The following is a 576,716-nucleotide window of genomic DNA, read 5'->3' as shown; positions in this document are numbered from 1 at the left end:
AGGTTGAGCTTTCTGCAAGCAAGACCCTGGCATTTTCCAGAAACGCCGAACAGACTTTTAGCGCACCCCTTCCTGGAGCCTTTCATTGAACAAAGGGTTTGTCTCTGTCTCCTTTGAGCTCCGGAAACCCGTGTTCACAGTCAGCTGCTTTCTTGCACACCGTGTGGGCTCATGCAATAAAACCTGGCCTTTTGGTTTCTTTTCTTCAAGTATTGATCACCGTTCTGAATTTTCCATTTCAGCTTTGTCCTGCCATGATTTATTTCTAAAACAGGAGGCAGATCACTCCTTGTCCAGCTTCTCCTGCTTCCTTTTGTTGTTTTTCATTTTTACCTACCTACAAAGAAGAGAAAAATCATCATAGGATCTTAGAATATTCGAGAACTAATCCAGTAGTGTATTTCTTAAATAGAAGATACATCCCTCTAGAGGATCTGGGGACCCCTACACACCAAAGGGTATTTGAAAAATATAAATTAAGTGTGTGATCTTTCTGAAGATCACACCCAAACATTCAGCAGAAAATATGTTTATATTAAACAGACTACGATTTATCATGAAGTCCCTTATAAAATTCATATGAAAATAGAGATTAAACCAAACAACTGCAGGTGGAAAGAAAACACAGGAGGACCAAATGTCTTTAATTCAAGAGAAGTTTAGCAGAACAAAGTCAGCATAGCTTCCAGATAAATCACAAAACATCAAGGAAAGAAAAACACAAGTAAAATAATCTGAAATTCGGATCAAAATCCCACTAATAGAAATTATTGTGAGTATGAAGTAAAAAATGAAAGATATTAAATAATTAAAGAAAAAAACTGTTAATAAATGTAAGATACCACTAGAAGGCTTGAGTTTCCATATTAAAAGGGCAAATTAAGAGAAAGTTAGCTGTTTTCTTGCACAGCATGTGGGCTCATGCAATGAAAGCAAACCAAAAAATGAACAAATCAGTTTCAGTACCTGGGAATTAAGGGAAGCCCCTGGAAGGTCTGTGGAGAAGCCAGCTTGTTTACAAAGCGCTGGAATCAGCACAGATACACTGCTCCACAGCAATGCCAAAGGCAGGACCACCCATCCAAAGTCTGAGGGGAACAGACTGGAGAAATAGAACAAGGTGTAAGGCACTTGATTGGCTCCTGGCTGATCCCAGTTCAATCCCTGACATTGCATATGGTCTCCTGAGGAGTGCTCTCTGAGCACAGAGGCAGGAGTAAGCCCTGAGTATACTACTGGGTGTGGCAAGAGACAAAGGAAAGAAAGGAAGTAAGAAAGAAAGAAAAAAGAGAGAGAAGGAAAAAGAGAGAAAGAAAGAGAGAGAGAGAAGGAAAGAAAAAACGAGTTAACTGTCCAAGATATGCACCAAAGTAATGTAAGTAATTTCTGCCATGTCTTAGCTTGGCAGAAATCAATAGCTACTAACCCAAAAAGTGACCTAGCAAAAAAGTGTGACGTAACAATATTGGGAAGTTGGGAAAGTAGAAAAGAGGTAGGATGGGGGGTGAAAAAGAGCAAAATGATCCCATTTTAAAAAATCAATAAATAAATCCCAAAAGAGATTAAACAATCAATAAACTATAAAAAATCAATAAAGGCAAAAATTCAACTAAGTGTATTTGAAGGTACAGAGCTGAACACAGCTAGAAGATTTTAAAGAAAAGAATCCCCAGAGGACAAGACCTGAGTGGCCAGGAACTAAGCTCAGAGGCCTGATCTTGGTGCTAGAGGTTACTTAGGGTTCTCATCTGAACATATTTTATTTGTGGGGGGGAAACAACTTAACAAAAATCCAACTCATCCCTCTTCTTTATCTTTACCCAGAGGGTAGATGGAGGGTCTGTGCCTGACATATCAGCCCCAGATCCCAGACAACAATCGTCACACCTACAGCCATCATTTCAGTTCAATAGTTTGAGCCATTTCTCTTGCATTTCCGGTTTCCCCACTAATTTCATCATTTCCACTAATTTTTCTGCTCTAATTCTAGTTTTTCCTCAATATTTCAACCAAGGGAGCAATGAATCACAGGGCTCCATAGAGCTCTGAAACAAGCTGGTATTGGAAACATATGACTTCTCTTGCTCTGTGTGTGTGTGTTTGTGTGTTTGTGTGTGTGTGTGTGTGTGCTTATGGAGGGTGGGAGGGATGGTGGAATGTCTGTTGAAAACCGATTTCAGTCACATTGAGTGCTAGCCCAGCCTACAATTTTGACCCACAATTTTTTTTTTTTTTTTGGTTTTTGGGTCACACCCGGCGATGCTCAGGGGTTACTCCTGGCTCATGCACTCAGGAATTGCTCCTGGCGGTGCTCGGGGGACCATATGGGGTGCTGGGAATCGAACCTGTGTCGGTCATGTTGGCTGCGTGCAAGGCAAACGCCCTACCCGCTATGCTATCGGTCCAGCCCCGACCCACAATTTTTTTTACCATTAAAAAACATTTTATTTAGACACTATGATTTACAAAGTTGTTGGAAATATAGTTTAGGATATGAAAAGTTCCTATATCTAATAACACCATAATGATTGCATCCCTCCACTAACAAGTCCAGGTTCCCTCCTATTTTCCAACCTGTCTCCTTGACAGACCAATCTTGTGTCTAAATTCAGTGCACAAGTTCAGTTTCATTCCAGAGCTTTGTTTCACATTGTCCCACTGCACTATCCTGCTTTCTGGGCTTTGTTCAATTTAGTGTAACTTGTTATGATTTTGTATTATCAAGATTTTTGTGTTGCTGCAGGTAGAGATGTGTAATCCGAAGACCATCTATTATTACCTTGAGCTGTGTTTCTCTCCCACTCCCTTTTCTCCTCCTCCCTTCCATTTGGTCTGTCTCTTGATGCTGAGAAAATGGGAAGCATTTGGAGGCAGATCCTGCTTTCAATTTTGCACAGACCATATCAACCTCGTATAAATATAACTCTGGATTCTGTCATTTGAATGGATAGAGAAGAAAATTGCTGAGTACTTACTGGTTGTCTATTTGCAGCACAGGAGGTGAATTGGGCTTAAGCTCCTTTGTGCCAAGATCTAAGACTGCAGTTCATATACCTTACATATTTATATATTCAACTAACATTTACTAAGTGCCATGATTAAAAAACTTAAGAGGCAAAAAATAAATATTTGAGAAATAAAACTGTGTGGCAACAACTAGCAAATCATCCAGACAATAGGGCAAAGAAAAGGAGTGTGTGGTAGGCACCAGACCCACTGCCATCTTGTGTAAGAGCTCCAGGGTTGTTGACCCCTGGCCTGAACCATGGCAAGCCAACTTGTCACTGAGCCCATCACGTGGGACAGAAGCAAATGCCTGCTGAGGTCTCAGGTCGATTACATCTATTGCTTCCACCTTATCTACATGGCCTGTCACTCTATCATAGAAGGAAATTAAATTGGTCCGACTTGATTTACTCTTTACACATCTGGGCCCCAAAGCTTCCCAGCCCTTGCCCCCTTCTGGCTGACTGCACATTGATTGCTTGATGATTTGTTCTAGCATCTTCTCTGGAAGCCAGGGTAAGCTTATTGGGCTATGGGGAACAGAGTCCTCTTTTTTGAGCGTCCTGAAAGCTGGACATCATATTTGTTCTTTGGGTTGTTCCTCAGGTCACAGGCTGGGAAGTGTCTAGATTAATCGCTGGTTACTTCCCAATGGTCCCTGCATCTATTCCACTGAGAGCCAAGTGTCTCTGTGGGTAAAGTTTCAGGGAACTCTTTGCAAAGTATGTGCCCCAGTGTTTCCGGAACATTGGCCCCAGTCGTGTCAGACGACTGGATTCTGTCATTTGAATGGATGGAGCAGCAAATTGCTGAGTACTTACTGGTTGTGTATTTGCCATCTCTCCGTCAGGGACTCTATGCCTGGAAAAGGAAAAAGAAGGATCAAAGAAGAAACTTCCCACAGCACTCACTCACCAACTGCTGGTGCAGGGAGGGGGGAAAAGGAGTTCAGAAATCTGGAGAATTATTGGGAACTGACTGCGCATGAGACACAACGTCTGCTTGTGGTTGCTTTCTGAGTGTAACCTCCAGACCTCACATCAAAACATAACATCTTTTGGTAAAGAGAGTAGTAAGAACACACATTAAACTCTCTGCTACTTTGAATGCTCCTGTTACCTGCTTGCCCTCTGGGTCCATGGGGAGAGTGTCTTCCTGGGTTTTCCTTTGGTGGAAGCTAAATGGAGAAGGTTTCTGGTAAAATTTCCAAAGATCCTGTCTGCCCTTTCTGCTCTCATACCCACACGGTCAGGCCACTTCTCTGTCCTCTGTGATTTGCTTCCCCCCTGCTCTCTCTCCTCTCTCCCTCACAGCCCTGCCTTGGGTTCCTGCACACAGCATAACCTTGCTACTTTCCTTTCTGTTCCATCTTCCAAGGACTTTTCTGAGTCTTGTGAGTCAGTGACTTAAAGGGTACACATTTTTTTTTTTTTTTTTTTTTTTTTTCCTCTTTTTTTGTAGGAGTATTGCTATTTATTCAGCCACTGATTAGCTGATTGAATTGTGCATGAACTCCACCTTACTTTTTTTTTTCTTTTTCCATTTTTTATTATTTTATTTATTGAATCACCGTGAGAGCAGTTACAAAGCTTTTGGGTCTAAGTCTCAGTCATACAATGAAACACCCGTACCTTCACCAGTGCCCATTCTCCACCACCAAAAATCCCAGTATACCCCATCCCACACCCTCCCCCTGCCTGTGGGGCAGATGATTTCCACATTACTCTCTCTCTACTTTGATCACATTCACTATTTCGACACCAGACTCACCATTATTTGAGATTTTACCCCAACACTCAGATCTGCTGAAAAGGCAACAATAGACAATTTGTGTTCTATTGCTGGTTATGAATAACATATGATGTCGTGTGGCTGCAGTAGGGCCATGTGGTTTTGAAATTCTGAAATTTTAACACTTAAATCTGGAGGGATTTCTGCCAAAAGCCACTGGGTTTAGAGATCTGCTCCTGAGTCTCTGGGATCATGGCCGTTGAGCAGCTTGATGAGGAGCCAAAGAGGCCGTTTGTGGGCGATGACTTGGGGTCTCATTGGGGTGGGAAAGACAGGCCCGGCTCCACCTCCCCCCCCCCCCCATCCCGTGATACCCAACAAGTTTCGTCACTGCGGGTCCAAGCCTGACTGTCCAATGGCCTCTGGAGGATGACAGCCACCAAGTCGCCAAGAGGGAGCAGGCGGGGTGGACAGCACCCATTCCCCCCTGGGGTGGCCCGGCGACAGTAACCTACTGCGGGGTCCGGACACATTTCTGACAAAAGCCACTGGGTTTTGAGATTTGTTTCTGAGTCTCTGGGATCAAGGCCGTTGAGCAGCTTGATGAGGAGCCAGAAAGGCCGTTTGTGGGCGATGACTTGGGGTCTCGTTAGGGTGGGGAGGACAGGCCCGGCTCCACCTCCCCCCCCCCATCCCATGAGACCCAACAAGTTTCGTCACTGCGGGCCCGAGCCTGACTGTCCAATGGCCTCTGGAGGATGACAGCCACCAAGTTGCCAAGAGGGAGCAGGCGGAGGGACAGCACCCATTCCCCCCTGGGGTGGTCCGGCGACAGTAACCTACTGCGGGGTCCAGACACATTTCTGACAAAAGCCACTGGGTTTCGAGATTTGTTTCTGAGTCTCTGGGATCAAGGCCGTTGAGCAGCTTGATGAGGAGCCAGAGAGGCCGTATGTGGGCGATGACTTGGGGTCTCGTTAGGGTGGGGAGGACAGGCCCGGCTCCACCTCCCCCCTCCATCCCGTGAGACCCAACAAGTTTCATCACTGCAGGCCCAAATCTGACTGTCCAATGGCCTCTGGAGGATGACAGCCACCAAGTCGCAAAGAGGAAGCAGGTGGAGGGACAACACCCTTTCCTCCCTGGGGTGGCCCGGCGACAGTAATGTACTGTGGAGTCCGGATGCATTTCTTGCCAAACGCCACTGGGTTTTGAGATTTGTTTCTGAGTCTCTGGGATCATGGCCATTAAGCAGCTTGATCAGGAGCCAGAGAGGCCATTTGTGGGCGATGACTTGGGGTCTCATTGGGGTGGGGAGGACAAGTCCGGCTCTACCCTCATCCCGTGAGGCCCTGTGTGTCTCGTCACTGGGGTCCCAAATGTGACTATCCAGTGGCCTATCCAGATGGATGGCGGCCACTGGGCCGCCAGGGGGAACAGGCCAAGGCACGAAACCTATTCCCACCTGGGTTGGCCCAGCACCGGTAGCCTACTGCAGAGACCAGACGCATTTCTACCTAAAGCCACTGGGTTCTGAGATTCGTTTCTGAGTCTCTGGGATCATGTCCATTAAGCAGTTCAATCAGGAACCAAAGAGGCCTTGCCTCCAATTATATAGCTGAGCCGGAGGTGGTTTGTGGGTGTGTTCCCCACATACCTAACTTTTGGCCATTTACTTTCTTGGTAAACTTTGCCCCAAGTTTTTGGGGTCTGACCAAAGGCACAGCAGCAATTTTGGGGTATCTGGAAGTCTGAAGGCGCTATGAGGCTGCTGATGCACTCGCCTCACAGGTACAATTGGACCTGCTGGCGGCACCATACCCCCAGGGTACACATTTTATCTTGTCGTTCCCTATTAATTTTATCACCCCTCCCTTGCCTTAGGTAGTAAGAGATTCTTGAACCAGTGGGAATAGACACTTGAAAAAATTGTATTTATTGGGGTTTTCTGGAGGTAACAGCTGGCAGTGCTCTGGGCTATACCTGACTTGGTGCTCAGTGGTTGCTCCTGATGGTGCTCAGGGAACCATGCAGTGCCAGGGATTGGACCCAGTCTTCATGCATGAAGTACATGTGTTCAATACATTGTCTTATTCCAGAAATGTTTAAAGTTTAAACATTAAAAATGTTTAAATGTTTCAATACCTTTCTTCATTACCAACTTTTTCTACTTGGAGTCATGGAGCTTCGCAACCAGCAATAAAGCAAGAATTCTGGTCCTCATGGAAATTAATCCAATGAAGTAGATTGCTCCTGATGAGCCTAGAAGGCCTGAAAACACACACACACACACAAACACACACATCACTACCACCACCACCACCACCACCACCACCATCATCATCAACAGCAACAACAACTCTCATTTTTTTCATGAAGGAGCAAAGAATCTCCAGCCTTGCCTTTAGCCTCCTCCCAAAGTTGTTTCTTTCCAGAATTCCTCCTGCCTCACTCCTCTCTATGCAGCTTCCTTACTTCTCCTTCCTCTCTTTTCCCAATTCCTTTCTATTGGCACCAGGCAGCTCTGTAAGATTTGAGGTTTGTTGCAAGTTTTGCTTAGTCCCCACCTCATTCTGCTGTGTCTCATTTCACTGCTGGCTTCTCTCACAAGTAGGATCATTTGGGGATTTGGGGAAGAGCCTTGTCTTCCAAGACAGTGTACCATATTTAACCTGGTAAACTATGATTATATCCAGACCATCCAGAAATTGTGGTTCAGGACTCTGAAGAATTGGAGGTGCAAGCAAACTTGTATGACTTAAGAAGAAAATTGCCACCGTTAATCCACCTGCAGGAGGTGGAGGTGGGGGATTAGGGTGAGGTGTGACATCAGGGGACCAATCAGTGATTCTTGAAGTTCTGAAAAAGGAAGTAGATGGGTGAGAATTCAAGAGAGCCAGGCTCGGCCATGCATCATCTGTATAGGCTGGAGGGTGGTGTTGAGTTTCACCATAAACAAACACATCCGAGAGTTGGAGAAGGTCTATGTGGCGATTTGACCCAAGTCACATCAACAGTGGTAAATGGTATACATCTTCCTGGAATGGCTTTAAGTTCAATTTTTAAATTATTGAAGTGATGGGATGCTTGCCCTTTGCCAGGAAGATGGACAGCTCTTCCAGAAGGCAACGGCATGAGAGAAATTTGTTCTTCCACTTGGCTTATTTCCAGTGAACTGAGACTGTCAATATCAGCTCCTCCCTAAAGCAGTGGGTTTGCTGTGCTGCTCCTCAATTTGAAGAGATGGCAAAGGCAAATTGAGGGAAAACTAAATTCTGTTCACATTGCCTCTGCCTGCCATGGCTTAATGGCTCTCAACTTTGCCCATTACAATCAAGGAGGATCTTTGAAAACAACCAGTCTGGACCAACTCAATCAGGACCCCCGGTGGATGGGACCAACAGAGTTTTGTACTGTGCAGCCAGAGGTAGCTAAGTGGCTGGTCAATCTTTCCAGGCCCCCCAGTATGTGCTGGGTTCACACGCATGCTGGATTATGACCTGCCTTACCTCCCTCCACCCCAGACAGAAGCTCTGTCCCCTCAGTCTAGACATTGCCATTCTTTCTGTGTTCATTCATGCTTTTGAATTCTGAACTCTTCAGTGGGACACTTGAAGTGCTTTAGATTCTAAATCTGGCCATTTGGCAGTTAACACAGCATGGTTGGCAGTAGGTTGTTAACTCTGCAGCTCTAAGCAGCCATAAGCACTTGTGAGTCAGTTGCTGTTTCTCCAGACAGGAGGTTGCCACACTTTGTCCTGTCTGAGTTTCCTTTACACCTCTCAGGACAAAGATCTTATTCATTCCAGTAGTCACCCTTCTCTCTCTGACATCAACCTTAAATTAGGTTAGTCTTTTTACTCATTTCTCTCAACATGAGATTCAATTCTTGCCACAGATATTAGAGTCAAGGGTTTCCACTAGACTACATCTGAAAAATACCAACGTAGTGTCATTGAGTGGCACAAAAATATGTTATACATTGGTGGAAACCTGGTATGCACCTGTGGAAGGTTTTGAAAAGAGCTTCTTTTTAGAAATAAATATTTCCCAACTCTAATGCCCACAGCTAAAGTCTCCACCCATCTCTGATCCAATTCCTCTATGTGGGCCAGCTGGGCACGTACCTCCCTGCCCTACCTCCTTCAGGCTCCAGGATTCGGATTCGCCTATCCAGGAGCTGTTCCTTTCCAGGAGGAAACATGTGGTGCATTTTCCATGGAATTGGAATTTCCCTTCTCCAGGGCTGATGTCTCCTGCCGAGCCTCTGGCCTGATTTCAGATTCCCAGTCTCACTTCCCCTTGTCCAGGCAGAATGGAATTTGAAAGGATCTTCTGGGTGATCTGTTGTTAACAGGCCATCAACTGTCCCAAGGTGACATTCTGGAGGACCAACTCCATCCAACCAACTGGTAGTATTTGTATAGAAGGTCAGGTTAAGAGACTGTTTACAAAGGATGCAATAATCCTTTACCAATATCCAAACACAGGTGCAAGAATTGAATTATGTGCTGTATATTGTAAATTTGCTCACACTAATTTGGTCCCACAATTCCATTTCCAGAGAGATGAGGTGACTTGCCATAAGTCAAAAAACTACTTAGCATAAGCAAGAATTGAACTGAAATTGCTGAGTTTGAGACCCTTGCCTTTATGCAGGCATTTTCCTCACTGCGCCAGAAGTTAAATACTCATATTTGCAATGGACACTTTACATATGAACTGGTCACTCTTGGCAGGTCCCATTATCTCTATGACTCTGAGTTCGTCACAAGGATAATCTCAGCAAAACCAGCCACCTTGATGTCTCTCTTCTTTGCTTCCTTTCTTTCCCAGCACTTAACTGACAATTTTAAAGTATATTCCAGTTATTATAACATTACATAGTATTTGTCTTTCTGTGTTTGGCTGATTTTACTTTGTTTTATACCTTTAATGCCTACCACCATCCATTTATAAGAAGCTGGCTGTAAATGGCAAGATTCTCTTCTTTAGCCTCATAAAACAGTGTATGAAACACAGCACATATTCATTTTACTATTGCCTATCAAAAGCACAAATTACTGGCAGGAGGTCTCTAAGATGCCCCCCTGGAACCCCCATCTTGTGTTCTTCCTGCTCTTGCACCATCCCATCCCTGAAAGGGGGATGGACATTGTGATTTGCTTCTAGGGAAGACCATGCAGTAGAGTTGATGTGATGATATATCTGAAATGTGGACACTTCTATTTGAGGAATAAAGAACAGAAGCTTGAGGTATCTGTTAATATTTCTCCTCAGATGTATAATTCCATTCACGACTACAGAAACACATCTCCATATGCCTACTGGTTGTGGTTTAAGTCTTGGCCAAGACTAAGGTCACTGTTTTGGGCACCATTTCTTGCTTTGAGCTGCCATGGGATGAGCTACCCTAGGAAGCAGTCTCTATGGCAAGGAACTATGGGGACCTCTGGCCTACAGCCATCCAGGAACTGATCTGGACAAGAGCTGCCTGAGTCAGTGTAGAAATGCATCCTTCCTGCAGAGTGTCTTCAACGGGAGACCACAGTCTCAGTGGCAATCTGTGGGCCAGAGTCATTTCACTGAGCTATGCCAGGACCCCTAACCCACAAACACTGGGAGATAATTGTTTTTTATTTTAATCTTCTTGGTGTTATGCTGCTTTATTCCACAGGAAAAAAATTAAGAGGCTACAGACTTGCATTGTGGTGTTTTAGAAATTACTTGCAAAATTATTCTATGGACAGTGTTGCCAGAATGTTCCCACTAGCCCTCTGTGGCCAGAAGTGGAGGGAGACCAGAGTGACACTAGGTGAGCCTGATGAGCCCAGAAAGCAGGCTTTACAGCCTTTAACAGAGCTGTGCTTGAGAGAAAAGAGGAAATGAATGTCTCCAGCTTCCATTCTGCAATCCTAGGAAAGCGATATGATGGGAGGGAGTCCAGCGAAATAGCAGGAAAGCCTCAGTGCTCAGAAGCCCAGAGCCTACTGCAGTGACTCGGGCAGCGGCCCAAGACAACCCCTCTGGAGTCACAAAGTGGCATAGGCAAAGGATGACTCCGCTCTCCCCTCAGTCCAGGACAGAGATGCACCTAAGAGACACAGGCATTCCTTGAGCACCAACACTGCGCCAGCCCCCTACTTGGGCACCTTCTTTTTATGTATATGTGTTTAGTTAAATTAAAAATGTAAGTGTATGGGGTAGGCATGATTGAATCTATGCAAGAGATGGAGAGATAGAAAATGTCACACTACTAAAGTCCTGGCTGCTCTTGAGGGTCAGACCCCAGGCGTGTGACTATAAGCTAGTGTTGTTTGCAGGGATTACTGAACTATATTGCATAAACTCAGAGCCTCCGAATGGGGCTGGAGGTGTCAAAGGTTCCCCCCCACCAAATCATCTCTGTTGGAAATCCCTGTTAGTGATGACACCAGTGAGCAGCCAAGATCAGTGACTGGCTGAACACCGAATCTTCAGGAATTCCAATGCCATCTCTCTCCTCAGACATGCTAGCTCAGGGTTCCAAGATTGGGCCACAGATTCCGATTTTCTTAGCAAGGAGCTGAGGCAGTCACATCACAGACTACTGCTTTGAATCAGTAAATTGAGTAAAGATAAAAATTCCCTTGTAGAACTAAGATTCTGGGGCAAGAGACCTGGGGTCACTACCGAGGGTCACCTGCTCCCTCTCCTCACTTTTCCAGGAGTCCCCTTCCTGGGTTTACTCACACCCCCACTTTACTCCCACCTGACTCAAGCTAGAAGCTCTGACAACCAACTTATTTGTCAATGTTTGTTCTCTTCTACTCTCCTCTCTCATCATTGGCTACTCTTTTCTCTGGTTTGGGTTTCTGCATTTCTGTTCCCATCATTTACTCTGGAATTTCTCAATTCTATTCAATCCACTGTTCCATTTTAAGAAAAAAGAAGCTACTCAGGTCATACTGAAAATCTACCTTCTTTAAGTGAATAAATAGAAAATACTCTGCAGCCAGTTATAGCCAAGGCTGCTTGCCACATTCCCCCCATCATTACAGCATCTGCCCTGGGTGGGGGAGATTGTGTTGGTGGTGGGGTTGATATAACTCGCTCTGGAAAACACTGATGCAAAATTTTCTCCCTTTGTGGGAGCTTGTTCCAGACCCTGGGATGGTGCTTCCATTCTGCATTTGAAGTTCTAGAAACACTTTTATCACTAACTGTCCTTAGTTAGTACTGTACCTCTGTATGTACCTCTGTATTGTACCTCTGTACCTCTGTACTGTACAGTTAGTACAGTTAGTACTGTACCTCTGTACAGCAAGATTCTTTTTTTATTAGTGAAACACCATGAGGTACAGTTGTAGTCTTACTAATTTTTGTGCTTGTGTTTCAGTTATACAGTGTGTACATCAAGATTCTTTTGTCTCTTTCAAGCAAACCCAACTCTGCCTTCCATCAACTGGCCTACCATATGGAAATGGAAGACCTAATCAGTCCCTGGATATGAGTTGTCTCCAGAGAAAATCCCAAGGTAAGCAATATTTGTCTCAAGACTTTTGACTCAGTCATCTGGACCACCTGAGGCTGTCCATGTGCTCTCTGGCTTCCCAGAGGCTTCCCAGTGAGGTGGCTAATTTGTACGTGTTCTTTGGGCCGCTTGCCTAGATTTCTGTCAGGATCAGACCTTGCTGTGTTTGCAATTGCTCACACTCCATCAGTCCTTAGTTCACAAACATCCCTACCTTGTCTTCTATCTTGCAGAGTCCCTGGCAGGTAAGTCATTCTTAGTGGCACATAGTGTCAGTGTGGAAACTTTCTGAGAGGCATTTTCTTCTTGCTGTGGGTCTCCTTGAATCTATTTTCTGAAAGAATAGCACTTCCGGTTTGAAAGTCAGGCATGCAAGGTGTGTCAAGGGGAGATTTGAGGAAGGAAGGTTGGTCCTAGGGGACACATGATGTAATAGAAAACACAACTGAAAGAACATCCCACTCCCTCAAACCAATATCCTGGCTCCCTACTTCTGTGTGATGTGAATGCCTTTGTCTTGATAGAATTCAAGTTGCTTCCGAATATATCGCTCTTAGGAATGCTAGGTCAACTAGGAGAAACAACATGGAAGTGCAGATAGGAGCCACCCGGCTGCTTCCTCCTGCACCCTCCAGAACCCAGAGCTCAGAGCTGCCAGGATGAGCTCTCCTTGCAATGCAGTCACTCAGAAAGAAACCAGGGACCAAGCTATTACATGCTTCATTCTTTAGACAATTCTGGTAGCCACAGAGTAAAAGCAATGAAACCCTTGGTATTGAAAAGTCCTTTTTGCCTCCTATCAACGCTCCGTCATTTGGGGGAAGACATTTCCTCTATCTGCTCTTCACACAGTGACTTTCTGCTTATTCGATTTGCAGCGGAGTCCCAGACTGTCACAGGCTCTCTGGAAACAGCCTGGATGAGAGTTGACAGCTTCTCAGTCCAGCCTCTGGCTCGGGATTCCCAGGGCGCTCCTGCCCCAGCACAGACCTGAACTGTATGAACCCAGGTGTCTGGGAGGCAGCTGCGTTCTTTGTTTCTCTGGTCGGTTTTCTGTTTGTGCTCTCATTTGCACATGTCCATTAAGATTGGGCCAGGTCGCTGCCTCCTTGATCACTGCTTCAAAGGAAGCAGGGATTAGAGGAGTAAGTATTTTGTCCCCTGCCTGGAGTAATATTAAATAAAAGGAAGAAGAAATGTTTCTTTCTGCAACGGCTTTAGGAACATCTCTGGTATCTCTTTTCCCCGAGCTAACGCAAAAGAAAATAAAATTCTAAATTCCCAGCGCTCATTCCTATTCCTATTTGTTCTCTAAGAAAGCCTCTAACATAGGCATTTGGGGAAAGCTGGAGTCCCAGAAAGAAAGAAAAAGCATTTCTCCCCCTGAATGTGATTAGTAAGTAGCCCAGGAGTAAAAATGGAATAGAAGAGTCCCGTTAGCATTGACATGGTAAGATACTCATTTTGAAAAATGTGTATCTTGAATATTATTCCATACCAAAGCACAGAAGATCTCCAGTTTAATCCTCTATCTCAGGGACATGTCAGAATTTGTTTTCACCAATTAGGAGTTGGTATTAGTACTACAACTGCCATAGTGTCATACCCTAATTTGTGTAGGGTATGCCCATAAAGAGAATGAGCAACAATTAAACAGATATCTATGTTTATATATAAGCTATATTTGTATGTAGGGATACTAATTTACATTATATATAGTAACATAAGGAATTATTTTTATTTGTTTAGCTATGGGGATATTTTAAGTGTTTTTTTAAATGTCTCTCCTGGCTCTTTTGTATCCCAGATTAAGAATTTGTTAAAGTTTTAGATAATCTTGTCAACAAATTATTTTAATATCAAAATTCAGTTACCTTTAAAATCACTTTTATGTATGCATGCATAAATATCAACAGGCTAGATAAAGATTATATATCTTTATATATAAAGGTAAAGGTAAAGGCCCTCCCGTTGTTCGTCGATTTGCTCGAGCGGGCCCAGTAATGTCTCCATTGGAGACTTTGTTCTTACTGTGTTTGGCATATCGAATACGTCACGGGGAGCTTGCCAGGCTCTGCCGTGTGGGCGAGATACTCTCGGTAGCTTGCCGGGCTCTCCGAGAGGGGCGGAGGAATCGAACTCAGGTCGGCCATGTTGGCTGTGTGCAAGGCAAACGCCCTACTGCTGTGCTATCGCTCCATCTATGTATGTGTGTTTGGGAAGTGTTAAAAGTGGAATAGCCAATTGGACACATTAATTTGAAGATATCTGCTTGACATCAAAAGAAAATGACAGGTATGTCTGCGCCACATTTAAGTGAAAACTGGGAATTCTCAGTTTCCTCTTTAGATGAGCTGCTTTCCAACTCCTTATTATCTCAGGTCCCTCCCCTGAAAAAGACTAGCATTTGGGGCATGGATAGAACAATAGATAAGATACTTGCCTTGTATGCAGCCAACCCAGATTCAATCCTTGGCACCCTATAGGATCCCATGAGGCCTAAGGGGAGTGATTCCTGAGAACAGAGCTAGGAGTAAGCCCTAAGCACTGTTGGATATGGCACCCAAACCAAACAAAGACAAACAACCAAAAACCACCTCAGCACTTCAAGATGCCTCTTTAATATGTCATTAGAATTAATGTATTCAGATAATAGTTGGCCAGAAAGAAGAATCCCTGTTGGGTATAGAAATCTTAGAAACTGTGGCAGATGATACAGATATTTCTTATCCTCTTGAAACGTCCCTTGTTAGTGTGGGCCTGCCTAACTGTTAACTGCTTGCTTCTCTATTTCTTTGTCAGAGGATTTCCCTGGCAGACCATTTGGCCTGTGCCAGTCAGAAGTGGCCGAGAATGAACACTCCCCAGAGAAGCTCTAAGTGAATGGTTGGTGCTGGAAGATCAATGCCACAGCTCACTCACCCCTTGGTGGAGGGAGGGGGCTGCTGAAATCTGTCTGCTCTAACCTCCCGACAGAGCCCCAACAGCATCCAACCCTGTCCCTGAAGACAGGGTATTACTGGCTTAACACCAGGATCTGTTCCCAGAGGGCTACTGGGTTGGCGCCCCTTTTCAAGGACTCCTTGCCTTTTCCATCCCCTGGATCCCTATAGGAGGAGTCACTTTCAGTATAATGCTTGTACTAGACTGTGTATGGTGGGTACTTCCTCTGGGGTCTCCCTAAGACAATGCCAGTACTTATCAGTCACATCCTGTTATACTTTATGCTGATTCTTCAGTCAGGTAAAGCACCAACATATTTTTCTTTCACGTCAATTGCTATCAAGCCAAACTAACCTAATGTGATGTCTTTACAATTAACTTTAAAATTTGTTTATTTATTTTGGGGAGGGGCAAATCACATATGGTGATACTCAGGGGCCACTCTTGGCTCTGTACTCAGGAGTGGCTTATGGTGGTGCTCATGGAAAGAACATGCTCTGGTTCTTTGAGGTATCTCTCTGGTCCAGTGATCGATTTTTTTTAACCTAAATATTCAGACTTTATATTTATTCCTATTGTACTCTAGGCATATTTCCATATTCTAACCTAACAGAATTACTTTGAATATTGATTTGTTCTTGGATGTGTTAACAATTCTGTCTAGACAGGAGACATGTTTGTAAATCTGATATGCATGTCTTTTATGCCTTTATTCACTTATTTTAGGAAAAAATGTTGCACAAGGTAGGGTTAGGAATAGAATACATTCTTTTTTTGATTCTATAATCAAGATCCTCTAAGGATCATTTTTGATAGTGATTCAAACTAACTGCAGATTTATCCATAGGAAAGCCAGGCAAGGTCAACATAGATATCTTTTTGCAACTTTGCTCTTGGGACCATACCTTGGTTGTGCTCAGGACTTATTTCTGTCTCTGTGCTCAGAGATCATGCCCGGTGGTGTTTAAGTGCCAGAGATTGCACTCAGATCAGCCTGGCAAGTACCTTACTCCCTGTGCCATCTCCCTCTCCAGTCATTCTGCAGTTTTGCTAGAATTAGGATGATCCACGATCATGTCATACTTGTGAGACATAAGTCTATAACCTTATCAGAAGAGAAATGTGGTCAGTTTGGTTTGTTATTAGTGAATCTATACTAACTGCTAACAACCTCTGGATTCATTTCTAAGGGTCCTCAATCTTTTCTTATGTTCTGAAATTTTACCAGTGAGTTCGATGTGGTACATACTTATGATGGATCACTGTATGATGGATAGCGGGGATTTGAGCTTAAGGTTTCTAGGATTTATGCTTTCTTTTCATTTAAAACCAAAGGCTTTTTGTCATTACCTATTGCCAACCCCATTTCTAAATTCCTTAACCACAGAAAGCACCACACAAGTCCCATTTTTTAAAAAATTTAATTAACTTGGAGACACTCCTAACCCTTTTCAAGTGGTCCATGTTCCCTTCTTACTTCGCCTTAGGGTCCTTCTAATTCAGTCTTCCATCCCCATTCCTCCGTGGATCCCCACACTCTACTCTCGGGGCTTCAAGCACCTCAAATTTGCATTGAGCTCCCTAAACAGGCTTTTTGCTTTTGTTTTGTTTTATTTTGCTCCTCACTCCCTCCCTTTTAATTTTCACTGGGCTCCCTCAGATTCAGTAACCACCCCAACACCCCCCCACCCTCACCCCCATTCATTTCTAACCTCTCCTGTGCCATCAGCAGAGCACTCTACTCTTTTTTTTCTGTTAAATTTATTTTATTTTCGATTTTTTTTATTAGTGAATCACTGTGAGGTACAGTTACAGACTTACAAACTTTCGTGCTTGTGTTTCAGTCATACAATGATCGAGTATCCATCCCTCCACCAGTGCCCATTCTCTACGACCAATGATCCTGGTATCCTTCCCACCACCCCCCAAGCTCCCCCCACCCCGCCTCTGTGGCAGGACATTTCCTTTTGTTATCTCTCTCCTATTGGATGTTGAGCACTCTACTTTCTCACCCTTTGCCTTGGGAGCAAGCTTCATTTTCCTCTGACACACTTGAGATGAGGAGGGCATTTCCTGTAGCTCTGATGCTACCTCTCCTCTGGAATGACTTTCTTTTCAGGCTTCTTCCGGAAGGAGATTCCAATCTCCCTGAGGGCAGGATGATGGATGGTGCTAGAGGTGAGTCCAGTGCATGTCTAGTTCCTAAAGCCCAAAGCAAGCATGGGTGGTAGGAATTTGAGGTTGAGGTTTCTAGGATTTATGCTTTTCTTTCATTTTGAAACAAAGGCTTTTTGTTCTTACTTATTTCCAATGGCAAGTGCAAGTTTCTGAAGTAATTTGGAAAAATGAACACTGTCTCTCTTGCAGGCAGAGTCAGAGGGAATCTTGACTTGCATGGATTGCAGAAGAAAGGAGCTCAGGATGTTTCTGCACAGTAAGGAAAAGATATCCTTCCTCCTCAGGAAGCTGCAGAGTTAGGCCAGTAAAGCTTTCTACAGAGTAACTCGGGAGGAAGGAAGCCAGCCTTCGACCTTCACGTATCTGCAGCCAGGGAGATGGTGCCTGCACCACTTCACTGAAAGAGGCTCTCTAGACACCTGCCCGACAGGGCAGTGGAGAAAGAGGGGGAAGGGAAGTGGGTAGGAAAGAGGAACTGGGGAGGGAAGCGTGGGAGGGGAGGGAAAGGGAAGATGCAGGAGTCAGGCAAGACTCCTGACTCCATCCCAAAATCCCTCGACAAAGCCATTATCAAAATTGATTTTAATAAATGAAAGATTTACCTGGGTCGAACACGGTTTTTAACTGGCAGCAATTAATTAATTAACCATCACTAGTCTGGACATCATAATGGGATGCTATTTTGATGCTAACACATTATTGAAAAGGACAAGCCATGTTGTTTTTCTTAAGTAATCAATTAATCAGCCCCAAATGAAGATTCAGACCACTGCCTATGTGTATAGGCACTTAAATTGCTTCCTTTGCCAAGACCCCAGATGCCTCTTTAGGAGGCTGTACCTGGGTAAGCAGTTTGAGCAAACCAGTCAATGTTAACACAGGATTTAAAAAAATACAATAGTTAACTTTAAGAAATCTCTGAAACATCTTCTTCATAATTAATAAATGAAAAATGTTCCTGCAACTAATCAATAAAGTTGTTAGAGGGAATTGATCGGATGGGGAACTCTTTTTGTGGGTACAATTTTTCACCTATTCAGAACAAAAGACTCCCTTGAGTGCCATCAACATGATAGACACTTAAGAATCTGACCCAAAAGAAAAAAAAATAGAAAGACTATTAATTAAAATCTCCAGGAGTGACATCTACTTCTATTCTGGGGATAAGGAACCGATTCAGGTATAGGAGTGGTTAGTAAGAAGCTTTGGGGGTGATTAGGGAAGTGGAGAGGCAGGGAACATCCCCACTCTGAGTCTGCATCATGGACATACTGGATACCCAATAATTTTGGAAGAATGTGGCAGTCAAGTTTGCTAAGGAGCATAGTAACTTCTCCCAGGAGAGGAATATAAGATGCTTGCAAGTTTGCTGGCATAGAAATATCTCTTGCAAATTATTTTAATGTGTCAGGAACTCCTCAGTTTTGGATGCAATGAAGTTCATTGAGTATTCCACTTGGGCCTCAATTCTAGTGAAACTATCTGCACAGCCTCTGGGCTCACACACATCTACTGAACCAAAATCTGTAGGACAAAGGCCTAGGGATCTGTTTCTAAAAGAGGTCCCAGGAATCTGATCCTGATTTCTATCAGGTTGAGGCTGCTACCAATTCTGTCCATTTCTCTACGTATAAGTTCTAGTTTTGAATAGTACATAGACTGGTGCTCTTTATCTCTTGCTGAACAAGTCATAATACAAAATATTTGTTGAGCACTTGCTACATGACAGGCATTGTGCTGAGCACCTGAAATTTATTAGTTGTCTAATCTACACAGCAATCCTATGAGAGGCACATGATTCTTGTAATATTACAGATCAGTGAGCTGAGACCTTAGGAGCTTGATCCAAAAGGAAAAATAAAATAGAAAGGGAAAGTAATTGGTTAAAGGTCGCACACATAATAACAGGTTCCTTAGGGTTTTACTTTTCTTTTGCCACTTTAACTTTTTTTAATTATTTATTTTTTTTATTTTATAAGGTAGTTCACAATATTTGAATTCATTTAATATTCAAACACCAATCCCACCACCATTATACCTTTCCACCACCATATTTGGAATGTTTCTATCCCAAGCACCAATTCCTGTCCCAAAGCACAACCGAAATAATATATTTTGTATTGTTTGTTATGAAAAACTTGCTGAAATGCTACAAAAAAGTATCCATAGAGGAAACAAATGACAATGTTAGAAAGGGAAGTAAATCAGAAAGACAACTGTAATTTTCCCAAAGTGTTTTTGGCCAGTGAGAGTAGCTTGCTTTTTCATGAGAGCTACTATAATCTAATTAACTAATGACTACACAGTATTCTTGGCAACTGGGGCAAGTGTTAAAAATGAAAGTGTTCTGATCTACCCCAGATCTGTTAAAATAGGTGAGTTGCATTCTAACAAGGTTTTCAGAGCAGTCTAATATCTGGTTCAGTGTGGGAACCACTGATGTAGCATTTTTCCTATGTCTCCTCGAAGATGCTGTTTGATAGGGGTAATAGGGAAAGTATTAGACAAGGAGGAGTTTAGTCATGCATTGTTCTCTATCCATTACTCACAAACATCATTAAATGATGTTTAGACATTGGTAGGTTTAATAAACATCAGTAAACCCACCAAATGTCTAAGGCAAATATTTATTGAGTGTAGTTGAGCTGAGCTTAGAAGGACAAGGCCATCTCTGCTCTATGGAGCTCCAGTTGGGGTTGAAGTGCGGGAGAGCTGAAGCATTCCCTTTCAGAATACCACTTGATCACTTGACTTCCCGTTAATCGTCGATTTGCTTGGGCGGGCACCAGTAACGTCTCCATTTGTCCCTGTCGCGTGCTAGTGTAGCCCAATGGCGTCTCTTCGCTCTAGGAACACGAAGAGCCTCAAACCGATCCTTCATGATCTTGATGAAGAAGTCTGACCATCTGGTAGGTGGGCGGCCACGCAGTCTTTTGAATCCAGTCGGTAATGACTCTAGTTCAGTGGTCATCTCCAAATCTCATTATGTGTCCAGCCCATCTGATTTTTGACACCTTAGCAAATAAGACAGCGTTCCTGATTCTTGATGGTCGACAGAGGTCGGAACTCCGGATTCTTTCTCTCATTTGAGTGAAACGTGATACTCCAAGCATAGCTCTTTCGATTCCTCTTTGGGAGACCCGAATAGCGTTCTCATCCTGTTTGCGTAGGGCCCAGGTCTCTGAGGCATATGTTAATGCAGGAAGAACAGTGGAATCAAAGAGATGTGCCCAGAGCCGGAGGTTCTTCATCCTCTTAGCTATTTCTTCGATGCTCTTGAAGGCATTCCATTCAGAATACCATGATTACAAAAATCTATACATAAACACTGGCCAATCTATTCTAGGTACCAACTGGCAGCTTGTCTGAGAGTCACAAACATTGGTTCCTTCTCCACAGAACAACTTGGGGTTCCTCACAAGTGGCTCAATTCAAGACCATAAATTCCAAGAGATATATGGAAAAATTGTCAGTTTCTTAAAATATTGACCTGAAACTGCAGCAGCATCACTGCTGTCATATTATACTGGTCAATCACTCACAGGCCTTGGATTCAAGGAAAAGAGACAGATTCCTTCCCAATAGAGAAGCATCAAAAAATTGGGGGCCATGTTTTTTTAAAAATCACAGTTAAGATGCCACACTTTACTGACCTATGTAGTTTTTGCTATCGGATTGGAGAGTCACCACCCCCTTCCTGGTCAATGGCTCTTTGGCGACAAGATGAAGAGGTTGGGTGGCATAACCATCTAAAGACCTCATGGTCCATGCCCACATATCACCCATAGGAGTGGCAGAGTCTGCGAGTACAAGGAAACCTCTGGAAGATTTACCTTTGTTCTTTAATGGTTAATGTTACATCAAGATTCTTTCACACATGCCTGAAATCCTTGTCCTTGTGGGGCTTATTTAGCTTGGCTTCAGTTTTAGGTCAATTTCAGAAATACCTCTGAGTTCTGAAGGGGGCTGTGGAGGTTAACTCAACTCCGGGGATACAGGCCTAGTTATACTACCCCTGTCTTCCTCGGGCATGCCCAGCATAAGGACACAATTACATAGCAGCTTGCTCAGAATCTAAAGGTCATTCTATGTGGAAAAAAAGAGTAGCTGCTTCCGTGTTGCTTTTGTCTCTTCTCTGAGATCTTCTCCAGAGAGCATCAAATATCCCCATGCTAAGGAAGGGCGGGGGAGAAGAGATGGAGAGATTCAATCAATACGTCTTATTTCATTCCAGCAGGCTAGAAAGATGCTTCTCTTTCTGCTACACCATGCTAAAAGAATCATGAAGATTAGAGAGGTTATTCCCTCATGCCAATACCTAAAACAAAAGATGAGGGACTCTTGCAAAAATCTGTGTGGCAATGTGAAATGAGGTATGAAAACGAAATACCTCCCCAAACATCAAGAAAAAGTGGACAAGCTTGGAGATGTGGTCCCCACCACCACATGACTGATTCAATTCATAACTAACATGAAGACTCAAACATTGCCATTGTTGTTTTTGCTAGGGGGTATCTGCAGGTGATCAAGGGAGGAAGGGAACGCAAGCTTCAGGGAAGTTTGTTTATGAAGGAATTTCTGGAAACAGAAGAATCATGAAGCAGAGGAAAGGAAGACAGACATTTTAGAAAGACCAAGCTGACCCAAACAAGTGGGTTTTAGATATTTCTTTTTATTTCTCATCTGAATATATGACTGAGTTGTTTACAAGTTCATCTTTCCTCACATAATGTATGCATGATCAAGAAGTTCCACTGGAAAATTTGTCCTAAATACATCTTAATTATATACATGATTTCAGATGCTTATTTAGAGGACACTTGAAATAAATCATATTTCTAATGCTCTGGATTGTGATTATTAAAAAATCTTATTTTTCCCTCATGCTTTTATTTATAAAATAAATCTGGTTAATATCTGATTGCATTTTGAGTTCTTATATTTCATGATCCAAGAAACTTATTAAGGGACTAGAGCGACAGCACAGTGGGTAGGGCATTTGCCTTTCACACGGCCAACCCGGGTTCGATCCCCAGCATCCCATGTGGTCCCCTGAGCACCACCAGGAGTAATTCCTGAGTGCAGATCCAGGAATAAACCCTGGACATTGCCAGGTGTGACCCAAAAAAAGCAAAAAAAAAAAGCTTATTAAAACCCAAATTCACTAAGCTAAAGAGACATTATCCCGGGGTTTGGGAATGATACTTTAATGCATGTCCCTCAGCTTCTTTCTGCAGTGGCCCCATTCAACTGTGTGTCCTTCCAGTTGTCCTTCTAACCTACTAGTTGGCCCCCAATTTACTCAGTTTCACCTGTGGCCCCCTTGGAATATCATGGGGCCTAACAGGGTGGTTATATGACCTCAAATGGGAAATATTGTTTTAAAACACAGCACTACCAATAATTCTAGCAATAGTACACAAAGGCTAAGAATTTCCAGACATTTTTGGTCGACAGTCTCTCCTTTTTAGTTTCAATAAAATCCAGGGATTCTATTTGTCAGAACTCTTTTAGTTATTTTTAGTTGATAGATACTCAGTTCATCCTGAATTAAACAAAAAATAGAACTGGATTGAGGGAGAAACTCAATGGTGACATGACCAGGAATTTCAAGAGATGATTTTCAAGGACAGACCAATCCAGGGGTTCTAATGAAATCATGAGGTCATGGTCTCTTCGTCTGTACTATGAGGCTTTCTCTGTTGATTGTTTCAGCAAAGCTAGCAACCAGCACAGCTCATCTTGTATATTAGCATGATGCCTTTAGCTGAAGAATTCCATGGAAAATCCCAAGACAGAAGGGCTTGAGTCATACATCCAATCCTGACCAATCACTTAACCCCCTGGTTGAGTCATATGAGTAGGGTGCAGATCAAACCTACTGTAAACCTCTGGGAGTGAGAAAACAGGGGGAAACATGGGTGATATGCTGGAGCAATAGCACAGCGGTAGGGCGTTTGCCTTGCAAGCTGCCAACATGGCCAATCCGAGTTCGATTCCTCCGCCCCTCTCAGAGTGCCCAGCAAGCTACCAAGAGTATCTCACCCACACAGCAAAGCCTGGCAAGCTACCCGTGACGTATTCAATATGCCAAACACAGTAACAATTGTCACAATGGAGACGTTACTGGACCCGCTAAAGCAAATCGATGAACAACGGGAGGACAGTGACAGTGACATTGACAGATTATTAAAATAAAGTAAAAGAAATTTGGGTCAGGCCAAAAAGAAGAAATAAACCTCTTGTCCTCTTTAAAAAACATGTGATCTGTATTAATTTCCTAAGGTCTTATAACAAATGACTACAGACTGGGTTCCTTGGAACCATGGAATTTAGTATCTTAGAGTTCAGAAGACCAGAAGTCCAAATCAAGTTGCCAGCAAAACCACACTCTCTTTGAAAGAATCCTTTCTGGTCTCTTACAGGGTTGGTGGCTCCTTGCATTCCTTGGCTCAAGGAGCATCCTTCTAATCTCTGGCTCTGCCACTGTCACAAAGCCTCCTTTTCTGTGCATCTTAATCCCTTCTCTTCTTTTAATAATGTTTGATTTAGAATTCACTTAAAATCCAGGGTTCTTTTATCTTAACACCCTAACCAATTAGATTTTCAAAGACCCTATTTTCAAAAAAAATGATGATATCCTGAAGCTCTGGGTAGATATGAACTGGGAAGAGAGGGAACTGTAACTACACACTTCATATATAAACATAAGTATGACATCTAAGGGAAATGAGCCAGAAAGAGAGGGACAGACATAGAAAGACTGCACTCATCTAGGGAACATAAAGTAACAAAATGGGAGACGAACACCCAAGAATAGTTGAGATAAGTACAAGGAGGTCTGCTTCACAGCTTGGAAGCTGGCAGCACATGCTGGGGGGAAAGGCAGCTCAGATAGAGAAGGGAACACCAAATAAAGGATGTTTGGAGGATTCGCTTGGGATGTGAGATGCATGCTGAAAGTAGACTATAGACCAAACATGATTGCCACTCAATACCTCTATTGCAAACCACAACACCCTAAAGTAAAGAGAGAGCAAAAGGGAATGCCCTGCCACAAAGGTGGGGCAGGGTGGGGAGGATGGGGTGGGGGGTGGTGGGAGGCTACTGGGATCATTGGTGGTGGAAAATGGGCACTGGTGGAGGGATGGGTACTCAATAATTGTATAACTGAAACCCAAGCACGAAAGTTTGTAAGTTTAAAACTGTACCTCATGATGTTTCACTAATAATAACAATAATAATAAAAAGACATCTAATTTATGGAGCTTCATGAAATTATCCAATTTCACCTATGAATAACTGAAAAAGATCATAGACCCCAGGATATGATGCTTAGACTAGGTTTCTGTTTGTTCTGTTTTGTTTGATTTTTGCATAAGCATACATACTATATGAGACCAGATATTCCTGTTATGGAAGACTGTCTTGTGCATTGCAGAATTTAGCAATATCCCTTGACTTCTATCACTAGATGCTAATAGCATATAATTCTAGTCACAAAAACTTCTAGAATGCTTTCAGGCCTTACCATATGTCTCTCAAGGGCAAAGATGCCCTGTTGAGAAGCTTGGCCACTGCCCAACTACCCATAACCTCTGTTGTCTGAGGTAACTGACAGTTGTGACAGTCTAGTACCCAAGATTGTGAGTAAGAAGGGGTAGAGGCTTAAGGGAATCTTGTATCTCACACCTTCCTTTATCTTCTGTCCAAGGCAACCCCTCCACCACCAACCATGTAACTAGGTCAAGACTTCAAAATTCCTCAAGTCTCCAACTGGGAAAAGTAAAATATGAGTTCCATGGTTAACATTGCTTAGCCCTGACCTCAAGGCCCCCAGGCTTCAATTACTCACAGCTCCTCCACCCCAACTTTAAAAAAAGATTAAAATTCTATGGTTTACAATACTTTTCATGGCTTTTCATGCACATAGTTACAACATGACATCCCTCCCCAGTGTACCTTCCTCCCTCCCCTATGGACCCCCAATGCCCCTCCCTTCTACCTCATCCCAAACTCAATTGTGTGGATCATTTCTCCTGTTATTTTGCCTTTAGCCCTTTGTTGCCACCTTTCTCCAGCTCCCTTTTAGGGAAAAGTTTGCTCAATCCATCTTAGCCTCCAGAAACTTCTTTGGTGTTTTGCACTCAAACATCATTCAATACTTGCTACATTTATTAAATATGTAATACTATTACCTGAAATTTATTTGTTAACTGTACAAAAGATGTATTGAGATTACATGCTATAAGAAATGAATGTTTGCTTCTTAAGAAAATAATCTATTTTTAGAAAGCAAATAGAATTTAACTTGGTTGTCCTGCATAAATAGGAAATCTGATTATTCTTTCATCTTAGTTTTCCTTTTTAAAATTTAATTCACAAAGAGATGACCAATTATGGCTGACCCAACAGCTTAATAACACATCTGTTAATGTTCTAGGGGGGAAAAACCCAGAGAATTAAATTAACTATTAACGGGGTTTGAATTGATTTGAAGAACTAAAACAAATTGCTATGGTGTACTGCTCTGATCTAGTTATGTATTCCTGCTGCATGACTTCAAGTTTGGAGATGACTTCAAGTAAGGACTTTGGCTCTCTGTCTTTGAATCCACTTCCTATGGGCACATAGGTACTAGACATGATGCCAACAACAAATACTGTAGTCCAAGTGTCAAGTAAGACTGGCCCACATTCTCCACTCATTCATCTGTTCATTCGTTCAATAAGCATCCGTGTACTAGACATATGCCTAAGTCCTTAAGAATTTTGAGGCAATTACAAGCTTTAATTTGTGTCCTCAGCAAGCAGAATGGTACGGAGAGGCCAGCATGTAAGCATGCTGGGTAATACAATATAACTGGAGTGGTGGTAAGTTGTCTCCAGAGAGCAATGGGGACTACAGATGGAGATCTACCTAGAAAAGCTGAGGACAGTCCATAGAGGAGGTGACACACTAGCACAAAGGGGCTTGAAGAACACCAATGTGTCCAAAAGATGGGTGACTGTTGAGATCTGGAGAGTGAAATAGAAGTTATTCCAGAAGATACTGGACTGGGAGTCCTTGCCTTGGAGGGCTTGTGTGTAGCTGGGCAAGTAACTCTGAATCCCTCAGATGAGACTACAGGGCACTAAGAAAGTGAGGGTGAATTCTAGTGTGTCTGAACCTTAGCCAGACTGGGAATTGTTCAAAGGCCAAGACACCAGAAGAAGCACCTCTAAGTTGGTGAAGGACATAGACTTATTGGTGAGTCCCAGAAGGACTGGGCTTGGTGAGTTCTGACATCTGCTGTGCAGCCTGAAACTCAACACTGCCTGACTCAGTTTCCTCAAATGAAGAAAGAGAGTTAGAGAGATACACACCTCAGTGAGACACAGCTTATAGAAGTACCAACACCATGGAATGTTACATGATGCAATCATGTTGTTAAAATGGATAAAAGTAGGAAGAGATCTGCACCTTCTAACTACTAGAGGGCAATACAGTCTTTGTACAGTCTATATTGGGGAGACTTATCTGGCTTCTGGGATATTTTGCAAACAGCTGGAAAGGGTAAGTCTTATAATGAGGGAAAGGACCCCTGGACATGCCCCTTACACATGAAGAGGGTCTGCTCTCCCCCCCCCCCAAAATTGCCTTTTCTGGAAACAGCACTTAAAGATCTCTTACCCCTTCTGATTTAATTTTTGTAAAGGATGTCTGGCCTGTGTTTAGAATTATTGGGGTTTTTATATGCCCTTGTTTTCACATTATGGATGCTCTCAAGCATACTGCAAAATGGAAAGCATTGTAAAACAAATCCTCCATAGACTTAATCCAGCTTCAGTTCCACTTCATTTTAGCTATATTGTTCCCCTCCTGCCCCAGGAAAGATGATGAAAGCAAATTCCAGATGGAAGTCCTACAACTCATGAGAAAATCTGATTAAAATATGGGAAAAGGAAGGGACCTAGATGCACAGTTCTCATAAGAAAACACACACACAGATCCTGTCCCCACACCAGGATGTCTTCACTGGGGCAACTTGGAGCGGGGCGGGCTGAGTTCCCCTCCTCACTGCAACGGAGCCCCGGAAGCTGAAAATCCTCCATAACCCAATCACCGCCATGTGCATGGCTGCTCCCTATAGGTTCATACAAGCCTCACTTACTAGGGAATCTGTAGAAAAACCTAGGTATGTGGGACCTGTGACTGAAATCTTCAAGCTCACTCGGAGCGGGACTGAGTCTTCTTCCTCTATCAAGTTTACCAATATCTTGGCAGTCACACCCACAAATCACCCTTGGGACCATATAATCTCCTAAACAGCCAAGATCAAGAGACTCAGAAATAAAGCTCCCAGAAGAGAGCAACATAGGCCTCACCCATGAGTGAATCTGCTGTATAAGCGTATTCTAAATTTTAGAATTCCTGTACCTCTCATACTCTACACCACTGATGTACCACACATTTGATTGGGTTTAACAAACATGTCTATAATCCCTCATGCAAGGGTTTAATGGCTCCAGGATGAATACAACAGTCTTCACACACTTTCTTCTTATTGAGGTGGGAAATTTCAATGGTGGTGGGATTGGTGTTTGAATATTAAAAATGTAATGAATTATTGTGAACAACTTTATTAAAAAATAAATTAAAAAAGAAGACACACACAAAATCAAAAAAATTAATCACCGATGAAATGCAATTCTAAACCCTAATGAGATCTCAAACGTAGTTGTTAGGATGACTATCATCAGAATGATATGAGATAGAGTGTAGGTGGACAAGCTCAGAAAAAGGGAAACCTGTCCATTGTTGGTAGAAATATAAATAGGTGAAGTCACATGGAAAACAATATGAAGATTCCTCCAAAATTTAAAATTAAAATACCATGATCGAGCAATCCTATTCTGGGTGTATAGCCAGAGGAAGTAAAATCAGTCTCATAGAGTTATCTGCATTATAACATCTATGTTCTTTACATTATCCACCAGAACAAGACACGGAAACAAGTGAAGTGTCCTCTGTCAGATGAATGGGAAGGGAAAATGTGGTATTTATCCACAGTGAAAAATAATTCAACCATGTGAAGAAAGAGAATTCTGCCATTTGTGACAATGTGGATAAAAATGTATGGACAATATGCTAAGAGAAAAAAGTCAGACAAAGGCAAATACTGTGATATCGGCTCCAAGTTGCCCCAGTGAAGACAGCCTACTGTGGGGACAGGACCTGTATGTGTGTTCTTATGAGAACTGTGCATCTAGGTCCCTTCCTTTTCCTATATTTTAATCAGGTTTGCTCATGAGTTGTAGGACTTCCATCTGGAATTTGCTTTCATCATGGAATCTTATAAAACTCACAGAACCTGAGAGAAAAAAATGTCAATTACCAGGAGTTGGGGATGTGGGGGAGGGAAAACTGGTAGATGTTGGTCAAAGGGCACAAACTCCCAGCTGTAAGATGAGTAGGCCCGGAGATCTAAGATGCAGCATGGAGGTAAAGAACAATGCTTTATATACCTCAAAGTTGCTAAGAGAGCACATTTTTTTTCCCTTTATTTTATTTTATTTTTTTTAAAGTTGTAGATTTACAATTTTTTGTGCTTTGGTTTCAATTATACAATGATCAGATACCCATCCCTCCACCAGTGCCCATTTTCCACCACCATGGATAATATCCCTCCAACCCCCATCCCCCCATCCCCCCTGTCTCTGTGGCAGGGCAATCCCCTGTGTTCTCTCTCTCCTTTTGGGTGTTGTGGTCTGCAAAAGAGGCATTGAGTGGCAAACATGTTCAGTCCATAGTCTACTTTCAACATGCATCTCCCCTCCTGGGAGGATCCTCAAAACATCCTTTATTTGGTGCTCCCTTCTCTATCTGAACTGCCCTTTCCTCTAGGATACCCGGCTGGCCTCTAAGTTATGGAGTAATCCTCCTGGTGCTGATCTCAGCTATTCTTGGGTATTAATCTCATACTTTGTTACTTTATATCCCCCAGATGAATGCAATCTTTCTATGTCTATCCCTCTCTTTCTGACTCATTTCGAAGAGAGCACATTTTAAACACACATACACACACACAATGTGAAGAGAGAAATGTATTAATTCACTTGGCCTTGAAATCATTTCCCATGCATATTTATATTAAGTCTTCACATTGGACACCTAAAGAAATTCTGTCGTGCAACCCGAATAATTTTGTATGTGTCCATTATATCTTAATTAAATTAGATTTTTTTTAAAAAAAAACGAAATTTCAGACATTTCATCATTTCATCCCTGGGCTCCTAAGTGTGTACTTCTAATCAAGAAAGACTCTTTGAAGTGTAACCTCATCAAGATCTCACCTCACAACCAGTCTGTGATCAAATTGCCCCAGGTGTCTCAAAAGGTGTAGTTTCACTGTTAATTTTTTTTTGAAACAAGATCTAAATCACGTTCACACATTAGATGTCATAGCTACATCTTTGAACACCAGCTGGCTGACACAAATGGCTGCCATCCAACTTGTTTCTGTCTGCGTCATAACACCTAACGCTATGAAGTATCTGACCAGTAATTCCTACCCTGTGATGCTCCAGTAGGACCTTCTCCAGAGGTGCATCCCTTCCTAGGGAGAGCAGAACAGTCTTGAAGAGCAGAAGGACAATGATCTCAGTCAGCAAAAACATGAAGTGTGGTACTGCTGAACTCCTGTCAAAACTACTCTGCGTGAGCAGGCTCCACACTCAGTCTGGTCATGCTCTCACTTTCTCTGCACAAGAACCCCACCAGGCAGATTCCTTGCACTCTGTCTGAGAGGTGAGTGAGGGAAGGAAGAACTGAGTGGAGAAGGGGCTTACCCAAGGTTACACACAGTGAGAAGGAAAAGAGCTAGAAGAGGAGCCCCAGCTGTCTGCTTGGGACATTGGAATGTGAGCTCCGTGGTTTAGACACACAGGAACTGTGTCTGCCAACTCATGGGGCCCTGAGAGAGAAGCCAGGAGCCAGCTTCGTGGATGACTACGTTCAGTCTTTGGATGGACAGCGCCAATCACACCACATGCGCTGACCCAGCCTGGGACCCACATAGCATGGGCCGAGGTTGGGGGCCTGTGTGTGATGGGGAGGTGGGTGCCGCCAGAGGAACAGGAAAGTGGAGGGAGAGCCCAGTCCTTGAACAGGGCACATGCAGGCCCTGCGGCTATGCTGGGCCAACAGCTTTCTGCAGAGATCAGCACAGGCTTCAGGACCAGAATCTCGCTGAGAGCTGAGCCTGGGGAGGTCCAGAAAACAAGATTTTTATTTATTTATTTATTTATTTTGTAATGGATCCCCGTGAGGTGCAGTTACAGGCTTACAAACTTTCATGGTTCCGTTTCAGTACCCATTCCCCCACCAGTGCCCATTCTCCACCACCAATGGTCCCAGTGCGCCTCCCCTGACCCCCCCTCAACCCCCGACCTTGCCCCGCTTCTGAGGCAGGGCATACCCTTTGGCTCTCTCTCACTCTCTCATTTTGGGTGCTGTGGTTTGCAATAGAGGTATTGAGTGGTCTTCGCGTTCAGTTTATAGTCCATTTTCAGAACGCACTCCCATCTCGAGCGGGCCCTCCAAGTACCCTTTGCTTGGTGGTCCCTTATCTATCTGAACTGCCTTTTCCCCCAGTGTGTGAGGCCAGCTTCCAAGTCGTGGAACAATCCTCTTGGTGCTTATCTCTACTATTCTTGGGTCAGAAACCAAGATTTCTGCAGGCTGGTCCCTCCGTTGTGCATCAGCTCTACAGTAGTTGCAGCAGGGGAGCTGGGGTTAGGAGGGTGCCCCCATGACCTCCTGGTGTCAAGGCAGGGCCTCCCAACGAACCGGCCTCCTGTCGGCCCCTGGGCACAATGGACCAGCAGGAACTGCTTCATAAATGTTTTCACACTGGCATTTGGAGGAGGGCAGACCCTAGACCGGCAGAGGTGCCCCAGAGGTGCTAAGGGGCCCGCTGACACTCCCTGCCCTTTCCCCGGTCTCCTCCTGACAGCTGCTACTGGGCTGGGGCTGAGCGAGCGAGTGGGGTGGTGACCTTCTCGCTGCCCCCGCAGTTAATGAACCTGGCGCCTGCGACCCCCAAGGCTGCATCCTTTCCTCCGCAGTGGTTTCTGCCACATTTCCCTTGTATTTGATTTCCTTCCTCCTCCTCCACCGCTGCCTTCCTATTATGCCTGACATTTCCAAGGCCAAGTTTCGTTACAAGCAATTAGCCTGTGTTGGGGACCTGGGGAGATAAGCTACATGCAAGGTAGGAGCACAAAAGGGGTACGGTCTGCTGAGAGGGTCCCAGATAGTGCCCCTGCCCCCACCTCTCAGGCCCTCTACTCTGAACTCCTTTTCTAGAAATTCCTCCTCCCACCTTGGAGCAGTGCTTCTCACACCCTCACTTCCCACACTGGGGAGAGTTCAAAGGTCCAGAATTCATGGTCTATTGTCAGATTGTAAAAGGGGAAAAGGAGTCTTGTATTTCTTCCCAGGAAGCTAACCAAATACACATATGTATATTTAAAAATTTGCCTGGAATTTTGCATTCACTCTGTTGGTTGTCTAGACGCTTAGTTCTCAATTCTGTATGCTGACTGATAAAAACAGGAGATATGAAATATTTCTGAATCAATGCGTTTCCTGGGGTAGACGGCACTCCTGGGTGGGGTCCTTCCTCACCCGGAGTTCTTAGTGGGGAGTGAGAGAAAGCCCATCCATGGGTGCTCAGCACTGACTTCCCCAGCTTGGCTTTCTGGCGCTTCTCGACCCCACCAGAAACCACCTCCACCCCCCAGCCCCACCTCCCTCCTTGAGTCTCCGAGAAAGAAGTTCAGGGTCTCAGTCATTCAATTTCTATCCTGGAGGGGCAACCCCTGGTCTCACTGAGCTCAGTGAACCAAGGTAATAAATTACTGTGTTAACACCCAATAAGAGAGAGAGAGAACAAAAGGGAATGCCCTGCCACAGAGGCAGGGTGGGATGGGGGGTGGGAGGGATACTGGGATCCGTGGTGGTGGGAAATGGGCACTGGTGGAGGGATGGGTATTTGATCATTGTATAATTGAAACCCAAGCACAAAAATCTGTAAGTCTACAACTATACCTCATGATGTCTCACTAATAAAAATTTAAAAAATTTAAAAGGTAAAAGGTAAAGGCCCTCCCGTTGATCGTCGATTTGCTCGAGCGGGCCCAGTAACGTCTCCATTGGAGACTTTGTTGTTACTGTGTCTGGCATATTGAATATGTCACAGGGAGCTTGCCAGGCTCTGCCGTGTGGGCAAGATACTCTCGGTAGCTTGCCGGGCTCTCCGAGAGGGGCGGAGGAATCGAACTCGGGTCGGCCATGTTGGCCGCTTGTAAGGTGAACGCCCTACCGCCGTGCTAAATTAAAAGAAAAGAAATTACTGTGTTGCCTAACATGTGTGAAGTCCCGAGTACCATTCTTAATATTGCGTCCACCCACTTCTATAAGCTAGAGCATGGCTTGGGGGGCTCAGCCCCACCATCAACCACTGTTCGGTGCGCTCCCTATATTTAAAAGGGGGAGGTAGGAAGCCCAGGATTTCTGATAAAAATCACCATAAAATTGCTTCTCAAATCCTGCCGCAATGGGTCATTTAAGACAGCTTAGCTGGGTTCCAATGCTAGTTTTACTACCTCTCACTTCGTGAGCTAGAAAATAATTTTCTGGGCCTCTGTTACTTTAAAAAGGGCCTGACATTCACATTGGGGTTGGAGATACAGTACAGTGGGTAAGGGTCTTGCATTGCATGTGGCTGACCTGGGTTCTATCCCAGGCAGTCAATATGGTCTTCCACGCCCCACCAGGAGAGATCCTTGAGCACAGTCAGGAGTAATCCTTGGGCACTAAACCAGTTCCGGTCCTCCTCCCTACCCCAGCCAAAAAAAAAAAAAAAATTGCTGGGGGAAATGGTAGCTCAGATAGAGAAACTTGCTTTGACCTCAGACTATGTGCAGGATATAGCCTGACAGAGAGAGGCAGATACAGGGGGCTTCCCAAGGTGCCAGAACTCTGGAAAGGCAAGTGTCTGGAGTACAAGAGCTGCAGGACACATTCTTAAGTTACACTGAGCACAGTTTGCATTCTAAATGTATTCATTAGAACACTATTACTTGAGGAAAATTTTCCATTCTGAAGCTCGAAGAGAAAATCTAATGTCAATATTGATTTTACTATCCTTAGCTCTTGGTTTAAACATGTAACTTGCAAACAGAATGACTGAACTTAATTAAAATGTGTAGAAGGAAAAGGAAGGGAGGAAGGAAGGAAATAAAGAGGGAAGAAGGAAGGGAGGGAGGAAAGACAGGAGGAAGAGAGGGAGGGAGGGAGGGAGGGAGGGAGGAAGGAAGGAAGGAAGGAAGGAAGGAAGGAAGGAAGGAAGGAAGGAAGGAAGGAAGGACGCTGCTCAAATCTGGCCACCAGCCCAATTTCTATCCTGGAGGGGCAAGAGAAAAGGCCTTGGGAATAGAACTTTGACATACCTCAAAAGACCTATGAATTGGGAGTAGGGAGTGGAGATAACAGCCAGGAAATGAGAGCTGAAATTTCAAAGACTGAGTGGATAGAAAAATGATTTTCTAAGATGAAAGAAAGCTTCCATGCTCCTCCATCCCTTCTGTCGAGCCAAATGAGACAGAAGGACAAGTTCCCAACATCACCTAATGACCCGATGTACTGGGCATATAAGAAAGAACCAGGAAGCAGAGGAGGATGAATGAGGAAGGGAAGGGCCTGCTCTTCTGTGGCAGTGCAGGCTCTCAAAGTGAGTTCCCTGGACCAGCAACCCCCTGAACTTGCTAGGAAAGGAGATGCCTGGCCTTTCCCATGGCCTCAGAAACTCAGGTGGGTCATTGTGTAAAATAGAGCAAGCCCTCTCCCCAGCCCTCATATGTGGACCCGCACTCAGGCTTGAGGAACTGTCAGTTACAGCTGATTCCTGGACTCCTGCAGAGTGTGTGTGAAGGGGGTTGGGTGAGCGAGCTCCCGACTACCAGGACCTGCCCAGGGCCCATGCCTGTCCACCTCACCAGGACTTCCCTATGCTGCTCTCCGACATTCCTTCCAGGGCTGATTCGGGTCCACTCTGCCAAGGACTCCTGGGAGCTCCGTGCTGAGGATGCAGGTTGAACCGCTCTCTCTTTGGCCTGTATTTGTGTGAGATACCAACCTCCCCCAACAGCTGAGACGGGCCAAAGGGGGCCGCATCTGGCCCTGGAATTCCCTGCTTCCCACCTCATGCCTGGGGCATCCCTGGGTGTAGACTGAGAAGCTTCTCTCCAAATGTTAGTGTTAGTATTGCTCCAGAGTTACAAAAGGAGAACCTGGGAGGAGCGGGCCACCCCCAAGAGTCTGTCACGGGGTTATTCTGTACACACTCATTCACACACACACACACATGCACATGCATAAGCATGTGCACACATGCACACACATATACATAAACACATACATGCACACACATACATGCACGCACGCACACACATATACATGCACATACATGATTGCACACATGCATACACATGTGCACACGTGCACACACATATATCACACACATACCATGGCCATGGAGACATAACACGTGCACACACACACATGCACGCACAAAGCCTGTGAGGCAGTCAGGCCCTTCCTCTCGCCCATCCTGATAGTCTCCCAGTAGATTGAGTCTGCTCAGACACAAAATAGAAGACAAAAGCCTGCTGTCAGGGTCTATAGAAGCCCCGGGAGTGACAGCCTGAAACCCAGAAAGAATTTGTTTCAGATTCTGCACCACCAAGTCTCCCAATAGACTTGGCTGTGACGGGCGCTGGCCCCACTCAGACCCCCAGCACCCAGTCCTCGGGGTCCACAGGGAGGACCAGGGCAGGGAGTAGGCCGTGGCTTGCCAAGGGAGCAGAGCTCAGTTCTCTCTCTGTCTCTGGATCCTAGTGCTCTCTCCCTTCTCCAGAATCCTCATCAGTCCTCACCAGGGTGACAAGCAAAATAAGACACTTCCAGTGTTCAGGACACATGACTGACATCTCAGAATAAGGACTGAGTCCTTTCGCCCTGTGGATCCCTAATCCCCTAAAAATCACATATATTTTCAAGAAATGCATGCTCATGCCTAGGGAAGACTGTTCAGAGTGCCAGAAATTATATTTATCTTTCTGATGGTAAGAAAGGAATTATCTCTCAGGGACCAGAGAGAGAGAGAGAGAGAGAGAGAGAGAGAGAGAGAGAGAGAGAATGCACATGTTTATATGAGAGATCTCATTTTGCATGGAATTCATTTGATTTTTTTACTTATTTATTTTCTGATTTTGTTCAGTCACACACACACTGATCAAGGACATGATGAGCAAAGGTTGTCAAATTCAGCCAATAAAACCCCAGGGTAGCAGTACATTCGAAGTACATACATACAGTACATACATTTCAAAGAAATGACGACTCATATTCACCTAAGAATAACCCACATGTTCCATGAGACATACTTGCATTAAGAAAGTATTTGTTGTTTATCTGAAATTCAAATTTGCTGAGCATTGAACTTACTCTATCTGCCAACACTATCTCAGCCCATTCAAGGGAACAAGGGAGAAAGAGCTCTGGGGAAGGAAAAAAAAAGATGGAAAACCTTTAAAAATGGTATTGCATTTTATTACATCGCTTTAAAAAAAAAAGGAACCAACCCCAAAATTGCTTCTGCAACACATTTCTTAAAAGCAGAAATGAGGCTCCTTTTATATTAGTGCAAAGGTAGGTGCCAAGATGGGGGTCTCAGATGGAGTGATTTTAAATCTCAGAAAGAGCTTAGCTGTTTTTGTAAAAAGGAAAGTTGGCAACTGATTAGTGCCGATGAGGCCCAGCTGCTCTTTTGTACTTTGAAAGAAACAATTAAAATGGCTGGGACATTAAACTTTAAAGAGCTGGGTTGTTCATATTCAGAAGCTAATTTTAAAAAGAGCCGATACCTGCGAGAGGAAGGGACATTTTCTGAGAGGACATAATCTCTGTCCAACCCTTTCTACCTCCAATGCTTCCCAGGGGAAATCATTTTAAATAACTCACAGGTAAAATATTACGCTGAATACCGGGGCTAAGGAAGCCTTTTTTTGCTTTGCATCAGTGATGGTGCTAGACGCAAAATTAGTTTTGTTCGCAGTTTCCATGGGGAAAGTCCCTATCTGAGAAATGGAATCATTGTGGAAGAGAGATCCAGAGGGACTATCTTTCTCTGAAACACCAAGCCCTGAGCTGTGTCGTGCTCTGAAGTTAAGGAAAAGCTTAAACTGTACAAAGGAAACTCCTGCCCCCAGGAAGCTCTGCTGAAATGGGAAGGAAGGGGGCGGAGAGATAGTTTGGCACTTGCCTTCCACATAGCCAACCAGGGGTTCTATCCTGGGCATCCCATATGGCCCCCAGCCCCACAACAGCACCTCCAGGATTGATCCCTGAGTGCAGAGCCATCACTGGGTTTGGCCCAAACATCTCCCCATCCAGTTACCCCTTCCCCACAAAAAAAAAAGTGGACAGGGCAGGTCTGTAAGGGCAGTACCAATGCTGGTGGTGTTGGGAGGTGGTATAGACCTAAGGCTCAGATATGCTCAGAGGCCCCTGCCAACAGGCCATGTCTGAGTCTTGGTTTCCGTATCTGTGAAATGGGAATAAAGTGGATTCCTTTGCTGGTGAGAAGAAAGTTCAGTAAGTAAAGCTGAGCTCTTGCTTACTGTGGAACTCTTGGTGTAGTATGTGCTTTATAAATCACGGCTGTGGTAAGTGTTTGTGCAGTTTGGAAGATGTAGAAAAACACAGGGCCAGGAGACAGCCACTGCCTGGAGGGGCCTCTTGGAGGCTGAGACTTAGAAGGCAGTACCTCTTGGTCAGTGGTTGAGGGCATTGCCTTCGTGGGGCTTGGAGGGAGTGTGTGGTGTACAGGACTATGACCAACACGTGGTATGGCTGTGACATGGGAAGAGACTATATTTGGGGCAGTGGAAGTCACCATGCCTAGCGTTGGATGTTAAAGCTGGCAGGGATATAATCTATTTGTTTCAAAAGGGCTCTAAAGGTTGGGGTAGAAGTGGGATGAAAAGCATGAAAGAAGGAAGCAAAGGAGATGTAAGCAAGCATTTCAATGGCTCCAGCGGGGAGAGTGCCAACTGAATCAAGTTGGTGGCCCGCACATAGGGAAGGTGCCATCACCGCAACTGGAGATAAAATTTACATGCAGGTCTAACTGGGCATGAAGGAGAAGAGGCTCGAGGATGAGCAAGATTCTGAACTTGGAAAGGAAGGAGCGAGAGAGAGAGAGAGACAGAGAGACAGAGACAGAGACAGGAGAGGAAGAAAGTGTGGATATGCCTCCCACTTTTATTTCCTTAATTTCAGGAGCTTAGCGAAATGAGTCAGAAAAACAGGGACAGACATAGAAAGATTGCATTCATCTGGGGAACATAAAGTAACAAAATCGGAGACTAACACCCAAGAATAGCCGAGATAACTCGGCTTACTCCATGGCTTGGAGGCCAGCCGCACACAATAGGGGAAAAGGCAGCTCAGATAGAGAAGGGAGCACCAAATAAAGGGTATTGGGAGGATGGGAGATGCATGCTGAGAGTAGACTATAGACAGAACATGATTGCTACTCAATGCCTCTTTTGCAAACCACAGCACCCAAAAGGAGAGAGAGAACAAAAGGGAATGCCCTGCTACAGAGGCAGGGTGGGATGGGGGGGTTTGGGGGGCGGGGAGAGGGATGCTGGGACCCGTGCTAGTGGAGAATGGGCACTGGTGGAGGGATGGGTACTCGATCATTGTATAACTGAAACCCAAGCACCAAAATTTGTAAGTCTACAACTGTACCTCATGGTGTTTCACTAATAAAAAATTTTTAAAAATTGAGGAGCTTAGGAAATATTTATTTTCCAAGAAATGAAAATATTGCAAGAAATGTAAAAAAAAGAGAGAGAGAAGTTCCCTGGGCCCAGAGAGACCCCGCCCCCCACCCCCAGGAGGCAGCAAGTGGATAGATGTGGCAGCTGCTGAACTGAGCTGAGACTTTGGGAGCCCATTGAAGTGGACAGATAAATACATACGAGGGAGAGAAAAATCCTAAGAGCTCAGAGAGGAGCCTTTAAAGGACCAAGTTTCGGGGAAGCCTCCCTGAGGATCCTTTAGATGCCACACTGCATTCCAAAAAGTGGTCCTGTGGACTGGGGGGCAGTCCATGGCCTGAGGGGGCAGCCAAGGTGATGGTATCCATCACTGGAAGGCTGACGTTTCCACAGGAACTGAGTGCCTCTCAGAGATGTGGAAAACAACTGCCCCAGCTCCACCCCGGATGCAGCTGCAGGTGCAGAGAAAGAAAACAGATCAGCGTTTCAAAAGGGAAGCAGATTCGCCATTGCATCCAAACACCCGCTCCCTCAATTAAAATGGTTCTGCCTCTGATGCGTAGATGCCAGCCTGTTCTATGAGCTGGATGCATAACTCAGGCTTACCTTATTTCCCCCAAGAAAATTCGTGCAGTTACAGACTCCATCAATATTCTTGCCCCCTGGCCTCCCTGACACAAGCGCAGATAACTAGAAAGGAGAAAGCTTTGACGCTCATCTTAGAAAACCATGAACCCACCAAGAGTCTAGCAAAACAACACCCACTTCCTCCCCTCACCACTGCTCAGGATCAATGCAACAATAAGATTCGTTCACATCAATCCATATGTATGATTTAAAATGTATGTATATGCGTGACCCTATTGCTAAGCGTAACAGAACATCCAGTGGGCCCAATGTTAATAATATTCAATAAATATTTGTTATCGTTGCAATTTAAGATCCAACATGGTCCTGGATTTCAAAAAAGTTTACCATCTAGTTGGAGAAGGGAGATGCAGACAGGGGAGCTAACGGGGACTTATTATCTATCGTCTATCTATTTATCCATCCTCTATCTCAACCAGGGGGAGCTGATGTGGCATAAACCCTCACTCAGCACAGTGCACAGAGGAAGGCTCCAGCAATGCTGAACCTTGCAGAGAGGAGAGATGGACCTCCCTACTGTGTACCAGAGAGCAGAGGAAGTTGGAACATGGTAGCTAAGACGCGGCAGCAGGGAGGTGGGGAGGGGGCTTTGCAGTGATCTGGGACCTTCTTGTCTCCATTTGTGCTGTGTTATTTTCTGATTGTGTTAAGGGTTCTTGTCTCAGATGGCCATTACCTCTAAGGCTTGGGGTAAGTGCATGTGGCTTTGCTCTCCAGGCAAAGACACATGCACTTAAGCTTTTGATAGGGACAGCGACTTCCATTCTTTTGCAGTGTCCTGCTCTGTCACCCCACCCCTTGGCCAATCAGAATGCGTCCTGGTCTAGTTATCCAGAATGACTCACTTGTGAATTATTTGTAAAAGTCGATGCTCAGGTTACCATAATTATCCGATCACCTTTTGTCAGGGTTTAGGGCAGAGGACAGTTCCCACAGAGGTCTCAAACCACTGCTCCCGGCTGCCTGGCCAACTCAGAGGCCACTGGAGTAACTTCACTGACCTCCAGCTGACCCACAGAGATCAATGAACAATTAATTACTATCATCCCGCTCTGGGAGAGATAGCGTACTGCCATTTCTCAATTACAACGGGAAGTGCCCCTTGGCTGACAGCTGCCTGTCGTGCAAGCCAAGCCCCCTGCTGCTTGGAAACACCCCCACCCCCACAAATATGCTCAGGCACACACACTTCCCTCCACTTGCACACAATCCCAGGAAAGGCTGACTCCCTTGCACCCATGGTCCAATAGGGATTGGTGTCCAGCCCAACAGTGCCTGCTCCAATCATATCTAAGGGGAGGGGGGCTCCTGCAAAGACTTTACTATCCTCTGCTTCCTGTGCCATCACTAGGGACAGAACCTCTGATATGTCCCACCTCTGGCTCTTCCTACTTCTCCAGCACATCCACCACCCCCACCCCCATACTGTCCTGTATCGTCACACAAACTGCACCACTCATTCTTCTCCTAATCGCTTCACATATAACGGGAAGTACTGGCTAATCCATTCGGTTCGGAGCTCCCTTCTTCCAGCCCCCAATAAGTGACTAAAACTAGATTGGTTAACTCAAACAAAGAACTTCATAGCTTTGGATGTCTCAGCTGCCATGGTCCCTCAGAACTAGGATATTCACTTCTCATTCCAAACAGGAGCAACTTTGGGGGCTCTGGCTCAGCCTGGGGGTGGGCCTGGACTCTGGGAACACCCCCATCTCATTAGGTGTGTTTTCTGCTTTATTTCCACAGCAAACTTTCTAAAAATTGATCACAACATAAGAAAGCCACAGGTATCAGCCAAGGGTGTTTTGATGGTTTACAGTAGAAATTCAACTTTAAAAAGGAATTGAGTGCTGAAAATAGTTAAAGGTATATACATGATAACCTTTCGGTGTCTGTATTGCAAATGATATTTCCCAAAAGAAAAGAGAGGAGGAGGAGGAAGAGGAGGAAGAGGAGGAGAACAAGAAGAAGAAGAAGAAGAAGAAGAAGAAGAAGAAGAAGAAGAAGAAGAAGAAGAAGAAGAAGAAGAAGAAGAAGGAGAAGAAGAAGAAGAAGAAGAAGAGGAGGAGGAGGAGGAGGAGGAGGAGGAAGAGGAAGAGGAAGAAGAACAACAACAAGAAGAACAACAAGAACAAGAACAAGAATGAAGAAGAACAAGAACAAGAATGAAGAAGAACAAGAACAAGAAGAACAAGAACAAGAAGAACAACAAGAAGAATAAGAACAAGAAGAACAAGAACAAAAACAACAAGAACAAGAACAACAAAGCAACAACTTGTGAAGGGATGGGTGTTGTAGCATTGTATGATCAAAATCAGAAACAATGTAACTATGTTATCTAACGGTGATATAATAATAAAAACAAATAAAAATCAAAGCAAGAAAGAGAAGGAAGGGATGGAGAGATGGTACAGTGATTAAAGCACTAGCTTAGTATCCCATTGATATTGATTCAAATCTCTGGCATCACATTTGAACCCCTGAGCACTGTCAGGGGTCACTCCTGAGCACAGAGCCAGAAATAGCCCCTGAGTACCATAGGATGTGGCCTGCCCTACCTCCACCAAAATACAGCCTCCCTGGACTAAGAACCCAGAAGTAGACTGGACTCTAGTAAGGGATCCAAGCATTTGAGCAAAGTCAGCAGAATCTGATTCCTGATTTTCCTTCCAGGCTGCATCTCTGCCCAAGGGCTCCCCCAGCTTGCTAAGTCTTATACTGTCCATGTCCTCAGCAAGCTCCAGTAAAACGGGAACTGACTAGTTCTGCGACAGAGAAATGCCAGGGCTATCCTAAAAGTGCGCCTGTAGGTCTCACCTTCTCAGACCTACATCCTTGAACCAAGCCTGTTGGCCAGAGACTCAGGCTACCAAACTCTAAAACATACTCCTCTCCTGCCCAAACTCCTGACCCTAAATACCCAAAGCAAACTCAGTATATGTTGAGTCCTAGTCCATAATGACTGGCCGGCTGTGAACACCCATCGCTAACCCAAAGTTTGACTTAGGAAAAGAGTAGCTCCAGAGCAACTTCCGGTCCTGTCAAAGCCTGACCCCCTTTGCTTCACCATGCCTGGAGCACCCTGCTGAGAACCCCTGGCACGTAGCAGGGGCTCTCAGCCATTCTAGTTATTTCAGGGTCACGCTGAGACCCGACAATGCTTTTCCAATCTCTTCTAGCGCTGCTTCTTGAACCAGAGAAAGGTTTCTCAGCATGGTGCCATTAGGGGAACGGAGGCCAATCTGCTGAGCCTGGGGCAGAACGTGGTCACATCTGGCTAATTCCCTCTCATCTCGGCCTGCCTGGCTCATCTGGCGCTTGCCGCCTTCATCCGCAAAGGAGGGTCTGTCTCTCTTGGGGGGGTGGGGCAGGCCTGTGACTGAGTGTGCAAGATCACAGCTCTGTGGAAGAGGCCACTGTCCAGTCTTCTCAGGGAGTTTAAGATGTCACATCTGATCAGAGTGATATTATTGAGTCTGACCCCATTTTACTTGGTAATTGCCTGAAATCAAGAGAGGAGCAAGGCTGAGCGTTAAACATCTTGCCGCCTTTCAAGCGCAACTGTTCATATCATCATCATCATCATCATCATCGTCGTCGTCGTCATCATCTCTATCACCATCATCATCATCACAGTCCCTCTCTCCAAATCCAGAAGCAACTTGGGGCTGGAGCGATAGCACAGCGGGTAGGGCTTTTGCCTTGCACGCAGCCGACCGGGTTCAATTCCCAGCATCCCATATGGTCCCCTGAGCACTGCCAGGAGTAATTCTTGAGCGCAGAACCAGGAGTAACCCCTGTGCATCTCCGGGTGTGACCCAAAAAGCAAATCCAGAAGCAACCGGGGAGCTGGGTCAGACAGTTTTCTCTTGCTTTCTCTCCAAAGAGAATCTTCAGCTCCGAATGTCCCTCTACTGGGAGCCGAGTCTTGTCCTCAGCAGCAAACACAAAGTAATTGGCAAGCTCTCTCTGTCCACAGACGCCGGCTTGTCCCCTGGGCCTGGGCACTAAATCATGCACAAGCCCGTATATCTGCCCAGGGAAGAAAGAAAGCAATTGAAACCCGGTATTTAAAGGCGGGCTCAGATTTATCCCCATCTCTGACAGCTTACAGAAAGTTGGAGACTAGCCCTTGCCTGGCTCTGCTGATCGAACAGCACCGGCTGTCCAGGACTGGCCCTGAGATGCCCATCCTCATCCTCAGTGTCTTTCCTCACAAGTTGAACCTGCCGGAGAGCTTTGAACCCCCTTCCGTTTCATTGACCCTTCGTCTGAGTGCCACATGGGCTCTTGTCTTTTGAGCACCCCGGGGGGCTTTGGTTTGTGTGTGTTTCACTAAATCCTGCTTTCTCTCTGGTCCCCCACACCATCATGCTGCTGGAAACTCCAAATATTTGGGATTGGTGACCATGCTGAAAGCTGCCAGTTGTTTGGACAAGAATGACATCAAACCCAACATGCCTGAAAATTTCGCGAGTCCTCTCCCATGACTTTGGAAGCTGTTGTTTCCCCATCAAGCTGGCTACTGACCAGGACAGGCCACCAACCATTTTCAACACGTCTTGGGGTGCAGGATGGGTGTGGGCAATGGAGAAACAGTAGAAAGGATAACAACACCCACAGCTATCTGTCCACAGAACCCTGGCTTGTACGGAATGCTAATGTCCCCTCTCCGAGTGTTGCTGTGTTAGTCACATTCTCCATAGCAAATCCAGAAACCCACACCAGTCACTCCCTTCAGCCCCAAAGTTCTTGCTCTGCAGCGGGAGCATGTTGGTAGATTGGCACCAACACTGATGCCTGAGGTGCGATTTGGGACGAAAATTGCCTGGAGAGCATCAGGGACATTTCTAAGATGATGAGGTGACTCCTCTTGACCCCTCTGGCCCTGGTCCAACTCACTGCTCACCCCTAACCCCTGCTAATGATCTCAAGGTTTCAAGATGGGTTCTGTCTTTGCCTGAAAGTCCCTTTCTCCTCCCCGCCACTGCCCCCCAATTTCCCCTTTAACCTTCAGGTCTCCAAGTACACTTTTATTGGCACACACATGGCCTTTGACCCTCTTTCTGCTCGAAGGGACCCTCTTTGTTCTTCAGTAGGACTTGGGTTATGTCTCTAGGGTCACTAGACTAGAGTCATAACCACAGAATTCATTAGCTCACAGTCTGGAGGCTGGAAGCTGCCCTGAGGCCTAGGCCATGGGACGACTGCTCTCGGCCTCCCTGCCAGCTTGCACAGGGCTGTATTATCTTCTGGCTTCACTTCATCTTCCCTCTGGAAGCATCTTAAGGCCCCTCTGGTCCTCTTCTCAGCATAGTCTTATTGCACGAGGACCCACCCAGTGACCTCACATGGTGAGGCCCAAAAGCAGGCTCTCAGCAGCCATGACAAGCTTCAGCTAACATTAAGTCTCAACTAGGCCTCAGTTTCTGTTTCTCCAGAGCAGGACTTGCAGTGTCTGGTAGACTCCCAGTTGAGTAATGTCCCTAGATAAGGAATTGGGCAGTTGGGTCTGGCCGGTCCTGAGGGGTCACTGTACCCTCCTTAGAAACTGTTGCTAACCATTGCCTAATTACTGACCACCATTGTAATAGGGACAGTGCTAAAAATAGACCAGTATATAAATTGCTTCTAATTCTGAACCCTATATAAACTGCTTGTGATTTGGAGTCAGGGTCCTTGTCAAGACTCCACTGTGTTGGATGCGACTTGGACCATAGTTCGGGCTAGCGCTGATTCCAGCTAGTAATAAAATTCCTTTGCTTTTGCATTATCGTGTGTGGACTGGGTCTCTCTGCAATTGGGGATCTGAAACTCGGGCACAACAACATCACTCTCTGTGGAAACTCTCCAAGGAACGCCACATTCTATGACCCTAGGGGTGTAGGGGACTAGGACACCAGTAGTCAATTGGGGTAGGATACATTTCAAGTGCCTCAGTGACTGAACACTTATTCCAACATATCAACTATGCCATCATAGAGGGTAGAGGTGGGGTCCTACCTGCCCCCTGTCTGTGCACCTGTACGGGGCAGGCTCTCCACTCACCTCTGACCTCCCAGGCCTGTCCCCTCTCTCAGAATCGCTCTTTGCATTGGGCCGCCCGGGCCCAATCCATCCTGCTGCTTCGGTGGCACTGTCTTAATGACCTAGACACATCCTTTCCATCTGCTTTGCCCTCCGGGGAGCCACGGCCACCAGGGACGCCTGTCCCTCCTTGGCAGAGCGTGCATCAAGCTAATTCTCAGGCTCCATTTCTTCATCTAACCGGTGGTTCCAGGAATCCAGCCATATACTCTAATGGGCCCCTGTCATTAGAGGCTTGGCAAACGCTCACGCTCCGGGGCTCCCCAAAGCCCAGGAGAGCTGGCCAAGGGCTGAGAGGCACCAAGGCCATTTTCAAAAGCAAAAGGGCAGTGGGATCATAGTCCGACATTTTTTCAAACCTACATTTATTTGGTAAATAATGTATGTTAATGCAACATAGGCTAGATTATGCAATAATTATGGGAGCCGCCTGACCTGGCACTCTCGGCTCCCTGCTCTTCTGCCGCCGCTCAGGAGAGATCTGTGCACTTCCCCTTCCTTCTCCGCAGCATCATGAAGGGCTGCAAATGTCAGCACTTGGCCCATAGCTACCCTCTCACCTGCCCTGTCTCTGTGGCTGCCCCCAGCCCACTAACATCCACCGATGCTCTTCCTCTTCCTCCTGCATGACCTTCTTGATTGTCTCCGCCAGGAACCAAACCCACCTGCTATTTTCTATAGCCACTCATTGACATCAGGGACTTGCAGCTCAGTGGGGACCTGAGCTGACTGGCTCATGGAAGGTGAAGTTCTGCTCTGTCCCCCTAAGGCATTGCCCTCAGTGCCCAGTTCAAATGCCCAATGCCAGCTGGACCAAATATCCACGGTGAGTCAGAGCTGTGTGTTGGAAGGGAATCTTTGCGGCAGGGGCTGTTACAGATGGGAAAGGTGCCTGTGGAAACTTTAGGCTTGCTGGAGATGTTCTGATTCTTGACAGAAGTGATGGCTCCTGGGATAATCTCCCAACCAAATGGTGTTAGTCAAGCCCACCGTGTTTAAGTTCCTGGTCCTTAAAAAGAACGCTACTAAGGCACAAAGAACAAATGTCCTAACAACCCGTAGATCCTGGTTTCCCTCAGACTGGGAGGTCATTTTGAGGTTCTAATCCACCTTCTGAGGTGACTCTCCTAACAATCCACTTCGCTGATGCAGTTGTCCAAGGAGGCTGGTGAGGGATGAGTCTGGGACTGGAGAAATCACTGAAGCTAAGGCACATCCTTACCTCACACACGGCTAGCCCTGGCTCTATCTGTGTCTGTTCAATAAGGGTGGCTGTGGATAGGCCCTGAGCATGGCCGAGGCAGTCCTGATACTGTTGCCATAGCAACACCCGAGCAGCACCACATCTTTGGGGCCCTGAATCATCAGCAGATGGAGAGCTCCCAGCCACAGTGCTCACTGAGGTTCTCACTTGTTCTGTTGTGGTATTTGCACAGAACCTCACTGGAGGATCAAACTCTTTTTTTTTTTACCTCATGGTGTCTCACTAATAAAAATTAAAAAATAAAATGAAATAAAATATTGGAGGCTCATACTCTTAGTGGAGGAACATGTTGCAATACTCTCCAAGGGTTGCACTCGCCTTTTGGTGGCGCTGACACATCCCAAGACACGTTGTGGCTGGAACTCACTTTTGGAACTGGGGACTGCAGGACGAAGAGCTGCTGAGATCACCCTGGGCATATGTAGAGCATAGGGACTGAATTTGTTTGATTTTTGTTTGTTTGTTTGGGGGACCACACCTGGCAATGCTCAGGGGTTATTCCTGGCTCTATGCTCAAGAATTACTTATAATAATTACTTATGGTCCCTCAGGGGACCATATGGGATGCCTGGGATAGAACCGGAGTCAGTTGCATGCAAGGGAACAAGCTACAGGCTGTACTATCACTCTACCCCCTGGGTCTTGAATTTATGGCCATAGCTTGCAAGGCAGGTGCCCTAAGTCACTGCACTATCCTTCCTGGGCCCACTTGGCAACTTTATACATTCTATTCTCCATCCAGCAAAAATAAAGCAAATAAAACAACAAAACCTTTCGTTTTTTTTTTTCTTTAAGGTTTTTGGGCCACACCCAGCAGCGCCGAGAGCTTATTCCTTGCTCTGCACTCAGGAATTACTCCTGGCGGTGCACAGGAGACTATATGGGATGCTGGGGATTGAATGTGTGTCTGCCATTGAAAGGCAAGTCCTTTATCTGCTCTAACTCCAAAGCCTCTTCCTTTGAATGTTTTCCTCAACCAACTAAAGAGCAGCAGAGGCGACTGATGCTAATAGACAGCCTCCATCATTTTCACTAGTGGATGGTAGTGAGATCTTTCCTTTTGCTAATGAAAAAGTCAGCTTGCATTACACTAATTTAGCTAAGGAGAATAACCTGATCTTACCTGCACAACCATCTGTCTCTGGGTGTGTGCCTGAACAAAGTTCTTGTTTTCCATAAGAATTGTGCTTCTGGTAAAGATACCAGTAATGCCTCCAGCATTATCTAGACCATCTATCATCTCTCACCTCTGATACCTGAGAGTCAATGAAATGACAATTAAAATCTTATAAAGCAGGAATCTCAGCAATCACATGATTTTAACATATTTACATTTCACTGTTGTGAGGCTCAGGGGCCACCAGGTGCTCAGAGAGGACCATGTGGTACTGGAGATTGACCCCAAGACCTCAAAATCCCAAACATGTACTCTGCGTTATGAACCACTTTCTCTCCCCTAGATTATTATTTGAATGCTCGCTTCTCTATAGTGAACTCCTGATATAGCATGAGATAGCTTCAACTACTGTCTGAAAAAGGAGATAGGATATAAAACAAGACACTCATAGATTCCACACTAACTAATACCCTTTACCCTGATGATGGACTGGAGCAATAGCACAGCCGGTAAGGCATTTGCCTTGCATGTAGCCGACATAGCCGACCCTGGTTCAATTCCTCCGCCCCTCTCGAAGAGCCTGGAAAGCTACTGAGAGTATCTCACCCGCACAGCAAAGCCTGGCAAGCTCCCCGTGACGTACTCAATATGCCAAAAACAGTAACAACAAGTCTCACAATTTGTTGTGAGACGTTACTAGGTGCCTGCTCGAGCAAATCGATGAACAATGGGAGGACAGTGCTACAGTGCTACCCTGATGATGTTTGGTCTGAATTTTCTTAAAATTTTTCAGAAGGCAAAGCCATGGATGAATAAAATCAAGCTCCAAGTCGAATGAGAGAGGCTGCATTTCCCTGAACCTTGGAACAAGGATAATAAAACACTGCTTTTTGCAGGGCCCCTTTTCTTGGAAGAAGAGCTCATAAAACTTTATCATACATGTATTTGCTCTACTAATGTAATCATTCCATCTCCCTCCTACCCTGGTGCAAGGCATCTTTACTACCATGTGGCAGGGGCCCCAGACTAATTGTGTTTACAGAGACTGTCAAATCATCCTCTGCACATGCTGCTTTTCAGAGGGAATGCCACAGTGAAAAACACCATATGATTCCCCCCCCCCCTTTATCGGGAAGCATTCTTAGGGTTTAATCCAATTGTAACCAGTGTCCCTTGGAGGCGCCGAGCCTGCTGTGTTGATTAACCTTATCTGTAGTCTCATTCATCCTTTTGGTCACACAGTCTGCCATGGGAGAGTAAATATTCCTCCAGACCTTACCTTTTCACCTCTTCCTAATCTTCCTTCCGGGGCTCCTAGCAACTGTCTGGCCCCGGAAACCCAGGTAAAAAGTGCAGGCGTGTGAACTCAGACAAAGTAATTAGTCATTGAACCAATGTCAACCAAGAAGAGGGAAGCCAGGAGTGGCCATCAGGATCTTCCTCAGAAGCTGAGCTGACTCTTGGGCATGGACACACTACGGGGCTGATACAATGCTGGGGAAAGACTGTCCCTGCCCATGACCTTGGTCCTTTTCCATCACTTTGGAGCTTCCATTTTCTTAGAGAAGTGATAAGTCAAGTCTTCATGATCACAGCCTTGTTCATATGAAGCTCTGATCACTTCTAGGAAACGTCTAGATAGAGGTGGGTATCTGCTTATATTACTTTAGGGCAAACCCATGATGAGCCCTGAGCTGCACCTCTTCCTATGGAAGAGCTCAGGAACCCTGCATATGGGAGAATGATTGGGTAGAGTTTCTGCCACCTTGAGTGTCTGGACACTACATTGTCAGGCTTGGGTTTGTTTGTTTTTTGTTTTAAGACAAATTTTTTATTGGGTGTTTATCTGTCTAGTCTCACAAGAAATCCTTAAAAATTCCTGGAAACTGTTGCATTAAACAAAGTAACTACAATGAAGTCAAATACTATAACCAAAATGAAACATTTAAATTCCTACTGCCTAGGTTTTGGCTGCAAGACCAAACTTATTTAAAAAGAATTAAAAAAGGAAGATACAAATGACTTCTGATATCAAGTGATAATTTGCATTCATTTTTTTAATAGTTTGCATGACCTATTTACTTTTTTCCAAATTTTATTTTATTAAGGCACTGTGAATATCAAAGTTATTCATAATTGGGCTCTTGATGTACAATGTTCTATCACTGATCTGAGAACACTGGTGGAGGGAAGTTGATGCTAGGCTTGGTCTTCACCCTCTCCAGACATGAGTAGCTCTATATCAAAGGGATTTTTTTTAATTTATTGAAATATAGAAACTGTCCTTCAAGTTTCTTTTTTTACCAATGAGAAAGATCCCCATTATTTAACTTGTATTGATAACTCTTCTGACATTTCTTTCATTGCTTGTTGAACATTATCTTGGATAATTCTAGCTGATGGCAATTTTTCAACTCTGAGTGTAGGTCTGGCATGGTTCTCTGGCCAGACAATAGTAACCTTGTCAATGCATGAAGTTTTTCACAGGTTCTGAGGCTTATGGCATCCTTGATGTGGACAGATTTAGAATGAAGTTTTACGACTAAAATGGTCATTATGTGGGTAGAAGATGTGATGTGATAGATAACCAAAGAGGGTGTGAGGATGGCCTCTGAGCACAGCCAGAGTCAGGGTCTAGGCCAGTCGTGAACCATGGCCGCTGCACTGGGCCACTCTGACCCTGTTCTGGAGCTGGCCTGGATGGGAAGTGTCCCTCCAGTGTCACTTTCTGGAGTGCCAGTTTCTAGCTGTCATGCTTTCGACAAACATCCCTAATGTGGCCCTAAGTGTCAAAGACTGGAAGCTAGTGCAGGAACCCACATCTGAATTTCGTCTGATAAGGGTCAGTGTGGCCGGCGGACAAGGGGAAGGTTGAGATCTGTAAGTGTGAATGGCACGGAGGAAGCCCTGGACTCTTTCCTGGGGATGATGACCACATGCAGGTATCAGAAAAGACTTCCCAGGTATAAGCCTCTCTCTCAGGGCTAAGTTTCACGTGTTCCATTGTACTGACCAAAGACACAGAAAGACCTCCAAGGTCTCCCAGGCAGCAGGATGGAGAACACTGGGACCTTCTCTCTGCTGGGCTTACTGCCCTACCTCCAGGTAACAGCACGTTAGCACTAAACATCAGTTTTGAAGTCATCGTATCTCCGAGTCCAGTACAATGTTCCTTCTGCTGCAGATGTTGCCTTACTATTTTGAATGATCAGGTTTCAGTTTTGGGTTTTTCCCTTTCTTTTTTTAAATTATAGGATTTCTTCAATTGAAACAGAGCACCTATGCTGGAGAGATAGTAAAGAGGGGTAAGAGACTTCCCTGGCATGCAGCTGACCCCTGTTCGATCCTTGGCACTGCATAGGGAGCCCAATCCCCACCAGAAATAATCCATGAGCACAGAAGTAGTTTTCCCTGAGCACAGTCAGGTGTGACTCCCAAGCCACAAACTAAAACAACGAGATCAATTCATGATCTGCTGTTGGTGCTCCTTCAATAGTTACTGGTTAGTGGCTGGCAAGAGTGTGGAAGTGATGGAAGAGAGAAAAAGGGATGGGATGCCAAGCATTTATGGCAAAGACAGAGCAGGCATTAACTTTGCCAGCTCAGACTGGCATTTTCCTCAGTTGTAAGGACAATAATAGGAGGCCACATGCCTCGAATCACTCAGCAAGTTGCAGTCACCCAATTATTCATTGATAAAATACACCAGACCACAGCCAGTGAGTGACATCCCTGACACCCTGTAACTGGAATTCATGGTTATAGTCTCCTTCCCATAGCTCTGACTTCACTCAGGCATCCAGCCCTATGAAGATGCATGCCCTGTCCCCAAACTAACTCGAACCTCTTCAAAGATGCACCTTAGAAGTGGGGAAGTTTTGTCCTAAAGTCAGTTTTGAGCAGTAGGGAGAACAGGAAAAGTATGTGTGGGTCACCTTTTTCTCACCCACTGGGTTATGATGATGGTGATCAAGTGGCCTCTACCCTTACCCAAGGAAGTTTACTTCTTTTTTTTTTATTTTTATTAGTGAAACACCATGAGGTACAGTTGTAGACTTACAAATTTTAGTACTTGGGTTTCAGCTATACAATGATCGAGTACCCATCCCTCCACCAGTGCCCATTCTCCACCATCAATGATCCCATTATCCCTCCCAACCCTTATACCCCCATCCCACCCTGCCTCTGTGGCAGGGCATTCCCTTTTATTCTCTCTCTTTGGGGTGCTGTGGTTTGCAAAAGAGGCATTGAGTGGTAATCATGTTTGGTCTATAGTCTACTCTCAGCATGCATCTCCCATCCTGGGAGGATCCTCACAAAACCCTTTATTTGGTGCTCCTTTCTCTATCTGAGTTGCCTTTTCCCCTAGCACGTGCGGCTGGCCTTCAAGTCATGGAATAAACCTCCTGGTACTTATCTGGGCTATTCTTGGGTGTTATTCTTCTATTTTGTTCTTTTATGAATGCAATCTTTCTATGTCTGTCCCTCTCTTTCTGAGTCATTTCATTTAGCATGATACTTTCCATGTAGTACCACTTGTATGTAAATTTCATGACTTCATCTTTTCTAACCGCTACATAGTACTCTATTGTGTAGATGTACCAAAGTTTCGTTAACCAGTCATTGTTCTCGGGTGCTCAGGTTTTTTCCAGATCCTGGCTATTGTAAACAGTGCTGCAATGAACAAACAAGTGCAGATGTCACTTCGACCATACTCTTTTGCCTCTCTGGGATAAATTCCCAGGAGTGGTATTGCTGGGTCAAATGGGAGCTCAATTTCTAATTTTTGGAGAATCACCCATACTGTTTTCCAAAAGGGCTGAACCAGTTGGCATTCCCACCAGCAGTGAAGGAGGGTCCCTTTCTCGCCATATCTGCGCCAACACCGGTTGCTTTTGTTCTTTTGGATGTGGGCCAGTCTCTGTGGTGTGAGATGATATCTCATTGTTGTTTTGATCTGCATCTCCCTGATGATTAATGATGTAGAGCATTTTCTCATGTGCCTTTTTAGGAAGTTTACTTCTTAGCCAAGTTGACCTACAGGAAGAAGCCATTAGCAGCCACCAGAGACACAGTTGTATTCTGGAGCACAGCAGATAGGGAGGGCAGGGCAGTGGGAGGCAAGGTGGTGAGGGGCCCTTGGGTCCTGTGGGAGGACATCATTGATTCCCAGACTGGCAGAGAGGTGCCACTTATTAGGCTCCGGACCATGGTGTGCAGTTCCTCAGCATATAGGGGGCAAGCTGAGCTAGGACACTTTTCTGCCGAGGGTGAGAGACATCTGGTGAATAAGGGTTTTGATGGTTAATTTTGGAGATTCCGTAAGGCTCAGGTGTTAGGGCAGTACGTGAGTTTTTATCTTCCTGTGCAACTGTGGTGGTTTCTGTTATGCAGAGTAAGAAAGGGAGGGAGATTCTCTCACTATAGGGCCTAGTATGGGCCCCTGGTCGTATGATGATTGACAGGTTGACAGCATGCCTCACCCCCTGGCCCACACCAGACAATCAGTGGAAGCTCCAACAGACATTAGGGAAGTTTGCTGTAAAAGGGCATTTAATTAGATGGAAAATTAGCCTCAAATGCAGTGTGGAGTGAGTCAGACAAGCATTGAAAGGGTATACACAATAAAATCCCAATCAAAAATATTTAAATGCCCACTAAGTCCAATAAATTGCTGCCTGTGGCTTTTTATGAGTGACTGGGATTTCTTCTGTGTGGTCTTCTCTAGTCTTTAAACTTCCTATGATGAATTGACATTCCTTCAAATTCATGTAGAAAATAAAAAGTGGGTTTTCAAGTCAGAGTTAAAATAACACTAGCTTTGACAATTGCTCATCTATGTATTGCTACCAGACACTGTGTTTTTCTTGAGAACGCTGGTGGCTACAATCTAAATTTCTGATTTCAATCCAAAATATTCCTTTCAATACTTACCTGGCAGGGGAGACACCATAATCACGTAGGTCGTTTTCCCAGGGTGAGGCCCATCCATTGCACTTGGGATGTGCTGACCCCTGCGATTTCCCCACATGTGCGAAACTCAACTGCATAATTTGTAATAGTGGGGGACTGCATCCGCACTCTCCCCTGGTGAGGTTTTGTTTTAAAAATAGTCTTGAGCAGTTTGTAAAGTTTCTAAGCCCTGGAAATTACAGCTGTTCTTGATAGCTCAACGTTTGCTGATAGTTAGTGACTTTATAAGCAACCACGTTCAGGTGATTTGGTGTTTCAAGTCACAGTACTGGAATGTACTGCTCCGTGTTATTTGAAGATGGCCAGTGAGGAAAGGCCTTTTCAGACTGGTCCACAGTTTTCTTAATCATGTATTTCAGTCATTGCTAATTCTTTCTTTTTGGGGGGTCTAAAATTTTTTTTAAAAAGGATTCATTTCAGCAGACGTTGTCTAGTAGGACAGCTCTAACACCAAGAAACTCCTAGGATTACTTTTATAATGACTTAAAAACAGTTTCTAGAGGAGAAACCCAGAAACCAGGGACTTGACCTCACTGTATGAAGGAAATTCAGCATTAGAGACCACATCATCAGGAAACTTATGAGAAGTTTTGCCTATGAGAATGGAATATATCTAAAAGTCCAGAAAGAACCAGTACACGAGTTTTTAATCTCAGGTACTGAGAAGGGACGGAGTGGGAATGGAGTACTGGAAAAGGATATAGTGGCAAAGGAATCCCCATGCACTGTTGGGGGAATATGTTGTCAGGTCTGTGAAGAGGAGGACGAAGACTTGTTTAAAAAATCAGAATAAAACTAGTATAGGATTCAGGAATGCTACTTCTAGGCATTTATCCCAAGAATGCTATAATCTGAAAAGAGATACACCTGGGTCTATATTCATTGTAACACTATTTATAATAGCCAAAGTATGAAAACAATTCAATGCTAAGGAAAGGGATTATGGTCTCTAAACACAACAGAACACTACTCAGCTAGGGAAAAGAGCTATTGCAATTTGCTGCAGCTAGGATAGAAATGGAGGAAGTCATGCTAAGTCAAGTGAGTCAGGAATTAAAAGATGAATATAGATGCCCTCATTCACATATGGAGTTCAAAGAAGAAAACAGAGTACTAGATGGCCTCCACTGGAAAGAAGTGTTGAGATCTGGTCAATAAAACTGAAGATAATAAGGGATTGTGGAGGAAAAGGAACCATAGGACAGTGGTGGCAGGATCTTAACTTTGGTGAAGAGATTGGGATAGCAGCACTGCAAGTAGAAAACAGTGATTTTGCAAAAAAAAAAAAAGTACAGTCAAAATGACATTTGCACTTCTGTGTTCATTACTGCACTATTCACAATAGCCAAAATCTGGGAACAAAAACCCAAGTGCCCAAGAACAGATGACTGGTTAAAGAAACTTTGGTACATCTACACAATGGAGTACTATACAGTTGTTAGAAAAGATGAAGTCATGAAATTTACATACAAGTGGTACTACATGGAAAGTACCATGCTAAAAAAGTGAAATGAGTCAGAAATAAAGGGACAGACATAGAAAGACTGAATTCATTTGGGGAATATAAAGTAACAAATTAGGAGACTAACACCCAAGAATAGCCGAGATAAGTACCAGGAGGTTCACTCCATGGCCTGGAGGCCAGCCGCACATGCTAGAGGAAAAGGCATCTCAGATAGAGAAGGGAGCGCCAAATAAAGGGTGTTGGGAGGATCCTCCCAGGATGGGAGATGCATGCTGAGTAGACTATAGACCGAACATGATTACCACTCAATGCCTCTTTTGTAAAACCACAGCATCCAAAAGAGAGAGAGAACAAAAGGGAATGTCCTGCCGCAGGGGTGGGGGGTGGGGGGGATGGGAGGTGGGAGGGATACTGGGAGCACTGGAGGTGGAGAATTGGCACTGGTGGAGGGATGGGTACTCAATCATTGTATAACTGAAACCCAAGCACAAAAAAATTGTAAGTCTACAACTGTACCACATGGTGTTTCACTAATAAAAATAATAATAATAGAAAGAAAACAATGATTTTGATAGTAGTGTAACTATGATAAAAAAAAATGGATATCTCCCATGGAAAGGGAAAGGCAAGGAGGGGTGGGGAGAGGAGAGGAGAAGAGAGAGGGAGGGGAAGAGAGGAGAGGGAAAGGGAAGAGGAGGAGAGGAGAGGGGAGGGGAGGGGAGGAGAGGGGTGGGGAGGATAGTAGGTTGCTTGCACAGAGAGTGAGGGCTGCTTGCTCCTCCCCTCATGATATGGCACGTGAAATCGCAAGAATGAGCCCCGTGCCTCCATCTCAGAGGCCATCCCAGGGAAGGCTGGACCTATGGAGGGGCCCATATTCTCAAACCGAAAGAATTGCCTCTTATACACCATGCCCACACCAAGCTCCCTCTTTCAGGGCAATGCACTGCACCACCCCATGCCCCTCTCCCTGAGGCCTCTATGTCTGCTGATGACCTTGGCCAGTGCCTTCAGGCCTGGAAACTGGGAGCTTTTCCTTCCCAACTGGACAGAGAGGACATTCACTGTCACAAAGTCAATCTGTGCAGTTAAGCTTTTAGTGCAGAACTAAAAGCAGCTCTCCAAACAAAACGTGAAAGTAAAACAATGAAGCGTGTAAGAAAGGAACGGGTCACCAGGTAATATTCGCTTTCCCAGATTGGGGCTGCTCAGATGGGAGCCTAGAAAACACTCTTTGCAGAGATTCAAAAGGAGTATTGATCTCAGAGAGAGCCACGGAGTCAGACTCCCATCCCTGGCACAAGCACCAACGCTCTTCCTCCCCTCTGCACCTTTGTCACAAAGACCTGTGTCAGGAAAAGACCCGAGAGGAGCTGAAAAGGAGCACACAGACAAAGCACTGTCAGGGGCTGGCGAACCTCGCCTCTCAGTGGCTCCCGGCTGGATGCAGCCCTCCAGGGAACACAGAAACTGCTTTCATGCTGTGGTGACTGAGGCTGACAACCGCCTCCACTTTGTATCTGCAGGAAGGCAGAAAGGTCAGCGCTGGGTGAACCATGGTTCAATGACACTGGCAGGTTGATTCACCTGCTCCTGCAAGTTGATGAAATACCCCCGAGATCTGTGACTGCATATCCAGACTCATTGCCACATCGGATCTGCAAGGACAGACCCAGTGGTCAGAGAAAGGGGTGAGTCTTGTGCTCAGGAAACAACTGACCTGGTTCCTGAGTTCACTTCTGGGACCTGGGAGAGGTTCCTGGCCCAAGGGGGCAGCATCTGTAGGAAGGAAGCAGGCTTGAGACATCAGAAATGGCCATTTTCCTGATGGCTGCCATGAGGAAGGCATCAGAATGGAGAGTCAAAACTAATAGAAATTGGAGCTGGGGGATAATACAGCAGGCAGGATGCTTGCCTTGCATGCAGTCAACCTGGAGACTCAATCCCCAGTACCCCATATGGGTCCCTCTGGAGTCCCACCAGGGGTGATCTCTATTATAGCGTCAGGAGTAAGTTCAAGTGTGGCTCAAAAATAAACAAAACCCAAAAATTCGTCTGGGGTTCCCAAAAGAACAAGCGAAAGAGCCATAATACCTTCATTCTTGCTTCTCCCTGGGAGACAGTAAGTTCTTAGCTCATGTTTCCCTTACAGGCTGGTCTAGCTGACACCTGGACCCAATTCTCCCAAAGCATTGGTCCATCATAGAAGATTCTAGAAGGCCTTCCTCCTCACAGCACCCCGTATGGCATCTGGTCAGCCTCCCTCAAGGAGAAGAGACACTCTTAGACTTGGGCTGAGTTGCCAGGAGGTGCAAGCAAAAGCATACCATGACTGGGAGACTGAGGCAAGATTGGTGGGGCCGAAAAAGAGGGGTTGCATATTTTAGTGGCATAATCCTGCTCCTGGAACATGTGTCCTGACAGATACATGCCCCAAGTCGTCCCTTTCGAGACCTGAGGCAGTGGGGAAGGAGACCAAAGAGGGCATTCAAATAAGTCTCCCCTACCTGGAAACTTGAGGGGATTGGGGATGAAAGTTCCCCCTCCCCTCCCCCACACACTCATGGATCTTGAGAGGCAGACCTTCATTTGTGCTGTCACATCACGTTGTCACTGGCGTGTGAAGGCAACCAACAGGTCATAATGCCAGGCAAGGAGAACCATGGGCATCTGGTCTCTGGGGATGTTGGACAATATCCAATGAAAGGAGTGCTGCCCAAGACGGGGGCTAACTGGCTAACTGTGAGCTACACAGTCTTCAACGCTTCTCCCCTCAACCCTTCAACCCTCCTTTTAAATTCAACAACTGTACCCCCTAAAAATGACCCTTTCTAAAGACTCAGACTCAGACATTTGAGATGCGCCAGATAGATGTGAGAGATAGATCTGAGGGAGCCAAGAACAGGCATACTGGAAGTGGAACCTGAAGTCTATGAGTATAGTAAGATTCAGGCAACCAGAAATTAGTGGAAAGATGTGTTGGAATTAGAGATTGTATGAAGAAAGGGGCAGGATCTGTGAGAAACTGTGGAAAATTATTCTCCTAACCCCCCCAAAAAAAAACTGTCAAGGTAATATAGTCCCCTGGAAAAAATAGGTTAGGTCTTTTAGAATATGATAAAGCAAGCAAAAATGTTCCCAGGAAAGAATAGAACAGTTTAGAGTCTTTTGTATGTAGAGGGAAACATTAGCAAAAAAATAGAATAGGAAATTGCCATATCTTTACTCTATATTTAAGGGTGCCTGCTGATTGGGTATTTGAAACATTCCCGTCTCTGTTCTCAATGTACCCATTGAATGTTGTTGTACTCACTAACTGTCCTTAATGTCACTGTCAACTTAAGCAATGGCTCATGTGTTGGGACCTTGGGAGGTGGAGCGATATTGTGTTGAACAAATGAACATCCTATGAGCTGCCCATGTGACCCTAAAGCTTGGACAGTCCTTGGGTGTTTGTCTCCTTTTGTGTTATCTCATTCTCTGAAAACTGTTCATCTAGGTTCATCTACAATGCATATTCTAGACCTTAGTACCTAGGACCACTCTTTCAACTCCCTGACATTTCTCCAAAGTATTATACAACTGTTTGTGTGCATGTGCGTGCACACACACACACACACAGAGGCAAAGGGAAGCATGCTATACACACTAGTAACTTGATTTTCTATTTAATATCGTATCTTGTAGGTCACTTCATATAGTAAGCACTTCATATATTATACTGGCTTCATTCTTTTTAATAGCTACATAGTTTTCCATTGTATGGATATGCCATAATTTATATAAATAGATAAAGAGCTTTGACTCAGTCATTTCGAAGTGTGGCAGAGTATGGTCATACCTATAGTCATACGCGAACAACAGGAGAATGTCTTAGAAGTAGAATTACTGGTGACGTGAAAACTTTTGGATGTTTGGTGTGGAAGATGGAATCTGACTTCTTTCCCCACAGTCACCACAGGTTGCTTGACTATTCTTCTATAGCTTTCTTGTCTGCAGCCAATCGGATTGGCACCTTCTACCTCTGTCCAGAACTGTTGGCTATTGAAAGAACAAAGTGGGCCTGGTCAATTTCACTTTCACCAAGCAGGAAGCCGAAGTGGATCTATCCAATGATTCTTAATCCCCGGAGCTGACACCCCAGGGCCCAAGCTAAGGCTCCATCACTGTGTGGCACCAATGTCTGTCTTACCCTGATACATCTCTGCAGCCTGACTCCTGCAGATGCGCTACAGCAAGGGAGGCACAGGAAGCCTGGCCCAGGAGGCTGAGCGCTTACTTCATTATATTGGAGGAAACTCACCAGCCACTTCACCTCCCACGGGTACACTTTGAAATGTTTCACAGGCAGTGTCTACCAGGAAGTAAATATTCCCTTCAGTAAGATATAAATGCAAAAGTGGCCCGAAACAAATCTCCGATGAAAAGACAGACTCCTAGGGCCAGAGGGATAGTCCAACAGACTGGGCTGAGTGTGTGTGTGCAGGTAGGAGCCCTGGGCTCGATCCCAACACCACATAGTTCCATTACAGAGAAAGACCTCTAAACCCTGAGTTGGGCGCAAATCCTGAGCATTGCAGGGGACCTACCTTAAACGGAGGTTGGAGTCATCCAGACAGGCAACTTGAATTTAGGTTCCACTCCCAGGCCATCCACAGACTCTTTCAGAAGTGGCTGGAGCCCAGAGATTGGGGGTGACAATGCACGGCTCCTTCCACAAATTCAAGGAAATTGGACACCCAGCTCTGGTGAGCTCTCTGTTCTTCTTTTTGCTAACTGGACAGATGATTCCCAAGCCAAGTCCCTCTTTGCTAAGTGTTTATTTTGCTCAAACACCTGGCTGAGATGCAGGCATCTGTGCAACAAGCCACAACACATGCAAGTTTAATTTTTTTGGTGGGCACATTAAGAGAAGTATAGTAGATCAAGCAAAATCCATTAGGAAGCATAGACTTTCTTTTTTTTTCTTTTTTTTTGCTTTTCAGGTTACACCTGGCAATGCTCATGGGTTACTCCTGGCTCTGAACTCAGGAATTACTCCTGGAGGTGCTCCGGGACCATATTGGATGCTGGGAATGAAACCCGGGTCGGCTGCATGAAAGACAAATGCCTTACCCGCTGTGCTATTGCTCCAGCCCCCATAATAGACTTTCTCTACTGAATAATTTCTGATTCAAGGAAAAATTGAGAGGTGATAGAAAGTCTACTCACACTCCCTTCACACTTGTTTCTCTCTGCTAGTGCCATCTTGCTTTTATCAAATGATGACCAAGGGAAGTGCACATAATTCTGAACCCAGGCCCGTAGTCTATAGTGGGACTCCTCTTTGTTTGGTATAGAACAGCTGTGTGGGGGTTGACCAGTGTATAAATCTTCACACTAATCTCCACAAGATCATGCACAATAGTTTCATCTCCCCTAAATCACGTTCACCTCTTCATCCCTTCCTCACTCTCTACCCTAAACTTCTGGCAGCCACTGCTCTCTTTAATGTCCTCATAACTTTGCCTTTTTCTAAAACACACTGAGCTTCCTTGGCTTTTGACAGGGCTTCATAAACTTGCTGTAAGTGGAAGATATTTTCTTCTTCAGGGGTAAAAGGTGCATTCCTAGTGGTTCTTGGTTGTGGGGGTGGGGGGGTGGGGGAAGTGGGCTGTAGTTCTGGGATTGAACCTAGGACTTTGCTTGCAAAGCAAGTGCCGCACACCTGGCAGGGCTCAGGGGCAACTTCCGGCTCTGTGCTCAGGAGTGGTCCCTGAACAGGTACAGGAGACTATATAGGGTCATGGCTAAAACAAACACAGACAAGAAAAGTGCCTTACCTCCTTTGCTATCTCTCGGACCCCAGTTGAAAATGTCTTGAAAGAAAAGAGTTCATAAGGATGGGGGTACTCGGGTCTCCCAAAGAGGAATCAGAAGAGCTATGCTTGGAGTATCACGTTTCACTCAAATGAGAGAAAGAATCCGGAGTTTCGACCTCCATTGATGATCAAGAATCAGGGACGCTGTCTCATTTGCCAAGGCATCAAAAATCAGATGGGCTGAACATGTAATGAGATTTGGAGACGACCGCAGGACTAGAGCCGTTACCAACTGGATTCCATGGGATGCCAAAAGACCACGTGACCACCCACCTACCAGATGGTCAGACTTCTTCATCAAGATCATGAATGATCGGTTTGAGGCTCTTCGTGTTCCTAGAAAAAACAGATGCCATTGGGCTACACTAGCATGCGACAGGGACAAATGGAAACGTTACTGGTCCCCACTCGAGCAATCAACGATTAACGGAAGTCAAGTGATCAAGTGATCAAGTGATCAAGTGATCAAGTGATCAAGTGATCAAGGGATGGGGGTGGGAGGGACACTGGGAAAATGGTGGAGGGAAGTGGACACTCAAGGGAAGGACATGGTGCTGGGATGGTTTATATATGAAACCCTCCCTGAGCAGCTGTGGAAACCACATGCACATAAAATAAAAATTTAAATAAATTAGTTAAATAGAAGTAAAAAGGGAGAGAGAGGGGGAAATGCTGGCTGATGACTCCCCCTGGTCAGCAATAGGAGAAAGTCTTATTTCTATTCCATGCTTGAATTCTTAATTCTGTCTCACTAGCAAAATCAAAAATCATCAGTTCAATAATCATCAGCACTCTGAGGTCATTTGTTGGAATCAGAGTGTGTAGCTTTAGGGGCTTTTTGAAACTTACTGATAGGCATTAAAGTCCTTCCACATCTTCTGATGGCTTAATAACCCATTTTTTAGCACTGAAGAAATTATTTGGCCATGTCCAAGTTTGGGGGACTCCCTAGCAGTACTTAGGGCACCCAGGTATCGGTCTTGGCAATTCTCAGCCAACAAGGCCTGATTATTTCATGTAGGGCTATCAGAAGATGTGGTGATTCTCAGGCCTCGAGTGCTAGTTTATATATGAAATAATATATTTCACCGGGGCCACCAGGGCTGTACTCAGTGACACTGGCAGGTGTCTAGGGTGCCAGGGAACCAGATGGCATCCCAACGGGCAAGGTAGTCGCCCTAATCTCACGCTATCTCTCAGGTCCCTACCCTAGCTTTAAAAAATTCATTCACCTATTGAACCAGGTCTTGGTTGTGAAATTAATTTCAATAACATATTTTCTTTAACTCAATAGATCCACTTTTTCTATTTCAACATGTAATCAATACTTTTTAATTATTAAAATATTTTACTTTTTTTTTCTTACCAAGTCTTCCAAATCCAGTGTGTCATTTACATTTATTGCATATTTCAATTTGGCTGACCCCTCTACCAGACAACACAGGTGCAAGGAAAGAGATAAGTGTCAGCCAGGTCATCAACCCCACTTCCACTTTCACCAGAAGAGGAACTATGGACTCTCTGGGCCTCTCTTTCTAGGGAACTGCATGCACCTCTTTCACGCAGAGGCAAATATATGCAAAAACGTGTTCGTTTATTGTTTGAACTTTGCTTTACTTTTTCCATGGAAAAACCTTATGCGAACTCTTTTTTACAATAGGGATCATACTGTCCCCATTTCCAAATAATTGAATGGTAACATTTAAGTTGTTTAAATCACAGGAGAAATAATCCAACATGTGCAAATAATACCTCCCCCTGCACCCTGGAAGCTGCCACTTCTAGGATTGTTCATTTAAATTCCTTTAGGCAACAGACATTAGGTGACGATGCAGTTCGGCAGTTTCTAAAGCATGATCTGGAAGACCCATTGAGAGCCCCTGAAATGCTTTAATGGGCGGGGGGTCGAGGTGGGAGGGGGCTATTTTATAGTCATTTGAGGCTTCATTTGCTTTTTCCTTCTCAGGCTCTCCCTGGGCACACAATGGAGGCTTTCAGAGGCCACAGGGTAGGATTTGATGCAAAATCCAACCCAGAGGCAGAGATGGGCCTTGAAGGGCTACTTTCTGGTAAGCAACATCCAAAGGAGTTCTGCAAAAATGCGCACAAATGCAACTCTTCCTACTAACAAAATCAAATTATCTCTTACCATTAACTTCTTTGGATCAGGAAGAAATATTTTCCACAAAAAAAAAAAAAAACATTATTTGGGGCTGGTGCCCAGGATAGAGCCCGTGTCCTCATATGCTTGAAGCATGCTCTTGAGCACTGAACCACATCACCAACCGACACCCCCCCACACACACATGATTTCTTTTAACATGTCAGATGTGTATTATCATTGTTTTAAATAACACATTGGCTTGAATTTTCTTAGTTTTGGGAGAAATCAGTGAGGACAGGCATTGAGCGCCAGCTTTGGCGGTCCCTGTCCCCTGGAGTTCAGCCTTTGCAAGAGCTGCTCCGGTTCACATGGCACAGAGAAGGTATATTTTTTGCCTCAGAAGGTACATGAACTTCACAATGATGCTGGGTGACCAGCCAGTGTGACCGTCCGGGCATCCCAGAACTTCTGGTCACCAGCAAAAGAGTTTGTGCTGACAATACCTAGAGATGCATTTTAGAAAAGTCTCCATGGGAAGGAGAAGGAAGGTATTCTGAAAACACTTGAATGGAGACAATACACAAGTTGGACCTCCCTTTGCTGACAGTTTCTTAGACGTTCCCCCACACCCCCTCCCCAGCCAAATGCTGTAGAATCAGGTTCTTTCCAGCTGGTCATCCTCTACAAAAATGGAGTGAACCAAACAATGCACTGTATGGTTAGTGGACTCTAGGAGACTTCTTGCTGGTGTCAGGTGAGCAGAAAAGGATCCTGCCTGTGCAAACTGGACTCAGCACGAGAGAGCAAATCTCCGTTGAATTTGGTCATTGTGTGGTCTCCTGCCTTGAAAGTTACTAAGTCAGCTACTCAGGTTCTCTGAGGGCAGAGTCTCAGAAGTTTATTTCTGTCATCATATACATGGTGTCCAAAGAGGATCAAGAAGCACCATTTGTAGATTTGTCCTGGAAGATAGGACAAATTTTTCCCTCCCTCCTCCTCCCTCCCTCCTTCCCTCCCTCCCTCCCTCCCTCCCACCCTCCCTCCTTCCCTCCCTTCCTTTCTGTCTTCCTTCCTTCCTTCCTTCCTTCCTTCCTTCCTTCCTTCCTTCTTTCCTTCCTCTTTACTCCCTTCCTTCCTTCCTTCCCTCCCTCCCTCCCTCCCTCCCACCTTCCCTCCCTCCCTCCCTTCCTTCCTGTCTTCCTTCCTTCTTTCCCTCCCTCCCTCCCTCCTTCCCTCCCACCTTCCCTCCCTCCCTCCCTTTCTTCCTGTCTTCCTTCCTTCCTTCCTTCCTCTTTACTTCCTTCCTTCCTCCCTCCCTCCCTCCCTTCCTTCCTGTCTTCCTTCCTTCCTTCCTTCCTTCCTCTTTACTTCCTTCCTTCCTCCCTCCCTCCCTCCCTCCCACCCTTTCCTTCCTTCTTTCCTTCCTTCCTTCCTTCCTTCCTTCCTTCCTTCCTTCCTTCCTTCCATCCTTTCTTCCTTCCTTCCCTTTCTTTCCACTTCCCTTCCCCTTACCATCTCTTCTTTCATTCCACTTCCTCTTTCTTTCCCCTTTCTATCCCCATCCCTTCTCATCCCTTTTCTTGCCCTCCCCTTCCCTTCCTCTTTTCCCCCCCTCCCCTCTTTCCTTTCTTTCTTTTCCTTACCCATCCCTTCGGTTTCCATGATTTGATCCACACCTAGCATGCTCAAGGGGTTCAGAGTGACACCTGGAGGTGCTCAGACCCATAGGTGGTGCTGGAGATCAAGCTGGGGTCAGCTCCTACCTACTGTGTGCTCTCATGTTTAACTTCCTCTCTCCCTTTCCCTTACTCTCCTTCTCTTCATTGTGGTTCAAATTGTTGTGATGGCTGCAGGGCCCCAGGGTCACAGGTGTGCCTTTTTGGCTTGCTGGTGGTCACACAGCAGCTTGCAATGCCTGCACACCCAGTCACAGTGCTCACCGAAGTTTGTTGTCCTTCAGTTGTGGTGCTTGCACATGTGCTTGCTGTAGGGTCACACTTCCTGTTTCCTGCTCCTTGGCACTAATGCATCTTTTCTACCATGGCTTACTGGGAAGTAGTACTCCTTTTTGTGGTGCTCACACTCACCTGGCTATGGTGTGGCCAGAAATTACTGGTGATACCAAGAATCACAGAGAACAAAACTGTCAGCCTCAAACAGCAATGCTGTCGGGATTGTTCTCATGTGAGACACAGGGGATTTCAACTCATGACTCTATGCTTGCGAGACAGGCACACTCAGCCCTAGTGCTACATCACTGGGCCCCCAAGCTGACAGTTCTTGCTGATTTACACAGGTGCTATCACATCCCATAAGCTGAGCATCACAGGCCCTGGCCTTAGCATCATCTTACCAAGTGTGGAAGGAAGCTCCAGCCCAGCTGTCTGCAGTTGACACAGGGCACCTTGCCTGCCTAAGGACAGACAGCCCAGGAGATCTGCAGGCCCAACTATGGTTAACTGGGAGCCTGACCTGTTCATTTTCCTTTATTAAAAAAAAGTCAGAAGAAAGAGAACCTTCCTCTGATGTGGTGACTACAGGTGAGTTTGCCTACATGCTTGGTAGGCAGGATGGTGTGGTTCCTGCACAACAGAGATGCCAACAGAGGGTTCCAAAGTAACCCTCTTTGGAGAGTTAAAGGGAACCCACAAAAGGCCTCTCCTTAACACAATACTGCTCAGGCCACCACTTGGAAAATCACCAGCCGTCATTTCTTCTCCCAGATCGTGTGTGTGTGTGTGTGTGTGTGTGTGTGTGTGTGTGCGCGCGCGTGTGCATATGTGTGCGTGTGTTTGGAGGTGAGGGGTGCTGGGGGCAGAGGAGGAAAGGGCAGTGAGGAAGGGGAAGCAGGAGGAAGAGCGTGAAGATCAAATGAGACAGACAAGATTGGTTCCCTTAACTCGGAATTCAATCCTGTCATCTCCTTGACAACTGGCCCTGCCGAAGGACAGAGGGCAGAGGTCAGGTCCCAGGAGCCCACCTGCCTCAGCAGAAATTCAGGCCAGGGCTGCCTGCCAGCAGGCCGGAAAAGCTGAAGCGAGAGGCGTCTGTGGCTGTCTGGCAGGGAGGACAGAGCAGGCCAGGCACAGTGTGTTCCCTCATGGCCTTGCGGGGTCCGAGCAAGCAACCCCGGGGGTTCTTCTGTGCCCCGCTGAGTGGGAGGCAGGCCCTGTTAAGGTCAGCAGGGTGAGCTGGGGTCGGGCGCATTGCACTCAGTCCCTCATGCACGGTCCATATCCCAGCAATCCCCCACTCCTCCAGGCCCTCACATTGCGCATCTTCCAGGGTGGTGACGCATCGCTAGAAGGGACCCCAGGACACCAGAACCCTACTTGGGAGCCCCCTCATCCCCACCAAAAAAATTTAAAAGATTATAAGACAACTCTGTCCTAGCGTTGGGGTCTAGAGAAGCTTGCTCCCCATGCTACCGGGCAGTGCCAGGCCATCCTGACCCTCTGCCCCACACAGTCCCGGGCTCAAGTTCAACCCTGGCCTTTGAGGAGAGATTCGGGAAAGAAGAACATGGCTGAAATGAGACACGAAAAGATGGAAATGGCAGGAGGAATGTTTGGGAGCAGCCAGCATTCAGGGTCCCTCCACTCCTCCCAGGTGGACAAACAGCAGGGAAATGGCCTCTCCTGGGGCCAAGCCAGCAGGAGGGTCGAGCCCTCCCTCTGTTTGTGGTAACTAACCCTGTGAGCCCCCAGGCTCCACCTCAAAGTGTGCGTTGCATCCAGGTGGCAAGTGCCCCGGTCTCCCCAAGAGGGGGCTCCCCTATAGGAAGTGAGAGTTGGGGTAGGTCTAAGATGAGGAGCGGAAACAAACTTTTCTCCCAGTTAGGTGAGAAATAGCCCTGCTGAGGTGGGCCTGCAGGACAAGATGGGGCTCGCAGGAAGTAGGTCCCGGACAAGGCGGGGTCTGTGCTAATACCCTAAAGTGACCTCCCTTATCTTTCTCTCTGTCCTCAGAGCCAATGCTGCTGTCTGTTAGGCCCCAGAGAGGCCCTGATTCACTTTCCGGCCAGTCCTAGCATCATACCTGGTGGTGTATGGCTTCACCACCTGACGCGGGGCTAATGACCTTCCTTTGGGACTGAAACCCTCTTTGTGACAAACTGGGTCTGAATTGTTGAGGGTCAGGGGGCCTTTGGTAAGACCTTTCGGTCCCAGACCAGGGGGAGCAGAGAGAGAGAAGTGGAGGGGCGGCAGCTCATCCACCCCAGGATGGACCCGCTGTGCAAATCTTCTGTAGAAAGAAATGACCTGAAAACAAAGAGGATGGGCTCCTGGGGGCAGGCTCCCACAATGGAAGCCCTCAGAGCGAACCTGCCTGGTGTGGCTGGCCCTCATGTGTCCCACCCTCGGCTCCTGTCAGCAGCCAGTTAGGAACCTGCCAAATCCCTCTCAAGTCTCATTACTATGCAGACCAATTTTTCATTCATCCGGAATCCACTGTAGCATTTTAATGTGGAAAACCTGCTACTCCATTTCTCTCCCCTGAAGAAAAATGGCTTAATTTCTCCAGCTGATAGATTTTCTTCTGATCCTTCAGACAGTAGAAAAAGGCCCTGGAAAATCAGCCGTTGGACTATCCACAGACATTTTATGAGGGCCATAAACAGGGCTGTGGAGGGTGACATGCCAGGCAGGGCCCTCAGTGCTATGTTATCAGCCTCCTACAAAACTGGTTAGGTGGCTAGACAGATGGATGAACGGAAAGGTAGAGGATAGATTTTAGATAGATAGATGATATACAAATATGTGGCAGAGATAGAAAGATTGATGTGATAGATGATAGATGATTGAAAAAAAGATAGGTGTTAGATGACAGAGATAGAAAGATAGATGTTGGATAGAGGCTAAAAAGATAACAGATGGATAAGTGATAAATAGGTAGATGATAGACAAAGGATGGACACATAGACAATAGACAAATGGATGGAAGATAGAAGATGGATAATGGATGGATGGGTGGTTGGGTGGATGAGTGAATGGATGGGTGGAGAGAGGGACAGACTGAAAAATGAATAGAAACTGGATTTGCCCCCATATCTAAAAATACAATCTCTCCCTGTATTTTTCCCTACAGACATGTCAGAGCTTCGGATATAAAATCAATTTAGACTCCTCGATCTACCCACGTGAGACAGGTTTCATCAGTGGGGGTGAAGGAGGGAATCTATATGGAAAGGAAATCAGAGAGAAAATTGGGTTAATCATTTCAGTGGTGATGTCTACTGTTCAGCCCAACAGAAACACCCCATCCTATCTGGAGTTCTTCCTCTGAGGCTGAGCCTGACTCGGTCCAGTCTGAGGCGCAGGGCCACAAACAGAGGGAGACTAGCTCATCTTAGTGTGGTAAGACTGGATTTCCTTGTAACAGGAGTTTAGATCCTATAGGCAAACGAGGTGGGTCCTCACCCCACTCACACCCTCTGCTAACTTGGTGACTTTGGCAAGTAGTGTACCTCCCCATTGCCCCATTTTCCCTTTGATAAAATGGGGATAATATAAGTTCATGCCTCATACAACTGAGGATGAAGTGGGTCAATGTGCTTAAAGAACTTAAAGCAGATTCTGACGCATCATGACACCATGGAGAGTAAATCAAACTCCTTTCTTGATCCCTCCCCATTAAGCAAGTTTACTTTCACTTCTCAAAAGATGAGACTTTAACCTCAATAAAAGATGCTAATGAGGGTCTGGGGAGACCGCACAGCGGGTAAACCTGTACTGTCTCTTCAGCCCCACCTCAGTTCTCGGCACTATATAATATTGCCTGAGCACCAGGTATGGCCAAAATGAAACAACAACAAAATAATAATAATATTGACCTAACTCAGTCGTGGGCTCAAGGCTGAAGGTTGCAGTTATCACCCAACTTCTCATACTGTGTACAGCTCTTCCCTAGGACCCAGGGCTACATCACTCAAAGCAATCGCCCTGTCCAGGCCAGGACACTGCCTGACAAGGAAGCGAGTTTCTCAGCCCAGGCCTTAGGCCATGCCTTATTCTAAGAGCTTGTACTTTTAAAGTAAGATTCTCCACTTTCAACTGCTGGATGCTTGGAAAAACCACCTGAATGGCTACCTCAGAAACTAGAGATGTTAGCAGACATATCCTGATGCTACATCACTAAAACGCCTCATTTTTTGCTTGGAAGCACTTGGAAGCTGCCCAACACCTACACTGTTCGTTGCTCCTTTGTCCCTGTATTTATTGGTATGTAGCCTTTCTTGACATCTGGAACCTTACAGGACCCAAAGTTACAAAGGGAGAAGACAGGTATGTGTCAATACCAATCTTTATCTTGCAAAACTTTGGTTCTGCAACTACAAACATCATTTCCTGATGAACCCGAGTCTCTGCTCCATCCCCCTGTGGGACCCAGAGTGCTCCCTGCCAGCCAGTGTTCACCATGATCTGTTTACAAGGACCGGGACATTTTGTCTTTGGAGGACAGGATGTAAAACTAGAGAGTGTCAGTATGATGGAGTACTATGAGGTCATAAAAAATGACATGCATGTGGCTCATGTCAATAAATGGAAATGAGTATGTGAAATGATGTTAAATGGAAATAAGCTGAACACCCCGCCGTTTGCACACAGCTGATTACAATTCCATCAATAATCACGCCTGCACATTCACATCAAGGACCTGAAGCAAATGTAGTGTGGTGGGCATAGACTGTTATTGACTGTGTCCTTTTCTACCCAGAGCCTCAAATTTTGTTTTTAAATGGGAACAGGAAGTTTGGACTTAGACCAACAAGAAAAGCATTTAGGTGCTGACACAATTGCTTGGGCAGGAAGGGATATTTGCAGCAGTTGACAATTCGTCTGAAAGGAAGCTGTCAGCCTGAAAACCCAGTTATATGAGCTTGTCAAGCCCTCCTCCTGCCAAGCTGGCTCGGTCCCAGCTGAGGATGGACTTCAGCACCATGATCCGGATGGACAGAGAACTAAGCAAAGGGAGAGAGAATCCAGAAGATGCTTCCAGCAGGCACAGTACTCGCTCTCTACTACGTTCAGACTCTGCCTTAAGAGAAGGTGACTGCACCATCTTCCTTGCAAGCGCAGCCCTCCTTATGCCTCCCTTTGTCTTATGGGAAATTGTTCTTATTAATAATAGCCCCTTTTCTCTCCAAAGGTCTTTCTTGAGACAACCAAGTGTCATATCATCCTTCTTACTTAGAGATCCTCAGACCACAGCTTGCTACTGAGCAGTGAGTGGCACACCTGTCTAGAATGTTGTACACAGATGCTATCCCCCACCCTACAAAGATCTGGGGGTTTAGGTGTGCATTTAGTACCCTTTATCAGGACAAGTCCTAAGAAAGGTTGGTGGCTTGTAGTGCCATACCAGAGCTGGACTACAACAGCCTCTTCTCCCGGTGCTCAATGGTGTCAAGTCAGTTGCTTGAAATTTCACCGAGAGGAGAATTTACACCTTGGAAATGGGTAAATTGGCTTTTATTTCTTTAATATCTCCGTGCATGCTCGTTGTTGAATATCAAACAGCATGCCCCAGATACTGGAGTCACGGCAGCTAGGATGAACAGTACCTTCTGGGTCTATCTGATTTGACAGGTCCACAGAAGTACCCCTACATCCATCCACATCCGCACCATGTCACACAGGGCACTGGAAAAATAGGCAGAAACTTGTAGTTTTTAGGGGTCCTTTGCAAAAGGCAGAGGCGGACATGTACCCAGTGTTATTTTTTCCACACACATTAGAAACAAAAGTGTAAACGCAAACACAAATCAATGCAATCATCTCGGAATATGACAGCTTGATGCCCAGCCAACTCATCTGCTCCCTGACAAGGCTGTTTGCATCCCATTAAAAAAAAGGTGTGGGGTGCTCCAGACAGCATTGAGTCTTCTCCTGGTGACAGCTTCTAAATCACAACTCTGTCTTCCCCTGAAAACTCCTCCAGATGAGTCTCATAACTGGGGTGACCCCATACAAAAATCTTGTTATTTTTTCCCCTCTCTGCTATTTTTCTTTTCCTCCTGGAACTCCTCAGTAGAGCCCTTTGTGAAAGCCACATTCCATGGTCATAAACTATTCATTACTTGTTGTCATATGCTAATTTTCTCCAGCTCCCTGTGGAGCAATGGAAACACAGGATGAACTTGTGCGGAGTTTTCAGAAAGTTTTCACTGTCTGGCTTCTCACTTCATGACTTGGTTCATGAATCAACTCAATCCAAAAGGCTCAGTGGAAGAACTGAAGGGGAAGAAAATTCTGATCTGATCATGGGATAGGAGATACAGATGTAAAAAGCAGGAGGGATTGTTTCAGCACGGGTTTCATAACAAGCCGTGTCTCAGCTGCGTAGGCAGTGAGAATGAGACAGGTACTAAGCTTGGGTTGACCAAGTCTCTCCTGGGGGCAGTCCTCCCTGCTAAGTGGCAACAAGCAATACATAAAAACTAAGATATGTGTCTTTTACCTTTATAGTCTGGTGGAAGTGACCAGCAGAGGCAGAGGGAAAAGTAAGGAACTGAAAAATGAAAACAACAGAAAGGATCAATCAAAAATGCAGGGCTGAACTCCCCAGAGTGCTGGAGAAAGCTTGGCTGAATCCAGACTGCACTCTGAGAGGGGGCTTTTGATTGGGATTAGGGTCTTCTTTGTCTTTCAGAAGAAGCTATGGGGGTTGTCCTATATGACTGGAAGGTAAAGAAAAAAAGAGTTCGATCTTTGAAGTGGGAGACATCAGCTAACTTCTTTTTCAAGCCAGTTCTCTGATCGTTATACAAAATCCCTGCCAACTTTTTGTTTTTGAGCCACACCTGGCAGGGTTTAACACTATCTCTGTGCTCAAGGATACTCCTGGCTGGACTCGGGGGACCATATGTGGTGTTGGGAATGGAACTCGTGTCTGCCTCATGTAAGGAAAATGTTCTACCCACTGTACTACTCCGCCATGACAACTTTTAAGTAGTTTTCTCAGTGACAACTTTGCTACACCAAAGTTTCCTCTGGACATGTGCATCTTTAGAACCTTTGTGAGGAGATGAGTGCATGAGAGGGGATACCCTCTCAAGGGACATTTGGGGTTAGTGGGTGTTGAGATACTAGTCTATTTATCAGCACTTCTTGTCTGCGAGTGCTCCAGGATGGCACAGGCTAGGCTCTGGATCACTGGATGCATGGGATTAGCATGCTGGCAGTGGGTAGCAGCCTCAGCCTTTGTTGAGGGCTTCAATGAATGGTGTCTTAACACCGCCATCTCTGAGATGAGCAGACTTTTTTTTAACCTAATGAAAATCCTTGCACCTACCTCAGAGAAACTCAATTTCCTCAGGAGATATGGAGTTACTCCCTCCTCACCATCAACCAGAACTTATGATCTTCCTTGATTCTTTCATGCTTTATAAATGTAAAGTCTTAGAGTGATTTAAAACTCAGGGCAAACAAACAAAACAGAACTTTAAAGCAAAATATTTCTTATTAGTGGTTCTAGAGTAGAAGTTGGTCCCAACATAATCCCACGAAGGCAAGTGAATACAGCCTTTCCAACAGGGGTGAATAGATACAATGACTTCAGGGAGAGACAATGATGTTAATTTCCATGTTGTCCCAAGGCAATTAACTTTAAATTATGAAAGCACTTAAGGAAAACACTATATTTCCTAACATTGTTTCTAGAAAACTGTCCAGAACAAGAGATGTGAGATTACATTCTCCAAATATATCTGTGTGTGTATCCCTCTGCTATTTAGCAGGGATTGAAATAATTCTTTTTGTAAATATCCATGGATATTTACTGGATATCCATGGATATTTACTGGATATCCATGGATATTTACTGGGCTGGAGCGATAGCACAGCGGTAGGGCATTTGCCTTGCACGCAGCCAACATGGCCCACCCGAGTTAGATTCCTCCGCCCCTCTCAGGGAGCCCGGCCAGCTACCGAGAGTATCTCGCCCACACGGCAGAGCCTGGCAAGCTCCCCGTGATGTATTCGATATGCCAAACACAGTAACAACAAAGTCTCCAATGGAGACGTTACTGGGCCCGCTCGAGCAAATCGAGGAACAAGGGGAGGGCCTTTACCTTTTACCTTTTAAATATCCATGTAGCAAATGATGTCTTGGTTCCTTCACAGAAGCTCCTTAAATGTCCACTCATGTTTCAGAATAGCACTGGATACATTTTGATTCTGATTGTCACATAATAGCTCACCAGCCCCCATATTCCAAAGCTGACAAAACGTGCTTTTGATTCTAACTTATCACTCATCAGCAGTGTGGCAAATCTTGAAAGAGTTCAACTCAATCTAGTTCCTTTCTTAACCAAAATGTTTTTTATGAACATCAATAATAGAAATGTAGGTGAGGTTTTCTGAAATTCGGTTTCTTTTTAAAAAATTTTTGGTAAACAATTGACCGATTTTCTTGACTCGTGGTCCATTAATCTGTACTGTCAGTTCCAGGACTATTTCTCTGTAGGCATTTTCTGAACTTCTCATTAAATGTGTATTTGAGGGGAAGGGAAATTTTAAGAATTTCCTTTCTTTAGTCTGGATTAATCTTCTGCTTTAAGATCTGACATGTGAGTGATGCTCAACTCTGAATTACTGTGAAAAAAAGAGGTGATTTATGGATGATTATAATGTGTTAAGGAGAAGAGAGACAATCACAATGTATCTCACCTTTAATTCATCTGATTAAACTTCAGTTGGAGATAACCATGGATCAGGTGAGCTAGTCTCTTTGGGATAATTGTAATTTTTGTTTTTAATAACATTATAAAAATTTCTTGTCTTAATGAAAAGTGAAAAGCAGAATTTAAGTGTAATCAATTCTAATTTTTACTCAAGACAAAGGAGTCCACTTTTTGGATGCTACTCTAATTTCTGGCTTGGAAAAAGTGTTTCAAGGAGCCATTGAAAGCTTTAGTAAACATATGTTTCAGCATCCCCATTTCACTTATGAGAAAACAAAGGTTTGGAGAGGTTAAGGAATCTGACCAAGGTCATCCCATAAGTTAATAATAGACCCAGGGCAAGGCTATCCAGCGTTCTATTCACTGCACCATACTATCTGCTTAGAATACTGACTACCCAGCTATAACCTACTACCAGTTAAATTATTTTATACCCACATTCCCACTTCTCATGATTCAGCTCTTTCCTGATCTCCATTTTTATTTGTGATGAAATTTTCAATGAAGTATCCATTTTTTATCTGATTCTTTATTGCCTTTATGAATTGTTGTAAGAGGTTATGCTCTCTCTTTCTCTCTCTCCTTACATGCAATGATTTTTGGAGGGTTTTTTGGGGGGGCACACCCGGTGATGCTCAAGGGGTTACTCTTGGCTCCACCCTCAAAAATTACTCCTGGAAGTGCTCAGGAGACCATATGGGATGCCAGCGATAGAACTCATGTCAGCTATGTGCAAAGTACCTGCTGTACTATTGCTTCAACACCCCATCTATGTTTTTATAATCTCTGCTTTTATACTTAAATACAGGTTGTAGTAATTATTATTTCCTTCACCCCAAGTTCCTCGCTGTCTTTTAATTTTCAACTTACTGTCAAGTTCAGACCTTTAAATTTCAGATATTTTTGTTTTTTCCAGTCCCGGCAACTTTATGGATTTGGCGTCGCTGTCCGTGGTGCTGATTTTTAGCAACACCAGGTAAGTCGTGCCGAGTGAAACATGCAGGATCATTCACAACACACTTGATTATTTTGGTTATTTGGGCAAACATCACAAAACAAACCACAATGCATTATAAATCTTACAAATACATAATTAATCCTCCTTTTTAATGATAGGAGAGCACTGTCAAAACCTGGGGGCTATAGATAGTAATGCACTGGTAAATGTTTGATACGTTTGAAACATTTTCTTCAGGGGAAGAAACGTGAGTTGCAATGCTATACATTTGCATGATGCATATAATTCTCCCACAGTGACTGAATTCAAGCCACCCACAAGATGTCACTGAACACAAAGATGGAAAATGTGTACAATCAGCCGTGTGAGCTGGCACAAGCTAGCTTCATCGCACCATTTGCTATCACCTAATATTGCATCTCAAGTTAACCCACACAGGTCTTACCAAAGATTTTACATACCAAGGTCATTCTGAGGAAAACTATTTGGGAGGAAATATGTCTGAGGCAAAGTCTTATACAACATCTTAGTGTTAAGCCAAGTGTGTATGTGTGTGTATTTGTGTGTGTGTCCATGCACTGGCATGCATGCACACACATGCACATCTTGAGTGCAGTAAGGCTGAAAAATAGAAGTATGATGGATGGTATGAGAGTATTTTTAAAGCAGGGGTGGGCAGATGATGTAGGAACTCATCACACTGATTGAGAAGTATGTGTCTAAAACCAGCACCCACAGTGCTTCTTAGAACAAGATGTTTTTCAGTTCTTTATTTGAAGAACAACATCCAAGTTCCAGGAGATCTGCTGAGGTTGCTGGGTAATATTTTGTTTTTCATTTAGACTGTTTTAAGTTTTTAGGCCACACCCAACTATTCTCAGGTTTTACTCCTGGATCTATGCTTAGGGATCACTCCTGGAGGTATTCAGGAAACCATATATCATAATGGTGCATGAACCAGGTCAACTGTGTGCAAGACAAAAATACCTTAACCTCTGTACTATCTCTCCATTACTTAAGTACGATGCTTAGTAGTTTTGTTTTAATTGGAGGTAGATTGGAGACACACCTAGAGGTGCTCAGGACCTTCTCCAAGATCTGTGCTCAAGGGTCACTCCCAACAGAGATATTGTGATTGAACGAAAATTAGCCACATGAAAGGCAAGTAAGTGCCTTAATCCCCATGCTATTCCTCTGGCCCTCGTTAAGGTTCATTTTGCAACAACAGTTAAAATTTTGATTTTGTAATTTTTTATTTCCAGTTGTTTTTTCATCAGAATCTATTTTAATATTGTGGTGCTAACTAGGACTGACTAGGACTATGTTTTGGCTATGAATGATAGAGATGAGACTAACTTAACATGAAATAGGAGACACAGGCAGGGAAATGGGGACTTCATAGAACAACCAAGACCCTAAAAGGGCCTAAATTCACCTGAGATTCAGGAGTAGTCGATACCAGGAACATGATAACATCAAAACGACTAGATTTCTCTGTTCTCTGCTCCTATTAGATATCACTTAAAGCCTGCCCCATAGACCCAGTTTCTCCCCATAACAAAAACATGAAGTATCTTATAGCTATAGGAGTGAGACCAGCTAAACCCAAGTCATAAATCCAAGAATCTCAAAGATGAGGTTCATTGTGTCAGATAATGTACAAGAATTCTCCTTGAATGAATCCACTGAGATCAAAGTGGTGGAATAACACAAGAATCATGTAGGTGTGGGAAGTCCCTAGGCAGGAGATGTTGGGCAATAAATCTAGTAGGCATCTGCTCTGCTATCTCTATCTGCATGTCAGAGGATTAATCCATAGTATTAAGGCTCTCCTGATAGGGACTCTTAAAAATTGTATTCATAATTGAAGGGTCTCATCAGACTTGATACTTGTAGCTACCCCAGTGACATTTTATGTTCTGCTTTTATGTACCTGACCCATTATTTCCAAACCTTTTTGGGCATCAGATTCATGTAAGAAGCTTTAAAAGCATTCATGTTCTTAAACCTACAAAGCGCATTAAATATTTTAATATAATCCTAGAAATGTATTTCTAAGCTTCCCTGGTCATTCCGGACAGCCAATCTGATTCTTTTGACTGACATTTGGAATTACACATCCTGGGCTCCAAATGTATTCTACATCAGGACCAGAGGGAAATGTGAGCTTAAAAACACTAAGATATTGAGGGCAAACAGATAGGAAAAGAAGTCAAGCTTTTTCTATTTGCAGATGACATGATACCATACAAGAAAATCCTAAAGACTCTACCAAAAAGCTCTTGGAAAAAATAGACTTATATAGCAAAGTGGCAAGCTACAAAATCAACACGAAAAAATCCATGGCTTTTCTATATGGAAATAATGAAATAGAAGAGAGAAACTTTAAAAAGAATCAATCCCATTCACAATTGTACCTCAGAAAATCAAGTACCTAGTAGGCTGGAATGATTGTACAGCATGTAGGGTGATAGCCTTGCATGCAGCTGACCCAGGTTTGATCTGAAGTACCACATATGATCCCGAAGCCCCACTAGGAATAATTCCTGAGCAAAGAGCCAGGAATAAGCCCTGTGCACCACCAGGTGTGGCTCAAAAACACAGCAAAAATTCCGAGCACCTGGGAATCAGCTTAACAAAAGAGGTGAAAGACTATATAAAGAATGCTACAAAAGAAATGTGGAATAAGAGAGCAAGGGGGAAATAAAAATGCATTCCCTGTTCATGGATTTAGTGGATTCACATAATGGAAAAGACTGAATAGTGGTGTGGGCAAGAACTTTTGCATATGACTCCAAAAGAAAAATGAGACCAGTAAAATTGCATCAAACTAGAAAACTTCATGGATCCGAGTGATAGCACAACAAGTAAGGCACTTACCTTGCACATGGCTGACCTGAGTTCAATTCATACAGTCCCCTGAGCCTTCCAGGAGTGATCCCTGAGCACAGAGCCAGGAGTAATCCCTGATCCCCTCTTTCTCCAAACAAAATCAGACAAGCAAAAAGTATGAAGTGTGAGGGATCACACCAAAGGGGACCATCAACAGAATGAGTAGACAACCTACAGAATGGTAAAAATATGTTTGCCATAAATATGAGGAGTTAAAATTCAAAACATATGAGGAAGGAAAGAAAGTATCTGGTTAAAATATGTGCAGGGGGTAGAAATTTTGCTCATTGGTAGTGAATGTGCCCTATATGTGTGATGCCTCACATGGATAATGCCCTCAGCTTAATTTCGGGCACCATAAAAAAATTAAATAAATAAGGACCCATGAGTTTTTCCCTAAGTTCTCTTTTTCAATTTTTTTCTTAACTGAATCACCATGAAATACAGTTACAGACTCTCATGGTTGAGTTTCAGTTATACAATGATCATGCACTCATCCCTCCACCAGAGCACATTCTCCACCACCAATGTTCTCAGTATCTCTCCAGCCACCCCCACTCCCCCCACTCCCTGCCTCTGTGGCAGGCACCTAAGGACACAGAATTTAACTAGACATTTCTCAAAAGAAGACATACATGAATAGGTACTCAATGTGATAGTCCTTAGGGAAATGTCAACCAAATATACAAAGAGATATCACCTCAAATCTATTAGAATGACCAATATAAAAAATACAAAATACAACAAGTGTTGGTGAGAGTGTGAAGAAGAGGGAACTCTGTACTCTTGGTGGAAAAGTAGCTGTTGCAGTTATCATGGGAAAAGGTGCAAGAGTTTCTCAAAAGTCAAACTATAGCTAAAATATGAACCCACAAGTACACTTCTAGTAGTCATCCCAAGGCAATGAAAACACAAACTCCAAAATTATTTGTATCCCGTGTCATTGAAGAACAACATCCAAATTATAAGTTCAATGTAAGAATATATGTATTTTATATATATATATATATATATATATATATATATATATTTGTGTGAGAGAGAGGGAAACAATAAAATATGATTTGGCCCTTAACTAATTATTAAAAATTGAATGAACCTGGAGAAACGTTTCTCAACCAGGGGGGAAACAGCCCCCCGTAGGGCTCCAGAATATTTCCAGTGGGTCACAAGCGAAAATCACATGTACAGGGAACCACAACATGAGCTAGGAGGTCAACTGAACTGGTAGGATAGAGGGTCGCAGGAAGTAAACAAGTTTGAGAAGGGGTCACAGAGGACATAGTGCAATACTGCACGGTATTACATGTGGATATGAGGAAGCCAAACTCAAAGAAGCAGAGAGTGGACAGGTGATTGCTGGGAAGTGAGCAAAGACGAGGAGGTGTTGGTTAGGAGATTAAAATTTCAATGATGCTTAATAAGCTCTCGAGATGTACTATACAACAAAGTTATACTATATGCATATGCTTATAGGTATTGGAATGCGCGTCTATGGGTATTTGTATATGTAGACATCTAATGTACAACATAAACTATAGTAAACAAAACTACAGTAAATGACTTGAAATTTTCTGAGTAAATAAACTTCAAAATCCCCGCTGTAAAAAAATAAATGTAACTCTGGGATGCTCACAATGTGACATAGTTTGTAATGAGCACTCCCCACCCTCCACATGTATCCACATAGCAGCAATGTCCACACTGCTGTGTACATTGTTGTATGAACAGGCAACTTTTATTTGTCAAGGAAAGAAGAAAAAACTTTCAGAGTTTTGTGAATTTCCAATTTGCAGTGAAAAGTTTTGGGGGCTTATTTTTAAGTCAATAAAACTACATTTGAAGAGGATTAGAGAGAGTTAAGTCCAACAAAGCCCAAGGCAGTTGCTAAGAGAAGTGGACCATATCTTCAAATCTCTACTCTGATTTCCCTCCAGCCCATGCTCTCTCCTGCCCCCTGATCTGCTCAGATCCTCTCTGCATAAACACTCCCTCTCTCCCCCTCTCTCCCCAAGAAAATGCTCATCTCTTTGGCACAGTCCCCTTAACAGGGGCTTTTTATCTCTGAAGTCCACTCACTCCCTGGTGCTTGTCTCACTGTCCCTGTCACTTTACCCTCGACACCAACCATCAGCTTTTCCCTGTCTGGAATGCTCTTTTTGTTTCCTGTCTACCCTAGAAACTCTTATCACCTCTCAAAACGCTTCTTGGGTGATGCCTTCTTAGTGAAGCCTTTTCTGAACCTTCCATCCCTGTCCCAAGAAGCAATAAAAGAGCCTTCCCTGCTGAGCCCTTTCTCTCCCTAGTTACCAAGATGTCCCTAAAAACAGTCATCAGAAATGTTACTACAGGTCCTGACTCCATGCCAGGCTGTCTTCACTGAGGCAAGTCGGGGGGGGGGGGGGGCAGGTTGAGTTTCCCTCCCCACCTCAACAGAGCCCTGGCAGCTGAAAACCTCCAGAAAACAGTCACTGTCATGCTCATGACCACTCTCTATAGGCTCTGACAAGCCTCACTCATGAGGGATTCTGCAGAAAAAAAGAAAAACAGGTATGCGGGACCCATGTCTGAAATCTCCAAGCTTGCTCGGAGAGGGAATGGGCCTCCTCCCTACATCAACCAAGTTTACCAATAACTTGGAAGACACACCCACAAACTGCCCCTGGTTGCCATGTAATCTCATCAATAGCCATGATCCAGAGACTCAGAAATAAAGCTCCCGGGAGAGAGCAACATAGGCCTCACCCATGAGCGAATCTGCCGTATAACTGTATTCTAGATTTTAGAGTTCCTGGAGTGACATCTCATACTTTACACCACTGATGTACCAAGAGTAGCACACAACATTGGATTGGGTTTAACGAACATGTTTGTAATCTCTTATACAAGGGCGTAATGGTTCTGGGATGAAATACAACAATCTTCACATACACACACACACACACACACACACACACACAAAGAAAGAAGAAAGAAAAGAAATGTTGCTGCAGAGAGAATAGCAGAGTCAGCGTCTAAGACTCACAGCATGAAAGACTTTACCAAGGTCTCACTATAAAAGGGGATCCCACAAGGACTCTGTGCAAGGGGTGGCAGGGGGGAAGGAAAAGGAAGCAGAAGCCATGGCGGAGAGTTTCTCACTGGAAAACATAAGACATGGAGGTAGGCAGTCCAAAACATTGCTGGAGAGAGACCAACAGCTTCTCTATCTTCCTATTGAACTTTTATACCATGAGATCTTGTCATGAGCTGCTGGAAATGTTCTGGCCATCGAATGAGGCAAGGAAGTTGAAGCCCTTGCTACTAGGAGTTAAATGGCAAGGTGGGGTGTGGGTAAAAGACCAGCTCTGCAGAATTGACTCACGCTGTCTTGATGTTCTGGAGATTGTCCCCTCGCTTCTACCATTTCCTTGGAAGGAGCTAATAATCACTTTGTCCCCGAACAAACCAGGCCCCAAATCTCCCTGGGATCTCCCCATGGGTTTTCATGCTGTGTCCCCCACCCCCCACGCATGCTGGCTCACAAGACCTATTTTCTTGTAGGGGCGTCCTCCCAAGTGGTCGTGGGGCACTCACAGCTCACTTCCAGCCATTCTCAACCAACCAGCCAGGCAGTTTAGTGACAGGATTCAGGACCTCGCGGGTTGCAACCTTGGTGCTCAGGGGACCACGTGGGCGCAGGATCCAAACCAGGTCGGGCACAGGTGGAGCTCACACCCTCAGCCCTGGGTTCTCTCCCCAAGACTGCTTTGCTCAGACTTCACAAGTCTCTAGTCTGCTTCTGCTCCTTCTCTAATCCTGGCCCCGGGCTCTCTCCCTGCCTCCAATCACTCTCTCTCCCACTGTTCAGCAGTTCTGCCCTCTCTGCAGGAAACCCTGTTTCAGGTTTTATGTCTCCTGAAGGCTGACAGGTTTTCAGTGCCAATCCCAGAGTTCTTCAGACTCTCATCTCCTCACAGCCGGACACCGGCTCTGGGGCTTGCACTGGAACTAACAACAGAGGGCTGGAGCCCTGGGGTGGACAGCCCAAGCCCCCTATTGCTCCCCCATAGCATCACACCAAGTGCAGATCTACAACAGTGCAGGTTTCTCTCTGTTCAGTAAGGGGGTGACGGTCAGCACTTGGCTTTGCCCCTTTAATCCTAGGTGGCTTCTGTATAAAGACAATGCCACTTTGCAGCTTTCAAAGGGATGCTCACAATAGACTGTCTGGTGCCAAGATTAAAGGTGGGATCAGGGGCTGGAGAGAGAACCCAGCGGGGAGGGCATTTGCCTTGCACGCGGCTGACCCAGTTCGATTCCCAGCATCCTATATGGTCCCCCGAGCACTGTCAGGAGTAATTCCTGAGTGCAGAGCCAGGAATAACAATAACCCCTGAGAATCGCCGGGTGTGACCCAAAAAGCAAAACAAACAAAAAAGATGGGAGCAGATGGGGCCTGAGTGATAGTACAGTGGGGAGGGTGTTTGCCTTGCATGCAGTGAACCTGGGTTCAATCCCCAGCATCCCATATGGTCCCCTGAGGCCAGTGCAAGTGATTCCTGAGCACAGTGCCAGAAGTAAGCCTTGAGTGCTGCCACGTGTGGGCCCTAAGTGAAACCGAAACAAAACACAGGAGAAGGAAGAGTAGAGCCTATGGGTTTTGTTTCGGGAAGGCCTCCAGCCACCAGTCAGCACACAGCAAATTTGGCCTGGCGAAGGGGGCATCCAAGGATCCTGCCACTCCCTCAAATTCCAGGACAGGGGTTCAATCCATTGGAATCCTTACAAAAGCGATAAATTGAACAAGGGTCCCCTGAGAAGGGCCCCCTGGGGTCCCAGGGTGACTGGTGGAGAGGCGAGGCTCTGTGAGACACCTTGGTGAGAAACCACTGTCCAGATGTGCTGCCAGCAGACTGGGGGGTTGCAAGGAGGCCTGGGCGAGTGTGAACCTTGACCTGAGAACCAGCATCTGGCTGAACCCAGGCGCACCACAGGGACAGGGTCTCTGGCTCCAGGAACGCCCTGGGCTGGGCTGCAGCAGAAATGCACCCATAGAGGCACAGCGCTGTGGGGCACAGCCCAGGAACCCCTGGCGCTGGAGTCTGAGAAGAGCCCACGGCTTTGCAAGGGCTGAGCGGATCAATAGAGCGAATAGAGCGTAATCTGGGAGAGGCCGGGAGGGAAAGCTACCTTGCTGTGTGGCTGGGAGGACAGAGGGTGGGACCCCACCCCCTTCCTTGGGGTGCTTGAAAGCAAGACAGAGTGTCCTCTGCCCAGATGAACTCAATCATCCTAGCCACCTCTCCCCCACCCCATCGCCATGAGCGCCCTCTCTAACGCTGCCTCCCCTCCCCTTCCCACCTCCTCTCTATCACTGTAGCTCTCTCATCTTCCCGTTACCTCACCCCTCTTGACCCTGCTTGGACCTCTCACTTCCTGCCTCTGCCTCTTCCCCTGTCTCCGTGTCTCTTCCCTTCCCCTGTCTCCTCTCTATCTTCTCTCCTCTCTCCCTCTCACTCAGTATCCCTCCTCCCGCTCTGCCTCCTCCTCTCTCCCATCACCCCCCTCCCTCTCCGGCTGATTACACCCTGAAGCAGCTGTGTTTTATTTTGCCCTCTCCAATTTTCTCATTATCACCCTTTAGCTGCATCTCCCCCGCCCTCAGTGAAATGCTCTGTGCCCCAACTCAGAAGAGAAAGGGGACAGCAGCGGCCCCTGTATCCTTGGTGGCATCTTTCTGCAAAAAGTGTTTCAGATGCTTCCTGATACCACTTTGAAGTGTGTTTGTGTGTGTGTGTGTGATTGTGTATATGGGAGTGTGTGAATATGTGTGAGTGAGATCATGTGATTATGTGAGTGTGTGACAGTGAGAATGTGTGAGTGTATGTGAGATATGTGTGAGTTTGATGAGTGAGAGTGTATGTGTGAGTGAGCTTGTGTATGTGTGAGTGTACCTGTATGAGTGAGTGTGTGTGTAATGACTGTGAATTGCATGTATGAGTGAGAGTGTGTGTGAGTATGTATGAGTGAGGATGTGTTTTGTATATTAGTGAGAGGGTGTGGGTATATGAGTGACAATGTGTGTATGTATGAGTGAGAGTGCATGTGAGTGTTATGAGTGAGACTGTGTGAGTCCATGTGAGTGAAGGTGTGTAGATAAGTTTGAATGAGAATTTGTGTGTATGTAAGTAAGTGTATGTGAGTAAGGCTATGTGTGTGTATGAGTGAGGCTGTGTGTGTATGAGTGAGGGCACTGTATGTGTGTATACGGTGAGTGTGAGTGAGTGAGGCTGTATGTGTGTGAGTGAAGCTGTGTGTATATGAGTGAGGATGTGTATAAGTGTGTATGAGTGAGGGTGTGTGGAGGTGTGTTTGAGTGAGAGTTCATGTGTGTGAGTGTGTGAGTGAGGGTGTGTGTGAGTGTGTATGAATGAAGGTTTGTAGAGGTGTGTTTGAATGAGAGCTCATGTATGTGAGGGTGTATGAGTGAGGGTGAGTGAGGGTATGTGTGTGTGTACGACTGTATGAGTGAAGGTGTGTGTATGAGTGAAAATGTGTGTGTATGGTTGAGGATGTGTGTGTATGAATGAGGGTGTGTGTGTATGACTGTATGAGTGAAGGTGTGTGTATGGGTGAGGGTGCGTGTATGGGCGAGGGTGTGTGTGTATGAGTGAGGGTGTGTGTGTGTATGAGACTGTGTATGAGTGAGGGTGTGTGTGTGAGACTGTGTATGATTGAGGGTGTGTGTATGAGCGAGGGTGTGTGTGTATGAGTGAGGTTGTGTGTATGACTTTCTATGAGTGAGTGTGTGTGTGTGATACTGTGTATGAGTGAGGGTGTGTTTGTATGAGTGAGATTGAGTTAGGAGGGGTGTATGTATGACTGTGTATGAGTGAAGGTGTGTATGGGTGTGTGTATGAGTGAGGGTGTGTGTATGAGGGTGAGTTAGGAGGGGTGTGTGTATGACTGTATGAGTGAAGGTGTGTGTATGGGTGTGTGTATGATTGAGGATGAGTGTAGTCTGATTTAGTGTCACTGGCTTTCTCCTGGGAAGCCTCCTTCCCCTTGTCCTTCCCCTCCCAGTCCTACTCTACACACACAGTTCCTTTCCTAGGACATCTCTGCTCTTTGCCACCCCACACGCCGCCAGTGCCCCAGTTTGCCACCAGCACAGAGCGTCAAGCAGGAAAGTTCCGCGGCCCACGAGGCTCCGTTCCTGTTCGGCCCCATAGCTCTGCTCACGCTTGTGCATCGCCCGGCAGCTCTTGAGCCGCCTTTGTTGAATGCAAGAGGTGACCCAGGCTGTCATCCCGTGTGTGAACTTCAGCTCTAGCCCCTGGAAAGGGCTGCAGGACAGGGCCCGGGACGTGGATATGCACAGAACAGAATTTGGAGGTTCCTAAGATCTCTGGGTGGATACCAAAGGCAAAACAGATCATAAAAATAAACACATAAGGCCATCTTTGAAGCGTTCAGCATAAGAGAAGGAACACATGGAGGGTGCGGGATCCCGGAGGAAAAAAAAAAAGAAAAAACAGGTTCCAAAAAGAGCCGAGAGCACCGGCAAGTTCCAGATGGAGTAGGTGCCGCATCCCGCCTCCCCCAGATGGAACCCCGGTGACCAGAAGCCTCTACAAACACAGCTCGAGTAGGCGGGAACGAGGACTTTTTCTCAAAACTGCGCGGCCGCTTACGCGGCCGCGCGACATCTCTCTATATACAAAGTGATCAATGAGAAGTAAACGACCCAATCTTTCTCCCTGAAAATCAGAGTTAAGTTTGGAGCATGGCCACAGCCCCAGAAACACAAGGACTTAATGCAGAACCCAGCAGCTTAGAGCAGAAAAGTGAACGGACGATGAATTAACCCAGGCCATCATTTCTGCCCAGAGGGGAAAGGGTGTTGCCCCATTCGCCCTCTCTTCTCTGGAAAGAAGGATGGCGGCCGCATGGGAGCCTTGTGGACAGCAGGTATGAGCCGGGGGTGTGGGGGGCGACTAAAACCTCATGAGAAGGGGGGCGTTCCGGTCCGTCCTTCACGCCCTACCGAGGTCAACAGTTGCCCCCCACGAGCGGCTCCCCAGCACGGCCACAGTCCCAGAAGCACAAGGACTTAATGCAGAACCCAGCAGCTTGGAGCAGAAAAGTGAAAGGACTATGCGTTAATCCAGGTCATCAAGTCTACCGGAGGGGAAAGGGTGTTGCCCCATTCGCCCTCTTTTCTCTGGAAAGAAGGATGGCGGCCGCATGGGAGCCTTGTGGACAGCAGGTATGAGCCAGGAGTGTGGGGGCGACTAAAACCTCATGGGAAGGGGGGCGTTCCGGTCCGTCCTTCACGCCCTACCGAGGTCACCAGTTGCCCCCCACGAGCGGCTCTCCAGCACAGCCACGGCCCCAGAAGCACAAGGACTTAATGCAGAACCCAGCAGCTTGGAGCAGAAAAGTGAACGGACTATGCGTTGATCCAGGCCATCAAGTCTGCCGGAGGGGAAAGGGTGTTGCCCCATTCGCCCTCTCCTCTCTGGAAAGAAAGATGGCGGCCACATGGGAGCCTTGTGGACAGCAGGTATGAGCCGGGAGTGTGGGGGCGACTAAAACCTCATGGGAAGGGGGGCGTTTCGGTCCGCCCTTCACGCCCTACCGAGGCCACCAGTTGCCCCCACGAGCGGCTCTCCAGCACGGCCACAGCCCCAGAAGCACAATGACCTAATGCAGAACCCAGCAGCTTGGAGCAGAAAAGTGAAAGGACTATGTGTTAATCCAGGCAATCATTTCTGCCCAGAGGGGAAAGGGTGTTGCTCCCTTCCGCCCTCCTCCCTCTGGAAAGAAAGATGGCGGCCGCATGGGAGCCTTGTGGACAGCAGGTATGAGCCGGGGGAGTGGGGGCGACTAAAACCTCATGGGTCGGGGGGCGTTCTGGTCCGTCCTTCACGCCCTACCGAGGCCACCAGTTGCCCCCCGCGAGCAGCTCTCCAGCACGGCCACGACTCCAGAACACAGAAACCAATTTCTTAACTATCTGACTTTCAGTAGAAATACTTCCAGGGTCAATAGGTAAAATAGCAGAAATCCAAAACCAACATTTAATTCTTGAACCCAGTTGTAGAAAGCAAATCACTTCACAATGCTTTTTCAGCATGTCTGATTTGGGGGGGGGGTAAACTCTAAATAATAGTGGTGAATCTTTTATTGAAACAATGAATCTAATCAAAGCAGATAGAGTGTTAACTAGAATTCATCTGCCTCACAGGGACGGGGAGGGGAAGGGGGTGGGGTTTTATTGGGGTTCTTCATGGTAAAAAATAAGTATTGGTAAAGGGAAATGTGTTTGATATTTGCATGACTGAGACATAAACCTGAAAGCTTTGTAACCTTTCCCACAGTGATTCAATAAATAAAAAAAAAATAAAAATAAAAATAAAATAAATAAACACATATATGTCACCTTGCAAGCACCCTGTCCTGCCTCTGGGCTGGTCACCCCACTGAGCATTTCTTCCTCTGTCCCGACTTGTGAGCACGTGTTGGCTGCTCTACTCCCTAAGCTCCAGTGACGGGACCCAAGCCAGAAGCCCTGGGAAGTCCAGGGTTGGATTGAGGCAGGAGTCGGGGCTGGCAGTGAATCTCAGCTGGGCTCACTTGTCTACCATCCTGTCCGTCATCTGTAAGATGAAAGGCCAGTTCCTCCCCAATCTGTCCCCCAAACTATAAAGAGAGGCTCTGAAGAAACAGGGGACCCTTTCAAAATCCAGCTCCCCAGGGGGGCGAAGGGGCCGGAGAGGGGCAGGAAAGTGCTGGATCGACCATTGAGCCTGTGCAAGTGCTTCGACAACAGAAGGAATACTGAGAAGTGATGAATGTGCCCAGCGCCCCTGTTCAGGGCTGATGGATGATGCTGACCAGCACACAGGAGGGAGGCGGGGCGGGGGAGGCGCCTCCCGATCGTTCATCTCCCATTGGCTGTCTGGGTTGCCTCCCCAGCAGCCAGGCAACTTCTGGTTCAAAGAGTAACCTTCCGCAGGCTGGGTACCGATGGCATCACAGCAAACTAAGTCCCCCAGAGCCCGACATTTCCCTGGCCTGGGGGTTTAGTTTATGCTGCTTGGTAGTCCTAAATCTGGATTCTTTCTCAAAAAGAGGTGTTCAGCCAGTTGCCAGTTGTGGATTAAGACACGTGACACACCAGAGATTGCTGACTACTTTGAGGCAAGCCAGCCTAGCCTAGCCCCCTTGGCAGAGATGGGAGAAAGAAATACTCTTTAATAAGTGACCTGAAGTCTCCCACCTCTGCACTTCCAGCTCTGGGAATCTACACGTTCACAAATTGTTTATGCCGGCTGGAATGAGAGTTTCTGTTGTTTGCACCCAAACCATCTGCTGGCAGGGCCAGGAGATAACTCAGTGGGCTGGAGTGAACGCTTTGCAGGCAGGAGAACTGTGTGCGAGCCCTGGCAACTCATGGTCCCTTGAGAACTGCTAGGTGTGGCCCCCAAACAAAAACAATCCCCCACCCCTTGGGAGCTCCAAGGTCTGAGTTTTTTTGTTGTCGTTGTTTCTTGGGTCACACCCGGGGATGCTAAGGGGTTACTCCTGGATTTGTACTCAGGATTTACTCCTGGCTCGGATGACCATGTGAGATGCTGGGAATCGAACCCGGGTTGGCTGCATGCAAGGTAACCGACCTCCCCGCTGTGCTATGGCTCCAGCCCCCGTCCGAGTTTCTTAATTGGGATGGTCAATCGGTCTCCCACCTGTGGCCTTTAATCCTGCGTTTCCGCGCCGGCCTCAGCCTGGTCTAGGGTTGTGATCTAGAGTTTCAGCGCGATCTCATTCCCCACACACCTTCCCGAGTTACTCAGTTAGCCGCTTAAAAAATGATTGTGAAATCTTGATGATGTGGCAGACACTGTGTGTGTAGGGGTCGGGGTGGGGGAGGGATAGAAAAGCAAGCAAGGACAAGACTGTGTTTACTCCTAAGCAGCATCTTGTACGTGCCAGGGCATTTCGCCTGTGAATTTTCACAGAAACGCTTTTGGGTAGTGGTCGCATCTGGGCGTGGCTACGGAAGTTTTGCCTGAAGTTCTTTCCTCTAAAATGGGTATTTCTAGATAAGAAACACCTACCCTGCTGAGAGCCCCAGGCACTTAAACAGAGCAGACTCTGGGGCTGCAGAGGTGGTACGAGGGTAGGGTGCTTGCCTTGATGGGGGGGTGGGGGAAGGGGGGCTGATCAGCCTTTGATCCCCAGAACCCCAGAGGGCACCCTGTGCACCGGCAGAAGTGATTCCTGAATGCAGAACCAGGAGTAACCCCTGAGCATCGCTCAGAGTGATTGCAAAATCAAATAAGACAAAACAACAAAATATACATATACATACATAGGATATGTAATACTGTATGTACATATTGTATATATAACAACAATGTTCACATATATATTTATCTCAGACTCTGACCATATGATCAGTCCCCCTCCTAGACACCTGCAGAATCAGTTGAGGAACACTTGTGTATTCTGTCTTATTTTCTTATGACCCTACAGTGGGAAACAGCCTCTCGCGTCTCGGGGTTGAACGTTTTTGGGGGGAGGAAGGCTTACTCCTGCTTCTGTTCTCAGGGATCATTCATGGCAGAGCTCAGAGTACCATAGGTGGTGCTGAGGATCGAACCCGGGTCTGCTATATGCAAAACAAGTGTTTTACCTCCTCTACTATCTCTACAGCCAAGGGTTGGCCCTTTTCACCTGGGGTATTTCACACCAGCCTGAAGTAGGGAAAAGCAACGCTTGCACACGCCCACACACACAATCTCCCAAGCCAGGAGGTGTGAATGATCCTGGACTAAGTCATTATTTTCTGAGAAGTTCATTCCCTGCAGGCTGCTTCCACCTCGGCCAGGAAACCTCCTGAGGGGAGCGAGTTGAAGAGACAAGGGCGTCCTGGCTTTTAGAAAATCTCAGTGAAGATAATGATGATAGACAAAGAATCCTTTGGGGGATTTGTAGCTAGTTATATCTCATAAAAACACTCTTGTATTCATTTTCTTGGGGGAAATTTCTCTAAGTGTATCATCTAGAGCCAACATGAAATATTTTATATATATATATATATTTTGCTTTTTGGGTCACACCTGGCACTGCACCGGGGTTACTCCTGGCTCTGCACTCAGGAGTTACTCCTGCGGTGCTCAGGGGACCATATGGGATGCTGGGAATTGAACCCGGGTCGGCCGCATGCAAGGCGAACGCCCTACCCGCTGTGCTATCTCTCCAGCCCCCGAAAGAGACCTTTGTAAGCATCGATAAAAATTCAGATTTTCTGAATCAGAATTGTTCCATTGAACAACTTTGCTCTGAAAATAAAGTGAAAATTATTTGCTACACAAAAATAAGACCTCTCTGCCCAGCCTGTCCCCCAAGAAGGACTTTAGGACACTACTTGTTGCTTTTCCTCTCATTTCTCTAATTACTCTTAACTCCATTTGCCCCTGTTTCCTCATAGGTTTTTTGTTTTTTGTTTTGTTTTTTTGGTCACACCTGGTGATACACAGGGGTTACTCCCAGCTCTGCACTCAGGAGTTACTCCTGGCAGTGCTCAGGGGACCATATGGGATGCTGGGAATTGAACCTGCGTCGGGCCGCGAGCAAGACAAAGGCCCTACCTGCTGTGCTATCTCTCCAGCCCCTCTTCATAAGTTTATCAACATAAAGTTAATCTCACACACCAGGGTGCTTAGGTGCCACACGGGCAGCCACGCCCATTCTCCCAAATCTTAGCTCTACTTTGCTAAAAATCTACTAAGTGGTCTCAGTTTCCTGAGTCTGTCCACTGAAATGATGGGAAGCTTTCTACTCCTCAGTCTCCTCCATCTTTGCCTGCATCCACTTACATCAACCCCGCACACCTCCCTAAATGGACTGCAGCAACTCATTGAGATGTTACTGACTTACTTTTTCCAGGATAGCAGGACAGCTTCTCAGCCACACGACCTACGTGCCAACTAACCAGAAAGCTCGACCAAGGGCTGGGGCGCTGCTGCCTTCTGACACACAGGGTAGGTGGCAAATCACAAAAGGACAAAAGCAGAATACAGAATCTGAAAGAATAGCACAGGGAAGGAAAACTCTTAGTGGGTTAATGTAGAAATTGCAATTGAATAGAGGCAAAGAAATCTAGGGAGAAAGCAGAAAGAATTACCAAGCTCTGTGTGTGTGTGTGTGTGTGTGTGTGTGTGTGTGTGTGTGTGTGTCGGGGGTGGGGGGTCTGTTCCAAGTCTTCTTGGACTATTAGTTGTCTTAAAATTTTTTTTAATGAATCACCATGAGATACAGTTACAGACTTACAAACTTTCATGATTGCGTTCCAGTCAAACAATGTTTAAGTACCCATTCCTCTACCTTGTCTTGAATTTTTGTTTTTTTGGTTTTTTGGGTTTTTTTTTTTGCTTTTGGGGTCATACCTGGTGATGCACAGGGGTTATTCCTGGCTTGTGAACTCAGGAATTACTCCTGGTGGTGCTTGGGGAACCATATGGGATGCTGGGAATCAAACCCGGGCTGGCCACATGCAAGGCAAACGTCCTACCTGCTGTGTTGTATATAGCTTCTGCCCCTGTATTGAATTTTTTTTTAAACTATTTTCCTTAGTTTCACTATTTTGCTTAATTTTTAAATTTAGTTCACTATTTTACTTAACTTTTTTCCCCACTGTCATTTGTCTTTTTTAGTTGTGATGGGGGAGGAAGGATGGTTACAAGGATTCAGGGTACTCCTCTTGGAACCTGGGGTGAAGAGGACCTGACCTTTTCTTGATGACATCAAGTCAGACTTCAGGGTCCTGAGCATAATCCCCCTAGCACCCAGCCCTCTCTCGCGCGCCTTGCACTAACCTTCTCTACATTGCTGTCTTGCTCACTCTTTCTCCACCACCACCAACTTCTCTCTGCTTCCTTCCCTGGACCAGGAACACTAGCAACTCTCCTAGCATAGCCTCTATACACAGCACAGAGACTAACGGAGACTTCTGAACCCCAATTATGAAATTCTTTTTTTAAACTATTTTATTTTCTTTTATTTGCTTTTTGGGTCACACCCAGCAATGCTCAGGGGATCCTCCTGGCTCTGCACTCAGGAATTATTCCTGGCTGTGCTCAGGGAGACCATATGGGATGTCAGGGATTGAACCCGGGTTGGCTGCATGCAAGGCAAATGCTCTACCCACTGTACTATTGCTCTGGCCTCCCAATTCTGAAATTCTTAAAAGCCCAATTTGCACCACCAGGACCAAGTGTGAGATTCAGGGAGTCAAAGTGAGGCTCTGCACCCCTCTGCGACCCCACCCAAGGCCCAGAGGGCTCTTCTGGCTTTCCCAGTCTCTTGTCTCTGCCAAGATCATTTCTTTCCCTGTCTTTTACTCTCCGTTTATTGCATTTAGTCTCTTGTGTTATTTTTTCCCTTTTCAGAACACAAAACTAAGAGTCGGCTACCCAGAAACAGTTGATACCATTCAAGGCAGCCATTGTGGCTTGTGACAGTCTGTACTGGAGTGTGAACTCCCGGTCTTTATTGATTCATATGCAAGAGACAAAGAGCCAGTGAGCCCCTAAACCTGGAAGGTGCAGGAAGACAGACCTTCCCCCGTTCCTTTGCTTCTTCTTCCCTCCCGCCACCCCCATCTGGCTCTACGTGTGCGGCTCATATTCACACTCTTTAATAAAGCAATCAGTGAAAAGTTCTTCTGGTGTAGTTAAGACAGGTTAATAATTGTACGTCCTCCGTGTGAGGGCGCTCATTGATGAACGTGGAGTGGATGAAAATGTAAAGTAATCAATGTTTTCCATTTTCTAGTTCATTCATTCATTCTATATCTCAATCTTCCAGTTGAACAGTCATTTCACCAAAGTTCTGCCTTTTCATTTCTTGCTATCTTGTCCACAATGTACAATGGAGAACTGAGTGGTTGAGAGAGAACGTTAGTCTAATGAACCACTGAGGCATAAACCAGTAGAGAAGAGCAGCAAAAGAAAGAGTGGACATGAGCAAGAACTAGAACCTTCTATCAAGTCTGGGAAAATGAAAAACAGGGGGAGATGCATAAGGGAAGCAGCATGTATGACAGCTACCAAATTTTAGGTATATTAAACATCATTAGATTATTTTATTTTTAATTTTTAAAAAAATTTTTTAATTTACAATTCTTTTAATAAAGGTTTGTTATGGAGATAATTCCAACACCATATTCATGACCAGTGCACCTGTCTCCTTCCCCCATAGAGCCCCTCCTCCTCAACCCCCACCCATCTCTATTGTGTGGGTTAATTCCCCCTTATATTGCCTTTGGATCTCTATTGCTATCTCACTGTGCATCTTTAAGTTCCCCCTATGACAGAGACTATTCTACCATAGTATTATATTTTCTTATGTTTGCTACTGAAAATAGGAACAAAACAGTAACTTTTAAAAAATGATGCTGAGTGCCAGAGAGACAGTACAGTGAATAGGCACTTGCCTTTCATGTGGCTGATCAGAGTTCGATCACCAGCATATCACAGATAGTCCCCTGAGGCCTGCAAGAGTGATCCCTGAGCACAGAGCCAGGAGTAAACCCTGAGCAACACCAGGTATGGCCTCCAAACTAAAAAATAAACAAAACTGATGTTGAGAAGGTCCATTAACATCTGTATATTGCCACCATGTGCTGGCTAATAAGCACAAAACCTCAACAGCATGCAACAATAACACTTGCACACATCCAAATGTCTAGGACCAGCCCAGCACCAGTTATGCCTAGCTGTGAAGTGTTCACAGTGTTGACTGGTCATCTGCTGATCTTGCCAGCATGGAAGCTCAGCAGTTTGCTCAGGTGTCTGCCAAGGACTGTCCCATTTGCCTACATGTCCCATAGCTGAGTCCACTGCCCAGGGGTAGCACAGGTCACCCTGCTGGCAATGCCAGGGGGCTACTCTCTTGACACGGCAAAGGATGTGACTATGGGGAATGGTGTAATATCTGATTCACCTGATTTCCAGGTTCCAGGACAACTGCTTTGTCTAGTCTGCTCAGAGTCTGTTAATTGCCTGGCTCTGGGCTGGGCCTGAGAACAGGATTGCTATTTTTCTTTCCTAATGGACACAGATGTGCTGTGTGACTGTAGAACCAGGATGTCAGCTAGCAAGAGGATGCAGTGTGTGAGCAGAAGGAAGAGCCTCATCTATGTCGACACCAAGGATTCGCCCTCACTTTAGACCTTCTGTTTTCTTGCCTCGCCAATACCTTCTCCTTCCGTAATGGGGCACGTTTCCTCTAGGGGCTGGTGGCTTTATATTGTGTTCAACCACATGGCCCTAAAATAAATCAATAGCGAGGTTGAAGCAAATGTATTTTTCCTACTTTCCTTCCTAAATAAATAAACACTGAGCATAATTACAAGAGACAGTATTCAAAAAAAGAATTCTGTGGTTCCTTCCTATATAACCTTACTCCTACTCTAATCAATATGACTGATACAGAAGATTTTAAAGTTTTTACCATAATTTCCTTTCTGAGGCTAAAATCCTTTCAGGTCAACCTACAAATTGAGACTTCAGTCATCATTAATGCATCTGTAGGTTATAGGGGCCGAGAAATAGTACAGAGTGTTAAGGCACTTGCTTTGCAGGTGGTCAACCCCTGTGTGATCCGCAGAACTCCAGGAGTGACCCCCCAGCACAGAGCCAGGAGGAAACCCTGAGCATCATGGGGTATCACACAACCCCCCCTCCCCTTTTGGGCCCCAACCCATAAAAATACATCTGCAAGTTTTCTTTACCTATTATGGTCCTTTTCTAAGTCACATACCTGAATCTGGGGACTAATTTAAAAATAAAATATTTCCTTGTATAATGTTATACTACTCTTCTATAAATAGAACTGAGTACTGACCCAGGCTTTATCCTGAATGGTCCTTGACAGAGGAAACCAGATGAAATAGTTCAGTCTCAAAGGACCTTAAGATTCTGCTTATAGGAAGTGTCTGGGTTAGAGAAATCTATCTATAGCGAAGGAAAGTGGATTCGTGGGATCCTTGGACAGAGGAAAGAGGACAAGTGGGGAATGAGCACCAAGAAGTACAGGGTTCCATTGTGGGATAATGAAAATATTCAAAATAGATTGTGGTGGTGGATGAACATCTGCATAAATAAAAAAATTTTGAAAACGAGTGAATTTGAATTTTACAGCCTGAGAAACAATACAGTAGTTAGGGCATATGCTAGACCTGCGGGTTGTATTCTGGGCACCAGAGGGCTATGGGCGTCCAGTCATCGCTGAGATGGTCCTGGAGGCCCCCTCCCCACCAATCTGAGCATCACTGGAGAGAGCCCTAGAAGGTCTCAAGTATCATAGCTGGGTATAGACCTGGAGGCCCAAGCACTGCTGGGATTACTCTGATCTGCAAGGCAGGACTGGAGCAACTCATCCTCAGGTCTTAGCATGGAGCCACTGGCCTGTTGGCTGAGGAATGCCAGAAATGGACCCCTGCATCTCCTGAGCACCTCTTAGGAACAGCCCCCAATTAATTAGAACCCAGAAATGTTTTAATAAATAAATTTTCAGCATATAAATTATACCTTAATATAGTTTCTTTTTCTAAATTTTCTTTTCTAACACTACAGATTACCCCCACCCCAACATCCATGGCTGTAGAGCCCTTGGTGACCTTTCTTCATCTTATCAATTTTTTGGGGGTTTTGGACCACATCCAGTGGTGCTCAGGGCTTACTCCTGACTCTGCACTCAGGGATAATTCCTGGTGAGTTCTGGGGACCATATGAGGTGCCGGGATCCAACCAGGTCAGCCAAGTGCCAAGTTAATGTTCTATATACAACACTATTGCTCTGCCTCCTCCCCCTTGGTGCCCTTTTACCATACAGCTAAAAAAGAGGAACCACATAGAATATTTATGCAGAAAGAAGCCAGAAGCACCCCCATGAATATTTTCTGGTGTTAGGAAGAAGCAACATTTCTCTGAATAATTTTAAAGCCTCTAACTCCCACCGAAATATTGAGTCCCCCAGAAATGCCCGGAAACCTAACTCCTCCAGAGCTCCTCTGGCTGCAGTTTGAAATGCCAAGCAGGTGAAGGCCATAGGAGGCTTATGAGGAAGCAGATTCCACAGGGGACTGTATCACTCTACAACTTAGAAAGAGGATTTGCTGAAAAGACACATTCGCCTTGATTACATCGTACGTCCATTGGGGTTCATCTGTTCTGCTCTCACTTCATTCTGTAAGAGGTTGACTTGAAAAACTTGACATACTCAATGCCTTCTGTGGCCTGCAGCTACTCTGTCTCTCTCTCTCTCCTTTTCCCCTCCCACCTACTTTCTTCCCTTCCCTCCATTCCTCTCTCTCTTTGCATCTACCTCACTCACCCTCCCTCATCTCTCCTCTCTTTCCTTACTCCTTCTCTCTCCCTCCCTCTCTCTCTCTCTACCTTGCTTATTTTCTCTCTCTGTCTCTCTTCCCTCTCTTTCTTTCTCCCTGCCTCTTTCTTCCTCCTTCTTTCTCTCCATCTTCGTCCCTAAATTATTCTCTCCTTCTCTCTCCTCCCTCCTCTCTCCCTTCCTCCTTCAATCCCTGCCATTGCACTGCATGGTCTCCTAAGCATCACTGGAGTGACCCCAGAATACCACGCTGGAATCAGTCCCTAACTTCTACTGGGTGTGGTCCCCAAACAAAACAGATGGAAAAGGTGAAGCTTCGGCAAATTTATTGGGTCAAAATATCTACAATTTGCCAAATGTGCTAATCTTTCATGAATTATAGATTAAGGTAAAGGTAAAGGTAAAGGCCCTCCCGTTGATCGTCGATTTGCTCGAGCGGGCCCAGTAACGTCTCCATTGGAGACTTTGTTGTTACTGTGTCTGGCATATCGAATACTCTCGGTAGCTTGCCGGGCTCTCCGAGAGGGGCGGAGGAATCGAACTCGGGTCGGCCATGTTGGCCGCTTGTAAGGCGAACGCCCTACCGGCTGTGCTATCGCTCCATCCCGAATTATAGATTAAGCACATTTTTATACAGGAATTTTCTGAGGCCTGAAAATTATTTGAGTTTTCTCCAGAATAACAAGACTGACAAATCCTGTCAAGTGCAGGGAGCAGGTGAGGATGAAATGTCTGAAGGCGTGAAGGCAAAATTCTGAGCTAGCAAAATCGGGAGAGTAGAAGAGTGAGGTTAGCTAGAGAAACAGCAGTTAGTGCACATGGTTTAGAGTGCAAAACTTTCTTAGGACCAATGTCTATACCTTTTTACAGTGAGAAATGCCTACAGGGCCCCTGCTCATTTAACCAAGGTGGGCAGGCATTAAAAGTAGAAGTGAGGCCGGGAGATCATACAGCAGTTAGGACTCATGCTTAGTCTGTATCCAATCTGGGTGTGATTCCTGGCTCCTTGGTTCAGCCTTGAAGGCCCCTGAGCATGGCTGTGTGTGATCCCCAGGCCTCCAGCTCCGGCAGCATTGATCCTCAAGCTCCTGGTACTGAACTGCGGGCCTGGTTGGCTGTTAATCACCAGTGGGGTCCCCAGACCTACTGAGCACCACTCCAAAGTCAAGACAGAAATAATCTGCTTCCATCGGCAGATACGTGGACAAAGAAAATGCAGCCTACGCACATATGAAATATTATAATGCAGTGGAATATTACTCAGCTAGGAGCTATCTTCTTCTGTGACAATCGAGGGTATTATGTGAAATAGAAAAACTCAATAGGTAAAGGCAAATATTTTATAATCTCAATGATATGTGATATTTAAAATAACAAAAGCAAAGCAGCTCCCACAAGAACAATGACCAGATAGGTGACTGGCAGAGGCAGGGGTGAAGGGTGCGAGTGCGGGGCATAAAACACCTCCCCCCCCTCGATGACTGTAGCTGAAAATGACTCCCTGCTTACAGGAAATTGCAGTCAACTCTGTGGACTAAACTTGTCCCCATCATTCTGTGGTTTGCAGATGTAGTTGCATCCCTTAAACTAAGGCAATGCTACATGCCAATTAGGTCTCCATAGTAAGTGGGGGCAGGAGGGAGAGGAGAACCGGAAGTTCGATCTATCGAAAAGTGCTAGAGAAAAGATCCTCCGTGGGAGCTTTTTCTCTTTTGAATACGGAGAAAAACAGGCTAAACCAGCGACACTTGGAAGGGGTGAGGGAGCTTCTGGTTTCTGCACTCAGACTCGGCCATGGAACAGCGTCAGATCAGCACTTGTGCTGAGTGTGGGGGCTCAGCCCAGGGCTCCTGGTCTCCCCCCCTCCACTTGACTGCAGGTGCAGCGACACCCCAGGGCTGGACTCTGGACTGAGGGTGAGGGTGGAGGACCATGGAAGCCAGTGAGGGGTGTTGAGAAGACTCCTCCCTCCCCAGAGGCTGCCTTCAAGCCCAAGCTGCCTCTGGTGCCAGGTGTGGTGGAGATGTCCCAGGTGAGGGTTCTTCGAGCAGGAAAAGCAGGGGCTGGCATCAGGTGCCCTCTTCCCTGCTGATGCGTGTCTGTTACCCTGGCAGCGGGGTCTCTCTCCCGCTCCCCTCTGCAGGGTCCCTCTGCCATCGCACTCTCTGGCTGTAGTTAAGTGTGGTCATAGGTCTGGCGGGGATCGATGGAAAGAGCTTGGGGGTACAGGTGCCACTTGCAGGTGAGAGATGTCAGTCATGATTTATTCTCTTCCTGGATACAACAGGGGGTGGTCAAGAAGGCAGCACCTCTCAGCCCGCTCAAGAGAAGAGGAGCAGCCGCAGCACTGTGCCCTGGACCACGTGGAGGCAGAAGGAGGAGGAAACCATCACAGCGTAACCTACAAAGCGTCAGTACTGGTTGGCTCGGAGAGAGAACATGCCGGATCAGGAGTCCACCTTGTATGCAGCTGACCCAGGTCCGGTCCCTGGCACCACATGTGGTCTCCTGGGCATGCCAGGACTGATCTCTGAACACACAGCCAGGAATCAGCCCTGAGCACTGCCCTGGGTGCCCCTTGGACCCAGATTAAAAATAAAACACCGTAAGAAGCACTGAGCACCGAGTAAGACCCAGAGCCTCCTGGCTGATGCAGCTGCTCATTAACAAGTAGCCCAAGATGACACAGTGACAAATGGAGATGAGGAGGGAAAGAGACAATGCTGGGCTGACTCCCCTGGGCTCCTGCTCCTCAGGACACACTCTCTCTCCCTCTCTCTTCCTTTCTCTCCCTCTCTCTCTTTCTCTCCCTCTCTCTCTCTCTCTCTCCCTCTCTCTCTCTGTGTCTCTTTCTGTCTCTCTCTCTCTGACTCTTTCTGCCTCTCTCTGCCTCTATGTCTCTCTGTCTTTCTGCCTGCGCTCTCTCTGTTTCTCTCAGTTTTTCTGTTTCTCTCTTTCTCTCAGCCTCTCTGTCTCTCTGTCTTTCTGTCAGCTCACTGTCTGTCTCCCTTTCTCTCTTTCTGTCTCTATGTCTCTCTATCTCTCTCTGTCTCTCTGTCTCTGTTTCTCTGTGTGTGTCTGTCTTACTCTCTCTGTCTCTCCTCTTCCTGTCTCTCTCTGTCTCTGTTTCTGGATGTGTGTGTGTCCGTCTTAATCTGTCTCTTTGTGTCTCTGTGTTTCTCTCTTTGTCTTTCTCTCTGTTTCTCTTTCTCTGTCCTGATGGTGGAATTCCTAGTTCAAGCCTCAGAGGGCGCCACCATGCTCCTGTGTACTTAAGTGAGGAGGTTGGGAGGTGGAAGGCAAGTCCACGCTGATAGTTTTGGGGGCTTCAGGTCTTGTCCCTGTTCTGAGTGGGGCAGCCTGCTGGAGAGTGGGGGTGTGCGAGGATCAAGGTTCCCCGGCAGTGGCCTTGGGCCAGAGGGAAAGAGAGCAAGAGTGGGAGCACGCAAGTGAGCCATGTGCCAGAGGAGAGCGGGGGTGGAGAGCCACAGCTTGAGGCCATCTTGGGGGGCAGCAGAAGGGGGCCCCTGAGTGCTTGGACTCAAGGCGGAAGTGCTGAGTTCCTCAGAGAAACATCTCATGCCCCCACTCATTCAATCCACAGTGACTCACTCACCTGCTGTGTTCCAGACCCTTCTCGGAGCTCAGCTCAGATGACCTCCCGCGCCCTTGGAGCATCTGCGGAGATGTCCTAACCCATCAGCAGCAGGATGCATGCATGTCCAGTCTGGACCACAGTGTGGGATGAAAGTAGGCACCCAGGGTTCAGGGAGTGCAGAGTTGGGGACAGGATCCAGGGCATGGGGTAGCAGAGAGCACGCAGGCCTGCAGGTGCTGTGGGGACACGAACTCCCTGAGTGAGTGACCAGGACCATCAGGACCCTGAGGCTGGGCTCCTCTCACCTCTGAGACACCCTAGGGAATCAGGGGCTTGGTCTCCTGAGAAGTTCCTCCCTCTCCCCTCAGCTCTGGGCCTGCAGGCGGAGAATCGGTCTGTTTCTCCCAGGGGTGGACACTGGCCCAAATCCTGGCTCAGCCCATGGCTGAATCCCCACCCCAGGCCTGTCAGCTTCCTCTGAGGCACCTGCCTCGGGCCTGTGCTGGCCACCGGCGTCCATCCCTCCCTCGGCCTCCCGGGCCTGTGGAGGCTCCTGAGAGGACGCGAGCTCTGGGCCCGGAGCTTGCAGAATGGATGGGCTGATCCAACCAATTGTCCATTAGTAACTCCAGATCCATTTTCCAGCTTTACATTCTCAATTCATAAAGGTTTAAAAACTATGGATTTTCATTTTGCTGGTTGCACCTGTAACCTCTGTGAGCATCCTCCAGGGCACCGGGTGTCAGCGGCCGGCAGCCAGGCCGGGGAGGTAATGTAGCACCTCAGCCGCCGAGATGGGCGCTTGGGGAGAAGGGACATTAAACAGATCAACAACCGCAAATCAATCAGGCCTGGCCTGGGGACACTGGCCGGGCGGCTCTGGGCTGCCTTGTCAGGGGTTCCAAGATGTGCTGCAGGGGAGTGGGTAGAAAATTCTAGAAAATGCCAGCACTTTCCACCGTGATCGAAACAGAAGAAGCAGGCCCAAATCTCCCTCTGAAACAGCAGAGCACAGGGAAGGGTGCGCCGCAAAGATCACCCTGCCCTGCCTCCACCTCCCACCTCCTTCTCCCCAAGCTCACCCTACCCAGACATCTGACCCCCCCCACCAGGTCCTGGCTGAGGGCACCCTGTGACCCTTGACCCTCTCCACTCTTCTTCTCTCCTCCCAGGCATCTACTCCAAAGTATTTCAGGGCATGAAAGGCACTGGAACTGGAGGAGAGGAGGTCAGAAAAAAAAAAAAGTGATTTACAGAGAATTTGAGAAAATCTTGTTCTTCCCAGGGGGCCAGAGCACTTCAAAGGCAGAAGAAGGGGTGCCCACCTCACATATGCTTCTCCTCACCCTGCACCCCAGGGCTGTTGCACAGGTGGGTGGGATACAAGGCAAGGTGGCACTCGGGGGAAAATCCCCGGGCAGCCCTTTGCTCTTGTCCCACAGTCACCGCCTATTCTCGGGGAGCCCCTCTGCTCCCAGACCCTCCTGAGGACAGTCTCCCCCCAATCCCACACTGGGGTGGGGAGGATGCAGCCATGGGCAAAGCCTCCCTCGGGAGACACCCCCCCCCACACACACACACACTGACTGTGAGGCTGGGGTGCATGTGGGCTGCCAGGGATACCACAGAGTCTTCCTGTTCGCGCTCCAATTAATTACCCGAACCTCGGGATGCAGAAGGACGATGCTTCATCTCCCCTCTCCCCAGGCTCTCGGCCCTCTGACCCGGCTCCTTGACCTCTGCCCTTGCACCTCTGGCCCCCAGGGGCCTGCCTGAGCCTGCTCTTCTGCTTAGTGAGCAGTGGAGCTCGAGGTGGGGCGGGGAGGCTGAGGCAGGGGGAAGGGTTCCACCCCTTCCCGGGGCACCCCACACCCTCGCCCCCCATCCAGTCGGAGAAGGAAGTCGGAGCCATGCACGCATGGAGAGATCCGGACCGGCCGCACCCCCTGACTCTGCCCCTGAACCCTCTGGCAAGTTGCTGGCTGGGGGATGCGGCACTGCGCTTTGTCCAGCCTCTGTCCAGGGCATTGTTCTGCCACGGGGTTGCCTGCCCCCCCTACCCCCTGCAGAGGGCACAGCTGTGGCCCAGGCAGGGAGATCCTGAGGGAGCCAGCAGTGTGGGAGGGGGGCGGGGACGCTCTGACTCCTGACGTGATTTAGCGAAAAGCCACCCCCCACCCCCCCAAGGTGCTGAGTCTCAGCCCCGTTTCCAAGGCCTGCAAGGCGGAGCCCGCTCTGCCCGGCTCACCCAGTGCTCCATCAGCCCCGCGGTTCCAGCACCCCGACACCCCAGCTGGGCCCAGCAAGCCCTACCTCCCCTGCCTCTGACCCCCAGTTCCTGGGACTGACCGCACTGTCCCCTTCCCAGGATAAGCTCCGATGATTTCATTTGTATTGTATTAGCCCAGAACATTTCCCAGTGGACCCAAATTATTAGGTGTATTTTTCAATCTTTTATTATGTGATTGGCTGAGAATATTTTCTAGATCATTTGCTTCCGCCCTGAAGTTGGGCGTCAGGTTGGGCGCTGCGCCATTTCCAAGGGGAGGGTGGTGGCCTCACTTTTCTTCCTCATTCTTTTTTTTCTCTCCCCTCCCCCCTTGGACTGGAGTGATAGTACAGCGGGTAGGGCGTTTGCCTTGCACGCGGTCAACACCCCTCTCAGAGAGCCTGGCAAGCTACCAAGAGTATCTCGCCTGCACGGCAAAGCCTGGCAAGCTCCTCGTGACGTATTTGATAAGCCAAACACAGTAACAACAAGTCTCACAATGTTACTGGGCCCGCTCGAGCAAATCGATGTACAATGGGAGGACACTGACAGTGACAGTGATTTCCCCCCTCCCCCTTAAGCAGGCGATTCTGCTCCAGCTTCATTCTCTTTCTCTCACTCCTCCCACACCTGGGAGACCCCAAGAGCCCACTGCAGGTGCTACCCCAGGTGCTGTCAGACTCCATACCCCTGCCTCTCCTGCTGCTCAGCCAAGGCCCAGTTGGTCCTCAGGGACACTGGTCACTGTCCAGAGACATTGGGGGGTGGTGTGTGAATAGAGGTTGCTACTGGCATCTGAGGGATTGGGGGTGGGGCACTGGGGATGCTATTAGGACCAGGACCTCCCAGCCAGCAAGTGTTGGGGAGATGCTTCAAAGGGCTGGAGCAGCGCTTTGTCTGTGGGGATCCCCAGGTTCTGTCCCTTGAGCACTCTGTCTGGAGTAGTCCCTGCACACAGCTGAGTGTGACCCTCCAACCGAATCCAAATTGAAAGAACATCACACCCCAACTATCAGTACTGCGGAAGTGAAGAGGCCAGCCCAGGCGTTGGTGGGAGGGCTGAGGGGACACCCCACCTCCGCAGAGCCCCACCCCCTCCTGCGACCCCTTCATTCTCTCACAGGTCCTCAGGAACAAAAGCCCGCCAGCCCTGGGAGGATGTCTCCCAGCAGCCCCCTGCCATCTGCATTCATGTAAATCAATGAACAAAACCAATCGCTGAGGCTCCAATTGCTAAACAAAGCCTGGGAACTAATGCCTGTAATTTGAAGTATTCACCAAAGTGATAAAAATCTATCCGAGGGGCTGATCCTCCTCTGTCTCCCAGTGACAGTTCCAGCTTTTCAGCTGTCAGTCAGCCCCAGCAGGTCCAGGGAGGAACCTGCACCCCCCCACACACACGCTCACCACCGGGGTCCCCCTCGATGGTGCCCAACACAAGAGCCAATGCGGTGTTCTTGCTGGGGGTCAGAGGGAGAGCACAAGGGGGCAGGACAATTGACCCCTAGGGTCCCCCGAGCACCAGCAGGGGTCACTCCTGAGCACAGAGCCAGGAAGAACCCCTGAGCACGGCCAGGTGTGGTCTCTAAACCCCCCAAAATCGAAAATAATGACCAAAAGGGTCCTCTCCGCCAGCCTTGTCACAAACGAAACAAACACTTTAAGGGGGCGGGTGCAAGGGTGAGGAAATTAAGAGGTGGAGTCAGAGTCGCCCTGGAAACATGTAGCCTCTCAAAAAAACCTTTCCTGGAAATGGAAAATGCTCCAGCTTGCCAGGGGACTAGCTAACTCTCTCGTTTCATCTCTTTCTGGATACCACTTTTGTTTCTGTGGCGAATGTTGGGAGGTGACCAGGGCCACTTCCAGGAATGTTAGGGGCAGTGGGGGGTTGCTGGGGACGGGCCTTAGGGCCTCACCTGCTCATTCCCTGGCAGTGAGGGCCACACCGGCCCAGGGACTTCTTCTCATGTCACTGGTGGCCGTTATTCCTAGAGATATTGCCACAGGATGGCCATTATCCCCTGCAGAGTCCAACTGTCCCAAGAGGGAGGTGGCCAGGGTTCCTGGCATGGGCCTGCATGTGTCTCTCGGAACCATGATCCCACTCCACGATGGGGCCCAGCCCCTGACCCATCAGTGAGGTCCTGGGCAGACGAGAGAGGAACTGGATCTTCCACAAGAATGAATATGAAGGACTCTGAGGAGAACAATTATTATTATTATTATTATTATTATTATTAATTATTTAATTTCTAAAATGAAAAAGATCCTTTCAATGACCACTTTAAAAAAGGGTAGAGGGCCAGAGTGGTAGTCCAGAGGGTAGGCCATTTGCCTTGCACATGCCACCCCAGATCTGATCCCCAGCACCCCATCCAGTCTACGGAGACCCCCCAGGAATGATCCCTGAACACTGTCAGGTGTGGCCCCAAACAAAAACTATTCTAACAAAAAGAGCCATTTGCCCTTTCTGGGAAGGACAAATGAAGAAGGGAGACTTCCCCCAGGAAACCCCCACCTGTTCCGGTCCCTCCGCCCGGGGTGTCAGCATCTGAGCACGGGCTTAGTCACAGCCCTGTGTGCCACATGCCCAGGAAATGCAGTGCTGCGACCAGCGTTCCATGAAACGGGGCTGCTCGCAGGCATGTGGTGGGCCCAGCTAGCGCTCTCGGCCTTCTGGAGCCGTGCTGAGACACGCATCCCCTGCAGGAACCCCGTGAGAGCCCAAGTTTCTAGCCACAGGTATGTGCTCTGCCCACCATGCGCGGAGGGTGAGAAAAACAGCGTGGATGCTTAGTTGGGGCCTGGCATGGGGTTGCTTCCGGAGATGGTTGGGGAAGCAGGGGGCAAGGCACGCAGATCCAGCCCAGCTCAGCCTCGTGCGAGGTGTCCACGCTAGCCAGCCCCCTGTTCCAGTTTCCTGCCCGTGGGCTGAAGTGTTCAGGCCCCAGGAGGGGCAGTTCCCCTTTGAGTGCTGCCTCTGTCCCCCGCTGTGTGTCCTTCCCGGGGGTTCCCCAGGCCAGTCGTGACTGCTCGCTGCACTGCCCCTTCACGTGTCTGCTCAGAGCCCGAGCGTGGTCCCTGGGGAGAGGAAGCGAGTTGTCCCATACGGGGAAGTTCCTGTAAGCCTCTGCGTTGGCCTCAAAGAGGTTGCCTGGGCATCTTTGTGGCACACCTCAGGCCTTGTAAATGGCTCATCCTGCCCACGGAATGAATGAAGTCTGGAAGAAGGGTCTCTCCCACCCAGTGGGTTCCGTAGCACCCTAGGAGCACAGCCTGAGGGTCACTAAGGAAAACTAAGCCCATTGGTCAGTCAGCAGTCCTGCACAGACGGGAGATTGGGGTGACAGGAGTCCCTTCAACCGGAGCGGGTGCCCCGTGGCTCACGGGAGAGAGCCTGGCTGAGGTGCCCTCACCCCGCTCAGCTCTGCAGGGCTGTGGCAGGCCCAGGCGGAGGACAGGCAGCCCGCCCCACCCGCTCCTAACTCAGCACAGAGGCCTGCTCTCGCTTCTGTGGACCCCCAGTTGCCCGGTGCGGTGCTGCCCAGGGCTCAATAGATAGATCTGCTGATCAATCCATTGGTCAGGTCCCCGGTCTCCTGGCACCCAGCTCCTTGCTCTTTTAATTTCAAGAAGGTCAATCAATGGATCGATATATTCTCTCCAATGCGGCAAAGCCATTGTGGAGTTGGAAAGGGAGTCGGGTAGATACAGACCTTCACACACAGGCGCACCCATGTGCATGTATACACACACACATACAGACACACACACATACACACGAGGCGATATGCACGGGTATATATGCGTCTCACATGGACACACACGAGCACACACTGTATGTCTTAGTGCCACTCACAGACTCACATGTTGTGTGCACACACACCTACTCACACCGAACACATCCTTGTGTAGGACCTGAGCACATCCCCCTCTTTCATTTTCCTGAGCGGCTTCACCGACACATTGGAAAAGGCCCAGCAGAAAGCCCTGGAGCAGGGGGGTGACCCCAGACCCACACCAGTGCAGAGAGCTTTGTGCCCTGAGTGTGTCAGAAAGTGGGGGAATTGCCCTCGCTGTCGGAAAAACGGGGCCTTCTCAGGAAGAGCAAAGTACCTCTCAGTAAGTACCAAGTGTGTGTGCTTGGGGGTTCCCACGTCCTGAGGATGCATCCATGTGACCCCAACTTTCCCCATTTTCAAAGTGACGACTCTCAGGGACCCGTGGGGCTGGACACTCCCTGATTCCATCCCCAGCCAGGAGCTGGTGTCAATTTAAAGCGGTTCCAATGCATTTCTTTCTGGCCACATCCGATCTTATCAAAGGGGCCGCGAGGAGGGAGGAGCTGCCGGTTTTGTTGGCCGGCTTCCGCCCGCCCTCCTTCTGGGAGCCTCGCTCTGCTGCTCCTCTCGGCCCCCAGCCCGAGAGCCCAGATCCCCTCCTCTCCGAAGCTAATGGCTGTAAGAAGATTTCATCTTATCTCCAGCCGCCCTGATATTTTAAATTTGCCTGGGACAAACTCTGGAGTCCTGGAAGCATCATTTAGGAAACAAAGCCCGAACTGGGAGCTTTGGAGGAGGATTTTTTTTCTCCCACCCCCCTTTCAATTGGAGCCGGCTAGTAAAAAAATCAATAGCACTGTGTTCCCATCTGCACCCCACCTGACAGCGCACGAACGGTCAGTGGAGCGGCAGGCTCGCTCGGTCCAGCCGGCAGGGATCACCCTCCTTTCTGTCAATTTAAAGTCCTTCCTCTCCCCAGTCCCCGGGGTGCTCTCCTTTAGGATAAGGTTGGATCTCTCCGGAGCGAGTGTAGACGACCCGAGTGAGGCTTGTTGAGGGTAAGCAGGGCTGGGGGAGAGGAGATGTGAGGTGTGATCTGAGCCCAGAGATGATCAAACTCTTTGTCCCTCAAAGGATTCATTAAACAGGACAAGCCTCAGACGGGGATTTGGGGGGTATTATTCTGGGGCAATTAGCCAGGAGCTCTAGGAGTCAAGATGCTGTTAAATTGGTCCTGGCTGGTTCCAAAAGGTGGGAGGTGGGGCGGGGGGAACCCAAATCCTTATTCGGAGGCTTGGCAAAGCCTGGCTTGAAGCCGGGTCCAGGGCGAGCCTCGGGGCCCTCCCCCGACGGTGGGCCCCGTAGGTCGGGCCAGGGGCATGGGCTGAGCCCCAGGGGGCGGCCCGGGACCGCCGGGCGGTGGCCGCAGCCGCCCAGGCCACCGTGCAAACGCAGCTCGGAACAAAGGACGCGGATCTCCACCCGCCGCGGCCGCGCGGGGCTCCAGGAAGCGGCCCCAAAGCCGGGCGGGGAACATGAAACAGCCCCCCTCCCCTGCCCACCCCAAGGCCTTTTCAAAGCCACAGACGGAACCATATTGTGGCTCCCAAGCCAAGTTGAACTTCTAAAGAAATCTTTTCAAGATGTTCAAAGCACCCGATCGCCGTTTAGCTCTAAGCACTACCATCTGCCGCGCCCGCCCGCCCGCCCGCCCGCCGTAATCCCCGTCTCCGCTGCAATCCCGCGGCCTGTCCGGCGCGGCGGCCGGGGCGCCGAGGCAGGGTCCCTGCTGTGCCCGCCCGAGGAGGATGCTCATTGGGCAGCAGCTGACAAAGGGCCCGCTGGGTCCCCGGGGCTTCTCGGGGCTCCAGGCAGTGAGCACAGAAGGAAGCGCTTCAGGGTCTCAGGAGTGCCCTGGGCTGACCACGTGTGGCGAGCTGCTGCCTGACGCCCTGTTCAGCTGGACTGGGGGGACTGGGGCGGGGTGGGAGGGTGGGGAGGGGACTGACCGGGGGAATTGGGGCGGGGGACCGACTGGTTCCAGTGTCCCCCAGCCCAGTGAGGTGAGATGAGAGGAGGCCTCTGATTCCTCTGACACTGGCTGCATTCTGGGGTGCAATCATGTGGAGACCGTTTCATTCTCCCCAAACCTCCCATGCTCCCCCCCACCCCATGCTTTATATCGGCTTTTCCTCGCTCCTGTTTTCCTTCTTTCTCTCCTGCAAGTAACTCGGTATGAAATGAAGCCACTGCTGGTGTTGGTCAGTAACAACGAGAGCCAGTACCCACCAGCCGCTTCCTCGGCTCAGGCCTGCTGTGCCCATGTCCTGGGGGACCTGGGTGAGAGCAGGAAGGAGACAGCTGAACCACAGATCCAGGGGCTCGGAAATAACAGAGACTGCTCCTCCCCTGAACCCCCGAGTCCTGTCTGGCTTCATGCCTCCTCGGAGCAGGTAGGGGAGAGGCCAGCATGAAGGCTACATCCGTTAGAAGCAGTACCATGACCCCAGAGGCCCCTACCCCATATGTCCCCAGCTCTGGGAACATGGGGGCTGTCCGCCCGGCAGGAAGGGAGCCCCAGGCCTGCACATCGCTGGGGACTGCCCCGGGGGGGGGGGGGGCAGTGGGTGTAAATGTCAAACCACGTGTCCAGGGACCACTTTCTGGGTAGACTGGCCAGTGCCACAGCGAATCACTCACACTCACTAGGCCTTTAGTTTTTCCATCTGTGGAGTGGGCGGGTAGCTGTTGAAGAACAATCAGTAAGTGTCTAGGACAGTATTGGAGACAATACTGATGCTCAGCCCACCCCCATTCTCACAGTGTCAGAGGTCCTGGAGGGTGGAAAAGTGGACAGACAGCATGGGCCACAGAGCAAAGCAGCTGGACTGCCCAGTGAGCAGCGAAGATCCAGCAAAAGGCAGATAGTAAGGCATTTACCTAAAACGTGCTGGCAGTCCCAGCGTCCTGAGTGCAGAGCCAGGAGTACCCCTGAACATCACTGGGTGTGACACCCCCCGCCACACACACACACACACACACACTAAAAAGACAAATGTAGACGTGGTTGGGTTTGGAGTTTTGCCACTAGCAGAATCTAAGCAACAACAATTAAGCCCCCCAAATTGTCAACCACCACATTGGCTGAAGGGTCTATCTTACTCTCTAGAAGAAATGACAGAATGAATTTTCCAAGGGTTTTCTAAATGCGTCGTCCCTTTTCTCTCTCCTTCCTGGACACATTCGTCCCTTCTCCAGAATCCCTAAAACAACTCACACCTCTGTCCCACTCACAGTCCTCATCTTAAGGACAGTGCCACTCATAAATCCTGTGTCCTGTGTGACTTTCATACTGCCACGAAGCACTGTCTCACGGAGGATGCCTTTCAAAAGAGCAAAACCCCAAACATACACATTCAAATATATTCAGATAAGGTCTCAACAATTCGGTAAGGATTCTTAGCTTTTGGTTTCCTTCTGGAGACGCTCAGAGGCTACTCACGGAACCTCTCACTTGCAAAGCACCTGCCCGCCCTCTGAGCCATTGTCCCCAGCCTGGCTGCAGTTTGAGGGTGTGCGGGATCTCCCAGGAGCACATTCACTCTGCAGAGGGAGCGGGGCTGATTCCTTGCGTGGATTCTCTGGGCTGTTCCTGCTCCCATCCGTCGCCCTGAGAATCTGCCCCATCTCACCCTGCAAAGGTACCAGGTGCCACTGACTTCTGCAGTTGGCCCAGAAACCTCACTCCTCAGACTAGGTGGCATCACCTTGGCCAGTAGGTATCCGAGGATCTCTGCTCCCTTCCTCCTCCAAGGAAGTGGGGTTGTGCTCCCCATCTCGCTGGAGACATGTGTGCAGCAGGATGTGCTCCTTTAGCAGAGCACCTGGCTAGTGGGTCCCTTGGGAGCACATCTCATGCCTTGTGCCCACCCTTCCCTCTCGCCCCCCTGGCATGTCTCTGCTGGAGGAAGCAAGGTTGTGTTGGTATCCCGGGGTACCCCAGACCCAATGCTAGTAAACTGCAGCAAACATTCTCCTCAAGAGGAGACACTGCACTTTGTCTTGGGTACAACTTTACCAATAGTTCTTTACCATTTCAGAAAATCACATAATCAATAGCAACAAGACTTAAGGTATTTAAGTCGCCAATACGACATATTTCTCTCGTCTACATTGGTGGCCGTCGTGTTTGTGGTGATTGTCTCTGAGTGTCGTTGTGCCTGTGTGCCTCCTTATTGAACGACTGCGTGATGAATTCCTTCCCTTTTATTTCTCTCTTATGGTACATGGAGGGAATGATATTGATTTTTTATTATGTATATAGGCAGGTTACATTATCTCTAAGCTTAGTATCAAGATAGTTAAGATGTCATTACAAGTTATTCGTAAAGTGGGCATTGCGACTGATGGCAAAGCTGAGGACCCACAGTGGAGCTGCAAGAGCCTTGGGCCCCCGTTCTGTTGTGTGGTGGCAGATGAGACTCTGGTCTCTGGGGGCCCAGGAGTGTGAGGTCAAATGTGATGACCCCTAGCATTTTTCACAGCTCTGATTCCAGTGTTATTGCATTTGGGAGATGGCATCCATTTCCGTTTTCCTGGTTCCTCAGTTGTCAAAAGCTAATTTCAGTCCATCTCTCATGGTATAGGTGGGTTTCACTGCCCCCAGAGACAGACAGGAAGTGACAGAAAGTGAGCTAAGTGGGCCCTCTTGCCCTCCAAGATGGACAGAAAGTGAGTGGGCACCGTTTCCCTCAGAGACAGAAAGCGACAGGAAGTGAAGTGAGTGGACGCCATTGTCCTCAGAGACAAACAGGAAGTGAGGATATTCCCTTTGGAGGTAGACAGGAAGTGAGCGGGTACAACTGTCACCCAAGACAAGAGGGAAGTGAAAGGTCACCTTCTTTAGTTTGCTTTCTGCCTCACGCATTCCCACACTGGGTGCCCCAGATGGCTCCCTCCCAGTCCACCAGGGCCACCTGTCCCCCTGGGTTGGCCCACTGGCCCTCATGCCTCTGATGTTAGTCCCCTCCCACCCCCGGTCTGGCAGCTGCCTAAGACCGAGCTCCAGCCTTCTCTCTGACCCACCAGGACCTGCTGTTGGATCTGTGAGGCCAAGGCCAACCCCATGGCGTGGAACCAGAATGTCCTCTCCTGGACAGAGGTTTGGAGCATCCACAGGCCTAGGTTGGTGCAGAGAGGGGGGCCGGGTGGTTCAAAAGCAGGAACCCTCCCCTTCCTAGAACCTCCCCCCCATCTGCTCCCCCAAGATCACTTTAACCCCACAGTGCCTGCCTCCTCCCTTGGCTAGGGCAGTCAGAGGGCTGGGGAGGGGGCATGACCCCCTGGAGAGCTCTCTTTTATACTGTGTGGGGTAGGACTTCTGGAATGCCTGGAGTAAATAAAACGACTAAGTAGAAAGTTAGAACCAAAGGAAGTTTTGCCTCTGGAAAAGGCCCAGTTCCATGCAGAAAAGAGGCTGCTGGCCTCAAGAGAAGCCACTTAGGGACAGCGATGGGGGCAGGAACACAGCGAGCAGAAACCCGCACCTCAGCTACACTCACAACATCTGGGCATGATCCTCCCGTACCTGGGCATGGTCCTCCCATATCCGGGCACAGTCCTCCCATACCCGGCAAAGTCCTCCCTTGCCCAGTCAGAGTGCTCCCATGCCCAGGTACATTCTCCTCAGTGCCTTTTCAGACCCCCCCACCTACCTGATTATACCCCATGGAGAGAAGGTCCCACGCACCTGCCGACTCCTACCAGTCAGAGGCAGCATGGATGTGATGTCATATGCCAAAGTGGGGGGCTCGCTCCCAGCTGTTGGGGACACAAAAGCGGTACAGCCAGTTGTTCTTGACTCCCAAGGAAGTCTTGGGTGAAACAGCCCCAGCTGAACGATTCAGAGCTCTGGTTTGCTGAACAAGAATTTGGGTGGGGGGTCCCAAGAGGCAGCCAGTGGGTGGGCTTCCTAGGTCCCAACTACAGGCTGGTCCTCTAGAGCTGGAGGTTCGTCTCAGAGGCAGAGGGAAGGAGAGGCTGGACCCGGGCAGGTGGGGCATCAGCATCTGTCAGAGGTGCTTCTCAGTAGGCTTAAAGCTGCCGTAAGGCTTTCGCAGGCAGCCGGGGCTTTGAGGGAGCTTAGATCCTGCTTACACCGTTTCCCGAATTAGGCTTTCCTTAACACCGGAATTTATTGAGGACTTGCTGGGCCCGAGGATAGCTCACTTGGCAAAGATGAGGGGGCGCCAAGACCGCCAAGCCCCGGCCTGCGTGCAAGGGTTTCGATTGCGTCCTTCAAAGGCAGAGCTCATACGCTGACCCCAAAACCCAGGCAGCAGAACAGAAAAGCAAATCCTGGCCCGCCAGGCCCCTGCCAGGGTGGCTGAGTGCTCAGCCCTGAGTGTAGAGCACTGAGGGGCCCCTCGTAAGGGTACAGGCCCCTTAGAGAAGGAGCGACTGAGTCCCCAGAGCGGGTCCTGCTCCTCCCTCGCGACGCCCTGACATCTGGGAGGGCTTCCTGGGTGCGGGGCCCGGCCAGCGCTGCTGATGCTCTAATGAGGCTGAGGCCCAGGCGTGATGAATGTGATCGTGGGGGACGGGGCTGCAGCTGAGGCAGCCTCTCAGCGGGCGCTGACCCCCCCACCCCCAGGTCCCCGCCTGGCCCCTGCAGCGGTGTGGCCGGAAGCTGGGTTTCCACGGGCCTCCGGGCTTCCAGTCCGCGACCTCCCTCCCGGGGACAGCTCGGCTGCAGGGGGCAAAGGGTCACGGCTGCATCGATCGCATCGACTTTCTCTGCTGGCGGAGCGGGAGGCCCCCAGCCCGCCAGACCCCGCGGCTGTGTGGAATTTTCACTCCCTGGCTCGGCGCCTGTGCGCCCGGCACCTCCTGGCGATGGGGTCTCAGCAGGACCAGGGCAGACCACGGCCCCATCCCAGGGCCACTGTTCAGTGAGCACCTTCAAGCCCCAGCACTGACACGCCCTGGGTACTGTCACCTCCTCAGTCTCGGGGACTTTAGGTGGCAAAACCGTTATGTCTGCTTTCCAGAGATGGGACAGGCTCGGAGACAGGGTCTGGTCAGCTCATGCCCTGACCTCAAAACCAAGGCCGTGGAACAAGCTCACCGGGGGTGTGTGTCTCTGCTCCCCCAATTTGAGGGCCACCTATGGAACTTGCTGGAACCTCACCACTGCTGGTCAGTGGCCCTCTACAGGGTGGCTCCACCCTGCCAAGAGCAGGAGACATTTTGCCGTGTCCCTATTTGGGAGACGTTCTTGGAATCTAGAAGGTAGAGTTTGGGGTCCCTACTCACACCTTCCACCACTCAAGAGAGACAGTCGCGGTCAGAGAAGAATGAGTCACAGCACAGAGGCTAACAAATGCAGTGGCAGGAAGCAGAGGAAGATTCCGTGGGGACCCAGAGCGACAGGGATTGACAGATGCGTTAGCCGGGAGAGTTCTCGGGAGATACATCTTGGCTGTTCCTTGCACAGATGGGAAGAGGGAAAGCAGTGGAGGACACTGCCCAGGAATGCCCAGAGCATGTCAGGAGGGAGCTGAGACCCACGTCTGCTTCCAGATTCAAACCTGCCCAACTCTGGATTTGCTGTGCTGGATTTGCTCTGAAGCCACATGGTCGGTCTCCTCAGTGTCGCAATAGGATCAGGGGAGTGAAGAGCCCCCCTCCCCGCAGCAGGAAGGGCTGGGGTGCAGGGCTGGGGTTCTCTGAGAAGCACCTCCAGGAGTCTCAGAGCCTTTGGCTTTCCGGAGTCCCTTCCCGGAGCTGGGGGAGAGGCCCAGGCTCTCAGACGCCACTTTGCCTTGTTTTCCATAAAAAAAAAAAAAAAATGCCTTGGAAACTCAAATTTCAGCTTGTTTGGTTTTGTTCGCCAAAGTGGACCCCCAGGGTTCCAACTTCAGGCTGACTGCACATCGAAGGTTGAAATCTTAAGGTGCTTCTCCCCAACCCCGGGGAGTCTCTGGGTATCTTGTAAGCACTGCCGCGGTGCACAGACACTCCCAAGCTGCCTTGTGTCCACTGAAAGCCCAGGTGGTCCCACACGGGCCAGCGCCCTCCCCCTTGGTCCCTGGGGAGAGGGCCGCTGTGCACTAGAGGGCCTGCACCCACTTCTTCACCCACAGCTCACCCAGATTTACCCCCAGCACGCAGCCAAAGGGATTCTGGGAAAGAGCCTTCAGCTCAGCCAAGCTAACACGTGTCAGCTTCAGACTTGGTTCTTACTCTTGTTCTGCCTGTTTGTTTTAGTTGCTGTAGCTTCTGGTTGTATATTTTTATAGATGCACGTGTGCATGTACGTGTGTGTGCATGCATGTGGGGCGTGTGTGTATGCACGTGTGTGTGTGTGTGCACCCTCACTCCCCTTCTCTTTGGCTGAACATAGCTTTCACCGCTGAATTCCTCCGAGGATCCTTTTCAGTTCTGACTCACGAGCACCCCTGGGCCAGGAAACCAGCTGGCAAAGAACGTGGTGTGCGTCAGTGTTGTGTATCCGCGCGTGAGTCGGGAGTGTGTGTGTCCACATGGTGTGTGTGTCTGTCTGTCTGTCTGTCTGCCTATCTGTCTGTCTGTGTTGAGCAGGAGAGGCAGGCGGCGGGGCGGGGGTGGGGAGACAGTCACCGAGAGCCGCGCTGCACCGTGGTCTGGGAGAGCCTGTCCTCTCCCCACAAACCAGACGCGGGTTTCAATCAATTCAATCAATGGGCAATGTTTGCTGGCCATAAAAATAGCCCAGAGGTTGCTGGTCAGCGGCTCCAAGATGGATGACCAGTGGCCCTGGAGGTCCCAAAGGTCAAAGATGACTATCACCTTCAAATGTAATCTGTGCTGGCCCCCAGCCTGGGCCTGGCGGGAGGGGCTGTGTGCTGGCCGGGCCATCTGCAGCCTCCACAGAAACAGGCCTGCCCGGCCCTGCAGGTGACTTTTGGTCACCCGCCTCCTGTCTCCTGACTCTCCTGACTCCCCTGTCTGGGCAGAAGGGCAGCAGGGAGCGACTGTGCCTATCGCCCACCCCCTGAAGCCCCACCGTGACCTCCCCAGGGGCCGCTGCCCTCTTGCTGCCCACCCACCCCTCCCCCCTGGTCATTAAGCAGCCCTCGTTTCCTCCAGCGCTGAGGCGTAGGGGCACAGGCGCGAAAGGTCATTTCATTTGAGATGGCGAGAAAGACTGCCGTTCCACGGGGGGCCTCCGGGAGGTCCCTCACCCCCGTTCTCCTTTCCCAGCCCAGCCCGGGGACCCTCCTTCCTGCCTCCTTCAGCCAGACAGCGTTGCTCGTTTCCCGATGCTGGAGCATCCTGCGATGTGTCTGAGAGCCTCCCAGCCCATCTTGCGGTAGCTCTTCCTCTCCTCATTGTCTGATGAAAGCCAGATTCTTCCCGTCTTGGTTGCCGTGAGTGAGCTCCTTAATTTCTATCCTCTGCGGCTTGGCCTTCGGGAAGGGCAGGAGAGGACAGAGAAAACCCCAGGAGCAATTCTGCCCCCCCCTTGCCTCCTGATTCCTTTCCTCCCCATTATTGCTGCAGGGTTGGGGCTGGGGGGAGGGAAGGAATACCAGGATGCAGCCCCCCCCCCCCATCCTTTGTCACAAATCAGGGCCGCATTCCTAGTTAATGGTCCACGTGTCACCCGAAGATGCAGTATTTCCCAAAAGTCAGGAAGCAAATAAATGATTACAGTTTAAAAATGAATCTTTTTATTGATCTCCTTCTTTTATACTATTAATGCTAATTGTTTTTCATGGTGCATGCATTTGGGATTCATCAAAGTGAATTCGTAACGAATTTCCAAGCACAGAAATGATAGCCAGAGAACCGATTAAGTCACACCGTCCTACCATTTCTCAAAGGCCTTCTGCTCTGTGTGTGTGCATGTGTGTGTGTGTGTGTGTGTGTGTGTGTGTGTGTGTGTGTGTGTGGTTTGAGGGTTCACTGCTAGCAGGGAGAGGGCAGCTGCTGTGTGCCCTGGTCCATGTGGGCACTGGGGATCAAACTCGTGGCCTTATAACTGGAGGGCAGGTGCTTTTGATACTGAACCATCTTCCTTAGCCCAATAATAGAATATAGTTTTTAAACAGTGTTCTACTGCTAAAAAAAAGAATAGCACTGTAGCACTGTCCTCCTGTTGTTCATCGATTTGCTCGAGCAGGTCCAGTAACATCTCCATTTTGAGACTTGTTACTGTATTTGGAATATTGAATACGTCACAGGTAGCTTGCCAGGCTTTGCTGTGCAGGCGAGATACTCTCGGTAGCTTGCCGGGCTCTCCGAGAGGGACGGAGGAATCGAACCTGGCTCGGCCGGGCTGGCTGCACGCAAGGCAAATGCCCTACTGCTGCTATTTTTTCCCTCTTTTTGGGGGGGGGGGTGGGAGTGGGGAGGACTCCCTAAGCTATTGTCAGGAGACTCGTGCCCACTGGTGTTGGGGGCCTCCGGAGCTATTTCAGTGGAGCTCAGGGTGGTGCTGGGGATCAAACCCAGGGTCTCAGACCTTCAAGGCGCATGCTCCAGCCCTTGGAGCCATTTTCCTGAGCCCTGAAATCCCTTTTCTTCTGGGGAGGAAGGGTACCTTTCTCTTAACTGGGGTTTCTCTGAATGGAGCATGTCCTATCATCAAATCTACCACAAACCCTGAGCTGGGATCCATGGTTGGAAGCCTGTCTTATGAGCCGGGGGAAAGGGCAGCTGGGATAGAGAAGGGATCACTAAGTCAATGATGACTGGAGCAATAGTTCAGGATGGGAGATGTGTGCTGAAAGTAGATAAAGGACCAAACGTGATAGCCTCTCAGTATCTGTATTGCAAACCTTAATTTCTCCCAAATAGAGGGAGAGTATGGGAGAAAATGTCTGCCATGGAGGCAGGGGGAGTGGTGGGATGGGGCGTGGGGGGGGGGGGGGGGAGGATACTGGGGACATTGGAAAAAGAAAATAAATTAAATTATAAAGTCCTCTTCATATTTTATATCACATGTATCACTGGGTTACATGGAAAAAATCCTAAAATTATTGTTAAATGTTGGTCAGTTTTATTTACTATATATTTAGGGCTGGAGTGATAGCACAGTGGTAGGGCGTTTGCCTTGCGCCCGGCCAACCCGAGTTCAATTCCTCCGCCCCTCTCGGAGAGCCCGGCAAGCTACCGAGAGTATCTCGCCTGCACGGCAAAGTCTGGCAAGCGACCCGTGATGTATTCAATATGCCAAACACAGTAACAAGTCTCATGATGGAGACGTTACTGGGCCCGCTCAAGCAAATCTATGAATAATGGGAGGACCGTGATACACACACACACACACACACACACACACACACACACACACACACATATATATATATACTTAAAATCCTGAACTGTGAAAACCACAGCAGTCCGGCATGCCCCAGACCTGGGAGGTGGTCGCCATGCTGCCTGTGGTGCCTGTCACTAGCAACCTGAGCTCTGTTCGAGCCTTCTGGACAGATTGCCTCCCCCTCTCCCCAGTCCCATCTTGGACCAGGGATGGAGGACCCAGGGCCTGACTGGGTGATCATCTTCTCAGGCCTCAGTTTACACCCCCCCAGAGACTCTGGGAAGACCCCACACCTAGAACATAAAACAGCCTGCCTTTCCCCCACCACATGCATTTCTGCTTTGCAGCCTGCAAGGTGAGGATATGTGGATAGGCACTAGAGCTCTGAGTGTGGGCAAGGCCGCCCCCAGGTTCCTCTCTGCCCAGTCCCTACACACCTAGAGGTCGCTGGCTTGTTTATGCTGATACCCACAAGTCTACAACCCAGAAGCCTCGCTGGACAGGATGGGGGGGGGGGCGGGAGGGAGCAGGGGTGTTGGGCTGTAGACTCAGAGCCCCCAGACACCTTTTCCTGCTCCCATGGTACTTTGCAGGCTGGTCTCCAGCACCATGGGAGCACTGAGGGGTGCCCTGGGTTCCTGCGCTTGGCCCCCTGTCGTGGGGGCAGAGAAGACTGAGGAGAAGCCGGGCCATTATCCTTGGTGACCAGTTCCATCTAGGCAGATGCTACTGGCCAGTCGTTCCTCCCCTGGTCATGGCGGTCATTCCCAGCAGAGTCACTGGGAACCTGGCTGAGTGACAGACCCAGCCGGGGCCACTTTCCCTGGCCAGAGCAATTACGGGTGACAATTTCTCTGCAGATGTTGCCATCGGTGACTCGGCGTGAAGACCTGGGCAGGTTTTCAGGATGAAGAAGCTCGAGCGACAGTGTGCAAAGAATTAAGTCGTCCACTCCCCGCCTTCACTCTGCCTACTATCTAATGCTGTATTTTATTTAAAAAGACAAAACTGAAAACACATATTTTGGCACTGAGAAGTAAAACCACCAACAAGCATTGTGTTGGGGCAGGAGCGTTAGTACATTGGGGAGGGTGTTTGCCCTGCGCCTGGTTTCTCTCCTCAGCACCCCGTATGGTCTGCTGAGAACTGTCAGCAATAATCCCTGTGTGCAGAACCAGGAGTAACACCTGAGCATCACTGGGTGTAACTTAAAAAGCAAAACAAACAAAACAAGCAACTCTCAAAATTAAAACAAGTATTGTGTTGATTTCTGAAACTTTTCCTTGAGAAATAGATTCAGTGGGAAATCACAGACTCATTTTTTTTGTCAAATTTTTTTGGGCTGATTTGGGTTTGGGGGCCACACATGGTGATGCTCAAGGGTTACTCCTGGCTCTGCTCTACTCAGGAATCACTTCTGGCAGTACTCAGGGGACCATATGGGGTGCTGAGGATTGAACCAAGGTTGGCCGAGTGCAAGGCACATGCCCTTTCTGCTGTACCATCGCTCTGGCCCCCTTTACCAAGGTTTTCATGATGACACTGGAAGCACTGAGCCTACCACTGCCCTCTGTGAGACGTGTGGAGATGGCGGGTTGGACCACAGGTCTGAAGGGTATAAAATGAGCCTGATTGTTCCCTGGCCCTCAGGCAATTCACAAGGGGGCTCTTGGGCATGGGAACCCTTGGCTGGAACCCCCTCCCCCCCGGGAGAGGAGAGGAAGTTGGCAGTGAGGTGTGGAAATGGTACCCTGGGAGCGGGAGGCAGCTACAGGAGTCCTACCTTCCCAGAAGCCCACACCCCCTTCCCTCACTGCTGGCCCAGGGGGTCCCTAGTCCCTTCACCTTTGTCTTGCAAATGCCAGAGGCCTGTCCCTGGGGTCTCCTGCCCCCACAAGTTCTTGGGGTCATTCCATCAGGCTTACAGCTGTTCTGTCCGTTGCAATTCTCTCTAATTTCTATGCAATTCCTGTCTTGGTTTTAGACTATCAGGCAGTGCTCAGAGCTTACTCCTGGCGGAGCTCCGGGCACCATATGGAGTGCTGGGGATTGAACCCGGGTTGGCTGTGTGCAAGTCAACTGCCTTCACCCATGTGCTCTCTCCAGCTTCCTCCCTCCCCTTGGTTTTTGGGCTACACTGGTGATGCTCAGGGCTTACTCCTGGATTTTAGTTCAGAGAATGGGGGGCTCGAGGGGAGTGGCCAGACTGAATCTGGGGTCGCCTTTGTGTGTATTAAGCCCTTTACTTTAAGTGTCTTGACCAGCTCTCCAGCCCCTGAGTCTTTTCTTTAAGGACCTGGCAATTCCACTCAGCATACAGGGATGCGAGGTTGGCCTTTCCATATGCCCGGTATGGGTCCTCTCTGCCAAAGAATCAGGACCCGCTAATCTACCTCTGCTCCAGCTGTTAGGACATTTAGAGTCCAAAGGAAAGCTAAATTGCATTTTATCACTCAGTGGGGCTTTCTAGAACCTCATCTACCCCCTTCCTTTAAGAGCTTCGGAAACCACCAGCAGAAAGCTAAGCATGGGGGCGGTGGGGGTGGGGGGGGGAGGAAGTGGGCGGGACAGAAGCAGAGGATTTGGTGACACAGGAAGGGACACGACTCCTCTGGGTCACTAAGATGAGTTCTTGGGGGCTGGTAGACAGGGCACTGTGTGGTCCGAACAGCATTGAACAGCTGACCCCTAATCTGGAGTTAGCTGATTGCCTGACCTGGAGCATGGCCGAAATGCCTTCCCCAAGGACAGCCTCCCTTGACGCATCAGGAAAGAGACCTAATATTTGTTTATGGGCCGGAGAGAGAGGACAGTGGATAAGGCACTTGCTTTGCAAGTTGCCAGCCCTGGTTTGATCCCCGGCACTGCGGAGGATGATCCGAAATCCCCACCACAAATCATCCCTGAGCACAGAGCCCTGCCCTGAGCGCAGCAAGGCAGCGCTCCCAAACCGAAAACCAAAATCACAAAAACAAAAACAAAAATGAGAGAAGAATGGAGGCTGAGCAAGAGTGGACTGAGAGTGTAGCGGGAAGGGCATGTGCCTTGCATGAGGCAGGTGGGGTATGAGCCTAGGCACTCCATATGGTCTCCGGAGCACCACCAGGAGTGATCCCTGAGCACCTCTGAGTGTGGTCCCCAAGACCAAATAAAAATCTGGGAGAAAAGATTGGGCGTGGCCCTTATGAAGCAGAGACAGAGCCAAGTTCAGGGGCGGGCCAGCACCACGGAAGGGGGCTGAGTCACCCCTGAACATGAAGGTCCATGTCTTCAAACTGGATTCTATTATCCCCCAAATACAGATGTTCCCAGAGGAAAGACCCAACCCCTGGGTGGCGTGCAGTCCCTCTTAAAGCTCACTCTAGAGCCATACACTGCAGTGCTCAGGGATTCCTCCTGATCCTGTGTTCAGGTATCACTCCTGGTGGGGCTGGGAGGACCATCAGCCTTTACCGGGGATAGAACCACTGTAGAGAAACGATTGGGAAACCTTTCTAGCCTCCCGTGTGCACGTATTTCGGGGTGTGTGGGGGACAGAGTTTCTGGCACACCGCACTCCTCCACGGCCCCACATTGCAGCACCTGGGGGCTCTTATGTTCCATCTCCCCTTACCTGGCCGTCCAACATCGACGGGCACATCCACGCAGCTCCTGTGGGCTTTCTCCATCTGGGTCCTCCTCGGTGGCCAGCTGGAATCTGGTCCTCCCAGTACTTCCCAGCCCGGCTTGTTGCACCTGCAACCCTGGTAATGGGTCCGAGGCCCCGGAGAGGAGCCTCAGGTGTGCATCTCGGCCTCAAGCAGAGGAGAGCTTGGGCTTTAACTCCGGGCCGGGTGTGGGAAGGTCCTACCTTGGGGTCTAGGATGGTGGGGTCACACTGTCTCTCCAGGCTGCAGGAGACTGTGCAGGACTCTTACCCTTCGACCAGAGGCGGATGCTTCCCTTCTTCCCTCAGTGCTCAGGAGCAGCCATCCAAACCCTGTCTCCTTCCAGCCCACCATGCTGCCCCCGTTCCATTCAGACGCCACGGCAATTCGTCATGGGAATGAGCTTTGCCTGCAGTTCCCCACACACTCCAGGCCACCCACGGTCACCTCTCCTCAGGGTGCCTCCTCATGGCCAGCGGTTCAGGGGTGGCCTAATTCCCAAACTACTCGTGTCTAACCCTGCAGGCTGAGTTTCGCAGGATATCGCAGACTGTGAGCTAGAGGGGCCCTTAGAGCCGCATCCTCAGGGGCGCACAAGAAGCAGGTCTGGGCAGACCCACGGCTGGGCTGAGGCAGCTCCCGCAGGTTTTGGCTGATCTCACAGGGTGGGCTTGGTCCTGCTAAGCTGTTCTGAGGTGGGTCTCAGGGCTGAGCTTTTCTGCCTCCTCCCTGACCCATCACTGGACATGACTAGCCCCGGGCGAGGGAATCTGGTGTTTTGACTGCAAGCTCTCCAGAAGAGGACCCACAGGGAATTATGGATGCCAACATATGTGCCCAGCAGCTGGGGAGATGCTTTTGAGTCCTGGGTGGGAGCCGGGGGTGGGACTCGGCAGTGCACCTGGTGGATAGGACCCGTGTCACACTGTCCCTGAACTAGAAGGGGAAGGACAGCACAGGATTAATTCTTCAAGGGCACACATCTCTTAAAGAAAATGGTAACTTGGCTGGAGAGATAGTTCAGGGCTAAGGTGCTTGCCTTGCACATCACTAATGCATGTGGGTATCTCCACACTGCATATGGTACTCCAAGAACTGCCAGAAGTGAGCCCTGCAGAGTCAGGAGTAAGGCAGGTGTGGGAAGGAAGGGAGGGAGGGAGGAAGGAAAGAAGGAAGGAAGGAGAAAGGAGTAAAAAGGAGTAATCCCTGAACATCACTGGGTGTGGCCCCAAACCCCTCCTCCCCATCCCTCCTCTGACATTTAGAAACAGCAGAATGGAGAATGTACACTTTTCTTTGTGTTGGGAATTCTGGGGGACTCTGGTGGGGTGTTTGCCTTACACGCAGCCAACATGGCCGACCCGAGTTCAATTCTTCCGCCCCTCTCGGAGAGCCCGGCCAGCTACCGAGAGTATCTCGCCTGCACGGCAGAGCCTGGCAAGCCACCTGTGATGTATTCGATATGCCAAACACAGTAACAACAAAATCTCCAATGGAGACGTTACTGGGCCCGCTCGAGCAAATCGATGAACAACGGGAGGGCCTTTACCTTTACCTTTACCGATCTTGTCCCAAGATTTGTTCAGTGTCAAGGGATGTATATTGAGAAAGTACCAGTTTACATAACTCAAAGTCAGCCCTGAAGCATCTGTGAGTCCTAATCCTAGTGAATTTCTTTCTCTTTGAGGACCCAGTAGGGCATCTGTAGCTAATGTCAACCCATCCTCCTCCTCTGGCAAGCATCCTGGCCCTTCGTCATTGCCCACAAATTTGTGGAAAGTGAAGAGCCACGGACACATAGCCACGTGTCTGAGTCCTGGTAAATAGGGAGAGAACAGTGAGAGTCGTTTTCGAATAAGACATCCAGATCTATTCTTGGAACCCAGAGCTTAAAAGCACCACAAAAATGAAAAAATGTGACATTTCCTGAAGAATAAAAGTAATTTTAAGTGTGTGTTCATTCTAAGTAAGAATTTCTCAAAATTTACTGAAGCTGCTTAACTCACATGTATTGAGTCCTGACTATGTGCCACCCTTGAAAGAAAGCATTTTGCTGATATAATCTCATGGGTTTAACAAATTCAATTACTATGTATTTGACACCTACAAAAACCAGGCATGGGTTGGATTCCTGGTCTTTTTCAGGAAATCTCAGAATATTGTGACTGGCAGGGTTCTTTCTGAAACAAAAGCTAAATTAATGCTCTCTGAATTTTTTTCATAAGAGTATATACTTCTCTGTTACTTTCATAATTACATCATTAATATATACTTCTAGCATGCCTCAAGGAGTCACTTCCCTAAGAAAACAGGATTCCTTTGAGTTCTTGGAGTACTTAGGATTCTTTGGTCCTGCTGAGCTGGGCTGGAAGGTCTGGGTACCATTTGACTTGGTTTTCTTATCTGAGGGTAAGAAAGATGGAAGACTGTAACCATTTGACAGAAGTGTCTGTTCACCAGGGAGGGAACTAATCTTACTGGTCAGAACTAAGAGAATAACTTACCTTCTTCCTGGAGGTGCTTAGGAGAACAGTGATTAGAGCTCTTTTCTAAGTCATTTGCTTAAAGGGCCTTGGGAAACTAAAGGCCATTCTCATTCCTCAGGTACAGAGGATCTTTTCTCAAGTGGGACAGAAGGGTTGGGATTTAGGAAGTCATGGGGACAGGATGAACGGGATCCAACATGGAGATCAGGGACACTAGCGTTCAATGACAGCCACTCAGGCCCCCTCTCTGTGAATGGCAGGGCACCCACACACCTGCTGGCATTAAACACTCATCGTGCTGACTCAATGCCAACGGTTTGGCTAAAAAGGGATGGTCACCTCAAAGCACACAACTGGGAGCTTGGTTCATTTCAATGACAATTATAAGCACAGATCTCTCTGGGGTCTTTTTGAGTTAGTAAACAGCAAATAGAACTGAACATTCCATTTTTGAAATTCTTCTGGCTTTTCTTTTTGACCTCTGGTATTTGTATGTATCGACGCTCTCGAAACCATTGTAGAAAAACACCTTGAAGTGTCAAGCTTTAAAAATGAGTCTTCTTTTCTCTTTCTCCCGTGCAGCTTGGATTATCTTGGCCTTGTCAAAATACATTCTCTAGTTAGAGGTTGGAAATATTTCCCTCCTGGCTCCAAAGTATTGATTTTCTTCAACACTCAGCTCTGTCAGTCAGCCGAAGGGGTGAAAGGTGAAAGTTCATTCGGCACTGCCTGGCTTTACCTTCCTATTAATGTCATGGCCTTTCCACATTGGATCCGTTTATGTGATCACCAAGCACACAGGGCTCCTGTGGCTATCCCTCGTTTCCCTATAAGGATTCACCAAAGTCAAGTCCTGGGGTGGACAATGGATATTTAAATAGGGCTAAAGATGTGGCACCCTCCACAACACCTCTGATGCGCATACTCGAGCAGTTGGACGACAGACTCCGTTCAAGCTGTTCCATGTTGGCTCCTGAAGGCAGTCCACAGACTCCGGATGTGCACCAACCTCAGGGAGTTAGAGGACCTCATTTGTTACTCTCGTATTTTTGTTCTAAAAACCAATTACACCTTTTTTTCTTCAGGGATTCAAATTCAACATTAAATGAAATGAACGTAATTATCTCAGCCCAGCCCCTCATGACAGGGCAGCCAACCCAGGTCATCAGATCTGACAAGATTTAATTTGGTAAAATAAAGCATCTACCTACAAGAACGTTGGGGTGGGGATGAAACAGCATGCCTGCAGTGCCCCTGCCCAAACCACAGGGGGCGCTGTTGAGTTTCTGGTCTGCGGCTGTCTCTGATTCTCCGCAGCCTGCTCTGGAGGGCTACTGTGCTTTGTGCTGGAGTTTGCCTTTCCTGAGGCTCACTCTCCAGGGAAATGAGCCATCAGAAACAAAAGCTTAATTTGGTACTGAAGGAGGTGGGATGGAATGGGGGGAGTGGAGAGCATATGAATTTCAACTAAGAAACACGTAAAGGGGGAAAAAAAAGAAGAGTTTTTAAACGAGATAAACAATCTTCAGTACAATTCGGTTTTATTTAACACACATATGTACACAGGGACATTCAACACTTACAGGATCTATTAAATTGGATCATCAAGAAACGTCTCGGGGCAGACGCCCTCATCTACCAGGACACGGTGAGCGTGCTTGCTCCACTTCCACATGGGTGCCCCGCCCTGTCTTCTGCTTTGAAGCGACCAATGAAGCCATGTGTGTCTCCACATTCACAAGGACAGGTTCAGATACAGTGGCAAGGAAATCAGGAAATCGATAGAACACTAAGACTGTAGGTGAGGGTGACTGGACACAGTTTACCTCCGTGTTGGGAAGCCTAAGCTGGAATGAGATTTGCCGCCGTGGTTGCCAAGACAGGAGAAAGGTTACAAGAGTGCGGATCTTAATCTAACGCTTGGAAAGGTTGGCCTCCCCTGCAACCATCACCCACCCCAGCGTTCCAGCACCCCAGCAATTGGCAGGCCAGTGACGAGGCTTCATGAACCGGACATGCATGCCAGGGACTCGTCCTTGTCCTGCTGCTCTGCCCTCCACTGGACATTCCATCCTGCCTCTGAGCTGGCCAGCCCCTTGCCCACATCTTTCTTTCTCCATATGCGCCAAACACGCTTTTAAATATAGCTAAGGTATACATTTACTTTATGATTCCCGAAAGGCCGTGTTGCCCAGAATAAATATGTCCCCACTGAGGTCCGCCCAATAAAGTGTTGGACCGCAAAAGGCTGGGTCTAGACGCCCACCTGATAACAAGAACACCTTTGTTCACCCCAGGGTTGTCTATCAGTAGCACACACAAGAATAGGTTCCCCAAACGAAGTCTACAATGTATAGTTCTTTGTTCTTTCTGGAAAACTACATATATAATCTTTATAAATACAATGTTCATGCAAGTGGCACAAATCCACTTTTGGAAGAACACTCAAATTCGAAAAAACCAAGGAAGAGTACAGGTTTGCCATCAATGGAAATAAAATACTTCCTATCTATAGCTATACGAGACATTCTAAGGGTCTTCATTTCTTCATATGTTCTTGAGAAATCTGTTCCAGTGAAATAACATGTATTTGTTCCTGGATTGTAAGCCCACTTTGGGAGAGGGGGATATAGTACATATATTCTGACAATCTCTGCTTTTAAGTTCCTTTGAAAACTTCACATTTCCTCTGCATTTCACAAGTCATCTATATATTATTATTATTATTTTTTACATGTAACACACCAGTCTGCCCAACTCATCATCCCATCATCAATGAATCAAGCAAATCCCCCCACTATTTACAAATCAAGGATGGTCAGGGGCATTCATACAAAATACTCTCTTACGCACTTCTTACAATGAACAAGAACCAACATGGCGGACAGAAGTGGGTGATGGCTCCCTGGAGCCTGCTCACTCTGAGTGCCACGAACACCCTCACAGCAACTCCCTCAGCGCCCCTGCAGCCTGACGTGCTCCCCAAGGCTCGGGCAATAGTTACTAGCAGGTTTCCTAGCATGGCCGTTGGGAAGACACGCTGTTGTAGTTCTGCTCTGAGGAGCAGCGGCAGGAGCCTGCACTCTAACTACCAGATGGTGATGGGCACCGACGGTATGCCTGGGAACTGCAGCTGGGCAGGCGAGCTCGCTCTGCAGGCGGAGATCTACAGCCACAGACGCAGGAGTCTCCTCTCCAGAGTGTGCTGTCTACCCAACCGGGATCCTCATTTTCCCAAAGCCCGTTCAGGAGATTAGTCTTCGTAACCGGACGATTATCCTAGCTAGATCATAAGTTGTGATTTAAAAAAAAAAATTAAACGACTAACTATACTAGCACTTAAGCAGAACATGAGCATTTTTTGGAAAGCGGGGTGTTTGGGAAGCCATACTCTCCACACGGGAAAAAAAATCTCAGGAAGTGGGGGTGGGGGGTGATTCCTTACTGGGTGGCTACACTACCATCACTTGGAAGAAAAGAACCATGTAAACACAGAATCCTTTTGGTAAACGACACCGCGTGGGAGGACAGCCAGAGGAAAAGAATCTCGGTTATCAGGACTTCCCTGGGTCCCTCCGAACCCCACCACGTCCAACGGGCGGGAGCCCATCAGAGACCCGCAGGGGAGGAAAACGCAGGCCCGGCCACGGGTCACAGTGTTCGCTGACGCTCACGCTCCTGGCACACCGGGTACCAGGAGGGTCCCGGCCCCTCTGGGCTTCCCCTCCCTCTCGGACAGGGAAAATCGCCTCCCGGTGACCCCGCAGGCCACCGTCTGCTGCCAGGCGCATGGTATGGGTGGCGCGAGCGCTACCTGCCCTGGAGAGCAATGCAGGAGTGACGGAGCCCGGCCACTCCCTGGGACAGGCCCCCACGTGGGCGGCCGCTGCGGATGGTCCAGGGCAAGGGGGGAGCGGGGCGGGGTCGCGGCCGGGCGCGTGGAAGGAAAGGACGCAGATGCGGTGGCGCTGGTGGCCGCAGCGCGCGCACGCACGCGGGGGAGCCGGGCCTCAGACCATGAAGCGGTGCTCCTTGCCGTCGTGGGCCATCAGGATGACGTTGCGGTTGGACGTCCAGATGAGCCGGGCCAGCTTCAGGGCGTTGTGGGAGCCGGGGGATGCCGGCTGCACGGGCGGCACCTGGTAGGTCTTGATGCAGCGCAGCTGCGGGGCCGAGTTCAGCATGCCGATGCTGCCCAGCAGGGACGTGTTCATCTGCAGGAGAGCAGTGGTCAGTGGGTCAATGGGTCGGTGAGTCAGTGGGGAGCCGCCACCCAGCCCCGCCCCCAGGCCTGTTTACTGCGTAGACGCATCTGGCACCCGGAGCCCAGCACCACACAGTGCTACTTGGGGTATTTAGGGTCCGGGGGCACTTGGCACCAAAGGTCTCTTGAGATGCTCACTGCATCTCCTGAAGGATGAACCCGGGAAAAGAAGGCCCCTGGGGAGGAAGGTTGCTGACTTCTAGTGCCTCCATCTGACTTGCTTTTCTAAGAATGAGTCTCTGCAAAGTCTTGGTGGCATGTGAAGGGAAACCCCAGACCCAGCTGCAGCCCCCCGTGGCTCGGGGCTGCCCATGTCCCTCCCGCCCTGACTGCGAGTACTTTGGTCAGCGGGTGACTTGGGCTATTCTGGGGGAGTCGCTTTCCTGGATCGAACTTTTTTTTTTTTTTAACGTGTCCTGAATCCATTCAGAGGGAACGACGACACAGAAACCACAGCCGGAGAGCCTGGCCGCCTCCAGGACAAAGGACAAAGCCTGGATGCAGTGAAGGTCACTTCTCTGGGGGCCTGTGCTCTGAGGGCTGGATTGGGAGGAGCTTTTCTTCGCAGGATTCATCTGGCAGGTTCCTCGCCACATGCAGACCCTCTGTCCCACACCATCACACGGGAGCAGGTCCCAAACCAGAGGGATCGAGAAGCAGTTCTTCCTGCTGGTTTCCTGCTTCTCTCTGGTCCCTCCCTCGGGGCATCTCAGCACCCAGGGGTCTGCGGGAACCAAGCAGATGATGGCCCAGTAAGCACCCACAGCGGACACCTGAACCCTTGGCCAACCCTGGATGTTGGAGATGTGTGGCCGCCACGGCTGCAGTACGAGCTGCATTGGGATGAGAGCCGGGCAGGACCGTCGCTTCCCCGGGCCCGCGTCCTGGCCGGGTGTCAGAGGGTGTAAATCATGGCTCCTCCAGCAGGATGCACGCGGGCTCCACTGACATTTTCACAATTTAAATCATCTTGAGTAATAACCCTTTTAAGATGACTAATGTTACTGATTTTCCTGCATTAATAATAGTGCCGAACACAACACAGAGGTGAAAAAAAAATCACTAGTGTGCGAGGTCACATTTTAAAACCAAATGTATGGTTATCATTAACTCTTTCCGCTGAGATTCTGTTGAGCCGGAAGGCAAGCCATCCTCTTTTCTTGCTGCCTCCCTTCCCTTTCCCCAAAATCAGAGAGAGAGAGAGAGAGAGAGAGAGAGAGAAGGAAAAAAATCAGAGTTTTTGTGTGTTCTGGAGGTTACCAAATAGTGTCGATTGAAACAATGATGGTGAGTTTGATTTCCTAGTACTCAATTGTACATAAAGTAACTACTCATAATAACTTAGTCCTCTCGTAGAGCAGACCCAAATGGTCCAGAAAATTGCTGGTTAAATTGAACTGGCCTCAACAAGCATACTGCTCTTAAAAAAAAATCTAATTTCTCAGTTGATAAATAACTACAAAGTATTTTTCATTCTTTATGGATTTTTTTTTATGAAAATAGGTATGAAGCTTGATTTCTGCAGGTGGCTGAAAATGCTAACGGTTTCTAGTCGCCTCAGACATGTTGTTATTTTTAATGCCTTCCTCTCAGGTCAGCCCCTGGCAAGGAACAGGCTGAAGGAGGACACAGAGAAAATAGGAGGGACAGAGAGAAAATATCCCATTGAAATGGTAAAAATGGAAAGATTTCAGAAATTATTATATTTGGGTACTCCTCACTAGCTGAGCTCTCCCTCACTGGGCTGGGAAATCAGTGAATACAGTAATAAATGCCTCTGATAGAGCTAAACTGTCTTCTTGAACAAGGTTATGTGAAATGCTCCGAGTACACCCTCACTACACATGCTTCAGTGAGGAACTGCAGGCTGACTAGACTTTTTGTTCCTCCACAGCAACCTCCAACTGAAGACGAAGCGGAAGTAGAAAGGGAGAGCACTAATTCTCAAAGTTAGCTCAGCCAAAGCATTCTCACCAAAACAATGAACCACTCCATTATTTGATATTATGTTTTCCTGACAAACGATGCTACAGTAAAGGCAATTGGAGTATCCTTGAGTGAGAGGCAACTGGAATTGTAAAATGTGCGAACATTAATTTTTTGCTTGATTACCAGGATAACACCTACTGATTGGAGAAAATGCAGAAAAGAATGGATAAGAAAGCAAACATCTTGTTTCCAGAGACAATCACTTCAAATAAACTTGCTTTCCCCCTTTAAGATTGAAGGATTCACGAAAACCAGCTGCATGAAGATTATTATTTTCTGAACACACGCACACATACATACACAAACATACACACACACACACACACGTAATTCATCACAACAGGAAGTGTTTTAGTGCTCTTCTAAGTGTGAGTAATGCCACACTCAACCTTTTATTAAGTCTCACTTGAGTAATTATTCAACCAATATAGCTCATTAACACTCATTTCTCAACAAAGATTTTAATAGCTGAGAGCTTTTGTAGGGTTTCGTATTCATAAGGCTTCATTACATTTTCAAAATATATTGCAGCACATTTACTGGAACGATGCTGAAGTATCATTATATTTTGTAAGAACCAAACAGTGTGTGTATCAGCCCCTTGCGAGGACAGCAGGGTGAGAATCCAGCACTGCCCGTCAGACTCTCCATCCCGCTGCTCTACTCTGGAAGAGGTTTTCATGACAACATGGAAATGGTGTGTCTGTGCCTTTCACTTAAATGATAAGACTAAACTGAGGAAGGAAGGGGGGGAGGAGAGAGAGAGAGAGAGAGAGAGAGAGAGAGAGAGAGAGAGAGAGAGAGAGAGAGAAAACAAACAAGAAAACTGCAGGGGGGTGTGTGTGGAGGGAGAGAGGTACTCTGGTGGTGGGAAATGTACACTGGTGGAGGGACGGGTGTTGGAACATTGTATGACTAAAACCTGATCGTGAAAGCTTTGTAACTGTGTTTCACGGTGATGCAATTAAAAAAAAAAAAACCTAACAACTAAGCCAAGGATAACAAAAGCATCTAAGTGAATGGCGGCATTTTTGATTCTGGCAGTGGGTTTTGAGCAGGAGTGACCTGGTGGGGCTGGTTTGTCCTAGTGTTCTATCTGTTCGATGCCGGGAGTGGCAGCTTCTGGAGTGGCAGTGGCAGAGCAGAGGGAGTTCAGAGACCACTTTTTGGTGCACCAAGGCACATGTGCAGGCATGCAGGCTCCTGTGTACCAGGCAGAGGCCAGACATGACCGCTGTGGCCTGGAGAACTGTAGCCGGAAGGACGGATCTCAGAGAGACAGCAACTAACGACTGAGCTTGATCATGGGGTCCCTTCTAAAAAGAGGGTGACCAAAGCGCCGCCCATGGTCTGGGCAGAAACTTGGCTAGGAAAGGAAAAACATGTTCAGGAAGGGCTGAGATAGAACCATGGGAAGGGACACAGGGTTGGCATGAGAAACTCGGGGGAAGTATTAGGGCAAACCCACACTTCTAAGAAGTATTCCTGATATGCACTGAAGCACTGTCCTCCCATTGTTCATCGATTTGCTCGAGCGGGCACCAGTAACGTCTCCATTGTGAGACTTGCTGTTACTGTGTTTGGCATATCGAATACACCACAGGGAGCTTGCCAGGTTCTGCCGTGCGGGCGGGATACTCTCGGTAGCTTGCCAGGCTCTTTGAGAGGAACAGAGGGAATCAAACCCAGGTCGGCCACGTGCAAGGCAAACACCCTACCCATGTTCCTGATAGAAGGAATTTATTTCCTAGCAGGAAAAAAGAAGTTAAACAAAATGAGACTCATGTTTGTTTATCCCGAAGGAGGCGATGTGGACAAAACACAAGCTTCTTGGAAGTGGGGGTGGGCTCTTTTGGAGCCGTACCTCTACAGGGCAGACGCCAGCACCGGCTGGGACAGGCAGGAGCAGGAAGCAGTAGAGAAGAGTAGGGAAGAGTCTTTAAGGACTCCCCGGGCAGAGGCCATTTATGGACACCGGATCGACACACTGTGCGATTTCAGAGTGTAAAATACGAGCAGTCCTGTGGTTACCCAGTAGGACATACGAAGACGGTGGGAGATGGCCAAAGCCACAGGGCTTAATAGGGTCGAATGAAGGTGTTGGAGATAGTTTCTAGAAGGGAGGATAATGAGACTATAAGCAGGAAAACTAAATTAAAGGAAGGGCAGAAAAGTCTCTGACTGATTTGGAAGTTGCCTTGCTTTAATAGCATGCTGTTAATTACGTGATTTATTGTATCTGTTTTACATTTTATTAGCTATTGATTTTTTTTTTTTTAGAAACCATCATCAAGTTTGTGCTGAAGCCTTGTTTAGACTTTTTTTTTTTGTCTCTTTTTCTTTTAGCTTTCAAAGCAATAAAGTCAGTGTTAGAAAACATACTTGCATCTGGGAAAAATCAAGGTAGCCAAGTAAATTTTTTAATCAACTTTTGGGGATGAGGCTGGAAAGGTTTTTTCGCTTCTTGGTTAATTCTTCAGAGTGAGGACACTCAAAAGAAGGTCAAGAGAGACTAATGACGGAGGATAAAGCAAGTTCTCAGATGGAAACATGTGACCACTGGTTTCCTAAGACTTTGCCCAGAGTAACATGTGACCATTCGTTTTCCTAAGACTTCACCCAGAGGTACCAAGATGCCGGTCAACAAAACTAGTGGCCTGGCTTGAGCTCTGATCATCAGGTAGGAAAGGCACTTTGCTGTGCAGACGTGAGATGCGTGACAGTGCACAGACGGGGGGCGAATGCTTGGTCCTCTGCACTCCAATGCTGGGGAGTTGTCCTGGGCAGCTGAGCCACGTGACTGGCGCTCCCTGCCCATGTGCTTTCTTTCACGCCCGGTCCTGGTGCTCTGAGTCCCAGCTGCCCGCAGAGCAACCCTCTTCCCTGCCCTTCCTTGGAGGCACCAAGGCTCAGCTCCAATGGCACTCCCTCCCACCCCATCCCCCAGTGCTCTCCCTCTCTGGATCATGAGGACTTGCTTATTTACCTGGGTCTCCCTTGGAACCAGAGTGGAAGAACCAGAGCAGAAACTTCACCCTTCCTCTACTAACAGTATTCTCCCCCTTCCTCCCCTATACCCTGCTGCCACCAGATGCGCCCTCAAGCAAACCGCATCCGCTCCTTACCTATAGACCACAGTGGGAATGGGCAGGAGGGAGCCTCACGGGAAGCCCTTCCTAGGGAGAGCACACCCTGCGGTATTCCCCAAGGGCCCAACGCGCCCGCATCGATGCTTACCTGCCAGAAAGAAATGTGGCTGTCGGTGTTGGAGTAAGTGGCGAGGTACCGTCCATCGGGAGCAAAGGCCACTGCAGTGATTGGTCCCTTGTGTCCATGGATTGTCTGAAAGAGAGTCCCAAGTTATTGTGGCAGACACTGCACAGAACCGTTCCCTGGACACAGCCGCAAATGGGTTGTGTGTTGAACAGGTCACAGTCTTGATGCTGACCTGGTTATGGTCTTGGCCGTGACAGAACAAGCAGAGTTCTCTCCCTTGTCTCTCCAGGGGTGTGGATTTGTGCCGGGGCGTACCCACCTCGGGGCGGGAGGGGGAGCACTAGCTCTCCAGGGCCCTGCATTATTTTTGAATGGGGCATTTATGTCCATTAAGGAATATGGCAAATGGTAATTTACAAGGAGTCAGGAAGGTAAGAAACCGTCACCCAGTCTCTCTGGGACACTGCCTCGCCTCAAAAAGAAGGCCGTCAAAGTTGAATGATAACATCTCAGTTCTGGAAGGTGTTAAAAACTGTAATTTCAACTCCCTAATCATTCTACATTTTTCATGTTTTATGCTTCATTTGCTACCAATAACACGGCTTACATGAATAAGGCTGCAATTAGTAAACATGCAAAATGCATGTGGTGGAGGATGGGGCACATATATAAATCACATATATAAAACACTCTTAAAAACAAATTAACAGGAATAATTGTGAACCTTTGCCAAATGGTGATCACTGAGTTCACCATGAATCATAAAGAGGAAGATGTTTTTAGGTCCTTAATAATAAAAGGATTTTATTCATGAAAAGTAAGCTTAATGTATTAATAGTTATTAAAAACACCAGGGGGCTTAGCAAACTTGCGTATGATTAAATTAGTCTCCCTGCCCTGAACCATTCCTCGACTACATGAACTCTTAGTCTGAGGCTAAGCTGTTTGTTGGTGGGTCTCTTCCTTTCGTCGAGAAAGGAACGGGACATGCTTCCTGCAGGTGTGTCAGCATCGACTATTTCTGAGGAAAGACCACGAGACTGTGAGATGCAGCAAGTTCATGATGGGGTTTTGCCTCATGGGGATCACGAATCTCAGGAAAATTCATGATTCAGATCTGGGTCACAGACGTGAGGAAGAGGAGGAGGAGAAGGAGGAGGAGGAGGAGGAGGAAGAGGAGGATGGGAGGAGGAGGAGAGGAGGAGCGAGTGGAAAGGAGGAGAGGGGAAGGGAGGAGAGGGAAGGAGAGGAGAGGGGAGGGGAGGACGCTTCCAGAGGAGGAGGAGGAGGAGGGGAGGAGGAGAGGGGAAGGGAGGGTGCTCCCGGAGGAGGAGGAGGAAGAGGAGGAGGATGAGGAGGAAGAGGAGAGGAGGAGGAAGAGGAGAAGGATGAGGAGGAAGAGGAGAGGAGGAGGAAGAGGAGGAGAGGAGAAGAGCGGAGGAGAGGAGAGGGGAGGAGAGGGGAGGAGAGGGGAGGAGGGTGAGGGGAGGGGAGGGTGCTTCCAAATTTCCTCAATGTTCCTTTTTTTTCATTATGGTATTTTCAAAGCATGTGGGCTGTGAAATAATTCCTTTTTCCACACTTACAGGAGAAAAATAAAGACCATCTGATAACAGAGTTCTGGGCTTCGGGTGGCAGTGAACACCCCCCTGAGTCAGACTTTAGGGGGGCCTTGGGGCTCCAATGCTCTAACTGGGGGATCTTGGGACCAAGTTGCATAGCCCACTTATGTGTGGAAGAGATGATGATGATAGTGCCTGCCTCTAAGAGATTTATGAAAATTAAGTTAAATCTCTCTCCCTCCCTATGTGTGTGTGTGTGTGTGTGTGTGCGCGTGTGCACGTGTGTGTACACCAACACACACATATCTAATGCTTGCTGTAACGTATGGCACAATAGTAATATATACTAATATTTGTATCATCCCTCGTTATATTAAAAAAACATCAGCTACGTGGGTTTACTGTTTAATTAAAGAAACAAAAGAGAGTAAGAGAAAGTAAAAGAAAGAGAAAAAAAAGTCCTAACATTTATTCCAGAGCCAGCAATAGGTCGTCGCATCCTGGGTGGTCCAGAAAGACAGCTCAGAGAGTGCGGCATTTCATTAAACAGATGTGGGTCTATCCTCGAGATTAGCCGACAAATGTGGTGAGTTTGCCGGATAATTGCTGCAAGGAGCCAGCTGAGCATCACCTACGTCTGTCTAAGAATTATTGTAGGCGGGAGGAAAACCCCTAAGCCGGGAATGGGGGAAGCTGTCCTTGCCCCGTTCTGGGTCCATTTAATGAGCAACTTGGAGAAATACTTTAAATTATTTTAAATCAAGATTCAGTTCTGCTAAAAATGTGTGACTCTATTAGCCTGAGAGGAGGCACTTTTACAGTCAGAGACTGACTTAGGAAGCTCACACTCTGCCACAGACCTTGACACCTGAGGACCCTGAAGCTGAAATCAGATTGTGGCATATTTGCTTGGTTCTGCAATATGGTTTTTCTTTAAAAAAAAAAAAAGTGTTTTCTGAACCACTGGATCTCAGGGAAAAGAAGTTTTCTAGTTTCTCTTAAACAGGGGGAACTCCACTGCCCAGGACTCTGTGTGTGTGTGTGTGTGTGTGTGTGTGTGTGTGTGTGACAAATCTGCTGGAACACAGAGACATCTTGGCTATTTCCCAGGCTCCGCCCTGATCCAGGGGAGGGGGTGGGGGAGAGAAGAGAAGAGAGGAGGAGAAGGAGGAGAGAAGGAGGAAATGGAGGGGGGAGGAGAGGAGAGGTGGACAGAGAGAGGAGAGGAAGTAAGGAGAGGAGGATGGAGGGCAGAGAGGAGGGAGGAAAGGAGGACAGAGGGGAGGCAGGAGGGGAGGAGTAGGGAGAGAAGATGGAGGGGAGGAGTGCCCGTGTCCAAGCCCCTGCTGTGGGGATCCCTTATTCCCATGACCCCTGCATCCCTTAGTGCGATTCTTCCACAAACAACGCCCTGCCCAACTCAATCTCGTGTCCTCTGTGTTCTGGTGTGCCGAGACCCAACTGAGAGGATGACGCACAGGAAAAACCGCCCAGGAAACACCACCCACGACTGATCTGAACCTGGGTGTGGGCAGGGTGAAGCCAGAGTGCGGAGCCTGCCTCCGTCAGGTGAGCGACCCTCCTCCCCACTCAGCCAAACTAGAAGCCAGAATGGACGACAGTTTGTGTGAGGGCTAGGGGCTGGCGGTAAGGCACATCTTTTGCACATGGCCTACCCCAGTTTGATCCCTGGCACCCGCTGGATCTCCTGAGCACTGCCAGGAGCAAGCAGTGAGTACCCTCCCATGTGGCCCCCAAACAGAGTCACAGTAACAACATGTGCTGTGACCAAAGGAGAGTGGCAAGCTGTGGGCTCCACCCCAGTGGAGTGCCCCTGAGATCTCTCTTTTGTGAGGTGAGCTACGTCAGATGTATTGTGAAGGCAGAAAACCAGACACCTGGGCACATTTGGCAAGTCCTTCACACAACAGTTCCCACTATGTGTCTTTGTCTAGATGCTGTTTTGAAAACAGCCTCCGCCGGAAGTATGCAGTGTGTCTGCTGAAAACACTCCTGGTCCTGTGGCGGAGGCTCTCATAGGAGCCCCTGTCCATGAGCCTCGCCTCGCCTTCCCTCCAGGGAGCTCTGTCCCCCTTTTCCAGAGACCTTTCTCTGCCCTCTTCTCCTCAGGGAGCAACAAGGATAGGAGAAAGTGAGGGGGTCTCCAGAAGATGCAGAACCCAGTGAAGGCTCCTTCTGTGTATCTGGGAAGAGATGCTCCCTCCTTACTTCCCATCTGTGGGGGTTACTCAGTTCCTGCCAGACACTGGCCTTAATTTTCCAGTTTTCCTTAAAGTCTGTTTTGACAAAGGGGGAAGGGTGATGCTTTAGGTCAGAACAAAGCAATACACATAACACACACACACACACACACACACACACACACACACACTCTCACATTCTCTCTCTCCCTTTACCCTGGGTTGTCCCCTTCCCTTACCCCCACCCTTGCTGAAAGGATGACTTTCAAGCAACCTAGAATAAACCTTGGATTGCTGCCTATGGTGTCCTCTGGGAAACAGCAGGCCGATGCCCCTCAGGGAAGCCCCTGTGGAGACGTGTGGTGGGTCGGGGAGCTCATTCTTATCTCAAACTGAGTGGTGCTTCAGCCTGTCCGGCTTCAGCCCTCAGTGTAATGGGAAAGTGGCCTCTGTCTCCCGTTCGGAATCTCTCTTGGAACTCATGAAGCTCTGGGCAGACACTTCCTGAACTGACTTGAACCTTGAGTAGGGCCCCAGAGATCGCACGGAACGAGGGCAGTGGGCAGCAGAGGCCCAGTGGTGGCCATCACGGACCCTGAGCCAGAAGGGACAGTTTCCTCGGCCACAGCTCCCAAAGGAAAAGGAAGCTTGGTCTCCTTTTCATATGAGAACGGGAGTCACACCTTAAAATATTTTTTTGTTGAAGGCACAGCTATCTTGAAAAGACAGAAATGGAATAGAAAGAAATGAATTTAATTAGAAGAGGGCTATTAACAAAGGAAGACGCCAACCTGGACAGAGTATCGAATAGTCAGACACCCGCTTTCCCTTTTGCTCAGGAAAGAAAAGTCACCTGGAAGCAGCCTTGGTGCAATAAACACCGCTCCCAGCAGTTTTCAACTAGAGGCAGCCTTAGTGTGACACTTACTGCTCAATTTTGACGAGCACCACCAGTGTCCCGACCAAGAAATGCAACCAACCCCACTGGGCCGGGAAGGAGAGATGTGGATTTCCAGACTTCTCTGGTCAGCATCCATTGCAGCTCTACCTCTCTAGAAGATTCTCTTTGAGATTGCCTTTCAAATGTCCTGTCTCTTCCGGGAGCTCCTGAGAGGTTCCACAGGACAGGACTGAGAACAGATGCCAAAGTATCAGACTCTGACTCCACCTCAGAGACCACAAGATGAGTAAGAATTTTCTACATTTATGTTCTGGCCTCACCACCTTTAAAAAGGGGAGGAAGAAATAAAAGCGAAAAACCCGACCCCACATTTCCTTACTTTTAACATAGATTTCAGAGGAAAGAGTTCCAGAAACAGGTAAAATATCACCAGGGAAAGGAGATTTACGAAAGATGGAGGCGTGGATCTGTGTGACGTTTCTTACAGACACGAACAGCTCAGGGGAGGCGAGGGACTGAGTGTGCCAAGGGTCACCATGGTTTCTGGGCTTTTCGGGGAGCAGCATGGCTGATTTGGGGTTAAGAAAGGCAGTGACAAACCAGTGGAGCCTGAAAACAAGTCCCCAGTTGGCTGCATGTGGCTTTGGATAGTTCTCAAAGTGGAGTTAGGCTTTAGGCTGAGAACTTGGCCTGCTCTGGCGGAGGGCAAACCAACCAACTTGCTTCCAGGACGTCCAGGATGGCAGATGCCTTGGGTTCAGGATGAGGTGGCACGGGGACATCTGTGTACGCAAGCAAGAAATGGGCTTGCCAACTCTCCATTCTGGAGAGTGCCTGAAAGTAAGGATGAGCCCCATGAAGAAAGGAAGAGGTAATAATCCCAAAGAACTCCTGCATTCCACTAAAAATCATTGCAGATTTGAGGGCTTTTTTTTTTGTTTGGTTTGGTTTTGCAAAAAAGTGGGTGTGCCCATTATTTGAGTTGCTTTTTGGAGGCTGGGTATTACTTAAAATCTGAATGTCACATGCTGGGGGAAAAGGCAGCTCAGATAGAGAAGGGAACACCAAGTAAAGGATGTTTGGAGGACTCACTCCAGATGCGAGATGCGTGCTGAAAGTAGACTATAGACCCAACACGATTGCTACTCAATACCTCTATTGCAAACTATAACACCCTACAGGAAGAGTGGGCAAAAGGGAATGCCCTGCCACAGAGGCGGGGTGGGGTGGGGAGGTGGGAGGGATACTGGGATCATTGGTGGTAGAGGGATGGGTACTTGATCATTGTATAATAGCAACCCAAGCACGAAAGTTTGTTAAGTCTACAACTGTACCTCATGGTGTTTCACTAATAAAAAAAAAATCTGGATGCCAGAATTGAGGGGTGAAATGCCATACAAATGCCTATGCTCTTTTTCACTGGTTCCACAAAGATTCTTCTGTGCCTCAGACCCTTCTGCTTTTTTGTGAATGCTCTCCTCATGGTCAACGATGATCTGTCAGGGTTGGATGGCTTCCTGGGGGTGACTGGGTAAGTCCTCACGATCAGACCACCTCCGGGCTGTCTGGCCGTAGGCTCCCCTGACCTGCATCCTCGCTGGCAGAACAAGAGACCTGGATCCTGGGGGACCCCTTGAGCCCCAACACCACTCAGCACTGGAGACACAGCCCCCCAGACCACTGCCACAAGGTCAACCGGACCCTTCTCTGGGGCCAGCTCCAGCAGGGCGAACTCCTCGGAAGTGAGGTGCAGGTGACCGTCCTGTCCCTGCTGCACCAGCTGGGGAGGAGAAGTGCGGCTCATAGGCCAGAGGGGGGCAGGCCCCCCATCTCCTTGGCAGCCGCCATCAGGGGATGGGGAGCCATCTTTAAGGTTTGTCCCTGTAGAGGCGCCGGAACCATCGAGAAGCAATTCATGAGAGCACCCTTAAATGACTGGCCCTTCCTTGCCTGGGACATAAGATGCAGGGGCTGAGGTCTTGCCTGATGCAGATTCTGTGATCGGTGTCCCAGGGCTCGTGTTGGAAGCACGTCAGCCCACTGGGTGCAAGGCGGGCGACGAAGGGCCACAGGAGGTGTGTCAGCCATGTGGCGCAACTCCCCTGGTGGGACCTTCTCATCCCAGGGCTATCGGGGTGGAATTGGGTTGTTTTCTGTCACTCTCTAATTGAAAAGAATACACATTCAGGGCAAAAGACAAGTGGATTTGGTATCATTTTAACATCTTAATGGAAAATAGATTTCGGGATAAATGTAATAAAGTGGGCTATCTTAAGTTTTCTTTTAAGACAAAATGCCTCAAGTAAACAGACTTTATTCCTTAAAAATTGCTGAGCATTTATTGCTTGTTTTCAGTTACTGAAAGTTACTTAAATGTCATTTGGGGATAAACTGACTGACACGGATGAATTACAAGAGCTTTTCCATATCTACATTTTGGTCATCCTTAAAGATATAAGAAAGAAATAGACAGGGACTTCTTAAGAGGAGGATTATACACCGATACAAATGTGCACACACACACACACACATACACAGACAACACCCGTATCCGGGAATAGTAAGAACCAACCTAAGTGCCCTGGATGGCTTTATTGTTGTGTAGTAGTAATCACTTCAGATCTTTATGGTCTCCAGGCATTTATGCTTTCCCCAATAGCATTACAATTTAGAAAAATTAATTTTTAAAGGGAAGGCCCGTGAATGGGCAGAGAATAAACATTTAATTCAAAAGTTTTTTTCTACTCTTGAATTTCTATTCTGTTAAATACAGATGCTGATTTTAGGGTTATTGCCCACCTACACCCCACACTAATCAACTGAAGAAATTTTTAAGATTCCAAGACTACATTTTTCTTAAGTCTTACTTATTCATGCCTGAATCCTTTTTTCTCCTTTACTTCCTTGAGATAACCAGAAGCTAATGCATGCATTCACACACAGGGACACGCATGTGCACATATGTGTACATAAACACACATACACCTCCCTTCTGCTTTATTAAACCAAACATTGTGAAGATGAAGCATCTCCATAATATCCAATTAAATAAAACATGACTGACATTTAGTTTTTTTTGGATGCAAAAAAACTCTAGAATCCTACTTTCAAATTTATGTTTTCCAAGAATCCCAAATACCACAAAACTCCCAGAGATTTTAGAATATAATTACTTTCAATAATGTTTGACTTACGCCTGAAACTCAATCGGGAAATCTTTGTGACTTTGTAATTCACGGTGATTCAATTAAAAAATAATTTCTGACTTAAAAAATTCAGTGGTTTATTTGTATGGGAAGGCAGACTCCTAAGCTCAATAATGATAACCTAAGGGGGAAAAATTCTAGTTAAAGATACAATTCAAGCGGCAACTTTTTTTTATGTAATTCAACACTCAAAAATTATGGTCGTATTTAAATATTATTCATGGTACACAAACACTGAATGCTAGTGGTGATTTAGAGATATGTGATTCCGTTTTTAATAATGGCAGTGAATACATTTTTTAAAAGTCCTATTTAAAAAATGATATGATATGAAATAATTATAAAACACTTTAATTCAAGTTTAACTCAATATGCTTTACAAAGTTACAGAAATTGTTTTCTTTAGCTTTGGGCAGATGAAAGCCATAGTTTTTTAAAATTTTTCCTTCTTGGTTATGGCAGCTGCTTCCCAGCAGGGCCTGGGGACATGGGGGTTACTCTGGGTAATACTCAGGCAGGTGGTGTGGGTCCAACGGCTCGGTGCCTGAGGGTCATCACGTGACATGGGGATTGAACCTAGGGCCTCAAGTGTTACAAGGTATGTCCTCTTGCTCTCTGTACTCTCACCTGATCTGAAATGTTTTTTTTTTTCTATCAGTATTTGTCATGCGAATCTAGTCAGACACATGTTAGAATTTCTACCAAGTTGTTTTTGTGCTGTAGGGATGAAATTTCTGATGATAAATATTCAAAGGATTCCTAGAACCTGGACAAGCATTTAAAGGGCTCTATAGTTTTCCAAAGATGGAAAAGTACTAGTGAGGAACAAATGCAACGTGAATTGCTGCCACAAGGATTTCCCTAGGGACCTGCTATCCCTGTCTGCCACTGGAGCTCGGGGCTCTGCTGCCCTTCCAGCAGATACGGGAACAACCTGCACCTCTGGAAACAGTCGCCACGAGGAACTCTGTCTCACCTGGTTGCTGATTCAAGTGTGTATGTATGTGTGTGTGGCGGGGAGGGATGGGGGAGAGGCAGGGCTTTCGCCCATGTCCTCCTCTTTACTGTTGGCATAGTGTCTCGTGACATAGTGACACAAAGTTGTCTTATGTAGATTCCACTATAGTCAGAAAATTTAGTTTTCGAAAACAAGCTTGAGAGGGATTTGGCATTTTCAATATTCAAGACGGGGTGGGGATTGGAAGTGTTAAAGAAAATGAACATAATACAGACAATTTTGAAATTTAAACCTATATTCAACGCCACCCTATCAATTCTTTTAATTCCAATTTATTTTGGAGAATGATACATATACACACTCCAAATTTACACGTCTACATGTGGCGTATTAGGCCTCTGAAACTTATTACAATAGAAAATCAGATTAGCCTGGAACATAAACTGCTTAATATGGCTCTAAATTACAAGGTTCACTTCTTTGTTCAATTAAGAGATGCCAAAATTGGAGCAACATGTGGCAGAGATGCCTCTGGACCCCTTATCAGGCTGTCTCATCCTGGGCAACCAGGAGGGGGTGCAGGTGAGATCCTCCCCTGGTCCTAACAGAGCCCCGACAGCCAAAAACCTCTAGAACTTAAGCACCATTATGCTCATGCCCGCTCTCCACAGGCTCGGGACAAGCCTCCTCCATGAGTGAATCTGCTGAAAAACCCAGATAAGCAGGACTTGTGACTGAAATCTCCAGACTCCATGGAGTCGGGGGTGGGCACCTGCCCCCAAGTCCCTGTGCTTTGGGTAACCTGGCAGTCGCGTCCAGGAGCCGCCTCTGGCACCATTTAAGCTTACTAACGACCATGAGCCAGAGACTCACAAATAAATCTCTTGGAAGAGAGCAACACAGCGCAACAAGCTCCAGACCCCAAAGTCACCCTCCAGTTAAAAAAAAAATTAAATTACCCTCAGCTATCTCGCCCACACGGCAGAGCCTGGCAAGCCACCCGTGACGTATTTAATACGCCAAACACAGTAACAGCAAGTCCCTAAACGGAGACGTTACTGGGCCCGCTCGAGCAAATCGATGAACAACGGGAGGACAGTGACAGTGGACCCTCAGCTGTATAACCCTATCTAAAATTTTCACCACTGACGTACCAAGAGTAGCATACCACATTTGATGGGGTGTAAAGTAGAAGGCAACCAATCTTGGGGAGAAAAGAAAAAATATGTATATATATATATATAAGCTCACAAGGATCAACCTTTAACAACATGTTAGTAATTCTCTTATACAAGGGCTTAATGGCTCCAGGGTGAAATACAGCAATATTCACACACTTTCCTCAAGGAAACTTTCTTGAATCATTTTTAGCAGATTATTCATAACAAGCAATACAAAATAAATTACTTAAGTCCTGCTTGTGGGCAAGGTTTGGGGGTCGGGGCAGAAACATTCTAAATATGGTGGTGGGAACGTGTAATGGTGATAGGATTTGTGTTGAAATGTTAAATAAATGTAATCAATTATTGTGAACAACTTTATAAAAATAAAATAAAATTTTAAAAAACGATGCCAAAGTGTAAAAATATAAAATCACCCTCCTAATATTAATAACATTAAAAAATACATTTAAGATTTAAATAGTAACAACAGGGCTAGGGTTCAGAGTGTGTACGTTTTTTTTCTTTTTGGGTCACCCCCAGCGATGCACAGGCGTTACTCCTGGCTCTTCACTCAGGAATTACTCCTGGTGGTGCTCAGGGGACCCCACATGGGATGCTGGGAATCGAACCCAGATCTGTTGCGTGCAAGGCAAATGCCCTACCCGCTGTGCTATCACTCCAGCCCTAGAGTGTATACTTTTTGTTGCATTGTGGGAGGATAGGATTCAGTCTCTGCACAGATATGTATTTTGATGATTTAGAGCCATACCCAACAGTGCTTGGGAACCAAATCTGGGACTCCTTCATGCAAAGCAAGCCCTCCAGCCCTCTGAGCTATCTCCCTGGCCCTATTTGATAACCTTAAAGTGGGAGATGCACTGGCTTAAACCATTATATCTTTAGTGCAACCATTCTGCCTAATGATTAGCAAAACTAAAAGGCCAATTCATTATAATGTTCGATATTTGGACCATCAAACTCTCTAGCACTTAATAAGCAATTAATATTTGTCAATGAAAAATGTTTTGGTAACACAAGGTGAAAATCAATACTACTAGCCCACTTGTTGCACTCTCTCGCACTGACAAGCTATCCAAATAACTACAATCCTTAAGGGAAACAAACTGCTTTGATGTTTTAATTTATGTTCCTCCCAAGCAAACATGAATCCTTTGAAGCTTTTTGTTTGTAACTCAGCAGGCACTTTGTAGTAATCTGCTTATAATTGCTATCATGTATGTTGACCACAGATGTGTGTCTTTAAGAAAGATTTATGCTTTATTAGATACTAAGAAAAACATACTTAATGCTATGTATGCACATATTATTCACTTGTTAATAGAAGCATGAGAAACTGAGTACCAGAATCTTCCTTTCATGTCATATTTACTTTTCAGGAGGGAGCATATGAAAGGCAGCCAGGACATACTGCCGAGGGCTTACCGGGCTCTATACATCAACACCACATTAGCAAAAATGACTCACTCATCAGTGCTGCTCTTATGTGGGGCAGGGCCACACCTGGCCCACCAAGTCAGCGGTGCCACGTGAGGCCAGGAGGATGTGGGACTGTGTGGACCTTAAGTGCCAGGGACCACGGAGGCCACTGCCGGGGTGCTTGGGGGCTGGCAAAAATGATTTTGAATAGAAACATGATTTTGATTCCCTTTCTTCTTTGAAAATTAAAGAACATGGACACACAAAAAGAAACTGAAAAACGATCTCTAGAGAGTGGTGGCCTCTCTATGAGGCACCAATGTGAAACCCTCCTTAGTCTCACTCACCCCGGAGAGGAAGGAGCCACGCAGGCTGCAAGACTGTCCATGGGTTTGTCTTTGAAGTCAAGGGGTTTATCCATTGTTGTTGTGTTTTGTGTTTTTTTGTTTTTAATAAGCCACATTTTCTAATTTGAAATAAGAATTCCTATTCCTGGCTGGGCTGAATAATGACAAGTGTGGCTTCAGATTACAAAGCCCTGAATACCAAGTGGTGCAGAGAGAGAGTGAAGGAGGAAAGGGGGGGGGGGCGGGGTGGAGAGGGACAAGGCAAGGGATAGAAGACCGTGGTACAGATCCCTGAGGGTGGTGCAGGAGTAGTAAACCTCGAACAAAGCCACAAGCATCAACACTATTGTTTGAATTTTTTCCCCCTCTGCCAAAGAAATCCCTATTCCACTGTACTATTTTTTAAAAAATATACACTTATTAAAATAAATTTATAGAAAAATTTGTTTAGCAAATGAAACTGCTCATAAGTAGATCATTTTAAAGGTTAAAATTAGAACTGTGCAGGACATGGTAAGGGCGTGCCCTCCCCCCCAATTCACTTCTACTTAAAAGCATTCAAAATATTAGTGAATATATTATCTAGTTGATTTAGTGGTATGGAAACGATAAAGGCTTGGAAATGATCAAGGCTCACTAACCGTTTGTTCTGGGGTGACAATAAGCAGCAGGTGCATTCTTTTAGGGGGCAAGTTCTTTTAAACAAGACAGGGAAGGGGACTGGAGTGATAGCACAGCGGGTAGGGCATTTGCCTTGCACATGGCCCGGCCCGCATTCGATTCCCAGCATCTCATATGGTCCCCAGAGCACAACCAGGAGTAATTCCTGAGTGCATGAACCAGGAGTAACCCCTGTGCATTGCTGGGTGTGACCCAAAAAGGAAAAAAAAAAAAGACAGGTGAGTGTTTCCTCTGCATGAGGCCACGTGGGTATCTAGACCACGCAGGGCCACGCTACACAAGAAGATAGGTCATTGGCAGCTGGCCAGAAGCATGTACACCTGTCCCTCCTGGCATGGTCAAGGGCCAGGTTCCATGGTTTTGTGGGTCTTATTGAGATCGCTCCCCACCCCAGTTTTAAAAGTCAATGCTACAACTGAAGAAACACTGTTTATAATACTGTAACAGTTTAATGACGGGCTTCATTTAACAGTTGAGATTAATATCTGGACCTAGCCCTGCACACCGAGATCTCCCGCTATGGCAGAATAACCCATGTGCATTTATCAAGTTTAAGTTTTGACACTTCAGGTGTCAGGGAATTTTGTTTTGTTTTTTTTTGCTGGTTTTGGGCCACATCTCAGGATTTACTCCTGGCTCTTCACTCAGGGATCAATCTGGACAGGTTCAGGGGATGACGTGGGAGTCCAGGGATGGTACCCAGGTCAGTCACGTGCAAGGCAAGCACCTTATTCACTATACTATCACTCCAGCCCCTCAGATGTCAGCGTTTTTAACTGCTTTTAAAGGAACTTAACCTCCAAAACAAGCGACCCACGTGCCTTTAAGAGTCCTTTAGTACGATCCTTAAAACCATTGTAAATCTTTGCAATCAGGGTTTGATTTAACTTAGGATTAAAAATATATATATATATCATTTCTGGATCTCTGGCAAGTTCATAATTTCCTGGGGATCCTGGTTCAAACATCCTGTTTTACCCACAAAAGAGGTCAAAGTCTGAGTTGACAGAAAGGCAAGAGTTGTGTGGCCGATTATGAAAAACCTGGAGTCAGAATTCTCTCTCTTGTCTCTGCCTCTTCCCTGCTATTGCCCAAGCTCTGCCCTTGGCCATCTGACCATTCTTCCTGCTCACACATGCATGTGACTAGGGTCTCTCAGATGGGCAGACATCCAGAAAGAGTCCTAGAGTTTGGGATTCACTTACACACAACTCTGTTTTTGTTTTTAGTGTTTTTTTTTGGGGGGGGGGGGTGGAACGGGGAGCCACACCCAGTGGTGCTCATGGCTTATTCCTGACTCTGCTCTCAGGAATTACTCAGTCATTTTCTTACCAAAAAACTAAAGTACTTATTCAAGTGTAGTAAATGGTTTTTCTTTTTAGTCATCATAATTTCTTTGGAGTGTATAGTCTAAAAGCAAAATGCCCTTTTCAGTATTTTTAAAACAAAAATCAATGGGAAACAAAGGCTAGAAGTCTTCAAATGAAAATAGTTTGGGAATTCTTTGATAAGATCTTTATGACAAGAAAGAGAAGGGCTAGACACTGAGGTTTGGCTACCAGCAAGCCTGGCTTGTGTGAATGCTCTCAGGAACCCACACAAAATATGCCCCACAACTGTCTGCGAAATCTACATTCCTTTTGATTTCTGGCCAACTTTCAATAACAGGAAGACCAAGTAGTGACAAATGGTAAAGATCTTTATCTGCATGCTGTCTCATCAGTGACTGAGCCTGTGTTTTAAGGCAGGCGAGTCTTGGCCTTGGTTCTCGGGACTGTTTAGGATGTGAAATGCATGGTTTCTGATGGCTGCGCACTCAAGGACCACAGTGAGTGACCTTGAACAGCGGTGTATAAAAATACATTTATCACTGAAATGGCATGCTGGCTGCCAGTCAATATTTGCCTCTCATTTGTTAGGAGGCTCTCCCGCTGTGATTCCCTCATTACAATTTGCTTTTACTTCCTGGGCAAATGACAACTAGAAAATGAGGCCGCTTCTTTCTTGACCAAACTTAATCCAGAAAAAATGAGCTGACAGCTGCAGTCACTCGAGTGTTACAGGACATTTTACACATGTTTGGAAAAGACGCGATTACATATTCTAAATATTACATCACGGAAGGTAGATGGCCAAAGAGTGATCTCACTCACGTGGGAAGTGATGTTCCAGAAACACAGGAGGCAGCAACTTCAGAGGCCCATGCCTTTCATTTTTCTAAGGGAATGATACGTGGTGGAGGGTGCAGGTACACAATGAAAAGACAAACTGGACAATTCACTCTTGGGTACTTTTTAAAACGTATTCATGGGGCAGCAGAGAGGGCACAGCAGGTAAAGTACTTGTCTTGCACACAGCTGACCCTGGCTTTGATCCCCAGCACCCCATATGGTCCCCTGAGCACTACCAGGAGTGATCCCCGAGCAGAGTCAGGAGTAAACCCTGAGCATCACCAGCTGTGGTTCCAAAATTACAAAAGAAAAGATTTTTCAAAACACACAACAATTATTCAGCTTCAATGTGATTCTTAGAGTTAACTAATTCCTGCCATGTGTTTTTATGATATAAACACACAGGTCACATTTTTTCTAGGTAGTGACTAAGAGATGTATACATCAAATCACTTTCTTGTCCTAGAGATATATTCATAGCTGTAAAGAAAATTAGAGTATTGTCACATAAAGGTTTAAGTTGCGTTTAATCTATTTTTTCATATGAGGATTTTCTGACCCACTGGTTTCCAGTCATGGTCAGAGACAGCTTGGGGCAGAGCATATTATTACAAGAGAAGTGAAATTATCACAAACTGCTGAAAACAAAAGCAATTTTTCCTTTTAATTTAAAAAAACACAGATACCAGCAAAGCACTGTAGGGGGGAAAGATAAAGGATAAAGGGAATGAGAATCCCAGCGAATAACAATGAGGTCTAGAAAACAAGCTCCAGAAATAGTGGCTGTCCCCGTCAACAATACAGTGATCACGCAGGGGGTTGGGAGTTTCCCTTTATTGAACGGGGCTACAGGATTTCTGGGAAGGGTTCATATTTGATATTTGGTATCAGGAAGTTTGAGCCACACTGAAAATGCTATCAGGTGAACAAAACACAAGTAAGGATGCTAACTCAGTCGGATACAAAAATCACATGCGCCTTTATGAAACTCTCCATGAGGCAGAACTCCAGCGACAAGAAGATCAGGGACAGAGGAAGAGGAGGAAGACCACGGAGGAGTGGAAGCCTGGAGAGAAGCCCGTGTAAGGAACAGGACAGCAATGGGGTGACAAACCCAAACACACTCCGACCTGCGTTGACAAAGGGTGACAATTATGTGAAAACCAAACCCCATAAAATTAGCTATGAAGATCCAACCCTAGAGCCTTGGCAAGGGTGAGTTGTGTAACAGCTTAAGTTCTTGATGCCACGGCCTGGAAGCCCTAGAACCGGACACGCAAAAGGCAGGGAGTGGGGTGGAGTGAGGGTGTTGGATGGATCCTGGGGACATTGGTGGTGGGAAAACTATACTGGCGGGGGGATGGGGTGTTTTTTGATCACCATATGACAGAAACTCAATTATGAAAGCTTTGTAACTGTATCTTACGGTGATTCAATGAAATTAAAAAAAAAATCTGTAGCACTGTCCTCCTGTTGTTCGATTTGCTCAAGCAGGCACCATTAACATCTCCATTGTGAGACTTGTTGTTACTGTTTTTGGCATATTGAATATGCCACGGGGAGCTTGCCAGGCTCTGCTGTGCGGGTGGGATACTCTTGGTAGCTTGCTGGGCTCTCTGAGAAGGAAAGAGAATCAAATCCGGTTGGCCTTGTGCAAGGCAAACACCCTACCTGCTGTGTTATCACTCCAACCCTTTAAAATAATAAAAAATAATAATAAAGAATGGGGCTGGAGTGATAGCACAGCGGTAGGGCGTTCGCCTTACAAGCGGCCAACATGGCCAACCCGAGTTCGATTCCTCCGCCCCTCTCGGAGAGCCCGGCAAGCTACCGAGAGTATTTGATATGCCAAACACAGTAACAACAAAGTCTCCAATGGAGACGTTACTGGACCCGCTCGAGCAAATCGACGATCAACGGGAGGGCCTTTACCTTTACCTAATAAAGAATAGCACACAGGAAAAACAAAAAGGCTGATAACTTGTAGCACGAGACTCAGCTGCTCCCTGGGATGATGCATTTGCTGGTTTCCTTGGGGTCTCAGTAGAGAGTATGGCCATAATTTTCTCTCAGGAACACTTGACAGAAGCTCAGGAAGGAGACTTTTTCCTGTAAATCCACCAAAAGTGTTTTCTTCCTTGAGTTTGTCTTCACTACTCTCGGCTTGATGTGTGCCAGCCACAGTGACACTTCTTTTCCTTTTTAATACAAATTATGCATTTTGCCTCAATTTATAATGCTGGTTATTGATTCAAGATTGCTGGGCCAAAGGATTCTAAACTTACTGGAAAACCCTAAGCTGAAATTGGTGCCTGTATATGTACAGAAATCTTTCTGTTCAATTCAAAAGGATGCAAGAGAGGTATTTCAAAAATTCTGGAATCTACGAATGTCTATTTGAAGATATTCCAGATCCTACACTAGACATACAGATTTCTGTTTGGTAAATGGCTCTGTACCAAAACTGACCAGCTAGCCTTCACATAAGGAAAACTTTGAGCCTTTTCCGGAAGAAGAATCACTTGTAAAATAATAACAAACCTCCTGCGTCCTATCCCTTTCTCTGGGGCACTGTGAGAGCAAAGCCATCAGGGATCAGAAGTCCAGTTTATCAATTTTCCCAAACACTAATATTCTCCCCCAGAGGAAGAAGGTAAAACTACTAAAAACTAAAATGATTTGAGCCTATGAAGAAAAAACACAACCACCAACCTGTCCGTAGAACTGGGTGCATCTAGTTAAAATAATATCTAAAAACAGAGCATCTAGTTAAAATAATATATAAAACAGAGAGGCGTGGGGATGGGGTGGGAAAGGAAGAAGGAAGAAAAATGAAAATTAAATCAAAATATGTGTCATCCTTTGCTCCCAATTTTTCCTAAAGGTAAAGGAAAGGAAGAGGAAAGGAGCGAAGTCAGATAAGAAAGTGAGCTCGACCGCTACTAAGGCTTCTCTCCGAGTCACTGAATAAATTCTGGTTTGACAGGCTTTTAAAAATAGGAATGTGATTCTAGTTAATTAAATACAAATACTAATCGATCTCTTTAAAGCTCCGGTTTGAAAGGATTATACCGGCAGGATTTTTGGCTTACTGGCACTTGCCCTAAATGTCTCCACACTCTAGCTGCGAACACAGGAGCCCACAGATGCCGGGTGCATTCTGTTCTTCCTGTCATGACCAGGGCCTGGCACAGGAAACTGGGGTGGCAGTCCAGGTGCGGCTCTATTCCGGGTCCAAAGTCTAGGCATTTGCCACATAAATTTCCACCCAGGTGCAACCACAGTGGGGGATTTGGCCATGGGCAGATGGAGGGCCTGAGAGCTGTTGTTCAGAGCCCTTGGGCCCTGGGCAGGCCAGGCAGGGGTGCTGGCTTGGGAAGCCTTTGAAATCCTACACGTGGTCTTCCCGCCAGGGGCTTCTCTGGCCACCTTCCTTCCTCTTCCCCTGCATTTCTGGATTTATTGTAAGAGATGAGAATGGAATCATACTAAATTCTCCCTGAGTCTTGGTTACTCTCTTCATTGTTTTCTTTACCATAAAGTATCTTTATTTTTTTTCTTGGCTATCAACAGAGGAAAGCCTTCAGTCTTAAGATTTTATTTTTTCCCCTGTATTTCTGTATACGTCTTTTCTTGTTATGAACCCCCTTTTCTTCCCTAGGTATTTTTCAAGAATGCAAATAAATGTCCCAGACTGAAACAGGGACGAATCTCATGGAGAAGGGGGGTAAAATAGCTGTACTGGCTTTTCCCATCATTTCAGTGATCTCAGAATAAATGCCTTAAGAGTATTCTGAGGGGATTACTCTTTCTGACTGAGGCTTAATAAATAATTCATTATTTCCATTCCATATAGACCATTTCCTAATATTTGCTTATCCCTAAAATATTTATCTCTGCTTTCTTCACCTAGACAATGAACTTAATTTCTTATTTCTGTATTCAAAAATATTTTTCCTAAATTCTTTACCAAGTTTCTCCAGATGTAATCCCAAAATGGGAGCAACTGAACCTGCAGATTTACAATCCTGCTACTGTTTGTCCCAAGTTTACCTCAAACTAGAGTTTCAGATAGTCAGGATTTATTTCATAGTCACCCTTTATCAAAATTTTCATCCTTAATTTCCTTCCTTCCTTCCTTCCTTCCTTCCTTCCTTCCTTCCTTCCTTCCTTCCTTCCTCCCCCACCTCCTTTCTTCCTTCCCCCTTCTTCCTTTCCTCTCTTCCTTTCTCTCAGCAGAGCTCAGGGCTTACTCTTATCTCTGGGCTCAGGGCTCACTCCTAACGGTGTTCAGGACACCATATGCCGTGTGGGGAATTGAACAGGATCAGCCAAATGTACCCCAGGTACTATCTCTCTGGTCCCTCATCCTGAATTTTCTAATATAAGGCTATAAGTATTTTTATAACTTTTCTTCAGGAAGAAGTCACAACCAGGTATTAAAATTGTGGGACACATTATTATACCTTCTGTATGACACATTATTCATACCAGCTAATTAGATGGACTACTGTGCCCAGATTTATTTTCCTTACTGTGCCCAGATTTATTTTCCTATATTAGCAAGAATTCTGAACAATAAAGAATAAGACTTCAAAGAGTCAATATTCCTAATTTTTAAAATCTATTTTTCTATTATTACGTAGAATATACTCATTTGTTTCTTTCATATAAAGAGCCATTTAAATCCACAATAAAAGCACTTTTCTTGAGGGTTTAAAAAAAAGACTACTTTTCTATGTACAGGACACAGTGAAAGTTTATTCTGGGGTAAGGTGCTTTAACTGGTGACACTTTACAAATATTTTCAGCTACTACATCACTGAAATCGGACCTCCTGGGTGATGCCACAGAATCCCACGTGCGAGGCATTCTGGGAACCAAGAGCACAGGAGTGTGGAAATGGGAAGACGGATTGAGCTGGGAGGCCACACTGATGGCAAGAGCGCCGGCGGGACCCGGCCCTTTCCCTGCAGACAGCTCCGTCCCCCGTGAAGTATGCCCCGTCCTCTGGTTTTAAGAGTCTAGCCTGACCTCGCGGAATCGAGCCCATAAAAAACCTGTATTATGCTTACAACTGCCATGTCAAATACATGTGTCGAGAGATGGCGGCACTTGACCTTCGCCTCTCGGAGGCCTGGGAGAGTTCCAGAGCGCACGCGGCTTCCACCCAGCCCTTCAGCAGGCAACAAGCAGAGGCACCTGCAGCCCAGAGTCCTCGGGAAGGGTTTCTCATGCCAAAAGCCGGGGCCTTTCTTGGGAGGAGCCCCTGTGTGACCTCAGTACCCTCCAGCCCAGGGAACAGAAGACCCAGGAAAGCTCAACGAAATGCTTGGTCTTCCCGCTCTCATTTCGCATCCACAGGCGGGGGAGCCAAGCAACGCAGGAAGAGGGATTTTCTCCCCTCTCCTACGTCCTTGAATAAGGAGGAAAACTGGCCTCCCAAAGACTGGGATCAGGAGGGAACGCATCCCACTTGACATGCAAACTGAAAGACTCATGACCTCCCCGGCTCTCTGCTCCTGATCGGTTCAATAATCTGTTTATACTGTAAAGAATTTCTTCTTCTGAAAGAGATGGAACCCAGAGATCTGTCCAAGTGCCAAAATAAAGCCCAACTAGGATGTCTTTTGTCTTTTTTTTTTCTTTTTTGCTTTTTTAGTCACACCTGGTGATGCACAGGGGTAACTCCTGGCTCTGTACTCAGGAATCACTCCTGGCAGTGCTGGGGGACCATATGGGATGCTGGGACTCGAACCTGGGTTGGCCGCGTGCAAGGCAAATGCCCTACTCACCGTGCTATCGCTCAGGCCCCTGACTTTTTTCTTTTACAAGAAGAGAGGAATGATTTGTTAAAGTGCTAATTCTTAAAGGGCTATTCAGATAGAGAAGGGAGCACCAAATAAAGGATGTTTGGAGGATCCTCCCAGGAGGGGAGATGCATGTCGAAAGTAGACTATGGACTGAACATGTTTGCCACTCAATGCCTCTTTTGCAGACCACAACACCCAAAAGGAGAGAGAGAACACAGGGGATTGCCCTGCCACAGAGACGGGGGGATGGGGGGATGGGGGTGGGAGGGATATTATCCATGGTGGTGGAAAATGGGCACTGGTGGAGGGATGGGTATCTGATCATTGTATAATTGAAACCAAAGCACAAAAAATTGTAAATCTACAACTTTAAAAAAAATAAAATAAAATAAAATAAAGGGGAAAAAAAAAAGTGCTAATTCTTGTTTTTATTTATTTGTTTAATTTTGTTGGCTCTTGGGTCATACCCAGAGGTGCTCAGGACTTACTCCTGGCTCTCTGCTCAGGGGTCATTCTCGGCGGGACTAGATGGGATGTCAAGGAGGGAACCCAGGTGAGCTGCCTGCAAGGCAAGCACCCTCCCCACTCCAGCCCCTTACTGTTTAGTTTTGAAAAGAACAAAACCAAAACAACTCTTCTCGAGCTCCTTTTGGCTGCCCACGGTGTGTGTTATCTGTCCACAAAGAACTGAAACACTCATTGGAAACTTGACTTTGTCAGGAACTGCAGATATTTAGAATAAACACGCACTGACAGTTTTATTTCTAGTTTCAGTGTAAGATTATGACCCAATTTTACAAATCTAACGGCAACTCCCTCGCCATTCCGCCACCCTCGTCTCCAGAAGCCCCTGCACCTGATCCACGGGGAAATCCGAGAATGAATGTTGCCTTTTCAGCAAATATTTTCAGCTTTGCCTCAGATGTTTACAAGTGTGATAAACATTTATTCCTTTCTATATCTGCCACTACGGTGAGGTTATTGATCAAATCATACTTGAAAACAGTCTGCCAGGGACCATGGAGAAGGATGTATGTTGTTTCTGAAAAGTAATTGCTTCCTTTCCTCGGAACAACTCATTGTTTAACCCAGGTTTGTTTCAAAGATGATTTTTAAAAAGGTCTCATGCAAGTCAGAATTTCCTATAGAATGCTCAGGCAATTAAAGATTTACATACCAGAACACTCACTAACACGAACCTCTTACAACGTTGCTTCTGGTTTGGAAATGTGATTCCTTCTGTATTAGGTATGGCAAAGAGCCAGTTCTTTTTTCTTGGGCTATTTGCTGGCAATTTTTATAGCACTTCAACGTGCTCACTTCTACCCCTCAAGTGAAATAACAAAGAATTAAAAAAAAATAAATAAATGGGACGGTTTACATGACCATGCAGGCTAAAAAGAATAACAAAGATTATGTCCATACAATGCCTGGAATTTCAGCCCCACTGTGTACTGATGGACAAAACAAGAGGAAGAGAGAAGGCAATTTCCCGTGTCTTCTTCTGAATATTTCTGGGATCTTCTAATTAATTTCCCTGGAGGTTCTCTTTCCTATTATACCAACCCAATTCAAAACTGGAGAAAAAAATGCACAATTTTTACCTGGCCTCGTCTATTTGACACAATTCCCATATCTGTCAACAAGTTTCATTTCATTTTTATCCTAGCAAGTATATTCTTAATTGCATTTATTTGTCAAAACTGCTAAAATATTTTTACATTAAGGAATGAAATTTCTCTGTAAATTTTATCATAATAGCCTATTAACTTCTTCTCTGAAAATTTGTTTTGTTGTTTTCAGTAACCTGTGAACTACACGTCAGTCACTTCCGACACTCTCGAATCCAAGAGGAGAGTCCCTATTACTTCTCTAAGTATATGCACAAAAGAAAGCAAATTGTTCTTTTTCAGGAGTCACAGAAAAGAAAGGAGTGGTGGTCAGACCCCGGGCAGTGTGGATATGCTTACCAGCTCCTTGGACACAGAAACAGGTTTGTAATCAAAGTGCATTTTAGAAGAATATTTAGTACATGCTGGAACTAAATACTTAGTACATGCTGCAACCAACATGGAAGGGGTTGCAGCCAGCTTCTTCTTAGGTTCTTCTGGACTCACTTTACATGGTGGGACGTGCTGAAATTCCAATTCCTCTGTCTTTCGTCTCAATGTCTTGTTCTGTGACCAGAAATCCCTAACCCTTCAAAGCAGCAAGAAGTCCACGTATCAAATATGGGTGTATTATGTCACTGGTGTGGCAAACGTAGAGGCCATTGATGCACTAATTTCAACGACCTGATCTGTGCATCCTCCTCTCTAGATGGTTTATTGGACAAAGTATCCTTTGCAGGGAAAATCAGATTTGAGCTCCTTGAAAATGCCCTGGGCAAGGAATCCTCAACATGTGCTGCATCCAGCCCCTAAGTCCATCCTGGGGCACAGTGATGGAGCCCGGAGATTTGGTATGAGTGAGAGTCAGGATGGGGGTGTCAGAAATTGAATTCAAGAAATCCTCATGTACTCTCAAGTGAAGTAACTGTGACACTCTCTGCAATAAAGGCTACATTTCTGGAGTTGGATATGAATGACTTGGAGGGAGGGAGATGGAATTAGAGCGAATCTGTGAGTTAAGGAGGAACTAGGTATGGTTCAGCATCAGACAGTAATAGACGTGGCTTTGGAAGTAATCTGTAATTTCACGCAACCCCAGTGGTATGTATTGGAGGCAGAGTTGTGCTTGAAATATAAGTTTAGTATTGGTAGCGGTAGTTCCAGTAGGATGCACTTCTTGGCTACCAGATTCTCCCACCAAACAGACAAATGCTACCTACACCTCAGTGATCTTGGAAAACATACCTTAAACGAAAAACCACAAGTTAGCTTGATTTTGATAGGGAATAACCACTAAGAAGAGGCACCCATCCTCTGAGTTTCAACTAAATCATCATATATCTGAGGAAATTGTCAGGTTTTATCTTAGCAGCCTTCTCCAGGTTCTCCTCTTTCCACCTCACCTATCCTCTAACTCATCATTTACCTTCTTATCCCATATCCTACATACAGATACTGGTCATGCCAAGGATAGGCTGTGGAATTTAAGATACTTAGCCTTCTGCCAGCCTCAGAATATCTACAAGTCTGAATCTCAAAAGGAAATTGCTTTTGTCTCGATTTTAGCTTAAATTATTTGAATAGAACAAATGTTTAATGAGACGCTTAAAAAATCTAAATTCTAACAATACCGTGAGAATTTATGGAGTAATGTTCTATTACTTCTTAAAATATCTGTTGAATGAGTAAATTACTAGTTATCTTCTAGAAATTTAATACTGTCTAGCACCTGAACAGTTTGGTTGAATTCCCTCTTATAATCCTGAAGTCTTCAATTCTTAAGATTCTTAATTTCTAAATTTGACATGTGCTGCAACTGCTTGCATGTGTTTTGTTTAAATGGTCACTGCGGAGAAAGGCCTGGGAACAGTGCAACCAGCACAGGATGTTGAAAAAACCTTGCTGCTGTTATTTTGGAAGACATGGAGCCTGCTAAATTATATTCCTGCAAAGGTAAACAGTATCATGAAAGCTGACACTTAAACTCAGGAAAGAAAACACACAGAGGGGGCTGGACTGATAGCACAGCGGGTAGGGCATTTGCCTTGCACTCAGGTTCGATTCCCAGCATCCCATATGGTCCCCTGAGTATTGCCAGGAGTAATTCCTGAGTGCATGAGCCAGGAGTAACCCCTGTACATCGCTGGGTGTGACCCAAAAAAGCAAAAAAGCAAAACAAAAACAACAACAAAAAACAAAACAAACAAACAAAAAACCCAAAACAAACCACATACAGAGGAGTCAAAATGTTCTGGGACAGCCAACAGTCCTATTCATTAAGGAGATATAAAAGGATATTTGGAGGTAAAAAAATGAACAGGCTTGTTAGAGAGGAAGGAAGGAAGGAAGGAAGGAAGGAAGGAAGGAAGGAAGGAAGGAAGGAAAGGGGGGAGAGAGGAGGAGAGGGAGGAATGGAGGGTAGGAGGGAAGGATGGAAAAAAGGAAGGGACAGAAGGGAGGAAGGGAGGGACGGAGGGAGGGAGGGGAGAGAGGAGGAGAGGGAGGAAGGGAGGGTAGGAGGGAAGGATGGAAAAAAGGAAGGGCAGAAGGGAGAAAGGGAGGGAGGGAGGGAGGGAGGGAGGTGAGGGAGGGAGGTGAGGGAGGAGGGGAGAAGGAGGGAGGGAGGGGAAGAACCGGGAGGGAGGGAGGGGAGGCAGGGAGGGAAGGAGGGTAGGAGGGAAGGATGGAAGAAAGGAAGAAAAAAGGGAGGAAGGAAAGTAGGGAGGAAGGGAGGGAGGGAGGGAGGAAGGAAGGAAGGAAGAAAGGGAGGGAGGGAGGGATGGAGGGGAGAGAGGAGGGGAGGGAGGGAGGGGAGAGAGGAGGGGAGGGAGGAAGGGAGGGAGGGGAGAGAGGAGGGGAGGGAGGGAGGGAGGGGAGAGAGGAAGGGAGGGAGGGAGGGGAGAGAGGAGGGGAGGGAGGAGGGGAGGAGGGAGGGAGGGGAGGGGGAGGGAGGGGAGGATGGAAGAAAGGAAGGAAAAAAGGAAGGAAAGTAGGAAGGAAGGATGGGAGGAAGGAAGGAAGGAAGGAAGGAAGGAAGGAAGGAAGGAAGGAAGGAAGGAAAGAAGGAAGGAAGGGGAGAGGGATGGGAAGGAAAGGGAAGGGGAGGGAAGGGGAGAGAAGGGGGAGGGAAGGGAAAGGGGAGGAAAAGAAGGAAGGAAAGAAGGGAGGGAGAGAGGGAGGGTGGGAGAAGAAAACCACGAAGGAATTCCGAAGTGCTTTAAGCATAGCAGAGTCCTGAGTTTCCAAGGATTTCCACGAACTTCCACAGCACACAGAGCAAACTGCTGCCTAACTCGTAACAGAGGAATCCTGAACGGGCTCTTCAAATGCACAAACACGTGAAAGAAGCGACGCTAGTAAGGACGAGTCCCATTTCCCTAAGCAACTGTCATACAACTGACTGACAGCAATTTATCTGCCTGATCCCTGACAAATATGTATCCAGTAATCTGGAGACTATCCTGGGACATGACTGATCACTTTACAGGAAGATGCCAGGCCGGAGAGTGTTTCCTATAAATTAGTGTGAACAGAGACCCGCCCCCGCCCCACCCCCATCCCCACCATCTTCCCCAGACAGAAGCTCCATCTGACAGCCCCGACCAAAGTGCTTCGCCAACATGCTTAAATGGCGCATTTACAGAGTTAAAAGCCGAAACGGCCTATCCAGGGAGATGGGGGTAAACGAGATACATTTCTGCATTTCTTGTGATACAAATTCAATTTTTTAAGAGCCTTTCCCCTAGACACGACGTCACACTTCTTACGATAATAAAAATTTAAAATCACAGTATGTGGCCTCACAGAGCGGTCAGCAAGTTTGCTGTTCTTCCAGGCAGCCGCATCTCATTATAGCCAATGGCGTCGTTCCAGAAGAAAAGAAAAGAAAAAATTAAATTGATTACTATGTCAACCTGGGCATCCATATGCCAAATTGTTCTTTGATAAGAGTTATTATGTATTGGGCAGAAACTGAAGGAAAAAAATAATGCTTTCTTTTCTGAATTCCAAGTTCTTGCTATCTGATATAATCTCCTTAAACTCACAGATGTATGTTGAAACATTCCAAGTATTTCTCCAGTAGCTCAGGAAGGTTTTCTATTTTCTTTTAATGAAGTAAGAATCTTAGTCTACTAAGTGCCTCCCCAATTAATCTATTTCATGACATCTATCTTCCAATCATGTAAAAATACATACAATATTTTTGTACTTATTGTAAAGCTACATACAATATTTTATGACATCTATCTTCCAATGATGGGCTAAAGCAATAGCACAGTGGGTAGGGAGTCTGCTTTGCACTTGGTTAACCCGAGTTCGATTCCTCCGTCCCTCTTATGAGAGTCTGGCAAGCTGCCAAGAGTATCCCACCCACACGGCAGAGCCTTGCAAGCTCCCTGTGGCATATTCAATATGCCAAAAACAGTAACAACAAGTCTCACAATGGAGACATTACTGGTGCCCGCTCAAGCAAATCAATGAGCAATGGGATGACAGTGACAGTGATCTTTCAATGATGTAAAAATAAATACAATATTTATCCAATTCTCAGCAATATGACTACACCATGGATTTGAATTTGGGAGATAATTTCACAAAATATGAGGTCACTACAGAGAGCTGGTTGTGTCTTGGATTCACGTGAAGAACATGGAATTATGGCCATAACAGCATCCCATCTCTCTAGTGAAGGGCAGGCAATGCCCAAACAAAGCAATTCTGACAGAAAAGTCACACAGCTGCACATTCACGGGTTCACTTGCCTGAAACCTGGGGTCAGTGCAATATTTGGAGATGAATCAGATTGATTTTAAGAAGTTAAAGAAAGAAAATTCTGGTGCACTGTGCCTTCATCTGACTGTTTTGCCTTAACTGCATTGCTCCGTCAAACAAATTACTACCCATTATCACTTGGACGAGGTCTCCAGGGAACTTTGCCAAATGGTGCTCACCAAACTCTTTTGATTAATACTTCTCATTAAGATCTTTTCAGAGCTAACTTAATAATATGCTCAAACTTAATTAGTACTCTTGATACTTTGTTTTTCTTTTATTTTTTCCTAAAATAAAAAACCACCAAAAAACAAAAAACCACCTTAAACTTTCATTTAAAACTGAGAAAAATAGAAGCCGGAGAGTTACAGAGGTTATGGCACTTGTCTTATGTGCAGCTGGCCCTGGAATCACCATCTGATCCCCTGAGCGCCACCAGAAATATCCCTGAGAACCCGGGGTGTGACCCAAACAATCCCACAGAGAAGTACACAAATACATAAAATTAATAAAAGAAAATTCACTTGTCTGGGAATGATCTGTGTCCTAGGGCCCTATGCAACCCCACAGCTGCAGCCTTGATATTGGGGCTTATTAGGAACCATCCCATATGGATAATCAGGGCGGGAGGTATTGGGCCACACCCAGTGATGCTCATGGCTTACTCCTGGAAGGGCTTTGGGAAACAAGAGGGGTACAGGGGATCAAACTCAGGTTAGCCACACGCAAGGTAAGCACCTTAGCAGCTGGGCTATCTCTGCCCCCTCCCCGCCCCCCATAGCTAATTTTATTTTTATAAAGATATTCTATCCTTTCCTCTCACAGATAGATTTTGAAATCTGCAAAATGCTGAGTCGCGATGTCCGGTCCCAGTTCTATCAGGGTGGGTGACCCTACCTTCCCATGTCTGAAGTATTCACATCAGTGCATTTTGCGTCTGACACATGTCTAGCTTGGAGTGGATTCTTGGGCTGAAGGAGTGATTGCAGAAGACCAGCTGCCTTAATCAAGATAGGTAAGGAGAAAGGAAGTTGTCATTTGATTAGCTGAATTATTCTTTTTCATTATGAGTGCTGGACAAAATGAAACAGCCTGGCCTTGAGGTTTCTTTACACTGAGCAGGCCTCCTGTCTTCAATTTTAATTGATTAATATGATAATTTAAAAGAAGAAAATGGAGAATGTTAAAAATCTGGCAAACCACGCTTATAACACGGCATACATAATAGTATGTTTTGAAAGTGCAGTCTGAACATTTTATAAAATTATGCACGAACTCATAACGAGAAACTGAACGGAAAGGTCTCTGTCTTCTGAGAGATCTCTCAGATCATATTTTAATACAGGGCATTGGTCTTTACATTTTTCATACCATCAGGGATTGCTGCTAATAAAACATACTTTTATTTGCTTTGGGGCCACCCCTGGTGATTGGGGGGGGGGGGTGCTACTGCTTCTAGAAGTAATCAGGAGGTGTGTATGGTACCAGGGATCTTAACCAGGACTTGTGCATGCAAAGCCTGTGCCCCAGTTGTTGAGCTCTCTCTGGCCCATAAACTGCATCTGAATAGAGGTAGAAGATACTGACAGCTAACAAAGATTCCTTTCATTTTTCATGCTATACCCACTTGTTGGGTAACATTGCCATCTATCTACCCTGATACCTTGCTTGAAGGGTCAGTGTTGTACATAAAATAGATTTGTTTGGCCCACAGATAAAGTATAGGGTTCATTTTTGTTAATTAGGGGGTCACATCTAGCAGGACTCAGGGTTTACTCCTAGCTCTGCATTCAAGGATCACTTCTATGTCGTGCTGGGCATCAAACATGGGTCAACCTCATGTAAGACAAGGCAGGTGCCCTACCCGTCGAACTATTTCTCTGACCCTGATTAGGTCCCGTTCTCCCCCATGCTCCCCCTAGCCCCAGCCTGGAGCAGGCAGACTCCACTTGACCATACGGTCCCTTGTCAGGACCCCTCAAGAATCCAAATCTCACTTGACCAGTTTCTCCCCTACTATTTATGAAACAGGAAAGGAGGGCTAAGGCAGCAAATGAGAGCTGGCAGGATCTTCATGAGACTCCTAGACAGATCTCAGGAGACCAGGAGCCAAGGAACTGGACCTTGGCTTGGTTCTGAACTGACTCAGCATCCACCAGTGCAGGGAGGCATCCTGTGAGTGGGACTGCATTAAACACGCTAATTTTTTATTTATTTATTTATTTTTACCTTTTTTTGCATGCTCATGTTGATATCCACTTGCATTTAAAGTGATTGTGGAAAATCTCAAGACGTGTAGAAACATACTGAATAGTACAATGGACCACTACGTTCCCTTTATAGTGATCAATTTTAAAATCAGTGATTTTAACAGAGATCAATTCACAAGTTAAATCGCTTCATCTAGACCTCTCCTCTCCCCTTTCCAGAAAGTTCTAAAGAAAATCTTAGAAGGCGTCTGGTGGCATCTGGAGGAATATGATTTAAAAATAACTTCCTATTATGATGAAAAGCAAAGAACAACAACTTGTTTAGAATTCAATGTAAGGCATTGGGGTGCAGTGGTTTCCTCTAGAGATCTAGAACAGCAAAAGGCCTCTAAATGGACTTGGGGGGGCAGTGTACAGTAAGGGGCTCTCCAGTCCTCTACTGCCGAGTACGAGGGGGAGATGGTCCACCCTTCCACGGCTCAAAGTTTCTCCTCCCAGACACTATAGGCAGATCTAGGCCTTAACCAGTTTCAATTGCCTTGAATCACTAAGTGGTTTGTTTCATAAAAGAGGATTTTCTCGGTCTTTATCATCTGCGACTTCATTTTCATATATTTATTTCATGGAATTTTCATGGATTTATACCAGATTTTATGCTCTTATGCACTATTTGGCTTGCAGTTTCTGTGTTGAACACTCTGATTTTATTTGCTTTTTGGGTCACACCTGGCGATGCACAGGGGTTACTCCTGGCTCATGCATTCAGGAATTACTCCTGGCGGTGCTCAGAGGATCATATGGAATGCTGGGAATCAAACCCGGGTTGGCCGCGTGCAAGGCAAACACCCTACCTGCTGTACTATCACTCCAGCCCCTGATTTTTTATTTTTAAAAAATTAAAATAGTAACAGAAACAAGTGACTGTCACTCTATTCTATAAAAAGTATTTATCTTCTATTCTAATAAAAAAATTAAGTTGATATGCTTCTGTTTACTCATGCTGAGGTCAGTCACATATAGACAGGGGACTGGTGTATATTTCAACTTAAAATGCAGAGGCTTTTCTCAGAATGAGTAGACCATGCTAAGTACGTGATGAAGGTGGAGCTCATCACAGAGCATTCAAAATTTAAATTACACTTGGAAACTTTTCAAAACAGGAAGCTTCATCTAGAAGAACAAATGCAAGCTTTGGCACAATAATTCTTATTAAGAAAAATAATATATTTTCTTTTTATGAGAAAAATAAAATGGGACCGGAATGATAGTACATCTGGTAGAATATCTGTCTTGCATGCAGCTGACCTGAATTCAATCCCTGGCATTCCAAATGGTCCCCTGAGCAACTCCAGGAGTAATTCCTGAGTATAAAACCAGGACTAACTCCAGAGCATCACTGGATGTGGCTCAAACACAAAAACAAAAACTATATGTTTAAATATTATGTCATTTAATACAAAGACACCAAAAGAGTCAACAGTTTAAGATGACAAATTCTTAAGAAGTATTTCTCACTTTGCTTGGAGAGTAATTACACTGATCACACAGCTAGATAAATCATTTCAATAAGCATCAGATAACTACTGAATAGAAACTTCTAAAGGATCTGAGTATGAATTAGAGAATAATAAAATTTTACTGAGAGTTTTTGATCTTTCTAGACATAACTTTTGATTATTATTTGAACATTAAAAGACCATAACTGAACGAATAACTTGAAAATAGCCTGTTAAGTCACAGAGAATTTCAAACAATTCTGCAAAGTAGTTCAAAAAGACTGACTTTCTTTTTTAGCACTGTTAACAATGTCAACCATTAGCCTCAAGCAATTATTTAAATAGAAATTAATTAGAATAAAATAAAAATTTCCTCAGTCCCATTAACTCTATATGGCTAGAGGTTAATATATTGGCTAGAACAGGGCAGGTTCAGAGTATTTTCTTCATCCTAGTAACTTCAAATGAACAGCTGTGCTTTTAAAAGACACTATTAACTTAAATTCGTAAGAAAACTTTCAAAATACCCATTGTATTTTCATTTCCCCCTCTCTTATTATCATCAATTAACTAATTTATTTTTTAACAGTATATATTTGATATGTCAAAAACAGTAACAAGTCTCACAATGGAAACTTTACCGGTGCCTGCTCCAGCAAATCGATGAACAACGGGAGGACAGTGCTACAGTGCTACATACTGAACACCTCTCTTGAGAAGGTACCTCATCAAAAAAGGTGGGCTATCTGTCTTTAGCAGTCAGTTCAGAACTACTGGACATTCTAGGTTTTGGGTTTTGGGGGGCCACATCCAACAGTTCTCAGGTGGTTCCTGGCTCTGTGCTGGGATTCCAACCCACACAGCTACCACTGTAGCCTCATGCGAGCCAAGTGCCTTACCCTCCCATACTTTTTTCCAAGCCTATAGATCTGGAGACAGCCAGCTATGTGGGATAGCTCCATTTTTTTCTTTTAAATATTCAATCAAGGCCTACATCAGAAAATTATAATATTCTTCTCCTGAAAAAAAAATCGATTCACAAAAAATCTGAGCTAGGGGGCTGGAGCAATAGCATAGCAGGTAGGGGCATTTGCCTTGCATGCAGCGGACCCAAGTTTGATTCCCCGCATCCCATATGGTTCCCCGAGCACCGCTAGGAGTAATTCCTGAGTGTATGAGCCAGGAATAACCCTGTGCATCGCCAGGTGTGACCCAAAAAGAAAAAAAAAATCTGAGCTAGCTAATAGTTACAAAACTAGCAATCACATGTCTCCCTGCGGTCTATTTTTAACAATGACAGTTAAGATGGTTAAACTAAAAAGCGGAGTGCGTGAAGAAATGGCATAACAGGTAGGGCACTTGCCTTGCATGTAGCTTACCCAGGTTTACTCCCTAGCATCCCAGATAATTCCATGAACCCAGCCAGGAAAAAGCCCTAAGCACTCGCAGAAGTGGCACCCACACCTAAACAAAGAAGTAAGCTAAAAGTGATTTTCCAAACCCCAAATTCAATTCACACTTCCTCTAAAACGCTCAACTATATAATAGCTTCATGTGCATGAAAGCATCACACCCTCCTTCCAAGGCCACTCACTACCTAGAATTTCACTGTTCACTGGTCCAGGCAATACTAACTGCTGTAAAGTGATGACAGAAATATACATTTCTCCTGTGTGAGGCCTTTCTCCCAAAAATGCTTGACTTCTGCAGAAATAAAAGCTGTATTTTTTGCTTTTCAAAGATGTACTGGACAGGTCAACTGATACCATTTCAACAAAACAAAAGCTAATGGGTTCAGACTTTAGTTTATAAGCCGGAGACGTGAACCAGTAATTTTATAAAATCAACAAGGTGGCGAGTGAGAAGTTAGGTATGAAAACGTATGCGTTTCCTCCGCTGTAAGTAGCATGTGTGTGTAATGACGCTATCAATGAGCATCCACGTGGCATGTTTATCATGAGATAATCACACCCCGAGAGGTTTCGAAGCACTCAGCTGAACCCTGTGCCTCACAACACACTTGGGGTGTCATTATCTCATGATAACCATACTCCCTGTCAAGCCTTATTGCTTAATTAGGGGTTACGAGGGTGATAAGACTAAAAGAAATCGGATGAACACTCTAAGATGAATGATACCTTAATCAACTTAAACCCAGTGGCTGAAGGAGGCGTGATGAGCCCATACAGTGAGTGAGTTACATATCATTTCTAGAGAAATAGGTTTATAATAAATGAAGAGAAAGAAACCCTCCTTGCGTTCACAGATGATTTTAATTGTTATTTGCTAGGAAACATGATATTTAGGATCAATAACTTAAATTTTGATTTCATGCAGTATGCAAAATGTTCAAGAAATTAATGATCACATGACACTGCATTTTGACCTAGGACACCCGGCTTATACATGGCAGAGATTCCACACACTCCAAACACAGAATTTAGGAGTGATGTCGGGAAGGAGTGGATCGATAACACCCACACCATGTAAGATTTTAACACACTCACCTGAAACCAAAGAGGTAACAGGATATGTCCCTTCCTATCCTCTTCTCTACCTGAATTTAAAATAAACAAATGTGGGGGAAACAACAACCCCACAATCACAGCATCAAATGCTTTGAAAAGCCATGCCTAACGCTTTGATTTTACTTCTTTTGTTCTATTTTTATAAACAACTGCCATATTTGTGGATAGAATGTAGCTCCAAATAACGATGCACTTGAAGCTGCTTTCCAATTCACTGTGAGACATCAATTATCTTTATCAAATAACAGTATCTCATCTCAGTCCATTATCAAGATGGAGTCTTATTTTAGCTGGACTGCAACCCTATCTGTATATCAGGGCTGGCCGCAGTGGCAGAGCGTGAGTGAAAGGCTGTGAAATAATCAATAATAATCATCAAATTGTGGTCGAAAGGTTGGGAGGATGGAAGTTTTTGATGAAACCTCACCTTATTTATTTATTTATTTGGTGCAGATGATAAGGCTTAACCTTTGCAATACCCGGTAACTATGACTTGGTGAGAGGAAGCCTTATGTCCATTGTAAAGTGGTTCTGCATGTTCAAAGACACATTGAAACACTTAGGCTGAAGAGAAATACAAGCCTCATGCTATCAAAACCCATCAGGTGGGGTGGGCACAAACCCACTGTGATCATGATTTATTGTGAACTTGGTCCTGAACTCCGACGCAGGGAACTGAAGCCTGGCACGCTGTGGGTGTTGAACTCATTTAAATAAAGGTGGGCTCTGAGGGAACCAGGCTTGCCCGGCAGTGAGTCCAATGCCCCTCTGTTATTTCCCTCAGGGGGAAGTGAACTGGTGCCCTGGAGCCTGGGAATCAAAGTTTTGCAGAAGACCTGCAGGAGACGGAGAGGTTTGAGTAGACCTGCACTCATCAAAGACACTCTAACATGTCAGAGCGTGAAAGCCCTGATAATGTTCTGGGAGCAGAATCCTGGGAGAATTGATTCTGAAAGGAGAGGAACAATAGGAATTTAGAGGGATGAGATTTTTGGTCATCATGTGACACAAGTCAAAATCACTGAAGGAACAACTAGACTCAAATTAGAGACAACTTAGATGCTTGGGGTTTGTGCAGACCTGTCCCCATGAGGCAGTGTGCTGAGGCAGTGCTGGCTCTGGGCCCCACCAGACAACTTCAGGAAAATATTGACTCGAAAATTCCTATTTATTATCATTTGATGATTCCAAAAGTATGCAATTAGAAAATTATCTTTCTAAAGAAACCCTACCTGCTACAATTTGATTACAGAAAAACCCCACAAAAATCCCACCCCGCCTCCACAAAAAAATATATGCAAACCAACACAAATCAATTATGATTTGAAACCAGTAAAATTAAGTGGCCAACCCCCCAGTTTATAAACTATCAAACTATCAACATTTTCCAGTGATAATATGAATACATTAATTATTGGTTTCTCACAAATATTTTGGACAGAGATTCGTGTTCAGCAAATATATGAGTTGATGCATACTAGAGATTAGAAAATAGCTTTACAATAATTCTCCAAATTAACTAAAAATGTTTCTTATATAAATTGTTCTTTGTTCTAATGAGAGCACTCCAAGTTAAACAACTTCGATAACCAATAGGGGCCAGAGTGGTAGTTCAGATCTCCGGGCATCCAGATGGCTCCGGAACAAACTGGGAGTAATTCCTGAGTGCAGAGCCAAGAGTAACCCCTGAGCTTTGTACCAGGTGTGGCCCAATACCACACCCCCCCAAAAAAATGTAGCCAAAAATAAATAACTAACCTGCAACTCTTGTTCTGACTTATTTTCCCTATTTTAAAAATGTCCAGAAATGGGGGTCCAAGAGATAGCTCAAAGGGCTAAAATGTATGTTCTGCCCAGCTGAGACCAGTTCAATCCCTGGCAAGACATGGTCTGTCAAACATCACTGGGAGTTACCAGCCCTGAGCATAGCAGGTGTGATGCACACCCTAAAGAAAACAAAGTCTGGTAATGGTTCCATGTAATCTATACCATGCTTTTTTGTTTGCCTACTTGTTAAATATTTGATGACAACCTAAGGTATTTTTAAGGAACACATATTCTTTATTTTCTCAGTACCAACAGAATCAGAGCTCACTGATCAGGCTCCTGAAACGCTCTACCTACAATCAACATGCAGAGCACAAAGCAACTAATGACAACTGTACACCTGGAAGCACATGGAAAATTAAAAGAATTCAAATTTAAAATACAAAAAAAATCTCCAATACAGAACTAAATGTCAGTGGTGCTCAAAAGAACACAGTTTCCATACAGGTTCAACAGAAAAATGTATTCCAATATAACTAAAAACAAAGGGTATTTAACTGTTTAAAAAGAATATGTAAAATCAGAAGTAACTATATAATGGAGATCATTTAATAGGTCAAAATTATAATGAATATGAAAGATACTCAGAAATATCAAAAAAATCATTCACTACGATGACGAATCATAGCATAATCCTTGATATATTTCCATATTAGCTTTAAAGATAAATATGATCCACCTGTCAAGTCAAAGATTAAGGCAGAATAATGTCCTCAATTTAATTTTTAGCAAATGACACAAAATTTCAAGGTAAGAATGCATGTAAAGGTAGCACTGACTCCCCCCCTCCCCCCAGCAATGAAAATTTCACAGTGTATAGAATCCTGCTACGGAAGATTCCCCATTAAATCCACCAGAACAAGAGAGAAACCTAAAATTGCTACAACACTTTAGCCCACATACAATAAATGTTCTCCAGAAACAGTGCCGCGTTCTAAGGCTCGATCAGTTGGCTCTCGGGGCTGGGCGGCAATAAGATAGTATGTTTTATTATGAGTGTCATGGAGACGGTGTGAAAAATCAAGAGCCACAGGCAGTCAGCGGCAATGGGTCAATAATGCTCCCGGAGACTCTGTGTAGCTAATCAACAACAAGGCCCGAGGTTCTCTCTGCACTGCACACAGCTGAAGGGCAAATCAATACAGCCAGGGGAAGGACACTGCCCCGCTCCACTTCCCACAATCCACTGTGGCGATCCAGGAAAAACATGCCCCAAATGAAGAAGAAAGCGAAATTGCGCTGCAGCTGACAATCAGCTATCCTTTAATGCAGTCCCAAATTCACCTTTCAGATGGGCTTCTCCCCAAATCCCAACAATTCGATATAAAGCCAGTCTCCTGATAAATCCAAGAGAGGGGTGGGTGGGTGGGTGGGGGAATGCTACCTACATAGGACCCAGGACAGAATGAGTGAAATCTGAAAACAAGCAAAAAGACCCTCCCAACCATTTCAGTTTATAATGCCCAGATGAAAGTTTATCAAGACATTTTGTGAGTCAAAATGCTATTTACGGGGGATGGGTTATTTTCTTAATATGGAAGTCTAATATTGATAAAACTCAAGAAATTCATGTCAATATTTACGATCAGAAGAGGAAAGAAGTAAAAGCATATTCAATTTAGGAAAATAGAATTATATTTTAACTACTATGCTTCCTCTCAAAAGGATGTAACATTTTAATATGTTCTTCTGATTCTGAGCGCAACATTTTGTTGACAACAGTTTATGTATATGACACCTTGTTAAATATATGATGCTAATATTTCATATTCTTCAGTAAAATTTATGGCTAGGAATATGTTGATTTATTATTTCTCAAAAAAAAGGTGATTCATCACATCCATCATTCTGCTAATCATTAGATGTTATTTCAAAGTTACTATGTAAAGCCATCTTTCTTAAACAAGGAGAAAACATGCTGGAAGAAAAAAATTATAGCCGAAAATATTTTAAGGTTTATTCCCCATTTTTCAATTTCTTTTTTAAACAGATAAGACGACATCTTTGAGCATTAAAATATATAGCACTTCAAGCTCGAAACACTCTAAACATTTCTCCAACATAGTGTTTGAAGAACTGTGCTGTGTTCCCATTGTTAAAATATCAAAAGAATATTAAAAAAGAAATACCGACCAGGTACAATTGTACAAAATGGCTTGCGAGTGCATTTAGGAAACAAAGCACTGATCTCTTATAGGACTAGAACTGCATTTTAAAAGAATGTTATCTTTTTGATCAGCTTATCAATAAAAGAGACTTTCTAGTTTCTTTTTCTTTTATTCACTGATAATCATTTAGAGGTGGCTGAGGAAATAGGACACTATTGTTTAGCAAGATGCTGTCATCAGAATATCCCTGATTTATCATTATTCTGGACACGTGTTCTTTAGGAAGAATCTGAGTTCAAAAGCAGTAACTTCATTTCTCTTTCTATATTTTCTACTAGTGGGGAATTTAGTGTGTGTGTGTGTGTGTGTGTGTGTGTGTGTGTGTACTAAAATCTGATATGTGTTGTCTATAAACTTAGAATCAGTTATGTGAGAAAGTATAAAATGTCCATTCTGAGTTCCACATTTATGGCTAGTAGTATGGTGCAATATGGCCAAAAGCACATTGGTACCATTTTGGGTAAGTTGTGTTATCTAGTCACCATGACAATAAAATTGAAGTACTACTACAACAAACCTTTGAAAAATCATGGCCTCTTAGTATAGTTCAAAGCTTTATAAATACCAAACTTGTTAAAACACTAATATTATGGAAATAGCCTAAAGAGTAATTAGTGAAAAAGATGATTCACCAAACATGGTGATTCAGACTTAGATGAGGATGGGAAAGCTGAAATGAAAAGCAGTATCAGCAGTCTTTAAAGGGCCCTTTTCCTATGGGATCCTCTCATTGCCCCACTGCATCTACCTATAACTAGAGGATTTGTGTGGACCTATTTAATTTTAGACCTTCCACCCCTTTGTCAAATCTGGTTGAGATCAGCTTGTCAGGCTGTTGTCCTGCAACTGAGGGGAGTAAGACATGACAGCTGGCTGATTTGCATATCTCCTCTTATTGGCTCAGGAACCTGCCTTGGTGGTGAAACAGGCAGACATGGATTTTAGATGCATCCGGCCTCGATTTGAAAACTAGGAACATCATGTGTTTACAGAGCATCTATAAAACCCTAGGAAGTAGAATGGTGCTCTTTCCCACCTAAACTAAACAGAGGTAAAGGATTATTTAAAACGTACTAAACAGAAGTTAAGAATTATTTAAAGTGTGCCCCTATGGACATAATGCTAGCAGATTAAAAATCCCTCAATTCTAATTGTGTTTTGAGGCTTTGGTGTTGGGAGGATTTTTTTGAGTCCCATAACCACATGATCAATCCAGGTGATTTAAAATCAATGCCAAAGCCAGACAAAGGCTGCTGTAAACAGCTCTCTATTTGCCTTATGGAAAAGGTGAAAAAATCATACTAACATTTTTTTTCCCCGTGAGATAGCTAACCATAAGGAAATCGCTCAAATCAGTGATTCCTCTTGCATTTTCTTGGTGGAAATTCAGATATGCTAACTGACTCTGTTTTTCCTGTGTCTGCAGACAAATAAGGTCTCTAAAACTCTGCTTATCAAACCCGATGCTTCTTTCTTGCTAATATGAAAAGAATAATTTTTCCATGAATTAAATAATGTTCCATCCTCGGCAAAAAGAGATTAGCCCTTTAATCTTGAAAATAATAAGGACTGTTAATTGTTGAGTAATTTTTTTTAAGTATCTAAATGCTTCTGAAATCCACCAAACTTAAAAAATAATCCACATCTTTGACCATCTCCCCCCCTGAAAATGATCTTAAATTCAAGCATAAGCTTCCAGATACGCATTCTTTATCTTGGTGTGTGATTTTGTGATTTCAAGGGTCCGTTTCAATGGTTCTTTTATTACTACCATCAGCATGCCACCTGACTTCTTTGAGTTTGCATTGAATTGCTTTTTCAGGGGCAGAGAGAGTGCGCTGTATAAGGCACTAGCCTTGCATGTGACCGACCTGGGTTTGTTTGATGCCTGATGCTGCATATGTTTCCCTGAGCCCAGAGACAAAGGTAAACCCTAAGCACCACAGGATGTGGCCCCCCAAACCAAACTCAGTAACTAGATAAGTCAATTTCAGAGGTTCAGAAGAAGAGAGTTAACAGAGATCGCTAACCAACAGTAGGGAGCAGTGCTTCCTTCACAGAAACTCAGATCTGCTTTGAAACCCCATTGTTAAAGGCTTCCTTTGGTGGCCTGGAGTATGCTGCAGCACATTCAAAATAGAATCACATCTAAGACAGGAATATACATAAATCTTAAAAAAATAAAACTCAGGGGCTGCCCCACGGACTCCTGTCTCTGGTTCTCCCCAGAGGCTCCGTGAATGACCTGCACACACATGGCTCTTCTCCTCCCAAACTCCCCTACGCTGACACAGCTTCTGCAAAGACATGTCCTGCTGAGGCATCCTTTGAACTTGACCTTCTTGGAGCTTCCAGGGGCATTAACTCTATGAGCCCTTGCCCTTGTCCGATATCATCACAGGCTTCTGATTTTCTACAGCCCTCAAACCAGTCCTTCTCCGAAGTGATCTGCGGTGTTCCTTTCATCTCTCGCCCTTGAAACACTGCAAGGGCTAGGGATGTCACTTCTCACTCCCGACTCCCCCAGTGCCGTGGCTCCAAGTGCTCATGCCAGTGATGGCTACAGGTTTCTGTCCAGCCAAGTTAGGCTTCTGTGCTGGAGCACTAGGGGTAGCTACATATTTGAAAGCTTCCCAGGAATGTGTAGGAGGCGTTCCAGTTATCACAAAGGGCATGATTAATTTTCTACCACTGCGTGTTCCACACGCCCTTTCATGCTTCCCTCTTGTTCAATGGGTTGCCCCAGAAATGAGGGGCTCTTCCAAGCCTCACCTTCTCATAATCTATTCCCAAGGCCAATTTCCTCTTCAGACTCATCTCACATTAGTCCACTGCTCTCTATTTCATTATCTAACCTCCTGGTCTAGACCGGTCATCCCTAGCCTATAACATCTGTGGGACAGCCGGGTCTGGTCCACCCACTTCCGCTTTTGTTTCCCTTCAGCCTACTGCCCACAGTTCAGTAGGGAGACCTTTACAAAAGGGTAAATTCAATCAGATCATGTGCTCGGAAGTCTCAATTCCCTTTTAGTAAAATAATGAGAACATTTCTCATCATGCATGACAAAAGGATCTTTGTGACCTGGCTCTTATCTGTCCCCATCTCTTCAGTACTGGCTACTTGGCACCAAATTTTACTTTGGATTTTAAAGATGTATTGACAAACTAGTGTTTTATTTTAAGTATGGGAACAGCTCTATGAAATTCAGTGAATTCACAACTCGGAAAAAGCCAGGCAAGCAATAAGATTGTTTTGGCTATCTCTGGAGGAAGCCTTTGCTTCCATCATCAGGAAACAGATTTATATTATTTCAATAGAAAGTAGCACTAACATAGCATGAAAATACAGCAGATACCCACCATTCATCAAATAAAAATTATTTGACTATATGCTGTACCAGGATAAACTATTGTGAGACATATTGAGAGGTAGAAAAATCTTGAAGCATATATTATTTCTGTGTGGTCGGAGAAATTTTCTAATTAGTCTTATAATAAAGACTTAAGTTATTGGTGACTTCCACAAATATCTTTTCTGTTAGCAATTTCATCTGTTAAAGGATCCCTCATGCTATAATGTGAAGAAAAGAGAAGTCTTCACAAGGAAGATGAGAGAGAAAAGGAAGCTCATTTGTGTATTCACAGGCAGGTGTTGGGTTCAGAGCTATTGTACAGTGGGTAGGCCATGTGGCCATGCGGCCAACCCCATTTGACCCTCAGCACCCATTTGACCCTCAACCCTCTGGGGATGATTCCTAAGCACAGAGTCAGGAATAAGTCCTGAGCTCCACTGGCTGTGGTACAAAAATAAAAAAACTGAATACAATTTAAAACTAAAAGAGAAGCCTTTCTGGAGGCTTACAAAAACAAACAAACAAACAAAAAACAAACAAACAAACAAAAAGCAAACCCCAAGTCCTAAAAGAGCCTTAGGTCTCTAGGTTTGTGGGCAGGTAGTATGCATCACATAACCGGTAAAACACGCCTTGCAGACCTAAAATGCCTGAGTTTGGTTCCCCAAGCACAGCAGGGAGTGACCCCAAGCACTGAGCTGAAAATATCCCCTGAGCACCACCAGATGTGACCCCCCCAACCCCAAATTATCAAACCGACTTTTCAAAGAAATAGGAAAACCCAGGCATTATGACCTTAGCTCAGAAAAGCCACCAAAATTTCTGCATGGAAAGGAGTACTGATAAAGCCTTATCAACTAAAACTTTGCAAATATATATATATATATATATATATATATGTGTGTGTGTGTGTGTGTGTGTTTGTGTGTATATATATCTGCATATATATATATTACTTCTTTATTGAATCACTGTGAGATAGACCATTACAAAGCATTGGATTTCAGTCATACCGTGTTCCAATACCCATCCCTCCACCAGTGCACATTTCTCAGCACCAGTATCCTCAGTTTCCCTCCCCTACCCTCTTACCCCTTGCCTGCCTCTATGGCAGGTGCTTTTCTTCTCTCTCCATATTCTAATGTATATACAGGAATACAGAGATCATAAAAGCAAATATATATTGATATTCTTATATATTTCAATAATGTGCAATCATAAATTCTTAGCATGAGGGATTCTGCTGGGTTCCTGCTCTAATCCCTCTTAATGCTGCTCTGCCAGAGGCAACCCCAAATTAACTTCCACTCATCCCAAGGATTCATCTCTGTACAGAATTCTATGTCTGATGCAGTCTATTTTTCCTTATTGCTAAATTATTTGATTGCATATACCAAGGCCTTACTTAAAGTTTTTCTGCTCATGCTCCCTTTTCGCCTGTGAAGTTCAACATGGTTGAGAGTTGCCAGATATACTTTGGATTCAGGGTACGGCTGATTTCTAATTCATTCTTGATATGTGCACATTCAAAAATCAAAATTGACTGAAGCCAAAACTGTGTAACATTCAGTAACACAGTCTCATATGAGTTCAATGACCAAGTTTATGGCCCTCAGTTTAAGAAGTTAGGGTATAGACCTTAAGAACTTAAAATCTTAATTTACGATAATTCACATTTTATTTGTTCCTCATATAATCTATTTTTTTATTCGGTAAATACAGAGTTTCTAAACTGCTGTCAGCCTTAGTGTTACTTGGGAAACTCTATAGAATATTATTTGAAAATTCTTATGAAATTATGATAAGTCACCTCATTTGGGATAAACAGCGCTAAATGACACAGTCAGTAGATTATGAAAAAGATACTGTTGTGCAGGTGGAAACATCCATGGAGAAATGAACAAAGTACTTCTTCAAATGCATCACCTTCAGCAGTGGTCTTCACCCACTCTTCTACAGACCAGTGCCAATCTGTAGGTGTAGGAAGGTTGAAACCACTAGTTCGCCATCTTGAGTTATAACTGCGTATCTGGGACTAGTCTGGAGCAGGGGTGTCAGTCTGCTGGTGCAGAAAGCTTGTAAAATGCTGATCTTCAACATCATCCATAATGATTTCAACTACGTCATCTATGCTGCATCTGCATCATCATTCACAACTACTTCATCTACATCATCTATGACTGCGTCTACATCATCATCCATAACTGCTTCTACAACTGTCTCTCCATCATCGTTCACAACTCTATCATCTACAGCTGCAGGCACATCAATAATCTACAAGACATCAACTACAGCATCTACAGTTGCATGTACATCATCATCCACAACCACTTCAAAGACATCATTTACAATCGCAACTACATCATAACACATAACTACTTCAGTTACATCATCTACAACCACATCTCTGACATCATTGTCAACTACTTCAATTATATCATCATGTAAAGGAACTGTTGGCTTTGTATTACAATTGGTGATTATTTCCCTTGGATGCTTTTTGTAATCTTCAAATTTTATAACCTTCTATAAAGCACCTTATCCTTCTAGTCCTACTTTGCTTTTTCAGAAATATAAGGATCTTGGACTACTGGATTACTGTGGTAAAAAAAATAATAAAGGGTGCCTGATATACAGTAGGCACTCAATAAATGTTCGATGAATGAACAAGTGTCTACAAAGCTGCTTTACAAAACCATGCATAGTGTACTGAGGTGTATTGCCAGGTTTTTATTTGATTGTCTATGTTCAAAGAAGGAAAACAGTTTTATTTCATTAAATTTACTTGGAGAAATTTGAGGGGAGAGAGAGAGAGAGATGCATGTTCCAGAGAACATGAGATTCCTCAAAGTGGAAAAAACCTGAAAATGTTTTTAAAGGCAGTCTTCTACTTCAATAAACCACTCATCAAAGTAACAAAGTTAGTCACTGGGTCTAAGAATAAATCCTATTCTTGTCTGGGGATCTTTCTTTCAGCTTAGTAGCTGAAATTTGCCGATTAGATTGTGTTGGATTAAGAATGTTGGTCTACCTATGTGTTTTGTATTCATACCACTAGCAATGAATGACAAACTGCTGTATATGTATAATGGCATGTAAGCTGTTACCTTCTTCTTTAACCTCTGTCTACAGTAAAGGCAGTAATTCCAGAAGCTTGATATACATGTCTACAAATAATAAATCTGGGTGAGTTATAGCTGTGTCCTTGTAGATTTACAACTATATGTTTTAATTCATTCCTGACAAGGCATTTACATAAATTACTGCAACATAGTAGCAATGCCATATGATGGGATGTTTGCCCAGCGAAATTCAAGAGGCTTATGGGACTTGGTATTCTTAACTCCTATAAAGGGCCACTCTCTCTCTCTCTCTCTGTTTGTATAAGAAAGCAGTATTAAATTTGGTGGTGGTGGTGGTAGCGGCGGTGTGTGTGTGTGTGTGTGTGTGTGTGTGTGTGTGTGTGTGTGTGCATTCTACAGATGTTTCCTTGCTCCTGTCATTTCTCTGAAAGTAAACTCTGATTTTTAATACCTTCTATGGCATTAATGAAGTTGAGATTAAGATGAGACTTTGAAGCAGAATGGCTTGAAGAAAGGCAAATTGTGTCAGGCCACATACCCTGGCTTCACAGGGACAGTTAGCAGCTTGCTGGTAGCTGGGGCTGAGCTCAGGCAAGTGGGAGGGGAAAGAGTTGGGAAAAAAAGGGGTCATAGCCAGATTGGGGGGGTTGGAGGAGGGGGTTCTCCTGCACTCTTCAGTTCTAACACTTTTCTGCAGGCCTGAGGGGAAAGGACCCCCTTTACGAGTAAGTTTACAATCAGACCACTTACATTTAAAATGTGTCCTACTGTTAAGGGTTATGCTCTTAGACCGAGACTAAATGGCTCTTTCAAATTTGGAAACTCAAAACTGGATGGTCCTAACTGAAATGGCCAATCCCCCCACCTCCACCACTTATGAAGAATAAAGCAACCATGAAACCACATCCTATCTACATCAGCTCAATGAATGAGCAAGAGGACCTAAGTGTGTCCTGATTTTCACAGGCAAGGAGAGCAGAGTAGAGAGGGCTGGCTGCTGGTTCATGGTCTTAGACAGTAAGTGGAAAGGCAAGTAGCCAAACCTCATCTGCATTCCATGGCTGGCTCCCCAGGGTCCCGCCAGGCTTCCTGGGGAGGGCGACCATGGGGTCACTTTGGGAAGAGGGGAGCCTTTAGTCTGTAACTGTAATTCCCTTTTCCCTGCCAGCAACAGTTTTAGGGGTATTTTTCTTAAACTCATTTTTGGTCAGTTTTGGTTCAACTGAGCCATAAAAAATGGACTTTGTCATCTTCTTCTCTGGAAAAAGTCCATTTGGTCTCTGTGTGGGTGACTGGTTTAGAGTCATGGGGAGCATGCTGCACCCCAAACACCCAAGAACAGAGATTCCTGGGGATCCAGTGGATCTGCCACGTCCCAGGTGACTCCCTGATTTGTTTCAGGGAAATAATGAATTCCTTCATGTAAAGGCTCTGAAGGCTTCCATTACTCCCTGGATGGGATATTCAAACACACAATGGAATACTATGCAGCTGTTAGGAAAAATAAAGTCATGAAATTTTCTTATTAATGATGGACATGGAGAGAATCATGCTGAGTGAAATGAATCAGGAGGAGATGCAGAACGACTACACTCATTTGTAGGATATTATAAAAAAAATAGTATGAGACTAATATCCAAGACCAAGAAAAACACAGGCCAGGTGGACTGGTCAATGGGTTGGAAGCTTGTCATAGTGTGTATGAGGCAAAGGGCAGTTAGGATAGAGAAGGGATCAGAATGGCAATAAAATGATCACTCTGAACAAGAACTGAGTGTTGAAAGTAGGAAAAATGATATACCTGATAACCTTTCATTATGTGCACTGCAAACCATGATGCCCAAAAGGAAAGAGAGCGATAGATAGATAGATAGATAGATAGACAGACAGACAGACAGACAGACAGAGAGAAGTGTTCGCCATAAAGGCAGGCAGTGGGAGGGGGGGAACTGGGGATATTGGTGCTGGGAAATGTACATTGGTAAAGGGATGAGCACTGGAACATTGTACGGTGGAAACCCAATCATGAACAACTTTGTCAACTATATCTCACTGTGATTCAATAATAATAATAATAATAATAAAATTTTAAAAAATAAATATTCACCCATTAAGTCCTTCCAAGTCCATAGTCTTAGTCTTGTATTTTTAAAATTCCTCTCGGTATCTCAACTAATCCTTTTCTTGTACACAAGTATCTTCCCAACCAGTTTATACATAGCTCAACCTTAAAAATTCTTTGTTTGCAGAAAAGGTTGTTATACTTCTATTATGATACTGTTCTATATTTTAAAGAACTGTGTTTTACAGTTTATCCTAATCTACCTGCTTTATGTAGTGTTTTACTCCTTTTCTTCTCCCATCCACCAATGAGATCAACCAAGCCCTGATGGGGCCCCCGCTGTTACCAAGTGGCTACACTCTTACTAACTCCTCTGGTCTGCTCTGCAGCCTTGGTACTCCCCTGTGAAATCTCTAATCCTGCCAAGGACTTGCACAGCCCTCCTAATGGTTTCTCAGAACACATTCAGCAAGTACTGATAAATACAGTTTAAAACATTGTAAATCACTCCCACAGAAGAAATGGCAGGCTAAGGATTTTAAAATATGAGCACTTGAGAAATCAGGCCACAGGAGGTCCGCAATTCACAGGATACCAATGGACAGAGGTCAGCAGAGGGCTGGTCCTTTACCACGGGCACTGCTTTCTAGACTCCAGTCCCCAGACCTAAAATTCTGTCCCCAGCACTCAAGCAGAGCCTTAGCTGCCATCTGAATGAAGGTGGACACAGGATAGAGAATGGCAGTATAAAGGAAGAAAAAAAATACTTGAGTGATGCTATCAGAAATAGGAATATGAAAGATAAATCAAGAGGGCTTACTGCGTTTTATTAATATTTGCAATTTGCTTGGTCTTGGTAGGCATTTCCATTTGTCACTGCAGTCCTATGAGACTCCAAACGCAAAGCACTCTGTCTAGAAACGTCTCACCAAATCTTCCCTCTCCTAGCTGTGAACAGGCGCTCCCCACCCTCCTCCTTTAACACCTTTGCACACGCTGCTGGAAACTTGCTCCCCAGAGAGCAAAACTCTTATACTTCCTGTGATGCACTAGAAGCCACATGATGTCTCTGGGCTTCCGCAGATAATTCTCTGCTCTTGGAGGAAGGTTCCTCCTGGTACACCTATGGAGTCCACTGACTCAGCATTCAGCTCTGTCATCGCCTGCTCTGGTCTCCTTCCTCCAGAGACTTGACCCCTGTTCTCCTGAAACCCTTGGCTGTACCCATCCCATCTGCACTTCACATTGCCATGGAAAGACTTCTAGGCACCCTGCACGGAAGGTAATAGCAGAATCGCTCCATTTTGCTGATGGGCCAAGTAACACTGTCTCTTCCCATCCGTAAATACCCGGAGAGACGTGGGGAATGTGATGGCTAAAAGACAGGGATGTGGCACAGTGGCAAAGCGGCAGAGCCTTACAAGCATGAGAGCCAAGTTCAATTCCTACTGTCACAGCAGCAGCAACACAAACCCAGGCAACTCTCTGGTCTTTCTTCTTGCAACTGCGCCCACCATTGAACTCTCCAACTCTCAGTGATCGAAGCTGTGCTAACAAATGTAAATACAGAGCTGACGTAGGCCTCATACCACATTATAAAGCAGGAGTGGAAGGATAATGTAGAAAGACATACCTCTACAGTCATGCAACTAGGCATGAAAGACTGGAAATATCTAGGATACACCCTCAGATTGCTTTCAAATTATCTTTAGTTTCTAAATTCACTTAAAAAGGTGTGTGTGTGTGTGTGTGTGTGTGTGTGTGTGTGTGTGTGTATGTATGTATGTGTGTGGTTTGGGAAGAAAACGTTCTGTAAGTATAATCAATGGACCAGTTACAGAAAAAGACATTGCTTTCACAACAAAGAGATGGGAAATGAAATGTTAGGATGAAAATGAACAGAAACTGAGAGCTGGTCTTCAGTAGGAAGCTCCCACAGGGAAGAGGAGTTGGGGCAGAAGTGGGGGAAAGGGATGGATGGGAAGAGCCATGGGACAATAGTGGAGGGAGGTGGATACTCTGGGGGAGAGTGTGGTACTGGGCTGTGTGTTGCATGAAACGCTACTATTAACCGCACTGTAAAGCACAAGCCTAAAATTAAATTTAAAAATAACTGCAACTCTTTACTCTTGAGCAACATTTTAAATAGACTGATTAACTTCTGGACTAACTGGGTAGACCTAAGGGCTTCCATGGTACCTGCAGTTGTGTCCCCCCATGCCCCCTTAACTCCCAGCCCCCCCAAATTAGCTCCATCAGAAGCTCTTCTTGAGAGAGGAGTGACTAACATCTGACAAGTCCCTTTAAATTGCCATCAACATCTTTTTTGGAGCTATCAAGAACTAGGGTCCTGTCTTCATTTACATATGTCTTAGAGTACTTTTGAGTCAAATTTGAGTGATTCCTATATGCCAGCTTTTGCTCCCAATAATATGTCAAGGGTGGGTGGATATAAACAATATGGGGCAGTAAATTTCTTTTTTTTTTTTAACATTTCAATCAGCTTTTTTTTTTTATTATTATTAGTGAAACACCATGAGGTACAGTTGTAGATTTACAAATTTTTGTGCTTGGATTTCGGTCATACCATGATCAAATATGGGGCAGTAAATTTCTATGTTGAATGTATATGTGAAATATGAAACATGAAACATTTAATGTGGAACAAATGCATAGAATAGATGCATGCATTTATACTCTCTTGTGTACATATGTTAAGAGGGGGAGAGAATGGTTGGATGGGAAAGAAATGACACTGAGAAAGGAAAAAAGGATGAAAATTTTGAGAATTCAATAACTTTTAGATTAATGCTTTGGTTTGGATATAGAAATGTTTCTAATAACTAATGGGTTTATAACCATAGCTCATTGCCTCTTAAGGTTCAATTTATAGAGATCAATAAAAATATATTTTTCTGGTTTTTCTTTGGGGGGGATTGGGGATAGTACAAAAGGCTTGAATAATGTCATTCAAAGTAAAACACAAATGCAAACAAATACCAAATGAAGGTGTAAAGAAACAACAGAAATATATCCCTACATGTAGTCCGTTTAAAATATTCTTGGAGAGTTTGAAATTTCCAGAATAAATGATGATCTAAATTCAAGGATTGCTCCAGATATTTTTCTCTTCTGAGTTTCTTTTCTAAATCGCATTTCACTTAAAAAATGGGAAGCTCGTTAGGTAATTCTTCAACACTGTCAGGAAGCCATTGTCTTCACCAACCATTCATCTTATTATCACCCTTGATGCCATATTTCTGGCTGTTGCACCAGAATGTCATAGGAAGCATCTACCATAAAATCAGCTGCTGAAAAAAGAGCGGGGAGAAAAATACCTAAAATGTCACTGTCTGACTAAGTACTTTAGTCAATTCACACTGCAATTTTTGCAATCACCAACTAAGTGCCCTTGATGTATAAGCACTAGAGACTGTGCTCAATGAAAGCTGTCCCCAAGCTGCAAAAGTCTGCCTTCAGGAAAATCTACCTCATCCCTGAGGTCTACTGCTCTTCCTACCTCATCAGTTCAATTTTTGGTTTTAGAGAGAACACATTGTTTTTCAAAGTTCAGAGACTATAGATGTGAGTGTTGAGATTTTTGGTAAGTCCTGACCATCACCTATCTCTGGATATGTAGGAGCCTTCGAGCATGTGACACAATTAAACTGCAGTCTAGAAAATTACACGCTTTGGGGGCTGGAGCGATAGCACAGTCGGTAGGGCATTTGCCTTGCACACGGCCAACCCGGGTTCGATTCCCAGCATCCCATATGTTCCCCTGAGCACCGCCAGGAGTAATTCCTGAGTTCAGAGCCAGAAGTAACCCCTGTGCATTGCCCGGTGTGACCCAAAAAGCAAAAAAAAAAAAAAAAGAGCAAAAAAATAAAGAAAATTACACGCTTCTCTTCCTTAAGATGCTTTAAGTCCTGCAATGAATATATTTTCTTACCATCCTCTTTTCCTAAAAAAAAAAAATAATAATTTTCTGTTGATGGAAAATGCCAGCACTTGGTTTAACTTTAACTCTGCTGACATTATGTTTCCTTCATTACAAAATCTAGGCTGCTGATTTAACATTTAATAAGTCACAGATAAGAGGTGTCTCCACTTATTGGAATAACAGTCTTTCACCTAAAATTTGTGCTATCTCCAGAGAAACACTAAGCGGAAGACTGTAATGAGTCATTCGCATAGATGTGTGGCTATCTCTGTGGTTGAGTTGCGCTCAGAAGCCTTCCCCAGGCCTTCCTACTCCTCTGGGCTTTGTAGACGTCGTGCCTGAGGACTAAAATACAGTCCATTGTGTTTCTCTAACTCCCAGTTTTTAACAGCTCAGTTCAGATGTCCTCAGCTCCAGAAGATCTCTCCAGAGACCAACTCTCTCCCCAGACACCTAAACAATTCAGGCCTAATGCGCCTTCTGGCTTCTCCCATAACACACTTGACTGCCTTCCTGGGAAGGATAGTCACAGCATTTCAATTATGGCTTTATATGTGTCTTCCCGACCAGATTAGAAGCTCCTTCAGGGAACAAACAGCTCAAAGTTATTTGCTGATCTCTTGCACATGATATGGTACCTGACACAGAGTAGAACCAGCATCACGAATGATGAGAAATAAAATGAATAAATCCTGATAAACAGTCTTTTAACTAAGATGAGAAAGAGAAGAAGTAAAGTAGACCAATGGTAGAGTTTCCATTTTTATGAGAAAAACTTGGTCAGGAGCCATGTTTAGTCACAAAAAATATTAGGTGAGTGTGGGGAAACTAATACTTAAAGACTTGGGGAAAATAATTTCAGAGCATTCTGCTGATCAAATGCGTAACTCTCTGACTGATACATCAGAAATGTACCCTAGAAAATCAGATAAGCAAAAAAAGCTTGTGCTTTTATAAAGGATTCTTTAATGAAGCAATTTTATAATGGTGAGACATGGGGGCAGCAGGATGAATGTTTATTGTTAAGAGAATTGACTAATGAATTCTTTAACTCTATATACTGGAATAGGGCTGGAGTGATAGCACAGCGGTAGGGCGTTTGCCTTGCACTCAGCCAACATGACCGACTCGAGTTCGATTCCTCCGCCCCTCTCGGAGAGCCCGGCAAGCTACCGAGAGTATCTCGCCCGCACGGCAGAGCCTGGCAAGCTACCTGTGACATACTTGATATGCCAAACACAGTAACAAGTCTCATGATGGAGACGTTACTGGGACCGCTAGAGCAAATCAATAAACAACGGAAGGACCGTGATACCATGATATACTGGAATATTACAAAGTCAAATTTGCTATGTCCAGTATCTTATTCTTGACCTTCAAGCTGCCTCCTCTTCTTCCTTTTTCCCCATCATTAAAGGTGACCTAAACCACATGGCTGATTGTGATTCAAACCTAAGTCATCCAGAATGCTTGTCTTCCTTCTCCACTGTATTGTCCTTCTCACACAACCCTGCACTCCACATCCAAATACTCATCAATACCTGTTAATGTACTTCCAGAAGCTATTTCATATCGGTCTACTTTTCTTTTCTTTTTCTTTTTTTTTTATTGAATCACCATGAGATAGAGCATTACAAAATTGTTCATGATTGTGTTTCAGTCATACAATGTTCCAATACCCATCCCTCCACCAGTGTAATTTCCCAGCACCTGTGTCCCCAGTTTCCCTCCCACTCCTTCAAGCCACCCCCCTCCCAGCCTGCCTCTATGGCAAGTGCCTCTTTCTCTCTCTCTCTCTCTCTCTCTCTCTCTCTCACAAATGTGGCCGCGTGCTTCTGGGAGCTGGGTTTTAGTCTCTGGTCTTGGCCGTTGATGGGATTACCTGGAGCCGGGGACAGTTGGTGGGTGTGACGCCTGCCTACGTGAAGACGGGGGAAGCTCAACAGGTTAAAAAAAAATTTTTTTTGAAGATGGGGGAAGCTCAACAGGTAAAAAAAAAATTGACTTTTGGGCGACACTCAGCAGTGCTTAGGGCTGCTACCAGCCTAGTGCTCAGAAGTGACTCCTGGCAGCACTTAGGGAACCAGGCACTGTCAGGTTCCCCAGTGTCAACTGAACCTGAGCCATTTGTATGCAGAGTATAAACTCCAACCCACTGAGTTTTCTCTCTGACCCAAAAAATAGTAATCTTAAATAAAAAGGGATCAAAACCAATCTCCTTTTGGGAAAAATTCTATAGATCAAAAAGCACTGGTGTTGAAACATATGTATTAAAAAATATTCAGTGTAGTTCTCTTTATATACATACAAAGCTGAACTAACCTGAATACTTCATCAACAGAAAAATAGATATTTGATTAACAATGTAATATGTTAGATCAATATTTTTTAAAGTTAAATCAATGTAAGATACAGTCACAAAGCTTTCATGATCAGATTTCAGTCATACTATGTTCCAACACCCATTCCTCCGCCAGTGTACATTACCACCAATATCCCCCGTATCCCTAAGACTGGTCACTTCAAAAGAGCACTGTAAGATGAGGAACAGTTAGTGCACAGAGTAAGAGGCACTAGTCTTAGTTATAGATAAATTTCTATAACTTATTTCTATAACCCATATCCCTCCTGTCACACCCCTCCCTCTAATCAGGCCTGCCTCTATGGAAGTAACTTTTCTACTTTCCAATTTATTTTTTAAATCTGGAAGTCTAGTAATGATAGTGCCACTGAGACCTTTTTAGAAAATAAAGGTGCTGTGTATTTATTATGATTCCAATATTGTGAAATAAAGAACAAAAAATTTTGACAATCAAAATGACAGGCAAAAAAACAAACAAACAAACAAAAAATACCACCCTATTTTTTAGTTTAGATCATATAATTTCCCTTATGTAATCCAATCCACTCAACTGCAATCTGAGAAGCCCACAGTGGGTTTGGGATCAGATCCTGCCTTTCTATCCAAGTCCATCACCAATCCATCCTCTGCCTGCTCACCAAATGCCCACTGCATTTGCTTTCTGTACTAGTGGCTTTCCCACCTTAGTCTGTGCACTAACTGCTCCTCGTCTTACAGTGCTCTTCTGGGGTGGCCAAACAGTCTTAAGAGACTCAACCTCAATAAGCTCACCCCAAGCAACGAAAGTAGGCATCTGGTCTCCCCATTGTATTACCGTGACTGTAACCTCTCAATGATGCCAGACATTCCAATAGAATCTAAAGATAAATGTCATTGGAAAGAGGCATCTTTTGAAATATTTACTGCATCTGTAACTAAGTATCTGACAGATATGTTTGAAGGTTTCCTACTGAAAGCAGGAGAGGACCACGACAAGGCATGACAGAGGAAGGTTTTACTGGATGAAATGTAGCAAAGAGGAAGAGGGGTTTAGATAAAATCAGCAAAGTCAGGATCTCCAAGACCTCAAGGAACAAGTCAATGAGCTAAGAGAGGCCATTAGCAGAGAAAAAGCATGGATGCAGAGAGAGTGCCAAAGTGCACGGAATGACTGGATCCACAGGTAGGAAAGGATGAGATGTGATGTCATGTCACTGTGCCATCAGCCCCAAAAGGTGGGTTAGAAACCAGGCCAAGGCACTGTAGGGGCTCTGGAGGCCTCCCAGCACAGGGGATGTGCTACAGACACAGATCATCTAAGTGAAAACGTGCAGCAGGTAGGACACTGTGTTGGCCCTGACTGGGCACCTGCATGGAAGAACAGATGGACCAGTAAGAATATATGGATTCTTACCAGAGTCAGGAAGGAGAGCATCTGAGTGACCCACTCCCTTCTCTGGGATGTAGTCATGAGAATTACCTCCAAGCAATGGAGATGTTCAGCCAAGTGTACTGTGGAATGACAACCAAGTGATGGTGCTATGGAAGATAAGGGCAGATGTAGCTGTGGGGAGAGGGAAGCCAACTTCTGTTCAACTCCATGAAGGACTCAAGGGCAAAAGAACGCAGTGGAGCAAGAAAATCCTGTGATGCTTCCTTGAGTGTCTGGTTTCCGTGGCTGTGCAGGGGGAAGCTGGAGTCTGAGGTAGAAGGTTGCACAGATTGCTCATTCAATATGCCATAACAGAAAAAAAATGGCAGCTATAGAGAAGATTTTAAATATGTCACAGGAACTAGAGTTTCTCATGAAGCTAATCAGGTCATATAGATAAAGGAATTTGTCCAGTCACCCAGTTCCTTTTATTTAAACAAAACTCTCCCAAATTACATATACTTCAAGCCCAGACTCACCAAAACTAATAGAAATAATTCTAAAAATGACTTTGTGGCTAAGACAATTTGGAAAGAAGAGAAGAGCAGCCTGAGAGGAAACTGCTGAGACAATCTTCAAATTCTAAATTCACTTTATGGTTGTTGTAGTTCTGGTTTTCTCATTCTTTTACTTACAGCTTCACTGATGCCTGTGTATAAAAAAATAACTGGCTTAGTTAATGCCCTCCCCACAACTCTCTCTCCTTTCCTTCCTTTCAGATCAAACCCAGGGTCTCACACTCATAAGACCTGCACTTTTACCACCAGGGTATGTCCCCAGTTGTGATGTCCTGTTGTGTGGGAGACAAGGCGAACCAGACTGACAATGACAGCTCAATGTTCAAAGACTCACGATGGGCGGGAGAGAGAGTACAGTAGGTAGGGCATTTTCCTTGCACGCAGCCGACCTGGGTTTGATTCCCAGCATCCCATAAGGTCCCCGAGCACTGCCAGGCATGCTCAATCCTAAGCATTGCTGGTGTGGCCTCCCAAACAAAAATAAATAAACAAAATAAAATTTTTAAAAAGACTGATGAAATTCTGGCCGGAATTGATGGTTACTTCATTTCATTGCCACTAAGTGAGCGAAGGAACAGGGGAAAGAATACTCTGGAGCTTAGGGTAAAGTGAGTAGAGGAAGTGGCGTTGGGGTCCCCTTCTTTCCTCACCTGCATCTGATGTGCAAAGGTTAACAGATCCATCTGGTGCAGATGAAAGAATCTGCAAAGCTAGAGCAGCTCAGCCTGCAGGCTCGCTGTTCCAAACACTCCCCTGCTAGGTGATGAGAGGCGCGTTCCAGGCCTGAGCCCTGGCAGCTCTAGGAGGGATTGAAGCCAGGCCACAGTTGCCCGTTTTACACATACCAATTTTTCACTTCTATTTTTTTCTCCTTCATTACTTGGCCCATGACAGGCCTGGTCCACTACAGAAATATATGAATATTGTCATGATGTCAAAGAATGAGGTATTCTTTGCTATTTCTGGAAAGATACTATCCCTTAAAGAGAAATAGTAATTTTATAAGGTGACTTTGATCTGCCAAAAATAGATCTCTACCCAAATTGCAAACATATTTTTGATAGAATGAAGTCATACTGTACTTTATTTTCAATGATTATGCCATTTTATATTTATTTCTGTATTTTTCATTCCCAAGACTGTGGGTGTTTTATTTGATAAATGGTATATTATTGTACATCTATGTTTCGCGGGTATCATAAAATAAGGGACTTCATAAATAGATGCTTTAAGAAAGTAACTTAAAAACACAGTAATAAAGTTCCCTTAATAATTTAAAATTTGGATAAGTCTTAGGCTATGCTTTTTTTCTCTCCACTGCCTTTTGGAGAACTGAGCCAAAAGTGAGAGAATGGTTCTTAGATTTACCTAAGTAAACTCCTTAGATACTAAGTATATTTCAGGTACTTCCAAGGTGAAATAGGACGAACTTCACAAGGTAAATGAAAGTAACATAAGTATGGACGCTTCTCAAAAAATTATAAACTGAGCTCCCCTTTGACCGAGCAATACCACTCCTGAGAATATATCCTGGAGAGGCAAAAATGTACAGTCGAAGTGACATCTGCAATGTTCACTGCAGTACTGTTTACAATAGCCAGAATCTGGAAAAAACCCGAGTGCCCAAGTACAGACGACTGGTTAAAGAAACTTTGGTACCTGTACACAATAGAATTCTATGCAGCTGTTAGAAAAGATGAAGTCATGACCTTTGCATCTAAGTGGATCAACATGGAAAGTATCATGCTAAGTGAAATGAGTCAAAAAAGAGAGAGACAGACATAGAAAGATTGCACTCATCTGTGGAATATAAAAAAACAGAATGGTGTAAATGTACCAAAGTCATGAAATTTACATACAAGTGGTACTACATGGAAAGTATCATGTTAAGCGAAATGACTCAGAAAGAAAGGGATAGACGTAGAAAGATTGCATTCATCTGGGGAACATAAAGTAACAAAATAGGAGACTAACACCCAAGAATGGCCGAAATTAGTACCAGGAATTTTACTCCATGGCTTGGAGGCCAACCACACATGCTAGGGGAAAAGGGAGCTCAAATAGAGAAGGGAACACCAAATAAAGGGTGTTGGGAGGATCCTCCCAGGATGGAAGAAGCATGCTGAAAGTAGACTATAGACCAAACATGATTGTCACCCATTGCCTCTTTTGCAAACCACAACACCCAATAAGAGAGAGAGAACAAAAGGGAATGCCCTGCCATAGAGGCAGGGTGAGATGGGGGGGATGGAGGGTGGGAGGGATACTGGGATCCGTGGTGGTGGGAAATGAGCACTGGTGGAGGGTTGGGTATTTGATCACTGTATAATAGAAACCCAAGCACAAAAATTTGTAAGTCTGCAACTGTATCTCATGATGTCTCACTATTAAAAAATTAAAAAAAAAAAACAGAATGGGAGACTAGCACCTAAGAGTAAGAGAGATAAGTACCAGGAGGTTTGCTCCACGGCTTGGAAGCTGGCCTCACATGGTGGAGGAAAAGGCAGCTCAGATCTCTGGTAAAATGTGGTTGGAGGACCCACTTGGGATGGAAGATGTGCGCTGAAAGTAGACTATAGATCAAACACAATAGCCACTCAATACCTCTATTGCAAACCACAATACCCAAAGGGAGAGAAAGAACAAAAGGGAAAGCCCTGCTAGAGAGGTGGGGGGGGGGCAGGGAGGGATGGAGGTGGAAGGGATACTGGGATCATGGGATCATCAGTGGTGGAGAATGGGCACTGGTGGAGGGATGGGTACTCGAGCACTGTATGACAGAAACACAAGCATGAAAGTTTGTAAGTCTGTAATTGTACCTCACAGTAATACATCAATAAAAAAATTTTTAAAAAATGACAATAAAAAAACCCTAAGAAAATCTTGCAGTGTGGAGAATTAGTAAAGGACTTGCCTTGCATGCCGCTGACCTTAGTCTGATCTCCAGCACTGCATATGGTCCCTGAGCAACGCCAGGAGTAATCTCTGAGCACAGAGTCAGAAATAGCGCGAGTATTACCAACAAAATTCAAACTCTTCATAGGAAGTCTTCCTCCCTGCCTTCCCTCCTTCCTTCCCTCTCTCCAAACCTCACTTCCTCCCTCCAGCTTACATAAATTCCTAAACTGCTACCACTTTCCAAGTCAAAACAGCAGCCAAAAACAGCACAACAGGATTTTCAGATTTCCATATTCAGAAGAGATCTGCTAACACCACAGGCAAAAGGAAGGAGAGGTAGACATGGCCTAGGGCAGGGTTGTTTAATTCTCCCCACCCCACCCCAAGTGCCTGAACCCTGGAGCATGAATACTTGGTTTAGAGTGCCCACCAACACCCTAACATCTCAAATTGCATCATGACAAATTCTCTAAGACGAATGCAGTCTGACTGCAGTGTTGTACATTTCCAAGTTTATTTGAATATCCCAATAATCAACATCTACTGAATACAAAGGACTGGGCAGGATGTGCTGAGAATTTATACATAAATTATCCTATTTATGACCACTATCGAAGTGAGAAATGTTCAACTTAGGGAAGTTTAGAAACTAATCAAAAGAATCGTGGCAAGGGGGTGGGGGGAGGGCCAGCTTGTGCAGTGGCTCCAATGGTGGCGTTCACATCTTGCACCGTGTCTCCCCCCAAACTCCCCCACCACAAATCATGGGACCATCAAAAGATCTTTCTGCACTAAAATGGTATACAGAAAGAAATGGAAGATGAATGACATTAAAAAAAAATCCTGCTAATGAATTATCTCTGCTTCACAAGTGTAGCTCAAATAATTTCAATACAGAGAATATGGTATTCAGATTATTCATGCTTTTGGGCAGCGCATTACCAAGATCTACACTGTGACTGGAAGAAAGCCACAAAGAGACACATGCTTTTGAGCAGTGGCCTCTTTCATTAATCTTAATTTCTGTCCACCCTGGCCCCTTGATCACTCCCCACTGCTCACTTTTCTCTCTTGCGGAAGGTAAAGGTGCCTCATCCCATAACCAAGTGGACCCTCTAAGACCTCTAAGGTTTCTACTCTTCATTCTCCAAGAAGCTTGAAAAGATCCGCTTGTTCTATTATTTTTCTATCTTGTAGATGTTTGTGGTTTATTTCTTTCAGGTCTATTAGTGGGGATATAGCCCATCCTTTAAAAACTCTCACCAAAGAGATTTCAAAAATGCTACTTGAAGAATCTGTCTCTTAGGAGAGAATGTTATGAGCAATATGTGACTCAATTTTTTTCACAGCTTTCTGAGAGAGTTGAAAATCAAAGATAAGGTAACCGAGGAGGAGTTTATGTCTGGAAAATTCTCTCTCTCTCTCTCTCTCTCTCTCTCTCTCACTCTCTCTCTCATACACACACAGTACTTATATACACACACTCATGCGCACATAGTTCTACACACATGCTAACTCACAACACTCTCTCTTATTCTCTCTCTCAGACACTCTCATGCATATACACATTCACACACACTTTAATCATTCCACAAGAAGGCACATGGCATGCACTCTGTGCTTCCTGAGAAAGGTGCCCAGCACATACCCACATGGGAGATGGAGAAGGCTGGCACAAAAGAAGCATGGCTAGATTCACACAGGACCCTTGATACCTTTCTCACCCTCACAACTTTTACCCCCAAATCTGGGATCACCTCTTAGAACCACTTTCTGGGAAGCAGCCAGAGAAATTTCTGGAGAACAAAGAGCTTATTAAATGCAAAGGATCCTTTAAAACTGTGCCCCATTCTTAGGATTTTCTTCATATTCCTCCTGGAAAATATAAGGTCTCTAAATATCAACTGAATGTACATGAATATAATTCCTCCTATGGCTCACTAGGTGACAGCTTATAAGTGTTACAATGAAATCTCAGAGTTATGACTTAGAGTTATGACTTAGAGTTGTCACCGAGCACTATAAATTCACTCTCATCCATTGGTGTCCAGCCCTGGTTTTGCTATTAACTAACTGGTTCTAGGATACAGAGATTTAATGTCTTGGAACTTCCGTGCATTTCTTTCAAAAGTAGGGCTAGATATACCCAACCGTTCCACACTGAAAATCAAATGACGGTCCAGGCCAAAATTGAGAGGAATTATCATCAACAATAAAAAGTGTTATAATAGTCTAAACAGTTACAAAACCATAAAAATCCATGTACTTCAAATACAGCAACAATTTCCTTTTTTATAGAGTCATGCTAATTCTATTTTGGTTCATTTTCTCCAAGTGTGACTAGCAGGCTGTTTTACAATTGCTAACTATCCCATTTTACTTAGAAACTTAATTTGTGAGTCATTAGGCACAATAACATGTCACTTACGTTTCTTTAAAAAACACACAGCAGATGTAAGAAAATCCGCCACCCCCATGGAAGAGAGGAGCAGATTGATTGTAAAGTAGTTTGGGGGCTGTGCTGCCCCACTCGGGGCTCCCTTACGAGCCCATCTGTGACGGCCCTTCATTGGCAGTGAATAAAGACAGTCGAGCTCTCTATTCTTTGAGTCCTTCATTAAACTATTGATCCCTTTAGCATTATCCATAATGTTCCCGCAGCTCAGCACGTCAACTGGTGAAGTGATAGTCTCACTCCTTTCAATAACTTGCGCACTTTATGGAGAGGAAGTCACGATGATTTATTTACCTGACATTTCCCAGTCCGGATGTCGTACAGGGCCACTGAACCATGGCGAGCTCCAACGGCGATCCTGTGACTCCGCTCGTAATAGCTGACCATGTAGAACCTGCAGGAACATTGGAACAACAGAACCAGAACAACCAGGTGAGATGACCTGAACGGGAGAGAGGAGAGCGACACAATTCAGGGATCAAAGGCAGCTCTGACACATTTTTTAAAGTATGTCTTGCTACAACTCACCTATGGAGGTGAAAAGATATTTTTCACGTTAGTGATAGTAGACTCAATAGAAAGAAAAAGGATACAGAATCCCACGTGGGCCTGCTAGCAATTATTTTCAGTGGAAAATCAACTTCCTAATTATAAATACCCTCTTAAGTTTTGGAGAAAAGAAATAAGGGTCAGAGACAAGAAGAGATTAAATTTGAAATTTCTTCTTTAGCTACAGAGACAATTATGCAAACATTTCCATTTGAACAGAAGTGCGAAAGTGGAAAAAGCTCACAGATCCCATTTAACCATGTTCTTGTGCTTTATTACAGACAGATTAAAGACTGAAGCATATGTTCTAGCAGAATAGTCAGACTAAAGCGGCATAACTGTTACACTGTTAAGATCATAATGGTAATTTAAAATGAGATTAGAAGATATTAACCAGACCAAAAAAAAAAAAACTACCTGGAAAATTCCCTAAATTTCCCCCATTTATAGCTTACCCAAATGATAACTCTGATTTTAGGGAGTACAAAAAGGCAAAGCTGGGCTCATTTGGCATTGCATAAAAATATAACATAATATATATTAAATATAAAATATATGATACATAATATATAATATAAATAGAATATAAAACTATAAAAATATCGTGGCTTAAAATGGATTTGTTTCCATTTATTTATTTTTGTTTTAGGATTAGTTTTCATGACTAGATTAAGTATTTGAATTCCTGATCTATGCTTTGTCAATGATTTCATGGTGACATGTCTGGAGTCTAGCAGGATAAGAATTCATTCAAATTATTAAAAGTATATATAAGGCAAGATTTTGCAACCTTAAAGAGTTTCAAATACGCCTTCCCATTGTTTAGTTCTATTGTCTCAGTGTGAACAACACAGATAAATAACTACTAAATATTTATGAGGATTTTGCATTAATCTACTATATAATTCTTGCCCTGTTTCCTCTTTGGTTCCATACTGACAACCTAATTCTCGTGATAGTTTTCAAAAGGGCAGGGAGAAGAAAAAAGAGATGATAGATAAGAAATATAATTTCTCTAATGCTTTCTTGAGCTTAGTATAAATGGAAAAATTACTCAGGCAAGGGACTATAATTCTGAAATTCTGGTAAGAGAAGCTAAAGAAGGGAAACGATACATTGTTTAATTGTGACTATTTTGAAATCAGGCACATTCTGACAAAGCCATTTTGACATTAGCAGACATTATAACATTCATACATATTTCATAACTCTGGAAAACAAACCATTAGGTTTTTAAACTTTTTGTTCATTACTTATTACCAAGCAAAGCATTCAACAATACTTGGCTTGCATCCTATCCCAAAGCTTCGCCCAGTGGCCACTCCTTCCCCCTTTAATGGAAGAATAAATGCTTCATCTGGAGTCACACAGCAGAAGATGCTACTTTCAAACACCTTCCCTTGGTGGGTTTGCTGTGCACAGGTAAGAGAGGTCTGTGTGCAGTGGTTTGAGGGAAGGAAAGCTACCGGAAGCTCCTGACACATGAAATTGCCCCACTATTAAGACTTTCATAAAGTTTGTTTTCAAAGTGAACTTTGAAGTTAACATTTTGGTTATCCAAACCAAGGCATTAGCATGCAGTATTCTAATATTCTTGTACCTGAAAATAAACGCGAATGATAAGAGTTTAGAATTTTCACTTCTTTCTATATAGAAATTATACTGGTACGTTTTTGCTGGTTTTTTTTTTTTTGGTCCATTTGTTTGTTTGGCCACACCTGGCACTGCAGTGCTCAGGGCTTACTCCTGGCCCTGTGTGCTCAGGGATCACTCCTGACGGGTCTCAGGGGCCCATATGGGATGCTGAGGACCAAATCCAGGTTGGCCACATGCAAAGCAAGCACCCTACCTTCTGTACTATAGCTCTGGTCCTATTGTGATTTTAGTTATAATTATTTTGTGTCCACATCTAGCTTATACTCATATACAGGCACATCCAACTTGTATCCTATCCCCCTAGCATGGAATAAACATGGAATAAATGCCTCAACAAATATTTATTCTGTGCAGGTGAATAGCCACAGGAAAATTGAATTTCCAGAGGTAACATTTTCATCCATTAATATATCTTGTGAGATGAAACAAACATTACCCAAATCTTTCTGCAAGCCATGAATATGATAACCTCTCAAAACAGCCCTCTTCAAAACAAACCGATTGTACAATACAATCATGCTGACAACATTTTACTTAAACTAGAATCTAAAAAAGTTTTCCTACATTCTTCTACAGCATCCACAAACACCTTTATTTATGGGAGGGAAAAAATCAAATCTATTCTTGGGATCAAACCTGCAGTCTGCCTGGAAGGACGATATATTATAGGTCCACATTTTTCATCCTTTGCAATTTACTACTGGACAAATACTTCTAAACACAATCTTAAAGCATTCTGGACAATGAAGGTCTCTACACATGGTTTTATCTTTGGGTTTCTTGTCCGGTGCTTTCTCCTAAATCTCTCTGAACAAGAGACACATGTGGTCACCTCGCAAATAATGCACTCTGGGCTGGTGGCATGAACCCATCTCTGGTGAGGAGAGCCCACCGCACCCCAGGCCCTCTTCTCCTGGAACCAGCTAGACACTGGGTGCTGCCAGGATTAAGTGGCAAGATCCCCACCACCTGTCAGCACCCCCAATGACTTAAGTGATGGCAGTCTTGAATTATTCCAAAATGCAGGAGGCTGGTGCTCTCAGAATAAAGAGCCTATCTGTGAAGCTTTATGGCTACCTCCAATTCACTGAATTAACGTGCTACTTAGGGAGAATCTTTTAGACCACGACCTGACAAGAATCCCTTTCTTGGGGTGGGGGTGGAGGGCTGGTGTTTTCAGCCCCTGGAGCTTCTCCTGGCTCACTGCATAGGATCCTCTCCCAGTACTCAGAGCAGTGCGTGGTGCAGAGGATCCAACCCGAATCTCCCACATGCAACGGAGTACTCTAGTTCTCTGGGTCATCTCCTGGGCCTGAAAAACCTTGACACTCAAGTTAGAAAAACATTTCTCACCTCCACCCCCGCAAGTCACAGAGAACATTACCATCCAAGTAAGTAAAGGAAGAATAAAGTTGAACTGAGGAACGTAAAAAAAATTTTTTTTGCAGGGGCTGTGACGGCCATCACCCAACAAAGTAAAGTCCCAGACCCCCAGTCTTTTTCATCCCCACATGCGATCTTTTCAATCACAAATCACCTCCCTCATGCTGATAGCTGCCCTTCAAGCCCCAACAAGATCCAGTCCTGACGTCTCTCAGATTTCACTTCCCTTCCCCTCTGCATACTCTGCTCTTATCATTTGGATCTTTCTGTGAAAATGCCCAGAGATTTCCTTCTTTGGGTTTCTTACACTGGCTGCTTCCTCCTCTGTTTAAAAATGATCACTTCATTTAGATCTGTTCCCAGATCCTAATAAAGGAAGCCGCTCTGCTCACCACTGCTCTTTAATCCAGCTCCCTTCCCTTCTTCCTTCTCTTCCCTTCTTCCTCCCCTTCCCCCTCCTTCCTTCTCCCCTTTCCTCCCTTCCTCTTCCCCTTCCTCTTTCCCTTCCCTTCCTTTCCTTCCACTCCCCTCCCCTCCGCTTCTTTCTTCTTTTTCTTTCTTGTGCCAGATATCAAACCCAGGACCTCTCACAAGTGCAAGGCAAATGCTCCAATGCTGAGTCACATCCATGGCCCCCCTGGTCTGTCCTTCTTTATTATACTCATCTCTGAGATATTAAATATTTTTTGGTTCATTGCTTGTTTTCCTCCGAGACTTTATTTTTTATTGAGTGTATAGATGCATAAATATGGTTCAGGCTATAGGATGCAGCAGTAAGAATTTTGATGCAGTAAAAAAGTTTTAACTATTATACTTAATCTTCAGTGACTAACGTATAATCTATGGCGAACATAGATTTTTATAAGGCTAACATATATTTCATAGAGCTTGAAATAACGAAAAAATAAAACTGTTAAAAAAAGGAGGGAGAAATCAGAAATGAAAGAGCTGTCCCTAAACCCATCTAAAATGTTATTTTTAATTGAGACAAATAATTGCAGATTTATAAATTATCTATAAAGGCTTCCAGACTCAGGTGCATTGCCCATAGGTGGATAATAGAAACAATGTGGCTGAGAGCTTGTGGACCCCTGGGCACTCCCAGGAGTGGCCCTGATGATGGAGCCCATAGAAGCCTCTGAGCACTGCTGGATGTGGCCCCAAACTCCCCTGAAAAATACAAAATACACTGGTGGTACAGCGATGTATGTATCTATGAGAGACACATACATACATACACCTCTGTCAAACAAACCACAGAACCAACAAGAAGGAAGCAGGAGACCTGAACGACCACAACCAAACTTTAAAACATGCCAGTCCAGGGGGCAGCCTGGGGAGCAGGGAGGAGGGGCCCTGGAGGATACTGGCAGGGAAAGTGGACACAGGCTGATGTGTGAACAATGGATGCCTGAAACTCAACCATAAGTAACTTTGCAAATCATGGTGCCTTACTTTAAAAAAAAAAAAACAAAGTTGTAAAACGAAAACCACCAAAAATAAAACCCTAATTGTATCTCTTTTTTTTATTCTTTTTGGGTCACACCCGGTGATGCTCCTGGCTTTGCTCTCAGTAATTACTCGTGGCGGTGCTTGGGGGACCATATGGGATCCTGGGAATTGAACCGGGGTTGGCCGCATGCAAGGCAAAGCCCTACGCACTGTGCTATTGCTCTGCCCCCCCCACCCCAACTGTATCACAGAGCACTAAAAAGATGACTTGGGATAATACTCAATACATATAGATTGTCTATAAGGATGAATGGCATAAATAATGATCCGTCTATAATGAAGCACCTATTTTGATATAAAGGCCGCCTTGGGATTAAAATTATTTTAAATATCAGTGGCTCCAGCTCCACATCTCCTGGTTCTCAGCTTGCTTCCCCACGTCTCCAGGTGAGACTACTCTCCTGGCTGTCACGTCTCGGACCTTCCTGGAATCTGAGGATTCCCCTCCCTTCCGGGGAGGTCCTAAGAGCCTCCTCGCCTGACCTCCAACCGTCTCAAGGAGCCCAGTTCCCCAGCTCCTGCGTCATGTGACGGCTCTCCTCATCCACTTTCACACAGCTCACAGTTATACTTCCGGTCAGTGGGGAGCGGAAGAGCAGCTCCCGACCAGATCCCCCAGAGATTCCACGTCACCCCCTGCACGGCAGGAGCACAGCGACCATGAGGGGGAAAGCACAGAAGCCCACCCAGTTCAGTGAGTGAGAACGATGACACTGGAGGCTCACCTAGCACCAACCAACTCTGTGACCTCTCAGAGAATGATTTCAGTGACACCACAGTGAGGATGTTGGATGAGCTCAAGGAAAGGGTGGCGCAGGTAGTTAGCCAATGCAAGAGCGGTTGAGAGCTGAAATGAGACAACGACAATCAGAAATGACAGAAATGAAGAGTATGATAGGTGATATGCAAAACTCAAAAGGAGCTCTGAGCAGTGGAATCACAGCAGCCGAGAAGATTGAGGAGCTCTGAGACAGATGCAAGAACTCTTCAGGAAAACAATAGGGGACAGGGGTGGGGCGGGTGGGGGGTGGAAAGTCTGAAAATAAATGAACAGCATGCCAGAGAACTATGGGACGAGTTCAAGAGGGACAAAAAAGAATCATCAGAGTCCCTGAAAAAACTGGAAGGCAAATGCAATGAAGAAGCGAGAGTTGAATAAATCATAGATAAGAACTTCCTGGCGTGAGGATTACAGGCAACCTAACAAGAGACCTAAAGTAGCCCCAGCAAAAAATAGACTCAAAAATGAAAACCTCCAAGACACACTGTACTCCAAATGACAAAAGCCAAAGACAGAGGGAGACTATTGAAAGCAGCAAGAGCAAAAAAAAAAAAAAAAAAAAAGGCGATTATCTGCAGAGGAGCTTCTTTAAAATTCACAGTAAAAGTACCAAACGGAGAGATACAGGGCAACAGCTCAGGGAATTCGCAGCCTCCAAACCAGCTTTACAGGAAGTGCTAAAGGAGCTTCTCTAAGACAAGACAGGCTTCTCCGCACTTGGCATTAAGTGTGGAATTCTCTCTGGCACTCAAGGCTGCCCTCTACTAGATTAAGAAAGGTTTGTTTACTCCTAGCTTGCTAGGGGATTTTATATGTTTTCAATAGAAATTAACATTTTATTTATATTGAATGCTCTATGTCTGATCAGATTTTTTAACATCTAGAGATATTTATTACAATTTTTACTTATGAAGGCAGGTACTTAAGAAGTATCTATAATGTAATATCTTGCAACATAAAGCCAATATTCCCTATCTTAGGATAAAGCCCACTTTTATAGGTCTATTTGCTTCCCCTCTCCTTAAAAATCTCCTTAATCGTACTAAATTTTACTTTTGCAAGACTTATCTATTTCACGTAGATCTTAAAATGTACTAGCAAAGAATTATTAATACTAATTTTTCAAATTCATACATAAGTAAAAAGGAAACATACAGTCTTTAATCACGTGTAGTCACCTTATCATTGATTTATAATTTTGTGGAATTTCAGTAGCTTAGGTAGGGCGTTTTGCCTTGCACGTGGCTGAACCTGGCCCTCTTGGAGAGCCCAGCAAGCTACCGAGGGTGTCTCACCTACACGGAAAAGCCTGGCAAGCTCCCTGTGATGTATTCAATATGCTAAACACAATAACAATGAGTCACACAATGGAGACATTACTGGGCCCGCTGGAGCAAATCGTTGACAACGAAAGGACAGTGCTACAATGCAGCAGTTCTATTCATCTGTATTCATCTGTACGTAGATGTCACCCCTGCCACAATAATTTTTTTTAAAAGATACACAGAGAGAGAGAGAGAGAGAAAGAGAGAGACAGAGACAGAGAAAGGCCTTCTATAGAGGCAGGCTGGAGGATGGGGGGAGTTGGGGGTGGGTGGGAGGGAAACTGGGGACATTGATTGGTGCTCAGAAATATAAACTGGTGGGGGGATGGGTGTATGGAACACTGTGTGACTGAAACCCAATCATACATAAATAAGCCCTTTCTCCCATATGTGGGATAAACACACACACACACACACACACACACACACACAATAAGAAAATGACAAATAGTTAAAACAGTTGGAACTGGATATTTTTGTCTACAGTAACTGAGCTTCCATTAGAAGGGGGCTGCGAGTGGGCCCTGGTGGAGGGAAGTGCACTCTCTGCTGATGGGTGTGGTGTTGGAATGTTGGATGCATGAAAAGTATAACAATACTGTAAATCCTAGAGTACCCTAATGGGAATGTCCTTTAAAAACAATAAAAATCATTTTAATAATGTGTCAGACATTTATACTGCCACACATATATTTCAATGAGCATAATGTCATTAGAGTTTAAAATTTAACAATTTATCAATCATATTACATACTGGGAAAGGTTAATTTTTTAATTTATTTTTATTTTAGGGCTTCACCCAGTAGTGCTCAGGGCTTATTCCTGGCTCTGCACTTAGGGGTCATTCCTGATGGGGTTTGGAGGACCATTAAGGCATATCTGATGGAACATGGGTTGGTCACGTATCAGGCAAGTGCCCTACCCACCCTCCTACGCTCCATCCACAGGTTATTTTCATTTTATTTCTCTGAACTGTACCGGTGACTTCAACTATTCAGAAATAATTCACGCTGGGTGGTAAGGATGTGAAACTACAGGATAAAGCAGTTTTACCATGGTCAAAGGTTCTAGAACAAATGTCTGTGCTGGAGAATTTGGCAAAACACCCAACACCTGGGTCTCTAAAACTTTGGTACTCTCTATTTATAGCTCCCCTTGAATTGACAACACTTTAAAACTTTATTGAAAGGACACACTGATAGGAGAAAACACCTTGACATTTTTAAAAGTAAATTTTGAAACATCTCTAGGAAAAACAACCAAAATTCCCTGCAGAATAATGGTTCAAGACTAAGGAACCTGTTACACAGCTCTCTAAGAGAAGCCTCTTACCTCTGAGCTCTTGGCATCTTAAGTTTCTCCTGTACATTATACCACGGAGCAATAACTGCAAGTACAAAGCCTCCCAATGCAAAAATAATTACAGCTTAACATAGAACCCTTTCCAAAATGAAAACAAACAAACAAACAAAAAACAAAAAACAAGGGGGCTGGAGCTATAGCACAGTGGGTAGGGTGTTTGCCTTGCACGTGGCTGACCCGGGTTTGATACCCAGAATCCCATATGGTCCCCTGAACTCCGCCAGGAGTAATATCTGAGTGCAGAGCCAGGAGTAACCCCTGAGCACTGCCAGGTGTGACTCAAAAAGCAAACAAATAAACGAACAAACAAACAACACAGAACCCTTTCGAATCTAAGCATGTATGAAACAGAAGTATGGACTACAACTACTTGCAAGTAATCACTATTTACCACTAATTAACAGCAATGACCTCACAGCAAACAGTTACTGAGCAAAACTATACATCAGGTATTGCCTTTGTACTAGTGCACTTTCATAAGAAACATAATTATCAGGTTTCGATAATAACTCCTGATGCTGGTTTAAAATGTTTGGAAAACTTTTGATTCTGTTTAAAAACAATGACAGCAATATAAACTTATTTTTTAAAAAACCCTCAGATAACATTATATGAATATAAATAAACAAGTCTTCCCTCTCATGTTCTTCCCCACCAGGGCAACTACTATAAATAGTTTGATGAATTTTCTGAGCACATTGTCCTATTATAAAAATGGCAACGTGGTAGAATCAAAAAATATCTACAACTTCTGGTATTTCTCTTAGTACTTCCTGGAACATCTTCCCTACATCTGTCTACAAACCCCATGACCTTCTTTTTTTGTTTTTTGTTTTGTTTTTGGGTTACAGCCCGGCAAGCTACCGAGAGTATCCCTCCCTCACGGCAAAGCCTGTCAAGCTCCCCGTGACATATTCAATATGCCAAAAACAATAACAACAAGTCTCACAATGGAGACGTTACTGGGCCCACTCAAGCAAATCAATGAACAACAGGAGGACAGTGCTACAGTGCTACCTGGCAATGCTCAAGGGTTAGTCCTGACTATACATCAGGAATCACTCCTGGTGCTGCTCAGAAGACTTTATTGAAAGCTGGGGGTCCAACCTGGGTCAGCCAAGTTCAAGGCAAATGTCTTGTCTGCTGTACTATCACTGTGGCCCATTCACAACCTCCTTTCTGACACTTGTATGGTGCTCCAGGATGCAGACCTTCTGTCATGGAACCATTCATTTCTGATAGATGCTCAGGGAAGCCGCCCCTCGGTGGGAGCTGCACTAGACTGCTGGTCTTTAGAAGGGTTTCTCTCCAATGGAAGGCCCCCATTCAAAGCACACAATGGGAATCTCCTTCATTCTGGGGTGGTGATAGACCTTGGGGAATCTGATCTTTCATGTAAAGAGACACAACCTCCCCTTCAGTGGCTCATGGTAAAGAATCAAGACACCTTCTGAACTATCCTGCTCTGTATCTAACAGATGAATTCCTTTCCTTCTGGGAAAACAAAACAAAACAAAATATGGCCATTGAAGTATACTGTAGGTCTATGATATTACAGACACCTGCCTCCCCCCCGGCACCTACCCACCCCTGGACTGCCCAAAGAGCGAATTTCTACAAGGAAAATGATCACACATGCATGCTAGGGGTGTGTTGTGTGGTGGCTGAAAACATATCCCTTGTCACCAAGCTCTGCCACCTACCAACTGTAGGATGCTGGCCAAGCTATTTACCTGGCCTATGCCTCAGTTCCTTTATCTGTAACACTGGAATGCTAACAGGACCCATTACAATTTTTGGAGGGCTCAAGGATTTTATACAAGTCAGGAATTTGCAGCCATGCCTGGCATGTAAGTGCTCGTTACAGTAAAAACACAGACACTTCAGCAGCCACACAACTGTCACCATCACCTCATCTGAAAATATATCACAGAAAGAAGAAAAAATGCAGTTAATGTGTTAGCAATTGGGTGCAAATTAGTAACATTCAGTTAACAAGGGAGATGCATGCTCCAGTATATTTTAAACCTGCGTTTTACTTAAGTGTTTATGATTAGCAAATAGAGCCTGATAAAAATGGCAAAGTGTTCTAGTTTGAGTTTACATTGGTAACATGAATAACTGGAATTTGTGACTATACTTCTTCTCTAAAGCATTTGAACAATCTTCAATATTCTTCCTCTTACACAGAGAGATAGAAATTCCTGAATGTTCTAGCTTCTGTGTTTTTTAAGAAAGGATCTTAATATTGAGAGACATCTGTTTGGAGGAGAGGTAGGAGTGGGAAAATGGTTTAACATAGTTGAAGAGGGATTTATATTCATGTGAGCACAGAAGTAATATCTAAATTATCTATTCCTAAAAGTATGTTCAAAAACGTTGTAAAAGAATTTTACTGCAAGTTAAGATAGGAATTATTTTATATCCCATTATTCTTATCTCCATTCGGGATAAGAACAAACCACAAGTTTGGAGCAGATTTTCAAAAATGAGCTCATGTACTGTTCTAAAGTAGACAGTGTTCATTTCCTTACTGGATTTTAAGTGCCCATTTAGGGTGAACAGAGCTGATTCAGCTTTTTCACTTGAAAAGCAGAATCAATCAGTCTGTCTACATAATAACAAAGTTTAAAAAGGTAAACTATCTCTGAAAATACAGACTTTGAACTCTTCAGTCTAGATATTTTTTCTTGCTCAGTTCAAAAGTTTAAATACTTATTTTATCTTGAGCTTTTTCCCCCTTGTATCTTATCAATGTTAGAGATTTAATGTCTCTTCCAATGATTACTTTTTATCATTTCTTTCATCTGAATCATACCTACATTCCAATTTTAAAGGAATATGCACTCTGTAAAAAAAGGAATACACAGAAAATAGAAAAATATACCAGTTGGAAGTGAAAACTGTGGTTGGAGATTGCGTAGCAGGAAATTTCTAATTGTTTTGCATGAAGCCAACATAGGTTTGATCCCCTTCGCTATTTATAGGCCCCTGAATCCTGTCAGGAGTAATCCCTGAGCAACAGCAAAAACAGTACTCAAGTGCTGAGTACTGTTAAGTGTGGTACCTAAACTAAACCAAACAAACCCCAAGAAGTGGGGTTTCATTTTATTGCCATGAAGATTTGGGAAACCCATAAAAAACTCCACCGAGTGTGTCTTTCTACCTATTTCTCTTCTTTAGCTGTATTTGTGGACACACACAAACACCAAGCCCTTCCCAGGGTGGTCTTCTAAAATTGCTTTATTTCCCAAACCATTCTGAAACTTTTTTCTAGTTTTTCTTAAACTTAATTTGGGGTTCTAAGGTGGTAGGTACACTGGTGATGGTGTGGTGTTGGAACTATGTGCATAAGAAACCATTATTAACAGTACTGTCAACTACAGAACCTCAAGCAATGGAACATTTCCACACTTCCTCTTAATACCTATCCATGTCAGTAGAAATGGACTGACTTCAACGTTTCTATTTATTTGGGGGAAATGGGGTGCTTCCCCAGCGATTCTCAGAGACCTCCAGGACTGCAAGTGATCAAACTGAAGGGTAACTCATGCAGTGCTAGCGGTGGAAGAACATGAAAGGCGGGCAGGCACCCCAATCCCTCAGGCACCCCAATCCCTCAGTTACTGCCATGGTCCCACTTCAATCTTTTTCATGGCTCTATGGTATGCCACGGTTTCGCATCTTTTAATGCACATGCCTAACAGCAATCAAGAAATATGTTTATTTACTAAGTTAAAAATAAGCCTTACTTGTTTTGGAGTTGAAAATCTGTCTGGTTCAAAACTCCAGTAGTAGAGGGCCGTGTTTAGCAAAAAGACTTTTCACCCAGACCTCCAGAATAGGCTCCATAAAGCACAGTTCATGTTGCTCGTTTTGTTGTTGCTGTTTTCTCTTTAGATATTTCATGCATGAATGTATATGTCTATATTTTACATCTTATGTATGCTATATTTACACACAATGTGTGTAATGTGAAATTTTCTTTTCACATGAATGCTCGGTTACTTCCCTACTAGTCTCTACCCTGCTTGTTTTCAATCAACAATATCCTATTGTTGTAGAACCCACAAGTGAATAAATTTTTTTAATATAAAATATTTTTCTAGTAAAACAGCATGCCAAAATGTTTCCCAGCAAAAGCCAACTGAAGAACAATCAGTTACAGCCAGCAAACTCACTGAAAACACTTTGAATTTTAATGTCAATACTACTAAATTTCAAGTGATTTATCCATCTGCAGTAAATTAGAAAAATTTATAGCCTGTGTCCTTTAAAGTGAGTTTCTTCCAACTCCTACAATGTCATTTTAGTACCTATAGAGAAGCCCACACAGCTGAACCATCAAACATGTTGTCAGGTCTATGCAGAGGATGCTTGAAAATTTCTACAAACTCGGCAGTGAAATACACAGTCACACACACACACACGCACACACACATACACACACACTCTCTCTAATTTTTGTATAGTAACCACTGACTCATTAGTCAGAGAGTCACAATCACGTTCAACATAGTTTTTCACTCATTCGGTTGGTTAGCAAACCAACTTTGCATATGGAAATAGGCTACCTTTGGGGATTCCTAAGGGTTAATCAGCTTAATGAGAACTGACCAATGTTTTATTTTTAATTTTTTAATTTTTTGCTTTTTGGATCACACCCAGCAATGCTCAGGGTTACTGCTTACTGGCTGCTTTTTGGCTTACTGTTACTGCTTTTTGGCTCCTGGTTCTGCACTCAGGAATTAATCCTGGCGGTGCTCAGGGACCATATGGGATGCCGGGGATTGAACCTGGGTTGGCTGCATGTAAGGCAAATGACCTACCCGCTGTATATCTCTCCGGTTCCCTGAACCGTATTTTAAAACTGGGCTAAAATAACTACTGTGCTTTTCCCTCCCGGGAATAGTTGCTAGCTCCTATCTTTGTGTTCCTTCCATCTTCACAGCCCCTGGTGCACATCAAGACACCCTTGTCTTGCCTGACACAGGGAAGGCAGACATTGGTCATCTGTTAAAGGATTCAAAACCATATTTAGAAATTTTAATCAGAAAGAGCTAAAGGAATATTTAAAAATTATTTTTTTCTCACTTTGCTAAACCACTCAAACTTTGTTTATTGATTCCCATTACTTCAGTGATTCTGGTTCTAATTTTGAAATTGGCTACTGAGAGGAACATTAAAAAAACCAGCCAATTAAATTATTTTTTTCATATTAATTTTAAATTGTAGCAATAAATATCATCTAGCATAATTTGAAATAATTGGATACAGTAATCCACGATGGAGTAATAAATTACAACTTCTCATCATTTCATGATTAAAAATGTTATACTGATTCATCAAAAAACTGAGTAACAATCAACAGTAAATATCACTGAAGTTTATATTGATTTCCCGACTTTTTTTGTAAGTAAACTGAGTACATGATATGCTTTTCTTACAAACTATTTTTTTTAGCAGCTTTAGGGTAGCAGCAAAATACACAGCAAAAAGTACAGAATCCCCACAGTCCACTGACCCTCCGCTCCACACATAGACTCTGTTATCAATGTCCCCGGGGAGGGGCTGGAGCGATAGCATATTGGGTAGGGTGGTTGCCTTGCACACAGCCGACCCAGGTTCGATTCCCAGCATCCCATATGGTCCCCCGAGCACTTCCAGGAGTGATTCCTGAGTGCAGAGGAAGGAATAACCCGCATTACTGGGTATCACTGTATCACTGTCATCCTGTTGGTCATTGATTGCCTCGAGCAGGCCCAGTAACGTCCCCTTCGTCCTAGCCCTGATATTTTAAAAAGTGCCACATTCGAGGCTCTTTCTGGGTCAGGAGAATGAGACCCACCATTGTTACTGCTTTTTGGCATATTGAATATACCACGGGGAGTTTGCCAGACTCTGCCGTGTAAGCAGGATACTTTTGGTAGCCTGCCAGGTTCTCCAGAATAAGACCTAGATAACAAGCATTACTGGGTGTGACCCAAAAAGAAAAAAATAAAATAAAAATTAAAAGTATCATCAAAAAAATCTACTTGGGGGCTGGAGCGATAGCACAGCAGGTAGGGCATTTGCCTTGCACATGGCTGATCTGGGTTCCATTCTCAGTATCCCATATGGTCCCCTGAGCACTGTCAGGAGTAATTCCTGAGTGCAGTGCCAGGAGTAACCCCTGTGCATCGCCGAGTATGACCCAAAAAGCAAAAAAAAAAAATCTGTCCCCGGGGAAAGAATGGCACATCTAAGATCATGAATGCACACTGGCACATTATTATCAGCCAACTCCGATTTATACTAGGGTTCAGGGTTCATCATGGTGAATTTCTGGGACTTGCCCAAACTTTAAGATCTGGGGGAAGGTATGTAGCCACCGTTCTAATATCCTGGAAGTTACACTATCACTATCACCCCGTTGTTCTTCAATTCGCCCGATGACATATTGGGGGCTCCTTCAGGGTCAGGGGAATGAGGACCATTCATTGTTACTGTTTTTGACATATCAACTATGCCATGGGTAGCCTGTGAGGCTCTGCTGTGAGGGTGGGATACTCTTGGTAGCTTGCTGGGCTCTCCAAGACGGATTGAGGCTTTGGGGCAGCCTTTAATCATCTTCATAGGTGTTCCTAGTCAGGCATATAGGCGGGTATGATACTCTCAGTAGCCTGCCGGGATCTCTAGAGAACTAAAGAATAAGAGAATAAGAGGTTGCGTGGCCGCGAATGCTTCCGGGAGCTTGATTTTATAGTCTCTGGATGGCCGTTGATGGGGTTACATGGCAGTTGGTGGGTGTAACTGTCTAGCTACTGGAAGGTTGGGGAACTGGGTGGAGGAGGTCCAGTCCCAAATTGAGCAGGCTTGGAGATCTCAGCCCTGGGTCCCGCACACCTGGCTTCCCCTGCTGGTTTCTTGTCCAAGTGTGTGGAGAGTGGTCTCAGCATGGCTTTGGCTGGGTCCTGGAGGTCTTCAGCTGTCGGGGCTCTGCTTGGGGCGGAGTGGAAAATGCAATCTGCCCTCCTGCCCCCGTGCCTGGCTGTCCTCACCGGGCCCCTTTGGAGCTCTCCGAGAGGGGTGGAGGAATCGAACCTGGCTCGGCCTAGTCGGCCACATGCAAGGCAAACGCCGTACCCGCTGTGCTATCGCTTCAGTCCAAGTTCATAATAACCCTGGGATATTATCTGCCTTTTGCTCTCTCATTTACTCACAGGGCACAGAGGAATGGCCTGGGTGGGAGCTGAAGTGAGTGAATAGATGACACAGCAGGAGCAGATCTGGGGGCCCTGCTGATATTTATTAATATTAGAGAGAAGGCACAATATCTAGAAATGCCTGCCTCACTGATTTGGGTTTTCAAAATGTGAGTTTTTTTTTAATTAAAATATCACATCACTTACGTTATCCTGGATGGACTATATTAAGATAACAAACTGCAAAATTATTCTCCGTTTACTTAAAAATATGGCATATAATGTAGCTGTGACTCATGTCAATGAGAGTTCTTTGGGTTTTTCAATCATTTCTGAGGGGAAAAATTTCCGAGACCAAAAAGAACTTTTAACTTAGAATCCTTTTATTTGAAAAAAGTAGACGCTATATACATATATATGTATACCGAAAAGCTGTATATAGCCTACTTTATATATATATATGTATAGTCTACTATGTTTTTGAAGATACACATATATGAATATATGTATCTTAAAAACAATAAATATAGCATATACACAATTTAACATAAAGTATATATCTTGAGATTCAGTTACATATTGTCTTTCTGGAAATTATATACATTCTCTATCTTTGAGAATGTAGTTTCAACAAAACAAAGGAAACTAAATGTAAGTTGTTGACAACAGATACAAGATAACTCTGTAATCAATAGGGTAAAATGAGATTTCGAACTGGGAGGAAGAAACTGAGAATCAGAACAATACAACGATGACCGAGGTGCAGGACAGGTGTGGAGAGGATGCCCTGACCCTCTCTCCGAGGACCAGAACTCTGACCCCTTTCTGGGGTGGAGGATCTTTGAATTCATTCATTCAACAGTCAGGGTTGCTAGATAAGGATCCTGTGATGCCCATGAAAAGATAAAGGGCCAGAAAGATAGGACTCTGGGTAAGGTGCTCGATCTGCACGCAGTGGACCTGCGTTCAATCTCCAGCATCCCATAAGGTTCCCCTGATATCTCCAGGAGGAATCCCTGAGCACAGAACCAGAAATGGACCCTGAGCACTGCCAGGGGTGGTCCAAACTCCCTCACCAAAAAATCAAATAATTTTTTTATGGAATGAAAAAAAAATATGAACTCAATGCATACAGACTTCACAAAGAGTGAAGATAAAGAGGTACTGAACTCACCAATTCTCATTGCTTTTTTGGTTGAGATTATCAGTGATATTAGCAAATGTGATAATGATAGTGTGGGCTGCACTATAACAATACTGAGAAGCTGTAGGACTCAGCGAAGCAGTATTTTCCAAAGACTAACATATAATGTTTCAAAATCATGACTGGGTAAAAGATGTCCAGAGAGCAAGATACACTGTGGATTAAATATAATGGTAAGAAAAGGAAACCACATTGCACATTCCACATTGCAACCAAGCTTTATATAGTGATGAAGTGCCAAAGAAGTTACAAAATTATCTTAAAAACTACTGAAAGATTTCTCCTTTTTTGCAACTATCTACCACCCATGCAGCTGAAATGACAAAAATCCACATATTTATTTATGCACTGTCCTCCTGTTGTTCATCAATTTGCTCAAGCAGGCACCAGTAATGTCTCCATTGTGAGACTTGTTGTTACTGTTTTTGGCATATCGGATATGCCATGGGGAGCTTGCCAGGTTCTGTCATGTGGGCGGGTAGCTTCTGGGGCTCTCGGTAGCTTCCCGGGCTCTCTGAGAGGGACAGAGGAATTGAACTGGTCGGCTGTGAGCAAGGCAAACACCCTACCCACCGTGGTATATATATATATATATATATATATATATATATATATATATACACACACACACACACACACACACATACACACACACACATATTCAACCATATATGCACATATTGCGACTGCCCATACACTGGAGTCTATAGCAACAACTGTCATAAAAACTCTATGGGAACTTCAATTATTAAGGATCCTCAGATGAACAAGTAGGAGGTACACTAAGGATTGAAAGCCATTTGATAATCAAGTCTTGAATCAGAGAGAGAGAGAGAGAGAAAGAGAGAGAGAGTTGGGGGAGAGAGGTGGCACAATGGATGGATAGATGGATGGGCAGAGGACAGAGCCTTTTCCTGGTGGAAAGTGATGTGAAGGGAAGCAGGAATTTTTGTGAGCAATTAGAAAACATGCCTCCAGGCTGAGGAAAAGACCAAGAAAGCACTGGAGAGAAGAGTTCTCCAAAGAGCCAATGCCCAGAAGCAAAGACGGCTGAAGAAGCAGGCGGCAAAGCCAAGGCCCAGGTGAGAAACACAACAGTCGTGCCATCTGCAGATGAGAGGGCACAGCTGCTCCCCACCTCATGTGCTCTGGGGGCACTCTTGGCCCTGCTGAGCACTGCAGGGGAGGGGGGTATGCCAAAAGCCCGGGCGGGCACCAAATGCTCTGAGGCTTGTAGAACAATGGGCCAGAAGAGGTGATTCATAACACCAGGGTCTTTTCATGTTTAAAATTCTACATCTTGTAATTCTATAAAAATAAGGGAGCAAGGTCACTGCTTAAGCGAAATAACTGGTACCATTTATTATGATGGAATTAAGGACAAAGCCCAAGAAGGAGCAGAGCTGGTGTCATTACTCAGCCCCAGTTATTGAGGGCCTGTATCGAGTGTTCATATTTTCTAAACTGAAAATTGGGACAGAGCCCAACAAAGGATTTCGTGAGAATCTGTGAATTTATTTATTTGACAAGTATTTAAAAGGCAAAAAATGAAATCACTCTTAGTTTAGACAGCAAATGAATTGCTTCGATTTACAAGAAGGGAAAATGCATGAAATAAGGCCATTTCTGGGCATTTTAGGGCCTGTGTGACTTTAGGCCTGTGAAGTCCTCTCTCGCATGGTTGCTCAGGCACTATCCGAGAAAAGGATGAAAAGTCTTTTCTTCAAGTTGCTCCAACTGTGCACAGTGGAGAAGCTGCAAGTGAATAATTTAAAGGCACATCTAAGTTTTGTCCTAAAAAGATCCTGAAATGATGATTTCATTAACAAAGTCCCCAGAGAGAGCCGAGCATATATTCTGCATGCAGGAGGGCACAGTGGTGGGTGTCCTGGCACTGCATGGCCCCCCAAGCACTGCCAGATAGCTGTAGGTGGCCCCCAAGCGTTCCTGGGTACAGCCCTCCACACCGCCTCCCTCCTGACCCTCAGCATGCCAATCCTTTCTTTGCTAGGCAGCACGCGAAGATCAGTTTTCAAGGACGTAATAAAATAGCCTTCAATTCTAAAATTATGTTATAATCACATTGTATTTCCAGAGGTACTTTATCTTCCTTCCTTAGCGAACTTTGAGAGTTCAATTAGATAAGAGCTCAGATTTTTCTACTCTGAGATAAGTCAAGGAATATTTCTGCAAAATGCACTGCCAATCTCCGAAGCATTCACTGCAGAACCTGTGAATGTTCACCTTGGGGGGAAGCGCCGTGCTTTACTCTGAGTTTGGTAAAATCTGAGCATTTTCCACACTGGGTACACCAAGCTGGGGTGATGAGTCCGGGTTGCCGTGGAGGAACCATGGGAGCTAATGAACTGACAGGCCTGGCCTGCTCTATGCTGGGCAACCCCAGGACACACACGTCCAGCTGCACAGCAGCTCGTAACTACATTTCAACAATGAATTTTGAAGGCGCTTCTGTGACATCTGTCCTCCTAAGCCAGAAAGGGAGTTAGATGCACTTGCTAGCACCTCGGGTATTTTTAAACGAGGCTGCTGTATTATTTATCATCCAGGCAATTAAATGTAAATTACTCAGAACTTTCTGTACTTTTGCCTCTAACAATAATTATCTGGATGCTGCCTTTGTGAAGATTGCCTAGGAGACTAACAAAGGCCAGGAGAAGTCAAATGAGATGGGAGAGACTCTGAAGGAATTCATTTGTTAAATGTTACCGTTTCCTCCCTCCTCTGCTTATTCATAAATACAAAATTAAAGCAGCACTTCAACCATGCTGTTTCCAATAGAGGAGTGTTCTAAGAAAGAATGCACTTTCATTCCTGTATAAAACAGCTTTAGTTGTTACAATGATGAAAAAAAAAAAACCAGATTAGAACTATTGGGCTCAACTGTGCATTTTTTTGAAGGATGCAGATGCTTTATTCTCTCAAGGGTATGGATATCTATGTTTATAAGTTATTAACAGATGCTGCTATATCTGTTAGTATATCTCTGGAACAAAAATGTAAATTACTAAGAACCTTTTAAACTTATGACCTTATAAAGTTTGATTGTAAACATCTTTTAGTATTATATTACAGAAAAATATCCAGAGATACATAAATTATGCCAGGAAAGTATAGGGTACTTCAGTTAACATAAAAAAAAGTCTTACTTTTCAGTTTTTTCTTTTTCTTCTAGCTTTATAGAGTCGCGGAGGCTATTCCCAGTCTATGATTTGGGGAGCCAAGAGGGACCATCCCCAACCATGGGGCTGCCTCATATAAAACATATGCTTCAACCCTGTGAGGTATCGCCTGGGCTCCTTATGTTTTTAATTTTGGAAAACAATCCTGGCTAGTCTTATGCCTATGATAATTATTTGTGTTTATATGGGTTTTGAAAATAAAATATCAAGTGTATGTCTATTTCACAGACTCATACAAGACTCAGGGGAAACATAGAATATTATGATGTAATAACAGAGAAAAGCAAGGCAGGGCTGAAGTGTGATGATGTAGTAAAAAGAATAAAAGTTTTATGCCACCACTTATTAAAAAGTTAGACAGGGAATTTGCCTTTGAGATGCCTCAAGTCCAAAGCAAAAGTTTAATTTATTTCATTTACCTTTAGCGATAGCAGGGGCTGGAGCGATAGCACAGCGGGTAGGGCGTTCGCCTTACAAGCTGCCAACATGGCCGACCCGAGTTCGATTCCTCCGCCCCTCTCGGAGAGCCCGGCAAGCTACCGAGAGTATTCGATATGCCAGACACAGTAACAACAAAGTCTCCAATGGAGACGTTACTGGGCCCGCTCGAGCAAATCGACGATCAACGGGAGGGCCTTTACCTTTACCTTTTACCTTTACCTTTAAATTATATATTTTTTGAAGGGGGGGTGACCGAGTGACAGTACAGAGAGTAGGGCACTTGCCTTGCAGGTGGCCAACCTGGGTTTAATCTCTGACACCACATATAATCCCCCAAGTCCTTCTGGAAGGATCCCTGAGGCTAGAGCCAGAGGTAAGTCTTAAGAACCCCTTGGTGTGGCCAAAAAACCCAAACAAAAACATTATGTTTTGGATTTGAGTCCTATGTCATGAGGCCTGACAGTTTTTGCCAGCTTAGCACTGGGCATGGGCACTTGAACTGGGTGTGGGCACGTGGAGTGGTGATGTTGCTCCTAGCAGTGTCCAGAGGACCACATGCACTGGGGATCAAATCTGGGTCTCCACAGGCTGACCCTATGCACTCGCCCACTGAGTACCCAGTCTCCCCAACCCCAAAGCAAAACTTACCAATTAACCCTGGTTCTATAGAGGGGGGAAAAATAAGACAAACCCACATGCTGGTTCCTTAAGACAGTCTGTGGGGTTTTATTTATTTATTTATTTATATTTATATTTTTTATTTTTCGGTTTCAATTATACAATGATCAAATACCCATCCCTCCACCAGTGCCCATTTCATCTGTGGGGTTTTAGAATGCTGAGCCTGAGTGTTCAGAGACGGACACTCAGAGAGTATTCAGAGGGTGCTCGGTGACATCGACAAGACTCCTCCAATTTTCCTGAGCCCCCCTGCACCCTGAAGTTCTGTGCAGTGGAGGTGCTGGGAAGGCAGCTGTGATGGATTCCAGGCAGGGGCTTCCCTTCGCCACCCTCTAAGGGGCTCCCCTGATCCACAGGGACAGTCACTAGAAGGGACACTGGGGGAGTGTGCTATTGAACTAGCTTCTCAGCTCTACTCTTTTAAAAGCGGATTCATGACCAGCTCAACAGTTGAGTCCTTGGCGGGCATTCTGTGACGGGGTCTGAAGTGAGTCTGTACTCCCTAGCAGTCTTCTGGTAGTTCCCCAGGGATTCTGACTTCCAGGGCCAGAGAACTATCTTAGAGAGAGGGTGCTTTGGCTGTGGGAGTCCGGGGTTCTACCCTGGCCTGGTTGTGATCCCCACTACACCTGGGAGCAGCCCGCAGGCACCAAAATGAAAGCAGCTCCTGAGCACTTCAGGATGTAGTGAAAAAACAAAATATTTTAGATTTTAACAAAATGAAAAGAAATTTGAACTTTCTTCTATTTATAGCGCTTATTTACCAAGATCCAAGGTTTCACAAAAAATAATGCAGGCCTGAGAGATGGTGGAGGTAAGGTGCTCTTACCTCAACCTCGGTTGGATGCCTCGCACTGCAGGAGTGATCCTTGGGCACAGCCAGATGTGGCCCCTATCCTGTATGAGTGTGTGTGTGTGTGTGTGTGTGTGTGTGTGTGTGTGTGTGTGTGACTGTCTTCTCCCCTCAAACCCTCCCCGCCTAAAGAACAATAATCTAGATTTTGTATTTCTCAATTGTGGTTTTTTTCTTTTCAACTGGATTTGGTCTCTCCTGGTCTCTCAGTTCCCGAGTGCTGCTTTAAAGACCCTGGGATGAGCTTCACAGGCGTTGGGATAGGCCAGTGTAGTGGGTCTCAGGGGGAGGCGAGAAATCAGGTAATTCTCCAGGAGAGAGCCCAGGAACTCTGAGACATCATTAGTGCCTGGGGGCCGAGCGGGAGGAAGCACTCGATGCAGATTTTAATATTCCACCTCATGAACATGTCCCGAGTTCTCTGTCAGGAAGTGTGGGATGGCCTTTCTTTCTTAGTTAGTGCTGTGCACTTTCAAAAGGCAGCAAGTTCCTGAAATCTCTGAAATCTCTTGGGCTACTTGCTATCATATATGGGGAGGACTTTCAATTTCATGTCGACCCGGTTTATAAAAAACAGGTAGGTTTCTCTTGAACAGCTCCATCTCAGAGGAACACAGTGCCTTCGGCCGTGCAAGTCAGTCCCTCTTTGCACACTGGCTAAGAAGGTTCAAGATCAATTTACGACTTGCCTCTGGAAATATATAGCGCTTCTAAATTCTCCTGCTTCCGTCTCTTCCCTGCTCTCATTTCCCCATTGCTGCAAATCACTCACATTTTTTACATCTTTTATCAACTTTCAAAGCTACTTAAAGTCTTTTATGGATCAAGTTTAACTGGTGTTATATGTGTATATAAACTTGTAAATAAAAAATGGCACAGGTTAAAAATAGCAAAAAGCACTGCACACTAGAATATGAATAACGTTTAATTTTGCTGTCTTTTGATGCTGGTTTTGGTGCCACACCTAACGATGCTCGGGCTTACTCCTGGCTCTGTGCTCATGAATTATGTCTTGTGATGCTCAGGGGACCATATGGGATGCTGGGGATGGAACTTGGGTCCACCATGTGTAAGGCAAGCACCCTACCTGCTGCACTATCTTGCCAGCCTCAATACTTTACATTTTTATTTTATTTATTTTTCTCTTTATCCTTTATTTCAACCATTCACTTATTATGGAAATGAAGTCATTTGACTTGTATAAACCCTCACATTCTGGCTTTTGGTTCATTTGTTGTCATGAGTGGTTGGGGTCATAATTAACACTTTGACGCCAATTATACCATAAGAGATAGGAAGAAAGAGAGAGAAGAGCTCATTCTCTTAATTCTAGTTTAAAAAAAAAACAAAGAAATTATTATGATTAGCTTGGCTTAGAGAAAATACAAGCTAGAGAAGTAGGACTGTATTATTCTTCCATGTAGGTTATATGCTCTTCCTATGACCAGAATCTGTCTGATACTAAACAAAATAAACTACATAGGTGAGGTTACTGGAATACTGTGAAATAACCAGTCACTGCTGTCACTCCAGTGTATTTCCCAGTCTTACGATGAGCAAATACTTTCCATTTTTAAATATTCAGTGACTTCAAGCCACTGATGTCAGTCTTTAACTGAATTAACAACTTTAGATATAAAAATGACCTTGATAACCCTGCCTGCCTAAATTTTATATGATATTTTTGGAAGTACTTATTTTTTTAAAAACAAATCCGTAAATGATATGATACTGAAGCTTTTTATAGGCATAAACAACTTTCAAATATATTATGTATTTTAAAATATATATTTGGGTTTTACATGATTATTAAGATGAAGAACCCCACAGGAATCTAACACTCTCTGAATACTTAGATTTTCAGCATTCTGCTGGGTACTTTAATACCATCTCATTTAATGGAATATAACTAAAGTTTTCTATTTTTTCTTTTTAAAAACAGTTTTCTATATCAGTCATAGCAACTGGACATTGCTATATGCAGCAAGGTTAGTCTAAGCAAACATCCACAGCCAAGTTTTAAAAAGTATAAAGGTAAGATAAAGATTTTATTTTTAATTTTGCATGACTGGACCACAGATATTCATGTCATCGGCTTCAACTGGAATTTTATGTTTAGTGAAAGGCATTTATTTATAAATAGAGGGCTCATAAGTGCTGTAAGGCACCTAGTTCGACGGCATGGACATGGCAGATATTCAATAAAACAATTTTAACTTCTGTTGATAAGTTGATATCTTTGTTATTGTTCATTTATCAACCTAGTACAAATCGTCAATAGGTAGTGTGGCATCGACCGGCACAACTTTGGAGATCCCAGAGAAACTTCTAGTTCTCTAAAGTCCTCCATAATTTATGGTCTGTTCCTACTCACAGTTAGCATCACCTAAAACCTTATATTACTAACACTGGAAAGAAAGAGAGAGAGAGAGAGACAGACAGAGACAGAGAGAGAAGAAAGGAAAGAGGAGAGACAGAGAGAGAGACAGACAGACAGAGAGAGAGAGAGAGAGAGAGAGAGAGAGAGAGAGAGAGAGAGAGAGAGAACTGAAATCAAAATGAAAAGCCAGCAAACAGTTTGGGGAAAGGATGGTTGAGAATATAGAGAATATTTTTCTTTCCTGATTCTTCCCAACCCATGCCTGCTCCCAGGAAGGTAAGCCTCAATTAGAAATCTTTATTTAGATTTTGGAGTTGATCCTGGAGGACCAGCCCACAGGGGAAGCGGCTTACCATAGGTATGCAGCAGCCTGCATTTGGTCCCCTCTGAAAACGTTCTTTACCTTAGGAACAGTTTCTTGTGACCAGGCAGGCTGACATGGCTCTCTAGGACATAAGAACCCCCCACCTTTACCCTGCTGGCCTGTTGTTCTTTTCTTTCCCATCATCATGTCTCTTGACTTACTGGTCCCATGAGCGGTAGTAGAACTGAACCTTTGGGGTCACATGCCGAATCCTGTTTCCATGTTTATGGGATGACTTGAATCCATGGACCTGCCTATGTCATAGGCTCGACCACTCACAATTTAATAAGTGGCAGTCAACAACAGCATGAATAAAACCTGACATTTCATAAGATTATGTCTTATCAACTACGTTCTGGCAAAACAAGTGTACGCTTGTGTTGAAAATTTGTGGACTCCTCTGCAAAATATGCATGTACAAAATATTCTGTAGTAGGGTAGGAGAGATAGTATAGGAGCTAAGGTATTTGCCGTGCTGCTTCTCCAACACTACATATGGTCACAAACACATACAAACACACGCACACATATATATGTATATTCCTGTATTCATATACATGCACAAATGTCATATGTAAATATATTCAACTCACATATATAAATATATATGTTCATATATTCATATATATGTATATTCATATATATTCAGGCAGAGCCTGGCAAGCTACCCATGGAGTATTTGATATGCCCAAAACAATAAAAATAACAGGTCTCATTCCCCTGACCCTGAAAGAGCCTCCAATATGGCAGTGTTGGGAAAGACAAGTAAGGAGAGGCTGCTAAAATGTGGGACAAATGGAGATGTTACTGGCGCCCACTCGAGTAAATCGATGAACAACAGGATGACAGTGATACAGTGATATGTATATATATAAGTACAGGAATGTGTATGAATGTATCAGATGAACAGATATAGTAGGATGACCAATTATTTTCATTTGGCATTTAAAGCCTTTATTCTGGCATTAGGCTAGATTTCCATCCTCAGCCTGCATTTACCAAACTCAGTAGATACTACTATTCCACTAGACATTTGCTGGCACATTGGAGATGGCATAAGCCGGTGTGTAAGCCCACCCGCTCCAGTGGCCACCACACTCCTATTAGCAGCAACCCCAACCTCTGCAGAGCGCAGCCCTCATCTTCTTTGGCAGCCACTGGTACAGTGAAAGCACTTTTCCCAACACTGATACTTGCCTGGCTTCACATTTGTGTGGCCGTCTCGGACTCCCCGCCCTAGACCAAGGACTGTCTTTATTGCTTAGAGCTGAACTTTTTTTTCCGACAGCAGCACCTATCACGGAGTCCCCGGACCAGACCCCCTATTCCCTGTGGTTATCCAAGTCTTCAATCCCCAGGGCCCAGCTTAGCACTCAAACCACAGCAGGCATTCAAGAAATGCCATGAAATTAATAAAATCCAACTGCTTTCTACCAAGCCAGGAAACAAATGATACTGAGAAGTCAGTCTGGAGCTAAGTGTCTTCAGCATTCCAGCGGAATCCTAAGCCCCCAGTGATGAGACAGGAGCAGGCAAGCGCAAGAGGACAGGCAGCAAAGCGAAAATAGTTGAAGGACCCAGAGTTGCGGGAAGGAGGCTGGCCTTCAGCACAGGGAGCAGAGGGACCCTTTAAATGGAGCAATTTCCTCCCAGGAGCCCCAGGAGACCTATTTCCCAGCAGTGGCCAGTGCCAGAGGGAACAAAGCTTATGCAGTCAGCTAAGTCACAATGAAACTCTGCCTTACCTCCAGCAAGCGACACACAACGGGCACTTTCACTTAGACATGTCCACAGAGAAAAATCAACTAGACAGAAGGGCTACATAAAGTCTTATCAGCATTTTTTTTTTTTTGCTCAACAGAGAAACATATTCATTTATTTTACAAAAAGAACAAAACCTGAATTGTGTGGGGGGAAATGACTGCATTCTAGCAAGCCTAAACTTTATCTCTGTATACATGTAGACAAGCATGTAATCTTTTTCTCACCTGTGTTTTTGTTTTAGCCCCTAGAAACTGAGAAATGAAGAGATGAGGCTATGAAGGTGACTAAATGTGGAATATGACAAGGGGAAGGTTCACAAGCATAATTCATTCAGCAACCATGGGTGGAAATACAGAGGAAATACTGATGCATCTCATATAAATATTGCCGCACTCAGGAAATCTGGAGTCTGACGAAAATTTTCCACTACAGTGGGCTCTAGAGAACTACTACTTGCAAAATTCGGAAGGAGGGTGTTAAACCTACCTTCAAAAGATAAATATTATGTAACAATGACAGCCTGTTTGCTTCATTTTCTACAAAAACAATGATCTTTAACAGATTTAAATCTATGTTTACTGACAACAAGGTAAAAATTTTTTACAAAATATCCCTTAAGCAATGAATACTTTGAAAACAAAAAATGACTTTAAAAGAAAAAGAGACACAATATTGCATTTTGGCACTAATTTTTTTTTATAACAATTCAAGATTGTTTTTGAAAGTTTTAAGGGCTCTTGACTTCCCCTACTGTTTTGTTTTCTTTTTTTTTTTTCCAAGATTTTTGTTTAGAAGGCTTCTACACTGTGGGGCAATATGAAAATGTGAGCTTTTATTATATTAAGTATACAAGTTATAGTCACATATCCCAAAGAACACAATACCATCAATTTTTCTCAGGTAGATTGGTCTGGGCTGAGAACTCTGGGGCCTTCTAAGAATGGGGGCGGACACATTCCACTTTCTGTAGCAGACTGAAGGTACACCTGATACCCTCTACCTTAGAAACCGCCCAGCTCCACATCTGAACCTCATCAAACTGCCAAGCCACTAAGTGGTTCCAGATCTATATAGCTCCTAGACTGTGCAGCCACATATGTGGCTGCATGACACCTAAACATTTCAAAGTATTCTCAGCCAAGTAGGAACACAGCAAATCTGATGCAAAAGTTGCTGAAATAGACTATGGATCAAACATGATGGCTGCTTAGTGCCTGTATTGCAAACCATAACACCCAAAAGGAGAGAGAAAGAGGGAATGTGTCTGTCACAGTGGCAGAGGGAGGGAGAGGGTGGGGGTGGCAGAAGGGACACTGGGAACATTGGTGGTGAAGAAAGGGCACTGGTGGAGGGATGGGTACTCAAAAATTTTTTGATTGAAACGTAATCACGAAAATTTGTAAGTCTGTAACTGTATTTCATAGTGATTTGTTAAAAAATAAAAAAAAGAAAAAAAGAATTTTCACACACACAAAAAAATCATACAAAAAAAAAAAGTTGCACAGGAGCTCACCAACCCAATGTTCCAAAGAACAACCAGCAGGCTACAACCAGCACCAACCCACACAACAGATCCTCAACAATGACTTTAGTAATATCATTATGAGGTATAACAATAATCATAAATTGACTTTTATTGATTTAAGTTTTGCTAATTCTATTTTCCTTTGTGTTGTAACAAGCAATATGAAGTAAATCAGTTTGTGCCTGGAAGGGGGCCAGGCTGGCAGGTGGTGGGCGGAAAACTAGGGACACTGGTGGAGGGAAGGGCAGAGTGCTGCTGGAATTGGCATTTAATGCCTGAAACAACTGTATTATAAACAACTTAGTAAATCATTGTGTTATGATAGCACTGAAGCTTTGTCCTCCTGTTCATCGATTTGCTCAAGCGGGCACCAGTAACGTCTCCATTGTGAGACTTGTTGTTATTGTTTTTAGCATATCGAATACGTCACAGGTAGTTTGCCAGGCTTTGCCACGCAGGCGGGATACTCTCAGTAGCTTGCCAGGCTCTACTAGAGGGACAGAGGAATCGAACCAGGGTCGGCTGCATGCAAGGCAAAAGCCCTACCCACTGTGCTATCGCTCCAGCCCTATGTTATGATAAAATTTTGTTTTTACATAAAGAATACAAATTACTGCTGAAAAGGTGGCATAAATGTTTCTAGGGACACTCCTTCACTGTTGGTGGGAATGTCGACTGGTTCAGCCCTTCTGGAAAACAGTATGGACGATTCTCAAAAAATTAGAAATTGAGCTCCCATTTGACCCAGCAATATCACTCCTGGGAATATATCCCAGAGAGACAAAAATGTATAGTCGAAGTGACATCTGCACTTGTTTGTTCATTGCAGCACTCTTTACAATAGCCAGAAACTGGAAGAAACCTGAATGCCCAAGAACAGATGACTGGTTAAAGAAACTTTGGTACATCTACACAATGGAGTACTATGTAGCTGTTAGAAAAGATGAAGTCATGAAATTTACATACAAGTGGTACAATATGGAAAGTATCATGCTAAGTGAAATGAGTCAGAAAGAGAGGGATAGACATAGAAAGATTGCATTCATCTGGGGGATATAAAGTAACAAAGTATGAGATTAATACCCAAGAATAGCTGAGATCAGCACCAGGACGATTACTCCATAACTTAGAGGCCAGCCGGGTATCCTAGAGGAAAGGGCAGTTCAGATAGAGAAGGGAGCACCAAATAAAGGATGTTTGGAGGATCCTCCCAGGAGGGGAGATGCATGTCGAAAGTAGACTATGGACTGAACATGTTTGCCACTCAATGCCTCTTTTGCAGACCACAACACCCAAAAGGAGAGAGAGAACACAGGGGATTGCCCTGCCACAGAGACAGGGGGGATGGGGGGATGGAGGTGGGAGGGATATTATCCATGGTGGTGGAAAATGGGCACTGGTGGAGGGATGGGTATCTGATCATTGTATAATTGAAACCAAAGCACAAAAAATTGTAAATCTACAACTTTAAAAAAAAATAAAATAAAGGGAAAAAAAAATGTTTCTATAAACAGAAAGGTCTGTCTTCTCTGCTGAGTCAGAAATCTGCTAGGTGGTCTATCATATTTGTGCTTTTCATTCAAAGCAGCCTGAACTGTTTCAAAAGACAAGCAAATATTAACAGGATTTCAACCCATGGGGACGGACAGTATAATGGGTATGGCCTTCTACGTGTCCAACCTTGGGTTCAATCCCCAGCATCCCATATAGTATCTTGAGCTCTTCCAGGAATAATTCCTGAGTGCAGAGCAGGGAATAAACCCTGAGCATCATCAAGTGTGGCCCAAAAAAGCCAAAAAAAAAAAAAAAAAAAAAAAAAAAAGGAACGATAACACGGCAGAGCCTGGCAAGCTACCCGTGACGTACTCAATATGCCAAACACAGTAACAAGTCTCATGATGGAAACGTTACTGGGCCTGCTCGAGAAAATTGATGAACAACGGGAGGACCGTGACCAAAAAAGATAATTAATCCACCTTGATAAATCCTTTAGCACATTATTATTGAAAATGAAGCATGTGACATTCTCTTAGCCTCTTTACCTGCAGATGGCAGGGAAACATTCCTGGAGACCTTTCTTTTTAACCAGTGATCCTTCCAGGCAATACATGATGATGTCCATGACCTGCACGAAAAAGACAGAGCAACATAAATAAATCTTGAAAGAGATCAACAAGTTGCAGAGATGTTTCCGGACCCCATGCCAGGCTGTCATCCAGGGCACCCAAAGACACCGTCCAGTTAAAAATTTACCACAGCTGGATTATCCCATTCAAAATTTTTGAATTCCTGGAGCACGTGGCTCAAACTCTACACCACTGATAAACCAGGAGTAGCACACCACACTGGATGGATGTACAGTAGAAGGCAACTAATTTCAATTAAGAAATTGTAAACACAGAAGGCTTAACCTAAAACAACATATTAGTATGTTGGCATTTGCCTTGCCTGCAGCTGACCTGGGTTCAATCCCTGGCACCATGCATGCCCCCGCCCAACTGAACCAAAACAGAGACAACAAAAACAAATCTACCAGTGGAGGAGTACCCGCAGGGTCAATCTCTTCTAAAAGGGCTTAATGGCTCCATGGTGAGATATAACAATATTCACACACTTTCATCAAAGGAAATATTTTTTGATCATTTTTAGCAAATTATAACAAGAAATACAAAATAAATTACTCAGGGTCTGCTATCAGGGCAGGCTTGAGGGGTGGGTGTAAAAATTGGAAATAATGGTGGTGGGAAGGTGCAATGGTGGTGGGACTGGTGTCAAAATATTTAATGTAAAAAAAACACGAACAACTTTATAAAAATAAATTAATTTAAAAAAAGAAAGAAAATGACAGAGCTACAGTGAATTCTAAATGCTTCACTTGCCAACTTCAAATGATTAACAGAGACTTCACTTGTTCACAAAAACTTTAGATAGTTTCATTTTAATATTTACTTTAAAACACCAGTCTATTATTTGATATCAAGGCCAAGCTTTCTCGTGTATGTGTATTTACGAGAAATACATTTACTCACATATATATATGTATATGTACATACATCTACTTGTATATATATTATATGTGTATATATGTCTTTAGGAGACAACACAGAAAAAGAAAGAAACTGGTCTTGTTGACGAAAAAGGCAATCCACACCTTTGAACAAAATACTATAGCTTTTTTTCTAGTACTTTTCTATGCTTTTTTTAAATTTAAGTGCAAGCTATCAATAATCTTTAAGTATTATTCTATAGCACAGACCAACCCCATGAGAAAAGGAAATTTTGATTTGAAGTCTGGGGAGGTCCCACACCTTGCCAAGTGCTCAGGCTCTACTCCTGGTCTAGTGCTCAGAGGACCATGCAATGCCACGTATCAACCTCAGGGCTCCCGCATGCCCCCTTTGAGCCATCTCCCTTGCCCCTACATTTTGATTTGGGGATTGGGGGGTGGTTAAATAAGAACTTCAAAGAGAGAATAAAAAATTACTTCCCTTTAGGGGCCTCTTAAAGATGCTGAAATCAAGATGCTGATTTTTAAGTTTACCCTGGCATATTTCAGTGAGGCTGCAGATATAATGCTGAAGACAGGAGACTCTTACCTCCACCAGCAGGTCCACGACATCCGTGGGCATCTTTTCGATGAGAATCTCGATGACCCTCAGAATCTCCCCTTTGGCTCGCGCGAGAGCTGTGGTGTGGATGTTTTGCTGAGACTGGGTGTTGGCGGCCAGGGCCGTGTGTCTGTGCACCTGTGGGGACAGTGCCATGCTAGACATAAGGGGACACTGGGCCGAGCTTTACATCTCTAAACAGAGATGGATTTTCACTCACCAGTGCCAGAGGTGGGAAGAAAATATGTGTGTGTGTGGGAGGCGGGGGAGGGGGGACACATATCAGAGGCCAGAGAGATAGCACAGCGGGTAGGGCATTTGCCTTGCCTGCCGCTGACCTGGGTTCAATCCCTGGCACCATGTATGCCCCCGCCCAACTGAACCAAAACAGAGACAACAAAAACAAATCTACCAGTGAAGGAGTACCCGCAGGGTCAAGAAATACTTCTGGCTTAAAATTGAAAGTGTTTAGTACTGAATGTGAGTGAATATTATGAGTAAAACTTCCTTTGTTCCTGGACACTGTGAGACGGCATCTGTTTAGTTATGTGTTTGGCTGGTGGTAGGGCCGCTCGCTACAGGCTCCAGGGATCATGTCAGGAACGGGGGTGAGCCTGGGTTGGAAGTATGCAAAGCAAATGCCTTCAACTCTGTACAGACTCTTCAGCCCAAAACGTCAGCACAATAATGCCAGGGTGTTTTTAAGTGGAGACCAAAGACAGGCTGTGCATTTCACACATCTGGAGCTGGGAGGATCCCAGTGAGGGGTACCCACATGTGAAGGAGAGGATCATGGCTCACAGTAATAATACCAATGACGCTCGGATGGCCCTTCTAGAAAGAAGCCTGGGTAGCCTTCTAGGAATTCTATTATCAAGTGGGAAATTCAAGTGTACATGCCTCCGAAAATAATGAGCGCGTAAAGGAGATCAATTCAGCACCACTTCCCCATACAAACTGTAAGTGTTACAGTTCAGAGGAGAAAATATTAGCAGACCCTTGGACCAGCCATGAAGGAGTGGGCAGGGAAAGAAACAACGCTGAGGAATTCTTTCGTGTTTTATTCGAAAATGCCTAGTGATGAGGGAAGCTTGCTTTAAATGGTAAAAAAAGTAGACGATCACAGTAGAAACAAACAAAAAACCCTTCTACTCAAATGCTGGGAGAGAATAAATTCAAAGTGTACTGAGTCTAACAGCTGATTTAATAAGTACTCATCTACAACTAGGACGCTGGTGAGGTGCGTGCCGGGAGGTCGCACCCAAGTTTGCTTCCTGCCACCATCTGGTCCCCGAGGTTCTCTTTGGAAGTTCCTGAGCAACACAGGTGTGGCACTGGAAGCCTCTAGCACTGCTAGGATGACACAGCTCTCCTCAGGACCACAGGGCCAAACCCATATCACATTCTTGCATTAAACTGCCGGCTTAACTGTCCAAAATTCACTGCTGTGGGGCTATCCAGACCTGAGCATTGCTTGGGAGGGACCAGTGCTCATATATAAATATATAGACTCATATAGAAAGATGCAATTAAAGTGAAAATACAATGAATATAGACATTTGTTTACTCTCCGTTTTTGAAAGGTTTAATGATGCTGTTTAATGGCAGCACTCAGAGGACCTTGCTGATGGAGGGCTTGCTAAGTGTCCTCAATGTTACTCCCGTGTCTGTTAGCTTAGGCAGAAGCACTGAATGTGAAAACCAGGCAGCAAGATTAACACAAAGGCCTTGTCAATAAATACGTTACAGTGGACCTGCCCAGTAACACCATGCTAAGGAAATACAAGGAAAATACAATTGCCTTAGTCTCCAGATTCATTTTAGATCTGAGAGCAAAGCCCCATCGCCTTGGAGGGCCCCAGACAATCTGCTTGCATGACTTCTCTTCCTCCTTTCCAACTTCTTCCTCATCACCTGCCCACCCGCTAAGGATCCTTCTGGGGCAGATGTGGGCCTGGTAGGTTTCAGACTACCAAAGCAGACTCTTTTGCTTGGTATTTTAAATATTCATCATAGCTACAGGAAAAACAAACTCATATAGAACACAGACCACATGGACACTGAGTCTGCACATTATCCATGCTGAAATGGAACAAATCTCTTAAAAAAAATGCAAGAGAAACAAACCGCTTAGGTGCTGTTCATCCTCTCTCTTTCCTCCCACTAGTAAAGACCTATGGGGAAGATGCTATAATTGGTTCATTGTTCTTTACTAGTTTTTCAGTTAGATGTGGGCAATTAGTTAGAACACTAGGAACGTGGGAATCAATTGGCATGCAAGTCTTTATCTGTGACATGGAATAGGAAAAACAATTAGCAAGTTTATGACTTACATTTTTGTTTACAGTTGGGAGAGCCAGTTGTTAACTACGAAGTTCAGGTTTGATTACAGGGAGAGCCTTGTACTTGTAAAAGGCCAGCCCCTTTCATAGGGATTAGTCTGAAGATGCCCGCTACATTTATGATGGGAAAAGTCACTGTCAAATATTTATAACCGAATCACCTTTGAAAGCTGAAGTGAGCACCCAGCACTTTTGGCAAATGCATAGCTGTGGAATTTGGGGTGCAGGCAACTAGCCTGCGTGCCCTTCCCCCACCCTCGGCCCAATACTGAAAAATTAGCCTGCATTGTTCTCTCATAAACTGGAAGAATTCTGTTTCTGAGGACCTGGGCCCACAGCCCACACTGGCAAATCCCTCCCGTGGCAGAGAAGACGGAGCCCGGGCCCAGTTCTGCTCACCTCTCTGGCTATGGTGGTGATGAAGGCGGGTGGTCTAGCCGTGGCAATGAGCGACAGAGCGTGCCTGGCGGAGCGAGCAGAGTCAGCTGCGGGGCTCAGAGGCAGCCCCATTGTGATGCTAAACAGCGATGGGGTGGGGGGGGGGGGGAGAAAAGGGAAAAAAGAAAAGAAGCATTAGAAATATAGACTGCAAAGATTAGACACAGCTTATAATGTCAGCTCAAGGTCAATGGGAGCACTCAAACAGTTCGAACATAATGGACTGGCCACAATGAGCCGTGATTAGGAGTCGGGGTGCCTGCATCAAATACGAAATCGAATAATTAACTGTGAAGACGGAAAGCCGTGTGTGCAGCTCTCCAAAGTGTAAAAAACGCCTTGTTAACAAATTATCAAGAATTAGTGCTGAATACACACCACAGAGCTCGGAGGAGAGTGAGGACTGGTTCCTTCAAGAGGCAAGAGGTAATAATGGTATATGAGGCTCCATACAAAGATTATATTTAGGGTCGGAACTCAGTAAGGAGAGCTGTCCAAATAACTACTGAAATCACACTGACAATAACTTTTAGTTTGTATGTTATTTGAAATCTCAGCACTGTGAGTTCACCTCACACAGGAAACCCTCAGAACTAATCTCATCACCTCACTCTGCCAACAGTTCAGTTCAGGCGGGAAAGAATAGACGGTCTGAGGCTGGAGCAATAGTAGGGTGTTTGCCTTGCACACGGCTGACCCAGGTTCGATTCCCAGCATCCCATATGTCCCCAGAGCACTGCCAGGAGTAATTCCTGAGTGCAGAGCCAGGAGTAACTCTTGTGCATTGCTGGGTGTGACCCAAAAAGGAAAAAAAAAAAAGATGATCTGTAACTATGGAAGGGGCCAGAGAGATAGCTCAGTGGGCCAAGATGCATCTCTGCATGAGTCGCCAGCACTGCATGGTCCCTGGGGCATTGCAGGGAGCAAGTAGAGAGCTAGAAGTACCATAGAGGACTTCCAGGTGCGGTCCCCAAACAAAGACAAACAAGGGCATATGCCATGCACAAAAGGCGAAATCAACTGTTCCAAATGAACTTTCCAAACTGGAGTGAGAAATGCTATTCTCTCAGCTCAAACATAAAAATGATAATATGCTTCTGCTTCCAAGTTCCTGTCACATTACACAGATTGGCAGGACAATTTCTGAAGACTTTTAGTCCAGATGTGGCAAGTGCTTCTCCGTGCCACCCGCATTCTGGCATCCTGTTACTCTGTAAGAGCCAGGAAGTTTCCTCCTCTGGCTAGTTTTAATCCTGAAATCACGATAAGAAAGCATATGAAAACCTATCCTTTCCCAACTAAGTTCATGCCTGTGCCTTGTTACATTCACTAGAAATTCTCAAAACGTTTACGGGTATCTCTACACTTGATCCAAGGAACCATTATTTTATCTTCTAGCTGAAAAAAGAAAAGGTGGCACATAGACATTCCCCTCACTGTCAGAAGAAGGGTAGATTGTAGAGAATTCTGCTTATCATTCCTTACTGTCGTGCTGCTGAAGTCCTTGATAATATAACTGTTCCTGTAATTTTTTTTTCCAGACTGAGGGTAGATACAAATCAGGAACTTGGGGGCAAGGAGGCGGGCTGCTTCCTTTGATGCTTATCACTTACAAGAAAAGTGAACTGAGAGACCAATTACACACACTCAACAACAAACAGAAGGATGCACTGATGGGAATGTCACCCCCAGGAAGAGCTCTGTGTCCTGGGGACCAGGCGGACCTCAGAAGAGGTCTTCATGGGAAACAGGGGGAAAGTCAGCTCATTTCTCTTTTGCATTAAATGTACTTTAAAAAAAAAGGTAAAGGTAAAGGTAAAGGCCCTCCCGTTGATCGTCGATTTGCTCGAGCGGGCCCAGTAACGTCTCCATTTGGAGACTTTGTTGTTACTGTGTCTGGCATATCGAATACTCTCGGTAGCTTGCCGGGCTCTCCGAGAGGGGTGGAGGAATCAAACTCGGGTCAGCCATGTTGGCCGCTTGTAAGACGAACGCCCTACCCGCTGTGCTATCACTCCACATTGTTTTAAAAAAAAAAAACAAAGATTTTACTCTTTGTCTAAAGAAATGTTGACGAGGTGAGGAGGGCTAGGATGGACTGCATGGATAATTATATCCAAGTTGAGATCATATTTTTTTTTTTAAAAAATCAAGCTTTAAAAAAATTTAAAGGCTGGGGCTAGAGTGATAGCACAGCAGGTAGGGTGTTTGCCTTGCATGCGGCCAACCTGGGTTCGATTCCCAGCATCGCATATAGTATCCCAAGCACCACCAGGAGTAATTCCTGAGTGCAGAGCTAGAAGTAACCCCTGAGCATTGCAGGGTGTGACTCAAAAAGAAAAAAAAATCAAAAGCTAATGAACCATTTCAGACATTCTACAATGGGGGCAGAGACAGTATAGCAGGTAAGGTGCTTACCGTGTACTCAGCTGACCCAGACTGGATCCTCAATAGTACATACTGTCTGGTGAAGTCTAAGTGATCCCTTAGCACTGCCAGGTGTGGCCAACTGACACTACCACCCCAGACAGACAGTCTATGATGATGTTTGCTTTCTGGCAGCAAAAGGAACAGGAGTTGATGATAATGGAAGCCTAGGGGTGGTTAACAGATAATTCTAAACAAAGCTAAATGAAAGTCACAGGCCAGCAGGGAGAGGGAACGCCGACTTCCTGGAGAACAAGGGACCTGCAAAGAGATCCAGACACTGAGCCCCAGCTGACGCTGGCCAGCATCCTTTCAGTCTCTCTGGAATCTGGCCCAGAGCATCCCTGAGATGTAGATGACATCAGGACTTGAGGGATGAGGAAGCGGGCCAGAGGGCCACACTGCGGAGAACCGGACAGATGAACTAGGCACAGAAGAAGCTCAGCGGCTCTGCACAAATGGCTGCAGCGCATCCAAGAGAGGGTCCCCATGGAGCACTGTGCATGGAACATGCCCGAGAGGATCCCCGTAGAGCACTGTGCATGGCCCACAGTCCTGTTTGCCTCTGCATTGAGATTGATTTGGGAGGCACAGTGATGGGTGGTAAAAGTCGTAATTGAAATAACATGAAGCCTGCCATAGCCGTTCCACCAGACTCTGTGCCAGGCTGTTTTACTCGGTGTGCCCCAGAGGGGTGCGGGTAAAAGACCTCCCCACCCCAAGGGACCCAGCCCCCGCAGCCGAACAGCTCCAGAACCCAAGTGCCGCCATGCTCAAGGTCACTTCACCACGTGACACATCGCAAGACACTCCCTACCCATTCTCCATAGTACCACACCATATTTGATGGGGTTCAGATAGTAAGCAACAAATCATAGAGGGAAATATATATATATATGCATATATACATATTTTTATATATATACGAAAGCTGACATCACTCAACTTTTAACAACATGTTAGTGATATCCTAAAGAATGTCTTAATGGCCCCTGTCAAAACAACAATCTTCACACTGTTTCCAATATGAATACTTTTTTTGTAAGCATTTTTCAGCGGTTCTTCATAACAGACAATACAAAATATATTCCTTCAGTTGTGTTTTGGGACAGGGCTTGGGGCTTGGGATGGAAACATCCTGATTTTGGTGGCAGGAAGGTGTAATGGTAGTGGGATTGGTGTTTGAATATTAAATGTAATCAAATATTGTGAGCTACCTTATAAAATAAAAAAAATGTACAAAAGTCGTAATTGAAAAAGTCTGTTGAATAACAAAATGGGAACCCCTAACTCCTCGAAGAAGATCATATTTGTCCAGCTACATCAAGCAGTCTGATGTGTGGGCACCAAAACCAGTTCCACGGGGCAGGGCAGGTGGGCAGGGCTGGAGAGGTGGCACAGTGCTCCATGAGCATGGGAGCCTGCTCTGAGGCTGGCATGTGGGGCAGGGAGAAAAAGGATGAGGCAGGACGAAGAGAAACACAGGGAAGGCTCTTGCTTCCCTGGGTGTCCTTGTGGGTCTAGAAGCCTGACTCCCTCCCCAGCTGCTCCTGGTGGGGGAGAGAGAGCAGCTGGCTTCTGCAAACCAGAGTGCTGAAGGCCTAGCCCTTCCCAGAAATCTGCCTGCCCAACCTCAAGCACTGAGAAAGGAGTCTTGCCCCACCAAGCGAGATCCTACCTGCAGCGAGGTTCCCGTCTAGCCCTTCTCTGCTCCTGGCCTGGTGGAGACGCCTAATGAATGACAGGGAAGGAATATCCATGTGTGCCCCTAGGTGGTTACAGTGTATGTGTGTGTGTGTGTGTGTGTGTGTGTGTGTGTGTGTGTGTGTTGGGGGGAGGGGTGGTCACCAAATAAGAATTTTAAGTCTGTGCCACAGTGACAATACCTAAGCAGGCACTGCAGCCCCCTGCCCCACCAACCCGGCCTGAGGCTGTGTCCTATGGGCAACACAGAATGAGTCAGGTGTGTCTGTGAAATGGGTACAGGAAACACTTCACAAAACTGATGAGGAGACTAAATGAGAGCCAGATATGCCACCACCTTACACTGCAGCTGACTCACAGGCCCTAGGAGACTGTTTCTGACCACAGCTGTTCCTCATAAATACAAAGAGTTGAAAGGAAGAAATCAACTCCGAGGGTCACTGGCCTCCTGGGAATGTCACCCTCTGTTGAGCTCAGCAAAGGATCTTGGGAATGGCAAGAGACTGGCCAACAATGACTAAGAAAAGTGGAGCAGTCTGGGGCCCAGGCGAGAACAGAGGATCTTGGGGACAAAGTGGCCCAGAGACGTCGGGTTGAGTGGAGGCTGGGACATCCAGGGCCCCTCACCTCCACAGGAGCAGACTGCAGAGGGGGAGCCAGACATCAGGGACCACTGTGACCATCAGAGCAGCCATGGACAGAAGCAGAACAGGGCTGTCAAAGCACGGGGGAACGTGGGAGGCCATGTCACTGGCTTCCAGGCTTCAGTGGGGGACCAGGAGGTGGACAGGGGTGAAGGCCCCCGCCAGGCATACGCCCAGCCTGGGTTCAACTCCTGGCACCACGCAGTTCTGCAAATATTGCCAGGTGCAGCCCCGGAGGCCTTCGGTAGGGCCCGGGAAGCCTTAGAAACTGAGCAGCAATGTTCCCTTGGGCTGGTGCTGAACTGGCATCCCAGCAGGCTAGGTATATCCAGGGGTCCCCCAGAGCTCCTAAGAATTACTTGACTACAGCCCCCTCTATCCCCATCAAATTAATAAAAATAGAAGATCTATATCATCTCACACCAGTGAAAATGGCACATAGATTTAAAAGAAAAAAAAGTCTGGAAACAGCCAGTGTTGGCGCAGTTGTGATGAAAGACGAACCCTTATCCATTGCTGGTGAGCATGTCGCCTGGGTTAGCACCTGTGGAAAACAAAAGGAACTGAACTCCCCCATGAACCAGTGAACAGCTTCTATCTACATTTCTTGGCTTCTATCCCCCAAACATAAAAACACTAATTGGAATGGCTAAATACATGCCTATGTGGCAATACTTAGTACAATAGCCAAGATATGGAAAAAAATCCATGCCCAACCATGGGTGGATTAAGAAGCTGTGGTATATCTACGCAATGGAATACTATGCAGCTCTAAGAAAGAACAAAATCATGCAAGTTGAAGAAACGTGGAAGGAACTAGAGAATAAGCTGAATAAAGTCAGTAAGAAAGAAGGGGATAGAAACTGGAAGATCTCACTCATATGTGGGACCTAAAGATATACAGCAAGAAAACAACAAAAGGCTAAAGACAACATAATGGAAGAACTGATCCACGAAATTGAGTTGGTGGCAGGGTGTTGAAAAGAGGGGTGTTGGAGTCCTTGGGGAAGAGAGGTGGGTACACTGGTGATGGATGTGGTGTTGGAATCATGTACATGGGAAACAACCAAAAATAGTATTGTAGATCACAAAACTTCATCAATAAAAACAGAAAAAAAAATCTCACTGGGTGCCAGTGCTTCTGTGAAAAACCTCGTTATTTAGCTGATATCTGAGGTTCTGCCTAATGTAATTCTATTAACTTACAGCTTGTGTTTTTCAACACCTGGGCTCCCAAGGTTCAAGCTGATCTCAAAGTCCGTCCCTGACATTCTGTTTGCTTGTTTTCTAAATTTTGTTTTGTTTTGAGGCCACGCCCAATAGCACTCCATGATCACTCCTGGCTCTGCACTCAGGTCTCACTCCTGGTGGGCTTTGAGAAACCATACGTGGTGCTGAGGACCTAACCAGAGTCAGCTGCACGGCCAAGCACCTTACTCACTGCACTACCCTTCTGACCCTCAGATCGCGCTCTTTCTTTTCCAGGGTCAGTTTGCTTTTGATCACCCACTATCCCTTTCCCCACAGACACACTCTGCTCCTTCCCCTCTGTGCCGAGGCCTGTATGGTGGCGTGCAAATGCTCGAGCACTCAATCACCATCTTGTGGAAAAGATAAAAGCACCAACAAAACCCGCTTATTCCAGTCCTCAGCACTGAATAGCACCATGCAAGCACCAAGGACAAATTCTGTACTATCAACTCTGCAGACTGGGATCATGCCCTCTAATTCTTTGTATACCTCCAAAGTGCCTAGTACCACCCCCGAACACAGTGGGAGCTCAACAGTTATGCAGATGAAGTTACCTGGCAAATTCAGCAGGAGGGGAAAAAAAATCACTTAAGCCAGTTATTTGACTGAATTGACCAGGCAATGAAGTCAAAGCCATTGATCTGGTCGTCCCAGCAGACAAAGACTAATTCTGCATGTAGTTATCGAGAAAGTTAAGAGTGCATTGTGCATGTAATATATTTTAATGTGGGATTCTAACTGGATGAAGACAGATCCCCGGATCAGAGGTGTGAATTGCAAGGCCTGCCTGCCTGATTCTGCAATCTGTATGGAAACCCCATACAGACTTCAGTCTTTTCTGTGGATTCTGCTTATCTGGTTGCCGTGCAAATCATTTGCTACCCAGGTTGACAGCCTGGGTCTTTGGTTTTAGTCATCATTCTATAAAAATATGACATGACACATTTATTTTACTCAGCATTTCGGTACTCACAATAGGAACTCCTGGAGAAGAGAGATATTCTAAATAAAAGCATACATAAAAAAATAGCCCCACTCAGGCTGCATGCATTCCTTATGTGACTACTCATTAATCTAGGGCTAACCCTTGCTCTGTCTCAGTGAGAGCATTTTAAAAGTCAAATGTAAGGCCACCTCAGTTAAATGTCACTATCCATAACTACCAGAGTTCTCCAGTTGTCAAGTTTAGAAATAACGGACAGGGCTATTCTGTGCAGAGGGGAACACCTAAACTTGCATTTAGATGGTTGGAAGGCTCACTCGGGATGGGAGATGCATGCTTAAAGTGGACTATGGACCAAACATGATGGCCACTTAGTACCTGTACTGTGAACCATAACACCAAAAGGAGAGAGAGAGAGCAAGAGGGAATGTGCCTGCCAGAGAGGCAGGGGAGGGAGGGTAGGGGTGGGGTGGCAGGAGGGACACTGAGCACATTGGTGGTGGAGAATGGGCACTGGTGGAGGGATGGGTGCACGAACATTGTATGACTGAAATGTAATCATGAAAGTTTGTAAGTCTCTAAGTGTAAGTCACAGTGATTCATTAAAAAAAAAAATAAAACAAAACAAAACAAAAAAACCCTTGCATTTAATAACCTGGGGGTGGTGGTCACAGGATTATGATAGAACATTGGTGCCTTCTCCAAATTGCTATGTGCTTAAACATAAATTTCTTAGGGCTTAACCTAAGCCTGGTTATGATAGTGTGTGGAAGAGTGTGTGTGTGTCTGTTGTGTGTCTGTGTGTGTCTGTGTGTGTATGTGTGAGGGTGTGTGTCTGGGAGATAATCAGGGTCAGAGGAGCCTATGAGAGCGAGTCCATCATGCTAGGTCCACACAGTGGGTTGAGAGCCATATGCAGGTTCTCTCTGCCTTTCTCCTCAGTCCTAAGCACAAAGAAGTCACGTGAGCACCTGGCAAGATGGCCGCCCCCAGCCAAAAGGAGGGTGGGCAGAAGGGAAGCTGAGGAGCTGGCCCTGTGATCTCCAGACTATGACAATTCACTTTGGCTTAAGCCATATTGTCTGATATTTCATGATAGCCGTGTAATTGAGCTAAGACAAAGAGGAAAGGGGCATTAGGAACACCGATCTCACTGCTGTGGACAGACTGTGCTGCTCCCACATCCGTTGCAGTGCTGTTGGTAAAGCAAAGGGTGAAATTATGCTCGGGCCCAGTGTCTCACAACCGGGGGGCCAGATGGGTGTTCAAGGATACTCGAGGACCACAGGTGAAAATCTGTGTAAATGGATGCTCAGAGAATGAGACCAGGAAGTCAAAGGGTAAAGGGAGGTGAGGGGAGCACAGGAAGGAAGTGGGAAGGCCAAGAAGCACGGGCTCTATAATACCCATTCTACTCACAGAGAAAGGAAGGGGAGATTTTTAGATGGGCACATCCACAGTGTAAGTTCTGCGAGGGATCAATAAATAAAACGAGTGAAGACCAGCCTTTTCTTTCACGGGCCTATGACTTAAGGAGCCCGTTCGCATCTTTGAGACATTTCTCATGGGATCTCTCTCATTTCTGCCCTTTGGCACTTACTTCTCCCTCCCTGTCTCTGCCCATCAACACTCAAATGAAAGCTTTCAGGGCCTGGACCATTTTCTAGCCTGAGTCTGAGCTGAGATTCCTCTCTCGCAGGCTCTGAATGTCCCGCCCTTCCCTCCATCACTTCCTCATGTCTCACTGCCTCTCAGGACACCTCTTTCCTGTGAGAGCCCAGAAACCTGGGGGGCCGGCCCTCTGATGCCAGCCATCACCTGTATTTGTAATTACATAAAATACCTAGCAATGTGGTTTCCACATATTAACCACTTAATAAATGTGTGCTTAGTTAGTGAACATAATTTAAAACACTCTGAAATAACTTGTTTCATGTAATTGGATAGATGTGAAATTCTAGGCCGTACCTCTAAAATAAAGGCATTATTGATCCAGGGAAATGTCCTATTAATCTTATGCCCTGTACAGTTCTGTCGGAGGCGGCCCCGGAGTGGCCTCCGACAAAGGATGCGGAGAGATGGGAGGAAGAAGAAGAAAGACCCTCTGCACTCGGAGCTGTTCTCTAGAATTCTGACCCAGCTCGAGTGAGTGGCCTTCCCCCAAACCCAGACCTCACAAATTCATAAGAATGGGGGGACTAATGGGGCAGCATATGTGGCTCAAACTTTAAAAAAAAATTTTCTATTTCTAATAGATGTGAACGAAATGTTTACAAGCACCAATCTAAGGTGAAAGTTTCTTGGTGCAACAAGGTACTGTCTGAACACTTATGGGACAGTTGGGCACCACAAAAGGGCAGCCTGGGTGGGCACTGCAGAGGAAGGGGCAAGCAAGGCCTCTGTTCCGTGTTGACCTGTTCCAGGCCTGCTGCAGCTTCTATACAGTATGCCACGGATGGAACAGGCCATTTTCAATCTAAATCTTGTTAGAGATTAATAAGCAAACATTTTCTTGCTTATTATGCAATTTATCATGATGAAAATTACATTGGACTCCTCAAGGCTACATGCTGATACATTCATTTATTCAGAGCTGTGTCGAGAGAATCATACTAATCTTCATGACAGAAAAGGATATAATAGCGAGAGATTTAAATGACTTGCCGTGTAATTTAAAAAACTTGTGCATTTGTGTCTGAGGACATACAACATGGAGATGAAACATGAGAGCCTCTTTACGTTGGCTGATAGGAGCTTCAGGGGAGTTGATTTTCAGACAAAATATTAAAGGCACAGCTAGGATTAAAAAGCCGCCCCTTCCCTGAGGGTGTGGCTCGGTGGTCAAGCACTTGTCTGGCATATGTGGGGCTCTGGGTTAATCCCTAGCACTGCCAACAGGAAAAGCAAAATGCATCACGCCATCACTTCTCCAGGCCAACAAAATAGTAGTCCCTACTGTAAAACTGTTAGGTCACAGTGAAATTTTGGACAATTGGAAAATGTCACAGCCTTCTTAAGGGCGCAGGATTGCCGAGGGGACAGCGGACCCCTAGCTGGGCGCCCCCAGACATGACAGCCATGATCAATCACAGGAGCTGGCCTTAAGCACCGAAGCCAACTGTCTCTTCTCATGGGCTCACCTTCTGTCCGACTCCTTTACGTCAACACACAACTTCTAGTCTTCCTGAACCAAAGTTTTGAGCTGAATTATTCATTTGAGAAAGGGGCAGGTCTTGATGTGAGGTCACTAGGATACTGACCGTGAACTTGCCTCCCAAAATATGACCATACAGGTAGCTAACAGGTGCTCAGAACTCCTCTAACAGTGTGAGAGGATAAACCCATTTAACCTCAATGTTATGGGATCTGAGGGGATTATGGGGAAGCGCTGAAATGGTGTGCAGAATAGGACACCACCAGAGGTGCTAAGGTGGAGTGTAGGAGGCAGTTGGCATGGAGGGAGATGGTGGGCGGACAGCACTTGCCTCCACTTAAGATATATATACCCACCCCTCCAACCAACCGATATTGGGGCCATGGATGGAAACTCTCAATCTTCAGAAAAAAGTCAAAGCATTTGGTTTCATCCCACCTCCGACCCCCATCCCAGTGGCTTCTCTGGTCTCCTCTTCTCCCTGAGAGGAGAGTGGCCCTCAGACAGGGTGTAAATCCAAAGCCCACATGAAGGAACTGAGGATCCCAGAGAGTCAACCACGAAGAAATGAACAGAAAGGCCTGGTTTAAGGAGGTCACTGATGGTGAGGAGGAATTGCCATAAACTGGGAAAATCAAAGCAATGTGCACTTTCATGTTGAGAGACATTGTGAGACAGTTCTAGAAGTCCTCCACTCGGAAGTCACATCTTTTAGGATGGATGAGCTTGGAGAATTTATGTAAGGGAAGGTAAGACGAGCCAGGGAGTATATATCTGGCAGGTACATGAAATGGTAAGCCGCTGTGGAAAAAAGGTTCTCAGTAAATTAAACGTGAAATTCCCACGTGACTTAGCAAACACATTCTCAAGCATCTACCCAAGAAAAATGAACACAGGTCTTCAAGCAAATACTTGTACCTGAATGCACACAGCAGCTCTCGTCGCAAGAATGAAAGAGCAGAAACAACCTAAATGCTCGTGAACAGAAAAACAGATGAACAAAAACCTGATACAGCCGCAGAATGGAGTATCATTCAGCTAGAGAAAGAAATGAAATGTCCATATAGGCTGCAATGTCAACGCACTTTGAAACATTATGCCGGTTGAAAGAAGCCAGACACAAACAGGCATGTAGCTGTATAATTTCCTGTACATGATATACCCAGAAGAGGCAAATTCATAGAGACAGAAAACAGATTTAGTGGCTGGCTGGGGTCGGTGGGAGGGAGAATGGGAAGATGGACAATAACTGGACAGTAACTGCTTAATAGGCATTTCCCTTAGGAGAGGCCAGTACCAGCAACAAGACAGTGTGAGGCTGCAGGCATATCACTTCTGAATCGTGCACGTAAGATATGGCAGCGGTAAATACCCTGGGAATATCCTGACAGTAAATATACTGTCAACAAAACAAAATAAAATAAAACAACAACAAAAAAAAACAGAAACAAAAGCAGATACATCCTCCAGGAGACAGCAAGTTGAGTTTTCAAGTCAGCTTGAATCTTATCCCCAACCCTCTCCCATCACTCCTCTCTATTTGGAGGTACCAAGTGATTCCAAATGCATTCTAGAACACCGCTCAGCTGAGAATCCTATTCCTTACTCTCCCCTCGCTGCTTCCCTGGCTCTGTGCAGTCTCCAGAGAGTCGGATTTTCACTATGTGTACTGAAATCTCAAGGAAATTGATTAATAAGCTCATATGATTGTGAAGGACTAACCCTGCAAACCATCTAGCCCTGTGTTTTATCAGCAAGCATTTTCAATATATGTATATACACCCACATATATATATATACACACGCATATGTACGTGCATAAAATATACATAAATAACTCTCCTTTAAAATTATATACTTATACTATTATTTGTTATGTTATTAATATCTCCAGGCACAATAAACATAAAATGGTGTCACAGACCATCATTCACTGGCTCAATGCTAAGTCCCAATGGCCTCAAAACTATAGAAAACAGAGGCTGGGGAGACAGCACCAGGACAGGGATGACGCATTTGCCTTCCATGTGGCCAGCCCTGATTCAATCCCAGACACCTATATGGTCCCCTGAGCATTGTCAAGAATAAGCCCTTAATCCTGTAGGGTGTGACCCATTCTCCCCCTATCCACCCCACCACGCCACCAAATTGTTAAGAACAAAATTATAGACACATTTCTCTATCAAGATTCAAAATTTCATATGTTGAGATACTTGTCTCTTCTTATGGCCTATAAAAAACACAGTTTACTGCAAACTTGAACACACGTAAACATACTACCTAAATGAGTGAGTAGCACTGTAGCATTGTCCTCCCGGTGTTCATCAATTTGCTCGAGCGGGCCCAGTAATGTCTCCATTGTGAGTCTTGTCGTTACTGTGTTTGGCACATCGAATACATCACGGGTAGCTTGCCAGGCTTTGCCATGCGGGCGAGATACTCTTGGTAGCTTGACAGGCTTTCCAAGAGGGGTGGAGGAATCGAATCCTAGTCAGCCAGACTGTATGCAAGGCAAATGGCCTACCACTGTGCTCTCGCTCCAAATTTGAACACATGTAAACTTACTACCCAAATGATAAGACATCTTTAATACAAAAATTGAAAAACCGAACTTCCGAGGCACCACAGTGCTCTCCACCAAAATGCACAGGGAGCAAAGGATGGCTCAGGACCAGGCACTCACTTGGCGAGCTGCTTCTCAGCGTCGGCGCAGAGCTCCAGCAGTCCCATGAGCACGGCCGACACGTCCATGTAGGGCTCCCACACGGTGAAGCCGCGCCCGATGAGGTCGATGGCTGTCCTGCGGATGGTGCTGTGCGGTGGCAGCTTGGGGCTCGGTGGTTGGAGCAGGAGAAACGTCAGAGCCTTACCTGGAGGCGAGAGAAGCTGGTGATCATTGGAAATACGTGGGGGTTTTTCTCAAAAATCAGTCCGTATTTGCAAGCTAGAGGTCAACAGCCCTTGTTTCCAGAAAGGACTCCCAAGGCAGGTGCTCAGTCACATATGTGCAAGAGAGAAGGTTGGGCCAGACCCGGGCACCACACCTTCCACTGTCTGCGCCATGGAGTGACTACACTTGTTTGTCTAGAAAACTCAGAAGTGTCTGCAGGCACTTCAATTTCCAAACGCTGTCTCTCCCTACCCGGCGATCTCTCCCTACAGGGCGATGGTTGCGGAATGTGGCACAGTGGCCCCTGGCTGTCCCCCTGCACCCGAGACCTCTTACCCAATGATCCCCCCAGGTAATGCGGCTCCCTCGGTCAGTGGCGATGGGCAGAGGCAGGGTGAGGAGCCAGGTTGCACAGAGTGACAGGTCCCCTTTGAAACACAGAGCCTCCCCTAATCTGCCACAATGGCTGAGGACACAGGGTGGCAGGATACAGCACATCTTTCACACAGTTTGCGAAAGGAATGGAAAGACAGCCTAATGCCATCTGAATCTGGTTGATCAGTAGGTAACCCTGGAGGTGGAAGAGTCGGCTGACAATTTGTATGGTGATGCCTAGTGGTTCTGCAGTTACCAAAGGCATTCTGATGTTTTAAGCGAGAAAACAAAATGGGGATGGTGAAAAGCAGTTACAGCTCAGGGGAAAAGATCAGTTGTGTTTTCTTTGTTGTTTTTGTTTTCTGACAGGAGGCAGAAAAACAGTTTCTAAACGTAGAAATGTCTAGTGAATTGCTGAGGGCATGCTCAGGCTGCTGGTTTAAAACAAAACATAAGTCATGGTGTCATAACTTGGTAGGAGCCAGGTTGAGTTCGATCTCACTAAGCTCAGTTTCCCTGTCTGTAAAACGGGAATAATAAAGACTCTTTTAGGACCAGAGACATAAAACAACAGGCAAGGCACTTGCCTTGCATGCTGTCGACCCTGATTCGATCCCTGGCACCCCATATGGTCCCTGCAAGAGTGATCCTGAGCACAGAGTCAGAAGTAAGCCCTGAGCACAGCTGGGTGAGCCCCAAACCCACCCCCTTTCATATGCCTCCGCTGTTTTCCCCCATTCAAATGCCTGCGCGCGCGCGCGCGCGCGCGCACACACACACACACACACACACACACACACACACACAAGCGTTCCGTGTTCCTCTCAGGAAACACATCCCATGAGTCATGGCATAAAAAGCCAATTTCTGGTAGCTGTCGAATGCTCACTAAGCAGCAGTCAGGGTTTGCTATGAATAAAATGTCGAACGTGCCCATACCAAAGTGGAAAGTTTAATGCATCCAAGAAGATAAAAACATCTGCCCTTTCATAAGGTCTAGTCACCTGTTCAGTGAGAATAGGCAGGAAGGGAGGGAAGAGAGAAGGAGGGGAGCAAGTGTGCGCCACCAACTGGGGCTTTCTTCCTGTCCCAGACTCCTAAGGGGCTCAGGCTGCACCAGGGTTCAAGTCTCCATCGTCTCAACATGCTCGGGGGAGTGTGCCCCTAGCAGACATCTGGTGTATCTCAGCCACGGCACAGGGTGCAACCCCTGGTGGGCACCTCGGCTCAGAAGTCCCCCAGGAAGTGTGGCCCTACTATAGAATTTGAGCCCCACAGCCTGCCGCGTGATCCCCACTGCCCACCACAGCTAACGACATGCGAGTGCTACAGTCAGGCAGGGAGCCTCCTGGCCCACTATGACAACTCCATCAATGATAGGGAAGGTAAGGAGGAGGTGAGTGGCAGGGGAAACATCTGCAGGGAAACCATGAGAAACCCATGATAGGGGCCAAACAGATAGGAACCACGAGTGAGTAAGGTGTGTGCCTGGTGTGCAGGGGACAGGGGCAAACGCCCAGCACGGCATATGGTTCCCCAAACACCACCAGAGATCATTCCTGAGCACAAAGTCAGGAGGAGCCCCACTGAGCACTGCCAGATGAGTGGCTTCAACACTCTCCCCCCGACCCAAATACACAACATCTGGAGCTACCTTGCTGCAGAAACCGAGGCAGGCCAACCCCAGCAGTAAACAAGGACATGCGGAAAAGGGCGTCTCCCTCAAAGAAACAGCAGGAGTAGAAAGACCCAGCGCTATTCAAAGGAGGCCCAGTGCTAGTCACTCAAGTTCCACACATGCTGCCTTACCCGGAAGTTGAAAGGGTGTTTAAAACCCAAAGAACTGCCCCACTGTCGGATTTACTCTGTAGTTCTTGGCAGTTAGAGAAACCCCCAGCTGTTGGCTGCTTACGTTCGCGGAACCTGGATGGCGATGACTTCTAATGTGTGGGATAGGGGACACCAGTGGGGGAAAAATGTTGCAAAAGAGTAAGTGGAGTTTCCTGAATGCAGCCTCTTGTTGCATTAGAATCACCGTTCTCCTTAACTAGCGCCCAGAAGAGGCAGTTGGGAGCGTGCGGGCATCCTAAGTGCCTTGGGGGGGTGGGGGGGGGAGGAGGAATCCAGGGGCAACTTTCCCCTCTCTGTGACAACTCCACTTCCCTTTGCCCAGAGCAATAGTAAAAGAGGAAGTGGCCAATTTCGTTAATGTTTTCCATCATTTCCATCACCAAGCGAGAAGGCCATTGCAGGGAATTTGGCCAGCTGGAACAACAGAGAGAAAAATCAACACGCATTTTCCGGAAGACCTCTGGTTGGCTGCTCCACCACCGAGTGTGACCCACATAACAGGGGGCATGCCATGTTCAGAAAGAAACACAGGCTCCCAGGGCACTGCCTCGCCATGCCCCAAATCCCTATGTCTTTCAGTGACCTCATGAATGAGAATCTACTAATGGTGCTCGTCTCTGGGTACAAGCAAAACTGAAGATCCCACAATGCTGGCAGGGAACGTGTGGGACACCAAGAGAAAAAAAGAGCTCACTTCACACGCAACTTTTATACCGACCAGCAGGACTCTGAGTTTTCTTGGGGGATCTGTTTTGAAAGTGCGAAGACACTACATGTGCACAAATGCCAACATCTGGTTGAGACCCCCCAAGACCACACAGAACCTGTAAACACAGAAGACGAATGGATGGGGTTCCCCAGCATTCAACACTGTGGCTGGAGGTTGAGTTACAGAGGAGAGAGGGGCGGGGCAAAGGGCAAAGGGCACGCAGCAGGCAGGTTGATGGAGCCAAGCAGTAGTGCCTGAGACGGCCATCCATAGAGGGCTTTCTGGGTCGCGCCGAGAGTCGGTTCACTCTGGGGGTGATGGGGGGAAAACTGCTGGGAAGTTGCAAGCAAAAGAAAGGTCTGATGCGATTTTCATTTTCGAAAGATCAATACTTGGGCTGTCCTGTGATTAGAGAGGGCCAAGACCTATTGCCTTTCTAATTTTGATCTACTCATCCCCAGTCAAATGGGATTAATTAGAATCATAGAAGTTTTCTTAATTAAAAGGTCATAAAAATCTGGTCTGGCCCCTCTGTTTGGGCTGCAGGGGACAAACCACAGAAGGCAAGTGTTGGCTGCAGGCCAGGATATGGCGTCCTGGCCTCTGTGGCCAGAATTCGATGGAACCATCAATATGCAGCTCCCATCACACTTGCATCGTTGCAACCACGTGTCACTTGGGACACTCTACCTAACGGAGGACTCAAATCTGTCCTTTAGGCCCACCTCAAGTCAACATGCAGCTGCCTGTGCCTCCATCAAACAGCACAAGGATGTGCTGTTTTCTCTCTTGCCATACAGCAGGAAGACTGCCCCCACCATGGCCCCTACAACTCTCTTAGCACCAGCTCTGTGGCATTACAGAGCTGCAGAGCCAGCCTGCTGGGTACACTGGTGATGGGCATGGTGCTGGAATCCGGCTGACAGAAAACCATCATTAACAGTATTGCAGGTCATCTGACTTCAATCAATTAAAAAAGGGGTGTGTGTGTGTGTGTGTGTGTGTGTGTGTGTGTGATTTAGAAGCCTCTTTTTAAAACCTGATCACATTTCATTGGCCAAATGCCAACCACAGGATCACTTTTCTAGCTTAAAAGAGAATGGGAAGTAGAGTTTGACACCTGAGCACACGGCCATCTTCAGCAAAACTCAGGTTTGAGCCAGAGAGCTAATACAAGGGGTTATGGCACGTACCTGGCAAGTAGCCAATCCCCATTTGAGCCCCAGCATTGCACATAGTCCCCCCGAGAGTGCCACCAGGAATGATTCCTAAGCAGAAATTCAGGAGCAAGCCCTGAGCACTGCTCAGTACGACCACCCCTCCTGAAATCCGAAGTTTTGTTCTCATGGAAGCAGAGAGTGGTAGTGGGTAGCTAAGAACTTCCTCCCCAGTTTTCCCGCTGCTTTTCCATATCACAACTACTATCCACAGATATACTGAACCAAATATATTTACTCTGATGTCTAAGGTCTAACCTATCTAATTCTACTTTGTTCACTGTTCCACTGTCTTCCCATTATTCATCGATTGCCCCGAGCAGGCCCCAGTAACGTCTCCTTTGTCCTAGCCCTGAGATTTTAAAAAGGCCACATTCGAGGATCTTTTAGGGTCAGGAAAATGAGACCCATCATTGTTACTGGTTTTGGGCATACTGAATACGCCACGGGGAGTTTGCCAGACTCTGGCTTGTGGGCAGGATACTTTTGGTAGCCTGCCAGGTTCTCCAGAGTAAGAACTAGATGATAAGATGTTGCGTGGCCACATTTGCGGCCGAGGGCTTCAGGGAGCAGGTTTTATAGTCTCTGGATCTTGGTCGTTGATGGGATTACACGGCGCCAGGGGCAGCTGGTGGGTCTAATGCCTACATACTGGAAGATGGGCGATCTGGGTGGAGGAGGCCCCAGTCCCAATCCAAGCAGGCTTGGAGATCTACGCCCTAGGTCCCACACACCTGGGTTCCTTGGCTGGTTCCTTCATACGTGAGGCTCATCTGAACGTGTGGAGAGTGGTCTTAAGCATGGCTGTGGCTGGAACCGGAGATCTTCAGCTGCTGGGGTTCTGTTCAGGGTTGGGAGGGAAATTCAACCCACCCTCCTCCAAGGGGCCCCGGTGAGGATTTTTTTTTTTTAAATCTGGTAAATCCCTAAGCTCCTGGGCCATATAAAATGGCAGACATTTTTGCTTGCTCACTTGTTTGTTTTAGGTTTTGGCAGTCACACCCTGTGGAACAAAACCTAGGAAATGGGGAGGTGCTCTTGTTGGTGGTGCTCAGGGGACCACAGGGTGCGTCAGGCCTCAAGCACACAAAACGTACACACTAACTGTGGGAGTTACCTCCCTGGCCTTACAAAACTACTTTAATACAGGCTGATTAGCACAGTGCTTTATACTCAGTAGGTATGAACACAGAATTGTTGTTTTAGCAAATTCTTTGAAAATGATACGGTATGTGCCCAATTTAGGCAATAAAATTATACACAGGCTAGAAACTTCCAAAAGCCTGTTTCAAACATTTGCTGCCTGTGCTATATTTCCCCAGCTCCACAATGAAACACAGAATCTATCAAATGATATATCTAAGTCTTTTCATAAGGCTAAATATATTCAACTTAGAGGCTCTGCTCTTCTTTGGTGAATAAAATATATTTTACAAAACAGTAAAGAGAGTGAAGAGCGTGGGAAACAAGGGCTATGTGTAATAAATATTCCATCTAGGGGAACTGCATGAGTTCTCTTCCCCCGACTATCACAGCTGCTAAGTCCTACTGCTGCGCATTGGCTCGTAACTGAGACTGCTAAGGCTACCCCTTAACCTGTTACCAGGTGGAATCCAGCATTGCTCAAGCCAGTCTGAGCTACAGTCAAGGTCAAGTGATCCAATTACTGGTCTGATCGCTCTTACCCTAAGAGAGATGAGAAAAAGGGACCCTGTGACCAAAAGAGAGTGGGGGCTTGGTGTGTGGCTTTCAATAATCAACACCAGCTCCCACCCCCAATCTTGCCAAAGGTACAAATGAATTTTCAAAATACACATAGGCTCTACCCACTGGAAAACAGATCACAACAAAACAAAACCCTGGAAAAGCAGAAAGCACTAAACTTGGGCGTTGGATAAATCACAATTAACTTAGACCCTCTGGCTGTGGAGAAACTAATTCTGTTGTCATGCAGTCAAGAGCAATAACAATAGCTCATATTTTAGTGCTATTTTATCTCCAGCTTTTTCTTTACAGAGAAAGAAAAGTGGTCCAACTTTAATCAGTTTTCAAAAAGTGCTACAAAAGAGCAAAACTGCAAGAAAATATTTATACTTTGCTGTAACAGCAAAACCCTAAAAATGAGAAAAGGATTGAGACAGAAAGTGAAATCAAGCCTTTGTAAGCGATGCTTAAATAGCCGACAGTACTATACCAGGAAGAACTTGTTGCTTTGGCAGAGTGAATACCGCCATCATCAACTGACCACAGGAAAATGCCAAGTTGGAAATTTTTTTGTAGTGATTGGGTGCCTATGATGACCAACCTCTTTTTAAAGATTAACAGATATGTCCAAGACTAAGTCTCTCAATGAATCGATATACATATATACATTGTATATCAATTGATATACATTGCAAAGTATATATTATTGTCGATTATAGAAATTTATAGAGCATTTTATAGCAATAAAGAAGAGCAGTTATTTCAAGTACCAATTTTGGCATCATTCAAATGGCAATGAACTCTTACTCTTTAAATGACTGTTTCCCACTTCTCTATCAAATTTCTATTCAAAGTTTGGGACCATAGCTGATGGTTATACTCAGAGTTCTCCACAGTGCAGTGAACTTCTTCATCCACTTAAACCATAGACATGCAGTCATCTGTCACTTAGAGATCAATAAGAAACTTGGTGGGGGCGGGCAAAGGGGAACACACTTGGTGATGCTCAAAGGTTACTTCTGGCTCCACACTCAGGAGTCATTCCTAGCAGTGTTCAGAGGAACATATGAAAAGTCGGGGATCAAACTCAGATGGACTGTGTGCAAAGCAATAACCCTACCTGCTGTACTATCTCTCTGGCTCCAAGATCAATAGGTACCTTTTAACAAACACAAACCTTTATTTTCTTAAGACCCCTAACTCACATAGGATTCAGTTAGTCTTGAATCATGCTGTCCTTTTTAATTCAGTTTTCACTTGCACAGAAAATGCAGCAAAAGGATCATTGAAAAAGTTGCACAATCAGTGATTTCTTCAGACATCCATTTATAATTTTTAGTTTCCTCATTTGGAGTGGGGGGGAGGCTTGTTCTTCCCAAACCTCATAAGAATCCCATAGCTGCCCCTTGAATCCTCCCTTCCAAGTCGTCCAGCCAGAGAGTCCACTGGCAGGAGGGAGGAGGTGGTGGGCAGGTGCAGAGGCCGAGGGAACGGGGAGAGCATGGGGTGCAGGGTGGGAAGCAGGGGACCCTAAAAACTGAGGGTCTCCCTGGGGCCTCCATATCCATGGCAGCTAGGCTCACAGAAGCCAGTGGCCACAGAGAGTATGAAGAATTAGAAATTAAAATTGAAGTCAGAATCTAAGCATGTCTATCAGGAAAGAAGCAAAATTTCTTGTTAGCATTATTAAAAAACAGTATAGTCTCAGAGATAATATCCTTGAGAGGCCTGTAGACACCAAGAACCATGGTTGCCGCCCTACTATGGGGACACACACAACCAGGTATGGTGCTGCGGGGACACACACGACCAGGTGCTTGGAGCTGGGCCCTCCGAGGTCAGCCAACAGGTCTCATGGAGACAAACTTATTGTCTCTACTTAAGCAAAACTCATGAACCACTCTTAGTTCCGCACAGCAAAGAAGGGGGAAAAGGTCATATTTCTTAAAAATACACTAATTAATAGCTCAATTACAAGGAAATTCCCGTGGGGAAACTTATTATATGCACTTTAAACCAATGAATTTATGATGATTTATGCCATTACAATGAGTGCAGAATGAATTAATAATGATTGGCCACTTATTTCAAAGTGTAACCAAGAGAATGAAGCCTTTTCCCACTTGCTAATGTCCATCAAAGAATAAAGATGGCTGAGCGCCATCCAGAATTCTATTTTCTGCTTCATATCAGGACTTGATTTCATTAAAATAATTCCAATGTTGAGTGCCTTATTCACAAACATGCAATAATTAGCAAATACTTCTATGGATGCTTGAACTAATGCAGACAGTAAACTTTAGATTTTAAACTTCCATCCTGTGCTGCATAAAAATGTCATTTCTTTTCACTAAAGCATCAAATAACTTTTCTAAATAAGGAAATTAATTTTAAAAAGATATTTTAAAACTCATTCATCTAAAAGAACCTCATTAAGCCAATACCAGCTTAATCAAAATAGTCCTAATTCAAAGTAATTATCTGCTTCTTATCCTATAATCAGAGCATAAAATCCATCTTTGATTCAAAGCAATATTTATTTCTGTTCTACTGAGTTTCAGATGAACTAAATTGTGTCATATAATGGAATTTAATCTCAGTCTGTTGCTGGTATTTAATGTATTTTGAATGACAGACTGAAATGGAAGATGATCTTAGCCTTAAAGACAAAAGAACACTACTTAGTGCATATAGACTTGTTTTTTGCCTACAGAAGGTAAAATGTACTGACCGTTGGACAGTCTGGGGGTCAGCGATAAAGCTTTTAAATAACTGACGCAGATGTTTATGATGTCAGAGACATAAAACAAATATCCATTAATCTATCAAGTGTTCAGTTTAACGGTCCACACTCGTCCATGCCCTGTTCCCCAAAGAAATAAGACTGCTGGGAGGCAAGAGAGGGGGGCAGGCCCACCGGAGGAGACCAGGGGCTGAGTTCCTGCCCTGGTACCCCTCCCTGGCTCAAGAGTTACTGGCACCTGTGAGGATGCAGGTCGACCAGGTCTGGGCCTTCACAGTCTTGGTGATCTGAGAAATGAAGCGGTAGATCTGTCATGTGGTTCTAAGTCTTGTGAGGGGAAGAAGGCACAGAGAGAGTCCAGACACTGAGAGAGGGATGTGCTTTTTTGAAGGGGGACATCTGACAGAGGCTGACACCGAGGGCAGCCATGGGAGAAGCTGAGGGGCCAGCGCCAAAGCCTGAGCCTACAACCACTGGGACCTCTGGGTGGCTAGACGCCCATCGTGGCAGAGAGCAAGAGGAACAGCACAAGGGCACGAGGCTGCAGAGGGAGCTGTGACAAGGCCCTGCACAGGGGACTTGGTTCTACGTGTTAGCAAGAACTGTGCAGTTCTTCTGGGAGCATCTGGGGTTGCGACCACCCTCGGGAACCAACTGGAGTGAATCGCTGGCCTGCACAGTAGAGGCCAGCCTTTCCAGGGACCTAACACCCAGAATACCACCACTTCCCTCAGCTCTGCTTCCCACAGGATCACCCCTACCTGCGGCTAATCCACACACGGCCATTCCCCACCCTCTGAGAGGCTAGGCCGAGTGGGGGACAAGAGCCTCTCCTGAGGACTTGACTTCCCACTCGGTCCAAGGGTCATGCTCAGTCACACCCATTGGTGTAGCTCCAGGGCTTTTGGAATTTAACTATTATTTTAAAACATGGGAAATCGAAACAATGATATCCGCCAAGAAAAACCAGCAGTGGGTGTGGCATGCCGAGAGTGTGGCCCAAATCTGCAACGTTTCATTATATCTCTTCTCTTGAAGTGAGGACTGGCAAAGTGAGTTAGCTATCATCCACCAGGTAAATCTCAGAGTAACTCCCGAGATAATCCAGTGGAGATGATGATCATGTTCCCAAAGTATTTGGTTTCTTTCCTCAATAACCACAGTGAAACACTGGACTAGAGGAAGAACTGTGAAATGTTAACCCTTTATAGGCCTGTGTCACACTCAAAGAGCAGAAACAGGTGCCAGTGGCAGCAGACACCAAATACTAGGAGTATTAGACTTGGGATTGCTTCACATGCTGGCAGACAGACAAATGCCAACATTCTCACGAAAGCACTCTAAATGTCCCCTTTCTGCACATTTATTTTATTGAAGTTGAGTAAGGAAGGGAGGGAAAAAAGGATGAGCAAACAAAAGTCACTCTGCTGCCCGTTTCTCAGTCTGGACATCTTTGTTTAAGCTTTGACTTGGCTTAAATGAACGAATTAATATTGACAAAAACATCAACTAAGCTAATGAGTTGTTAGTTAAGGCAATAAACATGTCACATTAGAGTCAGCGCAGTAAAGAGGTAATTAGCCCTGGAAAAGCCCCGCTGATTGGAGCTGTTGAGATCCTCTGCTCTTAACCTTTGAGTCCATTATCTAACCCGGGAGTGGTGGCTACGGTAATGGGAGCTCACCAGTAAACAGCGGCCTCGCCTCTGCGGCTCAGCTGCATTCAGGACTCTGGGATGAAAGGGGTGGTGGTGGGCTTGTGAGAGCACTGACAACAAAGCTCCAGGAAAATCCGAAACAGAGATCTTTTGAGACTAGCGGTAACTGCAAACAAAGAGGGCTGGGATTTTTTTTTTTTCAAAGAAATACTAGGAGACATGTACATTTTTTTTTGTACAGAAGGGTACACAATAACATAGTAACACCCAACGTGACAGAGAAAGTGTTACTTCACACACAAAATACTCTCCTACAATGAAAGATGCTCTCTGATCCTGTATAGGTAAAGCTCAAGAAACCATAAGGATGAATTCCGCACTATATGAATGACAGAGGAAACCAAGATCACGACTACAAATCACAGACGAGAATTTACACTCATTCGAATTAAAAATAAAATAAAATAAAATAAAAGACATGCTATTTCTGAAATTACACCGCTGGAATACATGTTTATAGGAGTAAGTGCATTAAATGATACTCAATTATTATGCTTCAGTGCAGCTTACTCTGGATTTTTCTTTGAAACATCTCACTCATTGCATTTAATGATTTGGTTTTAGGATAGCCAGAACTACTGTGTCAAAGTCAACAATGGAAAGGAAAATCAGACACTTGTAGAAGAGTCTCAGAGAGCAGGACCAATCCTACAGAACGGTCATACAAGATATAGGAACAAAGTGGTGATTCTCTAAAATAATGGATAATTCTTGAAATAAAGCAGAAGATAATATTGGAGAGTTTAAATGTGCATAACCCTCATAATAATTTCCCCCAAAGTAACATAGTAGCAAAGTAACTTTGACATTGCTTCTAATATTCTATAAGCCTATAATAACTGATATTCATGTTTTGTACACAAACAGATAAACTGATATCACATCCTTAGAAAATGAAAATATTTCTCTTTCCTTCAGAAGCTTAGCTTTTTTTTGTTTGTTTTTTTGAGCCACACCAAGCAGTGCTCAGGGATTACTCATGGTTCTGTGCTCAGGGATCACTCCTCACGAGGTTTTGGAAGACCATATGCATGCTGGAAACTGAACCTGGGTCACCACATACAAGTCAAGTGCCCTACCGACTGTACTATGTCTTCAGCCCCAAATCTGGCTTTCTTTTACATTAAAAGCAAACACATCTCTCAAGAAAATATTATACTGCCCATAATTTTGTGTGTTTTAACAACTGTATGCTACTTCCTACTATACAGTAAAGAATTATTTCATCCTAATTTTGATACTGCACTTCAGAATGAAAGAAACATGTAGCTGTGCAGTTCCTTGCCAGTGCTACCATGTGGTGGTATGTGGTGTTGGTGTTGGTGTTGGTTGGGATGTGTGTGTGAGTGTGTGTGTGTGTTTGGGTGTAGGAGGAGAAGAGACCTGGGACATTTACTAAACAGTAAATCAATACATGCTCTCTTTTTTCACGCTGAGTAATTTCGAAAGGGACAGGAAGCAATTAGCTGCCTGATGCCTTATTGGCTAGTATATAATTTAAATATATTTTTAAATTTTTTCCTCAAATACAACCTTTTAATACATTTACAAAACAGCTATATTTGGTTTACTTTTATTTAGCTAATTCTTTTACATAGTCAAATTAAGACCGAAAAGCATGACAAACCAGTCTTCATTTTCAATAAAAGATGAAAAAGTAATGCTGCAAACCAAAGCCAGAGACAGATATTTTCTGTTATTCCACTGTCATCAACAGCTCAGTATAATCTGGGGGAAAACGTATTATAGTCGTTATTTCTATTATACCAGAACATGGGGAAGATGACCACCAAGTTCTCAGCTGTCTGGCAACAATAAAGAAAAACTTTCCAACACAGTGTTGACTACCTCTGTGTGGTTTTAGGTTTCATACAATAATAGAATGATTTCACGTCTAGGAGGTAACCATGGGTGTGGTGTTTTTTGCTATCCCAATAGTCTTAAATAGGAAATACCACCCAGCTGTGTCTGACTGTGGCAGGATGAGGGGAGCCAACTGGAGGAGGACCGAGAGTCAGGAGGATGAGTGGTGAGGGTCTCCAGGTGACCTGTGGCCTCCTCCCCTGCAGGCTGGGACCCGTTTGACGCATAGCAGAAGGTAAGTCTGAGTCTCATCCCAAATCTACAATTCAGAAGGTCTCACAACAGGGAATTTCTGGTGGCTGTTGCTTGTACCATATTTAGTTTCCTAATCTAACCAAGAAGGGAGGAAAGACCAAGCCTAGTACCGAGAGGGCCTAGGCAGATTCCTCTCCAGCTACTTGCCTCTGATGCCCCAGAAATTCTTCCTTCATTCTATTCTCCAATCTGAGATATTACTTCATATTTTATATTTTATCTTTACATCTTTTTGTATGTATTTGTGATTTGTGTATTTGTATATATTTATTTGTAATACACTTAATTTGTGTATTACAATTTGTGAATAGACGTGGCTCACTGCCTGCAGTTTCTATCTTCGTTGTCTACGCACCAACATCTCATTATGATGAAAGAGAGATCGAGAAGTTCTACATGGAGCTAGAGAAGTTCTATAAAGAAGACCACACCTTCTACAAGATCATTGTGGGTGATTTTAATGCCAAGATAGGACCGAGAAGATCAGCTGAAGAACTTCACATCGGAACCCATGGCCTAGAATGGAACGAACAGGGTGAGAGACTGTCTGAGTTCATCATGTCGACCAAGACCATTCATGGTAACTCACAGTTCCAGAAGGCAGAATCTAAACGATGGACATGGGAGTCTCCCGGTGGACGATTCCACAACGAAATAGACCACATCATATTCAATCGACGGTTTTGCCTGACTGATGTCGCTGTTGTCCCAAAATTTCGAACGGGATCGGACCACCGTCTCCTTCGTGCAAAATTCTACTTCACAGAGCGGGGAGAAAGGGCTGCAAAGTTCAAAAAGAGAACTCCCAGAACGACCACCAACTGGGAACTCTTTGGTACTATTGCGGCAACATGGGAAGATGCCATTGTTGACAACATTGACGAGGAATACGATCGACTGGTTCAGCACCTCCATGAATGTGCGAGGAACGCCAAGAGAGAGATAGCTACAAAAAGTCGCCTATCTTCGAAAACTCTTGAGCTAATTCGCCAGCGTGGTTTGGCGCATGCCTCAGGCAACCACAAGCTAACGTCCGAGCTTGCAAAGCAGTGCAGAGATGCGATCAAGGAAGACCTCAAAGAGAGAAGAGCAGAAGTACTGGTAGATGCGGCAGAAGCCGGGAAAAGTATTCGTAACGCCCGCCTGTCCTTCGCCAACTATAAGACCAAGATGACTGCCCTCCGACGTCCTGATGGATCCATCACATCCTCCAGAACGGCAATGGAGAAGATTATCCATGACTTCTACTCAAATCTCTTCGATAGCCATGTCCACTTGCCGACATACCAAATTCCACAGGATGGGTATGTCGTTCCCAACGTTCTCCCTTCCGAAATCCGACACGCCATTTCGTCAGTAAAGAAGCAAACAGCACCCGGCCCAGACAAGGTCAGACCTGAACACCTGAAGAACCTGCCGTCAGTACTCATCAATACACTGGCTCGGCTCTTCACTCGCTACCTGTCTGAATGCAAGGTTCCATCTCAATGGAAAACCAGCAGGACCGTACTACTGTTCAAGAAGGGAGACATCCATGACATTGGCAACTATCGCCCGATCTGCCTATTGTCTGTCATCTACAAGTTGTTCACTCGAGTCATCCTGAATAGGATTGGCAGAACACTAGATGAAGGACAACCATGTGAGCAAGCAGGGTTCCGCAAAGGATTCAGCACCATCGACCATATCCACACGATAACCAAACTCATTGAGGTTTCTCGGGAGTTCAAGATGCCGCTCTGCTTAACGTTCATTGATTTAAAGAAGGCCTTTGATTCTGTTGAGACGGAAGCGGTCATTGAAGCCCTAGCCAATCAGGGCATTCAAGCCCAATACATCAGGATCCTCCGTGAGCTGTATTGCGGATTCACTACCAGGATCTCACCATTCTACAAAGAAGTGATCGTTGATGTCAAGAGAGGGGTGCGGCAGGGTGATACCATTTCACCAAAACTCTTCAGTGCCACCCTCGAGAACATCATGCGACGACTGGAATGGGAAGGAATGGGAGTGAAGATAGATGGTCGGCAACTACACCACCTCCGCTTTGCTGATGACATTGTTTTAATAACACCAAACATCAGCCAAGCGGCACAAATGCTGGCCGACTTTGACCGTGAGTGTGGAAAGGTAGGACTACAGCTGAATCTTACGAAGACAATGTTTATGAGAAACAGCCTTGTTCCTGACGCCCCATTCGCTCTCAATGGAACGACCATCTCCGAATGCAACAGCTATGTGTACCTAGGTCGAGAGGTCAACATGACAAATGACCTGGCACCCGAGCTGCGCAGGAGGAAGAGAGCGGCTTGGAACACCTTCAAGAACGTCGAAGAAGTAGCTAAGAGGACGAAGAACCTCCGGCTCCGGGCACATCTCTTTGATTCCACTGTTCTTCCTGCATTAACATATGCCTCAGAGACCTGGGCCCTACGCAAACAAGATGAGAACGCCATTCAGGTCTCCCAAAGAAGAATAGAAAGAGCTATGCTTGGAATATCACGTTTCACTCAAATGAGAGAACGAATCCGGAGTTCTGACATCCGTCGACGATCAAGGATCAGGGACGCTGTCTCATTTGCCAAGGTGTCGAAAATCAGATGGGCTGGTCACGTAATGAGATTTAAAGACGACCGTTGGACTAGAGCTGTTACTGATTGGATTCCACGGGATGTCAAGAGACCGCGTGGCCGCCCACCTACCAGATGGTCAGACTTCTTTGTCAAGATCATGAACGATCGGTTTGAGGCCCTCCATGTTCCCGGAGCGAAGAGATGCCATTGGGCTACACTAGCACGCGACAGGGACAAATGGAGACGTTACTGGCGCCCGCTCGAGCAAATCGACGACTAACGGGAAGTTAAGTGATTAAGTGACACTTAATTTGTGTATTAAGGCTTCAAAAACTGGCATCATTCCATTCTTTAAAGGAGTAAATTATTTGGGTTCAAGTGCCATAAGAATGTATCTGAAGTTTGGAGCCAGAGAGGCACTACAGCAGGTAAGGGGCTTGTCTTGCATGTGGCCGACTCCAGATCGATACCTGGCACCCCATATGTTTCCTCTGAGCACTGAGCCTGGAGTAAGCCCTGAGTACCTCCAAGCGTAGCCAACCCCTCCGCCCCTGCCAAAGCAAAATAAAACATCTAAAGGTGCTGGGAGATGGCCCATGGACTAGAGGACATGCTCTACATGCAGGTGTCGGGCATGGTGCGCACTCGCCAACGAGCACTCTCCCTGTCACCCCCAAAATCTTTCCAAGGTATAAAAAAAATGATTTAAAGTAATGGCAGGAGTTGGAGTGATAGTACAGTGAGCAGGGTGTTTGCCTTACACGCTGCTGATGGAGGTTTGATCCCTGGCTTCCCATATGGTCCCCCAAGCACCCCTAGGAGTAATTTCTGAGTGCAGAGCCAGGAGTCACTCCTGAGCATCACTGGGTATGACCCCAAAAGCAAAATAATAATAATAATAATAATAGTTATTATCATGAACTATGGCACTGTCCTCCCGTTGTTCATCAATTTTCTAGAGCGTGTACCAGTAACATCTCCACTATAAGTCTTGTTGTTACTGTGTTTGGCATATCGAATACGTCACAGGTAGCTTGCCAGGCTTTGCCGTATAGACGGAATACTCTCAGTAGCTTGCTGGGCTCTCCGAGAGGGGTGGAGGAATCGAATCAAGGTCGGCCTCATGCAAGGCAAACGCCCTACCCACTATGCTATGCTATGGTACAGGCCTAATAATAATAATAATAATAGCAGGGAAGGAGAGCGAGAAGGAGGGGAATGATTCCATTGGCTGCCAGGCAGGTGGGAGGTACTGCACTGGATCCTTTTCAATTAATATAGAATTTCTTTCTGAAAAAAGCTGCCAGAGCAACATGATATTCATTACCACTTTGAAGATGAAACTGTGTCTCAGAAATCTCAAGTTCTTGATGACACTGCTAGTTAATGCCAAGAGAGGTTTCACCTGACTTAAAATCCTGTTCTTTCCACTCTATTATATACAATATTTATTTGAAAGTAATAGGCTATGGGCTAAAATTTAGGGACACACGTGCCAGTAACTGTGGCTGAAAACTCTGGGGGGGGGGGGTTTTGGGGGGAGGCGGGCCAAGTACCCACCAGCTGATGCCCCAGCGACTGCACCCACATCAGTGCTACAGCCACACTTCAAGAATGTTCTGTGCAGAGACACCAAACTGCAGATAATTTCAGGAACCCTGGTGCCCAGGCTGAGAACTCTGGTGTCTTTTTGGATTGGGGTTGGGTGGCCTCCCATCCCCCTCACTTACAGAAGCCCCCGGCAGCCACGCCACCTCCCATAACCACCACCACGTTCAACTCGTTGGCCCAGACCATAGATAGATTCTGAAGTCTCTGCCCAAGTGGCTGCATATCAGCCAGGGGACACCTCAAAATTCCTCAATATTAAAATTCCTGTAGGAACACATCAAGTTAGATGGGAAAGTAACATAGAAGCCAAGGAAACTCAACAAATAAAAACAGTAACACAGAAGGCTCAACTAGCAACAGACAGCTTAGTACATTTTTAGACAAAGACTTAACAACCTTGTGATGAGATGTGACAATTTTTACATAAAAGTTGATTTTCACACTTGTCCATTTTAATACGGGAGCTTTGTTATCTAATCAAATTCAAGTCTAGAATTGTATCAATAGCTGCGGCTTTTGTCTACAATATAATAAAAAATTTTAAAGTTTAATTTTAAAGAAGTAATAGGCTCTGTCATGCTCCAGCCTTAAGGGGATGTCAGGGCCAGAGGGGTATACCTGGAGATTCCTGGCAGGCAGCTGGCCCCATCTGGATGCGCGGCATTGGAGATATGGCCCCCTGAACACTGCCAGGGGTCATTCGTGAGCAAGGAACTAGAAATAACCCCTGAGCACCACCAGGAATAGTTCCCAAATCCAAAATCCGAACTCCTTCTGAAATAAAGGATTCCACGTGAAATATTACAAGTGCAATATGTCACATTGGTTTCAATAGTTAATCCCAGAAATTAAACTGGGCTCAGGAAACCTTTTACAGACAAGAAAAGGGAGTAGCCAAACTGGAGGAGTTCCTCAGGGACAGCAGGAACGGCTTAGCTGAGAGTTCTGTGGCCATGAATTCGTCAAACCAAGGCAGAGAAAGGCAAGCAGAGACCAGAACACCTGTTTTTCCACCCCCTTCCCCCCGGTTAGCTCTGGCCTAGTTACAGTGAGCTAGCCAGGCTATTTTTCTTCCTCCTCAACTCTGTAGCGGGTGAATCAAATGTGAAAGCAAGATCAATTCTGCTCTGAGACAGTAAATGAGCTGAAGATGGGCCCAGGTTCAGTTTATGGTAAGAACCTAATTATGTGAGTGTCCACATATGCTCATAGAACTACACCACAGAGGCAAGAAATGGAAAACACCACCCCAGCTCCCACAGGCAAACAAATGTTGCCGCTCCAGAGAGGATGACTCTAAGAGAAAATTAGAGTCTCACATACCACAGCATGCACACAGAGAGCAAACTACTCCCCACATGTGTCTGTAGACAAACGTCAGGCATGACCTTCTCATTAGGACACATCAGAAAACTGGAGCTCAGGGAGGTTCTCCGAGAGAGGTTCAAAGCTTCATGTTCAGGATCAACCACGCCGGCAGGCCCAGAAGTTAGGGAACCTGTCTCAAAACAAGCATTTGCTCTGAGGCAACGCCAAGCCTATGCAAAGGATCACCCCCGTATTCATGCCCACGGCCATCTCCCAGGGCTGGACACACAGTCTGCGCTGAGTAAGAGTCATCCATGTCTGCAGGGGAGTAGACGGATGAAATTCACATGCCTTTGCCCACGTCCTACCATCCTTTGAAGTCTGAACTTTGCTTCATTGACCCAGACACCGCTGATCCCTAAAATGACATGCCCCTGAATTTGAGTTGCACATCTTGTTCCCACTATCGAGGAAAGTGGGACTTAGAGGCCCCTTAGAAAGCATCTGGCTGAGCTACAGATTCTACAATGGGCAGAGTCACACAATAAGCCTAATGCAAACAACAAACTCACGACCCCACGGCAGGGACACACTGCTCTGCGGTTAGAATCATCTTTGTTCCTTACAACACACACACACACACACAGTCATGTGCACACGCAGTCATGTGCACACACACACGTACACACACACACACAGAGCAAATGAATAGAGCTTCTGTAATGCCCAGCCTCACTGGTTTTGAACTCAGTCCATCTTGCTTCATTAACATACCTCACCCACTCTTCACAAACTCCATGAGGTACCTGCGGCAAATTTCTTCTCTAAACATTTCAGGATAAATGTCTCAAAGATGAGCACTTTAAGTAAGCATAATCGGGGTGGAGGCAAAGGGGGATGATGAGGTGGGATACCCGAAAGTGGTGAGGTGTCGTAGCTGGACATCAAAACCATATACGTTACTGCTACTGGAAATATTTAAAACTAATTTTTGAGAAAATCATCACAATACTATAATCATACTTCATTATTCTTTTTTCTTTTTGGGTCACACCCGGCAATGCACAGGGGTTCTTCCTGGCTCTGCACTCAGGAATTACTCCTGGTGGTACTCGAGGGACCATATGGGATGTTGGAAATCGAACCCAGGTTGGCCGCGTGCAAGGCAAATGCCCTATCCTCTATGCTATCACTCCAGCCCTACAATCACACTTTAAATTGTCACCAATCCCTTAATAGCAGCAGATAGCCAGAAACACTGCCATTTCACTGACTTTCTTTCTACCCCTTCCCTAACTCAGCTTCTTCTCTCTGTTTCTCTCCTTTTACTTGTGTTCCTTCTTAGATAATGCTCTGTACATCAAGAAGTATCTGCCACACAGGGCAGAACTGAATGCATTTGTAATGAGGCAATTAATCTGAAGCACATGCTGATTCACAACGGGGAACACCACACCTGAAACTCTGTCATATTCTATAACATTGGTTCAATTTAAAAATTTAATTAAAAATTTAATTTAAAAAGAAGTATATAATGCTTGGCTATCACTTTTTGGTGCGATTAAAGCTATTCTCCAAGTTCACTAATTAACTGGAGTTGGTAAATGGTGATATTCTATCATCACTTCTTCATTTATTGGCTAGAATCTGTAATGTAGAAGAGTTTTCTCTCAATCCTTTGAAGACGCTGGGCTGCACTTGAGGAAGGAAGGAAGGAAGGAAGGAAGGAAGGAAGGAAGGAAGGAAGGAAGGAAGGAAGGAAGGAGGGAGGGAGGGAGGGAGGAGGGAAGGAGGAAGGGAGGGAGGGGGGAGGGAAGGAGGAAGGGGGAGGGGGGAAGGAGGAGGAGGGAGGGAGGGAGGGAGGGAGGGAGGGAGAAAGGAAGGAAGGAAGGAGCCACTGACCAGTTGTTTACTTTCCCCTATAAACTAAGGTCCTGTAGCATTCAAAAGTGACAATGGGGTTCAGTTTGTTTTCCCCAGTATTACTTCGAACACTTGGATTAACTAAATTGCTCTTTCTGTTCTAATCAACTGAAGTTACTTTTGCTTCCTTTTTACTTTTTACACAAATATAAATATACAAATTGCTCCTGGCACATGAATCATTGTATACAGAGATTCTTCCTTCATTTTGTCCTTTGTTTTCTATTCGGCACTATGATTTAGAAAGTTTAGCTAATAACATGACACCTTAACATGACATCTTAACATGACACCCTCCAGTCTCACCCAGTTTCAGAGAGTCAATATGCCAATTCCAAAACCACCAGGTCTGTCACCATTCCTCTAGCAAAAGATCTGTTTCTCTCCCTCTTCCCATCTCTCCTCCCTAGAAACTCAAGTGTGAAAAAAATATCCTTATTGTAGTTTGGATCACAGGCTTGTTGACGGTCTAGTTTTGTAAATTATTACCTCACCTCTAAGCAACCAAAATGTCTGAGGCTGCTGACCAAAGCTCTGTGTTGTTACCAGCCCACCCCCTCCTGACTCCTCATGTTCCCTCCTTCACTTCTTCCCTCCTTGGCATCCTCATTGCTATAATCTGGCATCATCTGATATCTTGATTCCCTTATTTTATTACTCTATAAAACTGCAGATAAGTGAGAGCATCTGGTATTAGCATTACTCCTGACCTATCTCGCTTAACATGACACCCTCCAGTTTCACCCAGGTTGCAGCAAACTGCATAATCAGATCTTCTTCCAGCCTTCCTGCCTTCTTTGCTTTTTGGGCCAAGCCTGGCAGTGCTCAGGGATTACTCCTGGCTCTGCACTTGAAAATTACTCTCTCTCTCTTTTTTTTTAAAAATGTTATTCTTGCTGTGCATAGCAGATCATATAGGATGCCAAGGATTGAACTCAGGTCAGCTGCATGCAAGGTAAGTGCCTTACCCGTTGTATTACCACTCATAATCTGATATTTTCTGAAGGCTGCATAGTATTCCATTGTGTATATATAGCAGAACTATTATTTGTTTGTCATTGGGTTATCTCCGTATCTTGGCTACTGTAATGTGTGTATACATCTTTGGGAACTAATGTTTTGGTGTTTTGGTGGTATGCACCAAGAAGAGAAATCACTGAGTTATATGGAAGTTCCATTCTTTGGTTTTGAGAAATCTTCACGCTGTTTTCCATCGGGGCTGAAACAGATAACACTCCCACTAGCACTGAATAGAGTTCCTTTTTTTAAAAGCCACATCTCTGGTTGTTTCTTGACATCTTATGTTTTTGTTATGTGCCAGTATCACTGGTATAAGATGATACCTCATTGCTGTTTTGATTTGGATTTCCCTGATAATAAATGACAATGAACACTTTTTCATTCACTTCTTCTTCTTATGAAAGTGTCTGTTCATCTGCAGGTATTTCCTATATTAGTTTTCTTTTAGCACATATATATTATACGTTATATGTATGTGTAATAGGTTCATAGAATATATACCATCTCATGATGGCATACAAATAAAATTTCAAGCATTATCATGAAATATAAAAGAGATTTCTTGTTATTAAGGCAGTAAAACTTTTATCTAAATCCATTAGAATAAAAACAGTTTAAAATGAAACACACATTCTTTGCGGAGTGGCTCCCAGAGCAGGGCTGCGTAGGCCCTGCTGTGCCCAGGATTAACCAGGTCTCCCAGTCGTGCCTAGGTGTCACTGGGGCTGTATTCAGTGAAATCCGGGGGACCAGGTGACACTGGGACTGCAAGACATAAGCATAAGTCCTGCACAATCCCTCTAAATCCTTAAGAATAACTTCTAAAAATTACATATTATAAAGGCAATTAATATTTATATCTGTTCTCAAATTCCTATGGAAATAAAAGATTTCTTAGACTTCAACCTTTTCAATTTTAATGTTCAACCTTTATATTTTCCATCAATACCCACCTTCTACACTCTCTGACCCATACTTCATCCTTCAACACCTGAGATTATTGGCCTGCTTTAATCTATCTGTATATAACTTCAAGCCAATTTTCTACATTCAGAATTTGTTTGTTTGTGGGACACACCCAAGTTGTGCTCAAGGCTTACTCCTTGCTCTGTGCTCAGGAATCACTACTGAAAGTGTCCACGGAACCAGATGTGACGCTGGGGATAAAACCAAGGTCAGCTGCATGTAAGCCAAGCACCCCTGAACTCTCTTCGGCCCCACAGAGTTGTCCGAATTGTTATTTCAGCCTGCTCCATCCCTTTCGATCCTTTCTCTGTTCTATAAAAATAATCTGAAAATTTAAACACATTATAGCTTATCAGGAGCTGACCAGGCCTCAGAGATAATGGCATTTTAAAAACAAAAGGGAAGGATATTCAAAAGTGAGTTTCCTCACTAAGATAACATATCCGAACCTGGACTTTCAAACCTTCGCTTATTAATAACAAGAGAGAGCAAGACTATATACCGAGTCACTCCTTTATGTCAGGAGTGAACAACATCTCCTATGCTGGTGCCCACTTGGAAGAGGCAGAGAGACAGTCAATATCTGCTGTCCCATGGAAAACTGTCTGAGTACTGTTGAGTGAAAAAGACACAGAAATAAATCATTGGCCCCAAATATTCAGCTCCTGTTGTTACGAAGCTTAGATGCAATCAAGTTTACGTGGTTTCATTAACAGCTTCACTGCTACGATAGCTGGAAGGACAAGGAAGATTTACTGCATCGAATAGTGGTCTTTGCAGTTTCCTGGTTCAGAGTATGAAAAATCTGTTGACCAAGATTTCTGCCAGTACAATGATGAGCCCACATCTCACTTCTGTGCCATCCTGTATGAATTGGGGTCGTAGGTCACTTTTCCTTAACATCGGCTGGGGCTCGTGGCCAATTGTGAACTTGGACTCTGTAATTTCCTCCAGTGACTTCATGCTCTCTTAAATCATGCCCTGGCTGCTATTTTACTATTAGGAAAAAAACATGTGAAATCACCAACATGTGACTTCCAAGAAGGGCATTTTCATGTGGGGCAAGCTAATCCCAGTGCTCAGGAATCACTCAGGAATTCTACCTGCTGCAAAGGCATGAAAAGGCAAGGCTCACCCGGGACTTCCACCGAGTCTACCCAGGGGGACTTCCGGTGGAGGGCACTATAGGTGGAAGGCAACAACTTTTCATCTTTTACAGCCAATATGTAAGGGATTACACACTGCAACAGAGTGTAGAAAAAGTAAACCTTACTTAGCATTTATCCAAATTGACTGATAGCCCAAGGATGCTTTTTGGGCAGTTGCAACCACTCGAGCAAGATACTGCCCATCACTAGATGACTTTCCGTGCTTTAACGTGGCCACATGACAGGGCTTATGCTCCCGCCCAGTAGCAGTGGGACTGGCTCTGAGCATTCCAGACGGCCACTGTGTGGCTCGTTAGGAGGTGGCAGCGCCAATGCTGGGTATACATACTTTCTGAGGAGGCCACCCTGCAATGTGGCTGACAGTCCATGCTGAATCTTAAATGGGCTCACGCTTCATACATTGCCTTCTCTTTTCCTGAAATTCTTTGGGAAGTCTGAAAATTTCTCCATCTGCTGACAACACTTCCCCTTTCAACCATTCAGCTTGAAAATTCTGCCCAATACTTGGCAGCCCACTCTTACTTTTTCTTAACCCCCAGGATCCAAAATCATGAACTCATCATACTTGTAGCTAGAATAGGCAGGATAGTGCTATGGATAGGAATGGGCCTGCCTTTCCTATTCTGGAGAAAATCCACAGTAATGTCCGCTGGGACTGAGGGTAGAGATTATAGGAACCATTTCTTCAAGTCTGATAAAGGAGCTGGTAGCAGGCCCAGAAATCCATAGCAATTAAAAGGCGAATAAAAGTTAAATATAGAATTTGTACATCTATTGTGCATTATAATCAAAGATCTGATCTTGTTAACAAATCATTAATTATTCCTTATCACCCACATCCTGCAAAGCAGTGGGCAAGTGATGGGCTGTTATTAGGTCATTGAAATGCAAATTGGGGGGGGATAGTTTCCAACTATCATTTATTTATCTGAAAATGCAAAAAAGGTGTTTAAGAGAGTTCACTATATACAGGGAGAGCATACATTCTGCTGAGACCTGGTTCAATTGTTCCCAACCCAGTCCTGTTGTCAGCTCTGGGATGACACAGCTTTGGTCTCTCAGTGATACTATGAGAACATCTCAGAAAGAACCAGAAAGCAGAGAACAACTCTAGGTTAAAGCTTCTACAGTAACACTCAGAATAACCCAAATATTTATGGAGAGCATGGGTCGTTCATTATTCAAAAAACCGAGCAGGGAATGACATTTCAGTGTCCTGAAATTCTGGTCCGTGAGACTTCGGTGTAGAATTTAAGTGATAATGTATTCCTTCTGGGCCAGTTATCAATTTGCAGCCTCTCATCTCCGAAACCACTCATTTCCTTCCCTGCTCTGAAATACTGGAGCCGGGCTGGGCAAACATCTCCTTTACCAGCTGGCAGAATGCTAAGCGCGGTCAACAGAGGTCAAAGAGAGAGTGTGTAAGGGGAGAAAGACACTTCCCTCATGGCAGCTGGAGCTGGAACATTTCTCAGCCGGGAGGAGAGGACAGAGAACCACCGCAGAGAGGTAGGGACCCGTCAGCACCCAGCCACCAGCTGCCACCGGGCTGTTTCTGTTCAGGAACTCGGGTCCAGCTCCCAACTCCCACACTGTCAAGCACCAGTTGACCCTTTCTGCCCAGTCCCTTCTGCACCCCCAGGGGCTGCGTGCTACTTTGGCAACCGGCACTTCTCGAAGATGTCAGACCTGGGAGGGGGCATCCCACCTCAGCTTCTTCATTATCCACTTTCCTATCCAAGCCCAGGCAGGAGGCTCATTCGAGAGGCCACTACAAATGTTTTCTAACCTCTTCTAGTTGTGAGCCCCTTTCTATGAGGAAGCAAAGCCTTCCAATTCCTTGTTCAGAGAACCGCCCTGACCCCTGGCTGATGCTCCTTGACTTCTTCCTCCTCTCCTTTCCGGGGCCAGAGAGATGGCACAGTGGGGAGGATGCTTGCCTTGCACTCAGCCAACCTGAGTCTGATCCCTAGAATCCCACAAGGTCTTCTGAGCCCTTCCAGGAGTGACCCCTGAGCACAGAACCAGGAGTAAGCCCTGAGCTCAGCTGGATGTGGGTCAAAATTTCACTGTCACCGTCACTGTCCTCCCGTTGTTCATTGATTTGCTTGAGTGGGCCCAGTAACGTTTCCATTGTGATACTTGCTACTGTGTTTGGCATATTGAATAAGTCACAGGTAGCTTGCCAGGCTTTGCTGTGCGGGCAAGATACTCTCGGAAGCCTGCCAGGCTCTCTGTGAGGGGAGGAGGAATCGAACCTGGGTCGGCCAGGTCAGCTAGATGCAAGGCAAACGCCCTACCCGCTGTGCTACCGCTCTAACCCTGCCCAAAATTTAACTAATTTAAATTTTAAAAAATCAACATCAAGAACTAACATCACACTATCCCAAAAGAGATATGCTATATGGCGTTTTTTTTTTTAAGAAGCCAAAACCAGTAACAACAAATTTCACAATGGAGACATTACTGGTGCCCACTCGAGCAAATCGAACAGTGGGAGGACAGTGCTACGGTGCTAAGAAGATTCTGCATTTCCCTCCCCCCACATTTTTACAATCTGCTTTCAGGTTTAGAGGTGTCAGAGCTCAGGTTTAGGGCCTCTCACTGCAAGGCGCACGTTGGGCTGCTTCCTCCTTTCTCTACACAACTCAGAGATGCACACCTCAGGCAGGATTCGCGCTCGCCAACGTTGTCAAGCCTAATTGAACTAGGCATGCAGGAGATGAAATTTCTGATAACCGTGAAAAATGTACTAAACCAGCCAAATCAAAATGCAGTCAAACTAAACAATGTTACTTTTTATATTTATGTGCAGTGTGCTCAATTTGAAGAACATTTGTTAATTGTGACATTAATCCTATTAGCTTTAAAAGTGAAATAGGAGGTTTGGGGGCATAAATCAGCTAGCCATCACGGAGACACGCACACATTTCAAAACTGAAGCCTAAATTAAGTTCCCATAGATTATTTCTCAAAATACTTCTTCATCAAAATGCCAGCCATTTTCTTCCTTCCTTTCCTCGGCTCTGCTGCGGTGGTGACTGGAGACCGGACACATGTGGCTGTGATGGCACCAGGCCCGTCACTCATTCAGAGGTGGTAGTCAAACACATCCTGGATACTGTCTGCACGGGGGGTCACTGACAAAAAAGCTCACACAAACACTCACATGGGGTGGGGAGGGTGGTGATACTCCTGGACACTCATTTAGTTCAGGAGCTTCTAAGAGCCACACACTTCTACTGTGGCGTTCCACACCAGGCATTAAAGCTTGACAACGGTGGGCAACACCACGGATCAAACTCATGACCTCATGCCTGAAGTGCAAATTTTTCAAGTCACTGAGCCATCCCTGAGATCTGACATTTTAATTTTTTTTTTATTTTTCGGGAGCATGGGGGTTACCTAGGCAATGCTCAGGGCTTACTCCTTACTCTGCACTCAGGGATCACTCCTGGTGGCTCTTGGACGACCATTTGGGATGCTAGGGATTGAACCCAGGTTAGTCCCATGCAAGGCAAGCACCTTACCTGCTGTGTTCAACCCCCTACCTCCCTACTCACTGATATGTTTCTTAAAAGGAAACAAAACACTCATTCATTCTTTAGACATGCAAAAATATCCAGAAGCTGTTAACCCAAAGATGTTGACGGTCAGTTTCCAAACTACAATTCAGAATGATTTTTTTCAAGGACCATAGAGATGGGTCAAGGGTTAGAATGCAGGAGTCCTGGGTTTGATCCCTGCCGTTGCATGATCTCTAAAGGAGCACGCAGAATAGCCCCTGAGCACAGCTAAGTGTGACCCAAGAGTAGATTACTTATTGAATTAATGAAGCACATGCTGATTTGGCGGGCCAGAGGGATAACACAGGAGACAGGCACTGCTTTACAGTAAGGCTGTGGCACCCCAAGCCTGGTCTGAATCCCTGCCACCAAATAGTCCTTAGAGCACCAGCAGGGGTCACTCTTGAGTACAAAGCCAAGACTAGTCTCTGGGCCCTGCGGGTGTGGCCGAAACTTCTCCCCTGCAGAGAGGGTGATTTGTTTTTTAGGCAGTAAGATACAAAACTGGTATTAATAAATGAGTAGATGCTGCACTTCCTTGGGAGAAGTAGATGGAAAACAAAAGATGCCTGAAATTTTTCAGCAAGTTAAGGCCTGACATTTTTCAGAAAGTTAGGAAATATTTTCGAAGCACATTGCTGCATTTCTAATATTGAACCTTAAAAACTATTAAGAAAAACGAAAACCAGTTTTTCATTTTTCCCTCTAACTAGCTATAAAACAGAGTATTGAATTACATACTGACACTTCATGTGTTAACAAGGAGACAGAAACACCCACCCCCCTCTACCCCAAACTCACTTTTGATAAGCAGACTAAAACCTCATAGCGAACCTAACTGGTTTTTAACATCTCCAAGAGACAGACCCTTTAACTCAGAAGTGCGCCCAGAGTTTAGGTGGATAGACAACATATGCTGTAGCCACAGACTAACACTACTCAGCAATAAAAGGGAGTTATTGGCCAATTCAACAACAGGAAGGCAAATCTTAAATCATTATGCTAAGTCAAAGACAACAATTACAAGCGAACAGACCGATTTGCTATATATAGAAGGAAACTAATCTATAATCACAAAATGCAGGTCAGCAGGCAGAGAAAGGCATGCATTGCAAAGGGGCATGGGCATCTTGTGAGGTCATCAAAAAGTCTGCCTTGACTGTGGCAGTGATTTCTCAGACGCACATAAACAAACAATGAAACAGAATAAAGGTGATGAGAGAAGAAAACACCAGGCCGGACTGTGGAGAGAGCACGAAGGACTGGGGCGCAGCAGGGCAGGCACGAGGCCCCAAGGCCAGGCCAGGCCAGGCCAGGTCAGCTGGTTCTACCCTCCCCAGTATGGCAATGCCCAGCACCATCTGGCTTAGCCCTTGTGGCCCCCAGTACCCCCGGGCACAACAAGCATCACACCACCCCGTCCAAGCACCACACCATCCAGCTAGCATAGCCACAAATGACCACCAGGACTCCAAGAAGTACTGGGAGAAATATCCCCCCAAATGAGAAAGAAAAAATATAGGAGGAAAGAAAAGCCATACGTCAAGAAGTTATACTCTTTATTTTTCACTCCATAGCTGTTTAATGTATACTCTTTGCTTATATTTTCTTATCACAGTTAATTATGTGAAATTTTAATGAAATATGTGATTTTACTTTATTTATTTTTGGTTTGGGGGAGAGCCACACTGGATTTGTTCAGGGCTTATTTCTGTCTCTGTGCCACGGATTACTGCTGGCAGAGCTCAGGAGACCATAATGAGTGCTGGGGATAAAACCTGGGTTGGTTGCTTGCAAGGCTGTGCCCTGCACACTGTCCTTTCAATCTGGCCACAAGGGTTTTTGTTTTTGTTTTGCCCTGATGGGCATTTGAGACCCAATGAGCATCTGAGATCCATCACTCCTTCTTGTGAATAATTTTGATAATTCCACCATTCATCAAAAATTCTAGACTTTATTTCTATGCTCTATGTAATATCAAATTCCTATGTATGTTGACATGTGCAGGAATACATACATGTTCTGTTCCATGAGTTTGTTGGACTTTTCCATGCTGAGATAATGCTGCATTCATTACTAGAGATTTATAATGAATGACATCTGATATAAGATAAGGGAAATCCTTCCACTACGCTTTTCTTAGCTCATGGTCCTTTTCTGTAAGTTTGAGAATCAACTTGCCAAATTCAAGAACAAAGAACACAACAGACGTTCGACTGTTGCTTTATTTGGAAGTATACTGAAAATGTCAATTATAAAAATTGATATTCTTCTGATATTGAGTTACTCCCACTCATAAGAAAATATGCATCTCCCTATTTATTTAGCTCTTAAAAACTCAATTAGATTAAAAACATAAAACTCAATTAGACCTTTTTTTCAATAAAAATCTTGCATATTCTGTTATTACCTATATATTTTAGATTTTTATAGTACTCACTGGCTGGTCCTTTTTTAATTACATACTTTAAAGGTATGTAATGAGGATTAAATGTGCTAATCTTTAAAGTGCCTAAAATAGAGAACAGTTTATGTCAGAACTATATATATGTCTATTGAAAAAAACAATCACACATTTATCTCAATGTATTAATTTCAGAATAATTTTTGCCTAGAACTAACATAATTAAGAGAAATATTATTGTGTCTACTGGAGTTTTATATATTAATTTGGGAACAACTATTTACCAATGGAATCATCTTATCCAATCAACAATTATATGTTTTTATTTACTCAAATCCTATTTCCCTTAGTAACATATGATACCTTCTTCTATATTATGCTTATTCTTAGCCAATGGACTTCTTCTGTTTACCATGAGATTTTAAAAACATTTCACATTTAAAATATGAGCATCTTGGTGGTGGGAAGGTGTAATGGTGGTGGGATTGGTGTTGAAATATTGAATGTAATCAATTAATGTGAACAAACTTATAAAACAAAATTTAAGAAAATAAATAAAATATGAGCATCTATTAGTCTTTTAAAAACTATGCAAACTATTCCCCAATTTCTTCACTGGATAAGCTGGACCTTTTGGCAGCATCTATATTCCTCTGATGGTAAAATGGCTGTTTAGAGTCTTGTTCAGGCTTCAAGTTTTTGTCTGCTGGTTTTTAAATTGGGTTGCCTTTTTCTTCCTGGTTTTCAAGGCCAAAGGATTTTCTACACTTTCATTATTTTGTTCTGAGGATAAAGAATGACCAGTGATCTCGCAACCTGGGCTGGCTGCCCTTGGAGTACTGGACTGCCCTTATGCTACAAGCAGATGAAGAGCTCCTGGTGCAAACCCACAGCTCCGCGGGAAGTGGATACTGCAAGGCCCCCAAGAATGGGCAGCGAGGGGCAGCACAGCGACCCACACCGGGGAGCACAGCACAGGCGGCCGGTGTTGCTGAGCTGGGGATACGGTTTCCAGGAGAAACCAGTGGGGCTTTCTGATGGACTTTGAAATATTGTGTGAAAGGCAAACAGAGGAATTGGGAATCAATCCAAGAAACTCGAAAGAAAGCATGAGGAAAAACTGAGATGGAGAAGCCCACAGCAGAGCAGGTGTGGGTAGGAAAAGCGAGGCTTTCAGTGACCACTCAGATCTCGAAGGACGCATTGCGAGTGAGGGGGGTCGAGCTTTTAAAAGCCTGGGCAGTCATCTCACCAGAGCTGCCAGGTTCGACAGGACATAATTTGACAAGTGAAGGCACACACAAAGAGCTTCCCATTCACTGCTTCACACACGTGTTCAGGCGCCCTTTTTGAGGCCAGCTCTGGCAGCATAACTGAGTAGTACAGAGCACTACTGGATACTGGCGCTGCCATCTTACACATCTGGTCACAAGGAAAGAAACTAGACTTGGGCTCCCCGATGTTACCAGTCTTGAAAATGATACTTTCTAAAGACACTGACAAACAAGTTCCACATGATGCTTGTGTTCACTTCTTACTGACTTGCAACCTATGTTCTAAAGTTGCTGTTTGTCATTTTTTAGTCTTTATGGCGGCCAAAGCAGGCAGTGTTCAGGGATCACTCCTGGCTCTGTGCCTAGGGATCATTGCTGGCAGTGAACGGGGGGCTGTATGGAGTGCTGGGGATCAAAGTCTGGCCAGCTGCATACAAGGAATGTGCCCTTCCCCTTCCCCCTACCTGCTCTAATATTTCTGTGGCCCGCCATCTGGTAAATAATTGTAGAATATGGGGCTGGAGAGATAGCACAGCAGGTAGGGTGTTTGCCTTGCACGTGGCCAACCCGGGTTCGATTCCCAGCATCCCATATGGTCCTCTGAGCACTGCCAGTAGTAACTCTTGAGTGCAGAGCCAGGAGTAACCCCTGTGCATCACATATAACCCATTGCACTCTGACAGTCTAAACATAAATAAAAAAAGGAAATTAAAAATTTGAACTAAAAATAGAAAATGCAATCAAGGTAACCATATGTCTATAGTCACATGTTGGATCACATTCTGGACCATCCTCCTAATTATTAGAAAATCTCATATTTCATTTCCATAGGATTATATATCTCAAAACACTACATGACATATTTGGCTACTAAGGAATTGTTTACATAGTCACCAAAACCCAGGTTTGTACTGAAGGCTAAGCAAAGACTGTGAACGTTTTTTTTCAAATCATGGTTAGCCTGATTGGCAGTTTCCTTATAAAGAGCCAGAGTATGCATTTTTTGTTTTGTAGGCTGTACAATCTTTATAAATCTACCTGACTCTGTTGTTACAGTAAGAAACAGCTACAGGCAGTTTATAAACAAGTAGCTGTGGCCGTGTTCCAATAAAACTTTATTTGCAAAAAAAATGGGCATGGAGCCACTTTCGGCTGGCTAATTTGTGGTCTACCGTGCAATGATAACAACACAACGGAAGTTCACAAAGCTGGCCCTGTGAAGAAGTTATGTAGAAACTGCCATAGTCTGGTAAGCTGATGTGAGGTCCCTATAGGAGGAATGGCAGAAAAATACTTGAAAGATACTCAACTTCAAACACCTATCAGACAGGCAGGTTAGTGGGATGATTTTATCTATCTATCTATCTATCTATCTATCTATCTATCTATGGGTTTGGGGCCACACCCATCAGTGCTCAGGGTTTACTCCTGGCTCTGAACTCAGTGATCACTAATGGTGGGCTCAGGAGACCATCTGGGTTGCGGGATATCAAAACCTAAGTCAGCCACAAGAAGACAATGCCACTATGCTATCTCTCAGGCTCCAGGGGTTTATTTGTTTTTTAATAGAAGACAGAAAATTGGTTCAATGCTCGCGTCAAAGTAAGAAGACAAGTCTAAGTGACAGCAATAAATAGAGAGCACTCAACAAGTAGAGTAATAATGAACCATGGACCAGGGAGAGAGCATAGGCATCAGCGGCATGGAACCACACTTAACCCTGAGAACTGCATGGTCTCTGGCTCCTGGACAGTCCTGGAGGCCTTCAAGCAGCAGTGGGCATGGTCCTGGGGGTCTCCAGCACTGCAGGGCCTGAGCAGTGCCATGCTCTCAGACCCTAACATAGACCTGTCCAGCCTACTTAGCTAAATACCACCAGGGATGTTCTCTAGGCCTCTTGAGCACAAGATGGGAGGCCTAAAATAATAACAATAACACATCACATTAATAATTTCAGAGAACTCTGTAATTTTAGATGAAGTGCCTTAGAAGTAACCTTGTCCAATTTGCTTGTTTTATGGAAGAGGAACCTAAAAACCCAAAGTGCAGTGAATTAACAAAACATGACTGCAAATTCAGGTTATTTTTAGAGAATAAGGATGGAATTACATCACCAAACAGTTAGGGTCCATAATGCAAGTGCCAGATCTCAGTTAAAAATGATAGAGCTGTTATACAACATAAATTATTTACAAGTAAAAACAAGAATAGTGAAAATTTCCATTTGATCTGGGCTCGCATCAATAGATGTAAAGTTAAAATGAGAAGAAATAAGGCAGTAAACATATACAAATTAATCCAGTAACAAACAAATAATTACAAAAATGCCTAGTGTTTTATTTAAATATATGCATTAGGGTTTGGCTGAAGAAAAATGCTTTAACAGAAATCTTCTAGGAACTAATGGACTTTCTCACAGTAGGAATCAGTCTGGATTGTAGGAAAGCATTCAATGGGCTTTAGAGAAAACCTGAATCTGGATTCAATTCCCTTGCAAGAGAAATAATCTTAAGGTGGCTACTTAATTCTTATAAGTATCATGTATAAGATAATACCTTTATATTCGTATCTAAAATATTGGTTACTGGTATTTGGCATATTTGGTAGGCCACGGGGAGTTTGCCAGACTCTGCCCTGTGGGCAGGCTACATTCGATAGCCTGCAAGTTTGTCCAAAATGATGGGTCTCATTCTCCTAAAGAGCCGTGAATATAATCTCAGGGCTAGGATGAAAGAGACGTTACTGGGGCCTGCTCGAGGCAATCGACGATTAACAGGATGATGAAATGAAATGAAATGAAAATATTGGTATTGATTACCTATATCACTGAGTTTTTTAGGATGATATATACATATACACAAATACACACACATGCACACACATAGCCATGTTTGAAAGATATTTCCTTAGAAAAAACTATTTCCTTTCATTATTCTTTATAAATAACTCTAGTAACAATAACTATAACTTACACTCAACTCATAAATGTATCAGGCACCTTCCCAAGTGCTTTACAGTTACTGCTGCAATTAATCCTCACATTCTCACAAACCTGGGTCAGCCGCGTGCAAGGCAAATGCCCTACCTGTTGTACTATCACTCCGACCCAAAGGATCTCATTTTGTAATACACTTTGATTTTAAAATACTAATGCTTGCAAATGCCTGAAAAGAGGAAACTCTGAAACTACTTGTTTTGTTTTATTATTTTTACAATATTCGATCATAAAGGATTGCTTAGAGCAGGAAACAAACCCCAAGCCAGCATCTGATGCAGGAGCGGCAATGGAAGAAGGAGGAAGAGTGCAAAAAAGAATGTGTGTCTCCTGAGTGCCGCAGGAGATGAACATGAGCGCTCTTGGCAGTGTAGTTCATAAGAGCACTGATAGAAATAATCCAGAGAGTGCAAATAGATTACAGGGTGGGAGAGCACAGGGATTAGGGCACTTATCTTAGTCACGGGAGTGATAGCACAGCAGGGAGGGCATTTGCCTTGCATGCAGCCAACCCAGGTTCGATTCCTTTGTCCCGCTCGGAGAGCCCAGCAAGCTACCGAGCGTATCCTGCCTGCACGGCAGAGCCTGGAAAGCTCCCCATGGCATATTCGATATGCCAAACACAGTAACAACAAGTCTCACAATGGAGACATTACTGGTGCCAGCTTGAGCAAATCGATGAACAATGGGAGGACAGTGCTACAGTGCTATTCTCATATTAACTTGAAGGTGATCATTATGATTATTCCTACTTTTGAGTTAAAGAAACTGAGCCACAAAGTATGTTAGGCCACACAACCACTGACTGTTGATATCAAGATTCAAATGCAAGCAATCCAGAATAATGGAACACACATATATGCATACCCCCAAACTTGCTAAACCATCTAAGGAATTATCTGAGAGTAATAAAAATGTTCCCATGGTCTCTTCCACTTTAAAATGCAACTAAATTACAATCTGTGAATTAAAATAGCTTAATGGCAGAATGAACCTAGACCACTTTCCTTGCACACAGCAGACTGGTGTTAATCTCTGGCACCCTTTACAGTCCCCAGAGTCCCGCCAGAAATGATCCCTGAGTGCAGAGTCAGAGGTAAGCCCTGAGCACTACTGAATGTGGTCGCCAAATACTAATAATAATCAGAAATTATGCTTTGTGGCATTGTCATGGGGGTGCAGCCTGGCTACAACTTCTGGCTCATGACAGGAGGCTATGACCATCTGCTTGGGGGTTCTCTGCTGTTGGCTTTCTCTTCTGTTTTATGGCAGGTCTGACCTAGTAAGGACTTGAGAAAACTCCAAGCTACGTAAACAATGGCCCAGTTTCACAGCTTCATGCCTAATCTCCAAAGAGATGTAAGTCAAGCTGCCAAAATTCCAGGGTACACCGAGTGAAAAGCCTGAGGTGCCCTTAGGTGAGAGGAGGGCCTAAAACCATCCCAATTCTACAGATCCTGGAACTGCTGGACTATGTAGCCATGTAGGTGGCCATGCAACACCCACAAGTTTCACAATACTTACTAAATCAGATGGGAAAGTAGCATAGAAGCCCACTAAGCACAATAAACAATAACACAGAAGGCTCAATTAGCAATAAACAGTTCAGTAAACCCTCAGACAATGACATTAGTGATGCATTGAGATATTATAATTTTCACAAATTTTATTTCACTGAAGTATTTTTTTCACTTATCCCAATGGACATTTTGTTGTAACAAACAATATAAAATAAATTATTTTGTTCCTGTTAGGAGGCTGGTTTAGTGTGGGGGGGGAGGGGGAGTTGGGGTGTAGGGGGGAACTGGGGACAATGGTGAAGGGAAGGTCAAGCTGGTGGTGGGATTGGTGTTGGAATAGTGAATGCCTGAAACAACTGTATTATGAATAACTTTGAAAACTACATTGTTTAAATAAAGTTAAGGCACAATAAATTAACTAAAAAGAATTCCATATTCTATTGAGTGTCCCATTCTGACTATAGTGAAAATACCTATGGAACCGGAGTTGAGTTGCTCTTCAAAACTTAGAAGGTATGAGGACCATGGATAATTTTCAAAGGAAAACACTCATCAGTGGAATATAAAATAACATAATATGAGACCAGGACAGTAGAGACAAGGGCTAGGAGGTTTGCCCCACAGTTGGAAGCCTGCCTCATGAGCTGGGAGAGAAGGCAGTTGGGAAAGAGAAGGAACCATTAAGTCAATGATGGTTGGAGGGATCACTTGAGAGAGAGATGTGTGCTGATAACAGACAAAGGGCCACACATGATGGCCTCTCAGTATCTGTATTGCAAACCATAATGCCCCAAATTAGAGAGAGAGTTAAAAGGAAAGTGCCTGCCATAAAGGCAGTGGGTGAGGTGGGGTTGTGGTGGCAGGAGGGATATTGGGGGCATTAGTGTTGGGAAATGTACACTGGTGAAAAGATGGATGTGGGATCATTGTATGACTGAAACTCAATCATGAAAGCTTTGTAACTGTATCTCATGGGGCTTCAATTGTAAAAATAAATAAATAAATAAAAAGGCAAACAGGGCTAAGGAGTGCCTGTCTGCCTTTGAAAATGGGAAAGAACAGGGAATGGGAAAGGTTAGTGCCAAGAGATGAAACAGTGGGGAGGAAAGCAGTGGAATAGAGAGGCTGATGAGAAGGCACAGTTACTCTGTCAGGAAGGCCAGTGAAGGACACGAGGCAAAGCAAGAAAGGAGCCATCTCCATCTCATTATTATAGTGGAAGACTACAGGAAGTAAGGAGAGACAGGACCAAGCAGCATAACAAACTCTAAATACAGGTTAGAGCTGAAATAGTCTTTAGAGAGCATCTATGTGAAGCAGCTACCTGGTGGCTTTATGACTGCACAAATAAAAAGAGAAAGAACTATAGTGTTGTTTAAAAATCAGAGGAACCGGGCTGGAGTAATAATACAGTGAATAGAGAGGTTCTCTTGCAGGTAGCTGACATAATTTCAATCCCTGGCATCCCAATTAGTCCCCCAAACCTGCCAGGAGTGACCCTGAGTGCAGAGCTAGCAGTAAGCCTTTGGGCATTGCCAGGTGTGGCCCCCAAACAAAAAATCACGATCACGATCATCCTGTTGTTCATTGATTGCCTCGAGCAGGCACCAGTAACATCTCCTTTGTCCTAGCCCTGAGATTTTAAAGTGTCATATTCAAGGCTCTTTCAGGGTTAGGAGAATGAGACCCATCATTGTTACTGGTATTTGGCATATTGGGTATACCACGGGGAGTTTGCCAGACTCTCCGTGTGGACAGGTTACATTCGGTAACCTGCCAGGTTGTCCAAAGTAAGAATGAGGAAATAAGATGTCGCGCGGCCACATCTTATTATGTCCACCCAGATCGTCCATCTTCCAGTAGGCAGGGGTCACACCCACCAACTGCTCCCCAGCTCCGTGTAATCCCATGAACGGCCAAGACCCAGAAACCATAAAACCCAGCTCCTGGAAACAAAAAGTAAGTTAAGAAAATCAAAGTAACAGATGAGCAATTTATTCCAACAAACCCCTGGAGTTCCTGTCTCTGGCGGTTGACATAGCTTTCCTGGGATGATGGACAGACTCTGTGAAGCCTTTACCCAGAAGAGAAACATAAATGCCCATCGGCCCGTACTATCTATGAGTGTGACCTCACTCTGAGGAGAGTCCTTACATACCTGAGTCTCTCCAGTGAAAGCGGCACTCTCTCTCTCATGGGAATACCTCCCATCACAGACACAAGCAAGCCATTGCACAAGCCTGAGATGGAGACACAGGCACCTTGAACCAACATGGCACCCTGAACCGTTCCCTTCAGGGATGTTCCCATTTCCAGGTGACCTGGTACTTGCAGGTTCCTCACCCACCCACCCATCCTCTCTTTTGGCCTCATCATTTCTGAATCTTGTTTAGAACCATGAGGAGTGTGAGTTGGTGAAGATGCACCAATTTCTTGGGAATTCAAGTCCAGGTTAGAACCTTGTTAGCTGTATGATCCTAAAACATTATCCAATGCCCCTCACGGGGTCAAGCAGCGGATTCCTCCTCTGACAAATGGCAACAGTGACAGTCTCTGTTTAATTGAATGAGATGATCACACGAAAGCACATGTCAAAACTGTTCCTGTACTACAGACAGTAGTCTGTCAAGTGCTAGGCAGGCTCAATGCTCACTAGTCAGCTAGACGTATTGGTGAAGATGCCTATCTCGCAGGTAATGGTGAAACGCATGCAGTTGGAACAAAAGGCACGTTAACAAAAAAGCTCACTCTCGCCCTTTCAAGAAGGGTAAAGTGGATCATGTGTAAGTTAGTAGCATCCTGAGTAGAAGCCTAGGGATGCTGCCCGTCCCTCTCCCTCCAACACAGTCCTCATTCCCGCATGCTCTTGCAGCTCTCAGTGTTCCTGGCTAGGAAGTTTCTGCTGAGTCCCTTGACAGCCTCTCCCTACGATCAAGAGAGCCTGGTGAGACGCGTCTGATCCAACCATGAACCCACATGGTGCCATGCAGGCTGGGCTCCTGGCCATGTGCGGGGACAGGCCTGCAGGGCCTCCGGCGCCAGCGACCTCAGCGCTGGGCTGCAGCTTTCTGAAATGCTGAAATGCCATCCGCTCCTCCCTCTGCTTCTCTCTCTCCCTAAAGGTATTGATCCCGAGCATACTCCTGCACACAAATCTGCCTCAACGCCGAACGCCTAGGGAAATGACTTATGGCACTTGGCCAACGTCAAAACGCTAATGAGAGATCAAAGCAGGATTTACTACCGATGTGCCGGCATAATTTCACAATTAAAAACCAAGCAAAAGAGACCAAAGCAAAGGAGGACACAAAGACGGGGACGGCAACTTCATCAGGAACACTGCAAAGCGTTCTGCAAATGCTTATTTTGGGGTGTGGAATAAACACCAAGAGGGAGCGCGACTGGGTTGAGGAGATGGTTTAAAGGGCTTGGGTGCATCCTCTGCACGCGGGAGCCCGAGGTTCCATCCCCACCACCATAGGGTCCATCAATACCACTGGGGGCAACATCCCCAACCCCAGCACAGAGATGGAGCAGGCCCTGAGTACCGTCAGGTGTGAGTCCCCTGTCACCATCCCCCCACCAAAACAAAGGGGAGACGCTCTGCAGTAGTTGAGCTAATGTGAAACAAAAGAGCATATCTGAGGGACAGAAACAGAGGCTGTGATGACGAGGACAATGTCCAGCCTCGCTTCAGTAAAGATTAACCAGAGACAAGGGAACCAAAGGCAAAGAGTGGTCCCTCCCTTCTGTTTAGTAAGAAACAGTGACATGGGGGGTATATTGAATGCATTAAGGCATAGAGTGGAGCAGCCCAGGGTCCGTCCAGTTTTATCTCCAACATATGATCTGAATGGACATTTATGTAAAGCATGACTCCCACCAGTTTGCCTTGCATGTAGCCAACATGGCAGACCGGAGTTCGATTCCTCCGCCCCTCTCGGAGAGCCCGGCAAGCTACCGAGAGTATCTCGCCCGCACGGCAGAGCCTGGCAAGCTCCCCATGACGTATTTGATATGCCAAACACAGTAACAACAAAGTCTCCAATGGAGACGTTACTGGGCCCGCTCGAACAAATTGATGAACAACGGGAGGACAGTGACAGTGACAGTGACTCCCACCAAAGGCACATATGTAGTAGGGCCAGAGAGATGAGTCAGTGGGCCAAGCACCACCTTGGCATGCAGGAGGCTCAAGCTCAATCCCTGGCACCACATCAGAGACTAACTGGGTGCCACTGGGAGTCACTCCTGAGCACAAAGTGGGGAGCAGCCCCCAAGCAATGCTGAATGCAAAACAAAGTAGAAAAAGATTCATATTTTAGCATAAAAGGACAAAATGTATGATAACACTCCACATAACTTCTGAATTAAGTGTTGGTATCAGTCCTCTCTCCCGATCAACATGGGTTACTGGAGTTTGATGATGTTTCAAGATTTCCCAGAATGGCTTTATGAGCGAGGTGGGAGCTCACTAGCTATACCTCTAAAACACTGGCAATTAAAGTTCATCAAATATTGTATCTTAATGGCCTTATCTCAAAATGAGGATAATAATTATTATCCCATTCAATAGGATGCCATAAAGACTAAATATTTAATGGCAACAATGCACTCTAAATGCCAAATAAACAAATAACACGCAGTATCTATAACAGCTTCTAGCAGCTTAACATTAAAACAGGTTAATATTATACATAACTGATTGAAATGAGCTCAAGTCAGACTCAGGAACATTTAGACATCTGACAATTTACAATCAAGATAACAAGGTTTAAACGGATAAACAAAGGCAATCAAGACATCCCAATTCAAGTCAGACACAGTTTGAAAATCCCCAAGGTAGATAAATCTATAACCAGGGAATCTGAGACATTTGAAGAAAAACTGGGGCAAAAGGGTGACTGTTACTTAATCCCATGACTACCTTGAAAGTATTTTATAAGTACCGAACTACAATAGAACAAAGATGGCAAAAAATAGGGAAAAGATGAAGGAAATTTTTAAGTGATTCACTAAGTCCTACAGCACTTTTTTTTTAGGGAGGAGTTTGGGGGATATATGTGATGGTACTAGGGCTTCCTCCTGGCTCTGCATTCAGGGATCACTCCTAGTGGTGCTCAGGGGATCATACATGGTGCTGGGGATTGAGCCCAGTTCAGGTGTGTGCAAGGAAAGCGCCTTATCTTCCAGACCTTTTTGGACCTCTAGAACTCATTTTCATAAGCCACTTCCTGCATGCCAGATTCTAGTTGTTTCAATGAATTAATAAACACAGTTTGCTAAGAAGTACTACCTTTGGCCCTTCTCATACCTAGTCTTTTATTCAAAATGCTCATAGAACAAGTTTGGTTCTAAAGTTCTTACATAGGAAAATGTTTGGGTGCATTTTATTGACCTTGGAAGGGAAGGCCAAGAAGGCATCATGCAAAGTCCTTCCCCAGAGCCCAGCTCAGCCTGATAAACTCAAGCCAGAAACAGGCCTGGACAGACAGACAGGTAGTTCAGATCTCTGCCTTTTAAAGAACCAAAAGGGAGAACTGAGGCCCCTCATTCATCCAGCAATTCCTAAGCCTTCTTCGAAAACCCTTATTTCTCCTCCACCATGGCTTTTTAAAATTTTCTCTCCTCCTAACCTGTTTCCACCTTTTCTACTTTTATGGGAATAATGATCTGCAGGTAACATCACTGCAGTGGAGAGAAAACAGGGCAAATTCATGAACATCAGAACTTTATATACAGATGAACTGCACTGAGAACTGTCTAGATAAATAAGAAAATGTGATCCAACGGACTCTGTCTAGCAACAGAGCTTGAATCACGGATTCATTAACTGATGAAGCCACCACATCACATTCCAGACACTTCCACTGAGCTTCTGCAGAGACAGCATTGCTGTTCCCTTCTCTTGTAGGAAAACGCAAAACACAAAAAACACTGTTGAGAAATGATTTGAAACATGTATTGAATCAATAATCTCTAAGTAACCCCTTTCAATGGGAGCATTTTTAACACTTTTCAAGGAATAGTTTCAAAAGTCTGAACAGCTTTCTAACAGAGAGTGAAAAGGAATTGATTGCTGGATGCTAAACATGCAAAGCAATAGCGTCCGTGAAGCTTCCCTGAAACTTCTTTCGTCAGGAGCACCAGTGGAGGGTAGTAGATTTCTTCTGACTTTTGAAGAAAAGGCTCATCACATTTTTCAAATGGATACCATGTGATTATTATTGATATGCTATTGAGTATATCTGAAAAGAGTAATAATTTGATTTTCATATTGAGGGGAAGGGAGTTGGGGCTACACTCAGTGTTGCTCAGGGATCAATCCTGGTGGTAATTAGGAGACCATATGTGGTGCCAGGAATTGAAACAGGGTTGGCCACATGCAAGGCAAGCATCTGATTCTCATACTATCTTCTTCAGCCCCCCCCAAAGTTTCATTCTTAAAATATCCTCATTTGCAAGTGCTTAAATTTACTGTGTACTATTAAAACGTTTTATCTGGGGTGTAGAGCTCTTACTTGGCATGCACTGACCTGAGTTTGAACCCTGGCACCTCATAGCATTCCCGAGCCCATCAGGAGTGATCCCTGTGGCAGAGCCAGGAGTATAATGCCTGAGCACTGCTGGGGTTCCCCCAATAACCCCCCAAAAAAATTAAAAGGGAAAAAGAAAAGCCCGAAGAAACAGTGGCCAGGAAAGAAAAAAAAGGGGGGGTTATCTGCAATAAAAAAAAATATGAGGGAATTTAGCATTTCTGATTTTCATTCAAAGGGCAAAGACGCAAGCCCTTTGAACTCTATGATGCTTTTGTCATCATAGGAATAATGATCTGCTGGAATATAATTTTAAATTCTTTATAAATTAACTGGAATATAATTTTAAATTCTTTATAAATTAACTTCAGGGTGTTTATAATTCTTCATGCTTTTAAAAGTATATATATGACATATAATGTAACACATATCAGCAATACAATACATAAAGTATAATTTGGTGTGAAAAACAAAATAAAATGTGTCCTATGCCCATCACTGCCTTTTCAAGCTATACATCTTTGCAGAAATTAGTTAGATTTTAGAGCCAAGAAAGATGTCTAGGGGTTAATGTGCTTGTCCTGTATGTAGCCAGCCCTAGTTCAGTCCCTGAGCACGGGGGACCAAAGGGTGTCCCCAGCACACAGTCCCCCAGGCACTGCTGGGAGCAACCCCACAAGCACAAAGCCGAAGTAGCTCCCAGGCACATCTGGGTGTGACCCCCCCCCCCAAACCAATGCTTCCTACCTTTTCCAAACCACCCAAAAGAAAGGAAGCAATATCTTGAGTTTAGCTTGCACAAAATTTGGCTAAAATTTTAACGAAAAGGATGAGAGAGGGTAGAGGGGTTCGAGTGTAGGTCTTGCATGTGGCAGACTGTTTGATTCCTGGTGCATTTCTCCCTAGCACCACAAGGTTCCTGAGCATTGCCCAGTGTAGCCCCAAGGTCCCCAGAAGAAACACCAGCTGGGATCCCTGAGCAACCCCGGTGTGATTCAGGTGTCCCCAGCACCTAAAGGCCCATGCAGCACTGAGGTCTCAGGCCCCCACAGCGAATGTCCCCTGGCTGCCCCCTGAACACCACTTAGGAGACCCCAACCAAGATGTGAAAACAGAAAGCTCAGAAATACATTATTTTAGGGAAAACATTTAGAGGATCATGTCTAAACTCTTAAGAAATAAGTTTTTACTTGATAATCGTATAACTGAAACCCAAGCACGAAAGTCTGTAAGTCTACAACTGTACCTCATGATGTTTCACTTATTAACTAAAGTAAAGTAAAGGCCCTCCCGTTGATCTTCGATTTGCTCGAGTGGGCCCAGTAACGTCTCCATTGGAGACTTTGTTGTTACTGTGTCTGGCATATCGAGTACATCACGGGTAGCTTGCCAGGCTCTGCCGTGCGGGCGAGATACTCTCGGTAGCTTGCTGGGCTCTCCGAGAGGGGCGGAGGAATCGAACTCGGGTCGGCCATGTTGGCTGCGTGCAAGGCAAACGCCCTACCGCTGTGCTATCACTCCAGCCCGTTTCTAGCCAGTTTCACTTATTAAAAAAGAAAAAGAAAGAAAGAAAGAAAAAAAAAAAGAAAGAAGTTCTGGTAACTCTAACTATGGGGTAATGCATTCACATTGTCCAGCTTAGCTAAGACTCGGAATATGTTTGACAATTTAAGGTTTGTGGGCACGGTTGAAAGTTTGCCTCAAGGGCTGGGAAAGAGGGCCGTTGGGATAGAGAAGGTGCCACTGTGACAATGATGGTTGACAAGGATATCTCTGGCTGGGAGACGTGTGCTGAAAGTGGGTAAAGGACTAAACATGATGGCCGGTCAGTATCTGTCCTGCAAGTCATAATGTGCAAAAGAAGAGAGAGAGTGGAGAGGGGGGCAGGAGAGAGAGAGAGAGAGAGAGAGAGAGAGAGAGAGAGAGAGAGAGAGAGAGAGAGAGAGAGAAAGAGGGAGAGAAAGAGGGAGAGAAAGAGGGAGAGAAAGAAGAAAAGTGCCTGTCAGGCTGGGGGAGTGGACGTGGCAGGAGGGATCCAGGGATACTGGTGATGGGAAATGTACACTGATGGAGAGATGGGTGTTGGAACATTGTATGACTGAAACCTGATCATGAAACCTTTGAAACTTTAAAAAAAATAAAATAATAATAAATAAGTTTTAAAGAATTAAGTTTGTGGACAACTAATGTGCAGAGAGAAGCAGGGGCCCAGCAGTCGGCACTGCTAACTTACAAGTATGTCTGGCCAGTGAGTAGTTGGATCCACCGCTCGTCAAACCAAACCCCTCTGGAATCTGACTGGAACTTCGCGGCCTTGTCAGTAGTTTGGGAGGTTCAATCTCAGCTCCAAATTCGGCTCCGATTACTCCAAGTAAAACAATAGCCGTAGCTTGCTTTCTTCTTTCCTCGTAAGATGTGGAAATTTTTTTCATTTGTGGCACACTTGACAAGCACCCTGAAAATAAAAAACAGGGAACATAAATGAGTGGGTGCAGCTCAACCAACACACTAGAGAGCCAGTCTGCAGGCCTGAGGTCTTGAATTTGATACCTGGCACTGTACGTGCCCCAAACATCACCAAGTGTAGCCCTGCTGGCTCCCAGCCCTGCCAGGCCCACACAGTACCAAATCAACCGGCTGAGCACTGAACTATCAGTTCCACATAGCTGGACCAAGTACTCTGGGAATGGCCCCCATGTCCCATAAGCACTTTTTTGGAGCCCCCTTCCAGAGAAGAGTATAAAAGAAAAAAAATGTCAATCTATTTCCACTAATAGTACTTGATGGGTCCTTTTCACGACATTCCCAACACTGGGTATTTCTAGTGCTGTTGATATAGGCTGTTCTCATTGGTGTGAGACGGTATCTCACAGTTGTTTGATCTGGATTCCCCAGTTTCAGCTCATCTGCAAAAAGAGTGTGGGAATTCCTGTACAAAGAGAGAACAGAACTTCCCTGGGATCCAGCGATTCCACTTCTTATTGTCTAACACACACACACACACACACACACACACGCACACACACACATGCACACACACCCTATGTTCACTGCCATGCTAAGTATAATAGCAAGGATAGGGAAAAACCCAAATGTCTGATGACAGGTGAATGATGAAGCTCTGGTCTATACACACAATGGAATATTGGGAGCCATAAAGAAGACGAAATCTTGCAGCTGGCTACAATGTGAGTGGAGGGAAGTAGAGAAAATTATATTAAGAGAAATAAGTCAGAGGCAGAAGAATAAGCACTGGATAATCTCACTCTTCTGTGGTACGGAGAGAAAAAAAAAAACAAGGGAGTAGAGAGTGTCAGATAATGATAAACCCTGGCCTTAATTTACAAAATTCAGATTACCATGCAGCTGAGGAGTAGAAAAGGATAATGAAGAGGTGGATTAAAAGCAACATAAGGACAATGGGAGAGGGTCGTGGGCACTCTGGTGCTGGTGGAAAACAGTAAATGTTGTACATCAAAACCATAAATGCTGACATTATTGTAACCATATGAACCTAAATGAAAACAATGAAACATAAGCAAATTATAAAATTAAACTTAAAGAATGCCAACACATCAACCGTGAATGGCTATAAAAATATTCAAGCTTCCTTGTTCAGGAAAGAACAGTCTTAAAACAAATAGTTCTGAGAAAACCAGCAGTGCAAAAGAATGAATCTGTGCTCTGCCTTACACCATACAGAAAATTCGACTCAACATCCTGTATAGAAGAACTTAAAACTAAGGAACATGGAGAAAGGAATATAGCTGGAATGTCCGCCTGGTCTTAAAATAGGCAATGATTTTTTTCTGATACTGTACCTGAAGTATGAGTAAATTTAAAATATTTTTAATTTCAGTAAAAAGCCAATACATATACTGAGAGAAAACACGATCAAATCATGTATCTACTAAGGAATTGCATCGAGAATATTCTCTTGTAACCCAATGATAAGAAAACCCAACTTTTTAAATGGGCAAAGGATTTGAACTTTTTCAAAAACATATAAGTGTCCAATAAAAGCTCAAGCACTGGGCATTTGGGAAAAAGCGAATCAGAACAACAGTGAGGTAACACTTCCCTTATAACATGTTGTGGAGGATATACAGAAACTGAGACCCTCGTGTGTTACTGATGGGACTCTCACAACGTTCAGCTACTTTGGAAAACGATTATGACAGTTCCTCAAAAAGCTAAACATAGTTACCATTGGCAAAGAACTCCCATCCCAGGTATATACCCGAGAGAAATAAATGTACATATATACAGAAACTTGTAACTAAGGAGCAAGGAGATGGTTCAGAAGAAACTGTTACGAAAGAAGGATGGTTCAGTATGGTCTAAAGGAAAATCAGGAGTTGTTTTGAGGCTCCATGAGTGTTGAGTTTTCTTTTTAAGTGTCTATTTTGGGGGCAAAGAAATAGTGCAGCAGCTAAGGTATGTACGCCTGGCATACAGGCAACCAGGCATCAATCCCCGGAACTGCACCGGTCCTCCGAGCACCTCCAGGATGATCCAGGGCGCAGGGACCAAAGCACTGCTGGGTACTGTACCCAGACAAACAAGTCAGTGTCTATTTTACCAGTGTAAAAGAAATGGGGAGAGCGTAGTGTTGTATCTCACTAGTACGGTGCCCATCTTGCCCATGTGAGACCCTGGGTTCAATACACACATGCGTGTGCACATACACATGTGCGCTCGCAGGCATGCATGCAGGCACGCACACACGCACGCAAGGCAAGCACCCTGTCTACTGTACTATTGCTCTGGCCCATTTCTTGCCTTTCTCAACCAGTTTTGCTAGATACGTGCATATTATTAGACTTCGATTTTGTTGGTTTTACTGTTTTATATTTCACTGACTTCTTCTCATTTTTTGGTTATTTCTCCTCTCTCCGAGTTCGATTCCTCCGCCCCTCTTGGAGAGCCCGGAAAGCTACTGAGAGTATCTCCCCCGCAGGGCAAAGCCTGGCAAGCTCCCCGTGACATATTCGATATGCCAAACACAGTAACAACAAAGTCTCACAATGGAGACGTTACTGGTCCCGCTCGAGCAAATCGATGAACAACGGGAGGACTGTGTTATAGTGCTCCTCTCTCCCCTCTTTCTTTGCATTTCCTCTCTGCTCTGTTTCATTCTCAGGTCCTTAGACGGAACTCACATCTTTCCTTACTTGTTATCATGGAGGGCACTGCCACTGGGGGAGTTAATCTCATTCGCCTCTTCTTAAATAACACCATCTCAGGTTTAACTGAGCAGCCATGTACTCACATCCTTTCAGCATCCTTCAGAAACTGAAGAGATGGAGCTTAGCTCTTGGCTTTAAGTTTTATTCATGAAATATTTTAAGTCCTCTTTTGCTCAGAGGGCCCAATCACTGGTTTCTGGAAAGTAGCTGATGGTTTCAGTCCAGATCACGGCTTCTCTATTCCATTACTCATCCACAGAGAGCTCTATCTTTCTTGAGCCTTTGGTTTCTATTTGTATATTTTATGCGTCATAGCAATACATTTGGTACAGAGGGATTTAAAAGTGAACTCCCCAAGCTATCTTAATAGAAGGTCCACTCTTTGCTCTTTCCCGTTTTAATGTAGCCAGCTTTTCTTGCCTCTTTCAGTACTTTGCTCTACAGATTAACTAAATCGATATGACAAAGGGGCTTCAAAGTTCAGTATGACAAGCAAGAAATTAGCAGGAGGGCCCTGGAAATACTTTAGGATGTTTTATTTTGTCTCTTTCATGCATTAAACTCTGGAGGGAAGGCCGGGGGAGAGGATAGCAGATGGACAAAGGGAGAGTTACCAAACAGTGAGAAAGATCTCATATCACAAGCTGGAGAGGTTTGGACCAGTAAATGGGAAATCGCTGAACAAATCTGTATAAGGTGGTGACTTCAGATTCCCTCACGGTTAGAAAGATACTGCTTGTGGCAGAAAAAAGATGAACTGTGGGATAAACAGGAGTGGAGTCAAACCGAATGAACAGAGGACTGGGGGGGGGGGGGGGGCAATAACCAGGTTGCAAAGAGTAAGTGCCAGTGTGGATGGAGTTATTCAGACCATTGGAGACTCAACGTGGGAGAAGAAAAGGGCAAAGGGATAAGTGATGTGTACGTGGTGGCACTGGGTGTGCCTTGCCAGAAATGTGAAACGCCAAGCCCCCATCCTCCATGAATGCAGACCAGGAATTAGGAACAGAAAGGTTATAAAATCAACGCGAACTTTATGGTTAACCTCATGGTTAGAAAGATACTGCTTGTGGCAGAATCTTTCTTGAGATTAGTATGCTCAAGAACCGAAAGCATGAAGGAGTTAGTTGATGTCGATTTCAAGAATAAGTAATTGAGACAGAACTCAAGGAGCTGAGAGGGAAATGGTAGAAAATGGGGCAAGCAGCAAGCTAGGGTCAAATCATAAATGGCTCTGTAAAGGCTTGTGTACTCGATCTGTAAACCTATGAGCAATGCAGAGAGAGTCAAGCCAGAGTCCAAGCTACTAAGTGACCTCATTAGACTTCCGTTTTTAGAAAATCATGCTCAGCATGTATGATGAATGCTGGAAGTAAGGTGACTGATTAGGAGCCTATAATTCAAAGTAGAGATTACAGGGTTACTTGGTCTAAATGTGAAACAAGAGACACGAAAGAGTGGACCACTCTCGGTCCACTCAAGACAGTTAAGGAACTACTGCAGAAAGATTTTTTTTTTTAATGTCATGCTTTGGGTTCTTATCAAAATCCGAATTAACTAAGACACACATGAAACAAATAAATAAACCTTTGCAAGAAAGGCAGTACAGCTTTTCTAGAAAATAAATTTAAAAAACAAAAAAAAACATCGGGGGGGGGGGGGGAGATAGTACAGTGGGTAGTACAGTGAGAACAGACCAGGGTTCAATCCCCCAGCATTCCATATGGTCCTCTGAGCATCACCAAGAGTAATTGCTGAGTGCAGTACCAGGAATAACCCCTGAAATTGCCAGGTGTGGCTCAAAAAACAAAACAAAAAAAGTTCCAGAAATTTGCCACTATTTTATAAGCAAAGTATAGAAAGCCAGAATTTAAAGTGAGTTCTTAAACACAGTGCTCCATTTGGGATATATATATATATATATATATATATATATATATGGAACATCCAGCAGTGGTTAGGACCTATTCCTGGCCAGGCTCTGGGGACCACATGAGGTGACAAAGACTGAACTCAGATATGTGCGTGCAGTGTATGAGCACCTTCCCTGCTGTACTACTGCTCTGGTCCTATGTTACTCCGTTAAAAATTCTAATCCTTTCTTATAAATTTTTGGTTATTACTCATTTTCCTCATCTGTTTAATTCTGTAGTTTATTTCAAATTGCATCTGTGCTGCTTTACAAGGCCTTCAATGTTCAGAATTTTAAAAAATTGCATTATCCATAGTCAAAAGTTCTATTTCCTGAATTAACATCTCTTACAAAAAGCCTCTCAAGTGCAGTACCTAACCCATTTGAGCAACAGTAAGCAACACCATCTAGTTGACACCGGAATGTTTTTCTCTCCGTGGGGCCCCGGCTTCCGTGAAAGAGGACACGTTCGCAGCGGTCTTCACGTGTACATACTATTACCGATTCAAAGTATGACACCGATCTGTGACAGTTCGAGTAACTAAAAGGGAAAAAAACCCTAAAAGCTTAATCATACTAAGAAGAAACAAAATCGATAACCGCTGCCTCTGTGTTCAGAGGGATGAAAATGGACCTTAATTCTCGACAAAGTGATGTTTAACAGTTTGATCATCTATATCTCAATAGGCGCATTTAAAAAACCCAACTTTATTTATGCGCGAGAACGGAGCCGGGGAGGGAGGGCTGGGAGCGACCGCGCGCGCACAGGGATGGGGGGGACGGGTGGGGGGGCGATAGGCGCTAAGGAGGGGGGGAAGGCCCCCCCACCTCGGAGGCTGCCGGGGTTCGGGAGGCAGGAGGCCGCCCGGGCTCCCCTCCCCCCAGGTCTCCGCTGGAGCATGCTCCATAACAATAGTTCAAAGGAAAGCTCTCTTCTGCAGTTGCACTGATTGTTCTGTCAGCTGACCTCTGCAGCAGGGAATTGCTAACCGCGGCCCGGCTCCGCGGCTGACAAATGAATGATCGCGGCTCCATCTATTTTCACTAGGGCTGCCTCTAGCCCAGGTGCTCAGCCGGCCGGCCCGGTGTGACATCTTAGATCAAGATGAATTGGCACCAACTCCTGATCCAAGATTGTTTTATACCATTTAATTTAGTTTCTTCCCCTGCTTGGATGAGCACAGCTCTGGTTATGGATTTCTATTCTAATGTACTGAAGCAGGCCCTGAAAGGAGCCAATGAGGCAGCTGCCGGAGCAGGGGGCGGCGGGGATACTGATCAATAGGCAAGGCATTGACCCCGGCCGGCCGGGGGGGAGGGGGCCCGCGGGCACACATGGGCGACTTCCAGTAGGAAATCCAGCCGCGGGGGCATCTGGAGCGGCCGCCGCCTGGGCCCCCTGCACCCCCCGGCTCCCCCCGGTCCCCTTTTGTTTAATTACCTCCCTGCTTGTCTTCGTTCCTGCTCCCAGGGAGGGAAGGGAAGGCGCCCGGACTTGAGGGGAAGTTCAGAGAACGGGCTGGCAGAGCCAGCCCTGTGCAAAGCGTTATCCTTATGCCAACAGAACCCTAACAGGTGCGCTCTGCTACGAAAGAGAAAAAAATGCTAACTCGCTGCCCAACACGTTGCTTCTTATGCAGAATATTGAGAGTTTGGCCTGCGCATAGGCTGCAAAGAATTGGGGGGGGGGGGTCCTTCCCCCATCCCCCCCACCCCTCCACCGCTGGCCGAGAGCCCCACGGGCTGCGGAAATTCTAAAGCGTGTAATGTTTATCCGCGCCCAGGTCTGAAAGGATGATAGCTCTTTGTTAACAAGGAACAAAATGAGAGCCTGGAAAGGCTCCTTTGAAAGAGACTGGACTCACTAATGAAGGGCCCCTGGCCCCGCCGCCCACCGCCCCAGCTCACAGCCGCCGTTGACTCCAGCTTTGGAAAACGTGCAACTGTGGATTTGGCCTCGCTTTCCTCCAAAGTAACGCCGAAAGGATGCAATTAGCTGCCACGTTCTCCCATAAACAAACCGACTGCCAAGTGGGAGATTGGTGAAGCATGAAAAATAAAATCATTCTGTAAAAGTAGACCCCGTTACAGTTTCATTTGTCTCGTGAAATTTTGGTATTTCTTCACAGAGACATGCCTTCATTTAATCATGCTCAAGGGTGACATGGAGATCCATTTTCTCGACAGGACAGTTGATCACCCTATCACAGTAAGAAAATTAATACCTTCAACTAGCCCTGTATGGAAAACACAGGCTACATGCAATGGGCAGCCCCATCAATGTTCTCCAACGGAAGCTGCAATCAGTGTATCTGTTCTGTGTGGAAACAATCTGTTACCTCATTATGGCTACTTCACACAAAATATGAGCTTTTGATTTTATTAAAATAACCGTTTAATTCATAAGGTGCTTCTCAAAAGAACATAATTGTCTTCAGATTTAGCATAATTGACTCTAGATTTACGCGGACAGGAGTAAACACTTTACTTACAGCTTAACTAGAACACAGGTAAAATATTTGAGAAGTTTAAGCTATTTAAAGGGCTGTGCGATATTGATTACTTCATTTAAAAAGCAGTCAGAGAGTGCAACCAAGAGGTCAAGATAAATTTAACAGTTTGAAGCACTTTACTAAATAACTCTAAAGATCATGTTAATTGGCTTTGTGCAGTTCCAGGGTAAAATTAATTTTATCCTAGCTTACAATAAAAGGATTAAAAGACATATTAAGTTCTTCAGTTTTAACTGGAACAGGAATCAATGGATTTGAATTAAGGCTAAAGGCAGTTTTATGAGAGATGGACCAGCAGCAGATACTTTATATCTGCTATTACCCACATATTGATGGAGCTCTGTTATTGTATTAGGTGTTAAAACCTTAGCAAAGAAGATACACCAATTTACTACCCTGAGAATATACTTCAGAACTGTGCAATCTGACCTGGAGAAATTGTTTCTAAAAATTCAATTTTTTTTTATCTAGGACTAAGTATAGAAATGCTTTTTATAGTTAATGTACACATAGTATATATAAACCTTCCAATTAAAGCCAAATGATGAGGTTAAATTAAATCACTGTTCACTTTTAATTGCCGATTACTTCAAAATTACAACTACCATATTCAAATGAGAGACTGGCTGGAGAGCTGCAAGGGCTGGAGTGCAGGCTCTCAAGCAGGAGGCCCCAGTCCCATTCCTGAGCAGAGCCAGGAAAGACCTCGGAGCACTGTTCTAGGAATAACCATGAAGCACTACTGGGAACAGCCCTAAAACAAAACAAAAAAAAACATAAAAAAGTCCCCAAATCCCAATGATATCAAACATATCATTAGGGTTTAAAATATATATATATATCAAATTTGTTTGAAATATCATACTTAAGCAAAAAATTAATGACACATGGTGAGTCCAAATGACACTCTCAGTGATGTGAATTCACTGAATTAGATCGGAAGTCAATAGACCTTAAAGCACTGCCTTGGAATTTCCTAAATGCCTACTGATTCACGATACACAAAAATACAATTAATTTTTCTATAATCCTTTAATACTTAATAATATGTTATGAGATTCTGTATATAGAAAATAAATTTTTTTTACTAAGGAGATGTAGCACAGTCAAAAGTAAACTGTATTTTATAAAATATATTCTGATAACATAACAAACAACTTTGTGCTCTATTCTAAAAATGACCAGGGAAAAGAATCTGTTGCAAGAACTCACCACAGGAAAGTAGAGGGCAGCCTACAGAAACTATTCTAAAATAATATTGAATTATATTAGGAAACAATTTCTATTAACATTCTTTTCAATGTTGTTTCATTTGAAGTATGGTGTAGTTGCCGTGACTTTCACTAATTATTAAAGAATAAAAATGAATCTAAATCTAGGAAATTGAAGGTTGTTAATATTGGAATCTTGAGGACAGGAGAACTTTACGAGACAGAATAAACAATGTACTGTGTGTGCAAACAGAATAGTCTCAGCATCTGTGTCATTCACAGCTTCAGACAAACTTAGTACAACTACAAAAGATTTTTCTATTTTCTAACCAGCAAAATATTCATCCAGGTTGTCACTTTTCTCTGCTTTTTCCTTCTCAGTTCCAAGGATATTTTTAATGTGACATGGTCTTATCAGTGGTGACTGATGACAAAAAACATATATGATTGTACATGAAGTAAAGATGAGTTTAAAATAGTGTACAGACATGAAACAGGTTCAGTCAAAAGAGAGTTTAATACACTGCGGAACACAAATAGAAGGGAAAAGAAACTCACTCTTCAAACGTAATATAAGTTCAAATTGTTTACAAACATAGTCTAATCAAAATAACCAACATCTACTATCTAAACCCATATGATTACTCCATGATATATTCAACATTTATTTGTAAAACACAATTTTAATAACTTACATGGTGCTAATCAAAGACACGCACATCTACTTACCTATGTAATAAATATGTAATCACATGTATACATGCAACAAATAATGAAATAACCCAAGACACTAAACTTAAATGAACTACAATATACTTTTGAGTCCTTAAAATGTGCTGCGTTTTGTAATCACAATAAGAAAAATGTTGGCTCTCAGTAGGCTCTTTTTTTTAAAGTGCAAATAAATTGTTTTCACATAGGCTTCACACATTTTCCACATCTACTTGCTATTCTAGGGCTGCTTAAAATTGATACGGTATTGCACCCAGAGGGACAGTACAGCAGGTAAGGCGCTCAACTTGCACATGATCAACCAGAGTTCTATCCCCAGCACCCCACATGACCCCCTGAGCACTATCAAAAGTAATCCCTGAATGCAGAACTACAAGTAACCCTGAGCATCCCCCAGTGTAGGCAAAAAGCAAACAAAAAAGATTGATAAGGTATGACGCCATGAAAATGCTGACTTTTTACCTTCAAGTAAGTTTTATTAACAATAAAGAAAAAAATCTTCAAAATAATTTATTTTTAAAACATTGTGGCTTGCAGATTTTAAAATGCTGCAGTATTGTACAAGATAAGTTTCAGCTAAAAACTCGAAAGGTCAACTTGTTAAATGGGAGCACAAACCGTCAGTGGTTAGTGACAATCCAACCGGTGGGAAAGGGCGCTTAGAACTTGACCTCCTGCTTGGGGAACCCCACTTCCTTCAGTTTCTCTGGGGCATCCGCGGATCCCTACCAGTGAATGGGTGCCAAGGAGTTCCTTATACCAGAGCTTTTCTGTGAAGATTATGCCAGATTTTCATTTGTTGGCACAACGCACAACACTGCAAATCCTCCAACTCCTACACAGTCAATAAAATTTGATGACATGGAAACATCATTGAACAGCACCTCGGTTTATGACCAAACATACAGATTCCTATCTGTGCACCTGAAACAAAACGAAATGCACACATTCTGGGTTTTTCTCCCAGTTCCTGGAGGCAAGGGGATAAGATGAACTGATGGAAAGATGAGCATCACGGGGAACTGGCACGTTTATTTCCTAAATTTCACGTTCCCCCCACAGCGTGTGCGTGTGTGTGTGTGTGTGTGTGCGTGTGTGTGTGTGTGTATCTGTGTGCGCGCGCGCAAGCACACGTGCGTGCATGCACGCCAATATTTTTAAGTATTCTCTCTGCTACCAGCAGAGGCATCTCCTCGGAGGCACTCAAAAACACATTTCGGCTGCTTTCTGACACGTTTGCCAGTGTTTGCCTCGCACCCACCGCGAGAACATATGGAAGCTGCTCCCCAAACCTCGGAGCTCCGCGGCTGTCTTTGTTGCTGCTGCCCCCAGTCCACCCCTCCTGCCTGGGAAGAGAAGTAAACAAACGCGCTGTGCCTCCGTGCGTGTGCACGACAGCCCCCTGCTGGAGCATGCTGGCTCTGCAGAGACTCGGCCCGGCCGAGACCCCCGCCCACAGCAGGTGAAGGTGGCTCTGCGCAGTTAACAACAACAACAACAACAACAACACAAAACAAGCAAACAAACAAAAACAAAACTCAAATTCGTTCCCACAACATCAGATAAAAGCAAAAGCAATGAGAAACCCCAACAGATTTTATAGGATATTTAATGTCATTATCTTAGTGTTACCTTCTGACAACTTAAACTTTCAAGTAACAATTTTGCTCCAATTTCTTACTCTTCACCTTCAAACAAGTGCTCCATCTGCTTCCCTACGATCGGTATTACCCTATTTTCTCTCTTCCTGTCTACCTAAACAACGAAAAGGCCATTTCTCCCCTCCCCCCAGCCACATTTCTTTAAATACAAATATTCTCAGTTTGGGAGAAAACACTTGAAATTTAAAACTCTTCACATACCTGAGATATCTATGTAACAGGAAATGTTATGGTTAATAACTGTCAAAAGTGGTACCCAATTCATCTCACTTTACATTTTAAAGGTACATCTGAGATATACGTAAAGTTTTAAAAGCTCTAAACGCTAACATTAAGGCACTTATTCATTTTTTTATAAGGAGAGAAATATTTCAGAAATAATAACTTGCCAAGTACAAAATTCTGAAAAAATACCAAAGCGTTCTCATAAATAATTTGTCAGTAAGTTAATAGTCAGAAAAGAACAACTCTGAATGGAATTTACTTAGAAAAATGATGGAGCAGCAACTGGCTGTTTCCTTAATATACTAAATATATTCTAAAAACTTTTATGTTGATATGGGGGTTGGGGGCGATGCCCAGCAGTGCTGAGGTACCAGGAAGTGTTGGGGGTGGAACCCAGGGCTCCTTCACCCAAAGTCTGCACCGCCCCCTTTTAAGCCATTTCACACACCCTTCCATAGAGAGTTTATACCTATGCCTTACAGCACATGAAAAGCAAAGTGCTACTACATATTAAGTCATTTTTTACTCATGAAATAACAAATCCATGTATCGGGTTTTGTTTCAAAATATTTTTCACTTAATTAATTTTAGAACACATTGATATAAAGCCAAATTGAAAGAGATAAGTGCCTTGGTCAATCTTTCCAAAGTTTACAGGTACATCTGTTCATTTAAAGGAAGTTTTTGCAGTACTCATTTTTCTGAATTACTACACATAGGTCACAATAATAAAACAACGACATGCCACTAAATTACCATTTTAAAAGACTGTGTGCTGTAGAGTAAAACTACTAAGGGATGTTTCTGTTATTTAGTTCTCTCAGTAGATTACTTTATAATGTAATCTCTGATTTTTAAAAAAATAATCACCTTTGTTCACAGTGTTATTTTTCCTTTGATTTCCTTCACTAGAAGGTGTTAAGGAGAAATACTGGAGCATAGTTAGGACAACATAAAAATCAAAGGCCAGATCTTAGAATCAGAATACTTGGAGAAAGCTGTAGTGGCTAAATCTAAAACACAGTTTTATAGCAAAGATTTTAGTAACAATTGGTCAAAACACATGATCTGATTACTGAAGGCTTCCTGTAAATCATTAAAATGAAAAAGAATAACATACAGCTCAATCCTAGTAACTAAATGAGAAACTTGAAAAACACCTATGTTTTAAATTTAAAGGAGAAAAACAAAGTGAAAGAAGAGAAATAAAAAGTGAAATTTAAAGGATAAGTAAAGGGCTAGAGAAAGAGTAGAGGGGTTAAGGCCCTTGCCTTGCAGGCAGCCAAGCCCATTTAGTCCCTGGCATATGTTATGGTCCCTTGACCACTGTCAGGTGGGATCCTTGAACACAGAGCAGGGAGTAAATCCTGAGCACTACTGGGTGTGAACCAAATATGTAAAATTATAAATAAACGTTTGTTTTTAAAAAGGAAGAAATAAAAAGACCAAAGACAACTATGAATTTTAATTTACTAATCACATAAATGGGCTGGAGCAATAGCACAGCGGTAGGGCGTTTGCCTTGCACGCAGCCAACATGGCCGACCCGAGTTCGATTCCTCCGCCTCTCTCGGAGAGCCCAGCAAGCTACCGAGAGTATTCGATATGCCAGACACAGTAACAACAAAGTCTCCAGTGGAGACGTTACTGGGCCTCCTCAAGCAAATCGACGATCAACGGGAGGACCGGGACCGTGACCGTGAATCACATAAATAGAGGATCAAGAGAGCAAGGCTGGCGAGGGTGACCAGTAAGTCAAAGTAAGCTCTGCATCCACAATGGGACCACTGACGAAACAAACTAAACCTCAAATTCAAGGATGGACCCATTATTAGCTCACAAAAATATAGAACAAAATAGCCCATCTTTAGCCTAAGAAACATATGTATAAATGCTATACTAGCCCATTTTTTTCAGAGATTTCGAGGAAATTTGAGGGAAGGTGAAGAAATGGAAACTTTGAATTGCCTCTTCACAGCTATTGGGCTGATGACTTTTAATTTTATTATATATTTATGCTTTCATTATTTTCAAGCACATACAGAAGGCAACTACGTATCTTTAAATTTTTTCCAAAATGTTTACAAAATCTATTTTGTACTTCTCATTTTATGATGATAATAACTAGGCTATCAAACTGAATTCAATTATTTGGCAATTGTTTTTTCAAATTCTTATATAATTCTTTGGCCACATGCCTTCTCAAATAAGCACACAGGACACGAAAACATAATAATGTAAGTATTTTATGTAAGTTCCTATCAATTAATTAATTACATATAATGTGGATCTGAGTTCCCTACCTTGTTCATTACATAAACTAAAATAGACTTTAGGCCTTGAATCTTAACATTTCTTCCAACATTTAACCATTAAAGGTTTAAGTTCATATACCTTGAGATCCTAGATATAAAAGTCATTGATTTGTTACAATTATAGATTTGGAAGAGCCAGGATTCCTGAAATGAACACAAAACAAAAACTTAATATTTTAACCTATAACTATATGTGTACAGTAGGGTAATCAGGTTTGTAAGAGGTCAAGATATTTTAAAAGACTGGCTTTTTAAAACTCTTTTTCTGCGACATAAAGACATATAACTATTTCATCAAAATTCTAGCTGAAGGAGCCAGAGAGATAGAACAGTGTGTTAAGGTGTTTGCTTTGCATGTACCCAACCCAGGTTCGACCTTTGGCAATGCACATGGTTTCCAGAGTCCCACCAGAAGTGATCCCCAAGCACAAAGTCAGGAGTCACCCCTAAACATCACTTGGTATGGTCAAAATAAAAAAAAATCTTCTTGACCAGCTCAAATCTTAGGGCACTCAGGGATTACTCATGAGTAGTTAACTGAGAAGGTATACCTTTATAATCTCTTGTCATAACTCATCTTTTAAGACAGATGCTTTTTTATGTATAAATTCAGAAAAATGTATATTGCTATTGGATAAACACAGATTGCAGAAGGCACTGGTAACAGAAACTCTGAGATACTCTCTTTACTTAAAAAAAAGCGAGGAAAAAAAAAGGAAAACTGAAAGGAAATAAAATTTATTTTGAGTGAAATCCTTTCATAGCTATTGGTGTTAGTATCATGAACCACCATAGCAAATGAATGAAATCAATCCAAGGTCAGCTTTTAATATGTGCTTATAATTTTTCTCAAATAAAATGATTTCTCTTAATAACAACAACAAAAAATGGACCAATTTCTCTAAAACCATAGGAAATATTTTCAAGGATTATAAAACCATCAAAAACATTACTTCTTTATGGGAAGAAAAAATCTTGAAAAGATGTCAAAGATGAAATCCTCCCCATTTAAAAAAAAAGCAACAGAAAAACCTGAATTTTTTGAAGTAATTTCAAAAAACATGGTCATAAAATTTTATTTGCTTACATACCCAATACTGTATTTGCTGTCATAACATAATTACTTGGCTAGCACAATCACATTCTAAGTTCTTTTTTTTTTAGTTTACAGAAACAGATTATACCATTAAGAATTTTTTAAAATGTACAGAGACACAAGTCAGAAGTGCATGGATAAAACTTTCCTGGGTCCCAGAGTAGGTGATCACTGGGGGTAAATTTAGAGTTTTAGTGTAAAAGCAATCAAAGAAATCTTTTAACCCAATAATACCCACATTTTATAGATAAAAATAGCCTAAAGGCTAAGTGTTCAGGGAACAAGGTAAAGGGTACAAAGAATTGGCACTCATGGAAACATTTCAAATTGATCTCTAGAATCTTCTCTGGCTTGTAAATAAGTGAATGTTTGGTGCATAGAAACTAAGCATTTGACACCTGCTCAAAGGCAAGTTTCTATTAAGTATCTTCAAATCTTGAATAATTAAAAAAGTTCCTTGAAAAATATAAGAAGCAAACAATTTATAATTGGAAAAATAAGAAAGAAATGGTGATCTATAATACCTACTTATGCTATATGCATTTTTCCCCCACTGGGCTCACTATAACAAATACAAAAATAATACATGTCAGGGGTAGCGGGTATTCTCTCAAGCACATGAAGTAAGTAGATTAAATTGAATTTTATATAAAATACATGCATGGAGTACTGAAATATACTGAAAAATATATAAGTACTAAAGGTAAACATTGTTACTATTCAGAGACCAAATACTGAAATCGTGTATTATTCAACAAGACAATAAAAGCACGTTATTCACAGAAACAATAAATCTCCCTGGAAGCAAAATTTCTTCAAATACAATATATGGAGGAAAACAGTAATTAAAAATATAGCTTTATACTTTAATTACCTCTACTTAAGTTTCCATCTAAATGTCTCGTATACAAATACTTTCCTAACTCAACATACTGCACTCAAATAGTACAAATAAATTCATGAACGTTGCCAAAGTTCATGACAGAATATCACAGAATAGCTATGAGTATCCATAAGGGTTAAGACAATCATTTTCTACTGCATACTAGTGCTATTCTAAGCCGATAGTGTGTTTAAATCCACACCAATGAAATCAATACAGTACTGTTCTATTCAAGGTGAGACCAAATAAACCTGTCTGAAGCTTTGAGAAATAGGCTTTGCAGTATACTTTGAGTGCTAAATGCCTTTCAGTCCAGAGATCTGTCATTAAATAATCATTAGCCATCATTCACTCTTCCTAAAAAGCTTAACATCTAAACTTGTCCAGCATCCACTAAAGCATTAGTATAGACTACCAAGTAAGTACTCATTAGCACTTAGGGATGTTTCAACCACTCTGTTTAACCATGCATTGTCATATCAAGACATACTCCCAGATATTCACACATAGTTTCAAGAAGGTGAGAGGGATTTATACAGATTATTCATTAAAAGAACACCGGTTTAATCACTGGTCCCTTTTGGATAAAATGGCATAATTCAATGAGAGACAATCAACTCTTTCTATTCTGATGTACCCAGATAAGGCATGAGGTCTTCTCTACCACTCAGCATCATATATAATTCAGCATCACATATAAGCCAAATAAAATTAAGTTAATCACAATTGAGAATTCATCAGGAAGTAATCTTGGCTTTAATCCTGAATGTATTTTAAAATAATGCTTCTTTTATCAATGCTATTCATGTCTCACTTTCAACATATGACCATCTCAACTGCTGAATAATCATCTATAATGAACATGCATTATTTAAGATATCATGAGTTAGACAGAACATAAGCTATATTTATCTTCTTTTTATTACTTGAAAGATTAAGTAAATATTAGAGAATGGTCTGTATTTGGTAATGGTATTGGATAATATGCATAAATTTGATGGCCCAGGTAATTTTCTCTGTACCTATAAAAAGTTAATTCTTGTAGGCTATTACACTAATCCCTCAATTTCAGGCTAATATTAATGAAAATGTCATTTATGAAGGATATTAATTCATTCTTCATTTTTAAAAGCTCAAATAAAAATACATGGCCAAATACTTATGATCTCATCTACAGTTTTACAACTTATCATTTTCAGTTTTAATATAGATTTCACCCTAAATGAGAGTCATGATATTACATGAACATTGTATTTACCTTGATGACATTTGATATTTTCCCAGAAGTATTTTGATAACTTCATACAACATAAAATATTCTTTTTACATGTGTCACTTTGAAATGCCAAACACATATTGTATCAATATAAATTGTAATGGAGACTTTCTAGTACTCTAATTATCAGCCTATCAGCTCGATTTTTTTCATTTTCCTACCATTAGCCCAACATAAAGGTTCAATTGCTAAGATATGACAGTTGTAATATTACTTAGATAGTTTGGTAAATGTAATATGTTCCAATTTATAAAATATTTTTAAGGCTAAGCTATTAAAGAAGACAATATACAATCAAATCATCACAGATGATTTTTAATGGTTCGATTTTCCCTTACAAGTAGCACTGAAGTGGATTTTTAACAAACTATGCAATAGAACAGAGCCATTTCTTTTCACTTGTTATAGTCTATCCCTGGTTAAACTGAGCAGTCACACAGTGAAGTAAAAACAAATCAACAGTCTAGTCATTATATAAAGAGAAATTCTTGGGGGGGGGGAAATGCAAAGAAATGAAGCTTAAACTCGTCTACTTCCACAGATGTATTTTGGATAGATATTAAATGAGAGAACACTCAAAAGGTATCACAGATACTGTGAAAATGAATGAATCCCCCTTTCTCATAAGAGACTTAAATGTCAGGAGGGGGAATGAGAACATTACAGTAAACAAAAACATAAAGCATTTTCCCCCAAAATGTACACTTCACAAAATTCACATCTTACCTTCCTCCTTGAAACACATAAACTTAGAAGCTCTCTTAAATTCTCATTTTTTAATCTTCAAAAGAGTGCTTGGAAAAGTCAGCCAGCCTAAAAGGTGCTTTCATCTCTTTCCAAATTCTGTACCAAAAATCTGTTATTGCTGATCTCTTACTGATCAAACAGTGTTGTATCATCTTTGTTAAATTTTACATATATATTTTTCTTTTCTGACATTACAAGTGCTTAATCAATTCAAAAACAAAATTTATTGTCACTATAATTAAATCTAGCCTCTATTCTCAAAGGTAAAAAAAAATTGACTTTATGGACCATCCCTAAGAATAGAATTGTTTGATATAAACTGAAGAACTAGGTTATGAAAAAGAAACAAAATGTTGTTTTCAAATAATTCATGCTTTTAAAGATATGTTAGATTAACTGTTAATACAAAATCATGATCAATAAAAGCAATTCATTCTTGACTCTCAAATCTCACTGGGTATAGGTGAAACTTCAATAAAACTGGTACTCTTCTGGATTTTACATTTTGAAGCATGATTACTATTTTATTGAAAAGTATATAGGAGTAACTCACTATTTTAAATTATAGTCATTTTGAAACTAAGTTGCAACTTATCCTGATTCTTTATGAATAGTCTGGGTTCTTATTGGAAATCAATTGGGAGGCAGGTAAAATTAGATAGCCATGGTTACCAGAATATCAATAAGAAATACAGCAATATCTAATGCTAAGCTAAAATACAAAGAGACCAAAAGAAAAGACATGTGCTACGAGCAAATGTTTAAGATGAAAAATATACTTACAATGCCATTATACACAATCTGAAATATACAGTATTAGAGCATTTTTCCACTGTAATCACCATCACCTCTATTAAATTTACAATGAAAACTGGATTTTATTTTCTATATAATTTCCTAAAAACTAAAGTGACTGTATTAAAATGCAGACATAAAACAATTTAAGCTTTATCCCTTTTCAAATATTTGAATAATACAGACAGAATAAGGGAAATGGCAATTTTTTCCCCAAAAACTATTCTAAGCTACATCTAAAAATGGATCTTGTAAAATTAAAAAAATAAAGAAAAGGGAAAGTTCCTCACAAACATATTAAAATATACTGAAATCATTGCATATAGACTTATTTTTTTTAAAAAAAGTTAAACTTACAACATAAACATTACTTGTGGAATAGTTTCAAAACACGTGTATGCTGAACATAATCATCTTTATGTTATACTATCTTTAAGTTACTAAATCACTGTTGGATCAAAAGCTTCATACTAAGGAATATACGAGTGCTACGACATATAAACAGAAATGCTGACACTAGTAAAGTGCTTCTGCAAATTGTTTAAGCTTCATTTCTGAATTTTTTTACTCTATTAGTGTATACTTGTATGTAAATGATACCGTATATTTAAAGACTTAATTGGAAAACGGACAATTTTATAACATATTCCAACATATACTAATAATCCATCTCATTTACTCCTAAAGCATTAATTTAAACAAAGAAATGCACACACCTAAAAGGAACAATAATCACTGAAATATTTTTTGTACGAAAGTATCGAAAGAATCAGACAGTGTAATTGTTAGTATAATGTAATAGTTGCATTACACTCGAAGCTATTAAGCATGCATTTGTACCCTAATTAAATGTTCAGACTGGCTAGATTTAATTTTCATAAGAGAGACAAATCAATATTATGATAGTGATTTGCTGAAAATATTTTTCAGAACCGCCCCCCCTCCCCCCCAGCCCTCATCCCTTTGCTCTTCCCCAAAGTGAGTACGGCTGGAATCAGGAGGTTCTTGAAACAGGCCTCCCCGGGTCCTGTTGAGAAATGAAAGGCCAATGCGATTTTAAAAGGGGAGGAAAAGGAGAGAAACCACAAATAAGTAACAGAATTATAGCAGGCCCCACTGCATTGTAGAAGCTCGATATCGCACTGCCCGGCTGCTGGAGGAACTCCAGAGAGAGTTAACCTGGTGTGATAAAAGACTTGACAAAGCAATTCTGACTGTGCAGCAATGCTAAGTTGTGGACTAACACAGGAACAGGAGGCCCAATCGCTGTCTTTCAGCACGCGCAATTTACACATGGCTTTATCAATAGCCTTAGTGCTGAATACAGAACACACTCTATTTGGCTTTCAGTCAATTAAGCTTTAAGCTGTCAGCAAACAAGACTTTTAAGTTAATTTTGAATCACCACGAATCAAGTTGAAGGTTGTGAAAGGGCGGCTCACATGCCGGCATGAAAAAAGGCAGTTTAATTGCCTCTGAATAGCTATTATATGCTGCAATTGGCCTATTGAATCTTAGATGATCTATTTATTTATCAAAGTGCAACCATCAGAGATTAGTAAAATGGTGAATAATATGAGTTGCATGTTCGCTTTTTTGCATAAGAAATGGATGTGCTTGCAAAGGTACAGGTTCGGATTTTAAGAGCCCATTTATTTTCAGTGCAACCCTTTTGTGAGATGAAAGTTTAGCACAACAAAGTAGTGGGCTTAAATAAAGAGCAACTGTGTAATTCTAGGAAAAGGAAGAAACTGTTTTTGAAAGAGGACATCTGTTCTCCTGAAATATTTTATGTATTACTTGATATGAAATTGACAACTTAGATGCCAAGTTCTCTACTATAAATGCTCACAGTATACATGCTGGTCACATAAATTCAGAAAAAGACATAAAATTGAATCAAGCCAGAGACTTGAAAACATCTTAATTTGGAATTCTTAGGCTAACGGCGTCACTAAATATCTGAAGGGAAAAAACAAGCAGCAAATACCCATATCATTTTAAGAAAGATGATTTCAAAGAAAACCCAGTCTTCAAGAAAATGGCATAATAAAATTAAAAGTCCCATTATACTTCTAATATTGCATGGTATCTGCTTTTTAAAAAAGACTGGTTGACCACAATCCTAGTCAGTTTTTTCCCTGAAATTATTTTTTTTCCCAGTGGCAAGTTCTGTTTATGATTATAGGGTTACTCGTGAGTGCTGGATGCATATATTGATTTTTTTATTAGAAGAGAGCGCTGAAGCATTAGGCTGGGTGGGGAGGGGATGCTCAGGTTTTATAAACAGATGTAAAATTAGATCAGATTTAGGGATGGTAAAAAGGAACGGGGCTTGGGCCAGACAGGCGCTCGGGGCTTGCTTGAGCTCCATACCCGGGAGTCTAAAGGGCCCCGCCCCGCCCTGCTGGCTGATTTACATAGGGAAATCGCATGGAGGGAATGGCTCATCAAGTATTAATGGTTGGAAGAATTTGAATAGAATATGGGTTAATTTTAGTATTCCCTCAAGGACAGTCACATTCTTGGAAGCCTGGACCCATCGCTCTGTATTTCCAGGCAGCGGAGGCCCTGAGCCTGGGAAGCAGACCTGACGGTCGCATTCCAGGAACCAGCACACAGCCCACGGCTGAGTCAATGAGAGGCTGGACAGCCTTCCTCCTCCTCGCTTCTACCGCTCATTATTTGCTTGTTTGTTTATTTATTTATTTATTTATTTATTTGCTTTTTGGGTCACACCCAGCGATGCTCAGGGGTTACTCCTGGCTCTGCACTCAGGAATTACTTCTGGCGGTGCTTTGGGGAACATATGGGATGGCTAGGATTGAACCAGGGTCTGCTGCATGCAAGGCAAACACCCTACCCGCTGTACTATTGCTCTGGACCTCTGTTCATTATTTAAAAAAAAAAGTTTTTATTTTGTATGTATATTTTCAAAATATATCATACTTGTTATCCTTCACCTAAAAAAAATCAATGCAGCTAAAACCATATATATATACACACACATACATATACATATATAAATATATATACATATATACACACACATATATATACACAAATATATATATACATTTATATACGGTCACGGTCCTCCCGTTCATCGATTTGCTCAAGTGGGCCCAGTAACGTCTCCATCATGAGACTTGTTGTTACTGTGTTTGGCATATCGAATACATCACGGGGAGCTTGCCAGGCTCTGCCGTGCGGGTGAGATACTCTAGGTAGCTTGCCGGGCTCTCCGAGAGGGGCGGAAGAATTGAACTCAGGTCAGCCATGTTGGCTGCGTGCAAGGCAAATGCCCTACTGCTGTGCTATCGCTCCAGCCCCACATTTATATACATATATATGCATATATATATGTGCATATATATATAAACACGGTAAAGTAGAGGAAAGCTCATATGACTTCTAAGTGTAACATGGGAAGGAAAGCAAGTATTGAGAGTCACACTTCTGACCCAAACAAAGGAACTATGCGTGTAAGTGGTACTTCTTTCCTTTGCTCTTACTGAAGTGTGACAACGGGGCCAAGAAGATGGGTGGGGAGCAGGCAGGCTTGCTCTGCACAAACCACTAAGATCTGCCATCATATCTCTCTTCAAAGAATCTCCGCATTTATTGGAAAGCAAGGATAAACCAGTGGCTGAAACCCAAGGAAAACTGCAGCCACGCTTCTTTCCACTAAGTACAGACAGCAACAAGAAACTCATGGCCATTGGGAGAAAGTTGACCTCAGAGAAAGACATGAGAAAAAGAAATAGGGGTGAACCTATAGGAAAAAGGAACTATAACAAGTGCCATGGCAGGCCCACCTCTCACCCCATGACCTCCTTGTTCCCCATTTATCCTGTTCTATTTTTTCCTATGCTATTTACCATCAATAAAACTTTGGTTTCACAGCACCTTACATCCCACTGGGCCCACTAGTGGCCTCAGGAACACTAGTACCAAGCACTAAATGGCCAGGCCTGTGTGACCGGGTCAACTGTCACAGGGGTGGCCTGCAGACCTCCCCAGTTGACTCCCAAATTAAACCTTTTTGTCATGTTTCTGTGTCTAACATGTTTCTGTGTCTAGCATTTGTGAAAAGCAAAAAAGTGTGCGTCAAACAAAAACACAAGGTTTCACACCTGGATGAATGGCCCCATTCATAAGATTAAGTTCAGGTTAGAGGCTGGAGAGACAGCACAGTGGCTAACGCACTTGCCTTGTATCAGAGCAGAGTTTGATTCCTGACACACCTATGGTCCCCTGAGCCCAGTAGGAGTGATGCTGACCATACAGCCACTGGGCACAGCCGGGAGTGGTCCAAATACAAACAAACAAAAATATTAAGCTCAGGAGTTGGATAATACAGTGGGTAGGGCACTTGCCTCAAAAGTGGACCTGGGTTCCATCCCTAGCATCCCATATGGTCGCCTGAGCACACAGCCAGGAGTGATTCTTGAACACAGAGCCCTGGGGATGGCCAGTTATGGTCCAAAACAAACAAAAATAAAGTTCAATTTATACATCTGTCACTGTCCTCCCGTTATTCATCTATTTGCTCAAGTGGGCCCAGTGACATTGTGAGACTTGTTGTTACTGTGTTTAGCATATCGAACACGTCATGGGTAGCTTGCTAGGCTTTGCCATGCGGGCGAGATACTCTCAGTAGCTTGCCGGGCTCTCTGAGAGGGGCGGAGGAATCGAACTCGGGTCGACCGCATGCAAGGCAAATGCCCTACTCACTGTGCTATCGCTCCAGCCCAATTTATACATAACAAAGTTAAAAGTGACTTAAGAATATCCAGTTGTGTTCTGGCAAGTGGTTGAGGACAAAAGCCTGAGCTCAGATGAGGTCTGAGTAGGAGATCAGTGGTGGGGAGTCTGGAAGAGCTTCCCCAGGAACAGGAGAGAGAAGAGGACCCAGCAGAAAACTAAAAAGCCTCCTGCATGCTCTACTTAAAGCAGCAGAAAGGAGGCGGAGAGAGCGGTGAGGGCAAGTCCCTTTCCATACCTTCTTCTCATGCACCTGAATTGTCTCCTAGAAACGCTGAGGGTGAGGATCCGTCCTTCAGGCTCCACACAGCTCAGTGTGACGTTTCACTGGCACAGGAAAGCGGGGGTGGTGGGGGTTTTGGTTCTGCCACATTCATTCTGATTTAAATTTCTTAGAAATTTAGAAGCTACTTGACCGTCACACACACACACACACACACACACACACACACACACACACAATGGAAGGTAATTTCTTCCATGAAATAAATATCCACAAAGGCCCACTGACTGACCCTGACTCCAAAAGCTGGGGGAGCTGGAAGCACATTGAGTGACTCCGGAGTCAATCTTGAAAATTACAGAAAACTGTTGGAAGTCTAAGGAGGTAGTATGTCACACTCCTCTAATTTCCTTGAAGAGCTGTTCCGTGAGCTGTCCTTTGCTTCCTGGTCCTTCCTTCACTCGCGAGAAATACCTCTGCTGGGTGCATCAAGGATATGGATCTCTCCTCAGTGGCTCAGCCTCGCTTTCTCTCTGGGAGACATTTCCTTGCTAAGTGTGGCCGCTCTGGGGGCCAAAGCGATAGTACAGTGGGTAGGGTGTTCGCCTTGCATGCGGCTGACCCGGGTTTGATCCTCGGCATCCCATATAGTCGCCGAGCACCACCAGGAGTGATTCCTGAGTGCAGAGCCAGGAGTAACCCCTGAACATCGCTGGGTGTGACCCAAAAAGCAAACAAACAAACAAACAGCAATAATAACAAAAGAACAAAACAAAACAAAAAACCAGCTCTGCACCCAGAGCTGTGATTTGCACAGAAGCGAGGTGAAATGAGTAGTCTTATCCCAGCACAGGCTGTGATGAATAATTAATGTAACCTGTAAAATGGAAGATGGAAGAAGAAAGGGCCAGGCATAACCAGACCACTTCTGAAGAGGGAAGACATGGCCTTCTAGGCATGAGCACTAACTACCAAGTTACAATAATTAAAACAGTATGGTTTAAGTGCAGACACACATAGACCTACAAATGAAATCCAACAAAGAAGCCAAAACCAGAGTCCAATATATCATAAAAAAAATTATGAGCAAGAGTAAAACTGAACTTTAACTTACATTCTACACAAAAATCAACTAGAGGCAAGATTAAAACTAGCATGTCACAAACTCTTAAAAGAAGAATATATGAAGTTATACTCATATAGTCTATTTACTAAGTAATAATTTCTGGGTAAAAGACTATATAACTTCTGAAAGCATTTGCCATAAAAAGAAAGATGGAAGGGGCCAGAGAGACAGAACAGCGGGTAGGGCTCTTGCTTTGAATATAAACGACCAGCTTTATTCCTGGCATCCCATATGGTCGCTTGAGCCCTTCTAGGAACAAATCCAGAGTGTAGAGCCAGGAGTAACCCCTGAGCACCAGCTGGCATGCCTACCCTGTTCCCTCAAAAATAAACCCAAAACTGAAAAGAAAAATAGATTAACAAAAGACCTAATAGAAATGTGAATTTAAGATGGAAACAAAGAAGTTCATTAGACATAATACTGGTCATATATTGTCTTCCCGTTGTTCATCGATTTGCTTGAGCAGGCCCAGTAATGTCTCCATTGTGAGACTTCTTGTTACTGTGTTTGGCATATTGAGTACTCTCGGTTGCATGCCAGGCTCTCTGAGAGGCGCGGAGGAATCAAACCCGGCTCAGCCGGGCTGGCTGTGTGCAAGGCAAACACCCTACCACTGTGCTATCACTCCAGCCCGGTCAACTATTAATATTCAAAATATTTTTTTAAAAATTGTTCAATTAAAATTATCCAACAACAAAATTGGGCAAAAGGCTCAAACAAGTTGGAGCTGAGGATGTAGCTAAGCAGTAGATCATAGGTTTTGCATGTGTGTGTGGGTGGGGGGTGGGGGGAGCCCTGAGTTCAATCTCTGGCACTGCCAAACAAAAGACCTGAACAAGCCTTTCACAGAATAGGAAACCCCCAGTCTCAAACTCACTAGTTAAAAAAAAAAAAAGGAAACCCAGGACTCAACGAAATACATTTTCTATCCTTTTATGGAAGAGCACATAGGCCAACAGAACCTGCAATATACTTTGGATAGGCATTTGATTTTGTTTATAGAGATATTCATTTGTTTAAGACACAGCAATGAATAAGATACAGCATCACCAATCTCAGGTATATGCCCAAGAGAAATTGATATAAGTGAATTCAGAACACAGGAATATGAATATTCAAAATACCATAGTTTGTATTATATCCTAGCTGTGATTTGCAATCAACTATTTTATTTCCTATTCATATGTTAGGTAAATTATGTCCTGCTAACTCAAAATAAAATAGGGTTGGAGAGGTAGTTCAACAGGTAATGCACATCCTTTGCATGTGCTAACACTGGTCCAAACCCCAATACCCCACATGTGCCCCTGACCACAGCCAGGAGTGATCCCTGACAACAGAATCAGGAGTAAATTCTGAGCATCACTGGGTATGCCCCCCACTGCAAAATAAATAAATAAATAAATAAATAAATAAGCTGTGCTCGTAAAACTTAAAACTAAAGAAAAATCCTAATAACTCAAATGTTCACTGGAAGAAAAATTAAACATATTGATAACTTTTCCTATAGACCATGAGTAATTGCTAAAAAGTACTGCTACAGGGTTAGAGAGTAGTATCAAGGATAAGTGTAAGTGGTTTGCCTTGTACATAGCTAACCCCTATCGGATCCATGGCACTGCTTATGATTCCCTGAGCATTCGGTTTCTGGAGCACCGGCAGGAGTGATCTCTGAACCCAGAGCCAAGAGTAAGTACTGAGCAGTTGTGGACCAATTCCCACCCCACCCAAAATACGTGTCAGTGGTTTTCAGCTGCTAGGGATCTGTTGGGGCAGTGGAGGGACTCACCCAATCCCCCTCCGTGTTACCCCAGATGAAACATCTCATACTCCATGCCACAGACGGACCAAGAGTAGCACACCACATTTGATGGGGTATAAAGTAGAAAACAACCAATCTTGAAAAAAAAACTAAAAAAAAAAAACGATAATATAGGTACATAGCACATGAATTAATTTTTGCAATCACTGTCACTGTCACTGTCCTCCCGTTGTTCATCAATTTGCTCAAGTGGGCCCAATAACGTCTCCATTGTGAGACTTGTTACTGTGTTTGGCATATCAAATACGTCACGGGTAGCTTGCCAGGCTTTGCAGTGCAGGCGAGATACTCTCGGTAGCTTGCCGGGCTCTCCCACTGGGCCCACTCAAGCAATTCGATGGACAACGGGAGGACAGTACTACAGTGCTACAGTGGAGGCTGGAATGGGCTGCCTCTTCCCATTTCCCACCCTTCTGCGTCCTGGCAGTCATGCCTAGGAACTGCATCCAGGTGCTACTTAAGCGCATTTCTGCCACGATCCTGAGACTCACAAATGAATCTCAGAAGAGAGTAGTAGCACAATGCAGAGATGTCTCCGGACCCCAATTATTTAAAATTTTAGAATTACAGGAGTGCACGGCTGCTTTCATTTTGTACTATTCATAACAAGCAATACAAAATAAATTATTTAGCATCTACCTGTGGGCAGTCCTGAGTGGTGGTGGGAAAAATCAAAATAAAGGTGGTGGGAAGGTGAAATGGTGGTGGGATTGGTGGTGAAATATTGAATGTAATTATTGTGAAAAACTTAAAAATAAAACAAAGATAAAATAAGTGAAGTTAAGCAATATATTCATTAGGATCCCCTATGCATGAGAAAAAACAAACAAAAAATAAGGAAACAACAGACAAATTCAAGAGTGTTCCCTGAAAGAGCAGGAAGGATGGCTAACTAGGGCTAGAGTACAAAGGTAGGTAGAAATGACAACAATATTTCAGCTCTCAAGCTGGGCAGTATGTTGAGGTTCAATAGTGATACAATAACGTAACATTACTTGATCCATAAACATTTAAAATTAGGCAAATAAAACCAAATAAGTCATTAAACGTAAAGGATCAATGATGACAGCTGTTGTTTATTTGGCTGTTTGGCTATGTTAAAGAAGGAGAACAGGAACCTGAGAGAAAGTACAGCAGGTAAGGCTCATGAGAGATGGTACAGCAGGTAAGGTGCATTCCCTGTATGCGGTGAACCTGGGTTCAGTTCCCTGCATCCCATATGGTCCCCAGAGCAACCATGAGGAGTGACCCCTGAGTGCAGAGCCAGGAGTAATCCCTACGTACTGTCAGGCGTGGCCCCCAAACCAAAAAAATAAAGTAAAATAAAATGAAACAAAACAAAGAGGAGGAATAGCCTGAAAGGAAACTGTAATTGAAAAGGCAAACTACTCATCTATACTGTACACACAGCCTTTTAAACTATTAAAAATCAATGTTAGCATTGAGCTTATACAGCTAAGTAGGAGAATAAAATGCTCAGACCATTTGTACTTCCCAAAGTAAATGTAAACATCTACAGGAAAGGAAATTGGAACAAGTTTATCACTATTAACAGTTTCAATGACGAGGTGATAGTAGTCTATGTTTCTCAACCATTTTTGTTTTTGAAAATTTCTGCAGGATAATTTACTTTGTAATTTTAAAAAGTATTTTATAGCTGTTTTATAAAGAAAAAAATCAGGAATTGTCCTGTTTCATAAAAGGTCTTCATTTTCCAATCAACCAATGACCAATATTTGCAAATATAGTAACAATTCAATAAGTTTAAATTTATATGCAACAAATTGTGTAGATGTGCAATTTAAGTCTAAAAACATGGCAACTCCTTCTTTTCCCTGGCTGGATTACCTGAGCTAGAGTTTCCTTTCTTTTCCAGCAAAATTTCATTTGTTTTTGAATGTCCATATGCTCATCTGTTGTAGAAAAACACTCTACCTAGGCAAAATCATTCCAGATACATTCAACATATGCCACAAATAGTTTGCCAACCTCCAAAGACAAACTGCAAATTACCACTCTATCTTATTGTGTTATTTTCTTTCTAATGAAATATTCAAGTACAGAAGAAGCTATATTATTACAACTTGACTAATGTTGCAGAATTTATGCTGATCCTATAGTTAGATAATTCTTTTAAAAAAACAATATTATTTCTAAATAGCTGCACTGTGATTTTGTGCTATAAACCGTAAGAGAAAAATATAGAAGTGTCATTGATAAAAAAGATCACTGTCAATGTCACCCAGTTGTTCATTGATTTGGTCGAGTGGGCCCAGGCGCGATCCTCTCGGTAGCATGCCGGGCTCTTGCCGGGCGCTCCAAGAGGGGCAGAGGAATCGAACTCGGGTCACCTGGTCAGCCGCATGGTCAGCCGCGTGCAAGGCAAACACCCTACCTGCTGTGCTATCGCTCCAGTCCTGATAAAATTATATGCTAATTAAAGTTTGCTTTAGAAATCCCTGTACAGTGGGTAAGGCACTAGCCCTGCCTGTAGCAACTTGTGCTCCCTGAGTATCACCAGGAATGATTTCTGAGAACTAAGCTTAGAGTAAGTCCTAACCACTGCCGGATGTGCCCTAAAACAAAACAAAAGAAAAATAACACTGTGGAGGGGAGAACTGCACAAGACAAATTATATGTTGATATTTACTTAAGTAAATAATCAGCAAATGGATAGACATTTATTCCAACCTAATTTTTGGTGTGCTTCTTTTCCATAAAAATTAATTAATGCTGAACTAAAATCGATCTCTTGGGGCTGGAGCAATAGCACAGCGGGTAGGGCATTTGCCTTGCATGGGGCCGACCTGGGTTCTATTCCCAGCATCCTATATGGTCCCCTGAGCACCGCCAGGGATAATTCCTGAGTGAAGAGCCAGGAGTAACCCCTATGCATCACTGGGTATGAGCCAAAAAGCAAAAAAAAGAAAAAAAGAAAAGAAAAAAAAAAGATCTCTTGTATGGTTAGGTTTTTTTGAAAAAGCAGAATTTTAACAAGGTTTTTAATTGGCCATTTTAACTGGGCAATCATTTGAGGTTCATATGTGAATAAATGAATGCCAATTATGGAGAAGCCTTATTAAGACTAAAACAATCTTCTCATGAAATTAATAAAATTCCAGTTTTAAACTAGTTCATATTTTATGTTCATGTCTTTTTCACTTAGCTCTAGTATCTCACTAGAAAACAAAACAAAGCACAAAAACTAAAATTAATGACAAATGCATTAAAAAAAACTGTTGAGAGTTTTCCCTTATGGGAAAAAATTTAATGCCCACAATACTTGGCGTGTCTTGTAATCAAAAGTAAATAAATATAAAATAAATGTAGAAGGTGCAGAAACTTAGAAATTATTATTTTTTTCATATTCATATGTCCAAAATGATCCCCCCCCCAAAAAAAACACACTGTGCCTAAACTCCTCCTTTGATGTGGTCACTCATTGATCATAGGTACAGCTCAGCATAAACAGAACAGGTGACTGGAAACAATAAATATGAGAAGATAGGGACCTAAGATGCTGGAGCAAGGACAGGAGTTTGATTCCATCACCACGTAATTCTGTAAGCATCACCAGTGGGGTGCAGCCCTGGCAACCCCACAATGCTGCTGGTGTATCTAGGGTATCCCCAGCATTGCAGGGTCCAAGCAGCACCAAGTCAGAGGCTCTAGTGCTGAACCAACATCCTGGCTGACCAAGAATCACCTCAGAGGCCTCCAGGGCCTTCCCGAGCTGGCATGGTAGCCTCCCCAAAACTAGTTCCCCAAACAAGATTCTTTTGGGGGATTGGAGAGGCACACCCAGTAATGCTCAGGGCTTATTTCTGCCTCTGCACTCAGGAATCACTCCTGGTGGGGCTCAGGGAAACCTATGGGGAGCAGGGGATCAAACCCAGGTCAGCTGCATGCAAGGTAAGCCCCCCACCCGCTAAACTATCTCTTTCGCTCCCACAAAACAGGATCCTTACGAGAACACCTGTTTTAGAATAAAACGTGTGCATAAGGGTCAAAGAACATACTTTCGGATATGAAATGCAGGTACAATGAAGCCATGATAAGAAATTTTAGAATATACTACCATGCCAAGTGCTTGCTGATTTCCCTAAAATTAATTCATGCAAAAACGGTTTACTTTTGTGGGTCCTATTCTTCTTCGTAACATGGTCTTTTTGGAGAAATTACTTCATCTTCATTTATAATGTTGGTGATCAAGACATAAGTGCTGAATAATATCTCTGAGAATCTGGCCGGAATAGAAAGGTTCTAGTTTCTCCACCCTCTACTGGTTGATAGCTCTGTCAGAGGTGGAACAGGATTGTGGGATCTCTTCTTCATGTTTTCTATTCTTAAAATGAATTAAACAGCCCACTCTAAATGGTGACCACTGTTATGTGAATGTCCTCAATTAAAAAGAAATCAAATTTTCTAATAACTAAACTTAATTTCCAAGTTTTTTCACTAATTTTTTCCACACATATTTTTCTTTAAGTCTAGTAGTAATGATTTGATAGTGCCTTTTCTAATATAGTAATCCAAATTAGAGGTTACAAAACATTCAGAATTTTACAATAGTGAGTTATTAAACAGATTTAGCTTGTGACATTTTTACTTAAATTTGTTGGTGATTACAGCTGATGAGAAACATTAATGAATCCAATAACATTTTTCTACACGGCCATTTTGAAATGTCAGCCATTGCTAATCAATAGACTTCTTTTCCTGACTGGTCGCAATGGCTAGCAAAATGGTCACAATGACGAACTTTGAGATTTCTTTACACTAGTCCCACCAATATAAAGCGTGACCCAAATAGAGTCAAGAGGTGAGGTTTATGCCTCTCCACCAAGAAAAGGGCCCATTAAATTAAGGGTAATAGCTACATTTATTTCTAAAATTTTTCAATGCCTAAAAATGTGATTTTTTTCCATTTTAACACCTCTAAAGAGAACTGTACCTTAACTGCACTGACATCTGTCACTCAAACAGATGTCAACTCATAAACCTCACAAAACACAAGTTGTTTATGTAAGTCTGCTTGTGACAGATGTTTATCAGCCCAGTTCTGAGCTATCTTTGACTAGAAGATACATGGGGGTATTATCTGGTGTTTTAATCACCAAAAAAATACACGAACAAAATTCAGTTCATATTAAAATTCCAATAAGGTTAATCTCAGGAAAATTAAAAAATTACCCTAATTTGAAATGACATGCTGGTTAGTAGACAAATGGTCAAAACTAATTTCTTAGATGTTTTTATTTTAAGGCTTTCCCCCCACCCCCACCCAAAGAAAGAAATAGAATAAAGCATCTATCACCTAAAAACAAAGTACTCATATCCATTCACATGATCACCTTTTGCACATAATTTTAAGAGAACAAAATCAAGAGTTGCAAGAATTGATGCTTAATTAATTAACTCTTTATAGTTAAATTAACTTAATTAACTCTTCATATGTAGCATTTGAAGAGATTACGACCAATAAAGATTGTAAAAAAAAAAAAAAGAAAAGTCCATACTTTATACAATAGCAATTGCCGGGATAAATAGATTGTAAAAAAAAAAAAAGTCCATACTTTATACAATAGCAATTGCTGGTTATGGCGGACGGGTTCTTAAGGAGTGAAGGCAAATTAAAAACGCCTTTGATCTCTGGGTGACTGGCTGCTGGGGGAATCACATCCCGAAACGTGGCTAGCAGCATCTGCCTCGCCTCTGAAATGAGGCCCAGCAGGAGCTGCGTCCAGGGCCCAAATCGCGTGGCACCGCATTGTCCCCAGCGCGGGGGTAGGGGATGGTCGGCTGGGAGTGGCAGATGGTTTCATTTGTTCTGTATTTCACCCTCCACCGAAATGTAGGTGAATCCTGGCCAGAGCGGTACTGTCTCTGCACCTGTTGCTTTAACTTCAAAAAGAACCGACTCCTGTTTAGAGGACACTAAAGGGGGAAAGCTGTTAAGCTTAGGCTCAGCCACTGAATAAAAACAGCTCACTACTTCGGCTGTTATTACGCAAAGCTTCTAGCATCCAGTGTAAAAAAAAAAATTAATTCACAAATAACAGCGGTTATCATCCTTAAGATTTTCAGGGTCCATGTTAAACGTCATTTGCTAGGTTATTAACTGGTGTGTGATAGAGAACACAAACTCTCTGTTCGTGGATATGAGGAAATCATTCATCTCAGTCAAGTGCAAATACTTCTGGATTTGAGAATGCCCTAGTTTCCAAGACAATGATCTACGGAGTATTTACAGGAATGCATAATGGTTTGATTAGGTTTATGTCTGATTATGTTTTTAAAGTTACAAAAGATAAAGTAGAATAGGGAGGTCTAATATTCTTCTTATCAGTGTAAGAAACGATTTGGGATTTTAAAACAAAAAAATTCAGGTCTTTGTAGCATTAATATTGTTATTTTTATATCTAAATATGTTTGACTGCATCTAGTCCATAAAAATGAGCAAAGGTTATTACACTTTTTTATTTCTTTTTAAATTTTAAAATTTTAGTTATTACGTTCTGTGTAAAGAGTCAAACCATTCTTCAGGAAGTAAAGAAAAGCTTCAGTTCCTCACCTCATCTCCATTTTCATTCTGCAGAGCTGCATTTTTTAGCTTTTGACATAATCCTGGTGTTACTACTTTCTAATTTTTCAGTTTCAGTTTAGCTGATCTTTAGGTTTCTATGTCCCTATTATCGTCAGTGAAAATTGGGTTCTTCAAATTTACACAGTTGACCTTCACAAGTCACACAGAAACCACACACAGACATTCTCTGCTTCCCCACTTTCATTGCAGTTTTTATTAAATTAAGATCAGAACCAGTGTTTATATTTTCATGATGATATGCTCGTGATTCACCGCTTGACCATGTAGCTTATCACTCATGATAAGTTGTTCAATAAGATTCCCCCGACCCTGCCTCCCTGAAGCTAATAATTGTCTATTCCTATTCTTTACTTGATTTCCTGATTAAATAACTGCCTCTGCCTCCCAAATCTTACTCAGTTGTGTAAACCTGGAGTGCAGGGAAGGAAGCTAGAGAGCAGATATCAAGACTTGCCAGATCCCATGGCCGCAGTTCAATGCATTTGAATAACCCAAGCAAAATCAATCCCATCAGGGATTGAAACACTTCCCAGGAGGAAGGGCTGCTGGACTTGGAAATGCAAATGCACACCTCCCAGATCCTCTGTCCATCTCACTCTCAGGAGGCCCCAGTCCCAACAGGTCTGTCCCTCATGGAACAGTGGGACAGGACCTGGTGCATTCCACAGGAAGCCAGACTTGATAAGCAAGCTAGGGAACACGGGTCACAGAATCCCAAGTTTCATTTCCTTCCTCCACTCCATCACAGCGATGCCCATCCTCTGATAGCTCCCAAGCAGAGAGCATGGCATGTGAGGGGCATTATTTTTGAGAACTTACATTTCTAAAAATGTCTTCATCCTACTTTTCCTGGCTCACTGACATCTTGGGTCTACCTTGTCTTGCATTTGAATATACCCTTTAAAAAACTAAGCAAACAAATAAGCATTTCTTTTGTCTTTGCAGATATAAGAACTAGATTATGCATTTCTATGTTCTTGTCAAGGATGGTGAAGATTTATTTTCATCCTTTATTTTTATTGCCTTTTTTTTTTTTTTTTTAGAAACACCTGGTGGTACTCAGGACTCACTCCTGGCTCTGAACTCAGGGATCACAACTGGCAGGGCTCAAGGGGACCATGGGGTGCCGGGAATTGAACATGCCTCAAGCTGCGTACAAGGCAAGGCCCTACCCACTCTACTACTGCTCCCGTCCCACTTGTATTACTTTTTAAGCTATACTTTCTAAGTATATTAGATTCACTGATTTTCAAGTGGTTAGATCAGTCTCCCTCCCAATTTTCACTGATCACTACACTGGCCAAACAGGTGTAAATATGCAAATAACTTTCTCTCAGCCATTGTCAGTATAAATAAATATAATCTTTTATCACCACACTGGCCAAACATAGGTATAAATATGCAAATAAACTCTCTCTTAGCCACTGTCAGAATAAGTAAATACAATCTTTTATCACCATACTAGCTAAACATTGGTATAAATATGCAAATCAACGCTCTCCTAGTCGCTGCCAGAATAAATAAACATAACCTCTTAAGAAATTATTTCCATTTCATCAAATATTTCACTCCTCTGTCAGACAATAAATGAAATGAACAAAATTGTTCTAGAAATTATAAAAATTTACCAGTATTTCATGAGCTGGCTTTTAGAACTTTCTGGAAATCTGCATGGAAGTTTATTTATTTTTGTTGTTTGTTTGTTTGTTATAGGGCCATACCCAGCGATGCTCAGGGCTTACTGCTGTCTCTGTGCTCTTATGGCAGATCACTATTGGCAGGCTCAGAGGACAACATGTGGTGCCAGGGACTGAACCTGGGTTGGCCAGGTGCAAGGCAAGTACCCTACCAGCTATACTATTGCGATGCTCCTGCACGGAAGTTTAAATGTTACCCATTTTTCTCTGTAAAACTGAAGTTTCTCAAGCAGATTTGTGTCTGGCAATGACCTAAACTTATCAAAAGAACTGATTTATAAATGATTTGTAACTTTGCTACAGACGACTTTATTTATTGAAGCAAGTCACTTACAGAGGTGGTGGAAATAAGTGAGGGCAGGGGGGATGGGAACAAGCACACGTTTCTTGCGCACCTATTAAGTGCCAGTTCCTCTAAGCAGGTGACACGTGTCATCTCTCTAATCCTCAAAGCAACTGTGCTGGCCTCAAATTTAAAGAAAAACGATGCTTGGCCATGAACTTGCACATGGGCACATAGTGAGCAAACAGGGAGCTGAGGCTGGAATAGCCCCCTAGATGCTAGAGCTAGTGTTATCATTGCATTTGTCTTCAAATATTCTATTCGGACAGACCAGCCCTTCATCTAGCAGATTTAAATTGTTTTCATTTTGTTTGTCCGTGTCTATGAAAAAATACACGGGTAAAACTCTTTAAAACATATAAAATTCGTTTTAGGTCCAGGTAGATATAGCTCAATGGTGGAACATTAGCTTTTGCATATATGAGGCCCTGGGTTTGATTCCTGGCAACACACACACACACACACACACACACACACACACACACACACACACACTTTTATACCCCAGCAGCATCAATTTATTAAGCTTTCATGATAATGGCTCTTCAAATAAAATTTCCCAACTCTATACTCAGCATCTGATAAGTGCTCAATATCTAATTGACGCCCCAGAGTATCTGCTGAATTAAAAGGAAAAAACACAGAAGTAGAATTTAGTCCAATAGGAAGGAGGCCAATACAATCCTTTGATGTTTCGAGTTCATTCTCTATAGGCTTTGTAGTCGACCCTACTTAAAACTGCACACAGAATGTGCGTTCCAATGAATAGAACTACTGGGAGAAGATCGGCCCAGCCCTCCCTCAATGCCCACCTCCCGGGGGTGTTGAAAACTCTATACTAACATCCGGGGCTCAAAGACATTCCTGTTCTCTCTGCTTTGCCCAAATGCATGTATGGGCAAAGCCCTACTAATCGCCAGTGCTCATCTAGCCTGAGCACATTCATGTCACACAGGCGTGTGTGCACAGAGGTATGAATACCCTGTATGAACTCCCTAAAATACAGCTGGCCCCTCTCAACTCGACGCACACATCGGGGAAGCTTCCCCAGATGTAGGTCTGTGGCAGAGCTGCAGTATGCGTCACACAGCCAGGCCCCGGGCCTCATGCCCACGGCCAAACTCTGGAACCAAGAGAAGGAAGTCCAGAAGTTCTCCCCGGAATGGGCTGACAGGAAAGCAGAAGGCGCAGAGGGCTGATTAAATTTTAATCAGCTGGTTAAGTTTTATACTTTGAGGTGGTAGTGGTGGAATCGAAAAAAATATAAACACAGAAAGGACAAAGAGAGCTGAGCTGCGTTAGCTTTCCTGAAACCTTTTAGATTAGGTTTCCTTCATTTACCACGCCTGACTTTATTTAAGATGCAGTTATTTAATAAATAAATAAATAAAGAGGCAGCACTCACACTTCATTTTCATCCTATTTGAGAGGGAAAAACTCCTCCTTCTAGTATATTATTAGAAAAAGAAACATATTCAAATTCATGATTATCTTTCTTTGGAACAGCTGTTAATTTCTAGCTGTTAATTTCTAATTTTATATGTTTAATTTCATTTGTGATTTTAAAAAGTTTCAAGTCAAGAATAAAAGCCATTACATTTGACAATTAATTTTAATCCGGAAGATTTGAGGATGCTGATCAGTTTCTTTTTATCTTTCTGAATATTAAAGTGATTACATAAAGTCCCTAGGAGAACTCTTCAAAACGCCTCTCCATTCGAAATCCTGCTTTTCCCCTTTAACATTGTGCAGGAGAAGTAATAACTCACAGGTGTGACATAAAGTCTGTGAATTATGAGACAATGTTGTCATTACTTTTGTGAATCATTCCTTTTGGTCATATGGGTTTGAAATCAATTATAAGGGTAATTCATGTAATATCCAGATATAGAATAGTGTGCCACCCTCCAATGCAATTCATTCTTTCTTGGGAAGTATTACTACACAGATCAAAGGGGGAAAAAAAAACTTACAAAGTTTATCCTAAAGGCTATTCTAAAACCTGCATGGGAGACTTTTATTTATTTTTTAGCATTCCTAGCCAAATATGGGCTGGAGCGATAGCACAGCGGTAGGGCATTTGCCTTGCACGCAGCCAACACTGCCGACCCGAGTTCGATTCCTCCGCCCCTCTCGGAGAGCCCGGCAAGCTACTGAGAGTATCTCACCCGCATGGCAAAGCCTGGCAAGCTACCCATGATGTATTCGATATGCCAAACACAGTAACAACAAAGTCACCAATGGAGACGTTACTGGGCCCGCTCGAGCAAATTGATGAAACACTGGAGGACAGTGACAGTGAACCAAATATGTGTGCTTTATCCTGCTTACAGTTATGAGAAAGAATATAAACTATGAGGTCTGGAGAGATAGCACAGCAGGTAAGGTACTTGCCTTGCACAAAGCAAACCCGGGTTCAATCCCTGGCATTCATATGGTTCTCCAAGCACTGCCAGGAGTGATTCCTGAGTGCAGAGCCAGGAACAACCCCTAACTATTGCTGGATGTGCCCTCCAAAACTAAAAAAGAATATGAACAATGAAATGAGAACATCAAACTTTCAGCCTTTGTAATGTGCATGGTTTCTATGAACAGAAAGTAATTCTAATTCTATGTAGAAAATTCCAAAGGCCAGGGTTGTAGAGTACTTGCCTTGCATGTGTGAGGGCCTGGACCTGACTCAGCATCATACACATAAATTTATATACCACAAAAAACTTATCTGACATCAAGAATATAGTAGAATGAGGATGGTGTTTGTTTACATGCAAGTTTGACACCACATATGGTTTTTCAAGCCCTTTTTGAAGTGATCCCTGGGCAACAGAAAACTTCAATGATCTGGTTTAACTCACTTTAATTTCAATGCATAAGTTGAATGGCCTGGATTCATCTCTGGACATGGCTATTTCCTATCTGTGGAAATCATCTTGATATGGAAATCAATGACCTTTATCAGCTGTCACTTAACCCTTATGTGCCTCTTTTATTTCTCTGATAACCTGGAAGCAAATATGAAACTTGTGACATTGATCTGCTGTGAGGATCCCAACACGGTAGCATAACTAGTGAGCTGTTGTGGTAGCCACTGCTTCAATCTGTGATATTTAAGGAGCTGGAGGAAAGGATGTCAACAGCTATTTGACCGACTCCTCCCAGGCATATTCTATGCAAACACCATTCGTATCCAGAAAAAGGTATTTATAGAGCTGCTGTTGGAAAATGCTGATCAGTTATGAACAATTATGAACAATGTGGTGGCAATGTAAAAAACTAGATCTTACGCAACGGTGGGGTTGCGGCAAACATGACCAGAAAGGCTTCAGGAAAAAGGTGGCACTTGGGCTGGGTTTGCGGGGATGCCACGTGAGAGAGTTGAGAGTCCACCAGCCAGATGGTAAAGTGCATGCAAAGTACAAGTCATGAAACAGTTCCTCCGGGAAATGAAGTTCATTCTCTCCTGAACAGCTGATGAAGGGCCCCAGACACAAAGCCAAGGTGTAGGGCTTTGGGGTGAGAATCAATGGGATTAAGCAGCACTTAATGAGGGTAAAGGGGGATGAAAGGAAACTCTCAGAGTAATGGAAGATGCGGCCTGGAGTGGGGCAGGGGAATCAAACTGGGAGACACTCACCGGAGAATAAAATGAAAATCCAGTGTAGGGAGAATGAAAGGCTGAACCTAGGTATTCTCAGTGGAATGGAGAAGAGGGGGGAAATAACTGGGAGATATTTAAAAGGTGCATTTCCGAGGATCCTGTATCATGTACTTGTGCACATGGTTGGAAAATGAGAAGCGGGGATCATCCTATAGTTTCTAGTTTGGGATGCTGAATGGTTAAGGTACATTCATGATGCCTTTGAATGTGAGATAATAAAAAGGAGACTAAGAAACCATTGTGATGCTTTTAAATAAGGTATAAATACAAAATGAGGGGGTTTGAGGAAGAAATATGAGCTTATTTTAGTCCTGGTACTTAGGTACCTCTGGGGACTTTGGGTACCTAAAGGAAGCTATACTAATGAGATGGGGACTAGGGGAAGTCAGCACTGGAGATACAGATTTGAGAGACATAAAGTGTAAATGGCACTCAAAAGCAAAGAAAATAAAAAGGGAATGACACTAAGGGAAAATATGGAACCAGAAAATGACTAACAACTGTATTTTGCTGTATTTTAGTATTCATGTCAGAAACTTGCAAAAACCATATATAGAATGATACTCTCCTTAACATTCTATGAACAGAGACAATCACACACACACACACACACACACACACACACACACAAGAAATTCTTTAGTATGCCTCTTTTTCTCCAGATTAAAAAGGAGAACAGAAAAGAAAATTTGGAATGACATATTTTACACAAAAAACAATAAAACCAACTTGTATTTTTTAATATTTGTATTCATGGAAATTGCCTGGTAAGTAGAACATAGCCTTAGTAATTTACTACTATCAAAAATCATATGATAGTTAACTTTTATTTTATAGCAGTTAACACTCTAAAGTCAAAAGCAAGTGTACTGATGATTTTTAATGTTCAGTAGAGGCGCTGGAGAAACTGCACAGAGGGTAATGTTTGCCTTGCACTCCACAGACCCAGGTTAGATCTCCAGCACCACAGAGCATGACCAGGAGTGATCCCTGAGCACAGAGGCAGGAGTAAGTCCTGAGCAGCACTGGGTACTTCCCCCAAACAAAACAAGAACAAGTTTGGGTAGAGCTGGTTCTCCTTTAGTTACTGTTAACTCTAAATTAAAGACAGAAAAGGGAAAGCAGCAACATAGATCTCTCACTCTAAATGAGTCACAGACTCTAAGAAGCTGAAAAAGTGCTTTGATTTCAAAATGCGTAATGCCTCAAATGCTGTTCTCTGGAACTTATCTGTACTTTAATTGGGTGAATTTCCTATCTTTCAGTCACAACAAATGTATAAACATTTTATGAAGAGGGCCTTTAGTGAATGGTTAAATGCACAAATCAATATTTATTTAGTCTCAGACTAGACATTCTTTTCAGCTCTATCTTAATATCCTGGAGATGTTGACTTTAGTGTAGGAGTACATGTTAAGATGTCGGTTGTATATTAATGACTTCAAAAAGCTAGACAGAACTTTAAACAATTCATTTTAGATCATGCACTATTTAATCATGTTCACTTCTTTTTTTGTTTGTTTGTTTTTGTTTTTTGGGCCACAGCAGGCTATGCTCAGGGATATTCCTGGCTCTGCACTCAGAAATTATGCCTGGTGGTTCTGGGGGACCATATGGGACCATATGGGATGCCGGGGATCAAACCCGGGTTGGTTGCGTGCAAAGCAAATGCCCTACCTGCTGTACTATTGCTCTGGGTCCTCCTGTCCACTTCTTACATTTATAGTCTAACATCATAATCACCCCTTTAAAAATGGCAAATGATAGTATTGCTTACTAGAAAAATGTAAACATGATGTGATGATTTTTCTCTAAAGAAAATAATCTCTTGCTATTAGAATAACATATTGCAGTATTTTTTTTTTTTTAAAAATCCGGTGGTGCTGGGGATTTAACTCAGGGTCTCACATGTACAAGGCATGCACTCCCCCACCAAACCTCATCTCCAGCCCTTGACATTTGCGGTTGAAATAAAGACATCCAGCAATTCTCAAGCTTATATCTGATATCACACATAATGAAGGCAGGCTGTGCAATCATCTATTAAAGAAAAAAAAAAAGGAAAGACCTGCCAAATTTCCATGAGTTTGGGGTCGGGGGAGAGTGGTGCGGAAAAGCACACATATGAGCTTTGGCATTGGGCAGAACTCGGGGTCAGCCTTGGATTTCATATGTGCCCTGTGAAGCGGCCTGAGTCAGTCTCTTCATCTCCATACCTGGGGAAGAGCTAGCATCACTTCAAACAACACAGTGCTTGGTACAGAGTAAGCCATCAATTGAAATTCCTTTTTATTTCTCTCACCCTTTCATTTTTTTCTGTCTTTCTCCCCAACTTAAAAATAACTAATAATAACAGCAACAACATTAAATTTAACTTTAATTTGTAAAAAAAGGAAAATGCCACAAATTCAGTCAACATGCACCTAGTCCGGCACTGTTTACTTATGCTGCAAGCACTTAAATCTATGGGCTGCACGGCTGATCTAGTACAGACCTGTCTCTTTTTGACAATGTCAGTGACTTCTGACCCTTGGTCACTGTTATATGGTCAGTTTGTCCTTGCTACGCTGAACAAGAGGCAGAACACTGGCGTTTGATTGCTCCTTGGAAGAATAGAGTGACTTTCTTAAAGACACCCATGCATGTTCGGATGAATCGCCACTGAAATTCTTTTTCCACTCCCAGGGGGAGAGGAAGTGGAAAAGATGAAACATTCAGGAGATACAGAGCTTCAACTTCGCCCAGAATTCCATCCTTTATCACAACAAAACTATATGAAGATCATTTGCACAGTGACCCTAAATGATCAAATTAATGAAAGGTTATGGCTTATCTAAAATTTTTTTCTGTGTGGATCAGTTGCCAATGAGATTCATTACATTTGTGTAACTATGAGCTAATAATATAAAAATGAAAATAAGGATTCATTATTTTGAAATATTGGCTATCATCTATGTAAACATTTAAATTGCAATACTAAAATTAAACATATATATATATAATATGCACACAAAGGCAAACACATAGGTATAGAGTAATAGTCATGTGATTAAAATCACAATCTAAAAGCAACTGCATTTCTTTTCATATTAAAGAAAATACCACACCTGCTGTTAAAAGGGATTTTTGCAAAGAGCTGAAGGGATTTTTGAAAAACCTGAAATAATTCTACTGAGAAAGAAAGTATATTTCACATGTATACTGTACAATATCTTTTTAAATGTGGAAGAGGTTTCAGTCTTTTTCTACAGAAAGACATTAATCTGCAAAAACTGCTAATATGGCTTTGAAATGCAATTTTAAACACAAAGTTAAAGAATGTAATGAACCTTCAGCTAGAATGCTAAGTAAAAGCAAGTGTGTGTGGACCAAGGCACACTGGCATTACTTTGTAGGGCCGATCAATAGATATTAGCTTTAAAAGAGAGATAGAGAAAGGAGCTGCGGCATATTTCTGAAATGACAGGGTGAAGGTTTAAATTGTCTCAATCAAGACGCAATTTTTTCTTCCCAGTTTTTCCAGCTGTTCTCTTCCAGTTAAGGCTCTTCATTTCAAATAAATTTAATTAGTTCCAATTGATCATAGCCAACACTCACAAAGCTTTATCCACGCTTCTTTACTTTTGTAAGGCAAACATTAACAAAGACGGCTAGGCTAAGATTCTGTGCCATAAAACAACAGTTCTACCTCATTCATTCTCACCCGAAAGAACAATTTCAAAAATGATCGCTCGGCCTATAGCAAAAGCACTAAATTGTGCTTCATATTTTTAATGTTATCTTGGTTAGACTGCTTAGCTGCATTGAAGCATTGAGTACCATAAGATTATAAAAAGAAAATGTATTCACCTGTGCATATTAGTATTTGCCTACCTAGAGTTTCCAAACAAATATTCATTCAGAACAACAGGAAACATATCTGTCATAAGATGATTTCTATTTGTTTTATAAGGATATGTTATTGAGGAGATTCATTATAAAGAACGGGGAAAAAAACACAGTTTTCTAAGTGACTGGCCAGAGTGGCCAGTTTCTCCTGTCGTACTTATAGTCTGTACCAGAATCAGATTATTGCGCTTGAAACGGGCTTCTCTCAATGCATCTACCATATTTTTCATAATTCAATTTATATAGGATTCTAGTCAATAAGAAGAAATATTATTTTCTTCTAAACCCTCACAAAAATCTATACCACATCTTAATCAAGTCACACAATCTGAAGGTAACCCAAACGATCCAGGCAGGCGCAGCAGGCAGGCTGCTCCTACAACGTGTTAAGGAAGCCTTTCTTATTTAAATTCTCTGGATATTGAACATTCGTGCCTTTAGTACCCGTGGCAGCAAATGAATGCATCAACTGATCAAAACCTTTCATAACATGTATTTAACTAAACTGCTTACAGACAAAAATGAAGTTTCTGGAGCATCAACTGACTGCTCCAAAATAATGTGCATTTTAAATGCTTGTGGCTTTTTGAAAAACGAAACCACAAAATAAAAATAGGCATGTGATAGATTGCGGGGCAATGTCTTTGGTTGTTCATAATAAAAAAATATGAATGCACTGACTTAATGCTTACTTGAATACTCAAAAATCCAGCTTTTCCCCCAGAAAGCAAACTGTTCTTGTATTAAAGGGATTTCTCCCCTATAAGTTAAATTGCCATTTTTTCTTTTCTTTTTTTTATTGAAGAACCATTGCACTACATCATTAGGCAGCTTTCAGGGGTAAAGCACTGAAAATCAACACCTATAACCCCTTGACCGGTCCCAAGTTATGCCCCATCCTCATTTCCTGCTACCCGGCCTTCTCCCTTCCCTTCTGGTAATCACTAATTGTAAACCACTATTTTATGAACTTGAAGGCCCTTAAATTTTATAGGATATTGAAACATAATAAGGCCTATCTAAAACAGCAATAAAAAGGCAATGAAAACTGAATTTTTAAAAACTGCAAATGCAAAAACATCCTTCAATAAGCACTAAAGCAAATTTATAAACATAAAGATCAAACATCTTTCAGAAAATCTGGAATTTATATTTATATTTCAGCTGAATTTAAATCTCTATGTTTCTATTAAATTTGTAATTCCACGGGATGTCAAAAGAACACCTAGTCGCCCACCCACGAGATGGTCAGACTTCTTCCTTAAAACCCTGAACAAACGGTCTGATGCTCGTGTTCCTGGAGCGAGCGGACACCATTGGGCTACACTAGCATGCTACAGGGACGAATGGAGATGTTACTGGCGCCCGCTCAAGAAAATCGATGAAAAACGGGATGACAAGTGATTACAAGTGATTATATTTCTATTTCAGTTGAAGGACTGTTTTAATCAAATGAATACACTAAAAATAATTTAAAAGCAACAAGTAAGTGTTAACTGGAACATCTTGTTTTCCTAGCATACTGAGTGTTCTCCCATTTATACCATTACTTATGTGTAGCAGTGACAGCATACAAAAGAGGTCACTTGGAGCTGGAGTGACAACACAACAGGTAGGGCACTTGCCTTGCACACAGCCCACCCAGCTTTGATCCCTGGCATCTCATATGGTCCCCTGATCACTGCCAGGATCAATCCTGAGCACAGAGCCAGGAGTAAACCCTGAGCACTGCCAGCTGCGGCCCCTTGAACAAAAAACAAACAAACAAAACAGTGGCCACAGTTTTCAATGTAAATATTTAAGGCGGATCTTTAGGTCACCTCAATTTCTCAGAAAAGGCATTTACAAGGCATTCAGGTGGTAACAGGTAAGAATCTGCCAACATAAGGCTTTAAGAGGAAAAAACAAAAATAAAAAACCCTGGCATTTTCAGTTTGAGCCCTCTCCTCAGTTTGTCTTGAATTTTTTTTTTAATTTTCCTGGCCTCTTTTCAAATTATTGATTAGTGTTAACTACTATTTATTCCAAGTAGTATTATGTTTTCTGACTTAACTTTTTAACTATCCCCACTAAGCACAAAAATTTACTCTTCTTTGTTTTTTAGGTTGATATTATAACATTTATTAAAATGTTATGGATGGGTACGCTGGTATATAGTATTGAAATTAGGTGCATGAAAAACAATTATTAATAGTGCTGTAAGCCACGGAATCTCAATAAAAACAAAATAAGCAACTGTGTATCCCAGAGTGATTCAATAAAAATAAATCAAATAATATCCGCTTGGAGAGAAGTTGCCACCACGCAAACCTGGTGGGCCAGGTCTCCAGATCACTGGAACCTTCTCTGGATGGGGCAAACTGAGTTCCTGTCCTATTGGGGGACCCAGCAGTCCACCCTCACCCACTTCTCACATTTGAACGGCTGCGACCCAGAACCAATTTTAGAGAAAAGCTGCAGCCCTGCCAAACATGGTCCACCAGGACCAGGCGCTGTGACGCTAAACCATCCTAGTGCCCGAGTTGCTGGAGTGAACAGCCGCATACGTGGCCTGCGAACATCTCCAAATTTCACAGTATGACAGCAAAGTAGGAACATAGAAAATTAAACAGGAGAGCTGTGTGTATGCTCACTAAGCTCAATTAGTGAAAACAACAGAAGAGTCACTAGCACCTAACACCTCAGCAACCCCAATATGAAATAATATATGTTGGAACAAGCAATATAAAATAAATTATTTTGTGCCTGATAAGGAGCAGGCTGGGAGGTGGCTGGGTTACCTGAGACACTGGTGGAGGGAATGATGTTGGAATACTAAATATTAAATATGAAATGACTATTATGATCAACTTTGTGAATCACAGTGTATAAAGTTTCAAATATAGAACATAAAAATATTCTGCCAGGGAAAAATATACAAATAAATTCTGTCACTGAAAAAACAAATAACAATGTTATGGGTTAACAGAAACAACAAACATAAAATTAAAATACAAGCTATGTAAAATTCTCAACTAAACCCCAAAGTAATAAAAACAAAAAAATAAAGCTCCAAAGTGCCTAATGTATTCATTCATTAGGTAAATAACTAAAAACCTAAGAAAGAGAAGACACCCAGTATAATAAAGAACTGAGAAACAACTGGCAATATTCAGTTACAAAGTTGTGGATTTTGTATCTTTTTCACAATTATTCTTAATGTCAATAAGTATACCACATTGTTCTTATTCTCTGTGCATTAAAAGTAAACTGAATTTCTGCAGAGATCCAGTAACTGAAATTACTTTAAGCCTAAAGAAAGGTTAAAAGTAAATTTTACTTTATGCTTCATTATGTGATAAATAATAAAGATAAGAGTGATCACTTACTGAACAAAGCAATTAACTTGAAAACCCAGCATTCAGGGGAGGAGAAATAGCACAGCAGGTAAGGCTCTTGCATTACCTGAGTTGACCTTGTTTTGATCCCAGCACCCTATAGGGTCCTCCAAGCCCTGCCAGGAATGATCGCTGAGCCCAAAGTCAACCCTGATCAATGCAAGGGATGGCCCCCAAACCAAAAAATAAAACATAACAAAACGCAGCATTTCTTTCTATCATATAGGTACAAAGAGAACGTTCTCTTGTGCAAGGTATATTACAACTTGAGAATTCTTCACTTTACCTTATAATTGCAAAACCTTTTACAACATTTTTAATAGTGTTTCTGTACATGTTCCAAGGCGTTAGCAATGACCCTCGCTTCTGAATCAGAAGGTCTCCAGGAAACCAAACGCACAGTTAGCAGGTTCATTGTCCCATCGACAATGCACAATCCTGAACCAAACAAACACGTCCACATCTTCCCACTTCAAGGTCAAAGAGGACACAGGAGAGTCACAAAAAGCCAGATAGTCCATCAATACGAGTTTCCACCCTTTCAGACTCGAACAGACTCAACTGCACTCTCAATAACCGACAAGCCCATCTATCATGGGACAGGCTCCCAGACAGCGCTGCTTACCGGTGGTGATGTCATCATCCACCAGGTCATGCTCCTCCTCTTGCACTTTGGCTTCCTGGCCCGCGGCATCTGGAGCGGTGCTCATGGTCTGCAAGGCTTCTGCTGTGACTCCGGCTACAACAAACAGGAGTCCGGGGTTTAGACGACAAGCAAACAGGAAAACAAAGGTGAACCCAAACTCTCAACTCTTTTTGTTAGCTGCCAGCACAGTATATTCTTTAACATACAACCCATCGGGGCTGGAGATAGTTCTGAGGGAAAGTGCCTGCCTTGCACCTGGCAGACTTGAGTTTAATCCCTGGCTTCCCATATGGTCCCCCAAGCCTGTCCAGGGGTGTTTCTTGAGTGCAGAGGCTAGAGACACCTCTGGGCATCACCAGGTATGGCCCTAAAGCAATTCCCTATCCCGTAAATGACAATCTATGAGGCTGGCGAGATAGTATAGCAGGTAGGACACTTGCCTTCCACACAGCTGACTGGGTTTGATCCCCAACATTCCATATGGTCCCTGGAGCCTTGCCAGGAGTGAAACCTGAGCCAGGAGTAATCCCTGAGACTGTTAGATGTGACCCCAGCCACTTAACAGTAATAATAATAATATTAATAATAATAACGATAAAACAAAATAAAGCTAACATTTACATAGCAACAAATTAACAATCTGGATGAAAATTGATCTCACCTAATCAGAGATGTTGGATGATGCTCAACACTAACAACTCCTGCTACTAAATTAGCAGCAGCTCTTTCCAAAGTTCCTTGGGCTATCGCAGAAGGTAGGATAGAATATGACAGCCTAACTGTGAGGAATCACTGAAGCATGTGTGCAAGTCCGGACCCCACCACGCCCTCTATGCAGTTCTGATGCTGTGCCAGGCAGCTGCTACTGAGGACATTCAATAAGAAGCAAACTTGGACATCTCAAAGGCACCAAGGCTGAAAGAACTAGATGTAGCTATACGAAAAATGGCCTTTTGATTCACATATCCTAAAACACCCTAAAGATTATAAAACATCTCATCAGAAAAAAAGAAAATGACAGATCAGTTTTCTCATATATGTGACTCAAAAATCTATTTACAAAATAAAAGCAAACAAATGGAGTGACATAACTAAACATATGAGGGTTTTGGGGTTTTTTTGGTTTGTTTCTATATTTTGGTTTTTCAGACAAGAGGAACCCCTGACAGTGTTGAGGAGTTCCTCTTGTCTCTACACTCAGGAATTACTTTTGGTGAATTTTGAGGTATCTTACAACCCAGGTTAGCCACATGCAAGGCAAACTTGCAAGGCAAACTGTTGTACTATTGCTCCTGCCCCACATCAGATTTAAACCAGGAAAGCAATTCTGGTCCCATATACAAAAATCTATCACAAGTACCCAAAATATTAATGAATCTAAAGAAAACCATAATTACACGATTATAGTAATCATCTGACAAAATTCAGTATCAGTTCATTATTAAAGCAACAAAAAGGGAGACTAACACCCAGGAATGACTGAGATTAGTACCAGGAATTTTGCTCCATGACTGGAAGGCCAGCCACACGTTCTAGGTGAAAAGGAAGCTCAGATAGAGAAGAGAGCACCAAATAAAGGGTATTGTGAGGACCCTCCCAGGGTGGGAGAAGCATGCTAAAAGTATTCTATAGACCAAACATGATTGCCACTCAATGCCTCTCTTGCAAAACACAGTACCCAAAAGAAGAGAGAGAGAACAAGGGGGAATACCCTGCCACAGAGGCAGGATGGGACGAGGGGGATGGAGGGTGGGGGGGATGCTGGGACCCGTGGTGATGGATGACGGGCACTGGTGGAGGGATGGGCACTTGATCATTGTATAACTGAAACCCAAGCACAAAATTTGTAAGCCTATAATTGTACCTCATGGTGTTTCACTAATAAAAAAAGAAAAAAGTGTCATCTATCCTATTACAGAAGTAATTATATAATCAAAACTATATGGTTTTATGTGAGCGGAACAAATATAATTCAGAAAAAGGAGCATGTAAAAATATGCTTAGTTCATGCTGAAAGTAGACTATATACCAAATATGATTGCCACTCAATGCCTCTTTTGCAAACCACAACACCCAAAAAGCGAGAGAGAACAAAAGAGAAAGCCCCACCACAGAAGCACCACAGAAGCAGGGTGGGATGGGGGATGGGGGATGAGAGGGATACTGGGATCTATGGTGGTGGAAAATGGGCACTGGTGGAGGGATGGGTATTTGATTATTGTATAATTGAAACCCAAATACAAAAATGTGTAAGTCTACAACTGTACCTCATGGTGTTTCACTAATAAAAATTTTTTTTAAATTGAAAAGGAAAAAAAATATATGCTTTGATTTTTTTCAAATCAATGGAGAAGGGTTAGTCTCTTCAAAAAACGGCTTGAACAAATAGCTATACAGTCATGGGGGAAACACGCAAATGTTGACCCCAGGTTCACATACTGTACATAATCAACTAAAAAATAAAAATACAGTTTTAGAAAATGAATAGCCAGGGACTGGAGACAATACAGTGGGTAAGGCTCTTGCCTAGCATGTGGCAGACCTGGGTTAAATCCCTGAACCCTACCAGGAGTGATCCCAGAGTGCAGAGCCAAAAGTAAATATGAAGCAGCACCAGGTATGGCCCAAAATCAAACAAAAACTTTTTAATTAATTTTTTTAAAGATTGGCAAAATAGTCTAACTTCAGTCAAAATGGATATTGAGCTGAACAATCCAAATCTTTTTTTCCCCACTGTCTGTCTGTCTCTCTCTGTCTCTCTCTCATCTTGCTTTTTTTCCTTTTTTTTTTTTTAATTTTTATTAGTGAGACACCATGAGGTACAGTTGTAGACTTACAATTTTTTTGTTGGAATAGATAAAGGCAAAAGAAACAAAGAATGGAGAAATCAAATTACTAAAGAAATATTATTTAATCCACAGTATTAAAAACATCAAAGGAAAAAGAATGTATTAAAAAATCCCTAGCAATAATTTAACTATATTATCTATAGTATTTAGTAACTTTCTAGCAAGGTCTTATGAGAATAGGCATATATACAGAAGACACTGAATGAAAAGCAAATCTGCAGGTCAGAAATCAAACTGGTGGCCCAAATCTTAGGGTGCGGTCAGAGGACTAACTATGAAGTAGAATGAGCAAATTTTTTTTTAATGAAAATAATCTCTATCTAAAAGTGAGAATAGGGATATGACCAATGTCCCACTGCTTTTAAACTCACAGAATGCACACCAAGGGTGAATTTACTATAGATAAGTATAACCTCTCTGTATAAAAGTTAGACTTTTAAGTATACAAGAGAAGGTACTACATCACAATCACTCAAGACACCCTAGTAAGACTATGCCAAAATGAAACCCAAAGACTAAAAAAGTGATCTTTCTTTCTGGTACAACAACCAAAATTTTAGAAGACTAAATATCTAATTTCTACTATCTATGAGATGATGAAATATTTCTGAGGAAATGTCCTTATGTTTATTAATACTTTCTTCTTTTGGCCAACCCAATAGTGCTCAGGAGTTAATTCTGGCACTGCACTCAAGAATTACTCCTGGCAGTGCCTGTGGGACCATATGGCATGCCGAGAATCAAACCTGGGTTAAGACATGTGCAAAGCAAATGCCCTACCTGCTGTACTATCTCTTCAAACCCTCTTAATACTATCTTATAAGCGATGCAAGGTGCATACTTATGTTAATCTGTTTCTTGTATATCTCAAAATCAGTATCTTAAATGTTGTCAATTACATGGCGTGCATGCTGTGCCACTTTCTTCTGCTCTTGATGAAGTGAGATTACTGGTCAAATTATACAATAAAATTCTAGCACTAGCACTATCCTCCCTTGTTCATTGATTTACTCAAGCGGGTCCAGTAACGTCTCCACTGTGAGACTAGTTGTTACTGTGTTTGGCATATTGAATACGTCACGGGGAGCTTGCCAAGCTTTGCCACGCGGGTGAGATACTCTCGGTAGCTTGCCGGGCTCTCCGAGAGGGGCGGAGGAATCGAACCCACTAGGCCGGCTGCGTGTAAGGCAAACACCCTACCACTGTGCTTTTCCCAAAATATTTGGCAATCATAAACATCTCACAAAGCTTCAAAAGATAGAATCTGAATAAAAGAGTACCTTCAATCCAGTGACACAAATTACATTATTTAAACCTACTAAAAATTATGGGCTAGAGCGATAGCACAGCGGTAGGGCATTTGCCTTGCATGCAGCTAGCCAGGCCGAGCTGGGATCAATTCCTCCGCCCCTCTCGGAGAGCCTGGCAAACTACCAAGAGTATCTCACCCGCACGGCAGAGCCTGGCAAGCTCCCTGTGACATATTCGATATGCCAAACACAGTAACAATTAAGTCTCACAATGGAGACGTTACTGGGCCCACTCGAGCAAATCGATGAACAACAGGAGAACTGTGAATCATGACTGAATAGTATAGTATATGCAGGGTCAGAGATGTAGCTGTACAGGGCCGGAGCGATATTACAGAGGGGAGGGCATTTGCCTTGCATGTGGCTGACCTGGGTTTGATCCCCAGCATCTCATATAGGCCCCCAAGCACTTCCAGGAGTGATCCCTGAATGATGAGCCAGAAGTAGCCCCTGAGCATTGCCAGATGTGACCCAAAAAGAAAAAAGAAAAAAAAAGAGATGTATTTGTATAACACTTGCAGTGCAAGTGTGAGATCTTGGATTGGATCCTGGAACCTCCAAATAAAACAAAAAACTAAGTGTGCTTTGGGAAAAAAATAATAAGAAGGCACAATAAGGAAATTATAAAGAAAAAGAAAACATAATGGAAAAGTGTAACATACCTAACCTTGAATCCAGATTTCACAAAATTACAACAACAAAAGGGTGCACGTACATTATGGCAGACAATAGATCCTATATAGTAAATCAGACAATAGTTCTATATAGTAAATCAGGAGGAAAAGGTGGAGGAAAAGAAAAACTCATGATTGAGTAAATTTGGATAAAGCGGGAATGGGTTATGGCTTTGGAGGTGGGTGGGAGCTGGCAAGAGACATGAAGCAATGAAGAACAGGGGGGACCATTAGAAGACCCTCATGTCTTAAGATGTAGATACATCACTCTGCATTGTTAGACTTAGCCAAACCAAATATATGTGATTTTTAAATCACTCAGGAAAACATTTCAATGCAAATGCTATGTAGAAATGCAGTGTTCACAATCAATGGAATGAAGACCTACTTGCCTCTCCCCACCCATAAAATCAGGTACCTCATTCCACAATTTCTCTTCCAAAGGCTTTTAAATCAAGTTTACAAACATCGTTTCCCCTACAGGTTACTACTATCCAAGGAATAATAAATAACATGAACTTCTGACTTCGCGTGTCATATGATTAATAATCAAAGATTAAATACTAAATTTTAATAGAGTAACATTTAAAATACTGCGAAACCAATATTGAAATATAAAACCATTTGAGTTCATTATAATTTTATTATCTCATTGGTGATTGGGTGGAAGTGATAAACAATATTGGTAGGAGTCGGAGAGAACCATATATATCAGGATATTTATAAATATTCACAAAAATTATCTATCTCATTCCCACATCGTATAGATCTGCACGGGAATCGAAAAATGGATCCAAAAGGAGAGGAGGAATTTTTTTATTTCGTCAGTCTCTCCCAACTGTGGCTTTTCAGCAGTCCAATTAACGAACACTCGAGGCAGTAACTTGGGATAAACCTTTACTCTGAAATGGAGTAAAAAATTCTCCATGAGGAAGGACCATGTGTGGTGGAGAGCAGAGCGGAGACAGAAGGCCTGGATTTATTGGAAGCAGGATCTCTGCAGCTCCTGACCACGCTGGCCCCGTTCCCCGCAATCCTTATGACAGACAGACGGGCTGCCTCGCATTAATTCACTTCACACCACTTCTATCGATCCACGGCCGGTTCCCTAGTCTCTCTGCACACATTGCCTGTCTGGCTGCCTCCATCCACATCAGCACATACACACAAAGGCCAGAGCAAGATAACCTTTTGCTTTCCATTAAAGACACAGTATCCACTTTTCCTTCCTCGGGAATATCAAAAATACAAAATAGAACAGTACAGATGTCCAGGAGAAAAGTCTTCCTAGAGGAAATGTTGAGTGTTTATATCTCTCTCAAAAAAGAGAGGGATGGTTTCAGTTTATCAAAAACATGTTCGCTGATTAAAGGCCACAAAACAATTAGAGAAATTTCTAAATGAGAGAAAAAATACACAAAATGCCCTCAATGAGCCTGAATGTGAACAGAATATCATTAGTTTTGATCTATATTTTTAGGACTGTGAGAAACTTTTAGGAAATAAAATACTTTTCCTAACTAATATTTTGGTGGGAGTTTATTTTTTTAAGAAAATTCTTTTACATAAATTATAACTATAAGCAATCCTTAAAGTAACATGCTGGAAACATACGGAAAAATACTTACAGGCTAAAATGAACCTTTAGGATGTATACTTTATTAAGAGCATGCTATTGGGAGAATATAAAGTTGTAATATTTTTAATAAGAACCTGAAAGCTAAAACAAAATAAAAAATCACACCTAATACTTTTAATTCATCGCATGCACTTCTTAAAAGATTTCTGTTTGATTTGCAGTCTATGAGCTGACTCAACACCAATTTTGGTTTCAGAAGACACAATAAAACAAAGATTTACTGTTCAACCTACAGTGTGTTAAGAAACAAAGGCAAATCTATCTTGACATAGAACCGAACTAAAGCATGAACTTAATATTATAACCTCTGGCTGGTTTAGAAACCCAAATTCTAAGCAGAATTATTTATCTCTGAACTGGGCAAACATGTTCTCCTGGAAAAGAAAGCCCCTTTACTCTCTTTTTCCCCTCCCCTCCCCCTCCTCTCCCCTCTTCCTCTCCCTGTCTCTCTCCTCACTCTCCCCTTGCCCACCACTCACTCACCCCTAGCCCAGCCCTTGCCCCTTTCTAAATTTACCTTGGCAGAGGTCACACTTCCAGGTAGTGAAAAACACAATGCATTAAACAGGATACACTAAGTCTGTTGTTTTTGATCATTAGAATTGCTAAGAGTCTAAGGAAGAGAAACTGAGTTTAAAAAATTAACGATATAGCTCTAGAAAAATGAAGTTTTGGGCTGGATCTGAAAGATACATAGTTTGAGTAAAGGGCAGCCAATCAAAGCAAACCCCTCACTGGAGTGATGAAGAGATTGGTGAACATGAATGATGTCCACATGAGTATAAGCGCTCATGGAGTGGCCAGGATACAACCAAACCCATGACAGGTATCAGAGACACCAAGGGGACAAGGACATAGTGTCAGCTTCCAAAATTCTCATCTGGGAGGTGAGGCCCAGGGGACTCATCACCAAACTGTTAGCATAAGAAACCACTTGATGTAGGAAGACATCTCCTACAAGCAAAGTGAGAAATGATTTCAAAGGACTCAAATGAGGCAGGTGATTCTGAAACAGGATGACTTGGAGCCCTAGAAGGTCCCTCAAATGCCAGAAGAAGAGAGGGGGAAATCCAGAGAGCCCAGGTCCATGTTTTCACACGAACAGAGGGGTCTGTGCGTGGACAGAATGAGAAGGTTTCATTTGCAGACAGGCTAGTACCGTTCTTAAAAGGTAATAACTGGGTTCAGAGCATCAGCACAATGGGCAGAGCAACTGCTTTGCACACAGTTGGCCGGTTTCAATCCCCCACATCGCAAATAGGCTCCCAAGCACGACCAGGAGTAAACCCTGAGTAGCACTTGGGGTATGACTCCAAAATTTGGGAGGAGTTTGGCGGGGAGTATAAAAGTCACTGGTAGTATGAGGGAAAAATCAGAAGAGTCTCATACAAAACTTGAGGGAAGGATACTGAAGAAAGATCTATTCAACAAAATTTTTAATAATGTTTATAGTAAAGGGGATTGCAATAAATGAGATATCACAAAAATATTTACATTAGAGAAATAAGGAAGAAAGACAGATTTATAAGTGCATTAAGTGAAAAAGATGGCAAACCCATCTAAAGAAAAAACAGGGGCTGGAGTGATAGCATAGCGAATAGGCATTTGCGTTGCGGACCTCGGTTCAATTCCCAGCATCTCATATGGTCCCCCAAGCACTGCCAGAAGTAATTGCTGATTGCAGAGTGAGGAAAAACCCCTGTGCATCAACGGGTGTGACCCAAAAAGAAAAAAAGAAAAAACCAACTTATTCTACATAGAATGAGATGCAGCCGAGAACCCCTGCTCAGAGTGCCCTGTGGTCCAGAGTTCGCTAGAACCACGTCACTTGCCGTGCACATGGCAGATTCCTTAGACCCCAGACCCACCACCTCTGCCTCCCAAGTACCAGGCACAGAGCCAGGAGCAGACCCCAGAACTGACAGGCGTGTCTCCCCAAACTGATCCCAAAACTAAAATAGATAAAAAGAAAGGAAATATTTGAATTGACGCATGTTTGGGAATTTACCATAGAATGAAACAAGATGAAGAAAATTCCAGAAAGAGAAAATGACTCTGATGTGTGGACAGAACTGGAAGCAAAAGTAGTGTGAAAGAAGGCAAGAACATGAGCTTAAAAGGATATAGAAATTCAGACCCCTGAAGGCCATGAGAACAGAACGTACACAGATATTACAAAAGATTTTATTTATTAAAGCTCCAACATGGCACAAGGAGGAAAGAGGTCACAGGCAATAAATAAAACTAATTTTTGTTGATAATATGCAACTATAATATAACTATATGTAACTAGAGTTATATAAACTATATAAACTTATCTAAAAATACATTTATATAAACCACATGTAGTTACATAAACTATATATAACATATAAATATATATTTATATGAACTATATAAACAAATATATATGTATTTATATAAATTTATACAAACTACATAACATCTATAGTTATATAAACTAAATCTAAATATAATATAAATATATTTTTAACATTGCTAATATTAATGACTTAACAATGACAGTCAATAAGAACTTTAACACTTGAGGTTTTATGGTAAGATTACCTATCACCTTCCCTTGCCAGAGCCAGAAGCATGTGCCTGAAGAAAGAGAAACTGATTTTTATTAGTAGAGTATCCAAAAACAGCAATCCATGAGAACAGTAGCTGACAATCCAGCCAAGCTGCCTTGTAGTCTTGAATACAACACAATGGATCCAAGATATATTCATGATCTTATAAGACATAAGAGATGGACAGTACACAGCTCTGGGATGTAGTAAGTGCTCAAAACGTAAGATTATTAGTATCAAGATTACTGTGGATTTTAGGATTAACTTTAGCATACTGCTATTAATCTAGTTTTCTCTTAAAGTACTTTACTACCTTCAGTATTCAACATTCAACCTCTTCTCTTAATATTCCTTTAATTAATCGTTTACAGTATTTTCCATCCTTTTACATTTTCAGGCACCTTAAAATACCTGTTTATATATGTCACCTGAAGTCCAAAACAGAACAAATATTTATACTCCAAAGAACCAATATTTCTTATGATTGCTTCTGTTACTGTCAAGTATGCTATTTTCAAATCTCTACATACACACAAACTAGAAAAGCTTTTGATCTCTTAATCGCTAAACATACACTGAATAATTGATTTGAAAATAAAGACAGAAAAATCTTATTTTACTATCATGGTAGAGGAATGACAGATTTAATTGGCAGCAATATGCTCCAAGTTCACATCATAAAGCACTTGCAATACTCCCACCATTTCGTACAGTAAAAAGTTCAAACACTGTGATGTGCTCTAACTTCATTATTTGTGAATATTTAGATCCTCAACAGACAATAAGAAAAACATTCTGATGGTGATAGCACAGCAGGTAGGGCGTTCACCTTACAAGCGGCCAACATGGCCGACCCGAGTTCGATTCCTCCGCCCCTCTCGGAGAGCCCGGCAAGCTACCGAGAGTATCCGATATGCCAGACACAGTAACAACAAAGTCTCCAATGGAGACGTTACTGGGCCCGCTCGAGCAAATCGACGATCTGATATAAGTATATATAGTAAATTTAAAAGTAGGTTGTGAGACTCGAGGCAAAACTCTTAAGAGATGTTTAGTATAGATAGTAAGTTAATGACCTGGAATACATGTTATATGATTGAAAGAAGAAAAAAGCATGGAAACATCTTATAGACTGAAATGAATGGAAAAAAACCAAGAAACTGTAAATGGAAAGCAATCACACTTCTGGAAGAAAAAGGAGAAAATATGCATGCCCCAAAAGAAAAGAAAAGAAAAATTAAAAAAAAACAAAACTGCATGCCCAGGAATCCAGAAATAACACTGAGAACATGAGCGTTTTAAAAAAAGAAGAAAAAGAACTGGTAAACAGCATTTTATCAAAATTGAACTTTCAATCTATAAATGACAGTTAAGAGAATGAAAAAGAAGCTAGATTGGGAAAAAGTATTTGAAAACTATGCATATATTAAAAGACTTCTACCTAATACCATAAGGAACTCTTAATATCCAGCAATAAGAAAGCAAGCAGTAGAAAAAAGATCTGAAAGACCAAAAAAACATACTAACAGAGGATATATGTGGGCAAATAACCATGTAAAAACATGCTCAATAACACTGATGGCTAAAAAATTTAAAACCACAGTGAAGTATCACTACATACTTCCCCAAATGTCTAAAGTTTAACAAAGCTAACAACAAATGTTGCTAAGGATACAGCACAAGAAGAAATGTCCTTCATTACAATTAGGAATGTAAATTGTTTCAGCTACCGTGAAAAGCTTGTCAGCTTCTATAATAGTTATACTCATACTATCACGTGGTCTGGTAATTCTAATGCTAAGTATTTGCCCAACCGAACTGCAACCATATGTTCCTGCAAAGCCCTGACCGTGAAGATTTATAGTAGCTTATTCATAGCCACCATAAAGTCACCTGCAAACAATCCACAGGTCCTTACACAGGTGACTGGATAAACAAATTTGGTGGAGTCACATAATGAAACACTACTTAGTAAGAAACAAACTGATTTTGTGCAACAATACCTATGAATCTTCAATGTATTTCAATGTATTTTGCTAAAAAATACCCCAAAGCTTACATGTTGTATGATTTCACTTCAACAAACTTTTAGGATAGGTAAAATTAGAAGGCTGGACACCTTTTCTGTGATACTGTCAAAGGCATCACCTGCTTCTATTCACTAATTAAACCCAAAGATGTATATATTTAAAGAGTAAACTTCACTGTATAAAATCAGAAAGATAATATTGACGGGTTAACCCGAGGCCAGGAATCCAGGAGGGACTGCAGAGAGTGACACAACTTCACTGAAGAATAGAAACAAAATAAGAAAACAGCTGGCATTAAGTAACTCTGGAGAACACTAATTATAAAGTTAAAGAAATGTGTGATTTGCATAAAGAACTGAAGGAAGGTACTATAAAACAACTAAAGCAATGTAAACAAATATATTACACCAGGAGTAAGAAAATTACAAATAAGCAAAAGAAGAAGGATAGTTTGAATGCTCTGATAGGTGTTAAAACAGAAAATAAGAGGATAAATTGCTATCTATTTTAACAGGCAGATACAGAAATACATGTAGGTACACATGGGTTAGTATGCACATGTACCTTTTCCAGTTCTGCCCAATGAGAAAAGCAGCCTAAAAGCCGCAAGATCTGCAAACACACACACACACACACACACACACACACACACACACACACGCACGCACCTGTGCCCAGGGCTTAGCTTCTAATCATGCCATTAAATGGAACCAGGGCTCCTTGGAGAAATGTCTGATTCTAAGACTTAGGCAGGGAAAATACACGATGAGGGGCAAGTAAGTTCTATGCCAGAAGATTATTTTAAAAAATTGGAATCATATCAAAATGACACTGGAGCCAACTTAAAAGAGCTCCTGAAGGTCAGTGCTGAAATAATTTGAGCAAGGCCTGATCTATTCCTCAGTTAAATGCCTACTAAGGGCTTGGGGCTCAGTCATTTGAGGACCAAAAACAAGGTCCTGGACCTTGGCCCCAAGGACATTACAACACGACATGTATTACATCTATTAACTTTAGTGAAGATTGTGTGGCTTCATTATAATGATAAAACACAAATTATCTCAAAGGCAAACATAACCACACATGTAAAAATGGTACAATCCCCATCCCCAAATGAAGTACAACCACACCCCCCAAATGAAGTAAGCAGGTGCATGAAATATTTTCATTTCATCCAGGAAATGTGACAAAATACCATCAAACTGCTGAAGATATAAACATTCATACACTGTAATGAGCCTAATGCATCTATAGAAGCACATCATTATTCCACTACATTACACTGATTAAATCTCACAATTCATTTTAAAGACCATTCATATCTAACCAATGATTTAAAGGAGGATGAAAAGTTGAATTAACTAAGGGAGCACCAAGCATTGCCTCTGGCAGAGCTTTTAAAGAATTAACTTACAAAGTAATAAAAGAATGAAAAATGAGTCACATGAGTCCTAAGATAGTGGAGTACTAAATGTGCAGAGACTACAAAACTTTCGCTTTCTAAAGCAAACCCACAAATAAAAACAAAACTTGAAATGCCTTAAATTTAGAGAATCATTCTTAGATGAGGGGCACTAAAGATCTGGCACTAAAAAGGTGGGAAAAGAGGAAGGGTGGAAGTACAGAACTACTACCACAACCATCCAATAATGAGATAAACAGAAGGAGCTTACCCACTTTTATAGAGATCACCAATAGTAAAGAACAACGAGAGAGGTTGAATAAGTGATTCTGATCCACGTGTTGTCACAATAATCCATGGTGACTGATTTTGTAGCCATTCTACCATCACTCAAAATAGTCTAATTTAAGTGCCTCTAATAGGTATTTCAAGATTGTTTATAAAAAAAAGCAAGAATCAGACAGTTTTGGCCAACCAAAACTACAGAAAACACTGGAAATTCCTCAAAAGGTAAAAATGTAACACTATCTGTTCCAGCAATTCTGAATATACCTGAAGAAAATACAATCATGATGTAAGACATACATGTATCCACCCTATGTTCATGCAGCAATATTGACAACAGCCAAACTATGGGAACAAGCCAAACATATATATATGTGTGTGTGTGTGTGTGTGTGTGTATTGCATATATCATGGATGCAATGGAATTTTGTTATATAAAAGAAAGCATAATACAGGGGTTAGTTAAGGTCTTGCCTTGCCCTAAGCCAACCCCAAATCCAATCCTACACTGCATATGTTCTCCTGAGCATTGTTGGGAGTGATTCTGGGCACAGAGCCAGAAATAAGCCCTGTGCACTGCTGGTTGGTACCCAAACCCCCCCCCAAAATACCCAGAAAGGACGTACTGACATTTGTAATAGTATGCATAGATCTCGAAAATATTACGCCAAGTAAAATAAGTCATACAGAGAGACCTATTGGATCACTCTCACTCATATATGTGGAGGAAAACCTCTCTAGGGATATAGACAGACTGGACTGGTGATTGCCCCAGGCAGGGGCTGGGGGTCTGGGTTAGGAAATGGGTGACAGTGATCAACAGGTGCACATGTGCAATCACAAGAGACATTCTGAGATTCTAATGGAAAGCACGGTGATGACAGCGCACAACACAGGACCTATGTATTGGAAAACTGCTGGGATCACTCAAAAATTCTTATCACTGAGTAAACTAGGGGAGAGGCATTGGTGGCAGAGCAGCATTTATAAACCTCCCTCTAAAAACCTCCTGGGTGTGGGTTTTACAATTTGGATCTGGGCTTTTCATTTGAAATCTGGATTTTGTGGTGAGGGGAGCAGAGGTCTCTACCAGGATAGAGACTCGGGCCCTGATTTCAGGGAAATGGCAAAACTGCTGCAAAGGAGTGAGGGAGCAAGGCCGGGAGCCTAGTGCGGAGAACAGTAGAGAAAGATCGATCCACAGGATGGGAAAGGATATTCACCCAATACCCATCTGATAAGAGGTTGATATCAAGGATATACAAAGCACTGGTTGAACTCCACAAGAAGAAAACGTCCAACCCCATCAAAAAATGGGGAGATGAAATGAACAGAAATTTTCTCAAAGAAGAAATCCGAATGGCTAAAAGGCACATGAGAAAATGTTCCACATCATTAATCATCAGGGAGATGCAGATCAAAACCACAATGAAATATCATCTCACACCACTGAGACTGGCCCACATCCATAAGAACAAAAGCAACCAGTGTTGGCACAGATCTGGCAAGAAAGGCAATCTCCTTCACTGCTGGTGGGAATGCCGAATGGTTCAGCCCTTTTGGAAAACAGTATGGACCACTCTCAAAAAGTTAGAAATTGGGCTCCCATTTGACTCAGCAATACTACTGCTGGGAATATATCCCAGAGAGGCAAAAAAAAGTATAGTCGAAGTAACATCTGTACTTCTCTGTTCATTGCTGCACTATTCACAATATTGGCCCAAATCTGGAAAAAAAACGAGTGCCCAAGAACAGATGACTGGTTAAAGAAACTTTGGTACATCTACACAATGGAGTACTATGCAGCTGTTAGAAAAGATGAAGTCATGAAATTTACATACAAGTGGTACTACATGGAAAGTATCATGCTAAGTGAAATGAGTCAGAAAGAGAATGACAGACATAGAAAGATTGCATTTAACTGGGGAATATAAAGTAACAAAATAGGAGACTAACATCTAAGAATAGTCGAGATAAGTACCAGGTGGTTCACTCCATGGCTTGAAGACCAGCCACACATACTAGGGGAAAAGGCAGCTCAGACAGAGAAGGGAACATCAAGTAAAGGGTGTTGGAAGGATCCTCCCAGGATGGGAGATGCGTGCTGAGAGTAGACTTTAGACTGAACATGATTGCCACTCAAAGCCTCTTTTGCAAACCACAGCACCCAAAAGGAGAGAGAGAACAAAAGGGAATGCCCTGCCACAGAGGCAGGGTGGGATGGGGGATGGGGAGGTGGGAGGGATACTGGGATCATTGGTGGTAGAGAGTGGGCACTGGTGGAAGGATGGGTACTCGATCATTGTATAACTGAAATCCAAGCACAAAAAAAAAAAAAGAAAGATGGGTACCACACCGCACCACGCTCCATCCTCCTGCTGGAAGCCAGGATGCCAGCGACACAGCCAAGTCTTAGCTGTGGACCTCAATGGTGAACAGAAGCAGGGGGCAGCACCTGGGGGTCAGGCCCACATTTCACAACCGTGGCAACAAGGAGACAGTCCATGACACCACCAGCAGCTGCCCTGGCCTGGCGCCAAGGCTCAAAGTATGCAGAGGATAGGGATGGTGCCCAACAGTCCTGGTTTGCAGTGATGGCCACATGGTTGCAGCCATAGCAATGCAACCAGTGAAGAAAAACTACAGCTACAACACCACCTACTGGGGAAAAGGGAAAGGCGTCTTGGTCCAGTTACTGAATTCAGCTAAGGCAGATGAGCGGGACGACTATGAAACCAAAAAGATGGCACAAGTGCCAAATAAGAAGACAAAGGAACAAGCCTTTGGCCAGCAGAAAGGGCAATGCCATGATATCCAAACAGTCAAAGGCTAATATCCAGAAACCAAATTTAAAGACATGACAGAGTGAAGTTTACCAGAGAATTCAGAGAGAAACTCAGAATACAAGAAAACTCAGAGAAGCCACGCGTGAGATCAAGAATGCAGTTAGTGGGGCTGGAGTGATAGCACAGCGGGTAGGGCGTTTGCCTTGCACGCGGCCGACCCAGGTTCAATTCCAAGCATCCCATATGGTTCTCCGAGCACCGCCAGGGGTAATTCCTGAGTGCATGAGCCAGGAGTAACCCCTGTGCATCTCCGGTGTGACCCAAAAAGCCAAAAAAAAAAAATGCAGTTAGTATGCAAGGGAAGACTCTAGATCTACATGTAAGTAGCAAACAGAGACAGAAAACAGAATTCTAACAGAGAAACGGTGGAAACAGAATAGGCGTCATAGAGAAGAATGACTCCATAAGCTCAATGATAGAGACCTAGAAAGGAGGCAGATGTTTTGTTTGGTTTTTAACACTGATTGCCCACTGGTGCTCGGGAGCTCGTCGTGGCAGGGTTTTTGGGAGTCACTCACAGTGGTCTCAGGACAAACCGTGGTGCAAGGACTCAAATGGGCTTGGCCACATGCCAGGCATGTGTCCCAACTGCTATACTATCTCTCTGGCCCTCGAAAAACTTGGTTTTAACGATTTTGTTTCAAATATTATAGAAATGCTATGACAGTTGTCCAAATCCACTAGAAAAGCAACATAAGGATAATGGGTATAACAAAATGTGGAGAGGGAGAAGGAAGCAGTGAGTATATTCAAAGAAATAATAATGGAGAATGCCCCAAACTTGGGAGGAAAAAAGAAACCAATATAAAAGTTCATGGAGCTAATTCAATCTGCTTAATCAACGGCTGAATAAATAGCAGTACTCTTATATTTAAAAAATAGTTAATGGAGATAACAGAACATCTTGTTACCTAAACACAAAGGGACCTATGTCATAACACATAATAATGAAGTGATCCAGAGTCAAGTGAAAGCAAGTATCTAAACGGTGAATGTGACACATGAAGATACTGTGTCAAACTATCGGATCCCGAGAAGCACTTTACAGATCAGGAGAAAGCAGAACAACATATTCATATATATACTCAAAGATCATTGCTGCTAGCCAAGAACATCCCTCCCGCAAGTCACTGTTGAGATGTGATCGGAAAATAAAGGCTTTCTCGGACAAACAAGAGCTGGAAAGAATTCCTCACCACGAGACATCCCCTACAAGGAAAGCGAGAGGGAGCTCAGTCTGGGTTGAAAAAAACTGAGCTCAGAAAACACTGAACAAGGTAATCAACAGAATTATAAAGTTGTGACTCTGATATCAGAACGAGATATTAAATACCAATTCATAAAATAAAGGTATAAACAGAAAATGTATAAAAGGAAAAAAAAGAAAAAATATAAACCAAATTTGTTGAATGATATCACCATCTAAAAATAATTACGGGAATGGAAATGTTAGCAGGAGAACAGAAACGACAGAATTCAAATGGTCAAAAAAGGATAAGATTAGAAATAAATGGATTTCTGGAGATGAAACAAAATAAAATATGCACCTTACATAAGAACACTGAAAGATAAAGCAAATCTTGACAAACATAGAACAAAGAAAAGACAATGACAGAGTAATAATGAGGGCACTTTTGCACCCCACCTACAGAAAAAGAGATAAATCTTCTACATAGTAAATCAACAAGGAGAGAGCAAAAGAAAGCTCAGTGAATTGGAACACAAACTTGGTCTGCACGAGTCCTGGGTTCAATTCCAGCAACCACATGTTCCCCGAGTAAAATCAGGAGCAATCCCCCGGCACTGAGCCAGGCATAGAGCCTAAGCACTGCTGGGAGTGGCCCAAACCGTGTACTACTCAACCCCACATCCCAAAAGAACAGAAAATTATCAAGGAAACAATGATAACCTTCAATCGATTACACAGAATAGACACATATATAATATTTCATCTAAAAGTAACAGTATACAAGAGAAAGTTCCAAATATAGGCTATGTTAGAATATTAAACAAATCTCAAATGTATAAAGACTGAAATCACATTGAGCATATTTTCCAATCATAACTGCCTAAAATTTGGAACCAATCGTAAGAAGCTAGAAAAAAATGATAAACATGAGAAGACTAAACAATAACCTAAAAAAGAACCAGAGGACAAAGAACTGTGGTAGAACAGTGACCCAAGGTGTGAGTCCCTCCATCCATGCCTAACACTGATCCCAAACATGGCGGGAGGAAGGGGGGGAAAGCTAATTTAAAAAAAAAAAAACCACTCTAATATGAGATTGGAGGAAGAGTATAGCAGGTAGGGCATTTGCCTTGCATGTAGCTGACCTGGATTCTATCCCTGGCATCGCATGTGGTGCCCCGAGCACCAGCAGGAGTAATTCCTGAGCACAGAGCCAGGAGTGACCCCTAAGCACTGCTCGGTGTGGCCCAAAAAGCAAAACAAAACAAATTTTAAAAGCCTCTAATAAATAAGATTTTAAAAAGAGGAAAAGTAAAAATGCCAAAGTATCATAATAAATATACATCCAAGCGTTTAATCCATTTCTTAGTTACCGCTGTGAATGGTACTAACAGTGACCGGAGCTTCATTTTTCTTGCATGTGACTGCACTTTTCTTGACACTGTGTTGAAAACATGTCCAATTCTCCACTGCATGATCTTGAACCCACCATAACAGACCAGATATAAATCTTTAAGGAGCATTTTTCTGAATTCTCTGTTAAAATCCATTCTTAATATTTGTTTATTTTTCCCAATATTTTACCATTTTAATTACCTTTGCTTTGCAACATAGTTTGAATCAATAAGGCAATACTGATATTGGATTTGGCAGTGATTTGGCTAACACATGGGCAACTGAGGAAAGTGGATAAATTAAGACTACATCAAAACTGAAATAAGAATAATTCCTGAGTTCAGAGCAAGGAATAACACCTGACAATCATGAGGTATAGCCCCAAAAACAATAACCAAAAGAATCTGAAACTTCTAACTGAAACTGTGGTCATAGGACTCCAAAGAGTACATACAAATATCTTAGCAAGTATATGAAAACATGATCAGTTTCAATAAGCATTAGAAAAATGCAAATCAAAACACAAATACTATTTCACATAAAAATGGCTGACAGCAATAAAGAATAAATAAAATGACAAGTATTGGTGAAAATGCAGAAAAATCAGAATCCCTGTGCACTATGGCAGGGATATATATAAAAGGGTTCATGGTAGTTCCCCAGTTAAAACTGGGCTAAGGAAAGAGCTCAACAAGCCAAGTGAATACTTTGCACACAGCATGAGATGCTGGTTTGATATCCACCTCCACGCTATTCCCCAACTGCAGCCCCTAAATCCCACTAGGTTTGGCCCCAAACTCCAAACAAATAACAACAACAAAATACCACATCACCTAGAAATACTTCGGGGGGGAGTGTAGAGCCAAGATACTGTTTAATAGTCTTAAAGAAACATTGATATGATAATAAATAATAGCATTATTGAGAGCATTAGGGAGATACTACAGCATATAGGGCATTTGTCTTCTACACGCTCAACTATATGGGATGCTGGGCATCAAACACTGATCCCAAGGTTTGATCCCCAGCATCCCATATGGTCCCCTGAGCGTACCAGGAGTGATTCCTGAGTGCAGAACCAGAAATAACCCCTGAGTATCGCTGGATGTGGCCCCCAAACAAAAACAAACAAAACAAATCACAGCATTATTTTCCCAGAACCTACCCAAGTAGCAATGGATAAATGGATAAGCAACATGCGATATCTGCATACAATGGAATATTCTTCAACCTCTGGTACTTGCTACAACACATACGTTGAGTAAGGAAAAAAAACTATAATTTAACTTATAAAATATGAAGAGTACAACAGAGCTGACTGAGGCTGCAGTGTGGTGGGAGAGGTGTAAGGAGTTTAGTCACCACAGACTGAGAGCTCCCAGGGTAAACAGTTCTGAGGACAGATTGTCCAACATAGGGAAAACAGCACAAGTGAACAGCATGTTTAAAGTGTTTCGACAGCAAACTTCAGAAACAACTCTGTAACTGTGTATCTCACGGTAATTCAATAAATAAAGACAGACAGCAAACTTTTTTATGTTACATCTGTTCGATTGCTACTCAAGTATTTTAAAAGGGGAATGGCTGGGTAGGACAAGATGAGGTCTTCCTCCTGGGAATTACTTAAGAACTGCTCAACCTGAAATTTAATCTGAAACAATAAACCTAAATATTTGGAGTGAAAGAAAGAAAACATTCAAACCCCAAACATACTTCCTAAGAAAGTATACAAATCAGCTTACCAAATCCACATAGAACATATTAGAGAAACATTATTGCACTTACTATGATTCAGAGAGAAAACCAAGAGTATATCTAAATTAGCAGATTTATGTTGAACCAATGACAACTAAGTCACATGGGCCAAAAAGTATTATTTTAGAGGCCTGGTACATGGATCACAGCTATTAAATGATGACAATATATCTGAATCTATACTCACACTTTACAATTACAGTTCTAAGAGCAAATAAGTCCAGATACAGTGAGCCAATCTGTATCTGAAAAGTTAGCACACTTTAAATCAAAATAGTGAAGTTTGTATCAAACATGAATATAGTATATTCAAACTTACTGTTGAACTTCCAGGAGACAACTATTTCAGACAAAACATTCTGAAATGTAGAGACTGAAACATTCAGCAAGCAACAGTTGGCTACTTTTGGTTTGTGATAGAGAAAACCTCAAGAAGACCAAAGAAGAGGATGAGAGTTTGGCGCACTTAAAATGATTTTCACTTGAAATTTTTTTTTCCATTGCCTAAAGAAATTAATGTTCAGAATCTTTTGCGGAGGAAGGACTTTCTTCTGGCTCTGCTCTCAGGGATCTGCCAGGGAGCAAACCCAGTCAGCAGCATGCAAGGCAGATGCCCCATTGGTGGTACTATCTCTCCGACCCCAGTGAATTTTTTCTGTCTCTACATTGTGTCTCTACATCTTCTTGTTCACAGAGTTGCCCATGTGCAGACCCTGACACAAGATTGATTCTCACCTTTATTCAAGAAAGTAAAAAAAAAAAATCATAAAAAGAAAAATTGTTCAGCTGCCTAAAGAAATCAATTTTTTAATCTTTTTGATATGGGTTGGGGATCAAGTTAAAATTTCATGTATTGACAATTAGTTTAAAACATAATACTTAAAAGTTACCTTTCCTTCTGTTTAATTTTTTTCTTTACATACCGGGGGGATAGCGAGCCAAGATAGGGGTGGCGACGCATGACAAGTGTGCAGCCAACCCTGGTTGATCGTCATGACCACATGGTACCACAAGCATCACCGGGTGTAGCCCCAGAGCCAAACATGGCTGGGATGGCCCGAGGAACATTTGGGACCACCGGGCCTTAACAGTAGTATATCCTCAGAGCCCTGAATCAAAACCCCAACCGGTTGGCCAAATGCCAGAAGCCTCTCACCCAGACCTCCTGGGCAGCACTTGGAAACCCTGGGCCCTCCCCATTAATTAAATAAATCTTGAAAAAAGAGAAATACTGCACATATACATTTACTATCCGAAATAGCTGGAAAACCCATCCCCCTCCTTTGACATAAAAAAAGAATCAAACAAGAAGCTGAGTAAGTACGTGTGGAAGCAACTGTCTACTCTGCCATCCTCACCCCTTTATAGCTGAGGTGCGGAGAGATAGAACAGGTGCCAGGGCTCCTGACCCTCCTTTTCCTGGGGGACTCCCCAACAGCCTGACTCAGTCAATTACTTGAAGAAGCTGTCCTTTTCTTCCCAGTTATAATTATCTGGTTGGAATCCAGCAGTTTGGTTACAGAGCGAGTCGTGTTCGGGACAATCACCTTGAGAGCCCCCTTCCTCCCTTCTTCCACCCTTCCTTAAGGGAATCTCTGTCTTCAGAGTGAGTGCAGCAAACTGGAACAGGACGATGCTTCAGTCCCCAGTGTCTGGCCAACTTGCACCCGGGAAAGGCCTGAGATGCTCTCAGAATCCTGATCATGCCTGAGAGAAAGTCACATCCGAGATCAAGTGGTCCCTCCAAGCCCTATGTAAATATTTTATGAAAAGCACTAGAACACTTTAGCTTAAGACTACAAACACCCAAGGCCGCCAGCTAACCATCAGAACTCAGAGATTCCTTTCTAGTTTAGTTTCTCTGGCTTTGATATTTTTCTGTTTTGTTTTGTTTTTAGAGACTGAATCTTGCTTCACAAGGGGGAAAAAATAAATAAATAAAGACAAAACCTGAGGAAGCCAAGCTAGTCACCCTGAGCAGAATACAAAAAAAAAAAAAGCTTTTTTACTTTATGCCCGAGAGAAAAATCTCTTTCAAATAAATTTAACGTGCATCTTTGTACTCATATGCTAGGCCAGAAGAATGAATTATTTAATGAATGCTTAATTATCAGAGAGGCCTAATTTCATTGGATGCCTTTAAACCAGCAGGAATACTTGGATATTAAGGAGAATCCCTCCTGCATCTCTATTCTCAGAGCTCAGAGTTCTGGAGTCCAAGTGCACATTTCAACGTGAACCTCATCACCTTTTCCCAGCAAAATGTAAAGTCCTTTCCAAAGGATTGCAAAAAAAGTGATTACAGCACTTACATTAACTACAAAAACATTTAAAAAAAAAACAAACAAACAACAAAATAGGTGGTTGTAGTTGTTTTCATCTCTAAATCAAACAAGAAAAATCTTTTCCAATGATGGGCAAATTTTATAGGACAAACACAGAAAATATGTAGAGAAAAAATTATACAATACTAAGTACTGTTACAGATGACTGGATTGGCATTTAACAGCCTGAAAGAAACCAGATCAATCTCAATCTTGCTGAGGTCAATTCGGGTGCTCAAACCAATAAAACAAAAAAAAAAAAAATTTTTATGTTTGTGTACTAGAGGTGCTAAAATATTAACCAAGTCTGCAAATGTCATGTACAATGAAACCATTTATAAATATTAAAACACATTTAAAATATTTATTTGTATCAGAATCTGCTTAACAAAAATAGATAGTAGATCTAATAAATCATTAAGATAATATTATCAAGAAAAAATATATAAAATACCATAGTCCCCCTAAAAGGGCAGATGGGAGGGGAAGAACAGATTAGGCAAAAACAGTTTTGTATAATTTGACCATTTTAATCCTAGAACTGACAAACAACACTAGAAAAAAAAACTGCTGTTAGGTATTATATGAAGTATTCTAGGCAAAATAGGTTTTATATGATTTTCTTGCAATAACTTAAAATTCTTCCAAGCTTAGGATCTGATGTTAAGATCTGATCATACACAGATCATAACAAGGTTTTGAATCATTCGTATTAAAATGATGCAATTATATGTAAGATCCAATTAATATAAAGAGATAATAAAATCGGAGATAGAGTAAAATTTCTAATTCTTTCAGAGAGGAGATATAGTTCATCAGCAGACCATTTGCCTTGCATGTACAGGAAGCCCTGGGTATAATTCATGGTATTGCCAATGACATTAAATATAAAATAAAATGAAACAAAAGAAAATAAAAACACTAATTTTCAGAATTCAGCCAAAATTGGATTTGCTCATAGATTTTCAGCATTTAAAATGTAAAACATCCCTAGTTTTAAAAGTCAATTGTTGCTCTTTCAAAACAGGTTTGACAGGACTTTTGACAATCTGTCCTAGAATAATCTGTCCTAGAATAAGGAAAATTTATATTTAAAAGCACACCAGACACTTGTCCTATTACAGAGACATGTTCCGGTATTTGTGTGCAGTGTTTTGTAAAGTACTTTATTTCCATTAGCATTATAAATTTTTGTTCTTCAGCAAATCAGCAAGAGACTAATGGCACAAATCAATATCATACTCTTCATAGCAACTAATATTAGGTCATTTATTATAGCAATGGCCACTCGAAGCTCAGCTAAAGGTTTATCAGGTATTTCCATTTGAACACCATTTTTTCAAAACAATGAGTCACGGGTTGAATGAGTTCTTTATTTTTCTGAAGGAGTCTTCGTGGGCTTAAATACTATGAGCTTCTTAAAGCAGAAGGTAATCGGTAGAAAATGCTCAAAAATAAATAAAGTCAGCCAGCATCTCCGAAAGGCCTGCTCAGCTGCCAGGCAAGGGGAGAGAACAAATTTCTGCACTCGAGGGAAGGATTTCCGCAAGGTGACTGCAGAAAGGAAAGACGGGCAAGGGGAGACATCACATCACTTGGCCGCTAGGCGCTTCTGTTCAGGGACCAGTTGCTAGGCAGGTTTTTCTAAGGGGAACCAGAAGGAAAGAAGCGGGCTAAAAGCTCCACACTTCATGCTCCCCACGTCACCCCTACCCCCAATTCCTCACTATTCTACAAGGAACTAGTTCTGGAATTTTCTTGTGCTCTGCTCCATGCTTTGTCCCAGACTGATGGCTTCGGACACGGCCCAACTGCCAGCACCGTCCTGCCACCACTGCTGGGGAACAGAGTTTTCTGTTTATTAGTCAGAAGTCGAGTCTGAACAGCCAATCGATCGAGTAACGCTTTCATTTTTAATTTGCCACTCTGCTCCTCCAATTTCCAGGACTTGTAGAAAGGATACCAGGCAAATTACAAGAATATTAAATATCAACTCCACTCGAGACACAAGGAACCAAAGGATTTTCCTTCAGAGAGTTGTGACCGATGAAGAAAATTTCAGTGTTAATTCCCTCCCGTTAGTAGCCAAATATAGATAAGTGAACAGTTTCGTGCTGCTAAATACACGATCAGTCTAGAGTGCTTAAAATTAAGCCCAATAGCTCTGACACTCGACAGAAAAGAAGGACGAACAAATCCCCCAGGTCCTGACAGGCACAGTGCAGCAGACGGTGTGGGCGCTGCCCCACAGTCTGGCCCAAGACAGACCCTTCCCACCTCACAAAATTGGAAGTCCCCCGGTACAGGGATTCGTTTCGATGCAGACCACGCATCTGCGATTCTGTCCCTTCCTCATCTTAATGCACAGTCAGCCGCGCTGACTTTGTGACGACTGCCAGGCCACTAACTCCCACAGATTTCCGAGGACACCCCAGCCTCTCCTTTCAGCGGCTCATACGGACATTAATCACCAGAGGGGGGCTTCAGAGTGACTAGCTCTTCATGGGCAGCCAAGTGATTTCCCCTCCTCTCCACCCATCATTTTAATTAGTACCACCACCACCCCCAATGCTAAGACACCCCTAGACTAGGACAAAAGACCTGAGGGAGGGGACAAGTGGACAGGTTGTGAGGAGCCCACAAAGAGCTGACTGGGAGCTGAGGGGCTGTTCCCAGCAGAGAGCCTGTCTCTTGGCCAGTGTGTTCTCATTATGCGTTTCAGTCCCAGGGGACTGACACCCCACTTTTACACTCCCGGAAGTCGGGAGAAAAGCAAAGTAGAAAGCAAGGGCTCTGGGGAAGCCGCCCAGAGGTAACAAAACTGCCAACAATCTCAAGACAATAAGAAATGGGAGGGGGCGGGTATCTGAAGAATGGAACCTGAAAGGCAAGAGTCCGCATACACAGTGCCCCTGTCTCCCAGAAGCCAGTGACAATTTTGCAGAACAGGCCCACATAGCAAACACTGGCTCCTGGCTATTACTCGAAACAAACTAAAACTAAAGCCAGGGAGGTTTTTGAAAGAGTTCAACAAAAAATAGTTTTAAGCTTTTAAAAGATCTGATCAGCTAGTGGTCTGAACCTTTGGTCATCCAGAAAAAGTCCTTTCTCAGAAGAATGGGAGTCCCAAGTAACTGAGGTACATGTGACAAAAAAAGGAAAAAGCTGTATGGTTTACGGCCTTTCCAGGAGGAGGGGTAAGGACTCATTTGGATCGAATTTATCAACCCCTTCCCTGCCCCTTCCCCCAGCCTCTCCCCACCAGCAAACTCTGAAAATATCTGCCTACTAAAGAATGCTCCACCACTTACACTATTTTTACCAGCTACAAATACTTTCTTCCGCTGCCAGCAAAGAAAGAGTTCCACCTTACCTTCTGGAAAATTGTTGGTCCATCCACATTTGTGCTCAGAATGACCACTACTTTATAATCACCAGAAAAGTGACTTCAATTCCAGGTTAAAATAGGTACTACAGTGTGGCGTGCTGAAAGTCAAACCCCAAACATTTACTAGGAGTGTCTTTCATTGAACAAAGAAATTCTATTCTGCCTCCAAAGGGGATAAAAAGACGAGTCTAACCCTGGTAACCTTAACACAAAAGGAAGCTAAAAAGGCAGGGACTCGATAAGAACAAAGGATTGTTCTTTCTGATGACATCAATACGTATTAAACACAATGTGTTACACATCCTTCTATCAATATCTGAGATGATAAATTTGCAAATTAATACTACATCGGCCCATAACTGCATCAAATTACAACAGCATCCTCTTTAGAAGAGATTCTGATTTATATAATGGCGGTGACTTTTATGTGTTCAATGTTTCTGAAATCAGAGGAGATGAGCTACTGTGAGCAAGCAGAATACAACGTACAAGAAATAATTACACTCGTGACCTCGTGCCCTGTAAGGTCACTGGATCGCAGGCCAAAGCAAATCAGGAAGCCAGAGCATTTACCTCACAACGGTCCCCGCCCGGAATGAGGAGCAAGAGTGGGTGTATTTCATAAACTAGCAGGTGCTTGACCTCATAAAAAAAAGTCAATTATCAAAATGTACATGTAGAATGTCAAAAATAAGAAATATATAATATTGGGTTCTGCTAAATATTTTCCTTTCCAACTATGTCTGAGACAACTTAATATTTTATCTGTGTCCAAATTATATGACAACAGTTTCACAGAATAACATTAATCCTTTTTAAATCGTAGTTTTGAACACACAACTAGAAAAACACACTGAGAAACAGTAACTTGAAACACGAGATATGCCTCTGTTACAAGAACGTGTGCGGTTTTAGTCACCCAAATTCTATCCCACAAGTATGAAAATCACAACAAGACACTTCTCCAATTTTCTATCAGCCATTATGTATGCAAGTGTCCATTACCGAATGCATTGTGTAAAGGATAAACTGCTTCCTAGCTGTGTCAAGGACAGAGCTTAATTATCTGAAGCAAAACCCTCCATTAGAACCCAGTTTTTATGAAAATTTGCGAACCGGCTTTTCAGTTAAATCAGACTATTACTCCTTTTCCTCCCTGGAGATTTTGACTCGATTGTCAGAATCCCTGAGCAATAATAAATTAAAGTGAATTCTGAGGCAGTGACAATAAGGATTCTCAGACTTCAGGGAGAAAAGGCAACAGCTCGAGAACAAGCATGTGTCTCAAAGTTTCTCCTTTAATCTGAACAGTCCTAAGCAAACCAAAGGTGCCGAACCCACTGCTTTCTCAAGAAAATTCTAGACGCACCCCATTGCTGTAAACAGTTGATTAGAATTGTCATCCTCATGCCTGTTCAGTCACTTTCTGACATGAAGCAGAGAAAGTTACTGCCCACTTGAAACCTCACAGTCTCACCTCTCAGGAGAGGTCCCGTGTCCATTGGCACAATGGGACATTCTGGTCCTCAGGGAGTAAAAATATTTTCTCTATTTCAGGCAAATATTTAACAAATGGGCGCCTAGCCTAAGCTCGGGCATAAATCAGGAACTGCCAATACTGTTTCAGCAACTATTGTGCATTTTTTTAAATGTTAAAAAACAATACAAATTATCCTCCCCCCCCCCCCCAAAATCTCATGAATGCTCTACTTCCCAGAAAAAAAAAATATTTTTCTTAATATCTTACCCATTTCAATGATGAAGAAGGTTCCTATGCTGGAGTGGGTTTTAAGTTTCTAAACTAATGCTTTTATGTGGTGACTTGCTCCAACCATCATCTCCTGAAACATTAATGACAGCCAGAGAGGCAATTCCACTATCAGCACGTTGACACCGGCCCGGGCTGCCCACCAGCTGGCTCCGTGACCTTTGATCCCTCCGGACAGCAAATCTGCTCAACAGCCCTACTTGAGGATGCCTCATTTGTTGTTGGCTTTCTTCTTTCACACATCCAGAATTCCTACTCCTTTGGTTTGACATCCTTTTTATTAAAACAGAAACCTCCCAGGAAAGCAAACTAAAACTAATTTTGCACTGCCTGTAAAAGTTCCAGAATAGAATAATATATCCTATCAAAGGGTGTTTGGAAGAGATGTCTTAAGTTACTCAGAGAAAGCACATTTGCCTCTTCTTTGGCTAAAAATACAATTATAGTAAGTGAAATTGTAAATAAGCCGGCATTTAGTTAATGTATAAAGTACACCCTGATACTAAAACTAAATCCCAAGGACATTAATTTCGTAAATGGAAAGGTTTAGAGTTGACCAATCAGGTTTATGCTTATTTGAACAATGTTGAGAACCACTAGGCAATTATCTTATGGTTCTTTTTCTGCTCCATTTTGCTGCTGCTGAATTTTACTACCGCTGGGAAGGCACTGTCTGAGAGTAGTATTAGTTAAGTCAAACATCTCCTCATTCCTCCATCTCCAAACCCATCTGAGAGCTAAGGATACTGAAAAAAAGCAATATATATATATATATATATATATATATATATATATTTTAAAAAATAGCGGATAAGAGAATGAATTTTGTAGTCTGACACTTTTTAATGTGTGGATGGGGCTGAAGATGTGTGTGTATGTGTGTGTGGGGGGCGGGGGGGTGCTGAAAACAATACCTGTTCAATGAAGCAACAACACCGCCAGGTACCTAGCAAAAGCCTAGAAAGTTCAAGTACTGGTGGCATCATCAGGATCTTGCTCACACTCTGTCCTCTCCAGACCCACGGAAAGAGCCCTCAATTCAAGCGACACCATGCTTTTGTCATGGCTTTCCAGGAGTGGGCTGTTTCTATATCGTGCCCATGCCTTGTAGCTAATTCATTCTTTTCTCCCCAGGAAAAAATAAAGCATCCTGTTCACAGCCGTCACCAAGGGCACCTGTCCAAACTGTTCAGACCCAGCAACAGCACTGGACTAACTAAACGTCGTGTTTTTCTTAGACCTTTATGTGGAATCTGCAAAAAACGAATTCGCATTATTTTTCATTCTACCCATTCCACACTTCAGGTTCCACCTTTTTCTGTTTGTTTGTTTGTTTGTTTAATGTTTTTGAGCCACACCCAGTGGTCCTTGAGGGCTCTTTCTGGCTCTGTGCTTGAAAGTCAATCCCAACAGCAGTGCTGGAGAGTCGGACACCAACTCCAGGATGTAAAGCATCTCCTCCAGCCTCACGAGGATCTCCCTGCACCCCTCCACCCCAGCTACTCATTTTCTTTTTCTTTCTCTCTTTCTCTCTCTCTTTCTTTCTTTCTCTCTCTTTTTTTCCTTCCTTTCTTCTTTTCATTTTTTGTGGGGGGGGGGGGGGGGGAGTCATACCCAGCAAATGCTCAGGGCTTACCCCGCACTCAGGAATCACACTTGGCAGGGCTTGGGGGACCACATGGGATGCCAGGGATTGAGCTTACCTGCTGTATATCTCTCTGGCCCTAGATACCCATTTACTGCTCTCACTCAACTAGCTCTTTATTAGGTGGGAGTCACACCTCCAACATCAACTTGCCTTCTGGGTCTGGGTACCACAGATCATTCTCTAACAGGTGGGCCACACATTCTCAAAGACCCGACCCACCCCCCCATCCCGGCAGAGATGTTCGGATCAAAGACAGGAGGCAGATGAAGAGGGGTCAGTGTCATAGAGAATCCAGTCGCCTATGAATCTGTGATATCTGGACCTAACTCAGTTTTCTTTTCTTTCCTTATTTCTTTTTTTAAACACCAACCCAAGATGCCAGGATTCAGAGAACAGGGTAGAGAATTTGTGAGTCCCTGGTTTCCAGCTGACTTGGGTTGGTAAGTGGGGAGCAGGGCCTAGCTGTGAGCTTTGGGGCTTTTCCCTCCTAGCTCCAGGGCTTACGTGATATGACGTGGTCCATGTACTGAGGTAAGTACGGAGCCCAGGCATCAATGGCTTCCTTCCGTCCCGCCTGCTCGATCCTTCTCAGCTCTGCAAGCAACAGGGCCTGGGCAGCTTCTCTCACCTGAGGAGACCAGAGACGCGCATGTGAGATACGGAGAGCCAACCAGCTGGTGAGGGGTCACCAAAGGAGGAAGTCCACAGTGAAGTAGACCAAGAAAAATAAAAAGACCACTTTATTTACCTGAAGGGAAAAAACTGGTACCCAAATTACAAATTTAGACCTTTATGTGGAATAAATTTGGTTGTTAGCAAATGATCAAAGGCCTTTCTATCTTTTTTGTTTGTTTGTTTCCAATGGAAATTGAACCCAGAAACTCACACTTGTAAGGCAAGTGCTCTTGTGCTCAACCACATCCCCCACCTCATCAATTAGCTACCTCACTGAAACATTGCTACTGATAGGGTTAAGTTAGGGCCAGAAAAATAATACAGAGGCTAAGGTGCATATGGCTGACCTAGGTTCAATTCCTGGCACCGGAGGGTTCCCTGAGCCCAGATGCACAAACAGTCCCCAACAATGCCAGGTACGGCTGAAAATTATGTTCCTGCTTTTGGGACTGGCACTCATCATAAGAATAAAAACTAGTGCTGATGTAGATGCAGAGAGGAAGGGACTCTCGTTTATTGTTGGTGAGAATGTCGACTGATCCAGTCTTTTTAGAAAGTAACATGGACATTCCTCAAAAAAATTAGAAATTGACCCAGCAATACCACTTCTGGGGAATACACCCCAGGGGACCCAAAATCACACTGCAGAAAAGCCATCTGCACTTCTATGTTCATTACAGCACTATTCACAATAGCCAGAATCTGGAAACAACCCGAGAGCCCAAGACCAGATGACTGAATAAAGAAATCATGATATACCTACACAATGGAATACGACGCAGCCACCAGGAAAAATGAAGTCATGAGATTTGCTTATCAATGGATGGAGATGGAGAGTATCATGCTGAGTAAAATGAGTCATAAGGAGTGAGACAGACTTAAAACGATTATAGTCATTTGTGGTATATTTTTAAAGGTATGAAACTAATACCCAAGGACAGCAGAAACAAGGGCCAGGAGAACTGGCCCACTGTTGGAAGCTTACCATAAGTGGGGGTTGAGGGATGGAGTGGGGGCGCCGTGCCGTGGGCAGCTAGGACAGAGAAGGGACCACTATGACAATGATAGTTGGAAACAATCAGTCTGGACAAGAACTGAGTGCTGAAAGTAGGTAAATGGATATACATGATAACCTTTCGGTAACTGTATTGCAAACCATAATTCCCAAAAGGGTGTGTGTGTGTGTGTGTGTGTGTGCTGTGTGTGTGTGTGGAAGAGAGAGAGAGAGAGAGAGAGAGAGAGAGAGAGAGAGAGAGAGAAAGAAAGAGAGAGATAGAGAAATAGAGAGAAATACAGACAAGACAGACAGATAGACAGAGAAAAGAGAGAGAGAGAAGAAATGTCCCTACCATTAGAGGCAGGCTTGGGGTGGGGGGAAGGGGCCATTGGCGAGAGGGAAACTGGGACATTGGTGATAGGAAATGTACACTGGTGAAGGGATGGGTATTAGGATATTGTATGACTGAAACTCAATCATGAACAACTTTGTAATTGTGTATCTCACAGTGATTCAATTAAGAAAAAAACAGACCAATATTAAACACTTAATTAACTTTGGGTTACAAGTGATTTTCCATAGCTTTTGTAGTATTTTTGAATTTTCATTTAGAATTTCCAATTTTTTAGCTTACACATACATGTGGTTGATAAACATTACTGCCTGAACTTTCAGAATCGTTTTACCTTTGCTTTGAAAAAAATTAACCATTTAAATTTTATTTACATTTTGAATTAAATCACAGTGAGATACAGTTACAAGGTTGTTCATGATTGAATTTCTGTAACATCATATTCCAACACCCATCCCTTCACCAATGCACATTTTCCACCACCAAATGTCCCCAGTTTCCCTTTCACCCCACCTGCATCCCCCACCTCTATGGCAGGTACTTTTCTTCCCTTAACCTTACCTAGTGAATTTCTTGATACTATACATACTTTTATATTATAAAATTTATAGCAATGTTTCTAAATAGACACAATTCACACTTATCTGAGATATGCCCGAATAATTTGTTTTCAACAAAAATACAAATATATTCCTCAGCAACAGCAGAAGAAAACTTTTTCAAAATTACATTTCAGTTTTTCTATATGACACAATTTTAGTTTGGTTTTATTTTGATAAAATGCTATAGGGTAGGGAAAGAAATATAGTCGAGTACCAATCCCAATTTGATCCCCAGCGTGGCCTATGGTATCCTTAGCATTGCCGGGAGAGAACCCTCTACACAGAGCTGGAAGTAAGCCCTGAGTACCACTGGCAGTGGCCCCAAACCAAGAAAAATTAAAGTGCCAAAACCTAGGGTCAAAGTATTCAGCTGTCCAGTGATATCCCAAACTAGTTATAAACCATCTGTAATTGAAAAAAATTAACTTGGCAGCATCAGTGTTTGAATAAGAACAATTACAACTGGCTTTTAGTGAGTTCAAATATTATTCAATGCAAAATCAAGAAAATGCTAATATGCTGCAGTATAACATGAAGCTGACAGGAGAGAAACCAAGAACAGGTCAAATATGTTACTTCTTTTTCGTGAATTATAGATCTTGAATGATATAAACTGCCTTCGCTAAATAAATCAAATGCCTTAAGTGGAAAATCTCTGCAAAACATATCCAGTCCCTGGTAATATTATATTCCAAGCAATATCTAATATAGCCTAAGTCCATTAACACAATAGAATAGCCACCATTTATTGAACTCCTAGCCTCTGTCACACTCTCTACTTACTGCTTTCCTTGCATTATCTTAGTTGAATCTGACAGCGATCCCATGAGGAAAGTATTACTATGCCCACTTTACAAATGAGCCTAGAGTCATTAAGTTAATAATTAGCAAAACTGATAACTGAGGCCCTTTCTGAAGATTTCGAAGTTCTTCTCCTTTCTTCAGCAGCAAGGTACCTTCTATGGTGCCACTGCTATTCTCTTAGAATATGATCATGCCTGAGTGAGCGACTGGGTGGAGGAGAGGGGGGGGGGGGGAGCTCTAAGTGCATGTGTAGACAGTCTTACTGAAACAGGTTACAAGGAGCTCAAGGCGCAGGCAGGACGCAAGCCTCGCAGGTGACCGGCCCCCATTTGATCCTGAACATCACGTATCACATGGGTACCACCAGATTCAGCCTGGTGGGCCCCAGCACCTGCAGCTTGTCGCTGGTACTCCCAGTCTCTCAATCCTCAGGCTTTTGCATGGAACTTCCTGTCCAGTTGGCTGAGATTCACTGGGAGGGGCCCCAGGCCTCCTAAGCATAATTTGGGAGCCCCCCCACACACAAAAAAAAAAAAACAGGAAATGGCTTCAAAGAACATAGAAAACTTTTTATTAAAGACTTATGAACTTGGGGCTGGAGCGATAGCACAGCGGGTAGGGTGTTTGCCTTGCACGCAGCCGACCCAGGTTTAATTTCCAGCATCCCATATGGTCCCCAAGAGTACTGCCAGGAGTGATTCCTGAGTGCAAAGCCAAGGAGTAAACCCTGGGCATCTCTGGGTGTGACCCAAAAAGGAAATAAAAAAAAAAAAGGACTTACGACCTTTTCAAAAAGTGCATAAGCAAGTAAACAGTAATTGTGACTGAAAAAAGAAAAAAACATGGAAGTCACAAAATAAAAAGGTGACAGCATATGCTCAATCAACAGGGCTGTACAGAGATTAAGAAGTTACTTGCCTTGCATGTGGCCAACCCTGTTTTGATTCTGGGCACCACCTATGATGCACGGAGAGCCTCAAGGAGAAAGCCCAGAGCACAGAGCCACAAGGCATCCCTGAGCAGCACCATACATGCACCCTCCCCCCAATACACACACAAAGATACAGTAAATAAACATTAACCATTCTGTTTCAGATTCACTCTCTCCTATGCCTTTTGAAGACACTTTGCCCTCCACCCAGTACCCCCATTACCTCCAAGCAGCGGTCCTGCCATCTCCGGGCCAGCATCTCCAGAAGTGGGGGTCGGAACCTGTCCAGTCCCAGCAGGTCGGGCAGCATGACACAGTGCATGGCAGCCAGCTGACTCCAGCCTGTCCAAACAGAAGAGGTTGCAGGCCCGTTAAATCTGGTGCAGTCTCGAATGCAGCCCCGTTTTCTTACGCAGGTCTCCCCCAAACAAATGAAAACGCCACATCTGCTGAGTTACTTTAGAAAGGACCTCCAGTTGTCGTGAGCTATTTTTTCACAAGACATCATCCCAAATGTAGCTCATCTCTAAACTCATATACCTTCAGGCAAAAACACAAAACCAGAAAACCGCCCAAACTTCAGGCTACAAATCCTCAAGACTTCAAAATGACAATAAATTTCCAATGAAGGGTGATGTTGATTCTACGGGGGAAACACATCTCCAAACTGTCCCTCTGAAATGAAACTCGTAGAAGGGGGTGGGACAGAATATAAAGAGGCATGTACCAGAGTGACAGGCTTCCAACCACTTCTATTTCAGGGGACAGTCACTCACCACCAAAGACAGGTGCCTGTCACCTACGACCTGATGATCATTGGGCTATGATCACACAGGGTGACACAAACGTCCTTCCCTCTCTCTCACACGGCCTTTAATTAAGGGACTTATTGATCACATTTCTTACACGATGAATCAGATATTTAACCACAATAACCAAAAATAGTAATTCAAAACCAATTTCAAGGGAAAAAAATGAATTCAGATATTCTCCGAAATAAAAACCTGACCACCCAAAAGTTACAAGATCTTAACCACTGCCAACTCTAATCCACGGGAACAGATCTTATTTCTCATGACATTCAATTCTAATCTACAATATGGAACTTGGATCTATGAAAGAAAGCAACAATATAAACAACTGCAGTATTTCCAAGTACTAGCATTCGACAGTCTCAAATAATCACTTTTAATACATGTATAATAAAGGTCTCATTCCTCCCAAATCATGCATGAACCACTATTAAGCCACAATAACTACCAATAGCTACTAAGGATAACAATTAAAATGTATACAAAACTAGTCTACTCTCATATTTATAAGGTGGCTTATCTGTGATGACAGAATTTTAGAAAATCACTGTGTGGGAATAATCCAAATGTATTCCTCTAAAACAGGAGTAAAACCCTGACCATCAAACTCGAAATCATTACTGACAGTATTTAAAAAGAGGGTAAGTGACAGGCAAGTCACCTAGAGATTCATCCCTCGGGGAGGAAATTCTGAATATATAATCACAGAATACACAATTATGTTTATTAAGTTGATTAGCAGACATTCAAGATAATCCATTGTCTGTAATAAATAACTACAATGTATATATATGTATACACACATATATATGCACCTGTATGCATAATCACCTAGTAACTACTTCAAGTGCTTTGTTTTGATGTCAGAGGAAAGCACTTATGAGTGAAATTTTTTCTGCAATGTTTCTCTCCAAGGCCCAGTCTAATGATTTATTCTTGAGTTAGCAAATTGTTATCTTTCACAATAGCTTATCCAATACAACCCTAAGGATCTGAGCTAAACTCCAGTTTTCACATACCAGTAGGTCTAAAAAACGGAAGCCTAAGCGGAGGCTAGTCCTCCTTCCCGTCCCTGCTTCCCCTGCCAAAGTATTGGAACTGAGACCACAAACTCAGCACGTACAGGTGTTGTGCCGTGTTTCCCCCCTTTCTTTGAACAGAAATACTGTTTTTTAGGGAAGAAAAAAAAGCCCATATTATTCTGGGTTACATTTGAGTTCTGTTTTGTTTTTTAGCCTCCTCCCACCTCCTGGAGGCTGGAGAGCTCAGGGGTGCCCTGGGGCTCCCCTGCAGAAGTCATCCCAGATGGCCAGGAGGAATCAAAGTCATGGGCTTCACTCATGGTTCCAGGGCTCCAGAAAATACATCCCATGAGTGAGGCTCCTCAGAAATAACTGGGGAGCCCATTACATTCCCCAAACAGAAAGGACAGTATTTTGCCTTGGCCAGAAATAGGGGAGGCACAGAAGTGAATGCTTACCGGTCTGTAACGGTTGGTGCTAAGTCTCCATGAGAAGACTTTCCAAATGAGAAGGGAGACCAAGAAACCCCTCACCTCCCCTCAAACCAAGACACACAGTATGCACGGAGATCAGAGTGTGTCTATGACAGCATAATGACACATGCAAAATGAAGTCATTAGTTCTAAAGCCAGAGACATCACAGGGCAAACAGCATGAGAACCAATCACCCTTTTAATACCCACTTCACATCAAAAGCTAGCCGCTTGGCACTTCTTTACTGCATTCTGGGTGACCAGAGCCATGAATTGAACCAGCCAAGAGGAACGTGACTCCATTATAACTGGCCACTGGCACGGACATTAGCAAACAACATTAGAATACTAGAACTTTCAGATCGTACCCATAACAAAGCAGATGAGTGTGTAACATAGAGTCAAAAGAACATGTCATATTAGAATCAAGCACAGGCCGAGGAAAGTCGTTAGGAAGTAGAGAGAGAATACCTTCATTTACTAAGAAACAGGAATGTAAGGCAGGAGTAGGAACGGGGTCGGGGCCAGAGGGACCAGCGTCAGACCGAGCAGAAACGACAGGTGCGGCAACTTGCAGAGGAAAAGAGAAGAAATAAAGAGGAGAGAACTGAGGTACAGCAGTTTCTGAAAAAAAGCTCAGTATTAGTGAAGAATGAAAAACAAAGTTGGCAAAGCATAATAAATGCAGAACTGAAAAATGATGTTTTACTCAAAAGGCGTGGATCATTGAAGATTACAGCAACGAAATGATAGACTTTATTGAATTGTGATCACCGTGTAGTTCATGTTCCTCTGATCACCAAGCTCTATTTCACTCATAGTTGAATGATGCGGCCACTAACATGAACAACAGTTCTAAAACAACTAAGTCTACAATTTAAAAAATCACAGTCAAAATTAACAAAACTTTAATATAATTATAAATGCGGCCCATGATGAAAACGTTACGTGGCCTTCATCTTATCAGTTGCCCTCAGAACCTATTTCCTAATATCATGTGAAAATTACCTTTTAATATGTCAAGTCAAGATCCATCAAGATCGTCTCAAGGAACACATTCATTTTATAAAACTTCAATGAAAATATATAAGCTTGTAAGAACTATGTATACTAAATTCTCCTAACTATAGAGTTAGAAAAGTATAGCAATGCCACAAATGCCTTATATTCTAAAAAACAATAACTGTGACTATTATAATCCTTATATAATAGATGCAACCCAACCCCCCCAAATAAGTTATGTTAGCAGAAAATGTTTCAGTTTAAATTATCATATGAAAAGGCAAAAGGACCGTATGGCGCAGACATTCTACAACTGGAGGTCAACGTTAAGATTTAGAGGTCACAATTTGACACTTCCTTCCTATGGAGAAATTACCATATGTCATGCACAAGCATCTTCAAATTAATCCCTCTCCTTTCTTCTGTCATTGAACAGCAATAGGTTTGGGCTCCTGAACAGATTAAGCATTGTCCTCTGAATGATATGTTTGCTTTTCATGCAGTGAAGTTCTTTTGTAACTACAGGACAGCTGCATGAAAACAACTTTTCATAATTTCCACACGAATGCATCATAATGTCAATCAGGCACGTGTGGGGTAAACAGAAGAACTAAAAGAAGTATATTAATACATGCACAAAAAAATCCAGCTCTTTACAATCTCAGAAGAACATCTTGTGTACCCTGAAAGTTTCATCTGAGAAATAATAAAACTTTTTTGTTATGAGACCTGCATTTTAGTTAATGTCTTATAAAATTATAACTATTTTCTGTTGAGCCTGTGAAATGAATTGATTACCTATATATTTCATAAGATCTAAAAATTATTATGTTGTAATCATGCAAAGAATTTCCAAATACATATGTGCATATCCCATTGAATCACTTTATTTTTCTTTTTATCAACTTTAATTATAAAGTTATTATGGATTAAACAAAAAATGAATAATTCTTGGTGGCAAGGAGTAAATTTTCAGGTTTAAGTTTCCATCCACCAAGACTGTTGATAAAGTTCCTCTGGAGGTTCCCAACAGTTGGGATTTTTCTTTAATTTTCACTTTTTAAAACAAACAAATTTAGGAACTAAAAAAAAGTTTAGGAGTGAGTCATTACTACCCTTGCTACATCAAAGAAGCAGTGGGATGAACTATATTTTCTCTAAGATGCAAATCAAAAGGAAGCTAGAAATGCTGCAAGCGAAACTGCGAGAATAAGTATATCTTACTAGAGTAACATTCAATATATGTAACTTTATTCAACAAATTAATAGTTTCTGAGTTTTACATTTTTGGAGCTGCAAGCAACACTGCATGTATAAAAATTCATTTAAAATAATAAAACCTGTCCATTAAAAATAAACATACTATAATAGAGATCAAAGAAAAGGATTATGCTTTAAAATTGTCTGCCTTACCAATGAAATATACTTTCCTCAGACTGCCTAATACCTAACATTGCTCTATCTAAGGCTTTCATAAGTCACTGAGATTAATGAAATTAAACTTCATGAATATTTTTTAATTGTCAAGAGATAGAAAAAAATCATCAATAGAAATTTGAAGAAAAAAGTAGCAATTCCAAAATAAAAAGCTGAATATTTAGATGATTAATAAATCTAAAGAAATTGTGAGCGGCACTTTTCTTAGTAAAACACCCAATATTTACTACTTGAAAGAGAAGCAAGCATTTGCTTTCTGATAAAACCGAAAAGCTGCTGTGTCGACCATCAATAAGGATTAGTGAAACACGGAGCAAAAGAATCTCTGCACAGCTTCCCAATGGTGGCAAGATGGACCCGAATTTTATTCTTTTACCTGGGGAAGATCTTTGCATAATATTGTAGAGTCTTGTCAACTGCTTAGTCTCATATGAAAAGGTAAATGAAGTTAAAGGAATGTGTGCAATGTCATACATAACACATGTGTACTTTAATTCAACTTTAAATGGCATATGCTTAAGTATTCATATGACAATCCTTGGTTTCTTTCATTTAGAATCTGTTCTAAACTCCATTTTCCCCTGCCTATCATCATGTTATTAAAAATTTTCATATTTGTGTAAAATCATGTGTATAATATGTATATACAGTATATACACACACATAACACACAGAACATATTTTGGCAGTGTTTTTTTCCAATATTGGCGTAAGCCTCATGCATACACAGAGCCCTTTCATTACAATTTGCAGAAAATTAAAAGAGAAGGAAGTCTTGAAACTACAAAATACCAAATGTAATGCTTAGAGTAGTTTTATTCAAAGCTTCACCCAAAACAGTAATAATAATTAAATTATTTAATGATGAATCTCTTCAAAGTTTAAGCAAAAAAAGTAATAAGAATAATTCAATTATTTAATGATGAATCTGTTTACCTAAGGGATTATATGATAATTATAAAACCACAAGGATGGGAGTAATAAAAGGAGTAAAAGATGGGAATAGCAATGAAAATTAGAAATCTGGTAGATACTTAATAAAAAGGCATCTCGCACGAAGTCTCTGGGCTACTATAGAGAGCTCAGTATGATACCAGCATTTCCTACACCTCCTAAATATGACCACCTTTGGTGTAGTCATACAGGAGGTATTGGTGTATAAATAGTCTAATAGTTTTTTTAAATCAACAACAAGCATTAGGATAAATTTATCAAATGTTTTAAGGGGAGAGGAGGATATCCTTAAAACACTGTACATTAAAAATATGAATGGACAAAATCATTAGAGAATAAGTTCCAGACAATGGGAAGGATAAAAAAAATAAAGCTGACTAAATTAAGAACCAAGATAACATTCTAATACATAGACACACAGCAAAGTAAAACAGAGCAGCGGTGATGGTGAAAACTAACAACAGTAGTGCTTAGCCACCAGAATACCAGTGGATGACACCAGAATTGGAAAAAGTTTAGATATTATGATAATTTTTTACCTTACTCAAGTCAAAAAATAAATAATCAAAGCCATCTCTCTAAAGGTCTTCCATATTAATTACATTCTACATATATACACGAAGATCAAAAAACCACAGGGAGAGAGTTCACTCCAGTGAAAGAGTTGTAACACACAAACACTCGCTAGATGTGTGAAAACTATTAAAATGTTCTATTTGGTTTAATAAACACTTAATCCCTGCCTACTATGTACTGAGTATTGGTGTAAACATATTTTAAAAACAATTTCATTTAAGGGTTAAAAGCTTATTTAATTTGAGGGTCATGACTTCATACAAAATTTAACATATTTGGGGCTGGAGCAACAGCACAGTGGATAGGACGTCTGCCTTGCACGCGGCTGACCAGGGTTCGATTCCGAGCATCTCATATGGTCCCCCAAGCACCGCCAGGAGTAATTCCTGAGTGCCAGTAGTAACCCCTGAGCATTGCCCGGTGTGACCCAAAAAGAAAAAAAAAAATCAACATATTTTTAGACCTATCCCCTGATGTATGCACTCCCAAGTTTTTTCTACAAACCCCGGACAGGACTTGCAAGAAATTGCAGGTTAATTTATATAAATTATCCCTGAGATAATTTAGCAGTCACTATTTCTTCTAAATTTAGACAACCTAAATTAAATCTATTTCTGAAAAATAATTGTAAATGATGTGACGTAAACTTCAGTCTTCAAGGAGAATATTCCCCCCCACACACACACACACCCTCTATTCTAAAGACACAACTCCAACAAATTATTATCAAAATAATAATTTGTCAAAAATCAAGAAAAACACTGGAGACATGGAGCACAGAACTCATGCTGTGAGATGACTGGGTAGATCCAGAGAAGCACAGTGACAATGAGGAATGTAGCTCAGTGTCAAAGTATATACTTTGTAAGTATGAAGCCCCAGGCTTGCTCTCTAAGGACAAACAGTATGTCAGAATGTAGCAACGCCTGGATCCCAGGGCAGACTCGGAACTGTATGATCATGAAGAACAGTGTGGGTGCTCCACATCTCTAATCCCTTTATCAAGTATGATGTTTTAGAAGTTCCATAATCAAATACTTAATAAGTACTACTTCTACCAAGGAGTATGTGACCATCAGTAATGTTAATCACTGGCAAATACAAGATTAAGAAGTTCACTGTCCGGAAAAAAAGGAAAACTCTTGGGAGAAAATTACTTTCTGATATAAACTACCCTGATGCTGCTTATGGAAAATTTCATTAGTGATATTATTAATAGCTACTTTATTGTCAGGCCCAAGTATCTAGGAGAGGTCCTATACCCCTGTTAAAGTCTCTATTCTATATAATCTCGCAATGCAATAAGGCTAGCCAGTATAGGGGTTGGAGAAATGCCACAGCGGTAGGGTGCTTGCCTGGTATGCAGATGACCTGGGTTTGATCCCCAGCATCCCATATAGTTCCCAAGCCCCAGCAGGATTAATTCCTGAGTGCAAAGCCAGGAGTAAACCCCTGAGCATTGCAAAAAAAAAAAAAAAGGAAAAAAAGAAAAGAAAAGAAAAAGAAAAAGGGGTAAAAGAGAAACTAGTCAATATATGGCACAGTTTACCAAAAGGGAGCATATCTGTGTCTGCAATCCAACGTATGAAACAGGTTGTGAATTACTGTGCATCACACTGGGAGTCAGGAACAGGAAAGAGTACAGAGTCAAGAATATGCAACAATTGTAAGCAGAGAATTTAAGTCCCTTTAGGAATCGCTTGCCCATTCTTACCTAGAGGGGTTATGTGAATGCATTACTACTTACTGTATATCGATAAACCACTGAGTATACACCAGACTAGTCATGGTAACACTCGGGGTTTTCAGAAAGCATGGGGCAGTGTCCACCAAGGGGCCACTCCTGCAATAATGGCCCAGTAGCGATGAGGGACTATCAGCCATGCACAAGTGACCAGGAAGAGCCAGGGATGGGACTCAGGGCCACCACCCTGAAAGCATGTGGCGAGCTTGTTGGGCCACTACTTCCTGATCACCTGGGCAAAAGTGCTGCTCCAAGAGAAAAGTGCTTAACCAACATTTGCTAAAGAAATAATTACATGATAATCTAATTTCAATATTTAAATAGAAAGCAGGCTTGATAATGAAAATCTGGGGTTTTGTTTTAGATTGGAGCGGGGGTGGGTCAGACTCAGCCGTGCTCAGGACATACTCCTGGTTCTGTGCTCAGCGTCACCCCCCTCAGAGTACTCAGGGAAGCATATGCAATGCCAATGATCAAACACCCCTGCACGAACTACAGCCCATGCGAGCACCTTCCCTCCTGGACTGTCCGTCTTAACCCTTGGGGGCCGGGGAAGCAGGTAGTGATGGGTCATACCTGGTGGCTAGGAGGTTCTGGGTGGGGAGGAGCTCAAGGAAATGTGGTTCCGGGTGGGAAGCAGGGCCCGCCACGTGAAAGGCAAGAGCCTCTCCACTCCCAAGATCTCTGGCCCAAAACCCTTAGTCTCATCTGGAAACCAGGCAAAATTCAAGTCTTTAACACCTAATCAAATATCACTGGCATGCATGCAGGAGCAAGAACACACAGACCATAATGGGGGATGGAAGAGGAAAAAAAAAATACAAAATTAACTGATGTTTGGGGACCGGAGTGATAGTACACTAGGTAAGGTGATGCATGCGGCTGACCTGGGTAACATCTCTGATATCACATATGGTGCCCTGAGCACTGCCAGGAGTAATTTCTGAGTGCAGAGCCAGGAGTAATGCCCAGAGCACTGCCAGGAGTGCCCTCCAACCCCCCCCCCCCCCAAAAAAATAAACTAAACTAATTGATCTCAGAATTATCAAATAAAGATGGTGAAGCAGTTGTAACCTATATCCAACTAGGTTATTCAACCATAACCTATATTTTAAAGAACTAGAGTCAAGAAACATATATACATATGTATTTTTTTCCTAATCATTCGTATTTCTTTAAAATTAAACTGATGGAGTCGAAGTGATAGTAGAGAGGACAGGGCATTAGTCTTGCACACAGTCGATATGGGTTCAATCCCAGGCACCCTACATGGTCCCCAAGATACCATCAGGAGTGATCCTCAGCACAGAGCCAGGAGTAACCCCTGAGGAGAGCCGAGTGTGGCCACAAAACAAAACACAACAAAAAATTAAATAAAATTAGACTGGGTATATGAAACGCAAGTGGTAGCAATGATTTGTGGGGTTTGTAACATTAAGTTAATGGAAAATGCATGGTATAATAGCACAAAAGCTAGGAATCAGAAAATTTAATTATAACAAGGTTTTTATATCAAAGGTATAGATGGTAAACGGTAAGCTGAAGAAGTAGATTATAAACTCTAAACTACAGGGGAATATTAGCTTCTACATCAAAAAAGGAGATTAAAATATAATCACAAAAGTATTATGGGACTAGAGCTATGGTTCCGTGGCTAGGGTGTTTGCCTTGCACATGGCCAACCCGGGTTCTATCCCCACATCCTATATGGTCTCCAGAGTCCCAACAGAGTGAGTCCTGAGCATAACTGGGTGTGACAAGAAAAAAAATTCAACTAACATAACGGGAAAAGGGAAATAAGAAGCAAGTAACAAAAAGAAAGCAGGATGATAGACCAAACCTAACCATACCAACAATTAAAATAAAATACAAATAATTAGAAAGATAAAATTGTCTACCAAAATTTTTCTAAACATAAAGACCAAATAGGTGAGATTTTTTAAAAATGGGAAAAGAGATGACCTAATCTGCTATATCACTGACTGCATTATTATAATCCAACTGGGATCAAAAGCAAAGAATATCCAGGAACACACAGCCGCTTTTGCAGCCACGTGACCTCTATTGATATTCATAATAAGCAATAGAAAATAAATTATCGAGCATCTGCCTGTGGCAGGCAGGCTTGAATGGTGGTGGGAAAATTCGAAAATGGCAGTGGGAAGGTATAATGGTGGTGGATTGGTGTTGAAATATTGAATGTAACCAATTAATGTGAACAACGATATGAAAATGAAATTTTAAAATTAAATTGGAAAAATAAATAAATAAAATCAAAGAATATTAGCAAGAATAAAGAGGTAATTTTACAATAGCACTGTAACACTGTCCTCCTGTTGTTCACCGATTTGCTCGAGCAGGCACCAGTAACGTCTCCATTGTAAGACTTGTTGTTACTGTTTTTGGCATATTGAATACACCATGGGGAGCTTGCCAGGCTCTGCCGTGCAGGCAGGATACTCTTGGTAGCTTGCCGGCCTCTCCAAGAGGGACAGAGGAATCAAACCCCGGTTGGCCACGTGTAAGGCAAAACGCCCTACCTGCAGTGCTATCGCTCCAGCCCCAATTTTATAATAACATGACTGAAATAATCAAGAAATAACATTCTTAAGATGTATGCACGTACCAAGAGTGCTTCAAAAAACACTGAACAAGAACCAGAGAGATAGCATGACAGCTGGGCACATGCTTTGCATGTGGGAGGCCTAGGTTTGATGCCTGGTACTGCATGGCCCTGAAACACTGCAGGGAGAGACCCCTGAGGGCAGAGACAGGAGTAGCCCCCTAGCACTGCTGGGAGAGGGAAGGGAGGGAGAGAAGCAGGAAGGGAGGGAGGGAGGGAGGGAGGGAGGGAGGGAGGGAAGGAGGAGGGCAAGTTGGTTAAAATAAGTATCAAACTAAAAGTACATATTAATACTTGTCAAGGAAACAAGCTGCGGGACTTGGGGGGGGCTGGGAGGGAACTTGGGAACACAGGTGGTAAGATTGGTGTTAGAATATTATATGTCTAAATCTCAACTATCAGTAAAACTTGTAAATCATGGTTCTTTAATAAAATGTTTTAATTTGATTAAAATGCATTCTAAGAATTTTTAGGTACATTAAATGAAAATAACTTGAGAAAAGTAGAATGTACTACAATACAAAAAATTATAAATTTTTAAAGCATAGCAGGTTCCTGAAAGTAATAGTCATTTGTCCTGGAAAAATTGTATATATAAACTTGGAGGCCCTGTTATTTAACTTGTGGTACAATCAATATACTGGCACCACATATGGTCCCCTGAGCACTGCCAGGAGTAATCTTTGGGCAGAGAGCCAATATAAATCCGGGGCATCACTAGGTATGACACAAAATAAAACAATCTTTTTAGCGAATAGGGTTTTAAACTATCCATATTTATAGAGAGAATACAGCAACTTTTGTCCCTTTTAACAATCTAAGACAAACAAATGCTATGATTAGACACTAGCTATGTCCTCTCAGCTGCTGGAGCTGAAAGTTCACGTCAGTAAGACTTCATTCTGTCCAGTTGTCCTGCTTCTGGACATTACCCAAGGAATGAAAAAGCACCAAACAACAGAGATTGAGGCATACACAACCATCCCAGCATTATTTAGAACTGCTAAGAGATGGAAACAACTGAAGTGCAACTAGATAAAGAAAATGTGAGATTACACACACACACACACACACACACACACACACACACACAGAAACATTACTCAGCTACAGAAGAAAAAAATAAAGTTAAATCCTGCCATTGGCAGCAAGAGGGACGGATATGGTATTATGCTAGTGAAATATGTCATATGGAGGAAAGCACCACCATATGATTTCACACACAGGTTCATTTAAAAAACTGACAACAAATAAATGAACTAAATATAATTAAAAATAAACATTTAGACCATAAGAACAAATAAGTGGTTATCAGAAGGAAAGGGGAAAACAAAGGCAAAAATCAGCAGCAACGTGATGGATGGAATTTGACTTTTAAATGAATATAGTATATCATATAGAGATGTTGCTATACAAACATGCACACCTGAAATTTGTAAACAATTTTAAACCAATGTAATTTTAATTAAAAAAAAATTTTTTAAAGAAAATATTTCCTTAAAGTCGTGGGATCTGGCAGAGAAAGCATTTCCCAAAAAGGATATACGTAGGCATATTCCAACATTCCTACTTTACTTTTCAAACTTTGTGTTAGTATACTCTCAAGAGGGAAGAACTGAAATATTCATTAGTGACTAACAAAATAACATATTAAAATCTAAACTATGTACTTCTAAGTTGAGGTATAAAGATCTACAACAGTATTATTAGTGACTTAACATTAGTATTATTACGTGTCTTACTGTTATGAGCCTACCATATTAACACAGCACCCCTGCCAACAAGCGCGAGAATCCACCGTCGCTGTAACCATTGGCTTGAATACTGTTTACGCTCTAGGTCACTCTATTGAAAAAGGTCTAATTTACCTTGTTTAATCTGTCCTTGCACCACGTTACTGGAAGTTGACGGGGAACCCTTTCCCTTAGATAGGTCTGGGGTGCTTGGTCTAGGTGGCCTTAAAAGAAAGGGGGAAAAAACGCACGTATATAAACATTCATGTTTCCAAGTCTCTGGAGTCACTTAAAATAGTGAACTTTCTAGCTCTTAATGGAATTCAAAACCAACACAGAGAACCTGATCATTTCAATATTCTAAAAAAGATTTTGTTTTGCACCTACTTTCAATTTCAAACAGCCAGTTAAAAGTTTACATCTAGGATGTCTTACTTTAAAGCATTTTTAAGAAACATGTACGGGCCCTTTAGTGCGCAACCAGTGACAGAGAAATTGTTTTAAATGTGCCCTCCAGTTTTCAATTATCAACCTACCCACCCCGTCCCACTGACCCAAGTGATTCTGCAAAACACTAAACAAAGTTGAAAAGCATGCAGCCCCCAGATCTGAAAAAGTCAATCGGCACTAAGAATTGTTTTGGGGGTTAGGTTTGGGGGCACACCCAGCAGTGCTCAGAGCTTGCTCTTGGCTCTGTGCTCAGGGATCACTCCTAGCAGGATAGGGAGGATCATACGTAGTGCCAGGAATCAACCCCAGGCTGGCCACTTGCAAGGCAAGTGCCTTACCCACTGGCCTGTCTGTCCAGCGCCAAGAATTCTTGGACACGAGAGGCAAATGGCCTGCATTTGGAATCTGGCTCGACCACTTACTGGGTGTTGTCCCTGGACAAGTAACATCACCTCTCCGCATCTCAGAACATTTCTTAAATGAAATAAAGAGAAAATAAAAGTAGCTCCTTATGAATGAAAAGAATCAATGCGACAACATCTGGAGGAGCATTCAACAGAGCCAGAGACAAGGTAAGAGCTACTTAGATATTTGTGAATTTAAAAAAAAAGTCTTAAAATCGTCAACTCTCAACTCTGTATAATAAAGACACAGTTTCAAAAGTCGTCCTCATTGATTTCTAGAAAAAAAGAAGGCAAATTCAGGTTACATATTCCAGAAATCTATCAGTCCTACTCTTCTGCACTTAAAAAATTCTTTTCTCTTTTCCCAGTGAAAAAATTCTGGCTATTCTCACCAAATTCTAAAGTCAATGACTGAACATCTATCTTTCATTATGTAAGTCATAATGAGAAACATTTAACCAAATAATCATCTTGAATGGGATGATAGCGCAGATGTAAACAGATCTAAATATTAAGACAATATTCACAAAAGACCTAATCTATAACTCATCTATTAAAGCTGAACTGTGACCTAGGCACTCATTCGAAATTATTTTTTAATAGCTACTAAAAGTATCTTTATCACCACCTTTGCATAGTTCTAGGGGCTGGACTGATCGTACAGCGGATAGGGCACTTTTCCTTGTAGGTAGCCAACCAGCTTCAATCCCCAGCACCCCATAAGGTCCCCTGAGCACCAGCAGGACTATTTCCTGACTGCAGAGCCAGGAATGACCCCTAAGCATTGCCTCATGCAGTCCAAAAAAGAAACAAACGAACAACATCAACAAAAAAAGCAAAGCAAAATTAAAAAACAATTAAAAAAAACAAACACTATAGTTCTCATGCTTAAAACATGCGGACTGTGTCATAAAATTTACAGGGGAACTAGGTAACACAGAAAATAAATTGAGACTGTGAAGCTGAAGGGAAAAATAAAATAACATGCAACGCCAAACATAAACAGGACTGTTCCCTAAAACCAAAGAGTAAAATCAGCGTCCCGGTCACACCTGGTGGGGCCCTTCTTCATGTGGTCGCCAATGAAAGTGGCATTGGTCATGCTCATTAAGGTATTGGCCAGAGAGATGATGGACAGGAGGTGCTGGGTGGTGACGGCGCGGGACACTCCGTACGTCCCCTTCCCGACGCCCTCTGAGGACAGTCTGAGAGCCGCCTGGTTGTGGCCTGGGAGCATCAGCGACATGTGGCCCCCCCGGGACAGGAGCCCGAAGGACACGGTGCAGTGGGGCTTCAGCATGCCCAGCCGCTCGAGACACACGTCGTCCAGGACAGCATTGAGGCCCCAGGCGTGAAGGCAGGACATGAAGAGCTTGGCGGTGTCCATGGTCAGGTTGTACTCCAGCAGGGTCAGTGGCTTCGACTTGCTGGCCCGGTACTCGGGGTCGCTCTCCTCGCGCCTCTGCCGCTGCAGCTCCTCGTCCTCGTCCTCGTCATCCAGCAGGTGCTCCTTGATGTTCTCTTTGATGGTCTCCTTCACCTGCTGGAAGATCACCGCCGCGCGCTTGCCCGTGAGGAAGGAGCCCCCTTTGTCCGCGCTGCCGGACGCTTTCTGCAGGTTCTCGGGGGAAATGAGCGCCGTGTTCGGCCTCGAGGCTTCTTCGGTCAGGAGTTGAATGATCAAGGCCTCCACATCGAAGAACAGCACGTGGATGTCCGGGTCTGTGAGGTTGGTCTTTATTGCTTGAACCATCAGGGAGTTATGAGAATATTTAGGTAAATTTCCCTGCAATGGATATGTTTAAAAGACGGTCACAATGAAAAGTGAAGTATAGTTTTATGTATTCATTAGTAAGCAATAAGTAGTCCAAGAAATTCAAATACTTATGACATTATCTTTTGGGGGGATATACAGCATTAAAAGTGGAACACTGGGGCTGGAGAGATAGCACAGCAGGTAGGGCGTTTGCCTTGCACACGGCCGACCTGGGTTCAATTCCCAGCATCCCATATGGTCCCCTGAGCAACGCCAGGAGTAACTCCTGGGTGCAGAGCCAGGAGTAACCCCTTGCATCGCCAGGTGTGACCCCCCCCACCCAAAAAAAGGAAAAAAGTGGAACACCAACTTTGCCATTGAGCAACGTATTAAAGAAACTTAATTTGAACAATGTTCTGCAGCCAGAACAATGAGAAAGTTGCACATTAATATGTCCAAAGCAAGACATAAGAGGTCTTATTACTCAAAGGACACATTAAAAAGTATCTCAGTCATTGATATGCAAATTCTACTTCTGAGAGGCAACTACTGGTTTCACCTGATAAAACAACTCATTTATCACAGCTATTCAGCCTTTAAAATTCCTGCTCCATAGATCCCTCCTTTTTTGACTTTACTTTCAACCCTCCCCTGGCCACCGTCTGTTCCCTCAACAAAGAACACGTTCCAATCTATTTAGATTCATTGAGACGGGGGAGTATTAGCCTTTGACCAACCTCCCTCTGCTATGTCTCTCCCTCCGCTGCCCTTGTAGTGAAATTTATTGAAAAGAGTTGAGGGAATCCAATGGAAACTCTTCAGTCCCTCTCTCCCTTAATCTCTTTGCAGTATCTGACATTGATTTTGCTGGGGAGAGAGGAGGGCAAAAGGAGCAAAGAGGCAAACCCAAACTATGAGAAACTCTAACACGCCACGTCTCCCAGTCTCCCAGAGAACGCCTTCCTCGGAGGCCTTTTCATTCTCATCCCCCTCGATCTTCCACCTGCTGCCCTGGAAACTGGTTTTCCCTTCCTAGGTGAGGTGCTGATTTTCCACCGTCCACCAGATCGGCCTTCTGAAGTCACCTCAATCCTGTTTCTAAAGGCTTCCCACTTAGATGTCCCGATTTTGTATATCTAATGTCCTGACCTCCACCCTCTCACCGAACCCCCTGCACCTGTGGATGCTCAGTCTCGAATCAGTCTACCCCAATCACCACGATCCCCGCACTCAGATTGGCTCTGCTAAGTAAGTTTCATGGGCCCCCATCTCGACCACCCAGAGGCCCGAGCCCAACGCACTGCTGTCTGCAGCACAAATCTAATCATGCCACCGATCTGCCCCCAAATCGACACTACCACCAGTCGTTAAGAAAAATTAAGAATAGCACATAATGTTTCAAACTGAATAGAAGTACCAGTGATGCACTGTATCTGGAGAGAAGAACTTTCCAATCATACCTACCCTTAGCATTCACTACAATGTAAATATCGAAGAGCAAAGAAACAAAGTATGACAGAACTGCTGATGATATATAACCCAGAGAAATGTTTCTCAAAGACGGAGAAGGCAATGATGCCCGAGGAGAAGGGGGGTGGGAATACCATAAAGAGTCAATAAATATAGGGAAGCACGCTCAAACTCCTTGTTAAGGAAGTCACTGTTAAAACAAGCACAAACACCATTTATAAAATTAGCCAACAGTAAACATTAAAAAACTACTTAGTCAGGAGTATAATTCCAGTCAAGCCCACACAATAGAGGCAGGAATTTAAATAGCATCCGCTGGGAGCGGAATTTGGCAAACTTCATGGTGAACCCTTAAGATAATTTGATCCACTACAGTTATTTCTAGAGCCCCATTCTAAGTAGAAATACGGCCAAGATGCTCACTGATGCAGTATTCATTATTTTTCAATTAAAAATGGCCACAATGATTTAACAATTAAAAAAAAATAGTCAAGGGTTTCCCAGGTTCAATCCCTAAGCCTGGCAAGAAACATTTGGGGGAAAAAAATACACGGAAATGCTGATGGTGATTCTGTGTCATGAAGGAAGGAAGAGTCTCGTTTGTTTTACTTCTATACTTTCCTTCCATTGTATAAAAGCAAGATAGAGTCCCATCACTAGGAAATGAGTTCTAGCGTAAAATGCAAAGCCCACTACACCCTAGCTGCGTATCCATGTCCCTTCTGTTCAGCTCACCTTCGCATTCACACCTTTGTCCAACACCCTGCCTTCCTCTTCTTCACACCCTGACTCTCCAAGTTCACCCACTTTCATGTATCACTCCATAGTAAATCCGATAGCCAGAACACGTTGTGTCTCCGCTACATCCCAAAGGACACAGTTTGGCTATATTGATAGGGTTACTTCTTTCATGGAGCAATTACATTTCCTTGCCCTCTCCCCACCCTCTGGCACAACCCTCTGCCCATCTTCATGCGGGGCAGGATGAGTCATGGGCAGCCTGAAGGTTTTCGTGAATTATTTTCTACTGCTCTGCAACTCTTCTCTAGTAAAACGACAGCCAATATCCTTACCTGACCTCTCTCCTACCTCAGTTCTCTTCCAACAGGACTATTTGTTCCTGGCCTCTGGGACTGCTCCAGCCTTTTTTAAATCTGAAGATGAAATTCTTACCAAAGTCTTCTTGGCAATGCACAAACCGGCCTTCGAAATATATCGCTCCCTCCCCTTTCCGATTTCATGTCTCGTCACAGTCCCTGTATCTCCGACTGCACCAAATGAAAGCAGTGCACTTTCTTGTGAGCTCCGTACGATCTCTCAGCTGGTGCTTTTTCTCTGCCTCCCTGGTGTCACACAGTCTCCTTCCTACCCATCCTCAAGGAGCACCGAGGGGCCGCGCTCCCAAAACTTATTCCCAGACGTGTCAGTAATCCTGCTCCAACTATTCTAGGCTAAAGGACTAAGTCCCAAAGGAAAATTAGGGGGAACAGAAGGGAGGGAGGGGTAGAGCAACAAGTACAGCGGGGAGGGCATTTGCCTTGCACACAGCTGACCAGGGTTTGATCCTCAGCACCTCATAGGGTCCCCCAAGCACTGCCAGGAGAAATTCCTGAGTATAGAACCAAGTGTAATCAACCCTGAGCATTGCTGGGTGTGGCTCAAAAAGTCAAAAGAAAAAAGAAAAAGAAAGATTTCTGCAGTACAGCTAAGATACATAGTAGTGTGGTAAATTTACACTACAAAGTGATTTTTAAAGACATCCTCAATTTTGTTCATCATATATTTCATTCGTTCAATCTGCATTCAAGTACATTTGTGCAAGACATTGGGGGGGGGGGGGGGAGACAAATAAGAAGGTATTTCTAGTCACTGAGCTCCAAACCTACTGGTACCAAGGCAGAAAGAAATAATGATCTCAGTTCAATTCCTGGATCATGGACCAGCCCTAGAGCACAGCCAAGAGTGACCCCTGAGAAAAGGCAGCGCAGATTAGAGAATGGAATACCAAGTAAAGGATGTTTGGTGGACTCGCTCGGGATGCGAGATGCATGCTGAAAGTAGACTATAAACCGAACACGATGGCCACTCAATACCTCTATTGCAAACTACAACACCCTAAAGGAAAGAGTGAGCAAAAGGGAATGCCCTGCCACAAAGACGGGGCGGGGTGGGGTGGTGGGGTGGGGGGTGGGAGGGCCACTGGGATCATTGGTGGTGGAGAATGAGTACTGATGGAGGAATGGGTACTCAATCATTGTATAACTGAAACGCAAGCACGAAGTTTGTAAGTCTACAACTGTACCTCATAGCATTTCACTAATAAAAAAATAAAAATAAATAAAAAAGTTCTGAGCACAGAACTGACAATAAGCCCTGAGCAGTGCTAGGTGTGACCAAACGCCCTCCCTGCCAAAGTACACAGACACACACAAATACACATACGCACGCACACATGCAAGCACGCACAACTGCTAGGCAGAGGGGAAGTACAGGATTTAGTGCACACGAAAGGCAGGCGCCCACTTGGTAGCCCTCAGCAAGCACTGCGAGGCCCAGCAGCACAGGAACCCCGGCCCAACAAGCTAGTATCAGGGGAAGGACCCCTAGTCCACCCGCTCAGGAGGTGCCCATGGCCCAGATGCATGTCTGTGACACATGTACAGCTGACAATCAGTTCCTTAGCATGTCGTCGGGAAGCAGAGGGTTCCTGACCCCTGAGAAGACTTGTCAACTCATCTCCATGCTTCCTTCCAGAACCCTCTAGATCAGCTTAGAGTCCCACAGCTACTCACCAGTGAGGAGGTTCTGGGGCCATCAGCCTATGGGTGATGACTGGTCATGTCTGTCCTCATCACTAGGAGTGGAACATTGTGATGTAGTGGCCAATAGTGCTTTGTTGTCACTGGTGGTGATGCTAGGTCTCAAGTTCTGGGCCTAAGGTATTACTTCTACTTTAGTCTGAATCAGTTCATTTTATTATGTTTGACCATATTGTTATGACGTTTTACACAGTATATTCCACCAACTTGACCAGAACAGAAGATCAGAATGTTATTCACATTTGCTATCACAAACAACTTTGATACATACACCACTGTGGATGATATATGAGGGAGATTGTGGAAATTCCCCAGGTTTCTGCTGCTTTTCGACAGTTATGGAGACTCTCTGGGTCACAGGCACATTCACATGAACCACTCATATTCTCTTTCTCGGAGGAACACACAGCTCGTGGCTCTGAGAAATCAGAGACAAGTGGCCAGGAAGAAACAAATACCTGGCTGAGGTACTTCCGCACAGAGGCTGGTGCCAGATTTTCCAAGGCTCTGAGCAGTGGACACATATTTAGCAGAGAGAAAAAAATATGGAACGTGGAACTGGACTTCTTTCTATTGAAAAGTGGAAAAATATAACTTATAGATATCAAAACATTCTAAACATTCCCGTTGTAGGAAATAAAATCTAAAGATATTCAATATTTTTGTAAAAATGGTTCACATTGACATGCTACTGTATAAAATATTAAACTAAAAAGACTTCTGAAAAACCAAACCGCTGCATGCAAGGCATCTGCAGAACATCATCTGCTATCCAGGTGCAGGAACAGAACGCGTTGTGAGGGGCTCAGAGGTCAGGGACACTAGCCTTGCGCAAAGAGCCAGCAGAAGCGGGGAGGGTGAGAGAGGGACGGCAGGGGCGGGGGGGGGGAGAGAGAGAGGGGAGAGAGAGAGTAAGAGAAGAGGAAGAGAGAAGGAGAGAGTGGGGAGAGAGAGGGAGAGAGAGGAGAGAGTGGGGAGGTAGACAGAGAGAGGGAAAGAGAGGGAGGGAGGGAAGAGGGAAGGAGAGGGAGACAGAGAGCAAGGGGGAGGGGGAGAAAGAGAAGAGGGAGAAAGAGAGAAAGAGGGAGAGAGAGATGAGGGAGAGAGCAAGAGAGAAAAGAGAAGAGAAAGAGAAGGAGAGAAAGAAAGAGGAAGAGAGAGGGAGAGAGAGCGAGAGAGAGAAAAGAGGAAGAGAGAGAAGAGGGAGAGAGAGTGAGGGAGAGAGAAACCGAGAGAGAGAGAGAGAGAGAGAGAGAGAGAGAGAGAGAGAGAGAAAACGCTCTCAATAGACAGAGCGCACCTGTCCAAGCAGGAGGCCCAGGTTGACTCCCAGGCATCGCACAGTGCCCAGGGAACTGCTGGGAGAGCACTAAGCAGGGTGGGCTGCAGACACTCACAGACAAGCAACAACGGGGGAATTACTGTGTTGCTGCCTCATGGATGAGAGTGAGCCGCCGCTGAACTGGTTTCTTCATGAAAATGGAGGGAGGCGAGTCCTTATTCAAACGGGTGTTTCTCAGCCCACACACCCCACAGGCAATTGCCCATTAGAGAAACAACCAAAAAATAATCTGTGAAGAAGAGAACGTATCCACTGAAATATCCACGTTACTCAATTCACTGTTCACAGGCTTGGCCACATGCTAGCTAAACCACGCCACCAAAACAGTGCCACCCTCGAAATCCAATGACAAAATGACATATTAAGTATAGTTCATTTTATCCTATGGCTTGAAAATATTAAACACGGGCAATATCCTCACTCCTCTTACACCATCCACTTCGAAGGCCTTGATTTAAGAGCATATTAACTTCTTAATTAATTTCTTTTGTTTTTTAGTGTCACAGTTTTTGAGGTTATTTTTATGGCTACCTAGCAAAATAATTTATTCTTCCTGAAAGAACACCAAATTCAATATATGACTATAAAGTCATATAGCTCAGATTTCTAATCATAAGAATAGATTTATGACACTGTGTCTTCAACATAAACTGATCTTAATGCCAAGGTGTAAAACAGAAAATTGTGGATTTAAAAAAAAAAAATCTAAATCTGCTCTGAAACCAGAAATCGTGGCAAAGACTAAGAAGGTGTTACACATCCAACACACACAGATACAGACACACTTTCCATGAACATCAATGCTAAATCTAAATTGGAAGTGTTTGGCAAACAATATAATATTTGGCAAAATAATCATGCAAATACCAGACTTATAATGCATGTTCTAAGAGCATGCTGTAAAAAACTGATTTATTATCTAAGAATATATTGTTGGGGGAAAAAAATTAAACACAAAATCTATTCTTAATTTTGAGCAGAATCTCTTATTGAACATAGATCTTTCAAAATAATTTTTGAGAATACGCATAATGTAAAATGCAGAAGGTTCAATGAATAAAAATAAAACGGATGCCTCAATGTCTTTTTTAAATAGTTCAAGATTAGCTAAGAGGAATATTTCACCATTCACTATAAAAATAGAGTTTTAATGCTAATGATTTTAAGTATAAGAAGGATTACAGTGCGTGCGGGGGGGGGGGGGGGGGGGGGGGATGGGGGGGGCAGCAGACAAGCACTGAACAGGCAGGAGCAAATACGGGACTGAAGTGGATGTTTGGTGCCCTCTGCTGGTAAAGCACTGCTACTGAACACCGAGAGTCTGCAGGCCCTGCAACGGGTTTTCTCAGAATAAGGTAAAGGTAAAGGTAAAGGCCCTCCCGTTGATCATCGATTTGCTCGAGCGGGCCCAGTAACGTCTCCATTGGAGACTTTGTTGTTACTGTGTCTGGCATATCGAATACTCTCGGTAGCTTGCCGGGCTCTCTGAGAATAAAATGTCATCAATAATTGACTTTGGATAGAAAAGGATTTTATGACTAGGCATGAATGTTAATACACTTGATTGAGTTGCTATTCCTTCACTTCCTTTTATGCGTTTCATTAACAAGTATATTATTAATATGCACAGCCCTCTGAAAGATCTCACCTATGGAGTGGGTATATTGCGTGGTATATAAGTAAAAAGCAAATTACTCAACAAAGTTAAATTGTAAGAAAGAAATTTAAAGTATTAAATATTTCATTTACTAGGCCTTTATAAAGAATGTAGCTTCTGGGGCTAGAAAAAGAGATCAAAGGACTGGGCGCATGCTTTGTATGCAAGAGACCCTGGGTTAAATCTCCAGCATTATATATGGTCCCCCTAGAGAGACCCCTGAGCACAGAGTTTTTTTATTATTATTATTATTATTGGAAGAAGCAAAATATTAATGAAGAATGCTACATGTTATAGACAGTAATTAAGATTTTTTAAAAGATTACATAAAACACTACTGACATTTTTCTAAAAAGATCATCTTTAAGTATGTCAGAAAGACAATAAGCAAAGCACAGTACAAAAGGAGAAGGGAATTTCGTATTCGAGTTCAAGACACTGACGCAGCACATTCAGGGACTCAGCCAGAAGCAATCATTTCACAAAGGATAAAGTTGGGTATTTATATTCCATCAGGAGTTTTTAAGCTTTGAAAGTCCAGCATCAGGAAAGGACTTGGAAGCAAAGGATGGGGCAGGAGGTAACCTCATCTACAATCACCATTTTGCCTAAAAGAAAAGAAAATGAAGGAAAGGAAAAAAACACACACACACAAAGGAAGTGGGTTCAAGCTGCCTATACAGCTCAGCAAATATGAAGAGCAAATGCCAAGGCGGTCAAGTCAGTGCTGATGTCACAGCCAGCACAGCAGATTCTATGGGAGCCAGACTCCACCAGAACTGGTCTTTCATAAGTCTGGTGACAAAGTTCCCAAGTATGGTCAGGCATGCCCCCCCCCCCAAAAAAAAAGATCTTCGAGAGACATTCCTGCACCATCGGAATAGTAAGATCCACATGGCATTGGCCTAGAGAGAAGTCACGGGAGAGCTAGCCCATCTCCACAGCAGTAGCATGAAAGAAACAGACCGGAAATGTGTCCCGGGAAAATCTGAGCAAAATATAACGCCCAGAAGTAGAGAGAATCAGGGGAAGTGTCTGCCATAGAGGCAGGGTGAAGACTGGGATGGGTTGGGGATGGGGAGTGGACAATGGGGACATTGGTGGTGGAATGTTTGCACTGGTAGAGGGATGGGTGTTTGATCATTGCATGGCTGAATCTCAAACATGAAAGCTTAGTAATTATCTCACGGTGGTTCAAAAGGAAAGAAGGAAGGAAGAAAGGAAGGAAGGAAGGAAGGGAGGGAGGGAGGGAGGGAGGGAGGGAGGGAGGGAGGGAGGTTTGAAAGAAAAAGAGGGAGAGAGAAAGAAGAAAAAAGGAAAGGAAAGGAAAGGAAAGGAAAGGAAGGAAGGAAGGAAGGAAGGAAGGAAGGAAGGAAGGAAGGAAGGAAGGAAGGAAGGAAGGAAGGGAGGGAGTCCCAAGCTCAGCGTGCCTGAGTCATGAGCCAGGGGCCCTGGAGGTCACAGGAGTCATTGGCCACCTCCCTTCACCTGGGAATATCCTTGCCACCTTCCACACATGGGTCCCTGCTGAGAAATATGTGCGATGAACCAATGAAGAAAAGACAAGAGAGAAGAGAAACCAGCTCTTTCCTGACACCACGCCTGGGCCCCCGGCCGGGTCCAGGCGACTGCCGTGGTACGGAAGGAAGACGAGAAGATGAGATGCTGAGGGCGAAGGAGGGCGGGGAGGAGCTGCTGCTGCTGCCAAGGGCATGGTGCCCACCCACTCAAAGGTCCCCCTCTTCTCTCAACCCCACCCCACACACACACACACTCACTACGACACGCCCCCTCCCCGGGGCCTTCACAGGCCCGGTCCCCCTTCCTGCCTGCCGTCACGCCTCCCCGCGAAGGTCTCTCATCTGTCCACAGCTTCCCTGATGACGCTGAACTGGGCACGGGGGCAGGAGTGCCCAGGACCCACCCCGGTGCGTGTGGATGTGGCTAAAGCCCCTGCCTTGGCCGGGCCCGGGGGACAGTGCACAGGCGATGCTGAGTGAACCAAGGAGTGACTCGGTCAAGAAGGTTGACTGGGGGGGGGGGCCGGGGCCCCCTGCCTCTTCTACCCTGAGAGCCACTCAGCTTCACTGTGACGAGGACACACCCCCACCCCCGCCCCAAACCTCTTCTCCCCCAGAGCTCCAAACAGACAGACACTGGGAAGTCATTCACACAGACCGGACGCACATTCCGAAAGTCAGGACTCCCCATTTCCGCCAGACACCCTAATTCTGGTGTTTCCAGCCCCACAGAGCGCCAGGTTGGGGTGGGCTATGACGAGGGGTGCCCCCACTCCAAGCGGAGCAGCCTTCATCCCATGTCCTGCCCTGACATCATATTGGGGTGGGAAATAATGAATTTCGGAGCAGCCCTTAATGCACTGCAGAGCGGGGGATTCAGGGTGGCTTGTCCACCAGCTCTAAAGGCCAACTGACATGCCTGGAGGCACCCAGTACAGGCCAGGGTGCTGCTGAAGACCGCAGGCTGACAGGACAGCCCCCACACGGAAGCAGCAGTCAATGCCCAGCATCCGGGGTGTTAAAGTTCAGACACCCACATGGACACACATTGTGTCTCGGTCACTTGAAGGATGGTGGTGCCAGGTACAGGCGGGGACAGACATGAATGAATGGTCCAGCAAGTGCTCAGGACCGCTGACCACCTCTGCTAACCTTAGGTCCCTGAACGACTCCTCCTCCAGGAAGCCTATCCTGATCACCTCAGGCAAGGCTCACCTTCAGTCCCGTCTATGTTTCTCAGCTGCCTCACCTACTGCCCGCTCTTATCTCTCTGTGTTCCTATTTCCCAGGGATAACTATCATGTCTCCTTCAGCTTGGCTCTCAGGGCCTAGCACAGCACCGAGTAGCCAATAAATGTTGACTGGGACAGGCTGATTCCATTCTTATAGTCAAGAAGTTTGAAAATCTTTTTCTCAAGCCTAAATAAAGTGCAGATTTCTCAAGCATTTTCGCAAAGGAATTGTGATCCAAATGTCTCCATTTTGAGACTTGTTGTTATTGTGTTTGGCATATTGAATACATCACAGGTGGCTTGCCAGGCTTTGCCATGCGGGCGAGATATTCTCGGTAGCTTGCCGGGCTCTCGAGAGGGGTGGAGGAACCTAACCCTGCTTGGCCAGACTGGCTGCGCACAAGGCAAACGCCCTACCGCTGTGCTATCGCTCCAGCCCATTAACATATTAATAAGTCAAAAATATTTATGCTATTGGGGCCAGAGCAACAGTACAGCGGCAGACCATCACACAGCCAACCAGGGTTCGATACCTGGCACCCCATAGGGTCCCCTGAGCTCACCAGGAGTGATCCCTGAGTGCAGAGTCAGGAGTCAGCCCTGAGCATTGCAAGTGTGGTCCCTCTCCAAAAAAAAATATTATATCTGTTGGGGCTGGAGCGATAGCACAGCAGGTAGGGCATTTGCCTTGCACACAGCCAAACATGGCCAACACGGGTTTGATTCCCAGCATCCCATATGGGCCCCCAAGCACCGCCAGGAGTAATTCCTGAGTGTGTGAGCCAGGAGTAACCCCTGAGCATCGCCGGGTGTGACCCAAGAAGCAAAAAAAAAAAAAATTATATCTCTATCAGAATACTTCCACGGCCTGCAAGCTCCCAACGAAGAGTCCAGCGTGAAATATCACAGAGGATGGGGAGCAGGTTGAGGGAGACTTATGGGGTGCTCCTATTCCCTTGCAGGCTTCCCTGGACTCGGGGTGAGAGGATGGAAGTGACTCCTCTGAGCGCGCACAGAGCTCCCGATCCACTCACGTACAGGCTGATTTGCTTCTGGATTTCCGAGGGAAAATAAAACATGCACATTTTATGCCATCAAAGAAGAAGCCCACTCCCTCTTGGTTTGGAACATGATGAATGATATTTAACATGAGCTGTGAATTCCCTCCCGAACGCCACTGGCCACTCTGACGTGCGAGCACAGCTGAGGAGGGCTTTGCTGAGTCCCATGCAGGGCATGAGGCGGTGCTCCCCTGTTTCCATCACCGGCAGGGGGAACTGCACAATGACCCACAGGGACAGCCGGTCACATTTAAGAATCCTTGCAAAGAGAAGAGAATCAGAAGCCCCGAAATAGCCGAATAAACAATGAAATACGTAACTGCTGAGTAAACACTCTTGGTCCTTAACTGTTAACTGGATTCAAAGTAACGCAAAGCTCATTTTCTCCAGCTGTGAGAAGAAATCAGTGGGAAGTGAATCTGAGGGAGAGATGTTCAAAGCAGTGACCAGAACTCGATGGAAAAACCACAGAGGGTGCACAAACCCACCCACTCACACCCACACCCACACAACACACAACACACAAACACACACGCTTAACTATGACGGAACATGAGCACCCACAACCTACAATGCAGCCCTTCATATGGAGACAGACAGACAGAAAGATAGAGAATGTTCTAGAGATGAACAGGAAGACCAGAAGAAACAACAGAAGTAAGACAAGAATATGGCAAAGTTATGTGCGCTGCTCTCACTGGGAAGACAAGGGTGGATGATTAGCATCATGGCTGGACTGTAGAAGGGATGAAACGAGAGAGAGAGAGAGAGAGAGAGAGAGAGAGAGAGAGAGAGAGAGAGAAAGAAGGGAGGAGGGAGGAGGGAGGGAGGAGCAGGGGAGGAGGAGGAAGGAGTCACCTGTCCTTCAAGAGCTGCACTGTGCCTCATCATGTCTGTGACAACAGTAACTAATGTAACAATGTACCTTCAGACCTTGGTCATGCTTCTGCACCCACAAGCCTGGGCCTACTCGACCGCTTTGGATGCTCTATTTCACACAGATGGTTCAAGGGAACATTTGAAATAGGGGCCACAGACAGCACTACGGGGCGGGGTGGAGGCGGAAGGGTCGCTCCTGAGATGCTCTGCCCAGCAGTGCAAGTCTCATGGCCCAGAGCTCAGAGCTGCAGGTGGGGAGGGAGGCAAAACCGGGTGATGCAGAGGGGTAAGCGGGACATGATGACACGGAAAATGTCAGGGAAGCCTCATCAACTCTCACAAACCAGAGAAGAGAGCAGCAGCCGCTCCCCAGTGCGGTGTCAGCTGGGGTTACAGCCCTCGGACCGCGGAGCTTGGTTAGAGTCGGGGGAGGTGGGTTGGAGGGTGCTTCCTGAGGGAGCCCCCGGAATACAGACATGTGCATTCCCCGTGTGCGTGTGAATGTGGGAGCATCTGCGTGCCACCCTTGGCCGACACAAGGGCCCGGGTGCAAAGGGACCCATTCCTGCCTCGGTCTACAACTGGTGGACTCCTCAGAATCCTCCTTCGCCAAAGGGAATCTCATTATTTTGGCACTTTGTTCTCCTCCTACTGCCAGAGACAATCCATTCTCTGTGGCTGACCTTCTTTTCTTAGACATAATACCATCATATTACTTTCACGTACACAACATAATGCCTTGATATTGCTGAGTGTTATCACACTAAATCTAGTTAGCGTTCATTACCATTTACAATTATACTTTTTCCTTGCAACGTAGACTCTGAAAAATCCCCTCCTCCACCCCCCTGAGATGGGAGCACATGCCCAACATACTCATTCCAGGCTCTGTGCTCAAGAATTACTTCTGGTGGGGCTTGAGGAACCATATGGGCTGCCGGGGATGGACCCAGGTCCACTGAATGCAAGGAAAGTGTCCTACCCACTGTACTCTTCAGGCCCTGAAAGATCTTAATAATTTTCAAAGGTGCAAGATGGTATCATTCACTCCAGTCCCTGAGCTGTATTGCATCCCCTCCTCAGGACTTAGTGATTCGATAGCTGAGAGTTTGTATCTTTGAACACCCTTCACCTACTCTGTTTTCTTAAAATTGGATGGCTCAGCTAAGGCTCCTGAAGGTTATTTATTTTTTAGGCTAGACAACAATTACTTGTTAAGATAGCAAGTATCTATCTTGCTATACTGGGATGGAGAGAGAGCACAGAGATTAAGGCACTTGCCTTGCCCGTGGCCAATGTTAGCTCAATGCCCAGCACTGCATTTGGTCCCCTGAGCACAGAACCTGAGTTAGGCACCTCCAAGTTATGTACCCCACCAATAAAAAAAAAATTATGTCTCAATAACCATTAAGAACAACCAAAGCCTGAGCTTATTTATGCTTATAAATATGCAACCAGATACACAATCAACGCTCTCATTTTGTGTTCAAATAGTACGAAGAACTAGGGGGTAGAATCTGAAACAAACTTAATTGATTCTTCAAAGGTCATTCCACATCATGCGATTTTTCTAGGACCAAAATGCGTTCACGCCACAAGGCCTGGAGTCCTGTACAGCGCCCTGGGCTTGTCCCTGTCTGCACCGAACATGCCCTTTTCACAGGGAATCACAAAGTCAATTCAATCACTACAAAATATTTTCACAGAGTGAATCCTGCGAGCAAAAATTACAGAGAATGTTCTCAGTAGGTTACATTTGACTTCTAAATTTCATTCTCCCACTGAGTTACAGAGAATACAAAGCTACTGACCTTTGCAAATATGACCCACTTATTCCCCACCCCCACCCCCCACCTTTTGCCTAATTAGAAAACAGAGAAATACAAGGTGGAAGGTAAAGCATCTGGTCACTTCTCGGTTCCTTCAGCCTTCTCATTTCTTAATATAAATACCTGAGTGAAGAGGAACCGAGGAGCAAGGCCACAGAACGGGCCCCTGACCGCTTTGCAGGGCAGGAAGGGCTTCCAGCTCCATGGACACGGGTCCAAGGCAGGTCCTTGATCTCCCCGACAAAGAAGTTGCGCGGATGGCAAACGCTTTATGAGAAGATGTCTCATAAAGATGAACTATTACAGGTTTTCAAAGATAAACTGAGACCCTTCTTCTATGCCCCCCAAATGTTCATCAAGGTCCACCCATAAGATCTATGACCCACGAGGCAGGCTGGGAGTGGGGTGGGGCGTGATGGGAGGGAACCCGGGGACACTGGTGCTGGGAAATGTACACTGGTGGTGGGCTGGGTGTTGGAACTCTGTATGTCTGAAACCTAAGCATGAACAGCTTTGTAAGTGGCTATTTCACAGTGGTTCAATTTAAAAAAGATCTACGACTGACCTAAGTTTTATAAATTTCACCAATCTTCCAACTCTGATCCAGGACAGCTCTCGGGCTGAGAGAATGACGGCTGCTCCCTAGAGATCACAGTGCACTTTCTTCCACGGAAGTGATACTCTAGTCTGCGATCCTCCTCTTCACCAAAAACAACCCGGTTAATATTCCTCATGATCTTTTATCACTATGGATTCTAAGGAAACAGTGGCTAGTGGGTCTGAGTTGTCCAGCTTTGCTCGCTCCAAACCAGATCCTCCCCCAATTAAATCCTCTCTGCCAACAACAAAAAATAGATTTCGCTGGTAAATAAAAAAAAAAAAGGTTCCATTCCAAGTGTAAATGCTGCTTTTGTTTGTTTTCCAAAAGCAAACTTTAAAAACACACTCTACCTCCAGCTCGCCTCTTACTCATTCCTCAGTCTTTGTATTGATTTCTCGTCCAACTACCTCTGCCGGAAAAGCACTTTTAATGATCACCAATGGCTTCCCTCATTACCAACTCCAAGCCTTCTTTTTTATTCCCCAAGTCTTCGGTTACCTCAGCCCTCTGATCAGCTGTCGACCTGGCCTTTCTTTATGAAGATTTCTTTTCAATTATCCGTGTGACCTAGGCCACTGGAGGTTATTTGCCCAAGGTCACCCTCAGGCAGCACGTCCCAGAGATGTAATTTGAACACAGACATGCCTTTCCCCAGAACCCAGCTCTTAACCATCCCCTTTGAACTGCTTTTCAAAAATGAAGCGAAGGCAATTCCACGGGGGAGCTGGGCCCACAGCCTCCGCACTAATAACGCCGTCCTCTGAGGCAGCAGGGCTGGCGACCAGAATCTCAAGGACCAAATGCAGTCAGCCAACCCCCCACTCCTGTAGGAGAGCTCTCGGGAGCGTGGCCGGACCCACTCCTTTCCACGGAGCCTGTGTCTGCGCCTCAGGAGGACAGAGCTGAGTCTCTGGGGAGACCAGCCGATGTGCTGAGCCTGAGCCCTCTGCCACCTCAGCCCTTCAGGTGAGAGGATCCGCCAGTCCGGGTGCCAACTAACCATCTTTTGGGTTCATCTTTGGGAAACTGAGGGACAATAATACCGAATTTACTTGCGAGTAAGACTGCAGGAAGACAGAATCTGGAATGATCTGATGATGGCGAACACCCCCAAGGTGGAATATGGTCTGACGTAGTTCTGTCCTTCAGCATGAACAGAGAGGGGGAGAAGATCCCAGACCTGTGGTACCATCAAGGTGCAGCTCTCTTTGTTTGCTTGTTTTGGTTTGGTTTCTGGAGAATGGGGGTGGGTCACAGTCAGTGGTGCTCAGGCTTTACTCCTGGCTCTGTGCTTCCTCCTGGCCATGCTGGGGATGACACCAGGGGCAGCTACAAGCAAAGCGGGCACCTTGCTCCCTGTGCTCTCCGTACAGTCTTCTGGAAGGCCTTTGCCCCTCCTGTCTACGTGTCATCTCCATCCTTTCTCCAATCAACCTCAAAGCCAATCCCACACGTCGCTCATTGCTGCGAGCGGCGTTGTATTCTCCCGTCAGTAGGCAGGGTTCTTTGAATTACCTGGCATCTCAGCTCCACCCTGGCTGACTCAGGAAGGCCGAGCTGTCTGGCCTACAGGCCAGGTCACCGGCCACACCCCTGTTCTGTGCTTCCACAGCCTCGTCCCATCCCATCATCGTTCTCTCTCACCACCTCACCCCAGCAGCCTCCCTGTTCGCTTTCTCTACCAATGTTTCTAAATCTCCTACACACAGATGTCAGATGTGACAGAGGCTGTCTCAAACCAACGTCTCCACTGAAGACTCCAATATCATGCTGCAGCCGCTGCATAAGGTCCTCTGCTTTGTATTCAAGCTGTAATCCCTGATATCACTCAAATCTAAACTTCCAAATTTACTGCACGCTAAATGTTGGGGCACAGAAATGAAAGGATGAGGAACTCGCCTCCTGTCTCAAGAAGATCAAGAGCTGCGCCAGAGGGATTACACAGTGGGCAGGGCGTTTGCCTTGCTCACGACCGACCCGGGTTCGATCGTATGGACCCCATGTGGTCCCTCAAGCACAGCCAGGAGTAATTCCTGAGTGCAGAGCCAAAAGTAACCCCTGATATGGCTGGGTGTGACCCAAAAAGCCAAAGATAAAAAAAGATCAAGAGCCAATGAAGTTGACAGATAGAGAGAGAGAGAGAGAGAGAGAGAGAGAGAGAGAGAGAGAGAGAGACCCCCAAACAGGGCTTTCTTCCCAAACACTCAGGACCACCCCCCACCTCCACAGGAGGCACAAGCAGAGGGAAGCATGCTGAGAGCGCGTGAGGGTGGGTGCTTCTCAATGTTCTAGCTCCCAAAGGGCAGCTCCTCACAGCCAAGCCCAAGGGTGCTCAGGATCAGGGAACCTGGGCGGGGTTCACAAGGGCCAGGAGGGAGGGAGAGGGTGGGGCGGGGTTGATTCCGGGATGTGGGCGTGAAGGCAAGGCAGAGATGGCAGAGGAAGGAGAGTGAGTTATGCCCTGGACCACCGTGGCACCCGAACCAAAGTGAGGACCGAGAAGCTGAGCCAGGAGCGAAGGGCTAAAGGCCCGTAAAGAGGAAGAGATGGGGCCGTCAAGACCATCACCACGAGGGAACGGACGCAGGCAGAGGCCGTAGCAGGAACCATCAGCACTTTCTGTTACACATCAGCCAATTCAAAGAATATTTATTGCACAGCTGCTGCAGAAGATGTGGGGGAAAACACAGGGATAAATAAATCATGATCCCTGCCGGCACGAGGGCTGGATTTGTGTAGGGAAAACGAGATAAGCCCATAAACGGTCCTAATAAAGGAAAAAATGAGACATGTGTCATAAGAGAAATCTACCTTCAAACGCACACGAATTGCAAAGCCTCACTGCAGAAAATAAAGTTCATTCTATGTCATGTCTTCTTGATTCTCCGAAAGAAAAATAAAGGATATAGGACATAAAATTCTCCCTTGGTTTGCAAAGCTGTAGATGCCTGGCATAACTAATGTAATTGGCAATATAAAATATTTGCGACTTCCAAACAGCCCGATGGCTAACACTCCTCTACGAAGGAAAAAGCGGCCACTCGCTACAGCTCCCTATTGACAACGGGCCCAGGTTGGGGGATAGATTCCATTTCCTGGAGCAAGTTGTATACCACTAAAAAACCCTCAGTTACATTTGGGGGCAGATTTTTGTTTGATTTAGCTCTCCGGGAGGGTTTTCTTTTCCTGAGGTTAGAAAGCCATCCAGTGGGCAGTTCTTTAAATATCGCCCTAGAAGGAGCCTCAAATTCAACATGAGGAGATAGTTACAGAAATCCCTAATGGTCCAACCAACATACATTTTTCATAAAGTGATTATCCTCTTGCAGTCTCAGCTTCCTAAGCTTCCCCCCTTCTATAATTGTTTTCCTTGTAGGCCAGGCAACAATTACCACTGCTACAAGGCTGGGCAGGTTCACGAGCAATATATTTTACAATACATAAGTGGAGTCTCTGATATCTGGTGCTTCCATCACTAATTGCACTATAAAATGCGCTATTAAAACAGGGACAAACAAGATTGTAAAAATCACATAATGGACCGCGACCACTCACAAGAAGCCATCTGTAAATGTTACTGTAACACTTATTTTTCTTTAATTTTCCAGTTATGTAATTATTTTTGCCAAATGTCTACTCGTCGGGGAATCCCGTCAGGAAAAAGAATGCTCTGTGAGATGCCAGAAGCCACGTGCTGGCTTGCGGACGGTATTTTATCAAGTTGGTCAAAATTAAAGTCATGTGAAAAAAGCATCGAGTGATGCGGCGAACGTGGAATGCCTAAGGATGTCGAGCTGATCTCCAGAAAGCACAGGCGGGCACGGCAAAGGCACAGATGCCGTGAAATCGAGTCAAACCTCAAACCTTAAATAAAACACAGGAAGCGGGGCGGAAAGTGCAGGAAGGGTTCCCAGCCCCAGGAGAAGACGGGCAATGTGGTGAGAAGACGGGCAATGTGGTAACGACAGCGAAACACGTACAGACTGGAGAGAGGCAGGGCGGTCCAGAGCCAGCCCAGGACAGGCAGATCTGATGCAGGCACTGCTCTCTGCTCAGGGTCAGATTTGTCTCTGGGCCTCTTTATTTAGTCACACATCTCCCCAACTAAGAAACAGCACCCAGGGATCACAGAGAATGAAGGTTCTGCCGTTTGAGTTCTATATGAAGAATCCTAACAAACACTTACCTGAACTGGGAATTTTACGTAGTGATGCAGATAAACTATCCAAATAGTCCCCAGATTTCATTGATGTTACCATAGATCGCAAACACCACAAAGCAAAGATCAGACATCTTTACCACAGATCACAAACACTACAAACAAATGCCTCCTCCCCCCACCCCTGAGGCCCCAGACAAAAGACCAGCCAGCAACGGGTGCCCTGGGCTCATTGGCTCTTTGGGAAGGGGAAGCGTTGGAGGAGGGGAGATATGCAGGGCCCTGATCCTGGTGGCAGGAAGAAAAGTGGGACTGAGCTTGCATCTCCGAAACATGTTAGCTCCACACAACTCCCTGAACCTGCTCTCAAGATTCTCCTCAAACTGTGTACAGCGTAACACTACTCAAGCCAGAACCCACATTTATTTTGCTTTAACTTTTTGTTTTGTGCTGGTGTGATTTGGGGAGGCACACCCAGCAGTGCTCAAGGCTTACTCCTGGCTCTGTGCTCAGGGCTTACTCCTGGCTCTTTGCTCAGGGATGATTCCTGACTCTGTGCTCAGGACTCATTTTTTGGCTCTGTGCTCAGGGCTCACTCCTGGCTCTGTGCTCAGGACTCATTTTTTGGCTCTGTGCTCAGGGCTCACTCCTGACTCTGTGCTCAGGACTCACTCCTGGCTCTGTGCTGAGGGCTCACTCCTGGCTCTGTGCTCAGGGCTCACTCCTGGCTCTCTGCTCAGGGCTCCCTCTTGGCTCTGTGCTCAGGGATGATTCCTGGCTCTGTGCTCAGGGATCCACCCTGGCAGGCTCGAGGGAATATATGTGGTGCTGGGATGGAGCAGGCCAACTGTGTGCAGCAAGTGCCTTACCCACCGTGCCGTCTCTCCAGCCCCTTAGTTTTCTGTTTTGGGGCCACACCTGGGAGTGCTTCGGGGAACTCCAGCGGGGCTCAGGAACCAAACCTGGGGCTCCCACGTGCACTGCATGTGCTCCAGCCCCCCGAATCACCTCCACAGCCCAGAGACTCCCTGGAAAATGAGTGACACCCACAGCAAGAAACATCGTCATTGCACCTAAATTGCTCTGTTTCAGGAGGTACTTAAATTTGTTTGTGTGAATTATTTTCTCCTTCCCTTTTAATCCCACAGATGCTTTACTAGCTAGTGCTCAATCTTTCAAAAGGAAATTTGTCAGAAAGAAATGTCAGGAAGACAAAAGATTGTAAAATGTCTGCAAGAATCTCAAAAATGGAAAAAAAAATTTTTAAAAATGTCAGGGGCTGGAGTGATAGCACAGTGAGTAGGGCGTTTGCCTTGCACACGGCCCACCCAGGTTCGATTCCCAGCATCCTACATGGTCCCTGGAGCACCGCCAGGAATAATTCCTGACTGCATGAGCCAGGAGTAACCCCTGTGCATCGACGGGTGTGACCCAAAAAGAAAAAAAAAATTTTCAGAAACAGAATTCTCTTCATGCATAGGAGTCAATTTTTTTTTTATTTCAATTGTAATAATTTGGATTTTTTTTTTTTCTCCAAATGCCAAAGACTTAAAGTCTCCTAAAACTATGTGGGATTCAAAAGGAGAGAGAGAGTAAAAGGGATTGTGCCTGCCACGGAGGGATACTGAGAACACAGAAGGTGGAGAATGGGCACTGGTGGAGGGATGGGTACTCAATCATTGTATGACTGAAAGTTTGTAAGTCTGTAACTGTACCTCACGGTGATTCATAAAAAAAAAAAAAATTAAAAAGTAAAAATAAAGGTAAAGGTAAAGGCCCTCCCGTTGATCATCGATTTGCTCGAGCGGGCCCAGTAACGTCTCCATTGGAGACTTTGTTGTTACTGTGTCTGGCATATCGAATACTCTCGGTAGCTTGCCGGGCTCTCCGAGAGGGGCGGAGGAATCGAACTCGGGTCGGCCATGTTGGCTGCATGCAAGGCAAACGCCCTACCTATGTGCTAAAAATATAAATAAATAAACAAACAAACCTACATGGGATTAAGTTGACTGAAATCAGAAGCTGTCCAGGGGGGCTGCCGAGTCACTGGTTTGGTGGCAGCTGTATTTCTGATGGGTCCCCGCAGCCCAGGTGATAAACTACACTTGCAGCTGAGCTCCCACTGGGCGCCAAAAACATCACCAATAAGAGAGCGAGTGGGGTGCTGCCTGGCACGCAGTCAAGCCCGACTCACTCCCCGGCACCACCGTGCCCTGGGCTGCCCAGAGTAGCCTCCCCTACCCCACATCCCCAGTACAGATAGACAGGGATGGTCCCCAACAAACAAACAAAAATCACAGGCTAGCTGCAAACCATGCAAACCAGTAGCCCTAGAGCACTGTCCTACCGTTGTTCATGGCTTTGCTCGAGCGGGCACCAGTAACGTCTTACAACAAATTGTGAGACTTGTTACTGTTTTTGGCATACTAAATACGTCACGGGGGAGCTTGCCAGGCTTTGCCAGGCCGGCGAGCAGAGCTGAGGAATCGAACCTGGGTCAGCCAGGTTGGGCGCGGGCAAAGCAAACGCCCTACCCGCTGGGTCATCGCAGCAGTTATTATCTTAAAACCCAAACGAAGCCACCCAGCATCCGAGTCATCTCCAGCAGGGTTATCTTCCCCGGGGAAGCCGTCCCCCCCCCCCCCCCTACACCGAGAGCGAAGCCCCCTGCCCCCGCCCCACTTGCCTTGTCGGCCGAGTCGGAGGCCAGCAGGTTGGTGGCCAGCGTCTGCAGCTTGTGGTGCGCGATGTTCTTCAGGGCGGCCAGGCTCCGGCGGGTCATGGCCTGCTTGAGGTTGACCGCGGGGTGGCTGAGCGAGTCCACGGCGGCGGGCACCGCCTCGTCGCAGGCGTTCAGGATCTCCACCGCCGTGATGCCCATGACGCAGCGATCCAGGGCGCCTGGAAGACAGGGCCAGGGCCCGGGTGACGACGACGCGCCGCGGGTGGACGCGGGGCGTCGCTTCCCCCCCACAGACGCGGGGTCTGGCCACACCGCCTCCTCCCCTCCCCGGAAACACCGTCTCTGTCCCCGAAGGCCTCTAGGCCCCCTCCTCGGCGGGGACCAGGCCTCCTCGGCGGGGACCAGCTCCAGCATCTCGCTCCTCGGAGGCCCCGACGCGCCCGAGAAAATCAAGCCAGAGCCGAGATGTCAACCGCGGGCCTTGGCCACCGCCACCCGGCGTCGCCCCTGCCTGCCCTGCCCAACGCCCGCATGATCCCACCCCGTTGCTCGGCCACACCGAGGGTCAGCAGCCAGCCGGGGCAACTCTCAAGAAACAAAAGACCTGACTGTGGCCAGTTTGCCCTCATTTTTCTGGAGAGTCCAGAAGAGGACGCTCCTCTGGGGAAAGGGCAGGGGGAAACGTCTGACTCGGATTCTATCAGAGAACTCGGTGCCCTCGGCGCGTCTGTGAGGAACGGAAACAGCTGCTGCCGGGGCTGGAGCGATAGCACAGCGGGGTAGGGCGTTTGCCTTACACGCGGCCGACCCGGGTTCGATTCCCAGCATCCCATAGGGTCCCCCGAGCACCGCCAGGAGTGATTCCTGAGTGCAGAGCCAGGGGTAACCTCTGTGCATCGCCGGTGTGACCCAAAAAGCCAAAAAAAAAAAAAAAAGAAAAGGCTGCTCTGACTGGCAGGTTTTTCCCAGCGGTGCCACGGGCCGCCTTCTCCCGTCAGCCCACGGGTGCCGGCGCCTTCCCCGGAGCGCACGAACGGCCTCCAGGACGCAGGGTCTGCCCCGCACTTGCGTCCCGTCAGACGGAGAAGGGGTCCTCGGGGAGACGACGGAGGGGAACGGTCCCTGACAACAGAGTGACGCGGGGCGACAATCGCTCAGAGACATTCTCGAAGCGGATGCGTCGCGTCGCAAAAACGACCAGGGGGAAAGCTGGGAACCGAAATGTTCGCAAAACGGAGAACCTGCTGCGTGTTCTGAGCCCCAGTCACGCTCACTTTCTCCCCGGGCCGGACGGTTTGCTACAGGCCGTTCCTGTTGGTCCCTGATCTTCAACTGAGTTCCACTCTTGGCCTCTTCCCAGTGGTATTTCTGGAACAATTCTGGATGATTTCAGTATTCACGCAAATCCGTGTTACTATTTTATAAGAATTACTACTTACTAATTCACTGAATCTGAATATATTCTGGGAGGCCAAACAAGAACCAATTATTGCTAAATCTTTTCACATATGTGTAAAAAAAGAGAGTATAGGGGCTGGAGTGGTAACATAGCCGGTAGGGTTTTTGCCTTGCACGCGGCTGACCCGGGTTCAATTCCCAGCATCCCATACGGTCCACCCCGAGCACCGCCAGGAGTAATTCCTGAGTGCAGAGCCAGGAGTAACCCCTGTGCATCACTGGGTGTGACCCAAAAAGCAAAAAAAAAAAAGAAAGAAAGAAAGAAAAAAAAAGTGTATATGTAGCATTATGGGTTCAAAAACATGAACACGTTTAAAAATCATCAGACACTATCCTTCCACTTGTTCTGATTATTGAGTTCTCTGATATCTTTCCTCTAATGTGTCCTACACTTGCCCACTAGTGCTGAACGGACTGGAACCTTCTCATCACCAACAGTTGAAATCCTGACAGTCTTCAGTGAGGGCCTGCCCCAGGCCTCAGCCCTGCTCCTAAACTCTTCTATAAGGAATTAAAGTCAACTGAAGTTCCACCTCTCGATTCTCTGGTAATATTAATGAAAAACCCCACCAATGTAAGTAGATCAAAATAAAAAATGGTAACAAGCTTAAAAATTAGTCATAAGCAAAAATAACACCAGAGGTTCCCAAACTTCTTTTGACCACCAGGGGGATGGATGGGGGTGGGGGACTCAGTGTCCTCTGAAAATCTATCTTCTTTAAGTGAATAAACAGAAAGCACACACCCCCTCCCGCCCCCCCCCACCCCCTCCCCCGTTGGGCTGGAGCGATAGGACAGGGGGAAGGGTATTTGCCTTGTATGTATCAGAACCAGGTTTGATTCCTGGCATCCCATATGATCCCCCAAGCAGCACCAGGAGTAATTCTTGAGTATAGAGCCAGGAGTAACCCTTGAGCATCTCCAGATATAGATATATACATATATAATAAAAAAGAAAACAAAGAAAGCATCTTCAATTGCACCTGAGGCTACTATTAGTCCACTAGATTATTTCGTTCCCACTGGGCCAGTGGGATCACCCAGTTGGGAAATACTGGCTTACTCAAGGACCCAAGTTGTATGAAAATTCCAATCATTTGATAAACTTAAGTGTTTGCTTGTTTATGCCTTAAATACGCTCTCAAAAGGCAGAAATATACATTGCTCCTTAATTCACTGCTACATTTTATTAGTTAATGACATCCATGTCATTTCACAAAGTAAATGCAAAATCAGGAAAATTTTCAGAAACTCTATCAGATAATGGAAAGAGGTAACAGGAAAAAAACTTCAACAAGACAAGATTTCCAAAGTGATTTCTGAAATCCATCTGGCAACAAGCACCAGGGGTGTGTGCAGCTGTGTAAGCCACAGAACAGCTGTGCTTTTCGAAAGCACAGACCTAGGAGGTGAGAGTCACATTCACTCTGTGGCACTGATGATAAAAATGGGACAGAGAGGCCGCTGCGCCGGCTGGAGCACACTTAGATAAGAACCTTTGGCAGCTCCATCATAACTCAGAGCCGGCCACTGTCTCCCACAGATGCACACTACAGGCTTGTCAGAGACCTGCGCAAAAGAGACTGTCGGTTTATGGGAACATCAAATGGACAAAGGGAGCGCAAAGAAGCAGCCACCACAGGGGGTGGTGACCACTTTCAATAAGTTGCTGAGTCCAGTCAAAGGCTCATCAGGGATGTCGGACTTGATTTTTCAGACTTGGAGGAATGAAAGAGGACAATCGGGGGCTGGAGCCATAGTACAGCAGGTAGGGCGTTTGCCTTGCACACGGCCAACCCACGTTTGATTCTCAGTATGCCATATGGTCTCCCGAGCACCCCCAGGAGTAATTCCTGAGTAACGAGCCAGGAGTAACCCCTGTGCATTGCCGGGTGTGACCCAAAAAGAAAAAAAAAAGCGCGCAATCATGTCTGGGTCCTCTTGGGCCCCCTCGATGCCTGCTGCACACAACAAAGTCGGCCGGATGGAGGAGAAGACTGAGCCACCGGCTCAGCGACTCAAGGTTTATATGACTAGCGTCAGCCTCATTTTATTCAGAAGTAAATCACTGTGAATAAAAACTGCCCATTTGAAAGGGTGGTGGGAAGCAACAAAAAGAAAAGACTGCAGAAAGCATAAAGAAAGACTCTAGATGTTTTTATAGTGAAACATCAGCGTTACTCAAGGGGACAAACAGAAACTTGTATTCATTAGTGCCCCCCCCCAAAAAAAATACAACCCCAAATCATTGAGAAGCAGGATAAAAATATTTCCTCAGAGTTTAAATAGATTTCAAACATCTAACCTGGCTCAATCTGATTTATTTAGCTTCATTTTTTATTTATTTAACAAATAAATAAATTTAATAAATAAATAATGCCAATTCCTTCCGGGTGTGCCTTCCTGGCTCCAAAGGGACACCTACATCACTAGGTTCGGCCTGAATAGCAAGGAGGCCAAAACTATGTGTACTTCCCATTGTGGTAAACATCCCAAGTAAATTCTGCTTCTCTATCTTTAGCTTGATTGATGATGGCCACATGTTCAGCCAACAGTCTCGTAGAGGTTCTAATTATGAAACGTCATTATTATATACCATGTGTAATATGAAAGGGTTAAATCATACTAAAGTGGGTGTAAGAATAACATCCTCCACTACCTGTAAAACCAGGGACTTCCCTGCCACAATCTTCTAGGGATTTTTATAGAAAAATAACTTTGTCATGAAAACATTATCCTTAGTAAAGAATCTCGGCTTCCTTAACAAATGTATTTAGGGCCAGAGAAAGACATTCCACAGGGGCCCTCCTGAGGATGGAGCCAGGAGTAGCCCCTAAGCACTGCCAGCTGTGTCCCCAAAACAAAACCACACAAAACAATCCTTCAAATGTCTGTGGGACAAGAGATAGCTCAATGGGCTGGAGACAGGCTTGCAGCAGGCATGCAAGAGGCCACATCCCATCCTGAGCATCACATGGTGAGCCCTGAGCATTGAGCCAGGAACAGCCTCTGAACATCACCGAGTAAGACCCAAAACCACAAAGAAAGTATTTGGAATATTCAAGAATCAAGTGTTCAAGAATCTGAAAAATTAGTATAAATGATCCCTCTAAATATATCATTTATTTAAACAATTCCTAGACAAATTTACCATACTTTTATACTTCAGATATGCTAGCTGCTAATTTAATATTAAAATAGTTTAAAGTGATGGGGCTGGAGAGATAGTAGCAGAGGTAAGGCATTCTCCTTGAATGCAGCTGATCTGAGTTCGATCCCCGGCATCCCATATGGCTCCCAAGGACCAGCAGGAAACATTCCTGAGTAAAGAACCAGGAGTAACCCCTGGGCATAGCCAGATATGACCCAAAAACCAAACAAAAATAAACAAAAATTTTAAAACTGCATTAAAGTGTCTTTATAAGAACTTCCTTTAATATTAATTCCCAATGGAAACAGTTTGAAACCTACTTAAGCCTACTCAAAATGCCAAATTCAGCAAAATGATCAAGTTAAATGCCATGTGGGGCCAGAGCGACAGCACAGCAGGTAAGGTGTTTGCCTTGCTCACTGCCAACCCGAGTTCAATCCCCACCCCCAGCACCTCATATGGTCCCCCAAGCACCACCAGGTGCAATTCCTAAGGGTAGAGACAGGAGTAACCCCTGAGCATCACTGGGTGTGACCCAAAAAAGAAAAAAAGAAAAAAAAAGTTTAAAAGTATGTTTCTTTAATATTAAAAATAGGAAATATACCTGCATATAATACACAAATTTAGAATGCAAAAGATAGATATTATTTCATGCTTGCCCACCACATAAATATTATCTCATTTTTTTTTCTCCCAGCAAGATTATGTCACAGGAATGATTATCATCTTACAGATAAAAATCACGGGTGGGGGAAAAGAGGGCGGGCTAGAAGGAGCTACAGGCCAGAGCGCAGCAGTTGAGCCAGGCAGCCGCTGCAGGGGGTTAGAGTAAATCAAGCAGACGGAGATGCTTAACAGACAAAATGAGCAAAAAGGACCTAAAGCAAGTCCAGGGACCTGAGAGATTGTACAGCAAGGAGGTTCCAGCCTTGCTCACAGCCAACCCAAGTTCACTCCCCAGCACCAAATGTGTCTCATTCACCCCCGAGATTCCAACCACCCCCCCAAAAAAAACAGTCCAGCAAAAAATGATTCCTAACACAAAGCAAGGTGTAAGTCGGGCCCCGCCAGAAGCGATGACTAAAAGTACAGTCAGGAGTGAGCCCCCGAACACCACTGGGTGCCTCCTAATCCCCAAAAAGTAGCTTCCAAATTGCATCTGTAGTATGAAGCAACTCTGGGTTTGAAAATGCACAGGATAAAGAGTAAAACGGAAAACGGCAAAGGTTTATCACTTAAGCAACGGCATTGGGAATCAGCTTACTTCTAATATTTTTGTGCTTATAAAATTCTACAAAAAACATGAACCCTTTGTATAATTTACAAGAGAAAAGGAAAAAGTGCAAAGGGAAAAATGTTGACACTCTTCAAGAATGTTGCTTCTTTCTTGTCAATACTGTCAATATACCACAGTTAAAACACAGATTGTAAATTAAAAATTACACTAATGAACTATGGCTGCTTCTAAAAAAGAATGAAGTCATTCCCTACCACACCATGGCAGGCAGACTGACTTAAAGAAATACTATTTAAAACAAATGGGGGAAAAATTAAGTAAAAATACATGTAGAACAAAGAGTGTACAAAAAGGTTCCCATCATCGATATGTGACTACCTATTTAAAGTAGAATAAAATGTGTTGCTCTAAGCTTAAGTAATCATAAATAATCATTTTCAATCACAATCTTAAAAGATTTCCCAGGAGAAGAGGAGATTCTGAGAGTAAGAGCCAGCAGACCGTGTCATTGCCAGAACGGAAGCAAAGCAGTAACAGTTGTGTATTATGCCCCATATATAATGTTTCTAAAACTTGGCACTTAAATATTCTCTCCAAAACTTAAAACTTTCGTTTCAATCACCACCTTTAATTAACTGCCCCTAGTGGTTTTATCATGTTCAGATAAAAGAAAATTTTCTGCTCTTTATCACTATTTCTAAATCTGAGACTGGGGGCGAAAAAATGCTTCCTATCTGTTGCCCAGCTCACCTCATGAATTATATAGAAATGACATATTTTACTGGTGTCTGTCCATTTCTGTGTATTGTCTTTTTCAACTATACTCCTTTAAAGATGCACTTGGCATTGTACAAAATCTAGGAGGATATGTAAACATTTCGTTGGGAAAACCATTTTTTGTTTATTTGGTTGGTTGGTTTGGGGGCCACACCCGGCAGTGTTCTAGGACTTACTTCTGGCTCTCACTTAGGAATGAATCCTAGAAGATCTCAAGGAACCTGGTGGGGTGCCTAGGATGGAATCCCAGTCAGCAACATGCAAGGCAAGCACCTCCCTGCTGCTGTACTCTGCCCCAAGCCCTGATGAGAACATGTTTAAAAAGCAATGATCATTATTTCAGTTCCACTTTGGGGCAGGAGTTGGGGTTCAGGGTGGAAACATCTGAAATACGGTAGTGGGAAGATGTAATGGTGGTTGGATTGGTGTTCGAATGTTAAATGTAATCAAATATTGTGAACTGCTTTATAAAATTAAAAAAAAATTTTAAGCAATGATGAGAAAGTTTCCATCTGAATTCTTTTTTCCCTGATAGAGATGATGTTTGAGCTTCTAAGAGATTAAAAAAACAAACACACAAACAATAAAACAGGGGTATGGTGCCACCAACAAGTCAATCTGTACCTGTGAGGCGAGTGCATCAGCAGCCTGATGGCTCCTTCAGACTTCCAAATACCCCAAAATTGCTGCTGTGCCTTTGGACAGACCCCAAAAACTTCGGGCAAAGTTTACCAAGAAAGTAAAGGTAAAGGTAAAGGTAAAGGCCCTCCCGTTGATCATCGATTTGCTCGAGCGGGCCCAGTAACGTCTCAACGGCCAAAACGATAGGTATGTGGGAGACACACCCACAAACCACCTCCGGCTCAGCTATATAACTGGAGACATGGCCTCTCTGGTTCCTGATCGAACTACTTAACAGCCATGATCCCAGAGACTCAGAAACAAATCTTGAAACCCAACGGCTTTTGGCAGAAATGCATCCAGTCCCTGCAGTAAGTTACCGGTGCTGGGCCACCCCAAGTGGGAATAGGTTTCGTGCCTTGGCCTGTTCCCCCTGGCGGTCCGGTGGCCGTCATCCTCCAGAGGCCACTGGACAGTCAGGTTTGGGCCCACAGTGACGAGACAAGTGGGGCCTCACGGGATGGGGGTGGAACCTGCCCTTTGGGCACTTTCCTCCCTGCCTCAACAAGATCCCGAGTCACAGCCCATGAACGGTCACTCTGGCTCCTGATAAAGCCGCTTAATGGCCATGATCCCAGAGACTCAGAAACAAATCTCAAAACTCAATGGCTTTGGGCAGAAATACATCCGGGACCCCTCAGTAGGTTACTGTCACCAGGCCACCCCAGGGGGGAATAGGTTTCGTGCCTTGGCCTGTTCCCCCTGGCAGCACGGTGGCCGTCATCCTCCAGAGGCCACTGGATAGTCAGGTTTGGGCCCGCAGTGACGAGACAGGTGGGTCCTCACGGGATGGGGGTGGAGCCGGCCCTTTCCTCCCCATCCCAAGAAGACACCGAATGGCCTCTCTGGCTCCTGATCAAGCTGCTTAATGGCCATGATCCAAGAGACTCAGAAATAAATCTCTGAACCCAGTGGCTTTTGGCAGAAATGCGACCAGACCCCGCAGTAGGTTACTGTCTCCAGGCCACCTCCGGGGGGAAAGGGTGCTGTCCCTCCATCTACTCCCCCTTGGCAATTCAGTGGCCACCATCCTCCAGAGACCATTGGACAATCTGGTTTGGGCCCACAGTGAGGAGACCCTCAGAGCCTCACGGGATGGGGGTGGAGCCAGCCCTTTCCTCCCCGTCCCAATGAGACCCTGAGTTGCCACCCACAAACAGCCTCTCTGGCTCCTGATTAAGCTGCTTAATAGCCATGATCCCAGAGACTCGGAACCCAGCAGCTTTTGGCAGAAATCCCTCAAGATTTAATTGTTAAAATTTCAGGATTTCAAAATCACGTGGCCACTACTGCAGCCACACAAAATCATATGTTATTCATAACCAGAAATAGAAAACAAATTGTCTACGGTTGCCTTTTCGGCAGATCTGAGTGTTGGGGTAAAATGCCAAATAATAATGGTGGGTCTGGTGTCAAAATATTGAATGTAATCAAAGTAGAGAGTAATATGGAAATCATCTGTCCCACAGGAAGGGGGAGGGTGTGGAATGGGGGTATACTGGCGTTTTTGGTGGTGGAGAATAGGCACTAGTGAAGGTACTGGTGTTTCATTGTAGGACCGAGACTTAAACCCAAAAGCTTTGTAACTGCTCTCACGGTGATTCAATAAATAATATTATAAAAAATGAAAAAAAAAAGTAAGGTGGAGTTCATGCCCAATTGAATCAGCCTAATCAGTGACTGAATAAATAGTAGTACTACTACATTAAAAAAAAAACAATGACATCATTTCCTATTTCATCTCTGAAGGTGAGTTCTTACCAGTGTCCATTTGCCACACGTACACAGAGCCGTCTGAGCACCCCACAACCAGGTAGTCATCGGAGGGCCGCCACTTGATGACTTGAATGGGGAAGAGGTGGCGAGAGGCCAGCATTATGCACTTTTTCTCTCGTAAACTCAGAAGTCCAACTGAGTGGTCACTGGCCACAGAACAGACACAGTGCTGCACTCTGGCCTGAAAAAAAAGAACAAACTGTAGGTGAGTGTGGCTCTCATGGAGAATAAAACACATCCTGACCCCAGAGCTTAAAAGCAATCTAGACCTTCCTGACTGGAGAGGAAAAAAAAAAAAACACCGCCCTAGGAAGCTATGTCCAAAAGAGTCCTTCTTTACATTAAATACCAAACGCCCAGTCCATTCCTCCCAACACTTTTCTCTTCCTAAATCTAAATGAATCCATGACAAGAATGGAAAAGACGCTTTGGCAAATCTGCTCTTTGCATTTGAAGCTGACCTGACTGAAATGATGGCTACCTGTGAGCGGGTCAAGCTGGGGGAAAAATTGATCTGTGATTATGTGTTCTTTCCACAGTGCGAATTTCCCTTTGTTGGCGCCCAGAGCTGCTCAGCGCGAAGGGGCCTTCCGTCTGCGACTGTCATTTAGACCCAAGCTCTCACCGCTCATTGCTCAAAGACAATGCCCTCCTCGTCCTCCAGCCACAATCATTTCCTAAGAGCCGTGCATGGTTCATATTATCTGCAGATGTGCTTCACAGCGTCTGTCTATAATGTCAGCAGGGGCTTCACCTCCACCCACACACAATAGCCAATTAAACATCCAGCTATGTTTTTTCTGCTCATTTCTACTTTGGCCCTTCGATTCTTTCTGAGAGCAAGAAATAAGATGAACAATCAAGCACAGGCAGGGAAGATTTTTCACTCGTTGACACAAAACGAAACCCACAACCCGGGAGATGCACAATTTAGGTCCTTAACATCTTTGCGACAATTTCGAAGCCATTTGAAACTTAACATCTTAGTGACTCAGATTAGAGGCACTCAGTCCCACTGACTGAAGCTCCACAGCCATCTGAAACTCACTACTGTAGATGGTGTGGCTATTAATCAAGAAGGCGACCCTCTGGAATAAATAGTGGAACACACACACACAGAGAGAGAGAGAGAGAGAGAGAGAGAGAGAGAGAGAGAGAGATTCCCTTCCATGGAATCCAAAGGAAAAATCTGTACAACTTCACAATTTCACCTCAAAGAATAGACTGTTTTTAGCTGAAGATGCTCTTGATGTCGTCAGCTCACTGGTTGGTTCTCTAGTGACCAGATACATTGATAGATAGCAGATGGGGAGAAAATGAATGTGAACCAAATGAAAATGAAATGTAGTTATTAAAGTTGCTGATTCGAGCCACAGGACTTCCAAGAAACTTGAACGCGCCAATGTGAAGAGAATTACCTCCACACAGAAACTATAAGAGCAGGCATCTTTGCGTTTTTCTGACTGTGGTGATCTTCTAAATCATTTGTGAGGCCCACATTTGGGAAAATCTCCACAGAATGGGTTCCTTTTCTTTTTTTTTTTTTTATTTTTATTAGTGAAACACCCTGAGGTACAGTTGTAGATTTACAATTTTTTGTGCTTGGGTTTCGAATACCCATCAAATACCCATCCCTCTACCAGTGCCCATTTTCCACCACCATGGATAATATCCCTCCCCCCCCACCCTCCCATCCCACCCTGCCTCTGTGGCAGGGCATTCCCTTTTGTTCTCTCTCTCCTTTTGGGTGTTGTGGTCTGCAAAAGAGGCATTGAGTGGCAAACATGTTCAGTCCATAGTCTACTTTCAACATGCATCTCCCTTCCTGGGAGGATCCTCCAAACATGGGTTCCTCCTCTGATTGGGCTGTTGGGAAACTCAGGACTGAATTTCCAGCCCACCACAGTGCAGGGTCTAGGTCTGACAGTTCTGAACCCGAACTCGGCGGCCGGCCCATTGGCCCTCTCTTCACAACTTTTCTTCACCAGAATTTACCTTTATTTTGATCTTTCTGAATGTGCGCTTTTGTAAACAACTTATATCAATATGTGAATGAAGCAGAGCATTAATAAAACCAACTGTATTGTTCATAACTCAGGTATTTTATTTTTTTAATGTATTCACTTTATGTACTGTTTTCTAATCATTTAAATACTATAATCAGCACTGTTAATTTAACAGTTAAGAAAACTAAGTTCAGGATAAACTATATTACTGTACCATGATTTCTTTTTCAAATCAATCTATAGAGTTACTCAGTCATTTCTGTGTGTATACACACATACCTGTACAAACACACACACACACACACACAGAGTCACAACAGATCTATAAGGCAAGTTGTTAAAAATCAGCATTTTGTAGAATAAAGTTTATGCATAGCAGGGAAAAAGAAAATTCAGTTCAAGGCTGGAATGTGGCTCAATGTGGACTATATGTTTCACACGTGTGGAGCTCTGGATTCTATCCCGGCACCACAGGAAAAGAAAGAAAGAAAGAAAGAAAGAAAGAAAGAAAGAAAGAAAGAAAGAAAGGAAGGAAGGAAGGAAGGAAGGAAGGAAGGAAGGAAGGGCCAATGAAATAATATTTTGAGTAAGGTGCTTGAACAGGGCTCAATCCCCAATACCACCTTCTGGTTTCATGAATTCTTCCAGGAATGACTCCTGAGCACAGAGACAGGAGTAAGCCCAAACATGGCCAGATATGCTCTCCCCAAAAAAAATTTTTTAAAGGAAAGGAAACTAAGTTCAGAAAGACTGTGCTATAAACCTTTGTTAAAACATTATAAAGGATGGAGCTGGAGCAACAACACATCAGGTAGGGCGTTTGCCTTGCACAGAGCCGACTTGGGTTCAATTCCCAGCATCTCATATGGTCCCCCAAGCACCACCAGGAGCAATTCCTGAGTGCAGAGCCAGGAGTAACCCCTGTGCATCGCCAGGTGTGACCCGCAAAACAAAACAAAACAAAAATCATAGAGGGGACCCAGAGGATGGCTCAATGGCAAATACAAAACTGAGCATGAGGCCAGGAGCTCAAACCCCAGCAGCCCCACATGAGGAAAATACAGCCCCAGTGGCGCTGCTCTTTGGGGCTGGGCAGAGCACCCAAGCCTTTGCTCTAAGGGGCCGAGAGGCAGGACTAAAGTGTGTGACCCCAGTGAGCATCTTGACGAAAAAGGTATGACAGTGCCACAGGGCCCCGAGGGCACGGGTACAAGCAGCACCATAAAATACTGTTAGCCACAGAGACACCACAGCTGCGCATGCGAGCATACAGTTACCCCCCATACACACACACACACACACACACACACACACACAATGAGGGAAAGCAGAGAAACAAAAGACTCTACCCCAAATCATAGAGCATTCTCTTCAGTAAGTATTTGTTAAGCTCCCTTGTGAACCCCGTGAACCCCGATAAGGTGAAACATAAAACACATGTTCTTGCTTTAAAAAGACATATTACAAGCTAAGAGGCTTATGGCATGGAAAAATTTGTTTTTCCAATTAAGCAATAAGCCAAAATAAAGTAGCAAACTATCCCAAACAAAATTATTTTTATGGAGGCAGCATTAGAATAAGAGAAGGTAAAAAATATATCCCGTGATGCCCTGATTTTCCATTATTTCACTTGACATAAAATAATCACATGTCACCAGACATACAATGCTAATGACATACAGTGACTTGAGACAATGGATGTTTTGCATATCTGCAAATTATCGTTGAGTCCTGACTTTGTTTTTCACTGTAACTGTCATTGTCCTCCCGTTGTTCATCGATTTGCTCGAGCGGGCCCAGTAACGTCTCCATCGTGAGACTTGTTGTTGCTGTGTTTGGCATATTCATCATTTCACACACAAACTTTACACACTCACACACACACACACACACAAAGATGCTCACTACATTATATGATGACTTTTCTACCTCACACCACCATTCTGCCCTCGGAGGTCATCTTACTTCTCACAGAAGAGAAGACATCGCAAAAATCTCTTCTCTGCCCCTCTGACTGAGAAGAAGGTTTTCTGACCAGCACTCCTTTTCACCTATTCCCATCCCTTCACCAGACCTGGGTCTGCCACACACGCTCCACACCTGTGGGTCCTGATGCCGCCACTTCCACACAGATGCTCTCCCTGAGCCATGAGCTCCCCTAACACGCCCCTAACAGGCACTGCACTGACCCCTCACAACTCCCTAAGTCCAGTCATCTCATTCCTTGTCAAAGAGGAGGAAAACTGAGACGCGAGTTAGAGGGGGTTCACTAGGGGAGGGATTGATTTCCTCATCTGGATGGTCCCCAACAATCAGAAGAATTGGGGACCATCAGGCCCACATTATTGTGGCACGGGGATAGCACTTGGGGCCTCACACCTGCTAGTCTCCTACCATCTGAGCAACGTGGCGTTCTCTTGAAGTTGCTCTTTTCTTAGACATTAATTTTACCAATTTTTTTCACTGCTATTGGTGGGCCTTTAGTACAAGCTGTTAGTACATTTTAATATCTGGTGACACAAAATGACTGGTCCCACTGAGGAACACCACCTCTCCCAGTCACAAGGCGTATCCAGCAATGGGTACCCCACTGAGGAACACCACCAATCCACAATCGAGAAAAAACAAATAAAAAGGTGAAGAGTTCTGCCTCAGGTGATCACGACTATTTAGCACCAATAAACAACATGCAGAGTGAATGTCAAATAATAGCATGACATCTACTTTTGAAATTATGGAAAATCATTTTGTGAAAAGAAAAAAAAAAGAACTACAATTCCCAAGAACTCTAATTCCATAGCTTTTCATCTCTGCTGATGTTTTGCTTCTAACTCACATAATACATAGAGACGTAGTGAAGAATAGTTGTATTCTGCTCAGATATTGCAGCAATGATGAATATTGGCAAAGGATGAATTCTAACCTCAAAAAAAAAAAAAGGTCTAATCCAAAATAAAAATCATATACCTAGCCTGAATAGGAAGAGAAACAGAGAAGCATCTGAAGAGTTAACTTAAGCTTTACTGTAATGAGCAACAGTCTGGAAATAACCAAAATAATCAAGACTGAAAACAAACAAAAAAAGAAATCAATATTACTAAGTCCAAGAAAGCACAGTTATTAGAGGTACTTAACTCGGAAGAAAAGATGGTTCTCTGCTTTTTAAATATGGATTAAAATAAATCTAATTTTTCTTCTTTCAAGAAAATGCGAGTCTGAACTGGTGTGAAGAAATCTGGCTGAGTGGAAATGACCCAATACAGCAAAACCTCATTAATTTTGATTCTACTAATTAATTCTGAGTTGATGGCTACCTTTGCAGGCTGTGAGAAAACAAATTAATGGTAAAAACAAAGCAAATGTCTAGCCTGCTTAAATGCAAAAGGAAAAAAGACCATTCTCAAGCACCACGCTGGTATTAATTTTAATTCAAACAATGAACAGAGTAATGATAAATAATTCTCAGCTATCCATTAAGTGAAAGCACTTAAAAGATTTGCTAAAACACAATTAACTAGGTTTCTTCTTATCTGTCCTTAAAATTCTTAAAGAAATACCTCTTAGGGAATATTTCGAAACGCCTATTTCTTCCTGGGTCAGTCCCAGCTTGTCCACAAATGAGTTAAATTAACACAATTTCTTTATTCTTAAATTCCGGATATCTTGGTTATGGAACATTAAGTTCAGCTACGCTGGCTGATCCTGTAATGCGATTCATTCTGTGCCACTTCACTTCCTTCCATTTCAACCTGGAAAAGTCACCTGTTCGTGACTGCAGATGAGGGCACTGCATCAGATAATGCTGAAGACACAGCAACTGTGGAATTCAATAATGCGAGAAGTCAAAAATGGGAGCCTCATCTCTTTCCATTACTGGAAAAGCATCGAAGTTCCAAACCTTATGAGCCATATACACATTGACTTAGAGAAAAAATGTGTGATTACGCCGATTCCCTATGTACTTAGATAGATTCATCGATCTGATATACGTACGCATGTGTACATTTCTGGGCCAGAATATCGTGTACGCTGTAAAACATGCACAAAAACAGGTTTTTAACTTTCAAAGCAGGACTCCATGTGGAAATCAGTTTCAAATGAAAGGACACATCTTCCTAATATTACTTGGCCTTCTGAAGTTACTTGACACTAGCATTTGCCACACTTCTTCAATGTCTATCCTGGGAGGCTGTGAATGACAGTGGACACACACAGATGTGGACAACAGGTGCACGTTCACTGGACGCACATGCTGTCCCTCTCCTACAAGCAGCAGGACCCTCATATCACAAGCTATGTGTGATGTGTGAATTAAGAGGTCCAGTCACCTTCATGTAAATGTTCAGATGCTCAATTTCTTAAGGTTTCGAGGGTGGGCGGAAAGACATGATAGAAGTTTGAACATTTTCTTCCCACAAGCCAGGAAAGAATAGTGGGCTCTAACTCCTGGACCCCACGTTAGCAAACGCTGTTACCAAGTGAGTTTACAGGGCATCTCCATGAGCATCCTTTGAGAAGGTTTATTTTCACAGAGCAAGACTTGTCCATCATGGCTTGAAGCACCCTCCCCCACTTGGCTAGTACCTTATAGGTAAGAATTAAGTTGAATTCACGCTCCAAATACTAAGCTCATTATGCCCTGGAAGCCTATACACCAAGAATATCCAAGGCTAACAAAAAGTAGCTGAATAGTTAGCTGTGTAAAAAGACAATATTCATTTGATTAAAAAAAATAAAGATATAACCCTTCCTGATGAGAACAGAGAAGATAATGAACCAAAAAAGAAGAAAAGCATGTCTTGAGGTGAATTATTCTTTTCCAAAGAATTCTGATCCTAAACCAAGTTAGTCTGTTATTTACTTGCCAGTAAATAACCCTCCCAGTGCATTAGTGCTGAGGAGCAGAATCTGACGGAGTCGGAATATACCACCTAGGTCATCCAGCCTGACCCTGCGCATTTTACAAGACTTCACTTTAAACCATTCCCAGAAACCTCTTATGTAACCTGTTCCTAAGCATCTGCCATGAATTACAGAAATGAGAGACAGCTAGTTGATCCTGTCCACAGGCTCTCTGGGGGGATGGCTCTGCTTTCCAACCGTGCCTAATATAAATTATCTATATTTTCCCTACTTTTGCTAATTTGTTTTCTAAGATTATCCTTTTTCACCCTGTCATTTCAGAAGAAATCTCTTAGTTGCCCCAAACATTTTTATCTCTTTGAATATTCTTTAAGTATATAAACACTACTGTCTCTGCTTTTAAATATACTCATCATTAGACAAGCTATAAATGACCAGCATTTTTGCACTCATAAATCAATCCCACTATTCTCTTCATCATTATTTCTTGTACTTCCCAGAACTCTTTCTATGAAACATAAATATGCAGTTAAGATGCATCATTTATTACTTTTAAATATCCTATCTTAAAAGGAGGGGACTACAAATGTTGATATTATTTCCACAAATGGGTCTAAAATAATTTTTCCCCCAAATCCTTAGCCAATTAAAAAAGAAAAAGATAGAAAGTTGTTTCCTTAATTATGATTTTAGAAAATTGGGCCAGGGAGATAGTATAGCCGGTAGGGTTCTTGCCATGCACGGAGCCAACCTGGGTTCAATCCCCAGCATTCCATATGGTCCCCTGAGCCAACCAGGAATGATCCCTGAGCACAGAGCAAGGAGTAAGCCCTGAGCACTGCCATATATAGCCCCACAAAAAGCAAAATAAAACAATTACTTGGTAAAGGTAAAGGTAAAGGCCCTCCCGTTGATCGTCGATTTGCTCGAGCGGGCCCAGTAACGTCTCCATTGGAGACTTTTGTTGTTACTGTGTCTGGCATATCGAATACTCTCGGTAGCTTGCCAGGCTCTCCGAGAGGGGCAGAGGAATCGAACTCGGGTCGGCCATGTTGGCCGCTTGTAAGGCAAACGCCCTACCCGCTGTGCTATCGCTCCAGCTTTAATTTAATTACTTGGTACTCTATTTTAAAATTTTTAACGTAGTCTTAAATGTTATTGTAGTCTTAACCATTACATATAACTTACAAAATTCTAAAAGTTGTTTGTGAAATCCGAGAAATGGCCCTGTGCCACATCTCCTAAAGAACAAGATACCTACTGAGTCTTCCCAGGGAGTTGGGCCAAGATCGCCAGGAATGGGGGTAGGCAGCTTCGCCTTTCTGCCCAAAGACACAGAAGCCCATAGCCGCACCCAACAGAAAACCGAACCTCCTCAGACCGCCAAACAGTTCCAGATCTAGAGCTCTTGGACCACTCAACCACATACCTGGTCACATGACACCTCCAAATTTCATAGCACTGTCAGCCCAGTAGGATCACAGTGAATCTCACAGGGAAGTTGCACGGAGACACCAGGCTCAGAGAAAACAAGGACGCAGAACCTCAGCCGGCACCAACCAGTCCAGGAGACCCTCCGACAGCGGCTTTAGTGACACATTGTGAGGTGTAACAATGCTCACAAATTGACTACTATGGATCTAAGCTCTCATGGTTCCCTTTGCCTTAGTGTTGTAACAAACAATATGAGGTAAATTTGATTGTGGCTGTAAAGGGGCAGGGTGGGAAACTGGGGACACTGGTGGAGGGAAGGGCAGATTGGAGTTGGGATTGCTGGTGGGACATTTAATGCCTAAAACAACTGTCTTATGGACAACCTGGTAAATACCAGTATTAGAAACCTGTTTCAAAAAATGGAGATAAAAATTATTTATGAAATATCTGTAAAGGAACGAATAAATCTTTTTCATAAAGAAAAATAACATTAGGGCCAGAAAGTTAGTTACAGTGAACGTGTTACCTGTCATGCACAACAGTCAATCTTAGTTCAATCCCTGGTATCCCATACGATCCCCCAAGCCCCACCAGGAGTGATCCCTGAGCACAGAGCCAGGAATAAGCCCTGAGCATGGCTGGGTGAGACTCAAAATGAACCAAACCGAAAAAGTACAATGTTGCCCTGCTGACAAAGTTCAAGCAGGGAACAAGCAGCATGTCCCAAACAGAAGCATTGCTAAGCAAACAGGGTACACCCAGGTAACAGGAAATACAGGCTTTCATGGGGCCAGAGAGAGAGAGCTCCAAGGCCGAGCCAATAGTGACCCCCATCCCACCCTCAGCACCACAAGGCCCCCAGGGGCACCGCTGGCAGGATGTGGCCCCGTCACCCAGCCTGAGCACTGAAATGTTCGGCCAGCTTGCCTAAGAATCGCCAGCAGTGGCCCCAGGCCCCCTGAGCTCTGCCTGCTCCCATCCTCCCGAATTACTTTAATAAGGAGAAGCTGAAAGAAAAACTCAATGCTATAATATAAACTGAAGATACATTATGTATAGGTAACTATACCTACAAAATAATCACATATGGACCAGGGAGGTAGAACAGGAGTTAAGGCACTTGCCTTGCACTAGGAATGATCCCTGAGCACAGAATCAGGAGTACCACCAAGCACAGGAAGGAGGCAAGGAAGGAAGGGGCAGAGGGAGGGAGGGAGGGAGGGAGGGAGGGAGGGAGGGAGGAAAGGGAGGAGGGAGAGAGGGAGGAAGAAGGGAAGGAAGGGAAGGGAGGACGGAGTGAGGGAGGAAGAAGGGAAGGTAGGGAAGGAGGGAGGGAGGAAGGGAGGGGAGGAGGGAGAGGGAGGGAGGGAGGGAGGGAGGGAGGGAGGAGATTTAAAGGGTAGAAAGAATAAACTAGTAAGTAGAGTTAACACAGTGATTCAATAAAAAAAGTTTAAAAAGTAAAGAAATAAGTAGAGTTGAAAATATCAAAAGACTAACTGTGGTTCTTATATATAGAAGAGTAATAGATGGTCTTCTAATTTATAGGAGTGAGCAATGCACAATTCTCAAAAAAAATTAGAAATAGAGAAATATGGAAGGATAGAATTTGGAATTTAAATCTGTTTCATTCTATCAAGTGATTTTTATAGAGAAAATATTTATGTAGGCAGAAATATCTTTACTTTGGCAGATTAATAACAAAAATAGTCAAAACTGGAGTAAAAGCCACCGACTCGGCGGCAGCACGCAAGGCGGGCTGAGTTCAACCCTCCAAAATCCCAACTGCCTCCCACCGGCACACACTTCTGTGTCCCCACCAGGGCCTCCTTCCTGGGTCTGACATGCAAAGCAGCAGCGACCAGTTCTCACGGAACCATCATCTGGACCAAATGAAACAATAATAGACACCAAGAAATGAGCCCTGTGATAAGTACCACCCCTCAAAAAGCAATCGTGGCCAAATTAGCACTATTATGATGATGCAGTCTATGCCATCAATTCTCTCTTTTCAAACATAATCGTGTTTCTTTTCTGTAGGACTTGCCGGTGTCTGGGAATCCATCAGGAAATAGGAAAAACTCAGCACAACTTTTTCCTTGGAAAAGCGTCACATAATGGTCAGATCCCACTTGTTTTACAAGATAAAAAAAGGGGGGGGTGGGGCGGGGAGGTTTGGCATAAAATAGTGATGATGATGTTGTGAATTACAGGTATATTTTTTTAAGAGGTCAAAACAGATGAGCAAATCTGCAGATTCTAAAATTATTTTAAGATACTGTCCTTTCTCCCCTCCTTGCACACAGCCAGTTCCAGTTACTGCTGACCCCACCCCCACGCTTTGGGGAGAGATTCTCAGGTATGTGGAACAAAGGACCTCCCCACTTGTCAGAGGGCACTCCTGATGACTCTGGGTGGTCACTGGACCTGCCCATGTGCTTTCTGGTTCTCACTTAGCCCCTGAAAGGCAGCCTCTTTTATATATATATATATATTAGTGAAACACCATGAGGTACAGTTGTAGACTTACAAACTTTCATCCTTGCGTTTCAGTTATACAATGATTGAGTACCCATCCCTCCATCAGTGCTCATTCTCCACCACCAATGATCCCAGTGGCCCTCCCACCCCACCCCCGCCCCATCCCCCCGCCCCACCCCGTCTCTGTGGCAGGGCATTCCCTTTCGCTCACTCTTTCCTTTAGGGTGTTGTAGTCTGCAATAGAGGTATTGAGTGGCCATCGTGTTTGGTCTATAGTCTACTTCCAGCATGCATCTCGCATCCCGAGCGAGTCCTCCAAACATCCTTTACTTGGTGTACCCTTCTCTACCTGAGCTGCGAAAGTGGCCTCTTTCTTGAGAGTCACTTGAGTCCACTTGGGGGTTCCTCAATCAGCTGATTCAGATCTTATCTCTAGCCTTCAGCAAAGCAAATACTGCATTATCACACTTTCCTTTCTGTTTGTTTGTTTGGTTTTTTTTTTTTCAAGGGGGCCACACCTATCAGTGCTCATGGGTTACTCCTGACTCTGCACTCAGGAATTACTCCAGGCAGGCTCAGGGGACTCAAGGTGCCAGGGTTCCAGGGACCAAACTCGGTCTCGGTGTGTCACATGCAAGGCAAACGTCTTACCGGCTGTGCTATCGCCATTTCCATACTTCTGACATAGCCACAGAATTGCTCGAATTTTTTTTTATTATAAACAAATTAGGTTCACAGAGACTTGACCCTACTTTCCTAACAAGGGGAATCTGTGTAACTCTTTCGCGGTAGAAATTGAACAAAAACATACGTGTTGGTGCTATCTTAGTTAGAAAGAATTCTGGCTTGCTTTTGGCCTCTAGAGCAAAAAAAAAAAACAAACAAAAAACAAACAAACAAAAAAAAACACTGAAACATAATTTTCAGTGTTCATAAATAAGCATCTAAGCTGTACCACCCCTTAATTTATATGTAAAGCAATAAATGGGGTGAAATTCCCCCCCGCTTGGTCCACTGGAGTCGTGCTGCCAACAGCTTTGCAAAGGTAACTATGCAGCCCTTCTATAATCTACCCACAAATTTCCAGAAACCAATGACGCAGTTTCAACTGCTGCGAGAGCTGAAAACCCCAGCATGCAAGAGAAGCATATTATTAAGGAGGACAATTTCTAGGGAATTAAGGTAGTGTTGCTGTTGATTGAAATTTGTGTCTTGTATAATAAACAGATGCGACAGAGACGGGGGACTCATCCCTAATGAGTGCCATGAAACCATTGTAAGGAAACAAGGAAACGAAAAGTCACTCCGTGACATGGGAACAAGGGACGCCTACAAGCACGTATTGAGTGCCGGGAAAGGAAGAACAGCTCAACCAAACCCAGGATTGTCACCCAAATGAGAATGACTTACATGAGCACCTCCAGTCTTAGAACAGACACGTCACAAGTGACAATGGACTTTCAAGAGGTTCAGTAGCCTGCTAACACCCCTCCAAGGGTGCTGGGGAGAAAGTCCAGTAGGGAGGGAGTGTGCCTTCTACATGACCGACCCAGGCTTGATCCCCGGCACCGCATATGGTTCCGGGTCTGCCAGGAGTGATCCCTGAGCACCATGGGGGATGTCCTCCTCCACCCCTTATGCCCTTCCCCCACCAAAAAAAGCTAAAGTCTTTCCAAGATGAAGACACAGACTCAGGGCTGTCTGGTTTTTCAGGAACATAATAACCCATGGTCCCTTATTTTAGCACCACATGCTTCAGAAGAAAGTTCCTGTCCCCATCCTTTGGAAGTCTCACCAATGTCTTTAAAAAAAAAATACATTTTTTTAAATTGTCTTGAAAACATTAGTGACTGGATCATAGTTAAAACTTGGAAACCCAGGGCCGGAGCAATAGCACAGCTCGGGTAAAGCATTTGCCTTGCACGCAGCTGACCCAGGTTCAATCCTCGGCATCCCACATGGTCCCCCAAGCACCTCCAGGAGTGATTCCTGAGTAAGAGTCAGGAGTAACTCCTGAGCATTGACCCAAAAAGCAAAAAAATAAAAATAAAAAACAACAAAAAACTTTGAAACGCATTCTCAAGCTGCAGAGTGCCTGGAGTAGGGCCACTGAGGGAAGAAGGGAGGACATGCCGCCCCTCCCCCACGGCCACTGTAATAAAGTTGTTGATCGATGAAGATTGGAAAAAAAAATGAACCTCAGAAAGCAAAATTACAAGGAAATAAAACAGAAACCAATCACAATGGTCAACCAATAACATCTTGGCATAGTAATAACAATTATACTTTAAAATAAGAAAATAGTGGCCCACACTTAGACCTATTCTACACACAGCCATTTACAAGCTAGGTACATTTGCCAGTCTTAATAGATTAAAATTAGGGTAAAAACATGGTGAGGGAAAAAAATGGTGAGAATAGTATCAGTACCTGTATAAATCAATTCTTTAGTTTCTGAAGCACAATCTGGTGAGACCTACTCACAGGCCAATAAAAGTGACATGCCCTTTTTATAAAGCAAGTCGATAGGCAAGAATGTATGCTCCCAAATATCCCAGATGTGTGGACATATTGAGCTACACTAATTTTTCACGTGGCTTCTTTTAGGTAAGAAAAAAAAATATTTAATGCAACATCCTAAAATTTCTGACAAAACTAAACAAACAATGAAGTGCAAAATGTCATTCAAAATGATGAGAATAGGGGCTGGAGCGATAGCACAGCGGGTAGGGCGTTTGCCTTGTACACAGCCGACCCGGGTTCGATTCCCAGCATCCTATATGGTCCCCCAAGCACCGCCAGGGGTAATTCCTGGGTGCATGAGCCAGGAGTAACCCCTGTGCATTGCTGGGTGTGACCCAAAAATCAAAACAAACAAACAAACAAAATGATGAGAATGAACTGACAGGGAAAGCAGGGAGCAAGGGTGGGGCTCAGCAGGAGGGCACTTGCCATGCACATGCGTCACCTCCCCAGCAAAAAGGCAAAAATCAAGCAAAAGTGGGCCAGAGAGATGATATGGCGGGTGGGGCATTTGCCTTGCACACGGCCGACCCAAGTCTGATCCCAGGCATCCCATGTGGCCCCCCAAGCACTGCCAGGAGTGATTCCTGAGTGCAGAGCCAGGAGTAACCCCTGTGCATCACTGGGTGTGACCCAAAAAGAAAAAAAAATCAAAATCAAACAAAAGCAAAGCATTGCAAACCAAGAAAGAGAATCCTTAGAAAAGACCTGATAATCTTAGGAAAAATCTGATACCATTTTTAAGAGGCAAAGGCTAGAAAATATCTGCATTTTCTATGACAATGGTCTGTTTCATTTCCCTACATAACGCTACGTTTTCTTTTGGGGCCTCATGCAGCAGTGTGGGGGGACTTACTCCCACTCAATGGCTGGAGAGGCTCCTGGAGGTGCGGTCGCAGGATCAAACCCAGCTCCCACGGTGACACCTGCTGTCAGCTCTCAGAGTCATCTTCTTAGCCTGAGAATTTGTTTTCAAAAGGTATAACCCATTTTTTTTAATGTGAAAATGGTCATGAAAAAAAATCTAAGGGAAAGTGTTAAAAATAAAAGTATCAAGAAATATGTGCATTGTGAAAATTTTAGGAAAAAAAATTATGCAGTTCTGCTTCCTGGTTTTGCTTAATTTGGATTCCCAGAATTTCTCTAGGTGGCTTCAGTAACGAAGTCTAGACCTGCTTTCTCAAAGATACAACATTCAAATTAAATTAATAACAAAGTACAAATTTCAAAGGGTGAGATAAGAATTCACGTAAAAGCTGTACTTTTTTCAGAAAGACTAATACAGCTCAAAAGAGAATTGCTGCATTGCTCCTTGAGCACTGGCCACATGACCACACATACTGTCACATTCGTGTTGTCGTATATCTGTCCCTAAAAGCCAGGGGTATCATCAAATGAAGGCACAAATTCGGATTTACTGATTAGAGGCGGGTATTGCTGTTTTCACAGAACCATGCTGCCCCCTTCTGGACACTCTGGGATTATGCAACATTGAAAGGTGAGTGAAATGTAGTAGTGAAATATAATTTTCTTTTTTTTACTAATTTAATGAAGGATACAGCCTGCTTGCACAGGAGGAACATGATTGGGGTGTAAACAATTTATTTTAAAACAGTTCTAAAAGTTCTGTTCTAAATAAAAGTTGAAGCAGCAAAAAGCTCCCAGAATCCATTCACCTGTGCCAATGAAGAGAAAATTAAGTATCTGTTTACTGACCGTAACCATCACGCGGCCTTTGAAGACATTACTCTCTTTTACTTTTAACCACTTCCACACTGAGTCTCCTCATTCCTATAGGTAAAGGAGAACCTGCGTTCGGTACTGGCCTTTCAAGTTTCAGTACTCTAGCACAGCGGTAGGGCGTTTGCCTTGCGTGCAGCCAGCCTGGCCGAGCCAGGTTCGATTCCTCTCGGCAAGAGACCGGCAAGCTACCAAGAGTTATCTCACCGGCACAGCAAAGCCTGGCAAGCTACCCGTGGTGTATTCAATGTGCCAAACACAGTAACAATAAGTCTCACGATGGAGACGTTACTGGGCCCGCTCGAGCAAATCGATGAACAACGGGAGGTCAGTGTTTGACAGTGTTGACTCCCTATGCATATGTCCATAAATACAGTATGTATTTCTAAAATGTGTGTGGGGGAGCTGGAGCGATAGCACAGCGGGCAGGACTTTGTTTGCCTTGCATGCGGTCCACCGGGTTCCGAGCATCCCATATGGTCCCCCGAGCACTGCCAAAAGTAATTCCTGAGTGCATGAGCCAGGAGTAACCCCTGTGTGTCACTGGGTGTGACCCAAAAAGCAAAAAAAAAAAATTAAAAATAAATAAAATGTGTATGGGTGGAAGCCCGCTGTGTTGCCGCCGCGCCCCCCCCCCCCCTCCACACCACAGGCTGCACTTCTCAACGTGGTCACCAGGGGAGCCACAAAGCCGGTGCGGGGACTGAGGGGCACCGCTCGGCCACTATAAACAGGCACCAGCGTCATTCCATGGGTGAGAACGACTCTGTAACGTGGGTCTCATGGTGATTCCAGTTTTTAAAAAGAAAAAAAAATTAATGAAATAAGAAAAAAGACTATTTAGTCTATTAGGTCACCTCTATTACTTGTTGATATCCAGATCTTCATTCCAGTCGATCCTATTTGGATTTGGATTTTAGTTTGCTTAAGGGAAATGTTTTAAAACATTTTTTTAAATGTTTTATAAAATGTACTCCTGGCAATTTAAAATGATTGCAGGGGGGATGCTGGATGGGAGGGAAACTGGGGACACTAGTGTGGGAAATGTACAGTGGTAAAAGAATGGGTGTTGGAACTGATTTATGAACAACCTCATAACTGTATCTCACTGCAATTCAACAAAAAAAAATTACTAAAATAAAATTAAGTAAGTAAAGGCCCTCCCGTTGATCATCGATTTGCTCGAGCGGGCCCAGTAATGTCTCCATTGGAGACTTTGTTGTTACTGTGTTTGGCATATCGAATACGTCACGGGTAGCTTGCCAGGCTCTGCCGTGCGGGCAAGATACTCTCGGTAGCTTGCCAGGCTCTCCGAGAGGGGCGGAGGAATCGAACTCAGGTCGGTCATGTTGGCTGCATGCAAGGCAAACGCCCTACCGCTGTGCTATCGCTCTTGAGGCCAGGGCTCAGTGCTCATGTGGCTCGGTGCTGGGGTAACGGGTCTCCCAGGGGTTCAGCAGCCCCCAGCACTAGGAGTAGAAAATATCCAACAGACCCCCGGCGATGATGCAGAGAGTGGAAGCCCGTATTTTGCATGCAGGAGCCCCTTTGCAGGTCACCATTCAAGTCCGAGCTCTGCCTGGACCCCTAAGCACCTCTGGGAGATCTCAGAGAGAAAGCAAAGGGCGGAGGAAAGGAACCCAGGGCTGGCATGCATGTGCCCATGAGGTCTACGTGCGACCCCAGCCCTGCACAGTCCCGGGCACTGCCAGGCACAATCCCTCAGTACTGAAGCAGGTATGAGGCTCACAAGGGATGTCACTCAAAAACCAAAGGGAACAAAGAAGACTGGGCGCAGTCATTTTCTTAGGTGGTCTTTGTTCCCCTACCCCCAGCCCAAATGTAGTTTCCCTGTAAGTAAACAGAGTGGAAATGAAAGAAAATGTTTTCGTTTTTAAAAATCCAGTTTCTTTGTCTGAAAAATCAATGAAGGAAGGAACAAAAGAAAATGTTCCTGTTCTAGGAGTGGGCCCCTCCGGCCTAGAAGCTACACCTGGGAGAAGGAAGAAGGAAGACGGGAGGGAACGAGAAGGCTGTTAACTAGGCAGTCATTGTTCACTTGTTAAATTATCACACAAGGTACTTTCTCTTAATCAGTACCTTTGAATGTCAAGAAAATCCTTATTGGTAAGTCTACAATGAGTAAATTACATCACTGTCCAAGTACCAGTCTTCTTGACTATGTGTCTCACGCCTGTATTGCCCACCGGGCACCACTAGTCTGACCCTAGTGTAGGAGGGACCTACTCAACATTCAGTAGGTTACACGTCTCTTAGATATTTTACTTACTGCAACTCATTTTGAAATGCAGTTAGCCCAGAGTCATTTGATTGTGTGCAACTCCTAGTTCAGTAGGTCCAAGAATAATCAGAACTTTGTCTGAACACTGTTAACGCTACTATCAATTTTCAAACTGACAAGGCCTTTCATTCATTTGCTCATCAGCTGTCTTTCAGGCATACGGGATTTCATCATTCTTCCATCTGACCGTTTCCTGCTACCATGACCAAATCATCTTTGCGTATCAAACTTACACTGCAGTTTTCGGGCGGGACTAGAAGCTGAGTGATCTCGCCCCCGTGCACACAGAAGATATGCTTCATTTCTCCGGAAAATATGTCCCAAATTATGACTGAAAAATCCACACCTCCAGACACCAGGTATCTCTGATCATAACGAGCTGAGACCTGATGAGGATATAGCAAACATGTGACTTTGTTCCGATGGCCACGGAGCGTCCTGTGCGGCGGCCAACCTGTGAATGAGGGTCCGGATTTGAAACGGAAAGTTAACATCGGACAAAGTCTCGAAACCTAAAAGCAAACATGAAGCATCAGAACCGCGAGGAGCACAACCACGGAAAAACGCTTCTAACTCTGTCTTCTACAAGCCCCTGGCAGGTGACCAGTTCAGATTCAGGTGTGCCATAAAGGCAAAATTTACTGGAGGCGTACAAGACTCAGTGCAAAAAAAAAAAAACAGAAAAATACCTCAGTAACTGCTTTTCTATTGACTATTAATAGAACAATCAATACTTTTCTATTAAAGTGAAATAAAAATTTTGGAGTTTTGTCTTTTTTTTGGGGGGCACACCAAGTAAAAAAAATAGGGCTTTGTTTTTTTGGGGGGATCACGTTAGGTAAAATAAAATAGAAGTTCATTAAAGTTCATTCCACCTTGCTTTATCTTTGCTTTTTTTTTAATGGACTATTAGAAAATGACATGCTGCTTTATTAGGATGATAAAGAATCATCGGTATAATATTTTATAAACTGATAAGGTCTCGATACATCGATATGAAATTTTATAAGCTATGGGTAGAACTACCAATCAAAGGCAGCAGGCATCGATCTACGAGATCGAGTTTTCGGATACTGCATCTACAGCCATCAGGTGGCCCTGGTCCAGGCACCGGGTGCAGCCTCCACTGCCCACAACCCCGCCCCCAACAACTCGGGCCTGGGGAGAAGCCAGCGCGCAGGCACGGGGCAGTCGCGGCGGGGCGGTCGCGGTACCTCTGCGGAGCATGTGCTCGCCCTGCAGCAGCTGCACGATGGCTGTTTGCGTGGCGGGCACGATGACGATGCTGCCGTCCTCCCGGCCGCACACCAGCCGGCCGTGCGCGGGGATGTACACGCTCGCCGTGACTTTCAGGGGTTCCTGGCTGGTGGGAATCACGCTCAGCTGGTCGATGATGCCCGCGGGAACCGGGCTGAGTTTGTCAAACGCCTCTTGCAAGCTGATGGAAGTGGTGACTTTCAGTTCCTTGGAGGCGGCGTCTTGGATGAAAGAAAGACATTCATGCAAGTTAAGAGCGGCCAGCGCCTTCGAGGAAATATGTGTGTGTGTGTGCTGCATTCTGGGACAGGGCAAGGAATGGACAAACGCATCAGCTGGGATTCTCAGAAGAAACTAACAGAGGTGTATTATTAGTGTGTGTGTCTGGGCTTAGAATTTAGATTGTTACATCCAAAGAACAAAGAAATTGCTGCACAGTTGTATGTATTGCCTTCACCTTTCTGTTTATCAGGTGTGTCTGAGAGGCTCCAAATATTCAGTCTTCCAGAAGAATCACCCTGGATCAATAGTTTATGGACAGATTCCTTGTCTCCATAGAAGAACCGAGTAACAGGAGGGCAAATTAGCAACTGTCAGAGAGGGGGGAAATAAAAAAAGTTCAAATATATTCAACTAAAAAATTTCACACGTTGACATTTTTTCTGATAAAGATTCTAAGCCTACAATTTTGCAGATTTATATACATGTTAAGTAATATTCAAGGGGCTGAAGTGATAGCACAGTGGTAGGGCGGTTGCCTTGCACACAGACAGCCCGGCCAAGCTGGGTTCAATTCCTCCGCCTCTCTCGGAGAGCCCAGCAAGCTACCGGGAGTATCTCACCCACACGGCAAATCCTGGCTATCTACCCATGATGTATTCGATATGACAAACACAGTAACAAGTCTCAAAATAGAGACATTACTGGACCCGCTCGAGCAAATCAATTAACAACGGGAGGACAGTGACAGTGGACAATATTCAAGTCCAGTATAATACATCAAAGAATAAAACAATCTTGCAGCTTTCCTCCAGACTTGGTTATCTGTATACTTTTCTTTACTCCACAAATGATGTGCACCATAGTATAACAGGTAGGGCGTTTGCCTTGCATGCTGCTAATCTGGATTCAATTCATCCCTCTGCAATGCCCCCCATCCTCCCCTATGGTTCCTCAAGTACTGCCAGGAATAATTCCTGAGTGCGGAACCAGGAGATTCTGAGATTCGCTGGGTGTGTCTCAAAAAGCAAATAATAATAATAATTAATACACAGACAAACCACTCTTTACCAAAAACAAAAGTCTCTACTTAAAAGTCAAAAGGGTATTCCAGCAAAATCGCACTTGCCTACATCAACTATCCCTAGTTTGTTCCTTTTGATTGGGGGCCACACCCAGCAGTGCTCAGAGTTCCTGGCTCTGAGTTCAGGGATCACTCCTGGTGGGTTCAGGGACTATATGGGAAGCCGGGATCCAGCCCAGGTTGGCTGCATGTAAGGCAAGCGCTGTAGAATGGCTCCAGCCCCACCACCAAGCCTAGTTTGTGGTCCAGCACTGCATAAGTTCCCCTGAGAACCTCCGGGGGGCACTCTTGAGCACAGAGCCAGGACTATATCTTGAACACTTCAGGTTCCACATGCTTAGAACGCAAGTAAAGGAAACATTCATTCCAAAAGCAAAATAACAACAACAACAACAAAACTTGAAAGGGAGAGAGATCACTTTCTGATCTTGTGCAACTACAGAACTTAAATTTTAATTGGTTTTCTTTTACTCCATAAGAGTAGTTTAACATCTTACATAATCAACAGGAACCTGGTCTGGGATGCTAGCTACACACTACTAGAAGCAAAAGGAGTTTATTGGGGTATCTGTAGACGTTTGCTTTGTTAGCAAGACAGGGACGGAAGGAGCCAGGAGTGAGCACACTGTTATTTTGTGTTGCCTCCGAGGTGGCAGGAACCCATCCCAAGGCCTCAGGCCAAAGCCAGACCAGGGCTTTATGCTGAGCCACAATCCAGCAGCACTGCATTTTTGAAACAGTATTTCCACTAGAAAACTTGAGCCTTTGTTGATTTCCTTAAAACATGAGAAACAGGCCTGGAGAGCCAGCACAGAGCTACCTAGGCCCGGCCAGGTGAATTTCCGGTCCCAAGTGCCACCTGCACCCAGCACAACCCTGAAGCCCTCCTGCTTGGCCCTGGTGGCTCTGCTGTTGGTGACAACAGTGGCACCACCACAAAACAGAGTGCCTGGGGCCAGAGAGACAGGCCAGGGGGTAGGGAGCCGGCCTGGCGCATGCTGACCCAGGGTAGACCCCCAGCACTGCGCAGGGCTTCCCCGGCCTCTCCAGGAGTGATCCCGAGTGGAGTCAGGAGGAGGCCCTGAGCACCGCCCGGTGTGGCCCCAAACCAAAACCAAAACCAAGGAAATGCATTAGGGAGCTGATAATTATGTGGGTTTTGCTTTTAGTATTTGTTTTGTGAGCCACCCCCAGCGACACTCAGGGATCACTTCTGACAGTGCTCCGGGGACCGTATGCGGTGCCAGAGATCAAACTGGGGTTCACCACATGCAAGCGTCTTACCCTCTCTACTGTCCATAGTTACATATACATATAGACATACATGTATATTTATACATATATGCACACATGCACGTTATCCTTTTCACTCAAACTCATGGAAGAGCAGTAACAAGATTTCCAGTTAATACCAAGGATCCGTTACTCTATGTCTGTCCCTCTCCTTCTGACTCATTTGACTTAGCATAGAAAACTACACTCATTTGTGGGATATAAAAAAAAATAGTATGAGAATAATATCTAAAAATAGAAAAAAACAGGAGTCAGGAGGATTGCCCCACAGTTGAAGCTTTCCACAAGTATGTTGTGGCAGTAGGCAGTTAGGATACAGAAGGGACCACGATGGCGATGACAGTTGGAAATCATCACTCTGGACAAGTACTGAGTGCTGAAAGGAGGTGAAGGAACATACATGATAACCTTTCAGCATCTGTACTACAAACCATAATGCCCAAGAGGAGAGAGAGAAGAAAAGCACCTGCTATAGAGACAGGTGGGGAGGAGGGGTAACGGGAAACTGGGAGTGGAAAATGTGGACAGGTGAAGGGACCCATGTTGGAACACTGTAGGACTGAAACCCAATCATGAACATCTTTGTAACTGTGTATCTTATGATAATACAATTAAAATATAAAGATATTTTTTTAATTTTTTCATTTTATAAAGATTATGATAAACAGGCTGGAGCAACAGCACAGCGGGTAGGGCATTTGTCTTGCACGCGGCCGACCCGGGTTCAATTCCCAGCATCCCATATGGTCCCCCAAGCACAGCCAGGAGTAATTCCTGAGTGCAGAGCCAGGAGTAACCCCTGTGCATCACTGGGTGTGATCCAAAAAGAAAAAATAAATAAATAAAACAATAAATAAACCAATAAAATCAAGAATAGGTTATGGAGGGGGCTGGAGCAATAGCACAGCGGGTAGGGCATTTGCCTTGCATGCAGCCAACCCAGGTTCGATTCCCAGCATCCCTTAGGATCCCCTGAGCACCGCCAGGAGTAACTCCTGAGTGCAGAGCCAGGAGTAATCCCTGTGCATTGCCGGATGTGACCCAAAAAGCAAAAAATAAATAAAAAAGAAAAGAATTAAAAAAACAAAAAGAATAGGTTATGGAGGCTTTTAACTGTACACAGAAGTATAAATCCAGCAGGTTCAAAATATAAATGGAGGGCACGGAGCGACAACACAGCGGGTAGGGCATTTGCCTTGCACACGGCCGACCCAGGTTCAATCCCCGACATCCCATATGGTCCCCTGAGCACTGCCAGGAATAATTCCTGAGTTCAAAGCCAGGAATAAACCCTGAGCATTGCTGGGTGTGACCCAAAAAGGAAAAAATAAAAATAAAATAAATAAAATATTCATGGAAAGAGCCACTCTCTTCCCTTATAAGTCTTCCACATAAAGATAGGGCAAAAGTAGCTCAGTGCTCAGAACATAAATGAAGGAAACATTAATTCCTAAACCCAAGCTTCTTTTTTCATTAAGCTGCAAGATTTTATTTTAGTTGTTTATTTATTTGTTTGTTTATTGGGTTTGGGGCCATATTCAGTAGTGCTATGGGGTGCCAGGAACAGAACTTAGGGCAGCTGCAAACAAGACTAGCACCTATCTATTGCACTACCACTCTGGCCTCAGCGCTTCATTCTCTTTGCTCAAAGAGTTAAGCTGAAAGGCCAGTAGAAAGTGCTGCTGCATCTCAAACTGAAATATTAAGCACCGTTACAAAAATCGTTATAATAAAAAGTTTTGTGTGGTTTTAATTTTTTGTTTGTTGGTTGGGTTGGGGCCACACTGCAGTGCTCAGGGGCTACTCCTGACTCTGTGCTCAGGAACCGACTCCTGGGGGTCCTTGGGCCATCATCGCGAGCGCCAGGAACTCAAGCCGGCACCAGTGGGATGCATGGTAACTGCTTTTAACCCCTCTCCTATTTCTCGGGCCCCTAAAATTTTATTTTTATTTTTTATTTAATGTTTAATGAAAACATTTTTCATTCTTCTCTTCCACTGCCTAATGATTTAAATCACTATGTGATCCTTTTGGTAGCTAAGGCAACGCCAGTTCAAATAATGAACTACTTTTCACATTGCACACCTATCTGTGACCTTCTGACACGATATGTCCATATTTATAACATTAAGATAGGGAAAATAAATTTACACATTAATAGGAATTTCATCAAAAAGTCACTGCCATTACATACTAGACATTCTTATTCTTAGAGAAAAATGAGTGCTATGATATAGATGAATGCTATATTATAGGCAAATTATACTTTAATATATGCAAATTTTTATTATTCTTCTAATTGACAATGTCAAAATGTTTTATAACATCTAACATATTGCCGCATATTACAATTGCAATTACATTACAATTAGAGTGCATTGTCTAATTGTATTGAATCTTTCAAATGCTTAGGTACCAAAAGACACACATAAACAAAGTCGTAAAATTTTTTTTCAATTTAACTATCAATATAAATGATACCTGAAGAATTTTACCTCTTTATCTGTTCTATCCAAGAGGCTATATTGTACCGGAGGAATTAAATTTTCAACTGCTTTCCCCACATCACTGCGGAATGAATCACTAGCAGGAAGGCAACTGAAAACAAGAAAAATACAACATTCAATTAAAATACTGACATCAAGTGTTTTATCATATGATGAAGGTTTTTTGACAACAGACAAAATAAGAATTTCGAAGTAATTTCCATGTAGCCATTAATTTAAATAACTCATGTTATAAAAATACAGACTTCAAATAAAAAAATCCAACAATTTTTTTTTTTGGTACTTAGAAGTTAAAAATGGGGGCAGGGATATGACTCAACCATGAAACACACACTTCAGACATGAAGTCTGAGTACTATCACTAGTCACTACAACAAAAAAAGCAACTACACTCAAATCGCAAACGAGACTTTAAAGTTCTAACTTTTACCTAAATTGAAGAAATACATTTGAACCGTATTCATACTTTCAGGCTTTGCCCCAAACTTCGAAACTTTAACTTTTGATCATAACACTAACTTCGGGGTTGGATCAGGCGTTGGGTGCTCGCCTTGGATGCAGCCGACCCGGTTCGATCCCCAGCACTACATATGGTCTCCGGAGCCCACCAGGAGTGATCCCTGAGCACAGAGCCAGGAGTGAGCCCTGAGCACTGCCGAATGTGCTTCCCTACCCCACATCCCACCCCCAGAAATAAATAAATAAATAAATAAATAAACAAAACACTAACTTTGTCTGCACTGAGTACCTGGCAGGAAGCTTGTAAACATAACTCTGCCCGTGTTCAGTCCAGATGATCACTTTGTCTGCGGACACAAAGTCACCTCCAGTCCATGTCTGTCCATCCTCACTGGGCCCCGAGCACAGAAGGGAGTAGTCACCGGCATCAAACACCTAACAAGGAGTGAGAACTTCACACTCTGGCCTACCTGGTGTCATTCAAGCGAGGTGCAGTGACCTGCATCTCCTGAACAGAAACCACCTCGGGCGATGCACTCAGCCGACACAAACGGCCCAAGGACACATCTCCGGCACAGGTGTGTGGCCAGCCAGCTGCAGCCAGAGCCGAGCAGGAGGAAGGCAGCAGGCAGGGCACGGCCCCTGGGGGGGCCAGTGGGCAGGGAGCTTCTGGAACAAGGGCAGGGGACCTTGGCCTTTCTCACCTATAGGGTCAGCACTCCTTCCAAGGATGCCCAGGAACAAAAGACCAACATTTTATTGATAATCCAAATACTACAAACAGAAACCAATGCTGTTTTTTTTAATTTAATAATTTTCATGCGTAAAAAAATTAATCAAAGGACTGGGGAATGCTGAGAAGGCGGTACGTGCTTTACAGGAGGCCTGGATACAGGTCTGGCACTGCATGACCCCTGAGTACTGCCAGGAGAGATCCCCAAGCAATCAACAAGAGTTATAACTCAGCACATCAGGGTACGGCCCCCAAACAAACAAAAAGTCCAATCGAAAGTCAAGGATGTGGGTCAGTGGTACAAGCAGGCCTCACAGTTCAGTCCTCTGAACCAAAAAGAATAAATAAATAAAAACAAAAAACACCCTTCCTTAAAATGTCATCAGTGGGACTGGAACAATAGTACAGTGAGTAGGGCATTTGCCTTGCACGCAGCCAACCCGGGTTTGATGCCCAGCATCCCATATGGTCCCCAAAGCACCGCCAGGAGTAATTCCTGACTTCAGAGCCAGGAGCAACCCAAGCATCACTGGGTGTGACCCAAAAAGCCAAAAAAGAAAAAAAACGTCATCAGTCACACAAGCTGTTAACCTGACATTTCCAAGGTACAACAGTTTACAACACACCTTTAAAGGGGCTGGAGCAATAGTGCAGGGGTGAAGGTGCTCACTTTGCAGCCCACTGGCAAACGTTCAAAAGTGCATACCTGAGCAGAGCACAGCGCTAGGAGGAGCCCCTAAGCACTACCAGGACTCCCACAATCCCCTCAAAAATGTTCCTTTAGGACTTTATCACACATGACCCTGAAATTAGGCAGACAAGCAAGGATTGAATGACAGACAGGAAACCAGTGCAAGGAAAGGTTCTAGCACCCTTTAAGGTCCGGGGAAAGAGCTCGCTAAATCCTGGTCTTACCCAGCCTAACAGAATTTCTACCACCTTCAATAATTAAGAAGAGCACATTCTGTATTGGGCTGGAGGGATAGCACAGTGGGTAGGGCATTTGTCTTGCACATGGCCCACACGGCTGACCCGGGTTCGACTCTTCCGCCCCTCTCAGAGAGCCCGGTAAGCTACTGAGAGTATCTCGCCCGCACGGCAAAGCCTGGCAAGCTACCCATGACATATTCGGTAAGCCAAATACAGTAACAAGAAGTCTCATAATGGAGACGTTACTGGGCCCGCTCGAGCAAATTGATGAACAATGGGAGGACAGTGCTACCAGTGCTACATTCTGTTTTGCTAAAAAAAAAAAAAAAATTCCTTATGGAATTGAGCCATAGAGTTTATACTATTTCTCTTTATAAAAAAAATCGTGGGGGCCTGAGAGGTGGGTTCAAGGTCTACCGCACATGTGATGTAAGCAAGGGCCACATGGTCCTCAAGCACCACCAGGAGTGACCCCAGAGGGTAGGCCGTTGCAGAGCCAGGAGTCCTGAATGGCCCCTAAATAGTGCCAGGTATGACCAGCCCCCCAAAAATAAGAGGAAAAAAGTTAAACTAATAAAATTGTACTGGGTATTAAAATTAGAACAAATCATTGTATAATATACCATGATTTGCTTTCCTATTAATCATTAATAGAACACTGACATTAAAAGAACAGCTAAGTCTGAGAAAGAATGATGAAGGGAACCAGGTCCTCCAGACTTATTATTTATTAAAACAAAGTAGGAAAAATAAAAGATAGCATCAATGAATGAATGGACAGCAGGTCCGGAAACAGAATCCAGTAAGAGTGTATTACAAACGATTTACACAAGCACAGCAGAAGACAGTCATTCATTAAAAGGTGCCCTGGAGGGGCTGGAGCAATAGCATAGCAGGTAGGGCGTTCGCCTTGCAGGGGGCTGACCCGGGTTCGTTTCCCAGCATCCCATATGGTCCCTTGAGCACCGCCAGGGGTAATTCCTGAGTGCAGAGCCAGGAGTAACCCCTGTGCATTGAAAGGTGTGACCCAAAAAGCAAAAAAAAAAAAAAAAAACTAGAGCCCGGCAAGCTACCGAGAGTATTCGATATGCCAGACACAGTAACAACAAAGTCTCCAATGGAGACGTTATTGGGCCCGCTCGAGCAAATCGATGATCAACGGGAAGGCCTTTACTTTACTTTTACTTTACAAAAAAAAACTGGAGTTGGGGCTCATCCATCTGAAGTAAAAACAAACCGAATCCACATCCCACTATTGAGATAAAAAAAAAAAAATTCAGATTAAAGTTGGAAACATAGGTAAGACTCTCTCTGGGCTGAGATCTTAGGAGCATTCTCGGGGGGCGGAGGAGAGGGGGGCAGGCTAAGTACCGGACATGCCAGGAGGCACAGCGCACACCCCCTGCCAACATCCTTTGCTTCACAGTTCCATGACTGATCTGGAAGAGATGCTGAGAAACTGAGTCGTTCCCATTCCAGGCTCCTGGAGCACACAGCCACACAGCACAGTGCCTTCAAATGTCACAGTGACAGCCCAGCTGCAGTACAGCAAATTAGATAGGGGAGTTGCGAAGAATCCCACCGAGTTTTGTGAAAAAAAGCAGTAACACAGAAGGCTCAGTATCATAACGACTCAGTAAATCCTTGGACAGTGACTTTAGTAACACCGCTATGAAGTTTATGTTGCAACAAGCAGTAGCACTGTAGGACTGTCCTCCCATTGTTGATCGATTTGCTTGAGCGGGCACCAGTACCGTCTCCATTGTGAGACTTGTTACTGTTTTTGTCATATCGAATACACCACGGGGGAGCTTGCTGTGCAGGCAGGATACTCTCGGTAGCTTGCCGGGCTCTCTGAGAGGGGCGGAGGAATCGAACCCGGTCCGACGTGTGCAAGGCAAGGCAAATGCCCTACCCACTGTGCTATCGCTCCAGCCCACAACAAGCAGTATAAAGTAAATTACTTTGTGCCTGCTAAATGGGCAGGTTTGTGGGGGTCAGGGGGCACGTTGGGGACATTGGTGGAGGGAAGGTCCCATTGGTGGTGGGATTGGTTTTGAAACATTGAATACCTCAAACAATTGTATTATGAACAATATTGTAAATCGCAGTATTTTAATTTTTCTCATTGAGAAAACAAATATGAGACTTTTTAAAATAAAAGTCAAGATGTAAACATGCCTGTGGTAATAAAATCATACAATGACTATAGCAAAGCATTAAAATTTGTTTGCTTTGGGGCCACCCCTGGCTGTGCTCAGGGGATCACTCCTGGTATGCTGGAGAACCACATGGGGTGCTGGGAACCAGTCCCAGGTTAGACACAGTGCCCGACCTCCTCTTCTATTGCTCTAGCCTCCAAAGTGCAGCTCGGGGCTGGTGGGCTGTCTGCCTTGCACATGGCTGACCCGAGTTCGACCCCTGGCACGCTACATGGTCCTTGGACTCTGCCAGGAGTGATTCCTGAGCTCCAGAGCCAAGAGTAAGCCCAGAGCGCAGCTGGGTGTGTCGAAACCCACAGCCAACATGTAGATTGGGTGAGCCCTTTAGAACACATCAGAAAGGGCATCAGGAACCCTAAATGAAGGGAATCTCTCCAGATGGGAGCTGAAGACGGGCTCCTAGCAGCCCGGATCCGGGAAAAGTCGCTGCAGGGACACTATCTCAGCATCTCCACGTGCATTCCCTGGGTGCTCTGTGCAACCAGACACCTTGGTGTCCATTCACGGGCCACGTGGCTTTCCCCTTTCACGGAACATCCCTTTCCCCTTCTACTTTGGGGTCACCCGTTTGCTGGGATCACTGGTCTGTGATCAGTGATCACAGAAGTGTCACTGGTTTGCCTGCTGGGATTCTCACTCAACAGATCGCTCCTTTTTAATTACAAAGGAAGAGGCTGATGAAAGGGAGGCACAGTGGAGATGTGGGGAACGGCACTGAGCCCCCTACCCAGGCGCAGTGCTATTCCCCCACTCCCCAGCCCACCAACCTGCCCGGGCGCAGTGCTCTCCACAAACCCCCCCACCCCAGGCCCACCAACCTGCCTGGTGCTCTCCCCAGCCCTCCCGTGCTCCCCAGCCAGAGCTGGGCTTTGGAAACCCTTAACAAGCTCTGCATCAGATAGTTCTCTCTGTGCGATGGGGTTTTTCCTTTTCACCACTAGTGGTTGATGCAAGAAAAGGCTCATCTCGGGTCTAGAGAGACTGTACAGCAGCAGGAAGGGCGCTTGCCTTGCATTCACGCCAGCACCCTCTGTGGTTCCCCGTCACACATCTAGGAGTGATTCCTGAGCGCCAGGCCAGGAATGTCTACCACCTGGTGTGACCCCCAAACCAGGCAAACAAACGCCTATTCTTAAGATTAACAATGATGTTAATCTTAAGAGGAAAAAAATAAAGGAAAGAAATGGCTATTGTACGACTAGAGTATAGTACAGCAGGAAGGGCGTTTGCCTCACACGGCCAACCAACTTCAATCCCCAGCATCCCATAGGGTTCCCCCATACACCGCCAGGAGTAATTCCTGAGTGCAGAGCCAGGAGTAACCCCTGAGCACCACTGGGTGTGACTCAAAAAGCAAAAAAAAAAAGAAAAGAAAAAAAGAAAAAGGAAATGGCTATTGTCACATGACTGTAAGAGGCCTGCAATAAACACACGTGAGCACTCAGGCAGCCGTGCTGCCTCTGGGACGGGAAGGGACAAGCTTGGTCATGGCTTCCTGCAGTATCGGTCCGGGGGCAGCAGGACTGTCTCTGTCTCCCCCTCAGCCACTAAGTGTGCGAGCAAACCTCTTCTGGGGACAGCCTGGAAAGCAGCCTCACTGGTCCCTGACTGGAGGAGGAGCAGAGATGACTAGGCGGGTCTGGGCTCCCCTTCCCTGGCTGACAATGCCAGGACACAGTTCCCGAGCTGGTCCACAGCGCAAGAACCAGAGTGTCCAGGAAACAGTCAGGAAGACCTGCGACCCGCCAGCCGCTGTGAGTGGGTTGGCAGAGATCTGCCCGAGTTATTGGCAGAGCCATTAACTTTACTGGTCCTTGAGAGAGGCCGTGCACCAGGAACGAGGGGATGACCTGACCTAAGCCTGTCAAGTTTTGGAGTAAGCAGTTAAGTGAGATTAGGTATCTCGTGCACCTACCCGAGGAGAGTTGGAAGAATTCAAAGGAAAAACTACATGAGAAGCTTTGAAAGGCTAAGACAGGTACAAACAACTGGCCTTTCCTGTGGGAACATGAAAGTCTAACAAGGGGCAGGGATCTGCTCCTTCCATCATCGGCCCTGAAGTGAGGGAGGATTATTACAGACAGGTGAGATCTAATGACTAATATCCCAAATCTGGAAACAACCCAAGTGCCCTAGAACAGATGACTGGTTAAAGAAACTTTGGTACATCTACACAATGGAATACTATGCAGCTGTCAGGAGAGATGACGTCATGAACTTTGCTTATAAATGGATAGACATGGAGAGTATCATGCTAATGAGTGAAATGATTCAGAAAGAGGGACAGACATAGAGGACTGCACTCATGTGTGCAGTATAAGACAACATAACATGAGGTTGACACCTAAGGATAGTAGATACACGGGACAGGTAGATTGCTCCATAGCTGGAAGCCTGCCTCATGAGCAAAGGGGAGAAGGCAGCTGGAATAGAGAAGGGATCACTAAGAAAAAGATGGCTGGAGGAATAGGCCGGGATGGGAGATGTGTGCAGAAAGTAGATAAAGGACCAAACATGATAACCTCTCAGGGTCTGTATTGCAAACCATAATGTCCTCAAATAGAGAGAGAGTATGGGGAATATTGTCTGCCATGGAGGCAGGGGAAGGGTGGGAGGGGGGCATATACCAGGGATATTGGTGGTGAGGAATGTGCACTGGTGGAGGGATGGGTGTTTGATCACTGTGTGATTGTAACCCAAACATGAAAGCTTGTAACTCTCTCAAGGTGATTTAATAATATTAAAAATAAATAAATAAATTTTTTAGAAAACAAATTAAAAAAAAAGACCTAATGACTACTATGATGAGACACAAGTATGAAACAAAATACAGTGCAATGTACTTTAAATTCCAGAGCTGAAAACTTACTTATGTAAGTGAGAATAGGCATTTTATTATATTGCATCAAATGGTTTTAATTTCCATCTTTACGTAGGTTATAATCATTCAGCGATCACAAATTGGCTCCTACTGATTGATTTTCTGATCATTCTATGTGCCATTTCTTTAAAGATTTTTGGAACGAGCAAAGGTAAAGGCCCTCCCGTTGATCATCGATTTGCTCGAGCGGGCCCTTTGGAACGAGCAATTTAAAGTAAATTTGTTATGTGCCTGAGGGGACAGTCTGGCGTTGGGAGGGAAACTGGAGACATTGGTGGAGGGAAGGTCACGCTGATGGTACCAGAATACTAGATGCCTGAAACAACTGTGTAATGAACAACTTCGTAAATCACAATGCTTTAATAAAAAAAAATTTTTAATTAAATTAAATTAAATGAGGGAGAAGGCCTCCCAGCTACACTGGGAAGGCAACAACCTACAAAGAGGTGTCCATTCTACCGCAGCTTGACTGTCTGACAAGATACTGACCAAATAAAACTAAGGTCAATTAGATAACAACCATTAGCTGAGTCATCGATCCACCATAAAAGACAACTGTCTCTGGCTAAAGCCAACACAAATACAATACCAAATCATACATGAATTCCCAGTGGTGAGATGTTTTTGCCCTCCACGTCACCTCACAGTTGTCCTTGGCCAGCTGATAAAGTCGCATCTCGAAAGGGAAAAACATACAGCTTTAACGTACTCATGAAGTTGCCTTACCCTCCAATATTTGGAGCACACAACCAAAAGGGATCTTTGCGTGAATGCACAGAAAGAGATGCTTTGGCAATTCTGACAATAAATTGGTTTTGATTCCTCCTCAAATATTGGCTCAGTTTCCTGAAAAAAAAGAAAAAAGAAAAAGAATGAAAAACCTTAGAACAGCTTGCTTTTCAATTAATTCGGTCATATGTGATAAAGAGAACAAGTAAAATAAAGGCTCTATGTGACAGACTCATCCTGTCCAGCCTGTCAGGCGAGAACCCAGCAGTATACAGAGTGAGCTTCCTTTGCAAGCATCTAGGTGCAGTATCTGCACAGAGTTCCTCAAGAGTAAGGAGCTGGTATGAGTCAAAGTGTCATCACTGGAGCAATGACAGATAATACAAGCTTGAGCCTGGTTGAGCTCCAGTATCTCTACGTGTTGTCATGTTTTAAAGAACAAGTCAACTTCCCATTCCCAAACCTCTCTATGGAGGAGATCACCATGAACCCTGCCTGAACACTGAACTTCTTCAGTCAGAGAAAACTAACAAGGAGTTCGAGTTCAAACACTGGAACCGGAAGAGGGGTTTCATATACTGTCCGTGGGGATCTGCTCCTCTATTCCCCTCAAGCTTTCCACTTACACATAAGCTGCTGAGGAAGCATCTATGCTTCTCCACCTCAAATCTTGTGCACTGTTTGTCACTGACAGGCAGATGTCCATCATCAAAAGTGGAAGGGAGACTGACCAGAGCACAAGCCCGTGGATTCAACAACCGGAAACAAGTTACCACCTGAGCAATGTTGGGCACCTGGTACTCCCACCCCCCAGTCCTGCTAGGAAACTCTCAAAAAAAAAAAAAAGTGGACAAGATAATTCACTTACAGAGACACTATACTAGGGAATGGTCTTTACAATATCAACAATAACATTTTCTTCCCTTATAAGAGAAAAAAAAAAAGGAAAGGCCATATGAGTTCTAAAACTCAAAACTCCATGAGAATGAAAGCATTGTTCCCCCCCACCACACACACACACACACACACACACACACACACACACACTTGTCTCACCTGCATGCCACTGACTTCGGAGGTGACAATCCACACCTTCAGGATGCCTGTCACTGAAAGGGCTACCACAGTGTCCTCTAGGCAGAGAAGAAGCCAAAGGTTACCAAAGCAAAAACACTTTCCTTCTAAAAGGAAATTCATGAAATAGAGACCAGACTTTTGGGAACCTGTTGCCACTTCTGCGCATTTTTTTTCCTTTAATCTCTCATCATCAACCCCACGACTGTGACTTACCTCCCCCGGACAGGCACACTTCATCCCTTGAAGGCACCGGTGTCCTCCCTTCCCACCTTCCCTGCCTACCCTCGGGTCTACTGCCCACACACTTCAGACAGTGGTCAGGAGAGATGCCAGGCTCTTAGGCTTCAGGGCAGTGGTTGCAGCAGCAGAGACAGGCGAGTGCAATGAAGGGTCGTCCCACACAGGCTCTGGGGCAAGTGTGAGCTGTGTGAAATCACATTTTCCTTGCTCCTCGGCCACCGGGCTGTGGATGAGTAGCCTATCAACTGGCTTCTCTAAGTAAATATAAATGAACAATAATGGTGGCCACCTTAAAAATAAGTCACCATGAAATTTAAACAGGTAGAGCACCAGCTCACTAATAAAAATGAGCTATGACTTATAAAAAAGAGTTACTTGCTATCTGCAGGCCAAAAAAAACGAGGGGGGGAGCACTCCTGGCTGTGCTCTGAGGTCACTCCTGGGGCTCAAGGGACCATACATGGTGCTGGGAAACAAACACGGGTGAGATGCCCATAAGGAAGTGCCCCATGCGCTGGCCTATCTCTCTGGGCTCTGAAAGCAATAATTCAATTCTATTTCATAGGCCTCTCAGCAGTGATGGGTTCTGGAACACACAGACTGTTGACCCCTGTCTACAGAGAAGCTATAAGGACCACAAACAGCAGTGAATAACAGGAAAAGTGCAGCATACCAATCTACTGAAAACTCCCAAATACCCACAAACTAGGAAATGGAAAACAGAGGTTAAAATCAGGCTTTTCTGAGGGCCCGGAGAGATAGCACAGCAGGTAAGATGTATGCTCTGCATGCAGTAGACCCGAGTTCGATCCCTGGTTACCCCAATAGGGTCTCCTGAACACCACCATAAGTGATCCCTGAGCATAGAGCCCAGAGTAAGTTCTGAGCACTGCTAAGTATGGCCCCAAAACAAATAGATAAATAAAATGGGCTATAGGAGCCACAGAGGTGGTACAGCAGGTACTGCATTGCACACAGACAAGCCAGATACAAGCCCCAGCGCCACATATGGTGCCCTGAGCACCACCACAGTGAGCCCTGAGCAGTGTCAGAAGTGACCCTTGAGCACCAAAACCTAAGAAGTAAATAATGCTGCCACTTTATCAACAGTATGAGCTGGAAACATTCAGAGGGTACACAAAGCACACATTGTTACACTGTGCCAGACAAGTCTGTCAAGTCCAACGAAAGTGCTGACTCATGGGTCAAAAAATGCATTCACATTGAAAATATACATCCTGGGGCCAGAGCTATTGTACAGTGGATAGGGCATTTGCCTTGCACATGACCGACCCAGGTTCGATCCCCAGCATCCCATATGGTCCCCTGAGCACTGCCAGGACTAATTCCTGAGTGCAGAGCCTGTCACAAAAACTGTCATTTCTTAAAGAAGCACTGATTATTAGGAAGATTAGCAGTAAAGAAAGGAGTCATGAGCTCGTGATCACCAAGAACATGCAACCTAGCCTTCTTCAACATGCCACTCCACACAGAGGACTTCGCTAATGGCCAGCATAAGGAGCCTCATGGAGAAGGTTCCACGGGAAGGAAGATCATTAACACTAGCTCTTGCACTTTTCCTGAACTCTCTTCAATTTTGCTCTCATGCCTGTTGAAGAGTACCAGAATGAAGGAGAGCTAATCTTTAAGCATCAACTACTACCAGGCACTTACCAGGAACATCCATCAAATGTAACTGCAGATAATCTCCTCATTTCTCAGTACTGCCAAAGACAATGGAAACTCTCCCATGTCTCTGATGCAAGTGACAAAACAAGAGCCCAGAAACATGCAAATGAGCCTGCGGTTCCTCTTACCATACCTCCAAAACACGAAGCAATTCTTCCTCCACCTCAGAAAATACGCAACACCTGAAATCTTTTTGTTGTTGTTTTATTTTCACTTGGGCCGACCACGTGCAAGGCAAATGCCCTACCACTGTGCTAGGGCATTTGCCTTGTGTGTGGTCAGCCTGGCCGAGCCGGGTTCAATTCCTCTGCCCCTCTCGAAGAGCCCGGCAAGCTACCGAGAGTATCTCACCAGCATGACAAAGCCTGGCTAGCTACCCGTGACATATTCAATATGCCAAACACAGTAACAACAAGTCTCACAATGGAGGCGTTACTGGACCCGCTAGAGAAAATTGATGAACAGCGGGAGGACAGTGCTACAAGTGCAATTTTCACTTGGAGTGACACTGGCTGAGCTCGGGGCTTACCTGGCTCTGCACTCAGAGATCCCTCCTGGTGGGGCTTGAGGGACTGAAACCACTTCAGTTACAAGGCTAGAGACCGAGGTGTACTATCTCTCAGCCCAACACCGTAAGTATGAATTCAAAGATATCTTTATGAAGGTAGACAGCCTATAAGGCTAGCCAGTTCTCAGCAGAAGAATGTAACTGTGTTAATCAGTGATATACCAGAGAAGTTCGTGTTTAAAGCCAAATTCAAAGCATGAGTTCCTAAGCAGCACAGCGCACTGACCTTGCGTCCGATGGGAGCGGATGATACTCATGGAGCTGATCCAGTCTGGAGAAATCTTCGATACCAAGGAGTACAACACCTCCAGGCTGGTGGCATCCGCCACCAGGATTTCAGGATAATGGCCATGGCATAAAAGCCTCCCTTCTCGCTGATTTCCAACAGAGAACTGGTAAAACTGCAACAAGAAATAGTTGTTGTTTTTTTTTTATGTAGGAGTACTTCTATTTATTCAGCCACTGATTAGCGCATTGAATTGGGCATGAACTCCACCTTACTTTTTTTTCATAATTTTATTTATTTATTTATTTTTCTTCTTATATTTATTTATTGAATCACTTTAAATAGTCTCCCTTCGATAGCTGATTCAGAAGCCCTCATCAGGCCGATCACGATATTCTCACAAAGGTCCAATTTGTTCAATAAATTTTCAGACATGTGTTAGGTTATGTGTGTTAAGCATAACACACACATAAGCATCAAATTCTAGTATTTCAAACTTTAGAACAACAGTTATTCTCTTTCTTTCAGTTTATCTGCAGTTTTGCACTATTTGGGGACAGAACTCATGATAATTTCTCGTTTGATTCTGCGTTACCTATAACAGGAGAAGGCATCTGAATAAAATCACAATCAAATCATAAGGAAAGCTCAGGTGGTTCCAAAATTTTTGAATTTTAGATGAGTGGGAATAAGTGAAAACAGGCTTATAATTATGAGCTATGAACAAAAAAAAACCTGTATAGTTAATGACTAATGCTCAAGCATATAATTGTAAATAAATTCCGATTAAATATGTTATTTCAGACAAAAGTATGAGACAACTGTGAAAACCATTCTCATAGTGCACAATTACATCTTGTAGAAAAAAATAATAGGAACAACAAAAATTGTCATGCTCTTTACGTTACTTATGCCAAAAATCACTCAAAGGCTTATGATGGGACTCTATGAACTGAAGAGCAGAGGAAGAATAACCATGAAAACAAGACCAATAGCGTAAGCAAAGGATGTGTCTCCCCTTAAAACTCAAAAATTGACTAATGGGCTGATTCCCCTGGAGAACTTTTAAAAGATGAAAACATGGGGCTAGAGCAATAAGACAGCGGGGAGGGCACTTGCCTTGCATGCGACCAACCTGGGTTTGATCCCCAGCGCCCCATATGGTCCCCAGAGTACCAACAGGAGTGAGTCCTGAGTAACCAGGAATAACCCCTGAGCCGTGCCATGTATGGCCCAGAATCAAAATACAAAACAAAACAAAACAAAACAAAACAGAAAAAAAATGAAAACGAGGAACATATAGATTACTCCTTCCAAAGGGATTGCGCCTTTTGTCAACCACATGAGGGTAAGGAATTAAGCCTGCTGGACAATCGTGTAACCATTCCACACAGGAAGCGGTTGCTAAGGTACCTAATTCCTCACTCCCGAACTCTGGTTTCAGAGCTCAATAAATCAAATCCTTAAACCCAATGAGCTGAAAACATTCATACATTGTTTTTCTTTCATGAGAATGTTTACTTTATTTTCACTGTTTTATTTATTTGGACACATCTGGCTCTGTGTAGGAGCTACTTTCAGCTCCATGTCCAAGGTGACTCCTGGCAGTGTCCAGTAACCATGCGGTGCTGATGCTCAAACCCAGACCTCCTGCATGCAAAGACTGCATGGATCCACTGTCTAGAAAGTTAATGAAGGAACATGTCTTTATCACCCTTTTTCTCTTTGTAAACCTGATTTTTCATCCTATGAGAAAAATTAATGTAGTCTCTTTAGATAAAAAAAATATATATGGTGGAGTTCATGCCGATTCAATCAACTTAATTGCAATAAATGTCACAACTCCTAGCAGTACTCCTACATTAAAAAAATAGATATGTAAACATATATATATATATTTACATATGATATTTGTGTTTGAGTTTCAGGTATACAATGTTCCAACACCAATTCCTTCACTAGTGCCTACTACCTCCACCAGTGTCCCCAATTTCCCTTCACCCACGGCAAGAACATTTTCTCTCTGTAACTCTCCTAGTATTGATAGAACAATTTTTATAAAACCTTTAACAGAAGTAGGCTAAGTATCACCAGGACTGGCACACCCTCCACCATTCGTCCCCCCCCCCCCCCCACACACACACACATGGAAAGCCTTTAATAGGGTCAGAAATAGTCCCTAAAAACCTGCACCCCAGTAAACATTGCCATTGCTTTTCTAAATCAAGCAGAGCGTGGTTTTGGTTCCCAGTAAAGATTCTGTTTGCTCCGGTCAGAGGACAGTGAAATGATGTAACACAAAGAACACAGCCCCGAGTCACACAGACATGACCAGAGATTCTAGTGCTGGCAATGACACGCTGCAAAACCAAGGCAGGTATGATAAAACCTAAAAAAGAAATAAATGAACTGGAATCCCAAAAAACAGTTCAAAAGATCAAAGAAACCGAAAGCTAGTTCTTTGAGAGAAAAACAAACAAACAAACAACAACAACAAAAAAAAAAACCTAAGGCATATCAGCTCAGCACACCAGTTACGTAAAACAATAAATTTCAATTTCACCTGGACAGAGGTGGGAGGACTAATGGACACACCATCACTGTCACTGTCCTCCCATTGTTCATCGATTTGCTCAAGCGGGCACCAGTAACAAATTGTGAGACTTGCTACTGTTTTTGGCATACGCAATAATAATACGGGCTCAATAAATGTGAGTTCGCTTCCCTTTTCTTCCCCCACAGACAACAGTGTGTGCCATATACTCTCATCTTCATAGCCTCACAAATTGAAGGAGAAAGAACTTGAAAGTTATGAAAGAGTAAGGCAGAAAACCAGTGTAAGTCAAAAAGTACAGGGGCCGGAGCAACAGAATAGCAAGTAAGATGTTTGCCTTGCACACAGCTAGCTTGGGTTCGATCCCTGGGACCCCATATGCTCCCCCAAGCCCAGCAGGAGTGCTCCCTGAGGACAGAGCCAGGAGGAAACCATGAGCACTGCTGGTCGTGGCACAAAAACCAAAAGAAAAAAAAATGTTTTAATGTAAAACAGATATATATACATACATACATACATAGGCTCAGTGTTTGAAAAACCTTTCTAATTGCATACTACAACAAACAATGTGGACTACATTTTCAGATACTAACCTGTATGCCAGTATGTGTGCAGGCGAGTTTTGTAAATTCGATACATCTGCCGTCACTCACATCCCAGAGACACATCTCTCTATAAAAAACAAATAAACAAAAAAAATGGTTCATTTTAGATTCAACTTGGTCACAGTGGTTAAAAATTCATCTTCTAATAGAAAAATACAGACAACACAGTCTGGGTGCTATTCGGCATTCTGGCCCCCGCACCTACCATTCCATCCTTCCTCCTGCCCTGCCCCTCCCCCACCTCTGTCTGAATTCTCTGCAGGCTCGAGATTGCATTGCCTTTCCTTGCTCCCTCTTGGTAGGTGAAATTCAGTAAAGAACTGCTCTGAGGCCCTACAGGATTCTCTTTCTCCTTTCTCAGCAGTGGCTTTTCCAGATAGTGGCTATTCAATTCACCTCCAACTTCAAAGGACTATAACAGAACAGGGCAGAGTCCCAAGAGGTAATTGAGGGGCAAGTGATGAAAACAGGACATACAGGGACATGCACTCTACTTTCCGGTGGGGGAGGTGGGGTGTTGTATCATACCCAGCAGCACGTGCTACTCCCCGCTTTGTGCTCAGAGGACCATGTGGTACCAGGGTTTGAACCCAGGGTTCTTGCATGCAAAAGCACTTAGCTCACTGCAAGTTACTGAGCTCTCTCCTCAGCCCTATAAACTCTTAATGTAAAGTCACTGGAATTTTTCATTAGCTGTTACACAACCAGAAAAATTAGCAATGTCAAACACAAAAATTAAAGTCAACAAATCATGAATCTATTATGATTAGGGTTTTAAAATGCCCTTTCTAAATATTCTTAACAGATTGTTTTTTAAAAAATCATTTCATAGCATATATCTCACATGGTATGAAATGATTTTTTCAACCTATTTAGAATTTATGTTCTAATGCAAGGTAAAATTAACCAAAAGAAACAATATTGGTACCTGATTCTTTCTGTACTTGTTCTGATAACATAAATTTCTTTTCAAATTCATAAATGATAGAGGATGGAGGAGATATCTTTTAAAACCATTCTCTTCCAGTTCCCCAAACACTCTTCAGTAGTAAAGTGTATAAATACACAAATTTCCTAATTTTCAAAAGAAGTTCTACAAATGCCTGACACTGGGTCCTACAGTAACTGTCCAATGATCTTTCCACCTTGGTAAATTGTATTCTGAATGCAGTAGAATACATAGCAATAGAAATGGGCCGACATAGAGCAATACAATGTTGGTAGGTTTTTGCATGGCTCCATCTCCCAAAATTAGGTTAACTCAGCATCATTCCCATCTCTTAAAACTCACAAAGCTGTCTGCCAGAAAGTGCCATGATGATCAATGGCCATCATTTCACTTTCATGGTATTAATGGGTTTCTCAAAGGCAAAACAAGGAACTGATTATAAATAAAAACCAAAGCATTATAAAAAGAAAAAAGATCACTTAAAATTCTAAAATTCATATTTTTAAAATATTTAAATTACTCTTTAGATTGGGACAACCTAAGTACTTAATTGGAAAGATGCTCCATAAGTTAATAAAACAAAAATACTCTACTTACTAATACACTGGTGGCATTTGAAATAAAGACAGATGAGGGGGGGGAACATGAAAAAGAAAATACTTACCCACTTTCAGATGCACTGACAATATACTGTTTCTCACCAGAAGCGCAAGCTTTAGACAAACAAGTGATTGAAGCTGTATGACCAAACAGCAATGCTCGGGGATTAACCTGGAAAAACAAATATATGTATTGGTTTTCATGAGGTTTTGGGGTTTTATTTTTGTTTGCTTTGCTTTGGGTCCACACCTGGCAGTGCTCGGGACTTACTCCAGGCCCTGTGCTCAGGGATCATTCCGGAGGTTCTCAAGAACCATATCAGGTGTCAGGGAAAGAACTAGGTCAGCCGCATGCAAGCCAAACACGCCCTAACTGCTGTATTATCATCTCTCCAGCCCAGTACTAAGGTTTTAAAAATTAATCTTCTTTAGGAATCACATTAAATGTTTAATATAAATATATTACTATAGATTTGAGAAGAACTATAAAAATAACAGCAATGAAACCTTCAATCCCACCCACTTACGGCTCACAGTCACCCTACCAAGCATTTCCGAGGTCTGCAACAGAACCCCAGGAGCACCCAACAGACTGGAGAGTAACGGGGAAATTTCAAGCCATGGCAATTTGAAGCTCTAAGCTACAGAATAAGGAGAAGCCAGGGAAAGTAAATTAGCATGTATGAAAGCTGATCTCAGGACATAGTGACAGCACAAAAGGCATGAGCACTTGTTTCATAGGAGGCCAGGCTCAAACTCCGGGCACTGCCTGGTCCTCTAAGCACCACTGGAAGCAACACCCTGACAATACACCAGGAACTGCCCAAAAGCACCATGGAGAGTAGCCCCTGAGGATCTCTGGGCATATGCAAAAACTAACCAAAAAGTCTGTTTTCACCTAGTTTTTAAATAAGACCTTCAGTGATCTGAACATACAGGTAGGTCTCTAGTTTAACACTCCTGATCAAAATAAAATAGACGGCACTTGGGCCAGAGTCACAACAGAGCAGGGAGGGCGCTTGCCTCACACATGGTCAACCCAGGTTCCATCCCTAACATCCCATATGGTCCCCCGGGAACCATTAGGAGTGATCCCTGAGCACAGAGCCAGGAGTAAGCCCTGAGCATCGCCAAGTGTGGCCCAAATCAAATAATAATAACATAACTTAAACCATAGCCAAGACCTTGAAAAACTCCTTCAGTTCATTTAGTGGTGTCCACCTTGAAACAATTTATCCTGATTTGTTAGGCGAGCAAAATTGTTCCAAATTTAATATTGCACAGAAAAAGCATGGAGAGTGTGCTAGAATTCTAACATGTGAAACGTAAAAGATTTTCCAAATCAATTCATCTTGGCCATCTGTTGCACAGTACCACGAGAAAATTTAAATGAATTTTTATGACTCGAACAGGGCTACAAAAGCTTCTCATACATCCAGGCCACCTCTATAATGATATTACGGTACTCTCCCATTGAGGAAAAGTTGCTCTTGTTGAATTCTTTCAATTTTTTCCAAGAAAATAAAGTTAGAAATGGTCAATTTTCTCATATGCTTGTCTTCAATGCAAATTTTTATTTTTCCTATAACAGATAATTAGAAACAAGTATTACTCCCACCGTTATCTAGAAAACCATAAAAAAAAATACCTAAATGGGGAAATTTTACATGGTCACTTCAGTGAATAGCAAAAAAAAATCTTTTTTTTACAAAATTTAATGTTCTTTTATGAATAAAAATTCCCTATAGCAGGGTTGGAGCAATAGCACAGCGGGTAGGGTGTTTGCCTTGCACGCAGCTGACTGGATTCGATTCCAGGCATCCCATATGTTCCCCCGAGCACCGCCAAGAGTGATTCCTGAGTGCAGAGCCAGGAGTAACCCCTGAGCATCGCCAGGTGTGACCCAAAAAGCAAAGCAAAAAAAAAAAAAAAACTCCCTATAGGGCCAGAGAGATAGTATAGTAGCTAAGACTCTTGCTTGGCCTTGCATGTGGCTGAACCCCATATAGTTCCCAAAGCCCACCAAGAGTTGTCCCTGAACACAGAATCAGGACTAAGTCCTGAGCACTGTTGGATGTGGCGGAAGGAAGGAAGGAAGGAAGGAAGGAAGGAAGGAAGGAAGGAAGGAAGGAAGGAAGGAAGGAAGGAAGGAAGGAAGGACCTCTCAATAGTAGAGGGGTTAAGGCATTTGTCTTGCTCATGGCCAACTCTGGTTTGATCCATAGCACCACATATGACTTCCTGAGTACCTCCTGAAGTGACCTTTGGTCACAGAGCCAAGAGTAACCCCTGATTACTACCAGGTATCAGCACTGTCAGCACTGTCCTTCTGTTGTTCATCAATTTGCTCGACATGTTGTTACTGTTTTTGGCATATCGAATACACCACAGAAGCTTGCCAGGCTCTGCCATGTGGGTGGGGTACTCTTGGTAGCTTGCCGGGCTCTCCAAGGGACGAAGGAATCTAACCCGGGTTGGCCGCATGCAAGGCAAATGCCCTACCCTGCTGTGCTATTGCTCCAGCCCACCACCAGGTACAAACAAAACAAAGAAAAGAAAAAAAGAAATCTCACAGGCAAGCCTTATCATTTGGCAATCACTCAGTAAAACAATGAATAACCCCCATCTCCATACTGCTGATTCATATCTAGTCTGCTGCAGTTTTGAAGGCATATCATATTCTACAATCTCATTTCTAATTATTTCCCAATCTGAACACCATCCAGCCTTAAGAATTACCCAAGTCTGTGGGTCATTTTTCCAGTACTAGCAACTTCATTCTTTAAGTGTATACCTAAGATCAATCAAAATACATATACACACGCTCATTTGAAATTGTTCACAACAGCATTATTCAGTCCTACCAAAGGTGAATAAAAAACGAAATGCCTGTCAACTATAGCAAGCAGTAACATATGATCGACCCATGCAATGCAATCATACTTGGCCAGGAAAAGAAATGAAATATGAAACATGCTACAATCAGAACCCTGAACCACTTGGCTAAGTGGAAAATCCAGTCATAAGAGAACCACATTATTAAACTGTTTCATTTATGTGAAATGTCCAGAATAGCAACCTATATTCAATTTTATACCTTAAAGTGTGTGACTACTGTGACATGTAAACTGCTTCTCACAAGAGCTGTTACCCCCCAAAAAATAAAGAATCAACTTTCTTGGACTGAAGAGACAGCACAAAGGTAAAGACACTTGTCTGGCAAATTGTTGGGGAACAGTATTCCCCAATGTGCCCGGACACATTGTGCACCAGGTCCGGGCATACGTGGGGCAAAGGATGACCAGTGCCCGGAGAAACACCTGCCGGGAGCAGCCAGTAACTGTTCATTTTATTGGCAAATACACACATGTTTTATAGAGGGTCCCAGCTTACAAGAAGGTCCTATCACATGGAGTTCTGTATCATTGGCCTATCATCTTTTCTTCTCTGCTCTGCCCGGTCCAAACCCAATCAAAGCTAGATGCTGTGGTTAGGATGACCTCCTAAGTGCACGTGAACAGTTTCTGTGTCTTTGGCACATGTAACTTGGAGGTTGAGTGAGGATCAAGGCCGAACACCCCGTGCTGGCACCCTGTTCTTGCCAACTTTGCCCAGATAGTCCCTCTTTCGAGGCTTCGTTTCTGGGCCGCTTTGCCAGGTCAGGTCTTACCTGCTCCGTGCCCGTAGCCATGCTCCACAACAAGTGACTGACCCAGGATTGATCCCTGGACCCCAGCACCACTGGGAGTGTTCCCTGAGTACAGAGTCAGGAGTAACCCCTGAGCACTGCCGTGTGTGGCCCCCAAATCAAAAAAGAAACAAAAATCAACTTTGCTAACTACACATGCTGGATAGTCACCACCCATTTCTGTTTTCACCCTGCACATTTCTGAGGAAAGTGGCCAGAGGGAGGTGAGTTTGGAACTGGAGGGATCAGTGCTCCCACTCTGATTTGCTTAGTCTGCAGACTTTGACATGGAATACTCCAGCAGAGTATCAAACACAACAAAACACACTCTATAGGGCTGGAGCCTTAGTCTAGTTGGTAAAGTGTTTGGCTTGCATGTGACCGACATAGGTTTGATCCCGGGCATTCCATAGAGTCCCCCAAGTACCACCAGGAATAACTCCTGAGCAATGCCAGGTGTAGCCCAAAACCCAAAAATAAACACTATTTTATAAAAGTTCTGCTTCCTTAATCCACTATAGAGGTACAGATACTCCAAACTGGTTCTTTGTCTACTAATCTTTTTGGGATTCCCCCACCCCCACCCCACCCCGTGCATCAGTGCAACATTTAAGCTACTGAGGATAAATACAAGATATGAAAACAGCCAAAAGCAATCAGAGTCAAAATGTATGTCGCAGTAAATGTATTAGGAACCAAGCATTATTCTGGGGACACATTACTTTCAATTAAGTCACTATCACTGTCACTGTCCTCCCATTACTCATTGATTTGTTAAAGCAGGCCCAGTAACGTCTCCATTGAGACTTGTTGCTACTGTGTTTGGCATATCGAATGTCATGGGTATCTTGCCAGGCTTTGCTGTGCGGGTGACTCTCGGTAGCTTGCCAGGCTCTCCCAAGAGAGGCGGAGGAATTGAACTCGGGTCAGCCGTGTTGGCCTCATGTAAGGCAAATGCCCTACCCTCTTCAATTCCTCTGCCCCTCTCTGAGGGCCTGGCAAGCTACCAAGAGTATTTTGCCCGCACGGCAAAGTCTGGCAAGCTACCCATGATGTATCTGATATGTCAAACACAGTAACAGTAAGTCTCACAATGGAGACGTTGCTGGGCCCACTCGAGCAAATTGGGAGGACAACGGGAGGACAGTGCTACAGTGCTTTTATTTTAGGCAGAGGGAGAAGAGGGGCTTGGAAACCCTACCCAGCAGTGCTCAGGATCTACTTCTGGTTCTGTACTCAGGGTTATTTCTGGTCCTCAAGGGACCTTATGCAGGACTAAACTAGGGTCTAAAATAAACATGCAATGCAAGCAAGCACCTCGCCCCCTATACTGTCCAGTTCTTGCATTTTAACCGTGCAACAGGCATTGTACATACTCACTTCCAAGTCCTCAGAAAGATCCCAAAGACAGATCTGTCCATCATGGCATCCAGTGACAATGGTGGCCCTGTCGTCTGTTAACAGCACTGAGGAGATGCAGTGTGTTGGGGCTTTGCGCCCCCAAAGGACGATGGGTAGAACAAGGCTGTTTCCTGCCATTGTGTCTTCAAACCTGGAACATGACAAGAATAACATCAGGAGTTGTAGTATTTCCTGGTAAAAATCATAAACCATTTTTAAAGTCAACTTGAACTTCGTATGTGTGAGAAATTCTTTTGAACACTATGTATGTGCATACATAATCTCATTATACATACTCAAATGTAATCTAATTAAAATTTCAATACTCACAACAAATCAAGCAGTATGACCTTTTTTAAAAAAATCTAATTTTTTTAATTGAATCACAGTGATACACAGTTACGAAATTGATCATGACTGAGTTTCAGTCATTCAATGTTCCAACACCTGTCCTTTTGCCAGTGCACATTTCCCAATACCAATGTCCCCAGTTACTCTCAGGCAATGCCCCCCCAAGGAAAGCAGTACTACTTTCACACCCCTTTCAGAGATAAAGACGGAGGGTCTCAGAGCCCCACAGGGAAGGAGAATCAATGCGGAGCAAATCAGCACCCACACAGCCCAAGTTCAGAACCTTTGCTACACAAAATGACAAGTGAGTCTCAAAATCTTAAGTCTCAAAACCAGTAAGAAAGACCAAGAGCAAGAAAATCTCAGCGTTGTTTCTCAGTGTATTAAACACCAAAGAGAGAAAGACTCACTCAACCATATTAAGGACAAATCCATTCTATCACCAGGTCACATCTGATAAATTCTGCAATCTGAAGGAATCAACTTCTTTAAACCCAATTTTGCGGAATAAAAAATTTATTTCTGGTGAATAATTTGAGTGTGAGGCTGGGAGTCTGGCTCATATGACAGAGCCCAGGCAAAGCTTGTACAGTGTCCGCGTTCGATCCTGGCACTGCAGGCTCCAACCTCCAATGTACCTATGGTCTCCAGGCACTACCAGGAGTGTTTTCCACCACAATAAAATTAATAGGAGACGTTCAGTGACCACAATTCAGACAAGTTAGAAATAAGGGCTGAGGGGGCTAGAGCGATAGCACAGCGGGTAGGGCGTTTGCCTTGCACGTGGCCAACCCGGGTTCAATTCCCAGCATCCCATATGGTCCCCTGAGCACCACCAGGAGTAACTACTGAGTGCAGAGACAGGAGTAACCCCTGTGCATCGCCGGGTGTGACCCAAAAAGCAAAAAGAAAAAAAAAAAAGAAAAAAAAGAAGGACTGAGATGATCCAAGAGGGTCCCATAGAAGACAGAAGTTTGTTAGCAGATCACAGGGGTCACAAGAGTTTCCTATAGGCTTAACAGATGAGAAAACCAAAGAAAGTTCCCTGCAGTGATTTATTTTTCTGCCCAAGATTTTCAAGTGACATAAAACAATATGTATTGACCCCGCAATACCACTTCTAGGAATATATCCAGAGGGTGCAAAAAAATACAGTAGAAACGACATCTGCACCTGTATGTTCATTGCAACACTGTTCACAATAGCCAGAATCTGGAAACAACCCAAGTGCCCAAGAACAGACGACTGGTCAAAGAAATTTTGGTACATCTACACAATGGAACACTATGCAGTTTCTAGGAAAGATGAAGTTATGTAATTTGCTTATAAGTGGATGGTTATGGAGAGTATCATGCTAAGTGAAATTAGATAGAGAAGAATAGACATAGAATGACTGCACTCATTTGTGAAATATAAAATAACACAAAATGAGACTGACACTCAAGTACAGTAGACACAAGGGCCAGGAATATTGCTCCAAAGACTTCCTCATGAGCGGGGGGAGAAGGCAGCTGGGATAGAGAAGGGATCACTAAGTCAATGATGGTTGGAGGGATCGCTTGGGATGGGCGATATGTGCTGAAAGTAGTTAAAGGACCGAACGTGAGAACCTCTCAGTATCTATATTGCAAACCACAATGACCATAATGCCCCAAAGTAGAGAGAGAGTATGGGGGGAAATTGTCTGCCCTAGAGGCAGAGGAGAATGTTGGAAGGTTGGGGGGATACTGGGAACACTGGTGGTGGGGAATGTTAAGCCTGAGCACTGCTGGAGGGATGAGTGTTCAATCATTGTATGACTGAAGCTCAAACATGAAAGTTTTGTAACTGTATCTCACGCTGACTCAATTTAAAGAATTATATCTATAATTGTATACCCTTAAGGCTGCCCTGAACAATTTTCAGGAACACTTAAAAGAACAGTCACTTTCTGTGAACGAAATTAGTTGGATGGTGGAGAAACAGTACGGCAGGGAGGGCACTTGCCTTGCACACACCAACACAGGTTTGATCCCCGGCACCAGGTGAGAAGGGACCCTGAGCACAGGGGCAGGAATAGACTCTCACCACCCGGTATGTTCCCCAAAAAACTGAAATGAGTTTGACCGCCATAGTCTTATTCCTAGAAAAGACTTATTTCATTTCTCTTTTTTTTTTCTGAATTTTTTGGGGGGCGGGTAGGAGGGTGGAGGGGTAGGGGGTACTGCTTGCTGTGCTCAGGAGACCTTATCATGACAGAAACTCAAAATGCAACCCCTGTGCTCCACCATCCCAGTCACATTCCCAAAGCCTTTTCTTTAAGCTCCTGCCATTCTTGAAACAAATGCATGGATGGCTTTCATCGATTTGATTACCCACCCACTAAAAAAAAAAAAAAACACAAACATTATTATTTTGCTACCATTAAAAGGGACAGACCTAAAGAAGAGATTGTGAGCTCACTTTCTATTACTAAAACTACACGTCATGCTCACCATTTCGCTATCGTGACATCAACAAATGCTGTCTGCCACCGTCCTGTTTTGGTACTGGGGAAGGAAAGGAAGCACTGATGTTAACCAGTGTGGTTTGCCCTGACCCTCACTGAACACACAGGCAACAGTGACTTCCTCAAAAAGAGACCCTGGAAGGAGTTCCTTTTTTCATGGCATCAGTGTTCAGTTTTAAACTCAGCTCCTCAAAGAGAAGATTTCTCTTGATTAAGTAAATTCACAGCATGGAACGCAATATGGCGAGAACTGGAAAGAAAACGCTTTCCTCTAGATATCTGAGGACTCGTGTCCAATGCATGCCGCCTGGCTGACAGAGATGCAGATCACAGAGGTTCGGAGCTCAGGAATGCATGTGCTACAGGGAGATGGGCTGGCTCTGAGGCAATAGCAAAGAACATTCTGGCATCCAAGGCCCAGGGCACCTGAAGGAAGAAACCTGACAGAACAAAGCATCTCATAGCTACAAGGGGATGCGGGTGTAGTTCACACCACTGGGAAAGACATCGATTTCGAACACAGCTTCTCCGGAGGCTACAAGGATGACAAGATTCAGGATGAAATCAGTCCCCACTGCTTCACAGACCAAGAGCAGCCAGCCACGGGGTTTGGACAAGGAGCTCTGGCTCAGGTGACCAAGGGTCTGAGCAAGGCCTGTGGTGTCTCACCAGAGTGATTCAAACAACAAAATGTCTGGGCTTTCGTTTGAGACCAGATACTGGAAGCCAAGGTGTGGAAAGGGTTGGAAAGTGAAGGGTTTGTCCCGCCCTTTCCTGTGGCTCACGGAAGTCAGCTTCACGCTCCTGGTTTTCCCTGTAGAGGCATGTCTCCAAATGTCCCCCATTCCATATGGACATCGGCCATCCCTGATCAGAGCCTGCCACAATGACCCCAGTTGATGGGCCATCTGTGAACCAAGCCAAATCCCGAGGTACTGGAGGTTAGAACTTGAAAAGCAGATGAATTTTAGGAAAACATGATTCAACCCACCACCACTGTTCTGTCAAAGAAACATGACCTCAAACTAATGAATCACCCAGGAAGTGATTCTCCCTTAGGAAACAGTGGTAAAAAGCATCACTGTATCTTTTCGGGGGGCATGAAAATTCACTGCTGTGGATATAATGAGAGTGGAACCATAGGAAAGCTAACCAAATGTGAAATAAAGGACCACAGGGCTTACAATGCTTGCCTGCCACTCTACTATGCAACACCTCTAAGAAGGTATCCCATATGGTCCCAGAGCACTGCCAGAAGTAATTCCTGAGCATTGCTGGATGTGGCCCAAAACCAAAAAATGTTTGAAAAGAGAGAACCACAGCAAAATTAATTAAGTGATTAATCTGATACAGCTTTAACTTTAAGGGATATTAAATCAAATTATAACTCTACAAACTATTATGTATGTGCTCATATTTTGCATATTAATAATACATTAAAGGAAAATGCTAGCTTCTAAACCTTAGCGTTATAAATAGATATGTTCTAAGACCTGATGCTTCCTAAAACAGAATACTAGAAACAGTCCATTTTCACTCCTGATTCTACCAAAATCTAACTCTAAATTACATTTAGGTACTGGCAAACCAAAATGTTAATAAAATTTTGGAGTCAAGGCCTGGAGGAAGAGCTCAAGGGACTGGAATGAAGACTTTGCCCCGGAGGTGGGTGGGAGTCCCTGGGACCACATGGCCCCCTAAGCACTGCCAGGAGCAACCCCCAGCACAGAGCTGGCAGTAGCGCACCCAGCCCCCACAACAGCATACTTGGCGTGGTGCCCAAACAAAACATGAGACTTCGGAGTCCAATTTCAGGAGCTCACGAGTAGGGTACGAAGGCGGCCAACCGGGTTGGATCCCAGTCATCCCATATGCTCCCCCAAGACCCACCAGTAATGATCCCTGAACGCGGAGCCAGGAGCACAGCCAGGTATGGCCCAAAACCAAAAGAAAAAACAAGAGTTCTAGGTTCTACTGCTCATATAATCATGCGTGCCATGACTTTCATGTCATTTCCAAAGCTTAGTTATGGCATCGAGAGTTATTCTGTAGGGCCACACAGAGAGTACAGCAGAGAAGGCGCCCACCTTGCTCACAGCCCTTTGGGGTTCAATCCCCAGCACTGCATATGTGCCCTCAAGACCTACCAGGAATGATCCTTAAGTGTAGACCAGAAACCCAGAATACTGCCAGACAATGTCCCCAAACCAAAACAACAACAACAAAGACTTATTTGTAAAATTAGCTTTTTTTTTTTTTAATTTTTGTTAGTGAGACACCATGAGGTACAGTTGTAGACTTACAAATTTTTGTGCTTGGGTTTCAGTTATACAATGATTGGGTACCCATCCCTCCACCAGTGCCCATTCCCCACCTCCAATGCTCAGAGCATCCCTCCCCCCATCCCCCATCCCACCCCATCTCTGTATCAGGGCATTCCCTTTTGTTCTCTCTCTCCTTTTGAGTGCTGTCAGGCATTGAGTGGCAATCATGTTCAGTCTATAGTCTATTTTCAGCATGCATCGTTCATCCTTGGAGGATCCTCCCAACACCCTTCACTTGGTGCTCCCCTCTCTATCTGAGCTGCCTTCTCAGAGCATGTGCGGCTGGCCTCCAAGCCATGGAGTGAACCTTCTGGTACTTATCTCGGCTATTCTTGGGCTTTAGGCTCCCAATTTGTAACTTTATATTTCCCAGATGAATGCAATCTTTCTGTGTCTGTCCCTCTCTTTCTGACTTTGAATCATGTTTATTTTATTTTATTTATTTATTTATTTATTTTTTGCTTTTTGGGTCACACCCGGCGATGCTCAGGGGTTATTCCTGGCTCATGCACTCAGGAATTGCTCCTGGCAGTGCTCAGGGGACCATATGGGGTGCTAGGAATCGAACCTGTGTTGGCCATGTTGACTGCGTGCAAGGCAAACGCCCTACTTGCTGTGCTATCACTCCAGCCCCTTGAATCATGTTTAACTTGAAAAAAAATATCAAATCATAAAGAGCAGGAATCTGGGGTCAAGAGAAATAGTACAGTGGGTAGGGAGCTTGTCTTGCAGGCAGCTGACCTGTATTCAATTCCTAGCACCCCATATGGTCCCCTGTGCCTGCCCGGAGTAGTAATTCCTAAGCACAGAGCCAGGAGTAATCCCTGAGCATTGCCAGATGTGGCCAAAGAATAAAAATTAAAAAATGAACAAGTCATCACTTTTTTATACTTTAATTTCCTATATTACGTTAACTTCTTATAGTTAAGTTCGCCTAATTTTACCTTCACACTCAGCCAAACACAAAAATAAAACTGTACTTGGGTCAGCAACCACAAAGATAATGACTGAAAGAACACTGAACTTAGAATGGAAAGATCTATATGCAAATCTCGGCTCTTGTATAGAATCCTCTAGAAGTCACTCCTATGGGCCTCAGCTTCTCCATCTGGAAAAGATGGCCAACTGCACACTCTTGCACCCCTGCTGAGCTAGCTGCTAGGACCTGGCACTCTTAGAAGGTTTCAAAAAGATTAAGAGAAACCATACAAGAAACGCAACTGGTAGCTAGCAACAGCAGAGGCTCAGTAAGTACCCAGTTAAAAAACAGAAAGACAGGGGTCAGAGTGAAGTACAGCGCGTAGCACCTTTGCCTCACACATGATCATCCCAGTTCAATTCCTGGCATCCCATCTGGTCACCTGAATGCTACTAGGAGTGAATCCTGCATGCAGAGTCAGGAGTAAGCCCTGAGCACCATCAGGTGTGGTACAAAAACCTACCTAAACTAAAAATACAGGGCTGGAAAGAAAGATAGTATAGTGGGTAGGGTCTGTTTTGCATACAGCCAACCTGGGTTCGATCCCCAGCATCCCCTAAACCCCACCCTCCCAGCACCACCAGGAGTGATTCCTGAGTGCAGAGCCAGGAGTAGCCCTCTGAGCATCACCAGGTGTGGCCCAAAAACTTTTTAAAAAACACAGGATTGGAGAGATAGTACCAGCAGTAAGGCACTTGCTGTGCATGCAGTTAACCCCAGTCCGAATCTCTAGCACTGTAAATAGTCCCCTGAGCACCCCCAGGGGTTACTTCAAGCACAAGTCAAGAGTAGCCCATGAGCACTGCCAGGTATGGCCCCAAATCCTCCCCTTTCAAAACAAAATAGAGATTTTTGCCACTTCACATTCTTCTTCCCCATTTGCTGCTTCTTCCAGTGCTGTCCCATAATACTTAGTGAGGTTGGACTTTTCAACAGGGCAATAACTTTTGCTTACATTCTGCCAACAGTATAAAAGTGTTATTGTTCATGCTTGTCAAACAATTATTGGCCAATATATCAACTCCACTCTACATAACTTTATTAAGAAGAGTATTACACATTCCTAGCCTAAAAATGAAAGCTTTAGAGATCAAACAAAAGTTGGCATTAGACACAAGTTGAAAAAAATGTTACATGGATTTAAATACAGGACTTATGTATTTGAAGGCCCTCCAAAGATAAAAGAAAAAATTGTTTTTGCTTTTGTTTGGGGGCAACATTTAGTGGCACTCAATGCTACTCCTGGTTCAGTGCCCAGGAGTTACTCCTGGTCATGCTCAGAAACACGACATGCCGTACCACGGATCAAACCCAGACCTTCTGTATGTGAAGAAGCATACACTCAATCCATTGAGTTTTCTCTCTAGCCCAGAAAAATAAAGCATTTTTTTTTATGGGGCAAAAGCCTTTTTCACAGCAGGTAGGTGCTTGCTATGCAATCCATCCACCCAGGTTTGATCCCCCACATCCAATATGAACTTGGTTCCCTGAGCACTGCGAGAGTGATTTCTGAGTGGAGAACCAGAAGTAACAAAAACGAAAAGAAGATGGATGGAAGAAAGGAAGGAAGGAGGGAGGGAGGGAGGGAAGGAGAGAAGGAAGGAAGGAAGGAAGGAAGGAAGGAAGGAAGGAAGGAAGGAAGGAAGGAGAAAAGAAAAGAAAAAAAGCAGTTTTAGATAGCAAAAACTCCTCTACAGAAAGGAGAGGCACTACAACACACTAAATTATCCCATACTTGATCAGAATTTACTAACTACAGGTTCGGGGAAGTTCTGCTCAAGACCAGGCTTCACATGGTCTTGAGCAGAACCAGATGGTAACAGACTTCGCAGCCCTACAAGTAGAGATCTAAGTGGAGAAGCAAAACGCTAAATCTGCTGGCAATAGCAGACACCGAGATTGACACAGAAAGAAGACAAATACACCATTGGGTGCCCTGGCCTGGGCACACAATCATCAGCTTAGCCATAATGGCGACAGTTCTAAAAGTAAAAGAGAGAAGATGTTACAGAAAAAAGCCACTAAATCATGGCATTTGAGGAAGCAAGGGAGGGCAGAGGGAAAAAGATAACAAAAACAACTGTTTCTTTCCTAGCAGAGTGATTGAGGAAGAGATAAAAGAAAGAACTGATACTAGAGAGGAACCAAGGCATAACCAGGATCAAAAAAAAAAAATCGTGTTTCACTAAAAATAAAAAATAAATTAAAAAAATAAATAATCACATCCAAGGCAATATTTTTTAAAAAGGGCACCAGACAGAGAACTGAACAAAGATGAAGTGCCTGTAGGAACAGCAAAAATACAGTCACCTTTGGTCCATTTCAGTAAATCCAGTCGTGGTGGAATGGACAAATCCCTGCTTCACATGCAGGTGGAATCTCCACCAGGTGTGACTCTTGTATTAAAATGAGGGGACACGCTGGACACTGGGGTCACCTTGGCACCACCCAGGGGAGCACGCCTGCTTCCTCTCAGCCCCACCCCGACCTCTATTCCTTGGAGATGCTGTTAGGGGCACACTCGATACGGGGTGGGGTAGGGTCCAGACACTGTCCTAGTCCCAGCAAGTACGTTGCCCCCAAGGCACCCTGACCCCCCACCCCTTAACTAGCAGGCTCTTTTTGCTCGCTCTGTGCACATTTCCACGTGTCAGAAAACTTCACTTCCCAGTCATTCTGGTGAATCTGAGTATACCACTCAGAACTGGAGTAGGGATGAATAAAATGATCAGGGCTGGAGCGATAGTACAGCGCGTAGGGCATTTGCCTTGAACGAGGCCGACCTGGGTTCGACTCCCAGCATCCCATAGGGTCCCTTGAGCACCGCCAGGAATAATTACTGAGTGCAGAGTTGGGAGTAACCCCTGTGCATCGCCAGGTGTGACCCAAAAAGCAAAAAAAAAAAAAAAAAAAAAAAAAAGAATAAAATGATCAGATATCTGGACCAAGGGTATGGCAGGAGACATGACTACGAGCAAGGCAGGAAGAGTGTCTGGCCACCAGCATGACATGGCCCACCAAGTAGTCAGGATACCCCCTTAGCATTGTGGCTAGAGCCCCTGAGCACTCTCGGGTTTGTTCGGCCCCCCCCCACCACACACACACACACACACACACACACACACACACACACACACTATCACTGTCACTGTCCTCCCGTTGTTCATCAACTTGCTCAAGCAGGCCCAGTAATGTCTCCATTGTGACACTTGTTACTGTGTTTGGCATATTGAATACATCACGAGGAGCTTGCCAGGCTTTGCCATGTGGGCGAGATACTCTCGGTAGCTTGCCAGGCTCTCCAAGAGGGGCAGAGGAATTGAACCTGGGGCTCCATGGCATAGGGGAGAAGGTGACTGGAGTAGGGCTAAGAAGTATCAAAAAGGGTGAGGCAGGGGCCGGAGCGATAGCACAGCGGGGAGGGCGTTTGCCTTGCAGGAGGCCGACCCGAGTTCAATCCCCTGCATCCCATATGGTCCCCCGAGCACCACCAGGAATAATTCCTGAGTGCAGAGCCTGAGCATCACTGGGTATGACCCAAAAGCAAATAAATAAGTAAACAAACAAATAAATTAATTAAAAGGGTGAGACAGAGGCAGGATGACAGAAGGGACAAGTGGAGATTTTCTCCAGGAATAAAGAGAGGGCATAAGACCCCAGCTGCTGGGCTACCAGCCCTGCGGAGCCTGCCCCAGCCCAGGCAGAGACACGCCCCATCAAAGCTCCTGCCTGGCCCCCTCCAGTGAGAGCTGAGACATGACTCATCAGATTCTGAATAAAAAGACCAGCCCCCTCTGTCAAGGCAGAACTGCTCTGAGCCTTCATTCCCCTCATGGCTCATCTCCTCCTTCTGCTCCCCCAAACCACTTCCCTTCGCTCGGTGTTAACACCAACAGCGCTCCCTAATAAACCTAATAAACCGGCTGCAAAGCTGCATCTCAGATCTGCTCTCCAGGGAACCCAAACTGTAAGAATAAATGTCACTGGTTAGTTGTTTTTATTTTTTTAATACAAGTTTATAATTACATTATACTATTTTTATATGTTTGAAAATGTCTCTGATTTATAGAGGCTACTTGGAAAGAACGTTAATGGCCATCAATCGGGGATTACTTGAATATGATGGTCTAATAAAGAAACACAGCCGCAGGAGATAGGAAATCACCTCTAATAAAGACAGGGGAAGAAAAAGGTAGTGTGAAACACACTGGGTTGGGTCTTTAAGAAGTAGGGTATATATGTATCTACAGAAATACACACTCCGCCTGCACACTCAGAAAACATTTAGAATAGGGACCAAAGAGATAGTACAGTGGGTAGGGTGCTGTCTTGCATGTAGCTGACCAAAGTTTAATCCTCAGCAACCCAGAAGGTTCCCTAAGCACCAGCAGGAGTGATTCCTGGATAGAGAGCCAGGAGTAACCCCTGAGCACAGTCAGGTGGAATGCAAAAACTAAAAAAATTTAAAAAAGAATATTTAGACTAATTCTAAATATTAGTCTGGGGATAAGATCATGGTTTTGGAACAGGGCTAGCAGGCATGAGGGTCTGGGTTCAATCCCCAGCACCGCCAAGGAAAAGAAAAAAAAAAGCAAAAATATATTATTTCTAGAATGACCCCAAATGCCCATTACCACCCCAACAACAGAACAAATTCCAATGCTTCACATGCAGGAGCCTTGGGTTGGATCCTGGTGCCACAAGGTGGGGACAGCAAGGGCTGCTCACAGCCCCTGGGCACTGCTGGGTGTGGCCCCAAACAAACAAGCAACCATCCAGGCTGGAAAGCTTATCTTTAAGGAGAGAGAATAAGAGAAAACTGCACACAGATCCAGACAGCAAAGCTTATCTCTAAAGTAAGAGAAGAGAAAGAGCCAGATTGGGTAAAAAAAAAAAAAATCCACTTCTTATGATAAATCTTTGGTCTTCAGGTTTTTCTCCCACCTTGAGCAATTTCACTAAATTCCAAAAGGCAGTTTCATAAGCCAGGACATAAAGTGGTCCTTTTGCTTTAAAGGTGTGCATTTTAACAAGAGGCTGGCCCCAAAGAGAGCCCCAGAGGCAGAACACAGTGTGCAAGCAGAAGCCTGGGCACCTCACGGGGCTCCCCAGCACAAGCAGGAGGGACCCCAGGGAACCGGAGGGAACAGCCAGGAGATGAGATAAATAAGAATTCAGAGCTAAGAACCTGTGAACTCAGGGACCCGGGGTGAAGCCCAGAAACAAGGCATGAGGCCTTGAGTTTGTGAGGTCCTGGATTTTACTCTCAGCACAGTAAAATAATATACTTTAAAAAGTTAAAACCAGGGACTGGAGTGATAGCACAGCAGGTAGGGCGTTTGCCTTGCACGCAGCCAACCTGGGTTCAATTCCCAGCATCCCATATGGTTCCCTGAGCACTGCCAGGAATAATTCCTGAGTGCAGAGCCAGGAGTAACCCCTGAGCATCGCTGGGTGTGACCCCAAAAGCAAACAACAACAACAACAACAAAATAAATAAATAAAATAAAAAGTGAAAACCAGGGGCTGGAGCAATAGTACAGTGGGTAGGGTGTTTACCTTGTACACAGCTGACCTGAGTTCGAATCCCAGCATCCCATATGATCCCCCGAGCACTGCCAGGAGTAATTCCTGAGTGCAGAGTTAGGAGTAACCCCTGAGCACCACCAGGTATGAAACAAAAAGCAAAAAAAAAAAAAAAGTTAAAACCAGGCTGGAGATAGTATAAGAGGGTAGGGTGTTTGCCTTGCACACGGCTGACCCGGGTTTGATCCCCAGCATCCCTTATGTGCCCCTCCCCACCCCCAAGCACCGCCAGGAGTGATTCCTGAGTGCAGAGCCAGAAGTAACCCCTGAGCATCGCTGGGTGTAACCCAAAAAGCAAAAAAAAAAAAAAAAAAAAAAAAAATTAAAAAATTAAAAAATAAAAACCAACAAACTTCTAGGTCAGAGCTTCTGAGTATGTTAAGAATGTTTCTCTTATCTTGTCCTTCCCAAAAAAAACCTAGCGTAGAGGACAGTAGGTCAACCAAGGGGAGACTGCACTGACCACCCCACACAACTGCCTACTCCTTGCCCTTCCGAAAACAGACTCCCCAGTCTGCTCCGTGCCTCGCTACCTCCTGTCATCACGGAGGAGAGCTGCTTCTCTGGGACTGCTTCCCCCAGTCCCCAGGTTGCCTTCTCTGGCCAGAAGCGGCCCGGCCCTCCCCAGCAGCAGCAGGACACACACAACGCGGAGCTTCAGGAAACGCTAAAAACTGAACAAGAATTTCTTTGGAGGGCCAGAAAGACAGTATGGCGAGTGTGAGGCGTTTGCCTTGCTGCCCACTAGTCCCCAGTTCAATCCCAGACTCCCAAAACTGCCAAGAGTGACCCCTGAGCACAGAGCGAGGGATAGCTAGGAGCCACCACCATCTGTGCCCCAAAACTGTCCCCGACAAAAAAACTAAAACTGGAGGTGGGGGTTTGGGGCGGAGCACTTCCATCAGAGCTCAGGGCTTACTCCTGTCTCTGTCCTCAAGGATCACTCCTACTGGGCTCAAGGGAATACATGGGGTGCCAGGGATCAAACTGGGTCGGCTGCATGCAAAGTAAGTGCCCTACCCACTAATGCTATATCTCCAGTACCGTTCCCCCTCCCCCCAAAAATTTTTTAAAGACTTTTCTCTTTAGCCTCTCATCTCTTCGAGCCAGCTCCTCTTGCTGTAAGCACTCTCCCAAACCTCTGATTCCCCATTTCAAACTTGTTTTCACTACAGTTCCTACATCCTGGCACCTAACGTGCCTCTCTTTGTGGGGCTGTCTAGGGCTTCATCTTTTCCGCTCAAAGCTGTGGATTCCCCACAGGTAAAACCAGCTCATCTGTGTGAGCTTCGACCTCTGTAATTTAATCAAAGCCCCTGCATTCCACTGGGATTCAAGGTGGTTTACCAGCACCCAGAGTAGTTATTGACTTTCACAGATGGTCAATATGCACTTACAAACTGAATCAACAGAACACAACACAACTAGCATTTATTAAGCTCTCGCTGGAGCCCAAGCAAGACGGCGGGGAAGAGCAAGATCATCTTTTTCTGCTCAGTTCGACTCCTCCTGGGCCCTCTGAAGGATCTCAGTCCCTTCATTATTCTCTCACTGTCTACCATTTTAAGCTCTTTCCACTAAATTAGCCTTTTTCTTCAATCACATTTGCATCTCATAACTCTTTCTCTCCGCTCTCCAACCTCAAGTCCTTAACTCCTTTATTTCTCTTATTTACTACAAAAGGCCTTTTAAAATCTAGTGTCTAGGGGCCAGAGAGATTGTACAGTGGATAGGGAGCTTGTCTTGCATGTGGCTGACCCAAGAGTCTGATCCTCAGCATCCCACATGGTCCCCTGAGCACTGCCAGAAGGAAGTCCTGAGTGCAGAGCCAGGAGTAACCCTAAGCATCAATGGGTGTGGCCCCAAAACTAAAAACGATAATCAAAACTAGTTTCTAGCCTCAAACAGCCCTTCCAGGAAGGAGACCCACTGGGCCTGAGAGAACCCTGGTCATCACAGCAAGAGGGAAGAGAAGGAGAAAGACCGATGATATCAAAATCAAGAAAAGGCCGCTTTCAATTTGGTCAACAATGCTTCGGAGTGTTGCCACTTCCAAAGCTGCTTCTCACAGGAGGCAGGCAGTGTCACTTTGCCCTCCACTGTGAGACTCAGGGAGCAACTAGCAGAGACATACAATTATCAGTAGAGCTCGCCCTGTGACTGCCCCTGCCCCAGAGAGGCCATAAGTGCTCACAGTAAGCAGATTGCAGCCTGCCAGCCCAGAGAGACCTGGGAAGGAGACGCGTCCTCTCCACCGTCACCTGGAACTTCCAGCCACAGGAAGTCTCAGGGAATCAGTCACACTGAGACCCACCTACTGAGCATCCCCAGCAGAACTTCAAGTGTTCTTCAAGTTCCGCAGCAGCAACTAATACAACTTTTCCATGAGATAGGAACATCTGATTTCAGCATCTGGTGAGAAGCACTGTAGTGTCCAGTGGAGCAAAGAATTTTTTTTCTTTCCACACTAAAAAAACACACGGGAGGGGGAGACCCCAGCGTCTGCCAGAAAACACCAGGAAAGGGGCTGGAGCGATAGCACAGCGGGTACGGCGTTTGCCTTGCACACAGCCAACCCGGGTTGGAATCCCAGCATACCATATGGTCCCCCGAGCACCGCCAGGAGTAATTCCTGAGTGCAGGGCCAGGAGTAACCCCTGAGCATCGCTGGGTGTGACCCCCCCCAAAAAAAAAAGAAAGAAAAAAAGAAAACACCAAGAAAGCCAAAAAGACACCTTGTACAATCCGCCCCATGGGTTAAACAATGCACTGCTCCACGGTGTAGCTGAAACTGCTCCATGAGCTCCAAATGCATTGCCAAGGCCATTCCAGCCCTGGACAAGGAAGAGCCCTGAAGTGAGGACGTGAGGGGATCCTTCATAGGTTATTTCAGTTGTATTTACAAATGGAAATGACATGAAACACACTTGTATTAAAGATTACCCTCCGTCTGGAGAGAAGGTTCAAGCCAGGAGGGCATTTGCCTTGCACGCAGCCAACCTGGGCCCAATCCCCACCACTCCAATACAGTCCCTAGAGACCCATCAGGAATGATGCCTGAGCACAGAGCCCAGAGTAAGCCGTGAGCACTGCTGCGTGACCCCAAAACCCAAAAATAATGATAATAATAGTTATTCTGGCTCTCCCCCCCAAAAAAAATTACTTTTTCAAACAAAACTCTCCATGGAGAGTGACAAGGAAGTCCCACTAACCCCCTCTTGCACTCCCATGCCATCCCAAAGAGCTAGAAAACAGTCAAGCGCATAAGTGGGGAAATCAGGTCTCCGGGAGGCTAGAGAGATAGCACAGCGGGTAGGGCGTTTGCCTTGCACGCGGCCGACCCGGGTTCGATTCCCAGCATCCCATATGGTTCCCTGAGCACCGCCAGGAGTAACTCCTGAGTGCAGAGCCAGGAGTAACCCCTGTGCATCGCCAGGTGTGACCCAAAAAGAAAAAAAAAAAAAAAGAAGAGATCTGGTCTCCGATCAAGGTTATCTTCTCCTCGCTGCTTTTCTAAGGCCCAAATGCAGGAATGTATTTCTATCCCAGGAACACAGGACTCCCAACAGTCAACAGCGTCTCCATCCGTGTACTTCCGACTCCCCGGGCACTGCCCACCCCTCCCCCCCCAGCCCCCGAACTGAGACAAAAACAAACTCATATTCTCTCCCATGGGGATGGACGCCTACCTGCCAACAGGAGGATGGGAAGCTGAGGCTACGCACCCCGTAGTTCATCATCCTTGCCACAGTTGCAATTTTTTTCAATTATTCTTTTTTTTTAAGACTTTCATGTTTATTCAAAGTCTCAAAGAGCATTTCTACAGCATCCGTTTGTCCAAAGAATGTTTTTGAATGTACAGTGTGATGTGATGAAGGAAATGGCCAAGATCATGGATCTGTGTATGTGCTTTTGCCTCCAACACACTTAAGACTTAGGAGAAAACCAAGTCAGATAGGACTGTGTTTATCCCAATGCTCATAGCCGGCGGGCTGGAGGAAGTGAGCTAAAACTGCCTGGAAGAAACCACTGCTTCTTCCCAACCAGACATTTCTGGAATTAAAAGGGTATGAGAGTGGGGCTGCAGCGATAGTCCAGTGGGGAGGGCACTTGCCTTGCACATGGCCTACCCAGATTAGATGCCCAGCATTTGCTATGGTTCCCTGAGCCCACTAGGAGCAATTCCTCAGTGCAGAGCCAGGAGTAACCTTTGGGCACCGCCAAGTGTGGCCCAAAAATAAATAAATAAAAGGGTGTGAGGGAGACAAGCTTATTGTCTTTGTCATTCTCCTAAGTCTTCAAGTAGACTTAGACCAATACTGAGTTCATCAAAATCTACTCCCGGTGAAACTGACATTTATTTATTTATTTGGTTTGGTTTCATCTGGAGGCCGCATGCAGCAATGCTCAGGGCTTATTCCTGACACCGTGCTCAGGGTCTCTCCTGGAGGTGCTGGAGGACCAAGTGGGGTACCAGCGATAGAACCTGGTTGACCACATGAAAGGCCAGCACCCGACTCCCCCCTGCACTATGACTCTGGCCCTGAACTTGACACTACAAGATGTGCTTGGTAAGAGGAAGTTCCTGTGCTTCTAAAGGACATGTGGAATGCGCAGATGGCAACAGGAGACCCATTAACTTCTTGTGAGTGCAGCCCAGAGCACAGGAATCTTGTGTTTTGAAGAACGGGCGAGTTATCTGGTCAAAAATAAATCAGTTTCTTTAATGATTCATAGATGTTTAAGGCATATGACTCATCCTTTCAATTTGTGCAGCTGCCATGAAGCTATCTGACTCTCCTACTTATGCCCTGTTCCATGGACAAGCAGCCTTCATTTCAACGGTTAAGGGGTGAGCTGAAAAATAAACTATGCCCACCTAACAATTTTTCAGGAAAACAGATGCTATTTGGGAAAACCAATTTCATCTTTCTCCCCCGCCCACCTCTAACCTCAAGGCATCTCCAATCATGCCTCCTTCTTGCCTCAGCTGCCATAAAAACTCAAAAATGAATTCTGAGATTTCTTATTGTCACGAATCAAACTCCCCAGAAGCCGCAGCAAGCTTCTGCCTTCCCAGACTGGAAGCAGAATGTGGAGAGATTCCAGTGCACAATGGGGGACGTAGAAAGTAGGCAGATTTGAGAGTCACACTGATTCGGGAAGATTCCAGCTGCCCCATTTGCCAGTTGGAGACCTGGAGGAACTCTGTGATCTCTGCTCAGTCACCACACTGTTACGTATACTTCCCACGCGCACACTGTCCTGGCACCACACCCATCAGCAGGGTGCCCGCTTCCCTCCACCAGGGCCCCTCCCACCTCAGTTCTATAGATAAAATATATTCCAAATCTCTAGTTCCAATGCCTTTGGCCATTCGTTGTTCCCTTATTATTCTTATTTACATTCCACATGAGAGAGATCTTCTGTGCATGTGTGTGTGTGTGTGTGTGTGTGTGTGTGTAGATGGTGACATTGACACGTTTACAAATGAATGAAACTAAACTCCTGAAATCACACAAGATTGAAAAATAGTAAACTGATAGAACATTTTTCTAAAATTGTATATCACTCTTTTCCTACAAGTTTATAAATTTATAAAATAGTTATGAGTAACTCTATGCTAATACGTTTTAAATTTTACATGAAATAGATAAAGTTACAAGTTTACAATTTGCTAAGAATGAGGGTTTTAGTTTGAGGATTTGGATTTTTTTTTCTTTATGGTTTTTTGGGCCATACCTGTTAATGCTCAGGGCTCAGTCCTAGCTCTGTGCTCCTGGATCACTACTGGCCTGGGTAATTATACCTCATTCCAGTTTTAAAAACAATCTCTCGGGGCTGGAGCAATAGCACAGCGGGTAGGGCGTTTGCCTTGCACGCAGCCAACATGGCCAACACAGGTTCGATTCCCAGCACCCCATATGGTCCCCTGAGCACCGCCAGGAGCAATTCCTGAGTGCATGAGCCAGGAATAACCCCTGAGCATCGCTGGGTGTGACCCGAAAAGCAAAATAATAATAATAATAATAAAGTTTAAAAAAAAAAAAACATCTCTCAGCTCGACAATCCCCCGACTTTAGCTCAATGCTCTCTTCCACCTCCAAACTCACTTCTGGCATCATCAGGACAGCTAAGAACCTCCTAAAGCTTGACATGTAGCCATGTGTGTCCTGGTCTTACCCACGAGCTGCACCAATGGTCATTCCAATCTCAGTAAGTGGCAACTCCATCTTCACAATCCACAAGGCCAAAGATCCTTGACTCATCCTGGACTCTCCCTCACACAAGTTCCACATCCCAGATCACTTGACTGATGACATCCTCCAAATTCATCTAGAACTCAACAACTCCCAGCCCTTCCCTACAAGCAACCCTGCACCCAAACACTAGCATGGCCCACCGGGGCTCACACAGGAACTTCCTGTCCCCATCACTGGCCCCTCAGTCTCAGCAGAGTGTGAAGAGAGAAGCTCTTACACACTGTCACACGCTGTCACGCATCCACCCAGCAGCTTCCTGTGGCTTCCTGTCCCAGTCTGGTAAAAGTCACCTTGCAGCTGTGAGTCCCGCACCAATATAGTGGTTCTCCAGACGACTGGTTAAAAAAACTTTGGTACATCAACACAATGGAATACTACGCAGCTGTCAGGAGAGATGAAGTCATGAAATCTGCTTATAAGTGGATAGACCTGGGAGAGTGTCATGCTAAGTGAAATGAGTCTGAAAGAGAGGGACAGATATAGAAGGACTGCACTCATTTGTGGAGTATAAAATAACAAAACATGAGACTGACACCCAAGGACAGTACCAGGAAGACTGCTCCATAGTTTGAAGCCTGCCTCATGAGCAGGCAGGGAGAGGACAGCTGGGATAGAGAAGGGATCACTAAGAAAATGATGGCTGGAGGAATCGGTCGGGATGGGAGATGTGTGCTGAAAGCGGATAAAGGACCAAACGTGATAACCTCTCAGTTATCTGTATTGCAAGCCATAATGCCCAAAAGTAGAGAGAGCATTTGGAATATTGTCTGCCAAGGAGGCAGTGGGAGGGTGGGGAAGGGGGGGTATACCAGGGATATTTGTGGTGGGGAATGTGTACTGGTAGAGTGATGGGTGTTTGATCACTGTGTGATTGTGACTCAAACATGAACACTTGTAACTATATTTCATGGTGACTCAATAAAATTAAAAAATTTAAATAAAGAAAAACTAAATAAAATTTTAAAAAAGACAGTGGTTCTCAGCGTTACTGATTCTCCCCTCCTCTCTGATTGCTCCAAAGATGCTAAAAGTGCCCTCAGCCTCACTCCACTTCTCAAATTCCTTAAGTGACAATCGCCCACCTCCCTTGGGCCTGTTCCCAGTGAGGCCTTTCCTGGTTGTCATAAGTAGCTGAATCTATCACACAAGCAGGACTTGATCACACCCCACCATCAGAGCTCTCACTCATTTAGCAGCAGCAACATGGCACTTATTTATTTCTTGTCCATCTCTCCCATTTGACAGGTCCATGAAGGTGACGTTTTATGTTTCTTTTGATACAGACTGGACTCCTAGGGCCTGGATTTCCTGCCACATACGAAGTACTCAAATATTTGTTGAATCAATAAACAAAGCAATGAGCAACCAAGTATGTCTGCCTTTCCAGTACCACTAATGGTGGTTTGTATTGTTTGTCTGTATTTGAAATGTTTAAGAAAAAAAGAAGACAGCCTAGTAGATGAACTGAATGTGAGAACGGCAGGTAACTGGCCGCTCTATCAACCTGTTATCATTGGCATACATTGATTACCAAATTTCTGAGAGAAACACTTATGTGCAGAACACTAGTGCAAAATCTCCAGTGAGTTTGAAGGGTCATAAATTTCAACTGCTAAGCTGAACAGGAGACAGTAGTGCTGAAAGTCAAGCATTTCCGACTACCACCTACAGAACAGCCCTGAGCACTTCTGAAGTTCTCTTGACTCTGAACTGACCCGAACCCTAACATTTATTGTTCCATTGTGACTCCAACTTACCCAGCAAATATTACCCTCCCACACCAAAACCAAAAAGCCCTTAATTTTCATTAGGCATCACCACAATTTGAAAAATATTCTTGTTTATTTAAAGTCCTCAGGGTCGTGGCAAGAGCTCAAAGGGGTGGCAACAGAGGCTGCAGGTGTGGCTCCCTCAAGAGAAGCAAATTAAATTAAACATGTAATATATTATGAATACATGTTGCATGAAATAAAAGTTCCACTTGCACAGGGGCTTTCTGCATGCAGTCATGATGCAAGGCTTCTCCTTTCCATAAATTTGTTTGTGTTCTCTTAACACTGGAGCTTCAAGTCTCAGATACAGATCATCACAAATGTACCACAAGCACTGAGCTCAAATCCTATAGTGACATTTGGATCACAGTGTCTACACATAGGAGTACGTAATGATCTGTGCTTTATTCGTTATAACAAATAAAACAATAAAACATTCATTTTAAAAAATAAAATAAATGGGATGGAGTGATAGCACAGCGGGTAGGGTGTTTGCCTTGCACGCAGCCGACCCTGGTTCAATCCCCAGCGTCCTATATGGTCCCCTGACCACGGCCAGGAGTAGATCCTGAGTGCATGAACCAGGAGTAAGCCCTGAGCATTGCTGGGTGTGACCCAAAAAGCAAAAAAAATAATTCGTCGATTCGATTGCCTCGAGCAGGCCCCAGTAACGTCTCTTTCATCCTAGCCCTGAGATTATATTCAAGGCTATTTAGGAGAATGAGACCCATCATTGTTACTGGTATCTGGCATATTTGGTACGCCACGGGGAGTTTGCCAGACTCTGCCCTGTGGGCAGGCTACATTCGATAGCCTGCAAGTTTGTCCAAAGTAGTAATGAGACAATAAGATGTCATAAAAAAATATATCAAATAAAATAATATCAATAATAATAATAATAATAAATAATAAATAAATAGGGTACTTGCTTTGCACTTGCCCGGCACCACTTATGGTTCCCTGAGCACTGCCAGGAGTAAGCCCTGAGCATCACTCGGTGTCCACCCCCCCCAAACACACACAAAGTGTACAGAGAAAGGTAACAACCCCAAGACTAAAGACTAAAGACATACCTCCTTCTGGGATTAACTCTACCAGCACTAAGACTTATGCTATGGATGTTGATCTCTGCCTTGTAGAACATGAAGGAAAAAAAAAGGAGAAACAATCCCATTCCCAGGTATCTATCCAAAGATCCAAAAGCACTAACTCAAAGAGCCACTAGTGCTCACTGCCACCATATTTATTACCACTTCTCTACAATAGCCAAGATAGGGAAAGAACCGAAGTGCCAAAAGACAGATGAGTACATGAGATGTGGCCTCTACACACTATGGCCAGACTCGGCCACTGAGGAAATCCTGCCTTCTGCTACACCCAAGACCCAACTTAAGAGAGGTCAGGCTATTCCAGGGCTTCTTTCTTGTGACCTCCTTTTGCCCCTGAAAAGTTTTACAAAATCCCAGGTGTATAAAACAGGCGTATAAACAAAATATTCACTAAAACTAAATCATACATTCATGTTTAAACAAATTCTTCACCACCCCCTCACTGAGCTACGCGGAGTGAGGCCCACAGTTCAGGAGGCCTAAGAGCTATCCAGAATAAGTCCACGGGAGAAAGACCTCTGCCAGATGAGCTCTCTAAGGAGCCATGCGAAGAAGACACGAGGGAACAAATAATGCCCGGTGTGATCCAGAGCTTCCACTCTGACAACAGAAATGAGGGTACCAGGCAGAGGAGAGCTGGGAAAGGGCTGCAAGGGTCCAGGGGACTGTGAGGGAGGCACAGCAGCACTTCAATACTGGGTACCTTGAGGGAACCCCTAGAACAACTCTGATGAACCAAAATTACCTCAATTTTAAAAGCAATTAAAACATACACTATGAGGGGCCAGAGAGAGTACAATGGGTAAGTTGCTAGCCTTGCACATGGTCAACCCAGGTCCAGTACCTGGCACCTCGTATAGTCCCCCAAGTCGTGCCAGGAGTGATTCCTGGGTGCAGTCAGGAGTAGACCCTGAGCACCACGGGGTATGACCCAAAAACAAAGCAAACAAACAAAACACATATACTATAAACCCATGGAAATCAGTAGCATTTTCTTCTTTTCAGCAGTAATCAAAAATAGTACCTATTCACATGGTTATTTCTTTTTCTTTTTCGTGTTCTTGGTTTTTCTTTTGGGGTCATTCCCAGCTGTGCTTTGGGCTAATTTTAGTCCCATGCTTGGTAACAGGGATAAAGGTGGTCACCCCTGGTAGTTCTCAAGGGGACCCTGTGGTACCAGGGATCAAACCCAGGCCTCCCACATTCAAAGCATGAGCTCTGCCATTTGAGCTTTCTCTTTCTATGACACTCTTCAAAAAAAAGTTATTTTTGCAGTTGAAAATGGAAGACCAAGCTCTTTGGTAAGATGATCGAAATAATAGAAAGCTGCCGATTCTTCTAAAAATAAATCAATAAACTCAGTGATATCTCTGTCAAAGTTCTAGTAGTACTACTTTTAGAAATTCCAGCTTCAAAATATATAGAAAGAACACAATCCACAAAGAGCTAAACCAAATTTGAAAACGAGCAAAGGAAGGAGAATTGACCTTGCCAGACATATAATATCATGAGACATCTGGAAAAAGCAAATTAGGACCACAATGTGGTATTACCACACATCTATCAGAACAGCTAAAATGGAAAAAAATATAATGCTGGGGCCTGAGAGATAGTGCAGGTGGGGTCAAGGTACTTGCCCTGTGTGACACTGGTTTAATCCCCAGCACCACATATGGTTAATAAGGTGTTTGCCCTTGAACACCACCAGATCTGGTTCAAAAAACACACTCAAAAAAAAATTTTAAGTGATAATATTAAATGCCAGCAAGAACACTGAGACAATCTCTCTTACATGTTGCCAGAGAGAAAATAAAATGGTACTGCCACACCAAAACAAATTTTGCCACTTTTGGGATCTGAGCAAAAGTACAGCACGCAGGACACTTGCCTTGGACACGGCCAACCTGAGTTGTTTCACCGAGCACCAAGTATGAGCACTGCCAGGTGTGAACCCTGAGTGCAGAGCCCAGGAGCAACACCAAGGCACTGGTGGTGTTGGTCCCAAAACAAAAACAAAGTCTTGTCACACTCTTCAATAATATACCATTACCCAACAGTCACATTCTTAGTCCTCTATACCAGAAAAGATGAAAATGAATAGCCATCAAAAAAAAATTTCACAAAAAGGGTAGCTTTTTCTGGCAACATCCAAAAGTGGATATGGACTCCACAGTTCCAGTGAATGGTTCAAGAGTGATAATACATAGATAACCAAAGACCAGATCTCAAATGATGCAACAATTTGGAGGAATCTCAATCCTTAGAAGTCACATGCTGGGGCTGGACAGATAGCACAGAGAGTAAGGCAGACATTACAGTGGCTAAATCCCTTGCCTAACATGCAGCTAACTCAGGTTCAATTCCTGGTACCATCAATGGGCCCACAGTCCAAGCTAGGAGTAATTCCTGAGCTCAGAGTCAGGGATAAGCTTTGAACAGGGCCAGGTGTGGCCCCAAACAAACAAACAATAAATAAATAAAAGTCACAAGCTGTATAATTCCACCTAGATAGCATCTTACATGCCACACCCAGACATGCTTAGGGCTAAGGCCTGGCTCTGTGCTCAGGGATCACTCCTGGTAGTGCACAGGGGATGATGTGGGGTCCTGGGAATGGAACCAGGGTCACCAAGTGCCTTAACTCCTTAACTAGAGCCCTAACTCCAGCAATCTTGTCATGATAAAATTATAAAGAATGAATATTGCTTTACAGTTAGCAGAGAGCAGAGTAAGTAGGGGAAGAGAGATGGATGAGCCTAGAAGACCTCTGTGAGCATGGAACTTGCCAGATTTGATTGCACTGATGATTAAAGGCATCCACATAGCTCTCACATGGCTGAGAATTCTAGCTGTATAAGATAGAACTATTGAGGATAAATGGGTAAAGTCATGTAAAACAGAACCGGGCTGGAGAAACCAGATCTTTTTTTCTGCTCTGCTTATGACTTCCTATAAATGTATGTAAGCTAAAACAAAACAAATACTGCTAGGATTATTAATGTAAGGAAAGTACTACCAAAGTATGGTACTAAAATGCCAAGAGGGTATAACAAGAGCAAACACATAAACCAAAGGAACAAGACATAGTGTTCAGAACGCCTACGAGAACTGAGTGGGCAGGAAGCATTTCACCTCCATGTGAGGGGCAAGGAGAGACTGGCAGTAGGAAAGCCGGCAGGCTCTGTGGAAGATACACCCAAACTCTACCTTGTGGGATATAAAAAACAGATTCTGAATGCTCAAAGGCATACAAGCGTAGAGGACAACGATGAATCAAGCAGTAAATAAAATAAGGGAATAACTTTGTGGCACAGAAGTGGAGAAATGACTTTTTAAACTAAACCTCAGGAGTACAAACCCTAAAAGGGAGCTCAGATAGAGAAGAGAGCACCAAATAAAGGGTGCTCCCAGGATGGGAGATGCATGTTGAAAGTAGACTATAGACCGAACATGATTGCCACTCAATGCCTCTTTTGCAAACCACAGCACCCAAAAGGAGAGAGAGAACAAAAGGGAATGCCCTGCCACAGAGGCAGGGTAGGCTGAGAGGGATGGGGGGTGGGAGGGATAGTGGGATCAGTGGTGGTGGAGAATGGGCACTGGTGGAGGGATGGGCACTGGATCATTGTATAACTGAAACCCAAGCACAAAAATTTCTAAGTCTACAACTGTACCTCATGGTGTTTCAGTAATAAAAATTTTTTAAAAAAGTACAAGCCCTAAGGATAAAGAAAACCTATTTAATCTGACCACAATTAAAGATTTCTGTTTCTAAAGGGTCTCCATGAAAATAAGGCTACAGGCCAGGGCTAATGGAGAGTACAGAAGGTAGGCTGCTTGCCCTGCATACAGCCAACCCCATTTTAGTCCTAGCACTGCACATGGTCCTCCAAGCATCACCAGCAGTGACCACTAAGCACAGAGTCAGGAGTATGTCCTCAGTGCCACTGGATGTGACCCAAAATGAAAAAAAAAAGTGGGCATGTGTCTATGCCTTAGAGGTACAGTGCCATCATACCAAGTCACCTCCACAATGCCACTCACCAACCGCCAATGTCTAGAGCCCAGCTTCTGAAACTATGGGATGTGGGGGGGAGGGTCTCAAAAGATTTACAAATTCATTTCAAGATAAATTTCTCTATGATTTATTATTGGGAACTGTTTGATTTTTTAATCTATTTTCTATATTCAGATCCCTGAGTTTCCATAAAAATTTCTCCAAGGAAAAACAAATGGCAGAAGTTTAAGAAGGTCAGACTTAAAGGATGATAGGACCCTTCCTTTCCCTCTCTCTACCCTTATTGACCTCTGTTCTGTTGTCAGTGTCTAAAGATTTTGTTTTGGTTTCAGGGGAGGGGTGTCTCCCCCTCCTCCCAGTCTTTGTTTTGGATTCTTAACCAACTGTTCTCAGGTCTGACTCCTGGCTCTGTGCTCAGAGATCACTCCTGGCAGGCTCTGGGAAATCAAACACAGTGCCAGGGATACAAGGCAGGTCAGGGTGGTCATGAGCAAGGAGGGCACCTCGCCCACTGTCCTGGCTCTCCAGCCCCCTGGGATCTGGTTGTGTTGTGTGTGGTGCTGAGGATGGAACGAGTCTCCCACAGGGAGGCCTGGGCGCTGCCGAGCTCATCCGCCCAGCAGGTTTTGCAAGCAGGGGGCCAGGTTTGATCTCCAGCGCCAGACACAGGGAGAGACCCCTAGCAGGGAGCCTGAGCACCCCTGGGTGTGACCCCCCCAAGTCAAAATAAACAAAAAGCCCCCCCCCCGTGTTGATAAAGCAAGAAAAGACTTCTAACAAAAATTTCAAAACCTCAACCCATTTCTCTACACAACAGGCCATTATTCCCCCTCTTGTCCATACAGTCCTGGGCAACAAACATGTGGCAAAGTCCCCTAGCGCAGGCTCCAATGAGAGGAAGCTGCCCCCTCGCTGACTGTAAACCCTGCACGGCCCTGAGCAGCCTGCCACAATTGCCAAGGAACTGCAAGAACCATCCGGTGCTGCCCGGCGCCTTGGGAAGCTGACACCGCGCGTCGCTGGAAACGCGCGAGGCCAGTTTCCGAATCCGAATCCGCCGCGGGGACCCCTGAGTCGGTGAGCAGGAGTCGGGCCAAGGGGTGCAAAAGGGCCCCGTGACGTCGCCGCGGGGAAACTGGCGCCTGGAGCACCTTCGGCAAGGGCAAATAAAAGAGGAGTGCCACCGGAAAGGGGGAGCCCATGTGCAACCCCCAAAATAAAAAAAAAAAAACACGCCCAGGACACTTAGAGCGATGCCAATCGCCACCCACACCCCACACCCCCATCGCCCTGTTTAGGGTATCACGGAGGGCAAGGCGGGTCCGTGTCAGGACCAAAGTCAGCGTCACCAGAAGCAGATGCCGCCCACCCGATGAGGGAGCCCCCCTCCTCCCCCAGACATCCCCCCTGCAGGCCCCGAGCTCCTGCTGCAGGCCCTGAGCTCGCAGGTGCCGCCGCACAGAACCGAGCATCCAGCCCCGGCGCCCTGACATCCGCTGCCGCCCGCGGCAGGAGCGTGCTGCGACCTTTGACCTCCCGCCCCTGACCCCGGCGGGCCGGGTACGGCCCTCGCTGAGTTCCCCCCCCACACCCAGGGAGCGGGGAGGTGGACAGTGACCAAGTCCCCTTACCTGTCACAGCTTCATCTCCTGCGGCGATCCAGTGTGTCAGCACAGCCCGCCGGCGCCCGGGCGAAGGAGGACCAGGTGAAGTCAGAAGTCAGGGGGCTGCGGGGGGGTGGGCGATCCCAGATCGGGGACCCTGCGGGACAGTCAGCCTAGCCCAGCCTCCGGCTGCCCACCCAGGCTGCCAGGTGCCGCCGCCGCCGCCGCCGCCGCCGCCGCCGCTGCAGTAAATCAGCTGACACCAGCCTCAACTGCCGTGACTTTCGCTGCAACTGTCGCAAAATGAAGGGGGAGGAGGGGAAAGCTAGAGGCCCGGCCTAGGCGGGCCGTGTCGCTATGGAGACCGAGAGGCGGCGCCGCGCGACTGTGGGCAAAGACGCGTGCGGCGCCACCTTGGTTGTGGGCAGCGGTGCCTCGGTTCCTAGTCTCGCCGGGAATCCCATTGCCCGGAGGAAGCCGACCGAGGGAAAGATGATGAAACTGGCCAGCCTGGGTGTGCCCTAGGATCAGAGAGGCTGCAAGCTGGCTTCTCTCCCTCCACGGCTGGGTCCAGTTGTCTGGAAAACGTTCGCTCTGGGTTCTGGGGTTGCCTTCTGACCCCTGAATCCAGAGGGCCAGACCGGAGGAACTCTGTCGCTGGGTTCTGGGAAGTCTGAGCTGGTGACTGACACTTTGCTGCAGGAAAGCAAGAATGACAGCCACAGCGGCGGGTGGGGGGCAGGGCAGCGGAGCGTGGTCTGCAATCTGGTCCCAGGATCTCCTCTTGCCCGGAGCCACCTGGACTATCTCCTCCTCGGCTTAACAAACTAGACCTCTTGGATGTTTAGGGAGTGACAGGAGTTCGGAGATGCAGCTGCTGACTCTGCTTGCCTGCCTTCCTCCCAAGTGGAATTGGGCTGAATGAAGATGGACCGGTAGCCAGAGGGAACTGGTGTCACTAATGGCCAATGGTCCGTTCCGTTTAAAAAAAAAAAAAGAGGGAAATTTTCATTCCATGAATTTGTCTTCCCTTTATACTCTTCCGAATGGAATTACAGGACAAGGAAGAGTCCTACTGCAGTTCTCATATAGATACTGTTTCAAATCACCTGGGGAGCTTGACATAAAACGAGAGGAAGTTTTTAACCTTGTTAAAAACTTGAGGGGCCTGAGCGATATTATAGCGGGTAGGACGTTTTGCCTTACACAGAGCCGACTGGGTTCGATCCCTGGCATCCCTTATGATCCTCCAAGCGCTGCCAGGAGTAATTTCTGAGCATTGCTGGGTGTGACCCAAAAAGAAAAAAAATCTTGATTAATAGTTTCAGAGTGGGGTCTGAACTTTCCAGTTGGTGGGGAAGGAGAGATTGTTAGTTTTTGCCTGGAAGACAATGATAGAACCCAAGACCCTCCCCAGTGCAAGGCTTGCACTCTATTAGAGGAACCTGTCCACTGTTCACTGTCCTCCCATTGTTCATCGATTTGCTCGAGTGGACACAGTAACATCTCCATTTCGTTGTTACCGTGTTTGGCATATTGAATATACTCTCGGTAGCTTGCCGGGCTCTCCGAGAGGGGTGGAGGAATCAAACCCGGCTCTGCCAGGCTGGCTGCGCACAAGGCAAACACCCTACCGCTGTGCTAGCACTCCAGCCCCATTAGCTGAACCTAATTTTAAAATTTAGCTTTTAAAATTCTCCAAGTCCTTGGTGGGAGATGGAGTAGGTTGCGCCACACCCAACCATGCTCAGAGGATACTTCTGGCTCTGTGCTCTGGAGTAACCGCGGGAGGTACTGGCGGGACCATATGGGGTAATGGGGACCCAACTAGGGTCAACAGCATGCAAGGAAAATCGCCTCACCTCTCTCTACTATTTCTCAGTACTAAATCCAGCCTGTTGCCACTTAATGCCCATTGTTCTTGATTCTTGGTCCAGGTTTTGAGTAACACAATTCAATTGGATGGACTGAAAGCAAGAGATGATGGGGGAAGAAGAAAGCAGAAAAACTCCTTAGACTGGACCACTGCTTGTTGATTTGCAAAAAAAAAACTGCTAAATGTTGATTTGCGGAAAACGCTGCCTCAACAATTTAGTGTTCCTGAGAATGACAAACTCCTCCACCCCCTCGGCTCACCCTTTTAGCTGCCTTTCCCCCACAGTACAGTCCACACCTGTCCTTTTCCGGGATGGAAACTCAGCCACCCTTTTCATGCACTAGGCCGTTTGGCATCCTTTAGGCCGCCAAGTATAAGTATTGCTGCTTTTATGCTGTGCCTGTTTATTTGGCGAGATCAGCTTACTGCCAACAGGAGAAGAAAGAAATCATAATATTGACCAGGGAAGTCAATAGAACACTTGAAAATCAATCATTTTGAAATTGTCTGGTACAGTGACTTGGAATTCTCTGATTTTCTTCCCTCTTTGACTGACTGCCTGGAAATCACATGAGGGAGGGGAGGCTGAACAATATGAAGAAATTAATTCTTCCACCAGCTGGTTTCAATATACTCGCTCCATCTGATGTGATCATGGATACACTCAAACTGTTATGTTTATAATCCTCTTTACAACTTACAGGGGTTTTGTTTGTTGGGGTGGGGGTTGTGTGGGGGTAGTTGAGGAACACTCAGTAGTGCTCAAGTTTACTCCTGGCTCTGTGCTCAGGGATCACTCCAGGCATTGCTGGGGACCATATGGGGTGCCTAGGTTTGGACCCAGCTTAGCCACATGCAAGGCAAACACCCTACCCATTATACTATCACTCTGACTCCCAGATTTTTTTAAGATAGTGAGCAGAGAATGGCTATGCAGGATCACCTTAGGCTACTTTAAAGCTCGTGTGGTTTGTAAAGGAAATCTGTAAGCTATCTTTCCTTGATAAACTGAGCTAGTAAACAAATATTAATTGAATACTTACCAGTTTCAAATACTTCCTAGAAACACAAAGGTTAATAGAAAGATCAATGATGAGCATTCAGAATTAATTCTTTGGACTTTCTTTACTGAAAATTAAGAGTTGTACCTTTAGTAAACTCATCCTGAGTAAATTTATTTGACTAAATGATTTATATCTTTCATCTGGAGGAATCATTAAAAATTTTTGTGTGTTTTTGAGTCCCACCTGCAGTGCTCAAGGGCTACTCCAAGCTGTGACCACAAGGTCCCCAGTAAAGGACCATATGGTACCATGTAGAGACAGGGATCAAAGTCATGCCCCTTGCAAGCATCCTTATGTGTTCCAGTCTGTTGTGCTATCTCTCTGACCCTGATAGGAAAATATTAGTAGCTAATAAGAAATTCAGTTCAACTTGTATTTACTGAAACTTTAAGTCAAGCTGAGAAAGTGAGAATCCAGGCTTAGCTTCAAGACTTACAAAATTGGAAAATGTTTTAAGTGATAAACCATTATAAAATATACCGGATTCTGGGAATCTAATAAGAATGACTGCGGTTGGAGAGATAGTACTGAGGTAAAGGTGCTGGTTTGCATGCAACTGAGTCCAGTTTGAATCCCAGAACTACATATGGTGCCCTGAGCACCACGAGGAGTGATCTTAGGAGCAGAGACAGGAATCTCCCCACAACACCACCCTGGTGTAGCATGGCTCCCCATACAAATAGAAATGACAAAGGGCCACAAAGATATATGACTACAAACCCTCCACCTTCCCCCAAAAAATGGAATCAGAGAAATTATACAGAGATTAAGTCATGTGTATTGGATACAACCAAACCCCAATGTGATTCCAGAACCTTATGTGGTCTCCTGCATACCACCAGGACTGACCCCTGAGTACAGACTCGGGAGTATCCTTGAGCACTGCCAGTATCAACCCACCCACCCACCTCCCAAATAATCCAAGATATATGGTCCTAATGTAGAATTGCCTGAGGATACACAACATGAGAATAATGGGAAAATGGTTACTTGTGGAGTGCCTCTTGTCTGCAGCTGGAAGTGTTCCACAGCTCCTTGCTATCTGACCTCACCTGAGGACCTCTTGCAACATGGCAGGTGATGTGTTGAAGGCCAACATAGAGTATCTTTCTACTAATCACAAGAAAGATGGGAGTCTTAGCTTTAAATGTAGATATGTAGATAAAAAGTATCTATATATCTATATAAGGTAGTAACCTAACCAATGAACAGGAAGTGGGTTATGAATGAACCAATTAGGGAGTGACCTAATCAGTGGATAACATTTGTCACATCCCATTAGAATCAAGTCATAAATGTCACTATAGGAGAGATTATACAGACAGTGACTCTTCGGGCCGTCACTTTAGGTGTGTCACTCTAATGGGATTCCATTGTTAAGTTCTATAGGAAAGACAGGGAGGCAAGGAGGCAACTTATGAGCATCTGTCAGAGTGTTGTACCCAACAATGTATAGCTTTTCTGAGATGAGAAAACTGGAACTGGGTAATTAAAACATTGTATGACTGAAACCCAATCATGGAAAACTTTGTAACTATTTACCTCATTGTGATTTAGTTAAAAATATTTTTTTAGAAAAAGAAAAAGGAAACTGAAACCCCTGATATAGTCAGGAATTTCAACACACTCCAAGTCTCACTCTGTCTTTAGACTTTCAGTAGCAACTGTTCTACAACACACAATATTCCCTAAGCTTTCTAAATATCCAGTTAGCACTCCAAAAGCCAAAGAAGTCAGCCACACTATCTAGAAGAGCTCAGATTGTTGTTGCTTGCCCCCCCATATTTATACTGTGGGTTGGGGCCCAATACTTCTTAATTCTCTCTTCTTGTACAGAATATTTCCCTAAAGTTCCTATCACTATTGGACTTCACATTAGCCTTTGGAGTTACATACCTTACCATTTTCCAGCCACTAGCTTGAGAAGTGTCTTTGGCATGGTTCTGTCTCATTAAAACATTTTAAGAGCTTCCCTTTGCCCTTTCTCACATGACATGAGGGTCAACTAATAAGACTTCTCCTTTTTTCCTTACGTCTCCTGACTTTCCATGAAGCAAACTATTCCTTTCCAAGTAACAGGATGGCTTTCCTAGAAATATGTTTCCTCCTACTCTATACTCCCACCTGCTAGCTAGGAATAATGAAATTAAGCTGGGCGGGCTCAAGCTCCTCACAAATTAAAGTTTGGAGCCTCCTTCTCAAATTAGTAATAGTGTTAAAGAGAAAATAAGGAAGGAGAAGCCAGATCATCACATGAGAAAATGCTCCACATCATTAATCATCAGGGAGATGCAGATCAAAACCACAATGAGATATCACTTCACACCACAGAGACTGGGCCATATCCACAAGAACAAAAGCAACCGGTGCTGGCGTGGATGTGGCGAGAAAGGGACCCTCCTTCACTGTTGGTGGGAATGCCGACTGGTTCAGCCCTTTTGGAAAACAGTACGGACAATTCTCAAAAAGTTAGAAATTGAGCTCCCATTTGACCCAACAATACCACTCCTGGGAATATATCCCAGAGAGGCAAAAATGTATACTCGAAGTGACATCTGCAATTGTTTGTTCATTGCAGCACTCTTTACAATAGCCAGAATCTGGAAAAAACCTGAGTGCCCAAGAACAGATGACTGGTTAAAGAAATTTTGGTACATTTACACAATGGAGTACTATGTAGCTGTTAGAAAAGACGAAGTCATGAAATTTACATATGAGTGGTACTACATGGAAAGTATCATGTTAAGCGAAGTGACTCAGAAAGAAAGGGATAGACAAAGAAAGATTGCATTCATCTGGGGAACATAAAGTAACAAAATAGGAGACTAACACCCAAGAATGGCCGAGATTAATACCAGTAATTTTACTCCATGGCTTGGAGGCCAACCACACATGCTAGGGGAAAAGGGAGCTCAGATAGAGAAGGGAACGCCAAATAAAGGTGTTGGGAGGATCCTCCCAGGGTGGGAGAAGCATGCTGAAACTAGACTATAGACCAAACATGATTGTCACCCATTGCGTCTTTTGCAAACCACAGCACTCAATAAGAGAGAGAGAACAAAAGGGAATGCCCTGCCACAGAGGCAGGGTGGGATTGGGAGGATGGGGGTGGGAGGGATACTGGGATCCGTGGTGGTGGGAAATGGGCACTGGTAGAGGGATGGGTATTTGATCATTGTATAATTGAAACCCAAGCACAAAAATTTGTAAGTCTACAACTGTACCTCATGATGTCTCACTAATAAAAAATAAATAAATAAATAAAATACATGAATAGTACCTACACTAAAAAAAAACCCTTCCGTTAGTCTCTGTGCTATCTGATTGGCTGTTGTACAATCTTTCACAACCAGGGACAGCCAATCAGAGAGCAAATAGGCACTGCCTAGGCTATAGAATCACCCTTTGGGGCTGCCACTGCCACCAATACCTCCTCTGATGCTGCCTTCCACTAGATTGGCAGGGAGAGGTGCAATATCTGCTGCTGCCACTAACACTACTCTATTCCTTTCTGTGCTACAGCTACTTTTGTCGAGGCTTCTGCCTCTTCGACTGCTGAAGGAGAGAGGGGTGGGGATGGGGGAGAGGGTTCTGGTGTCGGGTGGGGAGGGTGCTGCAGTTGCCATCCTGGACACAGGGATTACCATCAACGCTGCTACATGAATTGCAAAACAAAGACCTTAGGTGCTGGGCATGCAAACCTTACACGTGATCCAAAAGGATCATGAAGCTGACTGGCATCCACCATGACATTATCATCTAAAGCAGATTAGGAGAGTGAAAGAGGAGAGGATGAATGCATCTCGTGGTCCTGTCACCAGCTTCGATTTATATACGCCCCCATCCCACACTCTCCCCTTACCTGTGGGGCAGATGATTTCCACATTACTCTCTCTCTACTTTGATTACATTCAATATTTCGACACCAGACCCACCATTATTATTTGGGACCTTACCCCCAACACTCAGATATGCCGATAAAGCTACAAGACAATTTGTTTTCTATTGCTGGTTATGAATAACAGATGATGTCACGTGGCCACAGTAGTGGCCGCATGATTTTGGAATTCCAAAATTTTAACAATTAAATCTGGATGGATTTCTGCCAAAACCTGCTGGGTTCTGAGATTTGTTTCTGAGTCTCTTGGATAATGGCCATTAAGCAGCTTGATCAGGAGCCAGAGAGGCCTTTTGTGGGCAGTGACTCAGGGTCTCTTTGGGGCAGGGAGGAAAGGGCCGGCTCCACCTCCATCCGGCAAGGCCCTGTGTGCCTCATCACTGCGGGCCCAATCCTGACTGTCCAATGACCTCTGGAGGATGGCGGCCACCGAGCCGCCAAGGGGGAGCAGGTGGAGAGACAGCACCCTTTCTCCCCTGGGGTGGCCTGGCACTGGTAACCTACTGCGGGGACTGGATGCATTTATGCCAAAAGCCACTGGGTTCCGAGATTTGTTTCCGAGTCTCTTGGATCATGGCTGTTAAGCATCTTGATCAGGAACCAGAGAGGTCATTTGTGGGCAGCCACTTGAGGTCTCGTTGGGGCGGGGAGGAAAGGTTCCCTCTTCTTCTTTGATGACATTTTATTCATCTGAATGTTTTCAAATGGTCTGGAAATATAGAAATATGGGTTTTACAAAGTTCATTTTTGGATTTTTTTTTTCGCTTTTTTGGTCACATCTCTGGTGCTCAGGGGTTACTCCTGGCTCTGCACTTATGAATTACTCCTGGCAGTGCTTTCAGGGACTATATGAGACGCCGGGAATTGAACCTGAGTCAACTGCGTGAAAGGCAATCATCCTACGCTCTGTACTACTGCCCCAAGCCCAGTTTTACAAAGTTTTAATAAATTTCTTTTCTTTTCAAGTAACTAAAGAAAAACATAAGCTGCTAATTATGTGTAGCTTTATATTTCCAAGGATTTAATTCAAACTATATCCCTCCACATTCAACACAGTTTTTTTTTTTTTTAATATGGGCCGAGGCATTTGCTTAAGGGCCAAGCACTTGCATTGTAAGCAAAAGCTCCAGTTTTAATCCCCAGAGCCACATCGTTCATGGCTCCCCTGGGAGCAACCCAGGAGCACCAGGCCAAAGTAGAAGGTAAAAACCTTTCGATATGCAGTAAGGGCAGGGCATATGGCTCAATAATAGAGCACATGCCTTGCAAGTGGAAGACTGTTGTTCAGTCCCTAACATACCCCCCCCCACACACACACATACTAAACATATAATTTTATTCCTGAGATGTCTAAAACATCAAACCTCCCAAATAGAAACTCAAGGCAATTTGTTTCTTTATTTCTATTTCATTATTATTTTTATTATTTGGGGGTTTGGGGGCCACAGCCAGTGACACCCAGGGGTTATTCCTGGCTCTACACTCAAGAATAACTCATGGTGGTGCTTGGGGGGCCTTATAGGATGCCATGGATCAAACCCCAGCCTGTCTTGTACAAGGCAAACACCCTACCCACTGTATTATCTCTCCAGCTCTAACCCAACTCCGGGAAATTTAATGATTTAATCTCAGATGTAAAATTTAGGAGATAAACCTATTTTATCTTTCTGGGGAACACTCCAAAGTGATTCAGAATTGTTAAAAAGTTTCTTTAGCATGTTCCAGGAAGAGATCTATGTTAGTGATATAATACCCTATGAACTTATTTTAAAAAAAAAAACTCCAATAAAACCTGCTTAATATCCAAAACTTAAGAATATAGTATTAATGTGACAAAATGTCCACTTGGTGACTTGAAAATGTGCTTTTTTTTTTCTTACAGTACAGGGAATTGAACCCAAAGCTTCACACACGCAAAGCAGGTGCTTACAGTGCAATGAGTCATATACTTAAAATATCTGGCACTAAATAATTTTTTTCTATTTCTAAATTTTTTTATAGCTAGGAATGGAGCCCTGAAGGCCCATTTTATTTATTTATTTATTTTTTTACACTTATAGACTCACAAATTTTTGTGCTTGGGTTTCAGTTATACAATGATCAAGTACCCATCCCTCCACCAGTGCCCATCCTCCCCCACCACGGGTCCTAGCATCCCTCCCATCCCCCATCCTCCCCCCCCCTCCCGTCCCACCCTGCCGCTGTGGCAGGGCATTCCTCCCTGTTCTCTCTCTCTTCTTTTGGGTACTGTGTTTTGCCAGAGAGGCATTGAGTGGCAGTCATGTTTGGTCTATAGACCACTTTTAGCATGTCTCTCCCACCCTGGGAGGGTCTTCACAACACCCTTTATTTGGTGCTCTCTTCTCTATCTGAGCTTCCTTCTCACCTAGCACATGTGGCTGGCTGAAGGCCCATTTTAAAGGAGCATCTACTGGGGACTGGAGAGAGTACATTGGATAAGGCTCTTGTTTCCCAGCACGGGTTCCATCTCTGGCACCGTATATGGTCCTCCAAATACCACCAGGACGGATCCCTGAGTGAGCAGCCAAGAGTAAGCCCTGAGCACAGCTGGGTGTACACGCCTGTCTCCCCAAACAAATACAAGATATAAAATAAAAAAGCATGTAGTATCTAAATGGAAATCACATCCCTCTGACTAAATAACATTGCTCCCCCTAGAGACAATAGTGGGAAACAGTATTCAAGTCTCAAATTCCATAGCACACAGTTTGACAGTATAAAGCAGAATTTCTTTTTATTTAACATTTTTAGTACTGCCCTCCCAGTGTTCATTGGTTTGCTCGAGCGGGCACCAGTAACGTCTCACAACAAATTGTGAGACTTGTTGTTACTCATTTTGGCATATAGAATACGTCATGTGTAGCTTGCCAGGCTGTGCGGGCGAGATATTCTCGGTAGCTTGCCAGGCTCTCCGAGAGGGGTGGAAGAATCAAACCTGGGTCAGCCCCATGTACAAGGCAAACACCCTACCCACTGTGCTATTGCTCCATTTATAAACTACATAAATAATTTCTATTTTACCCTTAAAATTCAAGAAGTTAAAAGCTATCATCAGAAATTTTTGTTCTGCGTTTGTTAGGGACTGAACCCAGGAGTTTGTAAATGCATGGGGTGCACTCTATTACTGAACTGCACCACTGAGCCAACTCCCTGGCCCCCTGAAACTATTGTTAAGAATAAATTAACTAGGGGGCAGAGAGATATAACAGAGGGTAGGGTAGGGTAGGGTACTTGCCTTACATGCATCTGACCTGGATTCGATCACCAGCATCCCAAATCATCCCCAGAGCCTTGCCAGGAATGATCCCTGAGCACAGAGCCAGGAGTAAGTCCTTGACATAACTGTGGCCCGAAAACAAAACAAAAAATAAGTGAGTAAAAAAAGTAAATAAATTAGTTAATAAGCAGTTAAATTGGCATGTAAACCATGCTCTTAATTAATTACATAAATTAATGTCAGTGCTTTAATTTCAGGAGCAAGGTGACAAAATGTTATGGGAAAGTCACTTGTAGGGTTTTGATGCAGTTGGGATTTTGATATGCTAACATTGTAAAGTTTTGGGTTTTCTTTCAGTGTCAGTGCTCTACCATTTTTTGATAAGGTTATATATTTATACAGTTTGTCAATAAATCTCTATCTTTGGTTTTTTTGCAGTACAAGTTCAGCTATTTTAAGAAATGTATATGAATGTATATCTCAGGGGAATTTTTGAGCATTTCTTGGAAAAATTTAGTTCTTTTCTTTGGAAGCAAATATAAACATTTAAAATAGCAAAAATGGGGCCAGGCATTAATCATCAGGGAGATGCAGATCAAAACCACAATGAGATACCATCTCACACCTCAGAGACTGGCCCACATTCAAAAGAACAAAAGCAACCGATGCTGGCGTGGATGTGGCGAGAAAGGGACACTCCTTCACTGTTGGTGGGAATGTCCACTGGTTCAGCCCTTCTGGAAAACAGTATGGACGATTCTCAAAAAATTAGAAATTGAGCTCCCATTTGACCCAGCAATACCACTCCTGGGAATATATCCCAGAGAGGCAAAAATGTATAGTCGAAGTGACATCTGCACTTGTTTGTTCATTGCAGCACTCTTTACAATAGCCAGAAACTGGAAGAAACCTGAATGCCCAAGAACAGATGACTGGTTAAAGAAACTTTGGTACATCTACACAATGGAGTACTATGTAGCTCTTAGAAAAGATGAAGTCATGAAATTTACATACAAGTGGTACAATATGGAAAGTATCATGCTAAGCGAAATGAGTCAGAAAGAGAGGGATAGACATAGAAAGATTGCATTCATCTGGGGAATATAAAGTAACAAAGTATGAGATTAATACCCAAGAATAGCTGAGATCAGCACCAGGAGGATTACTCCATAACTTAGAGGCCATCCGGGTATCCTAGAGGAAAGGGCAGTTCAGATAGAGAAGGGAGCACCAAATAAAGGATGTTTGGAGGATCCTCCCAGGAGGGGAGATGCATGTCGAAAGTAGACTATGGACTGAACATGTTTGCCACTCAATGCCTCTTTTGCAGACCACAACACCCAAAAGGAGAGAGAGAACACAGGGGATTGCCCTGCCACAGAGACAGGGGGGATGGGGGGATGGGGGTGGGAGGGATATTATCCATGGTGGTGGAAAATGGGCACTGGTGGAGGGATGGGTATCTGATCATTGTATAATTGAAACCAAAGCACAAAAAATTGTAAATCTACAACTTTAAAAAAAATAAAATAAAATAAAGGGAAAAAAATGGGGCCAGGGAGATGGCTCAAAGAGATGAAGCACATGGTTTGCACACAGAATCACTCAGAACTCCTGGATTTGATCCCAGCACCACAAAGAATGAACCCCCAACATGCTACATATGGCTTCAAAACAAAAGGTTGAAATGGTATGTTTTATATTATATTTCTATATATTTAATACCTTTTCAAAAAAGGGGTACAGGTCTCTGTACATTTTTCTAGAAATTAGACGATATTTTGAAGAAAAACTTTTTTTAATTGCTCAGAAAATAAAAGTTAATCTGTCAGATTAGCAATCTCCCACACATTTGTAGCCTGCTCACCTGTACTCCAGAACCAGACAAATTTATTTCCCAGGATGCCTTGCAGCCAGGGCTTTCCTGTGAGCCACAGAGACGTACTGCTCTAACTGGCCTTTAGTGTGGTCAATGGCAGCACTGAGTTGCCCTTTGCACCAGAATACTTCCCATGTGCCGGGTATTTCCCTGTGGCTATTCTGTTTTTGATCTGAGCACACAAGATTGATTCCCTGTCCCTCCTGGAAATCCTACAAGTAATCTAACAGCCTTTTACAATGACTTTTCTGTCTAAATAACTAGAATGGAACCTGTTAATATTTGAAAAAAAAATGATGGAAATAAAATACGGCAGTCAAGATCACACAAGAGACGCTTGAGCAACTGCTCCCATGGAGCCCCCAATTAACGTTTACAGAAATGATAATAAGCAGATGCATTTGCCTTTTTTGTTGTTTTTGCACGTTGTGGGGTCACGTGTGGTGCTCGGGGTTATTTTTGGCTCTGTACTCAGAAGTGACCTGTGGTGGTGCTTGGGGGAACCACATGTGGCACCAGAGTTGAACCAGGATCAGCCGAGTATGTAAGGCAAACACCTTATTGACTGTATTATCTCTCTGGTCCAGGCATTTCTGTCTTGGTGGAGTTCTGGCAGTAACTTTTTTTTTTTTATTATTTTTGGGTCACACCCAGTGATGCACAGGGGTTACTCCTTGTTCTGCACTCAGGAGTTATTCCTGGAGGTGCTCAGAGGACCATATGGGATGCTGGGAATCAAGCCCGGGTCGGCCGCGTGCAAGGCAAATGCCCTACCCGCTGTGCTATCTCTCCAGCCCCTCTGGCAGTAACTTTTTGAGCGAGGAAGCTAGAACAGAACCTCTGTTGGCAGAGGTGATATAGGAGCCTTAGAGGGCCCTTTTATCCAGCAGACTGGCAGCATATATAGTACACAATTTACATCAAAGAGAAATGCATTCAGTGACAAGCAAAGAAGGAATTCTAAAGAATAAAACTGAAAGCTCGAGAATAGTTCAGTGGTCGTACGTGCCTGGTGTCATGAGGCTCAGAGTTCAATACCAGGCACTACCCCACATGCCAAGCATGGCCCTAGAATACTTTTGGGGATTCCCAGTGGAGCAAAAAAGTGTGCAAACTCCAGAGCCTGTTTTGATGCCACACTGAGCGGTGCTCAATGCTGACTCCTGGCCCTGTGCTCTGGACTTACTCCTGGTGGGGATAGGGGGTGCACATGAGGTGCCTGGGATCTACCAGAGTCTTCCCTGTGCAAGGCGCCCTACATGCTGTACTATCGTGGAGCACCAACTTTGCTTGCTGGGAACCCAGATTCCATCCCTGCATTGCATAGTTCCTTGCTCCCCCTCCCCCCTCAAAAAAAAAAGAGTGTGTTGTTACTAAAAGTGAACCTCCACACACCAAACGAGACAGCTTGTACGGGAAAAGCAGCTGTTGGGTTATACTCCCCAGATCAAAGCCGGGCCCCCTCTGTGAAAAGCATGAAGTCAGCTCTTGAATCCCTCTCTGTCCTAGTAAGCCGATTACTCAGAATGGACAGGTTGCAGACTGTTGGGCCACAGGATGGTTTCCAGGGTGTCCAGATGTCTGAAACTTAGATATATGACACATATTTTTTTTTGAGGTGGTGGGGAGCAAGGAAGAAGGGAGGGCAAGACTGTGTAAACATTCATTGCTTTCTTATGCATAGAGTGGCTTGCTGGGTGTCATTTGGAGACAAGTTCTTAATTCCTTTTGGGCTTGCCCCATTTCCACACTTCTTGGGCATCACTCACCACCAAATGACTTTCAAAAGTCTAACTTTAACTTGCCCCTACTTCTGTCTCTGCAGACTCATTCTTTCTACCATCATTTGTTTGTGCATGTGAACTCAGGGAAGAGGGCCCAGGCTGAAATCTTAGCACTATCCCAAACGTCTTTCTCCGCTCTCAAAATCGATCCAATAATAAACGCCCCCCCGTGCTCAAAGTAGATCAAAAAGAATGGGAGAAGCCCTTCAGGCCTGAGCGGCAGCGGCCACAACACCCTGATTAAAAAAAAAGAGAGGCTCCCTCGGCCCAGCTCAAGAATCCCCCCGGGAGAGAAAGAGTCTCGGGTCCTGGAAATCGCGGAGGAAGAAGACGCAGAACTCTCAAGGCGCCTGGAGCCCCGGGAAGCCGCGCCACGTCTGCGCCTGCGCCAAGTCGTCCAGTCGGGCGTAACTCGGGCGAGGGCGGGACTCCGGCCCGCGCCTGCGGATTGGACGAGACGGACGGCAGCGGAAGTGACGCACACGCCCGCGCCGGCGGTGCGGCCGCGCGGTGGCTGCTGGGCGTCGCTCGGCGTCGCAGCGCCTCAGCGCTCCCCTCCCCCCTGCGGTCCCCGCCCCCTCGGCCGCTCCGCTCCCTGGCGTGACTCGGCACTGAGCGAGCCCGGGGAGCGTCGCCGCTGCCGCCGCCGCCGCCTCGTTTGCCCAGGCCTCGGCCTTGCTTGCTTGACCTCTCTCCCGTTCCCCGCCCGCCTCGTCGACCTTTTTTTTTTTTCTTTCTTTCTTTTTTTCTCTCACAGTTTCGGAGTCTGTGGCGTCGCGGCCGCCGCCCTGCGGGGGAACCCTCGTGAGAATGGTGGGAGTGAAGCCGGTCGGGAGCGACCCGGATTTCCAGCCCGAGCTGAGCGGCGCGGGCTCCAGACTCGCCGTGGTCAAGTTCACCATGCGAGGGTGAGGCCGGGCCCCTCCGCGCCGCCTTCCCGGCGCCGGCGCGCCCCGCTAGGCCTCGGCGCGGGCTGCGAGGGCCCCGCCGGCCCCGGTAGCCCCCGGCCGCCCGCCCAGGCCGGGCCCCTCCCCGCCCCCCGACTCCTGGGGGTCCTCCCTCAGACGAGCTCTGTTGGGCGTTGAAGGGGCTTTGCCCGCCTCGACCTCCTCCAGTGTCACGGAACCCCCCCCCCCCCCGCCCGCCCCTTTTCTGCAGCCCAGCTGCCCCTTGCATCCGAGAAACGCTCCCTTTCCGCCTGGAGTTACTCCCCGACGCGGGTGCTGCTCCCCTCCGTCACCCCCCCCCCCCCCATTCCCATCCCGCATCCCCGCATGTCTGGGAGGGCTCGGGTAGGTTTCAGGTTGGGACCCTTTTTCGCCCGCCGCCGGGGTTGTACGGTTCAAGCCGTGAATGCCCTTTGCCAGGGGGGTTTGGGTGGTGGTGGTGGTGGTGGTTGAATCTGGAGTCTCTTTTTTTTTCCACGTTCTGAAACTTTACGGATTATTATTATTACTAGTTGTTATTGGCTTTGGTAGCTTCGGCTCTCCTGTACACGTGATCGCGTCTGGTTTCCCACGATGTCATCAGGTGACCGGATTGCCTGGGTTTGACCGAAGAGACTTCACTTTTGGCTTGGGGGGTGGAGGGGTACGGGTGGGGGTGGCGAAAGAGGAAAGAGGACAGGAATCTGGTAAAACCTGAACTGTCCTTGGGAAGCCTCCCTTGGTGAGAGCGAGCGCTGGAGGAACCCCCCCCCCCCCGTGTTGGGGGGTGCGGGGTGCTGCCTTCTCAGAAGTGGACGAGCAGGAAACCCAGATTTTTATCGGGTGCCTTGACCGATCGATCTTCCCTTGAGTTAAGTTGGGCGTTAAGTAAGCTTCACAAGGTCGGACAGTACCCCTTGATTTTTTACCCGCTCCGTTCCCTGCCTTCCACCCCAGCCCCCTCTTCGGGGACACTAGCTTGGAGAACATCTGTAAGCTGTTCTCTGTAATCCCATCTGTCATCTGTTTGCTTTTGGTTTTGGACTCAACACCTGATGGTGCTCAGGGGGCCATTCTCAGTTCTGGTCGGGGTTGCTCTTGGTGATGCCAGGAGATGAGAACACCAGGGATCAAAGTCAGTTCCCTGGTGTTAAAAGTATGTGCTCAGACATTGAGCTGTCTTTCTATCCCACCCCTTAGCCCCACCTCATCTGTCACATGTAACTTCCAGTCTTACTTTGCCTCTTAGACTCCTGATAGACCAGTCTTGATACCTCATTTAAGTGGATTCATAGAGTGTGTGTGTCCTTGGTCTGAGGACCTGGTTCAGAGGGTTGGAGTTTGTGTGGTAGCCCCAGCTTCCATCCCTGATGCCACCAAAAGCTAATGAGATTAATACCAAAATGTATCAGAAAATTAAATTTGTTTTTCTGTTTCGTATTTCATTTAGTATATGTTTTCTTTTATTCTTTTTTTTTTCCTTTTTGCTTTTTTGGTCACACCCAGCGATGCTCAGGGGTGACTCCTGGCTCTGTACTCAGGAATTACTCCTGGCCGTGCTTGGGGGACCATATGGGATGCCAGGAATTGAACCCGGGTCGGCCTCATGCAAGGCACTCTACCTGCTGTATTATTGCTTCGGTCTGGTATATGTTTTCAAGATCCTTTCAGATAAGAGCATCTGTTAGAATTTCCTTTCTAAGTCTAAGTAGTAGTCAACTTTTCCAACCACGTTTTGCTTCCTCATCTATGGATAAGCGTTTTGGTTTTACCTGTTGACTATTGCGAATAATATTCCTGTGAACTTTGGTGCACAAGAAAGGAAATCCTCTTTTTCCTGCCCAAGAAACCTCATTGAGAGAGTTTCAGGTGTGGGGATCCCTTCTTTTAGATCTTTTAGTTATTTTACAGGGAGTGGAATTGCTGGGATATATATATATATGTATATATATATGTATATATATTCTGAAAGCATTTAGCTTTTAGAGAAACCACCAAACTGTTTCCCACAGCTTGCATTCCCACCATCCATCAATGTGTGAAACTTCTGCTTTGTCCGTTTTCTTGTCAGCACTCTATTGATAGTAGCCATCCATAAGAGTGTGAAGTGATAGCTATGGTTTGGCTTGTATTTCCCAAATGATAAATGATGTGGGCTGGAGCAGTTGGACTGTGGGCAGGATGCTTGCCTTGCAGGCGACCAACCCAAGTTAGATTCCTGGCACCACAGAGACCACTCTGATCTCTGAGCACAAAGCCGAAAGGCTGAAGGCCTCAAAAGTTAACGTTCCCCCCACCCACCCAAGAAAAAACCTATGTGAAGCATCTTTTCATGTACTTTTTGGCTGTTTGTTTTTGGAGTGATGTCTGTTCACGTTCTTGATCCATTTCTGAATTGGTTTGGTTTGCGTTTTTGTTGTTCAGAAACAAATTTTGTTGCTCTTTAAAAGAGTTTCTAATGTATTTTGGTATTAATCTCTTCCAGATGCAATTAACTGTTGAATAGCAGTGGCTCTAAACTTTGAGGATCCTCTTAATATGTGTGTTCTTTTCAGTAAGAAACAGCTGCCCCTCTATATCCATGGGCTTCAAATTATTTACAGATTCAACCAACCTTAAGTGCAGAACCCATAATTTGAAGGGCCAGCTGCAAAGAAATTGCTTTTGGTGTCCTTTGGTATCTGTATTAGGAAACCATTTTCCTGAAGGTGTTTAGGGAAGACTATAGGTAATTTTTTTTTTTTTTTGGTGGGGGCCAGGGGCACAATCTGCGATGCTCAGGTTACTCTTGGTTCTGCACTCAGAAATTACTTCTGGTTGTGCTCGGAGGACCATATGGAATGCTGAGTATCAGATCTGGGTTGACCTCATACATGGCAGGCACCTTACCCGCTCTGCTGTGGTTTTGTACCCCTCACCCACTTTTTTTTTTTTTTAAGTTTTTCTATGACTGCTGGCCTCCATCTTGTTCAGGGTCCACTGTGTATGATTTGGAACCGTTTTCTCCTGTTCTTTGCCTTCTTATTTTCTGATAGCATTTTTTAAAAATACACTTAAGTTTCATATTTTTGATGACATTTGATTTGTTTGGTCTTCTTTTGTTGCCTGTGCTCTTCAGATCCTAGCCTAGAAACTGCCAGTTTTAATGTCATGAAAACTTTGTTCATCATCTTCATCTAAGAATGTTTTCTTAGCTCTAAAAGTTTTGAACTCCTTGAACTTTCTTTAGTTAATGCTTATTTGGGGTTTAAATTGGAACTTTATGTTTACATATGTGGTATCTTTTCCCAGCTCAGTTAAAAAACTTTCCTTAGGTCAGTGGTTTCTAGTATTCTAAGTTTTCTTTTGCTTGGTACGTGGGCTTGAACCTAGCCTTGCACATTCAAGGCCTGTCATCTGAGCTGCACCCTAGTTCTTGCAGTATATTTTCATTTGGGGGCCACATGTAATGGTGCTCTGGTGCCTATGTGGTGCGAGGAGAAATCAAACTAAGGGTCCTATAAATGCAGGCAAGCACTCCACCACTAAACTGCATCCCTGACTGCCCTTCGGTGGGGGTGGTTTCTGTCATATTGGTGCAGTTCAGGGAATTTTTCCTGGCTCAGTGAGCTCTGTGGCGCTGGAAATTCAAACTGAGGTGGGTAGGATGCAAGGCAAGAGCCTTAACTCCTGTACTGGACTGGTTATTTTTGTTTTTTGGGTCACGTCCGGAGATGCTCAGGGGTTACTCCTGGCTCTGCACTCAGGAATTACTGCTAGCAGTGCTCAGGAGAACCATATGGGGTGCTGGGGATTGAACCTGAGTTGGCCACATGCAAGACAAATGCCCTACCCATTATACTATCACTCTGGCCCTTCAGTGTTTTTTTTTAAACTAGTAAAATAGTCACCATTTTGTATATTTAGATTGTGTAAGGAACTTGACTAGGCACTTTTGTTCACTTGTTGAATTTTTTGTTTATTTTGGCCATACCTGGCAATGCTCAAGGGGCCACTAAGGTCACTACAGGCATTGCTGGGGCACCTGCCTGGCTCGTGGGGCATTCTTTCTCTCTGGCCCTCATTCAGTTCTTAAAATGATCATTTTGCCAATGAGGAATTCATGGGTTCACAGTGAGGTTAGGTAACTTATTTGAGGTTGTTGCTGAACATGTTATTTACCCATTTGTTGGTTTGGGGGCCACACTGATGCTCAGGCCTTACTCCTGGCTCTGCTCAGAGATCACTCCTGGCGGTGTTTTGGGGACCATATGCAGTGCCAGGGATCGAAATGGTGTTGGCAGTGTACAAGATAAAATGCCTGAATCCCTGCCTGTACTATCTCTGAGGTCCCGAACACACTATTAGATTGCAAAGTTTCCTCCAGCCTAAGCAGAATGAAGACGCAGGCACATCTCTGTTTTGCACGGAGCCTGATGTTTTCAGTAAATGTTGCCTTCAATTGACTTAATACAGCCTTGCTGCAAGCTGTTTCAGGTATAAAATTCAGTTCACATTCTAATACTCCTCCTACCTATATATAAGTATATAAGTGGAATAATAAAATGTAACTATCCATATTGCTAAGAGAATGAAAGAATAGTTTACCCCAGTGTTTGTATATATTTATCAGATTTGTATATCTAAAATGTTAGACATCCAGGTACATTTTAACGGTCACAAGCAGTGCCAGTGTTATCTTTAGTGGGTATTGTAACTTGAATATGCTGCTGTGTTAAAAAGATAAACTCAAAATGAACTAAATTTTTTTTTCTTATTGTTGAAATGACAGGGTTGGTGACATATGCTTAGGTGTGATGGTGTGCATTTGATTGTTCTTGCACCCTTGGCCATGGAGCTTGCTGGGGGTCCCATTGCAGTGCTTGCATATGTGCTCACTGGGCTTATTCCCTTTAGTTCTGGTGCTGGCACACATTCTGGTTATAGTGCTTGCTGGGGGCCAGTTCTGACTGGGCGTCTTGTCTTGCATGTTTTTAATTACGGTGCTCACTGGGGTTGCACACTTTAGTTGTGATGGCTTGCACACACCTGGCTGTGGATGCTCTGGAGACTGCACACTATTGGGGTGCTGGGATTCTGAATAGCACAGCCTGGACTCTACTCTCTGGGATTGGGGTGCTAGGGTGGAATGTGTTGTCCCAGTGCAACCTTGGGCACTGGGTGCGAGGTTCATGGCCTCTTGCTTATGACTTAGCCACTGAGTGATGTTCTGGGTCTGAATGGTTGGTGGGGTGGGTTTGGGCTGCACCCAGTGTGCTCATTCTACTCCTGGCTCAGTGCTCAGCTTGGACCATGCAGTGTTGGGGATCAAACCAGGTCCTACTGTATGCATGTGCCTTATCCCTGTACTGTTTCTGTGGCTCTGAATGATTTTTTGTTTGTTTGTGTCTTAAACTGATTTAGTTAGTGGTTTTTTAGTAGTTGATTAGGTGTTACTGGCAAGAAAGTTAGTATAGTCTGGAAAGATAGCTCAGTGTGCTTCCTGTATGCTTCGCATGCAGGAATTCTGGGTTTGATCCCTTTGTACTGCATTATCACCCAAATACGACCGGGCCCAAAAGCCAAAAAAAGAAAGGAAGTCATCATTAGAATATTAGAATGTTGACTTCTAGCTTGTCCAAATGTAGGAATATTTTTACATTCTGCACAGTTGTTGATGACTGATGGTAGTTTCCGGTAGTACAAAGATAGCATACCTGGCAGTTCTCAGTGCCCAGGCAGATATTAGTGAGTTCCATAGCCTTTTAGATAAGTAGGGTATGGTGAGAAAAGAGAAAACCCTGGAGAAAAGAGTGTTCCATGTTTGTTTTTTGTAAGCCATAAAACTGAATTCTAATATTTGTATACAGAAATCTTACAATTTATAGTTTGTTGTTGGTTTGTTTTGTAGATCATACGCAGCAGTGCCTAGGGGATGCTCAGGTCTCTGTACTTGTGGGGTTGTCTCCTGGTGTTAGGGGGGACCTTGGGGCCAGGGTCTGGGTTACTACATGCATAGCCTTACTGGCAGCCCGTTGAACTCTTGACTTTAATGTGTAGTTTAATAATTTTCAAAGTGATTAATCCAGGTAGTGGATTAAGAATGACAATACCCCAAAATCATCTTTTTTTTTTTTTTTTTTTTTTTTGCTTTTTGGGTTATATCTAGCAATGCTCAGGAATTAACAACTGACTCTGCACTCAGGAATTACTCCTGGTTGTGCTCAGAGATGCGAGCAGGGGATCTTTGTTGCATTGCTGAGAACCCAGGAACTTCTGGTGATATTTGGCCAAATTGCCTTGGTGAGTCCTGCTAGGATCTAGAGATGGGAACTGCTTGGACTCTGCAATGCTGGGTACCATCAGGGCCTCCCCAGTGGTGCTCAGTGGCCTCCAGCCACACCCAGAAACATTGGAGGTGCTTGGCACATGGAGCAGGGCTGGAACGCGGGTCCCAGTGTGTGCACAGCCTGTTCCGCTGCCTACTGAGCAGAGTAGGAGCCTTCCACCAGATATTTTTATAGGCCACACCTAGTGGTTCTCACTGGCTGCATCTGACTCTGCTTGGGGGTTGCTGTCAGCAATGCTTGGGGTCCCTCGTGGTGCTGGGCCAGTGGTGCTGGGCCAGTTATACGGGGCCTAATGAGTTCTCTCTCTCTCCAGGCATACCCTTTCTAAAATAATGGCCACACTGGGTGTTCAGGTGCTGCCGGAACATGTCCTTGTTCACTGTCCAGCTACCATCTCGGGGCACACCTTGTACTTCTAAGATGAAACTCGGAGCCTCCCTCACACATGTGGTCTCTCTTGCCCCATAGAAATAGCTTTAATCTTGACATTTAGGTTTGAAATGACAAAATGTACTAATTGTGTAGGACAGTGTTTGAGGGTTTATTTTGAAATAGTACAGTAAAAGTTGAGAACTGGGTTTTGAGATTAAATTCCAGTTCTGCCCTTCATTGTTGTCTCTAAAATGAGGAATTGTAAAGTTTAAATGAGGCAACATTAATTATTGTCATGTAAGTTGCATGACATCTTAAGTGCTTAAAGAACAATAGCTAGCTATTTTATGTTACTAATGGATAGCACAGAGGGTAGGGCCTATGTTTGCTTTGCATGAGGCTGACTGGGGTTCAATTCCTCCATCCCTCTCGGAGAACCCGACAAGCTACCAAGAGTATCTCGCCTGCATGGCAAAGCCTGGCAAGCTCCTCATGGCGTATTCAATATGCCAAAAACAGTAACAAGAAGTCTCACAATAGAGATGTTACTGGTGCCTATTGGAGCAAATTGATGAACAACCGGAAGACAGTGCTACAGTGTTACAGTGCATTGACTGCTTACGATTAGGTCTGGTCTTTTTTTGGGCAAGTGTCCCTTTTCTAGACTTAAATTCTAATTGTTAATTTTGGTTGGCCAGATCAGTTTTAAAGTACTAGTTTTGTGAGTTTGGCTCTTCGCGTGTTGGCAGGAAACTAGAGAATATTTGCTGTATTCTCTCAAAGTGGGGGTGCTAGGGAGTGAACCCAGACTACCACATCAAAGTATGCATTCCAGCCCACTACTTAATTTTCTTTCTTGGAGGGGGGGTATCACACCTGGTGGTGAGCAGGGCATATTCCTGGCTCTACGGCAAGGTCACTTGGTGTTGCTTGGGATAACATAGGCAGTGCTGTAGATTGAACTAGGTAAAGCTGTGTGCAGTGCAAGCGCCTTAACCCCTGTGCTATCTTTGGTCCTTTAAACTTGTGAGTTTTATAAAACTTCATTATGGTTCTTATATCAAGCAATGGAATGTCTCACCTCTGAACCTGAGAATGACTTAGATAATAGACATTTGTAGAATGCATACTTTGTGTGTGAGACCCTGGGTTCAGTTCTTGGCACTGAGTATATTTAGATAATTTGATTAATTTATATAAGAAAATATACTCCCTTTCACCCCATTGACTCACCAGACAAGTTGAGAAGAGTTAACTGTATAATAGTATAATCTCCGTTTGTTCAGATCTTCTTTAATTTTTCTCAGAACAGAACTGTAGCACTGCAGCACTGTCCTCCCATTGTTCATCGATTTGCTCGAGCGGGCACCAGTACCATCTCCATTGTGAGACTTGTTACTGTGTTTGGCATATCGAATATGTCACGGGGAGCTTGCCAAGCTCTGCCGTGCAGGCGGGATACTCTCGGTAGCTTGCTGGGCTCTCTGAGAGGGGCAGAGGAATCAAACCAGGGTCGGCCACATGCTAGGCAAATGCCCCACCCGCTGTGCTATCGTTCCAGCCCCAAAGATTTATTTTAAGAATTAATAAAATTTTTTGTTATATTTATTTGCATATTATGCTTGTATGTATTTGTAGTGTTTGGGTTACACCCAGCATTGCTCAAGGGTTCTGGCTTTGTGCTCTGGGTCACTCCTGGTGTTGTTTGGGTGGTACTGGGGATCAAACAGGTAGATTGAACTGGTATGCAAGACAAGCGCTCTATTCTCTGTACTATCTTTGTTGTTGTTTTTGGGCTACAGCCAAGAATGCTCAGAGGTTACTTTTGGTTCTGTACACAGGGATCACTCTTTGCCAGCTTGGGGGACCATATGAGATGTTGGGGATTGAACCAGCGTCGTCTGTGTTCAGGGCAAGCACTTTATCCACTGTGTTCTTGTTCCAGCCCCTGCTCTATACTACCTCACTCTTTTGATGCATATGTATTTAAATAGCCAGTGTGAAAAACTATAATGTCTGAAACCAGGATCATCAGAATTTGTTTTATTTTATATTTGAATCGATAATTTATTTTTTTAAAGAATACAGATGAGTAGTTTTGGCATTCGTTTATCCAGCATCTCTTTTGTCTTCTAGGTGTGGACCATGTTTAAGGATTGCCCCAGCATTCAATTCTATGAGTAATAAGTATCCACAGGCAGTTTTCTTGGAAGTTGATGTTCATCAGTGTCAGGTAAGGGAAAGAAGTCCTTTAAACTTATTTACATATCAATTTGAAATTCGACATTAGTATCATCCTTTATTAACTCATTATCTCTTTGTACGCATTGTACTTGTTCCTTTGAAGACAGGAAAACATGTTGACATGATTATTACAAATATCATTAGGGCTGCATTAGTCAGGAAGGGTAGTCTAATATTAATTGCATCTGGCTTGTTTATATTCATATCCACATATAAATCTAATATTTCATTCTTTAATAGTTCACCTGGAAGTTCTTTGTTTTCCTTTGCAATCTGTAATTATATCTTCTGCTACTGAGATATTGGCTGATTAGAAAGCTATGCCAGATAATTTCTGGTGGTAGTTTTATTTGAATTGATCAATTTGTATCTTCCTTACAAAGCTCTCTACTCAGCAGAAACTTTAAAGTCTTGATTACTGTTGATTGAGCCCTGCGCTGTAGGTAGATTGCCCTGATTACTTGGTTGGAATGGCTATGTGACAGTTCTGTATTTGCATGTGTAGAAAAATGGGGGGAGATCATGGGGAATAGTTTGGAAGACTCTAATGCTGAAAATTGTATTTCTTCCCCAGGGATTTAAAAAGTTTTTCCTTTAATTTATTCTTTTATTTCCCCTCCACCTCACCTCACTTTTTTCTTTAATTTCTAAGTATTTGTTAATTGAAGTAACACTTCACTTTCACATTATAAAAATATAGTCCTTATTTATGACTGAAAAAAGAAAACCCCACCTCTGTAGCATTCTTTTTAAGGTGAGAGGGATGGTCTAGGAAGCTTTATCTTTTTTATATTTCTGAATACGAAATGAACTTCAGAATATTTTCTAGTTAGTAGCTTGGGAGTGAGTTTTGTTAGCCCTATGTTGTTTTTATTGTTCATTCTGTAAAGTCACTTGCTGCATGAGTTTGTTCTCTCTTATCACTGAAGAGTAGTCCATTGGACTTTTATTTATTTGTTTATTGGGCCGGGGGGGTATGTTTTGGGGGGGAACACTTGGCGGTGCTCAGGGCTTACTCCTGGTGGGCTCAGGGACCATATGGAATGCTGCAGATAGAACCCAGGTTGACCGCGTGCAAGGCAAATGCCCTTATGCCTTGTATGATTGCTCTGGCTGCTGGACCCTTGTTTTTTTTTTGAGCTGTATTTTATTTTTATAAAATTGTTAATCAAATACCAATCTCACCACCGTTGCACCTTCCCACCACCATATTTTGAATTTTTCCACCCCAAATTCCAAACCATGCCCCCCTGAAACAATTTTATATTGCTTGTTGTGATAATCCACCAGAAAGGGTCCAATAAAATTTCCTTAGAGCAAAGTGTATGAAGATTGTTGTATATCATCCTAGATTCATTAAGCCCTTCTATTAGAGATAACTAACATGTTTGTTAAACCCAGTCAAGTGTTGTGTGCTACTCTTGGTACATCAGTGATGTAGAATATGAGAGGTCCAGGAATTCTAAAATTTAGAATACGATTGTACAGCAGATTCACTCACGGGTGAGGCCTCTGTTGCTTTCTTCCAGGAGCTTTATTTCCAAGTCTCTGGATTGTAGCCATTGATTATACAGCCCCAGGGACAATTTATAGGTGTCACTGCCAGGCCTACTGGTAAATTTGGGAGATGGGGGAGGAGATTCTGGGCCCTTATTTCATTATTATTTTTTTAATTAAAAAGATTGAGATTGGATGGTTTACAATGCTATTAATAATGGTTTCTCATGCACATTATTCCAGTACCATACCTATCACCTGTGTGATACCCATGATGCCCCCTCCCTCACTCAAGGATCCCAAGCTCCCTCCCTCAGAGATGCATTCCCCACCCCCACTCCATTCCCACCAGTCAGTTTTTTGTAGATCAGTTTTCCCATTGTGTTGCCTTGCCAACCAGCTATGTATCTTTAAGTTGCAAATAGAGATCTTTCTGTATCTGGCCTATTTCTTCCAAAAGACTTTATTCAGCATGATATCCCCTAGTTTCATCCATGTTGCTACAAATTGCCTGATTTTGTTCTTTCTTGGCACTGCATAGTATTCTCTTATTTCAAATCTCTAATCTGCATCATCTCCTGTGGGATAAAATCCGAACTGTTTGGCAGCCATAGCTGCAGGTGCTTATTGAGGAGTTGCAAGTTCAGTTGGGATGAATGTTACATGAAATAGACATAGGGTTTTGAAAAGTTAGTATGAAAGAAAAATGTAGAATATATCATGAACATTTTATATGGACTTGAAAGTGCATTGATCATATTCACATATTAATACAGATTTCACTCAGTCCCTTTACTTTTGTGATAATGGAAAATTGTAAATTACATATTATAGTTGACATTTGTGTCTCCATTTTAAGAGGTCTGTCATGATTTGTTTTAATTCATAAGATTTATCAAAGATACTTCTATGTAAAATTTGCCCTTTTTTTTCCTTAAATCTTTTTTTTTCTTCCGCTTTAACACTGTGGTTGATGAAGTTGTTCATGAAGCATGTTATAGGCATTCAGTATTCTACTTTTTTAATTGAATCACTGTGAGATAGTTACGAAACTTTCATGTTTTTCAGTCATACAATGGTGGAATTATCGCTCTGTACTATTGCTCCAACCCCATCCCTCCACCAGTGTATATTTTCCACCACTAGGGATAATGCCTCCAGTCCCCCCCCCCATCCCACCCCTCCCCCTGCCTCTATGTCAGACAGTTTTTCTCTTTCTCTCTACTTTTGGGCATTATGGTTTGCAATACAGATAGAGGCCATCATGTTCACACATTCAATATTCTAACCTCAGTTCCACCATCACTGTGACCTTACCTTGGAACACCACTCACTGTCACTGTCATCCTGTTGTTCGATTGCTTCGAGCAGGCCCCAGTAACTTCTCCTTTGTCCTAGACCTGAGATTTTAAAAAGTGCCATATTCGAGGCTCTTTCAGGGTCAGGAGAATGATACCCATCATTGTTACTGGTTTTTGGCATATTGAATACAACACGGGGAGTTTGCCAGACTCTGCCGTGTGGGAAGAATACTTTTGGTAGCCTGCCAGGTTCTCTAGAGTAAGAATTAGATGATAAGAGTGGCCGCGTGTTTGCAGGAGCAGGGTTTTACCCGGCGCTGTGTAATCCCATCAACTGCCAAGACCCAGAGACTATAAAACCTTGGAACACCATTGTCCCCATTTTCCCAACCACCCCTCAAGCCTATGTCCTCAGCAGACCTGAAATAATTTATTTTGTATTGCTTGTTACCACTACATGGCTAATGGAATTATTAAAAAATACCTTAGTAAAAGAAATATTTGTGAAAATTATATCAATTGTAATTGGTGTTACAGTTTTAACCATGGACACATTAAGTCCTTGTCTGAGGTTTAGTAAGCTGTTATTGCTAGTTGAGCCTTCTCTGTTAATGTTTTGTTCCTTAAGCTTTGTTGTCTTCCTTTTTTTTTTTTCTTTTGCTTTTTGGGTCACACCCAGCAATGCACAGGGGTTACTCCTGGCTTTGCACTCAGGAATTATTCCTGGCGGTGATCTGGGGACCATATGGGGTGCTGGGAATCGAACCTGGGTTGGCCGTGTGCAAGCAAATGCCCTTCCCTCTGTACTAGCGCTCCAACCCCAACCTTTGTTGGCTTCTACATAACATTCCCATCCAACCTGGTGTGCTTTAACTGAGATGTTAGTATTGTAGTGTTTGGAAATGTGGTCGCACACTCGAGAAAATCCAGTTATTTAACCAGGCAGGGAGCTTACATGGTGGTGATTGTGGGATGCAGGTGTTGCTGCCGAGGCTTCTGGAAGTTCAGGGGTGTGGGGAGCGGTTGCCCGCCCTACTACCCACTTGGAGAAGACCCAGAGTTCTTTTTGCTGTTTTTTTTTTAAAGAGATGTGCTGATATCTCTTCATATTTGAGTATGCAAGGTGATATGTGTACGTGTGTGTGTGCGTGTGTATATGCTTTTCTATTTCCTATATATTTTTCACAAAAATTTTAAGCTATACGGAGATGATTATCAGCCATTTTCCATTCAGTAGTCAGTCTTAGTAATATTCTGGAATCAGAATAGAATTGAAAATGATAGCTGTTGCAGTGTACTTGGGTTTCCTTGTGGGGTAAAAGGCAGGCTCTAGGCCTCATGCATGCTAGTCTCCCTCATTTTGAGCAATCCCCATCCCTGTTGCAGCATATTTGTTAGGAGACTGGAAGCCATTTTCGTAAGAGTATAATCAATTGGGTGAGAATTGCAATGCAAAGAATATTACCCTCTTTTCAGGACTGATTGTGCTCATTTTACTTATACCCCCAGTGCATCTTTACACACATTTGATCATTTGACCGTGTATAAAAATCTTAGCTTTTCCTTGATTTTCTTAGTCCCCTACCTCTAACATATTTTGCTTTTTACCCTCTTTCCTTCCTCCTGGTGTTGTGCTGACCAGGGGGAATGTACATGCTTTTTTGCTGCATTTGCATACTCAGCTGCAGTTCTCACCCAGTGTTGTGTTCCAATATTTCTACTGTTGTTCATATTGGTACTTTTGTCACAGTAACAGTGGTTTGTATTGACCATTTTATTTTCTTTTTGGGTCACACCTGGCACTGCACAGGGGTTACTCCTGGCTCATGCACTCAGGAATTACCCCTGGCGGTGCCCAGGGGACCATATGGGATGCTGGGAATCGAACCCGGGTCAGCCGCGTGCAAGGCAAACGCCCTACCCGCTGTGCTATCACTCCAGCCCTGTATTGACCATTTTGAATGCTGTGTTTAGTAGTTCATCTGAGAAACAGGTTTAATCAGGAGAGCTCTCTGGTGGGTGTAGTGTTTCCCAACTGGGCCCTAGGATATTTAAAAGAGGCCATGGATGAAAAATCACAAAAGTGCAGGGGCCACAGCACAATTGTCAGTGTGCCAGCCAGTGGAACAGGGACCCATAGGAAGGAAACAAGGCTGGAGGAGGTCCACGGTCAGAAGAAGGTGAGAAAAGCTGTTTTAAAGCACTGTTTTTGTGTTTGCAGCTAACTGTTCTAGGGCTGCAGTATTTAAGATTGATGAAAATGCAAGACTGTTCATCATTATGGATATAAGGGTAATGCAGTTTCACACATTATGAATATGCCTGTTTTTACATAAGTAAATTTGATAGAACTTTGTGGTTTTACTCCATGCATCTGATATTTAACTTTAATAGAAATGTTCAGTAAATAATTAAAAGTTGTTTATTATTAATTAATAATGCCATCTAACTTATCAATTTTTAGGGAACAGCTGCCACCAACAATATTTCGGCCACACCTACATTTTTGTTTTTTCGGAACAAAGTGAGAATTGATCAGTATCAAGGAGCAGATGCTGTGGGATTAGAAGAGAAAATCAAACAGCATCTAGAAAACGATCCTGGAAGCAATGAGGATGCAGATATTCCAAAAGGCTATGTATGTAGACTAAAAAACCAAAGCCTCCCAGCTAGCATCTGGGCACTCTGGTCAAATGAGATTGTTTTTGTATTAGTTAATAACACTCTCAAAAGAGTAAAGGCTGTCAAAATTTAGCTTACTGTTGTGCTTTGTCTATATATTATAACCATGACCCTTCATTTTAAGATAGTCTTTCTAAATTTCTCAAGCTAATTTAATGTCACTTTTTAAAAATTTGCTTTCTAAACTATTGAAGAGCTATTTACTTTTTTTTCCTGCAGTACTGGGGCTTGAAACCAGGACCTCACACTTGCAAGGAAGGTGCTTTGTCACTAAGCTACATGTGCCTACTGTTTTTATTTTTTTTGCATTGGGGAGTCCACATCCTGCAATGCTCAGGACCATGGTACCATGGTACTAATCAAGCCTGGGGCTCCTTTGAGCCATCTGTTCAGCCACTTAATACTTATTTTTGAGCGTCTACTTTATTCTTTTTCCTCAATAATGAAGAAATGTGCATTGGTAACATGACTTATAAATTTTGTTTTGGTTTGGTTTTTGGCCATACTTGGCAGAGCTCAGGTCTTCCTGAGGATTTCTGACTCAGTGCTCAGGGATCACTTCTGGTGGTACTCAGGGAACTGTATTTGGTGCTAAGGATTGAACTGGGGCTGATAATTATTTGACACATAAAAAATTTCAGTCTTTTGAACACATATACATGCATTTGTGTCCTGAGTAAAATAAATGTAGTAAAAATTTAGTGATAAAAATATAAATATGCATCTGGTAATCTGTACTTGTAAACTTAGAATTGTTCTTGTTGAGTAGATGAAATGCATGCTTTTCTGAAAGGAGAGTTTGCCATGCCAGAGAGATAGCTCAGAGAGTTGGAGCACTATATTTTGCATGTAGAAGGTTTGAGTTCAATTTTTGGTGCTGCCTGGTGGTGTTGCCACCTAGGCTCCACCTCGCACAGCTTGGGCAGCCATGTGGAGCTGGGAATTGAGCTGGGAATTTATGTGCTCTACAGATCGAACTGTCTCACTGGCCCCTTTGAAGAGTTGGTAGTTTTTGTTTTGCTTTGTTTTTAGTGTGTGTGCGGATGTTCGTGTCACACGCAGAGGTGCTCAGGGTTCTTCCCCATATTAAAGCTCAGGGGACTGTATGTGGGGGCAGTGATTTCAGCCAGGGTCCTGGCCGTGCAGCCACGTGCAGGCAAGTCTCTTCCTCCTATTTTAGTTTTCTGGCTTGTGGGTTGTCTTTTAAAGTGCCTCATATTAAGAGAACCACAGATTTAAGTTTCTTACTGTTTTTATTACTCAATTCAATTTTTTATTACTCAGTTCAAACTATCTAAAGAATTGTTTAAACTTTTTCCAGATGGATTTAATGCCTTTTATTAACAAAGCTGGTTGTGAATGTCTTAATGAGAGTGATGAGCATGGATTTGACAACTGTTTACGAAAAGACCCAAGCTTCTTGGAATCTGATTGTGATGAGCAGGTAACTATATGCTTAAATTAAGGCTTGTTAGGACCAAATGTAGATCCATACATGCCTCAACATATAAGCCTTAATAAACCCACTCCATCTCATAGCTATATGTCTCTTTTTCCCAGGTGACCACTATTTTCCATTTCTTTGACCAAGCTGACTCACCTTTTTCTCTCTGCCTATGCAACTTCCAGGGCTTTAGGGAGAGTCTCTGAACTTTGGTTTGGTCTCTGAATTGAGCCTTCACCACTGTTAAATTCTTTTGTTTATCCTTGACCTACTATCTTTCTTAATTAAATGAGCATTCCCTCAGCATTTAGCCCTCATTCCCAGATGAAACCTATTACTTTACTTCATTGTCCAGAGGAAGTAGTTTGGTTCTCCCTTGATCAAGCCTCTTTATCTCCATCTTAATTGTTTTTCTTAATGTACTTTTTTTGAGTTTGGTTTTGTTTTGGGACCACACCTGGCGATGCTCAGGTCTTCTATCTTTTCATTCAGGAATCATTCCTGGTGAGGCTCAGGGAACCATATGGGGTGACGGGGATTGATTCTGGGTTAATCCTAGATGTTAATATTTTTCAAATGTTACTCTAATTACTTTCAATTTACCTATTCTCTATATTACATTGATTTTGTTAGATGAATTATTTTTGACCTCATATTTTAATTATCTTTAGCAGTTGTTAATATTGAAGGTGTTCAAGAGACTGTTTAAAATGAAATTATTACTTTCTTCACAGCTCCTTATTACTGTGGCATTCAATCAACCTGTTAAGCTTTATTCAATGAAATTTCAGGGGCCAGATAATGGTGAGTGTTGGTCAGGTTTAATTTTCTGTCTGTAGACCTTTTAGCATGTATTTATTAACTTTTATTTGGGGGCTTGCGGGTGCCGTTTTGGGCTGTATGCAGTGGTGCTCAGGGGACCATGCAGTGCAAGGGGCAAATCTAGGACTTCCGTGTATAAAGCATGCACTCCAGACAGACCCCTGTGAGCCATCTCCCTGGCCTGAGAAATTTGTTTTATGGCCACTCCTGGAATGGATAAAATTTAAAAAATGACTCTGTCTTTACTTGATTTATAGCTTTAGCTTTGTTACACATATTATGACCTGGTGAATGTGGTCTTGCAGCCTTGGCATTCTTGTTCATTAAATAAGAAATTTTCTTTTTTAACATCACTCTCATTTTGTTTCTGATTTATTTATGCTTGGGGATAGAACGGGGACTAGGATTTCGTCTTCTGGTTGCTTTTATATTGTTGGTTGGGTGATGTCATTGATACCTACCCTGTTTATTAGATTCCAAATTTGGGGGGTTACACTAAATTTTGTATATTATTCAGTAATTATACCTTATTTTAAAATTTCAGTTTGTAAAAGCAAATGCAGTTGAAGGTAGAGCATGTGTTATATACTTGTGACCCTGATTTTGATCCTCTGTACTCCCTGAGTTCTTCCATGGGTAGCCCTGGTGGCCCCCCAAACCCTCTGTGCCTGAGCAGCTTCACTGTGGCACTCTTAACAAAAACAGAAAGCACTGTGGAAATGTGTTTTTAAGTAACGGTTTGAGACACACTGTAACAATTTTGTTCTTCATTGGTTTCACTCATACAATGTTTCAACACGGGGACCTTGCTTGCAGGTTTCTCACCACCAATGTCCTGAGTTTCCCTCCTGCCCATTCCCTCGCCTCCCTCCCTCCCTCCCTCTTCTCTACTCCCTTTCTCTCCCTCTCCCTCTCTTCCTATCTCCTTCCCTCCCTCCCTCACCCCCTCTCCCTCTCCCCACTTTGGGGCATTATGGCTTGCAATACAGATACTGAAAAGTTATCATGTATATGCCTTTACCTCCTTTCAGCACTCCATTCTTGTCCAGAGTGATCATTTCCAACTGTGGTTGTCATTGTGGTCCCTTCTCCCCCTTCCCACCTTGTGGTAAGCTTCCAGCTGTGGACCCAACCTCCTGGCTCTTGTTTCAACTGTCCTTGGCTGTTAGTCTCAAACCGTTTTTTTGTTGTTGTTGTTTTTTAATATCCCACAGATGAGTGCAATCATTCTGTCTGCCTCTCTCCTTCTGACTCATTTCACTCCACATGATAAGTAATGTGCAAATCTTAAAGACTCCTTAATCATTTGCAGAATACAGGTCTTAAATTGTCCGCTGAAATTAAAGGGATTAAGACATTCTTTTTTCTTATTTTTTTATTATTAAAGAACCATGACTTACAAAGTTACTTATAGTTGAATTGTAGGCATACTGCAGTTCAACACCAATTCCTCTACCGATGTCAACTTCTTTCCACTAGTGTTTCTAGATTTCCTACCCACTCCTAACTCATCCCTGCTTGTCAACTTGACAGGCACTTTACAAAGTTTCAGTGGTCGCTGCTTAGATCTCATGTTTTCATTTCTGTTGAATCACTGTTTTGGGTAAATGGCTGTAGCCCTCACTCTTATCACTGGTATAACTGAAACCCTGATGCCTTTTCACATGTCAACTCCTTGTTCTCTTCTCTTTCTTCGGCCTCATCCCCCACTTGATTTCTTTCCTTCTCTGTTTTCTCTCAAAAACTGGGGTCAAAGGATGATCTCGGTGAACTTAGTCCTATATTAAGTTCCTGGGGAGCCCCTTTTCTTTTCTACTTTCCTACAGCAACAACAACAGTAAAAGATGATCTAAGGAAGCAAGGAGCTAAAACACTCTGAGAGATATCACTACTGTTCATATCCTATCACCAAGATTCAGTCATAGAATTTATATGATTTTCTTTTAGCTAAAACTTGTCACTGAGATTTAGTTCCTCCTAAATAATGCCCGAGTATCAGTTGTTGGCCACTGTACCCAGTCAACTCAAATGTTTTTTTCATGAGACTCCTGTTGGCCTTCAATTACTCACACAGTTGCCATCTTCCCTGTACCAGTTATTTACCCAGGTGTCTCGTGGGGCTGAGGGCAGAAGCTCTTAATATGTGTGTGAATGTGTGTGTGTGTGTGTGTGTGTGTGTGTGTGTGCTGTTTAGTATTCTCAGTGCTTACTCTAGTGCTAGCAGGTTGAGAGTAAGCCAGTGAACATATTGAATATACTGTTAGAAGACTAAACCATTACCCTTAATAAAATGTAATAGTTCTGTTAAAAAACTGTTGAAAAAAATGAAATACTCAAGACTGAATACTCAGACTTAGAGGCAATTCCACTTGAGAGGTCCAAAATTTTTTTTTCCTTTTTGGGTCACACCTGGCAGGGCTCAGGGGTTACTCTTGGCTCTGCACTCGGGAATTACTTAATCTTGGTGGTGCTTGGGGAGACCATATGGGATGCCCAGAATTCAACCCAGGTCGGCTATGTGCAAGGCATATGGCCTGCCCGTTATACTTTTGCTCTGGCCCTGCAAAGATACTGTTTTATGTAGGAGTATATGTGTATGTACCTGTAAATGTAAGTGTAATGTTACAGGAAAGAAGGTATGTTTGTGACGCTAACATTTAATATTACTCTTTTTGTTATAGGTCAAGGCCCTAAATATGTAAAAATTTTTATCAATCTACCCCGGTCTATGGATTTTGAAGAGGCAGAAAGAAGTGAGCCAACTCAAGCTCTGGAGCTAACAGAGGATGACATTAAAGAGGATGGCATCGTCCCGCTGCGCTATGTGAAGTTTCAGAATGTCAACAGTGTGACTGTAAGTGCCAACTGATGTGTCTAATGAACTTGTGGGTGACATTTTTCCCCTCTGCATCCTAGGTGATTTTAAATGGCCCTTAGTTACTTTTCCATTTGTTTCAAAATGATTAAAAACATACAGTTAAATTTCATTTCTTAAAAAAATATTATTTCTGCACCCTAAAGAGGAAGGACAGTTAAGTTTGTGGGATGGGTGGGCAGGAAGGGAGGTTGAATACCTGGGTGCTCAGGGAATCGCCCCTGACGTTGCTTGGGAACCATGTGCGGGATGGGGAATGGGCCAAAGCTGGCTGCATTGCAGGACAAGAACATTAACCCCTGTTCTGTCTCTCCTGCTTCCACTTTTTACCCCTTTTTATTAACTCTCTGGATTTGTTAGCATACTTATTTTGTATTTATATGGCAGCTTTGGTTAAAATTTTCTTTTCAGGTTGGACGAAATAGTCCAATGAAGTGCTTACGTAGCATGCAGCTGTGGGGACAACCTTGGTTTGAATTCTAGCATCACATAAGGTCCCCAGAGCACTCCTGGATGTGGCCTCCAAACCAGGAAACTTCATTCTGGAACATTCCTACTTAAAATAAAGACAAAGATATTTTTGTTTGTATGTTTGGGGCCACATCTGGCAGTGCGGAGAGTTTACTCCTGGCTTTGTACTTAGGCTTTACTCCTGGTGGGCTCTGGGGGACCACATGGGGTTCCAGGGCTTGAACCCATGTTGGCCACATGCTAGACAAGTGTCCTACCCACTGTACTGTTGCTCCAGCCCCAAATGAAAGCTCTTCTTTATTATCACCTGGTGATAAATGATGATATTTGTAAGAATATAATTAAAAAATGATTTTTTTCTATAATAAGTGTACTACTGTAATAGTCAGGATTTTAGTGAAAATAACTTTTAAGAAAGATAATATTGCATTATCTTAATTTCTGTTTCAGCTGCTTAGCTGCTGTGAATTTTGGTATTGAAACCCACCCTGCACATGTGCTTCTGCCCCAGCCCTGTTCTTCAGAGAAAGGGGTAGGAGGGTTAGAATAATACCTAGATAAAGATGTGGAAACTAAGAATCACTGAGAATAAACCATACCCAGGCTAATGTGGTTTCTCAGTTTTAGTGGATGCTTCTTATTTTTGGAAGTTAGAAGAATTGGAACTGGAATTTGGAATTAGAATTCTAATTTTAGTATTACAGTGCATATAGCAGTCTTCATTTTAGGAGATTTTCAGTGGTGTTTCAAAGGATACTTAGTAAATTAATGGTTCTAATTGAGTTTTCACTATTTGAAATACTCTAGCCAAATGAAGAAAATCATTATATTAAACTAGAATATTGGCCATCAAGTTTTCTGACTTTACTCATATTGATTACATATATGCAGTGATAATCTTTTGTCTACTCAATAATGGAAGGATTGCATTTGTTTATTAGGAAATTCATGCTCCAGCCCAATAATCACACTCTAGCCTATCTTTTTTTAATTCTTAAAATTTATTTTATTTGTGTGCAAGTGCGTTGGTAGGGGCCCACGTCTGGGTATTAGGGTCATACCAAGTGGTGCTCAGGACTTACTCCTAGTGTTGCTTGGAGTACCATATGCATTGCTGATGATAATCAGCGTCAACTGAGTACAAGTCAAGTGCTTTAACCCCTGTGCTATCTCTCCTGCCCAACAATTCTGCTTTTTTTGGGTCCATACCTGGGGTGGGTATGTGTGTGTGTGCATGCGTGCATACGTATTCATGTGTGTGTGTGTGTGTGTGTGTGTGTGCGCGCGCATGTATGTTTTAAATAGAGCAAATACAGTGATGCATTAAAAAAAAATCTGTAAATTTTCTGTTTTCTAAATGCTCATGCAGTTTTCCTGTAGGAAAGAGTTTAGTAGCCACTTGGAGGGGAATGGGGATGACTCAGGAGAGCACGCTAGCAGGCTGGAGGATGTGTGTGATCCGGGCCTTGCGCGGATCCCCACTTGGCAGTGCCAGGGGCTAGCCCTCAACGGCTGCTGAGTCGCACCAGAAAGGAAGCAAACACACAGTGGCACAGTTTAGTTTTAGGAGCTGGTTTTTAAAGCTATTTTTTCTTTCAGTATTCTACGCTATCAAATGAATAAGAGAATATCTGAAGGAATAGAGCTGCAGAGATTTTCCTCAGTGAAAATTTCAACACTGGTCTGCCTGTTAATAGTCATGAATCTCAAACTTTTCCAACAGTATAAAGAATTTAAGTATGGGCCCTTCACACTATGTTATCAGGAACTGGTATGTATGGTGTCTTGCCAAGACACCCTTGGAGAACACACACTTAACCGGGCCCTTGGGTGTCTTCGTGTAGTTTGCCCCACCCCAGATGGTGGCACCCAGGATGAGCTCAGGAAGATAGATGAAGGGCTTTGCTCTTCGTCCCAGCTCTGCCATGTAGTCTTCAGACCTTGTCTTTGTGCTTAAAAGAGCCCTAGCTAGGTTCTTCCTTCCTGAGCCTTGGCTTCCTAGAATGAATACTTCGGTGAGAGTTCTAGTCTGGAGTTTGGATTATCACTAATCATCAGAGGAAATTGATTAACGTTTTAAAGCATGTTTATGGGAAGAAAAAAAAAAGGGTTGTGATTGAAAATGTTCTCTCTCTTTCTTGGTAGATATTTGTTCAGTCCAATCAAGGTGAAGAAGAAACAACAAGAGTTTCATATTTTACTTTTATTGGCACTCCAGTCCAGGCAACAAATATGAATGATTTCAAACGAGTAAGTTTGGCTCAGTGATACTGAGGGGAAGTAAACAAGATTTTAAATAATTCCATAAAGATCCATCTTATCCTATAAGGTTAAAGTTTATCAGTAAATTCTCTTAACTACATTTGTCATCAGCTGAAAAATCTTTAATGAAAATGGTTATCTTTTGATACAGTATCTATTTGTAAGTCAGTGATATCCAAAAGTGAAGGTAAAAATAAAGTCTTGGTTTTAGAGTGGATTTGGGAATAGAGGGAAAATAAGAGTAAGCTAAATTGTGATTTGAAAGTAGTACTAAGAACTTTGTTGATAATTAAGAGTATGATTGGCATTGTTTTTGAGGAAAATATTTTAAATTACTTGAATAATTTAAATAGGGTATCAATTTTACTATCCTAAGTACCCATGGCCCTTTGTATTCAAATCATGCCTTTGTGCTCACAGCGTGTTTTGATTCATTTACAGTGAACGTGCAATTCTGTTGTTGTATCAGGGCTCACTCCTTGCTCTGTGCTCGGGATCACTCTTGATGGTGCTTGAGGTACCGTATAAGGTGCCTGGGGTGTGACCCATGTCAATCATGTGCAAGTCAAGTACCTTATGTGCTGTATTATCTCTCTGACCTCCAATTAAATATTTTTATATACACACCTCTTTTTGAGGGAATTAAGTTGTAAGTAGAGGGACCATTAAAGATGAAACTGTTTTATACATTTATATAACTATATCTAATTGGTAGCCGTGTCTTAAGGTGATAGTTAAAATACACGCACGGGTTGGAGTGCCCTCGGGCACTCTGTCACAGTAGGGCCAGGTTGCTTTCCACAGATGTATGTGTGGCTGCTCAGGAGGCTGCAGTGCTTTCTGGAGGCTCCGTTTTTCCGGCAGGCTCTCTGAAACTGTAGGTGCTCTTAAGGATGAGCCCTAAGTGCCATTGCCTAGAGGAGACACCCGGAATAACTATTTATATACTTGTTTGGGGGAATTGGAGGTAGTATATTCTGAAGAATCGTAATTCTTTTTAATGGTGCCTATGCATTTTGTGTTTAAAGAAAAATTTGTAAGATTACATAGTGTGAATGAGTTTATGGTAATAGATATTTTAATTGGTTATTTTTCAACTATCTGTGTAAGCATAATTAACTATGGGGAGCACTAAGAACAGATATATGCTTAAATCTGTCATGTCAGATGTTTGACATATGTATAATGACAGGTCAGAAGAAGCAGAGATTAAACATCTACATTTTTATGATATGAAATGTGCTGTACTGGAGAAATGTGTGAGCAACGAAGACATTTTGGCTGCTTGCTTTGTCTTACTTTGCCTGATTGAATTAGATGCATTGGAATTTGGTTTTAACTCTGCCTTGCTTTGCTTGTTCCTGGCTTAGTTCTGTTATCTCTGAGTCCTGTTATTTCCTCATATGAGTAGTTAGCCTCTTTCTTTTTTTGGGGGTGGGGGGTCATACCTGGCAATTCTCAGGGGTTACTCCTGGCTCTGCATTCAGGAATTACTCTTGGCAGTGCTCAGGTGGCCCATATGAGATGCCAGAGTTTGAACCTGGGTCAGCTGCGTACAAGGCAACCACCCTACCCATTGTACTATAGCTCCAGCCCCAATTTCCTCCTTCTTGGCATATTTACTGATTTCCTTTTTATTTTTTATTTCAAAGTAAAAAAAACTGAACTGTCTTGTTCCTAGCCTGCTATTTGGTTACAGTTTTTCTAATGTGAATTAATAATTACATATCTGAGACAGTCTCCACGTCTCTGTTTTCAGTTCCTACCCCTAAGACCCCCCCTTCTAGATGGATGTTTCTCTCTCACTCTCTTTCCCTCTCTCTCCCCTCTCACCACCACCAAATGACCGTTTTTGGACTGTCCTTAGGGTAGCAGAGATGTTAACTCTTGATTACATTATATGCTAGTGTATACTGTTTATTGGCACACATTTGTTTACTATCTAGTTGGATAGAACTCTCTCATTGTCATATCTGCTTTTGCATGCAGTCATTTTTTTGTCACAGAACATGTAGCCTTGGAAAATTCCCACTGTACACCTGTATTACAATGAAAGTTAAAAAGTAGAAATAAAAATTTATTTTTGGTTTTGAGTTGTATCTGGCTGTGCTCAGAGATTATTCCTGGGTCTGCATTCAGGAATTACTTCTGATTTTTCTCTGGAGACCAGCTCTGGAGCTCTGGGGATTGAACCTGAGCCGGCCATGTGGCAAGTAAGTGCCCTATCTGCTGTATCGCTCTAGCCCCATAAAAATTCATATTACTATAAAAATAGTTTCGATCTTGAAAACTCCCTAAAAGGGTCTCACTCAGGGTTTTCCGCTCTGGTCCACTTTTGAGAATCCCTGTGAGAATAATTTTAATTCTATTATGAATTCCTCCTTGGCATTCTGGACTTCTTGGTCCCATTCTCTGATTGTGGGATATGAGGAACTCCTGGCTAATACCTAGAAATCATGGGACAACTCTTGGGGATACCCTGGCTATTCAGTGCTTTGGTCTGGGGGCTGAGTCCTTTGCTTTTAATGTTCAAACTAATTCTTACTGGTTGAATAATTGAACTATGCATTAAAATTGTGTATGTTTCATTTTAGTAGTTTAGGAGATCTGCTTGTCTTTACTTTCATTATCCTGTAATAACTGATGCTTCAGTGAGTTTTTTCTTTGGACGGTATGTTGGGCCACACCCAGTGGTGCTCAGGGGCACCTGAGCTCCTGGCTTCTGTCCTGGATTGACAACTGGCAGTGCTGGGAAATGGTCTGTGGTGCCAGGGATCAAACTGGGCTCAACCTCATTAAGGCATTCACCTTAATACCAGCACTTTCTCTCAGGCCCTTTGATGTTTTTCTTATATTTCACTGTTAACTTTAATGTAAGAAAATGGGAGTTAAAAATTATGCTTACTGAATTTGGCTAATTTGTACTTGCATAGTCATTCATTAAAAATTGTTAATGAGTTTGATTTTGGGGGCAGAAGCAGTAGATATGTACAGTCCTGTAACACCTATGCTTGGTTTTATCATCATCCGTGTCTGAAGTGAGTTTATATTTATGAAGGATAATGCACAGTAATTTGGAAAATAAGTAAACATTAAAGCCTAGTTTAAGGCTCTCTTCCTTCATGAAGTGCTGGCACAAATTTTTCTAGCAGTTTGTTACTCCCTCTTCCCAACAATGGCTGGGAAAGAAGTATCATGTTTGAAGATGGAAGAGGGTCTTAAGCTTGGAAAGTAAAAATGGTATAGAGGAGCAGATAGTAATGGTAGTCTTGGGACAGTGGGACAGTGGGGACCGGAGTGATAGTACCGAGTGTAGAACGCTTGCCTTATGTGGTTGATCTGAGATCAATCCTCAGCACTCCATGTTGTCCCACCCCCTAGGGGTGATCCCTCATTTCAGAACCCTGAGCACTGTTGTATATGGCCCCCAAAACAAAAAAGAATGGGGTATCAGAATTTGGCTTTGAGAGTTGGAAGGTAATGGACTCACTCAAGGACAAGTCATACCTGACACTTCCTTAGTCTAAACGTAAAAGGAATTGTGCTTAGTAAGCAAAAATTTCAAAGTAGGTTGACTATATTTTATCAGTCCAGAGAGGAAAGTGATTTTCATCTCTGTGAAGAGGACTGTATGTAATAATTAAATGACCGATAGAATTATTCAGCATTTTCAGTTTATGTTTTTATGTCATATACGTTGTTTTGGGATAACTTTAGCTTTCTAGATAAATGAATCACTTTGTGTAACCAAGATGACAGCAGCTAAGTTAATACTGATGAATTTTGGATTTGAATAGCAGTCTTAGACTACCTTGCATGCAGTCACAGCTTTATGAGCTTACACTTTGAAGATATGGTATACTGGAATACACTCTTACTTTTGTTTTTGGCCCTTGAGACGTTGTGCACAGATAACATATACTTGGCTTATTGTTGAAAATAGATAAATTTTCTTGCCGCATGAAAAGCTTGCCATCTGATCTGGAAGTAGATGTTTTCTTTGCTAACATATGCTCATTACATGAATCACTATACTATAATACAAAAGTGTTAAAAGGTAATTGTATAAAAATGAGCAAAATTGTTGGGGCTTCTGCTTTGTGAGGAGTGAGGTGCATGTGAAAGGCAGAGCTGTTTTCTGTCACTGGAATACAAATACTTTTCTTAACTGGCCATTCACCATGTCAGCTATTTTTGTAACATTACTGTCTATTTATTTTTCAGCTTTTTTAATCCAACTCAAAAGAACTAAAACCAGAAGATTAAAAAAAATGAATATAAAGACTGACTTTGTCTCACTCCTTCCTCCCTTGCTTCTCTGCTCATCTAGCACCTGTTCGCTCTCACTCTACCCATACTCTCGCCTGTGTTGGTACAAGATTTCTAGAGCTTCTACCACCCGGATCAGCCTCCTTCTTATGTAGATTTCCTCAACCATCTCTTCTTCAAATCTCATTCTAGTCATACTTTCAGTTGGCCTTTTTTGTTGTGGCTCTACTGCCAGGAATGGAAGCCAGGACATCACACATGCAAGGCATGTGCTCCACCCTTGAAAAGTTCTGCCTTCAGTTAGCTGTTTCTGTTCTGGCTTGCTAGGAGGTGTTTTAATTTCATCACCATATTGTGTTACTGTGTTGCTCACCTGACCTTTTTTTTGGTTTCATTTTCCCATCTCATTTGAATTTTGAACATTTTGAGCAACAGCATTGCAATATAGCTCACATTGTATAAATGCGCTCAGATTTAGTTCCTTGTTGAATTGCTGGGTAATATTTTTCCTTCCTTCCTTTTGTCCATGCCTTTTGTCCCAGGCAATGCTGGGAGCCTCTGGCTGCTCTGCTCTTTGGTCAGTGGTTGCTCCCAGTGATGCTTTGAGACAGAGCAGTACACAAGTGCTGGGATGGGACCGGGGCATTTCATTTGGAGAGCCAGGCTCAGCTCTTTGACAGTCTGGTGCTTGTATGATGTTTTTTCAACCTAAAAGTTTAATTTTAGTTGTTAGGAACTATAGAATTGTCTTGGAAATCAAATTCAGTTTCATTAATTTCTTTTATACTCATACAAGTTACATACTGAATTAGATTGAAATTGATAGATAACATTTTTTCCCCCCTTTCTCTGGAACTATAGCCCACAAGACCTTGTTGACTTTTGTTCACCCTAATGAGCTCAAGGCCAGTTGACTTACGAATTGAATGTGAGATTGGGTTAAAATATTAACACAAATCAGTGGACTTTTTATTGAGTGAAAAAATTTTGATACCTAATTTTGATGTACCTAGACTTTTTGTTTGCCTGAATTGTAATATAAAAGACTTAAAAATGAATAAAATCTTTATGTTTGGTGTGAGAAAATCCCTATTGGTTTTCTGAACTTCTTCTTTTTTACAGAGAACACACATTGGCAAGTTGAGAGTTATCAACCTGTGAAACAGTATGCAGATTTGTAGTCTTCTACTGTATCACATCTGCTGAAATTTTAATTTTTAATCTTGGTTTTGTTTTCTTGTGCTTAATCTAATAGTGCTGTGTTTTGTGTGTTCCCAAGTGATATATAATGATCAATAATGCTTCCAGTGTTTCTCTGCAAAATTCATTTGTGGTACAAAGAGTCACTTCCCCTTCTTTGGAGACTCCTCTGTTCTCTTAAAACCTGGTTCTTACTCTTCTCCACATACACTGTTATGAGACACTCTCCTTAGCATCTTTCCAGCTTTGGGAACTTTTTAACACATGGTTTCATTAGATTAGAGGGGAGTTCTTTGAAACTAATAAGAGTGGTTTCCCATGATGTAGGTAAAACAGCAGTCCCTACACCATGTAATGGGGAATTCAGTGGGATTTTTACAATGTTCTTTCATGAATGACATAGACCCTGCCATGTTTTATTTTAGACAAAATACGAACTTCAAGATCCTGTTTCATTTGACACAGTACCATTTGGAATAATACATTTCTGGGTGGAAATTATATTTCTAAATATATATTGAAGTATTTTTGTATACAAATATAAATTGCTTGCAAATTTAGTTCTTTAGAGGCTTTTCTGCTAGGAGAATACTTTAGCTAATGATAAACTTTAAAGTTAAGTTATACAGCTAGAACATAAATTTAGAATCTTCCTACAGAGAATTTGTTTTGTGGTACTGTTAGTAGAAAAAGTTAATTTGTTACATTTTTATGCTGTCACATATATAGCAACAGGGGCAGTTAAGAAAAAAAACTTGAATAGAAAATTTTTCTAATCATTGACAAATTAATTTCACATTTTCAGATGATAGTTTGTGGCAACTAGGCTTTTTTAAAAATAAAAACTAGGCATACTCTGTACTTATGCCTAAAGCAAAAATCATTTGTTCTTACTGCATGTCTGCTATTGAGAGAAGTCTAGAAACTTGTCATCTTGGTAATGAAGACATAGTTTAGCAGATTCCTTTAATTCTAGATTATTTCATAATCGACATGTGATTACAAATTGTCTAAAAATTGTTTGCCAAAAATGTTTCACTCTCTTATCATTTTATTAACTTCTCTAAACTGTCAACGTTGTTTTGAAAAATCACATTAGTTTTTCTTAAAACTGTGTAGGAGACCAAAAATAGGTTGCATGTGTTTTATTTTTAATACCTCAAGACTAGGTGAAAGGATCACAGTTTGCTTCAACAGTGAAAATATTCTGCATGCTAAAAAAAAATTATACAGGGGTGAAAATTGATAACAGGTTAAGATTAGTACCAATAATATTTTGGAAATACTCATTTTTCTAAATCCATAAGATGTGCATAAAAAATTATTTTTGTGTTTTAGGTAGTTGGCAAAAAAGGAGAAAGCCACTAAGGTACAGAAGACACTGGAAGACCTTATTGCAAGCAGATCTACAGCTCCTGGATAATTGCTTGATTCTCACCAGAGACTGTCAATATTCCATTCATTGCCATTACCAATAAATAAATCATTGCTTTTGTTCAGATGGTATCACTAGTGTTTCTATTGTAATCTTGATACATGCAATTGTAAATAAAAGTCACTACTTTTGCCAAGCTTAATTTTGTCATTCTAAATAAGTGTTTTCTTTTTTCACTTGAAAATTGGCCAACTTCTGATTTAGAAGAGATCTGAGATTTAGAAGAGAAGAGATTAAGAGAAGAGATTAAGGTCTGGTACCATTACTGATTGAAAGCCAGTGTCTCTCTTTAGAGGAACAGAGCAGGATCCATGTTCACTCATGTGTATACAAACAGCAAGTGATTTTGATATAGTTAGCCATTTTCAGGTGAATATAAACTCATGTTTACTAAAAGAGTATTTTGGTGTCTGGGCTATAAGAACTACTAAAATGATTAAATGATAAAAATTACTTAAATGATAAAGCTTGGATTGAACTTTAAAATAGCTTTTTTTTTTTTAACCATTTAAAGGTATGTTGAAATCTGACGGTGGGGGGAAATACAGTACTATCGTTTCATTAAAAAAAAAACTGACCACAACTTTTTTGTTGTAACTGACAAAGGTGTTGTGTAAATATACAGAACATGAGTTAAGGTTGAAAATGAATTGGCCAAAAGAATAGATTAAAAGATCTTTCAGAAAAATCTTAAGTAACAGCTGTTCGTAATCACGTTATAAAAAAAAACAACTTAAGATTAGTACCTACAAAGTACTGGTAAATTTTTTATTTCATTGTTTTTAAATTAAAATTAATTTTAAAAATTTCTGTATTTTTAAAATTCAGTGTTTAAAAAGAGTAGACCAATTATAATAAGTGGTAGATTTGAGGACATTTCTGTATAGGAGAATGGTCAAAGTACCATTTTGCCTTTGGGAGATCAATGTATACATGTTCATGAAAAATTATGCAAAACTTTTAGTGTTAAAGCAGTCACTTTCTGAAATGCCTGTATCATTTGATGATGTCTAGTTGCTTTGTAAGCACATTAATTGGTCTGTGGGGATATCTGTACCTTACGTTCTTGGTTTTGTTGCCTGGTCACATTGAGGCAGAAGGGCAAGAAATAAAATTGTGTAATACTCCTTAATGTAGACCATCTTGGAATTAATCACATCTGAAATTAAGGGCAAAATTAATATCAAGAGTCTCACATTACACTTTTGTACACTTTACCTTTTTGGTAATTGTTAAAGTGCCTCATCTTAAGTATTGCTGACCTCATCCTATTTATACTTGACAATTTGAAAATCCAGTGAAAGCAATTTCATATTTGTAAAGGATTCGGCATCAGATTTATACTGTTCATGTAATTTTTTTCTATAACTCGGTTGCATTATCTGAACATTCCATAATTAAATTGTAAATAGTAAAAAAAAATGTTTATAGGTAACTGTAACATTTCACTATGGGAGTTTTACAAATAAACCTGCGTAGTTGACATTACCTAAAATTAACAAGCTGATATGTTTTCGCCAAATACTGCAGATACATAAATATATACGCACATATGCAATATGTCTACAACACTTAAGTTCTAGATAAGCATTTGAAAAGTACAAGACTTGTTTTTTGTGGGGGTGGGGTTTGAGCCACTTCCAGTGGGTGGTGCTTTTGGGTTACCCCTGGTGCAATGCTTGGGACCCACTGCTGGTGGTGGTGGGATTGAATGCAGGGCTTCTTGCCTGCTTTAGCTTGAGTCGTTGCCTGGCTCTAAACCTAGTTCTTTAACCAGTGCCATTCATTGATTTTTATAGAAAACTAATACTGTGGTTGGGTTTTTTTTTTTTTTTGGTCTAAAAACACTAAACCTTTTTTCTTGATTTTGCACAGATACAGTTTTCATTGGATGTATTATCTAGCATGAAACAGTAAATATCCAGAATTTAGAAGAACCCAAACAGCACAAATCCTGCCAGCATGAGACAGAGTGAAGAATAGGATGGAGGCCACCATCTCGTTCTTAGCTCATAACTGGCCTTTCTGAATTACTTTGGCCAAATGGTTTTTCAATCACAGTGTTGTCTTTGTTTGGTTTAGGGGCCACATTGTGAAACGCAGGGTTTACTCTTGGCTCTGTGCTCAGAGATCACTTCTGGCGGGCTTAGGGAATCGTATGTGGTGCCAGGATTGAACCCAGGTCAGCCACAGGCAAGGCAAGCACTTCTGTACCATTCTTCCAGTCCCCTCAGATATTTTGGAAGCCTGTAGGTTGACATGCCCATCTTTTCTCATTGATAGGTGCTGGTATGCAGTGTTTCTAGGTGTGTTGGCTGCTAATGTACTTGATGTTGGGATATTTTTTTCCCTAAGATATCTCAGATCTTCCCAAGTTCTTAGTAGTGTCAGAATTAAACCTTTAATACTGTAGTAAGAGTAAAGTAGTGGGATTGAGTAAATTATTCAGATCCTCTCAGCTTCAAAGAAAAAAAAATTAAGCTTACTCCTGTTGTTTATATTAATATTTACACAGTTCAGTTTGATTACTTTTTTAAATTTTATTTTTATTATTTTGAGTCACCATGAGATATAGTTACAAAGTTGTTCATGATTAAGTTTCAGTCATTGAATGTTCCAACACCCATCACTTCACCAGTGCACATTTCCATTTCCCACCACTAATGTCCCCAGTTTCCCTCCTGTACATCTTTCCTCCCCACCCCTGCAACCTACCTCTATGGCAGTGTATTGGGGAACCATGCTGGGTAAGAGGTTGGCTGCATGCAAGGCGAACATATTAACCCCTGTACCTTTAGGTAGAATATTGAAGTTATCTAAAGCATTTTGTTGTTTCGGATATTTGTCCCTCAGTGTTGTCTTTCTTTGGTTTTGGGGTCACTAGACAGTGCACAGTGTTTACTCCTGTCTCAGTGCTCAAAGATCACTCCTGGAGGGCTTAGGGAAATGTATGTGGTGCTGGGGATCAAATCCCCCTCAGCTGCATACAAGGCAAGCCCCTTACCTGTTGTCCTATCTAGTCTCCAACATCAATGTATTTTTATGTGCTTAGAGTGTAAAACAAGTGGACAGATTAATAATTTTACAGGCTAATAAGATCACTTGTTTTTGGGTCACACCAGTGACGCTTAGGGGTTATTCCTGGCTCTGCACTTGGGGATCATTCCTGGTGGGCATGGGAAACATGGGATTCTGGGGATTGAACCCAGGTTGGCCACGTGCGAGGCAAGCATCCTATCCACTGTGCTATTACTCTGGCTCCTGATCAGATCACTTTTAAATTGTGGTCCAATTGTGGTTCAGGTAAAATTATTGGAGGATATGTAACTAAATTACGAGGATTCTACACAGCTTAGAATAATGCTATTGTTTCGTCTCCTTAAAGTGTTTGAGTATTTCTCCTTCCTCCTTGCTGGGCTTCTCTACAGGAAGAGAGGGTTATTTAGGAAGTAATTATATTGTTTTGAAAAGGTCAGAATTAATTGTGAAAAAATAATTTGCTGATCTATATTTGAATTTGTACTGGCACACTATGCTGCTTAGGAGAAGAGTCATTGAAGGTTGTCGTTGTACTGTAAGTTCTGTCACTTAGAAAACTGTGTAAGGCAACACTGATAATAGTTGGTTATATACATGACATGCCAGCACCATGCCCTCCACCAGTGTGTCCCTTCCCTTCACTATTGTCACAGTGTCTGGAGCAGCACTTTCCAGAGCTTGCATTTCGTTGTGTAAGAATAGAAATGTTACTTCTTTAGGTCTTGCTAGGAAGAAAATCTTGAAGAGTGACTTGTTCTTTTCTGTCCACTGATGTCCCCTGCAGCTGTCACTACTTTTTAGCCATCCTTTCTTGCTAGACATAGTGGCACGGCTTCCGGATTCTCTCCTTGCCCCTGATCTGATGGGTCTACTGTGCCTTGCCCATGGTTGCCAGTTATTTTTCTTTTTATTTCAAGATCTCCATAATTGTGATCTCTTTCTAGCCACCCTTGATTCCCCCGAGTGCTGTAGAATGCTGCCAGTTATCAAAATACATATTTATATCTAATGCCTTCTGACCTAACTTGTCTGGACACTCGACAGTTTCCTTATCTACAAGGCTCAGTCCAAGGAAAACTGATAAGGGGAGCACATGGAACACTGTATATGCCCCGGCTGTTACAGGACTCCTGTCACTTCAGCCTGGTTCCTACCAAGTGACGTTAAAATTTTCTGGAGTCTTTTTGCTAGGCTAGATGCTGAGCAGCGGTGTGAGAATCATATCACCAATACCAAACCAAAGTTACTGTGAGAACCAAAGTTACTGTGTTCATCCTTGAACACAATTGAACAATGATTCAGGTTCCAAGACGAGATAAGTTTCTTGAGGTTAAGTCCTAGAGATTAAGAATTTGCAGTTTTGGGGGCCAGAGATAGTGAAATGGGTTAGGCACATGGCTACCTTGGTTCTATCAGCCTCCCATTTGGTCCCTCAAGCACCATCAGGAGTGCAGAACCAGGAGTGACCCCTGAGCATCGCTGGGTGTGGCTCCCGCCCCCCCCCCCCCCAAAAAAAAAATTGCAGTTTAGCAAGATCAAGGAGATGTAAAGGACAAGTCAGAGGTATGTTCATAGAATGGGTTAAATATAAGGTTTTTTTTTGTCATTTTGTTTGTTTTTACTACAAAGCAACATCAAGATAAGTTATGATACTGAAGTAAGATTTGACCTAGACCAATGAAATATAATGGAGAGTCCAGAAATGAACACATACATCTCTAGTAAACTGATTTTGATGGGGCTACCATTCAATGGGAAAAGAACTGTCTTTAACAAGGGCTAGTGGGAAAGCTGGATCACTGCATTCAGCAGAATGAGGGGGCGGTGGCTGGAGATAGCTCAGTAGTCCAGTACCTGCCCTGCAAGAGTGAGCAGGTTCAGTGCCCGGCAGAATGCACCCCACATTCTGACTTGTAGTGGGGTCACACTGCCTTGGGGATCATGCCACAGGTGTGCTGAGTACAGAGCACTGAAACACAAGTGTCCCCCCACACACTCCCCTGAGCATCACACGAGCACTCCAATGTCCGACCTCTGCAACTGAGAGGGAATAAGGCCTCAATCAAGCCCAACCTATAAACTCCTTTGAGAGCTTTTCTCAAAGTTAAAAACACTCCTCAACTATAGACCGAACATGTTTGCCACTCAATGCCTCTTTTGCAAACCTTAGCAACCAAAAGGAGAGAAAGAACAAAAGGGAATGCCCTGCCACAGAGGCGGGGTGGGATGGGGGGGTATGGGAGGGTTGGGAGGGTTACTGGGATCATTGGTGGTGGAGAATGGGCACTGGTGGAGGGATGGGTACTCGATCATTGTATGACTGAAACCCAAGTACAAAAACTTGTAAGGTCAACAACTGTACCACATGGAGTTTCACTAATAAAAAAATAAAAATAAAAACACTCTCAGGAGCTGGAGCAATAGCACAGAGGGTAGGACGTTTGCCTTGTATGCGGGCAACCTGAGTTTGATTCCTAGCACCCCTTATGGTCCCCCAAGCACCGCCAGGAGTGATTCCTGAGTGCAGAGCCAGGAGTAACCCCTGAGCATTGCAGGGTGTGACCCAAAAAACAAAACAACAAAAAACCCAAAAAAACCCAACCAAAAAAACACTCCTTAGCCTATCTTCAGGGCAAGGTGATCAAGCTTTAAAACATTTTATTAGTTATTATTTAGTAGGATCCTCTGCCTGTTCCCAGCAGCCTGGCAGACCTCCATTACCTCCATTACTTCCACTACCCAGCCACAGACACGCTCCAGGACGCTTTTCGGACACTTAGGCTGAGACTCACACATGAGTGAAGCCCCACAGAGTAAGGGAAGCAGAATTCTGTGATCTTGGACTCCAGGCTCAACAGACCTGGGAACAGAGATCCTCTGCCTGTTCCCAGCAGCCTGGCAGACCTCCATTACCTCCACTACCTCCACTTCCCAGCTGCAGACACGCTCCAGGATGCTTTCCGGATCGTGCGGCTGCGTTGACACATCATAAAACACTTAATACAAGGTTACTGCACCATATTTGATTGCGTTGAAATGTGGTTTGAACCATAGGAACACTTGCAAGGACGATTAGAGGTCGCCCTAAAAGCCTCTATCCCTCTCGGAGAGCCTAGCAAGCTACCGAGAGTGTTCCGCACACACAGCAGAGCCTGGCAAGCTATCTGTGGTGTATTTGATATGCTAAAACCAGTAAATACAATGGGTCTCATTCCCCTGACCCTGAAAGAGCCACTAATATGGCAGCATTAAGAAGGATGTGGAAGGAGAGGCTGATGAAATCTCAGGGCCGACCCAGGCTGCCAAAACGAAGGACAAAGATGACCATCTGTACTTTCAATGCAAGTACGCTGGCATCGGATGTATCCATTGAGGACCTGATGTGCAAGCGCGAAAGATCAAGTATGACATCATCGGTCTGACTGAGACCAGAAGGCATCAATTACATCATGCCGTTTTCACCACTGGGGAAGGGGAAGAACTCCTCGGAACATGCGACAAAAGAGGTGTCGGTGGTGTCGGTGTCCTTGTCAACACGAACTTAGCCATAAACGTTGATTTATTCGAATGCCTAACTACCCGAATCGGACGATTACACTTGAATAGATGTGACTTACTGCTGGCAGTTTCTATCTTCATTCTCTACGCACCAACATCCAATTATGATGAAGGAGAAATTGAGAAGTTCTACATGGAGCTGGAGAAGTTCTATAAAGAAGACCACACCTTCTACAAGATCATTGTCAGTGATTTTAATGTCAAGATAGGCCCAAGAAGATCAGCCGAAGAATTCCACATTGGGACTCATGGCCTAGAGTGGAATGAACAGGGTGAGACACTGTCTGAGTTCATCATGTCAACCAAGACCCTCCATGATAACTCACAGTTGCAGAAGGCTGAATCTAAACGTTGGACATGGGAGTCTCCTGGTGGATGGTTCCACAACAAAATTGACCACATCATATTCAATCAACAGTTTTGCCTGACCGATGTCGCCGCTGTCCCAAAATTCCAAACGGGGTTGGATCACAGTCTCCTTCATGCAAAATTCTACTTCACAGAGTGGGGAGAAAGGGCTGCAAAGTTTAAGAAGAGAACTCCCACAACAACCACCAACTTGGAGCTCTTTGGCACTATTGTGGCAACATGGGAAGATGCTATTGTTGACGACTGGTTCAGCACCTCCATGATTGTGCGAAGAACGCTGAGAAAGAGATAGCCACAAATAGATGACTGTCTTCAAAAACTCTCGAGCTCATTCGCCAACGTGGCTTGGTGCAAGCCTCAGGCAACCGCAAACAAACGTCCGAGCTCACAAAGCAGTGCAGAGAGACGATAAAGGAAGACCTCAAAGAGAGAAGAGCAGCAGTGCTGGCAGATGCGGCAGAAGCTGGGAAAAGCATTCTCAACGCCCACCTGTCCTTTGCCAACTACAAAACCAAGATGACTGCCCTCCGACATCCTGATGGATCTATCACATCTTCCAGAAGGGCAACGGAGAAGATTATCCATGACTTCTATTTGGATCTCTTCGGTAGCCATATCCACCTGCCCACATACCAAATTCCACAGGATGGATATGTCGTTCCCAATGTTCTCCCTTCCGAAATCCGACACACCATTTCCTCAGTAAAGAAACAAACAGCACCCGGCCCAGACAAAGTCAGACCCGAACACCTGAAGAAGCTGCTGTCAGTACTCATCAATACACTGGCTCGGCTCTTCACACTCTACCTGTCTGAGTGCAAGGTTCCGTCCCAAATGGAAAACCAGCAGGACTGTACTACTGTACAAGAAGGGAGACATCCACGACATTGGTAACTATCGCCCGATCTGCCTGTTGTCTTTTGTCTACAAGCTGTTCATTCAAGTCATCCTGAATAGGATTGGCAGAACACTAGATGAAGGACAACCATGTGAGCAAGCAGGTTTCTGAAAAGGATTTAGCACAATCGACCATATCCACAAGATAATCATGCTCATTGAGATTTCTCGGGAGTTTAAAATGCCACTTTGTCTAACGTTCATTGATTTAAAGAAGGCCTTTGATTCTGTTGAGACTGAAGCGGTCTTCGAGGCCCTAGCCAACCAGCGTGTTTAAACTCACTACATCCGGATCCTCAGTGAGCTGTATTGCGGATTCACTACCAGGATCTTACCATTCTACAAGGAGGTGATCATTGATGTCAAGAGAGGGGTTCGGCAGGGTGATACCATTTCACCGAAACTCTTCAGTGCCACCCTCGAGAATGTCATGCGATGACTGGAATGGGAAGGAATGGGAGTGAAAATAGGTGGTCGGCAACTATACCACCTCCACTTCACTGATGACATCATTCTTTTTTTTTTTTTTTTTTTTTTTTAATTTATTTATTGAATCACTGTGGGAAAGGTTACAAAGCTTTCAGGTTTATGTCTCAGTCATGCAAATATCAAACACATTTCCCTTTACCAATACTTATTTTTTACCATGAAAAACCCCAATAAAACCCCACCCCCCACCCCTCCCCGTCCCTGTGAAGCAGATGAATTCTAGTTAACACTCTATCTGCTTTGATTAGATTCATTGTTTCAATAAAAGATTCACCACTATTATTTAGAGTTTACCCCCCCCCCCAAATCAGACATGCTGAAAAAGCATTGTGAAGTGATTTGCTTTCTACGGCTGGGTTCAAGAATTAAATGTTGGTTTTGGATTTCTGCTCTTTTACCTATTGACCCTGGAAGTATTTCTACTGAAAGTCAGATAGTTAAGAAATTGGTTTCTGTGTTCTGGAGTCCTGGCCGTGCTGGAGAGCCGCTCGCGGGGGGCAACTGGTGGCCTCGGTAGGGCGTGAAGGGCGGACCGAAACGCCCCCCTTCCCATGAGGTTTTAGTCGCCCCCACACTCCCAGCTCATACCTGCTGTCCACAAGGCTCCCATGTGGCCGCCATCTTTCTTTCCAAAGAGGAGAGGGCGAATGGGGCAACACCCTTTCCCCTCCGGCAGACTTGATGGCCTGGATCAATGCAGAGTCCGTTCACTTTTCTGCTCCAAGCTGCTGGGTTCTGCATTAAGTCCTTGTGCTTCTGGGGCCGTGGCCGTGCTGGAGAGCCGCTCGCGGGGGGCAACTGGTGACCTCGGTAGGGCGTGAAGGACGGACCAGAACGCCCCTCTTCCCATGAGGTTTTAGTCGCCCCCACACCCCCGGCTCATATCTGCTGTCCACAAGGCCCCCATGTGGCCGCCATCTTTCTTTCCAGAGGGAGGAGGGCGGAAGGGAGCAACACCCTTTCCCCTCTGGGCAGAAATGATTGCCTGGATTAACGCATAGTCCTTTCACTTTTCTGCTCCAAGCTGCTGGGTTCTGCATTAAGCCCTTGTGCTTCTGGGGCTGTGGCCGTGCTGGAGAGCCGTTCGTGGGGGGCAACTGGTGACCTTGGTAGGGCGTGAAGGACGGACCGGAACGCCCCCCTTCCCATGAGGTTTTAGTCGCCCCCACACTCCTGGCTCATACCTGCTGTCCACAAGGCTCCCATGTGGCCGCCATCTTTCTTTCCAGAGAGGAGAGGGCGAATGGGGCAACACCCTTTCCCCTCCAGCAGACTTGATGGGCTGGATCAACGCATAGTCCGTTCACTTTTCTGCTCCAAGCTGCTGGGTTCTGCATTAAGTCCTTGTGCTTCTGGGGCCGTGGCCGTGCTGGAGAGCCGCTCGTGAGGGGTGACTGGTGACCTCGGTAGGGCGTGAAGGACGGACTGGAACGCCCCCCTTCCCATGAGGTTTTAGTCGCCCCCACACCCCCGGCTCATACCTGCTGTCCACAAGGCTCCCATGCGGCCGCCATCCTTCTTTCCAGAGAAGAGAGGGCGAATGGGGCAACACCCTTTCCCCTCCGGCAGACTTGATGGCCTGGATTAACGCATAGTCCTTTCACTTTTCTGCTCCAAGCTGCTGGGTTCTGCATTAAGTCCTTGTGCTTCTGGGACTGTGGCCGTGCTGGGGAGCCGCTCGTGGGGGGCAACTGGTGACCTCGGTAGGGCGTGAAGGACGGACCAGAACGCCCCTCTTCCCATGAGGTTTTAGTCGCCCCCACACCCCCGGCTCATACCTGCTGTCCACAAGGCTCCCATGTGGCCGCCATCTTTCTTTCCAGAGGGAGGAGGGCGGAAGGGAGCAACACCCTTTCCCCTCTGGGCAGAAATGATTGCCTGGATTAACGCATAGTCCTTTCACTTTTCTGCTCCAAGCTGCTGGGTTCTGCATTAAGCCCTTGTGCTTCTGGGGCTGTGGCCGTGCTGGAGAGCCGCTCGTGGGGGGCAACTGGTGACCTCGGTAGGGCGTGAAGGACGGACCGGAACGCCCCCCTTCCCATGAGGTTTTAGTCGCCCCCACACCCCCGGCTCATACCTGCTGTCCACAACGCTCCCATGCGGCCGCCATCCTTCTTTCCAGAGAAGAGAGGGCGAATGGGGCAACACCCTTTTCCCCTCTGGGCAGAAATGATGGCCTGGGTTAACGCATCGTCCGTTCACTTTTCTGCTCTAAGCTGCTGGTTTCTGCATTAAGTCCTTGTGTTTCTGGGGCTGTGGCCATGCTCCAAACTTAACTCTGATTTTCAGGGAGAAAGATTGGGTGGTTTACTTCTCATTGATCACTTTGTATATAGAGAGATGTCGCGCGGCCGCTTACGCGGCCGCGCGGTTTTGAGAAAAAGTCCTCGTTCCCGCCTACTCGAGCTGTGTTTGTAGAGGCTTCTGGTCACCAGGGTTCCATCTGGGGGAGGCGGGATGCGGCGCCTACTCCATCTGGAACTTCCCGGTGCTCTCGGCTCTTTTTGGAACCTGTTTTTTCTTTTTTCTTTTCCTCCGGGATCCCGCACCCTCCATGTGTTCCTTCTCTTATTCTGAACGTTTCAAAGATGGCGCTGGGGGGCGGGCTGTGGGCATGACTTCCGGGATCAGAGGTTACCTGGGAGGTGTAGTCCGGCAGATTTGAGAAAAAGTCCTCGTTCCCGCCTACTCGAGCTGTGTTTGTAGAGGCTTCTGGTCACCAGGGTTCCATCTGGGGGAGGCGGGATGCGGCGCCTACTCCATCTGGAACTTCCCGGTGCTCTCGGCTCTTTTTGGAACCTGTTTTTTCTTTTTTCTTTTCCTCCGGGATCCCGCACCCTCCATGTGTTCCTTCTCTTATTCTGAACGTTTCAAAGATGGCGCTGGGGGGCGGGCTGTGGGCATGACTTCCGGGATCAGAGGTTACCTGGGAGGTGTAGTCCGGCAGATTTGAGAAAAAGTCCTCGTTCCCGCCTACTCGAGCTGTGTTTGTAGAGGCTTCTGGTCACCAGGGTTCCATCTGGGGGAGGCGGGATGCAGCGCCTACTCCATCTGGAACTTCCCGGTGCTCTCGGCTCTTTTTGGAACCTGTTTTTTCTTTTTTCTTTTCCTCCGGGATCCCGCACCCTCCATGTGTTCCTTCTCTTATTCTGAACGTTTCAAAGATGGCCGACATCATTCTTATAACACCAAACAACAGCCAAGCGGCACAAATGATGGTCGACTTTGACCATGAGTGTGGAAAGGTCGGATTACAGCTGAATTTCACTAAGACAATGTTTATGAGAAATGGTCTCATTCCTGACATTCCATTCACTCTCAACGAGACAAACATCTCCAAATGCAACAGTTATGTGTACCTAGATTGAGAAGTCAACATGACGAATGACCTGACACCTGAGTTGTGCAGGAGGAAGATTGTGGCTTGGAATGCCTTCAAGAGTGTCAAAGAAATAGATGAAGAACCTCCGACTCTGAGCACAACTCTTCAATTCCGCTGTTCTTTCTGCATTAACATACGCTTCAGAGACCGAGGCCCTACAAAAACAGGATGAGAACGCTATTCAGGTGTTCCAAAGAGGAATCGAAAGAGCTATGCTTGGAGTATCACGCTTCACTCAAATGAGAGAAAAAATCCAGAGTTCCGACCTTCATCGACAGTCAAGAATCAGGGACGCTTTCTCATTTGCCAAGGCGTCGAAAATCAGATGGGCTGGACACGTAATGAGATTTGGAGACGATAGCTGGAATAGAGCCATTACTGACTGGATTCCATGGAATGTCAAAAGATCGCATGGCTGCCCACCTATGAGATGGTCAGACTTCTTTGTCAAGACCCTGAACGATTGGTTTGAGGCCCTTCGTGTTCCTAGAACGAGCAGACGCCATTGGGCTACACTAGCACGTGGCAGGGATGAATAGAGACGTTACTGGCGCCTGCTTGAGCAGATCGGTGAGTAACGGGATGTCAAGTGATCAAGTGAAATGATTATTTAGTAGTCATAGTATTTTGGTTTGGGGGTCATACCCAGCAGTGATCAGGAGTTACTCCTGACTTTGCACTCGAATCACTCCTGTCATGTTCTGGGGATTGTAGGGAAAACCAGGGATTGAAACCAAGTCAGGCGCATGCAAGGCAAGCACTCTGCCTGTGGTACTATCACTTTGGCCCCTATTTTATTTATTTTTATTTTATTATTTTATTTATTTTTTTTGTAGGAGTACTACTATTTATTCAGCCACTGATTAGCTGATTGAATTGGGCATGAACTCCACCTTAATTTTTTTAATTTACTTTTTTTCTTTTTATATTTATTTATTGAATCACTGTGGGAAAAGTTACTAAGCTTTCAGGTTTAAATCTTGGTCATACAATGATCAAACACCTTTCCCTTCACCAGTACTCATTTTTCACCACCAAGAACCCCAGTATACCCCTCCTCCCACCCCTCCAAATGCCTGTGAGGCAGATGATTTCTACTTAACTCTTCTCTACATTGATTACATTCATTATTTCGACAAAAGATGCACCATTATTGTTTTAGAACTTCCCCCCAAACAATCAGAATTTCTGAAAAAGCATCGTGAAATATTTTGTTTTCTATAGCTGGTTATGAGAATCATATAATGTCACACGGCCACGATTTTGAATTTCTGCAAAGAGCCAGATGATTATGAGATTGGTTTCTGTGTGTCTGGTGTTATGGCCGTGCCGGATAGCCGCTTGCAAAGGGTAACTTGTGACCTCAGTAGGGCGTGAAGGACGTGCCAGTACCATCCCCCTTTCCATGAGACTGCAGTTGCCCCATCACTGCCAGCTCGTACCTGGCTTTCCTATAAGCTCTGAGGCGACAGCCACCTTGCTGCCAGGGGGGAAAAGGCGGAAGGGAGCAACACCCTTTCCCTCCCAGGGAGGCATGGCCCCTTAGTTTAACACATGGTCCATTCACTTTTCTTCTGCAAGCTGCTGGGCTCTGGACTAAGTCCTTTTGCCTCTGGAGCCATGGCCGTGCCAGAGAGCCGCTTGTGGGGGGCAACTCGTGAACTCCGTAGGGCATGAAGGACAAGCCGGTACTGCCCTCCTTCCCATGAGACTGCAGTTGCCCCATCACCACCGGCTTATAGTTGGCTTTCCAATACTCTCTGAGGTGGCGGCCACCTTGCTACCGGGGGAAGGGGGGGGGGAAGGCGGAAGGTAGCAACACCCTTTCCCTCCCAGGGAGGCATGGCCCCTTAGTTTAACACATGGTCCATTCACTTTTCTTCTGCAAGCTGCTGGGCTCTGGACTAAGTCCTTTTGCCTCTGGAGCCGTGGCCGTGCCAGAGAGCTGCTTATGGGGGGCAACTCTTGAACTCGGTAGGGCATGAAGGACGAGCCAGTACCGCCCCCCTTCCCATGAGACTGCAGTTGCCACGTCACGGCTGACTCATACCTGGTTTTCCAATAAGCTATGAGCTGGCAGCCACCTTTTATGCAGTCCAGATGCATTTCTGGCAAAAGCTGCTGGGTTTCAAGATTTGTTTCTGAGTCTCCGGTATCATGGCTGTTAATCAGCTTGATCAGGAGCCAGAGAGGCCATTTGTAGGTGGCGACTTGGGGTCTCGTTGGGATGGGGAGAAAGAGTCGGCTCCACCCCCATGTGGTGAGGCCCCGTGTGTCTCGTTACTGCAGGCCCAAACCTGACTGTCCAGTGTCCTCTGGAGGATGGTGGTCACCAGGCCGCCAGGGGAAGCAGGCCAAGGCATGAAAACTATTCCCATCTGGAGAGGCCCAGCGCCAGTAACCTACTGCAGGAACAGGACGCATTTCTGCCAAAAGCCTTTGCGTTCCGAGATTCGTTTCTGAGATTCTGGGATCATGGCCATTAAGCAGTTCAATCAGGAACCAGAGAGACCATGCCTCCAATTATATAGCTGAGGCAGAGATGGTTTGTGGGTGTGTCTCCCACATACCTAACTTTTGGCTGTTTACTTTCTTGGTAAACTTTGCCCCAAGTTTTTGGGGTCTGGCCAAAGGCACAGCAGCAATTTTGGGGTATCTGAAAGTCTGACGTTGCCATCAGGCTGCTGATACACTCACCTCACAGGTACAGATTGACCTGCTGGCAGCACCATACCCCGTGGCCCCTATTTTAAACATTTAAGAATAGTCTTATTATATTGTTTTATTACAATTTTGTATTTGTTGCTATTATTTTGTTTTTTTGACTATATCCAATGGTGCTCAGATCTTACTCCTGGCTCTGTGCTCAGGGATCACTCTTGGAGGGCTTGGAGACCATATGTGGTGCCGGAGATGGAGCCCAGATCAGAGCATGTGAAGCAAGCCCCTACCTACTACTTTCACCTGGCCCCCAGGTCAGTGTTTTTTATTAGCAGTGTAGCCACACCATGCCCAGCACCCTGTGCCAGGATCTGCAGTCTTTCCTCCCGGGTCTCTTCCTTAGGCTCCCTGTACTGTACTCCATTGGTGGCTCTGACTCTGTATTGAAAGATCATAGTATCTCAGTTGCACGGGACAAGTCAGTTTACTGGGGAACGGTTCACCGGCAATCTGCCCATCTAGACCGGGCCCCGTGGAGGAGAGGGACTCTTGGAAATGACACTTCTCTTTTCTTGATGAATGGGCTGGTGTTGGCATGTTCTCGGGAAAATGAACACAAAAAGGGGGCAGAAGCATGCTAGATTTCTGCTGCAGAGAATTAAAACAATTTATCCATGCTATTTCATGTCCAAAAGTTTATTCATTTATGTGGTGGTGTGGGACCCCCAGTGAAAAGTTTATTATCTCTATCACTGTTGATGGGTATTTGAGAGCTTATAATTTTACGATATGTAAACTTTGTATTTTGTATATATATATATATATATATTTATATCTCCTAGTACTTTGAAGCACAACTTTTATAAGACTTAAGACTAGGTGAGAAATTAATAATCATAATCCGACTGTACTAAATTATACCCACCTATTTTATTAGATGGTTTCTGATTTGTATTCAGCCAAGGGGACAACAAAAACATTTTCACATTTCTTAGATGTTAATTTACCATTAGAAACACCTTTTTCTATGTATTTATATTTTTTTGTGATTATTCACCTAATATACATACCAGCATGGGCTCATAGAATCTAATTTCATCCAGCAGGTTATATTACTATTGTTGTTTTATTCTAATGCTCATATTGCCTCAGATTTGCCCTGTGGGATCCCTTGCAAGTTGGCACCCCATTGTTTCAGCACATTCCCAAGATTCTTTAAACAGTTCCTTTCTTACACAGCAAGGTTATCCAAAGTCTTTCTGTTCTTTCCTCATTCAGGATTGGTATGACTGGTTTCTTTTATTTGTTTATTTATTTGCTTTTGTGCGACAGCCATCAGTGTTCAGGCTTACTCCTGGCTCTGTACTCAGGGATCACACCTGGCATAACTTAGGGGACCACATGGGATGTCAGAGATTGAATCTGGGTCAGCAATATGCAAGGCAACCCAAACACCCTACACACTATACTATCTCTCCATGCTCTTTTTTTTTTAAATGGAGAGTGATATTTAGAGACCAAGCTCTTGGGGTTAGTTGTGTTCATTCCTGTTGGTATTTCTTTGGCTTCTAGGTCTTCTCAGTGGGTAGAGCTAGGAAGTAGAATGGAGTAAGCATACAAATATAAAAACATTTTTAGATATTAAAAATCCCTCATTTCCACTTTTGCAAATGTATTTTCCAAATGAAAACCTCGGCTCTCATTATCCTGGGCATATTTACACATTTGTTCAAGTTTAAAATACAGAAGGTAGTTTCAGAATTAATGATCCATAGTTCGGGAAATGAAAATTACTAATTAGAGTTCAATATTTGTTTACTATATATTTTTAGAGAGCGGTGCAGTAGCTCTCAAGCAGTACTCAAGGTGTCCAGGGTCTCTCCAGCTATTCTTAGTCAGCAAGCCAGCAGTTCAATGCTAGGACCTGACGATAAGGTGCTATTTGGGGCTTTTGGTAGCAGGGGGGTTACCCAGACTACGTTGGTGGTCCTCTGAGACCTCTTGGGGCTGTACCTGGGATGCTCAGGAGGCCATGTGAGGCCAGGATTTGAACTGGATCAGGCTTATATTATTGTACTGTCTCCCATTCCCTTTTTAGTATATTTTTTTATTTACTATATTTTAGTATATTTTAGAAAGTAAAACTTATTCACCTCAATGTATAAAAATCGTGCTGTTTAACAAATATTATTCTATTAATAGAATGAAGTGTGGAAAGTAGATCAACCCAGGTAATATGTACCAATCACACACTGAAGAACATTTTGTTCTCTCAGAAAGTTCTATTATCTGCCTTCAGTTGACCAAACACTAACTAACTGCTATTTTTGATGTTTTTCACTGAAGATTTGTTTGGTCTGTCCTACAATGTTATATAAATAAAACCACAGAGTATGTACTCATCTGTGTTTACTTAGCATTTGTCTATTTCTGTTGTCGCAGGTTCATTGATGTATTCTTTTGTATAGCAGAGCAATGTCCACTGTATGACCAACCACAGTTTGCTTATACATCCAGCCACTGATAAACATTTGAGTTAATTGGTTTGTATTGTGTCTGGGCTCTCATAAATAAAGTTGTCAACGGATCATCTCTCACAAGTTTTATTTGTGTAGGGATACCTTTATTTTCCCTCAGTAATTATTCAGATATAGAACTGTCAGTTCTAGGAGTAAAGTAAAGTAAAGTAAAGGCCCTCCCGTTGATCATCGATTTGCTCAAGCGGGCCCAGTAATGTCTCCATTGGAGACTTTGTTGTTACTGTGTTTGGCATATCGAATATGACACGGGGAGCTTGCCAGGCTCTGCCGTGCAGGTGAGATACTCTCGGTAGCTTGCCGGGCTCTCCGAGAGGGGCGGAGGAATCGAACTCGGGTCGGCCATGTTGGCTGCGTGCAAGGCAAACGCCCTACCGCTGTGCTATCGCTCCAGCTAGGAGTACTTTGAATATTTAACTCTAAGAGCATCTTTGCAGGAGCTAAAGAGTATAGCCGGTAGGATACTTGCCTTGCATGCAGCTGACCTGGGTTCAATCCCTGACACTTCATGCCAGGAGTTATCCCTGACACCAGAGCCAGGAATAAGCACTGAGCACTGTCAGTGTGGCCCTAAAGCCTCCAGAAAACAACAGAATATGGAACAAAATCTGAAGAACAACGAAATGCACACCAGAGAACTGTGTGATGAGTTCAAGAGAAACAGTATAAGAATCATTGGAGTTCCTGTAGAACAGGAAGGCAAGTTTGATGAAGAACCACTAATTGAAGAAATCATCAATAAGAAGTTCCCAGAGTTGAGGACTATAAGTACCTAGATCCAAGAGCCCCAAAGGGCCCCAGTGAAAATAGACTCAAATAGAAAAACTCAGGGATACCTTCTAGTTAGAATGACAAAAACCAAAGACAGAGACAGAATATTGGAAGTAATAAGAGTAAAAAAAGGAACTTACATACCAAAGAAAGCCTTTAAGATTCACAGATCTATGAAGTGATACTCAACAAAAATGGCAAAAATGTAGATTACTCTGGATTTTATATATTAATAATCATCATGAGCAAATAGACTTAAGTATAGCTCTTTCCAGACTTTGTATCTTTTAGTTTTTTTTTGCTGTATTGCAAGAGTGGGCCTAGTAACATTGTGAGACTTGTTACTGTGTTTGACTTATTGAATATATCATGGGTAGCTTGCCAGGCTTTACCGTGTGGGCGAGATACTCTCGGTAGCTTGCTGGGCTCTCTGAGAGGGATGGAGGAATCGAACCCAGGTTGGCCAGGTCGGCCACATGCAAGGCAAATGCCCTACCCGCTGTGCTATTGCTCCAGCCCAGGGTAAAATATTAAATAGAAGTAATAAGGGGAAATATCCTTGCTTTATTCTTGGTCTCAAGGGGATAGAATTTAGTGCTTCTCTATCAGGATGTTAGTTGTGGGGTTTTGAAAAATATCCTTTATGTGGAACTGAAGGGTATCAAGTTAAACAAAGTAAGGCAGAAGGAGAACAAATACTGCATGATCTTGTGCATTTGAAATAGCGACAAAACAAGAGAATAGTCTATACTGGAGGTTGACAAACTCCTAGCATTGGATTATAAAATGGGAGAACTTCTAGGTGGATTGGGAATGACAGTGGTACAGTGGCAAAGGGTCTGGGGCTCTTTGGCAGGCTCAGTAACTTTGTACATAATACCATAAACATGAACACTACTGTCACCATGTCACCTAAATGGTGCTAAAAAAATTATAAAAAAAACTTAATCAAACTGATGAATTCCTCTCTATTTTGCTTGAATTAAAAAATTACAAGTGAATGATAAACTTTGCTATGTAGTTTATCTGCATGTGTAGTGGTAATAGGGTCTGTTTCCTTTATTCTATATATATGGTGAAGAATATAAATATATTTAAAAATTAAATAGATTTTCAAATGGTTTTCAAATGCTATCTTATTTTTGGCTTCACTTGGCACTATATATATATATATATATATATATATATATATATATATTTAAATTAGTTTGCTAAAAGTTGCTTTTCTGGGGTTGAGGGACAGCTGCAGCACCCAGGGACTATTTCTGGCTTTGTGACTTTGTGCTCCATATGGTGGCGATCAGGGGACCATACCTGGGCACTGAACCAGGTTGAGTTAAAAAGCCAAATGCAAGGCAAGTGCCTTATCTTCTCTATTATCTCTCTGGACTCAGGTTTGCTTTTTATTATTACTCCTAATGACTATTGTTCTGTCTCTTATTTTTATTTTTTGTGTTGGGGCGGTACTCGGAGCTTACTGCTGGCTCTGAGCTCTGGGATTACTCTTGGTGGGCTCTGGGGACAATATGGGATGCTGGGGATTGAACCTGGATCAGGTGCCTTCAAAGCAAGTTCTCTGCCCACTATACTCTTTCTCCAGCCTCTTTTCTTCTTTTTCTTATATTGCCATTTCATTGATGGGTTTAAATAACAGGCTTATGCTGATTATTCTTTGACTGTATCATTACCACCAGTTTATTGGATGGGAGATTTGAAAACACATATTTGACAGATAATTAGAGTTGTTAAAATCTTCTGTTATCCTTTGCTCGATTTGGTAAGTACTGCTTTCCAAAGACTCTTTCATTTACTGATTTCTTTGTATGGGGGCAACACCAGGCAGTCATTAGGGGATAATATGATCACAATCACAATCACGATCATCCTGTTGTTGTCAATTGCCTCGAGCAGGCACCAGTAACGTATCCTTCTTCCTAGCCCTGAGATTTTAAAAGAGCCAAATTCAATGCTCTTTCAGGGTTAGGAGAATGAGACCCATCATTGTTACTGGTATTTGGAATATTGAGTATGACACGGGAAGTTTGCCAGACTCTGCCGTGCAGGCAGGATTCTTTCGGTAGCCTGCCGGGTTCTCCAAAGTAAGAATGAGATAATAAGATGTCACGCGGCCGCATTTGGGCCTGCTTCTGGGAGCTGGGTTTTATAATCTCTGGGTCTTGACCGTTGATGGGACCACCTGGCGTTGGCGGCAGCTGGTGGGTGTGACACCTACCTGCTGGGTATCTGGGTGGAGAAGGCCCAGTCCCGATCCAAGCAGGCTTGGAGATCTCAGCCCCAGGACCCGCATGCCTGGGTTTCTCTGCCAGTTCCTTCATGCGTGAGGCTTGTCCAGACATGTGGAGAGTGGTCTTAGTATGGCTGTGGTTGGTTCTGGAGGTCTTTGGCTGCTGGGACTCTGCTTGGGCAGAAACGGAAACTCAGCCCGCCCCCCTCCAAGGGGCCCAGGTGAGGACAGCCAGGTGCGGGGGCAGGAGACTCTGCCAATATGATATCAGGACTCAAATCTATGGTGTCAGGACTCTAACCTGGAACTTCTGCTTACAAAGTATGTGCTCTAGCATTTTGAGCCATCTCCTGGTCCCAATTAAATTGTCAAATTTATGGGGGTATGGTGCCGCCAGCAGGTCAATCTGTACCTGTGAGGCGAGTGCATCAGCAGCCTCATGGCGCCTTCAGACTTCCAGATACCCCAAAATTGCTGCTGTGCCTTTGGCCAGACCCCAAAAACTTGGGGCAAAGTTTACCAAGAAAGTAAACGAACAAAAGTTAGGTATGTGGGAAACACACGCACAAACCATCTCCGGCTCAGCTATATAATTGGAGGCAAGGCCTCTTTGGTTCCTGATTGAACTGCTTAATGGACATGATCCCAGATACTCAGAAACGAATCTCAGAACCCAGTGGCTTTAGGTAGAAATGCGTCTGGTCTCTGCAGTAGGCTACCGGTGCTGGGCCAACCCAGGTGGGAATAGGTTTCGTGCCTTGGCCTACTCCCCCTGGCGGCCCCGTGGCCGCCATTCATCTGAGGCCACTGGATAGTCACATTTGGGCCCCCAGTGACGAGACACACAGGGCCTCACGGGATGGGGGTGGAGCCGGGCTTGTCCTCCCCACCCCAACGAGACCCCAAGTCATCACCCACGAATGGCCTCTCTGGCTCCTGATCAAGCTGCTTAATGGCCATGATCCCAGAGACTCAGAAACAAATCTCAAAACCCAGTGGCGTTTGGCAGAAATGCATCTGGACTCCACAGTACGTTACTGTCGCCGGGCCACCCCAGGGAGGAAAGGGTGTTGTCCCTCCACCTGCTCCCTCTTGGCAACTTGGTGGCTGTCATCCTCCAGAGGCCATTGGACAGTCAGGCTTGGGCCCGCAGTGATGAAACTTGTTGGGTCTCACGGGATCGGGGGGGGGGGGAGGTGGAGCCGGGCCTGTCCTCCCCACCCTAACGAGACCCCAAGTTATCGCCCACAAACGGCCTCTCTGGCTCCTCATCAAGCTGCTCAACGGCCTTGATCCCAGAGACTCAGAAACAGATCTCGAAACCCAGTGGCTTTTGTCAGAAATGTGTCCGGACCCCACAGTAGGTTACTGTCACCGGGCCACCCCAGGGGGGAATGGGTGCTGTCCCTCCGCCTGCTCCCTCTTGGTGACTTGGTGGCTGTCATCCTCCAGAGGCCATTGGACAGTCAGGCTTGGGCCCGCAGTGACAAAACTTGTTGGGTCTCACGGGATGGGGGGGAGGTGGAGCTGGGCCTGTCTTCCCCACCCCAATGAGACCCCAAGTCATCACCCATGAATGGCCTCTTTGGCTCCTCATCAAGCTGCTCAACGGCCATGATCCCAGAGACTCAGGAGCAGATCTCTAAACCCAGTGGCTTTTGACAGAAATCCCTCCAGATTTAAGTGTTAAAATTTCAGAACTTCAAAACCACATGGCCCTACTGCAGCCACACGACATCATATGTTATTTATAACCAGCAATAGAACACAAATTGTCTATTGTTGCCTTTTCAGCAGATCTGAGTGTTGGGGTAAAATCTTAAATAATGGTGGGTCTGGTGTCGAAATAGTGAATGTGATCAAAGTAGAGAGAGAGTAATGTAGAAATCATCTGCCCCACAGGCAGGGGGAGGGTGTGGGATGGGGGTATACTGGGATTTTTGGTGGTGGAGAATGGGCACTGGTGAAGGTACGGGTGTTTCATTGTATGACTGAGACTTAGACCCAAAAGCTTTGTAACTGCTCTCACGGTGATTCAATAAATAAAATTATAAAAAATGGAAAAAGAAAAAAAAAAGTAAGGTGGAGTTCATGCACAATTCAATCAGCTAATCAGTGGCTGAATAAATAGCAGTACTCCTACAAAAAAAGAAAAAAAATAAATTGTCAAATTTATCAGCATAAAGTTTTCCATGACATTCTTTTTCTGGGGGAGGGATTGGGATGCAGTTGGTTATTCTAAGGGCTTACTCTTGGCTCTATGCTCAGAATCATTCCTGGTAAAGCTCAGGGGATCATATGTGTCGTTGGGTATCAAACCAGGCTCTGCTGCTGCAAGGTAAGCACCTTACCCCATGTACTATCTCTCTGGCCCTCATAATATTCTTCGCTCCTTTTTTCTCATGATAGTCTTTCATTACAAAATTAATGCTTTAAAGATTCGTTTACTCCTTTTTCATACTGAGAATTGATTTTTTCTTTTTTTGTGTGACTTAGCCTTACAGAAGTTATAAATTTTTATTAATCTTAATGTAGTTTGTCTTTGTTAATATATTTTCACTTGATCACTTGATATCCCGTTACTCATCAATTTGCTCGAGCAGGTGCCAGTAACATCTCCATTCATCCCTGTTGTGTGTTAGTATAGCTCAATGGCATCTGCTCGTTCTAGGAACACAGAGAGCCTCAAACTGATCGTTCAAGGTTTTGACGAAGAAGTCTGACCATCTTGTAGGTGGGCAGCCACGTGATCTTTTGATGTCCTGTGGAATCCAGTCATTAATGGCTCTAGTCCAGCGGTAGTCTCTAAATCTCATTACGTGTCCAGCCCATCTGATTTTTGATGCCTTGGCAAACAAGACAGAATCCATGATTCTTGAGTGTTGACGGAGGTCAGAACTCCGGATTCTTTCTCTTATTTGAATGAAGTGTGATACTCCAAGCATAGCTCTTTCGATTCCTCTTTGAGAGACCCGAATAGTGTTCTCATCCTGTTTTCGTAGGGCCCAGGTCTCTGAGGCATATGTTAATGCAGGAAGAACAGTGGAATCAAAGAGATGTGCTTGGAGTTGGAGGTTCTTCATCCTCTTAGTTATTTCTTCGATGCTCTTGAAGGCGTTCCAAGCCACTCTCTTCCTCCTGCACAACTCAGGTGTCAGGTCATTCATCATGTTGACTTCTCGACCTAGATACACATAACTATTGCATTCGGAGATGGTCGTTCCATTGAGAGTGAATGGAACATCAGGAACAAGACTGTTTCTCATGAACATTGTCTTTGTGAGATTCAGCTGTAATCTGACCTTTCTACACTCACCGTCGAAGTCGGTCAGCATTTGCATCAGCTGCTTGGCTGATGTTTGGTGTTATTAGAACGATGTTATCAGCAAAGTGGAGGGGGTGTAGTTGCCAATCAACTGTCTTCACTCCCATTAATTCCAATTCCAGTCGTTGCATGATGTTCTCGAGGGTGGCACTGAAGAGTTTCGGTGAAATAGTATCACCTTGCTGAACCCCTCTCTTGACATTGATGATTACTTCTTTGTAGAATGGTGAGATCCTGGTAGTGAATCTGCAATACAGCTCATGGAGGATCCTGATGTATTGAGTTTGAATGTCCTGATTGGCTAGGGCTTCAATGACCGCTTCAGTCTCAACAGAATCAAAGTTACGGAACCTGGCTTGCTCTCATGGTTGTCCTTCATCTAGTGTTCTGCCAATCCTACTCAGGATGACTCGAGTGAACAGCTTGTAGATGACAGACAATAGGCAGATTGGGCGATAGTTGCCAATGTCGTGGATGTCTCCCTTCTTGTACAATAGTACAGTCCTGCTGGTTTTCCATTGGGATGGAACCTTGCATTCATCAGGTAGCATGTGAAGAGCCGAGCCAGTGTATTGATGAGCACTGATGGTAGGTTCTTCAGGTGTTCAGGTCTGACCTTGTCTGGACCAGATGCTCTTTGTTTCTTTACCTACGAGATGGTGTGGAATTTCTTATATATAAATAACTTATAAAATAATTAAGTTATAATTTTTCATTTTATTTTCTTGCTTCTGGTAAATCTGTGTCAAATTAGTTTTTATTTGCTTAATATAAACATTTTGATCATAAATAGACCTCTTTTGTCTTTGTAAATAAAAAGTCTTAAGATAATAAACTTCCTAAAGTTGTTTTATAATTTACTCTCTGGTTAATGGGTAGTTTAGAAATATAAATAATCTTGTATTTTTAAGTACTTTATTTTTATTAAATTAAATAATTTTTTTAGAAAAGCAAATAGTTGTTATTTTTTATTTTTTTTTGGCTACTCCCAGCAGTGTTCAAGGGCTACAACTGGCTCTGTGCTCAGGGGTACCTCCTGAGCTAACTATTTGCAAGAGAGATAGTTTTATTTAGGAAATCTAAAGAGAAGAAAGATAGAGATGAAAATGAGAAGAGGGGAGAGAGAGCAAAGAAAAGAGAGAATAAAGGAGAGATAGGAAAGATGAGAAAGAGGAGAGAAGTGTGAGAGAAGAGAATAGAAAAAAGAGGAGAGAGGAGGAGAGAGGAGATATCTTATTTTTAATTTAGTTCCATTTCTATAAGAGAACATTCTTTAAGATTTCAATCTCCTCTAATCTGAGAAGCTTGTTTTATGTCTCACCATAATAGTCTGTCTTGATGAATGATGAAACATTCAGATGATGAAACATGACAGTGAATTTCAAGAGAACGTATATGCCTCAGTTGTCAGGTTCATCATTTTTGTAGGTATCAGTGAGAAGAAGGTGGTTTATGACATTGCTCAGGTGATCAACATTGTTACAATGCTTTTGTTCTGATGCTATTAATTATCGAGAAATTAGTGTTACGGACTCCAACTATGATCGGATATTTGATGTAAGCACATATACATCATGTCTTTTTCATCAGATGTCTAATGAGGATATAATGAGACATCTGATGAAAGACAATGTTTGTGTGACCCTTGAAACACAAATATCTTTTTTTTTTGCCATTTATCTATTTTTATTTTTTTCCCTTTATTTTATTTTATTTTTTTTTAAGTTGTAGATTTACAATTTTTTGTGCTTTGGTTTCAATTATACAATGGTCAGATACCCATCCCTCCACCAGTGCCCATTTTCCACCACCATGGATAATATCCCTCCCACCCCCATCCCCCCATCCCCCCTGTCTCTGTGGCAGGGCAATCCCCTGTGTTCTCTCTCTCCTTTTGGGTGTTGTGGTCTGCAAAAGAGGCATTGAGTGGCAAACATGTTCAGTCCATAGTCTACTTTCGACATGCATCTCCCCTCCTGGGAGGATCCTCCAAACATCCTTTATTTGGTGCTCCCTTCTCTATCTGAACTGCCCTTTCCTCTAAGATACCCGGCTGGCCTCTAAGTTATGGAGTAATCGTCCTGGTGCTGATCTCAGCTATTCTTGGGTATTAATCTCATACTTTGTTACTTTATATCCCCCAGATGAATGCAATCTTTCTATGTCTATCCCTCTCTTTCTGACTCATTTCGCTTAGCATGATACTTTCCATATCGTACCACTTGTATGTAAATTTCATGACTTCATCTTTTCTAACAGCTACATAGTACTCCATTGTGTAGATGTACCAAAGTTTCTTTAACCAGTCATCTGTTCTTGGGCATTCAGGTTTCTTCCAGTTTCTGGCTATTGTGAAGAGTGCTGCAATGAACAAACAAGTGCTGATGTCACTTCGAGTATACATTTTTGCCTCTCTGGGATATATTCCCAGGAGTGGTATTGCTGGGTCAAATGGGAGCTCAATTTCTAATTTTTTGAGAATCGTCCATACTGTTTTCCAGAAGGGCTGAACCAGTGGACATTCCCACCAACAGTGAAGGAGTGTCCCTTTCTCGCCACATCCACGCCAGCATCGGTTGCTTTTGTTCTTTTGAATGTGGGCCAGTCTCTGAGGTGTGAGATGGTATCTCATTGTGGTTTTGATCTGCATCTCCCTGATGATTAATGATGTAGAGCATTTTCTCATGGAAACACAAATATCTTTATGTCTGTGGAAGCACGTCCTATCTTAATGCTTATTTATCTTTTCTGACGTTAATATAGCCACTGTATTTGTGTCTTTGTTTTTCTTGTAAAATAATTTAGTTGAGCCTTGAAAAATATTGTGACAACCTCTGCCTTTTAATATCAATTATCCTACTTGTAGAGTAATGGCTGAGGAGCGATAGCACAGTGGGCAGGGCGTTTGCCTTACAAGCGGCCAACATGGCCGACCCGAGTTAGATTCCTCCGCCCCTCTCGGAGAGCCCGGCAAGCTACCGAGAGTATTCGATATGCCAGACACAGTAACAACAAAGTCTCCAATGGAGACGTTACTGGGCCCGCTCGAGCAAATCGACGATCAACGGGAGGGCCTTTACCTTTACCTTTAATATTTTTTTAAGTATGCCATTTTGTGAGTTATTTCCTACTTGTCCATCTGTGTTTAGATTTTATATTTTCTTTTGGGGAAGGATTGGAAGCCACATCAGTGGTACATAGGGACTACTCCCAACTCTGTGCTCGATTAAGAACCCTCCTGGCTCTCTGATCTGGGGATTATATGTGGCGCCAGTGCTCAAAACTGGGCTGGCCACATGCTGGACAAGCATCTTATCCTCTGTATTATCTGGCCAAATCTTAGTTGTGTATTGGCAGTTTCTCTCTGATTTTTCTCTTCTCCCTGGGATGTGAATCCACAATTCACAGTATTTTTTTTGGTGTGGAGGGGGGGAGGTCGCACCAAGCGATGCACAAGGGATTACTTACTCTGCGCTCAAACATTACTCCTGGCGGTGCTTGGGAGACCCTATGGGATGCTGGAGATTCAACCCGGGTCAGCCGAGTACAAGGCAAGCGCCCTAACTGCCGTACTATTGCTCTGGCTCATGGATCCACAATTCTCTCGTTTTGTCTATTTGGATATGGGAAGTGACTCAAAGCTCTTCTGGGCTCTCTGCTTCCCAGCAATAGCTTTCTTCTCTCACCTTCATTCAGACCTTAGCTTTATGCAGTGAGAGAAGTGACTGCACAATCAAATGAACTCAGTCTTTCTTCCCTCTGTGATCTCAGCTCCCTGAGAACTCCCCAAAGTAAATGCAATCTCATCTCGTCTAGTTTTCTTGTTGTCATGGGGCGCTGGCAAACGAGTTCATCCCAGAGCTGCTGTCTAGGATGGTGAAATCTCAGATAAGAAAAGTCTAAATATAGCTACACTGGCATACACTTACCCCAGGATGAGCTTTCTAAGACCCCCAGTTGCCTGAAACTGCGGTGAGGACCCAACCCTGCGGATACTCTGTTTTTGCTTGTACATACAAACCAGTGATTTTGTTTAATTCAGGCACAGTATTAATTAAGCGCAGTAAGAGAGTGACAGCAGTAGCTAATAATAAATTAAGCCAATTGTAACAATAGGCTACACTAAACATTGTGTGAATGTCTCTCTCTCGACCTATCTTATTTGTACCTAATATTTTTGGGCCACTGTCTACCACAGGTCATTAATATAACCATAGAGAAGGGGGAGTTTTTGTATTTGATGATTCCATTTTCTGATGGAAATTTGTTTCTATGAGCTATTTTTTGTTCGTGTTTTTGTTCATATAGTCTTTTAAATGACTAGGTTTAAGGAATATATACTAAATAATACCTAGTGTACAATTTGGTAAGCTTTAGCCTATATCTGTATCTACGAAATCAAACTGTGATCATAATTAAGAGAGTGAGCGTATCCATTACAGCTGGTATATATATTTTAAAATATATATATTTTTTGCCACATGGTGATACTCAGGGGTTACTTTTAGCTCTGCACTCAGGAGCCACTTGTGGTGGTGCTTAGAGAACCATATAAGATGCTGAGGATGGAATCCGGATTGGTGGGTCACCTGCAAAGCAAGGGCCTTACTCATTGGACTGTCTCTCCAGAGCCAGACCTATTATTTTCTTTATTTATTTATTTATTTATTTTATTTATATATTTTTTTATTAGTGAAACACCACGAGGGACAGTTACAGACTTACAAATTTTTATGCTTGGGTTTCAGTTACACAATGATCAAGTACCCATCCCTCCACGAGCTTCTATCCTCCACCACCACAGGTCCCAGCATCCCTCCCACCCCCCATCCCCCCCAAAGCTATATTTAATTATGAAGAATATTCATTAAAAAAAAACAGAAGAGTGACAAATAGAATCTATAACAGGCTTTCAAATCCCAAAACTACCCATGCAGTTGGAGAAGGAGATCTTGGAGCATCCTCTCCAAGATTCTGGTGCAGTAGTAGAATTGGTTCTAAGTATATGCTTTATCAGACCTATTATTTTCTTGGTGCTCCTTCTAACCCTTGTTTTCCTCCCTCAGCTATCCACTGTAGATTAGTTTGCATATTTTAGAATTTTATGTAAATAAATAATACAAACATGACCCTTTTTTTCTCAGACTTTGGAAGTTCAACTTCATCTCTATAAACACATCCATATTATTATATATATTTGTAATGTATTCTTTTAAAAATATTGAATAGTATTCTATTACATACACCAAAATTGATTTATTCTTCTGACTGTAGATCAAAACTTGAATTGCTCTTAATTTGTCGCTAAAGGTTCATTAATTTAATTAACTGATTTAAAAAAAATTCTTATTGGGGCTGGAGAGATAGCACAGCGGGTAGGGCGTTTGCCTTGCAATGCGACTGACCCAGGTTCGATTCCCAGCATTCCATATGGTCCCCTGAGCACTGCCAGGAGTAACTCCTGATTGCAGAGCCAGGAGTAACCCCTGTGCATTTCTAGGTGTGACCCAAAAAGCAAAAAAAAAAAAAATTCTTATTGGGGGGATGTTGGACCACACCCATCTGTGCCCAGGGCTTATTCCTTGTTCTGTGTTCAGGAACCATTCCTGGTGTTCTTGGGACACCATATGTGGTACTGGGGCTGGAATTGGGGCCAGTCCCATGAGAAGCCAGTGCCTTACTCACTACTGAACTATTTTTAATTAATTGCACTTTTTGTTTTGTTTTTGCGGAGCCACACTTGGTAGTGTTTTATTGGGGCCACACACGGTAGTGTTTGGGTACTGTTACTGGCTCTGCACTAGGCGTGACCCCTACCCGTGCTCAAGGGAGCAGGTGTGGTACATTGGTTTGAAACCAGGGCCCAGTCCATGCAAGGTAAGTGCCTTATTCACCTCTGGCTCCTAGCTCTTCCATTTTTTTTTTTTTTGCTTTTTGGGTTACACCTGGCGATGCTCAGGGGTTACACCTGGCTTTGCACACAGGAATTGCTCCTGGCAGTGCTGGGGGGACCATATGGGATGCTGGGGATCGAACCCGGTTGCCAACATGCAAGACAAACACCGTACCTGCTTTACTATTGCTCGGTCCTGTTCTTCTATTTTTAAAATGCATGTTTTAAAACTATTTACTTTAGGAGTTGGTTTAACTATAGCACCTAAGATTTGTTGTTTAAATCAAATGTTTTCTGATTTGTTTCTTGATCCATGAACTATTAGGGCATACATCTGCTAATTTACAAACAAATTAGGATTTTCTAGATACTTGTTTTTGCTATCCAGTTTAATGGCATTGGGTCATAAAAATACATTTTATATGATTTAGCTGTTGAAATGTGTTGAAACTTGATTTATGGCCCTGTGTTTATAGTATAACACGTTTTGGTAAATATTTTACAAGTATGATTTCTGAAAATATGCTTGAAAAGTATATACATTTTTTAATTGTTGGATACAGTTTGCATGTCTTTTAGATCAAGTTTTTGTGTTGATTTTTCCTTGAAGTTCTGTCAGTTTTAAATTACTTCTAACATCATGTTATTAGTTATGCATAGATTTGGAAATATTATATTTGCATATTATTATGAACCTTTACACTTAAGAAATGAATTTAATTTCTAACAATGCTTTAATTTTTTTATTGAATCACTGTGAAATATACATTATGAAACTGCTCATAATTGAGTTTCAGTCATACAATGTTCGAAAACCCATCCCTTCACCAGTATATATTTCCCCCAACCAATGTCCCCAATTTCCCTCCCACCCCCTCCAAATCCCCCCACCCCAGCCTGTCTCTATGGCAGGCACCACCTCTCTTCTCTCTCTCTCTCTCTCTCTCTCTCTTTCATTTTGGGCATTATGGTTTAATGATCCTTCTTGGCCAACCTTGTTTCAATGCCCATGCCTGAGCAACTAGGTGTGGCCTTCAAATAAACCAAAGAAATTACTCCCCCCAAAGTAAAAGCTATATTGAAGCATTCACATGCCATAAATTCACTTATTTAAAGCGTAAACTTTGATAATTAAATTTTTGGATCATCACATTTAGATGATATGCTATAGAAAAATGTATTTTCAATCTCATATTATTTTGGGATTAGCTAACTATCTTTCTGGTGTTGAATTTCAATTTTAGTGACATTGTATTCTATGAACAGACATTGTATGATTTGTATTCTATTCTATTCTATTTATTTATTTATTTATTTAGGTTCTTCTTTTGAACACACCCAGTGATGCTCAGGGGTTACTCCAGGAGCTGTACTCAGGAATTACTCTTGGCAGTGCTCGGGGACCACATGGGATGCTGGGGATTGAACCCAGGTCAGCAACATGCAAGGCAAATGCTATGTTCACTGTACTATTGCTTCGCACCCCCACTCCCCATTAAATTTATTAAGGTATTTCTTACAGACCAGAATGTTATCTGTCTGGATAAGTTTCCATGTGAATTGGCAAAAGCATGTCATCTGCCTTTGATGAAGAATTTTCTATAGATGCGAACTACAATCCTGTTAATTGATGGTGAATCTGAGTTTCAATATATCTTTACTTATTTTCTGCCACCTGAATCTGTCCTACTGGAGATCCTCCAAATTCCAGTAGGCGGGGGTCACACCCACCCACCAACTGGCCCCCTGGCGCCGTGTAATCCCATCAACGGCCAAGACTCAGGACTATCAAAACCAGCTCCCGGAAGAGAACAGTGCAGTCTCCTGCCCCCAAGCCTGACTGTCCTCGCCAGGGCCCCTTGGAGGGGAGGGGGTTGAGCTTTCCTCCCCACCCCGACCAGGGCTCCGGCAGCCAAAGACCTCCAGGACCAGCCACCACCATGCTGAGACCACTCTCCGCACACATGAAGGTACTGGCAGTGGGACAAAGTCACGCGGGTTCCGGGGCCGAGATCTCCAAGCCTATTCGGATTTGGGCCGAGCATCCTCCACCCAGATCCTCCAAATTCCAGTAGGCGGGGTCACACCCACCAACTGGCCCCCTGGCGCCGTGTAATCCCATCAGTGGCTAAGACTCATAGACAATAAAAACCAGCTCCCGGAACCGCACGGCCGCAAATGCGACATCTTATTATGACATCTTATTCCTACTTTGGACAAATTGGCAGGCTACCGAATGTAGCCTGCCCACACGGCAGAGTCTGGCAAACTCCCCGTGGCGTGCCCAATATGCCAAATACCAGTAACAATGATGGGTCTCATTCTCCTAAAGAGCCTTGAATATAATCTCAGGGCTGGGATGAAGGAGACGTTACTGGGGCCTGCTCGAGACAATCGACGAATAACAGGATGATTTGTGATTTGTGATTTGTGAATCTGTCCATTTCTGATAGAGGAGTATTAAATTAAAAAACTATTTTATAGTAATTTGTCTCTTTTTCTTGCAATTGTATTTTTGTTTCATATTTTGATACTGTTCTGAGTTACATGTATTTAAGGACCACTATGTCATTTTAAAGAATTGATCTCTTTTCCATTACATAATGTAATTATTTTTGTGGGTGCCAGGGTTGGAACCTGGGGCCCGTGAGGTATATGCTCTGCATCTGAGTCACATCCCCGACCTCACTGTACTTTTTATTGCTCTGAAATCTCCCTTACCTGAAAGAAATATCTTGACTCTTGCTTCTTTTGATGAGTGTTAGCATAGTATTGCTTTCTCCATTTTATTTTATTTAATGGTTTGTTTTTGTTTGGGGGTCACACCTATGCAATGCTAGGTGGCTAATCTCTGCGGGTCACTCTAAGTGTTGCTCCAGAGGTTCATGTAGTATTAGGAATAGAACCTGGGTCTGCATGCAAAGCATACACTCCAGCTCTTGGAGTTCTTTTCCTGGTGTCTTTTCTTACTTTTTATTCGTTTGGGGTTCATACCCTGTGGTGCTTAGGTCTTACTTTTGGCTCTGTGCTCAGAGATCACTCCTAGCAGTGTTCTAGGAACCATTAGTGGTGGTGGGGATTTGAACCAGGATGGGACGGATGCAAGGACAGTGCCTTATTTCTTGTACCATCTCTCTGGCCCTAAAGTAAATAGATCTTGAATGAGGTGTGGTACGGGAGTAGTGCTTTATTCTCCGTAATATTTGGGACTCATATACTTCTACCCAGTGAACTGCTATAGATGTTTTTTGATATCCTCCTCCCCTTATTAGCGACTCTTGTGAGTCAGTTAGTTGGTCCATTTTCTCACGCAGAAGGCTACAGGGAGCTGGTAGGACATATTTCCTGCCCTCCACATCAACTCAAGGGTCAGATATTGTTATTTCCTACAAGTTAGGCTCTAGTAAACCAATTTCCCTGAGTACTAAGTGCTTTGGCTTATTGAAAAATGGTTTCACTCCCTTTACTAGAAATAGGGAACATGTGGGAACGGCACACAGACAAGATCCCAGAAGGATGCAACAAGGGGTGGGGGTTCCCTGGAGCTCATGGGGTGGTGGAAGCAATAAGGAAATGAGATGACTTTTATTTTGACCTTCCTTCCTTCCTTCCTTCCTTCCTTCCTTCCTTCCTTCCTTCCTTCCTTCCTTCCTTCCTTCCTTCCTTCTCTCCCTCTCTCCCTCCCTCCCTCCCTCGCTCCCTCCCTCCATTTGTCCCACTCTCCCTGGGAGGACCTGCAGGGGCACCTAGACCTAAAATTCATAAAAACTCTGCCCAGATTCCATACTGCAGCTCTAAAATCTTTCAAATGATTTCTCTTTGAGTCCCAGACATTTGTTCAAGTTCATTTTTTTAATCCCCCTACTCTGATTCCTTGGGAGGTTGCAGGTCAATAAATCAGAATGCTCTGCATTGGCCTATATGTTGTTGGGGCAAGGTTTGCCCTGGATTCTCCCTTCTCAGATGGACCTAAGAAGAATTTTCACTTGTTTGGATAGACTAGAGACTTGTAAGCATGCCAGGAAGCCAGAAACTGCCGCTTTCTATCTTTGTTGTTGTTGTTGTTGTTTCTTTGTTTTTGGCCACTCCCGGGGTTGTTCCTGGCTGTGCACTGAGAAATTACTCCTGGAAATTACTCCTTCTCAGAGGACCATATGGGATGTTGGAATTGAACCTGGGTCAGTTGCAGGCCAGGCAAATGCCCTACCCATTGTACTATCTCTCAGCCCACCTTATTCTATCTTTGACTACGTATTCAAGATTTATCACTTACAGAAGAGTGATGACACAACTTTCCAAACTCAGGCAAAATTGTTTATAAAATATTAAAATCGGGCCAGTGTGATAGTATAGCAGGTAGGGTCATTGCCTTGCATGAGGCCTATCCCAGTTCCAGCATCCCATATGGCCCCCTGAGCATCACCAGGAGTAACTCCTAGGTGCAGAGCCAGGAGTAAGCCCTGAGCAATGCCAGGTGTGACCCAAGAAAGAAAAAAATAATTAAAATCATATACCTTTCTCATTAGTTCATACAGATAGCTTTTGAAGAGAAAAGTCACCTTTTGGGATGGAGAGATGGTACAGGGGTCACGGAGCTAGCCTTAATCACAGCCCACTTTGGTTTGATTCCCTGCATCACATATGGTCCTGCCAGACTCACCAGGAGTGATCCCTGAGTACAGAGCCAGGCGTAAGCCTTGAGCACTGCAGGGAGTGCCCCAAATCCAAAATAAAGCAAAAAGAAGGGGGGAAAAAAAAAGAAAAATTAAAGTCATCTCATTTCCTTATTGCTTCCGCCGCCCCATGGGCTCCAGGGAACCCCCACTCCTTGCTGCATCCTTCTGGGATCGTGTCTGAGTGCCGTTCCCACATGTTCACAGTGTTTCTTAGCTTATGTTCTGTTCCTTTTCCAGAACAATATCCTGTGGGGACACGCACACATAACCATTCATTTAGTTTTTGTTAAAGTGACAAGTTCTGTGCATCTACTGCTACATATTGATTCATCTCTCTATTGAGTATATATACATATATTCAACAAGAGTCAAAACAAACCAACAGAGCCTCCTGATTTTGAGTCAGTCATTGGACTTCTCTTATAGCACAGTGGTAGGGTGTTTGCCTTGCAAGTGGCCGGCCGGGGCCGAGCCGGGTTCAATTCCTCCGCCCCTCTCAGAGAGCCGGGGAACTACTGAGAGTATCTCGCCTGCATGGCAAAACCTGGCAAGCTCCCCGTGATGTATTTGATATGCCAAACACAGTAACAAGTCTCACAATGGAGGCGTTACTGGGTTCGCTTGAGCAAATCGATGAACAACAGGAGGACAGTGCTACAGTGCTTCAGTGCTACTTTTCTGCTCACCAGAACACGTGAAGGAATTAGGTGGAATTTCCCCTGTTCTGCCAGGGGAGGTTCTATTTCCACCTTCTGGGGTTGGGGTGGTGGAGGGCCACAGCCCGACGCCGATGGTGCTGCATCAGAGCCTCAGTCTGCCAGGGAATGTTCTCTGGCACGCCCGGCCACCCCAGGCCCGGGAAGCCGTGCTGAGCAGGGATTAGAGGGCCAGCATCTGATGCTCAGGGTCGCTTCCTGCCCCCCCCACCCTTTGGAGCCCTGACAAGAAATGACCTTGTTCAATCCCGCTGAGCTTCCTAGATTTACTGGGCTTAGAGTGACACATGGGAAGGAGATTATGTTTATTTTTAAAATGTTAAAAAAAAAATCACGCAACCTTCCCAAGGCCTTTGTGGGGCCTGCGTGCAACAACACAAACACACACACACACACACACACATGCAATGTATGTATAATCACTTCTAATTAACTTCAGCTCTTCCTGCAAAACTAAGTGTGAAGTCTTAAAGACTTGTCAGCTTCTCCGCCTGTGAAATTTATCTACTTCTAATTGTGAATAACAATACATTCAAGGTTAGCTATAAATGACTCAGACTTCACAGGAATCCAGCGTCTTCAAACCACATCGGAAGATAAATGCATTTATGCAAAACATTCTGCTGGTATGTTCGCAGATCAAAATGCAGTTATTTATGCTTATCCAAAATGAATTTTTTTCCCCTCAAAGGCGGGTGGGTGTGTTTCCCTGACTGGTGTGGAAAAATACAGTTGATTGATTTCAAAGTCAGTGCCGATAGAATAGACAGAAAACAGTAGCACTCTGTAAGATAATGATGAGGGTGTCATTGTAATGGATTGAAAAATAAAATAAAATTACAGTGGCACGAAATGAAATATCCGAAGCACAAATATTAAGTAAGATTAAGGACCCCCCTACTTCCTTCCACCCAGCCCGTTTTCTCAGTGGCTTCAAGTCGCCTGGAAACTCTTCCCTCTGTCACCACTAGATGTCATGAAGAGCCCAGGGAAATGCAGTGAGCTGCTTTGAAAGTTTGTCCTGAATTTGTAGTTAGTTAATTTGGATAAACATCAAGTTCCTTTGGGGTTTTGTTTCAAAATAGTGATTGTGGATTAAGGCTAACGAAGATATGGGAAGCGATTAGGAATTGTGATCTATTCTCCAGGACTGAGAAATAACCCTACACAAGGCCTGACACTCTCTCCCGGGATTTGCCAGGGCCAGTCAGAGAGAGAGAGAGAGAGAGAGAGAGAGAGAGAGAGAGAGAGAGATTGTTGTAGAAGGTCAAGTTAGGATCCCCCCCACCCCCCACCCCACCCCCCGGCCCCAGATTTCCTGCACATGAACCCTGCCTGGGCTCTTCAAGATGTACAGCCACTAAGATGTCCTTGGTCCTCGGGATTTCTTTTTACCACTCTAGGCCTGGGAAAGGAGCAGATTAAGGGAAGGGTTTTGGTGATCAGGTGAGAATGTTCACATTTCGACACTGAGATGAGCTAATCAAAGACTTCTTTTGATGGACTGAAGTTAAGAGGAAGGCAACTAGATTCAAATGTAAAGAACTTCCTAAAAGAAATGAGTCTGTCATTTATACACAGCTTCTTTGGAATCCCTGGGGTCTTTGTTGCTGGAAAGATTTAAGCACCAATAGAGAGACCCTCAGTCAACTTGGGAGAACCTCTGGAAAAGGGACTCTAAGTGGACAGTCGGGCGAGGTGACCCTAAACCATAGCACGTGTCCCCGTATACTCCCGGAGCCTGATCTCAGAGTCTGCAAATGGACCCAAGGAAAGCCAGGTTTTAGATTAGCTTAGTAAACTCAGAGTTTAGTCAAACATCTCATGGTTAGTCTGCCCAATAGATTTCTTCTTTTCTTCCTATGCCATGAGGAAACGAGATTTGCTCACATCTTCTAGGTGCGCAAAAGAGTTAAGAACTGGACTGTTTGCTTAAATCCTTTTATTGTGGTAGTGGTGGTGGTGGTGGGGTCACACCGGCGATGCACAGGGGTTACTCATGGCTTTGCACTCAGTAATTACTCCTGGAGGTGCTTGGAGGACCATATGGGATGCTGGGAATCGAACCTGGGTTGGCCGTGTGCAAGGCAAACACCCTACCTGCTGTACTATTGCTCCAGCCCACTTAAATTCTTGAGCCATGTTAAAAGCAATCCTTGTCCCAGACTCCCAATAGACAGATCGCTTGCAGGACCACTGGTGCTTAGAGTTAGGAAGAATACATTCCTTAGGCCAAACTCTTAATCCAAGAATGAGGGAACTGAGGCCGAGTGACAGCTCACAAACCCAGAGACTGCAATGCCCCTTGCTTGTAAAAGCAACGTCCTCCTCGTAGTGATTCACAAGCCCCAATCTGGCTCTTGCCCTGCTCGCTCCCTTATTCCTCTCATTTGCCTCCCACTCCCTGTCTCCAGCTCACTCCCCAGGCTGACTCACACCGCTGACCTGCTGTTTCTCAATCATTCCAACAACAGTCTCAAATTCAGGGCCTTTGTGCTAGCTGTTGCTGCTCTCTAGAGCCTATTCCTCCCAGTGAAGCCCAGCTCCTCAGCTAGTCAGCCTTCACTCAAAAGCTCCTCTACTACCCTCTTTTTTTTTTTTTTTTTTTTTTGCGTCACACCCTGCGATGCACAGGGGCAATTCCTGGCTCATGCTCTCAGGAATTACTCCTGGTGGTGCTCAAGGGAGCTTTTGGGATGCTGGGAATTGAACCTGGGTCTGCCGCGTGCAAGGCAAATGCCCTACCCTCTGTGCTATCGCTCCAGCCCCTGCTACCCTCTTCCTACTGCCCTATCTGAATGGAGACTTGACTCACCCTTCTATGTCTTTGCACTCAACTTCTCAGCTTTCTTTTCCTCTTTATCAATGTCTAAGAAGCCAACTATTTTATTTATCATCTGTCTCCTCCAGCAGAATGTAAACTCTGTGAGGATAGAAATTATTGTTTCTTCGGTTGACCGCAGTATTTAGTGCTAGGAGAGTGCATGGCACATAGTTCTCACGGAGTAAATATTTGCTGAGGGAGTATATGAATGAGCACAAGTATCTCACTGCATTCCATACAGCACCAAGCTCTGGCCTTCAGGGGTTCTGGGGGAAGGAGTGAGACTCTGTATTAAGATGTAGCTGTGTCGTTTAAAGTGGAAATCCCATGAAACGGTGGACAAGAAAACTGGACTGTCATCCAGATCCTCTTAGAGTCTCTCTGTGCTTCCCTGCCTGCCCCCACTTGGCAAATGAAAAAAAAAAAAACTAATACTGGGCTTAATGCTCTGGAGAGGGTTTATAAGAATAAGGGGAGGCAAGGCACAGCTGTACTTTGGAAAGTTAGTTTCCACTGGAGTGAGGAGGTGATTCTCTTTTAGAGGTTCAGTGAAGATTCAGTAGAGGAAGGTAGATGAGAAGGTCTCAGTCTAGTGTTGAGGGAGAGAGAGGCAAAGGCAAGAGGGAAGGAGTGTGGAATGCTTGGAATGCAAGTTCCCAAACAGAATTATGAAGAAGGCACTGCTGAAGGCTGAGGCCCAGCACACAGCAGAGTCCACAGCGGAACCTAATGTTCTTTGCCCAAAGAAAAGCAGCCACATGGGGAGAAGGAGGGCCACACAATAATGACTAAATTCTCACTTTATGAACTCTTGACTTGAAAAAAAAAATTTTTTTTTTGAGGAAGGGTCATGGGGTGTTGGACCACACCCATTGGTATTATCTGGATCCTATTCCTGGTTCTGGGTTCAGGAGTGACCCCGGGCAGTGCTCCGGGGACCATACGCAGTTCAGGGAATTGATCCTGTGTTGATTGTATGTACATGAATTTTCATGGAGTTATTTCGTTGTTACTGTACTGTGAGGCAGATATTTTCTGGGACAAGCCACTCTGATAGAGCAGTTAAGGAACTGGGCCAAATGCACTATCGCTAGTGCCAGAAGTGTCAAGCCTTCTCCACCTCCTTTCTGTTCATTCTTAGCCAAGGAAGACAAAACTCTGTTGAGCTGAGATCCTCAACATAAAAATCTAGACTGTTTTGTAAGGTTAAGATCTCATTTTCGTCCTTATAATCATTATGTCACAATATCACACATAACCAAAAATTGTCTCTCCTCTATTCTCAATTTTTGCTTTTCTGCTCATGTCAATTTTATCCCATAAAACAGCTTTGAATTTAATGTCGGACCAAACATACTAGCAATCTAACTCCACATACCTAACATTTGCCCTTGCAACTAGCATGTAATGGGCCTTAATTCAGTGGGCTAATTTAGTTCAGTTTCCTGATATAACACGACCATTTCTAGGAGAACAGATTTTTATTTATTTATTCATTTTTTGCTTTTTGGGTCACACCCGGCGATGCTCAGGGGTTACTCCTGGCTCTGCACTCAGGAACCACTCCTGGCGGTGCTCAGGGGACCATATGGGATGCTGGGATTCGAACCTGGGTCAGCCGCATGCAAGGCAAACACCCTACCCGCTGTGCTATCGCTCCAGTCCTGAGAACAGATTTTTAATCTCCTCCCCACCTCCCCCAAACTCTCAAAACAATAAATATTAGTTTGGAGAACTTAGTAAGGAGGAGAGAAATTTCCATTTCAGGATTTTTACAAGAGTGAGTTGATGGCGGTATTCTTGATGCGTATTTGGATATATAAATAGACTCAGAAAGAAAACATTTTAACCCCAAACACATTGATATATTAACTCATTTTTGGGTACCCTTTCCAGCTCAAAAAGGGAAGTAATTCAACTTCTAAAATAGAAACAATATACAAAAAAATAAACTGATCTAGTTTTCAACTCAATTGTATAATTCTGGGTTTTCCTGGCTTCAGGCACCTAAAATGCACTTGAGTTCTGGAAAAAGGGGAGCCAACTTTCAGGAGAGGGACGTGTTTTCTTTCTTCCTAGCAGATTGTATTGGGAAACCACCACAAACTATTATAGTCTAAATTACTGCTTAACCTAAAGGCCTTTTAACTCACTTAGAAAATGATTGCCCACAACTTGGCATAGAGAAACCCGAAACCACAGCAAACGTAACTAGAATAAAAGAGGAAAAACAAAATGTGATGAAGATGTGTGTGCTCATTTGAACAGGCTAAGACTAAGCTTGTCTTTCAAATTCTTTAGGAAGTTTTCTGTTGGAGGGAGAGGAGCCCTATTTGTCCATGAAAACCAATGACGTGTTTTCAAACTCCCTGGGAGATTTAAAAAAAATTCTTATTTATATGCATTTATATAAAATTGTGCAGTAGACATTGAAAATATATCTTATGGTTTTTAAAAATTTTTTTCACTCTACACAGTGGAAACAACATGCTCTACTTTGCCATAGCTAGAGAGGCAAGGAAGTTGTATATTCTCTCTCTCTCTCTCTCTCTCTCTCTCTCTCTCTCTCTCTCTCTCATTATAATCTTCTTATAACATAGCTGTCAAAGGACATCATCAACACTTATGTTGAAAACCAGTTGGATTGGATTAACTGTTTTTCCTACTTTGGCTTTGTAGTGCTTAAGTTGACAGATATTTTCAGTGTAATATTAGATTCCAATTTGGATGAATTAATGGAAGTTCAGGTTTTTGGATCGTCAGTGTTGTACCATCCCCTTAAACAACATCTGTGCTATCTGACAGTAAAAAAAAAAAGTCACTAGCAAGCCAGGTGAAATGCAAGGTAACAGAAGCAAGAAATAATTCCTATTGACTCTGATGAAAGCAGTTTTTCAAATCACTGCTTCCACGTTGGGCCATTCACTCTGTGGTCCACCCGGGCTTTTAATTTCTTTCATGTCAAGTGCAGTTCAAGGTGTGGGCATTGATCTAGAAACCCCTGCTACTGAGTTACATCTCTTTGTGTACTATTGTGGAAGCTGAGGTCAGTGAGAGTGCTGGTTAACAGTTTTCAGTGCTAAACACTCTGCAAAGACGTTCTTGGGAAGGGGCATGTACCCATAACCTGGCATCCCCTTCCCAGGATGCCCCGGGTTAGGGAGTGGCAAAACCAGGCCACTTAGCCAAAATGTGCATTCTGCTCACCACCATCCCCTTGGTCAGTTAATTTCTCAGATGGGACTAAACCCCGGGCTGGAGCGATAGCACAGCGGGTAGGGCGTTCGCCTTACAAGCGGCCAACATGGCCGACCCGAGTTCGATTCCTCTGCCCCTCTCGGAGAGCCCGGCAAGCTACCGAGAGTATTCGATATGCCAAACACAGTAACAACAAAGTCTCCAATGGAGACGTTACTGGGCCTGCTCGAGCAAATCGACGATCAACGGGAGGGCCTTTACCTTACCTTACCATTTTACGTGGTGATGGTGGGGTGCTCTAGGGCCCTGCCAGTGATTCTTAGCCGAGTAGATCAGCTGTTCAGTGCAAGGGCCAGAAAGTCTGATGCTGCTCAGGCCCTGTGATTCTTGTGGTTCCCCAACAGTGTACCCCCCAATGGTGGTTCTGGGAAACTGAAGGACCACATCCTATGGTGCGTGGGGACCTTCAGAGATGCACCCAGATACACCGGGGAGCCATGTGACATTGGCCATCAAACCCCATTAAGCCATGTTAGACATGCATCCCGACCAACTGTTGTGTTATTTCCCAGCCCCTGAACACTTTTCTTTTTTGGTTTTTGGGTCACACCTGGCAATGCTCAGGGCTTACTCTTGGCTCTGTGCTTAGGGATCACTCACGGTGGGACCACATGTAATGCCAGAGATCAAATCTGGGTGAGCAGCATGCAGGTGCTCTACCTACTGGACTATCTCTCCAGCCCTTGAACCCTCTTTTTGAAAAGCTGAATTTATTTAGTTCTAGCCCTCATAGTTCTCCTTAGACAATCTCCAAGGTCCAGAGAGCATGTAAGCATTGATGTCAGTGCTTTTCAAATTATGGTCTGCCAATCAGGAGGCTCACAGGGGAGTTTTGTATACTATGCACAGTTTTGGGCCCTCTGCCCATACTAGATTATTAATGCTGGGTATGGGGCCAGCACTCTGTTTTAAGAACCTTCCTACCCACCCCTGCTAACCCCTGGTGATGCCAATCCGCACTCAAATTTAAGAACCAATGGTACTGGATGATGTTGGGAGCTGGAAGAAAATCTACTCCCTTCTCTCTCCTCCCCTATCTTACCCCACACCATCCAAATATTCTTCTGCCTGCTCTGCTCTACATCCAAACGTTCACCAAACCCAAATTTTCTCTGGGGCATAAAGTTTCAGCTTTTGTATGACCTTCAGGGGGCGGTTACGGTGGCAGTGTTGGGGTGCAAGGCAGCACAGCCAGGAGACATGTGTACACCAGCACAAACTTGCTTTGAATTACAATCTGTAAATTTTCTTTCTTTTATTTTCTTTTTTGGGGGGGGTCACACCTGGCGATGCAGAGGGGTTAACTCCTGGCTCTGCACTCAGGAGTCACTCCTGGCAGTGCTCAGGGGACCACATGAGACGCTGGGAATTGAACCCGCGTCGGCCGCATGCAAGGCAAATGCCCTACCCGCTGTGCTATTTCTCCAGCCCCACAATCTGTAAATTTTTGAAGGGTGTGGAGGGTGCAATTGGGTGACACCAGCTGTGCCCAGGACTTACTCCTGACTTCGTGCTCAGAAGTAAGGAGGTCTTAGGAGACCATATGAGCAGCTAATACTGGGCTCCCAAACAAACAAACAAAACAAAAGAAACTAAAATATCCTGAGTTATTTTGGGTGGGTGGGAGGGTTCTTAAAACAAAGTGCTGGCCCCATACCTAGCATTAATAAACTGGTATGGGGCAGAGGGGCCCAAACAGGCCACATATATAAGGCATGCACCTTAACCCCTTGTGCTATCTCCCAGGTCCTACAGTTTGTGAGTTTAAAGTCCTATTCCTCAAGGACACTTTACAGAAGAGGTAGAAAAACTAATACTGGGCTCCCAAATAAACAAATAAAACAAAAGAAACTAAAATATCCTGGGTTATGAGCAGAGATACCAAAGAATCAAATCTGCTAAATGAGAATGAGTCTGCTGAAAGTTGGAAAAAAAGTGAAGATTAGGCAGCATGTCCCCCTGAAATTGTTAATAATGAGGAAAATCCCTAAACATGGGGAGTCTAGTGAGACAAACACGAGGGCAATGATTGTCCACAAGTTAAGAATTCTGCAAAGATATATGCTGCATCATGGAGGGGAAAAAGAAGGCTATAATTGAATCCCACATTCTTAGAGCCTCTATCCACTCTGGAGGCAGAGGGAAGTGATATTTTCTTCACTGGGTCTCATTGAGGAGCTGGGCCCAAGCCCAGGGATTATCTGAGAAACTGAGAGTCTGCCTGTGGCCTCACAAGGCTAATTCTGCATCAGTTCAGCCTAGACAGGAGCCAGTTTCTGTTTCTCTCTCTCTCTCTCTCTCTCTCTCTCTCTCTCTCTCTCTCTCTCTCTGGGTCATACTGATCTGTGCTCTTGGTGCTCTTGGGTTAATCATGGTTATGTGCTCAGGGTTCACTCCTGGATGTGTCCAGGGGCCCATGTATGTGTCAGGATGGGACCAGGGTGGGCTGCTGTGCAAGGCACTTACCTCCTGCATGTTCTCTCTTTCTCTCTGTGTTTAATTTTTTTCCATCTTGTTTTTCGGTCCACACCCGGCAGTGCTGGGGGGGGGGGGGCATTCCTGACCCAGTGCTCTGGTATCACCCCCGCCCCCCCCCCCCCCACAGTGGTCGGGGGACCGTGCAGTGCTGGGAATTCAATGGGGGCCTCCTGAATTCAAAACATGCTCTCAGCTGGTGCAGCTATTTCTCCCACCCAAGTGTGTCCTTAACTTCTCCACGACTTCCCCCCCCCCCCCCCCCATAAAACAGGAATAAAAACATTCACCTGCCCCTCCAGGGGACTCTGGGGACAGGCTGGCAGATGACAGCACTGCCCTTTAGCTTTTCAATGTGCCACATGAAAGCGGTTTGGCTTGTCAAGGCCCCCTTTTGTCTGGTTTCTTGCAGCGCAACCTTTAATGACGCTTGAGAAAATCAATTCCGTTTGTAAACTCTATCAAGTAATCACATGGAACTGGGAGCCTTAACTTCTGAGGCTGAAGTTAACAATAGAAAATTGCCAAATGTGGCTATGAGAGGAATCTGAGCGCGCTGAAGGCGGCCCAGCATCGGATCACAGTGGTACTGGGGAATGCGCAGCTGCTGGTCGGGTCGGGAGGAGCCCGCGTGTTAGGAGAGCAGGAAGTAGCAGGAAGTGCCGCTAACTATTGTAATCTGCAAGATTATCCCATTAATCATATTTGTCTTAGCAAGTACCTTCCTTCTAACGCCAAGTGCTGTTTTCCCCTCGATGCTTCACAAGCCTGAGAGCTTCTCACTGAAAACATTACCGGGACCGATTTCAAAGTGATCTTAACTTGCAAGATGAGCTTTAGCCCTGATAAAAGTGAAGCAAACTGCCCTCAGTGAAACTTAGCCTGACTACCTTCCCCTCCACCACCCCGGGGCTCTCCCCACCCCAGTCTCTGTGTGTGTTAAACCTACAGAATTTATTATTGGTTGTCATCTGGAACATTCTTTTCCTTAGAATGCCTGCATTTTTATCTTATTTATTTATTTATTTGTTTATTTATTTATATTAGTGAAACACCATGAGTTACAGTTGTAGATTTACAAACTTTCGTGCTTGGGTTTCAGTTATACAATGATCAAGTACCCATCCCTCCACCCAGTGCCCTTTCTCCACCACCAATGATCCCAGTATCCCTCCCAACCCCCACCCTATCCCCCCCACCCCCCACCCCGCCCCACCTTTGTGGTGGGGCATTCCCTTTTGCTCTCTCTTTCCTTTAGGGTGTTGTGGTTTGCAAAAGAGGCATTGAGTGGAATGCCTGCATTTTAAACCAGGCAGCATGGGCAGGGCTATTCTGAGTGAGGGGGTGACCTGTGTTTCTCTCTTCTTTACATTCAGAATTCTATAGGACTGGAGAGAGGCAGATTTGTCAGGGGACAGAAATAAAAAGCATATTTAAAATATGAGCTTCAGATGCGCAGAGCTGGGCCCGTAAGCTTTTAGTGAATAGATAGCTTTTCGACACCATAGCAGGGGACCAGCCCATTGGCAGCAGAATGGAATTTCAGGTCAGTAGCTTCCTCTTCAACAGTGGGTGTGACTTTTCCTGCTTCTTCTGGAGTTTTTCCCCTCCTAAGAAGCTGTATGACTTTTAGTGGATGTGGGTTTCATTGCAAGAGCTATACAAAATATGGCACTATTCTGGTCCCAGAAATGAAAAATAACACTGCATGCATTTGTATGTGTCTATGTAACAAATATGAGCACTGTGTGTACTCCCCCCCTCACCCCCCCCCCCCCAGCACACTCACACACACTCACACAAACTCATACCTTTCACACAGTAGATGTTAACAGATCAGAGCTAAAGACCAAATACCGACACCAAGGGAGAACAAATCATAAATTCACCTGTCAACTTTCACTTCAAGGTAAGCCATGGAGATTAAGTTCTGCATTGATTACAGACCAAAAGTGACTTCTAATATATAAGACCACGTTAGTAATTAGGAAGACGATTTGATTTCTTGGGTCATGTACAAGTGGCGGCCTAGCCCAGCTGGTCCTTTCAACATTTGTTCTCTATTGGGAGAAGACACGGAACCGACCATACGTACACTGTCTTTGAAACGGAATTATCAAAAGTGAAGGAGAGAGTTACTGCATGAGTTTGTTGTCAACATTACCTAATCCCCAAGACTCTGCCAAAAAAATCTATGTGCTCATTCTACTCTTACATGTGGCATAGGCATGATGGATTTATTCACTCTACAAATATTTATTGAGTGTCAGTGATGTATCAAGCATGGAGGCAGCAGCTCATCTCGAAGATCAAAAAAATAAAAATGCTGCAATTTCTCCTTCTCTCTCCTTCCCCACAACTTTGCTATTCCCTATATCTCTGTTCCCAAACTCTTACTGGCTTGAAAAAACATATAACTGCTCTGATATTTCTCTGTATGTGTAACACACCTATTTTGCTTTAGAACTGATAGCCTTTTGAAATTCCTTCTTTTCAAAAGGATCACGGAGGCATGAACCTCAGATTCTGTAGGAACTTTTGAGGGAGCTGGGTTTATCTTCTCGCTCACCCCTGGTGTGATCTTTGGCAGATCCCTCCTGCTCTCAAAGCCCCTGGCTTTTCAAGATCTCAGAGCCGTTAAAGGCTCTCGAGTTTATCCGGTGCCTGATAAACTACACAGAACTGCTCTAAAGAGAGATGAGGACTGGCACCCAAAGTCTTAGATCTTGGGTGAAGGCAGCCAAGGTCTTGATGCTGTTCCATCAGGGAGGGCCCTCTTGTCCAAAACCACTTCCTGGGCCCATTATCTAAATAGAACAGCACCAGATGCAGCCTCTGTGGGAGATGTAGGTGGGTGATAAAATGGGTCACTAGGGGCCAACCTGGCTGTAAAGGGTCCAGGTAACCACAGGGCAACTCTCTGGAAAACTGAGTCGTAGCAGTCCACATCCAAATGAGGTGCAATTGCCTTTTGCCAAGTTACCTTGTTTGTCCAATGCACGTGGGATGGACCAGAATTTGTTAGAAATAAGTCATGGTCCACTCTGGCCTCAGCATTTGGGATTCTGGCAAAGGCAAGGAAGGAATGAAGGATTAGATAGCAAAGGGATAGGGAGTTTCTTTATTTCTTTTTTTTTTTATAGCCAGTTATTCTTTTTTTTTTTTTAATTTTATTGAATCACTGTGAGAAAGTACAAGGTTTCATGTTTGGGTTACAATCACACAATGATCAAACACCCATCCCTCTACCAGTGCACATTCCCCACCACCAATGTCCCCAGTATACCCACCTTCTCCACCCTCCCCCTGTCTCCATGGCAGACAATATTCCCCATACTCTCTCTCTACTTTTGGGCGTTATGGTTTGCAATACAGATACTGAGAGGTCATCATGTTTGATCCATTATCTACTTTCGGCACACATCTCCCATCCTGACTGATTCCTCCAATCATCATTTTCTTAATGATCCCTTCTCTATTGCATCCGCCTTCTCCCCTCCACTCATGAGGCAGGCTTCCAGCTATGGGGCAATCCTCCTGGCCCTTATATCTTCTGTCCTTAGGTGTCAGCCTCATGTTATGTTATTCTATACTCCACAAATGAGTGCAGTCCTCTATGTCTGTGCCTCTCTTTCAGACTCATTTCACTTAGCATGATACTCTCCATGTCTATCCACTTATAAGCAAATTTCATGACTTCATCTCTCCTAACGGCTGCATAGTGTAGATGTACCAAAATTTCTTTAACCAGTCATCTCTACCATTGTGTAGATGTACCAAAGTTTCTTTAACCAGTCATCTCTTCTAGGGCACTTGGGTTGTTTCCAGATTTTGACTATTGTGAACAGTGCTACAATGAACATATAGGTACAGATGTCATTTCTACTGTGCTTTTTTTGCAGCCTCAGGATATATTCCCAGAAGTGGTATTGCAGGGTCATATGGAAGCTCAATTTCTAGTGTTTGAAGGACTGTCCATACTGTTTTCCAGAAAGGCTGGACCAGTTGGCATTCCCACCAATAGTGAAAGAGCATCCCTTTTCCCCCACATCCATGCCAGCATTGGTTGCTTTTGTTCTTTTGAATGTGTGCCAGTCTCTGTGGTGTGAGATGATATCTCATTGTTGTTCTGATTTGCATCTCGATAGGGAGTTTCTTGATCTTCATACCTATGCCCACCCCACTTGATGGCAATATGGTCAATCATATCTTTACTTATCAAATATCATAAAATGGGGCATAGTGGATAATGCAAAGACAGAAAAGTGGACAGACATGGATGGGTTTGTTAATACTGATCATGTTTGCAATCTCAGCTGTGACCTACTTCAGGAGGCTTTCCCTAACCCCATATCTCTACTCACTGCCCAGTGTGGCACCCAGGATTTGTTGCTGCTTACTCACTAGCTGGTCTGGCCCAGGTGGTCAAGAACTGCATCTTTTATTGATTTGAGAGTTTTATGCCACATGCACCCAAGGTCACTGGTACAACATACAGCTATGCAGAGGAAAGCCTCTCCATCTTGTCCTGTCCTTGAGCAGGGAGGCAGTTTGAATGTTCCGCAAAGAACTGAAGATCTGGGAAACCTCACACTCAGGGCTTCTGGTTTGTTTTCTTGGTTTTTGTGCCTCCTGGAAGCTACTCTTCCCTAAGATTCCATTCAGCGCATTGCCTAGCAGCTCTTAACTCTATTGACTCCACAAAACTTTCCTACTTAGAAAACTCTGAAGATCCTTGTCCCTCCCTATCTGATTTTCTTTCTTGGGGAGAACTGGTGTTAGGTGTAGAGGTTGGAGATCAAGAGTTTTGTACAAATCCTCCATGAAAAAAGAGCCCCAGTGATGAAGAAACCCTCCTCCTCTGCTGATGCCTGTGGGGCTCAGTGGGGGAGGTACAGGACTCACATGATTTGACCCAGAAGTAGAGAGTTTGATGCAGAGAACCCTGACTTCCGTGGTGCAATTTAACTGTCAAGTATAATCCAGTGATGGCTATATCCTTATTGTGTAATTCAATTAAAGTCCAATTTGAGAACTGTAACTGCTTACTGTTTGGAGTAGAAGTGCTCAGAGCTGGGCAGCTATCATCGATGGAACTTGTTCTAAGAGTTTAACGCTGATTACTGGGAAAAAAATCTCTCTTATCTCAACTGCAGGAGGCAGACAATATTATTTATTCCATAACTGGGGAAACATTCATTTGCCTAAAGTCATGGCCCACAGAGTAAGTAGCAGGGGTGGGCTAGGGTTCGAGAGCCTGGCTGGAGCACTGGCCCACCGGAGGACCCCTCAGGCTCCACTCCACAGTCACTCTTGGGGTGTCTATAGGAGATAGGGAATGCCTGTTTTCCCTCTGTGAGTCAGGTAGTGGTCAAAGGGTCAGAGGGGACATCACTAACGCCTGTGCACTGTTGGTGCCCATGCTCAGGCTCACGGGCAGTACTGGACTGAGGTTTTCCCTGACATCTGTCTTTTTTTCACTTCCTATTTCTGTGTCCACAAGGAGCTGGATATAATTGGTGGTTGATTAGAAAATCTGAACCCCACTTTTCTAGGATTCCGAATTGTGTTCATTTTTTGTTTAATTACAGCCAGAAATCTTTCTTGACATCTCCTGTTACTTATGCAAGTGAATTTTTAGACCCCCCCCCCCCCACCTACCCATTAATTTAAAACTTTTTATTAGTCCTCTGCTGTATGGGTCATATGGCTCTAGTCAGAGTTTTGAGAATTTGATTATTTATTTTTGGTGGGGAAGGTAGGGCTATACCTTGCCTTGCTTAATGGCTACTTTTAGCTCTATGCTTGGGTTTATCATGTATTTGGAAGGTGCTCTGGGGAGAATGCAGTGATGGGGATTGAACTGGGATTGACAGTAAAGGCTGGAACCCTTGTACTATCTCTCCAGCCCTGGAATTTTGAGAGTTTATTATCAATCCTTTATTTCTTCTTTATTTTTTATGTAGGAATATTGCTATTTATTCAGCCACTGATTAGCTGATTGAATTGGGCATGAACTCCACCTTCCTTTTTTTTTTTTTATTTATTGAATCACTGTGGGAAAGGTTACAAAGCTTTCAGGTTTATGTCTCAGTCATGCAAATATCAAACACATTTCCCTTTACCAATACTTATTTTTTACCATGAAGAACCCCAATAAAACCCCACCCCCCACCCCTCCCCGTCCCTGTGAGGCAGATGAATTCTAGTTAACACTCTATCTGCTTTGATTAGATTCATTGTTTCAATAAAAGATTCACCACTATTATTTAGAGTTTACCCCCCCCCCCCACTCAGACATGTTGAAAAAGCATTGTGAAGTGATTTGCTTTCTACAGCTGGGTTCAAGAATTAAATGTTGGTTTTGGATTTCTGCTATTTTACCTATTGACCCTGGAAGTATTTCTACTGAAAGTCAGATAGTTAAGAAATTGGTTTCTGTGTTCTGGAGTCATGGCCGTGCTGGAGAGCCGCTCGCGGGGGGCAACTGGTGGCCTCGGTAGGGCGTGAAGGGCGGAGCGAAACGCCCCCCTTCCCATGAGGTTTTAGTCGCCCCCACACTCCCGGCTCATACCTGCTGTCCACAAGGCTCCCATGTGGCCGCCATCTTTCTTTCCAGAGAGGAGAGGGCGAATGGGGCAACACCCTTTTCCCTCCGGCAGACTTGATGGCCTGGATCAACGCATAGTCCGTTCACTTTTCTGCTCCAAGCTGCTGGGTTCTGCATTAAGTCCTTGTGCTTCTGGGGCCGTGGCCGTGCTGGAGAGCCGCTCGTGGGGGGCAACTGGTGACCTCGGTAGGGCGTGAAGGACGGACCGGAACGCCCCCTTTCCCATGAGGTTTTAGTCGCCCCCACACCCCTGGCTCATACCTGCTGTCCACAAGGCTCCCATGTGGCCGCCATCTTTCTTTCCAGAGGGAGGAGGGTGGAAGGGAGCAACACCCTTTCCCCTCTGGGCAGAAATGATGGCCTGGATCAACGCATAGTCCTTTCACTTTTCTGCTCCAAGCTGCTGGGTTCTGCATTAAGTCCTTGTGCTTCTGGGGCTGTGGCCGTGCTGGGGAGCCGCTCGTGGGGGGCAACTGGTGACCTCGGTAGGGCGTGAAGGACGGACCGGAACGCCCCCCTTCCCATGAGGTTTTAGTCGCCCCCACACCCCCGGCTCATACCTGCTGTCCACAAGGCTCCCATGCGGCCGCCATCTTTCTTTCCAGAGGGAGGAGGGTGGAAGGGAGCAACACCCTTTCCCCTCTGGGCAGAAATGATTGCCTGGATTAACGCATAGTCCTTTCACTTTTCTGCTCCAAGCTGCTGGGTTCTGCATTAAGTCCTTGTGCTTCTGGGGCTGTGGCCGTGCTGGAGAGCCGCTCGTGGGGGGCAACTGGTGACCTCGGTAGGGCGTGAAGGACGGACCGGAACGCCCCCCTTCCCATGAGGTTTTAGTCGCCCCCACACCCCCGGCTCATACCTGCTGTCCACAAGGCTCCCATGCGGCCGCCATCCTTCTTTCCAGAGAAGAGAGGGCGAATGGGGCAACACCCTTTCCCCTCCGGCAGACTTGATGGCCTGGATTAACGCATAGTCCTTTCACTTTTCTGCTCCAAGCTGCCGGGTTCTGCATTAAGTCCTTGTGCTTCTGGGACTGTGGCCGTGCTGGGGAGCCGCTTGTGGGGGGCAACTGTTGACCTCGGTAGGACATGAAGGACGGACCGGAACGCCCCCCTTCTCATGAGGTTTTAGTCGCCCCCTCACCCCCGGCTCATACCTGCTGTCCACAAGGCTCCCATGCGGCCGCCATCCTTCTTTCCAGAGAAGAGAGGGCGAATGGGGCAACACCCTTTCCCCTCTGGGCAGAAATGATGGCCTGGGTTAACGCATCGTCCGTTCACTTTTCTGCTCTAAGCTGCTGGGTTCTGCATTAAGTCCTTGTGTTTCTGGGGCTGTGGCCGTGCTCCAAACTTAACTCTGACTTTCAGGGAGAAAGATTGGGTGGTTTACTTCTCATTGGTCACTTTGTATATAGAGAGATGTCGCGCAGCCGCTTATGCGGCCGCGCGGTTTTGAGAAAAAGTCCTCATTCCCGCATACTCGAGCTGTGTTTGTAGAGGCTTCTGGTCACCGGGGTTCCATCTGGGGGAGGCGGGATGCGGCAGCTACTCCATCTGGAACTTGCCAGTGATCTCGGCTCTTTTTGGAATCTGTTTTTTTTTTTTCCCCTCCGGGATCTGTGGTTCCCGCACCCTCCATGTGGTCCTTCTCTTAGACTGAACGCTTCCTCCACCTTCCTTTTTTTCCCTTTTTTTATAATTTTATTTATTGAATCACCGTGAAAGCAGTTACAAAGCTTTCGGGTTTAAGTCTTGGTCATACAATGAAACACCCTTCAGTGCCCATTCTCCACCCCCAAAACCCCAGTATACCCCCATTCCACACCCTCCCCCTACCTGTGGGGCAGATGATTTCCACATTACTCTCTCTCTACTTTGATTACATTCAATATTTTGACACCAGACCCACCATTATTATTTGGGATTTTATGCCAACAATCAGATCTGCTGAAAAGGCAACACTAGACATTTTGTTTTCTATTGCTGGTTATGAATAACATATGATGTCATGTGGCTGCAGTAGTGGTCGCGCAATTTTGAAATTCCAAAATTTTAACAATTAAATCTGGAGGTATTTCTTCCAAAACCTGCTGGGTTCCAAGATTTGTTTCAGAGTCTCTTGGATCATGGCCATTAAGCAGCTTGATCAGGAGCCAGAAAGGCTGTTCGTGGGTGGCGACTTGGTGTCTTGTTGGGATGGGGAGGAAAGGGCCGGCTTCATCCCCATCCCATGAGGCCCTGCATGTCTCATCACTGAGGGCCCAAACCTGACTGTCCAATGGCCTCTGGCGGATGGTGTCCACCAAGCCGCCAAGAGGGAGCAGGTGGAGGAACAGCACCCTTTTCCCTCTGGGGTGGCCTGGTGACAGTAACCTATTGCAGGCTCCAGACACATTTCTTTCAAAAGCCACTGGGTTCTGAGATTTGTTTCTGAGTCTCTGGGATCATGGCCATTAAGCAGCTTGATCAGGAGCCAGAGAGGCCATTTGAGGGTGGCATCTAGGGATCTTGTTGGGATAGGGAGGAAAGGGCCGGTTCCACCCCCATCCCATGAGGCTCCACATGTCTTGTCACTGTGGGTCCAAACCTGGCTGTCCAGTGGCCTCTGGGGGATGGCGGCCACCAGGCCGCCAGGGGGAACAGGCCAAGGCACAAAACCTATTCCCACCTAGGATGGCTTAGTGACAATAACCTACTGCAGGGACTGGACGCATTTCTGCCAAAAGCCGCTGGATTTCGAGATTTGTTTCTGAGTCTCTGGGATCATGGACGTTAAGCAGTTTGATCAGGAACCAGAGAGGCCTCCAATTATATACCTGAGCCAGAGGTGGTTTTTGGGCGTGTTTCCCACGTACTTAACTTCTGGCCGTTTACTTTCTTGGTAAACTTTGCCCCAAGTTGTTGGGGTCTGGCCAAAGGCACAGCAGCAATTTTGGGGTATCTGGAAGTCTGAAGGTGCCATTAGGCTGCTGATGCACTCGCCTCACAGGTACAGATTGACTACTGGTGGCACCATACCCCCATACTCCTTTCTTTCTTAAGCTGGAAAATCCCTGCCTTCCTGGGTGAGGTGCTGGACCTAGTGGGCAATGTACTGTCCTCTGCAGTCACTGGGCTAGTAGCAGGTAGCTCTCATTGAAAATTGGGGAACAGATGCCAGAAAGTCAGGAAACGTGACCAGTGGGAATGAAGTTCTGCCCTTTCTCAGACACCTTCTTTTCTGCTCCCAATCTCTTCATCCATTTAGTGTCGGGCTATTTGAAAATTCAGTTGCCTTCCAGCTCTAGAAAGCTTCTTTGAGCTTGCCACAGCAACAAACTACTTCAAACTCTCCTTCTGAAATCTTGGCTTTGTTCCTTTTCCCAGAGCCTATACCCAGTCTCTTCTGTTTCCCTCTGGTATCTATAACCTAGCCGCATCCCCAGGAAAGTCCCACTTCTCTAGGGTTTGCTTTGCTCTGTTAATACATTTTCCACTGCTACATGGGAATTCATGCTTTAAGCCTTCAGATGGCATAGAATGTTCTGGAACCAGGAACTGTCAAAATATTTAACAATAATTTACTGTGCCTTTATAGACTTTTCTGAGTTGCATTCACATTCATTTTATAGGACTTTTATTCTTA

At 44.2% G+C, this 576,716-nt stretch overlaps 2 protein-coding genes and 1 non-coding gene across 4 annotated transcripts; 2 read left to right on the top strand and 1 right to left on the bottom strand.

The window, feature by feature from the left end:
* The first annotated feature begins 53,307 nt into the window (after nt 1-53,307).
* On the top strand, nt 53,308-53,471 carry LOC130045592 (U1 spliceosomal RNA). The gene has a single exon (XR_008795575.1). It is a non-coding gene; the product is annotated as a U1 spliceosomal RNA (small nuclear RNA).
* A 73,314-nt stretch (nt 53,472-126,785) lies between these two features.
* WDR7 (WD repeat domain 7) lies at nt 126,786-479,724 on the bottom strand. Its single transcript, XM_056137959.1, has 28 exons — nt 479,527-479,724; nt 452,985-453,156; nt 447,982-448,088; nt 446,357-446,435; nt 443,210-443,384; nt 440,466-440,542; nt 439,407-439,526; nt 432,204-432,349; nt 431,444-431,546; nt 426,810-426,942; nt 426,310-426,573; nt 425,329-425,549; nt 407,732-407,927; nt 398,670-398,884; nt 376,711-377,444; nt 374,940-375,028; nt 365,207-365,305; nt 362,652-362,770; nt 358,572-358,695; nt 328,969-329,082; nt 282,514-282,735; nt 238,775-238,961; nt 225,930-226,047; nt 223,177-223,326; nt 221,623-221,705; nt 191,711-191,810; nt 132,301-132,405; nt 126,786-127,024 (listed from the first exon to the last, which is right to left on the bottom strand). Exons 2-28 carry the CDS (start codon nt 453,141-453,143, stop codon nt 126,821-126,823), a joined length of 4,443 nt encoding a protein of 1,480 aa, XP_055993934.1. The 5' UTR covers nt 453,144-453,156; nt 479,527-479,724; the 3' UTR covers nt 126,786-126,820.
* A 14,184-nt stretch (nt 479,725-493,908) lies between these two features.
* Nucleotides 493,909-523,509, top strand: TXNL1 (thioredoxin like 1). Of its 2 annotated transcripts, XM_056138238.1 has the most exons (9): nt 493,909-494,146; nt 503,002-503,098; nt 508,372-508,545; nt 509,911-510,033; nt 510,768-510,837; nt 513,537-513,709; nt 516,347-516,451; nt 521,855-521,897; nt 523,271-523,509. In XM_056138238.1, exons 1-8 carry the CDS (start codon nt 494,049-494,051, stop codon nt 521,891-521,893), a joined length of 879 nt encoding a protein of 292 aa, XP_055994213.1. In that variant the 5' UTR covers nt 493,909-494,048; the 3' UTR covers nt 521,894-521,897; nt 523,271-523,509. The 2 variants fall into 2 exon arrangements, with proteins under 2 accessions (XP_055994213.1, XP_055994214.1); XM_056138239.1 differs by lacking the exon at nt 521,855-521,897 and having other exon boundaries at nt 493,911-494,146.
* The last annotated feature ends 53,207 nt before the right edge of the window (nt 523,510-576,716 follow it).

This window comes from Sorex fumeus, unplaced genomic scaffold (genome assembly GCF_029834395.1).
Source record: "Sorex fumeus unplaced genomic scaffold, SorFum_2.1 ptg000128l, whole genome shotgun sequence".
Lineage (NCBI taxonomy): Eukaryota > Metazoa > Chordata > Mammalia > Eulipotyphla > Soricidae > Sorex > Sorex fumeus.
Note: the sequence above shows the minus strand (reverse complement) of the source record. Positions and strands in the feature narration are given on the sequence as shown.

Bases quoted from the DNA above. Each gene is read 5' to 3' on its own strand.
- WDR7 (XM_056137959.1), bottom strand. From the start codon at position 453,143: ATGGCAGGAAACAGCCTTGTTCTACCCATCGTCCTTTGGGGGCGCAAA. The intron at 375,029-376,710 runs GTGTGACCGGGA...CTTTCTTTTAAG, and splicing joins ATGAAGAAGGGCCCCACCAG to GCCACCTAGACCAAGCACCC. The intron at 365,306-374,939 runs GTAAATTAGACC...TTCCTCTGCAAG, and splicing joins GCAAGGACAGATTAAACAAG to TTGCCGCACCTGTCGTTTCT.
- TXNL1 (XM_056138238.1), top strand. From the start codon at position 494,049: ATGGTGGGAGTGAAGCCGGTCGGGAGCGACCCGGATTTCCAGCCCGAG. The intron at 494,147-503,001 runs GTGAGGCCGGGC...TTTGTCTTCTAG, and splicing joins GTCAAGTTCACCATGCGAGG to GTGTGGACCATGTTTAAGGA. The intron at 503,099-508,371 runs GTAAGGGAAAGA...ATCAATTTTTAG, and splicing joins TTGATGTTCATCAGTGTCAG to GGAACAGCTGCCACCAACAA.